General features: G+C 57.8%; 167 protein-coding genes across 167 annotated transcripts in view; 86 read left to right on the top strand and 81 right to left on the bottom strand.

The window, feature by feature from the left end:
* Positions 1-637: 637 nt before the first annotated feature.
* On the top strand, positions 638-1,495 carry BKCO1_9000168 (uncharacterized protein; the record flags this gene model as incomplete). Its single annotated transcript, XM_020279812.1, has 1 exon — positions 638-1,495. One exon carries the CDS (start codon positions 638-640, stop codon positions 1,493-1,495), a length of 858 nt encoding a protein of 285 aa, XP_020133079.1.
* Positions 1,496-1,875: 380 nt separating this feature from the next.
* Positions 1,876-2,573, top strand: BKCO1_9000167 (rna polymerase ii transcriptional coactivator; the record flags this gene model as incomplete). The annotated part of the gene is made up of 3 exons (XM_020279811.1): positions 1,876-2,139; positions 2,200-2,304; positions 2,367-2,573. The coding sequence occupies 3 exons, from the start codon at positions 1,876-1,878 to the stop codon at positions 2,571-2,573; spliced, it is 576 nt and encodes a 191-aa protein (XP_020133076.1).
* A 574-nt stretch (positions 2,574-3,147) lies between these two features.
* On the top strand, positions 3,148-3,912 carry BKCO1_9000166 (uncharacterized protein; the record flags this gene model as incomplete). The annotated part of the gene is made up of 1 exon (XM_020279810.1): positions 3,148-3,912. One exon carries the CDS (start codon positions 3,148-3,150, stop codon positions 3,910-3,912), a length of 765 nt encoding a protein of 254 aa, XP_020133077.1.
* An 828-nt stretch (positions 3,913-4,740) lies between these two features.
* Positions 4,741-7,127, top strand: BKCO1_9000165 (c6 transcription factor; the record flags this gene model as incomplete). The annotated part of the gene is made up of 6 exons (XM_020279809.1): positions 4,741-4,791; positions 4,855-5,500; positions 5,556-5,851; positions 5,900-6,334; positions 6,395-6,630; positions 6,686-7,127. The coding sequence occupies 6 exons, from the start codon at positions 4,741-4,743 to the stop codon at positions 7,125-7,127; spliced, it is 2,106 nt and encodes a 701-aa protein (XP_020133074.1).
* Positions 7,128-9,258: 2,131 nt separating this feature from the next.
* On the top strand, positions 9,259-11,296 carry BKCO1_9000164 (cytochrome p450; the record flags this gene model as incomplete). The annotated part of the gene is made up of 7 exons (XM_020279808.1): positions 9,259-9,492; positions 9,547-9,666; positions 9,729-9,831; positions 9,888-9,956; positions 10,118-10,750; positions 10,810-11,040; positions 11,109-11,296. 7 exons carry the CDS (start codon positions 9,259-9,261, stop codon positions 11,294-11,296), a joined length of 1,578 nt encoding a protein of 525 aa, XP_020133075.1.
* A 243-nt stretch (positions 11,297-11,539) lies between these two features.
* Positions 11,540-14,233, bottom strand: BKCO1_9000163 (uncharacterized protein; the record flags this gene model as incomplete). Its single annotated transcript, XM_020279807.1, has 1 exon — positions 11,540-14,233. The coding sequence occupies one exon, from the start codon at positions 14,231-14,233 to the stop codon at positions 11,540-11,542; it is 2,694 nt and encodes an 897-aa protein (XP_020133072.1).
* Positions 14,234-14,768: 535 nt separating this feature from the next.
* On the top strand, positions 14,769-16,512 carry BKCO1_9000162 (mfs general substrate transporter; the record flags this gene model as incomplete). Its single annotated transcript, XM_020279806.1, has 2 exons — positions 14,769-14,948; positions 15,007-16,512. 2 exons carry the CDS (start codon positions 14,769-14,771, stop codon positions 16,510-16,512), a joined length of 1,686 nt encoding a protein of 561 aa, XP_020133073.1.
* Positions 16,513-20,124: 3,612 nt separating this feature from the next.
* Positions 20,125-21,337, top strand: BKCO1_9000161 (uncharacterized protein; the record flags this gene model as incomplete). The annotated part of the gene is made up of 2 exons (XM_020279805.1): positions 20,125-20,902; positions 20,958-21,337. 2 exons carry the CDS (start codon positions 20,125-20,127, stop codon positions 21,335-21,337), a joined length of 1,158 nt encoding a protein of 385 aa, XP_020133070.1.
* A 1,589-nt stretch (positions 21,338-22,926) lies between these two features.
* BKCO1_9000160 (uncharacterized protein) lies at positions 22,927-23,671 on the top strand (the record flags this gene model as incomplete). Its single annotated transcript, XM_020279804.1, has 2 exons — positions 22,927-23,380; positions 23,481-23,671. 2 exons carry the CDS (start codon positions 22,927-22,929, stop codon positions 23,669-23,671), a joined length of 645 nt encoding a protein of 214 aa, XP_020133071.1.
* A 595-nt stretch (positions 23,672-24,266) lies between these two features.
* BKCO1_9000159 (aquaporin-like protein) lies at positions 24,267-25,564 on the bottom strand (the record flags this gene model as incomplete). The annotated part of the gene is made up of 4 exons (XM_020279802.1): positions 24,267-24,731; positions 24,817-25,092; positions 25,164-25,315; positions 25,378-25,564. The coding sequence occupies 4 exons, from the start codon at positions 25,562-25,564 to the stop codon at positions 24,267-24,269; spliced, it is 1,080 nt and encodes a 359-aa protein (XP_020133154.1).
* A 1,528-nt stretch (positions 25,565-27,092) lies between these two features.
* BKCO1_9000158 (5-oxoprolinase (atp-hydrolyzing)) lies at positions 27,093-31,389 on the bottom strand (the record flags this gene model as incomplete). The annotated part of the gene is made up of 4 exons (XM_020279801.1): positions 27,093-27,827; positions 27,899-28,080; positions 28,141-31,288; positions 31,342-31,389. 4 exons carry the CDS (start codon positions 31,387-31,389, stop codon positions 27,093-27,095), a joined length of 4,113 nt encoding a protein of 1,370 aa, XP_020133153.1.
* Positions 31,390-32,867: 1,478 nt separating this feature from the next.
* On the bottom strand, positions 32,868-33,859 carry BKCO1_9000157 (cfem domain-containing protein; the record flags this gene model as incomplete). Its single annotated transcript, XM_020279800.1, has 2 exons — positions 32,868-33,145; positions 33,400-33,859. 2 exons carry the CDS (start codon positions 33,857-33,859, stop codon positions 32,868-32,870), a joined length of 738 nt encoding a protein of 245 aa, XP_020133187.1.
* A 2,742-nt stretch (positions 33,860-36,601) lies between these two features.
* Positions 36,602-38,262, bottom strand: BKCO1_9000156 (succinate-semialdehyde dehydrogenase; the record flags this gene model as incomplete). The annotated part of the gene is made up of 2 exons (XM_020279799.1): positions 36,602-38,080; positions 38,149-38,262. The coding sequence occupies 2 exons, from the start codon at positions 38,260-38,262 to the stop codon at positions 36,602-36,604; spliced, it is 1,593 nt and encodes a 530-aa protein (XP_020133160.1).
* A 996-nt stretch (positions 38,263-39,258) lies between these two features.
* Positions 39,259-40,100, bottom strand: BKCO1_9000155 (uncharacterized protein; the record flags this gene model as incomplete). Its single annotated transcript, XM_020279798.1, has 2 exons — positions 39,259-40,030; positions 40,081-40,100. 2 exons carry the CDS (start codon positions 40,098-40,100, stop codon positions 39,259-39,261), a joined length of 792 nt encoding a protein of 263 aa, XP_020133159.1.
* A 2,276-nt stretch (positions 40,101-42,376) lies between these two features.
* Positions 42,377-43,323, bottom strand: BKCO1_9000154 (reverse transcriptase; the record flags this gene model as incomplete). Its single annotated transcript, XM_020280100.1, has 3 exons — positions 42,377-42,701; positions 42,766-43,233; positions 43,295-43,323. 3 exons carry the CDS (start codon positions 43,321-43,323, stop codon positions 42,377-42,379), a joined length of 822 nt encoding a protein of 273 aa, XP_020133158.1.
* A 1,502-nt stretch (positions 43,324-44,825) lies between these two features.
* Positions 44,826-46,938, bottom strand: BKCO1_9000153 (salicylate hydroxylase; the record flags this gene model as incomplete). Its single annotated transcript, XM_020279797.1, has 5 exons — positions 44,826-45,178; positions 45,241-45,386; positions 45,445-45,600; positions 45,655-45,811; positions 46,008-46,938. The coding sequence occupies 5 exons, from the start codon at positions 46,936-46,938 to the stop codon at positions 44,826-44,828; spliced, it is 1,743 nt and encodes a 580-aa protein (XP_020133157.1).
* Positions 46,939-47,990: 1,052 nt separating this feature from the next.
* Positions 47,991-50,149, bottom strand: BKCO1_9000152 (nucleolar gtp-binding protein; the record flags this gene model as incomplete). The annotated part of the gene is made up of 3 exons (XM_020279796.1): positions 47,991-48,914; positions 49,257-49,998; positions 50,052-50,149. 3 exons carry the CDS (start codon positions 50,147-50,149, stop codon positions 47,991-47,993), a joined length of 1,764 nt encoding a protein of 587 aa, XP_020133156.1.
* A 316-nt stretch (positions 50,150-50,465) lies between these two features.
* On the top strand, positions 50,466-51,407 carry BKCO1_9000151 (lipid phosphate phosphatase 2; the record flags this gene model as incomplete). The annotated part of the gene is made up of 1 exon (XM_020279795.1): positions 50,466-51,407. One exon carries the CDS (start codon positions 50,466-50,468, stop codon positions 51,405-51,407), a length of 942 nt encoding a protein of 313 aa, XP_020133152.1.
* A 501-nt stretch (positions 51,408-51,908) lies between these two features.
* BKCO1_9000150 (uncharacterized protein) lies at positions 51,909-53,114 on the top strand (the record flags this gene model as incomplete). Its single annotated transcript, XM_020279794.1, has 1 exon — positions 51,909-53,114. One exon carries the CDS (start codon positions 51,909-51,911, stop codon positions 53,112-53,114), a length of 1,206 nt encoding a protein of 401 aa, XP_020133155.1.
* A 915-nt stretch (positions 53,115-54,029) lies between these two features.
* BKCO1_9000149 (gpi anchored cell wall protein) lies at positions 54,030-55,753 on the top strand (the record flags this gene model as incomplete). The annotated part of the gene is made up of 5 exons (XM_020279792.1): positions 54,030-54,115; positions 54,171-54,316; positions 54,470-55,191; positions 55,242-55,657; positions 55,726-55,753. 5 exons carry the CDS (start codon positions 54,030-54,032, stop codon positions 55,751-55,753), a joined length of 1,398 nt encoding a protein of 465 aa, XP_020133068.1.
* Positions 55,754-56,195: 442 nt separating this feature from the next.
* Positions 56,196-56,711, bottom strand: BKCO1_9000148 (oxoglutarate iron-dependent oxygenase; the record flags this gene model as incomplete). The annotated part of the gene is made up of 2 exons (XM_020279791.1): positions 56,196-56,433; positions 56,509-56,711. The coding sequence occupies 2 exons, from the start codon at positions 56,709-56,711 to the stop codon at positions 56,196-56,198; spliced, it is 441 nt and encodes a 146-aa protein (XP_020133069.1).
* A 329-nt stretch (positions 56,712-57,040) lies between these two features.
* BKCO1_9000147 (superoxide dismutase) lies at positions 57,041-58,499 on the top strand (the record flags this gene model as incomplete). Its single annotated transcript, XM_020279790.1, has 4 exons — positions 57,041-57,367; positions 57,642-58,042; positions 58,148-58,229; positions 58,377-58,499. 4 exons carry the CDS (start codon positions 57,041-57,043, stop codon positions 58,497-58,499), a joined length of 933 nt encoding a protein of 310 aa, XP_020133172.1.
* Positions 58,500-59,784: 1,285 nt separating this feature from the next.
* BKCO1_9000146 (glycoside hydrolase family 3 protein) lies at positions 59,785-62,714 on the top strand (the record flags this gene model as incomplete). The annotated part of the gene is made up of 6 exons (XM_020279789.1): positions 59,785-59,851; positions 60,107-60,462; positions 60,646-60,900; positions 60,964-61,560; positions 61,654-62,233; positions 62,341-62,714. The coding sequence occupies 6 exons, from the start codon at positions 59,785-59,787 to the stop codon at positions 62,712-62,714; spliced, it is 2,229 nt and encodes a 742-aa protein (XP_020133173.1).
* Positions 62,715-66,629: 3,915 nt separating this feature from the next.
* On the top strand, positions 66,630-67,370 carry BKCO1_9000145 (uncharacterized protein; the record flags this gene model as incomplete). Its single annotated transcript, XM_020279788.1, has 1 exon — positions 66,630-67,370. The coding sequence occupies one exon, from the start codon at positions 66,630-66,632 to the stop codon at positions 67,368-67,370; it is 741 nt and encodes a 246-aa protein (XP_020133174.1).
* An 871-nt stretch (positions 67,371-68,241) lies between these two features.
* BKCO1_9000144 (uncharacterized protein) lies at positions 68,242-71,073 on the top strand (the record flags this gene model as incomplete). The annotated part of the gene is made up of 1 exon (XM_020279787.1): positions 68,242-71,073. The coding sequence occupies one exon, from the start codon at positions 68,242-68,244 to the stop codon at positions 71,071-71,073; it is 2,832 nt and encodes a 943-aa protein (XP_020133101.1).
* Positions 71,074-72,464: 1,391 nt separating this feature from the next.
* On the bottom strand, positions 72,465-73,742 carry BKCO1_9000143 (plasma membrane low affinity zinc ion protein; the record flags this gene model as incomplete). The annotated part of the gene is made up of 3 exons (XM_020279786.1): positions 72,465-73,322; positions 73,384-73,499; positions 73,556-73,742. The coding sequence occupies 3 exons, from the start codon at positions 73,740-73,742 to the stop codon at positions 72,465-72,467; spliced, it is 1,161 nt and encodes a 386-aa protein (XP_020133057.1).
* Positions 73,743-75,575: 1,833 nt separating this feature from the next.
* Positions 75,576-76,268, bottom strand: BKCO1_9000142 (uncharacterized protein; the record flags this gene model as incomplete). Its single annotated transcript, XM_020279785.1, has 1 exon — positions 75,576-76,268. The coding sequence occupies one exon, from the start codon at positions 76,266-76,268 to the stop codon at positions 75,576-75,578; it is 693 nt and encodes a 230-aa protein (XP_020133100.1).
* Positions 76,269-78,968: 2,700 nt separating this feature from the next.
* On the top strand, positions 78,969-80,116 carry BKCO1_9000141 (family a g protein-coupled receptor-like protein; the record flags this gene model as incomplete). The annotated part of the gene is made up of 5 exons (XM_020279784.1): positions 78,969-79,033; positions 79,091-79,131; positions 79,181-79,299; positions 79,355-79,845; positions 79,897-80,116. The coding sequence occupies 5 exons, from the start codon at positions 78,969-78,971 to the stop codon at positions 80,114-80,116; spliced, it is 936 nt and encodes a 311-aa protein (XP_020133170.1).
* Positions 80,117-82,493: 2,377 nt separating this feature from the next.
* On the top strand, positions 82,494-83,263 carry BKCO1_9000140 (uncharacterized protein; the record flags this gene model as incomplete). The annotated part of the gene is made up of 3 exons (XM_020279783.1): positions 82,494-82,552; positions 82,623-82,902; positions 83,114-83,263. 3 exons carry the CDS (start codon positions 82,494-82,496, stop codon positions 83,261-83,263), a joined length of 489 nt encoding a protein of 162 aa, XP_020133171.1.
* Positions 83,264-84,096: 833 nt separating this feature from the next.
* Positions 84,097-84,741, top strand: BKCO1_9000139 (rpel repeat protein; the record flags this gene model as incomplete). The annotated part of the gene is made up of 3 exons (XM_020279781.1): positions 84,097-84,257; positions 84,309-84,409; positions 84,578-84,741. The coding sequence occupies 3 exons, from the start codon at positions 84,097-84,099 to the stop codon at positions 84,739-84,741; spliced, it is 426 nt and encodes a 141-aa protein (XP_020133141.1).
* A 2,282-nt stretch (positions 84,742-87,023) lies between these two features.
* BKCO1_9000138 (general substrate transporter) lies at positions 87,024-89,023 on the bottom strand (the record flags this gene model as incomplete). Its single annotated transcript, XM_020279780.1, has 6 exons — positions 87,024-87,285; positions 87,411-87,873; positions 87,957-88,289; positions 88,346-88,421; positions 88,470-88,581; positions 88,626-89,023. The coding sequence occupies 6 exons, from the start codon at positions 89,021-89,023 to the stop codon at positions 87,024-87,026; spliced, it is 1,644 nt and encodes a 547-aa protein (XP_020133140.1).
* A 1,368-nt stretch (positions 89,024-90,391) lies between these two features.
* On the top strand, positions 90,392-92,638 carry BKCO1_9000137 (uncharacterized conserved protein ucp; the record flags this gene model as incomplete). The annotated part of the gene is made up of 2 exons (XM_020279779.1): positions 90,392-90,894; positions 91,108-92,638. The coding sequence occupies 2 exons, from the start codon at positions 90,392-90,394 to the stop codon at positions 92,636-92,638; spliced, it is 2,034 nt and encodes a 677-aa protein (XP_020133137.1).
* A 563-nt stretch (positions 92,639-93,201) lies between these two features.
* On the bottom strand, positions 93,202-95,208 carry BKCO1_9000136 (uncharacterized protein; the record flags this gene model as incomplete). Its single annotated transcript, XM_020279778.1, has 1 exon — positions 93,202-95,208. The coding sequence occupies one exon, from the start codon at positions 95,206-95,208 to the stop codon at positions 93,202-93,204; it is 2,007 nt and encodes a 668-aa protein (XP_020133136.1).
* Positions 95,209-95,756: 548 nt separating this feature from the next.
* On the top strand, positions 95,757-97,799 carry BKCO1_9000135 (dna polymerase kappa subunit; the record flags this gene model as incomplete). Its single annotated transcript, XM_020279777.1, has 2 exons — positions 95,757-95,912; positions 95,997-97,799. 2 exons carry the CDS (start codon positions 95,757-95,759, stop codon positions 97,797-97,799), a joined length of 1,959 nt encoding a protein of 652 aa, XP_020133139.1.
* A 1,378-nt stretch (positions 97,800-99,177) lies between these two features.
* On the top strand, positions 99,178-99,597 carry BKCO1_9000134 (dihydroorotate dehydrogenase; the record flags this gene model as incomplete). The annotated part of the gene is made up of 1 exon (XM_020279776.1): positions 99,178-99,597. The coding sequence occupies one exon, from the start codon at positions 99,178-99,180 to the stop codon at positions 99,595-99,597; it is 420 nt and encodes a 139-aa protein (XP_020133138.1).
* Positions 99,598-99,931: 334 nt separating this feature from the next.
* Positions 99,932-101,068, bottom strand: BKCO1_9000133 (lipase 2 protein; the record flags this gene model as incomplete). Its single annotated transcript, XM_020279775.1, has 1 exon — positions 99,932-101,068. The coding sequence occupies one exon, from the start codon at positions 101,066-101,068 to the stop codon at positions 99,932-99,934; it is 1,137 nt and encodes a 378-aa protein (XP_020133133.1).
* A 583-nt stretch (positions 101,069-101,651) lies between these two features.
* Positions 101,652-102,923, bottom strand: BKCO1_9000132 (uncharacterized protein; the record flags this gene model as incomplete). The annotated part of the gene is made up of 1 exon (XM_020279774.1): positions 101,652-102,923. The coding sequence occupies one exon, from the start codon at positions 102,921-102,923 to the stop codon at positions 101,652-101,654; it is 1,272 nt and encodes a 423-aa protein (XP_020133132.1).
* Positions 102,924-103,643: 720 nt separating this feature from the next.
* BKCO1_9000131 (uncharacterized protein) lies at positions 103,644-106,936 on the bottom strand (the record flags this gene model as incomplete). Its single annotated transcript, XM_020279773.1, has 2 exons — positions 103,644-106,385; positions 106,433-106,936. The coding sequence occupies 2 exons, from the start codon at positions 106,934-106,936 to the stop codon at positions 103,644-103,646; spliced, it is 3,246 nt and encodes a 1,081-aa protein (XP_020133135.1).
* Positions 106,937-108,857: 1,921 nt separating this feature from the next.
* Positions 108,858-109,539, top strand: BKCO1_9000130 (uncharacterized protein; the record flags this gene model as incomplete). Its single annotated transcript, XM_020279772.1, has 2 exons — positions 108,858-109,322; positions 109,378-109,539. 2 exons carry the CDS (start codon positions 108,858-108,860, stop codon positions 109,537-109,539), a joined length of 627 nt encoding a protein of 208 aa, XP_020133134.1.
* Positions 109,540-110,462: 923 nt separating this feature from the next.
* BKCO1_9000129 (caleosin domain-containing protein) lies at positions 110,463-111,878 on the top strand (the record flags this gene model as incomplete). The annotated part of the gene is made up of 3 exons (XM_020279770.1): positions 110,463-110,918; positions 111,158-111,560; positions 111,664-111,878. The coding sequence occupies 3 exons, from the start codon at positions 110,463-110,465 to the stop codon at positions 111,876-111,878; spliced, it is 1,074 nt and encodes a 357-aa protein (XP_020133047.1).
* A 929-nt stretch (positions 111,879-112,807) lies between these two features.
* On the bottom strand, positions 112,808-113,755 carry BKCO1_9000128 (uncharacterized protein; the record flags this gene model as incomplete). The annotated part of the gene is made up of 1 exon (XM_020279769.1): positions 112,808-113,755. One exon carries the CDS (start codon positions 113,753-113,755, stop codon positions 112,808-112,810), a length of 948 nt encoding a protein of 315 aa, XP_020133048.1.
* Positions 113,756-115,386: 1,631 nt separating this feature from the next.
* On the top strand, positions 115,387-116,349 carry BKCO1_9000127 (uncharacterized protein; the record flags this gene model as incomplete). The annotated part of the gene is made up of 1 exon (XM_020279768.1): positions 115,387-116,349. One exon carries the CDS (start codon positions 115,387-115,389, stop codon positions 116,347-116,349), a length of 963 nt encoding a protein of 320 aa, XP_020133051.1.
* A 1,320-nt stretch (positions 116,350-117,669) lies between these two features.
* On the bottom strand, positions 117,670-119,253 carry BKCO1_9000126 (vitamin h transporter; the record flags this gene model as incomplete). Its single annotated transcript, XM_020279767.1, has 7 exons — positions 117,670-117,916; positions 118,059-118,275; positions 118,346-118,362; positions 118,436-118,729; positions 118,788-118,956; positions 119,014-119,063; positions 119,114-119,253. The coding sequence occupies 7 exons, from the start codon at positions 119,251-119,253 to the stop codon at positions 117,670-117,672; spliced, it is 1,134 nt and encodes a 377-aa protein (XP_020133052.1).
* A 1,198-nt stretch (positions 119,254-120,451) lies between these two features.
* On the top strand, positions 120,452-121,820 carry BKCO1_9000125 (isopenicillin n synthase; the record flags this gene model as incomplete). Its single annotated transcript, XM_020279766.1, has 5 exons — positions 120,452-120,506; positions 120,566-120,836; positions 120,894-121,023; positions 121,084-121,511; positions 121,577-121,820. 5 exons carry the CDS (start codon positions 120,452-120,454, stop codon positions 121,818-121,820), a joined length of 1,128 nt encoding a protein of 375 aa, XP_020133049.1.
* Positions 121,821-122,139: 319 nt separating this feature from the next.
* On the top strand, positions 122,140-123,122 carry BKCO1_9000124 (oligosaccharyltransferase subunit ribophorin ii; the record flags this gene model as incomplete). Its single annotated transcript, XM_020279765.1, has 3 exons — positions 122,140-122,276; positions 122,337-122,535; positions 122,595-123,122. 3 exons carry the CDS (start codon positions 122,140-122,142, stop codon positions 123,120-123,122), a joined length of 864 nt encoding a protein of 287 aa, XP_020133050.1.
* Positions 123,123-123,644: 522 nt separating this feature from the next.
* Positions 123,645-124,585, bottom strand: BKCO1_9000123 (exo-beta-protein; the record flags this gene model as incomplete). The annotated part of the gene is made up of 2 exons (XM_020279764.1): positions 123,645-124,484; positions 124,583-124,585. The coding sequence occupies 2 exons, from the start codon at positions 124,583-124,585 to the stop codon at positions 123,645-123,647; spliced, it is 843 nt and encodes a 280-aa protein (XP_020133055.1).
* Positions 124,586-126,374: 1,789 nt separating this feature from the next.
* Positions 126,375-128,576, top strand: BKCO1_9000122 (aspartyl-trna synthetase; the record flags this gene model as incomplete). The annotated part of the gene is made up of 4 exons (XM_020279763.1): positions 126,375-126,603; positions 126,659-127,374; positions 127,421-127,603; positions 127,650-128,576. The coding sequence occupies 4 exons, from the start codon at positions 126,375-126,377 to the stop codon at positions 128,574-128,576; spliced, it is 2,055 nt and encodes a 684-aa protein (XP_020133056.1).
* A 276-nt stretch (positions 128,577-128,852) lies between these two features.
* Positions 128,853-129,505, bottom strand: BKCO1_9000121 (nuclear movement protein; the record flags this gene model as incomplete). Its single annotated transcript, XM_020279762.1, has 2 exons — positions 128,853-129,200; positions 129,275-129,505. The coding sequence occupies 2 exons, from the start codon at positions 129,503-129,505 to the stop codon at positions 128,853-128,855; spliced, it is 579 nt and encodes a 192-aa protein (XP_020133053.1).
* Positions 129,506-129,763: 258 nt separating this feature from the next.
* Positions 129,764-131,773, top strand: BKCO1_9000120 (enth domain protein; the record flags this gene model as incomplete). The annotated part of the gene is made up of 4 exons (XM_020279761.1): positions 129,764-129,925; positions 129,999-130,146; positions 130,217-130,519; positions 130,572-131,773. 4 exons carry the CDS (start codon positions 129,764-129,766, stop codon positions 131,771-131,773), a joined length of 1,815 nt encoding a protein of 604 aa, XP_020133054.1.
* Positions 131,774-132,986: 1,213 nt separating this feature from the next.
* On the top strand, positions 132,987-134,918 carry BKCO1_9000119 (uncharacterized protein; the record flags this gene model as incomplete). Its single annotated transcript, XM_020279759.1, has 4 exons — positions 132,987-133,298; positions 133,352-133,800; positions 133,854-134,302; positions 134,359-134,918. 4 exons carry the CDS (start codon positions 132,987-132,989, stop codon positions 134,916-134,918), a joined length of 1,770 nt encoding a protein of 589 aa, XP_020133123.1.
* Positions 134,919-135,044: 126 nt separating this feature from the next.
* BKCO1_9000118 (fkbp-type peptidyl-prolyl) lies at positions 135,045-135,497 on the top strand (the record flags this gene model as incomplete). The annotated part of the gene is made up of 2 exons (XM_020279758.1): positions 135,045-135,207; positions 135,259-135,497. The coding sequence occupies 2 exons, from the start codon at positions 135,045-135,047 to the stop codon at positions 135,495-135,497; spliced, it is 402 nt and encodes a 133-aa protein (XP_020133122.1).
* A 50-nt stretch (positions 135,498-135,547) lies between these two features.
* BKCO1_9000117 (uncharacterized protein) lies at positions 135,548-136,084 on the bottom strand (the record flags this gene model as incomplete). Its single annotated transcript, XM_020279757.1, has 2 exons — positions 135,548-135,794; positions 135,864-136,084. 2 exons carry the CDS (start codon positions 136,082-136,084, stop codon positions 135,548-135,550), a joined length of 468 nt encoding a protein of 155 aa, XP_020133200.1.
* A 108-nt stretch (positions 136,085-136,192) lies between these two features.
* On the top strand, positions 136,193-137,362 carry BKCO1_9000116 (heme steroid binding protein; the record flags this gene model as incomplete). Its single annotated transcript, XM_020279756.1, has 1 exon — positions 136,193-137,362. One exon carries the CDS (start codon positions 136,193-136,195, stop codon positions 137,360-137,362), a length of 1,170 nt encoding a protein of 389 aa, XP_020133080.1.
* Positions 137,363-137,734: 372 nt separating this feature from the next.
* On the top strand, positions 137,735-141,014 carry BKCO1_9000115 (dna damage response protein; the record flags this gene model as incomplete). The annotated part of the gene is made up of 2 exons (XM_020279755.1): positions 137,735-139,079; positions 139,138-141,014. 2 exons carry the CDS (start codon positions 137,735-137,737, stop codon positions 141,012-141,014), a joined length of 3,222 nt encoding a protein of 1,073 aa, XP_020133112.1.
* A 2,473-nt stretch (positions 141,015-143,487) lies between these two features.
* On the bottom strand, positions 143,488-151,366 carry BKCO1_9000114 (1-phosphatidylinositol-3-phosphate 5-kinase; the record flags this gene model as incomplete). The annotated part of the gene is made up of 2 exons (XM_020279754.1): positions 143,488-143,900; positions 144,037-151,366. The coding sequence occupies 2 exons, from the start codon at positions 151,364-151,366 to the stop codon at positions 143,488-143,490; spliced, it is 7,743 nt and encodes a 2,580-aa protein (XP_020133199.1).
* A 634-nt stretch (positions 151,367-152,000) lies between these two features.
* On the top strand, positions 152,001-156,437 carry BKCO1_9000113 (telomerase holoenzyme est3 subunit; the record flags this gene model as incomplete). The annotated part of the gene is made up of 2 exons (XM_020279753.1): positions 152,001-152,222; positions 152,274-156,437. 2 exons carry the CDS (start codon positions 152,001-152,003, stop codon positions 156,435-156,437), a joined length of 4,386 nt encoding a protein of 1,461 aa, XP_020133083.1.
* Positions 156,438-175,825: 19,388 nt separating this feature from the next.
* Positions 175,826-176,834, bottom strand: BKCO1_9000112 (uncharacterized protein; the record flags this gene model as incomplete). Its single annotated transcript, XM_020279752.1, has 2 exons — positions 175,826-176,478; positions 176,600-176,834. The coding sequence occupies 2 exons, from the start codon at positions 176,832-176,834 to the stop codon at positions 175,826-175,828; spliced, it is 888 nt and encodes a 295-aa protein (XP_020133121.1).
* Positions 176,835-177,051: 217 nt separating this feature from the next.
* BKCO1_9000111 (mitochondrial import receptor subunit) lies at positions 177,052-178,711 on the top strand (the record flags this gene model as incomplete). The annotated part of the gene is made up of 3 exons (XM_020279751.1): positions 177,052-177,256; positions 177,317-177,455; positions 177,511-178,711. The coding sequence occupies 3 exons, from the start codon at positions 177,052-177,054 to the stop codon at positions 178,709-178,711; spliced, it is 1,545 nt and encodes a 514-aa protein (XP_020133082.1).
* Positions 178,712-180,379: 1,668 nt separating this feature from the next.
* BKCO1_9000110 (isoleucyl-trna synthetase) lies at positions 180,380-183,635 on the bottom strand (the record flags this gene model as incomplete). Its single annotated transcript, XM_020279750.1, has 2 exons — positions 180,380-183,018; positions 183,071-183,635. The coding sequence occupies 2 exons, from the start codon at positions 183,633-183,635 to the stop codon at positions 180,380-180,382; spliced, it is 3,204 nt and encodes a 1,067-aa protein (XP_020133081.1).
* Positions 183,636-184,876: 1,241 nt separating this feature from the next.
* On the top strand, positions 184,877-187,414 carry BKCO1_9000109 (opt family small oligopeptide transporter; the record flags this gene model as incomplete). Its single annotated transcript, XM_020279748.1, has 3 exons — positions 184,877-185,049; positions 185,100-185,381; positions 185,428-187,414. 3 exons carry the CDS (start codon positions 184,877-184,879, stop codon positions 187,412-187,414), a joined length of 2,442 nt encoding a protein of 813 aa, XP_020133036.1.
* Positions 187,415-188,660: 1,246 nt separating this feature from the next.
* On the top strand, positions 188,661-190,372 carry BKCO1_9000108 (cytochrome p450; the record flags this gene model as incomplete). Its single annotated transcript, XM_020279747.1, has 2 exons — positions 188,661-188,884; positions 188,941-190,372. 2 exons carry the CDS (start codon positions 188,661-188,663, stop codon positions 190,370-190,372), a joined length of 1,656 nt encoding a protein of 551 aa, XP_020133037.1.
* Positions 190,373-191,054: 682 nt separating this feature from the next.
* Positions 191,055-193,199, top strand: BKCO1_9000107 (alkanesulfonate monooxygenase; the record flags this gene model as incomplete). Its single annotated transcript, XM_020279746.1, has 4 exons — positions 191,055-191,160; positions 191,239-191,584; positions 191,706-192,510; positions 192,726-193,199. The coding sequence occupies 4 exons, from the start codon at positions 191,055-191,057 to the stop codon at positions 193,197-193,199; spliced, it is 1,731 nt and encodes a 576-aa protein (XP_020133028.1).
* A 547-nt stretch (positions 193,200-193,746) lies between these two features.
* On the bottom strand, positions 193,747-196,793 carry BKCO1_9000106 (uncharacterized protein; the record flags this gene model as incomplete). The annotated part of the gene is made up of 5 exons (XM_020279745.1): positions 193,747-195,107; positions 195,157-196,056; positions 196,106-196,398; positions 196,450-196,625; positions 196,719-196,793. 5 exons carry the CDS (start codon positions 196,791-196,793, stop codon positions 193,747-193,749), a joined length of 2,805 nt encoding a protein of 934 aa, XP_020133029.1.
* Positions 196,794-197,216: 423 nt separating this feature from the next.
* BKCO1_9000105 (polysaccharide lyase family 4 protein) lies at positions 197,217-198,932 on the bottom strand (the record flags this gene model as incomplete). The annotated part of the gene is made up of 3 exons (XM_020279744.1): positions 197,217-197,249; positions 197,309-198,621; positions 198,674-198,932. The coding sequence occupies 3 exons, from the start codon at positions 198,930-198,932 to the stop codon at positions 197,217-197,219; spliced, it is 1,605 nt and encodes a 534-aa protein (XP_020133030.1).
* Positions 198,933-201,250: 2,318 nt separating this feature from the next.
* Positions 201,251-201,673, bottom strand: BKCO1_9000104 (uncharacterized protein; the record flags this gene model as incomplete). The annotated part of the gene is made up of 2 exons (XM_020279743.1): positions 201,251-201,355; positions 201,413-201,673. The coding sequence occupies 2 exons, from the start codon at positions 201,671-201,673 to the stop codon at positions 201,251-201,253; spliced, it is 366 nt and encodes a 121-aa protein (XP_020133031.1).
* An 882-nt stretch (positions 201,674-202,555) lies between these two features.
* Positions 202,556-204,070, top strand: BKCO1_9000103 (phospho-2-dehydro-3-deoxyheptonate aldolase; the record flags this gene model as incomplete). Its single annotated transcript, XM_020279742.1, has 3 exons — positions 202,556-202,610; positions 202,656-203,727; positions 203,776-204,070. 3 exons carry the CDS (start codon positions 202,556-202,558, stop codon positions 204,068-204,070), a joined length of 1,422 nt encoding a protein of 473 aa, XP_020133032.1.
* A 743-nt stretch (positions 204,071-204,813) lies between these two features.
* BKCO1_9000102 (glutamyl-trna amidotransferase subunit) lies at positions 204,814-206,774 on the top strand (the record flags this gene model as incomplete). The annotated part of the gene is made up of 4 exons (XM_020279741.1): positions 204,814-205,974; positions 206,076-206,423; positions 206,479-206,563; positions 206,629-206,774. The coding sequence occupies 4 exons, from the start codon at positions 204,814-204,816 to the stop codon at positions 206,772-206,774; spliced, it is 1,740 nt and encodes a 579-aa protein (XP_020133033.1).
* A 1,397-nt stretch (positions 206,775-208,171) lies between these two features.
* BKCO1_9000101 (short chain dehydrogenase) lies at positions 208,172-209,648 on the top strand (the record flags this gene model as incomplete). The annotated part of the gene is made up of 3 exons (XM_020279740.1): positions 208,172-208,529; positions 208,767-209,134; positions 209,337-209,648. The coding sequence occupies 3 exons, from the start codon at positions 208,172-208,174 to the stop codon at positions 209,646-209,648; spliced, it is 1,038 nt and encodes a 345-aa protein (XP_020133034.1).
* Positions 209,649-210,477: 829 nt separating this feature from the next.
* On the bottom strand, positions 210,478-211,387 carry BKCO1_9000100 (uncharacterized protein; the record flags this gene model as incomplete). The annotated part of the gene is made up of 2 exons (XM_020279739.1): positions 210,478-211,022; positions 211,123-211,387. The coding sequence occupies 2 exons, from the start codon at positions 211,385-211,387 to the stop codon at positions 210,478-210,480; spliced, it is 810 nt and encodes a 269-aa protein (XP_020133035.1).
* Positions 211,388-212,008: 621 nt separating this feature from the next.
* BKCO1_900099 (uncharacterized protein) lies at positions 212,009-212,425 on the top strand (the record flags this gene model as incomplete). Its single annotated transcript, XM_020279927.1, has 1 exon — positions 212,009-212,425. One exon carries the CDS (start codon positions 212,009-212,011, stop codon positions 212,423-212,425), a length of 417 nt encoding a protein of 138 aa, XP_020133189.1.
* A 524-nt stretch (positions 212,426-212,949) lies between these two features.
* BKCO1_900098 (kinesin-domain-containing protein) lies at positions 212,950-216,550 on the bottom strand (the record flags this gene model as incomplete). The annotated part of the gene is made up of 2 exons (XM_020279926.1): positions 212,950-216,054; positions 216,107-216,550. The coding sequence occupies 2 exons, from the start codon at positions 216,548-216,550 to the stop codon at positions 212,950-212,952; spliced, it is 3,549 nt and encodes a 1,182-aa protein (XP_020133188.1).
* An 885-nt stretch (positions 216,551-217,435) lies between these two features.
* BKCO1_900097 (uncharacterized protein) lies at positions 217,436-219,094 on the top strand (the record flags this gene model as incomplete). Its single annotated transcript, XM_020279925.1, has 2 exons — positions 217,436-217,493; positions 217,548-219,094. 2 exons carry the CDS (start codon positions 217,436-217,438, stop codon positions 219,092-219,094), a joined length of 1,605 nt encoding a protein of 534 aa, XP_020133195.1.
* Positions 219,095-219,699: 605 nt separating this feature from the next.
* On the top strand, positions 219,700-224,087 carry BKCO1_900096 (mg2+ transporter; the record flags this gene model as incomplete). The annotated part of the gene is made up of 7 exons (XM_020279924.1): positions 219,700-221,070; positions 221,120-221,516; positions 221,887-221,984; positions 222,039-222,199; positions 222,249-222,741; positions 222,796-223,209; positions 223,335-224,087. The coding sequence occupies 7 exons, from the start codon at positions 219,700-219,702 to the stop codon at positions 224,085-224,087; spliced, it is 3,687 nt and encodes a 1,228-aa protein (XP_020133194.1).
* Positions 224,088-224,558: 471 nt separating this feature from the next.
* BKCO1_900095 (at hook domain-containing protein) lies at positions 224,559-226,600 on the bottom strand (the record flags this gene model as incomplete). Its single annotated transcript, XM_020279923.1, has 3 exons — positions 224,559-226,446; positions 226,498-226,537; positions 226,588-226,600. 3 exons carry the CDS (start codon positions 226,598-226,600, stop codon positions 224,559-224,561), a joined length of 1,941 nt encoding a protein of 646 aa, XP_020133197.1.
* Positions 226,601-227,027: 427 nt separating this feature from the next.
* Positions 227,028-228,152, top strand: BKCO1_900094 (uncharacterized protein; the record flags this gene model as incomplete). Its single annotated transcript, XM_020279922.1, has 3 exons — positions 227,028-227,184; positions 227,236-227,848; positions 227,960-228,152. The coding sequence occupies 3 exons, from the start codon at positions 227,028-227,030 to the stop codon at positions 228,150-228,152; spliced, it is 963 nt and encodes a 320-aa protein (XP_020133196.1).
* A 1,299-nt stretch (positions 228,153-229,451) lies between these two features.
* On the bottom strand, positions 229,452-232,212 carry BKCO1_900093 (beta-glucosidase g; the record flags this gene model as incomplete). The annotated part of the gene is made up of 4 exons (XM_020279921.1): positions 229,452-231,360; positions 231,414-231,694; positions 231,833-231,948; positions 232,098-232,212. 4 exons carry the CDS (start codon positions 232,210-232,212, stop codon positions 229,452-229,454), a joined length of 2,421 nt encoding a protein of 806 aa, XP_020133191.1.
* A 1,230-nt stretch (positions 232,213-233,442) lies between these two features.
* BKCO1_900092 (uncharacterized protein) lies at positions 233,443-234,692 on the bottom strand (the record flags this gene model as incomplete). Its single annotated transcript, XM_020279920.1, has 4 exons — positions 233,443-233,953; positions 234,011-234,235; positions 234,385-234,453; positions 234,514-234,692. 4 exons carry the CDS (start codon positions 234,690-234,692, stop codon positions 233,443-233,445), a joined length of 984 nt encoding a protein of 327 aa, XP_020133190.1.
* A 1,562-nt stretch (positions 234,693-236,254) lies between these two features.
* BKCO1_900091 (kynurenine 3-monooxygenase) lies at positions 236,255-238,125 on the bottom strand (the record flags this gene model as incomplete). The annotated part of the gene is made up of 3 exons (XM_020279919.1): positions 236,255-237,508; positions 237,560-237,774; positions 238,017-238,125. 3 exons carry the CDS (start codon positions 238,123-238,125, stop codon positions 236,255-236,257), a joined length of 1,578 nt encoding a protein of 525 aa, XP_020133193.1.
* A 446-nt stretch (positions 238,126-238,571) lies between these two features.
* BKCO1_900090 (methionine aminopeptidase) lies at positions 238,572-240,009 on the top strand (the record flags this gene model as incomplete). The annotated part of the gene is made up of 4 exons (XM_020279918.1): positions 238,572-238,712; positions 238,773-239,186; positions 239,276-239,822; positions 239,876-240,009. The coding sequence occupies 4 exons, from the start codon at positions 238,572-238,574 to the stop codon at positions 240,007-240,009; spliced, it is 1,236 nt and encodes a 411-aa protein (XP_020133192.1).
* A 637-nt stretch (positions 240,010-240,646) lies between these two features.
* On the top strand, positions 240,647-241,485 carry BKCO1_900089 (er-derived vesicles protein erv14; the record flags this gene model as incomplete). The annotated part of the gene is made up of 5 exons (XM_020279916.1): positions 240,647-240,747; positions 240,885-241,040; positions 241,185-241,251; positions 241,332-241,393; positions 241,455-241,485. 5 exons carry the CDS (start codon positions 240,647-240,649, stop codon positions 241,483-241,485), a joined length of 417 nt encoding a protein of 138 aa, XP_020133110.1.
* Positions 241,486-242,150: 665 nt separating this feature from the next.
* BKCO1_900088 (mrna splicing factor) lies at positions 242,151-243,521 on the top strand (the record flags this gene model as incomplete). The annotated part of the gene is made up of 1 exon (XM_020279915.1): positions 242,151-243,521. One exon carries the CDS (start codon positions 242,151-242,153, stop codon positions 243,519-243,521), a length of 1,371 nt encoding a protein of 456 aa, XP_020133111.1.
* A 2,236-nt stretch (positions 243,522-245,757) lies between these two features.
* Positions 245,758-247,551, top strand: BKCO1_900087 (uncharacterized protein; the record flags this gene model as incomplete). Its single annotated transcript, XM_020279914.1, has 1 exon — positions 245,758-247,551. One exon carries the CDS (start codon positions 245,758-245,760, stop codon positions 247,549-247,551), a length of 1,794 nt encoding a protein of 597 aa, XP_020133104.1.
* A 380-nt stretch (positions 247,552-247,931) lies between these two features.
* BKCO1_900086 (uncharacterized protein) lies at positions 247,932-249,374 on the bottom strand (the record flags this gene model as incomplete). Its single annotated transcript, XM_020279913.1, has 1 exon — positions 247,932-249,374. The coding sequence occupies one exon, from the start codon at positions 249,372-249,374 to the stop codon at positions 247,932-247,934; it is 1,443 nt and encodes a 480-aa protein (XP_020133105.1).
* A 950-nt stretch (positions 249,375-250,324) lies between these two features.
* On the top strand, positions 250,325-253,978 carry BKCO1_900085 (ef hand domain-containing protein; the record flags this gene model as incomplete). Its single annotated transcript, XM_020279912.1, has 1 exon — positions 250,325-253,978. One exon carries the CDS (start codon positions 250,325-250,327, stop codon positions 253,976-253,978), a length of 3,654 nt encoding a protein of 1,217 aa, XP_020133102.1.
* Positions 253,979-254,892: 914 nt separating this feature from the next.
* BKCO1_900084 (aspartate aminotransferase) lies at positions 254,893-256,446 on the bottom strand (the record flags this gene model as incomplete). Its single annotated transcript, XM_020279911.1, has 3 exons — positions 254,893-255,604; positions 255,695-256,161; positions 256,414-256,446. The coding sequence occupies 3 exons, from the start codon at positions 256,444-256,446 to the stop codon at positions 254,893-254,895; spliced, it is 1,212 nt and encodes a 403-aa protein (XP_020133103.1).
* Positions 256,447-257,256: 810 nt separating this feature from the next.
* On the top strand, positions 257,257-260,638 carry BKCO1_900083 (abc transporter; the record flags this gene model as incomplete). Its single annotated transcript, XM_020279910.1, has 3 exons — positions 257,257-257,818; positions 257,866-260,342; positions 260,402-260,638. 3 exons carry the CDS (start codon positions 257,257-257,259, stop codon positions 260,636-260,638), a joined length of 3,276 nt encoding a protein of 1,091 aa, XP_020133108.1.
* Positions 260,639-262,698: 2,060 nt separating this feature from the next.
* Positions 262,699-265,307, top strand: BKCO1_900082 (mucin-7 precursor; the record flags this gene model as incomplete). The annotated part of the gene is made up of 2 exons (XM_020279909.1): positions 262,699-264,767; positions 264,911-265,307. 2 exons carry the CDS (start codon positions 262,699-262,701, stop codon positions 265,305-265,307), a joined length of 2,466 nt encoding a protein of 821 aa, XP_020133109.1.
* A 1,213-nt stretch (positions 265,308-266,520) lies between these two features.
* Positions 266,521-267,380, bottom strand: BKCO1_900081 (uncharacterized protein; the record flags this gene model as incomplete). The annotated part of the gene is made up of 2 exons (XM_020279908.1): positions 266,521-267,180; positions 267,333-267,380. The coding sequence occupies 2 exons, from the start codon at positions 267,378-267,380 to the stop codon at positions 266,521-266,523; spliced, it is 708 nt and encodes a 235-aa protein (XP_020133106.1).
* A 447-nt stretch (positions 267,381-267,827) lies between these two features.
* BKCO1_900080 (rna polymerase-associated protein ctr9) lies at positions 267,828-268,345 on the bottom strand (the record flags this gene model as incomplete). Its single annotated transcript, XM_020279907.1, has 3 exons — positions 267,828-268,132; positions 268,183-268,264; positions 268,313-268,345. 3 exons carry the CDS (start codon positions 268,343-268,345, stop codon positions 267,828-267,830), a joined length of 420 nt encoding a protein of 139 aa, XP_020133107.1.
* A 450-nt stretch (positions 268,346-268,795) lies between these two features.
* BKCO1_900079 (uncharacterized protein) lies at positions 268,796-269,205 on the top strand (the record flags this gene model as incomplete). Its single annotated transcript, XM_020279905.1, has 2 exons — positions 268,796-268,862; positions 268,928-269,205. The coding sequence occupies 2 exons, from the start codon at positions 268,796-268,798 to the stop codon at positions 269,203-269,205; spliced, it is 345 nt and encodes a 114-aa protein (XP_020133046.1).
* A 390-nt stretch (positions 269,206-269,595) lies between these two features.
* On the bottom strand, positions 269,596-270,331 carry BKCO1_900078 (transcription factor bhlh48-like; the record flags this gene model as incomplete). Its single annotated transcript, XM_020279904.1, has 3 exons — positions 269,596-270,077; positions 270,146-270,227; positions 270,290-270,331. The coding sequence occupies 3 exons, from the start codon at positions 270,329-270,331 to the stop codon at positions 269,596-269,598; spliced, it is 606 nt and encodes a 201-aa protein (XP_020133045.1).
* Positions 270,332-271,211: 880 nt separating this feature from the next.
* BKCO1_900077 (tldc domain containing protein 2) lies at positions 271,212-273,174 on the top strand (the record flags this gene model as incomplete). The annotated part of the gene is made up of 2 exons (XM_020279903.1): positions 271,212-271,254; positions 271,328-273,174. The coding sequence occupies 2 exons, from the start codon at positions 271,212-271,214 to the stop codon at positions 273,172-273,174; spliced, it is 1,890 nt and encodes a 629-aa protein (XP_020133041.1).
* Positions 273,175-273,638: 464 nt separating this feature from the next.
* BKCO1_900076 (uncharacterized protein) lies at positions 273,639-274,266 on the bottom strand (the record flags this gene model as incomplete). The annotated part of the gene is made up of 3 exons (XM_020279902.1): positions 273,639-273,699; positions 273,765-273,832; positions 273,889-274,266. 3 exons carry the CDS (start codon positions 274,264-274,266, stop codon positions 273,639-273,641), a joined length of 507 nt encoding a protein of 168 aa, XP_020133040.1.
* A 3,919-nt stretch (positions 274,267-278,185) lies between these two features.
* BKCO1_900075 (nte family protein) lies at positions 278,186-280,803 on the top strand (the record flags this gene model as incomplete). Its single annotated transcript, XM_020279901.1, has 3 exons — positions 278,186-278,437; positions 278,500-279,341; positions 279,411-280,803. 3 exons carry the CDS (start codon positions 278,186-278,188, stop codon positions 280,801-280,803), a joined length of 2,487 nt encoding a protein of 828 aa, XP_020133039.1.
* Positions 280,804-281,633: 830 nt separating this feature from the next.
* BKCO1_900074 (uncharacterized protein) lies at positions 281,634-282,204 on the bottom strand (the record flags this gene model as incomplete). The annotated part of the gene is made up of 2 exons (XM_020279900.1): positions 281,634-281,731; positions 281,889-282,204. The coding sequence occupies 2 exons, from the start codon at positions 282,202-282,204 to the stop codon at positions 281,634-281,636; spliced, it is 414 nt and encodes a 137-aa protein (XP_020133038.1).
* Positions 282,205-284,225: 2,021 nt separating this feature from the next.
* On the top strand, positions 284,226-285,886 carry BKCO1_900073 (3-beta hydroxysteroid dehydrogenase isomerase; the record flags this gene model as incomplete). Its single annotated transcript, XM_020279899.1, has 2 exons — positions 284,226-284,490; positions 284,547-285,886. The coding sequence occupies 2 exons, from the start codon at positions 284,226-284,228 to the stop codon at positions 285,884-285,886; spliced, it is 1,605 nt and encodes a 534-aa protein (XP_020133044.1).
* Positions 285,887-286,525: 639 nt separating this feature from the next.
* BKCO1_900072 (uncharacterized protein) lies at positions 286,526-289,069 on the bottom strand (the record flags this gene model as incomplete). Its single annotated transcript, XM_020279898.1, has 7 exons — positions 286,526-287,684; positions 287,862-287,966; positions 288,031-288,133; positions 288,218-288,291; positions 288,376-288,647; positions 288,706-288,758; positions 288,865-289,069. 7 exons carry the CDS (start codon positions 289,067-289,069, stop codon positions 286,526-286,528), a joined length of 1,971 nt encoding a protein of 656 aa, XP_020133043.1.
* Positions 289,070-290,730: 1,661 nt separating this feature from the next.
* On the bottom strand, positions 290,731-293,622 carry BKCO1_900071 (sodium hydrogen exchanger family protein; the record flags this gene model as incomplete). The annotated part of the gene is made up of 5 exons (XM_020279897.1): positions 290,731-292,182; positions 292,235-292,797; positions 292,848-292,947; positions 293,003-293,419; positions 293,485-293,622. 5 exons carry the CDS (start codon positions 293,620-293,622, stop codon positions 290,731-290,733), a joined length of 2,670 nt encoding a protein of 889 aa, XP_020133142.1.
* An 801-nt stretch (positions 293,623-294,423) lies between these two features.
* Positions 294,424-297,220, bottom strand: BKCO1_900070 (glycosyl hydrolase; the record flags this gene model as incomplete). Its single annotated transcript, XM_020279896.1, has 6 exons — positions 294,424-295,439; positions 295,490-295,729; positions 295,781-296,215; positions 296,304-296,879; positions 296,973-297,019; positions 297,114-297,220. 6 exons carry the CDS (start codon positions 297,218-297,220, stop codon positions 294,424-294,426), a joined length of 2,421 nt encoding a protein of 806 aa, XP_020133042.1.
* A 2,327-nt stretch (positions 297,221-299,547) lies between these two features.
* Positions 299,548-300,345, bottom strand: BKCO1_900069 (mannose-6-phosphate isomerase; the record flags this gene model as incomplete). The annotated part of the gene is made up of 1 exon (XM_020279894.1): positions 299,548-300,345. One exon carries the CDS (start codon positions 300,343-300,345, stop codon positions 299,548-299,550), a length of 798 nt encoding a protein of 265 aa, XP_020133097.1.
* Positions 300,346-301,324: 979 nt separating this feature from the next.
* BKCO1_900068 (alcohol dehydrogenase protein) lies at positions 301,325-302,587 on the bottom strand (the record flags this gene model as incomplete). The annotated part of the gene is made up of 3 exons (XM_020279893.1): positions 301,325-301,594; positions 301,671-302,459; positions 302,534-302,587. 3 exons carry the CDS (start codon positions 302,585-302,587, stop codon positions 301,325-301,327), a joined length of 1,113 nt encoding a protein of 370 aa, XP_020133098.1.
* A 1,338-nt stretch (positions 302,588-303,925) lies between these two features.
* Positions 303,926-305,725, top strand: BKCO1_900067 (acyl-dehydrogenase; the record flags this gene model as incomplete). Its single annotated transcript, XM_020279892.1, has 4 exons — positions 303,926-304,052; positions 304,112-304,383; positions 304,437-304,866; positions 304,917-305,725. 4 exons carry the CDS (start codon positions 303,926-303,928, stop codon positions 305,723-305,725), a joined length of 1,638 nt encoding a protein of 545 aa, XP_020133124.1.
* Positions 305,726-306,646: 921 nt separating this feature from the next.
* On the top strand, positions 306,647-310,465 carry BKCO1_900066 (brct domain-containing protein; the record flags this gene model as incomplete). The annotated part of the gene is made up of 1 exon (XM_020279891.1): positions 306,647-310,465. One exon carries the CDS (start codon positions 306,647-306,649, stop codon positions 310,463-310,465), a length of 3,819 nt encoding a protein of 1,272 aa, XP_020133125.1.
* A 543-nt stretch (positions 310,466-311,008) lies between these two features.
* BKCO1_900065 (high affinity methionine permease) lies at positions 311,009-313,111 on the bottom strand (the record flags this gene model as incomplete). The annotated part of the gene is made up of 10 exons (XM_020279890.1): positions 311,009-311,113; positions 311,171-311,255; positions 311,303-311,579; positions 311,628-311,861; positions 311,913-312,015; positions 312,073-312,144; positions 312,197-312,315; positions 312,369-312,861; positions 312,924-312,984; positions 313,035-313,111. 10 exons carry the CDS (start codon positions 313,109-313,111, stop codon positions 311,009-311,011), a joined length of 1,626 nt encoding a protein of 541 aa, XP_020133126.1.
* A 1,100-nt stretch (positions 313,112-314,211) lies between these two features.
* BKCO1_900064 (ankyrin repeat protein) lies at positions 314,212-316,186 on the top strand (the record flags this gene model as incomplete). Its single annotated transcript, XM_020279889.1, has 7 exons — positions 314,212-314,566; positions 314,621-314,639; positions 314,695-314,930; positions 314,984-315,276; positions 315,340-315,651; positions 315,700-315,894; positions 315,956-316,186. The coding sequence occupies 7 exons, from the start codon at positions 314,212-314,214 to the stop codon at positions 316,184-316,186; spliced, it is 1,641 nt and encodes a 546-aa protein (XP_020133127.1).
* Positions 316,187-316,999: 813 nt separating this feature from the next.
* BKCO1_900063 (serine threonine protein kinase) lies at positions 317,000-319,171 on the bottom strand (the record flags this gene model as incomplete). Its single annotated transcript, XM_020279888.1, has 5 exons — positions 317,000-317,052; positions 317,104-317,241; positions 317,300-317,445; positions 317,502-318,502; positions 318,557-319,171. 5 exons carry the CDS (start codon positions 319,169-319,171, stop codon positions 317,000-317,002), a joined length of 1,953 nt encoding a protein of 650 aa, XP_020133128.1.
* Positions 319,172-319,620: 449 nt separating this feature from the next.
* BKCO1_900062 (cupin domain protein) lies at positions 319,621-320,847 on the bottom strand (the record flags this gene model as incomplete). The annotated part of the gene is made up of 3 exons (XM_020279887.1): positions 319,621-319,782; positions 320,042-320,356; positions 320,731-320,847. The coding sequence occupies 3 exons, from the start codon at positions 320,845-320,847 to the stop codon at positions 319,621-319,623; spliced, it is 594 nt and encodes a 197-aa protein (XP_020133129.1).
* A 391-nt stretch (positions 320,848-321,238) lies between these two features.
* On the bottom strand, positions 321,239-326,166 carry BKCO1_900061 (abc transporter; the record flags this gene model as incomplete). The annotated part of the gene is made up of 3 exons (XM_020279886.1): positions 321,239-324,856; positions 324,914-325,574; positions 325,634-326,166. The coding sequence occupies 3 exons, from the start codon at positions 326,164-326,166 to the stop codon at positions 321,239-321,241; spliced, it is 4,812 nt and encodes a 1,603-aa protein (XP_020133130.1).
* Positions 326,167-326,655: 489 nt separating this feature from the next.
* Positions 326,656-327,459, bottom strand: BKCO1_900060 (uncharacterized protein; the record flags this gene model as incomplete). Its single annotated transcript, XM_020279885.1, has 4 exons — positions 326,656-326,783; positions 326,847-327,131; positions 327,303-327,327; positions 327,397-327,459. The coding sequence occupies 4 exons, from the start codon at positions 327,457-327,459 to the stop codon at positions 326,656-326,658; spliced, it is 501 nt and encodes a 166-aa protein (XP_020133131.1).
* Positions 327,460-328,854: 1,395 nt separating this feature from the next.
* On the bottom strand, positions 328,855-330,915 carry BKCO1_900059 (uncharacterized protein; the record flags this gene model as incomplete). Its single annotated transcript, XM_020279883.1, has 5 exons — positions 328,855-330,181; positions 330,317-330,371; positions 330,471-330,564; positions 330,689-330,732; positions 330,810-330,915. 5 exons carry the CDS (start codon positions 330,913-330,915, stop codon positions 328,855-328,857), a joined length of 1,626 nt encoding a protein of 541 aa, XP_020133059.1.
* A 613-nt stretch (positions 330,916-331,528) lies between these two features.
* Positions 331,529-332,430, bottom strand: BKCO1_900058 (translation initiation factor eif4e; the record flags this gene model as incomplete). The annotated part of the gene is made up of 3 exons (XM_020279882.1): positions 331,529-332,017; positions 332,077-332,148; positions 332,209-332,430. 3 exons carry the CDS (start codon positions 332,428-332,430, stop codon positions 331,529-331,531), a joined length of 783 nt encoding a protein of 260 aa, XP_020133058.1.
* A 1,215-nt stretch (positions 332,431-333,645) lies between these two features.
* BKCO1_900057 (farnesyl-diphosphate farnesyltransferase) lies at positions 333,646-335,287 on the bottom strand (the record flags this gene model as incomplete). Its single annotated transcript, XM_020279881.1, has 4 exons — positions 333,646-333,783; positions 333,862-334,044; positions 334,102-335,161; positions 335,220-335,287. 4 exons carry the CDS (start codon positions 335,285-335,287, stop codon positions 333,646-333,648), a joined length of 1,449 nt encoding a protein of 482 aa, XP_020133061.1.
* Positions 335,288-335,876: 589 nt separating this feature from the next.
* Positions 335,877-338,693, bottom strand: BKCO1_900056 (ankyrin repeat protein; the record flags this gene model as incomplete). The annotated part of the gene is made up of 1 exon (XM_020279880.1): positions 335,877-338,693. The coding sequence occupies one exon, from the start codon at positions 338,691-338,693 to the stop codon at positions 335,877-335,879; it is 2,817 nt and encodes a 938-aa protein (XP_020133060.1).
* A 1,491-nt stretch (positions 338,694-340,184) lies between these two features.
* Positions 340,185-342,830, top strand: BKCO1_900055 (galactose-proton symport; the record flags this gene model as incomplete). Its single annotated transcript, XM_020279879.1, has 10 exons — positions 340,185-340,220; positions 340,307-340,371; positions 340,640-340,909; positions 340,971-341,108; positions 341,161-341,427; positions 341,534-341,801; positions 341,886-341,990; positions 342,057-342,154; positions 342,210-342,655; positions 342,706-342,830. The coding sequence occupies 10 exons, from the start codon at positions 340,185-340,187 to the stop codon at positions 342,828-342,830; spliced, it is 1,818 nt and encodes a 605-aa protein (XP_020133063.1).
* Positions 342,831-343,770: 940 nt separating this feature from the next.
* On the top strand, positions 343,771-345,371 carry BKCO1_900054 (sphingolipid long chain base-responsive protein pil1; the record flags this gene model as incomplete). Its single annotated transcript, XM_020279878.1, has 5 exons — positions 343,771-343,888; positions 344,246-344,379; positions 344,459-344,642; positions 344,703-345,015; positions 345,071-345,371. 5 exons carry the CDS (start codon positions 343,771-343,773, stop codon positions 345,369-345,371), a joined length of 1,050 nt encoding a protein of 349 aa, XP_020133062.1.
* Positions 345,372-346,607: 1,236 nt separating this feature from the next.
* Positions 346,608-352,096, top strand: BKCO1_900053 (abc transporter; the record flags this gene model as incomplete). Its single annotated transcript, XM_020279877.1, has 6 exons — positions 346,608-347,015; positions 347,383-348,398; positions 348,459-348,546; positions 348,605-350,152; positions 350,212-350,639; positions 350,689-352,096. 6 exons carry the CDS (start codon positions 346,608-346,610, stop codon positions 352,094-352,096), a joined length of 4,896 nt encoding a protein of 1,631 aa, XP_020133065.1.
* Positions 352,097-352,821: 725 nt separating this feature from the next.
* On the bottom strand, positions 352,822-353,466 carry BKCO1_900052 (mitochondrial 37s ribosomal protein mrps8; the record flags this gene model as incomplete). The annotated part of the gene is made up of 1 exon (XM_020279876.1): positions 352,822-353,466. One exon carries the CDS (start codon positions 353,464-353,466, stop codon positions 352,822-352,824), a length of 645 nt encoding a protein of 214 aa, XP_020133064.1.
* Positions 353,467-353,997: 531 nt separating this feature from the next.
* On the top strand, positions 353,998-355,660 carry BKCO1_900051 (rna recognition motif-containing protein; the record flags this gene model as incomplete). Its single annotated transcript, XM_020279875.1, has 3 exons — positions 353,998-354,035; positions 354,084-354,250; positions 354,300-355,660. The coding sequence occupies 3 exons, from the start codon at positions 353,998-354,000 to the stop codon at positions 355,658-355,660; spliced, it is 1,566 nt and encodes a 521-aa protein (XP_020133067.1).
* A 2,440-nt stretch (positions 355,661-358,100) lies between these two features.
* On the top strand, positions 358,101-359,775 carry BKCO1_900050 (uncharacterized protein; the record flags this gene model as incomplete). Its single annotated transcript, XM_020279874.1, has 2 exons — positions 358,101-358,490; positions 358,711-359,775. 2 exons carry the CDS (start codon positions 358,101-358,103, stop codon positions 359,773-359,775), a joined length of 1,455 nt encoding a protein of 484 aa, XP_020133066.1.
* A 464-nt stretch (positions 359,776-360,239) lies between these two features.
* BKCO1_900049 (nicotinate phosphoribosyltransferase) lies at positions 360,240-363,283 on the top strand (the record flags this gene model as incomplete). The annotated part of the gene is made up of 4 exons (XM_020279872.1): positions 360,240-361,227; positions 361,677-362,497; positions 362,548-362,986; positions 363,042-363,283. 4 exons carry the CDS (start codon positions 360,240-360,242, stop codon positions 363,281-363,283), a joined length of 2,490 nt encoding a protein of 829 aa, XP_020133143.1.
* Positions 363,284-363,779: 496 nt separating this feature from the next.
* BKCO1_900048 (snare domain-containing protein) lies at positions 363,780-365,032 on the top strand (the record flags this gene model as incomplete). The annotated part of the gene is made up of 5 exons (XM_020279871.1): positions 363,780-363,785; positions 363,881-363,971; positions 364,030-364,514; positions 364,589-364,871; positions 364,968-365,032. 5 exons carry the CDS (start codon positions 363,780-363,782, stop codon positions 365,030-365,032), a joined length of 930 nt encoding a protein of 309 aa, XP_020133144.1.
* A 2,185-nt stretch (positions 365,033-367,217) lies between these two features.
* Positions 367,218-367,436, bottom strand: BKCO1_900047 (uncharacterized protein; the record flags this gene model as incomplete). The annotated part of the gene is made up of 1 exon (XM_020279870.1): positions 367,218-367,436. One exon carries the CDS (start codon positions 367,434-367,436, stop codon positions 367,218-367,220), a length of 219 nt encoding a protein of 72 aa, XP_020133150.1.
* Positions 367,437-371,889: 4,453 nt separating this feature from the next.
* On the top strand, positions 371,890-372,972 carry BKCO1_900046 (gpr fun34 family protein; the record flags this gene model as incomplete). The annotated part of the gene is made up of 4 exons (XM_020279869.1): positions 371,890-371,916; positions 371,976-372,491; positions 372,565-372,800; positions 372,870-372,972. The coding sequence occupies 4 exons, from the start codon at positions 371,890-371,892 to the stop codon at positions 372,970-372,972; spliced, it is 882 nt and encodes a 293-aa protein (XP_020133151.1).
* Positions 372,973-375,360: 2,388 nt separating this feature from the next.
* BKCO1_900045 (uncharacterized protein) lies at positions 375,361-375,769 on the bottom strand (the record flags this gene model as incomplete). The annotated part of the gene is made up of 3 exons (XM_020279868.1): positions 375,361-375,568; positions 375,659-375,669; positions 375,746-375,769. The coding sequence occupies 3 exons, from the start codon at positions 375,767-375,769 to the stop codon at positions 375,361-375,363; spliced, it is 243 nt and encodes an 80-aa protein (XP_020133149.1).
* A 757-nt stretch (positions 375,770-376,526) lies between these two features.
* BKCO1_900044 (amp-binding enzyme) lies at positions 376,527-378,494 on the top strand (the record flags this gene model as incomplete). Its single annotated transcript, XM_020279867.1, has 5 exons — positions 376,527-376,749; positions 376,811-377,109; positions 377,163-378,085; positions 378,138-378,364; positions 378,421-378,494. 5 exons carry the CDS (start codon positions 376,527-376,529, stop codon positions 378,492-378,494), a joined length of 1,746 nt encoding a protein of 581 aa, XP_020133120.1.
* Positions 378,495-380,158: 1,664 nt separating this feature from the next.
* BKCO1_900043 (uncharacterized protein) lies at positions 380,159-381,210 on the top strand (the record flags this gene model as incomplete). Its single annotated transcript, XM_020279866.1, has 3 exons — positions 380,159-380,252; positions 380,470-380,707; positions 380,766-381,210. The coding sequence occupies 3 exons, from the start codon at positions 380,159-380,161 to the stop codon at positions 381,208-381,210; spliced, it is 777 nt and encodes a 258-aa protein (XP_020133147.1).
* A 142-nt stretch (positions 381,211-381,352) lies between these two features.
* On the bottom strand, positions 381,353-382,691 carry BKCO1_900042 (neutral protease 2; the record flags this gene model as incomplete). Its single annotated transcript, XM_020279865.1, has 4 exons — positions 381,353-381,384; positions 381,440-381,846; positions 381,900-382,326; positions 382,376-382,691. 4 exons carry the CDS (start codon positions 382,689-382,691, stop codon positions 381,353-381,355), a joined length of 1,182 nt encoding a protein of 393 aa, XP_020133148.1.
* Positions 382,692-384,146: 1,455 nt separating this feature from the next.
* On the bottom strand, positions 384,147-384,599 carry BKCO1_900041 (uncharacterized protein; the record flags this gene model as incomplete). The annotated part of the gene is made up of 1 exon (XM_020279864.1): positions 384,147-384,599. The coding sequence occupies one exon, from the start codon at positions 384,597-384,599 to the stop codon at positions 384,147-384,149; it is 453 nt and encodes a 150-aa protein (XP_020133145.1).
* A 256-nt stretch (positions 384,600-384,855) lies between these two features.
* Positions 384,856-386,387, bottom strand: BKCO1_900040 (uncharacterized protein; the record flags this gene model as incomplete). Its single annotated transcript, XM_020279863.1, has 2 exons — positions 384,856-385,979; positions 386,198-386,387. 2 exons carry the CDS (start codon positions 386,385-386,387, stop codon positions 384,856-384,858), a joined length of 1,314 nt encoding a protein of 437 aa, XP_020133146.1.
* Positions 386,388-386,992: 605 nt separating this feature from the next.
* BKCO1_900039 (het domain protein) lies at positions 386,993-389,522 on the bottom strand (the record flags this gene model as incomplete). Its single annotated transcript, XM_020279861.1, has 2 exons — positions 386,993-388,122; positions 388,181-389,522. 2 exons carry the CDS (start codon positions 389,520-389,522, stop codon positions 386,993-386,995), a joined length of 2,472 nt encoding a protein of 823 aa, XP_020133202.1.
* Positions 389,523-390,839: 1,317 nt separating this feature from the next.
* On the bottom strand, positions 390,840-392,580 carry BKCO1_900038 (calcineurin-like phosphoesterase; the record flags this gene model as incomplete). The annotated part of the gene is made up of 3 exons (XM_020279860.1): positions 390,840-391,619; positions 391,674-392,516; positions 392,566-392,580. The coding sequence occupies 3 exons, from the start codon at positions 392,578-392,580 to the stop codon at positions 390,840-390,842; spliced, it is 1,638 nt and encodes a 545-aa protein (XP_020133201.1).
* Positions 392,581-392,957: 377 nt separating this feature from the next.
* BKCO1_900037 (trna (adenine-n-)-methyltransferase) lies at positions 392,958-394,391 on the top strand (the record flags this gene model as incomplete). The annotated part of the gene is made up of 3 exons (XM_020279859.1): positions 392,958-393,060; positions 393,115-393,344; positions 393,402-394,391. The coding sequence occupies 3 exons, from the start codon at positions 392,958-392,960 to the stop codon at positions 394,389-394,391; spliced, it is 1,323 nt and encodes a 440-aa protein (XP_020133210.1).
* A 279-nt stretch (positions 394,392-394,670) lies between these two features.
* On the top strand, positions 394,671-395,925 carry BKCO1_900036 (4-nitrophenylphosphatase; the record flags this gene model as incomplete). Its single annotated transcript, XM_020279858.1, has 4 exons — positions 394,671-394,736; positions 394,793-394,934; positions 395,088-395,179; positions 395,257-395,925. 4 exons carry the CDS (start codon positions 394,671-394,673, stop codon positions 395,923-395,925), a joined length of 969 nt encoding a protein of 322 aa, XP_020133209.1.
* Positions 395,926-396,221: 296 nt separating this feature from the next.
* On the top strand, positions 396,222-397,943 carry BKCO1_900035 (dna primase large subunit; the record flags this gene model as incomplete). The annotated part of the gene is made up of 3 exons (XM_020279857.1): positions 396,222-396,411; positions 396,525-397,066; positions 397,155-397,943. The coding sequence occupies 3 exons, from the start codon at positions 396,222-396,224 to the stop codon at positions 397,941-397,943; spliced, it is 1,521 nt and encodes a 506-aa protein (XP_020133208.1).
* A 2,006-nt stretch (positions 397,944-399,949) lies between these two features.
* Positions 399,950-401,764, bottom strand: BKCO1_900034 (g-protein coupled receptor; the record flags this gene model as incomplete). The annotated part of the gene is made up of 5 exons (XM_020279856.1): positions 399,950-400,946; positions 401,006-401,070; positions 401,118-401,256; positions 401,315-401,380; positions 401,511-401,764. The coding sequence occupies 5 exons, from the start codon at positions 401,762-401,764 to the stop codon at positions 399,950-399,952; spliced, it is 1,521 nt and encodes a 506-aa protein (XP_020133207.1).
* Positions 401,765-406,574: 4,810 nt separating this feature from the next.
* BKCO1_900033 (uncharacterized protein) lies at positions 406,575-408,047 on the bottom strand (the record flags this gene model as incomplete). The annotated part of the gene is made up of 1 exon (XM_020279855.1): positions 406,575-408,047. One exon carries the CDS (start codon positions 408,045-408,047, stop codon positions 406,575-406,577), a length of 1,473 nt encoding a protein of 490 aa, XP_020133206.1.
* Positions 408,048-412,214: 4,167 nt separating this feature from the next.
* Positions 412,215-415,651, top strand: BKCO1_900032 (high affinity camp phosphodiesterase; the record flags this gene model as incomplete). Its single annotated transcript, XM_020279854.1, has 5 exons — positions 412,215-412,419; positions 412,476-413,121; positions 413,174-413,340; positions 413,391-413,983; positions 414,086-415,651. The coding sequence occupies 5 exons, from the start codon at positions 412,215-412,217 to the stop codon at positions 415,649-415,651; spliced, it is 3,177 nt and encodes a 1,058-aa protein (XP_020133205.1).
* A 4,213-nt stretch (positions 415,652-419,864) lies between these two features.
* Positions 419,865-420,734, bottom strand: BKCO1_900031 (sap domain-containing protein; the record flags this gene model as incomplete). Its single annotated transcript, XM_020279853.1, has 1 exon — positions 419,865-420,734. One exon carries the CDS (start codon positions 420,732-420,734, stop codon positions 419,865-419,867), a length of 870 nt encoding a protein of 289 aa, XP_020133204.1.
* Positions 420,735-425,233: 4,499 nt separating this feature from the next.
* BKCO1_900030 (uncharacterized protein) lies at positions 425,234-430,000 on the top strand (the record flags this gene model as incomplete). Its single annotated transcript, XM_020279852.1, has 2 exons — positions 425,234-429,137; positions 429,192-430,000. 2 exons carry the CDS (start codon positions 425,234-425,236, stop codon positions 429,998-430,000), a joined length of 4,713 nt encoding a protein of 1,570 aa, XP_020133203.1.
* A 5,240-nt stretch (positions 430,001-435,240) lies between these two features.
* Positions 435,241-437,385, top strand: BKCO1_900029 (cytochrome p450; the record flags this gene model as incomplete). Its single annotated transcript, XM_020279850.1, has 4 exons — positions 435,241-435,364; positions 435,420-435,677; positions 435,730-436,513; positions 436,572-437,385. The coding sequence occupies 4 exons, from the start codon at positions 435,241-435,243 to the stop codon at positions 437,383-437,385; spliced, it is 1,980 nt and encodes a 659-aa protein (XP_020133114.1).
* A 2,472-nt stretch (positions 437,386-439,857) lies between these two features.
* On the bottom strand, positions 439,858-441,880 carry BKCO1_900028 (mfs lactose permease; the record flags this gene model as incomplete). Its single annotated transcript, XM_020279849.1, has 5 exons — positions 439,858-440,136; positions 440,268-440,738; positions 440,788-440,970; positions 441,031-441,648; positions 441,704-441,880. The coding sequence occupies 5 exons, from the start codon at positions 441,878-441,880 to the stop codon at positions 439,858-439,860; spliced, it is 1,728 nt and encodes a 575-aa protein (XP_020133184.1).
* A 5,805-nt stretch (positions 441,881-447,685) lies between these two features.
* Positions 447,686-448,730, bottom strand: BKCO1_900027 (cyclin-dependent protein kinase; the record flags this gene model as incomplete). The annotated part of the gene is made up of 2 exons (XM_020279848.1): positions 447,686-448,612; positions 448,665-448,730. 2 exons carry the CDS (start codon positions 448,728-448,730, stop codon positions 447,686-447,688), a joined length of 993 nt encoding a protein of 330 aa, XP_020133117.1.
* Positions 448,731-450,283: 1,553 nt separating this feature from the next.
* On the bottom strand, positions 450,284-452,315 carry BKCO1_900026 (cell cycle regulatory protein; the record flags this gene model as incomplete). The annotated part of the gene is made up of 4 exons (XM_020279847.1): positions 450,284-451,126; positions 451,180-451,739; positions 451,795-451,922; positions 452,026-452,315. 4 exons carry the CDS (start codon positions 452,313-452,315, stop codon positions 450,284-450,286), a joined length of 1,821 nt encoding a protein of 606 aa, XP_020133118.1.
* Positions 452,316-453,155: 840 nt separating this feature from the next.
* BKCO1_900025 (aspartyl aminopeptidase) lies at positions 453,156-454,884 on the top strand (the record flags this gene model as incomplete). The annotated part of the gene is made up of 3 exons (XM_020279846.1): positions 453,156-453,312; positions 453,373-453,434; positions 453,493-454,884. The coding sequence occupies 3 exons, from the start codon at positions 453,156-453,158 to the stop codon at positions 454,882-454,884; spliced, it is 1,611 nt and encodes a 536-aa protein (XP_020133119.1).
* A 1,129-nt stretch (positions 454,885-456,013) lies between these two features.
* On the bottom strand, positions 456,014-456,381 carry BKCO1_900024 (dolichol phosphate-mannose biosynthesis regulatory protein; the record flags this gene model as incomplete). Its single annotated transcript, XM_020279845.1, has 2 exons — positions 456,014-456,196; positions 456,325-456,381. The coding sequence occupies 2 exons, from the start codon at positions 456,379-456,381 to the stop codon at positions 456,014-456,016; spliced, it is 240 nt and encodes a 79-aa protein (XP_020133084.1).
* Positions 456,382-457,421: 1,040 nt separating this feature from the next.
* On the bottom strand, positions 457,422-459,226 carry BKCO1_900023 (high affinity methionine permease; the record flags this gene model as incomplete). Its single annotated transcript, XM_020279844.1, has 5 exons — positions 457,422-457,813; positions 457,874-458,675; positions 458,727-458,819; positions 458,876-459,014; positions 459,075-459,226. 5 exons carry the CDS (start codon positions 459,224-459,226, stop codon positions 457,422-457,424), a joined length of 1,578 nt encoding a protein of 525 aa, XP_020133115.1.
* A 2,115-nt stretch (positions 459,227-461,341) lies between these two features.
* Positions 461,342-462,847, top strand: BKCO1_900022 (extracellular gdsl-like lipase acylhydrolase; the record flags this gene model as incomplete). The annotated part of the gene is made up of 1 exon (XM_020279843.1): positions 461,342-462,847. One exon carries the CDS (start codon positions 461,342-461,344, stop codon positions 462,845-462,847), a length of 1,506 nt encoding a protein of 501 aa, XP_020133185.1.
* A 320-nt stretch (positions 462,848-463,167) lies between these two features.
* On the bottom strand, positions 463,168-464,289 carry BKCO1_900021 (s-formylglutathione hydrolase; the record flags this gene model as incomplete). The annotated part of the gene is made up of 4 exons (XM_020279842.1): positions 463,168-463,356; positions 463,426-463,617; positions 463,695-463,915; positions 464,019-464,289. The coding sequence occupies 4 exons, from the start codon at positions 464,287-464,289 to the stop codon at positions 463,168-463,170; spliced, it is 873 nt and encodes a 290-aa protein (XP_020133116.1).
* Positions 464,290-464,699: 410 nt separating this feature from the next.
* BKCO1_900020 (dna-directed rna polymerases i) lies at positions 464,700-465,477 on the bottom strand (the record flags this gene model as incomplete). Its single annotated transcript, XM_020279841.1, has 4 exons — positions 464,700-464,733; positions 464,793-464,912; positions 464,976-465,263; positions 465,434-465,477. 4 exons carry the CDS (start codon positions 465,475-465,477, stop codon positions 464,700-464,702), a joined length of 486 nt encoding a protein of 161 aa, XP_020133186.1.
* Positions 465,478-465,782: 305 nt separating this feature from the next.
* On the top strand, positions 465,783-467,504 carry BKCO1_900019 (c2h2 transcription factor; the record flags this gene model as incomplete). The annotated part of the gene is made up of 2 exons (XM_020279836.1): positions 465,783-465,864; positions 465,919-467,504. 2 exons carry the CDS (start codon positions 465,783-465,785, stop codon positions 467,502-467,504), a joined length of 1,668 nt encoding a protein of 555 aa, XP_020133096.1.
* Positions 467,505-468,388: 884 nt separating this feature from the next.
* Positions 468,389-470,736, top strand: BKCO1_900018 (pre-mrna-splicing factor cwc22; the record flags this gene model as incomplete). The annotated part of the gene is made up of 3 exons (XM_020279825.1): positions 468,389-470,322; positions 470,388-470,427; positions 470,500-470,736. The coding sequence occupies 3 exons, from the start codon at positions 468,389-468,391 to the stop codon at positions 470,734-470,736; spliced, it is 2,211 nt and encodes a 736-aa protein (XP_020133093.1).
* Positions 470,737-471,594: 858 nt separating this feature from the next.
* On the top strand, positions 471,595-473,396 carry BKCO1_900017 (serum paraoxonase lactonase 3; the record flags this gene model as incomplete). Its single annotated transcript, XM_020279814.1, has 3 exons — positions 471,595-471,621; positions 471,777-472,004; positions 472,209-473,396. 3 exons carry the CDS (start codon positions 471,595-471,597, stop codon positions 473,394-473,396), a joined length of 1,443 nt encoding a protein of 480 aa, XP_020133019.1.
* Positions 473,397-474,536: 1,140 nt separating this feature from the next.
* BKCO1_900016 (wd and tetratricopeptide repeat protein) lies at positions 474,537-478,107 on the bottom strand (the record flags this gene model as incomplete). Its single annotated transcript, XM_020279803.1, has 4 exons — positions 474,537-474,656; positions 474,739-475,157; positions 475,208-477,876; positions 477,947-478,107. 4 exons carry the CDS (start codon positions 478,105-478,107, stop codon positions 474,537-474,539), a joined length of 3,369 nt encoding a protein of 1,122 aa, XP_020133198.1.
* Positions 478,108-482,695: 4,588 nt separating this feature from the next.
* On the bottom strand, positions 482,696-483,094 carry BKCO1_900015 (uncharacterized protein; the record flags this gene model as incomplete). Its single annotated transcript, XM_020279793.1, has 1 exon — positions 482,696-483,094. One exon carries the CDS (start codon positions 483,092-483,094, stop codon positions 482,696-482,698), a length of 399 nt encoding a protein of 132 aa, XP_020133027.1.
* Positions 483,095-483,184: 90 nt separating this feature from the next.
* BKCO1_900014 (uncharacterized protein) lies at positions 483,185-484,396 on the bottom strand (the record flags this gene model as incomplete). The annotated part of the gene is made up of 1 exon (XM_020279782.1): positions 483,185-484,396. One exon carries the CDS (start codon positions 484,394-484,396, stop codon positions 483,185-483,187), a length of 1,212 nt encoding a protein of 403 aa, XP_020133026.1.
* Positions 484,397-484,634: 238 nt separating this feature from the next.
* BKCO1_900013 (uncharacterized protein) lies at positions 484,635-497,137 on the top strand (the record flags this gene model as incomplete). Its single annotated transcript, XM_020279771.1, has 3 exons — positions 484,635-484,886; positions 484,947-496,841; positions 496,910-497,137. 3 exons carry the CDS (start codon positions 484,635-484,637, stop codon positions 497,135-497,137), a joined length of 12,375 nt encoding a protein of 4,124 aa, XP_020133024.1.
* Positions 497,138-497,937: 800 nt separating this feature from the next.
* Positions 497,938-500,109, bottom strand: BKCO1_900012 (uncharacterized protein; the record flags this gene model as incomplete). Its single annotated transcript, XM_020279760.1, has 2 exons — positions 497,938-499,801; positions 499,853-500,109. 2 exons carry the CDS (start codon positions 500,107-500,109, stop codon positions 497,938-497,940), a joined length of 2,121 nt encoding a protein of 706 aa, XP_020133023.1.
* A 666-nt stretch (positions 500,110-500,775) lies between these two features.
* Positions 500,776-502,314, top strand: BKCO1_900011 (alpha beta-hydrolase; the record flags this gene model as incomplete). Its single annotated transcript, XM_020279749.1, has 4 exons — positions 500,776-500,885; positions 500,948-501,021; positions 501,074-501,274; positions 501,353-502,314. The coding sequence occupies 4 exons, from the start codon at positions 500,776-500,778 to the stop codon at positions 502,312-502,314; spliced, it is 1,347 nt and encodes a 448-aa protein (XP_020133085.1).
* A 603-nt stretch (positions 502,315-502,917) lies between these two features.
* BKCO1_900010 (elongation factor mitochondrial) lies at positions 502,918-505,519 on the bottom strand (the record flags this gene model as incomplete). Its single annotated transcript, XM_020279738.1, has 4 exons — positions 502,918-503,823; positions 503,873-505,048; positions 505,135-505,246; positions 505,311-505,519. 4 exons carry the CDS (start codon positions 505,517-505,519, stop codon positions 502,918-502,920), a joined length of 2,403 nt encoding a protein of 800 aa, XP_020133025.1.
* Positions 505,520-505,881: 362 nt separating this feature from the next.
* Positions 505,882-507,620, bottom strand: BKCO1_90009 (glycylpeptide n-tetradecanoyltransferase; the record flags this gene model as incomplete). Its single annotated transcript, XM_020279917.1, has 2 exons — positions 505,882-506,079; positions 506,130-507,620. The coding sequence occupies 2 exons, from the start codon at positions 507,618-507,620 to the stop codon at positions 505,882-505,884; spliced, it is 1,689 nt and encodes a 562-aa protein (XP_020133169.1).
* Positions 507,621-508,165: 545 nt separating this feature from the next.
* BKCO1_90008 (uncharacterized protein) lies at positions 508,166-509,600 on the bottom strand (the record flags this gene model as incomplete). Its single annotated transcript, XM_020279906.1, has 2 exons — positions 508,166-509,398; positions 509,457-509,600. 2 exons carry the CDS (start codon positions 509,598-509,600, stop codon positions 508,166-508,168), a joined length of 1,377 nt encoding a protein of 458 aa, XP_020133168.1.
* Positions 509,601-510,695: 1,095 nt separating this feature from the next.
* On the bottom strand, positions 510,696-512,120 carry BKCO1_90007 (salicylate hydroxylase; the record flags this gene model as incomplete). The annotated part of the gene is made up of 4 exons (XM_020279895.1): positions 510,696-511,181; positions 511,232-511,510; positions 511,564-511,813; positions 511,873-512,120. 4 exons carry the CDS (start codon positions 512,118-512,120, stop codon positions 510,696-510,698), a joined length of 1,263 nt encoding a protein of 420 aa, XP_020133183.1.
* A 2,649-nt stretch (positions 512,121-514,769) lies between these two features.
* Positions 514,770-516,228, top strand: BKCO1_90006 (nadh oxidase; the record flags this gene model as incomplete). Its single annotated transcript, XM_020279884.1, has 3 exons — positions 514,770-515,173; positions 515,227-515,978; positions 516,038-516,228. 3 exons carry the CDS (start codon positions 514,770-514,772, stop codon positions 516,226-516,228), a joined length of 1,347 nt encoding a protein of 448 aa, XP_020133182.1.
* Positions 516,229-517,122: 894 nt separating this feature from the next.
* Positions 517,123-519,187, top strand: BKCO1_90005 (mgs207 protein; the record flags this gene model as incomplete). Its single annotated transcript, XM_020279873.1, has 5 exons — positions 517,123-517,395; positions 517,509-517,654; positions 517,735-517,862; positions 517,943-518,707; positions 518,976-519,187. The coding sequence occupies 5 exons, from the start codon at positions 517,123-517,125 to the stop codon at positions 519,185-519,187; spliced, it is 1,524 nt and encodes a 507-aa protein (XP_020133181.1).
* A 1,500-nt stretch (positions 519,188-520,687) lies between these two features.
* Positions 520,688-522,444, top strand: BKCO1_90004 (yor378w-like protein; the record flags this gene model as incomplete). The annotated part of the gene is made up of 2 exons (XM_020279862.1): positions 520,688-522,075; positions 522,129-522,444. The coding sequence occupies 2 exons, from the start codon at positions 520,688-520,690 to the stop codon at positions 522,442-522,444; spliced, it is 1,704 nt and encodes a 567-aa protein (XP_020133180.1).
* A 2,871-nt stretch (positions 522,445-525,315) lies between these two features.
* On the top strand, positions 525,316-526,566 carry BKCO1_90003 (cell wall glyco protein; the record flags this gene model as incomplete). Its single annotated transcript, XM_020279851.1, has 1 exon — positions 525,316-526,566. The coding sequence occupies one exon, from the start codon at positions 525,316-525,318 to the stop codon at positions 526,564-526,566; it is 1,251 nt and encodes a 416-aa protein (XP_020133179.1).
* Positions 526,567-528,032: 1,466 nt separating this feature from the next.
* BKCO1_90002 (high-affinity nicotinic acid transporter) overlaps positions 528,033-529,687 on the top strand; it is a gene marked incomplete at both ends in the record, with an annotated part of 1,727 nt that continues 72 nt past the window's right edge. The window contains 4 exons of the mRNA XM_020279840.1: positions 528,033-528,230; positions 528,279-528,395; positions 528,445-528,791; positions 528,859-529,687. The exon at positions 528,859-529,687 is cut by the window's right edge and continues 72 nt beyond it. Coding sequence (XP_020133099.1) covers positions 528,033-528,230; positions 528,279-528,395; positions 528,445-528,791; positions 528,859-529,687 — 1,491 coding nt within the window. The remainder of the gene's footprint in view (positions 528,231-528,278; positions 528,396-528,444; positions 528,792-528,858) is intronic.

Genomic DNA, 529,687 nt, shown 5'->3' with positions numbered 1-529,687 from the left:
AAAAAAAAAAAAAGATACTTTACCCGGCAGGTCGTGGAAATCCCCATCACGCTTCCGCTGCCGTTATCAAAACCTGAAATGGAAAAATCCCCTTTCCGAGCCCCCTAGCGTCCAATACGCGTGAAGAGGCCGCTCATTATTGTTAGTAGTCCCCTGATCGGAGACGAGGTAAGGGATGATCGGCCAAGTTGGAGATGGTTCAGCTCTGTCCCGATGTAGCCAAAATATCTGGAGCAAAAACGAGGGCCGCATGAGGAAGGCATGCTACCCTGTTGCGGCTTCGCTTGATGCTCCCCCTCTTCGACCTACTCTTTCCGGTTACCTGCCCTCCTCGCTCTGGCCCAGTTCGGACATGCCAGCTTCCGGAAAAAGCTACGTCGACGACATCCCTTCGTGTGTAAATCGGCCGGAACTGTCTTTCTTTGCGGAGGTGACGAGTAGCTCGCAGAGCATCTTCCCAATCGACTGCCAGTCCCGTTGTACGTGTGGAGTAGCGTCACCACGCTGTCGCAGAAGACTATAAAGCACCCCTTCGGCCCCAGTTCAGCCATCGAGAATCAACTCATCAAGCATCTCAATCACAGCAAAGACCTTACTACTGTCACCACAACAGTCAACACATCACCCATACCCAACGATGTACTTCCCAACCCCAGGCCGCCTGCTCCTTCTCAGCAGCCTCTCCCACACCTTAGTCCACTGCCAAACGGACGCCTCCGCCGCCGAGGCACAAGCAGCAGCAGCAGCAGCAGCACCACACCCCCACATGACGGGCACTACGCCGGCAAACCTCCGCGAGTTCGACCCGATCGCGCACCCCTTCCGGATCGGCATCCCCTCCAACGCGAAGCCGCACGCAAGTCGCACACACACACGGTCGCGGTCGCACCCACAGTCACAGCCACAGTCACAGCCACAGTCGCAGTCGGAGTCGGACCCCGTGCAGACGTCGTACGAGACGAGCACCGACGTCGACCCCTCGACCTGGAGCCACATCTCGGACGTGACGTACGGCGGGCTGACGGGACCGCCGTCGCCGCCGCCGCCGCCGAGCGCGGCCGCCGCGCTGTTGGAGGGAAACGTCGGTGATGGCGCGGTTGCGACGAGCCCCGCGGCGGTGGAGCCGGAGCCGGTGCAGACCACGACGATGGCGTCGTACGAGACGAGCACGGATGTGGATCCGGCGACGTGGTCGCATGTGGCGGATGCGACGTATGGGGGCTTGGGGGCGCCGCCGGCGGCGAAGGATAAGAGGCAGGCGAGCAGCAGCGGTAGCGGTAGTGGTGGTGGTAGTAGTACTGCTACTCGCTCGTTCTCGTCGTCTGGGCGTGGGGAGACGACGATTAATATTACGCTGGGGAAGGGCAAGACGTCGACGACGACGGCGACGAAGTCGGCGACGGGGACGGCGGCGAGCGCGTCGGCGAGTGTGAAGAGTGGCGCGGAGAGGCGGTTGAGGGTGCCATGGATCTTTGCAGTGTTGGGTCTGTTTTGAGGTGGGTGAGGTTTGGTTGCGGCGGTTGGGTCAGTTGGAGTGAACGGAGGTACGCTTGCTCGTTGCGGAGGATAATACAGGGCGAAGTGGGACGTTCGTTGTTGGCTTACCAAACCTTCTTGTAGCTGTCGAGATCATTGATTTCTTCTCCTTCCACAACTTCCCTGCTGTTATTTTCATGCCGGACGCGTGAGATGGGTTGACTTCTCTGGGTGAGCGAAGCGTGCGAAGCGACTCGAATAATGACTCGGGTGGGCTTTCTCGGGTGGGGCGTGCGGCAGGAGCTTGGGCGCGCCTCACGTCATTGCGACCGACGCGCTTTTGCTCAAAACGCGTCGTCCGTCACGTCACACAGCTTTCCCACCCATCCAACCGAATCCATGTTCAAACCCATCATTCGCCGCCTGAATCCAATCGCACAGCTTGCCACTCTCTCACCCATCAGTGCTATCAGACATCACCGTCGCCGTTACAGTACGATGCCCAAGGGAGCAGCAGCGGCTCGCGGCCGCAAGCGCGCCGCCGCCGATGAGTACGAGAACGACGGCTTTGTTGTCGACGACGGATCCACATCCAAGAAGCCCAAGACGGGCCAATCGGCCAAGGGAAAGCAGGTTGACAACGAGGGCGCCGATTACTGGGAGGTGAGAGTGGAACGCGACCGTAGGATATCTTGAGCCTGTGCTGACCCGCCGCTCACTCAGCTATCTTCGAAACGCCGCGTCACCATCTCCGAATTCCACGGAAAGCCCATGGTCAGCATCCGCGAATACTACGAGAAAGACGGCGTGCAGGCGCCGGGCAAGAAGGTATGGCCGCCGCATCGTCCCACACTCGCATCCATGGGCCGTGGTTGACGCGACCCTTGCAGGGAATCGCTCTTAGCCTCGACCAGTACAACGTGCTCATGGAAGTCCTCCCCGAGATCGAAGCCTCACTGGCAAAGAAGGGTCAAACAGTGGTGAGGCCGAATTTCGAGGGCTCGGGCAGTGGTGCAGCCAACGAGGATGCCGGCGACGCAGGCGGCGACACGGTCAAGCGCAACCACGAGGCTACGAGTGACGAGGACGACGAATAACGGGCCACCCCCTCCGACATGGACACATAACACCAGGGTCCACTGTTTCAGACCACACCTTTCGACGTGGTTCAAATAAGGTTGACATGGCTTGACGTGGTACGATGTCAGGGCTTCATACAGGCGCAAGGTGGCTCCAGGCTTTCGTGGCTTCTTTTCTCCTCTTTCCCTTCATATCCAAGCAGCTGCGTTCTTGTCGCTATCTACAGCCGTGCGAATTTGCATTCAGTTTGCTGCTCGCTGCCGTTGACCCCGTGCCGATCGACGCCATGGCACTTGTGACTGCCCCAGTGCTGAACGTGGTACGTTGAGGCTGGACCCTTTTCCCAACTGCCAGAGGCACAAGTAGAACAGAGCCAATTGAAAACAGTTCCTGCCCGCCGGAGAGGTTGTGTTCTCTCTCACAGCCGTACTTCTGCTCCCTGTCTGTCGCACTTTAAGAAGGCGCCTTCCAACAGCGACTGCCGCCTTCACCACACCACCGCGCCGCACCGCCACCGTCGCACTGTCTCAGCAGCCGAAGGCAGTCACTCCGTCCAAGACAAACCACCCGCCCTTCGACACACACGCGAAAATGTCGAACCCCTTCCCGTCCGACTGGAGCCTCAGCTCTCCGAAAGAGCAAACGGCGCCGCCCGCTCGACCGCCGCTCATCCCGCTCCGCAACCTCTCCCTCAAGAACGCCTTCGGCTACTGCGGCCAGATAATATCGCGCCTCTCGGCAGACTGGTCGCTGCCCGCGCTCGACCGCAGCTCGTCGACACGCGAGTCCTCGACGCCGTCGTCGCCCATCACGCCGGCCGACGAATACAGCGACTACAACAACAACAACGACAAGGCATCGGCCTCGTCGTCCTCGTCCTACAAGTTCCCGTTCCCGTGTTCGCCACGAGCGAAACAACAGCGATGGCGCACCGAGATGCGCGACCTCTGCAACTCGCAGCTCGGGCTGCAACTGGCCATCGTCCTGCCCGAGTGCACGTCTGCAACAGCACCATCGTCATCAGCATCGCGCCCCTCACAATGCTGTTGTCAGCGAATGGAGCTGCGGCATAGTGAGGGGCCCGGCGGCGACGCGATTCCGGTTTTGGATCTGGATGCAGTGCATGAGGAAGAAGATCAGTCGTCGTCGATTGGTGGTGGTGGTGGCGAAGGGGGAGGAGCTGAATCGACACAAGCAGGGCCGGAGGAGGAAGCTTCAGGCGACGACACGGTGCGGCTCAACGCTGGTGCTGCTGCAGTGAGCAGCAATAGCCGCAGCAGCATCCGCACAAACGGCAGTGAGCTGGCGAAATATGCAGGCCGATTAGTCGCGCCACGTGATTTGCTGTTTGAGTAGAGAGCTGGCTGGCTGGCTCGCGGGACGGGCATGGGCATGGCAAGGGCATGGAATGGCTGGGACGCGTGCCACGTCGAATGGACGCACGCGCTCGTGTCGGGCGTGATGAATGAATGAGAGAGACTATTTAGCAACGAGATACCCCCACGAAGGCGGGGATGGGAGAGGTCGTATTTGAAACTCGTCCCCTGATTAGAGACAGTAATTCAGCCTTGAGCTTCTTCGTCGTTCGCGAGTGATGGTGGCGTCGTGGTGGCGCAAAACGTGCTTTGGGAGGTGCAGCCACGGCGGTGGTCAGGGTAGGTAGCACTTGTGAAATCGTACAGCGCGAGATGTAGTTACTCCAGCTGACAGCGTCGGCAGAAAGGGTTGCCCTCTTCGCTGGAGGGAGCGCAGAATGGATATGTTTACCGGATTGGGAAAGAGGATGGGCTGCCTTGTGTTGGCCGCGAGCCGCGAGTCAGGGCATCGTCTGTCTCGCACTCCGTCTCTCGCGCACGACCATGTCCTCTTCCTCCGACTGGCATGCGACCCGCTCGGCAGCACACCTCAGCTCTCGATGGGATCGACAAGGGTGGTAAGGCTGAGGGATGGAACAGCCGGCGGGGGTCAGACGCGCGATTTGGCCTCGACTTTCTCGCGCACAGCCTGCTCTCGCCAGAAAGCACCTCGCGCTTCTCCAGCTGCTGCGCGCGGGCCAGGCTGCCACAACAATTCAAGCCGCTCGCCGACATGGCCGCAGACGGCGCTCACCACACCCCGCTCCGCCCCCCGCAGCTCCTCCTCCGGTGAACAGGCTCACCCGACGCTCCTCTCCGCCAAGCTGCCATGTCAGAGTCCTCGATTGGCGCCCAGCGCAACTCGTTCCTGTCGCGAGCTGTACGATAGCTGCCAACGACCCCCTCGGCCTGCGCCACATGCTAATGCGACTTGCTGCCCCAGTGCGAAAACTGCCGCCTGAGAAAAGTCTGGCCTCTCGCTGCCCGCGCCGCATTCCGCATTCCGCATTCCGCATTCCGCATTCCGTATTCCCGGGCTGACGTTCCCCAGATCAGATGCGACAAGGCGATTCCGTGCGCCAGCTGCAGGACGCTGGGAATCGCTTGCCAGGCTGCCGCCCGCAGCTCCGAGCACCGCCCGCGCGTTGTCATTTCCAGCCAGTACGAGAGGCAGATCGAGCTGATCCAGCAGCGCCTCACCTCCATCGAGAAGAGCGTCAAGGACATCTCGCTGTCGCGCGCCGCCACCCCCGCCCGCTCATCGCCCGCCAACGACCGCGGCCCCTCGACCTCGACCCACGGCTCGCCCTCCACCCCCATCACCGCCTATGAGGGTGATTCCTCCTTTGGCTCGCAGACCCTGCAGGCTGGCGAGGCCGCCGATCGCACCATTGCTCGTGTGCTTGGCGCCGCCTCCACCGCCGAGGTGCGCAGTGCCCTCTCGTCGTTGCGACACAGCCTCGAGACCCACGACTCGTCCACCCGTGTGCATGACGCCTATCTTTCTCCATCCGCCCCGCGCGCCGGCTCTCCCGAGCTGACCCTACCGCCCGTCGAGCTTGTCGTGGCCATTGTGCGGAGGATCAAGGGTGCGTCTGCCCGCCCTGCTCAACGCCACCCGGCTATACTAACTCCAACCGTCAGTCCATCCGCCCTTCTCGCTCGTCGGATATTGCTGGCGAGACCTTCAGCAGCTCGAGAAGCTCTGTCAAAAGGTTTACTTTCCCTCGGACTCTGTTACCCCGGGATCCCTGACCCTCATGCATGGCCTTCTCTTCTTCACCCTACGAGATTACATCACCGAAAATGACACCGCCCTTTCCAACTGGGACCTGCCCGTCTTTGCCGAGCTCTGTGAGCACAACTTTTATCAGTGTCTGGAGAGATACGAGAGCCTCGTCGTCCCCACTCTTGAGAACATCCAGTCTTTGCTCCTTGCGGTAGGCTGACTCCTCCACTGTCCTTGGCCATGAGTTGACTGTTGGCAGGCTACAAGAGCGCAGGAGCAGTCCAAACTACAGCTGGTCTGGACGTACGTGAGTGCTGGCCACGCCATGTGCCAGACTCTGGGCTATCACCGAGAATCGCACCTCAGGAACGACAATCCCGACGTTGCTGAAGTCAAGCGTCACGCTTTCTGGAACCTTTACATGGTGGACAAGAACCTTTCGCTTGGTCTAGGACGGAAGGGCAACTTCCAAGACGACGACATCGATGTTGAGTTGTTCAAAATCTCGCCGAATCCCAGATTTCGCGCGTGGGATGAGATCGCGCATGCGTCGATCCGGTTCGCGAAAGTCCAAGGCCAGGTTTACGATCGGCTGTACTCGATGGGTGCCTCCAAAGCTTCTTCGGAGCAGAGATTGTTGGCCGTAGAGGAACTGACACAAAGGATGGTGGAACTGCGGAACGAATTGGTGGCGGTACGGACACTGGGCCCCTCCAATACTTGGATCTACTGTTGACAGAGTGAATGATACCAGGTCGATGCCAGTGGGGCCGAGTACGGAGAGCACCTGGATAGCATGGTCCACGCTGCCGACTTCATTGCGTACACGGTCCTCACCACCATATACCGGGCGCAGACCTCGACCGGGACGGGAACTGAGATCAGCTCGAAATGCTTCGAGACGGCCCGTCTTGGGCTGCAAGCCCATCTGAAATGCTTCGAGTCATTCCAGAGCAGCAGCATGCTTGAGCAGATAGACTACGTTACCTGGTCAGCCCCGTCGACCCGAACCTGCCTCTTGTTTCGATGTGCTGACGGGACGCAGGATCCTACTCTACCCCACGTTTACCCCTTTCGTCGTGGTCTTCACACACGCGATTGCCACCATGTCGACGGAAGACCTCCGGCTGCTGCAAGAGACGACCGGGACTCTGGACCAGGCCAAGCACGTCTCCGAGGGCGCACAGCGGCTGTACGACGTGTGCAAAGCGTTCACGGACGCAGCCGAGATCCTGATCAACTCGGGCCAGAAAGTCACGGGCATGCAGCAGCACGACGACGGCTCCCTCGTCTTCCCCGCAGTGACCGACCCTCATCCTCCCATGTCAGCCCAAGACTTGATGTGGCCGACGTGGCCTACCCCGATGCACGGCCTAGACCCTGGCAGTATAGACATGTCCATGTTTCTGGGCAACTGGCTGGGCGCGAACCGGCCCGTCATGGACATGCTGAACCTCGACCCGACGGACCAAGAGTTGGGCTTGTAGTATCTCGGATTGGCGTCTTGGTCGAGAGCGTTGATTGCGGGGCGTAGACGGAATTGAGAGTTCGCAGTCGGAGCAGTGGCGCAGGATGGGCAGGGCGCTTGAGTTTTTGTGACTCGATCAAAGAGCTCGTGTCGAAAACAGCGGACCCCGCTTCATCGAGTGATAGGATGAGTACATCAAATAATACCCACACAGAATCTGCGTTTGCAACTTATCTAGTATTTCTTGACGATGCCCTGGCTGCATCTTGATCGAGACTGGCTCGGCTTTGGCAGAAGATATTCAGCTTCTCCGAGAATCCGGACTGGGGGCTCAATAGCATCTCCGTTGCTGCCGCCTGCGGGTCCGGCGTGGCCGTGTCTCTGATTCAACTCGTCTTTGAGGACGCATGAGAAGTTTGCGGAGGAGATTGAGGTGGTGAAGACGTTGACGCGGGCGAGTGCCGATCACGCCCCGTCGAGGGAACACCAAGCGACGCGGGACTACGACAACTACAAGCAGAGCGGGATCGTGCGCATCGTCATAGCGATGCTGAAGGAGCCGTGGGAGATGTGGCCACGGTTTGCTCTCGTCGTCGTGGCTTGTCTGATCGGAGGTGAGTGGATGCGCAGGACGGGGGGGTCTAGTCATGGTCCATGACTGACAAGTTATATCGCGACATGTGCGCGGCGCAGAGTCTGGATCGGGAGGTGTGAGGGAGGGGTTGGACAAGAACGGCTGGTTGTGTATGTGGATATGTATGTAATATGTAATTGTGTTAGACAATCACGTATATTCGATAACGTTGAGGCTAATCATGATGATCGTCATGATCAACCCAACGGGGCCCTCAACACCAACGTGCTATCTTGATCAACACCCGTGTTGAGCCTTAGGAGCGCTGACCCTTCTTTCGTTCATCTATATGAACCCCAGATAGCAGTAGCGTATAATGAGACATCCAGATTCACCAGCTTCTGCCTGTGACCGTTTGCGATCACCTGCCGACAAATTTTTATGGTTATTATAAGATCTCCTTCTCGCTGTTTCTCCATGATGGTGTAGCCTAATAAGATAGGCAAATAATAAAAGTATGGCGACTGCAGATATCAAGTCTGGATGCATAGACCCCTCGCATTAGACAGCGCTAGCTCGATAGGGCCGATATCCTGTTCTTATGTAGACATTCGCGGGACGGATGTGTTTTGACTCGACTGCTATCTACTGGCCTTTCCTTCCATCGGCCCACTCGTTCTCATAGTCACGACCTAGTCGGCTATTGTTATTGCGGTGGTTTGCATATGTTCCGGCTGTAAAGACAATCATTTTTTAAATGATGTCTTAGGTTTCAATCGCACTTCTCCTGTTAGACATTGAAAGGCCCGTGTTTCACGGCAGTCCTGGAGTCCGATGCAAGGAATCCGAGCGGGCCGTGTCTTCGTATACGAATCCGAATATGCACTACCTACGAGGAGCAATGGCCGAAAAGAGATGACGTGAATGCAGATCATCGAATCGAAATGGCATAGCTACGGCTCCAACTCTCTTGGCTACACGGAAAAGCAGGCGATTCAGGGGGCACTTTTCTACCGCGGTAAGCCACCGTACACAGCCCTACGCCACAGTGAGTAAAGCCTGGCTACTCTGCCATCGACACAGTATCTTAATCCTTGACCGGGCTGGGACAATACGTCCATGCCCTGCCTCCCCTTTCCCGTCCCGGCACGAAGCCATGACCCGACGACGAGCGATCGGCAAAAGCGGATCAACGGTGGGGGCACGCCGTCGCATACGGGCCGTATCATTCAGCCAATCATCGACTAAAGACTACGAGGGCCGTTGATGCCCACCCGCGCGGACATGGCTCCAGCTAATAGGCAGGCCTGCTTTTGAAACGAGGATCGGCAGCTTTGTGCAAGCACCAAGCGGGAGAGCACCGATCCGGGCCCCGTGCGGAGTGTCTTGCGTGTTTCCCTCGTCTTGGGACCCAGGGACTGAGAGGGTGATGCCTGTGCAAAAGGCTGGCTATATATATATATCGCGGGACAGAGTCGGTGTTTTTCCCAGACCGGATCTACGCTCCCCTTTTGCGGAGACGCTCCCTACTACTTTCTGCTCTACCATTTCTACACGCACAACAACAACAACAAAGATGGCGTTCGACGTCGTTTCCGCCAGCGCTGACAGCGGTGCCCTCCAACTGGGGTCTTTGCTCTTTGCCGGTTTTGTCATCATCGTCTCCGTTTTCAGCTACTATGCAAAGGAAGAGCGGCCATACCCCGGATTCAAGCTCATCGGGAAGGAACCGGGCGAGTGGACGAATGCGAAGGCCAAAGCACGTTATTTCCAGAGTGCTGTCCAGATCTTGAGGCGGGGCATGGACGAGGTGAGTACACTCACGAGCTTTATCGTGTCTTTCTGACGTGATTTTCCAAACCAGTGCCAGGGGAAAGTGTTCCAGGTCATCGGCAACAACGGACCTATCATCATCATTCCCCCGTCCTTTGCGGACGAGATTCGGAACAACGAGAACCTCTCATTGACCGGCTTCGGCGAAAGGGTAGGCCAAGAAAAGACTCCCGAGGCTGTACAGAGCGCTCATGCTGAACGATCCGGCCGCAGAACTTCTTCCCCTCCTACCCCGGTCTTGAGGTCTTCGGCCACGGAATCGGCGAGGATCACATCTTCCAAGACGTCGTCCGCAAAAACCTCACCCAAGCGCTTGGTCCGTAATACACACCCCAACCACTAGCAGACCCGAAACTGACAAAACCACCCCAGGCGGCATGACGGCCAGCCTCTCCGAGGAAGCCACCAAAGTGATCAGTCAACTCATCCCGCCCGCAAAAGGTAAGTAAAACAAAAGGCCGCATCATCTCCCACCACCACCACCCCCTCCAATCCAACCAATCCAACCAATCCAACCCGCCACATCAACAAAACCTCCAAAAAAAAAAATTCAACGCAAGCCCCCTTCCGGCTTCCACGACACTAACCCCCCCAATTCCCAGACTGGACACCCACGCGCTTCGCCCACGCCTCGCCCATGCTCGCCGCGCGCCTCTCGGCCAAGGTGTTCCTGGGCGAGCCGCTGTGCCGCGACGAGGAATGGCTGGCCATCTCGCTGCGGTACGCGGCCGACGCGTTCGCGGCGGCGCGGCGGCTGCGCGCCTTCGCGCCGTGGATGCGGCCGCTGGTGCACCCGTTCCTGCGCGAGCTGCGCGTGGCGCGCGAGCACGTGGCGCGGGCGCGGCGCATCATCGAGCCCGAGGTGGCGGCGAGGCGGGAGGAGAGGAGGAGGATTGTTGCTGACCAGGCGGCGTCGGGGGGAAAGGAGGCGGGGTTGGCATTGCCGAAGAGCACGGATGCGATCGGGTGGTTTGAGGACGTCGCGGCGGGGAGGCCGTTCGATGTCGTCTACGCGCAGCTGCTGCTGTCGGTCGTGGCCATCCACACGACGTCGCTGACCATCACGACGCTGCTGTACGACCTGGCGGCGAACCCGGAGTACGTCGGGCTGCTGCGGGAGGAGATTGTGGGGGTGTTGAGGGAGGATGGCGGGTGGAAGAAGACGAGTCTGTACAAGATGAAGCTGTTGGACAGCTGCATGAAGGAGAGCCAGCGGGTGCATGTTCTGACGGCGAGTGAGTGTTGATGACCGACCTTCCATGTGCTTTTTTGACCGGTTGCTGACGGCGGACAGACGCGATGACGCGGCGCGTGGAGAAGGCTGTTACGCTCTCGGACGGCACCAGGCTGCCCAAGGGCTCGCACATCGCCATGCCGACGTACCAGATGTACGATCCCGCGCACTGGGGCCCCGACGCGGGCAAGTTCGACGGACACCGCTTCCTGAATATGCGCAACCAGCCGGGGCAGGAGAACCGCTGGCAGTATGTGACTACGAGCGCGGAGCATCTCGGCTTCGGTCACGGTGAGTCGGATCCCAAACGCGAAAGTCAATTCTCTTCTCTACATCTCGACTGACTGTCCCGTGTGAAGGTCAACATGCTTGCCCTGGCCGTTTTTTCGTCAGCAACGAGATCAAGATTGCCATTGCGCACTTGCTGCTGAAGTACGATTGGAAGTTCGAGGGTGAGCAGCCGAAGAGCTTGACCGAGTCCGAGTATGTTCCCGATCCAAGCGCGGAGATTTTGTACAAGTCGAGAGAGCCGGAGATCGAGCTTTGAATGTTTCATATATTGTTGGGTCAAAAAGGAACAGGTTTGTGCTTCTGGGTAGAATCAGTGCTCAAAGAAGCCCTCAATCATCCCTCTCGGGCCCCTGATCACTTCGTGTCCATTATAGGCCGTGATATCGTCTATCCATCCTCCTTAAACTTGTTCACTCACTTGATAGGCTGCGAAGACCAAGAGTGAGTGCGTGTGGCTCTAGTGCTGCAGTGCAGAGAGCAGAAGAGATTTTTTACCCACTCACTCACTTGCAGAAGGCGAGCCACCAGCCCTCTTCCACTCCACACTCAAATACTCCCTCCACGTCCTCAATCCAACCTTCTCATACCAGCCCTCCAGCGTGACCCAATCAACAAAACACCTCTCCACGCCCCTCTCCCGCATCTCCTCCAACGCGGCCGCGACGAGCGCGAGCCCCACCCCGCCCTCCCTCCTCGCCGCATCCACGCCCACGCACGCAATCAACCCCGTGCGCTCCGCTCCCAACAGCTCGGGGAAAGCGAGATCGGGTAGGAAGACCGGCGTGCCGGGCTTCAGCATCATGGTCCAGGCGATCTGCTCCCCAACACCGCCGCCAGAAGAATCTGATCCCTTCCTGTTGATCTTCCGCCTGCCATCGTGCGCGACCATGACCTGCCCGTGCAAGCCAGCCTTGGCCAACTGCTCGTACCCCTCAACCCACCCGGCGTAGCCCCCAAAATTCATTCGCTGCTTCTCCAAACACTCGGCTTCCCCCTCACGCGTCCACGGGCGGAAGACGATGCCCTTGGCGCTGGCGCGCGCGACGCGGGCCGTGGCGTCGGGGTCCGGGACGTGGGCGACGAGGTCGATGCAGAGGTCGCGGGCGCGCGTGCCGCGGGCCGAGGGCGAGTCGCGGGCGGGGGCGAAGCCGCGGTGGAAGAAGAAGGTCTGGTTCGAGGGCGCGATGTCGCGGGGGAGGCCGGGGAAGAAGCGGGGGAAGGTGGAGCCGATGGACACGGCCGTGCACTCGTGCGGCGCGGAGCAGAGGTGCTGGCGGGCGTGCGCGAGGAGGGCGGTGCCGATGCCGAGTTTTTGCTGGAAGGGGTGGACGACGAGGGCGGTGATGAGACCCTTGGGTGGGGTGGAGGGGGGAGCAGATTTCGGAGGTGGTTGGATGTGGGTTGCGATGAAGCCGACAACGGCGTCGTAGCGGCGGACGACAAAGTGGGCGCTGCGTGGTCGCGTGAGAAGGTCTGCTAGGCGCGGCTTGGAGACTTGGTAGCTTGGGAGAACTTCGTGCCATAGGGCGCAGACCTGGTCCATGTCGCGCTTTGGAGAGAAGGGCTCGGGCGTGTATTCGTGCTGGGCATTTCGCTCGACGGGGAGGTGGCCTTGACCAGTGGTGATGCCGAACAGGACATGGGCGGCGGCGGTAAAAGCGGCTGAGGTCGGCTCGTAGATTGTCAAATAGTTTTTGATCGTCTCGGTGGAGAGGAAGTCGTATGGATCACATGTAGCGACCACAATCAGCTTGTCGACAGCTTCAGCTAGCTTGAGAGCCATGTCATTTTGATAAGGTGCAAGGCGGGCATTCCTGGTGGCCAGGATCACAGCGTCTGCAGCCCTCGCAGCCTTCAGGACCTCTTCCGCATTCGAGCCATCCTCGTAGAAGCGAAGACTTTCAATTGTCGAGTTGTGGGTTTTCAGAACGTCGATGAACTCCGGGGGCGTGTGCGGGCCACGGGGTGCGACTTGGCCATACTCAACAACGCCACTGGTGATGGGCTTTTCTCCGGGCGAGACGAAGACGAGGCGGTTATGGTTGGTCAGAGGAAGTATTCCGGGTTGCATGCGCACTACGGTTGTGCTTGAGGCGTATACCTTTGATGCAAGCTCGGTATTCTGTCTGTTAATGGTGGGGAGCTGTTCAAGAGCTGCCCGACTCGGGCCGTCTTGGACGAGGGTGTATTTGTCGTCACTAAAAGAGCTGACTCTGCCATGGGACTCCTCGAGCTGTCGGGAAAAGTCGGGATCCCGCTTGGCGGCATCGAAGACAGCGTGCAGAGCGCCGGTCTGCAGGTCAAGGGTGTGGCAGATCATGACGGAATCGCAACCAGCCTTGAGAGCGGTGACGGCGCCTTGAACGGTGCCGCCGCATTCGGTGCGGATGGCCTTCATTTCAAGGCAGTCAGACACGATGACGCCGGCAAAGTTGAGGTCTTTCCGCAGAGTGCTCAGAACAGCAGGATCGAGTGTTGCGGGTAGTTTCGAGTCTCCAATGACCATGTGGGCCGTCATGACGGCGGGGACCTTCTCGATGACGGCACGGCGAAAGGGAACCAGCTCGCACTTCTCCAGGTCGTTCCAGCTTTTTTGGAGGAGGGGAAGGCCGTAGTGGGAATCGACAGCGGTGTCGCCGTGGCCGGGGAAATGCTTGACGCATGGAATGACGCCCTCGTCGCGGAGGCCGTTCAGGTTGGCGGCAGCCAAGCGGGCAACGCAGTAGGGGTCGTCGCTGAAAGAGCGGACGCCAATGACGGGGTTCTCGGGGTTGTTGTTGACGTCGCAGACGGGGGCGTAGTTCATGTTGATGCCAAAGGCGCGCAGGGCTCTGGCGGTGGCGCAGCCGACATTGTAGGCGTCGTCGATGGAGCGGGCAGCGGCCAGGGTCATGGGACCGGGCAGCTGGGGGGTGATGGGAGGAGCGATGCGGGTGACGAGGCCATTTTCCTGGTCGATGGCAATGGTGAGCGGACGGTCGTGGCCGGCGTCTTTTGCGATCTGCTGCAGCTCGCAAGTGAGAGCGCTGAGCTGTTCGGCGTCGCGGACGTTGCGCTGGAACAGCACTATCTGGCCGACGTAGTAGGGAGCGCGGATCAGGCGCTTGACGTTCTCATCCGCCGTCTGGCTGTGGAAGCCGACTATGAACAGGCGGCCGATGAGGCGGCGCAGGCGGTCGTCGTCAGAGATCATGGTGCAAGCTGGTGGCAGGGTCCGACGCGATGCCGCAATAGGCAGTGCCGGTGCAAGCTAAAGCTAAACGGCGGGGTCTTTGCAGAGCAGAGGATGCGATTGCGATCAATCAATTGTGCGAGGTTGGGAGGCGGGCGGGCGGCATGTGGTTTGGCCAGGTGCGCGAGCTTGTCTGGACAGGAAGGTGATGAGCATCGGACGAGTCAATGGCTGGCGACGGAACACGGTGCGATGCGAGTGGGGAGGAGATGGCGCGGCGAGCGGCGGGTTTGGCGGGTTTGGCGGCGGGCGGTGTCGGCAGTGTCGGCAGTGGGGTGTAGCCTAGGTAGGTAGCCTGTTAGGCGGGGGTCCCGCGCCGATAAGCCTGCGATCGACGGCCGCCAGCACCGCTCCAGCATCACCCGCCGGCCCCCATCATCAGCGTCGTACCTTGCATGCCCCTCAAGAGCGCTGCATGTCCCACCATGTCGCCTCGTCTTCCTCGTCCGAGCCCCGCCGCCCGTCGCTGGAGCCCCTGCTCCACTCTGATTCCACCATGACCGCCCCGCCCGACAAGAAGCTGCGCGACAACCTCGAGCAATACGAGCAGCTGTTTGGCGCCGACGAAGACGCCTTCGACCAGCCCACCACCACCCGCAAGGAGCTCTGGTCCTACTACCTCTACTACAACGGCGACAACGGCGTTGGGCCCGGCTCCTATAGCCAGACACTGCGAGTCTCGCCCGCTGTCCACCACGCGTCCCAACCACTGACCTTGGCCAAACAGATTCCAGTCCGCTCTGACCTCTGCCGGCCACGACCCTCAGATCTCGCCGCCCGTCGCCGGCAACTGCGGCGATGGCGCATGCGTCGTTCCTTGGGGCAAGGGCACTCGCAGCGTTGCTTCAGTCGTGCTCATCGCCAACGGCCTCTGTTTCGCCATCATGACGCTGCTGTTCGTGTGGCTCGGCAGCGCTGCCGACTACGGCTCCTTTGGCCGCTGGCTGCTGCTCGTCCTGACCGTCATTTGCTGGGTCTTCCAGTACGGCTTCATGAGCGTCAAGGGTGCCCAGCAATGGCACACGGCCATGGGCCTGTACATTGTGAGCTACATCGCCTACGGTGCCACTCTGGTCTTCTACGCCGCTCTGTTCCCGCGCCTGGCCAGATACATGCCCCACGTGCGCAAGGCCCGTGAAGAGGACCTGAAGGAAGGCAAGATCAGCCAGGAGGAATACGACGAGCTCGAGAGCCTGGAGCGGAACCACCTGTCCAACATCTCCACCGCCCACTCCAACATCGGCTACCTCCTCACCCTCGCCATCAACCTGAGCGTGCTGCTCCCCATGCAGGGCAACGACTACGCCAACAACTGGGCCCTCTTCCTGACCAACACCTACTGGATCGTGCTCGGCATCTGGTGGTTCATCTTCCAGCAGCGCCGCCCGGGCCCGAAGCTCCCCGCCGGCTCCACCTACGCCACCATCGGCTGGAAGCAAGTCGTGCTCGCCCTCAAAGAAGTCCGCCACCTCCCGCAAACCTTCACCTACCTGCTCGGCTTCTTCCTGCTCGCCGACGGCCTCAACACGACGGGCACGCTCGTCGGCATCATCCAAGCCGACCAGGTGCACTTCTCCTTCCTGCAAATCACCTACCTCGGCCTCACGCAAGCCGTGTGCTCGACCTTCTCCACCCTCGCCTTCTGGCACGCCCAGCGCCGCTTCCGCATCAGCACGAAGCGCATGTTCATGCTCACCAACCTCTTCTCCGTGCTGATCCCCTTCTACGGCATGCTCGGCCTGTGGACCTCGCGCGTCGGCTACCACCGCGTGCGCGACTTCTACCTGTACAACGTCGTCTTCGGCCTCTTCCAGGCGCCCTACTACGCCTACGCCCAGACCATGATGAGCGAGGTCACGCCCCGCGGCTACGAGGGCATGTTCTTCGGCCTGTACGGCATCACCAACCGCGCCAGCTCCGTCATCGGCCCCAACGTCGTGCAGGCCATCGTCAACGCCACGGGCGACAACTGGATGGGGTTCCCCTTCTTGGTCGCCCTGTGCGCCGCGGCGAGCGTGGTGATTTGGTTCGTGGATCTCGAGAGGGGGAGGGAGAGTTGCAGGCGCTATGTCGAGGAGAGGAAGCTGTTGCGTGTGGCGAGGGAGAGCGGGAGGACGGTCGAGGATATCGTTGAGGGTGCGGCGAACGCGGCCGCGGCCGATGCGGGTGAAGATGGGGGAGTGGCTACGGTGGTTGTGGAGACGGTAGATGGTGGCGGTGGTGAGAGGAAGAAGCTGTGAAGTGAATATATGATTGGATGATTCAAGGAGCAAACAAGCATCAACGGAGATGAGCCCCCGTGCCGTTGCGCGTTGACGATGATGGTTAGTGAGGTTTTATTATCGTTACTAGTGCTTGAGAGTTAGATATATGTGAAGAAGTCGACACTTTGTGCTGCGGTCTCTCTGTGGGGTGCCTGCTCTCCTTTCTCCAGGCGTGGCCTTATACCGGTTCGTGGGGTGAGATGCCCTCCGGGTCGTTGCGGCGTGCGGAGGTTCTGATTGGTTGCATAGTCGCAACGGTGCCATGCCGTATCGTCCAAGGTTTGAACCAGATACTTGCATGCGTAGTAAATTCGTATGTCCAGAAGTGCATGGAGTGATGAAAATGGCCATCTCAACCTGGTCATTCGCTTGCAAGGAGAGTGTTTACTGTCACATTTGAGTCCAAGTTCTTGCTTCAGTTGTCTTCGCTGATCGGAAATCGAAAGATGACGACCGTCGTCCTCTTTCCATACCTGAGCTTGCAGCTCCCAGCGACTTCAACAACGTGGAACCCAGAAACCTCTGTTATTCTTTCAACCAAGACGGTATCCTACGCAATCTCTCTGAGTCACAGCCGACCTCCTGACCCTGAACCGGTACTTCGTCTACTCCAGCATCCGTCCCCGCTTACTCTCACCATCACGGAGTACTCCCGAATATAGAGCTCCTACACTCGCTTGGGGAAGGCGACCGGCGGAGCGGAGAAGGCGCGTTATGGCGGTGAGGTAGGCGCTGTGAGCGTGTCCTGGGCTGTGCAAGTCAGTCTAGCTAGAAAGTAGTGGCGGGCAGGGTGGTTTTGCGCGAGGGTGGGACATGGTCCACGCTGATAAGGCTCGAGAGTTTCGTGAAGGATGATGAAAAGGTTCGTGAACGCTGTGCATCACGGTGGTGTAGCTTTTCGCCGCTGGTGAAGCACTACAGCGACGGCAGGTAGAGGCTTCCTACGCGACTTGCCATGCGAGTCTCCCTTTGCTAGATGCCGACTGTGGGCTTAGCAAGAGGACGCTTCGGCGGTTGGATGCCACTGGACCTGAGGGCGTTTGGGACGGCCAGAATTATGTGGTGGAATGAGGTCTTGTGCTTGCAGCCATTGCAGAAGCAATTTGGATTCTGTAGTGGCTTGACCTACGACTTGATCAATCTCAAAGTCGTCGCCAAGCAGCTAGAGATGCTCAACGTTGACCAGGCACTTTAGATCGGTTGCAGGAAGCATGTTGCTGCTCCCGAAACAGCAGCGGGAGTGATTGGCTGCCAGTATATCTGCTTCCATGCTGGTTTCCAGTGCTCCGCTGAGCGGGTAGTCCTTGTGAAAGGGGGTAGCCATATCTTGGCTCAGTCGGTTGTAGTCAATGGTCTAGAAGTCATCCACGGCGGCGAGGGTCAGGTTGCGCATACCTTGGGCGATGATCGGATGCTGCGAGTAGATGCACAAATTGGCGAGGCATACAAGATGGAAAGAGAGGAGCTGGCATAACACTGCGCTGCGCTAACCACATTTCTCTCCTGTCGAGCCAGGCACCTCGCGGTAGGCTTCCCGCGCCGCCAGAGATACTCTTGGTTCTATGATCGCTTAGCTTATGCACAAATTATCGCAAAGCCAGTCCTTTATACCAGTTATTTTGGCCGATGCTGTTCAGCTGTGATTGGCGTCTCCATCTAACTCAGGCTCTGTCTGTGGAAGCACAGAGACAGTTCAGCATTCGAGGTCAAGCGGCTTGCCGAGTGCGGTCTATTTGCGCTGCGTTTGCGTTTCGATATATCAAGGTCTTGCGTATGAACGGCTTTGCTATAATGCAAACAACTTCTTCATCGCTACTCTACTAATAGTTACGACAGCAGTGATCAAAGCATGCTCTCTATTCAATGGACTTACGAGGTAGACAAAGGCAAGGAAGCCGGCGCATCGAAGCTGGGCAGGCTGCGTTTGCTGAGGTAGAAGATCGACAGGCTGAATGCGTGGTGCCTGTGCGCGAGGATCGTGTGCATCCATCCGGACAGCAACAATCGCTTTTTCGCGTCCCATGGCGGGCTCATGGGAGCGATCTCCTTCATTCTAGGCGATTCAATTGAGCATTGCCATGATGGAGTCGGACTCATGGTCTATGCTGCTGCTAGTATGGCTAACTATATGGGAAAGTCAGTTCAGGAGTGTTCGTCAAAGTGCGCAGCAAGACCAATACTTACCGTAGGAATCGCTCAGATGTAGCTTTGTAATCTTTTCAAAGCGGAAGTACTGCGGGACAGAAGAAACAGACAACGAACAAAAGTCGCATCTGAAGGCGTCGTTGTTGTCCATGAAGATACTTGCGTGACAGGTACTTCCGTACCATGCATTGAATGCAAAATGGAGCGGGCTGGCCAGAGATGACAGACTGAGGCTCGAGACACGCTGCTTGTTACAGCGTGCGAGGGGAGCTCCTCGTTCCAAGAAGTGTATGACCCAATGTCCCGACATTGTCCTCCGAGTTTTCGTGGTGCTGACAGGATGACCAGGATCTTCTAGTTCCATAATTTGGGGCGTGAAAAGCGATGGAAGCACTCTGTGAGCTCGACACTTGGGTTTAGGTCTTGGTGATTTTGGTAAGCGATGGACTCTTTGTATCTGCGCCCGTATCTAGGGGCCGTAAAACGGCTTGATCCGTGTGATAGCGGGGGCAATCCGATCTCGCAAATGGCTAGTAAGACGTTGATCTCGAGCTTCTTGTATGTACGGGCCAAGGCCAACTCACCCAGCTTCGGCAACATGCTTGTACATCTCTAATATCAACTCGTGCGGAAGGTCGACGAGTGAAGGAGGCTGACTGGGGTCCATGACTAGCGCGGAGGCGGGAATATCTAACGACAGCTGATATGTGTTCGGCCTGAACTGGTAGGAAGTCAGCGGAAGGACCTGAGCAGAGGGAGCCCGACGAGGTCGCAAGGGTGATATGGTGTGGAAAGGAGCGGACCAAATGCGCAGCGCCCACCATGAATGCTTCTGGCCTAGCCTTGAACATGACGAGTGAACAGATTCGGTAGGGAAGGCAAAGGATGTATATCGTACCGCAATGAAGCTCAAAGGGGCTTGCGAGCTTGTAAGCGCTGCCGTTGACTAGCGCTGTGAGTGTTGGGAGTATGATTTAGGATGGCCAGGCTGTGACACTTACACTCGAAGCCGTTTTCAAAGGCACTCTGCTGATGAGTGCACTGCAGTTGAATCATGGAGCAGCAATATATGTGGATGATCGGTTAAGCGGCGAGGCAGAAGGTGAAGCGCGTCAAGAGGGCAGGTAAGAGAGGCAACGGCTGGAAGGCGGTGGCCGCGTTACAAGCATAGGCCTTGGCTAAGGACTGCAAACCTCGTCAAGCGCACGTGTTTGCGCCGCGCATGAAAGGTCGTAGTAATCTTCCGACTCCGCAACATCTCCTTACTGCGACACCTCACCACACTTCCTTACCTAACGTCCACCGCGCGGCACGCGCCCTCGCCCTCGCTCATTCCTCCTCGCTCACAGCCCGATCAAGACACAGCGCAGAACATTCTCTCTGTCGAGAATTGAGAACGTCTTAACTGCCGCACTGCGCGCTCTTAGATGCTCGAGGTTGATCATGGACGGTAATCAATCAACTCCCGACGGCTCTACCGTACCTCAGCTTGCTGGCAGCTTCTCACATGACACCATGGATGTCGATGATGCCGAAGATTGGCTCGCGCTTGTTTCCGAGCCTCCTTGCGATGGGCGCTCGCCGGCTTCCCAAATGCCCAGAGACGTCCTTTACCTGATCACAGATCTACTCGACCTTCCCGCCCTCTGCGCGCTCCGCGCAACCTGCCGCGACATGCAAAGCTCGGTAGACAGGAGCTTCCCGAAGACGTACTGTCCGAACTTACATATCTCCTTTGCGATAAGAGGCTTAAATGCCATAGAAGACTTCTCAACCACCATCTTTGCGCCTATCCTCTCCTCGATCACCTTCCACGCCTCGGAAATCGAAGAACCATACTTTGTCCGCGGAGAGTTCGGCGAGCTGACCTATCTCCACGAGGGGCAGCAGAGGAAATTGATACTAAAGGCCATGTTTGAGCGGAAGCTTACAACTTGCTTGAGGCGTTACCCTCAACTCAAGAAGATAGTGTTGAAGGACTGGGCACCTAACAGAGCTTCCCCACACCATGAGTATGACGCTAATCCTTTCGCATCGTGGGGCCTCTCTTCATTGACCAAGGCCTTATCTTGCGCCGGCATCGGCCTCAAACGTCTCGCGCTTGATGAAGGCGCTTACGGGTGGTATTTTGGCCGCAAACTGCAACTGTCCTGGCCCATGGCCTGGGACGGCTTAGCCAGCCTCAACAGCCTGTCACTTACTTTCCCCGAGTACTTCCACAGTAAGTTTCTCTGAGTCGCATGATTGGATGCTTGATAACAGACCGTTTGTCGCAGACGAATCTCAGTTCCACACATTGCTACACGTCATCGCTTCAGCCCCGGACATCACAGTCCTTCGTCTCGCCGGCAGAGAGGAGCTCGGTTGGAACCGTTTGATTGTCGGCGTAGGCATCAACTACCTGGCGAACAACATACAGCTTCCGAAGCTTCGGGAGCTTTCCATCCGACTCCTTCGCATCGAGGTGCAGCCACTCCAGCAATTGTTGCGCCAACACAGCCTCACCTTGCGGAAGGTGAAGATCGAGAAGTGCTGGGAGCTTGAAGAATGCTCTGAGCTTGATTGCGATCCTGAGATTTTGGACTTTGCGCGCCAGCACCTCACCCTTGATGATGGACAACCCATCATCGTTTGCGATCCGGACGCCCGCTTCTAGGGAGATGTGGGTGGCACAAGGTCTTGGCAGGATATAAGCTACTAGGAACAAGTTATGATTATGCTCGGGATATGTATTCGTGCTTGTCTTCGTGCTTGTCTTGCCCCTTCTAATGCCCTAAAACCATGCTGCCAACCGATGATCAATGCGCGTCGACCTTCTCTTGCTAGGTGCTTTCTAACATACACAAGGATCTTATCTGGCAGCACATAGGCAGCGCATGCTAAGTAGTACTTCGTGGTTATTGATGAGTACGCGGTCAGGTATGTGGTGTTTCTACTTGGACCACGATCATTAATGTGAAGATATCCGCTTGTATCTGGTCCACGATCTAGCAGCAACACATATGTCCTGTCCTTTCCTGTTATCTCATCGTCCACTCCGTTCTCTACGTCACTTAGCTACAGCGCAATCATCCGGTTGTCCTTCACAGAGATCATCTCTAGACTAAATCAAGTTTGGAAATCAATCGTAGTGTCGACCAGTTAGACGTCTCTGGCGACTTGCAGCTTAATTACTGATGCTTGAGCGCGCACTCAGTGATCATTGCTACTTCATCGTGCTCAACGAAGAGATCGCCAGAGGTTGTTGGCATTTGAAGCAAACTGCTACTTTCTAGATGATTCAGTGACGAGAAAAGACCGACCATCAAACCCGGCATTGGAGCTTCTGAGACAGCGCTGCAACCTTCCAGATTGTTCGCTGCTATTTTGGAGAAATTCTGCAAAGGAAAAGATCTGTTTCCGGCAGGTTAAGCACCGTAACTCTCGCAATGCGCCAAGCAAGAGCACTGCCACCGGACCAACACTCTTTACCAAGTGCGTAAATTCGAGACCCTCTCCGCAGGGGCTCCTAACGCCCACAGCGGCCCGCTTGCCATAGCCGCTTCTTGGGTCATCATACCAATGGCTTGGCTCAGCATTCCGAAACGTCGCGTCACCAGCGGCAAATGGTTCGCCCTGTTTTCGTACTATCACGTGACATCGTTGGTAGTTTACGCCCGCTCTCTTTTACGCTACCCGACTATTCGAAAGGTATCAACGGCTCCGACGGCACTTTGTGCACCCAGGCCTAGGTTGTGTGCAGTGGTCAAAGTATGTGCCGCTGAGTGCAGCCGGGAATGCTCCGCTCAGGAGAGAAGAGTGGAGTGCAGGAACCAGGGAAAAGCCTACTGTTACACAGAGTGCCGTGAAGAGACTTTGGCTTATTCCTATCCGAGTAAGGTTGCCGGAGACGTGTGCAGAAACAACGGTAAGGCAGCGGGAAGGCAGCGGGAAGCAAGGGGCGTAGGAACGTTTTCGCCCAGAGGCCAATCATGCTGCCGCGTCCCCTTAGCCCGCCACGCGAGTGGCATGCTGCTTTCGGACGTCGACATTCGCATGTGGTGCAGTCCGGCAACTGCTTCGACATCAGTCTGCAAAAGACTCCAACCGAGTGTCTACTTAATGCTCGCTGTCTGAAGCATGTTGATCCCACAGCACAGCACTCACACTTCATTCTCACCAAGACCACCAGCATCCTCGCAACCCAGCATATCCCACCAATCCTCTCCCAACACCAAAAAAGATAATTTCCCCCAGTCCGACACAATGAGGATCTCAGCCGCAACGCTCACCGTGGCCTTCGCCACGCTCTTCTCCACCGTCTCCTCGGCGCCCACAGCCTTCACCGACGTCTCCCCCAATGACCTACAGCCGTTCGACATCGAAAAGCGGCAAATCAGCGTGTCGGTGGAGGCCAAGGTGACGGTCAGCGCGATGCTGGTCTCCAGCTACGACCAGATGCGCGTGCACACGGGCAACATCAACAACACGCTCGGCACCATCAACGGCGACTCGTCGTGGGTGGTCAAGAACAACGCCATCATGTCGATCCGGTCCGAGCTCAACGCCATCGGCACCATCTTCGCCACCACCACCACCCAGGTCGGCACCCTCGGCGGCAACCTCGGCAGCGACCTGACGGGCATCGCCAACACCGTCATTGCCATCGTCAACGAGCTGCTCTACACGCTGCAGTATGTCGTGTACAAGCTGGGCTCAGGTGCGTCGATTTCCTTGTTTTCCTTTTTCCTCTTCCCCTTTTTCTCTCGTGTGTGTGTGTGTGTCGGTGTGCTAACGGGTACATGACTCCCCTCTAAAAGGCGTCTTGGTGGTCCTCGGCATCATCATCAACAACGTCTTGAGCATCCTAGCTGGCCTGATCCTGGCGGTCAACATCCTAGTTCAAGGGTCGCTGCCTCTGGTGAACGCGTCGTTGAACGCCACCCTTCCGACGCTGGTTCCTGCCCTCTCGTCCATCATCCTGGGTCTCAAATACCTGGTTGGCTACTGAACAAGTGGAAGGCGCCGAGTTGAAGTGATATGGTGAATGTGCAGGAAATGGGAGGATGAGGGAATTAGATTGAGATTGATAGATTGAAACGATGGCTTCTGACTTTTCGCTGCTCTCGAATGTTTGTGCGGGTGGAATGTCCACCTATCTCTCGGCAATTTCTATAGCAAAACCCCCAATTCCAACATTCTTGACTACCACGAAAAAGAGAATTGGAGACAAGAGGTGTGGTCAGTACCATACGTAATCTTACGGTAGTGCCCCCGTCTAGCCCATCGATATGCCAAGCAAACAGGCAAATATGTTTACAAACAGGGCAGTCCTTCTTATTTGTTCATCTGGTCCAGCGGCTACCGCAATGTTTGTTTGGTTGAATGGTCAATCAAATAGATGTTTGCAAGCCTATTTGACTGTCAGCCACCTTCTTTACTACCGACCATATCTCTCTCCATCTCGACGAACAATCCGTATATTCGCATCTCCACACCCAAAAGCCGCACTAGCTACAACGCGACCGAATATCCTACACACAAAAAATAGAAAAACACGAAGAAGATGAAGAAGAAGAAGGAAGAACAAGCTGAAAAAACAAAAATCAAACCACCTCCTTCATCTCCGCCCCCAGCGCACTCCCCGCACTATCCATCCTCTTCCCACTCTCGACAACATGCCACCCCGCGCCGCCCTCCACCTCCGCCCACCCCTTCCGACTCAAATGCCTCTGCAGCCCCTCATCCCCGCCCTCATGCACCGCCCTCCCCGTCCCCAGCTTCGCCAAACTGTCCCGCATGACGCACTCGTAGTAACAGGTCGCGAAGAACGTCGCGGGGACGTTGACCAGGATGGCGATCCAGCAGTAGCTGCGGTAGGAAAACGCGTCGGGGCCGAAGAAGATGGCGGCGACGAGGCGGGTGCCGAGGTCGCGGGCGAGGTTGGTGGAGATGGAGATGCTGGCGAAGCCCCAGACCATGGCGGCGTAGGCGAAGCCGATGACGAAGGGGGCCGAGTGCGGCGCGACGAAGGGGTTGGCGGGGTCGAGGGCGGCCCAGATGACGATGCCCTGGGGGGGTGGGGTGGAGGTTAGGGATGGGTTGGGTTGGGTTGGCGGGGAAGAGGGGATGGGGGATGAGGACGACGATACTTACGATGTAGGCGTCGACGAAGAACTCGATCAGGAAGAGGTAGCCGAGGTTGTGCTGGGTCTCGCCGGGGAAGGTGCACAGGATGCTGGCGGGCCCGCCGTTGTAGACGGACGAGCCGGTCTTGGCCAGCGACTCGGCGTTGAAGGCGGCCATCTGCTCGTGGTACTGGCCCATCAGCACCAGGCCGGCCATGAAGGCGCCGAAGATCTGCGAGAAGATGTACACGGGCACCTTCTTCCACGGGAAGTCCTGCCAGATGGCGAAGCAGATGGTGACGGCCTGGAGATGTCATGGTTTCACTTTCGGTCAGCGATGCCGTTTTTTTTTTCGGCGCCGACGGACGGACATACCGGGTTGAAGTGGCCACCGGACGTCGAGGCGCAAGTGATGATGGCAAAAGCGATGCCGAACGCATACGCAAAGCCGATCTGCAGCAGCGACCCGAAAGCCGGCTCCGTCCCGTTGAGGAAAAACGTCGCGGTCGAGGCAATGCCCGGGTAGACTGCACGCAAAAGACCCATCAGAAAACAACCGCTCCATTTATCCACCCGTGCGTCATTTTACCGTAGAAGAACACGCCCGTCGCCTCGGCACACATCTCTCGCAGCCACCTCGGCCGCTTCTGCTCGAACTCGAGCTTCCTATCCGACACGGGCTTCCGCTCGACGATGCGGCGGGCGTAGTGCTTCTGTACGGCGTCGGTCGCGCCGACCTCCAGCGTCTGGAGCCTGTGCAGACCGGCGTCGCTCATGATGATGTCCGATTGAAGCCGGAGTAGTAGGAAGACGGGAGCCCGAGAAGGCAGGGAAGAGATAAAAAGAAATGGGAGACAAGAGGCAAGCGAAGCAAGCAGCTAGCCTGCAGCGTGATGGAGGGAACAGGGAGATGAAAAAAGAATGCGGAGAAGAACCTTGCGGATGACCAGAAAGAAAAGGATGGCCGAAAACCTGGGGCAAACCCGCTCTTTGTATCCGCAACGGGCTTCATTCGCGCGCGGTCCCGCACGCCCTTCTCCCCAAATCGGACGACAACGACGACGACCACGACGACGACCACGAATAGTGCGGGATTCCCTCAAAAAACTCAAGCGGGCCAGGCCGCCCCGGCAGCCGCAACGCTTGCCCAATGCCGAGGCCATGGCAATCTTTTTGCCCCTTGCGGGGGAAGAATGGCGGGGGGAGGAGGCGCCGCCACACGCCACGCCTGGCTCTCAACACCAGTCGTCCATTGGTCTGCGGCCCCAGTCCGGTAGGAACCGGCGATAACAAAGTCGTCGACACGCCACGCGGAGAAAGCGGCGATATCAACGAGAAACTGGCTTAGTAAAGTGGCGAAGAGAAAGGTCCGGCGGGCTACGGGAACATGTGAAGCGCGTCGAATGGGGGTGAGGGAGGACGGGATTATCGGGTGGGCCTGGGCTGGCTGTGAGAGAAGGAGGGAGGGAGGAGAGGAAGAGAGATAGAGAGCCGCTGCCGTGTTCTCGTCGTCACTGCGTGGCGTCGGGGCGCCCGGGGGGGAACATGCGGGTGGAGCAGGATCCGGGGCTCCGCACTCTCCTGGGAATTGCTTATGCGGCCGGGAGTGAAGGCTTGACGGTGGTTTTGTCAGCGTTGATTCGCGGGGCGATCGACGCGGCTGCGCGGAAACGGCTGGGGAGTGCTTGGTGGTGTACCACTGTACGCCATGGGGGTGGCTTGCAGCTGCCTACCCCGCCTTTTTTTCTTCGAAACAGGAGGCCGCGGTCTGGTGGGAAAGCCATCCGTGGCTAACTGGAAGAGGGACGTGGATGACGGTGTTTGGTGGGCGCTGCAAATGCGGAGACGCGGAGACGAGACAGCGTGACGTGTGTGGAGGATCGGCAGTTCCGCACGGAGAGCAGAACAACTGTATAATTAGCCTATTCTGACCTCACTGTTTTTTCTACAACGACTTCTCGTCCAGTACTTCTCGCTTCCACCTCCAAGAACCGTTCTCGCATCAGCCTTGGTGCGAAGTGCATGACCTTGACCTGCTCAACCTTCCTTTCGTTTCTGGCCATCTGCGAGGTTTCCTTACACAACGCCAGAGATGCATGTCGAGCTTCAAGGTGCCATCCTCCATCCGGTCCATTGTCTCTGTCAAGTCACCCTCCCCGAACTCTTCTCCGCAGCGTTAGAGTACCTAGACCACTTGACAGACCGATGCTCCCCCGCCATCAAAATCCAACAACATGACATTGGGTATGCATCTATCTAAAAGCAAAAATAAAAAGAAAAATGGCAGAAATAACAACCATCCTTCTACTGCGACGACTCCGCTGTCTCCGCCCTCGCCGCCACACTTCCCTTCCTCCACGCCTCCCTATGATCCGTCCGCCTCACAACCCTGCTCTCCTCGCCCGCCCTGCCCCACCCGCCGCCTCCGGGGGTGTTGATGATGATGCGCTCGCCGGGCTGCATGCTCGCCGTATTCTTGGCGCCGAGGTTGACGAAGCGCCACTCGCTCTCCCTTTCGGCCTCCCCGTTGCCATTCCCGTTCCCATTCGTCGCCGTGACCGCATCCGCATTCTCGTCCGACCGGCCCACGTGCCTCACCCACACGTTCAACCCGCACTTCGCGTCCTCGCCGCCCTCGAGGCCGTACGGGTGATAGACGCGGCGCTCCGACAGGATGCTGACCTGGACCGGGATCCTGAACTCGATGTCCCGCACGACACCGTCGCCGCCGCGGTGCTGGCCGTCGCCGCCGCTGCCCGCGCGGATACCGAACTCGCGCAGGATGACGGGGTAGCGGCGCTCGAAGACCTCGGCGTCGGTGATGCGCGTGTTGGTCATGTGCGTGTGCACCCCCGACGAGCCGTTCCACGTCGGGCCCGCGCCGGACCCGCCGGCGATGGTTTCGTAGTAGCCGAAGCCCTTTTGTTCCGCCTGGCCGGCGACGTTGCCGCCGTAGCCGAAGGTGAGGTTGTTGCAGTCGCCTTGCGAGGCGGCGCAGGCGCGGAAGGCTTTGAGCACGACGTCGGTGACGCGTTGGCTCTGTGCGAAGCAGGTGGTGATTAGCCAAAGGCCGAGACGGAGGGCTGAATCGGGTAAGAAAGAGCACTCACTGTGAGCACGTTGCCTCCCACAACGGCGGCCTTGTCTGATGGTGAGAGGAAGGATTTCTTCGGAATCTTGACCTTGATCGGTTTCAGGCATCCTTGGTTGAGGGGGATGTCTTCCTTGATCAGGCATCGAAGGCAGTAGATGATTGCCGAGTATGTCACGGCTTCCGGTGCGTTGATGTTGCCTATGGTGCATCATGGGTCAGTTCCCGAATTCAGAAAATCCATCCATCCGAATCACTTACCATAGACCTCGGGACCGGTCCCCTCAAAATCAAAAACAGCCTCTCCCTTCTCGGCATCAATCGTGACCTTCAGCTGGATCGGGCTACCGTCGTCCATGTAATCTACCGCAGAAAGGTCTTGGCCTTCGAAGCGTTTGCTGACTTCCTTGAGCAAGTGCCTGACGCTCTGCTCGGCGTTGTTCTGAATGCTGTGCATGTAGAACTGAACAACATCTTCTCCGTAGTCTTCAATCAGCGTGCTGATGAGGTTGATACCCTTCTGGTTGGCAGCAACCTGAGCCTTCAAGTCGTTGATGTTGTCAGCCAGACACCTGGTGCCACTGCAGCCGGGATACTGGGCTGGCTCCTTGTGCAAGAGTTCGGTAATACGCTTCTCGTTGAAGTGGCCTTCCGAGACCAGCTTCTCCGTCTTGATTGCGGCGCCTTCTTGGAAGAGTTCCCGCGAATGAGGGGGCATCGATCCGGGGAGTATCCCACCAATGTCGGCGTGGTGAGCGCGAGATGCCACGTAGAAGACAATCTTGTCTCCACTGAATGCAGGCGTGATGACAGTGATGTCAGGAAGATGAGTTCCGCCGAACATGGGGTGGTTGGAGACGAGGACATCACCACGCTTCAGCTTCCCCTTCCAGATGCTCGCCTGTTTTCGCACACAAGTGGACATGGAGCCGAGGTGGACAGGAAGATGCGGTGCGTTCGCCACAAGCCCACCTTCGGCATCGAACAGAGCGCAGGAGTAGTCGAGACGCTCTTTGACGTTTGTGCTCACGCTGGTCTTCTGCAGCGCCCTACCCATCTGCTCGGCGATGGCCATGAAGCGGTGCGCGAAGATACTAAGCATGATGGGATCGACCTGCTTCGTGTTGATCTTGTTCTCCTGACTGCTGGTCTCTCCAATGTTGATGACAACATGAGTGTTGATGAGGAGAGCCGAGGCGTCGGGCGTGACGACGATGGTTTGCGTGCCGTCGGCAATGATGGCAGGCCCTTGCAGACGATCGCCGGTAGCAAGATCTTCCAGCTTGTAAATCGGGGTTTCCTGCCTGCCGCCCTCGAAGTAGACTGAACCGGTGCCATACTGCTTCGCACCCTTGGAAAGGTCATTGGGCTTGATCTCCTGCAGTTGATCGTCGACGGTCTTTTCCAACCCCTCGAAAGTCTTTCCGATTCCTCTTGCACGAACATCATCGACGATGATGTCGCGGTCAGGGAGAGTGAAGCCGAACTCCTGCTCATGCTGCTTGATGAAAGCCTTGCCGAACGACCATTCTTCGCCGCCATAGTCTTTGTCAGCCTCCTCCTTGGTCGGCTTGATAACCATGAGAGCGGACTCGGTGCCACGGTAGCGCATGTTCAAGTACTCCTCGAAGTAGATCTGTTTTTCGGAGAAGCCTTGGTCCTTGAGTGTTGCGGTTGACTTTGTCTTCAGGTCCTGCATCTTCTGCTGCAGGTACTTCTTGGTCTCTTCGTTGTCGTCAGACCAGACCTTTGACTCCGGCTCCTGCCTCTCGTCGACGACATCGGCCAGGGCCATACCGTAGGCAGAGAGGACGGAGGAGTAGCGATGGACGAGGATCTGGGAGATTCCGAGAGCTTGGGCGATGGCGACGGCGTGCTGGCCGCCGGCGCCACCAAAGGTAGCCAGCCGATGCTTCGAAGTGTCGTGACCTCTGGCCTCGGTCAAAGAACGAATGGGTCTTGTCATGGTCTCGTTGGCAATCTTGATGAAACCGTAGGCAACTTCGTCCATGGACATGGCCTTGTCCTTGTTACCGCCAGCAACTTCGTTGTTGATCTTCTCGGCCAATTCTTCAAAGAGCTTCTTGCTGGCCTCGGCATCGAGTGGTTCGTCCTCATTCTTGCCGAAGATTTTGGGGAAAAAGTCAGGCAAGAGTCGGCCGAGGAAGAGGTTGGCGTCGGTGATTGTAAGAGGTCCGCCCTTGCGGTAGCATGCGGGGCCAGGGTGGGCGCTCGCAGACTCGGGGCCGACGACGAACAGGCCGTTTTTGAAAAACAGACGGCTGCCACCTCCTGCTGCAACCGTGTTGATGTCGAGCTGAGGTGACTGGATGGTGACACCGGCTGTCGTCGTCTCGAAGACATGATCGTACTTGCCGGCACCATAACGGCTGACGTCGGTGCTGGTACCGCCCATGTCAAAACCGATGACGGGGATCTTCGTCTTCGCATCATACGAAGTGAGGGCGTATCCTACGACGCCACCGGCGGGACCAGAGAGGATGGCACGAAGGCCGGAGAAGATGTCTACGTCGACGAGACCGCCATCGCTCTGCATGAACTCGCAGCGTGCGCCCTTGTCGCCGGCCTCCTTCTTGACACTTTCCGAGCCGAGGCCGCCGGCGAAGCCGCTGGAGAAGCCGTCAATGTACTTCCTGATGGCAGGAGTGAGGTAGGCGTCGGCGCAGGCAGAGGTGGCACGGGGAACAAGCTTGATCATGGGCATCAGCTCGTGGCTCAGGCTCACGTGTTCAAAGCCGATTTCCTTTGCTATCCTACCGACAAGGGCCTCGTGGTGCGGGTAGGTGTAGCCGTGCATGAGGCAGACAGCGATGCTCCGCAGGCCGGAGTCGTAGACTTCCTGCAGCTGTTTCCGGATGCTCTCTTCTTCAGGCCTCTGCAATATCCTCACGGCCTCTCCGGAAAGGCCGCGCACGAGGTCAGGGGTGGGGCCAGCCTTGTCGAGCGGGTCGGCCTTTGTCTCTGTCCTTTCGGGGTCTTCGGCGTAGTCTTCGAGGGTGACTCGCTCGTCAATCTCGACGACGCGCTTGTAGAGCACCTCTGGTTTCCGGATGTCCAGGTCGAAGATGTTGGGTCGTGACTGGTTGCCGATTTCCAGGCAGTCCTTGAAGCCCTTGGTGACAACCATGGCGATGTCCTCGCCCTTGCGTTCCAGGAGGGCATTTGTGGCTACGGTGGTGCCCATGCGTATGCTCTCGATGTTGGAGGTGTCGAGCGGCTGACCGCGCGGAATGTCGTGGCCGGTGAACTTTTCCAGCAGGCGGCGGATGCCTTCCAGCGGGGCGTCATCGTAGTTCTGGGGATCGACGGAGAGCAGCTTGATGATGACATCGTCCTCCATCTTGCCGGAGCCGGGGTTGCCGACGCAGTCGGTGAAGGTGCCACCGCGCTGCAGGATCAACAGTCAGTAGGGAATGCGGGCAGCGGGCCATGATGACATACATCGATGGCGATGCGGATGCCGCGCTCTGCCTTCACTTGGGAACCCATTATGCTCAAGGAGAAAGAATGCAAAAGTGAATTGAAGGGTGCAGGATGGAGAGCGGTGGTGGTTTATATGGAAGCTGGTGTTCGGTGATCGGGATCTCAAGCCGACGGCAACTCGCCGACGGATTGGGGGCAGATCGGCGCAGTTTCGCCCGCTGAGAAGGCTTTCCGAGGCGATGCTGAGCAGAGACGAAGCTAGCAGGCAACAGCCCCGGGACGTGGATGAGTGTGAGGTGGAATTCGGAATTTGTTGCCTGTGTCCCCGCGGTGGTGATGCGGCTCAGATGGCGATGACCTCACCTTGACTCGTTTTCTGCCACCGCCTACGCGTCGCGCCATCGGCCACGCCTTCCGACCCTCGACGCTCGACGCTCGACTCTCTGCTGACCGTCGCTGACCGTCGCTGACCGTCGTGTCCCGTCTCTCGGCCTCAACCTCCCGTCGCGCCCCACCAATTCGAGCCTAGGTTGCCGCTGACTCTCAGGCAGCGCGGATGCCAGGAGCCATACCGCCACCCCAGCCCTTTCGTTTGCCAACGACATCCAGCTGCTTCCCGCCGTCCTGTTCGCGGCACAACCGAGGTCAAGGCTGGAATCATTCTCAATCATGTCGCAGTCACAAGTGCCGTCTTGTCGCCCATCTTATCGCCACCTACCGCGCCGCCCGGCCGAGGCTCGCTCTTCCCGCCCGTCGCCCTCGGGAGCCATTGCTGAGGGATGCGTCGAAGCATATTCATCACCTGGGGTCACTGTCATCGCCCATGTCCAATTCGCTGCAAATTAATGTTTGTGGATGCTAATATTTGAGACACGGCCTGATGCCTCTCGCCTCGTGGGCATTGCTCTTCTTTTTCCCCAGTCAGAACAGAGTGAGTCAAGTACGCGTATCCACAATTCATATGGCAAGAGGATCATCATCCTGGGTGCAGTTCATGAATCGATCTGTTCATTCTCCTGATTGAGGCTCCTGGTAAACGAGTGAGGAAAAGAAGATAACAGTACTCCCGAAAAAAAAAAGATTTCGTATATACAAAACGCGTCTCTTTTTCTGTGGTCCTGTAGATCCGGGGGGGGCATGAGGACATGTAGGCCAAGCACGACAGCAGAGAGAAGTAGAAGAAGAAGAAGAAGTAGTAGTAAGCGTCATTCCACATGATCCACGAACCCGAGCATTTACCCTTACTCTTTCTCTCTTTTCCCCTCCTCCCGGCCCAAGAGATCCGGAAGGAAGAAGAAAAGAGACCGCACAGCTCTTTGACGCTCGATCGCTCAGTTACCCAGAGTAAAGATCTTCGAAGCGCAGCAGACCCTACATCGGACAAAAACGGGGACCAGTCAGCATAAACCCAACGACCTACGCTCCTCACAACCGTGGTGAAATGACGAATCGAGCCGAAGGAAGAGGGTGCAGGCTGAGCCTAGCCGTGCCGAGCCGCGCAAAGCAGCAAAGAAAGAAAGAAAGGAAACCACAGCGACCGCTACTCACAAATAATCCACCCCACTCAACTCCTTGCAACTCGCGCCATCCTCACCACCAGCATCGCCTTCACCGCCCTCACCGCCCGGCGTCGTCGTCGCCGCCGGCGTCTCCGCCTCACCACCACCAGCCGAAACCGTGGTCGTAACTGTCGTCGTCATCAGAACCGTGACCTGGTTGGCACAAGCCGCGCTGCTGGCACCACCTTGGGGAGCGCTCGAGCCGCCGGTGCCGGGCGGCGAGGCGACGGTGCTGAGCGTCGAGGGTTGCGCGGCGGCGGAGCCTGTTGGGAGGGAGGGGGGGATTGAGTCAGCGAGGGGTCGTTGGAAGGAAAGAGAAGAAGAAGAAGCGGGTGTTGGGGCTGGGGCTGGGATGGAGTGGGGAAGAGAAGAAGGGAGGGGGGGGAAGAGATGGTGGTGGCGAGGAAGGTGGGAAAGGAGGGGGGGTTGGTGATAGGGAGAGGGTGTGAGATGCTCTTCGGGCTTCCATCTACAACCCGAGTTGTAGAAGGTCGGTCGGGGACAAGACGTGACATACTCGTAGCCTCAGGCGCGCTGGCCGACGGCGACGCCTCCGGCGCACTGCTCCCCACCGCCGCAGAGCTACTAGTCGTCGCCTCGGGTGTGCTGCTCGCCGCCGCTTCCGTCGTCGTCGGCGCCGGCGCGGCCGCGGCGGCGGTGGCCACGCACGAGCAGATGGACTGGGCGCCCGACGAGGCCTGCAGCGCCGTCTCGATGTTGTTGTCGCACGCGCTGAGCACGCACTGCGTCAGCGCGGCGTTGGTGGCGAGCGCCGCCGACGACGAGCAGCCGCACGCGTAGTCGGTCTCGACGGTGCACCCGATGGACGACTTGGCCGAGAGCAGGCAGGACTGCGCGCACGCGGGCACGAGGGCCGAGGCTGAAGAGACGCAGCCGGCCTGTGCGGAGACGGTGGTGATGAGGAAGGTGAAGGTGAAGGTGGCGAGGAGGCTGGTGCGAGAGGAGGAGGGCTTCATGATGGGCTCTGCTTGCTGCTGGGATGGGGGAAGATGGGTAGATGGAAGATGGTGCGGTGTGGACGAGATGTGATGGGGCTTTCTCGCCTGGTGTTTTGTATACGTTGGTAATAAGGAGCTCTATTATATCCGTCTTCAGTCAACGCCTCGGCGAAGCACATGTCACCGAGAGACACTGTAGCGCTCTGCATGGCCCCGCAACATACTCAATCCTCCACGGACAAGGATACAAACCTTGAGGCACCCGGACGGAGCTGCGTCCAGCTACACGAGGAGGGGGGAAACAAAGACGTCACAGGCAGTCGAGCGGGGTTGGCCAATTGGCCACCTGCAGCTCAGACGACGGAGCAGAGCAAAAAGTATCGAAACGAACCAACGTCCCGGTGTTGAGTGTAATTTGGCGAGACCGAGGGCTAAGCTATCCGCGGCACTAGCTTGGCTACGGCAGGCGCACGCGTGGTGTATGGGGAAATGCGGGGAAGCTTAAAATCTCGCTGCCAGGCACCAGGCACGGGCCACACGGCGGCGGTTTGACCCTTCGCAGCCTAGGCGATGTGACGTCGGGCATGGGGGACTTGCAGAGAGCCTCGGCGGACCGTGAAAACTCGATTTCACGTGGTCGCGGAAACAGGAACGGGCGGGCCGAGATGGGGGGGAGGAGCGTGCTGTGGCGACTCTCGAGCCAACTGGATGTGGAAAGTCGGTGTTCATCATTGACCAATTGGATCGGTGGGGGCAGGGATGGGGTTCGCATGAAGAAGGAGACAAAGTATTGATGATGTAGCCCGCTCAGGAACAGCTTTGGCGAAAACAGGAAGGTCGACGTCAGAACGGAGGGTAAACCGCACGGATCGATTGAGGATAGCCAAACGTGGCCGACCTCGGTATATGAAAAATAGACAAGGACGGTGTAGGTGGAATCGCATGTGATTCAAAGACAGAGCCAGACGGCAAGTGTAGAGCCTTCACTCACACTCAATAAATACGAATCGACGATGTCTTCTCCCGCTTTACAGACGTAGTCACCACTCCCGGGTATTTGCTCAATGAGTTATGGGCTTGTTTGGGCTTTCACGATAGGATACCCGTCATTTTCACAGGTGAATGGCGAGGCCAAAAGACAAAAGGTACGGATATGATTATTTCCACCTTGCTACCCTCCCTGCAATGGCCGTGCGGGGAAGAGGACAGCAAATTATCATGGACGGCGAGCGGGGTTTTGCAGGTGTGAAAGATCGAGACAGCTCACAAGGATAGTGTAGATCTGATGCGAGTGTTTCCACGAAGATATAAGCGAGAGGAGCTAAAGAGAAAATCATTATAACAAGCATGTGTCGGACTGTTGGCACATTGAGCAGGTGGGCCGAACAAACAAAATGGGGATTTTGGGTTGTCGTCGACCCGTTTGGGAGTGCCATCAGTCCTCTCTGCACAATGATCAGTCTATCTCCGAGGTCGAGTTAGAAGGACTCACATACATACGCATCCAGTAGTTGACTGCGTGAGAAAGCTCGAGGATATCGTGCGGGAGGAGATGTCATCGACGGGGCCGGATAAGCAGCCCGCTCAAACACCTTCCCACTAAGCTCCACAAAAGGTGTACCCGCTGTAGGTAGCGAAGCCATACGTTCCATCTTCCATCTAAACGAGGGCAGGCCTTCCCATTAGTAGCATGTGCTCGCACGGCGCGTCCTTCAATCCCCTCTCGGCGCGGGATCGGACGGTAGTAGACGATACTTTCAACAAGCTGCATGAGCAGGGCAAACTGGACTGGACGAAGAAGCGCACCATCTTCGGCTATCCAGTGTTTGTCGTTTGGAAGAAGGTCCTTAAGGACGGCAAGTGGATCGAGAAGCCCCAGGCAGTCGTCGACATACGTGGTCTTAAACAGCTCGGCGACTGTGCGGCTTAGGCCCGCCCTCGAGCGATACTCCCTTTCGTTCTTGCCCAGGCGTGCGGCGACGTGTTCCCCGAGCGTGGGCCGCTGGTGGGCAAGGAGGTCCGTGACGCTGTTGCAGTAAATGACCGAGGCGCATTTGCGGCAGCCTCTGATCTCGTCCGCGAGGAGGTATAGGCTCCACACAAAGAGGCCCTCCCTGACCATCGACTTCCGGTGGTCGGCGACGGCGGCCCTTGCCGCTGGCATCCACGCTACGTGCTCGTCGCAGGTCGGCTGGAGGCATACCTCGCCTCGGATGTGGCAGTCGTAGCAGGACGCACTCCTCTGCTCGTATGGCTCGTCAAGGATTCCTACCCCTTGCCGGCCCAAGGGGACATGGAGCTTTAGTGAGCGGACCTCTCTGCCCGAAGCCTGCCCAGCACCCGCCCCGAGTCCTCATCGAAAGACTTTCCGGTGAATGGCAATTTGGTCTTCTCCAGAAACTCCGCCGTGATCTGTTCCTTCTGTGTGGAGAGGCGTACGAGGTCGAATACGCGATCGATTGTGACGATGCCCTGTTGTTTGGCAACATCGACGTCGCAGCAATGGTTGGCAGCCCTAGACGCATCAACGCAAGGTCAACTAATAAGAGTCAAATTACACTTGGTGGTTGGTGGTTGGCAGCTGACATTCAAACAATACATACATAACAAGCTGTCCATGATATCGTATCTTATTTTCTTTTCTTTCTCATTTTCTTTTCCTTTCATTCCTTTTCCTCAAAGCCCCCATTTATGCATCCATTCATATCCAAATCCCTCCATGTCTCTCGCCAGCCATTACCGCCAAAGACACCTCATCGACTACGACGAACCCTGCAGCGGCTGATCCATCCCGCCCAAGGTAATAGACTTCGTCACGAGATACTCCTCGACGCCCAAAAAGCTGCCCTCGCGGCCGAATCCGCTCTCCTTCACGCCACCGAAGGGGCTGGCCACATCCGAGATCAAGCCGGTGTTGACGCCCACCATGCCGACCTCGAGGGCCTCGGCGACGCGGTAGCAGCGCTGGACGTCGCGGCTGAAGAAGTATCCGGCAAGGCCGACCTCGGCGGCGTTGGCCAGCCCGACGACGTCGGCCTCGGAATCGAAGGGGAACAGCGCGCCGACGGGGCCGAACGTCTCCTCGTGGGCGATGCGCATGTCGTTGGTCACGTCGCGCAGGACCGTGGGCTGGAAGAAGTTGTCGCCCAGGTCGGGCAGCTTCTGGCCGCCGACCAGCACCGTGGCGCCGTGCTTGACCGCGTCCTGCACGTGCTCCTCGACCTTGCCCACCGCGCGGCTGTGGATGAGCGGGCCGTGGGTGACGCCCTCGCCGTAGCCGCCGCCCACCTTGAACGCCTTGACCTTCTCGGCGAAGGCGTTGGCGAACTTGTCGTAGATGCCGCGCTGCACGTAGATGCGGTTGGCGCACACGCACGTCTGGCCCGAGCTGCGGAATTTGCTGGCGATGGCGCCGTTGACGGCGACGTCCAGGTCGGCGTCGTCGAAGACGATGAAGGGCGCGTTGCCGCCGAGTTCGAAGGAGAGCTTCTTAAGGGTGCTGCTGGATTGCTTCATGAGGAGCTTGCCAACGTTGGTGCTGCCGGTAAAGGAAACCTTCTTGACGGTGGGCGAGGTGGTAATCAGCTCGCCGACCTGGGGGGTGTTTTCGAGAGCGGTGACGAAGTTGACGACGCCCTTGGGGATGCCGGCGCGGTGGGCGAGCTCGGCGAGAGCGGCAGCGGTCAGAGGGGTCTCACCAGGAGACTTGGCGACGACGGTGCAGCCAGCCGCCAGTGCAGGGCCGATCTTGCGGGTGATCATGGCGGCGGGGAAGTTCCAGGGCGTGATCAGGCCGCACACACCGACGGGCTCCTTGCGGGTGAAGACGCGGTTTGCGCCGACAGTGGCGGGAATGGTGGTGCCATAGATGCGCGGGGCCTCTTCAGAAAACCACTCGAAGAAGTTGGCGGCATAGGTAACCTCGCCCTTCGCATCGGCCAGCGGCTTTCCGTTCTCCCATGTTATGAGCTTTGCGAGGTCGTCGGCGTTTTCGATCATCAGGTCGTACCACTTGCGTAGGTAGCGAGCGCGTTCGCGGCCGGTAAGCTTGCTGAAGGCAGGCAGGGCTGCTGCTGCTGCGTCGATGGCCTTTTGTGTGTCTGCTGCGTCCATCTCGGGCTGGGTCGCAATGACGGCACCTGTCGACGGGTCGGTGACGTCGAAGGTCTTGCCGGATGCCGCGCCGACCCATTCACCATTGATGTAGGACTTTGTCTTGAGGAGCGACTTGTCGCTGAGCTGCACGCGCCAGAGGGTCAGCCAATGGGTGGCTGGAGATGGAGCAGCTCGCGGGCTCTGCGACTCACCGGAGGGATGTTGTGACCCATTGCGTATGTTCTTGAGCGGAGGACGGGGAAGGAGACGGGGACGAAGCGCGAGCGGATGGCGGACTTTGCTGCGAAGGAGAGAAGGGGCCTCATGATGATTATGTAGTGCGGGGGGCGTGCGCGAGGGCTGCAATGGTCGAGAGTGGGTGAAGGGCTTCTGGCGAAAAGTAGCTCGGGAGGCGGAGCTCAGCGGGCGGCCGGCCTTCTGATTCGACGGCGGACGAGCTGCGATGACTTGATGATGACGCGCGTGACTTCCAGGAGCTCTGCTGACGCGCGGATCAGTAAACGGAGGCACAGAGTCGGACGTTGGTCAGCGGCAGCGGCAGGACGTGGTTTTGAAGCTGCGCGAGCTGCGCAAGTTGCGACGGACGTGTATCTCGTCGCGGGGCGCGTCAATGGCGGAGATGGGCCGACGTCAGCGTCAACAGCGGCCACTGCACGGGCCCCGACTTCGGAGAAGGCCTATTTGGACGGCCTACCTCCACTCCAGCACCACCTCTTGCGGCTAAGCACAACAACGCTGCTGTTCCGTCCCCAAGCTACCCTGCGCCACAACACCAACACGCGCGCTCCGCTGCTATCGTAAACATGCATTGAGACGGCAATGAGTCTACCAGATTATATGGCATTGTCGGAACGCAGCACCTCAAATTCGTGAAACGACAATTATATAGTATGTCGCGACTTGACCAAGACCCGGAGCACCCGTCTCCAGAGATGACAGTCTTTCGCTTTTGCTCTGCCGGCCCTCTGATCAAAGATAGCCGAACCCACCCATCTCTCTCCCGACCAGATATCCTGCCCTCCATCCAGCCATCCACCGGGATTTATGGGCATCCCTGGCCCTTCCTGGGGAGACCAGGAGTGAATTAGACATTAAGATTAGAAATTAAGGAAAGGGAAATAAGAAAACAAAGGAGAAGCGTGATACTGACCAAAAGAGCAAAGAATCTGCTTGGCAACCCCATGACGGACTGCAACAAGAGAAAGGTCGAAAGCCAAGATGGAGTCCTCGGAGGTGAGGGCACAAGGACAGGACAGTAGGCCAAAGCAAGGGTCGATCGGAGCAGCCAAGTCATGTCCTTCTTAGCGTGTCGGTGACGGAAGCTCCTCAATGGGATTTCCGCCATGAGGGTTCCTCCACCTTCTGACCCGGCGCCATGATTTGCACCCTGACTGGGCCCCAGCAACCATGTCGGCAGCAACGTTTGGAGCGACGTCGGAATGACCCTTCGTCATCTCAAACACGCAGCCCACGCCATACTTGTTCAGCGTCTCGCGACTCTGGAGGATCGAGATATTGCAGTACTCGTAAACACGAGTTTGACCAGCAGAAAGCCGGTACCGGCCGACACTCTTGAGCACAAGTTCACAGTCGGAGAGCACGACAATGGTCTTCCATGTCGACTTCCTCTGCGCCCTGCGCTGGACAATCATCTCGACTGCCTTCTCGAGAGCCTCCGAAGCGGCTCGAAGCTCCATCTCACCCGAGCGGACCTTCTTCTCGTCTTCCCAGGGCACAATGGCCCACGGTGGCCTTTCGGCCCACGTCATGGAACCGGACGTGAAGTGAATGAGTCGGTCTCCCGGTGCCGACTGGATCGCGGCCCAACCACCGCGTTTGCCTCGCTCTGCGACGGAACCGTCGGTGGAGAGAACCAGCAAATCTTCATCAGCGATGCTGTGATAGTGCCTCGAGGCCCTGACCCTGTCGCTGACGCTTGGCCTCAAGATGACTTGATAATCAAGTGGTGCATCTTTGGTGAAGTCTCCTGTCCAGTTCTTGACTTCGAGGTCTTCCTTCGAGTTCATGACCGCCATGGTGCTGTCGACACACCACACGCCATCGACTGTGTAACTAATCGCGGGTTATCTAGTTCTCAAGTCTGAGGCCCGGGACAAACATACACCACCTGAGAGGAAGGCATGCTGTCAGATTGACTGCAGGGTGGTTAGTGTGTGTGAAGAGACGGTCTGTAAGACGGGCTACTGACTGTACGTGTGTGTGTGGCGAAGCGTGTTGGAGGGAGAAGAAGAGGAGAGGAGGGCGCGGCGCGGCGGGAAAACAACAACACCACCCGACCGGTTGCCCGCCGCAACGCGGCCGGAGAAACGAGATGGCCGGCTCTCTTCGGGCAGGTGCGCGCGGTCGCGCCTGCCTACTCGGCCTGACCGCTTTTGTTGGATACTGCCGCGCCGCCGCCCGGTCGCTCGCGCCCTCTGGCACGGATTGGTGTCGAAGCCCCAATGCAGCAGCCAGATACACCTGCTGAGAGCTCCGTAACGATGTACTACAGGCTGCGTCTACACCACTGTGTGGCGGATAGTAGACCAAGCCGCAAGTATGATAGATATATCTACTCCACGGGCGCGCGTCCGCCACAGTTGAGCTTGACCGAAGCCGCGTTGGGCAAGAAGAACGCCCAACCAACATGTAAATTATCCCCGAGTAGCTCCAAACCGATGCGGCTCTCAAGTGCTCAAGCTCTGTCGCGAGCGAGACCGGCGCGCCTGCGAAGCCGGGTGATGTACAAGCTGGAGGACGATCTGGGTGGGCGTAGCCGGCACCAACACTTCAGAATTTAGAGGGGGTATATAATCCGAAACCGCCACTTTTTCTCCCATCCAGCCGATAAAGGTTACGTGGCTAACTGGTTTACCAGCCCACGACTCCTAGGCAACGCTCGGGGATTAGAGCGTCATGGATACCTAAAAAAAGGTGGTGGTCCCCCGTGTCACCTTTCTGTAGCGGTCCGGTTTACCGGTGCCGCACGGCCAGCTTAGGGAGTCCTTCGGGGCCTTGCCCATGTAGCTTGCGCCAATACGTCCAAGTGGCGTAGTTGGCCCGGCCGTGCGGTGTTGCGCCAGTCCCAGGGTTCAATCCCGGGGTGGTGCATCAGCTTCAGTTTTGCTTTTTTGACCATCGCCATCTTGGATGGACTTTTCTGCTGTTCTTCTTTTTGCCTCACCGGTTGAATATCTGCAGCCAGACAACTATCCGGACTGTCCATCATCCTGAGTCTACTTCACTCCAATCCGTCAAGTTTGATGGCCCATCTCAGCGCGCGCCAGAGGAAGGTGAAGCGTTCATGGCCCCATACATTCACCACCCGCGCTTACCGTCAGAAGTACAATAGCTTGAGAAAATTCACGCGATATCTTCGGGCTACATTCGTCTCATAGACCCTGAGTCTATCAACCATGAGTGAGGCGAGAATAGACCTGTACCTCTAAAAATGTCCATCAGTGACGGTAGCGGCGCTGTGGTACTGTACACTACGGTTGACAAACTATCTTCAATCAAAACGCTGCCTCATACCCCAAGCCGCTTCTCTCCCCGGGCGGTGCGGGTTGGGATGGCGCCACATCGCTGCAAAGACTTTGCAACCCTTCTGTTCAATCGTACGCAGCTTCATTATACCTCACTTCCATCCATCGCCTGACTCACTCGCGCTCTGATTCAAGCACCTCAGCGGCGAAGTGATCGCAATAATGCAAATAGAGAGAAATGTATTATTCATTGACTACGATGGCATGTAGCGATTTGACCAAAGGCACAAGCACCCGTCGATGCCCATATCAGAGGTCCTCCGCCCTTTGATCCACGGCCTGGCCAATGACTGCAATGTGTCCATTCAGTCCTCCTGACAACCGCCGTCAAAACCCCGAGAGTGTGTTGAAACCAACCAGCCACCACCGGGTATTTGGCAGATAGGCCAGGCTACCCCGGCCTCCCCGAAACCGACTGAACTATTAAGCATTAGTGATTAGAATATAAAGAGGAGACAGGAAAGCAAGCAGCAAAGTCAAGAAAAAAACTGGGGAAGGGCAGCAAAAAAACCAGAGAGAGCAGATGAGCAAAAAAGAAAATGGAGACTTCCCAGTAGTAAGAGTGTGCGTACGACTTCCGGGCCATGAGCCAACAAAGGATTGCCAGGGAAGAGCACCAGAGCCCACGTAGTCCGTTGGTCGGGAGCATGGTGCGAGGAGACTACACACAAGGGAACGGATATCGGAGAGGAGGTGTCAAACCCGGCTGCGCGTCGGTGGACCGAAAGCTGCGCAAGCGCCACCGGATCAACGATGCAAGCCCGTTAGTGAAGGAGCTATTGGAACTGCAGGGCACCACCCATCGGCCACTCAAAGGGAAGCTGGGAAATGTACTGTGAACGAGAAAGCAAGATCAGAGCCCAAGAGCAGCCGGCTACTTCCAAGGTTTGCCCGCCGCTGCCGCTTTGGCGATACGATCCGCCTCTTCGTTGCCAGGGATGTTGGAGTGACCAGGCACCCACTGGCACTTGACGTACACGCCGCAGTCCCTGAGCTTCCGGGCGCACTCCAAGATTTGCCGCAGTACCCATGCTGACGGGTGGTCTTGCCACGCGGAATCACCCGCCCTGAACAGCCGGAGCGTGTTCAAGCCCCCGAAGCAGTCACTCCAGAGAAGTAGGTGACTGGTAGTCAGGTCACCGAGCTCCCGGATTTCCACCTCAGATACAGCGTACTCGAAGCCCCTCAGCATGGCAACCCTATGGAACATGTGATCAGAGCATCTCTTTGGTCCAAGGGCAGTCGGGCAGAAGGGTGACTTACAGCTCCAGCTCCTCCACCTCCAGCTGCCGGTGTCTGAGAGGGCCGTCCTCCAGGCGGTCCTCGATGGTGAACTCCTCGCCGGTCACACCATCGAGGCGAAACTTGTCAGGTGCCTGCCCTGGATTCTGCTCACTCTCGCCGGCACTGGCAGTAGCGCTCTGGTCCGCGTCACTCGGCAAGACTCGAACCACCGCTATTCCCCCGATGACACGTATTCCCTGCCCGCCGGGGAGAGACGCGTCAGTGAAGAGGACGATGGTCTTGTCGTCCGGTGGCTCTTCGTGGGCCTGCATCGCGATCCGCGTGGCGTCGACCCGGTTGCGCTTGACGACGTTGAAGCCAAGATCGTACATGTCTCCGCGCTGGGAGTCAGTTGGACCAAAGCCCTCCCCATCGGCCAAATTCGCCCTCGTGCCCTCGCGCTCCCTCTGCGACTGCCGCGGGACATACGGCGCTTGGCGGTGGTTCCTAGCATTGGTCTGTGTAACGTTAACTCGATCTTGGTGTGAAGAGGAGAGGACTTGCATACCGAGTGGAAGATCCGTGTTGTTTCGGCATGGTTGCGGAAATCGTGCGGAGGGTGAAGGGTCGAGGGTGCGGGAGGCTTATATAGAACCCTCCCCATCGGCGGACGCGGCGCCGACCTGCTGTCGGCACGACAACCACCACAACAACAACACGTGAGCGCAAAGCAGGCTCCGACGCGACGCGGCGCTGCGCGTCACAGTGCGGCGCGGTTGGAGCGCTGTGCAGCACGTAGCGGGAATCCATCCTGCAAGCCGAAGCCGCCCAGGCTCGGTGCATCAAACTCTCATCACTGCACCGTATCTCATCCGCATCTGGTAACTGGGTAGGTCAGGTTATGCCTGCTTTATCTTCTTCCACCCGTGGAGCTGCGCCAAAGTAGCAGTTCATGTGGAAGTGGTTCGCCAGTGGTCTACATAATGCTATGGCGACGGCTGTACGACTCGTCTCATGAAGTGCTTTGGATTGATAGATATTTTGCCATGAGTGATGCATCGATGGCTGAATTGATTTTCATAGCTTCATAGTCTGAGAAGAAGGCCAAGGGAGATTCGACCGAGTTTTGTTTACACGAAATTGGGACGGTCTATCCACAGGAGGTATATCACAATCTCCTCAGGCTAGCTCGGACACTTCCCTCACCAAGACCCCCGAAAGATGGTGGACCATGGCAGGTACGTTTTGTAAGTCATCTGCCCGTCGAAGCCCCAGTCATTCTCAATGTGCTCGACCTCGGCTTTCGGCCTTCTTGGACGCACAAACGCTTCCTTGATGGTTTCCTGGCTATGGGAGAAAACTACAAGCAGAATTGGAATCTGCGCGTATGTAGCAGCAACGCAACCATAAGCTCGCGCTTGCTCCTGGAGGCTAAGCCGTCAAGCCAACCATCATGCTGGGAAATTGACCGCCTGCAGGTGCGTATACTGGCACACATGCTCAAACTCCCGAACCACGGCAAGCCCAGTATATTCCTTCAGGAAGTCGCCATGACGACGTCAGGCACAGTTGCGATTCCGGTGGGTGACGTGACGGTCAGGCGGGTGGTTCTGTAGCGGCCCCAGGCGGTCGTGCTGTCGTCATAGTTGCGATGGAAGCCATCTTTCTTTAGATAGTGGCGTTATCCGTATCTGGAGAGGGTGTGATACTTACGCGGCCGAAGGTTCTAGCATTGAGTGACTTATTTTCCCTGAGTGTGCTGGCGGAGGGTAAGAATACCTTGCAAATGCTGGTCTGCGCCAGCGGCTCGCCTGCTTTCGTTGCTTCCAAACTTGGCAGTCACAGGGTTGCCGGGCAGGCACGCCGTTGCTGCCAGACTTGCAGCCCAGCATTCGCACACCATCATCATCCAGGTGGAACAAGCCATCGGAAGCACACTGCGCAGTGTTTCTTGAGCTGGTACAGCTTGCATGCATCTACTCGAGTACTTTGCTGACTCTTCCAGTACCCACCTCCTCCGTCCGGACCCATGAGATTCCCGACCGACACATACCGAGACGAAGACGCGATCCCTGCCGCCCGACATTCAAGCTCCTGCCTCACAGCTTCGATCTCTTTCTCGTCTCCTGTTCCCACGCCCTCCCAGCCTCGTCCTCCGCATCGTGGCTGTACAGCCAGATTTGCGTCGTCGGGTCGCTCAACCCGTTTGGACTCTGGATGTAATGTTTTCCATCCGCTTCCGCCCGCATCGCTTCGTCGCGCGCCCGCTGCTCCGGTCCGTCTGGGAAGTGGAAGATGCGTCCGTTGACGAAGCTTGCCTGCTGCACCTGCGCCGTCCGCACTATGCGCAGCTCCTCGAAGACGCGTAACGCTGTCGGAAGCTCTGATTTCGACGAAATGGAGGATATGAGCGTAGCCAAACTCGCTGCATCTTCGACGGCCTGCGCGGCTCCTGGAACAAAAGACGGCTGAGTACTGGGTGAAAGTGCTCCTTTGATACGAAATCTCTCCTACCTTGACTCATGAAGGGCAACATGGCGTGCGCCGCGTCTCCGATGATAACCACTTTGTTCGACTCGGAAACCCATCGCTCCAGCGCTTGTCCTGCCATCATCGGCCACTTGAGCGTCGATGTGATCAGACTAATGAGCTTTGTAACGCTGCGGGCTGTCAGTGGTCTTCCCGCCCCAGACCCAAGTCCTGCACCCCGCCACTCACCTGCGTTCCCAACCAACGAACTGCTCCTTCATATCCGTCAACGCAGTCTCTTGCTTCCACGTGCTCGGGTCTGACGGCTCTGGATGGATAAGAACCACATTGACCGCTGCTCCACCGGTGATGGTGTACGTGACGACATGCCGCGAAGGTCCAAGCCTGGAATTCCATCAGCTCAGGATCCGTCATCATCAGAAGTAGACTGCCACCGACCAGCCGTTCTGAATGTAATTGTCCAGCATCCACGCCGTATCCGGATCGCTCCTGATCTTCTCCGCCGGAATGGTCGCCCTGTACGCCGCCAAACCCGTCAATACAGGCGGCTGATCCCTGTCCCCAAGCACCGCCTTCCGTCCTTCCGAAAAGATGCCTGCACGTCGTATGTCAGTCAGCATATACGGGCCCATGGAGGGAAAGAAAAGAAACGCTGTGTAACGTGGGGCCGGGCCACCACCTCCGCTGGGCACTCTTCTCCCCCTCAACCCGAAACACAAGCTCCGACGGACAGCGGCTAAACCAGGCGCGGAAGCAGTGCCAAAAAAAAAAAAAAACCAAATCCCACTCACCATCAGCAGCAACCACCAAGTCCGCCACCTCCTCCCCTTCCTCAGCTCGACCCGCTTCCCCGCCACCGACCCACCGCACAGCGCCCCTCCCCTCATCCACGCCAACAACCCTCCTCCCAAACATAACCTCGACCCCAAGCTCCCTCGCCCGCTCATACAACGCCGCCTGATAATCCGCCCGATGCACAACCCAATACGGGGCATCGCTTCTCTTCCCCATCCCCTTGCCCTCTCCCTCCCCCTCCCCCACTCCCACCCCCGCCCCGCCTCCCTCACCACGCAACCCAGACGCCGAACACTCAGCACCATCACCATCACCACCATCAGCAGCAGTTGAACCACCCCCACCAAACCACTCCCCCACCTCGGGCATCAGCACCGCCCTCCCGACGACGGCCCCGTCTCGCCACCGCCGGAACACGCTCGCCTCGGGCTCGACCACGTGTTTTTCTAGATGCGGGCGTACGCCCCACCGCAGCAGGAGCCGCGTCGCGTTGGGCGGGATCTGCACGCCCGCGCCGATTTCCGAGAGGTGCGGGGACTGCTCGATGATTTTGATTTTTGGTGTCGTTGGCGTCGGCGTCTTCGTGGGCGTCGTCGTTTTGTTGTTGTTGTTGTTGTTGTTGTTTTTTTGCTTGAGGTGCAGGGTTAGGGCGATGGCGGTGGAGAGGCCGCAGATGCCGGCGCCGATGATGAGGATGGTGTTGAGGGCGGGGGCGTTGGGGGCGGGGGCGGGGGCGGGGCACTCTTCTGTCGTTGTTGATGTTGGCGGAGAAGGAGCAGCAGGAGGAGGGGTGGAGGTGGCGGTGTTGTTGGTCTCGGTAGGCTTTTGTTGGAGCGCGGAGAGGAAGTGGAGGGAGCGGGTGGGGTAGTTTGCGTTCTGCGCGGTGGTTTTTGTTTTTTGCTCGTCAGCGTGGCTTTCCTTGGTCATGGAGGGGAGAGAGGGAAAGGGGTTGCATCGATGGGAGGCGGCTGATTGCTACTCCTCCGCACAGTGAAGTGCAGTGGCTGCTCAGAGGATAGATTGATAGGTAGGTATGTGACTTTTGCGCTGCGCTTACCAGCGGTCCGTCGTGTAGAATGTGGCTCGCGCTGTCGACCAACCCGGCCGTCTTGTCTCTATTGCGGAACGAGCTCCTCGGCGCTGCCATTTCCAGTCGATTTTGCTAAACAGAGAGAAGGGAGAAAAAAAAAGAGCTCTACTACTCTCTGACTGAAAAGGTCCAATTGCGAGAAAAAGAGAGGGAGGTCCTGCTTTCACATCTCCGCAAACTAGCTCCCCTACCTATTTGCCGGCTCTCCCGCTAGTCTTCTCCATGTCTCGGCCCCCATCATCTCCGGCGGCGGCGGTCCCTGATCGCTGGTTGCCACACCCGCGAATGCCGTGCGTATTAGCGCAAAAATCCTGTCCGGACGCAGTCAGACTCTCCCGTGCGGGCGGGACCTAAGGCGACAAGGGCGTTTTGGTACTACCTACCACCTACCACCGCCGATCGATCCCACGTAAGATTGGCGTGCGTGGAAGAGTTGAACATGACCCCGCGGTTTTTTTTTGTCCGATGGTTGTTTTGCCTACCTACGGATTACACGTGGACGTGTAGCATTTTTCTTTCTTGTTCTTTCACTTCCAGGAGAGGCTGGAAAGTGGTGATGGTGAATAAATGGTGTCGAGGAAATATCAGGGCTGTGCGAGAAACAGGCAAAAGAGCTTGTGCCAAACATGCAGCTGGTACGTAGTATGACTGGTAGCCGTTAGTGATGAGCTGCGATGCGATGGCAAGGTTACTACTGAGCAACGCTTGCGCATGAAGGCTACGAAAATGTGCCAAGGTTGCTTGGTGCAACTACACACTTCAACACTCGATAACATGGCTTTGCAGAACACATACACTGAATGGAACCAGACAACAGTCAAGGAGCGTGGCAGAGCGTAAGAGCGACGGGGTATCATGATTGCAACTGAGAAAGGTCTGACCCTTCTGTCTACGTTCTTTTCTTCTTCTTTGCACTAGCCAACGCTTCGGAGATCCGCGCAAGATCTGCTTCAACCGCCTCGTCATCGTCTTCGTCTTTCTCCTCGGCGACCAAAGTCTCGGCATCACCCTCCTCGGAGTCTTCCTCGGATCCCTCGCCTTCCCCGGACTCGAAACCCTCGAACGAATCATCGTCGTCATCGGCTTCATCTTCGGGCTTTTGAACCTCGCAGCCGGCGGCAGGCTTGGGTTCCTCTTCGCGCTTCCTCTTGCGCGGCATCTCACCGAGACGGCCTTGCCGACCTTCGCGATTTGTGTCGTCATCCTCCTCCTTGTCGGGTAGAGGAGTGTACCACGGAATCTTGCCACGCATGAACTCGGTGAGTACCATCTTGGCAACGCTGTCCAGATCGGGCTCGCCTCCCTTCAACAGTCTTCCTCCCTTTCGGGCAAGCTGTTCCAACAGGTCTGTGTGGTCCTTGTAGTCTTTGAGCTCGTATGTTCGCAGAACGTGTTGCTTTTTGCATTTGCTCAATGCAGCGGCAACGTACTGCTCCGGATGCTCCGTCTTCTCAAGACGCACAACGCCACGAAGCAGAAGGTCGGCATCAGTGTCGTTGGCGTTCGGAGGGACGATGCCGGGGCAATCGATGAGGTAGATCCTCTTCATAAGCGTGACGTATTGCCAGACCTTGGTCTCGCCAGGAATGGGCGCGGTCGTGCAAACCTTCTTCTTCCTCAACGTGTTGATGATGGAAGATTTGCCAATGTTGGGGTAGCCGATGAGACCGCAGGAGATCTGCTTACGATCGGAGTGAAGAGACGAGAACTGACGGAGAAGGGAGATCAAGGAGCCTTTTCCAAAGCTGTTATTGATCGAAGCGTGAAAAGCGAGGGTGGGGTAATCCTTGGAAAGATAGCGGACCCAAGCAGCCTGTTGATCGTCAGTGTATGAGCTCCGAAAAGCAACTTTGACGATTGTGTTCGGGGCATATATGAAACGTTACTAAGAGGACCGCCATGAAAACCACTTAACGCGGAGACGGCCCTCAACTCAAACGAATCATTCTCAGACCCTTGCGGACAAACGCCAAGACGGAGATTGTCCAACTTCAAAGCCATGACGGCCAGAAGCGGCGGGCGAGCTTGATCTCCCAAAGCTGTAACGGACTTCTTCCATAGAGAGTAGCAACGAATGCAGGAAAAAGCCCTGACTTAGCAATGGGGCTGATGGGGGAGCGGTGCAGAAAAGAAAATGGCAAAGTGTCGGACTTACCGCAACTTTAGTCGGCACCAGGTCACACTTGTTCAAGACGAAGATCAGGTGCTTGTGGGGTGCCTCCTCCCTGATGTACTTCTCGACGGAGCGACACCTCGTGCCAAGGGGGTCTCTTGCGTCCAGGACGTGTATTACCACGTCGGACGAGTCAATGACCTTGTACAGCTCGTTCCAGATACGCTTGCTCTGACCCTTGGAGAAGACAGCCTCACGTGCTGCAGAGGAAGCGCCCGTGTCCTCCTCCTCGTCGGCGCCAGCTCCAGCGTTTCCGCTAAGCAGGTGAGCTTGCTCGAGACGGTCCAGATAGTCATCGTGGGACTTGACAGTCTCTCCAGCAAGATCCTCAATGCTCGATACTCCAATCTTGACTCGCTTCCTCTGTGCCTTGGGGCCGAAGGTATCGCTGAACGGGGCCGTTTCAATGGCCATCTTGGCTTGATGCTGCTTGACGCCGTTGACCTTGTCCTGGCCGTCTCTGATCAGGGACATCGGCAGCTTGTTCGACTTCAGCAGCACCGAATAAGGGTCTGTGGCACGCTCGGCCATGGCAGTGCGGAACGCAGAGAGAGATTCTTGGCTGATGACGCGGGAGTTGGTGAACCACTTGCGGTTCGGCTCAATGCGGGCAGTAGGCACGTCCCTGGATTGGTAGATGGCGGCCTTGGTGATATCACCGCGTGCGTTCCTCTGTGCCTTGCCATCCGTGTACATGTTCAGATGCTTCACCCTCTTCGCCGAGCTGAATGCAGGTCAGCACCAGGTCCACAGTCCGTCACGAGTGCTTCCGCTTACCGATAGAAGTTCTCGCCCTTGGTCCTGACATTGCTCATGCCATCGCCAGTCTTCCCCTGCCGCTCCCTCCTGGTCGCCTCTTTTTTTCCGGTGCCCATGGTGGCAAGATGCGCGACGACGCTCTCGGGGCGGTGACTCGAGATGGGAGGAAAAGAGTTGGCGCGGCTGGTCCACCACGCGGCGCTTGCTGCAGCAAATCTGAAGGGCGCAGAGAGGAAAGAAAAGGGAAGAGAAAAGCGCGCAGTGGGGGATTGAGTGTGCTGCGACGCTCGGGCGCGCTCGATCTTTTTTTCGGGGCTTGCGTGCCAAGATTTCACCGCCAAGACATGGCAGCGCCGAAGCTCCGCCGGCGAAGCGTTTGAGAAAGTCTGGCGGCAACGACACGCTTGACCACGCCCGCAGCCGCCATCAGCCATGCCTCCCCCACATGCCCGGACGGCCTTGTCGTCCTCGATACGCTGCAATGCCTGCGTCAATTCCTCCGTAACGCGCCGCGCATTCGCCTCTTCGCCTGCCCCGCGCCAGGTTGGACCCGAATCTCCCAGATACATAGACGTCCCGAAGCCGCTGCAGCAGAAGGCGCCCTACAAGCCCGTCGTCAAAGGATCCCTGCCCGTCCCCCGCAATATCTTCATCAATCGGAGCAGGCTGGAGAAGGACTCCAAGGAGTTCCTGGACAATGCCACACGAGAGCCATCCACGGCAGCCTCGCTCGGCGGACTCCATGCCGATCGCCTTGCTTGGAAGCAACGTCTCTCAGCATTGAGGAGGAAGAACCTCCGCGAAGGTGTGACTTCTTTGCACAAGCGCAAGCAAAGAAGCGACGAATTCTTGGCCAAGCGGGGCACGCAGCGCCAGAACCAGCAATTGAGCCTCATCAACCAGCGGCCGCGCGATGACGAGGTCTTCACCAACCCCAGCGTGTCCAAGGTCGTTCGCGACTTCCTCAGCGGCGTGTATAACACCGTTTCCGACAAAAATGTGCTGCAGAAGAAGGCGGTCATCGCACGCAGGGAAGCAGGGAAGACGGAGCACAGGAAGGAGGCCCTGCACAAGCTATACACGCACGCAAAAGAGTACATTCTCACCGAAGACCAGCTGTCCAAGGCTATTGAAGACACGTTCGGCACCGAGGACAACCTTCCGGGCTTCGCTACCGGCAATTCTAAGCAGGGTCGTAGCATCTGGGCTCGAGGCTCGTTGTTGAACACGGCCCAGATGTTGGCGGCAAACCAGGGCAGGAGCAATAGAGCGGTGACCAACAAATCAAGCCCCGAAGTGACGCAGAAACGCATCCACCAGATTGCAGAGGAGCTCACCGGCGGCAAGATCCCGCGCCAGGAGGATGCCATTTGAAGGCCTAGTACGCCAGAGGCTGTTCGCGGGAGGAGGGAAATGGTGGTGTACTATACGTTGCAATGCATGGCTGACGGCATTTTCGACCATTGATCGATGTTTGAATTCAAAGTGACTCACAAAGACGCTACCTGGAGTGCTCAAACGGATGATGTGGAGCGGTTTGCTGATTGCGTGAGTACAGAGGGGAGACTCTTAGTGAGGACCCTTGCAGGACCCGTGGAGTTACGTAAGCGTCGCGCTGCCTTCTCGTCTCGGTAGTTTTCAATCACTGCCCTGCCTCGAGGTAACTCGCAGCCAAGCTGCACTATCGGGTTTACACCGAACACTTCTTTCTTGCACTCCACCACAGCAAACTGCATTCTTTCACTCCACCAAACCGTCGCTGTTGTTTTAACTGCGTGACACCCGAGTGCCAACTCTTACGCGCTTTAGCGGTTCAGTTCACGAATCCAGTTCTTCAACCTTGCCTCAGCTTCGCCGATTCAATCACGCGACAGGATGGCTTCTTTGTCAGAAGTGTATGATCCACCTGTCCACCGGACCAATCTGGTCGATCTCAGTGATTATGAACGTCGGCAAGCCTACGGTCGGCTGGAGAAGGAAATCTTCCTGGCGCGATTCGGATCTCCAAGTCCGCCTCCGATTGTTACATCCACCACGGTCCTCCCGACTATCCCGACCATACCTATATGTTGCGGGATGAGACCTGATCTCACCATCATCAAACTTATAGCCTTGGCGATCATTAATCATGCGGACCGCTCACCTACAGGTCAAGAGCTACTGCTCTGGATTGAGTCACGCTTCAAGTATTTCGTCAGGCATCCGGTGGCTCTCGCTCACATCAGGATCAGGCTCCAGGATGTCTTCTTGGAGTACGACCCACCCGTGGTTCCGCTGAGCGGCAATGCCTATCAACACTTTGCTATGCCTTGGGACGCGGACAACATTCTCAGCCTCCGCTACGCCATCGTCGTCGGTCACTTGAACGTCATCTTTCCGCCTCCTCGAGCATTCTCTATGAACTTTCGTTTCATGAAACTTCCCTCGGAATTACGCCTTCAGGTGTATGAATATACTCTCGGGATGCCTTGCAGGCAGTTGACAACGGCGCAATTGCAGAGGAGCGACCTGGGCAAGAAGGAGCAAAACCGCCTTCTCAGTATGGTGCGCTACGATGAAAACAGTGACTGGAAGGGCACTACCTTGTTCAGGTGTCCGCGAGTTGGTACTGTCCTTGCTCTGCTGTTGGTTTCCAGAATGGTCCGCAAAGAGGCTCTGCCAATATTCTACCGTATCAATACGTTCACCTGCAAGGCGATCTTTGGGCTTACGATGGTTCGGACCAGCATGGGTGCCGCCCACCACAGCTACGTTCGCAATCTCGTTATCGAATATCCGTACTGGCCATGCGGACGACGTGTCCGGGAAACGTTGGCTGACTGTGCAGAATTGGAGAACCTCAGTCTTTGGCTTAGCCGTCCCATCGACGAACCTGATTCCATGGGCATTCTTGTTGATTACCATGAGCTTGGCATTCTTCGAGGAGTCAAGAAGTTCGCGGTTCACGGTGAGGCCCCGCAATCAGAAATTGATACGATCAGGGCGTATTTGGAGTCGCTGGTGACGCAGCCGCGCGAGAAGTCAGAAAAAGTTGCAGTTGAAGAGCCACCGGCGAAGAGGCGAAAGATTGGACCGGCGTGAGAATGGAGATAGTGTAGTTCTCATGACAGTAGACAGGCCCGAGAGCCAACACTGGAAAGGGAGAGAAGTAGTGGGGGACAGGAGGAATAGGCAAGGGAAAAGTCAAAAGAGTGATAAAAAATAGACTGAAGTCCATTTCCTATGCTTCTGTTCGGATAGTCGCTTGAACTACGATGTTGTGTGCTTTCACAATCCTCTCCACGTGACTGCTGTCATAGTGCACGCCCACGCCCGCAACAACTAATACCCCTCGAACTGCTATTGCCGAAATGTATGCCGGGCAGCCAGTTACTGCAGTCTCTCATATCACTATCGCCTTCTTTGGTGGGAAAACCTAACGCACGCCAGTTCAGCCGTCTTCATTGCCACTGCCACCCTCTACGCCCACCGGGACGGACCTTCCACGCACCGATCGATACGCTGGCGAAGTTGAAAGTCGCCGCCATCACCACCGGGCAGGCTTGCTTTCCTCCCGAGGTAGGCGTCGCTGCAAACGCTGCATTCAAGCAGCCGCCTTTGCTGTCGCAGCGTCCCGTTTGGCGCCTTCGTGGGTATGACTTCCGCGATTCCGCTCGTGCTCGGGCTTCCTGGGCGAATGCGCCAGGCACGGCTGCCAGAAGCGGCTGGCGGCGGCGGGTCGAGCGATCTCAGCGGTTTCGCTGAGGGGAGCGCGGCGGCGTGGTGGTGCCTTCCCTGCGAGGCAACTGCCTCCAGCGTCGCTGGCGAGGGCTGCGTCCTTATTCTCTTCGCTCGCCCCTCGACTCTCTCTCTCTTCTTCTTCAACATCCATCCAGTACCCACAGTTCCGCAGCGTTACCCATTGCTCCATTGCTCCATTGCTTGCCCATCCAGCAGACTTGTTTGCTTTTACCCCTCAAGCATCCCATCCACGCCACCACTCATCCACCAGCAAACATGAAGTCTGCCATCATCGCCATTGGCCTCGCGCTGGGCGTCTCCGCAGCTCCTGCGTCATCAATTGAGTCAGTCAACCGGGGTTGGTCAGTGTTCCCGTCCCTCAAGTCACAGATCCTCTACTGACTTTGCTTGTGCCAGCTGCTTCGGCATTGATGCCTACGGCGTCCAAGGCACCGTCTCCGAAGGCTACTGGGGCAAGATCCAACAGATCTCCGACGGTCAGCTCCGCATCGGACAATCGAACATCGAGAAGGAATCCAACTTCTGCCTCAACGACAAGTATGGTACGTCGCCTCTTTCTTTCCTGTCCCATTCCGCTCTGCCTCACACACACTTGAACTGTCTCTCCTGTCCTGTCTCATTCTCCCAAGCCATATTGCCTTGCACGCTTGAGCCGTCTGTTCTTGAGTGATGCTGACAGATTTTGATGACAATAGGCTTGTATGATCAGAAGCACTTTGGCTGCATCCTTGCTGGCTGGGAGGAGCAGTTCCAGTGTGACAGCGGCAAAATGTCCTGGTCCAACTGGCACATCGGCTATGAAGGCATCGTCACTATCCAAGGCAGCGCCAGCTGGTGGGCTTGCCCGACCGGAGACCATAACGGATACAACATCTACAAGAAGCCTCTTCCCGGACAAAGATATTGCTCTCAGGTCGCTCTTGTTGCAGACGAGTGCCATGCTGTTGAGGATTCTGTCTCGGCCCCCACTCACCCAGATGGCCCGGAGGACGCTCCCACCGACGAAGAAGGCCCAAAGGACGATGACACCGACAAAGAAGTCCTAAAGGACGATGACACCGACAAAGAAGGCCCAAAGGACGATGGCACCGACGAAAAGGGCCCAAAGGACGATGACACCGACGAAGAAGGCCCAGAGGACGATGATACCGACGAAAAGGGCCCAAAGGACGATGACACCGACGAAGATGGCCCAGAGGACGATGACACCCACGAAGATGGCCCAGAGGACGATCACACTCACCCAGTTGGCCCAGAGGACGCTCCCGCCGACGAAGATGGCCTAGAGGACGCTCACACTCCTGGCACAACTCTCTCTGACACCACTTTCCAATCTTCACGTCAGGACTGCACCGAGTCTGGATCATGCAGCGGCAGCCGGTCGAGTTGTCCTGATGAGCTGAGCGGAGATTGGCAGGTAAGCAGACGTTCGCCAAGTGTGCCTCGCAGATAACTGACTTGAAACAGTTCCCACACTTGATCATTCCCGTCGATGCTGACAAGCCTGACTTTGCTCCTGGCACGTCCCTCTTTGGCACCGTCTCGAATTCCACCAAGTCCTACTTCAACTTCGACATCCCCTCCGAGTACGAAGGCAAGACCTGTACCGTCAAGTTTCTATTCCCACAACAGGAGCAACTCGAAACATCCAGCTTCGAACTCAAGGGATCTGGCAAAGTCATGGTCGGCTGGACCAAGGAAGTCAGCAACTCGACCTCGTTCAAGATCGCACCCAAGTGCCCGAAGCAGGTCACTGGGACCTTCAGCCCCGGGCACAGCTACCAGCTTGGCGAAGCTGAATGCGAGCCTGGTGTTATGGGATTCGTCATTCAGGGAGCCTCCGACACTTACTTTAGATGGTTCCAGGACTTCAACCCTTGCCCGTGAGTGTTCGCTCTCCAGCCCTTGATGTTTGAAAGTGGAGTTTCACATAGCTGACAAGTTCAAGCAGCATTGGTCTCTACCTCACTGCTGAGTAGAGGGGGAAGATGATGGTGCTGTTTGATGGTACTGTTTGATGGTACTGTTTGACGGTGCTGTTTGATGGTGTTGTTCGAGGGCGTTGTTTGAGGGCATTGTCCCACGATGCCAATTTCTAGTGTTGTTTTTTGTTGTTTTGATTTTCTACTATCCCTAGCCTAGCCTCGTCTGTCCCTACCTCGAGTCTCTTATCAATCTTGCCTTTTAAAAAATGCTCTCTTGATGATGTGATGTTGCTTTGAAGATGAGTGCTTGGACCCAAGACTCCGACGTAGATGTGAGTCCTTGGGTATGATGCAATGGAGACCTCTGAGGTAGAAGCTAGTGACGTCAAAGTGATGGATTATAGTATGGTATTCCTTTCCCTCAAGCAGCATCCCAAGCCAGCCAATAATACCGAAACTCCATAACGCCCTGCCATGCACGCGGTTGCTCAAGACATCAGTTCCAGCCAATGATGCCCTCAGCCAGAGTGGTGCCGGTGTCCTTCAAATCTGTGACGATAGACACCTTCCTGCCAATGACGCCCCTGTCACCAACGGACAGGTCAAGCACATGGGCCAGGTCCAGCTGGGCAAGGCTCTGGTGTTCGTCCACGGCGGGCCTGAGTTGGATGGCGTAGAGAGCGTTGCTGGCGGCCTCGCTTAGCGACGGTCGCGCGAGCAGGTCCCCGTTGTGGCTGTGGGGGGAGAAGATCACGTCAGCACGATCGAGTACCATGAATGGAGAATAATGGCGAAGCAAGCAAACTCACTGGATCAGCATGAAATAGCCCATGAAGTTGTCGAAGCAGCCACCATCGTCGGCCTGGAAGACGGCGCGTGTGCGGCCACGGAGCTCGCCGGGATTCTGGAAGAAGAGGTTGCAGCTGGCGGTGGATGGTTGCGACTCGTGCGGCGGAGGGCGTAAGACGGCAATGGTGCCGCCTGCGGAAAGGCGTGTCGAGTTGCCGCACATGGTGGTGTCGAATGATGCGGGGGTTCGTCGCGGAGCTTCCGATTGGTCGATGATGCGGTGCACGCCCAACAGCCAAGTGTCAACACCACGAAACGCTGACTTCCTCGCTGCCTTGATTGCTTTGTTGTCTCTTGGAAGTGCAGAGCGCCCGCCCTTCTTTGCCTGCCCTTATAAACCCGGCCTTTGATTGTGAGGCGCGACTTGGTGTTTCACCGGACCTTCAGCTGCGCGCGAATGAGCACGTTTCGAGCGGATATTGAGCAAGTTTGAGTCTCTTGGAATTTGCGCACCTCACACTGTCCAGGCGCCCCTTTCGCAACGTCTTTCCGATGGCGACGATGGCTTCAGTCGGCTCTCCTCGCGCCGCTGCCAGCGTGCGCTCGCGCGGCGCTTTAAGTGCAGGTGCGCCTCAGGGCGGGACATCATGGTGCTGTTACCCTGCTGTCCCGCCCGCCCAGCGCAAGCGCAACCCGGCCACTGCCCGACGCCAGCCTGTCTTCTCTGCAACCCTCCTCTCTCTGACCCTCATCGTCTGCTTCTTCACCACCACTGCGTCTGCCTTCCAGCTGCCTTTCTTCAATAACCCGACGCTCGGCACCAACTCCACCATGTCTGTCCAAAAATACAGCCTCCCGCCGCTTCCTTACGGCTACGATGTAAGCTGTCTCGTCATTTCTGATCCATGCGCCCCCTCAAACGGAGCGTTCCTATCGTCCTACTCCATCTCCCATCTCAGTCCTCCCACCGCGCACTCACCCCTCCACCACCCGTGATTTTTCCAAACATGGCCGCCATAGGCCTTTCTGAACCCTCCACCGTCCCCACCCAGCGCTGAAACATCCCTCTCCCGCTCGCTCTCTTTTCCGCACTCCCCCTCCCGATCCGTTGTCATCTCACCCGCCAACCAATTCTCTTCTCTCCCCCAAACAGGCCCTCGAACCCGCCATCTCGCGCCAGATCATGGAGCTGCACCACAGCAAGCACCACCAGACGTACATCACGAACCTGAACGCGGCGCTCGCGACGTACGCGACGGCCACGGCGGCCGGCGACATCCCGACGCAGCTCGGCCTGCAGCAGGCGCTCAAGTTCAACGGCGGCGGCCACATCAACCACTCGCTGTTCTGGGAGAACCTCGCGCCCGCCAACTCGAGCGACGTCAAGCTCGCGACGGCGGCGCCGAAGCTGGCGGAGCGGATCGCGGAGACGTGGGGCGCCGAGGAGAAGTTCAAGGAGGCGTTTGCGAAGGCGCTGTTGGGGATCCAGGGGAGTGGGTGGGGCTGGTTGGTCAAGATGGAGGGTGAGGGCGGTAGGCTGGCGATTGTGACGACGTGAGTATTGCGCCCGCTCTCTCTCTCTCTCTCTCTCTTTTTCTTTTTTTCTTTCTTCGCTCTTTCGGCGGTGAGCGTCTTGGCTAACGTGTGCGGTCTTTCCAGCAAGGACCAGGATCCCGTCGTTGGCCCTGGTGAGGTCCCCATCTTCGGCGTGGACATGTGGGAGCATGCGTACTACCTGCAGGTAAGGATTCCTTTATGTTTGTCTCTGTCTCTCCGTGTTGCCATGCATTTGTATTTGCCCCTGGTTCCCTTTTCGTTTGTCCGTTCATTGGCCACAGAGATCGTTGTTCCTAGCTTGCAAACGCTGACGTTACGTTTACTCTTGCAGTACCTCAATGGCAAGGCTGCGTACGTCCAGAACATCTGGAGCGTCCTCAACTGGAAGACGGCAGAGGAGCGCTTCCTCGGCACCCGCGCCGATGCGTTCAAGACTCTCAAGGCATCCATTTAAGCGGTAGAATACCTGCAACCAGCCTCTCTACCAAGACCCTGGACGATGGCACGAAAGAATACTGTTAGCGATGGAAAGCATCACTTACAATGCCTCGTCAGGCCAAGACAACACTACAACAGAGTTCGTGCAAGGATACGGACACAAGCGATTACTTGACTATAGATTATGTAAATGTCACTCGTTTTCGGCCAAGAATTCTCTCCGCGACTCCGGTGACCTACGTTTTTCTTTCACGGCGGTGAAGAGGAGCATTGACCCACTGAGTGTCCCACGCGATCGATTGTGGACTGAGGAGCCCAAAAAGAAGACGGAGTTGACGGAGGAGGCTTACTGGTGGGTTGACCCCATATATCGCCGACCCAGTCCATCCACATTCAGACGTCGGAGTCCTCTGGCTAACAAGCGTCGAGTACCGCGCAGGTAGGCCGAAATGCTTTCCGTAGGCCAACTGATGATCACCTTGATGCCGAGATCATGGTTCAAACGCTCAGCGTGCATTAACGGATGCGCATGCTTTTTCTTTGACGTGGGCTCAACTGACCATGACGTTACTAATTAATATCCCTACTCTTGTTTGCAGATGCCGAGAATCGCCGCTCAAAAAAAAAAGTTTAAGCCGCACGTACGATCAATCAAAACATGTGAAACAGCGACCCCGTGCCGGCACTGGCGCTCCGTCCACGATTCTGGAAAGGCTGTCCGTGTTTAGGCTCTGGTGATGTCGTGATTAACTTGTTCTAGCGGCCAAGCCGGGAGATTGCTTTTCTGACACAACCCCGGCTTGCTCTTCCCGGCCGACCCGACGGCCTGTCCACCGTCGACCAAGCCTCACGCTTCTCGCTCCGGCCACTGCCCCTCCTTTTACCCCATCGTGGCCCCCGCCGTCCCGCGCCTCAAGCGATTCATCCACCAATTAATACGACGCATAGGACCTCCTGAGCTCATCCCCTTTGGCTCGGCGTTTCCTCCACACGCCATCTGGACCCTTGTGTCTTACTCGCCGATCCCCGCTCCCGAGTCGCAGAAGTGATGGCCGTTGTTCATGCCATGATCGCCGCATGCAAGCCGGCAATGACTTGATCGCCATGCTTTTCCCTGCGAGTCAAAGCAATAGAGCCCTTGCGCCATGCTGCATCCTCGGCATGCATGGAGCCGCACTGAAAATGGAAACAAAGTTGTGGCTGCATTTATGAACGCTCTGCCCGGCTGCTCTTAATGTCAGCACCAGGCTCTCTTTTCTCTCCGTCGGTCTGTCCATTCCCTCAATCTGTTTTTTGCAAACATGAAGGGCTCCTCCATTGCTGTGGCGCTCACCGCCGCAGCCACCGCTGGCATCGCCAATGCGCAAAGTAAGATCCCCTCACACACCAACCTTCTCCTCCCCTCTTTGCGGCCATGCCATGCTCCCAAAGACACAGACAATCAATAGAAACAAGCAAGAGAAGCAAGAAAGACAAGAGGAAGAGAAAACGAACCCTCCCCCCTTCCTTCCTTCCTTCCTCCCTCCCAAACAATCCACCCACCCAAAGAAGAGAAGAGAAGAGTCGAGTCGAGTCCACCCTCAATCAAACAAAAAAAACTAACCCCACCCCCCTCGTCTCCAGCAACCCACACCCCCTCTCTCGACTGGCCCGCCGCGCGCGCCAAAGCCCTCGCCGCCCTCGCCCAGCTCGACCAGGCCGAGAAAGCCAACATCGTCACGGGCGTGGGGTGGGGCAACGGCCCGTGCGTGGGCAACACGTACGCGGTGCCCAAGATCGGGTACCCGTCGCTGTGCCTGCAGGACGGGCCCCTCGGGGTGCGGTACGCGGCCAACGTGTCGGCGCTGCCGGCGGGCGCGCAGGCGGCGGCCACGTGGGACCGCGAGTTGATTTATGGCAGAGGCAAGGCGCTGGGCGTGGAGGCGAAGGCGCTGGGCGTGCATGTGCAGTTGGGGCCGGTGGCGGGGCCGTTGGGGAAGGTTAGTGCGGGTTTTTTTTTGTTTTGGTTTTTGCGGCTCTGGTTTCTGGAGGGTTTTTTTGGATTCTGGGTTGTGGACGGGCTGCTGCTTGCTTGGTGGTCGAGGAGAGAGAAGAGGATTGTTGTTGTCGTTGTTGTTGTTTTTGTTCAGAGAAAAGGGTTCATCGCTGACGACGAACAACAGTACCCGGAGGGCGGTAGGAACTGGGAAGGCTTCTCGCCCGACCCGTACCTCACGGGCATCTCCATGTACGAGACCATCGTCGGAATGCAGGACGGCGGGGTGCAGGCGTGCGCGAAGCACTACATCGGCAACGAGCAGGAGCTGAACCGGACCACCGTCTCCGAGAACATCGACGACCGCGCCATGCACGAGCTGTACCTCTGGCCCTTTGCCGACGCGGTCAGAGCCGGGCCGGCATCCTTTATGTGTTCTTACGTGAGCAGTCTCCAATCCCCCGTTGAAGGGTTTCTTTACTTACATGTTGTCATGTCATGACAGAACAAGCTCAACGGCACGTGGGCGTGCGAGAACGACAAGGCACTCAACAACCTCCTCAAGGAAGAGCAAGGGTTCCAGGGCTACGTCATGACCGACTGGGGCGCGCACCACACGACGGTCGAGAGCGCCAACGCCGGGCTGGACATGTCGATGCCGGGCACCGACTACAACAAAACCCCCGAGAGCCTGTACTGGGGCGCCAACCTGACGGCCGCCGTCGACGCCGGCGACATCGCCCAGGAGCGCCTCGACGACATGGTGGTGCGCATCCTCGCCGCCTGGTACGCCCTCGGCCAGGACGACCCGGACTACCCGCCCGTGACCTTCAACTCGTGGGCCGCCGAGGGGCAGCGCGGCGGGTTCCCGGCGCCGCAGACGCAGCACAATGAGATTGCCCGCGCCGTCGCGAGGGACGGCATCGTGTTGCTGAAGAACGAGAACGGCGCGCTGCCGTTGGATGCCGCCGCGGCCGGCAGCCTGGCCATCATCGGCGACGACGCCCGCCTCAACCCCGACGGCGCCAACGCCTGCGTCGACCGCGCCTGCAACAACGGCACCTTGGCCGTGGGATGGGGCTCCGGCACGAGCGAGTTCCCGGTAAGTAGTAGTACTAGAGCACTCAATCAACCCCAACCCAAGCCTTTCCCCAGATCCTCCTCGCACACACACACCAACTAACCACGCAACCAGTACCTCATCTCCCCCATCGACGCCATCCGCGCGCGCCTCTCATCCAGCGGCAACGCCACCACCATCATCGCCTCCACGACCGACGACCAAGCCTCGGCCGCCTCGGCCGCCGCCGCCGCCTCCACCGCCCTCGTCTTCATCACCTCGGACGCCGGCGAGGGCTACCTCACCGTCGAAGGCGTCGACGGCGACCGCAACGACCTGGACCCGTGGCACTCCGGCAACGAGCTCGTCGGCGCCGTCGCGGCCGCCGCGCCCGCCGGCGCGCCCATCATCGTCGTCGTGCACTCGGTGGGCGCCGTGATCCTCGAGGAGGTGCTGGCGCACGAGAACGTGGTCGCGGTCGTGTGGGCGGGGCTGGGCGGGCAGGAGCAGGGCAACGCGCTGGCGGACGTGCTGTTTGGGGATGTGGCGCCGAGCGGGAAGCTGGTGTATACGATTGCGAAGGCGAGGGAGGACTATGGGGTCGCGATCGCGGGGCCGGATGTCGACGATGAGTTTGTCGAGGGGTTGTATGTCGATTACAGGCATTTTGACCGCGCGGGCATCGAGCCCAGGTTTGAGTTTGGGTTTGGGTTGTGTGAGTCTTTTTGTCCCTCGCCCCCGTTTCTCGTTTTCTTTTTTTTTTGTTGTTTTCTTTCTTCCCTTGCTGTCAATATATGCTGACTGTCGTGCCACCCCTACCAGCATACACCAACTTCACCTACTCCGACCTCGTCGTCACCCCGGCGGCGAGCAACGCGACGGAGGACCTGTACGCCCCCATCGCCACGGTCACGGCGTCGATCACGAACTCGGGCGGCGTCGCGGGCGCCGAGGTCGTCCAGCTGTACCTCTCGCTGCCCGAAGGGATCGAGGCGCCGCCGCGCCAGCTGCGCGGGTTCGAGAAGATCCCGCTGGCGGCCGGCGAGAGCGGCGCGGTCGAGTTCGTGCTGCGGAGGAAGGACGCCAGCTATTGGAGCGTCGAGCAGCAGCAGTGGGTGCTGCCGGCCGGCGAGTTCGGCGTCGCTGTGGCGGCGAGCTCGAGGGATTTGAGGCTGGAGGGGACGTTGGTGGTGTAGTGTGTGTGTCGTAGAGGGTGTTGTAGACGTAGTGATTTATTCATCCTGGTGGTTGGAGCAGCGCTTCACTGGCGCCGCAACTGCTTCGAGACGTCGACAATCCTCTTTTCGTACTCCCTCTCTCTGTGTGTGTGTGTGTGTGTGTGTGTGTGTGTGTGTGTGTCGTCATGAGCTTGAGACTCTGCTGATGAGACGTCGTCGCCGATGTCATGGCGTCGACTCGCCGAAGCCGCTTTGTGAGGGCCCGCCGCAGTGTCCTACAAGGCTTCCTGCAGCTGGCCGCGGCAGCGTCCACGGCCGCAACAGGCGGGAGCTTGTAATTGTACATACTTATCCGCCAATGAGGGAATCCGGACGCGTTTCCCCCTGCCAGTCTATCCGCGGCCTCGTTGCCCCCCCAACGCCGGAATGAGCAGGCACCCAGCGGTACTCCAGCTCTAGTATCTATTTCCGACCGTGCGCCCAAGGTCCGGGCCGGTCCTCCCCCCGTCCCTCGATGATGACCTACGCTGCCTCGGAAAAGCGCCAGGATGGTGCCGACGCGTGTGAGTGCAGCGCTTCGTAGGAGTCGGCTTGGGTGACTGAGAGCCAGGGAAGAGCGGGAGAGGTGAAGGAGGTGGAGATGGCGGCGGCGGCGGCGGCGGATGCGGAGGGGGGAGAGGGGAAGAAGAAGCGGGAGAAGTCAGAGAGTTGGGGGTTCCAATATGATAGAAATCGGTGTTTTTGAGGAGGAATGTGTGGTGTAATTGTTGCTGGATGTGGAGGGAGCCGTCTGAATAGGAATCGGGGGGTGGGCAGGGTCGAAGGACGTACGGGTGAACAGTGATTAATCCATCGACACGTGCACGCTTCGGATGGACGGGGAAGGCGCCAACTAAGAGCATCTGCCATTTGGTGCGAAAACAACTGCTCACGCTTTGTATGGTGCTTCACCTGAGCCAGTTCCTAAGGTGATGACGGCCACATACTGACTCTCAACGCCTCAACGGCATAGCGGATAGCGAAATATAAGAGCATTTAGTATTATATCGTTGGATAAGCTAGTCATCTCGGAGGACTTATAGAGAAGATCTAGCGCGCCGATGGGAAGATCTAAAGCGCGGAGTAGGAACATATCTCGGCTACACGACGCCAGAGGCACTTCCACCGCTTCTTCGCAATCCCTTTACACTTCTCGACTGCGTACGCTTAGAGAAAGCAGGCAATCAACCCATGCATAACGAGAGAGCTTCGGCAGCGGCCGGTGCCGGAGTAAAGCCATCTGCTGGCGTGACTTCCTTTCTGGGTAGTGCCTGCGGCGGAGGTAAAAAAGAAAGGACCAAATGGCAAAAACTCCGATTCATACCGAAATCGAACCTCCAACCTGATGCGGTTATCGGCAGCGGCATGAACCAATGGGAGAAACCCTTGCCGCATGGACTAAGTGTTTTTTTGTCGTTGGACGAGAGAAAGAGCTGGCTGTTCAGTATATAGACCCACATAAAACTCCCAACTCAGACGAGGAGGCCGTGGCAGTTCTCATGAATACGGGCGCGGCAAGAGCCGAGTCGCACAGTCGACTCCAAAACATTCGCCTTCCCAAAGGATGGTTTACCCATCCGGAGCCCAGCGAGGACGAAGCGCTGGCGGCTGATATCGAGGCCGGCACTACATACCACACCACTTACCACGACCGGCCCGAGCCAAGGCCAGCACCCCCGAAGAAGAGGGCCGTCCCCCCCTCATTCGAATCGCCATTTATGAAAAGGCGACTAATTAACATCGAATCCTCATCATCATTCATGCTTTTCTCCATTTGAGGCTCGTCCATCGTGTTCCCACTCTGGACCGCACCAATTGGTAGCTGAAAGGCATAACTACCACACGATCACAGCCGCCAGGATCTGCATCCACCAGGCTGATCGTTGTCCTCCGACCGCACCAGGAGTTCTCTCCACCAGCGGAACGAGCCCCCAACCTCTCGCGTCTCTCCAAGACGACTCCTCATCGCTTCCGCTCGAAACAACAAAAACGCTTCCGCTTCCCGTTCACATTCAAAAACCTCGAGGACGAAGTCGGCCAAGCCTCATCGTCCTCCATACCACACTTCGCTGCACTTTCGACGACCTTCCACGGTCTTCCGATCACAAAGGGAAAGAGGCACCTCTCAGGGATCCAGAAGGTCAGGCCTGACGGATCGAAGTTACCGCACCAATTCAGCCCCGCCGCTGTCTCACATTTACACCAGCCAGATTTTTGCTCTCTATGCGCAATCACTGTCTACCAGAGTGAGCGTTCAGTGTTCATCTTCTATCTGCTGCCGGCGACGGACGACGACGACGCCCGCTAGCCACCTCACCTCCCCCGCAGACACTTCCGAGTCACGAGCCGTCCACAACAACATGCACGTCAGGCGCCCAATGACTGATTTAAAAGCATATAGAGGTGTGCAGCTCCCCCTAAGGGCGCGTTTTTCCGGGTGTTTCAGTGCATTTGCGCTCCGCCGACCGCTTCGAGCCTCCAACCGACGTCCGCGCTTCCTCAACAACCACTGCGACCGGACAAGGTATCCGAGCGCCGACTCCTCGCTCTCTTGCTCTAAGGTTTCCCAAATATCTTTTTATCGGACTAAGATACCTACAGACTAGCGATCAAGACCATACAATGCGGCATCAGCCCATCCATCCACTCTTAACCACAGTCCACGCAGCACCACTCCCGATCATTGAAAATACCCGGAGCAAAGCCTACCCATACTCTTGGTTATATATCACGTCCCAGGATCAGTTCAACATGCAGTTGAGATACTCGTCCAGCCCAAACGGGAAGTGTACGCAGCATGCGCAAGCTGGGGCGGTACTTGACGTTTGATCTCGAGTTCGGACAAGACGCGTCACCTCTCCAAGTTAAACCTCATCGGTCATCGATATCCAGTCAACCAAACTACCATTGAGAGCTTCCTTGTGGCGGCTTCCTCGAAACCTATGTGGCCCCTCAAGGTCCATGACTTCCAAATATCTCATCCCAGACCACGTCCGGAGCGATAGCTCGCGCATCTACGCAGAGCAGCCGATCCCCACATCTTCACGTACCCAATCGACACCATCTCATCCCGATGTCGAGCTCCACCGAAACTCACGCGCCCAAACACGCGGCTCTCTTCGCGGAGATAGGCAGACAGGCAGCGCAGCGCGTGTACCCATCACCCACCCTCCAACCCCGCTGATTATCCCACAAAGCCGGAGCCGGCGTCGGCGTCGGCACCCGTTCCCAACCCTTTCTCGCCCACGACATCCACATCAGTCGCTTGGAAGTGGTTGGAGCTGACTGGGAGCGACCGGCGTGGCTGTGTTTAGGTGAGTCGGCGAGATCGTTGTGGCGTGTGTGGTGGGGATTTCAAGGTACCTGACTGTGGTGTGGTGGATGGAACGAGCTTGTGTGAAGGTTGTGGAGAGAAGCAGGGCGGAGGTGCGCAAAGGCATCGCTTTTACGCAGCCAGCTAGCAGGCGCGGTCGTCGCATCTCGCGGCGCAGACGCGCTTCCCATGAAAGAGATGATTGCCTCGCGCCGTCTACTAAAGGGCCTCGACGTGGTGAAAACCAGGCGGCGTCCAAACAGGCAAGATTTAGCAAACACGAGGTAAGCACGGAGTCAAGTCAAGTGGATAGCCGAGTCCAGTGGTGATTCGAAAGTTCTAGTACAGTGGCTGGTACATGCGTGATCCTTCCGGCGGCGGCGGGTGGTGGAGGTGGTTCTCGGGTCATTCACTGTCTTGACATTCACTCCCACGCCCGCTCTAATCTTTCCACGTCCCGCTCATGCGTGCTCTGCATCATTTGGTTCTACAAGCCGCTTGTGCACACCTAAAATCCCTCCGTTTTACGTCCTGCTCGCGCGCTATTGCATATCCTGTTAAATCTCGAACGCAACGCAGCAATGTCTCGTCCGAATGCCTCCTTGGGCTGCCTTGACGCTTTCATTGAGGGCCAGTGGGGCATAAGTGCCACCACTGTCCTTGTCGATATGGGCTGCGCCGCTCTGATGCAGCAAGATCATCCGCCGAAGTTGGTACTCGATGCCCTGGTCAGCATCTCGCTCAACACTCCCAACGCGTACTCCAGTGCCTTGGAGACACTCAAGGCCGTCGCTGCCCCATATTATTTTTGGAAAGACTGGGGCCACGTTGAGACTACTCTTGCCGCTACCCTCCACGTCCTCCAAAAGGATCAGGACGTCAAGTTCTTGGTGGACAGGATAGCTGCGCTCGAGCAGGAGACTGCCCGCAAGAACAGGCAAATTGAGTTTCAAAACGAGAGGATCGCCGAGCTGGAGACCCAGCTGAGAGAGGCCCAGGCAGCTGCCAATCTCGAGCAAATCATGGTCGCGGATATGATTGCGGACATGTCCCGCCAGCTGGCCCGGGTCAGGGGCCAAGGCTTCAGGGTGGCATCGGCGATCATCGACGACCACTTTCCGCCGAGGATTCTGGACCAGCTTCGCCATATGGACTGGCAGGACGGCAGAACCGGCAGCTTCATCACCCGGGTGGAGCTGGACCACCTCCTCCACCTCCTACCACCAGCTATCCATGTGGAGTTGAAGGAGCTCCTGCAAGCGCACATGGACGCCACCAGGATCTTTCAGTCATACAGCGATGGCGATGGCGATGACGATTGACGACCACGACGACCATAATGACGATGACAAAGACGAGAACGACGACGATGACAAGGCTACGTCTGGACGGGGCAGGATCTAGGCGTCGCCGTTAGCGATGAATTTGTATACCAGATATTTGCGGCTATGGAGAAGTAGGAACTCTCTGCTAATGACGGAGATGATTGGTCAATCCACATGCTTTCGCGTCATTATTTAGTTACCTTTCAATTGTGCCAGACTGCCAGTGACGCTGCACCAAGCTTGTGTCAATAGTGGCTTCCTATGACTTGAATCTTATGCCCAGATCCGGATGTTTGCTTCAAATGCGCGTGAAGGAGCGTGGCATCCTTTGCGAGATTTAGAAAATCAAAGAGCTTTCTAGATGTTTGGCATGTTGGTTGCGGGAGCAGCTACTAAGAAGATTCCAGAAGTCAGGATACGCCAAGGGTGGCAAAGATTGGAAGCGCTTTGTATGTAAATAATGGGTGTCAATAGACTTTTGCTGGTCCAAGCAGGCTGTGTACACTGAGACAAGGCCATCGATGTGGTCACTATGGAGAAGGGCTGCGATGATTTCGCTACACATGGACAAAGCGCTCCTGACAGGAGGACGGAAACGCCGTCAAGTGACCGAATCGAAGCTGTTGAGGCGGCAAATGCAGGGACTGCATCAGATGGGCTTCCAATCATTTGGCCCCATCCTCCGTGACCGGCCAACACGGTACTGCTTCTCGCCAAACTCCGTCCATCCACATCATCACTTCACCACAAGTCTCTTCCCACCTCATCCTCACACCCTTTTGATATTCCCCAAGGAAAAAACCATCAAGGCCTCCCTCTTCTTCTCCACCACCACCACCACCGCCGCCACCAACCCGCCCCAATGCCAATGGCTCCAAAGCTCCTGTCCAGCAAGATACTCCACCTCCACCACCACCACCCGCCGTACAGCAGCCCGCGGTCCGAAGCGACGGCGCGGGCGCGGCTGGAAGCCTGGCGCAGCGGCTTCGACGACACGCTCACCACCTTCCGCGGGCGCGTCGTGCCGGTGCAGGCCGGCGACCTGCGCTACGACAAGCCGCGCGAGTACTGGGTGCTGCCGGCCGGCGGCTGGGAGGTGGTCAAGATCAGGGCCAAGCTGATCAAGGCGGCGGCGCGACGACCTTCTTCCAAGTCGCGGTATAAGTACTGGCTACGGGGGCGCGAGAGGGAGAATAAACGACAACAGCGACAGCGTCAGCGGCCCCAGCTCCTCGTCAAGCGCAAGCGGCGGTACGAGCCCGACGCGGTCTGGTTCGGGCGGATGGCGAAGCGGCAGGCGGCCGACATGCTGAAGCCGGTGGCGGCGCGGCGCGGCGGCGGCGGTCATGAATATGCGCGCGAACGGCTCCTCCACACCGTCATCAACAACAAGGTCCAGGTGGAGGGAACGGCACACTGCGTCGAGCTCGGACAGACCTTCTTCCCGTGGGCGCGCCTGCCCGCGGCGATCCAAGCCCGGATCATTGCGCTGGCGGCGTGGGGGAATCCAGACGGCGTAGTAGTGCGATTGGAACGTCGTCCACTCGACGACGATGACGATGACGGGAACAACTTCCGCTTCCAAGCCCGGCCGCTGACCACCTCCCCCCATCGCCCTCCCACATCCACACCGACACCCAGCACGCCCCTCCCTCCCGGCCTCCTGACCGTCAGCCGCGCCTTCTCCGCGCGCGTCCTGCACGCCTTCTACGCCACCACGACGCTCCACTTTTGCGCCGCCGCCGACCTGCTCCGCTTCGTCCGCGAGACGTCGACGGCATCAGCGTCAGACCTGCCGCATCTGGCGCACCTCGTGCTCGAGACGACGGATCGGGACGCGTTTGAGGTTTTGACGCCGCGGGGGGCGTTTCCTGGTGGGGGTGAGGGACGGTCGTGTGAGGAGGAGGCGGCGGCGGGAGAGCGGTCTCGCAATCGGGGGCGTGGCGAGGGACGGTCGGGGCTGCGGAGACGTGGTGGCCGGTTGCGCCGGGTTGGGGAGAAGGAGGAGGAGGAGGAGGAGGAGGAGGAGGGGTCGCGGGTTCGGAGCGACGGCGAAAGTGGCAGTGGCAGCAGCAGCTTGGAGGGGGACGATGACGACGACCAACACCCGGCGAGTATCGACGTCAGTCCCTTCTCCTCCTCCATCTTCTACTTCGCCGAAAGCGAATCATCACGGCGGAAGGACCGACGACGACGAAAAGGAAGACTCCCCCGCCACAGACAACGGCAACAACGGCAACAACAACAAAAGAATCCACCAAAGTCCAAACATGGCCGTTCCACAGCCACGAAGGAGCAGAAGAAGAGCGACATCCACAGCCATCACGGCACCAGCTGCTGTGGTCACGCTCATAACCACGACCTCATGCAACACCACAGCCGCCATCACTCATCCTCGTCCTCACCCTCGTCCCACTCTGACTCCATCGACGCCACGACCGAAGAGACGCAGCGGCACCGACCAGCCCGGCTGCGTTGTTGGCCGAAACCCTGCACGGCGCTGGCGCTCCGCCGCCTCTGGGCCAAGGGGAAGGAGAAAGTGACGACGTCAACGTCACTACGGCGCGGGGGAACGAAGACGAAGAGGAAGACGAAGAGGAAGCAGAAGCAGCAGCAAGAGAGCGGCCACGGCTGCTGCTGCTCCCACGACCACGGACATGGCCGCCACCACCACGGCGACATGAAGGAAGTAGTGGAAGAAGACGAAGAAGAAGAAAAAGAAGAAGGAGAAGGACGACAAGCTCACCACTCCACACAGCGGCTCCCACAGTGGCAGCGCTCGCTACAGAACGGCTCCGCGACGCAGCCAAAAGACGTGCTAACAGGGCTGAAGACCTTCGTCCTGAAGATCGAAGGCGGCGGCGGCGGCGGCGGCGGCGGCGGTGATGGCGAAGCCCAACGGACGAGGCGCCACTTCAAGTGGATGCGCGTGATCGAGGACGACGATATCGAGAAGCGGTCGCGGCCGCCCAACCCCACCTCCACCCCCAACCCCAGCAGCAGCAGCCGCGAGCCCGAGGTCGTCGTCGTCCCCGGGGGACGAGGAGGAGCACGGCCACCGGACGACCACCGCCGCGGACGGCCGGGACGGGGACGGGTGATTTGCGACTTGCGAGGCGATCACTACGGGAGCGAGGTCGGGCTGCGGGCGGTGTGGGGCGCGGAGTGGCTCGTCCGGGGGTTGCGGGAGACGGTGGTGCCGAGGACGTGCGAGGTCAGACTCAGGATCGAGGGGTTTTCGGTGTCTAGTGGCGGCGGCGGTGGCGGCGGTGGCGGCGATAGCGACGACGAGGAACAGAAGGCAGCAGAGGTGGCGGTGGTGGTGGATCCTGCTGCGGGTCCGTCTCGCGGGCGAGAGATTGGAAAGGCCGGCGGAGGTGGTGGTGCTGATACTGCGGCTGCAGTACTGCAATCTTCGTCGCCGCCGCTGCCGAAGCAGCAGTGCAAGAGTCGAGAGAAGTGGTTGTTCCCGAGCGAGGATTCTTCGGGCGATGAAGATTGGTGCTCGGCTCTCACTTCTCAGCACCACCACCATAAAGTTCGGCCAGCAGAAAGATCTTTGAATGCCAGGGGGAAGAATATTAAGGGGCGGATCAAAACTCATCGGGGGAAGCAGAGCGAAAGCGCTCAGGTTGCCCCTTGGACGGACCTCATGCTACCGAATGACTACAAGAAGAAGTTCCGGTTGAAATTGTTGTAGGGCGGGCCGGAATGCATGGCAAGTGCGGGTTGATGAGAGAACAGATTGGAACATGTAGTATTTTCCTGGCATATAGGACATTTTACGTCGGCGGATAGGGCTGGGCGAAGAAATATGCGGAGGTACTCACCGCATGGTGTGAACCAATGACGTAGCATTAGCAGATGGGACGAGACCACATACTGTAGATCAAGTATCCTGCTCATCAAGACCTGATGGTGAGTCCTGTCCTGAATAGCGGAAATTCTTTGAGAGCGTGCTCGGCGCTGCGAGCGGCGGCGAAGGAGGAGGACATGGGGTTGCGGGCTAGGTGCCCTCTCCCGTCTGCCGATGCTGACGAGACGATGGAGGGGCAGTTTCGTCGGAAGTGACTTGAGAGCTGCATGTGGGGAAGCCCTTCCCGACACCCCACCACCAAATCTATCGTCTGCGTCATCTGGTTCGCTGCTGCGGTTTCATCACTTCATGTTTTCTTTGCTACATTGATGCTGACACACAACGTGAATATCCCCCGTCGTGCGCCTTCAACTACTTTCCTCAGCAGAGGTTGCCCGAAAAACAATGCGTCACGGACCTATCCCGCGCTCTCAACCTTCCACCTTGAAATCATATATATATGCAACGATGCCTTTGCCTTCAGATTTCCCGAACTCTTCCTCTTCCTGACTGACGTACAGTCTCAGCACTTTGGCTCAGCTTTGTGATGCCAAAAGGCATACCCTGGCTATGCTGTTAGCACTTCCCGCATAACGGCAATGTTTGCCTTTGGGACACGGCTCATAGCTGTAGGAGAATGGGTCGGGCAAACTATACGTAAGAAGTTTAGAGCCGAAACGAGCAGTGGCGCAACGCCGCCGCACGACAACGTCTTCACGTACCTGAGACTAGCTGCACCGGACCGAAAGCTAAAAAAAAAAAGAAGCGCGTTGAAAATTCTTGCTGGGCGACATGTCAGAATTGGGATCGAAGCAGGCAGTACAGTTTATACTGATCTGTTCACGAATCATCATCCCCTCAGCCCAGAGAAAGGTTTCATGAAGACAAGCAACAAATCAAGACTTTTAATTTTGTAAGACAGCCAACCCATTCCCTTTCTATGTCGCAAGTGGTGGTATCCTTCCGTAACTCATTAATGGAGAGGGCAAAGAGGTAAGTAGGGGCAAAATAATAAAAGGAGCAAGAAAGAAATGAAGTCTAACGCATACCGAGGCCCCTGCCATATATGCGCCCGCGCCCTGATTATCCCATTTCCAGTCCAAGGCCGATCTGTACTCTCCCATCAGAAAGCGCCAGGCGCCAACCCCCTTTGTTTTCCCCCTTTCCGTAAAACCAAAGCACGAATCCGTCAGAACTTTGTATCGTACACGCTTCTTCCGAACCTCTCCGCGGGCTCATGCCCACTTGCCAAGCAGCGCCATCAAGGCGGCACCCAAGCACATCAGCCCAAAGGCCGAAAGGACTGTCTTGATGGGTGCCTTGGACATGGTGGGGGAGAACATGAACTCGTGGGCCATGAGCTCGACGAGGCCGGTGTAGATGAGGATGCCGGCAGAGACCGAGTCGAAGACGCCGTTGGCGATGAGCGAGGTCGCGCTTTCCGGAGAGAAGCTGGAGCGGACGCCGAGACCGATGGCGATGGCGATGGGGGTCGAGATGCCGAAGGCGATGGCAAGCAGGTAGGGGGTCCAGCGCTTGCTCTTGGGCCAGGGCACCGCCGACAGACGGGAACCCAGACCGAGTCCCTCGAAGGTCTGGTGGAAGACCAGGACGATGTAGAGGGTGGTGAACTCCTCGCCCGAAACAGCGAGGGTCAGGCCGATGAAAATCGAGTGGAAAATGACGCCAAACTCGAGGATGAAAATGGCGGTGAGCTGGGCGGCGTACGACTCGGGGATCACGCCACTCTTCTCCCAGTCCTCGTTGAGATCCTCGTTGGCGCCGTGGTTGCGGCTGTGTCCAAGATGGTCCTGGCCGGGAGTAGACGATGTAGGCTCGATGGTGTCGGCGCTCTTGGCAATGTCAACATGGTTGTTGGTGGCGCCCGTGGCATCGCTTGAGGCCTCAAGGTCGTGACCATGGTCGTGACCATGGTCGTGGCCGCCACCGAAGTGGGCATAGCGCATGGCAATGAGCTCGACGAAGAAGAGCACCATGACGGTCATGAGGACGATGCCTTCAGCCCAGTCGTACTCGGTGATGGGGCCAGTCAAGCACTCGTTGGTGAGGGCTTCAATGGCGGGCGCAAGCAACTGATGAGCGTGTTAGTGGCCAACCGCCAATACCGTACACAGGAGTCCAGAAGCTGCTCACGTGAATGAAGGCTGTCGCGATGATAACACCGGAGCCAAAGAACTTGGCGACGAAGAAGGGCCATTCGGGCATACCGGCACCCGCATGGCGGCGGGCGAAGACGGGGAACCATGCACCTGGTCGATAGTGAGCATCCGGAGAATATTTTGGGACAACGGCGGCAATCACTCACCAGCGAGAGATCCGACCAGAATGACGAAGATGGAGGAGATCCTGAGGCCCATTCTCCCGTCATACTCGTTGGTCGTGTCACAGTAGCCGGCAGTACCAATAAGGTCGGCGGGCACGGACGAGGAGCCGCCGGACTCGGCGGACTCCTGGCGCAGGACCAGGTGTGCAACGTTGAGTGCGTTTTCCATGACGGAAACGGTTGCGGCGACGGGTAGATGCGTGAGTGAAACGAAAAGCAGCCGGCAGCGGGATTTTTGAAGGGGAAGCTTCACTGAGACCGGGCAGAAGTCTGATGGTCCAAAGCCTGACGCAAATTCCGGACAGCAAAAGACTTAAGACTAGGTTGTTGGTCGGAGGCGCGGCGGGGGCTTGACTTTAGTAGGAGGAGTGGACGGCTGAGGGCCGCGGCGAAAGGTAGTGTATCGCGTTGAGCACCTTGATGGTTTTCTCGCGCTAGCCGAACCACTGGCCCACACAATCGCCGCGAGAGAGCAAGAACGCCCCGCTGGCTATTTAAGTCGGCTCCCAAACGAGCGCCTGACGCAGCCTGAGCGCGGCACCCTCTCACAGCGACGGCCTCTGTCATCCGCAACACGGCAGAGCGCGCTGCGTGTCGTGGTTGACGTGCGAGAGGGGTGCCATCATCGGTGAGGCCGCCCGCCAGTCGTGTTTTCGCTGACACAGCAGCCTCAGCCCCGGCAGCCAGCACGGGCCTGAGGCCGGCGATCCCCGAGCTCTTGACCGTCAGCAGAGTTTGCCGCTCCGCCCGTGGCTCGTCTGCGCCCGCCGCCATGGTGTTGTGAACCCCTGCCGCTGTGTGTCCCGGGACACCAAGGTGCGGACAAGTCACGCCCTCGCCGCGATCCAATGCGTCCAGACGCCGTTACTCTGATGGACGCGAGCCCGTGGCTGAAATCGCGCACTCGCGCCCCGTCGTGTCTGGCGCGCATGCGGTCATGCGGTGGAGCTGCGAATTTTTGCGCGATCGACTTTCGAAACCTGCACCGGACGACCGATTGGCACCGCCCGGCGACTGGGATGCGACAGCGGCTGGCGGTACGTATCCAGAAGACCGGCGGTCGCGTGAACTCATCGCCCAGCGGTGCCCGACGCGCTTTCTGCGCTCAGCGTGCGCCTGTGACCGAGTAGGCGGCCCCCACCGCGACATGGGGAGCGTCGAGGGCGGTGCGCGTTACAGCGCTTCGTGGCAGCAATTGCGTCGATTGGGAGATGGGAGTCCTGGCGAACCTTCGGGTGAAGCGACGTCTGGTGTTCTTCAGTCATGTCGCCAGCCATGCCAAGACCTACCCACGCTGCTACCCGCATGCCACCTTACTGAAGCAGTAAATGACCTGCATGTTCGAAGCACCGTATGCGGATTTCTGGGTCCAAGAGGGAAGCTGAATCGGGCCTTTCGGCTGCTGCGGGTCGGTCCTTCGTCACAGCCTTCGTCTCTCGCTTGCTCGAGGGCGTTGAGCGCCTTTATACACCCGCCCCGCCCTTGGCCTGTGAAAGCCTGGTTTGTGTCCGAACACAGTAACCCCACATGGAGCTTAACACCTCTGAGCTATACCGCCAGCTCGGCTCTTACACGTGCACGACGCCCCGTGGCAACGTGTCCAACAGTCGGTGCTTCGCAAGACCAACTTCGAGATGAAATGGGCTGCGTGTTCCCCAGCCCTTGCAGAGGTAGGGCATTACCCACTGTTAACGCAAACCATTGTGTTTAATTGTTCTCCTTACGCATGTGATTGAACCCTCCGACCCCCCCGCTCCTGAGGCTGCGCGAGGTTACAGCGCGTTCCATGCCGTACGACCGGACCATGCATGTCCACCGATGTGGAAGGTCAGAAAAGAGAATGGTTCCATCTTGGACCCGGACCTCTGTAACGAATGTGAAAGGAGAAAAGCCCAATCACATATGGAACATCTCGCCGCCAGGGTGTCCTGACTCTGAAACAAATTACCCTCCGCCAACGCCCATGAACCCAAACCACCGTCGCCGATGCAGCCGAACTGTTCTACTTACGCTTCAAGAACGCCGATAACCTTGAAGAGCTCTTTGAAGCCGACTTGCGCTTGTAGACGATCCTTACGCCCTCATGAAGCTCATCCAGTTTGCGCCGTTCTGGTGTGCTCGGGTCCATGCCGAAAGGGCTCGATGGTTCGTCCTCGTCAGCCTGACTGGAGTTGGCATACTGCCTGTGTGCCGAGCCGCGTCCAACGAAGTCCTCCGTGGGGATTTGGACCTTCAACTCTCTCCGCTTCTCGTGTCCCGGCTTCTGGCCCGCGGTACTGATCATGGAATTGGCGGGCTCGGTAGCCATGGCGTGGTCAGCTGACGAGTGTCTCAGGCGGGCATCTGGGACTATCGTGCAGTAAGTACTCTTCCGCTCAATCTTCGAGAACCTCAAGAACCTACTGGCCTGCTCTTTGGCCCTCGAGACCAGAGAATCGAGCTTACGCTTCTTGCGCAGAGGCTTGGCCGGTGTTGAAGACGCGGAATGAGAGATGCGAGCTGGTGTAGCTCTGTACATGCGAACCTCTTGAGCAACGCCGACTTCGGCATCCGTACAGTACTCCTCGCCGCAATGCTCGCATGGCTCAAGGCTTGCTGTCGGTGAGACTGCGAGATCTCGGGTGTCGTTGTCGCCGTTGACTTGACCGTACTCGGAAAGGTTCTGATAGCTCTCATCAGAAGTGAGGATCTGCATGGTGGTGAGGGTCGCTCGAATCGGGCAGCTGGATCAGCTTGACGTGCGGTCTGTCAGGCCTGGGGTAGTATTGCCAGAGGTGTTTTTTCTTGTTTGCTGACGCAGAAACGCTTTGGGTGGAGAGCACCAGCAGCGACCGATCTGCCTGGTTTCAGAGCTTGGTGAGGTTGAGGTTTGCTCCGTGGCGATGGCGTGGAAGGTGTTAGTATCGGCGAGCTGCTGGAGTGGAGTGGAGTGCAAGCAGCCCGAAGCAGAGCCGCCGCACAGGAGTGCGGAGGTGAGCAAGACTTGAGCAGACTGATTGTGAGTAGATGACGCTTAGGTTGGGGCAGCAGGCAAAAGTTTGACGAGAAGTTGAAGTGCTGAGCGGATGACCGTGATTGAAAGTAGGTGGACGTGTAGGCGCAGAGGCGACCCGACGCGCGGCTTCACCGCAGTACCTCCAACCTTCACCACCAGATATCCCTAGCCCTAGTGTCTGTAGATTTCGAGATTCGATTGCGATTTTGCAGCGTGCTGACCATTCTCACCATCCCCACAGCCCTTTTGTATGCCCGGACATATAACTCAACGTCACAAATCTGGGCAATGAATAGGCAACCTAATTGCCGAACATGCTTAGCATCCTGTCGTATAGTCGAAGAGGCCTCAATTGTATCGCTTGTGGTAGGATGAATTAAGCCTGTGATTTGTCCGGTTTAGAGAGACCTCAGTAACCTCAGTCCACGTGACAGTCAAGGAATCAGACATTTTGTTGTGCACGCAAGGCCAGTGGAGACTAATAAATTGCTTCAAGTTGACATGGGGATGCATTTTGGATGCTCACCTTATATTGCAGCCGAGGTAGATCCTTGGGTTTGGATAAGGCTGGCAGGTACCGGAGGTCCCAGAGCGAAATTCCTGTGGAACTTGTCCGGATAATTGGGTTGGCTTTTATTGAAGTGAGAGCGGGCAATGACGAACGGTATGAAAGAGAGAGACAGAAGACAGCAAAACGAGCGACGCGCAAATCCATTCAAGGACAGCGCAGAGCCAAGAACAAGCTCGGCCTTCTAGGCAGTCGTGCGGACAAGGTGGACAGAAGAGGAAATTGCAGGGCAGAGGGCCAGTGCGGCGCCTTGCCGTGTGCGGAAAGTTAAGAAAGATGAGCACCGACTCAAAGCCGTGAGCTGGCCTCGAGAAGAAAGAACACGTCAAGCGGGGGAAAAAAGCGTAGAGACATGAAGCAAGGAAAATCAAGAGGCGCTTGAGGCTGAGCTGACTTGAGCGACGTTGTCGGTCGTGCATGTCAGGTGCGAACGGCACCAAACGCTATCCACATGGGCAACCGAATCCTACATCTACCGCGGTGAGTTGGATCGAGTTCGCTGGCTTGGGCGACTTCGCAGTCGGGTACCCTACCCTACCCAAAACGGGCTTCTTGCGGATTTGATTGGGCTGGTTGGAACCGTTGCGGACCCAAACGGCGTCCGTATCGTGATGCATTAGGTGGGCATGAGAGATGGGATCTCCCACTTCCTTCGGCGTGGACTTCTTGATGGCGTTGGAACGTAGTCATAGTGCTTGCCGTCCGGTAGGTTCTTGGCGAAACTCACCTTCGCTGATGTGATGAAACTGGGCGGATCACGGTGTTATTCCTTCATATTCCCGATCCTGTGACATCTGCTCGACGGAGTCTAGCACTGGCAAGCACCTTCGAAGATGACGGCATAATTGAAAGGGTGGCAAGGCTCCAATGTGCATGGGCCCAACCCCTGCCATGTGCTGGTAGGCCGTTTCGGCGAGTGTTCCATCTTCTCTTGTGCATGGTCGTGGATTCGTCGACGCTTTCAGATAAATTCGATGCGCCAGGTGTGGGCCAGGCTTATCCACGAGATATGACTCGCAAGGCCGAGGCAAACTGTCTGGGATGGTGGCAGGACGGAGCGGTCGCAGGACAGGGCGGATGATAAGGAACGTCCAGGAAGGGCAAAGCGCAAGTGGGCGGGCTGGCTACATATCTGCGACAGAGTCGAGCATTTCAGCTTTCCCGCACGTCTTGTTTTCCACCCTCGCCGAACGCCAAAGAACCGCCTGCGACCGTTGCGACCGTTAGCGGAAGGGCGGAGCGCCTGACACTGACGCCACGACAATGTAATCGGAGACCGGAGCTGCAGGCGCAGCGGAGACATCGACCCAACCCAGGCAATTAGCGGGGCCGTGGTACGGCGGTGCCAGGCCTTGAGATCAACAAACCCAGCTTCCTAGCCACTGCCGCCGCCGCCATGGGCCGGATGACATCTGCATTCCATCAACACATCGCGAGAGGGCCGTCACCTGAGCAACTACGCTGTTTCAAGGCCTTGCCGCGGCTCTAGACCGGGAAACCGCTGCAGCTGGGCGCTTCGACAGGCCAGTCGGGGAAGGCGCGGGCTTGAGGAGATGGGAATGCTGATTGCGGGTGGCAGCATCGATGGGCGGGAGCGAACCGGAGGCCCTGGCTGATCGTCCGATGGGAAGCACAGACCACCGCCTGCCGTCCACAGCTAGCGTCATGACGTACTGTGTACAGAGCTCAACGCGGGGTGACTGGTTCAGGCAAGCTTCGCAGGTACTTTTGGACCTCGCTGCCTTCTCCGCTTTCTCCTCTTCACCTCTCTTCCGCGCCCTTGATTCTCTCTCCAGCTCCAAACTGCCACCGGAGACAAAGAATCGCCCACCATGATCCACCCCGAGCAGGTTGCCGACATGCTGAAGAAGACGAGCAGTCTGCTCGTCCCCACGAGGTAAGGGAGCTCCCGCTGCTGCCTGCGCGAGCGGCAATCGTTCTGACTCGATTCCAGCACGGGCTCGCCCTCGGTCGACCCCGTCCCAACCGTCGTCCGTACGTGTGCCCACGCAGAATCCGCCTGCACTCACTGACCACAGTCCAGCCGACCACCCCATCCACCAGAATGCTGGCGAGGCCGGCGCCAGGACGCTCTGGGTCGTCTTTGTGCTGATGCTGCTTGCCACCATCACCTTTTCTGGCCTGTCCTGGACCGTCCCAACAGTGAGTGCAACACAAACGCCAGAGACACGTCACGCCTTTGGCTAACCATTTGCAGTCTCGCCGCCTGTACCATGTTGTCACCACCCTGATCACCATCATTGCCTCTCTTTCGTACTTCGCAATGGCCACTGGTCATGGTGTGTCTGAGCACCACACCAGGGTGCGTGAGTCGCACAAGCACGTTCCCGACACCTACCACGACGTTTACCGTCAGGTCTTCTGGGCCCGTTACGTCGATTGGGCCCTGACCACGCCTCTGCTCCTGCTCGACCTTTGCCTTCTGGCCGGAGTCGATGGCGCCCACACTCTGATGGCTATCGTGGCCGACGAGATCATGATTCTCACTGGTCTTTTCGCCGCTTTCGGCAACGAGGGTACTCCCCAGAAATGGGGCTGGTATACCATTGCTTGCATTGCCTACCTTGTCGTCATCTGGCATCTTGCTATCCACGGTCGTGCCAAGGCATTCTCTCGGGGCGACAAGGTCAGCAAGCTCTTCGGATCCCTTGCTCTGTTTACCCTGATCCTCTGGACTGCCTACCCCATGTAAGTCATTCCCCGGTGCGTGCACGACTCTTCAATGCTAACGTGGAACAGCGTCTGGGGTGTTGCGGACGGCTCCCGCAGGGCCTCTGTCAACGATGAGATCATTGCCTACGCTGTCTTGGACCTTCTTGCCAAGCCAGTCTTCGGTCTTTGGCTCTTGCTTAGCCATGCCAGGCTGTCCGATACCCACCTGGAGCTTGGCGGCTACTGGACTCACGGCCTTACCAGCGAAGGCGCCATCCGCATCGGCGATGACGACGAGGGTGCTTAAGGGTACAATCTCAGGCGTCCAGCGCACGATAGCCCCGTTGCTCCCAGGGACATCCAAGACATGACCTTCCCTGCAAAAAATTGAAGGATGTGCGCGCAGGACAGCCAACCAAAAGTGCGGCAGCCCCATTGCAAGAAAATTGGCATTCATAATTGTGATTTCCTAGTATCGACTCCGGTCAACACACCCTTCGCAGATAGCCTATGAGTGTACTTAATTAATCGTCATGGAGTGTCGAGTAGCCCCACGATCGTGAGCCAAAGTCTTGATGTGCATCAAATGAACCAAGCCTGTTGTCCGAAGGTCCGAGGCCCGCTCAGCTCCGAGGATAGGCTCTTGTTTGGTCCGCATGCAATCATTCTTTTGCTTGGCTGCTGCCTGAACCCTGGATCGCGGGGATCTAAAGTGCGGGGAGAGCAGGGATCTAGCTTATGTACGCCATTGGTCCTTCTTGGTACGCTAGTTGATCCGTTGAAACAAGCCTTCAGCATTCTCGCTAGCTGCCACGACAACAGGTTTCCACAACTGAGACACGCATCAACTCCCGCCAAAACCATTGAAATGGGAAAGATTCAATGCCAAGCGTTCACTGGAAACATTGCTCGTCACACATGGCTTTGGAACCTAAACTCCTCACTGCTCCGGCAAGTACCCAAAAGACGCACGGAAAAGAGGGGGAGGCAGGCATTGCATGGTGGTAGAAGCATACAGCGCGTTCTATTGGCTCCAAATTTTCAACCATCCCGGCAGGCAATCATGCGTGGAGGGGGGCCTCTTCAAGTTTGCAGTTTAGCGGTCGGTCGGTCGGTGATGCACGTAATCACGACGATGCATGCATGCTGCACGCACGTCGCCGCCTGATTTCCCCATCATCGACATACATACGTACGGATCACATGCTTGAGCGTTGGGACATTCAACAATTTTTTTTTCGCTTCCCCTCCTCTTTTTCTTTCCTGGTGAAAATGAGAGAACGAGGGTTTTGGTCGCGCGGGGAGTGACGAGAGAAATCGACGTACGGCGATCCTTTGCGTGGGCAGTTGGGGCAAGTATGTGGACGTTGGACGTGGGTTTGAACAGCCGTTTCTTCATAGATAGCTGGAGCGGTTGTGTGGATATTAAACCATACAAACGCATCCAGATATGTCCATCGGCCGGTTTCTCATGTCGCCCGCTGCAGTCGTGCACGGAAAGCGAGCTGCTTTTTTTTTTATTGAGCCGAAAACGATGGGAGAAACGAGTCTCTCGGAAGCCAGTCAGGCAGCCGGGTGCGGCCGGAGAACTCGTCGAAGATGGCGGCGGAGGAGGAGGAGATCTGAAGCACGGTGTCACCTGGTTGGTCTGCCGCCCTTTGTTCATCATTGTCTACGGGCCGGTGGTCGCTTTTCCATCGGGCTCCTTCCTTCTGGTCATTGTCTCTGGTGGCTTCCGCTTGTGCTTGTGGACTCGGGGAGAGGCTTGCTGCGAAACTGCTGAGCGCGAGGGAATATCGAGGGGAGCTGATGGCTCTGTGCGCCCGTGTGGCGGCTGACCTGTCAGCTCATCTGTCGGTTGCATCCACAAGCGTCTCACTTCACTCCAGAAGCACCCGGCGAGGCTGATGCGGGGGAGGGCGAACAAGTGCTGTATATATGCGAGACGGTGGAACAGTGGCGGGACTTGCATGCGCGGGGCAGGAAGCGAGCGGGAGGGGAGATTATGGCCAACTGCCGGACAGAAGTTAAGGTTGGGAAAGTCGATGCTTTAACGCACGTGTGGCTCGATGGGGTAGCATGGTGGCTTTTCCACCAATTGGTTCGTTTCAGGTTGTTTGATTGGCAAAGGCCCGGGCTGGCTTCTCGTTCGCCATGTCCGGTCGTGGCGTGTGCGCTGGGCCGCATGTGGCAGCAGCTGAGAGCTACGTCGTAGGCCGGGGCGTTGCTTGCCCACGCTTGACTCTGGAGCTTGATTCAGCCCTACTGTCTACCTTCCGGCTCCTGTACAACCGTGACGTGTGGGCCGCGCCATTCCAGGCCTGGCGAAAGCGTCGGCAGACGGCGAGTCGAAGCTTTTGGTGATCTGTGCCCTTGGCGAGAAAGGCGGGAGAAGGGTCTGAGTGGATGGTTACCGCCCTTTCGTGGTGTGCGTGCACGACGTTCCCGTCATAGTACCGGCGAAGTAAGAAGCAGCCTCCCTGAAATGACACGTTCAGGTCACCGCCATATAACTACGTAGCGTTGTTCGCATCCAGTTCTCAGGTTTCACTCTGAGCTGCGAGCATATAAAGAAGCTTCCGCCGATACGCCTATTTTTAAAAGGCAGTACGAAGCCTTTTGAGCCCGACCGCCACGCATTCCGCTCTTGTTGTCGCTCGCTCTGTAATACCAACAGTGGAAAAATGCCGGGAATCCAAAACCTCCTCGTTCTCCTGGTGGCTGCGTTGACTGTGAGCAATGTGTACGTCCCTTCCGGCTTTCGCTCGTCATGCCGCTCCCTACTCTCCTGACCACGGACTGACACCGCGTAGAGCCGCCTCGCCGCTGAAGAGAGAGCTTCCACCATGGCCGAGCACGCCTACTCCGGCGACTGTTACGCCGGCACCTACCTCCATTCCTGGCAACGCCGTGATCCGCCCCGCTACAACGCCCTCCCCGAGTACCGGCTGCACGACCAAGCTCTTTGAAGCGCAGAAAATGGGGGCGGTCGAGAAAGGGACATGCACGTATTACGACTCCTACACCACAGTTACCGAGTACGTCGACTGCGGAGGCTGCACCCTACAGATGCAACAAATGGGCCACGGACCGGTAAGGGGGGAAATCTTCATTTAGCACTCGCCTTCTGCCCTGTTTTTTTTTCCCCTGTCGTCTCAATTTCCGTGGTGTGGAACTTGTGGAGAGGGCGATTGTTCTCGACCGCCTGAGATCCGCGCTCTTGATACTTTGCCTTCTGTGCTCTGGCCCCTCGGATCGGAGAATCAGGTCACCTGTGCTGACGAGACAACGTTCTGGCTACCAGGTCGCGAAGTGCAGTGCCGCCACGACGCTGCCACTGGGAACGACGACGGCGACGAGCTGCAGCCCCAGCAGCAGCAACTACGATGACGCCGCCACTACTCCCTCGACAGCCAGGCCAACGGTACTGCCGGATCGCGAGCCGCCGCGGTAGGCGAAGCTGGCCGCGAACAGTGACGATGCGCATGGAATCTCAGGATTGCGGGCCGACAAAGCGAGACGGGAGAGGCGCGGGGAGGGCGTCAGGCTGGAAAGGGAGGCTCCGCGCAGCGCTCAAAGGGCGGAGATGGAAGATATGGATCGACAGGGTACGCACTCGGATCAGGGCGCGTGCTGGGGGGCGGCGGCGGCTTCCGGGCGGACAGTTGCATTGTGTGTACATAGTTTTTGAAATTGCAGGAATGTCTTTGCACGCACCGAATGCAGCGGGCGAGGAGGCGGGCTCACGCGCCGGGGCGGGACAAGTCACAGGCCACGCCTTTGTTCCCTGGTGACTCTGATGAGCCGGAGACGTCATCTGGTGGCGACGACTTGCGAGAACGTGACGTGCGGGCGACGCGCGGGCGGCGTGGCAGAGCGAGTGAGCGATTGCTGCGGCGAAAAGTGGGTTGGGGTGGTGAGAGCGTGAGAGCTTCGGTGGGCTTGGTGCCTGGATCGTCAGGCGCGCGGCGGCGGCGACGTTTGCGGGGCTGGGGCTCGTTTGGGCGCGCGCGGGGCAGCCGGAACCACGAGCTCAAGCTGGCCTGGCGAGTGACGGGCAAGACAGCGCACGCCCATCGCCTGGGAAACACAGTACAAGACACGACAACTGACCGCCCTGGGCCCCTGCGCAGCTGGCGTGTCGTGTGTTGTTGCGTCCAAGCCACTTCACGGACCCAACCGCCCCAGCACACAAATTGCAACCAGCTGCTCTCACCTGAGCTCCCGCCTCTCTCCACCTCCGCATTCCTCTCGTCCCCCTCACCCACCACACCAACCTCTGCAACAATGGCCGCCGAAGAAGCCCAGCCTCCTGCCGTCGACGAGACCCCCATCTCGCCCGTCCGCGCCAACGACCGCCGCAACTCGCTGGAGAAGCACCTGCAGCACCGCCCGGACCCCCAGGACCTGAAGAACAGGCACATCCTGCTCGACACGGCCGCTGCCCCGTGAGTCCTGACAGCCGCCCTGCCCTGCGCAAACTCTGACTCTCGCCACAGTGCCCTGCAGCAGAAGCAGCTGGAGCTCGAGCGCCAGAAGGTCAGCGACAACCTGAAGAAGGGCCTCGCGCACCGTCCCGAGCGTGACGAGCTTGTCGAGCGTAAGCATTCCCCTCGCTCCGTCCCTTTCAATCCCACACGCTGGCCGCGTCAAAACGTCGGGCCCGGACCTGGCGGGTTGTTTCAAGGCGACATCCAACCACGGCTCCCCACTCAAAAAATCTCGTTTCTGGTACCCGGATGGCTGGACTGACGGTGCGTTTCTTCAGGTCACATCCTCCCCGACTCCAACGCCGCGCCCGCGCTGCAGGCCCACCAGATCGAGCTCGAACGCAACATGAAGGCCGACAACCTGGAGAGCGCGCTCAAGACCAGGCCTGCTCCCGACGAGCTCGTCAACAAGGGCATCCTGGCTGAGAACCCCGCGGCGTGAGCTACCTTCCCGGGGAGCTATATATACGGGGGTTAGCATCATTGGACATGCATGATTGAATGGTCGTTTTCTCTGCTCAATAACAAGCGCTTTTGTTTGTTTTTTTTTTGTTTTACTGCCTACTGGGGGTGATCAAGCTCTGCTTGAATGGCTTTTTTTTTTATCCTCGTCTGGCTCCTTGCCTCGATTCTCTCGATGACCGCGCTCACGATAGCAGTCGATATATCACCCAAAGGAAGTAACGATCGCTTTGTCTTTCTCCAACGATACAATCAACAGGCGCAGGGCGGGAGTCGACTGTATTAGCTTCGATTTTAGCTATTCCAGATAGCAAATCTCATTCCATGACGCATAACGAACACATCCGTGTGCTGCGCATACTGGGACGAGGTCGGTGAGACCATTCAGCGCCGTCTGTCGAGGCAAGGAGAAAGAGACTCGACGTGTTGCGATGTAGGAATGGTCGCGACTACAGTGCTGACAAGCAACGACCTAGATGAAACATTCAACCCCTCATCATCACCTGCAGCAAAGTAACAAACAAGAGGGACCTTTTTTTTTTCTCGAAATAATTCAGAAGATGCCATGATTAGGATAACGTCACCAATACTTTACACACACACTGACTCCCGTCCTCATCAACCCCCGCACTCGCAACTCGCATCATTCGCGCACGGTAATAAACAAACAAACAAAAGTTCCGCGCCCGCGCGCCCGCGCGCCCATCCCCGGCGTGACGGCTGTTTCAGCAGCAGCTGCAGCTACAGCGCCTCCTCCCCTCCAGCAGCCAGCCGGGCAGGCAGGCGGGCAGGCGGGCGGGCAGGAGGGCGGGTGGGGTTCGCGGTGGTGGTGGTGGAGTCGGAGCCGGAGTCGGAGTCGTGGAGTTCATTCATGGCGGCGCAGCAGGGCGCTGGTGCTGGTGCTGGTGCTGGCGCAGAGGTTGGGGTTAGGGCTGGGGTCGGAGTTAGGGTTAGAGTTGGGGTTAGGGCTGGGGTCGGAGTTAGGGTTAGAGTTGGGGTTAGAGATAGAGTTGGGGTTAGAGTTAGAGTTGGGATTGGGATTGTGGTTAGGGAGTAGGCGGGAGTTAGGGTTAGAGTTAGGGAGTGGGAGGGGGAAGAGGAGTGGCGGGGAGGCGAGGTGGCCTACGATAAGGACTTGGAGGAGGTTAGAGACGTTAGAGCGGTCGGGCGACGTGTTAAGGTTAGAGATAGAGTTGGGATTGGGGTTAGGGTTAGAGCTAGGGAGTAGGAGGGAATTAGGGTTAGAGTTAGAAAGTGGGAGAAGGAAGAGGAGTGGCGGAGAGGCGAGGTGGCGCACGATGAGGACTTTGAGGAGGTTGGAGACATTAGAGCGGTCGGGCGTGTTGGGTTTGCGGAGGTCGAAGCGGAGGGCGGAGAAGAGCAGGGTTGGGGAGGTGGACGTAGAGGATGGGGAGGATGATGGGGGGGCCCGTCCTCCATTGCCAAAGAGGGCCTAGTAAGTAGGTACTGTGTACCTCTGCAAGCCATCGACCTCTCTCCAAAAATGCAGCAACGTCTCGGCGCATGACGACGGGCTGTGCTTGTTTGGTCACTTCTCGCACAAGTTGCGCCGTCTCCGAGAAATTGTCGGTGGCGGTGGAGGCCGAGGCCGGAGGGGACGTATATCATGTTGCCTGAAATGGGTCTCTCAGGATTCATACCCTTGCTCGCGGCATCTGTATAAGGGAGAAAATTGACGACCCGCTTTAAGCCCGCGGTCATGGCTCCGATAGGTAAAGCCGTCCCCGCATAAAACGTTCACTACGTAGGACTCAGGTTAGCCGGCTCGTAAAAGCAACGAAGGGGCAGCATCTCTATCTTATTTTCTTCTTCCTTTTCATGATCGAATGCTGGTTTCTTCGGGCGCACAGAGCGATGCCTTACAGCAATGGATCCGAAATATGGCAGCCGCCTTGGAAGAAGGGGAGTGAACATCCTCGAAAAATCGAAATTCGATTGAAGCATGCATTCACGCAACAAGACTTCGTCGCCAATGGATAATGGCTGGAACGCCAGACATGTCATCATCAATCGGGATTATATTTTCCCCCAACACATTAACGACGACGTGCACACGCGACTAGCGAGAGCAACTACCATCAGAATCATCATCAACTTTCCAAAAAAAAAAAAAAAAAATCACGTGAAGACAACCAAACACTTCCAGCAACGAGAACGAGACACAACAAAGGCACCTCGGTCTCCCGTCTCCAGCCAATGTTCTGTCTCATCCCGTATTGCCCGCCCACCCGCCGCCGCCTTCTAATCCTTGCGCGCCGCCTCGGGCGAAGCCGGCACGATTTTGACCTGCTCGATCCCCGTCTTCTCCTCGGCGGCGGTAGGGGCGGCGGGGGAGCTGCGACCGTTGTCGTGATCGTGTTCGTGGGCCTCGACGTCCTTGACGAGCTCGGTGACGCCGAAGAGGTCGTCCATGCTCTCGAGCGACAGGCCCTTGGTCTCGGGCACGAAGAACCAGACGAAGAGGAACATGCTGAAGCAGAAGGTGCCGTATGTGAAGAAAGCGCTGTAAGAGAAAGAGGGGTCAGCTATGTGGTTTTCCCAGCTTATGGAACCGGGGAAGAAATATGAAAGAGAAAGAGAGCGAGAGGGAAAGAGAAAGAAGGGGAAAAAGGAAAAGAGAGGACTGACCCAAACCCACCCTTCCCCATTGTAGCCAACATATTCGGCGTAGCCCTCGCCACAACAAAGTTGAACAACCACTGCGTTGCGGCACCGAGGGCGACGTTGGTCGAGCGCAGCCGCGCCGTGGGGATCTCGGAAATGTAGATCCAGCACACGGGGCCCCAGCCGAACTGGAAGAAACCCGCGAACAGGAAGATGCACACGAGCGCGACGTAGCCGGCCGGGGGCACCGGCGCGCCGTCCTTGGGCGGCGCCACCCGCACGTAGATGCCGATGTAGTACATGCACGTGCCCTGCGCGATAGACGTCCACAGCAGCGACCGCCGCCGGCCCAGCGAGTCGGCGACGAAGAGCAGGAAGCACGCGCACGTCACCATCTTGACGACGCCGTAGATGCCGGTTGCGAAGAGGCCGGTCTCGGCGGAGGGGATGCCGAGACCGCGGAAGATCATGGGGGCATAGTAGTTGACTGCATGGTGGGAAAAGGGGTCTTTTGTCAGCAAACTTGCTCTCGTTTTAGAGACTGAGGGGGCGGGTAAGGGAGCAACATACTGGCGTTGGTGCCCGTCATCTGCTGGCAGACCATCAGGCCGATGGTGAGCAGAGCACGTTTGCGGTTGCCAGGAATAAGCCACATCTCCCTCTGCAGGTCCTTGAGGGAGGCTCCGCCGATGAGGCGGCGCTCGTGCTCAAGCTGCTCGGCGATTTCGCTGATCTCTGCTTGTACGTAGGGGTGGGAGGCGGGCAGCTGGCGGATGCGGGTAAGGACGGAGGTGGCCTCCTCCCAACGGTCCTGCTTGGCCAGGAAACGGGGCGATTCGTTGCAGAGCCACATGCTCACGAGAAGACAGATGGCCGGGATGGCTTGGACAATCAGCGGTACAACTGTGAGAGCGAGTCAGCGATTGGCACATCAATGGCTGTTGCTGGCCGGAGCATACCGAAGGTGGTGTTGCCGTGCAAGTGCTTGATGGCACCGTAGTTGGTCCAGAAAGACAACATGGTACCAGTGGCAATCTAGAGAGGTCAGTTCCTACCCGAGCCATTGGGACTCTCGGTACCTACGAAGAGCTGATAGATTCCAGTAAGACCGCCACGGATTGCGCGAGGCGAATTCTCAGAGATGTACAGCGGGACAACCATGGACGCAGCACCGACACCGAGACCGGCAACAAATCTGATTCGTCAGCTGCGTCCTCTCGAGACCGGGTAAGAACGAACCTTCCGATGTACATGACAGCCAGGTGACCACTGCCAGCAGCCTGCATGACGCAGCCCACAATGGCGACGGCGGCAGCCAGCAACAGCGAAGCGCGACGGCCGTACTTGTCGGCAAGCCAGGAAGTGACGAAGCAGGCGGCGAAGCAACCGGCCTGGAGGGTGGAGACGATGTTGGCCGACAGGTTGGCGATGCCAGTTTTGTCGAGGTGGGCGAGCCCGTACTCGGCCTGGAAGGCGGGCAGCTCAAGCACGCCGCCGATGATGCCAATGTCCATGCCGAACAGCATGCCGCCGAAGCAGGCGGAACAGGCCAGCATGTAGACGCGCCAGCCGTAAATCTCGGTCGGATCCGACTTCATGGCATCATTGTGCACCACGCGCTGGAGGAAGTTCACCATGGCTGCGGTGTTGGGGATCTGACGACACTGATGAAAGGAGATGGGTCCAGCCGGTCAGGGGAGAATGGAATGGGGAAGCCGGGGAGGAAAGCGGGTGAGGTGAGATGGGAAACAGGGCCAAATATCAGTCGAAACGGAGCCCAAGACGGCGGCGAAGCTGGCGCCGGAGGAGTGTAGGACAATGGAACATGCACGGTCGAGGACTGGCTCTCCCGCAAGCCAAGGCGAGCGACTCAGTGCTGCGACGAGGCCCAGAGCGTGTAATTTGTGGGAAAACCAAGCGGGATGGCTTGCCAAGCAGCCTTCGAGCTGCTCCCAAGAGTGATGGGATTCTCCGCCGGAGGGAGCCAAGTATCAGCTGAGACGAAGGCAGCTTGGAGCGAGGCACAAGGTTGAGCTTGAATCAATCGCATGCGAAGAGGCCGAGGGGGGTGCCGATTCTCAGGTAGATGTATTCATGCCGGCACACGGGTGGGAAGCGGGCGGCACTGGTGCATGCTGCTTATCCGGCGAGCTCGGCAACAGCGCGACGGTTTGCGCGGCGTGACATGGGTGCAGACTGCAGGGGCGAGTGGCTGGAGCGGCGTGAGGAGCGGAAAAGGCACGATGGTGCTAAGTGGGTGGCAGATCTGGAGAAAGTGGAGCTGGTGGACCCCGTCTGCTCCCCCGCCGCCACCCCCAGACTCGGCACTTTCGCGACTCGATTCGCGCTTTCGCCCTTCACTGCGCCGGTAAGCGAGGCTGCACGCCGGATCCATCGTCGCCCCCTCACGCCCCCCTCATCCAGTGCTGGCGTGCAGGGAATTTAGCCGATACGCGGATAAACAGTGGCCGGACGTCGAGCTGGTTAAAGGGGGCGCCGCCGTGTCGACGTCTTGGTGTTGTGTGTGTACACTGCACGATCCTGGTGGCGCTCTTCCCTTTTTCCGCATCCAAGGTTGGCCAAGAAGCTTGATCCGCCTAGGTTTCGATTGGCGGTGCTGTTCCATCTCTGCGTGGCCGTTGCTCCCGCTGACTCGCCTCGCTTTCAAGAACATTGACTTCGGCTGAGACGCCCCAGGCTGAGTGGCAATCTAATAAACGCAAGGCAAAGCCAGCGGCCCGGACCTTCGGCACTAGGTAGGCACCAGGTACGCCCGCCGCCCCAATTGCCGGCAGCTGTCGCCAATCCAGAGGGCAAATTATCGCCAACCCGGTGTCCACCACGCGTACAGTGCAGCGGCCGACCCCGAAATACCACCCGAGCCCCGTTCCACTACTGCGTTTCAAGTCTGAGACGGTGGTCCCCCCCGCGACAGATCCCAATTTCCCGATTGGGGCACATGGTCCAAACGGCCAACTCAAACGAACAACACCACCGCTTGCATTATGTCAGCCACCAACAACCACGGCCTGGCCGCCGCCAACCGGCCGTTTCCGCTGCACCCGTTCAACAAGAACCCGATGCGCACCCGCGAAGACGTAGCCGCCGCGTGCGCCTCCCTGCTTGACCCGCTCGAAGCCGGCACCTCGCCCGGCGGCGCCCTCGTCCGCGTCGGCGGCACCGGCACGCGCTTCGACGAGACGGCGGCGCAGAGCGAGGGCTACGCCCGCCCGCTGTGGGGGCTCGCGCCTCTGCTCGCCGGCGGCGGCGAGTACGCCGGCACCGAGCGCTGGGTGCGCGGCCTCGTCAACGGCACCGACCCCGAGCACGCCGAGTTCTGGGGGTACATGGAGGACCTGGACCAGCGCATGGTCGAGGCCTGCCCCATCGGCTTCACCCTGGCCATCGCCGGCGAGCACTTCTGGGACCCGTTGACCGAGAGGCAGAGGAAGAACGTCGAGGCCTACCTGGGGAGCATGAACGACAAGGAGATGCCCAACACGAACTGGTATGCCCCCGTCTCTTCTTCATCCTCGATGCCCTCGCATCCCAATGCCATCTCTCCTTCTCGAGCTCCCTTTTTTGCCCTGCTGCGTCCGTCAACAGTCAGTTCCTACCAACTGCCCGTCAACCCAACCCACTCCTCAACCCTGTATCCCCCCCGCCGACCTACCTTCCAAGCTCCCCCCCTCTAACCAAACCGCCACGCACCAACGGACAGGCTCTGGTTCCGCGTCTTCGCCAACCTCGGCCTCGCCAAAGTCGGCGCCGGCTACTCGTCCGCCCGGCTCGAGTCGGACATCCAGCACCTCAACACCTTCTACCGGGGCCAGGGCTGGTCCAACGACGGGCCGGCGGGCTACACGCAGATGGACTACTACTCGGGCTCGTTCGCGATCCAGTACCTGCAGCTGCTGTACGCGCAAATCACCGACTCCAACCAAAACGTCCACGACCCCGCGCGCGCCGCCGAGTTCCGCGCGCGCGCCCGGCTGTACGCGCTCGACTTCGCCTACTACTTCGACGGCGCGGGGCGGGCGGTGACGTTCGGGCGGTCGCTGACGTACCGCTTCGCCATGGCCGCCTTCTGGGGTGCCGTCGCCTTCTCGTCGACGACGCTCCCCGCGCCGCTGACGTGGGGCGTCGTCAAGGGCCTGCTGCTGCGCAACCTGCGGTGGTGGACGGGGCGCGCCGACATCTTCCAGCCCAACGGGATGCTCAACGTCGGCTACGCGTACCCCAACACGTACCTCGCCGAGAACTACAACTCGCCGGGGTCGCCGTACTGGTGCATGCTCGCGTTCGCGCCGCTGGCGCTGCCGCGCGACCACCCGTTCTGGGCGAGCGCCGAGGAGCCGCACCCCCTGAGCAGCTCGCTGCCGCCGCTGCGCAAGCTCGAGCTGCCGCTGCAGATCGCGAGCAACCGCGGGGGCCACGCGCTCGTGCTGAGCAGCGGCCAGGAGTGCCACTACGCGCTCAAGAACCCGCAGGCCAAGTACGGGCGCTTCGCGTACAGCGCCGCCTTCGCCTACTCCGTCGCCACCGGCGCCTACACGCTCGAGCAGTGGGTGCCCGAGAGCGCGCTCGCCCTGTCCGACGACGGCGGCGACCTGTGGCGCATGCGGCGCGAGGTCGAGGGCGCGCATTTCGAGGGCGGGGACGGAGATGATGAGGATTCGCCGCCGTGTTTGGTGTCGGCCATGCGGCCGTGGAGGGACGTCGAGGTGGGGACGTGGCTGCTGCCGCCGGCTGAGGCCACACCGTACTGGCATGTCCGCGTGCATCGCGTGTCGTCGCCGTCGGGCGGTGGCGGCGGCGGTGGGGTTGGACGCGACCTGTTGGCGGCCGAGGGCGCGTGGGCCGTCTACGGCGTCCGTTTGCGCGACGGCAGGCCTTTGGGACTGTATGACAGTGCTGCGCACGAGGGCCACGTATGCGACCCTGATGATGGCAGCGTGCTCGTCGTGTCGCCCAAGTCCGGTGCCGTGGGGATGGTCGACTTGCTGCCGAGGGAGAAGAGTGGCGGGCGGACCGGCGCCGTGCTGGATGCCGATGCGAATTCGAACCTGGTGGAGCCGCGGACGGTGCTTCCCATCTTGCGCAGCGAGCTGAAGGCCGGGGAGACGAGGTGGTACGCCACTGCCGTGTTTGCTGTCCCGGAGAGCGTGCCCGGGTGGAAGGAGCTGTACCGGCAGCATTGGCAGAAGAGGCCTTCGCTTCCCGGGTGGTTGTCTGAGAGGATCAATGCGTAAACGTGGGCGAAGTGATGTCGGGCCTTTTCTTTTGTGCCACGGAAGTCAAGGGTAGGCGCAAATCAAATGATCAAACAATGCTCATCTAGATTGTTAGCCTCATTCCCAGCGTATATAGACTAATAGACAATGTTGTGAGGAAAAAGAAAGAAACAGGAAAAGCTCCAATCTGAGCGAAGAGCGGACGGCTTCGATTGGAGTGTTAAATGCTGGGGTATCTCGAGATCAAGTACAAGTATCGCAGACACCCACCCAAGCAGGATGCACGGACTCTGTAGTGAAAATAGAAAAGAATAGGAGTGAGAAACGACGCATACGAGGGTAGAGAGACGCCAAGCCCGCTGCTAATTCCCCCTCTTGAGTAAAAACCAAAAACCAACCTGTCTGTCCATCTCAAAGAACGCCCGCTTCCAACGTATGTACTGAAAAGGGAGATCTCCCAACCAATCTGGGACTCCTGAGGCAAAACAAAAAGGACTGACGAGTACACATCGATACGAGAAAAGTGAAGAGGATCATAGGCCGTGAAGAAGAAATGGAAATGGGCAGCCGACAGCCGTGGCCTAATCACTGTCGCCGACGCCATTGAAGTAATCCGCCGGGGCTTTTGGGGCTCGCATGTCTATGCCGCTGTCACGATCGGTCCGCGGGATGTCCAACGACGCTCTGACTGCGGCAGATGCATCCGGGCGTGTCCAAGGGCTCAGGAGTGATCCTCCATGGGGCGCTTCGTCTTCCTCTGAATCGGATTGGCCCTGGTCTTCAGGGCTGAGGATGCGCCCGCCCAGCTTGACGTCGCTCACGCGAATTTTGTATTCCAGCGCTTTTTTCCCTTGCTTGATCAGATCCTCCGTGACCGTAAGGCAGCGTTTCAAGCTCTGGTTCATCTTTTGGCTGTCAATTAGGATATCCTTGTGCTTGGCCAGGTCCAATTGCAGGCGTTTCTGGTCTTGGAATCGGTATTTGGCATCCTTCTCGGCCAGTGCGCTCGCGCTCATGTTGCTTTCACTAAGTGAGGATTCACTCGACGAGAGCTCTCCCTGGTCGTCATCATCCTCGTCATCCTCATTCTCTCCTAGACCTAGGACTTCTTCATCGGCGAACTCGGCTGTTTCTCCCTCGGTGAGAGAGCCCAGATTCGAAGATGCATTGTTGCCACCGGGTGCCATTTGGCCAGTCCTGCTCATCCGTCGGAACCTCTTAAGCTCAGCCTTCTGTTTGCGGACTTCCCGTTCAAGCTGTCGGTTAATGGCGAGGAGCGAAGAGTTGCTGATCTCTAAATCCATGACTTTGCGTTCTCGTCTCGCGTTGGCAGCCAATTCGTTCATCTTCTGCAGCGCGCTCTTCGGCTGCTGGTCAGCGTCATCCGACCCGTCGGGGCTCTGCCTCGCTGGACTCTGGGGTAGTGAGAGCGGTGATTGCAATCCATTGGGCTCCTTTCCGTTTCTTCCGTCATTATTCAAGTTCGTCGATGCAGACATTACTGTAGAGGGAGATGTTATATCCACCTGGAGGGGGCTCGGCGAGTGGTCTACCCCAGAAATCCTCCGATTCGAGCATACTGAATCGATCGAGGACATGCTCGAGCTCTTGTGGTGGCCGATTTGAACGCCGCTGACCTCGGTGCTCGACCTCCTGCGATGCCCCGGTGTTGCATCCTTGGCGTCAGTGTTGGAGAACACCGACACGGCGGATGCGGGGCGCGAGTGCCCATTTGGCCGAATAATCTGCGAGGCCCCTTTCCTGTATGACAGGTGCAGGGCATCCTTATTCGGAGACACTGGACGTGGGCCCTCCTTGCCGGACGTGTGCGGATGGAAATGCGGGTCCGGGGTCGCGGAGAGGATGGGCGGTGAGTGCAATGGCGAGTTGGTACCGCGGTCGTTGTGGATTGTGTTTGCGTGGAAGAACTTGCTTTCGATGTTTGGCGGGCGGCTTCTCTCGGAAGCCGATATAGGAGGAGACTTGACCCCTGCTGAAGCGCTCCGCTCTCCTTCCCTCGGCGCGCTTGCGTAGAAGAAGTTTGTGGGGTTCTTGAGGACAGGGTTCGATGTGGGTTCATGACGTCTTGCTTCGCTGGCGTGGAAAAACATGGCTGAAGAGTCTTTGGAGCCAAATCCCACTTCGCTGCTGGGGCGTGAATTCCTGCCGCCTGGCGCAGCCAGTACGGGCCCAACGCGCGGCCCATCGTTGCCACCCACGATGCTCCTGGGGCGCGAGGGGCCGCTGCCTCCAGGGGCGCTCCTCGGGATTGTATCGGCCAGCGTCAAACGGGGCGCGGTGGGAGTGTCGGGGGTGCCGGTGGGGGTGGACTGGGTGCTGCTGGCTCTCGACTTGCGCGATGAGGAGCGCGGCGTCACATTGCTCAGATGGGGCGACGGCGGGTCGTCTCTGGTGCTGGCGCGCGAAGCGGTGCTGGAGACGCCGAGGGCGGCGCGAGCGGAGGGCGCAGGCTGGGTGGATGCGAGCTTGGGGGTGAGCGGCGCCTTGTTCGTGCGACTGGACGCAAGGGTGGGCCTGAGACTCTTGCCATTGTTACTGGCGGAGCTGGTTCTGTCGGATGCGGGCATCCTCGGACGGGCGGCGGTCGAGTAGCAGTCTATCGGCAGCCGGGAGCAGCTTTGTGCACATTGCACATGGTAGGGACGCGGACGAGGGCGCAGGCGAGGCGTGGGCGAGGAAGCGGCTGTGGGCGTTGGCGGCGGTCAACGGCGTGGACGAGCAGCCGGTTTGTTTTGGTTGCTGGGCAGCAGTGTTGCAGGCCCGAGGCGAGCGAGCGATGCAGCTAGTGACGAATTTGCGACAATGCCCCGCCTTACCCGTTGCGGCAGCAGATTTGCGCTTAGACAAGAGGCGGGTGAGGTGACAGCGGGCTATAAGGCTGCGGGCAGGCTGGTGGTGAAGGGAGTTCGAGAACGGGCATTAATTGCTATTACTCCTTAGGGTGGTGTGAGCGCGCGGGTCATTTGCGCGCGGTACGCGGTATGGCCTACTCTAGGGCCTCAAGCCGGCCGGCAGCCTTACGCCGCCGGGCGAAACCCTGCAGCCTCCCGTCATCACCGCCCACGCGCCGCCAAACACGAGCAACCATGCCGCCAACACCCCGCGTCTTCCCGACATGAGCCATGAGCCCACCAACGCGTCGCCGCACCACGCGACGCCCAGCGGCCCCCCGCCCCCGGCACCCACCACCGCCGCCGACGCCCGCGGCGCGGACGGCTCGCTGAAGTACCACCTGCTCGGCCCGTCGCTGCAGAAGAGCGGTCAGGATGGCGTTGACCAGACAAAGGCAGGCCTCCTTTTCTCACTCACGATGAAACGTGCCGGTGGGGCTGCACGCTGATGCTGCCTCAAACAGGTCGCGGACATCATCTACAACGCCTCCAAGGGCTCCAAGTTCTTCAACAACGAGTCTGTAAAGGACCGAGTCCTAACCGAGAAGATCGACCGCATCCTCGCCCGCAAGCGGCAGCTCCAACGGACAGACCTCTCGCATGATCTCCGTCGTGCCGACTCCTTCGCTGCCGAGCTCGAGCTAGGCCGTGATCTTTCCCAGGCCATAGTGCATCTGGACTGCGACGCCTTCTACGCCGCCGTCGAAGAGCTGGATCGCCCGGAGCTCAAGCATGTTCCGTTTGCTGTGGGGAAGGGGGTGTTGACGACATGCAACTACCACGCCCGCAAGTTTGGCTGCCGGAGCGGCATGGCCGGCTTCGTCGCCATGAAGCTGTGCCCGCAGCTGATCTGCCTGCCGCTAAACTTCGACAAGTATACGGCAAAGGCGCGCGAGGTTCGTGCGGTTCTAGAGCAGTACGATCCGTGCTTCGAAAGCGCTAGCATCGACGAAGCCTACTTAAATATCACCGCATACTGTGAACAGCACGACATGGATCCCGAGGACGCTGTGCAACAACTCCGCGCCGAGGTGCATGAGAAGACCAAAATCACCGTGAGCGCCGGCATCGCTGCAAATGCCAAGCTGGCCAAAATCTGCTCCAACAAGAACAAGCCCAACGGTCAGTTCCGTCTTGCCAATGACCGAGCTACCATCATGGCCTTCATGAGAGACCTGGCCACCAGAAAAGTCAACGGCATCGGGCGCGTCTTTGAGCGAGAGCTGGACGCAATCGGCGTCAAGACGTGCGGTGACATATACGAGCACCGTGCGTACTTGCCCAAGCTGTTTGGTGAGAAAGCCTTCCAATTCCTGATGCAATGCTACCTGGGTCTGGGGCGCACCAAGATCCAACCCGCCGAGAGCTACGAGCGCAAGAGTGTAGGCACCGAGAGCACATTTCGCGACATGTCAGACAAGGACGAACTGCGTGCTAAGCTTTGGCACACGGCCGAGGAGCTTGAAAAGGACCTCGAGCGAACACAGTTCAAGGGTAGAACGCTTGTGTTGAAGGTGAAGCTGCACACGTATGAAGTCTTATCACGGCAGACTTCGCCGCCTTTCGCGGTATATCGTAAGGACGACCTGTACAAGTACGCATTGCCAATGTTGGCGAAGCTTGAAAAAGAGATACCAGGCATGAAGCTACGGCTGATGGGGTTGAGAGCTACGCACATTGTCAGCATGAAGAAAGGATCAGTTGACTTCTTCGGTCTGAACAAACGCATAACGTCAGCAGACTCCAGTACGAGCGAGCAGCAGTCGGCTCAGTCGGCGAAGGCCAAAACGGGAAGTGAAGATGAGTGGGAAGTGTGGCCTGAGGAAGAATTCGAAGAGGCAGCACGACAGGAGCGCGAAGCAGATTTCGTGGAGACGCTGCGGCTCAGCCAGCAAGAAGACCGGGGCGTTCAAGAAGGCACCGAGGGAGACACACAGCCTCAGGCTGCGGAAATCCACTGGGACTGTCCAATCTGCCTCCGGCCACAACCAGCAAACGATCGCGCCTTCAACGATCACGTCGACTTCTGCCTGTCTCGAGACGCCATCAAGGAGACAGTCAAGGAAGCCAATGAGTCTGGCACGCCCCCACCACAGGCACAATCGGACACAGAGTCAGCCAAGCCCAAAGATGCGTTCGGGTTGATGGGGATGAAGGCCGGATCGGCTACCAATGGTGGACAGAAGAAAAGAGGAAGACCTCGAAGCGATGGCCTTGGCTCCGGGCATGGGCAGAAAGATTCAAGGAAGCGACCCTTCTTTGGGTGAGACGGTCATTATTCCAGTTGAACAGCGCGCATAACGATAGCATTGAATAGCATGAGACACAATATTGCAGCGAAAATTTGCCTTTGTTCTTTTTTTCCTACGACCGTATGCTTTGTTTTGTTTTTCTGCTCCTTCCATCAGCTCGTTAACTGACATCACCCCACACTCAGCTGCCCCATCCCCCGCTTTCAAGAAATCTCCACTTCACTCCAGACCCACAACAATGCAAGACAAAAAAGCTTGACGACTCATGTCCACCATTTTCTCCGCGGCCCCCTGCCCCACAGAGTCGGTCAGGATCACGAGGCTGCTTTTCGCCCCAACAACAAGTCACGCCACGAGCCGAAGATCACGGAAACAAGACGCTGCTTTCGGGCCATGCATCTGGGTCCGGAGCGGGCCGGGATGCTGACTACTATAGCCGGACCGTTTCGTTTCCAGCTTTCCGAGAGGAAGACACCAAGTCGGACGTCTGCGCGGGCTCGGGCTCAGACGCGGTGCGGCGCCGGCTTCGATTGGCCGATTTCCAGACGCAGGAACCCGCGGGTTCTGCCTAGCTTGATGATTTTTTTCTTGGAGCGCTGCCCTATACATGTATCCGCGTGACGCGAGCGCGGAAGGATTATGACGACAGCAAGGTTTTTCTTCGCGCTTGGGGGGGCTCGCGTAAGTAGCGGTGTTCCGTGGCGGTTGCGCCGCGTGACGCTGTCACGGGGACCGCCCGGGCAAGATGGCGCGCTTTTGTTTGGAGTGTGTGGCTGGGGAGTGTTGTTGCTTGGTGCGGATTGTTTTTTTTTTTGCTTTTATTTTCAGTGGCGCCCTGTCGATGCGCGGAGATGGATCGCTGCGGCGGCGTGTTGTTGTTGTATGATTCGAAAATACACTGCTGGTTGGATGCAGTTTTATCTCAACGACACCGGCTCACCTACTAATGAAGCTAACAAAGACATACTAGAAGGGCGTAGTTGCTGGAATCTGCAGAATGCCGTTATATTATGGCTCTATGCAGTGTAATATGGCGTGGTTAAGTATTTTTGAGAATTAGCTACGTAGCACCAAGATGTTATGCTATCAACATACAACGCACGACATTTACAAAATCATACATGATCAGCACAAATGCATCCTCTTCAAGGAAAAAGAGCACCTACAATCACAGCATTTTCTTCAAACCTCGACCTGACTTGTAAAAGCAAGCAAGCATTCGGCGACCGATCCAACCAATCAGAGCCCCGCACAATCGGCAACCACCCACACGGCAAAGGGCCCAACGCGCGACGTACGTAATCCGTACGTGCCCCTCCACCAAACCAAACCAAACCGCAAACCAAAACACTCAAAACCATCCACACCAAAGAAAAACAAAAAAAAACAGAAAATGCCTTCCACCAACGACCACCAAGACCACCCCCCAACGGCCTTCAAGATCCTCACCGCCGCGCAATGGGCCGCGTGGCAGCGCGCCGGCGCCTTCTCCGGCGCCGGCATCGACCTCGCCGACGGCTACATCCACCTCTCCACCGCCGCCACCGCGGGCGAGACGTACGCGCGGTACTTTGCCGATCAGCACGACCCGGACTCCTTGGTCGTCGTCGAGGTCGATTTGCGGCGCCTCGGGCAGCAGGGAACGGGAGCGGGGACGGGGGCCGAGGTGAAGTGGGAGGTGAGCAGGGGCGGGGCGCTGTTTCCGCACGTGTATGGGGAGATTCCGGTGGGGGCGGTGGGGAGGCGGTGGGAGGGGGGGGAGGTGGGGAGGGGGTTGTTTGAGGGGTTGGAGGCGGAGGCCGGGAGGGGGTAGGGTGGTTGAGATGGAGGGGATGGAGGGGATGGAGGGGAGAGGTTGTTGTCTCTCTTCTCGAGATTGCAGATAGTGCCTAGCAAAATAGGATTTGACGGATGCACACGTGTCTCGAGCTTTTTAACATCTGCCTGCCGTCGAAAGCAATTGATCATATATCCCGACGCCCCCTCTTCTCAGTATCTATAAACGGAAACAAGCTCATCTCTCTCGCGTGCTCTTCCAGATCCTGAGCTTGAACAACGATCCAAATACAACGAAATCCAATACAAAGGGTATATACTAAACGGCTCCTCCACACAAGCATTTTTCCATCCGGGCCCACCTCAATCAATCAAGCCCTCACGCTCCCCACGCCCGCCGACACCTCCCCCTCCTCCCACGCATCCCTCACAAACTCGACCGCCGTCTCAAACGTGACCTCCCTCGCCCTCTTCTGGCCCTCGTCCAACCAGCCCACGGGCATCTGCGTCCACCCGTGCCTCATGCCCTCGAACCGCTCGACGCGCAAGTCGCCGCCGCGCCCGTCTTCGGCCACCTTCCTGACCCACGCCTCGCTCTGCTCGGCCAACGAGTCCAGCTCGGGCAGGACGAGGTACATGCGCGCGCGGGGGTGCAGGCCGCCGTCGCGCAGGTCGGCGAGGCCGGGCGAGGCGCGCGGGTGCGCCGCCAGCTCGCGCGGCACGTACGTCGGGTGCAGGACGTCGAAGCTGTCGCCCCAGAAGGACTTGGAGAGCGGCAGCTTGGGCGGGCGCGTGCGCTCCGACGGCAGCTGGCGCGCGTCGAAGGACGGGTAGTACAGCAGCAGCGGGACGGGGCGCGCGTGCGCGGCCGGGATGCGGCTCGGCCACGGCGTCGGGACCTGCGGCTCGCGCAGCGACAGGGCGAGGTTGAGCGCGAGGTTGCCGCCGCTGCTGAAGCCCGAGAGGCAGAGCCGCGAGGCGTCGAGTGTGACGGACGTCGGTTTCGGGGGCGCGGCGGCGGAGCCGGAGCCGGAGCCGGCGGGCGGCTTGACGTTGGCGGCGATGCCGTCGCGCAGGGGCTTGTGGGCGGGCGAGGACGGGTCGAGCAGCGCGCTCAGCACGTCCTCGCCGTCCTCGATGGCGGCGGGGAACTTGTCGATGGGGCCCATGCGGTAGTCGACCGAGATGGCGACGCAGCGCAGGTCGCGGGCCATCTTGGCGCAGAAGGGCGACTGCTCCAGGCACGACCCCATGACGAAGCCGCCGCCGTGGAAGTCGAGGATGACGGGGTAGCCCGCGGGCGACGGGGGCGGCGACGGAGGGACGAAGACGTAGACGGGGATGGTGTAGGCGCTGCTGCGAGAGGGCAGCTTGAGCACGAACGGGTGCGGGCCTTCGGGCGAGGTGAAACGGAGGGTGAGGTCGGGGACGGCGCGGGGCAGGCGCAAGACAGCGGTGCGCCATTGCACGTCGAGCGGCTGCGAGAAGAAGCGTTGTAGGCCGGACATGATGGAGTGCGGTGGTTCGGTCGAGAGCTTCGACTGCGAGGTGGGTGTTCAGGTCACGGAGATACGAGAAGCTGGAGGAGACAGCAATAGGGGATCTGCGGCCCGGGATGTCCTGCCACGACACGCAACCGCCATGGCAGCCGGCGGGCGAGAACCGGTCAACGAACTGCTGATGAAGCCGGTGTGATTGCGAAGGGCGGATGACCTCATCATGCAAGACGGCTTGGCGCTGGCACTGCCGATCTTTGCCCTTCCCGGTCCAAACCTTCCCGCAACTTCACCTCTCCACCTCCCATCTCGATGCAATTTTAGAGTATATTCATCTGGTCAGTAGGGTGCCCAATGGCTATTCGGCTTCACACTGTTGCTACGAGGGAATAACGCACAGGCTCGGGAGTGTTGCAAAACACCCAACATGCATCATCCCTGCAAAAGTAAACACCACATCACATACAGTTTCACTCACAGTGACAATAACAAAGATCAAGAGATTTGACATGACGTCTTATAATTGTGAATTCTATGCTTCAACAGCGGCATCTACTGCCATCTACCGCCACTCACCAAGGACCCTCTCCCGCGATCAACGGCGGCCACCAGGCACATACGAAGAGCCAGACCTCCGGTGGTTTCCGCGGTAGCCCCGCCCAACAGATCCACCATATGCGAGTCCCCCAGGCGCAGAGCCACCAGTGCTGCTCCTCCAAAGACGCGGAGGGAGGGCACCTCCACCACCCGCATGCCCTGCATGCGAAAAGCTGCGAGAATGGCCACCACGGCCACTAGTGCTGGATGCCCGCCTCGCCCTCGCCCTGCTGCTGCCGCTGCTGCCACCGCTGCCCCTGCGATCGCCGCCGGCGCCACTGATGACGGTGGCGACGACGGGATGCGCGACGGGGTCGACGACGTCCGGGCGGGCGGCGACGGCGGTGCGGTCGGCGAGCTCGTTGCCCTCGACGCCCGCGTGCGCGGGCACCCAGTGCAGCTCGACCCTCTTGCCGTAGACGTCGACGAGGAGGTCGGCGAACTCGAGGACGAGCTTGAGGTCGCTGGCGTTCCAGTTGGGTGGTTGCGTGCCGGTGGTGGCGCGCGTGGCGGTGGACGTGGCGGATGTGGTGGATGTGGTGGATGTGGTGGATGTGGTGAGGGCTGTTTTCGTCGTCGTCGTCGTCGTGAGGCGCCGCAGGATGCCGACGGAGTCGCAGAAGATGAGGATGGTGTGGATGGCGCTGTTGTTGGCGAAGTGGTCGTGGGCGAATTCGAAGCTGCGCGCGAGACCCGCGAGCTCCGCGTCGGTGCTTTGCGTGATGTGCGCCGGCAGGGTGAAGCCGAGGCGGGTCCAGATGAGGTCGTCTGGGGTGGGGCGCAGGACGACGGCGCAGGAGCACCAGCGTGCGGTTGTGGTGATGGTGGCGGGCTTGCTGTCGTCGATGGCTTCGCTGATCTCGCCGTCCTCCATGTCCATGGCTGAGGAAAGCTCGGTGGGGAGCGAGACGCTGGTGGTGGTGCGTGGGGCGGTGATGAGGCGCGGCTTTGATGCCGAGCCGTCGGTGAAGAGGGCCTGGACACCGTCGGGTGCACGTCTGTTGGAATATTTGTGGGCGGTTCTGAGTGCATCTGCCGGGGTTTTGATGAACACACGGGCTTTGCACGGCCCGATGGGGTAAGACTCACCGCTGTAGGTCATGTCGACATCTTCATCGAGACTGAGTTCGAATTTCATCCAGTCGTCCTCATCCGAATCGGTGTTGGGCGTCGTCATTGGCGCAAAAGTGGGCGTTGCTGGTGCACTGTTCGAGCCGACCCTGTCTGTCACCCCCTTCTCCGGGTTATAGAGCGTGTTGATAGACTGCATGATGCGTCTGATATGTGGTTAGCTGTCAAGACGTAGCTGTGAGTGCTCTGGGTGTGGGCGCGAGATCGAAGAAACTCCAGAAAAAGTCTGACCAGCAGGCGAGAACTAGAGGATGCGTCGACACAGCGAAGAAGGTGGTAGACAACAGGCGAATTGTCGAAGCGATGAGAGGTTGTTGTGTGGGATCTTTTGGTGGTATGCCATGCCTCTCATATATTCTCAGAATCTAGAATTGTACAAGAGCATCTGAATGCGGGTTCAGACTTGTACCAGAACACGTGAACTTGTTCAGGAAAAATCGGTTGTTTTCCAACCTCCTGCGACACGACAGACGCCATTTCAGACACAGCAGCCGAAACACTCACAGTGGCGAATATATACTAGACGATGTAGGCAAAAGATAACTTTTATATATCTCTCAAGAGCGTGAGATACCAGCTTATTCGCAGGCCATTTAAGTAAACCGGCCGAGTCGCACCATGGAAATGCCTCCAGCATGCGATTAATAGCAACAAAGAAACCCGACAGCATGTCGACGGCCGTAAACCGCACAAACACAACAACGTAACTGTGCCAACGGACGAACAATGCAAGCTCTCCCCTTCCAACACACAAACGGGTATTACGCAAAAAAAATCTCCCTCACCAAAGACGACACCACCGCAAAGCCCAGCTCTCAAAGGAGGACAACAACAGCGACAACAACAACAGCAAACCCACTCACCGCGCATACCCCGGCAACATCTCCCCCTCCCTCTCCCCCTCCGCCTCGACCAAATCGTCATCGACGAAATACTCCATCAACCGCCTAGGCATGTCCTTTTGCTCCCTAGTCGCGCCGGCACCCAACCCACCACCACCACCACCGGCCCTCGACCCAGGCGGACTGGTCCTAAACGGGCTCCGCGGCGGGACATCCGGCCTCGCCTCTTCCCTCCGCTGCTCAGAGCGGCCCCTGCTATCGCCATAGCCATAGCCATAGCCATACCCGTACCCATACTCCTTCTCGACCGCACCGCGCCTAGCACTACCACTCTGCACCAGCGGCGGCGGCGGCGAGCGCAGCGGCGGCGGGAGCAGCGCTTCGTCGTGTTCGCGATCCGCCGCCGCATCATCGCCAGTACCGCCGCCGCCGCCGCTGAGCACGAGATCGTTGTTCCTCTGCTGCTGATTCTGCTGCTGCTGCTGACCCCCGAGCACCCGCTCGTGCAGGCCGCCGCCGCCGCCGCCGTGGCGCAGCTCGTACTCGTCGAACTCGCGGCGCTGGGCGAGGAGCTTCTGCTCGAACTGGTGCATGCGCAGCTTGCGGTCGCGGTCGTTGAGCAGGCGGCCGTCGAGCTCGGAGATGATGCGGCCGTGGTGGCCGTGGTGGCCGTTGGCGTTGCCGTGGCCGTGGCCGCCAGAACGTGGGGAAGCTGGTGGTTGTGATGGGGGGAAGAGAGTGGTGTTGTTGTTGTTGCCGCCGCGGCCATGGCCACCACCGCCGCCGCCGCCGCCGCCGCTTCTCCCAGTCCCATCGTCGTTCGCCACGTCCGCGTTCAATTCGACGGCAGGGGTCTCGCGACCGCCCCCGCCGCCGCCCCCACCGCCACCGTCCCACCTGAGCGGCGCGGTCCAGCAGTGGCTCTGACGCTGCGACGCCTCGCGCACCTCGACGGTCGACGGCACGCGGCGGGTGCCCGTGAGGCTGCGGGCGGGGGGCCAGGGGGGGCAGTTGTCGAGGGAAGGGGAGGTGAAGTAGGGGACGGGGACCTCGACGCGGGCGTTGTTGTTGTCGTACTTGAGGCCCTCGGTGTCGACGGAGAGGGTGGACAGGACCTGGAGGATGCCGTAGAGGAGCAGCCAGCGGCCGAGGCGGGCGTCGGCGGCGGGCACGTCGCGGAGCTCGGCGGCGACGGCCTTTTCGTACTCGAGGAACGAGTCGCGGAGGTCGTTGGCCGCGAGCGTCATGCCCAGCTTGTTGATGTTTGTGGCGTCGCCGAAGGCCAGGGATATCTTCATTTGCTCGGACGGATCCCGGGCGGTTGCCGTTTTGTCCTTTTTTCCGAGACTGAAGATGTTTTTCTTCTTGGCTGGTGCGGCTGTGAGCGATGATACACGACGGGGGAGGAGGGGGTATGGGTGCGGGATATGGAGGTAGCCATGCTGGTTGTCGAAGCTGATGAGCATGTCCGTGATCGGCATTCCGGGAAGGTCTGGTGAGAAGATGTCCGTTAGAGCCGTCTTGCTGGCCATTTCCCACTTGCGCGTATGCCGGGCCTCGTTGTCCGTCCAGATGATATCACGGTTGACGAGCACGTCGTAGATGGCACCAAAATCACCCTGGAGCTTTTGGATGAGTTCCCTGGTGACCCAGTGTCCGTTTTGGTTGATCTTTGGCGGCCATTGCTCGTGCATGTGGGTGAAATACTGCTTGAGCCAGCCACGGAAGGCCTCTGATGCTCGGAAGGCTGCACTGTTGGCGACGACGTTGGGTAGATGCCACAGATCCGGAAACGAAAATGTACCAAGTTTTTCCTCCGCATTCAATATCTTAATCTGCATACCATTGTAGGCCTTCTCGAGATTGTGTCGGGTCACTGGCGAAAGTCTCTTAAACTCTGGGCGTTCGAATGTGCTTTGGGTCAACATTCCCACAGCGTGAACATACGACTCGAGGTATCCTTGCTCCCATCCAACATCAAGCTTTTCGCTCCATGCAAGCAAGCTAAGTGCATTGGTCAGGTTGCCTCTTACATCATCGAGGCGTCTGCCTACGAGGTAGTCGACGATTATTGCGGCAACGTTCGGACGTCTGTTAGGCTCGTTCAACTCGTACATGATGTCCATGACCATTTGAAGCTCTGAAAGCATCTCAAATAGATCTGTCCCGGCGATCGGCTTGTTGTACAACAGGGCGAGAAAATTCCTGGTTGCGAGGTGGTGCCGGCGTTGCGCATGAGGGGTCTTGATGTAGGACGGGGCAGGGAACCAGATCTCGTGCGTGATTTCGACCTCCTGGTTACTCAGATCTGCTGAAGATGCAACGTCACTTTGCGTCCGTGAACGAGGCGGCGTTGGAAAGGCTGAAAGGTGAGGGTTTCGAAACAGGGGGTTGCCTCCATAGGCACTCTCGAAAGAACGCAGGGACTGAGAGGCCAATTGTCGGGTGGGTGACACCATGCCACGATCCGAAGTGTCTCGTGCGGGTATAGGTGATATTGTGTCTTCATCAAGATAGCCCAGATTGGAAGAAGTCAGAGGGTAGGCCGGTGGGGAGGTGGCGGAGCCTGCGACACTTGGCGGAGGAGAGTATTCTTCCTGGTCAACTTCGCCATAAGTGACGAGATTACTCAGGAAAGATGACCGTGCTTCTTGAAGCTTGTCAACATGGACGCGCAGCATGGGACGGGCTTCGCTGTGCCCGCTGTCTTCACCAAAATAGACAAGACAGTCTCCAGAGGGCATGTACATGTCGGAATCCTGAACCGATTAGCTGCAACTCTCCCAAAAGAACACAGCCTACTCACGTGTTCAAATCCTCTCCATCGCTGGGTTGGCTGGCCGTTTCCGTGCCAAATCCTCATGTTTGCCCAAACCTTCTCCCGTGATGACAGTTGAGGCGATGCACCGGTTGGAGAAGCCAGGTCGGAGTCATAACTGGTGTTGGAATGATGCGTCTCCGATTGCGCGGTCTTGGGCGGCACTCCACCACCGCGGCCTCTAGGGGCGGCGGTTTCCTTGCCTTTGACTGCATATCGCTTGGGATCCTTCGGATCGATGCCGAAAAGGCCGGGGGTGGCAGCTCTGATCTTGTCGCTTCCTCTGGATCTGTCGGAGCTATGGGTGCTGACGCTCGCAGCGGTCAAAGAGCCTCGACGGTTTGATGAAGTGCCTCGATGGGGAAGATTCCAGCCGGATTCCGAGGGAGGCCTGGCCAGCTCATCGGCAAAGTCTTTCGCCTCCTTTTTCTTTTCGGTCTTTTCAATATTCTTCTTGATAGCCTTCCGGCTCGTTGCGCCGCGACCCGACATGGTCGCGGTTATTCCCAACCGTGCAATTCCAATCCAACCGTCGGGTCCAAAGACTCAAAGCAGCGACGTAAGTATGAATGGTTTCAAAGCAGGCCAACAAAGCTTGCAACTGAAGGATGTTCGACGGCGCGACGGTCGGCTGGCGGCGCCGCAGGCTTATCAGCTCGGGATAGGATAGGATTGTCGGTGGGGCCAAGACGAGGGAGCATTGGCAGTGTTCTGGCAGCTGTTGGGGGCCGATCACATATGATTGCAGAGGCCAAGAAGGAGTGCTGAAAGCCCAAATCGAGCGCAGCGCACGGAACCGGGGCTCGGAAGCTGATCACACTCAACGCGTCTCCGACCGGACGGGTGCGAATGGATTTATTGGTTATGCAGTAATCGCTAGGGACCAAAGACGAGGGCCACGGACGGACAAAGGAAAAGGAGAGCAGCCCCTCTTATTACTGAGAGACAGTTGGGCTGAGGTTAAAAAGTGGCCGTCGAGTCACAGCGATCAGACGAGACGGGCGGGAAGGGTGCTCGCGGTGCTGGCCCTGGCTAGCAGCACAAGGCTGAAACAAGTCCGGGGACCAAGGGCCCGTCGGGCGATCAGGCAGGCGGCGCGGCGAAGAGGAAAGAGTGACGGCGATCCAAAGACGACGAAGAACAGCACGCGCAGAGGCCGGGCGGAGCAGTGGAGCAGCAGGTAACTATATGAGGCCGGCGGAATCCCTTACATGGCGCTCGAAATCGCAGGTCGACGTTCCACGACAGCAGCCCCATGCAGCGGGCCAATATCCGCGCGCAAATGATAGCTAGCCAGGCGCGGACGCGGGCTGGCCGTGGCCATGCGGCGCAGGACAGGCACGGACGCAGCCAGGCGCGAGCCGAGGCCACGGCGAAGCAGCTTTGGGTTGGTGGTCGACGAGGTGTAGGCGGCGGGCGCTGAGTGGGCGCGATAAGAAGGCTCCCCAAGTGGCATGGTGTGGTGCTCTCGCCGGCGCCCGGCTCCAGCTGCCTGCCACGAAAGGGGCCGTCTCCGCTCGCTCCCGCGTGGTGCGTGTCCGGCGCAAGCCGCGAAGAGACGGCGCGCAGGGTCGTTTATTAGCAGCAACGTTGTGGCGTTCATATATCACCGCCGTGCCTCGCAAAACAAATCTCCCTCGTCACCACCGCATCCTCCGTTTCGTCGCGCCCTCGTCCGTCGCCTGGTTGCCTCGGGCGACGCGTGCCGCCGTGTTTCAGCACGCCACGATGCAGGCCTTCACCGGCCAGGCGAGCTCTGTGTGATGCGACGGCGGCCCTGCGTCAGCTGCTCGCCATCAAGCCAGAGTGCGCGTCGCAGCCGTCCGCGCCGAGACCGCGCGGGAGCGCTGCGCCAGAGACGGCGCCGCTGGGATCGGGCCATGGGCTGCGGCAGGCGTGCAGGCGTGCAGCCGGCAAAAGTGTCGCGACAAGTGTGGTGGTTGGGTTCGGATGATGGCGGAGGTGACAGCTTCAGGCCTGAGCGCGTCCCCGCAGCAGCTCTCCCGCGGCAGCCACCACTCAGCGCTCGCGCAGCCTCTTGCTTCCGGCCCGCGATTAGCTGTTCGCCAGCCTCCTCCCAGCCCTCTCTGCCCTCTCCGCCCCGTTTGCTCGGCCGCCAAAACCTTGGTCGTTGGCACTGCTGGCGGCCTCTTATTAGTGCTACGTCACCGTCCTGCCCAAATACAAAGCATTCTTCCCTCCAACTGCCGCCAATTCGCTCGTGCGCCAACTGCAGCTCCGTCGCTCTCCACTCACTGCCGGGTCCATCCCTCTCTGCAGCAAACTCTCGCAGCCTGATCGCCCTCGGATGCATTGAGCATATAAACCCGACAAGCCTCTGCTTTTCCTGCGACCCAGCTCAGCTCCCACTACTCCCCGCTGTTGGTCGTCCACCAGCGCCGCCGCCGCCGCCATGTTCTCCAGCCTCCTCTTCATCTCGACCCGCATCTTCCAGATCGTCACCCTCATTCCCACTCTGGGAATGCTAGCCTGGTTTGTCCACGGCTACACCTCCCAGAATGCTCTCACCCCGGATTTCATCCTGATCCTGTTCATCGCGTCGGTGCTGGGCGCCGCCTGGTGCATCGCGACGCTTGTCGCTTACGCCCGCGCCCGTCACTCTGCCCTCTTCGTCGCCCTCGTCGACCTGGGCTTCGTCGGCCTCTTCATTGCTGCCGTCTACGAGTTGCGCTTTATTGGCAACGCCAATTGCAACAACTTCGTCAACGAGCCCTCCTACATCACCCTCGGCGTCGTCGGCGGTCTCGGCCTTCAGCTCAACACCGAGTGGTCCTTCCACCCGAACAAGGAGTGCTCGATGCTCAAGGCTTGCTTCGCCTTCGGCATCATGAACTGCATCCTGTTCTTCGTCTCCTTCGTAAGCTCTCCCAAGACGCATGACTGATTCCCACACCACTGACTCTGACGTCTAGCTCCTTGCTCTTCTGGTCCACCGTCACCACCGCGGCGAAGACGTCGTTGTGAAGCGCACCACGCACGTCTCCCGGCACAGCCACCGTCCCAGAAGCCGGGACTACGGCTACTCGAGCAGCCCACGCCGCTCTCACCACAGCTCCCGCAGATACTACGTCTGAGCCGGCCTCTCCTTTCCGGACACAACTTTCGGGTTTTTCGGCGCGGGCGGTATTTTGCGATGCGAGAGAAGGCGTCTCCTACGACGACGTGGACGAGGCAGATCTCCAAAGACTGCCGGTTTCCAGGACCATGTACAGGCGTCCATTTGGCGGGTGGAAGTCGAAACGTGTCGACGCCCCATCTGCTCTTTTCTTTTCACGAAACACGATAATGATTGGCGATGACGACCTTTAAATATATACCCAGTAATGTAGATGGCCGAGACCTGTCCTTACTCTTCTGGGACAGCTATGACGAGCTACGAGTCTTTCACATGCATGCTGTAGTTTACCAGCCTGCGTTATCCTAGTACAACCTAGCGCCAGACCCCGCACTGCGCGGTGCGCCATGGTAGGATTCAAAATTGATTCTAATTTAACGACCGAGTGTCCAGACTTTGCTCCTCGCCGCGCGTCTAGCGCTGCTGTGATTCTGCCTTCACTCATCAGCAGGAACCCTGTCAGCTCAAACCACCAGCTGCCATCAAATTCCGGCGCGATGGTCACCCACTGTCAAAAACGCGCCAAAGCGGCATGTCCACGGGAGATCAGGGACCGATGATATATCACTCGCAGCCCGTTGGTGCGCTGATCCGGTCGGAGCGGCGCGATCCATGTCGTTCATCCGTGATCGTCATTGTCACATGCCAGACATGGCTGCAAAGCTCAGGCCATCAGCTCCTTCGGTGCTCACGATGACGACAAAAGCTATGTTGCCGTGGCTTCTGACGACTCACATGGCATGTATTATCAACAGAAAGCGCACCTTCCCCGCGCCCAACAAGTTCCCGTGCTCCTTCTGCATTGAATAACTTGATCCCGAGCCCCCTCTGCCCTTCTCGTCCAGAACACTGCACTCCCAGACCATCCTCTTCCCGCCAACCATGCCCAAGAAATCAAACTCTCAGAAGCAACACCAACAACAAAAGGAACAACAGTCTCAAGACAAGATGGCCTCACCCCCGTCCCCCAAGCCCACCAACGTCGACCCGGCCGCGCCGTCGTCGTACGCCAACGTGGCCCACCTGGAGAACCCGCCGGCCAGCAACACGGCCGCACACGACGTGCCGCCGTCGCCGCCGCAGAGCACCATTGAAGACGAGAAAGTGCAGCAAGGATACGAGCTGGTCGGCCGGGCCATCGATGCCTACCCGCCGGGCAAGTCGTACGCGACGGGCATCGACGAGGCCCCCGTGACACTCGAGCGCACGCCCTACATCCCGGGCGACAACGAGCCGCTGCTGGACCCGGGCACGGCGCGGGCCACCATCGCCGCCAGCAGGGAGGCCCCGAACGGGACCGTCGATGCCGGGTGGACGAGGAAGCATCAAGATAAGACTGTTAGTGGGCCATTTTGTCTTGCCCTCCTGCATGAATTCACTGAAACCCCGCTCTCCTTCACTTTCTCTATCGTCCTTGACTTTCCCCATGTCCTTTCCTTCCTCCTCGTCTTTCTCTTTCTCCTTCATTTCCTTCCATTTCTCCTTTTTGCTCCCGTCCTCGTTTTCCTCTCCCTCCTCCACATCCTCCGCCGCTGGCCACCCAAGACCACTGCTAAAAGCTCCCTCCCCCTCCCCAGGTCCTGCAACAGCACCTCCAATACTTCGACCCGGACCAGGACAACATCATCTGGCCGCGCGACACCTACACGGGATGCCGCAAGTGGGGCTGGTCGATCCCGCTCTCGCTCATCGTCGCCCTCATCATCCACGGCGCGCTCTCGTACCCCACGGTCCCGCACCTGCTCCTGCCGGACCCGCTCTTCCGCATCTACGTGGAGCGCGCGCACAAGCAGAAGCACGGCAGCAGCAGCGACACGTACGACAACGAGGGCCGGTTCCGCCCGCAGCAGTTTGAGGACATGTTTGCCAAGTACGACGACGGCAACAAGGGCGGGCTGGATGCGTGGGATCTGGTGAGGTTTTGGAGGGGCCAGGTGTTGGTGTTTGATTTCTTTGGGGCGACGGCGTCCGCGTTGGAATGTGAGTTCTTTTATTCGTCCTTGTCGTTTTTCCCCCAGTCTCTCTCTCTCTCTCTCTTTTGCGCGCTACGTGGAGTGATGCTGATTCGTTTGTTGCGTAACAGGGTTCGCGACGTACCTCCTGCTGTGGCCCGAGGACGGCGTCCTGCGCAAGGAAGACGTCAGGCGTGTATACGACGGCAGCATCTTCCAGCACAAGGCTGACGAGTATGCGAGGAAGAAGCAGAAGCAGAGGGGCGGTGGCGGCGCCGTTGCCAATGCGAAGAACAGGAGGCTGCAGGCTGGCGCTTGGTGGTCGCAGTCGGCTAAGACTGCTTGAGTGAGCAATTCAAGATATCTTAGCCGTGACAGCAAGGAAAATAATGCCGGCTGTTTGTCAAATTGATCCAGGGAAAGGAGTAAAGGGTGTGGAGAAAAAAAAAGGGAGGAATTGTGGTGTGTAATGTCTGATATTGTCATAGTGGTAAACAAAATAGGCGTGCGCGAGAAAATATATTGGTTCATTCTTTGTAACTTTTAATAAGATATTCTCCCGAGTGTATAAGTTTCCATACTTGTTTTGCCTAGCTTCCACTGGAGTTGGAAGTGTAAGATTACGCGCTAAGTGGCAATGTTATTGGTGGATGAGACTGCAATGCTGTCTCTCTATCGTATGATCCTGCTCATTTATCCCGGGCTGGCAGACAAAATGACTGGGCCCACCTTTATGGTCAACTTAAAGTTCCAATTCAAGCCTACTAATTTGGAGGTAGCCGGCTTATTGTGCATCGCACGATCACGTAATACCTTCTTGTCCAATCATTATCATCCCCTCTTGTCTCTTCAAGGTAAAACCTACGGCTTATCCGACCTGCTGAGCGACTCCGAAGCTCAGTGGAAGGAGCCTACCGTTACAGACGGAACGTAATTAAACACTTCTACTCCCATCGTCGCACAACACACTTGAGCTTCAACGATCATCCGTATCACATTCACGCACTCAAGGAACAGTCAAGGTTAGATACCACATGTACATCCAGACCAGATTGGCGCTCCAGCTCGTCACACGCGGCTGTCTACATCTTCCGCGCAAAATGGCCCCCCACCCCTCTTTTACCTCCCTCCCTCCCCCTCCTGAACAGAGTTCTGCGCCGTGTTAAATCATCTGCTTTGGTGGAACAGACCACTCAAGCTCGAGGTTTACTGTCGAGGTTATTATAGCGTTCGTGAAGTGGTACCAAATACGGTTCCGGGGCGCGGACGTGTTACTTACTCGGGGGAATGAAGTCCAGCCTGACCATGGCCATCTGCATCCGCATCACTCTCCGCCCGACCATGGCCATTTCCGTCCTCATCGTACTTCTCCAGCCGTCCGTAGGTAACATCAAGCTCTGCGGATAGCCTCGCCTTCTGACGCTTCTTCCGCGCGCTCGTACGCCGGTTCTTCAAGTACTTCGAAGCCGGGCCGAGGCGCTGCGGCGGCTCGTCGACCCGGACTGCAGGCCCGACGACGGGGTACTCCCTCGGCAACAGCACGTCCGGGCGCGCCATGTGCGCCGCCTTATCCGCCATCTCCTCCCCGGGCACCCCGCAGTGCGAAGGCACCCAGTAGAGGCGGACCTCGACGCCGGGCCGCTCTGCCAGCCGGACGAGCCCCTTCATGACGTCCAGCAGCAGCGGGAGGTCCCACCGGTACGGCAGCCTGCGCGTCGCGGGCAGGCCCGCCAAGACGTCGAGGACGTTGAGGTGGTCGGTGAAGCAGTAGACCTTGCTGAACGTCAAGTCGGCCAGCGCGCGGTCGGCGGCCAGCGCCGCGGCGCGGCCCAGCGCGTCCACCTCGCCGTTGGTGCTGGTCCACAGCCCCGCGCCCGGGTAGCCCTCGAGCTGCCACGCCTCGGCGCCCGGGTCCGCCTTGTACGCCACGCCGGAGCTGACCCACCGCCGGTTTTGCGTCTTGATCTTGCAGCGCTTGCCGCCTGCTAGGCGCGCGCGCGCGACGCCTGCTGCTGAGAGCCGCGCCGATGCCGAGCCGTCGCAGAACACGGCGAGGATGTCGTCCGCCGGGCGGGGGATCGAGTATTTCGTGGCGAAGGCTTTCGCCTCCGCGACGTTCTTGTTGAGGTGGATGAGCGCTGCGCACTTGGTTGCTAGAGGCTCGAAGTCCTCCCATTTGAGATCCCCATTGCCGGAGCGCGTGGTCTGTTGCGCCGCTGGCATCGGAGGCGGTGGCGCTCCTGGACATTAACAACATCTGTAGACGGGTGGATGAGGCGGAGCTTACAGGAAAGTGGGAAGTTGGATATGGTGCGCTTCCGAGCTATTTGTTAATGATGGTAACGAAGACGACGACGATAACGACGGTGACGGTTGTGGTTGTGGTGCGGAAGCTGATTGTCGCTGGAGAGCGAGGTGCTGGGGTTGCGGCGGGCTTTGCGAGAAGATGAGCGTCGTGGATTGAATGTAAACATGGCGCATTGCGCCTTCCACATGGGCATGTTGGTTGCTGCTTCCTATTCGAGGGTCCCGTGCCTCACGGGCGTTTAGTGTGTTGCTGAGTTCCCACCTCTTAGATTACTTTCCACTCACATATTATATCTCGTTGAGGACAAAGGATTCTTTGAGATATTCCGCGCGAATGATTATACACAGCCCGGATTCGACCTTCAGGTCACCTTTTGGCCAATCGGATCACTTTGAACTCATTTTAAACTGTATGATTTTCAACAGGTCTGTCGAAGAAGGACACTTGCCGAGATGTGGGCAGCTACCATTTTTCAATGAGTATCAGTGAGATTCAATGATATCTCAATTGTGTAAGGGTCAGAATTAATACCTGTTGAGTGCGGGGCATCTTCGTCTTTGCAAGTGTTTAACCAAAACGACACGATTTCTAGCTGAACGGCCAACACAAGAACCTACAAGGTTGGCCTGACGTAAAAAGAAATCACAGGTAACATACTCCTTTCATCTTCTCTAGTCGAGCTATGCGCCCCAGTCCACCTAATCTTGCCCTTCGCGGATGGATGACGCGGCAGCTTGCGGAGAAAGGAGGCTGCGAACACTTCGCAATGACCCAAGGAGAACCCTGTCTCCAAAAGATTTTCGAGCACCAACCAACAGGGAATTGAGTATTCTAATGCTTGGTGTTTACTGGATCTATGTATACAGTCTGTGAGAGATTTATGGCGGAAGTGATGCACGAAAACCGGGAGTGATCGCAACATGAACATGGCGACAGCGGTGGTTTCATCCCACTCAAAGCAGCCTAACTATGGATATAAGTTCATGAAGCATCGAATCACTTCCAACCAGATCGTCAGCCGTAACTCAAGTAAAGATCTTGGTGCCTGGATAAATCGTGGAAATGTGGGCTCCAGATCACCCGTATCGGCGAAGCCGATGCACCTTGGTGGCATGTGTAGTGTTTGGGAAGGCGCGGATGATGGAAACAGAGGAAGGCGCGTATGACGCGTAGGAGCGAGGAGCGCAAAATCACTCAGTGGGTGCCAGATCGAGTAGGCGCGTTCCGGGTTGAAAATCTGGCAGCCCCATTAACCTTCACACTGAGCTCGATTTGCTAGATATTTGTGCCAGATCTAAAACGAGCAGGCGCCATGGAATCTTAGCAAAAAGAGCAGGCACCAGAAGTGTAGCATCACGAGCGCTGGCTAGCAGCCTCGCCAAATGGTTTACAATATAAACCTATCTGCGTACTTCTTTTCTTCGACCAGCACATCCAACACATCCTCCGCAATCCCAGCTCCAACAGCAGCAGCAACACCACCACCACAACCACAACCATCACCACCACCACCTCCACTTCCACCACCACCACCACCACCACCACCATGTCTGCCCCTTCATCCGCCCTGTCCGCCGCCGCCGCCACCGCCCCGACGCCGCAAGAAACCCTTCTGAGCGCTCCCGATGGAGCACTCCACTGCAAGATCTTCGCCAACTGGCAAGACGAGGACGAGGCCATCAAGAATGGCAAGTTCGCCAGCCTGCACGACGAGGAGGGGGTCCTCGCCATCTTCTGCGACGGGTCGGCGTCGGCGCCGTACAACGAGCAGGGCGACTGCTGGACCGGCTGTTCGGCGGTCTACCGGAAGCCCGGCACGGCCGAGTGGGTGAAGAACGGCAAGCCGCTGCCGCACTTCAAGCGCAGCGGACCGGCCGAGGTGGCCGGCCTGGACTTGGCCCTCGAGGTCGGCCTCGACAAAGTCGCGGAGCATCCGGCCGTCCGCGCCATCTCGGTCGTCAAGGTCTTCACCGACTACATGCCGGTTCTCGACGTCCTCCAGGGGTTGGCTGTGGCTGGTCAGGACGGGTCGCCGGCGACCGTCCTCCACAGGCTCCCCAAGGAGACGATGCAAAGCATCGTTGATCGTGACATGGTACTGGCTCGCCAGTATGGTGTCACCGTCGAGCTGTACTGGGTGAAGTCACACAAGGGCGTGCCGGGCAACAAGATCGCCGACAGGGTCGCCAAGGACTACAGGCCGGACAGGCTCGAGCCGGACAACTACCCGGTGCCGAGCAGGGGTCCGGCCAGGTCCAAGGCGGCCAGGCAGCAGAAGGCGCAGAGGAAAGACTCCGAGATGCGGGCGGCCCAGGCGATAATGGCCGAAGAACATGGGGAGGAGGCCGACAGGGCCGACAAGGACAAGTTTTTCGCTGGGATGGTGCCCGAATCCGAGAGGCTGAGGATGGAGGCGGAGAAGGAGAAGCCGGAGGAGAAGCCCAAGGACGATATAGACTTGGAGATGGATGCGTTGATGAGAGATTTGGCAAGGCCTCCGCCTTGGTAAGTCATGATCCCCGCCCCCCTAAAGACACGGCTAAATTACGCAGAACCCTCAGCGTCCTCCGTCTTCTCTCTCCTATACAACCAAACAACGGTAAGAAACCCCAGCCACAACAACGTATAAAACGCAATGCAGCTTGGCCACCCCGCTTTCCATTCCGGTGCCCCCCAATCCCCTGCTGTCGGGAAGAGCAGTAGAGGGACCCATATGTTGAAGCTATATCCAAACGACATCATAGCGCCCTGTCACAAGCCCACAAGAATTAGCTAACTGGCACCAACAGCTCTCCAGACTCGTCCGAGGCTTACCACAGTGAGCGCTCGCTCCTCCGCATCATCTTTCAGCACCGTGTTCACCGTCGAGTACAGGATCGGGCTCGAACAGCCGGCCAGGCCGAAGGCGTACCACGCCACGAACCTGCACCACATTGTCAGCACGCCCGCGCCATCAGCATCTTCTTTCCTCTCTCTCTCTCTCTCTCTCTCTCTCTCTCTCTCTCTCTCTCTCTCTCTCTCATGAATGAATCCGTCCGCCATCCACACCACACCGGGGGGATGAGCGCTCCGAGAAGATCTCCCAAGGTTCTGGATGCCATGAAGTGGCTGTGGAGGGGACGAGCCCGCGACTGGGCGGGGGCAGGCTGTGGAAGAGGGGCTGTCGGGTTGAACTTCCCGCGGAGGGATTTGTTCGGTCGGAGTTACGAGGGCGTGTCCTTGGCCTGTCTTGAAATCCGAGTCACTGAGCAAGCGGTCTTCCTCGACATCCTTCATAAGCCTCTCGAACAATTGATGGGTAACTGGCCGTGAGCCGGCCGAGTCCACTCGGTAAAAGTAGGCTATGATCGTCGCGTGCTTCCATTCTGCAGAAGACGTCAAGGTCTTCTGCTGCTCACTACGGGAGTCGTGGGCGCTGGTCGGAGGTGCCGCAGGGGCCTGTCCGGAGGGGGAACCGTCATCTGGCCTCGTCTTCCTTTTCTTTGATGGCCGGTCCGAAGGGATCATGTCATCTTATACGGCTGGGGGTTTGGATGCGTGGGAGAGCGTATGCTCGGGGGGGAGGAGGGCTTGGTGCCCAGACCGATAGCTAGCGAATTCCAGTTGCTGGTCCGCCGACAGGACGATATCGTGATCACATCCCATTTCTTCTCGTCCTCGCAACAACCAGCGCAGAGACGCAAGGCCCGTAGGCCACCACCACACACATTACACGCAGTACACCGCCTGCCCTCGCTCTGCTCTGCACCCCACCACCCACCAACCAAGAGAGAGAGAAAGAAAGGAGAAGAGAATATAAGGAATGGGGGAAGACGGGGAATAACATCACTCACTTCAACGCGACGGGGATCTTCCAAACCGTCATGCAGGCGCTCGAGAAGACGCACGCGGCCATGGCGACGGAGTAAATCGCCCAGCTGGGGTAGATGGCGGCGAGGGTGGTTCCCAGCCAGCTGGAGACGATGGTGATGGCGTTGAGCGCCGTCGGCAGCTTGTTGATCTGCGGGACCGAGTAGCGCTCCGCCTTGAGCCAGAGGTTCATGTACGAGGACGGGTACGAGGAGATGATCATGCAGCTGCGGACGACGAGGTTAGCTGAGGGGGTTGGGGGACTTCGAATGGATCTGGTTTGGCTTTTTCTTTCTCTCGCGGGGAGAGGCGGGTCATTTGGGGAGGGAGGGATGGATGGAGAGAGAGAGAGAGAGAGAGAGCACACACATATAGCAGAACACGAAGACGTAGATGTGCCATCGGCGCAGGCTGCGTTTGAAGACGTCCAGGTTGAGCTTCCCCGGCGGCCGGACCTTCTCATCCGCCATGCGTTCCTTGGCGAGAGAGATGTCGTCATGGGTGAGAAAGATGGGCTTGGGCGATTCGGGAATACCGGGGAAGATGAAGAAGCCGGCGAGGGCGACGGGGATGGTGAAGATGCCGTCTATGGTCGAAAGATCAGAACACATCAACAGCAAAGGATCACGTCTCCCGGGCATGGGAAGAATGTATACCTATGATGAAAAGCCATCTGTGACCATGTCAGCCGCGTCGATAGAGGAAGAAGAGACAGTGAGGAGAGGCAGAGGGGGAGCAATGCTTACCGCCATCCCGACAGACCGGCAACGCCAGACAGATTCGTGTACGCTGCTGCCTGCAAGTAACCGCTGACCATGGTGCCGAGCGAGTTGCAGATGAACCACGTCCCCGCGCGCTTGAACAGCTCCTGCTTGCGGTACCAGCTGCCGAGGATGAAGTGCGTGCCGGCGAAGACGGGGGCTTCGAAAAGGCCGACGAAGAAGCGCAGCGCATACAGCTGTGTGGCGCTCGTGACACGACTCTGGGCGAAAGTGAGGATGCCCCAGGCTATTTCCAAGGTGGGGAGCATGTACCGAGCGCTGTAATTGCTTAGTTTGCTTTCAACGTGAAGAGGGCGATGGGCTCGGGGCTGCATACAGCTTGGGGCGGGAGATGAGTAGCAGCAAGGGGATTTGAGCAATGACGTAGGCTGTAAAATACGACACATTGAAGTAGTTCAGCTCATTGCCATAGAGCTCGAGGTCCTCCTTCATTCCTGAAGTATACGCATTGCTGAGATTCGATTGATCGAGGTACTTGGTGAAGACTTGAGGAACTGTCAGAAAGGTGTCGCGTAGACGCACAGCTCGGAAGAGCAACTTACAGCACAGGCATGAGAAAATTAAGATGGAGAGGTCGAGTTTGAACAAGAGTCTTATCGGTAAGCAGTTTGCGAGAAAGTTAAGAGGTTGCCCAGCACTTACTTTCGCTCTTTGGCAGGGTAGTGGGACGGATACCAGTTGAACACCTCCTTGACAACGCCCCAAAGCGTTCTCGGTTGACCTTTCTCGATCTCCATCTCCGTCTGTGTCTCGTAGACACCGCTATCTTTTGGACCGGTCATCTTGCCGCTGGAGGCTTTATACTGTCAGGCAAAAACGGACGTCGCCAGAATGCCAGAGTATGAGCATCAGCGGAGGGCAGCACTGTTCCAGAATCAGGTATCGGGAGCAAAGATTGAGAGAAGATAAACATACAAAAGAATTCGTGCAACTAACGCGGCCGGATGGCGTCAGCGCTATTGCCGCTCAAGCGTTTGGCTTGCGTGCTTAATCGACCCATGTTGATAACCTTTCAGCTTTAGCCGCGCTTACATGATGGTCATAGCTTCGGAGAGGAAGCTTGTTTGGACTAGGCTTCGTTTGCTGCATCCACCTCCTATCATGGTCATGATGACAAAGCTATCAAATAGTGTTTTTTAGATCACCAGGGGAGAGCTGGCTGAGTGCTTGGGTAGCTCTTCTATTCTCTCTCGTAGTATCTACTTGGTGTCTTGATCTTTCCGGTTTCTAACTTGCTTGATTAACCGTGTCTCGGGTGCTGAACATGGATGACAAAGTCGAGGAAACCGTCGCTTGACCTGTTCACACCAGGAAAATGCACGGCGATAGGGCTTCTCCATGACCTCTGCGTACTTGCGAACGACTGTGTGAGTACTGTCAGCCAAGTCCTGAAATGAACCAAAGCCATAACCAAGATATGATTCTACAGCGCTTTCCATTCCCAAGTACATAATCGCAACGTAGAGTTCTAGATGAAGCATCGGAAATAGCGAAAGTTGGTAACGGCGACAGCGCCGATGTTGTGAGAGCTTCCCCGCATTGCGTGCTGCACCACACCAAATAACGCATCTCCGAAATCACGTCGTCCAATCAGCATTTTTCTCGTCCCCCTCGTACCTTAGAATCCTGCTAATCTTCGAAAGCTTCATGCAAAGCAGTCCGCGAGGGATTGGCGCTTTGTCGCCCCTCACTGTCCCCCCATTTTCGGGCTCCACTCTTGCTGGCGTCGGCAACTAGACCGTGAGCGCATTGGATAGAGATATCTATGGTGTGATTGCCGGCATCGGTGACATCATGCTGGGTGGATTTGAAAGCCGACGTTGGAGGGGTAGATGTCTGGTGGTCGGCGACCAGGCGGATAGCATGTTGGAACGGAGTACTTATAATGTCGTGCATTAGCACTGTCCAGGCGGGGAGCTAGACCGACACCGACACTCGATCCTAAGCTATCCACGGGTTCTGCGAAACAGTTCAGCAATAATGCCGGGAAAGACCATTTCGCCATACAAGCAGGTCCCAGTGACCAAGGCTGATCGTTAGTGAGCCCATCCCAATTTCAGCCTGTCCAGCGACTGACGTGGGAACTGTACATAGTCGATTGGGCCGAGCTCGTCACGCTTGACCTGAGTCAATTCGATAAGCCGGGAGGCAAGGAGAAGCTCGCGGAGCAGCTCACCTACGCAGCGCAGCATGTCGGTTTCTTCTACGTCAAGAACTTCGGCATCAGCCAAGAGGAGGTCGACAGGCAATTCGCACTGGGTCGCGAGTTCTACGACCTGCCGCTGGAGGAGAAGCTGAAGTACCACAACATCAAGGATCTTGAGAGCGGAGAGTACAACGGATACAGGCCTGCTGGTCTCCGAAAGTAAGCGTTTGTTCCTGCCAGACCACCCGAGAACTGCAAAGGCTAATCGCAGATCAGTCTCACGGAAGACGGTAGCGTCAAAGACAACATCCAGGTGTACAATATCCCCAAGTTCGATGGCTTCCACAACCGCCAGCACCCGCCGGTTCTGGCAGACCACATCAACGAAATCGAGCAGTTCAGCCGGGTAAGCTGCTTCCTCTTCGCGCCAGCACCGTCTCAAAGCTAACCAGCTTGATTCACGCAGAAATGCCACGAGCTCGTCGTGAAGAAGCTCCTGCGTCTCTTCGCCATCATCCTCGAGCTGCCGGACGAGGAGCAGCTGGTGCGCGAGCACGTGTACGACGACCGGGGCGAGGACCACCTTCGGTACATGCACTACAAGGCGCGCACGCCCGAGGAGAATCGACGGATAGGCAGCCTCTTCACGCCGGGGCACACGGACCTGGGAAGCGTGACGCTGCTGTTCCGGCAGCCGGTGGCGGCGCTGCAGATTCTCAACAACCAGGGCCAGTGGAAATGGGTCAAGCCGCAGGACGAGACCATCACCATCAACATCTGCGACGCGCTCAGTGCCATCACCGGCGGCTATCTGAAGAGCAGCATCCACCGTGTGCACTCGCCGCCGGATGACCAGGCGCACGTCGATAGGCTGGGCGTGCTGTACTTTGCGAGGTAAGTCGCTTTGGTGAGATGTGGATTGGGAGAGACGAAGTAGTGCTGACGCCATCTCTGTGCAGGCCGAACAACCATGTCGTCCTGGACCCGCTCAAGAACAGCGGGCTGCTGAAGCGGTTGGGGCTGGAGGAGAATGAGTTCACCAAGCTTGGACAGCACCTGACGATGGAGGAATGGGTGAAGGTCAGGCAGTCGCAGCAGCAGCGGAGGACACAGGCGCCGAAGATAAGCGAGGATGGAAAGTATGAGTACACAAAGAAGGACTTGGAGATCCTCCCGGGCTTGCATGCGAAGATCCACAACTAGAGATTTCGCCAGGATGGACGGTGTCTGAGGAAGGCCAATCGGACCAAGTGGCCGGTAAAATTGGAATCACGAATACATGACGCGAGCAAGCTCTCCATAGCCTGTGCCGATGACTTGTGAATGCGGACTTGGATGCGGATGTGTCTTGTGGAAGTGTGATGTTGTCGCGTCGGCGGAGAAGCTGCGGGCGGATGCGTGGGTTGACCATTGTGGCCCGTGCACGGGCAGCTTACGAGTACGTTGCATTAAGCCAAAGCTCCAGCGAAGCAACACCACGACGCTCCTCGCCGCCCAGCATCGCCCACGCAGAAGTCCGACCATGCGTTTCTCGTTCCTGCCATCGCTGCTGCTCATTGGAGCTAGCGCTGTCTCCGCTGCCTCGTCCTGGGGCTTTGAGGAGGCCACGCTGACTGTCACCTCAAAGGGCTCAGGCGTCGGCAGCGGCCTGAAGGAGAAGTACAACTCGCCTGATGCCAGCCATTGACCCGTGCCAGCTGCTAATCCAGCCTTCTGCAGGTTTGGCCCTCAGTCTCCCATCGAGAAGCCCGTTGCGCTGGGCCCGTCGGACACGCTCAAGCTCCTCCTCACCACCCTCGACGGCAAGAAGGCCCAGCGCCCGCACCAGGCTTTCCTGACCCTCACCGACCCCGCCACCGGTCTGCAGGATTCGTTTGCTCTGAGCGTCAAGGACAATGGCAAGGGCAAGATTGAGCTGGTACGCCCCGCGCTTCCATCTGCAATGCATTCATCCGACCATTAACACCTTCCCACCAGACGCAAAAAGACCTTGCGGTCCAATTCCTCACCACCGAATCCCCGGTCAAGGCCTCGCTCATCATCGCCTCCTTCGGCTCTTCCGTCCCCTACAAGTCCGCCGTCTTTGACCTTGACGTTTCGCGCGACCCAAACACGCCTCTGGCGCTTCCCGAGCCGCCCGTGCGCTATGGCAAGAAGGACGAGATCCACCACATTTTCAAGGATGACCCCAAGAACCCTCCCAAGGTCATCACCCTCGTCTTCACTGCCGCCGTCGTCGCCGCGCTTCCCGTCCTCTTCGGCGCCTGGGCCATGCTGGGCGCCAACATCGCCCACGCCCCCAAGGCCTTCGGCGCCGCCCCCGTCTCGCACGGCCTCTTCTTTGGCTCCATCATCGCGCTCGAGGGCATCTTCTTCCTCTACTACACCGCTTGGAACCTGTTCCAGACGCTCCCGGCCGCCGTTGCCGTCGGGCTTGTGGCCTACGTCAGCGGCAGCCGTGCGCTGTCTGAGGTCCAGGAGCGGAGACTTGCTGGCCAGAGATAAGCCGCACGTGCTCTTGTCGTATGCTTGGGAGTTGGCATTGCTGTATTTTGAAGCGATGACGTTACAAGTATTGATGGTTGAAAAAAGTAGCGAGCAAAAATTTCGGAACGGGATTTTATATTTTAGAATCATATGGATTGAAAAAGCATCCCTCTCAACAAATTCGCAGAGTTGGAGACATTGGCAACGCCTTCCTTTCATGTACAACTGACGTCAAAATGTCCAGGGGGTAATTCTCTTTGAAGATGTGGTCGTTTTAAATGACTTCATTCCACATAGCTCTAGCCGGTAGAGTGATAAAGTACCGCACGAGGAAGCCCAAAGAGGTTACACAACGCCACAACACCAGGTTACAGCGCTTTCCACCAGAACGCGCGCCATACCGCCAACCGAAACCAAAGCAAAAACCGTCGTCTTTCTCACACACACACTCTCTCTCCTTCTCTCGTCTCCCCACCCACCACCACCACCTCACACAATCACCACACACCCCACACACACCCAAAAAAAAAAAAAAAAAACTCAACAACTCCCCCTCGTCACCCCATCCCACCCCACCAACCTATTCGCCACATCCACAACATAACTCGCCGTCCCCCACCCCCCCGTCGCCGACAGGTCCCCCGCATCCGGCACGCTCCCCGTGTTGTACGCCCGCAGCGCCCGCCACGGGTCGCCATACACCCCCATCCAATACGCCAAGCCCGGTCCGCCATCCGGCCAGCTCCCCGCCACGCCCTGCACGCCGTCGCGCAGCATCTGCTCGATGGACGCCGCGGGCCGCGCCGCGTCGAAGGAGGCGCTCCCGGGAGCGGCTTGCATGATGCCGCAGTTGGAGGTGCCGGTGCAGGGCACGTCGAGGCGCCCGTTGGATTCTTGCAGGACGGTGGCGAGGACGAGGCGCGGGTCGAGGGAGGTGAGGGCGGAGATGGCGGTGATTTTGGCGTGGAGGGTCTGCGTGAGGGTTGAGGCGGTCGTGCCGCTGCTGCTGCTGCTGCTGCCGGCGAGGGCGGCGGCGTTGGCGTTGGCGGCGGCGATGCCCGGCGCCGCGGCGGTCCAGAGCGTCGCGAAGCTGGCCCAGGAGGTGAGCGGCGGGAAGGTCGCGGTCGTGAAGCAAGTGTAGGTCGAGGTTGTGCCGGTGTTGCCGCTGGTGGTGGTGTCGCTGGTGATGGCGGTTACGGCGCTGTTGCTGGAGCTGCTGCCGCCGGCGCCGCTGCCTTGGGAGGCGTCGTACCAGGCGAGTGCGGAGGGGTTGGTGATGATGGAGTTTTCGAAAACGGCGGAGCGGGGGGTGAGGGGGGCGGTGGGGAGGGCGGAGACGGCGGCGGCGGCGGCGGCCAGGAGGAGTGTGGGGAGGTGGATCTGGGAAGGATGGTGTGAGTATTGTGGGAGGAGCTTTTTTTTTTTTCACTCTTTCTATCAAGCCGGGTTGATTTGATGTTGTGGAGGGGGAGAGTTACCATGATAAATACACTGGATTGTCTTTTTATGACCTGCAAGAGACAGATAGTGGGTGTATAAGGACAGTAGAAGAAGGCTCGTCCAAGTGCAAGCCTGAGTAGAAATGACAGAAGGTACAGAGGCTTAAGATACAATACCGATGAAAGAGGATATTTTCTGAGAGATCCCAGCCCTCATTTATGCATCCGAAACCCAGAGGGTCGGATACGGCATTTCAAAGGCCGTTTGCAGTGTTGAGAGGACTAAATTTACGTGCAACGTTCGTGTTCGCCTATAGGTACTTCACACTCAAACACCAGGACTTACGCCTCAGATGGGGAGTCCGGATAGCCGCAGGGGTTTCTTCATCCAACACCGCAGAACAGGGCCGGTGACACATGCCCAATGACGAGCGTCGTTAAGCGGCGCGACTTTGCGGCGCGTTTCGCAAGGTCTGAAAACGCAGTGGCAGGTCCTGGATCTGGGAAGGCCTAATGTCACGTTCCCTTGGGGAGAAGACACGACTGTCGCCTGTAGCATGCGTTTCTCACGCCGTGTGCATTATTCGGCTACCGGCAAGCCGTATGTGCCCGGCGAGCGGGGTGGTCGTGATACCAAGATGGCGTCCCCTTGGAATGCGGCGTCGGGTTGGTGTTGGGGTCCGGGATCAGATCAGAATATTGTCCGGGCCAACGTGTGCCTTGCGCCTCAAAGCGAAGCCGCCCCCAAGATAGACGGTTGATCTCCACCCACCCCACATCATCCGGCGCGAGATTCACGGCGCGGTGCCTGGTGCCTTATTGAAGGTAGGGACACGGCATGTAGTGAGAGGTTAAGGGCACACCCGACCATGCGACCAGCCGCGGTTTGGTGGAACGTTGATAGAGCTGTGTTTCTTCAACGCCCGCCCCAGATCGGCATGGACCAGGAAGAAAGGGCGAGGTCTCACGCTGCGGACCGCAGCAAGAAGGATTTGATCCACACGTGCTCTCTAGTGCTCGCATATGTTGCACGGGTAAGCAACGTCCGACGCGCCACTTACACGAGTGGCAGAACTTTCGAAAGGCAGGCAGGATGATGAAGTATTCCTTGAAACATGTGACACCGTTATTGCGGTCCAGACTCTATGAGAGGAAGAGGTGGGCCTGTTGACGATGCCGACTTGTAAGTTCATCTTCGCTGGCGCAATGGAGAGCCGTTATATGGTGGACGACAAGGCTCTCATAGGATTTGGCCAGCGATTGGGTGAAGCGCTTCATGACCGCCAAGTTTCATCCAGAGATAAATGATTCTTCATTATTGCGGGTATGTACATGATCGTACTCGTCAAGTAAAATTAACCTCGAACCGGTGCAACCGCAGCGATCCAAGGGATATCCTTCCAGAACTTGGTTCAGAGATGCCTTTTAGCGTCCGTTTTGTAACAAGGTGGGTGTGCCGAACGCCGATATCATGCTGCCTCCAGTCCCACAATCGAACCGCTTAAGCCCGGTGAGGGGAGAGCTCGAAAGCGAGAGAGGGGCCAGCTCATCGGGTACACGCTGGGCTTTCATCATCTGCGCGGTCCAGGTCAGCATTCTGCGCGCATTGCAGGTGGGGAGGAAAGCAGGAGGGCTCACTTGTTGTAAACTGGAAGGATGCGATCGCGAGATGAGCGCGAGGCCGCGATTATTTTTGTAGGTCCTCGGCTGACTCATCGTTGGCGCTAGCACCGACCGGGATGGCGCACCAGAAAAGCATCCGACGCTCTCACAGCCGCAACTCCATCGCTCCACCGCCTTGAGCATTGCCTGCACTCGGAGGACGTGCGTCATGCTGTTCTCTTCGTGCAAGAGACCTGCTGCCCGCAGCATTGCGGCGTTGAGGTCCCCAACCCAAATCCCCAAATTTACCGCGTCTCGAGGGTTCGTGAGTGTGTCACGACCATGCTCTACAACCTCTTCGCGGCGAGCGGGCCAGAGTGTTTCGCCAATTCGCCATTTCTCTTCAAGCGCAACACTTCGTAATGATCTTCCTTTTCTGGAAAGCTATAAGCAGTCCTGTAGGTGGACGTAATTTCTATTCTCTGGTATTGTCCAGTCTGATTGTTCCTTTAGTTCATTTCTCCCCGGCCACGCATGAGATCAAGGAGCTTGCGAATGCTTCAATTGGAGAGACGGTTACTCTGCACGGCTATCTCGGGCCCCGCGCCGACCTTTCGAAAAAGCTCTCCTTCGTCCCGTTGTTAAGCAAAGACCTCAGCCACAGTGTTCAGATAATCAGCACCCCCCGTTCGTCCGAGGAGTTGCACGCTCGCTTGAAGGCCCTGGGAGCACAAGACCCTGTCGCCATCACAGGCGTTTTGAAGGAACGTAAGCCTACTAAGAGTGACGCAGGAGAAATTCAAAAGATCACCAACGTAGAGGTTGAACTAAAGGAGCTGTGTGTGCTCAACGAGTTCCCAAAGGAAATCACCTTCCAAGAGGACACCAACATCCCACCTGAGCAGCGCCATCTGCAAATCCGCCAGGACAAGGGCATCCGTGACGCACTGGCATTCAGGGCCAAGGCTGCCAACACCTGCAGAGATGAGCTAGCTAACAAGCATGATTTCTTGGAGATCGAGACGCCTATGCTTTTCAAGTCTACGCCCGAGGGGGCAAGAGAGTTTTTGGTGCCTACTCGGACCAAGGGCCTGGCATACGCACTTCCTCAGAGCCCGCAGCAGTACAAGCAAATCCTGATGGCCAGTGGTATCCCAAAGTACTTCCAAATCGCTCGTTGCTTCCGAGACGAAGACCTCAGGGCAGACAGACAGCCTGAATTCACTCAGGTCAGTGGGTCGTGCATCATTCTATATATCTGCTGACAGTAACTAGCTTGACCTGGAAATGTCCTTTGCGGCTGGCGAGGACGTTCAGAAGTGTATTGAGAACCTCGTTCGGAGACTGTGGGGTGAGCTTCTGAATGTCAAGCTGCCATCCAACTTCCCGCACATGTCTTACAATGATGCCATGGCGAAGTATGGCTCCGACAAGCCCGACATCCGCCTGGGCATGGAGGTGCGTAATTCTCTGCTTTCTCTTCTTCACATTCTGACCGTTCCAGATCTCGCAAATCGACTATCTCCTTCCAGTAGATCTGGTCACCAAAATCGGGCCTCTAGCTGATCCTGCAGTCGATGTGATGAGGTTGCGCGTCTCAAATGAGCCCTCGGAGACACGAAAATTCGTGAATGAATTCATGGAATCCCCGGAGGCCGCCCCCTTCATGAACAACCCTGAAGGCCAGCCCGGAATTTTCATCTTCGATACACGGAAGCCATTGCAAGGACTGCAGCCGTTCGGCTTCGAAGCAGCAGAGCGTCTCGAGGATATGTATCAACTTGAAGACGGCGACCTCATCGTTATCCAGGCCCGCAAGAACGTGCCTTTCTCAGGAGGCTCAACGCCAATCGGAAACTTGCGTTTGGCATTGCACAAAGCGGCCGTCGCCAAGGGTCTCGTTCCTGCACCACAAGGCTTTGAGTTCCTCTGGATCACGGACTTTCCGCTTTTCTCACCAAGCAGTGACACAGAGCCAGGCCAGGGTGGGGCTGCTGGATTTGCGGCTACCCATCATCCTTTCACCGCGCCGAAGACTGCGGAGGATGTTGGTCTGCTTTCCACGGATCCTGCCAGTGTTCGCGCAGAGCACTACGACATTGTTGTCAATGGCGTAGAACTTGGCGGCGGCAGCAGACGTATTCACGATGCTCGGGTTCAAGAGTTCATCATGCGTGACGTGCTGAAGATGAGCGAAGAGCGACTGCAGGACTTCAGGCACCTGCTCGACGTTCTTCGAGCCGGATGTCCACCACACGCTGGGATTGCCCTTGGCTTCGACAGACTGATCGCCGTGATGCTCGGAAAGGAGTCGGTTAGGGACGTCATCGCATTCCCCAAGAGCGGTAAGGGAGAGGATCTGCTCGTGAAAGCACCGAATGCTGTGACGAAAGAGCAGTTGGAAACATACCACTTGACATTTAAGAACTGAACGATGCGAGGGTTTCTCGTTCTTACCCTCAATATCCTGTAAAATATTTTGCTGCAAACTACTGTACTTTTTTTTGTTTCTCCTGTAGTAGGATCGCCGCCGAAGACTCTAGATGGCCAACGGAAGATTCATCCAGGCTTCCCCGTGGTAACCTCAAAACACACCCAACTCCCAAATACTTCCCGTGGATTTTCTTTTTATACCTCGCTATGCCGTAACTGACTATCGTGACATCATCCCCGCCTGCGCGGACCGCACACAGAGGGCGCTTGTCGGCTAGCTGATCTTCGCATTGGAGAAGTCCATCTCCGGGTGCTGGGCCTTGAACTTGGCCAAGATGTCCTCCTTCTTCTGCTCGTCGCTGGTCGGCTTGCCCATCTCCTTCTGACGCTGGTCCCACATCATCTTCTCGACCATGGCGCGCGTCTCGCCCTCGAGGTCGCTGAGCTTGCTGCTCTCGGGGGTAATCTTAGCAGTGTCGATCTTGGGCGCCGTCGTCACAACGTGCTCCCACCACTCCATTTTGTTAACCTTGTCCAGATGAACGGCGATCTCCTTGCCGCCCGGGACCGTCTCCAGCGTCCAGGTGCTCTCGTCGGCGTGGATCGGCTTGGACAGCTCGCCCTAAATTTCGCGAAGGCCGACGTCAGCGGGGAGGCAGCGCGCCGAAGGGGCGGGGGCAAGCGAGGGCTCCTTACGTCGATGATGGGGTCTTGGCCCTTGATGGCGACCTTGAGCTTGGTCTTGGAGATCACCACGTCGAGGTCGCGGGCGCGGAGGGTGGCGGGGATGGTGGTGGTGATGTCGACATCCTGGATGGTCTGGGTCCACTGGTAGGGCAGCGTGGCCTGCTCGGCGGCCTCTTTTGCGCGGGCCTCGCGGTCCTGCTTCTCGCGCTCAGAAGGCGTGGGCGAGCTGGGGCGCGACATTGCTGGGGGCGTTCGCGTGGTGGGCGGGTTGGGTCGTGCAGCATGCAGGAGAGCTTGAGCGCAATATGGAACCCTTGCGCCCAAAGGCGGCGCCCGCGCCCGCTTGATGACGCCGCGCCGCCGCCGACCTCCCGTCTGCCCAATGTTTACCACTGCTTGCACCTGAACCCTCCATCCCGGCCTCCCCGCCCGACCGCCGCCTACAGGCCTCCGTAACCCACCGCCCCATCCGACGCTGCGGCATGCGACGCGCGGGAAATGTCGAGCTCCTTTGAGAAGTCCGTGAAGGGAGCCACCAAGATCAAGGCAAGCCGCCCGCTCCTGCTCCTTGCGCGCGCGCGCGCGCCCATGTCCCGCGAGCAGCCCAACGAGCAGCCGCTGACCGCACCACCACCCACAGCTCGCTCCCCCCAAGAGCAAGTATGTCGAGCACATTCTGGTCGCCACTCACGCCGGCGAGGCCGGCGTCGCCGAGGTCTTTCGCGCCATCCAGAACCGCCTGCGCGACTCCACCTGGACCATCGTCTTCAAGGCGCTCATTATCATACACCTGATGATCCGCGAGGGCGAGCCGGATGTCACCCTCAAGTACCTTGCGCAGGCGCCTTCCCGCCGCCTGGCCATCAACAACTTCACCGAGGGTATGCGCCCGCAGTCCACCGCATCCGGCCGCCTAGTGTGGCGCAGACACAGTGCTAATCGGCCGAGCAGTGCAGACCCAGGGCCACAACATCCGCGCCTACACCGAGTATATTGTAACGCGCGCGAAGAGCTTCGGCGCCACCAGGGTGGACTATGTGCGCAGCGGCGAGGGCCGTCTCAAGCGCCTGTCGGTTGATAAGGGTCTGTTGCGCGAGACGGAGCAGGTCCAGGACCAGATCCACGCCCTGCTACAGTGCGACTTCCTGTCGGCCGAGCCCGAGAACGAAATCACTCTGACGGCTTTCCGGCTGCTGACAATGGACATTCTTGCCCTTTTTCACGTCATGAACGAGGGCACCATCAACGTGCTCGGTCCGTATTCCCCTCGGCCCCCTGGAACGAGGCCCGGCTGACCTGCTCGCAGAGCACTACTTTGAGATGTCGCATACCGACGCGGAACGCGCATTGAGGATATACAGGATGTTCTGCAGGCAGACGGATGCTGTAGTGCAGTACCTGTCCATTGCAAGGCTGCACGAGCATTCCACCCGCCTCGAGATCCCCAAGGTCAAACACGCCCCCACCAGCCTGGGAAACTCCCTCGAAGAGTACCTCAACGATAAGGATTTCGAAATCAACCGCCGACAGTACCTCGCGCAGCAGGAGGCGAAGAGGAGTGGGAAGGCCAATGGCTCCAGCAAGCTGCCCGAAAAGAAGGACGCTGCAAGGGCAGACACTGGCTTTCCCGAGGCGAACTTGGCGCAGCCTGAAAGCAAGGGCCCGGCGCCAGATTTGATTGACTTCTTCGAGTCCATCGAGCAGAACCAGCAGCCCATGGCCCAGCAGGCCCAGGGCTTCCAACCGCCTCAGATTCAATTCCCGCAACAGACCGGAATGATGCCGCAGCAGACAGGGTTTGATCCAAACTTCCAAAGCAACCCATTTGCACAACAGCAACAGCCTCAGCAATTGCAACCCAATTTCACCGGCGCCGGATTTGGCGGCTACGGGCCTCAACCACCGCAGCAGTTTGGACAGCAGCCACAGATACCACCAGTACCGCCAATACCGCAGAACGGCCCTGCCCCCTTCTTACAGCCATCATTTACTGGACCTGCATCACAGGGATTGCAACCACAAACGACCAACCCTTTCCGAGCCTCGATGCTCATGCAATCGCAGCCAACTGGAGGAAACCCGTTCAGCGCCGCCAACAACCCGAACAGAGCATCCACGAACCCATTTGCCAAAAACTCTCCACAGAACACCGGTGGTTTTGCCCCTTCATTGCCTACGATACAGTCCTCGCAATCCGTCGATTTCTCGCAGCCGCCGCAGACCAGCCACAGCCCCGCACCGCTGCAACCAGCGCCAACTGGCACAAATCCATTCGCACGCCCGCAGACGGCGCATGCCGGTGCGTCGCAACCAATGCTCATGCCCACTGCCACGGGGAGCACCAATCCTTTCCGCCAGAGTGCATTTGTGAACCAGCAGACGGGACAGGGTTGGCAGAACAATCAAGGCACAATGGGAGGATTGGAGCAATTGGAAACAGTGTCCATCTTCCCTCGGCCGGGTCAGCCCAACGGGCAGCAGCCGCAGCAGACTGGGTGGTCATCGTGAAGGAACAGAAGAGAAAAAAAAAAGCTTGCGCGGGTCACTTTCCAACTCTTTTTCTTTCCTTGTTGGGCTGGGACGGGTTACGGAGCGGAGGGGGCGTTCTGGGAAGGGTGTTCCATTGCATCATCAATACTCGACCTACTATATCACAGGAGAGAAGCACGAAGTATTGCTCTATTTGGTTTCACAGTCTGATGACCTTGCAGCGAGGTCGGGGGGCTGGCAAGGACAAGAGAAAGACTCTTTTTCCTAGGAAAGACATCGTTATCTGATGCAATCCATATCCGTAAATGTTCCCTATCCTATTCTCTTTGCTTCGGTTTGAGCCATAATGAAGCTTATCACCTGCAACCCTTAATCTCCTTCTTAGTGTCGATATACTCTTTTTCATTGGTTTGTTCACTTTAGCTGGAATCGTTCTTTGCCGTTCTCGTTTGTCTCGTTTCTTTTTGCTTTTTTTCTTTTTTCATTATTCCAAATATGTCTTTCAAGCGAGCGGGGTAGTCTGTGAAGGGCATCATAGCATTGGTAGACCAGCTTTTCGCCAACCGCAGCAAGAAGAGCGAACGGAGCAGGGGAAAGGGGAGGGGGATGGGGATGGGGAATAGTCGTGCGATATTATGTATGTACTCTCCGAACATACCATGGTACGCTCAGGAGATAGAACGGCGGAAATACGAACGGCGAGTGCTGCTTGCTTGCTGCTTGGTGTCCTCCTTGTGTGTCGCACTGGGGCTGAGCCGGATGGTGCGGGTGTCGCGCCATTTAGATTGCACGTACAGCAAGTGCTGCGTACGCGTCCTTTTTTTCGCAGGGCTGCATGCCTGCGGGTACGCGCCTTGCTACTGCTGCTGCGTCATGTGGAACACAGAAGAGTCTACGTACATACCATCAGCGGCAGGCAATGCTTTCGCGCCGGAGGAGAGCGATGATGGGAGTGCGCACGTTGGGGGACATATTATTAGTGACGGGCGGGCAGTGACGGGCGGGCAGCACCTAGTGACGGGCGGCGGCAGGGACAGTACCTAGTAGTGACCATTGTTCGGGTGGGTCATCCCAACGGCCCGCTCCGTGGCGCAGATCGGACCTCATGAACGCTCCCTTCGCTCAACATCTTCTCCCCATGGCCAGGCGACGTATTTAAATCCGTCTCCTGGTAACCAATCAGCCCCGCACGCCCTATTCCCAGGCACGTCGCTCCGTTGTTGTACGTACCATGCATTTCGCGGCTCTGGCAGTCTTTGGGGCTCTGCTCGCCACCACAGATGCCGCCCCACCCGGCAACAGCAGCCTTCAGCCTGTGCCTGCTCCGCTCGAAGCCGGCCTGTGCAATGTCCCAGAGATGACGCCCGACATCTTCCAGGCGAAATCGAAAGAAATCGACACGTGGCTGCGAGCAAGGATGCAGGCTTTCCGCGCCACACCCGACAATGACATGGCCCCGTCATTTTTCTCCTACGTCTTGCGAACCAACTTTCCGAATCTTGCACTGAGCGCTACGGCGTGCAGCGTTGATCAAGGGTGCTCTGTACGTCTGCCTCTCTCCGCAACGCCGTGGACGCTGGTTAACCGGCAACGCAGTCTATCACATGCACCGAATTCCGGGGCCGCCTTCAGGGAGAGACTCCGGAGCAGTACGAGCACGAACGCACCATGGCTGTCTATGCAACCAACGCGTTTTCCAACTTCTACAACTTCCAGCGCACAATGGTCCGCGCTTTCGAGAATGGAGCTCAGTATATCAACAACATGCTTGCGGACCTTGTGCACACCTTCAGCTGGACCGACAACCAGGACATGTACGTGAAGCAAGAGAAGGCGAGAAAAGATGAAGCGGTAAAGAGGAGATCGGTTGCCTTATCTATCGGATTGTTGATCATCCTCGTCGCAGCGGCGGCGGCTGGTCCTTACGCTGTCCCTATTTATGGCGAGGTGACGGGCGCTTTAGTAGGGGCTGCTATCGGGGCCCTCTCTTCAGCCTACGCCGGGGGGACTTCGATCGCAGGGAACTTCAAGCCGGGCGATGTGGAGTAAGTCCAATCAACCAACATGGTATCTCTGCCGAACTAAGCCATGAAAACAGCGCTACTCTCTTCGCCCGTAGGGAACTTGAATTCTCAAGAGTGTGGACCACCGCGGCGGAGGAGGCGAAGAAATTCCTTAAAGACACAACATTTTCTACGGTCAAAGGACGGAAAGATAATGCCGACGGTAGAAACATCATCGACGCCCTCATGTATTTCCACGCCCCGTTCCGCGATGACACCGACGCACAAATCGAGAAAGAGGTTTCAACACAGCTGGTTGGCCACGCCATTGACCTCTTGTGGAGTGAACCCACCACGAATGCCTGGATCGTTCGGTCCAAAGCCCCCACCGGCGCGAGTTGCGTGACGGACTCGAGGATCAACGAGGCCGCCAAGGTTTGCTTGCCCGAGGAGCCGGACATAACTTACTTCGTGACCGGCACGGATAACTTTGAAGACAAGGAAACATACTTGCACGTACTGCCGGGGTTTCAGACGTTGAGAAGTAGCTAAACTCCTCCCGGTCGTGTTGTTCAAGAGGTTGACTGATGTGCTTTGCAGCTCACCCTGAGAAGTGGCGGAACATCACCGTCGAGGATGTTGTCAGATCGTCCGTCCGATACTACAAAGAGACGCGTAATAGGGACATCCTTGAAGGCCGGACGGGCCACACGAACCAGACCGATGTCGAGACCATGTTGGAGCGAGTCAGCAAGATGGGCGTCTCGTCAATCCACTTGCCGGTGTGCAACAGTCTTGGCGGCCAGGCACTCGGCGCGCTGAACCAGAAGCGCGGCATGGTTTATCCGTGCGTGTGCGAGGATATCAACGGCGCCCCCGAAACCCCGTCGCCTAAAAGCGAGACCCTGGGCTTGTTGAAGCAGTCGGGCCTGATCACACGGCCACACGTCTACAGGCATTGCAGAAAGGCGATGCAATGCGCAAAGGTGAGCGGCAACCCGTACGGGCTGAAGTGCACGAGCGACGAAAAAATCAAGGGGAAGCCCATCATCTCGGGATGGTGCAAGAATGTGTTCAGCAGCTTCGGCCCGCCTGCCTCGGGCAAGAAGCTCCCGGGAAGCAGCCGCGCATGGCTGGATGAGGAGGGGGGGCCGAGATAGGACGGAGTAGATATAGAAGTCTGTAGTGCTTAATGGATCATGTCTTGGCGCAAACCCTAAGTACTTACCCAAGTCCCGCGCGTCGGCCGCAACGTAGCAACAACACCCGCTGACCCCACCGCCGCCATGCGTTTCTGCACTGCCCTCGTTGCCATCCTGCCGCTGGCCCTCGCCCTCGACAAGCCCCTCGACATCCAGGTCACCCACAGCGTCGAGTGCGAGCGCAAGACCGTCGCCGGCGACAAGGTCGACGTGCACTACCGCGGCACGCTCGAGGCCGACGGCACCGGTGCGCCCCGCCAGCCCCGCCCATCCTGTCCTGCTGCGCTGACTTTGCCAGAGTTCGACGCCTCCTACAACCGCGGCCAGCCGCTCTCCTTCACCGTCGGAAAGGGCATGGTCATCAAGGGCTGGGACCAAGGCCTGCTCGACATGTGCATTGGCGAGAAGCGCACCCTCACCATCCAGCCCGAGTGGGCCTACGGCTCTCGCGGCGTGGGCCCCATCCCGGCCAACAGCGTGCTGATCTTCGAGACGGAGCTCGTCAAGATCAATGGCGCCGCCAAGGACGAGCTGTGAGGGCGACTGCCGTACTGCATACATAGAAAATGTCATGTTTGTTCTTTAGCCTAGTCGCCGTGCGATGCAGCCTCTTCCAGCGCCACCACGGCATTGTCAAGCTCCCTGATCCTCTGCCCTATCCGCCGCTTGACCTCCTCCCCAACCTCCCTGTTATCTCCACCGACCACGGCCTCGTAAGCCGCCTTCAGCTCGTCGAGCGCCTCCCTCGCCGCCGCACGGTCGTCGGCGGCGTAGACGGTGTTGCCCTCGGTCTCTTCAGCTGCGATCTCAAATTCGTCCTTGGCGGTTGCGTAGCTATGTGGCGTCAGTTGCGGGACACTCGAGGGAGAGGGCGCCGTCATATTGGCCGCATCCCCGACGTACAGCTCCTGGATCTCGTCGATCTTCTCGTCTGCAATACGCTTACTGCTGAAGTAACGGGCGTGCTCGCTGACAATGCTTGCTGGACGGCACGACACCCGCGTCGACGGTGCGGCGCTCAGTGCCGTGGAAATTCCAGCTCTGGTGTTGTGCGGGCCGAGAGCCATGGCAAAGGCTTGCCGTGCCTGGCGTGCGCAAGTGCGCGAGGCGGTGCGGAAGGACATGATGGGGGCCCGTTGACTGAACAGAAGACAGAGAGTGGCTGCGGGATCAGAGCTCGATGACGGCGCGCCAGCACGAGTCAGGCGGCGGCGAGGTCCCTGCATGAAATCATGGCCGCCATCCCACAGTCAGCCTCCGATCAACCCCAGGTCATCCACACCCCCCCAACTCAATCCCGCGACATGCTCCTTGGTATCTCCGCACTCCTCATTTCCGCCACCTTTCTGCTGTACAACCATCCGCCGCGGGCATGGCTGCAGCTGTTCAGGCAATGGGGTCAAAGGGGGCTCGCCGCCCCTCCCAAGTCCGACGACATTGCGAGCGAACCCGCCCCGGGCTCCTCACACAAGTCTCCGCCGCCGCCCGTCGCAGATGAGCGCAAACCTGCCGTGAGCATACAAGTTCCGCGCTTGGACGAGGTGCCCTCCGAAGATAGCGAGTCAGCGCAAACGACCCCCAAAGCCACCGTCTTCCCGGCCGTGCCGATATTCACAGTCGCCTCCTCCGACCATGACAACCACGACGACGACGACGACGAAGGCGACGACGGAGACAGCTTGCCTCCGCCATCCTTCCCTGCCGTGAACTCTGCGCAGCGCACCTCCGGCCCCTCGCCCGCACCTTCCGCTCTCAAGTCGCCGTCGGCCCAGCCATCCTCACTCGCACCACCGCGCCTCGCGCCCGCGCCACGGCTACAACAGCAGCGTTCAGGCGGGCTGATGCCGCCACCGCGCATGCCTGCGAGCTCTCTGCGCACCGGCCCATCCGGCCCGCTACCGAACAGAGGACCGCCCAGAAGCGGCGGCGGCGGCGGCGGCGGCGGCGTTTTTTCTAGCAACTTGGGACTGCCTATGGCGGCACCGGTCAAGACGCCAAACCCGCGCGCCAAGGTGTCGCTGACGCCGGGCCATTCGCCGCTGGACTGGGCGGCGCTGGTCAAGTCGAGCGCAAATCTGTCCGGCGTCGGATCGCTGCGGCGCGTCGCGCCGTCGGAGCTGAAGCGGTACAATGGCCGTAAGAACAAGCAAACGGGTGAGACGATGCCGGCGTGGAGCGCATACCAGGGGAAGGTGTACAACATCACGCCGTACCTGCCGTACCATCCCGGTGGCGAGGGTGAGCTGCGCAGGGCGGCGGGCAAGGATGGGGGAAAGCTGTTCAATGAAGTGCATCCGTGGGTGAATTGGGATAATATGCTAAGTGAATGTGTGGTGGGTATTTTGGTGCCTGAGCACAGCGCGGAAGACCCCGCTGCGAGCAGTTTGGATGACATGGATTGAGGAAACGCGGGGGGATCGTAGAAGCGATGGTTTTGCGAGTGGAAGGGATCCCGCTTTGATACCCCAGTTGCTCAGAGTAGACGGCGGATTCGCATTAGAGCATTAGGAAAGCTTGAAACCCGGGGAGCACAGAGTGACTGCCTGATCGGGAAGCATTATCAAGCTCAGATGGCGGGTCTCGTGACACCGCATCCTTATCGCGCGCGTCTTTCTGCCTGAAGCTCTGACAACTCCCACACCCGCGTCGGCCGCTCCCACGCGTCGACATACCTCACATCCGCTCACAGCAGCCATCGAGTGACGCGCCCAACCCAGGCAGTGACAACCCCCATTGTTTCCCGCTCCGACCGCAAAAAAATAAAAAATAAAAATATGTGGCTCCTCACCCACGACGGCGACCACACGCAAAAGAAGCGCTGCTGGCTGCGACCCGGCACCTCGCACCTGCTCGGCCGCACGCGCAGCAACGACGTCGACTTCCATTTCCACATCGACCACAAATCCGTCTCGCGCCAGCACCTCATCATCACCGTGCGTGACGTCGCCGACGCCAGGGCCGCTCCCGACGCCCTTTCCGCCCCGTCGGCATCGTCGTCGTCGTCACCGTCACCATGGTCGACACGTTTCGCGCGCTCCGAAGTCGTCCTGACGGATGCCAGCAGATTCGGGACGTGGCTCGACGGCGAACAGTTCAAGGGCTGCGAGCGCGTGGTGGGCAGCGCCGCCGGGAAGGGCTACCGGCGCCGCGGCCACGAGAGCCACGAGATCAGGCTGGGCAAATGGAGCGCCGCATGGCGGCTGGAATGGCAGCCGGTCGTGCTGACGGCGAGCCTCGGCGGTGGCGGCGGCGGCGCCACAAGCAGCAGGAAGGCGAAGACGAAGAGGAACAACAACGACGACGACGACGGCGCTGTCGCTGATCAGGCCTCGTGCGCCGAGCTGCTGCGCGAGCGGCTCGCGCCGTTCGACGTCGCCGTCGTGCCCGAGTACGTGGCCGGGGTGACGACGCACGTGGTGGCGCTGAAGCGCAACACGCCGCGCGTGCTGCAGGCGCTGGTCGAGGGCGCGCACGTCGTGTCCGAGGCCTTCGTCCGGGCGCTGGAGGAGCGCGCGCAGAAGCGGGAGCCGGTCGTGGTCGCGGTCGGCGTCGAAGAGGTGCCGAGGGCGCCGTTGGAGGAGGACTTCGACGGCAATTGGCCGCGCGAGCTGGACTTCGTGCCGCCGTCGGCGAACGAGCCGGTGGCGCGGCCGGCGGATATGCTTGCTCCGGACCCGCAGAGGGAGACGGTGTTTGCGGGGTACACTTTCGTCTTCAGTGACGGAAATCAGTTCGCACAGCTCGGGCCGGTCGTGGAGCAGGGGACCGGGAAGGCGTTGCTGCGGGAGCTGGAGACGGGCTCTGACGACACCGACGGATTCATCCGATACGTGAAGAGTGTTGCTGGAGAGAAGGGTGCTGGCGAGTTTGAAGACGGCAGCGAGGGCAAGGGGGTGGTGGTGGTGCGACTCACGGAGCCTCGTGGGAACGACGAAAAGTGGTGGAAGCGATTCTACCATTCTGTCGATCTGGGATTGAATCAGCGGAGCATCAACCAAAATGAGTTTTTGGATGCAATCATCACAAACGATGCATCGCCGCTGAGGCGACCGCTGGAGCAGGAAACGGATGACGAGGCTGTTCCTAGCAGCATTCCCGGACCGCCGCCGTCCACTTCAGGTGTGCCGTTTTTCTTTTTGCTTTCTACCTCGGCTGAGAATTGCTAACACGACTGCAGTGGGTCCGTCTCAGATGTCTATTGTTGCCTCACATGAAGGACAAACGCAGGCGGGTCAATCGCAGATGGAGGCTCCGCTGTCTTCAGAACCACCTGTGCCGAAGACTACCCGGAAAGGGTTCCGTCGCGCACTCACAGAATCTAGATTCAAAGGTTTTGATGATTTCGACCCAGACATGGTACCGAAAATACAACCTGTGTCGGATGAGGATGATGAAATGGAGCCGGGTCACGTCGACCAATCACAATGGTCAACGGCGCAATCGCAATACACTGGTAGGTCACAAGATCGAGCAAGACACACTAGGGGAACGAAGAGGCAGCATGAGCCAGTGGAATCGGTGCACATCTCTGATGACGATGACGCGAATTCTATCGAAAAGCTATTCCCTGCCGCGTATGCCATGAAAAAGAGAAAATTGGAACAGCAGCTCCAAGACGCAGCCATGAAAGATATCCCAGAGGAGACGGAAGAGACACCGAAGAAGCCGCCCCTCGTCTTGCCTTCGGAGCTGCGTAAGTCGAAACCGGAGAAGGTGGTCAATTCCAAGCAGCTGGCGCTGTTAGCACGAGAACGTCGTGAAAAGGAGGAAGACGGGCGGAAGAAGGACGAAGAGACTTTACGGGAAGCACTGGAGGGTATGGACGTTGATCAGATGAAGGACTTGGCTAAAGTTGAGGTCATGGAGATTCTTCCTCGAAAGAACCTCGTCGATGTCGAGGAAGGAAACAACGACGGTGAGCGTTGGAAGCCGGAGTGGAACGGCCGCAAAAATTTCAAGAAGTTCCGAAAGAGCAAACCGGGCGACAAGGACAGCGGCTCGCAAGCTCCGCTCCGTTCGCGGAGAGTCATCGTCCCCCTCGAAGAAGTGACGCTCGGCGCGGCCGAGGATCCCTACCTGTTCGACAATACCAGCACTTTCGACAGCATCCGAACTAGGCCGCGGCCCGGCAAGACCGGCACTTTCGACAGCATCCGCTCTCGGGCAGGCACTAGAAGCATCGGCGACACGTCCGGCCATCCAGGCGACACTGACGACGACGAAGACACCTCCTTCAGACGAAGCAACCTCCGCAGCGGCACCAACTCCCAACAGCAGCAGCGTGGCCGCAACAACGGGCCCGCCAGCGCAATCGCCATCGGTTCCGAGGACGAGGAAGAGCTGCAGGACCTCGACCCCGAGGAAATCGCTGGCCGGCCCCGCAGCGAAAACATCGCATCCGCCCTGTCGCCGTCGACACGGTCGTCCAACAGACCCGGCACCGCCACGTCGTCGTCGTCATCCAGCAGGACCAGCAGAGCGGCGGCGCACGCCAACAACAACAACAGCAACGACCCCCTCCCCCCCTCTCCTGATTACTACGCCACCGCGAGCACCGCCCGCGGCGGCGGCGGCGGCGGCGGCGGCGGCGGCAGCAAACGGGCCGCCGACCCTCACCCGCCCCACCATCATCCTCCTCCTCCGTACTCGCAGCGCGACCCGTCCCCGTCCCCGGCGCTGAGCAGCCAGACCATGGCGGACGGCAGCACGGAACACGCCAGGCCGGACAGCAAGGGGAGCGCGACGAGTGGGGTCAGTGGCAGCACGACGGCGACGGCGACGGCGACGAGGGGGGGCAAAAGAGGCGCCATGGGTCCGCCGGCGCCTTTGGAGCCGCCGGCGAAGAAGCAGAAGAAGGCTGGGGGAACGGCGACGACGACGACGACGACGACGACGACGACGACGACGAAGCAAGGTGGGGGGAGGAAGAAGGTGGTGCCATCGGCGCCGTTGGCGAAGGGATTGGGAGTGGGGGATGAGGATGATGATTGGGAGGGGAGCGATGATGGTGAGGATAGTGGAGGGGAGTTGAAGTTTAAGAGGCGGAGGTGGTGAGAGGGGAGGGGAGGGGGGGTTGTGGCCGTGAGGGGGTAAAATAGGGTATGATCGGAAAGGGAGGGGGGCAGCTAATGTGTATGCTTTCCTTTTTGCTTCTATGAAAAAAAAAAGTTTCCAGGTAGCTTATCACTGGTATGTGTGGTTTACAAACGTACAAACGGAGTTCTGTGTCCGTGTTCCTAATTGGTTACACGAGAAGCATACCCGGCGACCCTGGTCTGAAAGCCTGCGACGCGGCAAAACATACATCTATATCGGGGCTGCATCTCGTTTCATGATGGGAGAGACTCTTATAGAGTTGAATAACTATAGCAATATGGTATATATCATAGCAGGCAGGCGTAGGATGTATGCGCTGTTGCTGTTGCTCATTAGATTATATACGAGCAAGCAGACCTGGCGGGAAGGAGGAAAAAGAAAAAAAGCATGCCAGTCAATATGCCGACCGAGAGAGTAAATGAAAACGATAGCAGAAGCGAGTGGATAGAATTCTGGCCTGGTTGCTAGTGTTGGGCTGTAAACTAGAGAGGAAAATACGCGCCGTTGCTGTTTGCTACATCCTGTAATCTTAGCATAGGTGAATTGACAAAGGGTGTCAGTACGTGGGAATTTACAGGAACATCAGGGCGCTGATTTTAACGGCTTGGGGACCGATGGATGAACTAGTAATTGCTCTTTTTCTATTTCTTTATATCATTCTTATTTAGTAGTAAGGTAGAAGATACGAATGCAAGTAAAGACCCGGAAAGGAGCTCAATTCGCCGCTTTACCCATTCTTTGACATAAGCCCGGACGGTAGTAGAAAGGCTTTGCGGTCCGTCAATTGCTCATCCGCTGATGAGAGGAAGAAAATCGAAAACGACCAGGAATAAAAAAAAAAGGCATTCCCGGAGATCAAGCGCGTCTCTGTTGAGCTCCCTGGTCAACAGATAAAACGCTGTCGTGAACCTTATCTCTCCGCATGATCGTTGCTCCTGTCTTCGCGAAGAAAGGGGCGACCGTTGGGGGTGAGGGCGGGAGCGGTTGCAGGCGGTGAAAGAGCACCAGAAAGCGGTCCTGCCGAAGTAACAGGCGTTCTGGCGGCGTTGAAGTTACGCCAAGCGGCTGAAGTCCAAGTGATTGCCATGTGGAGGGCATTGAAATCTCCCATTGCTCCATTGGTGGGTCAAAATGCTTGATTGGCTTTCTCAAGGTACCACAGATCAGTATAGAGTGGTTATTTTTTATAAAAGCGAAAAAGATTTACCCCGCACTGGCTAAGGTTATTTCAGCCTCAGAGCCAGGTACTGCGAAGTGATTGGGTGTAAAATGCGCATCAAGGGCGTTAAGCCTGTAAGCAACCATTGGGTGGACAGTCAGGTCCGCCCCAGAGGGCGCGCTAAAGGTGTTGAGCCTGCTGCGGGCAGGGCTCGCGATTGATCTGATTGACAAGTGCAAGCGGGTTCCGGGGGTCCGATTGCAATCCAGGAGGGGTCTTCAGGCTGATCAATCAACCGGCCAAGATTGCGCTTGGATTGATTGATAGATTTACAATCCGCTTGCGCTTGCTGCGAGCCCTGGTTGCGGCAGCCGGCGTGGAGACATGAGTAATTGTTTTGCGACGTGTATCTGGTGATGTCTCGCAAGCGAAATTGTCTGGATAGACTTGGTTTCCTGGCTTTTCGCGGAGGTTCAGGAAACGGGGTTGCAAGTAGAAAAGTCGAAAAGGCTTCATACAACGGGCGGTGATTAGGTGCCGTGTTAGTTTGAGCGCGAGGCTATGAGCTGGCATACGCCGCATGACAAGGGTGACACCCTTCGAGGTTGAGTATCACACCAAATCCGCCCACTGAGTGTTGCTGGAGAGTTAAACGCACAGTCAGCTTCATGCAACGGCACGATCAGTGCTTGGGTAACCTTCAAAAGCATCACCCAAAATGCTCTGACGGTATGATGACTTCGTAGTATATGCATGTCAGTATTTCAATTAATTTTCTACCGAAATCATGATCAGATCCAAGATGACCCGGCTCTACAATTGCAAGCTATTCATTTATGTTCTTGGATGTCATACTTGTAACTAGAAAAAACAACCAAGGCGCCGCGTTCCTCATTAGCATCAGCATGACAGATATAAATGTAAGAGATCATGTATCTTGAGTCATCATCGTCAGTCTCCCAAAGACAGCGCTTGCAAAAAAGAAAAAAGAACAAAAGAAAAACCAGAGAGAAAGAAAGACGGTTCAGGGGAAGTTTTGCTGAAAGAAGCAAAAGGAAGGGAAAGATACATCATGCGCCAAACGCTATGCAGCATAACAATCGTGACCGCCGTGTCTTTGCATACGAGAGAGAGAGAGAGAGAGAGAGAGATAAGGAAAGAATCTTCCGGTTTGCACACAGAAGAAGAAGCAAGCGCACAAAACCCCTTCCCCCGATTCAGTTCCCATGTCCTTATAAAGCATCAATGTCTCACACCGGCCCCCCGCCACACTCACCCCCTCTCAATCATCATTCCCCCCAGCCCCATCTCCGCCTCTGCCTCCATGGGTACGACAGGCTCTCTCAACGCGCCGCCACCCGCCATCGGCACCCCCTCCTGACCACCCGACAGCAACGGCGCCAAGCCACCATCCCCAGTCGTATACGTCGCCGTCTTCTCCGCCGGAGGCCTTTCGCGCCCCAGGATCTGACCGCCGCCGGACGGACCGCCGCCGCCACTGCCGCCAGAGGGCACTGCGGTGTTGAAGGCGTGCCAGAAGTCGGGGGCCTGTAGGATGTAGCTGGACATGGCAACACGGAAGCGCTGGCGGTAGTCTTTGGGCGACGTGACGGTCGGCTTGTTCTTGCCGCGGTCTTTGATCCATGTCTCGAGCTTCTTGTCCCATGTGTACGTGCGGATGCAGTCTGTGGCGAAAAAAAAAAAGGTCACGATCAGTTCAGCGTTCTTTTCTAAGGTGATGGGCCCAGGCAGGGGGAATGAAGTAGGAAAGATGCAAACTTGCAAGTGAGCAGAAAAAAAAAAGAAAAAGTCGGGACTTACCAATGATACCAACGACAATCTCCCGGTTCGAGTCGTTGAAACCGGCCATGAGCGAATAGTCCATGACGTTCTGCTTGCTGAGGAAGAGCGTGTCGTTGTACACGCTGAGCGTGAGCGTCTTTTTGGTGTGCTCGCGGACGAAGATGGGCTTCTCGAAGATGATGTCGACCAAGTTCTCGTCCAGCAACACTTCATCCTGCTCGCCGGTGCTCTGGATCTTGCGGTTGCGCATCGAGCCCTTGAGGTCGAAGCGACGCAGGTCGTTGCCGCGGTCGTAGAACAGGTTTTCCATGACGAGCATGAAGCAGTCAAAGTCCCGACCGCTGGCAGGGTTCTTGATGGTGACCTGGAACAGGCCGAACATCTTGGCAATGACCGAGGGCAGGTTGTTGAAGAGGTTCTGGTGGATGAATGAAAAGTAGTCTGGCGCGAACTTGAGGAATGCGCTGACCTCGATGGGCGAAAGAGACTTGAGCACGAAGCGGTCGTCCAGGGTCTTGAGGAAGAGGGACTTGGTCTTGCCACCCTTGGAGTCCCACTTCAGGCATCGAGACATGGACTCGACAAAGCGATCCGCTACGCCGCACTTGCGGCGCATGGCATCAAATGACTGGGCAAAGAAGATCTTGCAAGTGGCCCGAACACTGCGGTTCTGGAAGACGTACTTGATGTTCGTGTTGGACTTGTGCCGCAGGTTGTGCTCGATGTTTGCCTCTTCCGAGTGCGCGCTGTGTTCACTTCCATAGTCGCCGCACTCGCCATTCTCTGTTCGAAACTCTTGCAACTTGCCCAGGTAGTCTCCGTTCGACAAGGCCAAAGCAATGATTGAGCTGGGTTCATCCTCGCGGACAATTATGTCAGAGTCCTCCCAGACATGCTCGATGGGCGCAAACGGGTAGTCCAACGGCGTCCAACCACTGGCCGAACGCTCTGACCAGAAGTTGTTAAGCATCTTCATCATGAATGACTTTTCGTGCCTGGGAAGATCAATGCTCAGATCTGTCGACGAATCCATGGGTGGCAGTATCCCAGAACCGTCCGAGATGTCTGGAATGCCAATATCCTCGAGGATGTTCTCGACGTCACTTGCATCCCCTTCGGCATCCGAGTGTTGGTGCAGACTGGCAGTGTCCGCAACGCTTTCCGCACCGTCGGCCCGCTTTGAGTGTTCACTTGGTTCTTCGTGGTGCGTCTCTACGGGCGACTGTGACTCGAGGGTTGGCGTAGTTGTCGAAGTGTAGCTGCTTTCATTCAATGTGCTAGTGTCTGCACTGAGTCGAGGGGGAGGCGTCGAAGACGTCAGGTCTTCATCCGACTCCTTCTCCTGCACCGCATCAGCGGCATCACGGTAAATCTCGACGATGGGCTTGGAAGAGGCAAGAGGATAGGCGCGTGCTTGTCGGCTTTTGGCGGCCCGCTGATGTCTTTCCCGCAGACGTTGCCTTTCAAATTCTTTACTGAGCTGCTCAAAGTGCTTGGCAAGTGTAGAGACCTTGGGGTTGTTGCTTGGCTTGCTGGGGACCGAGCGAGGGATCATTGAATGACTGCTGCTGCCCTTGTTTGACCGCAGGGAGCCCAGGCCGAGCCGTTTGGACATACGCTCCTCGAGCGCTCGAGCTGATTCAGTGAGACTTGGCTTCGATGAATCAGATTTGCCAGTGCTTGTTGTCGCCACTGTTGCGCTCGAAGCATTGTTGGCGCCCTGCTGCATGCGTGATATGCCGGTAGATGATTGAGCCCGGCTGATCAGCGTCGACCCAGGCTCGCGCTTCGACATGTCGACCAGGCGCGGAATGCGCGACTCTGGAACTGTTTCCGAAGACAAGGAGGCGTGGTAGTCTCCACCGCCGCGCATCTGTTCGACGAGGTCCGAAACAGCACGAGAGAGCGGGGCTGGGTGAGCCATGGTGGGCCCAGTAGCAGTAGAAGTCTTCGAGAGATCCGTTGCAGGAACCTGCAGCTCTTGGCTTGCTTGTGTGGACTGGGTCTTTGGCGAAGAAGGCGTATCGGCGGGGACAGCCAGATCGAGGTGTCGGACATCTTCACGTTCAACAACGTTCGTTTGATCCATTGTCGGAGCAGGCGGCACAGACGGTGCGTGGTCCTGCACGGCGACATCTGGCTCCGGCGCAGGTTGCGGGGGTCCTTGGCTGTCCTCCACGGCCTTCTCCGCATCTTTCTCATTATGGTCTTGCTCCACAACTGACGCAAGCACATCTCGAGTCTGTTCTGGAGACATGCCCGTTGGGGTCGGAGTCGTAATCTTCTCCCCGTCCTTTTCGCCTCCCTGGTCTCCATCCAGCACAGCGGGTGCTTCTTCAATACCCTCCTCTATGGAGTTTACCGACGTCTGCGATTCGTCGCGGTCCAAGAAGATCTTCTTCAGCTGTAGCACGGCAAGTCGCTGGATATCTTTCTCCGACGGGAAGAAGGCTTTCTCAAACTTCGCAAAAGTCTCATCCCAAGCCAAAGCCTTCTCGTGAATTGCCCGGATAGCCCGATTGAGGGGGATGATTTCGTAATACCGCGAACACATGTACTTGTCTTGAAGTTTGCGCCGTAGGAAGTCTTGCTCATCGTTGGCGCGCTTCATGAGATTGGCAATCTCAGCCTTGCATGCCTCATGCTTCTCCAGGACAACACTATCGACTCTGATACTCTTTATGCGCGCCTTTACCGAAGCCATGAATTTGTCCAGGCGGTCCTCGATCCTGGAGAACTGTTCGTTCTTGAGCTTGAGATCCCGATCAACCTTCCAAGCGATTGTAGGCCTTGGGACGATGACCTCATAGAGCTCTATAGGGTCGAACTGGATTCTCAAAGCGATGTTGTTGAATCCGAAGTAGCGGACATGGTTGCGGTGGATATCATGGGGACAAATATCAGCTCGAGGGTGTAAGTCGGTGCTCCAGAAGGTCAGCTCCAGATACTTGGCAAAGGAGTATTTCCAAGTGCTCTCGGACATGGGGATTGTCTGGGTTTCCTGGCCACAGACGCGGCAGCTGCTCCACATGAGCATGGTGTTGTGAAGACCCCTGATTTTGGAAGGGTACTTTTCGACAACCACACTCATCTGGCCCTCGCCGTGTATGTAATGCCGGTGATGGTCGACCATCTTCTTGCCACAACCATTTGCAGTGCATATCTGGTTTGCAGTGTAGCAGAGATCCTCCACATACTGGCCGAGCGTGCAATCTGCGGCGAAGCCGTGATCGAGGTCATGCTCCTTGTAGAATTCCAGTGAGATGATCTCGGGGCCGATGCAAGGCGTCGACGTCACTGAGTTGACAACGCTGTAGAGAACGGCAATTTTCTGATGGGTGAAGGGATCGAACAGGTCGCTGTTCGCTGACAGGTACGCCTCCCACTGCCTTTTCTGGGTCAAGTAGTTGTGCATGGCCTTGTCGTATTCCGCATCGTGCACGGCATGTAGGAAGTCGCGGACCTGCCTTGAGGCTTTCTGAACAACGGTGTGAACCATCTCCGGCTGCACAAGCTCGAATCGTTCATGCGAATCCTGTTCCTCGTCCTCTTCGTCCTGAATCTGACTGTATTGGTCTCGCAAGCGCCTGAGGTAAGCGAGGCGTCGCTCCTGTTCCCTTGCCTGGGTGAGAAGGTACGGTTGCATGAATCTGATAAAGGGTGAAGCAGACAGAATCTTGGTTCTGTGCTTCTCAACCATGTCGCCATAGAATGAGGGCATAGGCACGTCCTCAGGAATCATCAGCTCTTGGCTCGCAGTGATAGCTTTGGCCTGCTCTTGACTGTGCTCCAAGGGCTGGTTCTGGTCCAGGAGCTGTTGTTGGCTGTCAGACATTGTTTGTGATAGCTCGGAGGTCTGGATCGATGTCGCATCGTCAGCTTGGGCAACTGTCGGCTGCCCCGTTTCGTCCTGGACCTGGATGGTTGGGTTCCTTTCTGGGCCACCATTCACGTCCGACAAAGCCGCAGGTCTCGCGATCTCGCCACCTTCGGCAGTCAGCTCGCCTGATTGCTTTCCGGTCCTGGATTCAGCGCCGTCTATAGAGGACGGTATCAACACGAACTCGTCGCGCATGAGGCAAGTCTCCAACTTGAGGTTATACACGACGTAGCAGAGAAACTCGGTGATCTGTTTAAGCTTCCTCAACGTGGTGGTGTCGGCACCACGGAGAACAATGGTGCAGCCGAGCTCCTTCTTGCATCCCGACAGGTAAATGTATGTCTTCTTGACGCGACCGTGTACGTACGTTTTGACGTCGAAGCTTTGACATTGGCCGAGGGTTGACGGATCGGTCGCAAGCTTGTCGATGGACGAGATCATCCTGATCTGGAGGCAACGAGAGACGGCGTTGAGAACGGATGGCTTGACGTTGTGGACGACGGTGATGTTGGCCTCCTCGAGGAATTGCAAGGCCAAGCCGGAGACATTGCGCTGGACAAGGAGGACCTGAGGATTGAGCGCAGCAATGCGGCCAACCAGGTTGCGCAGGAACTCTCGCTCCTGTGCGATGACAGGATCGAGGCTCATGAAGTGTTGCTGGTGGCGCGCATATTCAATGGGGAAGGTGACAATGAGCACACGTGGCTGGGGAATGCTCCGGGGCATGCTCTTCAGCGCCACGTTCTTGGTGAAGACAACACCCGAGATGTAGGACGTGTCGCCCGGCCTCCCGCCCGGGATCTTCTTCAGCTTGATGTAGTGGCGGATATCGATGTCGTCGCTGCGCTGCACGTCGGGGTTGACGTCGTCGGTGCATCGCAGCAGGATTGGCGTCAGGGCCTTCTCCCAGCTCGAAACCGCGGCGACGCTCGAGTCCTGGAGCATTTGGCGAAGAAGCTTCCGGACATGTTGCAAGCTCGCTCGGTTGAGTTCGACAGCGGGCGCGTGGTCGCCGCGCATGGAAGCGCTGCGAACCATCTTGGATCCGCCGCCGCTGACCTGGGCAAGGGTTGACATGGACCCGGACTGGCCGCCCACGATGCTGGCGAGGTTGATGCCGAAGGGCTTGAGCAGGCTGTTGCTCTTGGTCCGCCGCGGTGACGGGCGGTGGGTGAGGCTGCTGACGCTGAGATTGCGGCGGCGGTTGTGGCGGGGAATGTGCCGGCTTGAAATGCTGGCTGCGTCAAAGTCGCGCATCGGCGCTGCCAATTGGCCTGCGATGCTTCTGTCCCCGGCGCGTGACTTCCCTTTCTTGATCACCGACAGCAGTCCGCCGAGTCCGTTTCTATCGCCCTCGTTCGGCTCCTGTGTGTCATTGCTCAACGCCGCGAAGATGCTGGGCGTCTCGTCCTCGCTGGAGTCCTCGTCGGACATGAACGCAGCGAGGTCCGGGTCGATGATGCTGTCATTATGAAAGGCGGGCAGCATCGACCGCTTCTCAAGCTCTTCTGTCTGGTGTCGGTGGAACGGCGCGCGCTCATCCTTGAGACTGCGCATGTGCTGGTGTCGCGAGTGATGCCTTCTGTGTCCCGATGACGACAGCGGCCTCATGCTGAGCGAGCGGAGCGATCTCGACGAGCTCGGCCGCGGCAGCGCTGGATGGCCTGCGTTGAACTCGATTACCGCAGACCGCAGCCTCTTCTCGCCTGGTTTTCGCGACGTAGGTATGCTCATCATCGGTGTCCCGATCTTGGTATGGTCCCTTGCCTTGACGCTTCCCTTGGCAACGTCCCCTTTGGACGCATCCGTGCCAATCGAGCTCCTCCGGTTGAGCGGCTTCGACAGGGCCTCGCTCTCGAAGAGAGAGCTCTGATCGGCGTCTTCAGAGTAATCTGAGGAATCGTCTTCGTTCCCGTTGATTATGGCCTCACACGGCTTGCACACCCTGATGTTCCCGGACTGTCCAAACACCTTTCCAGAAACCAAAGACGTGCACTTTGCGTCGAAGATTTGGCCACACGTCCGGCAGTGGTGTTTCCTGCGAAAGGTGGAGAAAACTTCACCGCAATAGAAACAGTCTTTTGCGTTCTCGTCCCTCATCCAGAACTCCTTGCCGAGCACCCGGCGCTTCATCTGAGCAAGGGTGCTGTTGCTGCTCCGCATATCAGGCTGCCTTGTCTGGGAAACAGAGCGGTGATAATCGTCGGGTTGCTGGAAGGTTGCATGGCGAGGCTGCGCCGGGGCGACTGTCGTGAGCGAACTCATGTCGTCCGACGACGGCGCACGAGATGGGCGATAGCCTGGCAAATGTGACGGACCAATTGATACCATGGGCGGTCTGGAAGCACCGCTCTTTGTCGAGGTGGGCGTGTCTGGGTTGATGTTCTTCAGAATGCCCTCGCTGTGTGCTTCGCTGATGCTCGGTTGCCCCGGGAGTGCTTCATTTGCATCCCTCGGAAAGCTAGTCTGTGCCGTCGAGCTGTTCTTCCTTGTAAGGGGGGCGCTATGTACGACCGGCCCTGGCCCGCCCAGTGAGAAATCAGAGCGGCCGGCAAAGAAACTCCCAGTATCGTTCAAGGGAAGCTCGTCCACGAGGACCATATCCTCTTCCCCAAACACACTGGAGTCGTCATCCTCCGACATGCGACTGGCAAGCGAGGGTCGCGGCCTTTCGGGGGTTTGGTCTGGTTGGCTCCGGGGTATGCTCCGATGAGGGAAATTCCTTTCCATCTGCGATGACGTTGTGGAATGACTTGCACGTCTGACGACATGCTGCTCAGATATTGACCCGGACCTAGAGCTGCTATGAGCCCTCCCCATGGCATGTTCAACAGGCGCGAGAGACAGAAGCGGCTTCGACTTGGCCTGAAGAGGCAGAGGAGATTGGGGGGTGCTGATGGAAGCACGCGATGTGCTGGACGTTTCAGAGGATACAGGGAGAGCAGATGCAGCAGCTTCCTTGAAGGTGTTCACCAGGGGGGAGTGGATGTGCGATGGCGGCGGCGACGATAGGAGCACGGGCGAGGACATGGTTGTTCCTGCTATGCTCCTGGGCGCCTTGTGCTTCCCATTCACCCTCGAGCTGGCCACGGATCCATCGCTATCGTAGCCGACGGTGGGGCTGGTTGGACTCGCAGCAATGTCTTTGCCTCTTCCGACCGAAGTCCTGAACCTATTATACAGCCCGCTCAACCCTCCCTGCACCAGGTCCCCGGTTATGCCCTTGCTTTCATTGAGAGACGGCGGCGGCGGCGAGGCAAACTGATCGAAGGTGGTGAGGGTCTCGGAGCGCGAGGCAGAGGTGTGGATCTGGTCCAGCGCTTCCCGCAAAACTTCCTTGTCCACTGGAGCGCGAGACGAGAGCGAGGCAATGGACCCTCGGCGCGATGTGCGGCCAAGAGGACCGAGCGAGAGGCGGAGGGTCGAGGTGGACGGACTGGGTGCATCCTGAAAGTGGGATGAGGGCATGGTGCTGGGGGCGGGTGGCTACAGCATCAGGACTCAAAGAGACACAGATATGGAGAGCCGACAGAGTGGCGGCGCGTGATGCTCATGGAAAATCGGGGAGCGACTAACTCGGCGGGGGGCGGGCAGAGGTGGCGATGGGCTCGTGGGCCTTGGCGGGCTGCACCGCTGGCACAGGCATGGGCAGCAGGTGTCGACGGAGAGTGAGGCCTGAGTTCTGGATTTGGGTGCACGTTCTCCCACCACCACCACAACAAGCGCGGGCTGGGGACGATCCGCAAGGCGAGCTTGGCAGATGACGCCGGGTGCAGCTGTCATCCCAGGCCATGTGCAGCCCGGCCCGGCCTTTTCGCCGGGGGGCACTGGACCCTGACTCGGCCCTCCATGACTCGAGCCCACCGCGCGAGCCCACCGCGTGAGCCCACCGCGTCACGCCTGCGCGCGTCGCCCGCCTGCCCCCACGCGTCTCCCGCGACTTATATCGATACGCCTTGTCTCTTTGCTCCACCCCGCCTGTGCGACTTCCGCGACGAGACGCACCATCCGCATCAACCAAATTCCGCTGCGCCGGCCGCCAATCGCTCGACCGACAATGCTGCAGTAGTCACCGCAGTCCCTTCGCACCACTGCAGAGAGAATGTCGGGAAATCAGCCTTATGGCATTCTGCAGCCATGGCTCGCTGCAACGGTGGAAGATGAGGTCGAAGGCGCCATGGGGTACTGGGAGATGAGCCCAAGCCAGAGGGCGAAATGTACCGCCTCGCAGGCGCTCGAGGTCATGTACGAGGACGACGGAAGCAACCTGCGAATGGAGGTCTACAGAAATGTCAAAGACAAAGCATTTGTCCAGCTTGTAGAGGTCAGTCGTGTCCTCACTGTGGAGGGACTACATTGGCTCACTCCTTGCTAGTTTACTCAAGTCGAAGACGACGAGCCCATCGACGCCGTCGTGTCGGACAGCGAGAGCTCCATCAAAATAAGGTTTTCCAAAAAGCTGCGGGAACAGCTCGAAGAGAAGATGAGGCGTCGCATCACGCAGTGCACCAAAGGCGGCATGGTCAGGCTCAAGCAGTTCGAGATCATTGTGCCACGTTTCAACGCAAGTGATGGGGATCCGATGCATCTTCTTCTCAAAGATGCTGAGTTATACGGTGGACATGGCGCGGCCGTGTATGGCCACCCGAGGCCAATCGAGACCTCCCCGAAGATTAGGAGACTGCTCAGGCGTTTCCACAGGACACATTCAGAGAATGGCAGCGATGATTCAGCATCGGAGCATACGCCAGAGGGCTCCGATGACGAGGTGCTCTCTCAAGGGGATCCATCAGAAGCCAGCCAAAGCCAATTCGGGACCCAGGCGCCTTTTTCTCAGCCGCCTGTTCTTCACAAAAGAGATGGCACCACGATTCCATCTCCTACCATGATCAAGAAAGAGCCGATCGAGCAAACGAGCGCATGGAAACAAGTCCAACCCAAGTCGGCAAATACCCGGCAGGTGCTTGCACTCCTAGGCCAGCAGCGCGGACATCATGTACCAGCAGATGCCTCGATGCCCCCTCCCGCTCGCCCAGGGGCAATGCGTCAACACTCACACTCACCTTTATCACACTCAAAAGTTCAGAGCCCCAAGCAAAACGTAATCCGAGATGTAGCTGAAGAAGAGCATGAAGAGGTAGCCGATCAGGTCATGGACGTGGCAGATATTTCCGATCTCATTGCCTTAGATGAGAATCCCATTGTTACAAGCGATCCCAGAGAATCGGAAAATCCGGTCGAAGAGCATGGCCCGGGTAAGAGCAACGCCTCCGAAGAAACTGGGTTCTCCGCCGAACTACAACTACTTAAAGGCGCTGGCAACCCAAATAACACCCCTACTTCGTATCAGATCCCGGCCGTCAGTAGTTCCACGGTGACTACGACTAATTCCAGTCTTCCAAACGTGTTGCCAACAACTGAGAAGGACCCGGTGGCGCAAGCCTCCCAGAAATGCAAAGAGCGGCTCTTTCATCATCCCCGTTGGAACTGTGTGCTCCCTGCTACTCGTTCAGCCTGTAACATACCTCCGGATCAAGAGAATATCTTGGAAAGGCCCGACTCCATCCTTCCCTCACCTGTCGGGCACCATTTTCCCGTGGGCAACATACCACGTCATATACTGATTAAATTGTCAACAAAGGCAGAGGAGCGTAGTGGCATATTGCAAGTGCCAGAAGACGACGCCGAAGATTCGGAAGATCATTCAATTGAGCCTGAAAATGTGCCGACTTCGGATATCTCTTGGCCCGAATCCCCCGTTCGGACGGTGAAACGCTTGGCAGACCTCCCGCCAGATAGCAGTGTGCCGGAAGAGCAGGACACAGGCGAGAGTGCTATGTTTTCTCAGAGAAGAGGAGCAAATAATTCACATCATCCTGATATTCCTTCATCGCCGCCGCATACATCCTCGCAATCTAAGTTTCAAGATGATCCAATGGATGACGAGTCTGACTTGGAAACCTCTGTGCCACAAGCATTCTCATATGCCCAACAAGAGCGATTTCCGAAAAGTCAAGCGGGTCGGCTGGACGAACTTGACAGTCGCAAAGACCCCCCTTCCGACCGAATGTCACGGCATGTTTCCTCATCTGGACAACTTTACACACATTTGCACCTTCCAGAAACCTCTCAACCTTTGCAGATGACGAACTCGTCCGTTTCGGGCGTGACCCTGCCCGTAACACAGCCGCCCCGGTCACCGCTGCGTGAGGAACACAGTATTTCATCCTCAGCACCGGTCATGCCATGCTCGTATGAAGTTGCAAGGGCACCACACAACACTCAACACGGGTCTACATTTGACGGCAGTGCTGAAAGCAAGATGGTATCTCTTCCGGACCAAGAAGATGCGCTGGTGGAACGTCAGATCCAAAATGAGCAGGCTAGTCGGCCTTCGCAGCGGCGAAATCTAGCTTCACCTCCATTCCAAGACCGAAATACTTCTGCCAGCCCTACAGTGCGATGTGAAAGAGCATCGCAATGCGAGACATCCCCTGCAAGAAGCTCACCATATCCACCCGCCTGCAAGGACCCACCCATAAAACGGGAAGCACAGTCCCCGTCACCTCCAAATGAATCCCGCAAGCGAGTCAAGAAGTCTCACACAAACTTCCACTTCAGCCAAGATCCGCCCATATCACAAGATCCTTCTGCTCACTTACGCAGTGCGAGGCGTCAATTTTTCACCAACAGGGAGATGGACAGTCCTGTCGATGAGTCTCGGCAACGCCGAGGTTCTGGATCCTCTGCCTCAAGCCAAGTAGAATCTGAACTTGGCAACTCGCCAGCGCGCTCTTTCAGTGCACGGAGTACCAGATATTCTGTTCAAGTGAAAAAGGAGCATGCTGAGGAAGAACCGAATAATGATAGTGGGTCTCGGCAACCCTCTACCTCGGGCATACGGCGGCCGGCATCAAGTGGCACGAACTCGGACACCCCTAGAGTCGAAACCCTTGTAGGGGTTAAAGCTGAGGCCATTGAGGATGATGGGCCGTCATTGTCACTCATGGAAACAGATGCCACTTCTAGACGTACTTCTCATGAAGCCATGGACATCGACATCCCCACAGGAGAACATTATCAAGCTTCTGCAGTCGACCTCACCACCACTGAAGCTCAATGTGCGAATACGGCTGAAGACACTACCCACGTTGAAGAAACGGTGTTACTCGGCCATTCCAAATCACCGCAGAATGAGGCTCACATCGTTCCACCAACAGATGCTGGCATTGCCGACAGCATGGGGACTCCCGGCGATCCAACAGCCCCTTCTCTCGTTGAGAAAATGATGCCACCCACCACAAGGCCACAGCAAACTGCGGCTAACGATACTTCGGTGAACCCTCGCGGTGGTGCCGACGCGGGACTAACAGAACTCGGGCAAACCGAGCCACCCGGCAAGGATCCCGGTGTCACAAAGCCGACTGATATTTTCGACCAATTCAGCCAGGCTTATCCCGAGTACACTGGAAACCGTAAACATTTTGAGAACCTCTGTGGGCAACTGGAATGGTTGCGAAGTATTGAACGGGGCCTTCACCCGTTTCTATGGGATGACTATATCATCAGATCAAGGATTGACTTCAAGAATTACACCGAGGGGTGTGCTGACGAAGGCATTGATCCTCTCCCATGGTACAAGTATTACGTGGAGGCAATTTATACGCCCCGGTTCAAGAGAGGGATCATGAACCCAGCCATGCTAGAGAGGTTCTTTGCTGAGCAGGGCAGACCTTTGAAGCCCGTCATTCACTCAAATGTATCTCGGATGGAGCCCGCAGCGGAGAGAGGCCCGCCTTCCACGATTACCCCGCTCGTTGATAACACCCCACGAAGCAGAGACAACCATCGCCCCAGAGGGCCCAGGCGACGGGGGCGAAAAACCGCCTCCAACCTACAATATGGATCGACTGGCTCACCGCTTCAGCAAATCGCGAATCGACCGGCTGCTCATCCGACCACTTTCCCGGCCACGGGTCCTTCACCCGCTCCCAATGATAAGGCCCTGCCGTCGGTCACTTCCATCGCGCATCCACTTCCTCGTAGGCCGCCTCAGCCTGTACCCGCTCCCGCTTCCGGGCCGTCACCCAAGCCACCCGCCGCTACGGCCCAGCGGCCGCCCAGAGGCCCAGGCCAAAACAGGCCTCCTGCTCCCGCTCCACTAAGTTCGGCAACATCCGCAAGAGCAGCGATCACATCCTCAGCCCGTGCCGTGTCCAACAAATCGTTAATTCCGTTGAGCTCGCGTGCTGGGCCGGAACTGACGGCGAAAGGGATCGTCAAGCACGCCACCACCAGGAACAACGACAATGACAACAGCAAGCGCAACGGTAACAGCATGCCAGCACCATCTACCAGCACCAATGAGAAGCGCCCGAACGGCATGCCCGGTCCCCCGCCCCCGGCTAGTTCGGCACAGCGCGAGAGCAGCAATGCCAAGGGCGACAAGCCGAAGCCAAAAACTATGTTCACAATGTACAAGGAGCAGCGGAAGAACAGATCCAGGCCTGGGGGGAGTCGGGCTGGGAGTACGGCTTAGAGGGCTGCTGGCCGGTGAAGAGAATGACTGTGTGAGTGCTGCGGTGAGGCCTCTCACTATCGATGACCGTTGAGGGAATTGCAAAGGTGGGGAGGACGGTTGGGGGGGGGAAAGCGAAAAGATCGGCATCCCATCGCAACCTCGAACCTTGTCCTTCCTTCAAACCTACATCGCTTTTTGAAATGCCTAGACTTAGCCTCTCTTAGGGCATGGCATTGTGAAGACGCATTCTCAGTTTTCGATTAGCAAATCAGATGTCTCAAGGTGGCGCCGCGTCTAGTCTATCATCGGCGGGCGGCGTGATGGCACGATGGAATTCATCCCTCGTATGGGAATTGGCGGGATGGGAATGATGGGTAAGCGGCACGGCATCAATATGGCGTTTTGCGAAGAGGGAAGGATTTGACGGGTGGGGGGATTGCCAGGCGCTACTGCTATTGTTTCCCTAGCCTGGCGTTTGTGGTGTTTATTTTGCTTTTTCCCTTCCCGCTTTCTTCCCGTCCTTGACCGCTTTTATGCCGTGTCTGTCGCTCGGATGGGCTTACCGCAACCAATTCACATCCGCATTGCTAGACCGGTGCCATGGCGCGCGACCCGCGAGCCCCGAGGGGACGGGTCGGGGGCGACTTTTAGCTTCGCGCAAACTAGCAAAGGTTGCCCTTTTGGGCCAAGACGTCGATCCGTTGTGGAGATTTTACATATTGTGTGGGGAGGAGGGTGGGCAGGAACCTGGGAATGGGATTCGCTCGTTCCCGCCAGCTGATCTCGGCTCCGATCATCCACTTTCCTGTTCTGTTGTTGCCCTTGTACGTACGTAGGTACGCGCGTATGTATGCGTTGTGGCTGGTTGTCACAATCGCCATACATCGGAAAGAAACCGACTATTGCTTTGTTTTTTTTTTGCGCGATAAAAAGCCATCATGATAATGATAAATTCTTTCTATCGATATTGGTTCCTTTCTTTTCTTTTTGCTCTTTCTTTTTTCCCTTTTGGGAAACAGCTTCTCGCGGGAGGGCTAACAGACGGTAGCGGTTGCGAGTAGTGGTTGCTTTTCAAATCCCCATTGCTGGTTCCTGCTAACAGGGAGCGAGCAAGAAGGATGCCGGGAACTTTTCCATCCTCCGCCAAAACTATGCCGCGGGCCTGGACTCAACGGAGGCCTTTTGGTGGTGAAAGAAGTGCGGAACTTTAAATCTCAGCCGCGGGGCCAGGCGGTGGCACGCGGTGGTGGTGGTGGTGGTGGTCGTAGCGGTGGGGGCCAGCATGTGAAGGAAGCGGGGGAGCCGCGTGCGGTCCCAGACTTTCACTTGCCGCGACCTCTTATCGTACGGCCGAAGGGAAACTTAATCGAACCTTATCTGCCTAGCCGATTTTTCATCTTTCCTTCTGATCTTTGCAGGTAAGCCGATGTGGCTGGAGCGGTGGGAGCTGGAAAAGGCGGGGTAGTGGCGGTAGCGGTTCGCCTTTTTCGTAAGCAACACACGTGTTGGAGCCCAACGACTGACTGACCGCTCGATCGGTTGCGCCGGTGAACATTATGGTTTCGTGGGAGTTTGAGCTGTTGACTTTTGCGCTACCTATGTCGTCTGACATGTGCCAAAGATAACCTTTCGGTTGGACCTTACATTCATTGTTGCCCGCAAGGCAGTTTCCTTCTAATGACAATTACATGACCGTTCAGTTGACTGTTCTCACCATCCCAAGAATATTTGTCAATTGACCAATTATGCATCGATAGATTGCAGACGAGCAACTGGAGGCTAGTGCCAGATCGCAAACACAAGGGCAGCCAATTGTATCAAACTAGCGAGGCTACGCGACGCTATCGACGAAAGAAGCATAGGAGGCGGCAGACAATTTATGCCAAACCGATCCGATGATGTAAATGCCGGTGAGTTTCCCCATGTCCCCGTTTACCCTAAACACGTCAACCCAAACACCAGGAACTCCTGACCGTGCTGAGCCAACCGCACGAGCCCATGGGCATGGGAAACCGGTGGACTGGGATGATGGAGTTGCATTCTTGCCATGTCCATCTAGTGCTGCGGACATGGCGTTATACGTAAGTGGCTGGAGTATAGCAGCGGTCCTGAGGAGCATATCCAATTACCACATTCGTCACTGCTAAGTGAATCTTCGATCATAAAGCGGTCAGCGCAAGAGCCAGGACCCAGCCTCCCCGCGATTCCAGCCTCTCGTTCCTCCCGCAGCTCCCGTCAGGAGCAGTTGCGCGGCGGGCGGACGGGAGTGACGCTCATATGAAGTCGGCGGCGTCGGAGCACGGTGCGGAATGTCAAAAGCACGGGCATGCGGCTGAATCCTTACGAAACTGGAATGTACCAAGATCCCAGATCTTGATCGTGTTTCGCCACAACTCAGGGGTATTCGCTGAAGCGCGGCCGTGAGGAAGGCGTCATGGCGAGGAAATAGGCGCGAGAAAGGAGGACGGCGTGGTCGAGAGAAGTCGTGGGCAGTCGCGGGCAGTCGCGGCCTGTCACGTCTCAGCGCGGTGGGTCCGGGGGGCCTTCGTGAGACATGGCGGCATGGCAGAGTGCCGACGTCAGCATCGCTGGAGTCTCTTCAGCCACAGAAAAGAGGCGCAGACAGGGAGCCCATGATACGCCAGTGGCCCAAAGGGGCAAACCAACAACAAAGCCGGATGAGGAAAATCCAAAACAAAGGGTTGTGCACAACGGTTTAGAGGAGCAAAAGAAATTATGCAGCCATCAATATGATCGACGGCAAGCCTCACGCGCCCCAGGGCCCTCCGCAAGCGGCACGCGCGCCAATGCCCGCCGCATCTCTCTGTCTCTTCAAACTCACCGCACCGTCCGCGATACGAACCCCATTATTGATCTGTCGGCAGAAAAAGAAAATAAAGAGCTGGTCATGAAGTCATCGGCGCTCAGCCCATTACACACGCGCCAAGAGGCGCACACCTGCTTAGCCGCCGCATGCGAGACATCCACGTTCTCGTTTCCGTAATGTCGGGGCCGAGAGAGAGTGGAAGCCTGCGAGAGCACCTGTGGCACCTGTGGCACCTGTGGCACGTCGGGTCGTCAGCTGCATGCGGGAGCCGTCCCGGGTTTTTTTCCCTCGATTCTTCGGAGCGAGATGGCCCTGCGTCTGACAAAGTCTGCTTTGCTTCCTGTGCTCTCAACGTACCGCAGCAGCACGGGCTACCACGGCGGCAGGTGGTGTTCGCAGGGTCGCATTGAGGCTGCCCACTTCCGGAGAGCAGTCGGCGGCTTGAGCTGGCATCGTCCGTGTTAGCCGCCGTTACAGTGACTGGTGTCGGCTTGGCGCTGGTGGTTGGGATCTTCACATGCTGACGGGCCAAGCGGTGACGAAAAAGCAACGGGTTGGTGGTGCGAGCATTGAGATGAGATCAGGAAGATGCGCGGGTGGGACCAGCTGGGAAAAGTTTGCGGTGCCCTCATCACGGGCGGAGAGTCTGTGACAGCCCTGTCCGGCATTTCTTCCGCCCTCGCAGCAGCCGCAGCGGGCGCATTGTGACACGGTGGGATGCGGTCGGCGGTGAGTCTGCGGTGAGGGAAGCGCCGTTGTGCCGTGCTGCATCTCCATCTTTTCCCGGCACCCATGGCGTCCAAGGCAGGGTCGCGCAGTCACGAGGCCTCGCGGCGCGGCGATCTCTGACGCGGTGGGACGCGACGCCCTGCCTGCGCGCTAGAAGCGGCCCACGAAGGCGCGTGGAAGACGCCGACAATAATCTGCGCAAGGCTGGCAAGGCTGGCAAGGCTGGCAAGGCTGGCAAGGCTGGCAAGGCCGGCAGCTCGAGCTGGTTGGTGTTGCGGGGGTCCATCGTCATCGCTGGGTGGCTGCTCGGCCCACGGACGCAGGCACAGGACAGGGCAGAGCGGCAGCAACGGCAGCAGAGCGAGTGAGAGCCCACTGACGACTATGCGCGGTGGGGACTTCTCGGCGAGGCCGGAGATGGAGTGCCCGATCTCCGCTGGCATCAGGGCGGCGCTTACAGCTCACCCTCGCCAACACCGCCTCTCTCGATCCACGCCCGCCATCTGACCACTGCAGCACCCCCAGCCTCACACCCGGGCTCGCCCGTGCCAATTGGAGCGCGTGCGGTCCAACACCATGCGGCCATGTCCGCCGACACTCGGCCCGCGAAGCTCGCGATGTATGAAATCATCGCAGCCAAGCCCGCTCCCCACAGCTGAATCATGCGAGCGGCTATCCGGCACCCTGACACAACACCACCACCACGCGCTCGCTTCACAGGCAATCATGATCGACCGAAGCGGTCACTCACCGCCTGCATTGGGGATCCATCGTGAAGAGAAAAAAAAAACCACCGAGGACTCTGCAGCCCGTCGTCGGATACCAATCAGCGCGGTGGAGCACGTGGGCGGGTTGACTCACATGCCCGCACGCCGCACGCGTCGACGTAATTCCAAAATCCCCAACGGAATTCCAAAATGCCCCGGTATATTGACGGCGATCCCAATCCTTTCTCCGCGCCCTCTTTCGATAGCGGATGCGAAACACGATGCCAGCATCGTGCCATCCTCTCGCTTACCCGCACTCGACACGGCCAATTGTCTCAGCACACCGGCCAAGTGCGATAAGATCGCGTCCTCGCTGCCCGCCATATCGCCCGTGTACGCCATGTCCACCCGGGCTGCGCGTTCGTCTCTTGACCCTCGCCCGCGCACATACGACACGCGCATCGTCAACCATGCCGTCAACCCACACCACACCGACACGGCCCCCGCCCCTGACCCTGGCGGCTCGAGCGCCCGTTCGGCGCCGTGGCTACGTGGTTGCGTGCTCGGCGTGCGCAATGTGTGTCGTGGGCGAGTGGGGAAGGAGAAGGGGAGGGCCCGAGCGTCCTTCCACAGCCCTTCTAGAAAATTTCCGAGTTTCACCTTGCGGCTCTTTGCCATCCTGTCCCTTCTGAACCACCCCTGGCCAGCTTGCACCCCAAACACGCTATTGCTACGCCCGCACGCGCCACGTGCGCCCGCATCTGCCCGCCTCTGCCCGCCTCTCGGAGCTCATGTCGAAAAAAGGAGAGGGGAGGGAGCCTCACGAGCCTCTCCGCCACCCGTCCCATTCATCTCCCATTCCTCCCCGCGTCCACTGCTCTCTGTCTCTGACGTCTGTGTTGTCTGGCAACGCCATCATCGTCGCTTACTGTGTCCTCCACCCGCTCTCTCCCCTTGCGCTTAGCCCCCTGTCCCAAAAAAGCAAACAAAACCGCGCTTGCAACACGACAGCAGAGCCTCAAACCGTTGCCAAAAATGGAATCATGTGGCGAAGCAACGACCCTCGTCTTGCTACCTCGTACATGCCCACGGAAACTCCCACCAAAACCCGCCCCCTGGCCCCTTTCTCACGTTTGCCCCCAGCTAAAGCCACGCTTCCTGCGTATTGTGTGTACCTGCAGCCAGCTGCACAAAGGGATCAGGGGAGGTGAGGGGCCACATCACGCTCCCCCATACCACTGCACGACGAACCTGCCGCCCCCCTGCCATGGCCTTTCCCCCATCATCCAACCCCCCCGTTCTATCCCCTCCCTTTCTGCTCCTTCCCCTCCCCCTCCTCGTCGTAAGCCACACCCGTGTCCCTGATGAATCGCCCGCAAAAACGAAAATATGGCGCCATCGCCTGCCCACCTTTCCACCATACCCCCTGCTCGTGATTGAGGTTTCAGAATTAGCAAAAGGCTGCCCACACCCCAGGTTATTGCCTCCCCTCCATCTGCCGCTACATCCTGGTCCTGAGACACGCAGGAAGGAAAAGAGGCGAGGCCAGGCGAAGCGCGTGGCCTGTTGCCGTTAATGTCGTCGTCCGTCGCTTGTATGTACATATGGTCGTCGTAGTCGTCGTCGTAGACTTCACGTTTCTTTTTTTTTTCTCTCTTGGCGCCATGGTATCTATAGGCAGAGACAGGGTAGGAGGTAGGGATGTGTGCGGGGAAAGGGTCGCTGTTATCGCCAGCTAGGATATATGATGCCAAGATGTATGAGAGAAAGAGAGGGGGAGGGGGGGTGGTGTGGGCGGCCACGCGGAAGGATATGGCGTAAGGCCTTGTAAGATTTGCTGGGTATGTACATCATTCATCGTCGTTTGGCGGTGGTGCCCTCCTCGCCCTCGATCTCAGTGCGCAGATACGGGTATACGACGATTTGTGACTTTTTTTTCTTTCTATATCGCTTGCTCGCACAGCTCGTGGGCTGCATGATTGGCTCTTGGTGCTTCTACTAGCTCTGCAAGCTTGATTTTTGGTGCGTGTGCGCGCGAGCGGGCTTGTGTGAGTGGGGACTGCTTGATTCGGGTGGGTGTAACGATGCGAGAGAGCCTGCTCGAAGATAATGCGAGTCGTCGTCGTCGTCTCCGCCGTACACACATGCATATCCGCACACATGTTTGGCAGTTGCCGTGGGCCCGGCCGAGGCAAGCTCACGATAATGAAGGGGGGGTTTGCAAACTCGGAGTGCTTCGGATAGATAGGATAGAAGAGGATGTTTTCGGAAAGCGCGTCCATCCAATCAAGCGTGGGCTCTGTCAGGGACTGAATCTTCGTCTGTCTTGGCCATTGCTTGTAAGTGAGCACGAGAGGGTCAGAAAATTACTACCACCACGTATCCCGGCCCACCAGAAAAGCACAGGCAACGCATGCAGGGGCCGGAGCAATCAGGGTCTTGCTTAGATCCGGGATTACTTCTCGGCGGGTGTAGAGCTGGGAGTGGATTCGCATCTGTCTCCTCCCGCGCTTCTCCGTCTGCACGGTGTGTGTTTGTGTGTGAAGAAACGGGCTATGTGGATGAGATGTGGGCACCACGATGCTTGGCACCGTACGTTTTTTTTCTTTTTTTCCTTGCTTCTTCTGCCTGCGGTCCCGCGCGAGCGTTAAGGTTGGTTGCCCGTCAATGCTCGTGGATCTGAGTGACATCAAAAGTGTACGCGTGACTTTCGCAGGCGGTGCCTCGCGTGTTGGAAGGATTGGCGCGGATGGGGGCGGGTATTCTGGCAGAAACGAAAGAAGAGGCTTACGCGACTTTGCGGGGGCCGCGCCTTTGGCCGCTTCGGGCGAATGCGGTTAGAGAGGCGCGACAGTAGGCCATCACGGTGAACGGGCGGTGTGGGCAGCGCCGACGAGCAAGTAAGCAGTAGGCACACACACAGACTCGCCTCGTCCACGGACGGGCAAACGGCGGCCACGACGGCTAGCTAACGGGCCGCCCTTCGGTTCTGCCTAGAGTCAAAAGCTCTATCCGTAGTGCGGTGTAGAGAGAGAAAGAGAGGGTGCGGCAGGCTGACTGATGAACAGCCGCGATTGCCCGCGCGCGCGACGAAATAATTGGGGTCCACGAGCAAAACGAGGCTGTGTCGCGCAACACTGACCTCGGCGTCAGATGTGGAGAACAATAGAGCAGGACGCAGCAGCGAGGCGCGCATGGACTGCCCGCGGCTGGATCGCCCCGAGGCCGACCAAGATGGGGCGAAAGGGTCTCGCGCGCTGCTGGAAGTTGCCATTGTCATTGCTCGCTGGCGCCGCCGTCCACATGTTGCTGCCTCTGCGCGGCGCCCAATGGTGCAGCGCACTCGCCGGAGGGGGCTCCGCAGTGTTGATTGTGCTCGCCGGCGACGGCGACGGACCCCCAAAGGAGAAGGAATGGGCGCACATGGTCGCTGCGCTCGCGCGCATGAAATTGCATGAGGGGCTCTGCCGCTGCAGACCGCGTTGAGTGCCGCCGCCTCCACGCCGGGCCCTCGCCTACGAGTTCCTTGCGATGGCGCCGGATCGCGCATATCGCGCATGCGCGTAGTTAAGCGGAGAAATATCGTGCCGCGCGTGCAGCGCGAAAGGAGCGGGGGCCGGAAAAGCAATGATTAATATGCGCGCGATAAGGCTGACGGCCAAGGCAGGAGTCCTTGCTGATGTTGCACGCCGAACCCCGCAGGGGTGGCATGCAGCTGAGTGTTGCCTTGGGCCTGGGGGGGGGGACAAAAATAGCACGTGCCTGCGGCAGGCCTGCGGTAGGTAGGCAGGCCTGCGGTATACACAGCACCCTCATGCGGCGGCCTTGATTGGCGTGATAACGAGCACCGTCGTCATGCGAGGCCGAGGAGTCATACGCACTCCTGTTCCTTCGGCCTCACCGCGCAATCAACAAGACACGGCCAGGGCGGGAAGTGAGGCGATTATGCGAAGCAACGCATGCAGAGACGATCACCAGGTCAATGAGGCAATATTGTGGAGTATGCAATCATGTATATTTGCCAGGAAGGCTGCACATTTGAGCCGATAATAGCAACTAGGAGTGGGCGCGAAGCGGCGAACAAGCCCGGGTATGTTCCTCCTTGACAAAAACCTCAACAAACGAGACAAGGAAAAACCAGCCAATGTAACCCGAGACACATCTCGCGTCTATCCATCATGATATCCCCCCCCATGCAATGTTTGTGTAAAAACGATATTCCTTCCCAGCGCCACTGATGCAGATGATGGTTGTAACAAGCGATTGTTAAGACAGAAAAGGAGACGGAAGAAAACCCAGAAACAACCGAAGGCGCTGATCGATTACAAGATTAAGCCCGACGTCGACAAGCCGAGCCCGCGGCCTGTGTCTGAGTGCGGTGTAGAGCGAGAGTAACGGCGGTAGGTAGAGAAGCGAAGAGGTGAAGAACGGTCGCGGATAAGATCCGATCGCCAAGCCGCGCGCGCAACGTGGACTGCGGTGAGTCACGGCGCGGTGCGGGAGGCAGCCTCGTGACGGCTGCGAGGCGCGGGCGGGGCCCAATGAGCGCTGGCGTGCCGCCGTGGGCGAACACTTCCAGGCTTCGGGCGTGAAGATCGCCGCCGCAGCGTGGAGCGGGGGTGCCGCGGCGCTGGAGCCCCGCAGTTGCTTGCCGTCGTCAACGGCGCCGGCCTGCCTGTGGCCAGCTGAGGGCCAAATGGCGGTGATGGTGGGGTTGATTGGAGCGAAGCCAGGCTCGTGACCGTTGCTGAAACGCTAGGCTTGAGCGGCAGAGAGGAAGATTGACCGTTGGCATGATGTAATGATGAGACGTGCAAGAGGAAAATCCGATAATGCGTGACGAGGATCGTAATGCGCAGGAAAGCCGAGCGGGGAGTGGACTCGTTGCGGCGGATTTATTTGCTCGGGACCGGGGGCAGCGGCCTGGTCGGGGGCGGGCCGGGGCAGGGCGGCAGGTGAGCGGTAGCCGGCATTGTGAGTGTGGTGGTGGTTGTTGGTGGTGGTGTTGAGGCTTGTCCGGAGTGGTGGACAAGTCGGAGCAGTCGAGCTTTGGCGGAGTGGGTGTGCGGGAGTGCGGGCGTTTAGGGGCAGGCAGTCGGCGGAGGAGCGGCAGACGGTGGTGTTCTTGTAGTCTTGCTGGCTGGAGGCGCGGTGTTGCGTATTAAAGTGACTGTGGAGGAGTCGATGGTGATGAAACGAGTATCAGGTCTGCCGGCGGGTGCAGACGTATTTATGGCTAGCTGCTCCAAAATGGTCGCAGGCAGGGCATGCCATTTCGGACGATGGTGTAATAAGCTGTCGTGGTCAATGCGGCGGTGTGGACCAGGCGCATGCTGGATGAGGCGGCCAAGGGCTAAGCCGGGGGGTACCCTTGCTCGAGGGGAGAGTCAAAGGGCTGAGCAGCAGGCGGTCAGCCATGGCCGTGCAGCGCGCTAGAACATCGCGCAGGCCGGAATTAATTGCAGGAAAATCAAACACCGCTCTGCATGTTTCAGCCCGCGCGTGCCCGTCAAAGCCCCACGGCCGCACACCAGCGCTGCGCGGCGATCCAGAGGCACCGCAGCTGGCACGACCCGGGACGGTGACATCAACACCACGCGATGCCAATCCATGGCTGTATTGCCCAGGCACCGGCCGCGAGTAGCGCGGCAAGCCGCGGCGACGGGCCTCGCGATGCCCGAAATAGCCTGCCACGGGCACCTCCATCCAGGAACGCGCTGACCTCAGCTCCGCCGTGCCACGGTGCGGCAACGAGCGAGCTGGCGGAGATCAGCCCAGCGCCATCGGTCCGACTGGTGGCTGCAAGTGACGGCGGGCATCGAAGCTGAGGAGGCCCGAGACAGCCCTGCTGCCCGTCGCTCGAACAGACGCTTCTGCCGCTCTTCTCCCGAGTCTTCTACCACTAACGCGATCTCCGTGCACTGTTCACCGCCGGAAATTAGGCAAATTTGCCCCAGCGCTCCTTGTGCAGGCGTTGTGCAGCGCCGCGGCGCGTTGCCTCGTCTACGCGCGTTTTGTGCGCGGGCGGAGGGTCTGGATAGCGCGCGTTTTGGGTGTGTGGCTGGGGCCCGTCGCTCAATCGTCATGCATTCGCAGCTGTGCTGCCCGCGGCCAGCAGGATCTTCGATCTCCCGTACCAGGCGCCGTCGCAGCAGGCGCGGCCGCAGCCTGCGACGCCTATCATAACCACCGCTCCCAGCTGCCCAGCTCCCAAGCCGTGCCGCTCGCGGTACGCACACGTGGTGGCCGCCAGGCTCGTCACGCCACTCAACGCCGCTATCCCGCTTTGCGTCGCCGGCGGACCGCGCACATGAAACGCCAGCCTGCGCGGCCCTGATGCGCACCACTCGAGCCGGCTCCCAAGCCTCCAGCGTCCTGCGTCACCGGCTCGGGCGTCACTCACTTCAGCCTGGCGATAAGCTCCCTGGCAGCGATCGCAATCCCTGCAGCACCGCACTCCAGGCAGCACTCGGCCTGCTGCGCCAGACGCTCTTCACTTCCAAATCGCGCCCGCGGCCGTCCCCAATGCGGCCCTTGGCGCGCGCGCGCGCATGAGCGCCCTTCTCGTGTATGTCTGATGCCGCGCCAGCCCGCCTGCAGCTAGCAGCACGGCAACTGTGCAAGACAGAGAGCGTTTGCGCCGCGCCCGGATCTTCAGGGGAACGAAGCAGCCTGCCAGGCCTGCACCAACTCTAGCCGCATGCGGCCAGCGCTCGCGAGCATGGCAGGTTCGTGCGGTACGCGGCTCATCAACAGGCTGGCGGCGACAAACGGTGTCGAGCTGTCACCCCACGTCAGAATGACGGCACAGAGCGAGCCCGCGAGCCCGCGAGCCTTCGCGCAGCGCCCTGGCGCGGGAGGCTGGTGGTCTCTGCTGTCTCGCAATTGATGATGGGCGGGCGCAGGGAACCGTGTGTCATGCAAGCGCACATCTTCCCCAGCAGTGATCGCGTCTGATGTTCATTGCGGGATTTGCGCTGCAGATTGAACACGGCGAGCACGCGCCGCGCACTGCAGCATCTCTTGTGGAGGAGCTCAGCTCCTGTATGCAAGTCATACATGCCTGCTGCCCGCACAAGGGAACCGCCTTACCGGGTTCGGCTGGCGCGGGTCAGGACGAGCATGGATCGGCAGAAGCAAGTCTCAATGCTGCTTGTCAGGCTCGCCAGTACTGCTTGACTCCAAACCCAAATCATCCGGATCGTTCGCGATCTGCCAGCCCCCAATCGGCGGCGGCGATGGGCGTGTTTGGGGATTCCGTAGGGCTCAGCTGCAACATGGGTGCCTCTCCCGCACCGTGTCCAGAGCGCGTCACGGCATCGTCTGGGGACCTGGGACCTAGGTCGAGCAGAAGCTGGCCGAAAGCACAGGAAGAAGCAAGCTACCTACGTCGCTCCGCTGGCGCGTCCCGACTTTGCAATTAACCTTTCCCAACCACCCGTCCAGCCGCCGCCCTCCGGCGCCCTCATTTGCTTCTGCCCGCCGCCGCATCGCGCACGCCGGCCGGGCCTCACACCTTTTCGGACGATCACCTTCCCGTTGCGCACTGTCCATAAAACCGTTGGACCTACTTTGGGACACGCTCGCTCTTCTCGTCCACGCGGCCCCCGCGAACCATGGTTCTAGACCGGCAGCCACCTCCCGCCTGCTCTGGAGCCACCCGCCAGGTACGCGTTCGGGGAGTCCGCGGGGCACGCCCGGGGCGTTGCCAGTCCAGCCTTCTACCATGAACACGGCTGTTTCCTCTGTGCCGGTGTGGAGGCAGGACAACAAAATGACTCCAGATTGCCGGGGGAGCGCCGACCCGCAGCGTGGCTGGCTGGTCGGTTGGGTCTAGGCGGCCTCTGCTGCGGCTGTGCCTGGCTAGCAGCAGACGTCGGCGCCGGTACCTGGCTAACAGCGGGGACGCGCAGAGCATCCGGGAGAGCCAAACCCCCTTTTGACATGGACATTGCTTTTCGTCATTGGCGCACTCCTATAACGGAAGAGCATCTAGACCTATCTCTAATACTGAGCCAGGCCCAGCTGGACGGCACCGCTCGAGAACCCAGATCGCAGCCACACCGTGTTCAAATTTCCCCCTTTCTTTGGTAGCCGGATTGTTTGAATCTACCGTTGTCGCAGAGCTGGGGGCGTCCCGCCCCGCCTAGTCGCGGCACGCAGTGCAGGTAGCGCTGTTGCAGGCATTGCCCCTCCGTTCCGGAACCCGGAAAGTGTAAACGTCAGACGACACCTGACCTTTCGAGATGCTGGAAGAACAAGGAAGCTGGCTGATGAGCTGGCGTCAGGCACAGCCGCAGTCGTCCTCCGCAGGATCCGGCGGCCAGCCGACCTGGGCGGAGTGCCGGAAAGCAGCGGGTGCTGCTGACCACCACCAGGAACAGCAGGGCCCGACTCCAGGCACGACCAGGGAACAGTCAACACCGCGACTGCTCACCCTGGTGATACGGCAGCACCCTTGGCTGCCGAGATTCAGTGCCCGCGGCAGCCTTTTGCTTTTGCTTCTCTTCCCTTCTGCCTTGCGCTCATCCGAAGGCCGTCCGGTTGGTGATGCGGGGATTCCCCCCAGCCCCGCGAGGCGCGCCTCGGACGTCGGATGAGCGGTGACGGCTTTCTTGTTTGGCTGCCTGTCAGCTGCACCACTACCGAGGATACCCACTACTGCGCACGCAACCACTCATGCTTCTTGCTTCTTTCTTACTTTTTTTTTTTTCACTTGCGCTCGACCGGTCAACGGTGGTTGATGCTGCAAGCAGGACGGGATGCAAGCAGGTTTGCGCGACAAGCGCTGCTGCACAGCGACGCGCCGATTGGGAGCGCCCGCGTGACGCAGGCTTTGGCTACGCTGCATAGGGCTACACGCGTGTTGTTGCCTGTGCGGTGTTGTAAGCGTGGGGTGTGGGGGTTGGCTGTTCTAGATGCTGCACACAGTCAGCAGTTGCTGCATTATGCCACGCATCTGGCTTAAGCCTTGCTTCAATCCCCTCGGCTTACTTGCTCATACCCAGCTGATAACATGCTTTCCTAAACCATTTCTCTGCCGTCTGCTTTCGACTGTCGAGGTCTTTTTCTGAGCGTTCCTGTTCCCTGAGACGAGGGTGCTCCCGGCCTTGCATCCCGCAAGTTCCGGCCATCAGGCTTGGAGGAGTCTATTATGCTTTGGTCCGACCAATAGCCTTGGGATGGGGATGTGTGAAGCTCCAAGGCTCGTTTGACGTTCTGCTACCGGAGGCTGATCTGCCCAATAGGCGACGTCGGTTTCAGCTTCTTTTGCAACTGACTCTGGAAAGCTGCGATGAGATCATGATTGGCATACGAGTGTCCGGTCCAGCAAATACAAGCGCTCGGACAGCCAGCACGGATACGAGACGTGCGGCTATCAGAGTTTATACCAACGTCCAGTCGTCATCCATCCGGCAAGTCGGTGAAAGGCTATCAGCAGACACGACCACTCAAGGCCGGGCATCCTTTCAGGCGGCCCAGTCACCCCCGGCTTGCATCTCTTGGAGCCTATGGCGGCGCTGACCGGATCGTGGAGACATAAGGCAACGACCAATGAGGATGCGCTGCGTGCAGCAAAGAAGCACATCAAGGTCACTTCTCCGTATAACGCTTTCCCAAAACCATGTCTCGGTGCTAGAGTTGCATTGCGCCGTGAGGCATTATGCGATGGAGAAGCTACCGCCCACGATCTGCGAGGTTTCCATCAACCGCGCTCATTTGTCACCATGGCCGACTCATTTCGTCAATGGAGCCATTCACCGCAATTTTATTCAGCGGTCGAAAGGTATGACAGCGCTTATCCTCCACCTGGCGGCAAGACATACAATGGCGAGAGGTAGTCACGCGACAAGAGCCACTGCCAGGTGCCAACACCCGCTGCAACATGTTGCCATTTTCTGGGCAAGCGAGAAAGCACGACTCTGGCGTGACAGAATGGGCTGAGAGGTAGAGGTGCAGCATGCACGACGTCTTCCTTTGGTCCATCTGGTGATGCTCGGCAGATTAATAACGCAGGCCTCACGATGTGGGAAGGGTCCTCGGTACCAAACGCGCGGACCAATCTACTTACCACAGCTTCCACCGCCTCGTCGTTCAATGCGGTCAACGTGGTCAACGTGGTATCGTCCATGCGTCCTCCTCTTGCCGGCGCTCCTCGTCCCCAGGGGCACTAGAGGATGGTGCATATGCACTACCACATTACCGTCGTCAGATTATTGCAGCAGGCCGGCTGTCATGCGGCATCATCGGCAACGCAGGCATACCCAAAATGCGCTGCGACATGGCACTGCTCCCTCGACCAAGCGAATACGACGACAACCTTCCCCAAGCGGCAGCCCTCTGAGCCGGCGCGCAAATCTCACCCGTAGCCCGACATCCGCCGCCACCGCCGCTTGCGATTGACGCCGATCCATACGTCAAGTCAGCATGGCCAAGCGAGATCGCAGGGACGCCTATCACGACGGGCACGTGGCGGCAGGTACCTCCGTCTCGCATCAGGAAATTGCTCGGCGAGAGCGAGAGAGCACGCCGGGCCCAACCCAGTCAGTCGTGCTGTGTCTCGCTGCTCCACCACCGCGCTCTCCAATCATGCGCAGCTCAGCCCTGTTTCGAGGGGTTAAGCGAATAGTGTGATCTGCGGTTATCTGTGACGACGGCTGGCTGATCTGCAAGACGTGGGCTCTGGACAGCGCTACCACCGTCCGCTGTCGGCCCGACATTTAGCTGGATCGCCACCTGGCTTCTGCGCTCGTAGCTAGCACTCTCAGATAGATCACTCCACCCCTCTGACTTACGTTATCAATACAATGATCTTTATTACCCTTCCTACGCCCCCTCTGCATTGAGCCCAACGCGGGGAGAAGATTCAGGACGTCGGTTAACCAGAGCCAGTCCCAGCAAGAGCTTACGAATCGGAAACGCGACACCATAAGATAGCGACCAGGCACTACATTGAGAGGGAAAAAAAAACAATACGTAGGTAGTTGAAGCCATCGTCTGGACGTGTATGTGGAATTTTTAATTCGACATTCTCGTCCGGACGATGGCTTTAACTACCCATGACATGAGCAAAAAACAGATCCACGCTTTAGGCCCCCTTGCTATCCCTTTCTTCGCCCATATATAAACCACCTGTAGTAGCAGAGATTTAATAAATCATCCAGCTATCAGCTTCACTTCCTCCACCCGGCTGTAATCACCCATCCGACAATTGCAATCTCCCAATCACTTCATGAACCTGATTGGCCTAGGCACGGCTGTAGTGGACGTGTTCGACCCAGAGCGCGTAGCAGAGACCAGGGAAGCCTCCAAAAAGGCAGAGAAGGAGGGCGTAACAGAGACCAGGGAGGCCTCCAAAAAGGCAGAGAAGGAGGGCGTAACAGAGACCAGGGAGGCCTCCAAAAGGCAGAGAAGGAACGCGTAACAGAGACCAGGGACACCTCTAAAAAGGCAGAGTATAAGGCAGAGAAGGAACTCAGGTCCGCAGCCAGCAACCAGGTAGGTGCCCAGGAGAGGACACAGAAAGGTGATGATAATAAGGCGGGTGTCGTCTCGCATGGTTGGTGATGATAACGAGGCGGGTGTCGTCTCGCATTGTTGGTGATGTTTCTCGAATAACGATAGCTGGTAGATGAAGGTTGAAGGATGTGGTTGTATGAGGATGATAGCTCTCCGTTAGAACGAAGCGACACGTCGCTTTCTCTATGCTGCTGCCTGAGTTTTTACTTCCCTCAACGGCAGGCGCGCTTCGCCACCGGTTACGACTTCTAACAGCTCGACACCCTCGACCGCTGGCTCACTCGCTCTGCTTCTAGTGTTGTTCGTGAGTCCGTACGTCGCTCTTACCACTTGACTGTAGCCGTTGTCCGTGGTCTGGATTCTGTGGCTCTTCACGGATGCCTGGTCGCTATCTTATGGTGTCGCGTTTCCGATTCGTAAGCTCTTGCTGGGACTGGCTCTGGTTAACCGACGTCCTGAATCTTCTCCCCGCGTTAGAACGAGCTAAGGCATAGTTACGCCATGTTCTGCTATTCTTCGCGCTAGCTATCGGCTGCGAGAGGGGGCTGTAGCTAGCTCTCAGATAGATCACTCCACGCCTCTGACTTACGTTATCAATACGATGATCTTCATCACCCTCCATACACCCCCTCTTCACCGCTAAGCTACTTCCTCCTATCCCTCTGCTACATACCGCTGCCCAATCTCTTTTTCCCTTTTTTTTTTCTGCCTGCCTTTCTTTCCTTGCTCCGTAACGCGCGAGATGCCCGCGCCGCTCCCAATTCGCCACCTCCTTGCACCGGCGTCTCGCAGCTCGTAATTCCACCCAACGCGCTCCCCGTCGCATCAACGCCTCTACCATCATCGCCGCTGCCGCAGGGATTTCCTCCCCCTTCTCGAGCAGAGTCGCTTTGCACAGCCAAGGCGAAACGCGCCGGCTCCCACGTCAAGCGTCAATCCTTAACCGGCCCGTTGGGAAGGGCAGTGAAGGTTTTTTTTTTTTTTGCCACTGCTGGCAACGCTCATCAACGGCGCACTCAGTCTCGCTTCGTTTCAGGCTGTTGTTTCAGGAATCTGTCGACCCGGCCAATGACGAAGCCTGCGTATTGGGTCCAATGAGATGCTCCACCTGCCCGCAGAGAGCCTTTCCCAGATGTGTCCAGTGATGCCGGGGATTGTAATAACCGAGGACCGATGGGCAGACGGCAGAGAGATGCTACTACTCCGCAAGCGAACAATACGCCGGCCACGCATGACGGCGGAATAATCAGCAAACGAGGACCCCGCAATAGCAGCAGGGAAGGCAGTGGGGTAAAACGGGAAAGGAAAAAAAAAAGCAAAAGGGCAAACGCGCCAGAAACCGCGGCGAAACGGCGCTGCAACAGGAGAATTACGCGGCTGCACGTCGAGGATAGATTGCCGGGCTCCGGTGGTGAGACTGTCCCTATTCAGCCGCATTATGCCATCCCGATTATTTGCATGCTGCGCTCTGGATCACGCCGTGTCGGGTACCTGCATATGTGGCGAACGGACGACAGAGTTCCAGACCGAAAGCCCGCAGCATGCTTACCCTACGAAGGATGCACGACCGCGCCTCATCACAACACACCACCGCCGCTCCCAACCCAACCACCACCGTCGTGCATAAAGGAGCACACAGACCCTGTCGGGCCGGCGCCAACGGACGGACGGAACGGTGGCTTGAACCCCCTCTCTGCACTACGGGCATAACTCCGTGTGCAAATGTCCCCTTATACACCGCCAATCCCGCAGGGTGCCCGGCTGCGCAAGAGAAGCAAAGGGAAGAAAGAAGACGGTGGAAGAGCACGTCACAAGACCCTTGAACCCAGCTGCCCATCAGTTTGGACCTCTCCGGCGCCAAAGCCACCGCCGCCGCTGCCCACCATCGACTTCCGCTGCCCTTTCGGCGCCGCGCTGCGTGCTGGCGTGCTGGCGCAGCGTGCGCGCCCGCGACACGCAAATCCCCAAGCTGCCCTCCCCCCCCTGCGAGTAATGGGTCCAGTCCAACAACGGTGTGACCGTGTGTGTGTGTGTGCCAACCACAAAGAGGAAAAAAATAAAAAAACTTAAAAACTTTTTCGTCCCTCATGATCACAATGTGCTGCAAGCGACCCGGGCGCGGCAGCCAGCCTGGGTACGTGCGGTGTGTCCCCCCGGCTAGAAGGGCGGGAGAAGAGGAAGAAGAAGGGAAAAAGGGAGAGTCAGAGAGATCATCCTAGTCAGCCTTGTTCGTTGGCGCGGTGGCAGTGACCGACAAAGCCCAGCTAACGCTCGGATCCCACCGCCGCCGACGGCCGCTGTCATCTCAGTAGTAGGTAGGACCCTGGCCCAGGTGGTAGCCCGCATGGCCCGAGCTGGGTGAAATTTGGTGGTGGCAGAGCCGAAAAAGAAGCGTCTGACACCGGTCGTCGTCGTCGTTTGTTGCTCCTTCTCCGGGATTCGGTGCTCCTTCTGGAACCTTTCCACGAAGGGCAGAAGAGAGAGGGTCCCCGTTTTGCCACACCGTCATTTCGCGACACGGAGGTGGCAAAAAATGTACGTCAACGAGAGAAAGCAGGAGGAGCCTAGGCGGCCGGGTCCGGATACGACGGAGCCCGGCACGCAGCAACGGCCGGCTTCCAACAACGGACGAGAAACGGTTTCTCTCGGTCTGGTCTACGGTCGTAAAAAGAAAGAAGGTGGCAGGACCGGCATCCGTGCGTCACCAAGGCGGTAGCGGGAGGCTGGAGAAAAAGAAAAAGTTGATGCTCTTTTTACCCGACGCGCTCGGCACGCGGCGACAGCAGCAGCACAGAATGTGAGACAATGCGGAGGAGAGAGGAAGCCACGTGTGCGCTGGACGTCCTTAGCGTCTTTCTAGAAGCGTCGTCACCCACATTCCCCACCCGGCCGGCTGTGGGCTCAACACCGAGACGTGAGTCGTAGCTGCCCCTCTTTTTCCTTCGAGAAGGACGAGAAAGACGCTAGAAATTAATAAAAGGAGCGGTGATGATGGAGAAGCCAGCCTAAGAGTCAAGCGGGCATGAGAACAACGCGGCGGAAGAGTGCACAGACAGGCACGAGGTTGAGAGAGCTGGGGAGATCCTTGATCGACTATGCGCGTAATGGGCATGGTGTGCTCGACGAATCGTAGCTGCACCCGTCCTGTGATCTCCCACTCATCAAAACTTGAGCCGCATCGTCCTCGTGTCTGAGCGTTTAGCCGCCTGGCGCCTGTGGTGGGGTTGCCTGGCTTGAGCTCTCACCATGGCTCCGAGTCGGTTGCAAGTAGCGCGGTGCTAACGCGTCGTGACTTTGGCGCCGTTGAGTCCTGCTGGACCCTGGCCCGCCCGAGGCCGCCCACATGGCTTGTCGCGCTACCCGCCTCGGCGACGCGTTTTCGAGATAATTTCACGACCGGTCGCTGGTGGAGGCGAAGGAGCGGTCAATTGACACCGGTACTGCCTGACCGCTAACGCTTCTCCACTGCTGCATCGTGCAGCTCTTCATTCCCGACTTCTCTCCACTGCCCGCTTCACCCGCGCCAACTCAGCGCCAGCTCTGCTCCACGACAGACCCTTTATGCTGATCGTGCCTCCTGGCTGTTGATCACTTGTTTGAGCGGCGCCGTCGTGACATCATTCTCACTCTTCACCTTCGTCGTCGACGCCCAAGTTGCCAGCCGCTTGAGTGGATACCCAGTTCTCCATCATCTGCTGCTGGCTGCTCGCCGTGCCTTGGGCTGTCGCGCTGGCTGATGAGCCACCGCTGCGCGCGACGTGGCCCTTGCGTTTGACCACGAGACACAATATGCGCCCGTATATGCTGAAGCCGTCATATGATGTGTCGAGAGAGAGCCTTTTCTTGTCATCTGTGGCTTCCGCATCGCCCTCCACCACCTGATCTTTTGCTTGCCCACGTTTTCTGACACGCTTCACCGGCGCTTCATCAGAAGCGCTTTCAGACTCGCCAGAAGAATCGTCGGCATAGAGGTCCTCACCACTGTCCTCGCGACGGCGGCGTTTACTGGCCCGGGAGGCGTCGGTGCGTGCCTCAGGTATGTTAGAGAGTGCGACTGGCGCATCTTCATCATCTTCTTCACGAAGGACTACAGGAGCGCCGCCGTCACCACCATCGACGTCAACAGGTTGGTCGCTGGTGGCCCCGGTGGTCAGCCAGCCGGTCAGCCTGCCTGAGTTGCTCTTCATGCGTGGCTTGTCTTGGAAAGTCTTCTGCTTGGTGAGCAGCGAGTGGGGCGTGGAGTTGTCTGTCAGGAAAATGGAGACCTCAAAGTCATCTGCGCCGGCCTGGTGTCAGCGCCTGTTGCACTCCCAACACCGAGACGTGCGTCTATGGATAATATGCCTCTCATCTTGACTTCTATGGCACCGGTGCAGACTTGACATGAAGCCTCATACCTCCAGCGACAACATCTCTCACGCCCTTCTTTCCTTTGCCCTTGCGCTCGGAACGCTCCTTCTCCTCCCACAGTTTTGGTAGCACGAGCGGCCTGACGCTTTCGATGATGCGGGGCAGCGCGGGGTCGTTGCGGCGCAGTAGCCAGCTCTCAGCATGCGCTGGGTTATCGAGATAGATACGGACCTCGAGAGCGGAGTGCTTGGTGATGCGGAGGTAGCGGCGGAGTGGGGCCATGGTGGAGGCGCAGAAGCCGAGCGCAGCCGCTTGGGGGTATGGGCAGCGGCGGCGGAGAGGACGGAATGCGACCAGACGTTCGAGGAACCGTGACAGGACGCGACTGGGCTGGCGGTGTCGGAGGCGGTAGGTTGGAGAAGATGTTAAGGTTTCTTGGCGGAGGTTGCGGAGCGATGACGATGCTCCGAGTGATCGACGGCCTGAGCTTCGCAAAGAAATGGCTACGCGACACGCCGACATGAGCAATCCACCACCCCATCCCCCACAGACCATGGTTCTGGAGCTCCACGTCTGGGGCCCGGCTTTCGGCCTTCCGTCAATTGATGCCGAGTGCATCGCCGCCCTTGCCTATGCCAAGCTGACCCTGCGCGAGGGCAGCTGGGTGGTCGTCGCATCGCACGATGTCTCCAAGAGCCCGAACAGTGCGTGCGTCTCAGGAGTCGCTCGTGACCAGAACTGAACGGCTGACGCTCGCGTGATAGCCGACTTCCCGGCTCTGCGCAATGGTCCGACCTGGGTCGCCGGCTTCAAACCCATCGTGCACTATCTGCAAAGGCACAGTGCCTCCGAACACGACCCTGACGGCCACCTGACCGAACGCGAGCGCGCAGACACAATTGCGTGCGCTCCCTGTCGCCCTCTCACGCCTGCCTGCACTGACGGTTCCCCTGTGCAGTTACACGTCCTTTCTCCGCGCCAATGCGCTGCCGCTGCTCGATCTCAACCTCTATACTTCCGCCGCAAACTATTACCAAGCTACCACCCCTGCCTACACCGCGTTGCTCCCATGGCACTTGAACTACACCATACCGCCTGCGCGCCGCGAAGCAGCTCGCGCGCGAACACAAAGCCTGGGCTTGAGCGCGTTGGACATTGATACTGTCGACGACAGCCCGACCGAAGATAGCTTCTCTGCCAACAAGAAGAATGCGGGAATCAACGACGACCGGGGTCCGGCGCCATACAGGAAGAGCCTCCTGCCCTTCGGACGGGGGAGCGGTCTCAAGGCACTGCTCAGCCAGCCCGAGTACGCCGCGCGCTTCAAGCTTGACGCGCTGGCCAACGACTGCCTGGCGCCGCTCGACGCGCTTCTGGGCGACAACGAGGAGGAGAAACCGCTGCTGCTGCACCCCACATACCCCACGACACTCGACTGCCTGACATTCGGCTACCTGTCGCTCATGCTGTACCCGGACCTGCCCTCGGGCTGGCTCGCCGACACGCTGCGCTCGCGCTTCCCGCGCCTCGCAGCCTACACGGCCCGCATGCGCGCGCTGACGGTCGGCTCCGTCGACGCGAAGCCGTCGGACCTGATGGCGCTCAACGACCTGCGCGGCAGCAACCCGGAGCTCATCGCCAAGGGCCGCCGGGAGCTGCGCCTGGTGCTGCCGTGGGCGCTGGCGCCGCAGCCCTCGCTCGCCGGCACCGCCGCCGACGTCGCGTGGTCCGTCGCGACGAAGCTGCCGCTCATCAAGCGCGCGCTACTGCCCGACCCCGTCGTCCCGCCCGCGGGCAAGCCCCGCTACGTGCCCGACGAGTCGTTGCTGAACTCGTTGGCGGCGCTGGCGGGCGCCGCGGCGGCGGCCCTGCTCGGCGCGGCGTATTACGTGCAGCAGAACCCGAATCCCGGCGACGTTATCTTCAGGAACGAGGATGCGGCGTCGCCGTGGGGCGGCGGGTTTGGGGATTTTGGCACTTCGGGCTCGGCACTGGCGGCGCTGGGCCATCAGTTGGACCTGGAGGCACAGTGGAAGAGAGAGATGGAGCTGGAGAGGGAAAAGTCGAGCGGGAGTTCGAATGTGGAGGTTGATGTTGGTGTAAGCGCACAGGAGGGTAAAGGCGGTATTGGAGTGAAGGGTGAGACGCATGTGCTTTGAGTCTTTGAGGTGGCGCCGCGTCTATTCAATGTCGTAAACAACGACGACAAAAACGAGGTATATACAAGGGGTAGTACTATTAGCGACGCAGTCAAGGTGCTCATAAGCTTAAAAACCGTGCACGTTAACATAAGCTTCGTGGTCACGAACATGCCGATGTTCACGCGTTGGTCGAGCATCGGCTACACCAATACGAAGTCAATTTCCTTCGTCACCAGCTACGCCGTAAAAATTTCTACGGACCGTTGCGCACTCGGCCGCACCTGGCGCTCTGCCACCATTCTTACGCTGGTCACTGCCAGCCCAGTACGGCGAGGATTCGGGTTCGGTCATTTAACGATGATATTGACGCCTCGGTCTGGTATTTTTATACCTGAAAATCTTGCCAACGGCGCGAAATCTAGAGTCTGAACTTGCCCTCGTTCTTTTATCTTTACCGTAAAGCTTAGTGTCATGTGTTGAGTCGTTTGAATGACAAGAGGAATACGACTGGTTTCTTGCCTTGGTCCATGCACCGCTTATCACAGACACGATATCTTCACTGGCATGTGGTGATAGAAATGGTGGAGCAAAGATAATGAACGTGGCGTTGGAAGATAATGTATCCTTATAACAGATGAGACCGTTGACAGACAACACTATCCCATGTTCACAAAGCTGGCTCTACAAGTAGTTTGGGCTTATATTAGTAGAAACGCAAGGCGACCGTGTGGGGCTCTAGTTTAAATAAGATAAGAAATTAAGTAGGTTATTGAATTGATGAATGGGGTTCACGATTTCGTAGCAAGGTACGGAGGCTCACGTCATTCTTATTGAATCCGGCTGTTACTATTATATGCAGTGTCGACGGTTCGAGCGACGTATTTTATACCAGTGCTTCTAGACCTTTTTTTTTTCTTGTATAAAAAAAGTAGAATGGAGGGCGGTGTGCCGTATATCGTACTCAATAGAGAGAAAAGAGGAAAGATACCGACTCTAAGAGTGATATAATCCATATCCCGTAGAAGAGATGGAAGAAGGCTATTACTCGGCATGGGGAATGTACAAGATAAGACATACTTGCTCAGTAGTAGAGAGTACGCCGATTGCGCTTCACTAAACTCTGGGCGGTAGGATGGAGCTAAAGGAGTCCACCTCCGTAAGCCACTCTTTATACAAATATAGTGGTGCCCTTCTAAAAAGGAGGTATCTATCTTTCTTGCTTCTCGAAAGCCTATTGTAACTTTTTCTTTTCTTCTTGTGTTGGACAAACCCCCCGTGCGCCGGTTCTAGCGTCTGATGGCATAGCACTGTAAGACTTGCCCTATATTCATAGATCGTCCTATCCGCCAACGGGACTTTTACCAAGGCCGAATTAATCAATCATCAAGTACGTCGCCAGACCGAGCGAGCCGGACTTCGTCGCCGGCTTCTTATAAGAGAGTAAATGGAGTTCAACGCTCCAGGGCGGCAGAAGAATACGAAAAAAAAAATAAAAAGCTCCAACGCTATTGGGAGAACCCCTCGTACCTTCGGAGCTATATATTTTCATAATCTGAAATCCATACAAGACCGTCTACAAATACAAAGGCGGAGATCATCACTTTATAACTTTTCCTCTCTCTCTCTCTCTCTATACCATTCCGTTTACGCCCCTCCCCCCTCCATTCTCCTCAACCATCCTGCACCTCACGCACCAACCACATCCTCACACCTCCCGCACAACACGTCCGGGCTCGGCGCGACGTAGCGCCAGCACCTGGGACACTTGCACCGCCTCGCCGGCCGCACCTCCGCGACCGCCTGCTTGTCCGCGACACCGGGCAACTCAAAGGGCGCCTTGAAGACCCAGTCGGCAGGCGGCTGCCGTCCTTGACTCTCCAACCCTTCCTCGCGAGCGGCAGGAGTAGCAGCATCAGTAGCAGCAGCAGCAGCAGCAGCAGCAGCAGCAGCATCGTCGCCGCCGCTGCCGCTACCGCCAACGATCTCCACCCCACTGACCACCAACACAGCCGCCAGATCCTCCTCCATGCCCCCACGCAAGACGTCTGCAACCGCACCCGGCAAGACGACGTCAGACGGCAGCCTCAGAACGACGTCGCACTCCAGCCCGCCGCCCATCAGCTTCTCCTTCCTCGCCTCCTCCTGCGCCGCCTTGGCCGCGTCGCCCACCGCCCTCAGCACCTCCATCTTCGCCTCCAAACCCGCCGCCTTGACCCCATCGTCCCACGTCTCCGCCACGTACGGCGTCCACGTCCTCCTCCCCGGCTTCTTCCCCTCCGCCGCGACGACGACCCCCTCCGGCGCATGACTCCAAATCTCCTCGACGAGCAACGGACACACGGGCGCCAGCATGTCGAGCAGCTCGGCGAAGACGCGCCGCAGCACGCGCTGGGCGCCGGCGCGGTCGGCGGGCGTGCCGGCGTACAGGCGGTCCTTGAGCGTCTCGAAGTAAAAGGCCGACAGGTCGGCCGTCGTGTAGCGCGAGAGGGCGGCGGTGCCCCTGTAAAACTCGTGCGCGGCGAACGCGGCGTGCACGGCGTGCGAGGCGCGCGAGAGCTGGTGCAGGGCGATGGCGTCGACGAGGGCCCAGCGGTTGGGGACGGTTGTCTTGGAGGAGGAGGAGGACGACGAAGACGCGACGGCCGGGTCGAAGTCGGAGAGGACGCCGAGCAGCCATTTGAAGGTGACGCGGTACTTGTGGAGGGATTGGTTGACGGCGGCGAGGACGGGTTGGCCGATGATGACATCTTTGGTGTAGTCGCTGCTGGCGACCCATAGGCGGAGGGCGTCGGCGCCCATGGCGTCGAAGGTTTCTTTGGGCTTGGCGGCGCCTGGGCTTGCGGCGGAGGGGTTGGCGTTACCTTTTTGCTTTTTTCGGGGCTTGAGGGGCGGGAGGAGGGAGCCGTCCATGATTTGAGAGGGCGAAATGGTGTTGCCGAGGGACTTGCTCATCTTCCTGCCGTCTTGGTCGAGCGTGAAGCCGTGTGTGATGAGCGTTTTGAACGGTGCGAGGTACTTTGGGTGTGACGACTTGTCTCCGGCGTCCGCCCTCGCACTCTGGTGGGATATGTGAGTGAGTAGGGAAGACTGGAACCAGCCGCGATGTTGGTCAGTTCCCTCGAGGAAGACATCGGCCACAGGCTGTCCGGGGCGAGGATCCAGCAACGTCCACGCAGTGCCACTATCAAACCACACGTCCATAGTGTCCTTACCGCGGACGAAAGAGCCCGTAAGGCCTTCTGGAATCCAGGCAGGTTCATCCTCAGCGTCGGTCCACCAAGCATCAATGCCGCGTTGCTCAATGACGTTCATGATGTGCTCAATCGAACTTCCAGTCATGTGCGCCTTAAGACTGCCACTTTCTGTCTTTTCGTACAGCGCAGGGATGGGCACACCCCAAGCTCGTTGACGTGAGACACACCACTGGCTGCGGCCACGGACGAAACTCTCCAGACGGGCTCTTGCGGATTTCGGATGGAACTCTACGTGCTCAAGCGCTTCGAGGGCACTTTCCTTGATCTCTTCGACATCGGCAAACCATTGCTCAGTCGCACGAATGATGACGGGCTGCTTGGTCCGCCAGTCGATGGGGTACTTATGGGTGATGTTTTCCACGGCAACCAAAGGATCTCTCGGCATCGTTGTAAGCAGGTCCAGGATAACCTTGGAGCCGTCTCCCTGGACGGGGAGGCCGGCAACGTGGTAGGCTTGACCGGGCAGAGCCTCTTTGGTGAAGCAGCCTTGGTCGTCCACGGGCGCAAACGCATCAATACCGATAGACCTGCAGACATCGTAGTCATCCATACCGTGACCAGGAGCCAAATGAACGAGACCGGAACCAGATGCGGCAGACACAAAATCGGCATGTATGATGGGCTGAGCGTTCAGCTGATCCGGCTCCAATGGATTCGCATACTCTGTCTGACCCGCGAGCTCAGAACCTGGTATTGCGTCCACAAGCAACTTGAAATCGGTCTTCAAGGTTTCCTGAAGGGCATCGAAGCGGTCCTTGGCAATTAGGAATTGACTAGGGCGATGACCAGTAAGCGTGGGCCGAGGCATTTCCACCACACAGTATTCCAGACTAGAGTGCACCGCAATCGCCCTGTTAGCGGGCAGAGTCCAAGGAGTTGTAGTCCAGATCAGAGCACCAAGTTTTGCGATATAGACGCGGCCGGCCAAGCTCGCTGGGAGCTTGGTGATGGGGAAGTTGACGTATGCGGTAGTTGAGCGGTGGTTATCGTCGTACTCGAGCTCAGCCTCAGCAAGAGCAGTTCCAGACGAGGGCGACCAATAGACGGGTTTGAACTGACGATAGATGAGACCTGAGCGGGCGTCAGCTTCTGAGCGCACGATGCAGGCGCGGTGGCTAGGCACCTTTCTCGACCATTTCCTTGAAGATGTGCAGCTGGCGCATCTCGAAGCCTTTCTCCATTGTCTTGTACGCGTTGTGCCAGTCGCCCATGATGGCCCAGTTCTTGAAGCCTTCCTTCTGCTCCTCGACGGTGCGCTCGGCCAGGCGACGGGCGGCGGCGCGCACCTCGACGGGGCTCAGCCGGTGGCGGTCCGGATTGGCCAGAGCCTGCAGAGCCTTGAGCTCAATGGGCAGGCCATGGCAGTCCCAGCCGGGAATGTACTGCACGCGCTTGCCCTGCTGGACGTGGAAGCGGCAGATGAGGTCCTTCAAGACCTTGTTCAGGGCGTGTCCAATGTGCAAGCTGCCATTGGCGTAGGGCGGGCCATCGTGGAAGACGAGGGAACCGGTAGCGGGGCGGTCGGGGGACTGCTGCCATGCGTAGAGGTCGTCGGTGCACTGGCGGAGCAGGTCGGGCGACTGGGACGGGCGCGGCGGGAAGGCCGACTTGGGGAGCTTAAGCGTGGCGGACCATGATTTGGCGGCGGTGGCTGCAGCGCTCCGGAGAACTTGGCTTGGAGCTACCATGCTGCCATGCTTGTCGTGAGCTGCGGCTGGTGCAGGCAAGAAAAGTTGCCATGACAGACGCGGGCGCCATCTCCGCAATCGTCTCCGCCGGCGATGGTTCGGCCATATCTAGGGCGGCCAAGACCGGTCCCCCCCGATGCTGACCCGACGCCCTTCGGAAGGCGCGGCCCCAACACCAACTGCGACCGACTGCGACGCAGCTTCCAATGCAAAGAGCAAGGGCGACGGTCGGCAGCGGCACTCATCACGGCGGACCCAATGGCGTGGAACGCGAGCGGTGCGACGGGTAAACGGCTTGGAAGGGTGGGGGTGAAACATGCACCGATCCCAGTCCAAAGAGGCAGCTCCAATCGCTCCAATCGCTCCAATCCTTCTTCGACTCGCACAGGGCCCAATCATGTACACAGTACACGGCCAAGCGTGGTTCAGAGCCGTGTTTCTCAGCTACACTTGGCTGGCTGGCCGAAGGGAGGTGCTACAGCAGACGAAAGCTCACCTGAACGAGCGGGGTAGCGCAACACCACGAGCTACCGCTATCTCAGCCGCCGATACCTTTCTCCCCACATATCGCCCAGCCCATGCCACCCATGCACGCCACGGCCCTTGGCTGCTTCGATGTCTTGCCGTGGTGCTTATCGGCCGCTGCCCCACTCCCTTTCGACCCGTCGTTTGGCCACATCCGCAGACAAGCACATGCCACCGGTGCTTGGCTGGAGCCCAGAGCTTCCCCAGCTCTTGTTGACGTGCCATCAAATACCGAGAAACAGCCTCAGAGCTTTGGGTGGCCTGGGCCTTTTCTCTGTGGGTTTCGTGCGCATCTTCGGGCGCTTGCAGCATGCGGGCCTCCCGACAGCGTTCCCGGGAAGAGAAAGGAGCCTGCTCAATCTGCTGCCGCGTCACAGCCTGCGCGGCACCTGCAACGTCCAGGTTCGTGGTCTCTATCTATTCAAACAGCCGATGTCACGTTACCTCGATCATCTCCCATCTAGCACAATCCTCCTTCCCCTTCGAGACACTTGACTGCCTGGTTGGTGGAGGCGTGGTACCCAGATCCCACTATCGTGGAACGGTAAGCGATCGCCCGTAGGGCCCCGGTTGAGGTGACATTCCATGCAATGTGCCGCATGCCCGCCACCGTTATCTTTTCGACCGCTGGGTTATATACCTGCACATCTGCCTTTCCATGTCGTGCGAGTCCTACGCCGTTCGACACTTGACTGCGAAGCTTCGCAAGCGGCACCATGCCCAGCTTTCGAAAGCCCTGGCCTGTTACCCGACGAGACACGGATGGCATAACTCTCAACACTCTCGAAGCCAAAGGGCCGACGGCGACTGCTACAGCTGCCGACAATGACGAGCATTCCAAAGCTGCCGAGGCTCAGAAGGATCTCGAGACCTTCAGCGCCCTGCATCGGTACCGAATACTATCCATCCACCAAAGGGCTGAAGACTGAGTGTTTCTAGATGGGATCCCAACCTGGAGGCTAACAAACGTGATGCTATCGAGGCTGCTGTCAAAAAGGGCGACGAGGAGGCCGAGATCCACCTCGACCAGGACCTTGGAGAAGGCTCGCCTTACCCCGAGGTTGCTTCGGCCGTACCCAATACCGATGACAACACTCTCCCTTGCAACACCATCAGAGCATGGGTCATTGGCCTTGTTTTCACCACTATCGGAAGTGGCTTAAACATGTTGTTCAACCTGCGCAACCCCAGCATAACCATCACTTCGATTGTTGCTCAGCTGTACGTGCACAAGCCCCTCTTCACTCCGCAATGCTGACGCATCCAGCCTCTCGTACCCGGTGGGCAAGCTCTGGGAGAAGACGATGCCTTCGCATCAGTTCAACGTGTTTGGCCTGAAGTTCAGCCTGAATCCTGGTCCGTTCAACGTCAAGGAGCACACTCTCATCACCGTCATGGCGAACGTTACATTTGGAAATGGAGTCGCTTATAGCACCGACACCATTGAAGCTTTGCGTGGCTTCTACGGCTACGACCTTGGCTGGGGCTTCAACCTGCTTTTCACTCTCGTCACCCAGATGCTTGGCTTTGGACTCGCAGGCTCCTTCCGCCGCTTTCTGGTTTATCCCGCCGCCATGATCTTCCCGCAGACACTGCCCAACTGTGCACTGTTCTTCACGCTACACAAGAGAGGCTCCGAGAAGCCAGATCCTGCCGAAACAAACGGCTGGGCTATAACGAGGTACAAATGGTTCTTGTACGTCGTCATCGGCGGCTTCGTGTGGTACTGGTTCCCGGGCTTCATCTGGCAAGGACTGAGCGTGTTTGCCTTTGTCACGTGGATCAAGCCCCAAAGCCCCGTCATCAACCAGCTCTTCGGTGGATACAGCGGCTTGTCGCTTATCCCAATCACATTCGATTGGACGTACATCACGTCCTACATACAGTCACCCCTGATCCCTCCCTGGCACGCCATCGCCAACACTCTCCTCGGCCTTGTGATATTCCAGATCATCACGCCGCTCGGGATCCACTACACCAAATCCTGGTATTCGGAATACCTTCCGATGAGTGACTCGGACAGCTACGACAACACGGGGAGCCAGTACAACGTCAGCCAAATCCTGACACCGAGCTACAACTTCGACGAAGCCAAGTACAAGGCGTACTCGCCCATCTTCCTCTCGACAACGTTCGCCATGTGCTACGGCCTCAGCTTTGCCACCATCGTAGCCACGATTGTGCACACGGCGCTCTACCACTGGCGCGAGATCTGGTACCGGGCCCGGGCAGCGCGCGACCAGGAGGACGACATCCACATGAAGCTGATGAAAAAGTACCCCGAGGCGCCAGACTGGTGGTTCTGGGCGCTCGGCATCGGCATGCTGGCCCTCGGCTTCGGCACCGTCCTGGGCTACTCGACGGGCCTCACCTGGTGGGCGTACATCATCGCCGTCCTCATCTCCGCCGTGTGGTTCGTCCCGATCGGCATGGTGTGGGCCATCACGAACGTGCAGATCGGGCTCAACGTCTTCGCCGAGTTCGTCGTCGGCTACATGCTGCCCGGGCGGCCGCTGGCCATGATGTGCTTCAAGACCATCGGCTACATCACCATGTACCAGGGCCTGCTGTACACGCAGGACCTCAAGCTCGCGCACTACATGAAGCTCCCGCCCAAGACGGTCTTCTGGGCGCAAGGCGTCGCCACCGTGTGGGGCTCCCTCGTGCAGATCGCCGTCCTCGACTGGGCCTTCGGCGCCATCAGGGGCATCTGCACGTCGGCCCAGAGCGCGCGCTTCACCTGCCCCAACGGCCGCGTCTTCTTCAACGCCAGCATCATCTGGGGCGCCATCGGCCCCGCCCGCATGTTCTCCGCCGGCGCGACGTACGCCGGCCTGCAGTGGTTCTGGCTCATCGGCGCCGCCGTCCCCGTCGCCTTTTACCTGCTCGCCCGCCGGTTCCCCAACTCGCCCGCCCGCTACCTCAACGCGCCCGTCATGTTTGGGAATCTCAACTACATGCCGCCCGCCACGCCGCTCATCTACTGGTCCTGGGGCATCGTCGGGCTCGTGTTCAACCGCTTGATCAGGCGCCGCGCCCGCGGGTGGTGGATGACGTACAATTACATCACGTCGGCGGCGCTGGACTCGGGGCTGGCGCTGAGCACGATTGTCATTTTCTTTGCGCTGTTGCTGCCGCAGGTGAGCCCGCCGCAGTGGTGGGGCAATACGGTCATTGACACGATGGATTATGAGGGGACGGCGGTGCAGAAGACGGTCTTGCCGGGGGAGACGTTTGGGCCGAAGGTCTGGTAGATGGATGAGCGGGCGGACGGACGGACGGATGGATGGAGGCGGTAGGGAGTGGAGGCTATATACATGATGGCGAAGGGGGATGTGTGAGGTAGGGGGGTTGGATGGATAACGATGTTACGATTTACGAATGAATATATCTGAGCAATCAAGCAGGGTCAGTTGTTAGTTACGAGTGATAACAATTGTGTTTTTCATCTTGATGCAGTGTTTTTTTTTCCTTTTCTCTCTTGCTGTCTTTGGGTTCGCAACGAGATGGACGTTGAGATAAACAAGTCTCAGTTTGTTTCAATCTCACGACCAAGCATGTGTCGCACTTGAGAAGATTACCAACAGGTGTGTCTTTCGCCCATAGATTAGAGGGTCATAGGAAGACCTCTTTTGCTGTAACAATGCCTTGCCAAGAGACTGCAATAGGTAGCTCTACAGTGCCGGACAAGGTGTGATCTTTCTCTTGCCTATCTGGGTTAGTCCTCGGCTCAAGCTACAGCGATTGCAATCCCTCAGCGTCCGGCTCGGTCGTGCTGTTGGCGACTGCTGTTTTGCAGATGGCCGTGGACCGAAACTGGCAATGATGCGTTTGAAAGATCGGCAAGGCGCAAACGCGGTCGGACATGATCGGACACGGCGACCGGATACGAAGGAGAGTCGCTAGCGCAGTGTCCGTCTCTGTCTCCGGTCGGTCCGCCAGGCGGCCTTGGGGCCTCGGCCATCGAGGTAGCGTTGGCCGCGCGATTTGGGCCCGAGGAGAGCATTGCCTGATGAAACGCCCGCGGACATGGTTGCTCCCGGAGATGGCTGTGGTCTGTCGAGGTCTGGCATCGAGGGCCACCGCAATATGATCTCATGTCCGGGATTTGCCGCGGTCGATCCGGGGCACATGCAGGCACGCAGACACGCAGGTTGGGGCAAACGCGGCTGCAACGGGGAAAAAGCGCGCGGCGATTGGCGGCGGAGTCGGCTGCTACGCCCTTCTAAGCCGGCTGCTACGCCCTCGACGCTTATCAGGGCAGGCGCGGCGCAAAGAAGGGACCACCCAAGGCCCTCCCGCCGCCGGCCCACGAGTCCGTGCGCTGCCCGACTCCGTCTTGAAACGCTGCCGTGCCTTCGCTTTCGCTTTCCTTTCTCTCTGCCGACATCACCTCGGATCCACCGCATCTCCAGTAATGCCTGCTCCGTCTTGATCAACCATTGTCGCCGCTCTGTTTCCTTCTTGCCTTGCTTCCTTTCACCTGCCCCTCCTCCCCTAATGGACACACCGCCCATGGCCGGCGCTGCCGGGGATTCCACTGCGGCCGCTGCCACAGCCGGGCTCCCGTACACCAAGCTGCTGGCCGCCGTTTTCGTCGCCGCCCTTGCCTACCGGCTCCTCGGCAGTCCCAGGAAGGACCGGGTCATGCCCGTCTGGGTCCCCATCGAAATCTTTGTCGCGAGCACGTGTCTGGTGGCTGATGGAGTGGCGCTGAAGCTGCTGTAAGCTGACCATCCCCCAGCCTGCTGCATGGCGCCTGCTCATTCCGTGCGTGCAGATCTCTTGTCCGCCGCTACGGCGGTTCTCTGTTTGGAATCACCTCGCAGCACCAGGTCATCCACAACCTGAAGGGCGTCGAGCGCCTGTTTGCTGCCCCGTTCCATACCCTGGACCATGAACCTGTTGGATACACCATCACGGTCCGTGTCTTCGGCGGCGAAGACTGCAAGGAGATGCGTGATGCCATGGACCGGTGTCAGAAGGACCTTTTTGCCGCCGTCGAGAAGGGCTTCGTGAACGAATCTGCGTCCTTGGCATCAATCCAAAAAGCAGACGTCGGCTCCAGAACCTACAGCTTCATCACTTTTTCCTCCAATGCTGATCATCTCAACCCGTGGGAGCGGGCTGCAGACCACAAGTTGATCCAACCCGAATCCTCGACCGAGCCAGGAGTTGTGGAAGTTGGCCTCGAGAACCTGATCCGCAACTACGGCACCGCCATCGCCATCCCGCTGCTTTACGGCTCCGATTTCCTGCAGCGCAACCCCCGACTCATCGAGGACTTTTGGAAATTCGACAACGTAGTATTCCCGCTCCGCATGGTCGGCATCCCGGAATGGGCCCCCATCAAGTCGCTAAAAGAAGGCCTCGCCGCGCGGACCCGGGTTCTCGAAGCCTTGCTGTCGCTGTACGAGCGCATCGACAAGCACATCAGGGGCGATGAGTCCCTCGACTGTGACATGTCGGATGTGAGCCAAGTCGCCCTCGATCGATGCAAGTCGTACATGGCAAACGACGTCTCGTTCCGGCACCGAGCCGACATCGACATGGGCCTGCTCTGGGGCCAGAATGCCAACACGCAGCCGCTAATTTACTGGTTCGTCGTCTACGTCTACGCGACGCCGGGCCTGCTCGAGGCCATTCGCGAGGAAATGGCCCCCTACGTTCAGCTCACCACCGACGGCTCTACGCACCACGCACGCATCAGCAAGATCGACTACTCCGGGCTGTCGCGCGACTGCCCCCTGCTGAAGAGTGCCTACCTCGAGACGTTCCGTCACGCCAACGAGCCGTCCTGCTTGCGCTACGTTGGCCGCGACCTCAGCATTGCCGATGGTGAGCAGACGCACCACCTGGCTCAGGGCACATGGATCACGGTGCCTCTCGCCATCAACCAGCGCAGCGCCGCCGTCTACGCCGACCCGACCAAGTTCGCGCCCGACCGCTTCATCGAAACGGACGAGGCCACAGGCAAGCGTGTCGCGCGCTATGGTAAGCTCAAGCCCTGGGGCATGGGCACTGGCATATGCAAGGGCAGAACATTCGCCGAGAAGGAGATCCTGGGCGTCGTGGCGTCGGTGGTGAGTCTGTGGGACTTCGAGCCGGCCGACGGTTCGGCGTGGAGAGTGCCAGATATGAAGCCCGGGACGGGCGTGATGAGGCCGGTGAACGACATTAGGATCAGGGCGAAGAGGAGGGTGGTTTCTTGAAGACGAGCAGGAGAGAAGAGGTGGAGAAGAAAACAAGGCTCACGTCGCACTGGATGGGCCCGTCTCGCGCCTCTTGGTCGTACATGACGGCATTCGGATGATTTGCGCCGCAGCGCACCGATATGTTTCTGTAAAAATACCACACATATAGACCACTCATTGGCACCTCTTTTGCACGCGCGCGCATGCGAGTTATACCCCGCATAGTCGTGTAACCAGCAACATCAACCCCCACCGGATTGCCTATTCGAGTATAGATCGGCCGTGTCGGAGAAGACGGGCTCGACGCAGCCAACATTCTGGACGCCATCCCACTTTCTAACATACTGCAGGACATGCGATAACGCCTTGTGGGTCGAGATTCGCTGACCACGACTCATCTACGCCCGCCAAAGATGGTGCAAGAATCACGTGCGGTGTCGTCATCTACACCATGTACTGTTGCTTGCCTCTTAAGCCCCGCATAACCCCGAGCACTGTTTTCCGATCTGACGGCTGAGTGGAAAATCGTGCCCTTCAGTTCTCCATTTGTTCCCCTCTTCGCTCCTCGCCTCCGCGTCCGGGCCGCGCAACGACTTTTGGACGCTTTCCAACTTGCGCCGACGTCGTTACTCCAACGTTGGAGTTCCACACGAGGAGAAAGCCCAGATTGAAGCTCGCTGGCTGTGCAAACAGCAACGCCATGGTTTCGGCACCTGAGACGAACGGCTATGCGCCACACGCCAATGGCGACGCCAATGGCACAGCGCCGCCGAAGAAGATGATTCTGAACGCCTTTGTTGAGATGTGTAAGTCTGCGTCTTAGTCTCCCCCGCATACACCTTCCGACCCGAATCTCTTCCACGACATAAAGCTTACAAACCCAGGTAGCGGTCACCAATCGCCAGGGCTATGGCGGCATCCCGACGACAAATCGATGAACTTCAACGACATCGAACATTGGGTGGAGCTGGCCAAGACGCTGGAAGCGGGCGGCTTCCACACCATGTTCATCGCCGACGTGCTGGGAGGCTACGACGTGTACAAGAAGAGCCTGGACGAGGCAGTGCGGTCGGGCGCGCAGTGGCCGGTCAACGAGCCGGTGCAGGTGGTGCCTGCCATGGCCGCCGCCACAAAGCACATTGGATTTGGCGTCACCGTGAGCACCACGTACGAGCAGCCTTACCATCTCGCGAGACGCCTGAGCACGCTGGATCATTTGACCAAAGGACGGTGAGTTGCCGAGATTTTTGTTTGCTCCCTTCACGCAACTGCCATTTGCCAGACCACTCCCCACGGACGGACTCGGGGGAAGAAGCGGGAATCAACATGCTGACACGAGCGGAACGACCAGCTGCGGATGGAACGTCGTGACCGGCTACCTCGACTCGGCCGCGCGCAACCTCGGGCGGGAGGCGCAGCCCGAGCACGACGAGCGCTACGCCATGGCCGAAGAGTACATGGAGGTCATGTACAAGCTCTTCCAGTCGTCGTGGCGCGAGGACGCGGTGACGCTCGACCGCGCGCGCGGCATCTACACGCACCCGGACCGCGTGCGGCCCATCCACCACGCGGGCAAGCACTTCACGGTGCCGGGCCCGCACATCTGCCAGCCGTCGCCGCAGCGCGTGCCCGTCATCATGCAGGCCGGCACCAGCCGCGCCGGCACCGCCTTCTCCAGCAAGCACGCCGAGGCCGTCTTCGTCTCGGGCCACAACCCCGCCAGCTGCGCGCGCGGCGTCGCCAGCATCCGCGAGCAGGCCGCCGCCAACGGCCGCGACCCGCGCGCCATCAAGGTCATCGCCAAGATGTGCGTCGTCCTGGGGCGCACCCAGGCCGAGGCCGAGCGCAAGTACGCCGAGTACGCGGCCTACGGCGACGTCGGCGGCGCGCTCGCCCTCTTCGGCGGCTGGACCGGCTACGACATGGACGAGTACGACGACGACGAGGAGCTGCGCCTCGTGCAGACCAACGCCATCCGCAGCTACATGGAGGGCCTGGGCAAGCACCAGCCCAAGGTCGGCAAGTGGACCAAGCGCGTGCTCGCCGAGCACCTGGTCGTCGGCGGCCTGGGCGGGACCGTCGTCGGCACGCCGGAGCTGGTGGCGGACGAGCTGGAGAGGTGGATGCGCGAGGCGGACGTGGACGGGTTCAATATCGTGAGTAGTTCCCTTTTTTTTTTTCATCTCTCTCTCCTTCTCGCCCTCTCTTGACTTCCTTCCCTGACTCCCCCTCTTAACTCCCTCCCCTTCTCCTCTCCCCCTCCTTCTCCTTCTCCTCCTCCCCTTCTGCTCTTTCACACACACACACACACACACACACACACACACACACACACACACCACTCAACCAAAGCTAACCAAAACCCAAAAAGGCCTACGCCATCCTCCCCCAATCCTTCACCGACGTCATCGACCTCCTCATCCCCGAGCTCCGCCGCCGCGGCACCTTCCAGGACCGCTACCCTTTCCCCCCCGGCGCCACCCTGCGCGAGTCCCTGTCCGGCGTCGCCGGCCGCCGCCTCCCCGCCGACGACCACCCCGCGTCGCGCTATCTGTGGAGGGCGCCTCCGCCGCCGCCTGCGACGACGACGACGACGACTTCGTCTGCGTTTTCTTCGCTCAGGGGCCGGTCGAACGGGGATGGGGGGAAGGATCATCGTGGTCATGGGGAGAGGGAGCGGGAGAGGCTGCCGGGGGCGTTTGCGGGACTGGAGGTGGGAGTGGGAGTGGGAGTGGGAGTGGGGGGACTTGCTGGTGGTGGTGCTGGGAAGAAGGTGCATGTCGGTGATGATGGCGTCGTGCCGGCCAGCAGTCGGTATGTGCCGGCTTGGTTGCGGGATGACTGACGGGACGGTGGAGCGGGGTTCTAGATTTGTTGGTCGAAAAATTTGTTTCTACCACCCCCTTTTTTTTTTCTTTTCTTATTTGCTTGACAGAGTGTGTGTGCGAGAGAGAGAGAGAGAGAGAGAGAGAGACGATGATGATGTCATATCATAATATGCGTGGAATGATGGTTGTATTGCTGTATATAGTGCTCATCTACCCCTAATTTACTTGGATAAACCGAGTCCTATGCCTAGATACGAAATATGTGTAGTCTTAAAATTTATATCTCTGTCGAGGTATTATTGAGCTTGAACCGCTCGCGTGGGAGGAGTGGCCGAGAAAAAGTCACACATGTACGTCTGAATTTCGGTATGCTGTTGATGTAATTGGGCTTGTATTTTTCTTTGCAACCAGCCCGCTGCGTGCGTACATATATATGGAATACAGGTGCACATACTGCACTCTCACACCCCTCCCTCCCTCCCTCCCTCCCTTTTCCCTCCCTCCCTCCTTCCTCCTCCCCACCATCCAAAAGAAAAAAGGAGCCCGCACCAACAGTAAAACAACCTAATACACCACCCTCCCATGCCAAAGCGGCATCTCCCTCAACCTCTCCTTCTCCCACTGCACCACGTTCTTCTCGTCCAGCCACGCGCCGTCGTCCCGGACGTCCAGCCCGTCGACCTCGCGCCTCGCCTCGCCAATCTCCCGCTCGCTGATGCGCATCTCGTCGCGCACGATCCACAGCGTCGGCGGCTCGCGCGTGACGACGGGGTTGACGAAGGCCAGCTTCGCGATGGCTTCCGGGTAGGGGGGCACGGGCTCGCGCAGGGACGGGTGCAGCGTCGCCGCCAGCGCGGCGGGCGACTGCGAGTGCGGCGCGAACCAGCGCTGGAACTTGTCCTTGACGCGCTTGTACCTCTCGTGGCCGTAGATGTCGTTGATGCGCGAGGGGTGGTGCATGGAGCCCGCGCGGTGGTTGGTCCGCCCCGAGCGCGCGGCGTGGTCGGGCGCGAGGAGGGGTTGCGTCTCCGGGTGCTGGCTGGCGGCTTGGTCGTTGCGGGCGTTGTCGTTGTTGTCCTTCTTCTTGTCCTTCTTGTCGTTTTTGCCGTTTCCGGAGCCCGAGGGAGAAGGGGAGGCCGAGGCGGATTCGACGCGGGCCTCGTAGTCGGCCTCCGTCTCCGCGAGAAGGTTGCGAGGCAGGAGCTCGGTGAGCGGCGTGAGCGTCTCACGGATGAGATACTGGTAGAGGATGGTGGCAAAGAACAGGATGACTATGAGAATGAGCGGCCCGTTTGCACTCAGGTCGCCACTGATGCGGGTCGAGAACAAGCCGATGAGGCAGAGCTCGGCGATGTAAATGCCGACGGTCAGCTGCTGAAGCGCCTGCGCGTAAAAGGCGCCCTTCGTGTCGATATCGGTGGAGAAGACGTAGAAGAAGTTGTACCGCATAGCCAGGTAAATGAAGACGAAGCCGACAGTTGCGAATCCAAGAACTAGCGGTGCGACGCACGAATAGCTGATGGCGATGACTGCCAGGTTCGTCCACTTGGCGCACTCTGAGCCGTACCCAGGGTTGTCCAGCGACACGTACTTGACGAACGACTCCCTAGGGGTGGCGTACGGCCAAATGCGAGGCAGAACCTCGTCCCAGAACAGGCCAAGAGGGTTGAAGACATGCTCAGCGCTGATAGCAATACCGTACAAGACGAAGTAAGAGATGTAGAAGTTAGAAGCCTTGGGGAGGTTCTCGGCAAGCAAAGCAGGTGCTAAACGAGGTTCGCGTGCAATCTGGCCGATTACAGCTGTTGCTCCAGACGAGAACGTGGTGACGAGGAAGACCTGGATCAACGAAAACACGAAGAAATATGTCTGTGTGCGCAGCTCCACGTGAGACAGAGTGACAGCACCCGACTGCCTGGCAATGTCTGCGAAAAAGTCAGTGAGTTTGCGATTTAGACGAGGGTGAATACCTACATCTGTAGAAGCGGGGGACCAAGCTTTGGATGAACGACAGCAGCAAAGAAGGCAGAAGACCAGTCAAGAGACCCAGTTGCTTGCCGTTGAGGTTCTTGAGCCAGGCCAGCCACGTGTATTTCTCCGAAAGATAGTTCAGGTTCGAGATGGTACCAATAAAGGCCACCGGGATACCCCAAAAGATGGTCAAGAGGATAACAAATGCAAAAGCGAGTAGCTTTCGGCCGAGCGCTTCCCAATCAGACATACGCAAGTTCTTCCACAGAACTTCGTTGGGGTGGACTCCGACCTGGCGGGGAACAATGCGCTCCGGATGATTGAAGGAGACCAAAGAGAAGGCGGCCTGAGCAGCAGACTGCGTTTCGAATTCGATGAAGACGGCACCGAGAAGCTTGGCGTCGCCGTCGAGGCGCAGCTTCTGGGCGGCCCTGACCGACGGGATCATTTTGCGCAAGTCCTCTTGACATTCGGCGATGGTGTCGAATTTGTTTCCCCAGATGAAATCGAACTTGTCGTGTCTGTGCTTCGGACGGCGGGTGATGGCCAGCCAGTGGTCTGTGTCATGATCGTCCGGGTTCGCTTTGGGGTCCTTGACCATCTTCAACCTCTTCGCGTTGGCGGCCCGGATCAGCTTGATCTCGGCGGCCTCCAATTTCAGGGCGGTTTTGTCCATCTTCTCGACCATCTCCTCCAGCTCTTTGAAATCTTCGACGAGCCAGACTGTCTTGACTTCATCAAAGAGGTTCTTGATCCTTTGCTTGTCACAGTAATGCTTGGGCACGGAAGTGAAGAGCACAGTCCGGGATGAGATCTTGCTCGAGTTCCACGGCGAGAGCAGGTAGGCTTGGCGCAAGTGGATGAGGAAAATGGTCTCTCGGGTGATCATGAACAGAACGAAGCCTGAATTGCTCAGTACCTGGCAGAAGGTGACGGATTCAACGAAGCTTACCAAAGAAGACCCAGGCCACAATGGCGTGAGCCCAGTAGCGCTTTGGGTCGGCAACATTGCTGAAGGACAGGATGTCGAGTTGCTTTTGCCCGCCTCCTCCGGTTGCGTTGATGGGGATCAGAATGGATCCAACGAGCAAGAAGCCGAAGAAGCACGTGACGACGATAATCTTGAAGAAGCGCACGTACAGGTAAGCGTCCAGGGACTGCCAGTTGAGGAGGTCCGTGTCCTCGAAAGTGGTGAAGTACTTGAGCCAAGCCAACGGCTTGTCGGGGTCGGACGGAGTCTTCTCTCTGGGGAGTGGTGAGATCATGTCCAGCTTGCATGGGCTTTGGCAGACTTACTGCTCTGTCAGAGTGTCGATGAAAGTTCTCGGAGCGTACAAGCGGCGGAGCTTGCTCCGGAGCAGGACGAAAATAGTAAGCAAGACGAAGGCCAGAAGGACCGAAGGGATCAAGGTGTAGATCAGGCTGTCGATGGACGAAGACTTGTTACGATGGCTGCCGCCAGCCTCGGGAACCTTGGCGGGTCAGCAACGAGGATTTCAAGAGCAATACAAGCGGTTTAGCGAGGGGCCCTCGTATTGATTCTGAAGGCTTCAATTCCCACTTACTTTGGAGTGGTTTTTCAGAGTTCCAAAGAGGCCGTCGGCGACCAGCGGGGCCTGGAAGGCAGCGTGATCCATCATGGTATAAAATGTCAACAGCTCTCGCCGTAAGCCAAGCAGGCCGAACGAGCTGAACGAGGGATCAGACCAGACCCTGCGGCAACAGTCTCACTGGTGTTGGCGCGATTGAAGAGGGCAGCAGCACTGGCCCGGGGAAAAGAGTTTTCAGTGATGGGCGAGGCGCATGGTCGAAAGAGCGGTGATGATGGTGTTTGCTCGCTGGACTGCAGCCGCGTCGCCTCAGCTGCGCACGAGCCACGCGCCCGGATGATGTAATCCACTCGCTGCACGCACGACCGGGGCTCTCAGCCACCCAAAAGTCGTGGCCGCGCACCGCCCTTCGTATCACGAGTAATGTCAAAGTCAAAGTCAAAATCCGTCATTGAAAGACATAAACTATGTACAGCCAGAAGCTTAAACGTCCCTTTCCGCTCTCCCCTCGGCTTAGTTGAGGTAGAGATCAATGGCATCGAGGATCTGTGTACGCCGTTAGCACCACTGCCGGGTGTCGATGCAATGCGGGTGGGAGGGCTTACAAAGTTGGGCTGGAGGTACGTGTCCGCCGAGCTTCCCGAGATGCACTCGATGGTGATGGTGTTGGACCCGGACACGAGGTTGCCGGCCGGGATGTTGAACGTGTAGATCTCGCCGAGACCCCTCCAGGTGCCACGCGTGACGCCGCGCGAGTCGATCTTGGTCGGCGCGCTCGGCGCCGTCGGGCTGTAGCTGTTGATCTTGACCGACGGGCGGCCGCTGGCGAAGGCGAGCGTCGTGCCGATCCGGAGCGTGGCCGCGCCCGTCTGCGACGAGCTGAGCGTGAACTTGATCGTCAACGGCGAGTTGACCCCCTTCCAGATGGCCATGGGCACGTCCGTCAGCGCGCTGGAGCCGACCGTGTACGTCAGCGGGCCCCAGCTGGCCATGCGGCTGTCCGACGGGTGCATGCGCTCGATCTTGTCCGCGTTGAGGAATCCTTCGGGCTGGCCGTCCCAGTCACCGATGGTCCAGAGCGTCGTGGGGAAGGAGAAGGTGGACGCGATGTTCTTGGTGGCCGTCGAGCCCGCGCTCACCGTGACCGAGTCGGTGGCGACCTTGAGCTCGTCCTGGTACAGCACCTGGGTGTAGGTGCCGGGCTTCATGGCGGGCGACGTGAAGGCACCGTTGGACGCGGCAGTGGCCCAGTACTGGGCAGCATCGTTGTACCAGTGGACAACCTTCGCAAACTTGCTGTCAATACCCGAAGCAGTGCCCGTGACGTAGCCACGGCCAGAGGTAGCGACGTAGCCCTGCAGGCTGAGGTTCTCGAAGAACGACGCATCAAAAGTGCTGGGAACACCAGAGCGACTGAACTGCAGCTGGTAGGGGCCGTGGAAGCCCATGCGGTAGCTCTCGGTCTGGGCGTGGTTCGAGTTCATGTAGAAGTAGAGGTTCGTCGAGTCGCCCGCGTTGTTGGTATTGATATCCCTGAAGAAGGGACCGCCGCTGGATCCCTCGTAGGAAAGAGGCTGGAGGATCATGCAAGCGTGGATCGCATCGTCGTCGCGGTACACGCACTGCACCTTGTCGTCGATGAAGCGCTGGCTGGAGTAGAACTTGCTACGGGTCTGGCCATCCACCACGAAAACATCCGATCCCTCGACCGTGCTGCTGCTGCCGGCAGTGGTCGAAGCAACGCCAAAAGGATATTCGAGAGGAAGCTTCGATTGGTCGAGACGGGCGATGAAGCGGGCTTCACCAATCGAAGGCTCTGCGCTGAAGTAAGTGCCCATGTACAGCGCACTCTCTCCCGACTTCACGATGATGTAGTGAGTCAAGGTGCTGGTGGCGCAAGTGATCTTGGCGATGTTGCCTGTGGGCCGTCAGTGGTGCAAGAGACAAGGATTGGGAACGGATCTACATACTGTCGACGATCTCCGAGCTCACGGTCGCGGATCCGAGGCCAGACGAGATGTGAGAGCCCTTGCCCGAGTATTGGAATTCCTCCCCGCGGTACTTGATCGAGGTGATGTCGCAGCTGGAGCTGGAAATGGTGACAATGAACGGATTGGCCGAGCCTGCATCGACGACATAGCTGGAAGACGATTTGGTAACGCCAAAGGCGGCCAGCGCAGAGGATGTGAAAAGGGAGAGAAAGGCCAAGAATAAAGTAAAGAGTGCCATTGTGGCGGTGCCCTCCAATGAGGGATAAGGATTGCGATGGGTGAAGGAGCCGTGACGAACAGCTAGAGCATGGCAGGCCCAGCCCCTGCTTTTGTAGTCCTCGGTGTGTGTGGAGAGAGTGTGGCGTCTACCCAGACGGCACGGGGAGGTTCAGGCATCTTGGCCCGTGGGAGGAAGTGGCTCATCTCGGTACGGAGAAAAAGGATGTTGGAGTGCACCTGTAAACACGCTCCACAAATCAGGTGCGGGCGGAAGCCGACGGTAGCGGGCGTGGGTTGATGTTTCACAACACCACCGCTCGCTAGTTTATTGGGCGGGGCCATTCTCGCAAGACACTGCAGGGAACAAGGCCAGAATAGTACGATCTCCGGCTCACGTGTGTAAACAACTAGGCTTTACATCCGGGCGGAACGAGCTATTCCGGCACGGCGGGACAAACTTCTGCAGGCACAGGCAAAACCTGGGGTGCAGGCGATGATGGTTATGGATGCCAGGCTCAAAGAGGGAGCTCGCTCGGGAGAAAGCAGGCCGAGGTGTGCTGGAAGCATCCTGCTCCCACATGGTGTGCAAGCATCCGGTGGGCTGGATGCCAGCGCGCTGGTGCTTCGAAAGATCGGGCCAGCATCGCACAATAAAGGAGTCGACCAATCCACACAGGCCGGATCCCTGTCCCATATGCCAGATGTTTTAAGGTTGGGGTGTGAGCAAGCTTGGCGACGCACGATCCCAGCGGAGCATGGGTTCTATTGCGGGAGGGTGGGCCGGGATCCCTAGGGACCGGAGATAGAGTATGCTTAGCCTCTAGGCAAAAGCAGTGTCCGTTTCTGGCGGCTGGACTCAGGGCGCCCGTAATTCCACCGCGGAGCAGCGGTGCGACTTTGCGACATTCGTGGGATTATTCGACAGTGAGATCCGGCCCGCATCGCGCTGGATCTTTAGCCTTACGGGCCCACCTGCTGATATGAGGAGGAGTTTCGGCATTGACTGGCCCCAAATCCGAGAAGGCGTCAAGGGCGAGCTGGTCGGAATGCGTACCGTTCCTGCGGTGGGGTTTGTTCATAGCCTGCTCGGACCCAGCGGGGCCTCCCTGCGACGAGCCACAGGCTTGGCAGGTTTTATCCGGTAACCCGCACCGTAGCCGACGCTGGGCGCGACTGGAACGGGACGCTGAGCTCACGGACGCAGCATCGACACGGCATTGACGAATAATGCCGAAGACACCCCATCCGTTCGCCTGCCGCGTGGGAAACCTTGGTCTCGGGAGTCGAGGGAACGGAAACGATTATAAAAAGTAGATGACCTGATTGGTATGACGGCTCTGCCCATTGCCAACATCGACTTACCTCTGGCAAGTGTTTGGTGGGCGGATGGGCTGTGAAACACCAACGACTTTGCTGAAACAAGGTGGGGTCAGGCACCGAAAGACGGCCGAATCCAGCGCTTGCGTTTGGCGCATCGCATGCTGCGGCTGACAGGAGAAGCAAGTCCTGAAAGGGGAAGGTGGTAGTCTACCGGAAAGACAATCTGTCATACGTGACTGACTATGGGTCTGATTCGGCACAAGTCGTCAAAAGGATAAAAACACATCGTGTAGAAAATGGCAGGTACCACAGCCGGAAAGCCGAAGCCATCAGACAAGTCGTGCCCCACTTCTTTGTTTTCAGCCATGGTTTCCAGAGGGTTAGCCTTCTCTACACAGTAGGTACAGTGCTCGGTAGTCTTTCTGATCAGCATGCGAATACCCAAAGTACTTGTTTGTCAGTACAACAGCCTCGGCTGAAACCGCTCGGCCTGCGAAACTTACAATCCCAAGAAAGCATGTACTGGTCAGGCAATGTAACAGCGTGGCATGTCTGCGGCATCTGAGAAGTCAGTCACAGACTTCTGACACATGCAGTGAACATGCCACAGTGGATTTCAGATAACATGGGCCCACTCACGTTGGCAGTAGGAGCAAAAATGTGACCTTCCCAAGCCCTCATATGTGGCAGTCGACATAAATTTGCATCCGTACACGGGCTCAACTGCCCACGTAAGTCATAGGTCAGACCACCTTCTCGCAACACAGTGGGGATGAACAGGTGTGCCTCGGCGACATAGCGGCGTTGTGTCTCCGTCATTCCACTCCACTGTCATCTTTGCTCAAATTTGGAAGGATTGAATTGTTTCTAGATCATCTAGCGGAGAGCGGTCAGAAGTCGTGCTCCAGTATCCATGGGCGCATCGGTATATCTGCAGCAATATCGTTCCGTGTCATTCAATTCACTATTGCATCGTGATGCGTCGTTGCGACAGTGGGCCCAGTGTGGTGCCGGGGTTCAGGCGGAAACGCCGATGAAGACAGTCATTGCCTTCACCGCGTCACCGTCGTGAGCCTTCAGAAGCTCGATGGCTTTGGGCTTGGCCAACTCCAGCTGCTCGACCTGCAACGAAGCGCATTAGCAGCTGCGCACGCTGCCGGGCAGCGGCGGGGGATGTACCAGCAGAGTGACGTCTGCGGGATCGACCTTGACGGTCTTCTTGGCTTCCTGCGGCTTGTTCTGGTCCTTCACATCCAAGTTCTTCATGGCCTTACCCAGAGCCTCGGTGTCAACGTTCTTCTTCGGAGCGCCGTCGTCGTCGCGCTGGGCGGCGTCCAAGGTCGACATGGCCGCCTGCGCCTTGCGGTCCTCGGCCGAAGCGGGAGCGGGCGGCTGGCCGGCACCCTCGTGCACGCCTGCGGGCTGGGGTTCCTCGGCCATGGTACGAAGCGGAGTTGGGTGGTCAAGCGGGAGATGGATGTCAGAGATGCGGGAGCTCGCAGCGGGCGGGCGCAGCGGGAAAACGTCACGGCTCCAAGCAAGCTAGGTAGCGAGCGAATCGCGGCTTGCATCGGCACGCCAGTTTATGGCTGGTCGCGGCCGCGCTCTTCTGTCATGCCACGGTTACAGTCATCCAACCAATTCTTCCTCGCCGTCGTTCTTTCTCCCTTCCTTCCGCACTCCGACTCTTGTTGAGGACAGCCATACTGCGGCTCCGGGTTGTTTGCGTCGACGCTTTCACGAGACGCCTGTCTGCGCTGCGTTTCTCTCGTCTCGCGGGGCGTGCGTGTCAGCCAGCTGGGTCAAGCATTCCAGACACCCACCACCGAGGTACCACACTTTCCTTCAGCCTCCTCTGTTTCTCCAGCTGCTATAAATCTTCCCACATGCGCCTGCCGCTTTTCCCTCACCTGCACGACGTTCGCTATCCCGTGTTCCTCTGCGAAATTTCCATTTCCCTGCCATCGGCTGCCTGTTCTGATCATGCCTGTGTTTTGCCTGCACTCGTTTGCAGTACCTCTTGCATTCATCTTCCTTCTGGTCCTTGTGTGGCGCGAGGTTCGCAAAGCCCGCGCCCACTACGAGTCTCTGCACCCTTCCGAGAAGACAGTAGCCCTCGCGATTTGTCGGGCCGCGCGCCAAACAGAGGAAGAGATAGGCTTCGACGCACACGTACATCTGAAGGCCTTTCTACATCTGCTTTCACTCGCTAATTATCCCGGCGCAGAACGAGAAAGCCGAAGTTTCCGCGTGGAGCAACGCGTCTCCCGTCTACAAGCACGTCCGAAAAGACTCGAGGCTTGACTAGCTTCGTGACCGAACATGACCAATTCGACCACCTCACCCAACGGCGCTGCGGCCGACTGGAACCCGTCATGTACGCCTACCCGAACTCGTTGAAGGATCGTTCTGACTCTCGCAGCCTGGCGCTCAAAGCCCATTGTGCAGGCCATCAACTATCCCGACCCCACTGGCCTTGATCCAGCACTTGACAAGCTTCGCAACGTGCCCCCAATCGTGACTCCCACTGAAATCACGAAGCTCCGTTCCCACCTCAGGCGGGTTGCTCTTGGCGAGGCCTTCTTGCTTCAGGGTGGAGATTGTGCCGAGCTCTTCTCCTACTGCCAGGATGGCGCTATTGATTCCAAGATCAAACTCCTACTCCAAATGTCATTGGTTCTGATTTGGGGCTCCAACAAGCCGGTTGTCCGCATCGCACGCATGGCCGGCCAGTATGCCAAGCCGCGCTCAAGCGCCATGGAGAAGGTCGACGGCGTCGAGATGCCGAGTTTCCGTGGTGACATTCTAAACGGCTTTCCCCAGGACCAGCGGACTCCGGATCCCGACAGGCTTGTCCAGGCCTACTTCCACTCTGCTGCCACGTCCAACTACGTCCGGGCACAGCTGTCCAGCGGCATTGCTGACCTGCACAATCCATTCGATTGGAGCCTGGGGCACGTTGGAGACGACAAGTTGCAGGAGCAGTATTCGAAAATCGTCGGCAGCATAACCGAGTCGCTGCGCTTCATGCGCACCATTGGCGCCGATACTGCTGGCCAACTGGAGACTGTCGAGCTCTACACCAGCCATGAAGGCCTCGTGCTCGAGTACGAAGAAGCTCTCACGCGCCGCCTTCCTCGGCCAAGGAACGCTGGAGCCCGGACCCAGGTTCCTCCCGGCGACGACGGCAAGGCCTGGTACAACACGTCTGCGCATTTCCTTTGGGTCGGCGATCGCACCCGCCAACTGACCCACGGCCACGTCGAGTACTTCCGTGGTATCGAGAACCCTATCGGCATCAAGGTCGGGCCGTCGATGAAGAACGAAGAACTCATCGAGCTTCTCGACATCGTCAATCCGGACAAGGAGATTGGCAAGGTTACTCTCATCACGCGCTATGGAGAGGACAAGGTGGAGAAGATGCTCGGAGGACATATCGAAGCCGTGCGGAACAGCGGCCATGTCGTGGTCTGGCAGTGCGATCCTATGCATGGGTAAGTGTGGATACGTTCAGGGATGATGGCTGCTAACACGCAACAAAGCAACACGCGTTCCACCGAGTCGGGCATCAAGACGCGCCACTTCTCTTCCATTTTCTCCGAAGTTGCTTCTGCCCTCAAGATCCACCAGCAGCTTGGATCATTCCTCGGAGGAGTGCACCTCGAGCTTACTGGCGACGCGGTCACCGAGTGCCTTGGCGGCAGCGAGGGTCTTGGAGAAGCGGAACTGAGCTTGAATTACACGACTTACTGCGACCCGCGTCTTAATGAAAAGCAAGCGCTTGAGCTGGCTTTCCTGGTTGCCGGTCACTTTCGGGGGAAAGAGGGTAGTAAGTGAAGTGTTGACATGCGGTAAGATATCGGCGGTGTTAATTGGACAAAAAAAATTGGGTTCCGGATTTCAAAAGCATTTGCGTGGTAGGGAAAGGATACTAAAAGTATGGTGATACCCGACCTGGAACTCCCCAATCGCTAAGGGCGTGCAGGTTGTGTGACGAATTCTATAGGCCGACAATCAAGAACACCCATGGCGATGACAAGACCAATGTTGCAGGATATGTATGTGCTTGATGAAGAAAACCTGATCGGCCGATAGCGGAATTCCCGCTGCTCTTCGGCTCACATCCTTGCGTTCCCTGTACCTGCGCCAGGCCTCTTGATGCGTCGCTAGCTACAGAAATGCAAGACTTGGGCGATCCAGCTAGCAGAAATCTCGCACACGATTCCGATTAGAAGACTGACCGTGCAAAGAACCCACAACGCCGTCGGCTGTACATGCCTAAACGAGGAAGGAGCTTGGGCCCAGCATGTTATCTCTCGCGTCCGACACTCACTATCAGCGCCCCAGACCCCACTATGCCGCCTTGCTGCATACACTGCACGAGACGGCGTTATCAATCAACTGCTCTCTCGTGCCACAGTTGCCGTCATGCCGAGCATTCAAATACCTTCACCGCGCTGCTGCTTGCTTCGCTCTTTCACACCACCACACCGCTGCTGTCCCTCGCATTGACCAGCGACACTTGACAACCCCTGTGCGGCACACACTTACTGCATACACATACCTTCACCGAACCAACCATGGCTTCGCCATCCCCCGTCCCCAACGGCAAGCCCTGGCAAGAAGTCGCCGCAGCCGTCCAGGCCCACCGCGCCGCGACCCTCGCCGCCGTCGAGCCCCCCCTCCCCAAGCTCGACGACCCTCTGCCCCGCAACACCACCTCCCTCCCCGCCAAATACCTCACCCCCGACGAAGTCTCCATCACCGAAACCAGCCCCGAATCCCTCCTCTGCTCCCTCGCCAACGGCACCCTCACCTCCACCGCCGTCACGCGCGCCTTCCTCCGCCGCGCCGCCCTCGCCCAACACGCAACCAACTGCCTCACCGAACTCCTCCCCACGCGCGCCCTCGCCCGCGCCGCCGAGCTCGACGCCCACCTCGCCGCCCACGGCACCCCCATCGGGCCCCTCCACGGCCTCCCCATCTCCGCAAAAGAACACGTCGCCATGACGGGGCCCGGCGAAGCGGGCGCCCCCGCGCTCAAAACCAACGCCGGCTTCTGCGCCTGGGCCGACCACGAACCGCCGCAACAGGCCCTCATCCTCGACCTCCTCCACGCGGCGGGCGCGGTGCTGTACGCGCGCACGGCGCAGCCGCAGACGCTGATGCACCTCGAGACGTCGAGCAACGTGCTGGGCGGCGCGACGACGAACCCGTTCAACGCCGCGCTGACGGCGGGCGGCTCCAGCGGCGGCGAGGGCGCCCTCGTCGGCTTCCGCGGCAGCTGCCTCGGCATCGGCACCGACATCGGCGGCAGCGTGCGCAGCCCCGCCGCCAACTGCGGCGTCTGGGGCCTGCGGCCGACGGCGTATCGTCTGCCGAATGCGGGAGGCGTCGCGACGATGAAGGGGCAGGAGCAGGTGGTGCCGGTTGTGGGGCCGTTGAGCACGAGTTTGGAGGGCGTTCGGGTGTTCGTCAAGACGCTGGTGGATGCGAGGCCGTGGCTTAGGCAGGTCGATTTGGTGCCGATGAGGTGGAGGGATGACGAGGATTGGCTGGCCAAGGGACCGGGCGGGAAGAGGGGGTTGAAGGTGGGGGTGATGTGGGATGATGGGGTGGTGAGGCCGCATCCGCCGGTGCTGAGGGCGATGAGGGAGCTGGTGGATAGGTTGAAGGTGGCGGATGGGGTGGAGGTGGTGGAGTGGACGCCGTACAAGCATGACCTTGCTTGGGAGATCATTGTGAGTTTATTTTCAGCTTTCTTTGGGGGATCTATCGTCAGCTTCATCTTCGATTCCGCTCTTTTGAAGGTTTGATATCCGATTCTGACAAGGGTTCTTAGGCAAGCCTCTATTTCAGCGATGGTGGCCGGGAGGAGGCAGCAGCAATCGACGCTTCCGGTGAACCCTGGCGGCCACTCTCCAAGTTCATCCTAAAGGAGAATCCGCACGTACCCAAGGAGCCTTACCCGATCACTGAGGTCTGGCGTCTCACAAGACTGCGGGAGCAGTATCGCGGAGATTACTCGGCGCACTGGAATGCAACGGCCACGAAGGACGACGGCTCGGACATGGTGGACGTCATTATCTGCCCCGTCGGCCCCGGCGCCGCACCTCCTCTTGACAACGCCAAGTACTGGGGCTACACGAGCCAATGGAACCTGCTGGACTACCCATCGCTCAGCTTCCCGGTGAGTCGGAACAGATTGACCATGTGCGAGGACAACGCATGCTAACCTGCAGCAGGTCACGGAAGTCGACCCCGCGATCGATGTCAAGGACGAAACTTACAAGCCGCGTAACGACCAGGATGACTTCAACCACAAGCTTTGTATGCTGCCCAAGCTCTTGCCTATTTCTCCACTCCTATACAGTCTGCTGATTTCTGTGACACAGATGAGCCCGAGCTCTACCGTGATGCGCCAGTCAGTTTGCAACTGGTGGGCAGGCGCTTCGAGGATGAAAAGGTATTGCAAGCCATGGAGTACATCGTGGAAAAGACGGGTGTACCTTTCGCCGGGTTCGGTGTAAAGAAGGCGTAGAGATGAAAGAGCCGAAGGAGTAGACGACAGATTTCCCACTTGGGGTCGAAATGTATTGGAGCGGATTTAGACCTGGCCGCATGATATTCTCGAAGCCGCAATCCTTTCGCGGGGCTCTAGACCAGCAATCCGCTTCGGAAAACGGAAGGCTTACGCGCCGTTCACATTCCTATGGGTTAAGTTGTCATGCCGCAGCTGCAATTAATAGCGGAGTCGGCGCAGACGCCTTCAGAACCAGCCCTCAACAGTTATTGCCGGCGGAAGGCACTGCTTGTGCTACCATGGCCTAATACCGGCCCGTTTCAGCCAAACATGCAACGTCGCGTATAACTAGTCAGAGACACATTACAACCAAGCGGCGCACGGCATATGCGGACATCTAGTCTATGGGGCACTCACCATCCCCGTCCGTTCCCCATGGCCGATGCTCGAGGCGCAAGGGTTACAGCGCGGTCTGTTTCAACGTCACCACTCGCCCGCTGTCATCCAAGAGATGACAGAAGCTCTAATGCGGTGGCGGCAGAGCGCGGGGGCGGCGTCCGTGTCACGGCTGCGTCAGTATCGCGGTTTGCCTAATCAGGTAATCCCGCACCATGATCCGCCGGGAGCAGTTACGTGGGGCGCTCGGCGCTGGCCTTTGCTCGTTGCCCCCCCTTCTTTTCTCTCTTCTCGGTGGGAGGGGCTCGTGCAGGAAGTGGATTTCTTGCCATGGCAGTTGGTGAGGAAGAGTATGATTTGCCCGTGCCACGGCAGCAATTGTCCACACGACCCAACTTTCCGTCCTGTGCCCAACCGGAACCCAGATTCGGGCATCCCGGACGGGCGGTAGCTCGAGCTTCTCCTCCTTTCCCCCCTCTTCCTCTGTGAGCTGCGGTGGCTTGGACGACGAGCAAGGGGGGAAATCGACAGCGCGTAACGGCGCGGCTCTCAACGAACTGACGGGACGGAATCAGACCGCGTGACGAGGCGCTTTCCTTCCCTTATGTGCTGGCGGTCTAGGCAGAAGGTCAGAAGCCGCGAGTAAGTAGTTCGTTGGCTTTGCTTGTGGGGCGGAAGCTATATAAAGCAAAGGCTCGTTCCCTTGGGGAAGGGTTGAGAACATGCAGTCTGCATCTTAACTCGGCCATTAAACTTTTGACAGGCCTTCCCTCCCCCTTGCGTTGATCTTGCTTGCACGCGAGCGTCCACACCAGATCTACACAACCGGGGAATCCAGACAACGATACTCTTCCCGCACCCAACTCCATAGAGGTGCGACTACTGCTTTCATTATACAAAATACCGTTTGATTGTCCACACAAGGGGGGGGATTCCATCCGCCGTGCGCATAGAGCCACCTAAAATTTCCAAACAGAGTAGTCCGCCAATCCCAGTTCGCAATCAACAAAGCCTGCATCATGCCGCCGCCGCCGATCAGCCTCCTTCCCCGCGCCCTTCTCCGCACTTTCGCGGCGCGGACGTCGCCGTCCGCATCGCCGGCAAGAACAGCAACCGCAACCGTCCAGTCATGCCGCAGCTTTTCCGCTTCCGCTCGCACTGCTCGCAGTGGCGCTTCCAAGGATGACACGAGTAGTACTACAGCGGCGCCGCCGCCGCCGCCCGCCGCGGACAAAGCGAGCACGGCGACGGCGTACCTGGGGACGCAGAAGCGGCTGCCCGAGTTCAGTTTGAGGGACAGGGTGGTGTTGGTGTCGGGCGGGGCGCGGGGGCTGGGGTTGACGCAGGCGGAGGCGTTGTTGGAGGCGGGTGCGACTGGTGAGTGCTCTTTTTTTTTTTTTCTTTCTCTTTCCTTTTCCGTTCTCCCCCTTTTGTTTGCTCCGCTCTGTTTATTTCGTGAAGAAGAAAAGGGGAGGTTTCCGTGATGCTTCGTGGGAAGGTCTGCAGCCTTTACGTATAGTGGGAGAAGAGGCGGAAGACTTAGAACGAGAAAAAGGGACGATCAAAGGGAAAGATGTTAAATGCCCCCAAGTGACTGACAACTCCACAACCCAGTCTACGCCCTCGACCGCCTCCCCACCCCTTCGCCCGCCTTCGCCCCCATCCAAGACCGCGCCCGCACCCAGCTCGGCACCAGCCTGCACTACCGCCAGATCGACGTGCGCGACGCCACCGCCCTGACCGACATCGTCGCCCGGATCGGCGACGAGCACGGCCGGCTGGACGGCCTCGTCGCCGCGGCGGGCATCCAGCAGGAGACGCCCGCGCTCGAGTACACGGCCGAGGACTGCAACCGCATGCTCGAGGTCAACGTGACGGGCGCCTTCATGACCGCCCAGGCCGCCGCCAAGCAGATGATCAGGTTCGGCAACGGCGGGAGCATCGTCATGATCGCCAGCATGAGCGGGACGGTTGCGAATAGGGTGAGTAAAGCAGTGCGGTGATTCGATGGTGGTTTCTCGTTCTTTTTTTTTTCCTCTTTTCCCTTTCTCGGCAACATTTCCATCACACAATATCGACCCCCTTCCCTCCCTTCAAACAAACAGGAAAAAAAAAAAAGAAAAACAAACAAACAAACAAACAAAAAACCCCTACAGAACATTCCTGACCCCAGATCCCCCACAGGGCCTCATCTGCCCGGCCTACAACGCCAGCAAGGCCGGCGTCATCCAGCTCGCGCGCAACCTGGCCTCGGAGTGGGGCGCGCACGGCATCCGCGTCAACACGATATCGCCCGGCTACATCGTCACCGCCATGGTCGAGGAGCTCTTCCGGCAGTTCCCCGAGCGCCGCGCCGACTGGCCCACGCAGAACATGCTCGGCCGCCTCAGCGCGCCGGAAGAGTACCGCGGCGCCGCCGTCTTCCTCGTCAGCGACGCCAGCAGCTTCATGACGGGGGCGGACCTGAGGATGGACGGCGGGCATGCGGCGTGGTAGGTGGGGAGAGGGAGAGAGAGGGAGAGATGGAGAGAGAGGGAGAGATGGAGAGAGAGAGACGTCCTGAAGATTCATTCAAGTAATCATCATCATCGTTTGAGCGAGGCGCTTGGTATAGTATGGTATATGATCGAAACACAGAGAATCTCCTGGCAGCAACAAGACCATGTCCTACCTACATTACAACGTATACAAATATTCCTAGCTCTTGATTTCGTTAAGAGTAGAGATGCGATGTCGCGTACTATGGGTGCTTCATTGACGATGCACCAAAAACCAAGAAGAGTCGAGATTGGTTGTTCCGCAGCTCATTCGCCGAATTACAGCCAATTCTTCCGGGCGAGCCTCAGAATAAGTCTGAAGCGGAAGCTGCGTCCTCCAACGCTTCCATGCCCGACGGCCAGCTGTGACCTCCAGATGGCATCGAACGAATGCCTGAGCTTAGCTTCCAAAAGCTTCAGGCCGGGGGGGGACCACATCTCTCGACCAACAAGGAAGGACTCTGCGAGCACAGCCGAATCCGCGAGTCGTCGCGCTGCTCCCCATCCACAGCATCCATCTAGTGTGGAGCAAACTTTCCGCCACCCACTACCCACTCTCCGACATCGGGGCCCTACGCCCTCCCCTCCCTCTCCTCCCCTCCCCACAACCCACACCTCCCCCACACCTCCCCCACACCCAAGCAGGCCGAGAACCGCAAAGTCCCACCCCCCCCACCAAAAAGAACACCACTGCTGCGGGCCGGACAGTCCAGTCCAGTCCAAGCAGCAGCCCCTCACACTCACACCCACACCCACACCCACCTGATCCCCCATCCCCCCTCAATCAATCACACCGCCTCCACCACCCCCCTCGGCCCCAACCCCTCCAACACCCCCTCCCTCAACCCCAACTGCCGCTCAATCTCCGCCGGGGCCCTCCCCCTCTGATCCCTCAAAATCAACACCTTCCGCAGCTCCACCACATCCAAAAACCTGCGCCCGGGGGCCCCGCGCCTGCCCAACTCCGCAAACTCGCGCTCCGCCTCCAGCGCGATCCGCTCGCGCGCCGACAGGATCGTCAGCGCCGGGTTGAGGGTGCGCGGGGGCAGGGGGCCGCCGGTGGGGGGGCCGAAGGGGGTGGGGCCGGTGGAGAAGTCGGGGAGGTTGTTGCTTGTGGTGTCTTTGCTGAGCTTGTTGTTTGATGTCGTCGCGTCGTGGCGCCGGGAAGAGGTCGGGGGGAGGGAGGAGGAGACGGTGGTGCTGGGTTCGGGGGGTTGGCGGTGGGGCTCGTAGGGCGAGGTGGACGAGTTGGAGGTGTAGGGGTTGGAGGCGACGGGGCCGAGGGAGCGGAGCTGGGCGGCGAAGGCGGGGTCGGCGGCGTCGTGGTTGATGGCTGTGTGGTGGTGGTGTAAGTTGGTAGTTTTTCTTTTTGCTTGGGTGCTTGGAGAATTGGGTGGGTGGGTGGTGGATTTTTCGCGCGCGTATATGCGTACCTTCGTCTCTTGTCTCGCTGATTTGGGGCTGCGGGCGCACGGTAGGTCCTGGTTGCGAAGCGCGGCCGGCTGGTGTGGGCTTGGGGGCGTTGGTTGCGGCTTTGGAGGCGGCTTTGGGGTAGACTCGAGCGGCGCTATTAGCGGCGCGCGACGCCTTGGATGCGGAAGAGCCCATTGCGACGGCGTAGAGGTTACGGTATGTACTGAGAGGGTGGAACGGGGGAGAGAGAGAAAGGTGGATGACGGCGGCGACTGGAAAGTCCATGATGCTGTAGGGTCCAAGCTTCCTGCATAATCCGGTTGCACTTGGCTCCCATTGGCCCATTGCTCAACCCCTCCGCCGCCCATCCGAAATGGTTACCTTTTGCCATCCTGTGCATTAATATTCCATGGACACTGAAAACTAGGTGGGATTTAGCTTGGCAAAATTACAGATTTCACGGATACAGCTCGACATTTGCCTTGGCAACATACTGGGGCAGAACTAGTATCGTCGTGGAACGGTACTGAAGAATAAGTATAGGAGATTATGCTAAAGCAGCTACCTGAATAGGTCCTTTTATCAAAGTGAAAGTGTTAGGCCATGGCGGTGATTGAAAAACAATCATGCCCAGCCCGCTCCGAACTGTATGTCACACGCCAGCTGATTTGTCTTCCTCAGTAAATGCTGCACATGAAGTATCATGCGTTGGGCGCTCAGAGTACATCACGCGCATTCATGTCCTGCTGCCGCTCTGCGCTTGAGAAGCTGCTTTACGCTTCCGGTGCTGATATATTTACCAGCACTTTCCACCACGAAAACAGTCACATACACTGAGCAGTATGTGCACGTCAAACGTAAGCCGTACCTCGATCTCACAACAATACTCAAACAGCATCACCAGCCATGCCACCACCAACTTCCACTTCCACTCAAGCCACCACCGCCTCTTCTCAAACCACTCACAGAAACTGGGTCCGAGCAGCTGAGACCACTCTCCAACGCTTGCAAGCCGATATCGACGACGTCCACCGGCAGACCCTGGCCATGAATACGGCCAATAGTACCACTTCTGACAGCGATGACGATGACGCCTCCTCTCACAAAGGCTCAACCCGGGCTCAGACTTGCAGCTTGGGTGAATTGTCCATCGTAGACCGTATTCCGGAATTCAACTTTCGCATCATGCGATTGCTGCTGCAGGTCTGGCATGTGGAGCTGAACGGCCTCTGTGAAGAGCATATGGGAAGCCTGGGATTGAGGATTATGATGACGGTGCATGATTGGGAGACGTTGAAAGATTCTATCAGGGAGGATGTTTGAGGGGCCGGCGTCGTAGGGCAGGTGCTCTCTCGAGTAGGCAACGGACAGGGAAAGCACTGGCATCCTAGGTTCGTCTCGATCCACTTCTACTGTAGCAGGAGTACATATTTCGAAATATGATAGAGGCCACTTGAAATCCTTTGCATGGCCTTAGACTAGCAATATTTCTTTCCAAATAAAAACAGATCCATGCATGTTGCACCATTCGCAAAATACGGTGTCAACAGAGAAACTGTAATCAATGTGAACCCCCTACCTAGCAACACCCATATTGACAACGCCAATGAAAAGCGCCTAAAAGCCAACAAAACTATCAACTCTCCGTGGGAATCGCGCACCTGCCCCCCAACTCCACACAAATGCAAAGAAACCCCATCCAAGAAGCGGACATATCCAGCCAAACAGTCCACGACAGTCAACAAAAGAAATGATCTAGTTGAAGGAGCGAAACGGCGACCCATAATATCCGCAAGCAAAAAACGCCGTGACCCCGCCCCAACCCAGCAGTCCCATCAACACTCCATCTACACGGCACCGCCTTGACTCCTCAATCTCCTTCTACCTTCCGCAACGCCAACGCTTTTGCTGAAATCCTGCCCCTGCGGCAAATTCTCCCTGTCATCCACGCCTTGCGCGCCAGCGACGGTCATGCGGTTCTGCTTCTTCTTCATCGGCAGCTTACTCTCCGTCTTTTCCGAGTACTGTCGCTTTAGTGGCGGCGCCGCCGCCGAAAGCGTTGGAGAGCCGATCTTGAGCGAAACCGTGGGCGGGGCCGAGGCCGACTCTGTCGACGAGGCGTTGATGGTGTTGGGGTCAAGCTCGCGGAGCCCGCCGCTGGCGCTGGTGTCGCTGGCAGCGCTGGCGGGCCGAGTCGAGGTCCCGGCGTGCTCCTCGTCTGTGGACGGCGCGGCGTCGGCGAAGACCATGCGCTTCGGCGGGCTCTTCTGGGGAGAAGCCGTGGTGGAGCGACTGGGAGGGGCTTTGCCTCGGAGCTTGGCGAGGAAGGAGTCTTGAGCCTCGGTGCGGGGCAACGTGGTCGGGTACGTGTATTTCGAGATCTGTGGAGTCTCGCCCGTAGGCACGTACTCTTGCAAAGCCTGCTGCTCGATCTCCTCGCGAAGCATCCTGAGAGGACCACGGATTTCTCCGTCTTCGGCCAGCAAAGGCAGAGTAGCTTGTAGAGTAGCCGTCTTAGCCTCCATGTCCGAGCTGACATCCTGAATGCGAGAGAAAGACGTGTTGAAGTGCTCGCCAATGTTGATGTAGGATGCTTGGACATTAGACGTCAGAGCCGAGAGCGATTCAGTGTGCCTGGTGTGATGAGCCTCATTCTGTTCCCGAACGCGGGCTACAATGTCATCAAGTGAGTGAAGCTGCGAGTCCATGTTCTCCATTTGGCTGTTGACGATCTTGACTGTCGACTTGTGGACCGAGGCCGTGGTTTGGCGAAGAGAATCCGTGTGCTCATTTGCACTCGCGAAGTCAGCCTTGATCTTGGTTTTGACGTTCTCACGGGACTTGACGACGCCGCCGATCAAGTCGGACGCCTTGCTAGTCCATCCGTCCATGCTCTTGTTATACGTCTCGGTAGCCGTCTCGAAATTGGTGTTGGCCGTGTCAAGATCCTTGCCGACGTGGGCAATACGATTAGCTAGACGCTGCTCCTGAGCAGCGGCAGTCGAGTTTATCAGGGCAGCCATCTGCGCAAGAAGCTCCTCACGCTCAGCAGCAGCCTTCTGCTTCTCTTCTTCAACCACCGAGGTCACGCTCGTCCGAGCAGCTTTGTTTGCCGCAAGGACTTCCCAGTTGGCTTCGGACATCTGCTTTCGCAGAGTGTCGACCTCGGTATGTTGCTCGTTCAGCTGTTTGATGAGGTCATCAAAGGTGCCCTTGAAGTCGCGGCCAAGAGCCGCATAAGATGAGTGGAGCTGTGTATGGAAAGCCTCAAGCTCCGTCACAATGCCCGCCGAAATTCTCTCCGCAGCTGCAGAAAGGTCGTTCAAGCCAGCACCAACCTTCTGCTTGACTTCCTCACGCAGAGTCTTGATCTCTTCCAATACCCCATTCAAGTCCTCCTTCGACTGTGCCGTCTGCTCATTGACTTCCTTCTCCGACTGCTCGAAAGCTGCCATCTTTTCTGACAGGAAAGCCTGAGAGACTCCGAGCTTCTCGAGCTCGTCTTGCACAAAGCCCTGCATCCGAGAAGCAAGGCCGGCCATGAGGTCTTCTTGGTGTGACTGGAAGCCGGAAATGCGCTCGTCAACCATATTCGTGGTGCTGGCAACTTGAGCTTTGGAGGAGCCCCATTGCTGACGATTGGTCTCGTGAAGATTAGATCTACGTCGAAGCTTTGAGTGTAGCCCGCCAATGTCAGAAGTGGTCTGTCCCAGGGTTGAAATGAGGTCTTCGCCAATGTTGGCGAGCTCCTCTTCGGTCTTTGCGTGAGCTTTCCTCAAAGCAGCCTCCTCGGAAAGACTCTTCCTCGTGTGTTCCAATACCACTTCGGTCTTCTCCAAGATGCTCTTTGTGCCGTCCAAAATAGACTTGGTAGCTTCGTGGTCCTTCTTGAGTGAGGAGAGGTTCGTGGTAAGATTGAATAGTTCCTGGACTTTGTTGCGAAGATTGGTTTCCATTGTCTCGATCTTGTCCTTTTGCTCATCTACCAGTATCCTTCTTGACTCGCTCTCGGTGGTAAGTTCCTCGTACGTTTCGGTAGCAAGGTAGACACCGTTCCGTTGTCTGGTAGCAATGAGCTCCATCTTCAACTTCTCGATCTCAGAAGTGAATTCTTTGAACAGGGTCTTCTTTGAAACCATCTGGTTGATCTGAGGCTTGTTGCGGATGTTCTTCGCACGGAAGGCATAGTCCAGAGTAGAAATGGTCTCCTCGAGGTTGCTCTTCGCTGGAGAAAGCGTAGCAATGATGCAAGTCTTCGTACGACCACCCAGGGAGTCTTGCAGCAGCCGAGTCAACTTGGACTCGCGGTAAGGGATGTGGGAACTCTTTTCGACCAAGGCATTGATGACACGGCCCAAAGTAAGCAAGCTTTTGTTGATCAAGCCAGCCTCTGCCGCACGCTTGTTCTCGGCTCCACTTCGCTGGATGTTTTCACTGCCAGCCAAGTCGACCAAGTTCAATTTTCCTGCGCTGACAAAGTCCTCTCCGGTCTCGGTCGTGCGCTTCAAGTAGACTGTGATGGTGAAGACTGTATGACTTCGAGAACTCAAGTCGTTGCACTTTGTTGCGGCGACCTGCCGCTTGTGGCTACCCTCGCGGAGCAGTTTGATCCCCTTGGATGCATTGTTGATGTGCGATTCCTCCATTCCTTGGACCAAGGTTGCCGAGTGGCCCTTCTTGCTGTTATCCTCGTACAGCTTCAGCTTGACGCTATCATCCACGGCCAGAAGATCGCGAAGTTCTTCGTTGTAAAGCTCGATGAAAGAGCACTTGACGGAGTTTTCGCTTTCATCGCCCTCGAGCTTTCCGAACAAAGCGTGTAGAACACGAGGAACGATACCGGCAGCGTCGGGTAGCGGCAGGGTCTCGGTGATATCTCCTGACATGGTGTAGGTCTTTCCGGTACCGGTCTGACCGTAGGCGAATATGGTGCAGTTGAAGCCGTTCAACACCTGCGATTGTCAATAGGCGGCGCACGGTAGCGGTCGTAGCGGCAGCACTCACATCGTCCAAAACGGGTGCAACAACCTCGTCAAAAACCATGCCCTGGTCTGCAGCTGGCGAGAAGACCTTGTCAAAGCTGTAGGTCTTGTTGCTCACGGCATTGGGGCCCATGGAGAGCTCGACAGTCGAGCCCTTGACTCCATCGGTCGAGACGACGACGCCGCTGTTCTCACGGATTTCTCTGTCATTGCGCCCTCGGCAACGCACAACGACATTGATGTTGGTGTCTGCTCTCGCGTCGGTGCCGCGCTCCTTGCGCTTGCGCGATTCGGGGGACCGGTTGCGGGTAGCGTTTGTTGCGACGGATGCGACAGACTCGGCGGGCGATGCACGCCCGGATGGTGTGCCGGCTTGGGCGCGCAGGGCTTGAAGGTTGCGTGAAGCGGGAGGGCGCATGGAGGTCATCCTGCCGCTGGGAAGGCCAGGTCTGGAGGGACCTGCCATTGTAAAGTGTGGAGGGGGTTGGTGCGGATAGGCTGTGTTGTCAGTATCGCGGCTGCAGTGTTGGAGTAGTGCGGAGCTGCTCTGGGCGGGAAGCGACGAGTTTGTTTTGGTGCACCCCAGCAGCGACTGCCGCTTTAGGCGAAATGTAAACAGTCGCCCCACCGAGCGCCGACAACGCAACTTGGTCGCGTCTGCGCAAAAAACGTTGGCCTGCCCTTCTCGAGCCTCTCTCAGCGAGCATCTGCCTTGTATGTACCGCTAACCAAGCGCCGCAAACCACGCACGAGCATGGAACGTGGGTCTGAGCAAACATGGCGACCAGCGGCGGAACTCCGGCATGACTCGGTCACCGGCTCTAATCGATAAGCGGCCATGTCAGTGTCGCCGACCGCAACCGAGCGGGCGACATCATCGATCCAAGCTCCAGCACCGCTCTCCTGTCTCTCATAGACATCACGGTGCTTCTCCTTGGTTTCGCGGTAGTATCGACGCTTGCACCGAGAGAAGACGATCCCCTACCACTGTGCAAGCCTGCTCCCGGACATCCTTGAAGCCGATCAGTCGTTGTTGCCCGCGGCCCTTGTCTTCTCCGCCGCAGGTCGGGAGCTCGCCAATCGTGCCTGCGTCGCCGTCCAGCCAATATCGCGCCTCGACCCCGCCGTGCCGCAGCTATCTCCAGCTTGCATCAGACAGATCTCGCGTTCGCAGCTGCGCACCTGGTTGGTTCCACCGTCGACAGGGTATTAGTGCGCGTGGACGTCGCACGTGGTCGACGTGTTGATAGGCGCGGGGCGTTCAGGGTCCCGCCCGCGCTGCATTTCCCGCCTCTCACCTCCACGCCTCTTCCCCAACATCCCGACCGCCGTACCCACGGTGAAGCTCAACATGTCGAGCCCTCCGCCGTCCACGGGAATAACCCCAGGTCGTTCTCTGGGGTTCATGAGTGAGTCTGATCAGCTCTACACGCTTGAGCCTCGCGGGTATTGACTGCTCCTAGCCCTCGGCGCCTCCCTCCACGACATCCTCACTCGAATCAAGGCCCAGCCCTCGGCCTATCCCAAGATCCAGATCCTGTTTGACCCCAAGTATCCGTTGCGCATACCCATCGTCATTACCCTGCCAGAGAACGGCATCCGCCTGCGTTTCGACGGTCCTGATCAGCGCCTACGCCTGATCGAGGTTATCGACTTCACAAAGACGAAACTTAGTTACAAGAACACCGAAGTCGTGAAGGCTGGGGAGGGCGTTGTCGGAGCTCTGGGCGCGCAAGCTGGCCCCACGGGTCCTCGTTTCCGCCATGTGTACGACAGGTTACTTGGCCCGACGTATGCCGGGGAGTACATTCCTCCTGCTGCTGACGATAACAAGGGCGTGGGAACATATGTCTTGTCATACCCTGGGATTGCTTTCAACTTTCCCTTGCAAGCTTCCTCATGGTCTGCCGACAAGGATTTCGTATCCTTACTGTCGTCTCATGCTGCATCGGCCGCCACATCCATGGCTATCTTCCACGGCGAGTCATGGTCTAAAGCGCGAGGCACTCTATTCACTCACACCCCTCCCAATCCTCGGTCGTCAGAGCTGGCAGCCAAGGCGAATGTTGGCGACGAGGTCGAAGTCGCCAAGATCTATGGGGAAGGCCGCGTAGAGCTCGTCAGGCGATCCAGTCCTCCGTTCTGGATCAACCTCAGCGAGACGACTCCGCAGGACCTTATCACTGAGCTGGGGCCGCCAGATGCAATTTACCGCAAGAATGACAACCGGCTCTCGATTCACGGCAACAAGCAGGACACTCTAGATGCTCTCAGCAACAGTGTTGGCTCGATGACATTCGGAGATGCGGAATCTTCAGATACGGATGATCACGAGTCATTCACGGGATCTGAACCGGAGGAATCCGAGGGATCAGAAGAAGGCGGAAAAGCTTATCTGGACACAGATGATTCGACATCGGTGGAGCATTTCTACAACTATTTCCACCATGGATTCGACGTGCTCATTTCGCGACCGACGACAATCTCCACTGCTTCGCCAACCTCACAGCATGAGCCACGCGAAGTTCCCAAAGACTTTCCGCATTCCAGAGGTAGTTTGGTTGCAACTAAAGTCATCTTCCACGGAAACGTGCCCGGGTCATACCCTTTCAACCGTCATCGACGGAGCCGGTGGACTCTGGAGCACGTGCCGACAGAATTATACAGAGAGTCACTCACGTCTGAAATGTCGTTCACGGATGTCAAAGGCCGACTTTGCGAAGCTTTCAAGTCGGCGTGCGCGACGGAAGAGGAGGAACGCTCGATGCAGCGCGGAATGGTACTGAACCGAGGGTGGGGCGACAGCCCAGGCAGCAGTTGCGAGCTCCTTGGTGGATTCGAGGAAGCGACCAGCTCACCGATGCAAAAGAAGAAGGGCGTGCCGTCTGGGGGCGCATCTGCAGCGCCAGCCGTTGACTCAACATTCGGCATTAGTGAGATCTTTGGCTTCCCGGGCTTGATTTTCGAAGTGCTGAAGAACGACACTGTCAGCACTTTGACAGTCATCTGATCACCCTCTCGGATCTCGCGGGATCAGTAATTCAGTCATGGCGTTTTGGATGCTAGGTCGGGCGGCGGATACCCTGATTATTATGGCTAAACATTTCAGCATGGTAGGCAGCTGCATTAACCACAGCATACATTGCATGAAGTTTTGCATTGTAAGGAAGACTAAGTAATGCTACAGAAATCTACAATAATCTAAGTGTGCAGAAAAGTGTTACATAACGCTCCCCAGTGGAAAATGCAACTTTCCGTTAGGCCACAGACCACATTTTTCTATTCTGCTAGTGGAACGAAACAGTCGAATCAAGACACCTGTTTGACCGTGGTGGTAGCAACATTATTGTTACTGCGGTGACGATCAGCTTTTCAGCTCTTGCGTAGGCTGATGGTCGTGCTTCTCGTAAAGGCGCTAAAGCAAGCCACGCTCGGTCTATGTGGCTGGGCTAGGAAATGACGGGCTGGCACGATTATTAGTGTCCGCAGCTGCACGTCTCACCGATTATTTTCCTGGGGGCTATTTCTACATCACGCGTCGAGGGCCCAGTCAGCCTCAGCCTGCCCGAATCTCACACCCTTCTGCGAAGCGTTCCCAGGATAGACAGTGTTGACATGTCCCGCCGCCAGCCACCGTCGCCGCCTCGCTACAACACCAACTACCGCAGCAGCGCCTCGCGCGCCCCATACAGCCGCGACCATGGCGGCCGCCACGTCACGCGCACCCGGCCGGAACAGCGATTCGCAAGCACCGTCGACGCAACACCAGCCGAACCACCGCTCGCCTACTCCCCAGAACAGACGCGCTACGAGCAATACATCAACTCCAACAACATAACCCGCGGCGCCCCCCGCCGCCGCAACAGCGACTTCGACGTCGACATCGTCGGCCGCCTCCCCACCCCTCGCCGCCATGAACCCGAACCACCCTACTACCCGGAGCGCCATGCAGTGCCCATGGACTACGTCGCCCGCTACGACAACGACAACGACAACGACCCCTACCACCACGCCAGACCGCCGCGCCACGTGCCCCGCACTACCGGTACCACCACCACCACCACCACACGCCCTCGCCCCCGCCCACGCCGCGAAAGGTTAATCATCACCGCCCCCGCAACAACACAGCCTCCACCACCACCACTGCCGAAACCGCGCCCCCGCCCGGCCTCCGACTCCAGCTCCTCCTCCCACCGTGTGAGCCGTTATTCCCACCATCACCGCCACCAGCCCGCCGCCGCCACCGGCCGCGTCGCCGTGGAGGAGGAAGTGTTCGCCACTATCCCGGATGATGATGGCGACGACGATGACGACGATGACGATGACGATGACGACGCTTCCTCTGACGGCCGCCGCCGGCGGGGGCGGGGGCGGCAGTGGCGTGTCGAGCCTGTTGCGTATTCGGGCGCGGCGCCGGCGGCGGTGGCGGGGGAGGAGGTGGAAGTGGAAGAGCGGCTGGAAGAGGTGGAAGAGCTGCAGGGAGAGGGGGAAGGGGAGGACGAGGACGAGGACGAGGACGAGGACGAGATGGCTTTCCGGCCGATGCCGTCGGCGAGGCCTGGGTCGGGTAGGGGAGGAGGCTGGTTGGGGTACGAGGCGCTGCAGGGGATGCGGTATGGTGACTTTGCGTTGAGTGAGCGGAGTAAGGACGTTTTTGGGGTGCTTGCGGTGGGGGGGTTGGGGGAAGGGGGAGATGGGGAAGAGGAGGATGGGGTGGGGAGTGATGAGGGGGAGGGAGAGGGTGGAGAGGGTGCGAAGGGGGTGGGAGTGACGAATGCGAATGGGAGATTGGTGTCGCATGAGGTGAGGTATAGAGTGTTGTTCTCGCGGTGGGCAGAGAATGGGAGTGGTGGGGAGGATCCGGTGGCGGAGTTGGTGGTTGGATCGACGGACAAGGGGGTGGGGGCAGCACGGGGGATGGCCAAGTGCGGATTGTTTGAGTGGGTGCATGTCAAGCAAGATGTGATGAATTTCGAAACTTTCGCGGTGAGTGGAAACAAAGTAGTGATGCGGCAAAACAGCTAACAGTGCAAAGCGGCGTGTAGGGTCGGCAAGCAGGCTTGACCAGGGAGAGAAGAAATATGCCTCCAAAGTGCTGAGAGGCATCTCCAGACAGTTCGAGAAGCCATTGCTAACGCAGGACGGCATGCAAGGGAGGTGGATGATACCCAATTTCAACCAGGAGTTTGGCGATGCTGCCGACGCCCCCAGCGTTGTTTTCATCTGCTTCCCGTTCTTCACGCTTGAGAAGTACGGACCACCCAGCCTCCCGGAGAACTCCAAAGCGCACCCTAAGAGGACGTTGCTGCAAACGCTGTTCTCGTCAGCAACCCGGGCGCAAGACTTTCAGCAAGCCGTGGCCCAGCTCCCGAACACGCCCAATGACCACCTTTTCCACGTGCGTCAGCTTTGGGCTTTCATCGTCGATGATAGTGAGTTATGCATCTCTTTGTTTTTCCGGAGCTCGTTCGGAGGCCCAATGTCTACCTGGTCAGGCCAGAGTTCCCAATCCATTTCGCATACTTCGACTCTACCAGGCCTATGCACTAGTTCTTTGAAAGAAGAGCCGTTGTCCTCGAAGGCTTGGATGGTTGCGGGGAGTTACGACGCTTTATATTCAGGATTTCTTTTCAAACATCTTAGCACGTTGCCAGAAATGACAACTACCATGCTATCAATAACACAAGCCCCCCGTATCTTTACTTATCTTCTTTCCTTTTGCAGAATTCATAGTTACCTGCTCGAGCGAAAGTCCAGCTTCAATTACCAACGATTCGGTCATCATTACCTCACAACCTTCAGTGGCTGATGCAGGGAAAACGGCGCCGAAGTATATCGAGGTGTCTGATGAGTGTATGAACATATGGCTTCTTCCGCTAGAAAAGTGCAAGACGTGGTTTGTAAGTCACACCATGCCGTAGTTGATTGTGCCTGTGTCTAATTAGGTGTTGCAGATGTTACAATCCAACTTCTTCGACACCATGGATGACTACGAAATTGAAGCGGGCTTCACATACACTGTTGTCCTCGAGGATGTAGTGGTGACCGAAAGCGATTGGCCGAAGGTTTACGAAAAGGCACAGCGGAGGACGGTCCGCATTTCCATTCGTAGAGGGTACGTCCAGGCTGCATGCTTGTATGGACTCGACTCACAAACTGTCCAGTGCCGGCGAATTCTCGCTGAGGATGCCCACGATTGCCGCTGGAGTTGAATTTGACGATGACACCGATACTCTAATCTCCGAACCAATGACCGAGCCAGCGGACTTTCCCGACTCTGAACTCACGAAAGCCCAATTCCATGTCTTTACCTGGCTGGCTAGCCCCAAAAACGGCGAAGATGGCTCTATAGGTGCGGTTCGCTTGGCTAAAGCGCTGGAAGAGGTTCAGAAACTCCTTCTCAAAGAGAGCCATCCCGTTGATCGAAAGGGATACAGATCAACTTTCATTGAGGGGAAACGGAACAAGCCTTCGTATCAATCTGTCAGAGACGCCTTGGAAGCGCTTTCCACTCCTACAAAAGAAGCGCAGTATTGGAAGAGAACGGTGACTGGTTTCGTCAAGGACTTTGTGGACATTTTCCACTTTTACCTCCCACTGGATTGTCAAGCTCCGGCGGCAGCCTGCTTCTGGGCTGCGCTTCGCCGCATGCTCGATGTAAGAACCATATCGGTCCCTGACAGGGATATTATAGCAACTAACGGCGAGCAGAAGCCTATCCCACAAGATGAGATTTCTCAATCTGAAGAACTCGGCAGAATCGCGAGCTACGCCAAACGCTTGAGAGATTTGTCGAAAAGCATATCTGGTCTCGAAGTTCCCCTTCCATCGAAAACTAATCCTCCAGACAAATTCGTCGTGGCCTGGATCCACACATGTCTTGCAGTCTGTCACTGGGACCCCTCCGACATGTCGGCATTGAGCCATCATCTTGAGTGCGCAGAACGTGAGATGACCAATGGCTTGCCAAACTTCCTGCGCAGCTTTCAAGATCTTCCGCTGGAGAAAAAAGCCGCGGCCATGCCTTTAGGACTATTGAGCCTGATTACACAAGAGCTGCTCATGGATTGCACTGGCACTCGGCCTGATGTGTTCACCTCATACAGAGACTACTACTACCAGCTGGTACGTTTTGGCCCCTCCCCAGTTCCCATGTGCTCACTCTCAGCCCGTTCCCCGCTTCTCCCTCGCACATCTTCTCTCCACTCCATAAAGCGCAACCCCAATCCTGACACCAACCAACCCAACAGAAACACCGCATCGACGACGACCCGCTCAACCGCGCCCACCAAAAAAGCATCAACGCCTTCAAACAAGAAATCGAAGCCATCACCGCCATCCTCAACCAACAACTCACCGTCCTCAACGACTTCCGCGCCGCCCTCACCCAACGCCTCGACCACGCAACCACCACCACCCCAACCACCGCCATCGCCATCCCCCCCACCATCCTCGACGCCGCCGCCTCCACCACCGACGCCAAGCTCCGCGGCTTCGCCGGCATGCGGCGCTCGGCCGAGGCCCTGCGCCTCGCCAGCCTCGACCAGATCGACTCCAACAAGGACCGCCAGGAGGCCGCCGTCTACGCCTTCACCGTCGTCACCGTCGTCTTCCTGCCGCTGTCCTTCGTCTCCGGCTTCCTCGGCATGAACACCGCCGACGTCCGCGACATGCCGTACCGCCAGTGGGTCTTTTGGGCCGCCGGGTTGCCGCTGACGCTGGTCATCGGCGTGTTGGGCTTGTGGGGCGCGGGCGAGTTGGGGAATGCGTGGGGGTGGGTTGTGAGGGGTGGGAGGGGGCGGAGTGGTGGTCATCGTGGTGGTGGCGGTGGTGGTGGGAGGGAGGTTGCGAGACCGGTGGCTTATGAGGAGAGGGTGAGCGTGGCGGGGTGGAGAGATGATGATGATGATGATGATCGTTATGGAGATGAGGAGGCGGTTGCTCCTAGGAGGGCGGTACGGGGCGGGCTGATCAAGAGAAGGACGATGACTTCGAGGAGGTAGGAGGGTGGGGGAGGACTATGAGGGGTTGTCGGAAAGAAGGAAGAATGACTGAGGTTTTCAGTACGCAATTGATGTAGCGTTTGGACTGGTTGAGTATGCTCTCGAGTAATCAATTTCAAGCCTTTTCCGAACAGAATCGCTGCCACCTTCCAAGTGTATTTTTGCTTCTCCAAGTGTCTACTACCTCAAAACGCTTCTGGGCGTTTGGCAAGAAATATTCGATACAATTTGGCATGATGTTGGAATTTATCCTGAACCGAATCATTCAATCGGAAGCCGATTTGAAGTAAATATGTGCCCAGAATCCTACAAAACGTCGACACCACTGTACCGTGGGCGGGAACTCCACATCAGTTTTATACTGCTAACGCCATCTCAATCCAACAAATGAGGGTATACAGCTAAAAGCGCCTTCCATCATGAAACCCAAACACTCAATCCCATGTGTGACGACGATAAAGCAAAAGCAAATCATGACCGCCCCTCAATCACCGTCGCCGCCTTCTCTAAGAAGCCATTGAAGTCCTTCACCCTATCCAGCAAGCCACCTCGAGGACCAGCTCCACTAACACCACTACTAAGAGCGTCTTCAATCTCCCACAATGTGTCAACCTCCGGTCCCTCGTCCTGCCGGCCCTCACGCACAGCCTTCTCTCTACCCCGCTGCACGGCGGTCTCGATCCCGTACAGCGCATCGCTCAGCTCCTCGTCGTGCCGCCTCTTCGCTTCGGCCTGCATGTGCGCCTGACGCACCGCGTCCATCCGCAGCGCGGTCTGCTCGCGCTCCCTGCGGACGCCCAAAAACTCCGAGCGCAACGCAACCTTCTCCTTCATCGCAGCCTTGAGCCGAGAGCGGAGAGCCTCGCCGGCATCGACCGCCTCGGTGAGCTCGAAGAGGCGGTCGGTCAGCTCCGTGGAGAAAGCTTCGACAATGCTGGAGCGGCGCTTGAGTTCGGCACGACGGGCCTTATCGGATGTGCCTGCTTCGGCGGCTTGTCGAATGAGGGAGTCATTCATACGGGCGGTGAGCTCGGAGGTGACCTGCGCGAGGATATCAACGGCATTGACTGTAGGCAGACGCGTATTGGCCACAGCGGAGGGGGTGGGAAGTTCAAGCTCGTCGATCACGGAGGCGTCGTCGGTAGGTTTACGAGGCGCCGATATGCGGTAGACAGTAACGGGAACGCGGGGACCTCTTTCAGCAGCGGTGGTTCTCCGACGAGCCCGTTTCTGTGCCGGGGCAGCTGAACCTGGTTGCGGCTTGCGTGTTCTCGAGGCCGCTGGTGTAGATTTGGATCCTGGCGGTCTGCCACGAGGCCTTGGTTGAGGCGGGATGTTGCTCGTTGCAATTTCAGGTGTTGAGTCTTGGGACACAGTTTCGTCTCCAGAAGAAGCAGCTGTCTGCTCAGACTCTGTATCTTCTTCCTCGATACGCTCAAGTTGCTGACGAGAAGCGACTGGAGATAGCTCATCTGCAGAGAGATCGTCCTCGTACGCCTCGTCCATGGTTAAATCTTCGTGAACTCTCTCCGTTTGTGAACTTCTGCGGGTAGATCTCTTTCCAGCAGTACTGGATGGCTCAGCAACAGTGCTGTCGGGATCTTCAATAGACTTCCGTGGTCGGCCAGCACGTTTAACAACAGGAACAGGGCTGGGCTCGTCCTGGCTCACGAACAATCTAGGACTCGATGTCGCCCCAACGTTGCCAACGTTTTTCAAAGAGCTCAGAGGTCTACGTCCCGATGACAGCGTGTGGTCCACGTCGTTATCCTCCAACTCGTCCTCTGCATCCGCTGTAATAGCTAAGGGAGTCGCATGAACTATTCCGCTTGTTCTCCTTGCCGATCCTGCTTGCGCTTTCCTTGCGGATGTTTGATACTCGTCGTCGTTTTGCTCCAGCTCATCTTCCTGGCTTTCTGGGACTTGCTGGACAACACTTGGCCTCTTTCTCTTTCCTATGATAGATGGAGTAACAAATGTCTGCTCATTTGATTGGCTCGGCGTTCTCGAACGTCGCTGTGTCCTTCCACTGGCTCGAGCTGAGGAACTGCCCGGTGCGGCAGCCGGTGGTTGTTCCTTGGGTGTCTTACGGGCGGATATCTTCGGCGGCAGCGGAGCTGGAGATTTTCGCGATGAACGCTGTGCAGATAGCGCATTCGACGTACGGCGCGATGAATTGGAGGCGGGAGTTTTGCGAGTTGAGCGTCGCGCAGGTAGAGGATCTGCCTTGGACGCAGGGGTGCGACGTGACGAGGGCTGAGGAGGCGACGGTTTCGGGGTTCGGCGCGAAGAAGGTTGTGCTGGAAGAGGTGCGGCGCCGAAAGTGAAACCAAAGTTGCCCACGGACAGGCCGCTTGTGCTGCTGGCTGTGAGCGGGGGCGCACCGGCGGCGGGAGAGGATGCGGCTTACCCAGCGCCGCGCTGGCGCATGCGACGTCGTTCTTCACGGTCTGCAATCGCTCAGTCAGACACGAAACCCTTGGCGAGTCGGATGGCTTACCGTTTGGCGGCATGGCGACGAGAACAGCTGATGTTGTGGAGATCAAGGCGCGCTCTGGGAGACGCGTCGAGGGTGACGCGCCGTTTGGACATGTCGGGGAAAGACGCTCCGATGCCAAGGCCGCTTTCTGTTCCGCTCCACCCCCATTGTTCTCTCCGCTCCGCGCTAAGCCCTCGCCAGAAAGGGATCCAAAGGAGCAAACGAGGCAGCTCAGAATGAGCAGGGATGCACTTGTGTAAATTATGACATAAGTAGGCTGGGCAGATCTCGCACGTGGTGTGCGGTAGATCGACCCGGCGACGTCATGGTGTCGCGGGGATGATCAGCCCTCCGCCGCTTTCTGCTCCGGCTTTCTCAACACAAGTCGGCCCGCATCTTTTCTCCACCACGACTGTTCCACACCACTTCTGCCGTTTCTACTACCAGACACCTCGATCACCATGGCCGACTACACCAAGTACATCCTCAAAGTCACCGCTGGCCCGGACTATGATCCAAAGAACCACTCCGAAGTGCGTGTAAACACCGCCGACTCTGTCCAAATCTCCACCGAGCACCTCGACGCCAAGGTCTGGGTCCGCGTGAAGGACTACCGCGGTAAGCCCCTTGAATTTAACCTTGTACTCGCGTACGCTGACCTAGCCCAAGGCCTGCCCCATGGCTCCCCTGCGACATCGCCCTACTTCGAACACGCGAACCACACAGGCGATCGCTACGGCATAGCATACTCTTTCCGCCTCAAGAAGGATATCACTGGAGACAAACTGGTCTTCGGCAATGACTTCGATCACCCCATCCGCGATCGCCTACCATGGGGCTTCAGTACTGCCTTCAACTGGGTCAAAGGATGGGTTGACGCAACCATGGAAGGCGACGCATACGCCGATGAGCCGTACCTCTACTCTCCCATCCTGAGCTCCATGAACATACTTCAAGTTGGTGGCAAGGGCCAAAGCATCGACGACGTTGCAGAAGGCGCGGGCGAGAAAACCGGCGAGGGCGACCAAGCCGCCACAATATTCGTTGAAGGCGCCCAGTCAGACGGCCAGGAAGTGCGCGAAAAATCTGGCATGCCCGCCAACAACACGCAGAGGAAGAGACACTACCAGCAACTACAGCCCAGGCAAGACTTTGTCTTCGAAAAAGACCGCGCCTACGCTTGTGATTTTTTCAACGGCTATCTAGACTTCAACGAGTTTTCGCTGAAGCTCCCCATCCTCACCATCCCTGTGATCAAGTACTGGGACGGTCAGCCCCTTCGGTATGCCCAAGCACTGTTTTCTAGTATTTGTTTCTGCGTCCAAAACACATCCGCTTGTTCGGTCTTTTGCTCCAACAGTTTATCTGACTGACATAGAACGCACACTCTTAGATATGTCCTGAGAAACCTTGAGACTAAAGAAGTCTACTTCGTCATCCTATTCTCCCTGGTTCCTGTCGAACAAGTTGACGCCGAGACCGCCGGTGAGACCGCGGGCTCGAAGCAGGAAGAACCGGACAAGGTTCCAAATGACAAGGGCAGCGAGCAGAACCAAACCAAGTCTTCGAACGATGATCTCGACTAAATATCGGCTGCTCGATGCCCATACAGTGGGTATGAGAGACTTTTGGCCCTTTCTCAGTTTGTCTTATCAGAGATATTGCACCCTGTTCCTGGGGGTAGTTGGGGTACTTCGTCTGGATATTCTTCTACACTTCTACGCCTCCTATCAGAAACCCGGCTATGTACTCCAGCTACCCATGCAGATAGGGTGGCATGCTTCACGGGACAAGGACGAAGTCTTCTGTACCCACTGTGACCTCGATCTAAGACAGGATCCGGCATACTCAGGAGCGGTCTTACAAGCAAAGCGAAAAGAAGACCCATCGAAGAAAGCTACGAGTACCTTACGACCCTGTGCATCAACTGCGGATGGTCGAAAGCATGCGGGGCGCCCGCGTACTCTGGACAGAAAATACCTAACGAAGATCGCAATCACCCCCGCTCCCCACTTCAGCAAACCACATACCTCTTGTTTGGACAGACATTTCTGCGGGCGTTTGTATGACAAGAGCTTGCCCCGAACCGATGCGAAAACAGCGAAGACACTAGATAGAACAGAAGAGACTGGACTTGATTTCGGTAGCACAGATAGAGTGCGACACAGACAGCGACGACGTGGAAGAATGGGGAGATACCTGCCATAAAAACGATCAATGAGATTTACAGTATGCAAGCAACCCACATTGGAAAACGACTCCTTTCCTAGATCGCTTGGTGGCCGATAGACAGACGTAGAATAAAATCGAAATGCATAGCGAGCAACTGTTCTGCTTTCACACAATATCTTCGTCCAGGAGCTAATCAGTGACTAACATCACGAGGGAAGAAGGGAACGAGGAGTGGCATGTCACTGGCACAGTGCGTGACTAAAGAAATTGACCTACGGCAATCCCTTTTGTAGGTAGTTGGAGCAAGTATGCCGACGTATACGTAGGCTAAACGACCATCCTCCATGAGTTGAAGCAGATATTCAAATGTAGATACGAGGATTGAAACTATACGATATGCGTCCAGATATGAATTCCCCTAACCATGTAGGTGGATCAATTTCTTTCGTCGGCCACTGTGCTGGTAAGTACCGTACGTACGGCTCGAGACAGGTTTCGTAAGAATGAGAAATTACACAATTAGCTATGCTACCTGGCCGGCATACAAAGAGGAGATATACAAATACACCCATCATCCCACATCGTTCATGAAGAATCATCATCATCATCAACCTTCCTTTCCATCCTCCCCCTTCCCCCCTCCCCCCTTTTTTTTAAAAATCCATTTCCTTTTCTCTACTATCCTCTCAACCAACCAACTTCCCTTCCCCCCTTCACAACGGCAACGTCGCACTCAACGTCCTACTCAAAACATCGAACCCGACCTGCACCTCGATCGCGCCCGCGGGCACGCGCCACTGCTGCGCCCCGACGTCCCAGTAGCTGACGTCGCGGCGGCGCAGCTCGAAGGCGACGGCGCGGCTCTCGCCGGGCTCGAGCCACACGCGGTCGAAGCCGCGCAGCTGCCACTGGGGGGTGCCCGCGGGCGCGCCCGCGCCGAGCAGGTTGGCGTAGAGCTGGGGCACGGCGGCGCCGGCGACGGCGCCCGTGTTGGCGACGGTGACGGTGGCGACGGAGACGGTGGCCCAGAGGTCGGCGTTGCCGCCGGGGATGGTGGCGGCGGTGGCGGAGGGGGTGGTGCCGGCGATGGGGGAGGAGGAGGAGGAGGAGTTGGAGGAGGAGACGGCGAGGTCGGAGACGGAAAAGGTGGTGTAGGAGAGGCCGTGGCCGAAGGGGTAGAGGATGTTGGCGGTGGTGTTGGAGGCGATGTAGTACTTGTAGTCGATCATGTTGCCCTCGGTGAAGTCGGCCTGCCACGCGTCCGGGTCGGTGGTCTCGACGAGCGCCGTGGAGTTGACGAGCGTCTTGGGGAAGACGGCGTCGGAGACGGGGATCGTGTAGGGCAGGTGGCCCGACGGGTTGACGGCGCCGTAGAGCACGTCGACGAGCGAGTTGCCCGCCTCTTGGCCGGGGAAGTGCGCCTCGACGATGGCCGTGACGTTGGGGTTGGACGCGAAGGGGAAGAGCGTGGGTCCCGTACCGTAGTGGACCACGATTGTGTTGTTACAGCTGGCGGCGACAGTGTTGACGACGCCCGTGCCGTTATAGGCTGGGTAGAGGCTCTCCCGGTCGTAGCCCTCGGTTGCCCAGGACTTGATGAAGACGATGCAGACGTCGGGGGTGGGGAAGATGGTGCTGATACCGTAGTTGGTGATGGCCTCGTTCTCGAGAACGTACTGCAGGAAAGAGCCGTCTTCCTTGGCCTTGGCCTTGATGGCCTCGAGAGGGGTGACCAGGTAAGGGAAGCGGCCAGTTCCGCTACCGCCGCCAGAAGCGAGGACGCCGTACTCCGCATCATTTGGCTTGAAGGGGCTGCCGCCGACGAGGGAGTAAAGGCCCTCAGCGTACTCGCCAGCCGCGTTACCGAACACAGCAATGTTCTTGGGAGCGTTCAGGGGAAGAGCGCCGTTGGTGTTCTTGAGCAAGACTGTGCCATTGGCAGCAGACTCGCGGATGAATTGTGCGGTCTCGTCGCTGCGGAGGTCGACTACCTCGTCTTCCGTGCCGACCTGGAAGTCGTAGAGCCAAGTGGATGCAGCTTTGCCGTTGAGGGTGGCCGAATAAGCATCGACTTTGGGGAAATCCTGGTCCTGACCAAGGTGAAAGTAAGGAGTGAGGACTCTGAGAATCATGTCGTCTATTCTGCTTTCCGGGATGGTGCCGTTGTTGACAGCAAGAGTCGCGTTCTCGCCCCAATACGATGGAGTCGGGGTAGTGAAGGCGATACCACCAGGCATGTTCATGTCCAGGCCGGACTCAATGGTGGCAACGCCAGAGTGAACCGCGCCCCAGTCAGACATGACAAAGCCCTGGAAGTTGAGCTCTGTCTTCAGAAGTCCGTTCAGGGCCTTGGAGTTCTGGCAGCCGTAGGAGCCGTTTAGGCGGTTATAGCTGCACATGATGGAAGCGGTTCCAGCATGTACTGCATCGGCGAAGGGCCAAAGGTAGCTCTCGTGCATGGTCTTGTCATCAATGTTGGACGAGAGAGACTCGATCGTTGTGCCATCAGCAGCTGTGCTCGGGTTGCGCTGGGTGTCTTGCTCATTGCCGATAAAATGCTTCGTAGTGGCCTGCACACCGGCATCTTGGATACCAACAACGCTCTCTGCAACGCCGATTCCACTAATAAACAGGTCAGTTTGTCTGCTGAGCCAGAAACAGTGAAGACGAATTACCTCAAATATGCGTCAGGCGAGAATCCCTCCCAGTTGCGGCCGCCATAGGGATCTCTACCCAAAGGGCCTACAACCGGCGTCAGGGCAATTTGGGAGCCCTTGGCCTTGAATTCTTTGCCCATGTAGTTGCTACGCTTGTAGAAGGTTTCCCGATCCCATGTTGATGCTACATTCACACCAGCAGGGTAAACGTTGGCGTAAACTGCCTGCCTGATGGCCAAAGGACCATCCTGGAGACACAAGCCGGTAAAGTTGAGCCGTGCAACCGGCGCGATCATACCCTATAACCAGTCAGTAATAGTTATTGGGGACTGGGATTGCACCATCATCCCCGAGTCAAGCCGTTTGCGGGCGGGCTCCAACGGCATTATCGGCACATTTGCAGATTCGTGTGGTGCGGAATCGGATAAGAGACTTACAGCACATGGGCCAGTAGTACCAGTGACCAAGGAGACCTTCTCTTCCAGAGTCAGCTCGGCAAGGAAGTCCTTCGCCTTGTCGAATGCGTCTTCCCAGCCTACACCAGTCGCATTTGCTGTGAAGGGTCAGTAGGTGTTACTGTCTTGCATACTTCACTTGGCAACAACAAATGGTAATACCAAAATGGATATTGATAACTGGAAGAAAGAAACTGTCGTGCTAGAAGACGGAACGGAAGTAGCTGGAAGACAGAAGAAGACTCACGTGAAGGCAAGACGGCCTGGCTGGTGGTATACAAAGAGTGATCCCAGGCAGATGCCGGAGACACCAGAGAAGCGGCAACGCCGAGCAGAGCCAGAAAGTTAATCGCGGAGGCCATGGCGAAGGTTGGTGATCAGCTTGACGAGCCTCAACTGTGCGGACGAGGCCAGCCGTTATATACGAAATCCAGCCCATGCTACCTCCGCGAGAACGGCTCCGAGTCGTACCTCCTCACGACATCGGAAGGCGACCATAGCGCCGGCAGATCAACGGCAACACACAGAAGCCACATTCCTGGATGCAGCAACGCCCGCCGAGCTGGATCGCGTGCACATGCCGGTGCCGGCGAGAGCATGGTGTGCAGGAAACCCTCTATGGGCATGTCCGCCAGCCAAGGACGGGTAGAGTGCTTGGCGAGCGCCATGTGACGAGGGACGGTGAAGAAATTTGCGGGAGAAGCACGGGCCGAGGTGGTGAAGGCGTGTGAATGCGGCCCGGGAGCACCGCGGCGCAGCGTGGGCATACCCTGTTCGGGCTAGGCCCCCGCATTTAGTCTCTTGGAATCTGGAGAACAGGGGGAGATGATGGAGAAACGACCAGGGTGATTTGCCGACATAAACCCCACACGGCGGCTCCAGAACGGTGAAAGCCGAGCGCTCACGTTGTTGACTGGCGAATCGTCAGTCCACGACCACCCTAGCGTCTCCCCACGCCGACTCGCCACGGTTCAGGCCGCCGAGGAGTCGCGGCTCAGCGACAGTTCACTTGCCCGGTGCGTGCAGAGAAGTGAGGATTCTTGGGATTGCTTGTCAGTGTTTAGGCTGCTCTGCCGCTCGGTAGGCAATCTCACCCTCCACAAGCCGACGCTTGTTCCCGGACGCCTACGGCTCGGACGCACCCCAGAATCGTCGCCTATGGCAGCCCAACTACCCGGAACCTGTTCGCGGGGTGCCGAAGTGTCGCCAGATGGTGTGCATGCTGTCGTCAGTGCGCTCTCCAGATGTCACCCTCCAGCCCGCACATGGACGCGGGTCGCCTGAGCCGTGCGGTCATTGGTAGAAACTTCGGATTTATTGACGCCGCTCTCTATTCGGGATATGCCTTTGCCGAAAAACTGCTCCGACCTCTACTGCCGCACACAAGTTGCCCACCATGTAATCCTTCGGCGCTCGGGGTAAGTTGAACCACCATGCCCGTTGGGGCTAAGGAAACCCGCTGAGGTCTCTTGCTCCGACATAATGGCGCATCAGCTGGTACTGATGGTGAGCCTTTCACGGAACAGCCCAGGCCAGGCCAGAAGCCGAAGTTCTTTCGCCCCACACTTCTCCAGGTCGCCCCCGACCTTTCCTTAGAACACGGCCAGCGCGCTGCAGTAGCTCACGGAGCTGTCCCTGGGGCTGACGCAGTCACTGCTTCTTTCGTACCGGACGAACCGGAACTTTCCCTTTTCCCCGTCGAGAGACAGTGTTTCGATCGCCGCCATGACCACCCCAATGGGGTGTCTCCCGCAGACGGTGTTTCCCGTCTCCTCGAGAACGTCGAGGAACTGCTGGTGCTGCTTCGTCTCCACAGCATCCATGCAGTACCCGTCTACGGTCGCAATGCTTTCATAGATGGCCGGGCTTGAGAGTATTTTCTCAGAAGGACTCAGCATGCGGGCTTCTCCTGGCGCCTTCTCGTAGTACGTGTACTGGAATCGGGCTCCCCAGTGACAGAAGTCAGAAGAGATGATGAACACCGACGTCGGATCTGCAAGGTACGGCGCTAGGATCTGGCCGAACTGGCGCTCTGCTGCGGCTGAAGTGGCGCCGACGAGGATGGGCACAAGGGGCGGAAACTCGGAGGGGCCGGGGAATTGCCTACGCGTCGTGGCAGCTGAGCAACAAGCCTCTGGCAAGACTCTGCTAGAAACTTACCGAGAAAGCATCTTGTAGATGTAAGGAAGATGCATCTCGAGACTATGCTCGTTCTCATCTCGATCCTGCCGCATGGTATCGAACTTCCCCTTCTTACGCAGCTCGGCAACGGTTTCCTTGTCGATCTGCAGGTCGCCCAATGGCGTCTCATAGGCGTCACATTGGGTGAGGGCGCAGCCGCTGAGGTAGTAGTGGTGGGATGGGCCGAGGAGAAAGACTCGCTTCCTGTGTCGCGTGAGCCACTCGTACTATACAAGACCTTGTGGTCCAGCACTCGTGTTCGCAGTGCGCGTGTGCTATGGGTGATGTGACCTTTGAATCCAGGCCAGGGGCCGCGATTACATATTTGCGAGCACTGGCTTGGGTGAACTTACGCTTGAGAGAGATCCAGAGCCTTGTAGGCCCATGCGGCTGCAGGCCCAGAATAAGCGTATCCAGCATGCCTACAGATCCCACATGAGCCACGCCGTTATTCACCTTGAAACTGCCATTTCTCAACCTACGGCGCAATTATCGCCCTCGCGCCGGAGGAAGGAATGTCGATCGAGTCATTCTGCGAACCAGGACGGATGCCGGGGGTACAGGCGGGCACAGCGTCCAGCCACTGATCAAGCTGGGCCGAGAGTTCACCCTTGTTCGCGGAGTACCAGGAGCCGGCGTGGCTAGCGTCGCGGATAGACATTCTGCGGTCAGGTTGCTGATCGGGCGAGAGCCTTCGCGGACGACGAAAGCAAGCTAGCTTCCTGACGAGGTTGAGAATGTTGGGCTGTCAGAGCAGATCAACGTAAAGCACGGGGAAAGGTTTGATGAAGTCACGGCGGTGGTGGAGAGGGCGGAAGTTTCATGCAAATGCGAGAAGAATTTATTCGAAAACCCAGGCACAAGAACCGTGGTTGGTAGGAAGGTTGACAGATGTTGGACCCGATGCGGGACGGGAGCCGGCGGGAGTGGTGGGACCTGGTGGCATCAGCCTGGAGCCCCGCGCATCGGCAGTCGGCGTTTGGCTGCGCGTTTCATCACGTCACTGACGCGCTTTTCGCGTTCGCGCACGCGCCTTGAGTGCTCCTCTCTGCCTATGCCTCAGCCTCACTTCCCGTACCCTTCCCGCCCACCTCGCCTCAGCCTCGCCGCTATCTCCACGCAAACATACTTCCGCCATCGTTCCAATTGCACATATATCGAATCCAGCATCCTCGACATGTCCGTCAAGCGCAAGCGCTCCGACTCCACCTCCTCGCCGGCCTCGACTTCCAGCCTCTTCTCGCGATCTTCCGTGAGCCCATCTCCTCCATCCCAGCATCCCAGCAACACCATGCAGCTGGACGTCCCCACCCAGGCCTATCCATCACCTGCTCATTCATGGGTGTGGCAGCCACGGAGCGAGGCCAGCAATGACAGCGGACGGACCATGAAGCGATTCCGAGACAATAGGCCCGACGAGCGCCTCATCCACGGTACAGTGCCGCAGCACCCTCCACATAGCACTCGGTTTGCAGCGCTAACAGTTTCTCGATAGAATCCACATTAAGGAGGCTGTACAGCGCACAGCGCGAGCAACCGCACGCCTCCCCTATCTCATCCCAGGACCCTGCAACTGCTACTGCTGCTACCGCGCCCCTATCCCACCAGCCCGCCGTGCAGAAATCCACTCTCCATAAGTTCTGGAATATCTCTCAAGCGCCGTCGCAGCCGCCCGCGACCTCGTTACTAGCTGCGTCATCGTTGCCAGCTGCGTCTAATGGTGCTCAGGGCGCGCGGTGTGAGGACTGCGATGCCAACCTCGTGCCTGAAGACTGCATGGACATGGACGTGGACGGCCGCGGGCCGCAGCAGCAGTTTGCATGTAACAACTGCAAGCGAGCGGTCTGTGGGACGTGCTCCATATTTCGCGATGTGAGAAGTTGCCTTAATTGTGCTATGACATGAGCATGCTTGCCGTTGTGGAGTTTGAGTTGTATATTTTTCATGTATAAAATTCGGATTGTTAGTAACCAGCTGTTACGAACGGCGTTCTGAGAGCATTCTGGGACCTTTGCAGAGGTCCTAGCATTAAAGCGTGTAAGGATTGGACAGCAAATACTTCGGATATTATTGCGTCTTTGAATATTTTCATGACTATCGATTCTAGTTCAAGATGGCGATGCATAGCTGAGGGAAGGACGCATGTGATGAATGGCACTGCCTCGACCTCTAGATATATCGTACAGTCTCCGCGTCACAATGACTTCGTACCTTTGACATGATTTAAACGAACTTCCTAGCGCTCTCCTTTATCGTTCTTCCCAGCCAAATGGCGGCGTTCTTCGAGCCGTCATCGACCCTGTTCATCTTCCACGCCAGCCACGCGACCCAGCCCACCGTGCCAACCAGCATGCCCGACATCCCCGCCAGCAGCACCTTGCCCTGCTTCTCCACCACTTTCTCCACCACCGAGTACCGCTCGTTTCCGAAGCTGACCCGTGAGTACTGCGTCGCGATGCCCGAGCCGGGGAACCACACGCTCAACCACTCCTCAACCGCCTTTCGCAGGCGGTAAACCGGCGACTTGACGTCCGACCGCATCTCTTGGTAATTCCTGAGCGCGAGGTCGTTGATGGAGTGCGCGTCCGGGCGGCGGAAGCGCGAGTACTCCTCCAGCGCCCTGGCGCGCTGCTTCGCGCGCTCTGCCGCGTCGCCGCTGACCAGCACGTACTGGCTGTCCTCGACCTTGGACGTCGCGGGCGCGGGCGGCACGAAGCGGTCGAGCCAGTCGTACAGCGTCCGCACGTCTTCGAGACCCGCGTTCATCCCCTGGCCGTAGAACGGGACCATCGCGTGCGCCGCGTCGCCGACGATGACGGCTGAGCTGCCGACGTGGTATGGCGCGCATTTGATGCTGATGAGCGGCAGGTGCGGGTTCTCGAGGTACTGGCGTTGCAGGTCTTCCGCTGAGATGAGCTCCGGGACGACGCCGGGGAAGTGTGCTTGGAAGAAGGGCACCAGCCGGTTCCGAGGGTCGGCGTTGATTTCGGCGATGCGGTCGGCCGGGAGGAAGAGGGTCGATGTGAAAGACTTGTCGAGCGAGGGGATGGCAATGAACATGAACGAACCGCCAGGCCAGATGTGTAGGTGGTTGGGGGATATTTTGAAGCCGCCATGTTTGGAGGTGTTGGACGAGTCCGGTTTGATGTGAAATTCACACCAGAGGGTGTCAATGTATTCTTGGGTATAGTCCATGCGTGTAAACTTCATCATGTGGTAGCGAACAGCAGAATGGGCGCCATCAGCGCCAATCATGAAGTCAAACTTGATCTCGATTTCCCTGTAACCTGACGCTGTTGTTGGACCCTGGAAAGGATTTGATTGGTCTTTCTTGGTCATATCTTCGAACCAGGCGGTGTTGTTCTTGAAGTCTGCACCAACGAGCTTGTGGTTGAAGAGCAGTTTCACGTTGGGCATGTCCTCAAGCTCATCCAGGAGGCGCTTGTTCAGGTTGTGGCGGTCTACTGCCAATATGGCCTGCAAAATGATTCAGCTATAGCTAAGGGACTGGCTCGATTGTAAACTCACTCGGCCATGTATATCATACGCTTGCGATTCCTCGTAGTTCTCTCCGTTCTTGCTGCCATGGATCATGCGTCCATGCATGGGAATGGTTTCACTCAAGACAGAGTCAATCAACCCAGAGCGGTTGAGCAGCCGCATGGAATTGATGCCACGCTCGGAAAGAGCAAGGTTGATGGATTTTGTGAAGTTGAGCGGTGTTGTGGACGGATCCCGTAAATCTGCACATTTTCGTAGTAAGAATCACTGGATGATGAGTGAAGGTAGAGAGAAAGGGCCCATGTCTCGGTGGACTGTACAGGTGCAGCGAACATGACTCGAGCGGCTGAAAATTCATGACGCGCCACCTTCTCGACAAAGCGGCTGCGCGAGGAAGAGCAAGCTGAACGGATTGCAAAGCACAGGTATGATGGAGGGCACACGGAACAATAAACCAATAGCATCAGTAGGAAAGAAAGCGTACCTCCTCTCAGCTCATAGACCTCCACTTCGTCTCCTCTCTGGGCCGCATAAAGAGCGGCGAGGGCGCCGACAGGGCCCGCTCCGACGACCACTGTTCGCTGGACGACCATGATGCCGTAGTGCAGTGCGTCAGAAAAGAGGTCGGCGGCAAGAGAAAATATGCGTCACCTGAGAAATGAGGTGATGAGGTAAGGGAAAGTTGGATGACTACTATTCCGGACGACCGCGGCTAAATGATCCCAAGGGTCTAGTTATTAATGGTTGCCCCTGCCTGCCCAGCTGTCACAAACAAAGGTGGCAACCTTTTTGCTGTTGTGCTCGCCCCACGCGTGCTAGCGGGATCGGCGTCAGCGAACGCGCCAATGCCGATCGCGTCCAGAAATTCAACGCCGTTTTTGTGCTACTCCGCCTCAACTCCGCTGAAAGTCGCGCGCTCTGCCACTCTTTGTGCAGCACATGCGACCACATAAATAGCCTGCTGCCCACACAGATACCACCAGCTTCCTCAGGCGGCTCGTCCTTCAACATCTCCACTCGACCGAGTCCTTTCACAACCATGGCCACCGAACTTGCAACCCCGCGCAAGTGCCTGGGAACCGACTGCAAGGAAGACGCCAGCGCGCTGCAATGTCCCACTTGCCAGAAGATCGGGAAGGAGTCTTACTTCTGCTCGCAAGATTGCTTCAAGAAGAACTGGGTATACAGCAAACAACTTCTAACGCGACATCGAACTGCCCCGCTGACCGCGACGCGACAGAGTGAGCACAAGGCACTACACAAAGCCGCCGGCGCAACCTCAAGTAACCCTCTCCGTAACATCTTTCCGCCGAAGGTTATCTCACAGCCCGACCCAGAAACCGGCCACTACAACCCCTTCCCTTCCTTCTCCTTCACCGGCGATCTTCGGCCCGTCTACCCTCTGTCGCCCCGCAGAGAGGTGCCCAAGACTATTCCTTACCCCGACTACGCGAAGGATGGTATTCCCAGGAGCGAGCAGATTTTTGTCAACAGACACAAGATCAAGGTTCTCGACGCGAAGGAGATCGAGGGTATGAGGAAGGTGTGCCGCCTGGCCAGAGAAGTGCTGGATGAGGCCGCCAGGGCAGCAGTGCCTGGCGTTACAACGGATTATATCGACGAGGTCGTGCACAAGGCCTGCGTCGCGCGCAACGTAGGTTCTAAAAGCGGGAGCATGCTGGCGCCTGCCAGTGGGGTCGCAGTGTGAACTGGTGGAAAGAAGTAATCGCTGACCGTCCACAGTCTTACCCATCCCCTCTTAACTACTGCCACTTCCCGAAGTCCGTTTGCACTTCTCTCAACGAGATCATTTGCCACGGAATTCCCGATCAGCGTGTCTTGCAGGATGGCGATATCCTCAATATCGACGTCACGCTCTACCACGAAGGCTTCCACGGCGATATCAACGAAACATACTACATTGGCGAAAAGGCGCTCGCCGACGCGGACTCTATTCGCGTCGTCGAAACAGCACGCGACACGCTAGAAGAGTCCATCAAGATTGTGAAGCCGGGCATGCTGTTCCGTGACCCCGGAAACGTCATCGAGAAGCTGGCCAAGCAGAGAAATTGCAGTGTAATCAAGACGTACTGTGGCCATGGCATCAACCAGCTGTTCCACTGCCCGCCCAACGTCCCTCACTATGCCAAGAACAAGGCCGTCGGCACGGCCAAGCCTGGAATGTGCTTCACTATTGAGCCCATGATCGCACTGGGAACCCACAGGGACAAGACCTGGCCGGACGACTGGACCAGCGCTACGCAGGACGGCAAGAGGACAGCACAGTTTGGTAGGATGCATTGCAGCATTATCTTCATTCACGACATGCTAATAGATTTACAGAGCATACTCTGCTTGTCACTGAAGATGGCGTGGAGGTCCTGACGGCAAGACTACCGGATTCGCCGGGCGGTCCTGTTCCGATACCGGGGATCACGGATGGAGCTACGAAGGAGGAGGCTACTAACGGAGCTTGAGCAGCGGCATAAACTGGGTTGGATGGGGTGCGGTGTTGCATACAGAGCGGCATGGGGGAGCGATGTACTTAGCGGGGTGGTGTTGTGCGCTTAGATACCTTTTGAAGTATTAGACGCGCTTAGCCGCGTCGGCATGCCGAAGGATAGTTGTGTTGCATAATGTGCATCGGGAGCTGTGGAGTGGATAGACTCGGGACGGCGCAGTAGTTTGGCTCGTGACAGGTGCCAATGCGTCTGTGCGGAGCTTGATGCGTGCCTTGGAAGGCAGCGGATGCCAGCAGCACCAGACTGGCTTCGTTTCGTCATCGCCAAACTGCTGTTCGGCCTCCTCGAGACAGCAAGTCCATTACGACTGCATTATTCTTCCGCATCGCATTATTTTCTTGCACGGTGCTGTATCAAGTCCCCAGCTTCTGGAGCTCGAACCGATAGCCCACCGCCTACGACTCGCGCACTTAGGCAGATAACGTCTTCGCGTCCTCCCCCGCCAACCGACAACCAGCAAGCAAATCTCGACGACGCAACTCTGCCCGGCCACCTCGTCGAACCACCAAAGCCCGACGCTGTCGCACAAGCACCGTCCATCTCCTCATCGCACACCTCCACCTAGAATTTTCGTGGTCCAAGGCTTTTCAAGATGTCTGGCGAGGCGTGGCTCTACCTCCTCGCTGTCCTCATAAATGCGGTCAACCTCTTCCTCCAGGTCTTCTTCACTATCATGTACTCTGATCTCGAATGGTACGCATCATTTCCCTACGCTCTTCGCGCAGCTCGCTCTGCTGGGGCGCCTTCCCCAAGCGCATTACGCGCGCTCCTAAGCAGGAAATCGGCGCCTCGCGGATGACAATGAGCACTGCTGACACGACCGGCCACAGCGATTACATCAACCCTATCGATCTCTGCAACCGCCTGAACACCTACATTATCCCCGAAGCCGCTGTCCATGGATTCCTGACGTTCCTCTTCCTCATAAACGGTTACTGGATTGCTCTGATCCTCAACCTGCCCCTCCTGGCATGGAACGCGAAGAAGTGAGTGCCACTCGACACCTCAATGGCTTCGGGAGAAAGACATTGCCCACAATGTTGGAATTGCGATTGCGCGGGCGGATACGTGGCCAAGCGATTGGACTGCCCACTCAGGTTGGAGAACAGATGGCTGACTACGACTGGCAGGATCCTTGAGAACCAGCACCTCTTAGATGCGACCGAAATTTTCAGGAAGCTGAACGTACACAAGAAGGTATGGGATTGCTCTCCTGGCGTCTTGCGCGCCAACCGATGCGCTCAAAATGGACACGCGTGCATTAACACACTGGACAGGAATCCTTCATCAAGCTCGGTTTCCACCTGGTCATGTTCTTCTTCTACCTCTACAGCATGATGTAAGTGCTCTGCAGCTCCGGACACTCTGGAAAATCTCTGATTCTAACATTCACCTAACAGCGTGGCCCTCATCCGCGATGAGACGCACTGAATCCGGTCCAAGGCTGAAAAGCGCATACAGCGTGGCTCCTCATGGGCGAAGGGCAAGCCTTCGCCAGGCGCGAGTACGCCTCGAATCCGCTTGCCTTTGCGGCAACGTGCCCTATGAATCAAGAAAGCATGAGTAGTAACGTCTGGGATGAGTGGATGGATGCATGAATGATATGAGATGGGCAAGGTGGGACGCGCCTTTAGGCATGTGCTCCCCTTGGCTCCTGATGCCCGCCTGGCGGGTTTGTCGAGCGTAAGGCTGTATTCATAGCCCCAGCAGAGACGACGAGTGACAGGATAGCTCTGCGATTAATGTCGAGCAGCGGAAACGACTTTTAAATGTTACCTCAATTCAGAATTCCACGTTCGTTTCTGCCGCCTTCTTCCGTGAGGCCCATGCCGCTGGCCGGCGAGAGCGCGCAATCTGTGACCAGACAAACAATGATGATGTTCGACACAAGAATCTAGGCACGTCCCATTGCGCAAGCACCTCGAGCTTTCCCTCTACTGTTTTGCAGACCGTGCTAGCTTAGGCTTGAGCTGGAGTGCTGAGTCAGCGTAAGACCCTGACTCGCTCAACGTCACCGCCTACGAGCTGCGACTGAAAGTCCATCCTACCGCTGCACTTGCGACTATCCTCGACTTTATCCCAGCAGGCCCCACACCATGGCGAATAACACGAAGGGTCGCGTGCCCACCGGCTTTGCCGACGAGATCATCATCAGCGAAGCATCCTTCCGTTCCGCGCACCGAGCGCGCGAGGCAGCGACCGAGCCAGCGAGCAAAAAGCGCAAGAGAGAAGAAAAGGGCAACTCCAGCATTGTGTACGGCAAGGGCGCATACAAGGGACCATGGGCAAGATACCAGATCGAGCGCCCAGACGCCGCATCAGACGAGGACGGCTCGGATGTGGAGATCGTGTACGAGGAGGATGAGATCGAAGAGCAGCCGGCGGCGCCGCCAACGAAAGACGGGACAGCGTACGAGCTCGAGGATGCAGCGGAGGAGAAGACCGTCTTCCACGGATCGCAAGAGTTCGACTACCAAGGGCGGACGTACATGCATGTGCCGCAGGACCTGGGCATCAACCTGCGCGGCGAGATCAGCGACCTCAAAAACTACATCCCCAAGAAGTGCATCCACACCTGGAAACACCATACCAAGGCCATCAACGCGCTGCGTTTCTTCCCCGACTCCGGTCACCTGCTGCTCTCGGCATCTGCGGATAACACGGTCAAGATTTGGGATGTCTATCACAACCGCGAGCTGTTGCGGAGCTACATGGGACACAACAAGTCGGTCAACGACATTTGCTTCAACAACGATGGCACGCAGTTCCTGTCCGCCTCGTACGACCGTCAGATGAAGCTGTGGGATACGGAGACGGGCAAATGCGTGTCCAAGTTCTCGACGGGCAAGACGCCGCACGTCATCCGCTTCAACCCCGATCCCGCGCTCAACCACGAGTTCGTGGCGGGCATGGCGGACAAGAAGATTGTGCAGTTCGACACGCGGACGCAGCAGATGGTGCAGGAGTACGACCACCACCTGGGGCCGGTCAACACCATCACCTTCTGCGACGAGAACCGGCGGTTCATCACGACGTCGGACGACAAGTCGCTGCGGGCGTGGGAGTACGGGATCCCGGTGCCGATCAAGTTCATCGCGGAGCCGTACATGTACCCGATGGTGCGCAGCGCGCCGCACCCGTCGGGCAAGTACGTGGCGCTCCAGTCGTCGGACAACCAGATCGTCGTGTACGCGTGCACCGACCGCTTCCGGCAGAACCGCAAGAAGTCGTTCCGCGGGCACAACAACGCGGGCTACGCCATCGACGTGGCCATCTCGCCCGACGGCCAGTTCGTGTCGTCGGGCGACAGCGGCGGCTTCGTCACCTTCTGGGACTGGAAGACGTGCAAGATGTACCACAAGATCCAGGCGAGCGAGGCGCCCATCATCAGCACCCTGTGGCATCCGAGAGAGACGAGCAAGGTCGTCACGGGCGATCTGAACGGCGCCATCATGTTCTGGGATTGATTAATCTTTCTTTTTTTTTCTTTCTTGTTTTCTTCGTACTCCCAGCGCAAGCGTTGGCAAAAATCGAGCGTGTTATTGCGCCGTCGAGGGTAGTTGCAAGAGGTGTGAAGGTAGAAATGGGAGAGGGGAAAAGCGATAGTGATACCAAAGGGAAAAATGACATCTTCACAACGAGTTGAGACAACACGGCGACGAAAGGTGGTGATACCCATCCCCGAGTCAGGACAAGGCATCCATTCCCTACTTGCTCCCTGTATGTACATACATGCATACCAAGGATCGTACGTATGAGACAAGCAGACAGACAGACAGACAGACAGCGAGCAGCAATGTCGAACAACAGAAACGGGGGATCAACGTTCCCACCCTCCAGAGAGAAACAACTTCGAACGCAGCGGAGCTGGACGGAACTGCCCAAAGGAGAGACGCCGACCGAGGGAGAGGGGGATGATGCACACACACGCAGCGGCAACGGGGAATATGTATGTAATTTTAAGTCGCACCAAAACATAACATATCGCCGGGGCAAGGCGGGCAAGGCAAACAGGCGCACGCGCGCGTAGATGTGCAGCGTGTGAGACGAGGCGCCCAGCCCGCCGGGCGGAGTTGCCTTTCTAAGTGCGTGTGGGTTTTTGTGGGGATCGTATGTAGGTAGACGGCGGGCGGGACGACGATGATGCTCCTGACGATGATGATGATGATGATGAATGATGAATGATGGGCGGTGCGGGCGCGGACCTGAAATGTGACGTTGTTTGGGTATAGTGTTCGTAACGTGGTGGTAGTAAGTAGTCCGTAGAGGGGGAAACCATTGTCATTGGTGGTGCTCGGAATACTTTCCCCCGCGCTTTTTTTTGGGGGGGCCGGCGGGGGTGGATTTGATTGTCCATTTCACATGTGATCGGGATCTTCGCCTTCTCTTCTTGGCTCTGTTGCTTGTTGTTCCTGTTTTCTTACAACCCTTGTTACGGTCACAGGGATGAGGTGACTTTTTCCCCCTGGCGCGCGCCGAACTATGATGGATGATGATGATGGGGAAAAAGCAAAGAGCGGGAGATGCGAGGGGGGACGAGCCGGATGGACAGACTGGGGAAAGGGAAGGCCCGCCGGTCTGCCGGATGAGGTAAACCGACTGTGCTGCGCTGCTTCGTCGGCTATGCAGGGGCGCCCGGGATGGTGGTGTCAGTTTCTGTGTAGCGGCTGGATAGGGCTACATACGACTCACGTCGCTGCTGCCTGCTCTCACTTCCCCTGGCTGCCAGTATTGTTTTTTTTTTTTTGGCGATTCTGTGAAGAGTGGTGGAGAACTGCAATCAGACACGGGCAGATGTGGAGTAGGCTACGGCGGTGCAGGTATGTGAGCCACTGTGAACGGAGATTCGATGATGAGCGGACATGCTTTCAGCTTGCTTGTCTACTCGATTGGTGGTGCGAAATGGAGGGGGAAAGGCGTCCAACTGACTTTCGTGGGATCAGATACGCATGCATATCGTTCACAAGCGCGCATTGGGTCATGCCAAGCTCGTTGGGAAGAAGAGTGCAAAGCATCGTGTATGTCATGGATGTAGAGCTGAAAGGGTACTGGGCCTCGATCTCGGGGATAGCGTAAGTGAGAGCTTCTCCCATCACTCGAAGAGTTCAACTCTCGAGCTCAAATTGAAGGCGAGAACATATGGTTGATTCAATTTCGTTTTCCTTAAGCCAATAGTCGTGTCAGAATAGTTAGCCTCATTTCCACGACCAGGCCTTTGGTATTTGAGGGTATATCGAGGCTACTATGTCTGACTTTGCTTTCGACAGGTCTTGTTGTTGGAAGAAGGAGCAGCCGTCTTGATATGGAGGTCATGGATTTTTTTGATTTTTTTTTTGGTGTACATCCACGTCCGGACGTATGCTTCCAGTCAACAAGTGGATTCGGTTTTCGAATTGAGATCAGGGTCCCGCAGGACTAGTTGACTACACGTGAACTAGACTTCTAAATCAGGGACAGGATCCTACACGCCCAGCGGGTGCTGGTGCGGCGCGCTCTCACTTTTGCCTACAAATTTTTCCCGCCATGTGAAACCGCACAATAGGAACAGACACAATAGCGACCCTCCCAGCCACCAACTGTCACCTGCTTAAGAGAAACCACTTCTGCCTCCCATCCCTCCAACCGTTCCGACACTGCTTTCATCTCTTCTTCACTGATCCATCCATCTCATTCCAGTCCTCCTCACTCCACACAGCGTTTACCATGTCTGTCAGACAGAAATTCTCCCGTCGTGCTGACACGCCCCAACTCAAGGCTACCGACCCCAAAGTCCTCACTCAAGCCCTTGAGGGCGCCCAACAGCGTTATGACGCCTTCATCAAGACTGGCGAATCCACTCACTATTCCTGGAACTGGCCGACCGGCTGTATCGTATGGTCGCACGGTCACAACGGCTTCACTTTGCCGAGCGGCTTCAAGCTCAGCATGCGCGACAAAATTGTCTCGGGCGTCCAGGATTTCCTGAAGTCATACCAGACGAAGGACCATGACCACTATGCCTTCTGCGAATATCTCAGCATGTGGGACATCTCAAGCCTCTGTTCGGGAGAGAAGTTCTTCCGCTTTCCTGAATTCGGATCCGTATTCTGCGTCCAGCTGGCCTCCGAGTTCAGGCCGCATGTTGTGAAAATCGGTCTGCTCCAAGGCGAACTGGCTGTCTACCTTCGGCGCGATATCTGCATCCCATTCTCTCAGTTCGTCGAGACTCTTCGTCAAGCCGGGCCTCGCTTCGCCGCAAGCTACGACACGCAGCTTAGGTTTTGGGAGGCTCGAGTCTCCGTGGGGAAGGAGAAGTTCAATTACTCTGGACTTCCGTATGAGCTGAGGTGGCAGATTCTCGAGAAACTTGGAGAGGACAAGGATCTCTGGCCGTTCCTGTGGAGCAAAGACCGAAGGTGTCGATACACTAACCAAGAGGACGTGCGCAGGTATGGCTCTATGGCCCTTGCTCCCGAGCAGTTTTTGTACGCGATGCCTGGTGTTGGCGTCTTCGAAGCAAGGTCTTCGGACCAGGACATGTTGTTCAAAATGTCCATCCGCCGCAACACTCTCTGCTTCGATAGGCCCGGCCATCTAATCCGCTTCCTGGACCAAGTCGTCGAGAAACAGATGCGCGAAATCCGCAACATCCACTTGAACTTCAGCCATGATGATTTCCTGAGCCTCTTTGGAGCCAACATCCAGCCTGGTAACCGTCACGGAAAGCTCACCAAGGTGCTGAAGACTCTGGGGCAGCTGAGCCTGGAGAACCTCTGGATTGAGCCCAAGGTGTCCACAAACATGGTCATTGAGAACTACTTCACCACGCCTCAGGTCTTTGGCTGCCACAGCAAGGCCGTGCAGTACATTTGCGGGTTGGTCACTCGCAACCTCCAGAACGCCAAGAAGCTTCGGCTTTGCGGCTTCCACGTCCGTCCCAGCTGGCAAAAGCATCTGGACGACATGTTCTTCGACGCAAAGCGCGCCGAGTTCGTGTCCGACCGCTTCTACGCCTCGAAGGCTCCCGAGCCGCCGCATGCCGAGGACGAAGACGACGGTGGCGTCCCGGTTTCAGAGAAGCGTCGCCAGCCCAATGAGGTGATCGCCCGTGCCGGACCGCCCGTGCCTTACGACGCCGCCATCGACCTTCCTCCGATCGACGTGGACAAGCTGGGCCCCCTGTGGCCCTGCGAGTGCCATGACCGCTGCCGCCCAGACCACTTCAACAACCGCGACCCGCCGAAGAAGGAGAAGGTCACTAGAAAGAACAAACCACGGGAGGCGGGAGGACCGGAAGCGGAGTCGGGTATCTTGGGCGAGATGATCCAGGTCAATGATGCGCTGCCAATGGGTCTGGTTCAGGACGTGATCAACGCCAGGAAAGTTCAAGACGCGGTCAACGCTTGGACTAATGGTGAAGACTATCATGACCAAGAGGACGGTGGGGATGACTCGAACGATGAGGACGACGCGCTGAGCTTGACTCCAGATGATGGCGCGGACTGGGTGATTGAGTAGATGCGGCCGCCGAGTTCCTTCGCGGTCGATTCAGCGGACATTTCTGCATTGATTTGGGATTCCTGGATACAAATTGGATGGGGTGAACAGCGAAGGCGGTGTCCTTCTCAGGAACGGTACGAAGCAGGATGTAGAACACGAGACTATTCAATTCAATTCACCAGACTTTCTCGACATGTTCTTGTGTGTGGGGTATGTAAAAAACGTGCAGCGACATCAACAACGGCAGGCACAATGGACGGCTCAAGCAGCAAGGCGTCAGTCGTAGTGGCAGTACCTAGGGCCGAGGCTGGTCCGTACGGTTGCCGATAAGAGGGTCCAACTGGGAGTGGGGAGACATATGTAATTACCATTCGGGCACGGCATTGTAATCCTTTCCTTCACTGCTCCTCATTTCCCACACCAACCACCATGACTCTATGCGCGAAGGGGTTTATATCCGGGTTCATCAGTTCCCCGATGGTGGAGAAGCAGACGGCCGCGGGATCGCCACTGGAGCTCAAGTTATGGTTCCAATACTCATTCCCGACGTAGGAATTGCCATCCCAAGCCCAAGTGACAACCAGCAGCTTCCCCTCATCCCCGCCGACCAGCTTCCTGCACGGATCCTCCTGCGTGAACCGCACCGCGATCCCCTTCGCGCCCGCCGCCTCCGCGACCGCCTCCTCCGTCTCGCGCGGCACGCCGTCGATCCAGCCAAACTCGACGACCGACACGCGCTCGAGCTCCAGCGCCGCCAGGCTCTCTGCAAACGCCTCGACGTACCACCCGTTCTGCGCTGCGTGCTTGCGCCACACGCCGAGCCCCAGCCCGACGACGTGCACGACCGCGTCCCGGCCCGCGGCCCGCGCCCGCGCGTCCGCCTCCAGCAGCAGCACGTCGAACGACACGCGCAGCCGCGCCTTGTACATGTGCTCGTCGAAGTCGCCGAACCGGTAGCGCGCCGCCGCGTCCGGGCGCGCGTCGACGTCGTCGACGCCGGGAAGCAGCCACTGCTGGATCATGCGGCGCACCTCCGGGTCCATGCGGCCGCCGACGGAGCGCTGGCCGGCCGGCGGCGGGCGGCAGATGATGGCCGAGTCGTGCTGGGCGGCGCGGTCGAAGCGGGGGCCCACGACGCCGACCATGACGCCGCGGGGCTCGTGGGCGACGCCGGCGTCGGCCGGGACGCCGTGGTTGAAGCGGTTGCCGCTGTTGATGAAGAAGGTGGGGCCGGAGGCGGCGAGCAGCGAGGACAGCATGATCTCGTCGTAGGAGAGGTAGGCGTCGAGGGTGAGGTGGCGGTTGAGGAGCTGGGCGGGCGTGCCGACGCGGTCCCACTCGGCGTGCTTCGCGCCGATCCAGCGGTTGTCGCGCAGGCGGGTGAGGTCGCTGCTCTGCAGGAAGCAGAGCGGCCGCTTCTCGATCATGCGCGTGGCCAGCCGCGGCCAGGTCATGGTGCTGTAGAGGGCCTGCTCGTGGTCGGAGCCGTTGGCGCGCTTGTGCTGCAGGAAGGCGTCCAGGAGGAGCGGCATGCGCGGGTGCAGGACGACGCGGGTGTGAAGGGCGTCCTGCTCGATTTGCGCGGGGGGGAAGTTCTCAATGCGGTTGGTCGAGAGTGGGAAGTCGCCTTTGAACTTGGACGGCGTGAGAAAGTCCAGGGGTGCTGGTAGCTCACCGGCTGGAGGAGGGCGCGGTGGGAGCTTCAGCGTCTTCGGATCTGGTGTGAGCACATGGGTGGATTGATGGCTGTAGGCTGCCGCCTGCAATGGATTGAGAGACGCCAATGATGGACCGCTGGGGAAGCTGGTCTGGGGCCCTGTTCCTCTGGAAGAGCGCGGCATGGTTGGGTTCAGAGAGCGCTGTAGTAAGGGAAGTCTTGGAAAGCGCCGGTTGGTATACCGATTCAATCGGTAAAGGATTGGCGTCTGTAAGCGCATCAATGATGCCTCCTATCTTTGTGAGAGGGAGGCAGGTATTTTGTATGGACCGGAAGGGAAGACACTGTCTCGGAGCAGAACCAACTGCTAATAAACAGGGTTTTTTGATGGATTTGACTCACACATCACTGGCGTAGTTGCCTTGAGGGCTGCCTGAGCTCAGCCTTGCTACCTAGTGGGCTGCGCACCGCGCTAAACCAGGTTGAGAAATGCTAAGAGGAGCTGTGGGATTTGAACGTTGACATGGGAAAGAATGACTTACAGAAACAACGTGGAGGTCTTCAGATTCATGATTTTAGTTTTGTACAGGGCGGGAGACATTGCCGTCCGCTGACGTTGGCTACCGGCAGACCACATTAATTCGGAATGATTCCGGTGTTCGCACCTAGCAGACACCATATTCCGTAATCGCGGTAGCTAATTAGTCCTTGGTCTCTCAAGCAAGAGGGCCGGCATCAGGCACGTCTGCAAACATGATTGGCGACACGGGAGAGATGCAGTCGCATGGACTTGCCTTAAGGGCTGACGGCCGTTTTAACCAGGCGGCATGGACCGTCTTGTCGGCAACCGTAGTCCGGGGCCGGATGGGGCCGTGCGGGCAGAGGGTTGAGAGAGGAAAGTCAGCTGTGCGCCTGCCTGCAACCTGATGGCCGCCGAGCTGCATGACACACCATCGCCCTTCCCCTCGTCCCAGTCCAGCTTCGTCGAACCCGGCTCCGGCCTGCGCGTGTCTGTAATTATGCTGCTTGCCAGCTGACTCCCCACACCTCGAGCGACGCGCTCACGACGCCATCCAACTTCCGCCGCAGCTGCTCCGACCGCCGTAGCTGCGGCTTTCCCCACGCCCAGCCCGCATGGCTTCAACCACCTCCGCCTTGTCGCGATACCGCCCCGTCGTGCTGGCCCTCGCCGGAGCTGCCGCCGCCTTCTCCGCCTACCTCGTCTGGTCCACCCTCACCGCCGAGCCCGCCCAGGGCCTCCAACGCAGCAACGCCGTCCATCGTCGCCGCAATCCGCGACGCCGCACCCGCTCCCACCACGACGATGCCGACGCCGATGCCCGCACCGACGCTACCGATTCCGCACCCCCCTACGGCGTCTTCGTCGTTGAGGACGCCGACAACCATGGGCATCGCCACCGCTTCCCGCTCTTCCCGGGAAGGCTGCCTGACGTTGATTGGTTCCGACGCGTCTGCCACCATGAGCAGTGGATGGCCGAGGAGCTGGCTGAAGAGGCCCAGCGCCAGTTCCTGGACAATTATCTGGAGCGCGAATTCGATGCCTCCAACCACCTCTCGAGGCGCCACGAATCCGATCGTATCTACCGTCGCCTCCTCACCTGGGGTCTCCCACGCGCTCAGATCACGGCTGCCTTCGGAAGACTCTACCGCAGGATCGCTGATACCGCCCAGACCGACGGCACACAGGACCTAGCCATTGCTGCCAATGACGATGAGACCGAGGCCGCCTCATGGCACGAGGCTGAGTCGCAAGGTGGCGCCATGGCAGTCAACGACCAGAACGGCGACGGCCACGCTCTCCGGAGGACACTGTACTACATTGCCGAAGATCAGGCGCGACAGAAGGGCATTGTCCATCGCGGAATCACTTGCGATGGCTGCAGCACCACGCCCATTCGGGGCATCCGTTGGCGCTGCACCAACTGTATAGACTACGACCTGTGCTCCGATTGCGAAGCTACCAACATCCATCCCAAGACACACATGTTCCAGAAGGTCAAGGTCCCTGCCAGGTACCTGGGATACACTCGCAATCCCATGCCAGTGTATTTCCCAGGCAATCCAGGCTATATGCCGTCCATTGTGCCCAACGCCGTGAGGAAAAGCCTGGAGGAACAGACGCAGTACGAGCCCGAAGAGATCGATGGCCTTTGGGAGCAATTCACCTGTCTTGCCAACGTCCAATGGGACGAGGATCCGGAAAAACTGGGCGCAGCCATCGATAGGCGCGCTTTTGACAAATCTTTCGTGCCCAGGTATACTGCAAACATCCCCGCTCCCAATCTTGTCTACGACCGTGTTTTTGCCTTCTTCGACAGCAACGGGGACGGCTTGATTGGTTTCAAGGAATTCGTCCTCGGCATGAACTTCATCCGCATGAGTCCACACAGCCGCGCGAAACTACACAAGATCTTTGAATGCTACGACATCGACGGCGACGGCTATGTGACCAGAAAGGATTTCCTGCGCATCTTCCGCGCGTATTACAACATCCTCCGTGAGAAAACCAGGGACATGCTGATGGTTGCTGAAGAGCATCTCAGTGTAGCTGGCGCTATGGACACAATCGAGTCGAGCCAGCCTTTGAGCTCTGCTTTCCTTGGCGGACCAAACTTCAACAGGCAGAGACCCAATGCAGCGCTACAAAAAACGTTTGATCGCTTCGGAGATCCCCAATCCGAGGATGACGAGGTTGTACGGGAGGATAGTCGCGACATCGAAGACCGTTCACAGCTCATCGCAGACTCTGGAGAACTTCGCCTGGGCACCGCTCGTAGACCCGCGGCTGCACTCATCGGACACGCTCGCCATGAAGCTGTCGCGGATCGATGGAGACGGAGAGAGTTCTATGTCGATGAAGAGGAAGGTCTCACTGCGCCAGACAGGTCGGAATACGACCACGCGGATGACTCCGACGACTTGTCCGCAGCTATTGGCGGCCAAGCCGATGCACCCACTGACGTCTATGTCCGACCCTCACATTCCCGTTCATCCTCGCGTGTCCGCTTTGCCGACGATCTTGAGTCTGATGCTCGTTCTGATATCTCTGCATCCTCGCGGCCCGTAGGAGAGCGGTGGGGCGGTTACCAAATTCCAGAGGCCGAAGAGGACCTTGGAAAGGATATTCTCTATCAGGTCACCCAACAGGGCTGCAACGAAATGCTCGATCCCATCTTCAAGCGGAAAGAGGACATTGCTATGGAAGTGCAAGCAACCAAGTCCGAGCGCCAGATGTGGCGCCAGAAGATCAGTGCCTTCATCAAGGACATGGAGGAGAAAACCGGCGCAGACTTCAAGAACGACCCGCTCGTCAGATCTCCCGAGGCCGAAGAGCTCATGAGAGTCTCCCTTCAATTTGTTGCATTGGTTACCGGCCGGAGCTGGAAGACGTACCAAACCCTGAAGAACAAGGGTTTCATTCCCAATGAAGACATTGACGCTCTCGACGGTTTCGTGGAGGAGGTCTTTCAACCTTTCGAACGGGATCTACGACAAGCAGAAAATAACGGCATTTCTAACGAAGCATACAAGAGTTTCATTTCCTCCGCTAGGTCCCTGATCGCAAAGGCTGCAAGGCGTATTTCGGAGACGAAGAATGAATCGGGAACAGCGACAGATACCCAGAAACGAGAGGCGAGGCTCGAAGTGGACTTGGTCGACATGCAATTGGACGAGCTATTTGAGAGGTCGAATCTATTGGAGGGCGATCGCGAGAGGGCAAGGCGGTCGGAAGAGCCAGGTAGGGAAGTTGGAGGGGATGCAAACAACACCAACGGGGGCGACGGTAACGAGGACCCTGAAGTAAGGTGGCTTGAGCTTGTGATGCGCCCCTCTGACGCCAGGACATCGGGGCAGAGAAGAGAGCAGCCTAGCGCACGCAGTCAAAGAGCAGCATCGCCGCCTAGGGATATAACTATGCCACAATTCCGCCCAAACAGCATCCCGAGCAACCCTGCGCAAACTGGTTTCCTGCCCATGCCGAACCTCAATCTTCCTACCAATACCACTGCGCCACCGGAGAGGCCGGAGACGCCTGAAATCATTCCTCCAGCTCCTCCAGTAGACCAAGCAGAGCCCCTCAACGACCCTACCATGCCCCAATTCCGGCCCAACAGCGAGCGCGACATTCACCCGCCCAGAGCCTCATCACTGAATCCACCGCCGGCGCCCGTTTCTCAAGGAAACGCAGTCCCAACTAGCCGCCAGGCCTCGCCCGCTCCAGCGCCCAGCCATGCGAACGAACCAACCCTCTTCATCCCAATCTCATCCGAGGCATCCACTTCGGAAAGTGGCTCAGAGGACACGCCCAGCTCCGGAGAATCCACATCGGCCGAGGAAGACGAAGACGAGGACGAGGACGATGACGATGACGACGACGACGACGACGAGGACGATGATGACGAGGACATGGCCGCCGAGATCCGCATGCGGCCCAGCGACATCCGCGACCTGCCCGAGGAGTTTCTGTCGCTCGTCAGCACGGCGATCCGCGAGCAGCGCGTGCGCGACGCCATCAACCACTCATCGGCAGCGGCACGCGTGCCCAACGTGCACTTGCTCAACGCGTACGCGCGTCAAGACGACCACAGCGAGGCGCCCGACGAGCGCCGGATGGCCCGGTTGGCCATGTTGGACGGTGCGGAGAGCGAGATCAAGAAGGTGGGAAGGGGCCGGATCGGGTTCGAGGAGTTTGCGGAGATGATGCAGGGGCCGGCCGGTGGTGCGTTGGCCTTTGTTGAGGGGTGGCTGGAGTTGGGGAGTTTGTGAGCAGGAGAGAGAGAGAGAGAGAGAGAATTTGAAGAAGGGAGGAAAAAGAATGGAAGTGAAAGGAGGGACAAAAGCGATTTTTTTCTCTAATGATGTATGGAAAGAAAACGGTTGATAGCATGGTCGGAAAGGGAAATGCGGACGGTTCCGGGACGGGACGACCCGCATGCATGGCAGATGGAGTTTTCTTTTTTTCTTTTTTATATCGATACTAAAAGAATAGTCAGTGCTACATACATATAGTGCAGCAGCTATCTACTTGTAGAAATGATACCCGACGGATCGGTCGTTTATATATCATTACCAACTTCGAGCTTGTTACGGGTTCTTTTTCTCTCTCTTTTGATTCGAAGACCCTGAACGGCGTTCAACTGCATGCGAGATGTAAGTTAAAAAAAAAAAAGGAATCCGTTTACTCGACGTCAGAGTGCCTAGTAGTATCTAAAATTGTGACGATGTGTCGCTCACACAACAAGGCTGCGCCATCGTCAGTGCAGAACCAAGTGAACCATTCTCGTGCAGGAAAATTGATGAGGTTTTGCACACAACAGGGCACATGGAGAGCGGAGATCCCAAGAGGGAGAAGATAGAAAGCGTCGCTCGACACTTCTTTCTTGAAGATGCTCGGGGTTAAAAGAGTTCGAGCCAAATTAGTTGTGGAAAGCTAGTATTGATTTGAGTCCCTAGAGACCATTAGGTTATCGCATCAACTACCAGCATTCTTGGTCTAAGCATATGGCACCAGTCCGAGTTCCTATGTTGATGATTCAGAATGAAGAGACCGGGTGTATGTACATACATCCAACCCTTTTTTTTTGCTACTGAAATATATACGGTGCTTGATTCTTTCTCAACAACCTCGATCCCTCTACGCATCCACTTTGCCCTTTTTTTTTTCTTTCTTTTTCTTTCCACTACGCCACCAACGGCACATCATCATAATTCTTCTTCATCCACACCCTCACCTTCTCCAACCCCTCCTTCAACACCTCCGTCTCGCAGCAAAACCCAACCCTCACATACCCCGCAAACCTCTCCCCAAAGCTCTCCGGGCCCGGCACAAACAGCACGCCCGTCTCCGCCAACAGCGTCCGGCAAAACTGCCCCGCATCCACCGCCGCGCCGTCGCGATGGAAGCGCAGAAACGCCGTCGTGCCCGCCTTGGGCCGCACCCACTCGACGACGTCGTCGTGCTTGACGACGAAGCGGTCGAGCAGCTCGAGGTTCGCCTTTGCGAGCGAGATGTTGCGCGCGAGCAGCGCGTGCACGGTGGCGGCGCCCAGCGCGCGCGCCGCCACCCGCTGGTCCAGGCTGCTGACGCTGATGGTCGTGTAGTGCCGCGCGGCGGCGAGGCGGGCGACGACGCCCGCGTCCCGCGCCGCGACCCACCCGACGCGGATCCCGGCGAGGCTGTAGGCCTTGGAGAGGGAGCCGGTGGCGATGGTGAGCGGGTAGCCGAGGGAGAGGATCGAGGGCGGGAAGGACTCGTCGACGGGGGAGACGCTGTGGAAGATGGGGCGGTAGACTTCGTCGCTGAGGATGGGGAGGGATTTGGTCTCGGCGTAGTCGATGAGGTTTTGGAGGAGGGACTTGGGGAGGATGGCGCCGGTGGGGTTGTTGGGGTTGCTTTTGGAGGGGGGGTGCGGGGTGTTAGTTTGGTTTCGTGGTTGTTTATATGTTTATATATCGGCTGAGAGAGAGAGGTGAACAACGTACTTGACTACGATGAGTTTGGTGTTTGGCCGCACCAAAGCCTTCAATTCTTCCAGATCCGGTATCCAGTCGTTTTCGGCTTTGGCTTCCCAGAGGTCCACTTCGGCGCCCAAGCTTTTCGGGACCTCGTATAGTTGCTGATACGTTGGATGGTGGACAATGACGTGGTCTCCTGGCCCAATCAGGGCGTAGAAGACCAGGGTGTTGGCCATGATAGCACCCGGAGTTATCAAAATATTATCCTCGGGCAAGGGAGTTGTCGCCCTTGATGAGTAGAGTCTTGAGAGGTTCTTCCGAAGAGCCTCGCTGCCGCGGATTTCGCCATAGGTGAGCTTTTCCGACGTTGTCAGAATACCGGCGGACTTCTCAGCAGGATCCTCAGCAAGCGATTGCAATTGCTCGATGGAGATGGATGCACAACACGTCTCGGCGAGATTGTACTTGGCGGAGTTCTCATGGGCGTCCATCCACTACGCGAATCAGTGCCAGGAATCAAGAGCATCGCAATTGATTCGTAACGGTTTGGAAGAGCAACTACTGTGCCTTCCCCTATACCGCTTCCTCCAGCGCAGCTTGGCTTGTACTTGGCAGCTGGAGACACCGACTGACATGGCTCCACTTGGTCGTACGAACGTGGGCCCAACCGCAACGCGTACACGCATCCAACAACAGAAGAACCGGAACAGCCGGGAGAAAGACGATGAAAAATCTGCAAAACCTACCTCCTCAACTCCAAAGGGCTCCAGGTGCACCATGATGACGGCGGTTGATCGACAGAGCTCGGGAGAACGGGGCAGCGGGCGCTCTGGTTGGAGCAGGCGGGCGATCCAGCGATCACGGGAGGCGAATGTGATTCGCGTTGAGGGAGCAGGGAGAGCTGAGGGAGGAGCTTATAGCGTGTCGTGCGTGTCGTGCAGACGCAGGGCCGCGGGTCAGGGCGAGCGGAGGCAGCTGGGGGCTGACCAGGCGCCGCAGCCGTTGTCGCCGCCGCCCCGGCGCAATGCTGCTGTCCGGCGCGCTGACCGACGATCGCACGTCGCGTGAACCGGCGATCGCGAGGCTCAACAGGGCTCAACAGGGCCTCTCTGACCACCTGATGCCACCATTCCGGCTCTTGGCTGACCCCAGACACATGCAAGCGACACGCGGGCGGCGCCGCGGTTGGTGCGGATGTGCGCGAAGGAAGTCGACACAGGCATCGCGTCAGGCTGGGACGGACGGCGGGTTGGGGGCAGTGCACTCTGGCCGGCGCGCGCTCAGCCGAGGCGCCTGGGCGGCGTTGGCCGTAATGAACCTGCCCTCCCCGCAGAGTCTCCACACCAGCAAGCAGGCACTCACTCGACAGCTTCACCGCCATCAGCCATCTCCCAGTCCCAGCGCCGAGTCATTCTCCGCGCAGCCCGGCATAAACGCCGCGCCAAACCTTTTCGCCGCGCCCAAGTCGCGTCCTCCACTCTTGCCGCCGCCCATATCCCCAGCACCGCGCCACCGCCAGGCAGCTGTATCGCGTCTTGAGAGCTTCGCCGCACCGCGCAGCTTGGGCCACGCCCGCCTCAACATCCACCATGCGCTCGCCCGGATGGGCCACTCACTTGCTGGCCGCCGCCGCCGCCCTTTCCAGCATTGCCGCTGCCCAGCGCACCTTTGGGAACTACACCAGCAACGACATGCTGCAGGACCCCTTCTCCGTCTATGAAGACCGCCCCGACGGCTGCCCGCCGTGCTTCAACTGCAACCTCGAGCAGTTCCCGTGCCATCAATTCGCCGGCTGCAGCAAGGCCAACGGCCGCTGCGTGTGTCCGCCCGGCTTCGGCGGCGACGACTGCTCTGATCCCGTCTGCGGCTCGCTCGCTGATGGCAGAGACAGGGCGCCCCGTCAGGGCGCACAGTGCGACTGCAGAGAGGGCTGGGAAGGCATCAATTGCAACGTCTGCTCCACCAACCAGGCATGCAACGCCCTGATGCCCGAGGGTGTCGATGGTGTCTGCTACCGCGAGGGTCTTGTCGTCAAGGAGAACTACCAGATGTGCGACATCACGAACCGCAAGATCCTGGACCAGCTCAAGGACCAGAAGCCGCAGGCTACCTTCGCCTGCAACGCAGAGACCGAGGAGTGTAACTTCCAATGTATGTTCTCCCGCCTCTGCTTTCGGATCGCCACTGACAGCCTACAGTCTGGGTCGACCAGAAGGAGTCCTTCTACTGCTCCCTCGATACCTGCGGCTTCACCGTCAACCAAGAGTCGAACCGGAACACTACCAAATACCGCTGTGAGAATGTCAAGTGCTCGTGCATTCCGGGGAGGATGCTCTGCGGAGAGGAAGGCTCTATCGACATCGGCGAGTTCTTGGACGAGTCCATCAAGGGCCCGGCAACCTTCAAGACCGTCTCGACCGATGGTGGCAGCAGCGAGGATGGCAGTCTGTTCTCCGAGCCGGCCATGAACGATTTGATCGCGAGCGTCTTCGGCGACGAGAGCATTACCCTGCGCTGCCACTCCGGCGAGTGCCTGCACGAGACCGAGATCCCTGGTTATGAGCGCCCGGTCAAGGCGATCAACACTCCCTTGATCGCTGGCGTGATTGCAGGATGCGCTCTGTTCCTTGTGGCCGTCATCCTCCTTGTGTGGATTCTCTCCAGGAGAAGCGCTGCCCAAGGCTGGGGCCCGATTCATCTGACCGACGATGAAGACGACGAGGCCATGAAGCTCATTGCGGACCACAAGCCTGCTGCGCTCCACTTCGAAAACGTGTCGTACCAACTCAATGGGAAGCAGATCCTCGCGAACATCCAGGGTGCCGTCCGTCCCGGAGAACTCATGGCCATTATGGGTGCTTCTGGTGCCGGAAAGACTACTTTCTTGGATATTCTGGCCCGGAAGAACAAGCGCGGCACTATTTACGGCGACATCTACGTCAATGGTGAAAAAATCCCGAACGATGATTTCAGGAGCGTCATTGGATTCGTTGATCAGGAGGATGCTCTCCTGCCCACTCTAACGGTTCATGAGACGATTATGGACTCTGCCCTCCTCCGCCTGCCAAAGGAAATGAGCCGTGCTGCCAAGGAACAGAGGGTAGAGGATGTCGAAAGGCAGCTTGGAATCTACTCGATCCGCCACCAGATGATCGGATCGGAGGAAGGAAGCGGCCGTGGCATCTCGGGTGGTGAAAAGCGCCGTGTTGGAATCGCCTGCGAGCTGGTTACCAGCCCCAGTATTCTATTCCTTGATGAGCCTACCAGCGGCCTGGACGCCTACAATGCCTTTAACGTGGTCGAATGCCTGGTCCACCTAGTCAAGACATACAACAGGACTGTGGTCTTCACAATCCACCAGCCGAGATCCAATATCGTCGCCCTTTTCGATCAGCTCATCTTGCTTGCCAAAGGAAGGACTGTGTATTCCGGACCTTTCGCGAACTGCCAAGCCTATTTTGATAACGTCGGGTATACCTGTCCCCCTGGCTTCAACATCGCCGATTTCCTCGTCGATCTCACGATGCATGCTTCTACACCTCGGGTTCCCATCGATGAGAACAGCTCTCTATTTGCACCCCGCGATGATTTCCCGACTAGGGCTAGCAGCGCAATTGGCGTGAAATCAATCCCGAGCGTTTCCAACATGAGCATCGATCAAGAGCAAGGTAGCGAGTCAACGAGCACCCGGCCCAAGAACAAGAGGAGGGCTTCGATCAGACAGCAGCAAGAACGCCAGCTCTTCACCCGCAAGAAGAGCGGCTATGAGCAGCCTCCGACGCCCAAGACCGACGACGAGTCGATTGCTGAGACCGAGAGAGACAATATTCGGCTGCACCGACAGCAGGGGGCTCCCCCGCCGCAGATCTTGGAAGACCCTGACCAAATTCCCCCGGCTGCTGAGGGAAGCACAGGCACCGATCTCGACACCCTTGTTTCCACCTACACGCGCTCGGACGTTGCCGAAGCCCTTCACGAGGACATCTACACGGTCATCATGGGATCCCACAGTGCGAATGGACACAATGACTCCAGCTCCTCCAATGGCAGTTACAAGGTCAAGGGCTACCGCAAGGTTGGCGTGTTTAGCCAGTTCGTGATCTTGTCCAAGCGAACCTGGCGTAATCTTTACCGCAACCCGTTGCTCATGTTGACCCACTACGCCATCGCGATCGTTCTTGCTGTCCTGATCGGCTACCTCTTCTACGGTCTGACGGACGACATCAAGGGTTTCCAGAACCGTTTGGGTCTGTTCTTTTTCTTGCTCGCCCTCTTCGGCTTCAGCACGCTTACGTCGCTTACCGTCTTCGCTCCCGAACGCCTGATCTTCATGCGCGAACGAGCCAAAGGTTACTATAAGCCTATTGCTTATTTCGCTGCCAAGGTGCTGTTCGACATCATCCCACTGCGTTTGTTGCCGCCAATCATCATGGGCGCAATCGTGTACCCCATGACTGGACTCATTCCAGCCGCAGCCGAGTTCTGGAAGTTCATGCTGTTCTTGACCTTGTTCAATCTGGCTGCGGCGAACATCTGCCTCTTCATCGGTGTCATCGTAAGGAACCAGGGTGTGGCGAATCTCGTTGCTACGCTGGTAATGCTCTTCTCGCTGCTGTTTGGAGGGTTCCTTCTCAACCACGAGACCATTCCCAAGTCTGCTTTGTGGCTGCAGTCCGTAAGTCTATCATCTCGATACGTTTTGCGCCAGTTGCAAGTTGCTAACCAATGCTGCAGTTGTCTATCTTCCACTATGGCTTCGAGGGTCTGATTGTCAACGAGGTCAAGTACCTCTCCCTTGTGGACCACAAGTACGGCCTCGACATCGAAGTGCCGGGCTCTGCTATCCTCAGCAGCTTCGGTTTCAACGTGCTCGCGCTGTGGCAGGATGCCGTCGGACTCGCTGTTTTCTGCGGCGTCTTCATTGTTCTCGCGTACGCTAGCATGCACTTGCTGCTTGTGGAGACTAGATGAGCAGGGCATGTTTCGGCCTTTGCTCGAAAGAGTGTGTATATCATAGATGGCTGGGCCTGCCAATGCAACTCTGCGCCCTCTGGCGCATTGTTGGACTAGAGGTGGCCACCGCATGGGCAGTCAGGGATGCGCTGTCCAGTTGTACAGAAGATAGAGTATTATTGATTGGTCTCGACGACTTGTCCGGGGGAATTAAGATGAGGCTTGCGATCAGCGGCACCACGTGGTCGGCATGGGTAACTGTATCAATACGGGCGTTGACTTTTGTTTCTTGGGCTTGCTCACAGGAGCGTCTCATCATGTCAATGGATTGTATCATTCATTTTGTGTTGCAATTTGCGCCGATTCAGGCTTTCCTTCCGACAGCTTTCGTGAGTGGACGAGCCATGGTGGGTCAGAAGTGATCCTGATTGGCACATGTAGCACTTGCTTTTTTCTCGTTCGGTGCGACAGGCTGGGACTCCATTAGGAAGGTTTGAAACATTTTATTTCAACGTCAACTGGACACGTCATCTAGGCGAGATCAACGGGGCCACACGAGTTCTTCGCTCGAACCTAGCCAGCTCAATAGCGAAAGACACACGACTAGCAAGCTCTGGCCTTGTTCTTCCTAGCGCGCCATTGGGTTGGGGAGACGGAAGGGCTGAAATGAGACAGTCCTACATTGAGCCTAGACAAACGACGAGCGAACGCACAGCCCCTCCACCCGCCTTCGCCATTGGCGACATTCCTTTCATTGCAGTGGCGCGTTCGCAATAACGCTGAACAGCCGTGGTCCCCACGACGGCGGTCGCGGCGGCTGCTGCCGCAATGCAAATCATTCGTAACCTTAACTCTCATTTCCCCTCCAGCGCACCGGGTCTCTGGTGAGGAACTCCGCTTTGGGGAAAGTCACCCCGGGCGATGCGTGCGTTTGAAGGAAGGCAGAAGGGCGGCCAGCGTTCCCATTCGACGCTGGAAAGCGTACAAAGGACGTTCGCGCTGGAAGAATTGGGTGCGGTTCGGGAAATGGGGCGTTGTGCCTGCGCTGGCGCATGGCGATCTCAGCATTTCCGTTTCTCTTCCCTGGTTGGGGCGGGCATGTGATGATTGACGAGGGGGACCAGCCGGTTTACCAGAATGCTCCTGCAATAATCAATATAGGGGCGGAGCCCGGAGCCCGGAGAGGGGGAGGGGCCTGCGCCTCGGCCGCATTGGCACATTTGGCGATGGTGAAGCGGAGGTGCCGTGTAGGGCTGGGCCGTTTAATGACCCTGACCTTGCGGCCTCCCCACCTCGGGCGTGCGAGTGGCCAACCTCGCTCCCTCCGAATCGGGCGAAGACGTCGGGTGGCATCTCGATGCGGGTTGTCCAGTGCAACACGATGCACGAGTCTTGGAGCGGCCGCTTCGTGCCTGGCTTCGCGCTACGGCAGCTTCGCGCCACGGCAGCTCCGCGCGGCGTGTGCGAGCCTCTACACGCTCGCAGGCCTCGCGCTGCGCTCGCGGCCAATGCGCGTGCTGGCAGCTGGGCAGCAGCGGGCGGCGCAGGTGATTGCGAGCAGCCGGCTTGCTGGAGGCTCGCAGGTCTCATGAGGTGAGGTGGGCGCTGGGGGCGTAGGGACGTCATTGGGCCCGCATCTAGGGCCGTTCGGCACAGTGTAATTTGAGCGTCAGTCAATTGATCTGGGCGAAGGGAGGCGGCGTCGTCATAGGGGGCCGGCCATCGAGGGCTGAGCTAGCTGGTGCGAACGAACCCTGGAATTAGTTTCAACAACGGCAGGCCGCCAGCTTCCTGTCAACAACACAGTCGACTCCATCGAGAGAGGGTTATGCGCCCGTAGTCGCACACGCATCTGTCGCGCATTGTGAGTGCACATCCTACCCACCGCCCCCCTGTCTGAAACCTGCGTTTCACATGGGCGCCCGGCCACCGTTTGGTGCCCACGCCCTGCCCTACAACCTGGCCCACCGCCCGCCCGCGCGTCGTCCCGCGACCGCATTACTATGTCCCCGTCGTCCTAGCCACGATTCTTCCCCAGAGACACCACCCACTGATTCCCCCCTCCCGCAACCGCAGCCATGTCATCGAATCTGCCTGGCGGCGGCGGCGTGAGATCACTTCGTGCTATGTTCGAGAGCTCACATCCCGAACGTTCTGCCTCCCCTGAAGCTGCCCGTGGCCGTTCGCCCACCCCCGGCTCGCCCTCCGTCCGCAGCAGCGAGTCCAATTCGCGCCCGACCTCCAAGGTGCGCGCCAGCTTCATCTCCGTCGGCCCCTTTGACTCGCCCCCGACCAGCATGCCCGGCGAAAACGGCGTCGAGAGCCCGGCCGTCGAGAGCCCGGCTGTCGAGAGCCTGCCTGGCAGCGCGAGCCCCTTCTCGAGCCCGCCCGCCGGCGCCATCAACGCCCTCAGGGCCGCCGCGCCCTCCGAGTCCACCGGCAGCACCGCCACCCAGCGCCGCGGCAGCATGAGCCTCGATCCAGCCCGCGACTCGGACGCGCTCGAGGAGCTCAGGCACACCGTGTCGTCCGAAGCCGACCATCGCCGCGCCAGCGTCGACATCCAGGAGACGGTGCCCGAGAACGCCGTCTTCACCGGCCCCACCAACACGCCCTTCATGGAGATCAAGGAGGACAATGCGATGGGCACCTTCGTCGACAATGACAACAACAAGTGGCAGGATGCCAAGAAGGCTAGCGAGCCTGGCCCGAGGGCGGAAGCCACGAACGAGAACGCGCGCCATTTCCTCGAGGAAGCCGCCGCCGGCTTGAAGCGCGTCGAAATCGCCGCGGAGGAGAAGAAGTCCGAGTCGGCTCACAAGTCGTCCTCCGCCTCTGACGCCACCGCCACCGGTGCCACTCCCACTCCCACTCCCGCCGCCGCTGCCCCGCCGCCTGCCGAAGAACCAAAGAAGGAGGAAATTGCCCTTCCCGCGGAAGAACCTACAATGGGCCAGCCGGACAAGAAGACCGACGTGGAGGACGAGAGCGCTGAGATGAAGCCCTCGGACCCCAAGGAGGAAAGCGCTGTTTCTGGAGGCGAGGCTCTGCCGCCGCCAACCGAGACTTTGAAGCCCCTCGGCGTTGAGAAGACCACGGAGGAGGCGCCTGCGCCTGCGCCCGCCGCCGAAGAGAAGGCCGAGGAGAAGGTTGAGCCCCAGCCTGAGGAGAAGGCCGATGCCGCGCCTGAGCCTGCTCCCGAGGCTGAGAAGACGCTTGCGCCGGCTGAAGAGAGCAAGCCGTCTGGCGCCAAGTCTCCCGTTCCTCCCGGAACTCCTACCTCGCCGGTCGCCTCTCCCAAGTCCACGACGTCGAAAACCTCGTCTGCCAAGGAGCCTGCGAAGAGGACCAGCAGGACGTCGCTCAAATCGGCGACTTCCAGCTCTGCCGCGAAGCCGCGCGCTACGTCCAGGCCCGCTGCTGAGAAGAAGGGCACTCACGCCACGCCCCCTTTTACGAAGCCCAGACCAAAGTCGCCCACGCGCCCCGCCAAGCTCCCCTCGCACCTGACGGCGCCCACGGCTGCTTCGGCTGCGAAGCGCGAGGCCGAGAAGGCCGAGGAGAAGAAGGCTGCCGCTAAGCCCAAGACCACGACCCCGCGCGCACCGGCCGTCGCGTCCAAGACCACGACTGCTGCCGCGCACAAGACGGCAGCCGAGAAGAAGGCGGGCTCCCGCCCCGCGCAGACGACGGCCAAGCGCCCCGAGTCCCGCACGTCCAGGCCCAGCGTTGGTGCGCGCGCGCCTGACGACAGCTTCCTCGCCCGCATGATGCGCCCGACGGCGGCGTCTGCCAGCAAGACGCACGAGAAGAAGGACGACGTCAAGTCGCCTCCGAGGCGCCAGACGTCGGTGAAGACGAAGCAAGCGAACGGCAGCGGCGTTGGCGCGAAGGCGAAGACAAAGGTTGTGGAGGGCATTGACAAGGCGAAGGAGAAGGTTTTGGACAAGGATACTTCGGAGAAGAAGGAAGAGAGCTCGGGACCGAGCCTGGAGCCTGCGCTTCCCATCACCGAGAAGCCAGTGGAGGAGGAAAAGGTGGCCGAGGAGGAGGGCAAGAACACACCGCCTCAGGATGCGGAGACTCCAGAGCAGAGCGGGGAGACGATGACGCAAACGCCTGCGGGCATTGAGGGCGGTGTTATTCGGTAAGATAGATACACTATTCTTCCACAATCACTAATTGCATATTAAATCTTCTTCCACCCGCCGCACGTTCCGTTTTCTTTTTCCTTGTTACTTTTGTGGTTGCATGCAATTAAGCGTCAAGATGTTCTTCGCCAGGTCGTAGCCCAACAACACTTGCCACTCTAGTTGAAGAAGCCCCACCGCAAATCCGGTCGCCGCCTCAACAACTCTTCCCCGACGCAGCAACGACGTCGACGCCAACAAGCGGCTCCCGCGCCCTCCGCAGCTTCAGCAACGCCAGCAGCATGACGGCCTACTCTTCCGCGAGCACTGCCTTCACCACCTCGACCGCCGCGACGTCCGTTTACGGCGGCGCTCGCTGCAGCACTCCAACCTCTTCCTACACCAGCGGCACTTCTACCCCGTCGTCTGTTTCTGTCTGTGGCGGCGACATCCCTCCGCTTCCTTCTTCCGTCAAGCCCAACGTCGCTGCCGCCGCCGCTGCTCCGCGCAGGGGTCGCATCTCGAACTTGGTTGCGTTCTTTGAGAAGAACCAGTGAACACTCTTTTTTTTTTGGTTGTTGTTTGTATGTATAACAGGGCCTTCTTTTGGCTGTTTCCCATCCCACATCCGGTGCTTTTCGGCCAAGTGAAAAGGGGAGCCTTTGGCGCAGTGGTTTATCGTCTGTCTGGTACAGATGGTATATCCCATCGCCTTTGCTTCGGAGCTGGTTTTCGAAGCAGAGCGAGAGCCCTTTTACTTTGCCTTTGAAGGCGGGATTTCCTTTTGGTATGTACAGGTTGGTACAGCGAGGGCGACACTTTTTTCTTTCTCCCTCCCCCTCACGATACTCACCCTTTCCTCTGGTAGGAAGGGGGGATGATGGTGTGTCTTGCGTTATTTGCGAAATTTCTCTTTGAGCGTTTTACTCGTCCCTTGTCTCCATGGCGCGCGCTTGCGTCATGTGATCAGGAGAGGGCATGGTACGGTACGGTACATACGGATGGATGGATGTCGGATGCGGGAAGAAGGAGAAGAAGGTTTCTTCCTGTCTCTGTGAGATTTGGAGGCGCCGTCTTCGTCATTGCTTGAACGAACACATATGCCGTCGACGTTGGACGATTGGAAGGGACAGGAAACATGCAAAGCGCCCGGCCTTTTTCTTGTTTTTTGTTGTTTTCGTCTCTGCTTTGTGGTTCTGGTTTGTTTTGCTGTTGTTTGGTTTTTGTGCTTTTGTCGCGCGTTTTGTCTTGCTGTTTGTCTTTGTCGCGTCCTTTCTTTTTTCACTTCGTGATTTGTCGTTTTGGTATGGCTTTTGAGTTCTCACTGTTGGAGTGGCTCGTGTATGTGTATTGTATATCTAGGTTTATTGGTTTTAATCGTTGATTGTTTTACCGACCCTGCTCCCTGCCCTGCTCCGGACGGAGAGTGACTCGATCATGTTTCATTAGAGCTGCAGTACGATTTCACACGAAGGCCTCACGTTCAAGAGTGGAGATATGCTAAAGCATAGTATATCCCGAGGTGCCTGCATGTAGTTGCATTGGGATCCTCCCGCGTTCGCTATATCAAAGCAAGCTACGACCAGCCGCCGTGCGTAGCACGTCGAGAATTCTCTTCCTCAGTGTCGTCCTCTTTTTTTTTTTTGAAATTTCCTTTTGGTCCTTCTGTCCCTCGCTTGCTCTTTTCATTTTTGTTTCCATTTCTCACCCTGTGTCCCGATCCGGTCGTCATTAGCAGCAAAATTGCCCCGCTCCGCCCCGCCCCGCCCTTCACACAACGGCATCCTCATCCTCCGGCAGGAAGAAGAACGATCCCTCATCGACCAGACCCTCTGCGGGCACGGCCGGGACAACAGAGGCGACGATGTCGACGTCCTCCTCATCATCCTCCTTCTTGCCCTTCTGCTTCTTGTTCGCCTTCGCCGCCGCCGCCGTCGTCGTGTTCTTCTTGTTCTTCTTCTTCGCGGAAGGAGCATCAGCGTCAGCAGCAGGCGTCGCCGCCAGCTCCTCGTCGTCGTCGTCGTCGCCACTACCGCCGTCGGCTGCTCTGACCCGCTTCCTGCTCGGCGTTCCGCCAGCACCGTCGACCTCGTCGGCCTCGTCGCCGTCGTCGTCATCCGCTTTCTTGTTGCGGTCCTTCCTGCCGCCGCCGCCGCCGCCGCCGCCGCCGCCACTGCGACCACGGCTGGGGGTAGCAGCACCACCACCGCCAGCAGCGCGCTTCCCGGCCTTGGACGGAGTCGTAGCAACGGACTCGCTGCCACCGGCAGCACCGGCACTGGGGGTGGGGATGTTGTTGTTCTTGCGCAGCTTCTGGATGCGCTGGCGGATGGCGTTGCCGGTGACGCCGTCGCCCATGATGGCGGCGATTTGGTTGCAGGCGTCGCGGGTGGGGTGGTAGAGGTGGAGGATGGCGTGGAGGAGTTGGGTCTGTTTGTTTGTTTTTTTTTCTTAGTTTTTGTTTTTTTTTGGAGTGACGGTGTGGTGTTTGTGGTTTGGTGTGTAAGCGGGTATGGAATGGGATGGAAGGGGAGCGGAGGCGAGGTGAGGCGAGGTGAGGTGAGGGCGGCAGTTGCACGTACGTTTTGGTCGACGGCGGCGGCGTCGGTGGTGGTGTTAGTGGACGACATGGTGTTGGGCTGGCTGTCGTCGCTGCTGGTTGGAGCTTTGTGGGTTTCTTTTTGGGGTGGAGGAGTGTAGTCGGGATGGGCAAAGGCCAAGGGCTCGGTCGGCTTCGAGGATGGTGGAAAGTGTGGGTGGAAGGATGGGGGTTGGAGGTTGGTAAGGAAAAGGTGAGCGAGCGGAAGTTGGCTGATGGACGGGGCTCAGCTCGGGAAGACTTCACTAACTAATGGTCACTTCGCACACGGTGTGATGGAAAACGGCAAAATACGATAAGAGCTCGAGGTGACAGTGGTATTGGATAGTCAGGCATGCAATGGACTGGCAATTCGGAATCTATTCTCTCTGGTGCGATCCTCGATCGCAATGAAGCCGAATCGCAGCCTGCTCTGCTATAGTAGAATTCCGGACCAAGAGCATTTTGCACCGTGTCTTAGCGAGCTGGTCCGTCCGATCTAGAAGTCGGTGCCATCTTCCTCGTCGAAGAAAGACTTCTCCTTCTTCATCTCCTCCTTGACCTTTTTGGTGGGCGAATCGGGGATCTCGTCGTCATCCTCTTCAGCAACCGCCTTAGCACCGCGCTTGCGAGAAGAAGAATGCGGCGTCTTGTCCATGGCCTCGGCGTCCTTCTGTTTGCGACCACGGGACTTCGGAGTCTTCACCGTGCTGTCACCGTCACTGCCGATGGCGCAGTTCGCACCGCCGTACTTCTTCTTCAAGACCTTGGTGAAACGCTGGCTGATGGCGCTAGCCGTGACGCCTAGGACGGCGGTTAGACTTTTCAAAGTGAAGACGAGGCTGTGAGCTTACCGCCGCCGAGCTTGTCGGCAATAGTCTTCCAACCCTCGGAACCGAGCTTGGCATCGGTGGCTTCTATGTAAGCCATCATGAGCTGCGCGAGAGTTAGAATAAACCTAGTCATATGGTGAAGGTTACTGACTCTGGCCTCATTCTCGGGAGACCACTCGACCATGGTGGGCTATTGTGAAGTGGTTGTGGTGTAGGCGAAGGTTTTGTCTGCGTGGGCTGCGCGCGAGTGATGTAGAGGATTGGTAGAGAAAGAAAGTCAGCGAAAGGCGAAGGTGTGGGGGTTTATATAAGCTCCTCGCGCACGTGAGACGCGTTCGTACGCGCTTGAGACTGCGTCGCATCCCACAAGAAAAGTGTGAGCGTGTCCCGGGCTCGCATGGGCCTTGGTTTCTCGCAGAGCATATAAGCGCCTCTTCTCTCTTCCAACCCCAACCACCCACCGCGACACTTCACCACGCAACATAGTCCACAACATCAACTGGTGCATACTGCGTCCCACGTCACGATGCCTATCAGTTGGACACCGGATGTGGACCAACGCGCAAGTCCATCCGCACTTCTCTCGAACCTCGCCACTGCCTGCTAACCGCGCTCGCAGCTTTTCCAAACCACCATGGAGATTTGCGGAATCACCATCAGCAGCCAACAGTATGACGAGATCTCCTCGCGCATGGGTGAAGGTGCGACTCATCCCCACCCGACACTTCCACTTCACTTGTCTTTGCTCACTCACATCACCCCACAGGCTTCACCGTGGATGCCTTAAAGCATCGTTTCCGTAGGCTGAAGTCGCAGAGCGGCAAGGCCGGCGGCGCCACGCCGCGCAAAGCCGGCACCACTCCGAAGGCCAACAAGACGGGCTCCACGCCCAAGGCCAGCCGCGGAAGGCAGCAGAAGAGGGACGTCGACGATGACAACGACGACGAGGAGCAGCCCGAGTCCCCGACGAAGAAGATCAAGCACGAAGAGAAGCTCGATGATGATGCGGGCGAGTCCTACTTCGATCAGCCCGAGCAAGTGTGATTCTGCACTGGAGATCATGAGGAACAAGTAGAATGGTTTCCGTAGCTTGGGACTTTGGAGAGCAAGGGAACAGCAAATCCCGTTGACTATCGAATAACCAATGACAGTAGCTACTTGACATCTGCGCTCACCTGTGTTGAATGCGGTATCAGACTACAGGTGAAAAATGTGACTCTGTTTCAATTTCTTCACGTCACTGAAGCACAAAATGTAGCCAAAGATTGGGATTTGGGCTCTACTAGTAAAGACAAGCTCTACACTGCCATGTCCAGATCTTTGTTGCGGCAAGTCAGTGCCAATCATACGGCCACACACCGCGAAATCAAGATAGCGGACGCAAGGCAAGCGTCACCATGTGATGATCCAAGCATGAGTTCCGTGGCCATGACCTTAGACCTCCTCCACCTGGGTTTCCTCAGCCTCGTCCAGGCCGCCATCACCATCGAAGAAGCTTTTCGCCTGAGGTTCGCCCAGGCCGTTGCCCTCTACGTCCTCGGTCTGCTCGACCTTGACCTTTTCAGCCGTGACCGCGCGCTCCTTGTCGACGAGCTCGTCTTCTTCCTCACCCTCGTCCGTGTCGGGCTCCTTGTAGGAGCGCTTGGCTCCAGCAGTGGCACGCGTGCTCTTGCTTCGCTTGGCACGGACGTTGGCAGTGGGAGACGCGAAGCCGCTGTCGTCACTGTCATCAGACAGCTCGCGCTTCGTCTTCTTGCTCGTGTTGGTGCTCCGGCTACGGGGGGTGCCGCCGCTCTTCGGGCCACGCGGAGTGAGCGGTGCGAGCTTGACGGGAGCGCTGGCATTGCTGGATATGATGTCTGAAGCGCGCTTGCGGGCGGCACCGATGCGGTGCGAGATGGCCTGGGACTTGGGATCTTGGAGACAGACACGGGATGTGAGTGATGGAGATTCACACCAGTGAGCCGAGCGGGGTGCTGCGTACCGAGGCCCATGGCGGCGTTGAGCTTCATCATCTGCTCACGAGATACCTTGACGTCGAAGAGATTGAGGAAGAGGCCGAAAAGCTAAAGTGTGTGTGAGTCAGCCACATGTTGTGCGTCTTGCAGCGAGGCGAAGGTTCACGTACCTTGGCGTCGGCCTCAGCGTCCCATTTCATTCCGGGAGCCATCGTGGCGGGTTGGTGTTGTCGGTCGTGGTGCTCGCGATGTTTTCGTTTTGTGTTTGGTGGAGGAATGGAGACGGAGGTGAGGCGGAAGAAATATAGCAGCAGCTGTTGTGAGGGCGAGCGCCTAAGCCTGATTCGGCGATGCGTACAGTCCCCGAAGAGCGCCAGGTTCGAAGAGAGTCATGCATGCAAAGTGATTTCGCTCGATGTTTCAACGGCAAGAACGGACAGCAGAAGCGCCCATCTGGGCACACGAGCTCAGCGTATCTGCGAATGAAACAGCGCGGACAAGAATTGATCTGGCCACAATATGTTGAACAGAGCCGTGAATTGAACGGGACACTGCTGACCCCTTCAACTGACGGCCTTGACGTCGCTTATATACGACTGTCTGGTGCAAAGATAAGAGTGACGAAGAAATCGACCCACCTAAATCCGGATGTATTTGCACAGTTTCTATACCCGCATCTGCCCCATGACATCTGCTTCAGCTACTTGTGAAGGAAGGTCGTTTGAGAGTACATCTACATTGGCCCACTTGCTTCAACTGCCCACGCGAAGAATCTCCGTAAATCGATTTCTTTCGTCACCCACCGTGACGTGGCAACGCTGTGCATAGATAAGGGGTACAAGGGTATATGACACGGGGTTGCAAAAAGCAAAAACATGGTACTGAGTTTCGGCAGATGGGAGGAGATGAAGTGGAGTTGGGCCAGCGGGGAGGGCGGGGCGGAAAGTCTTGGCCGATGACGTTGGCGGGGCGGCAGCCTGGAGCCGCTTCCCCGGACGCGCAGCGGCATTCATGTGTCAGCTCCGCGCTCTCGAACCACCGCCTTCTTCCTGCCCATATCCATGCGAGACCCTTCCTCACACCACCGGAACCATGGGCCAAGGGTACTCTGCCGACGTGCCCCCACCAACTTACGGTACGCTCGCATTGGACCCTGGTCTTCGGCTTCCCCCAAGCTCCCTGCGCTCCCTGTGCTGACCCTCTCCCAGAGCAGTTGTCGCTCGAGCTCGTCCGCCGTTTCGCTGACAAGTGCTACACCCCGCTTGAGATCTATTGCTTCAAGGTCGTCTTCAAAGCCCTCGCCGACTCGTCTTCGGGCATCCGCCATTGGAGCGAACCCACACTATGCCGCTTCCTCGCCCTTCCCGACTCTCTCGCTGTAGGCTCCGTGGTCTTTCACATGGCCAGCTACCTAGGCGCCTTCCCCTTCCCAAGCCAAGCACCTGCCATCTTGACGAGCGACAATCTACTCAAGGTCGTCACATTGCTGACACGGAGACACACTCCGGTGCTGGGAAGAAAGGGCGATGCCGTGTGGATACGGGAGATCTATCGCAGCCTCGCTGTCTACGACAGGGGGCTGCAACAAGCTACCAAGGATGCCGAAGCTGCCGGTGGTGAAGGTGCTCGAGACGGGGAGACCCAGGCCGTTGCCTCCTACGCCGGTTTCGCAGTAGACGCCCCCGTTGACGACGATGATGATGAAGATGATGGGGATGCGCTTGCCCTGGCCGCACTTGACACCATGGATGCGATTGACGTCTTCAAGCAGGGCGAACAATCCACACTGAGTCATTCCATCATACCCACTGACAACTTCCTCCGTTTGATCCAGCTGCTCTTGTTCATCGCTCCGCTAGAGGCTCAGGATGACCTTGCTGTGTACGGCCTTCAGCTCACAGACAAGCGATTGAAAGGACTGAGAGAAACAGCAAATAACATACTGTCATCTTTTGGAATAGAAAAGAGCCCGGGAGTAAATTACAAGACATTCCATACCGTCGTCTCATCTTCTCTTCCCTACATGTTCGACGGCCTCAATCCTCTCTTCGAGCACTTTCTCTTCACAAAAGACTTTGACCTGTCCAAGCGGAAAAACTCGGCCACTTCAGCGTCAGCAGAAACCGCCCCTGAATCGCCGAAGGAGGCTCCTAAGAAACAAATCCCTGCGCCTGAACCAATTCTCTTGTCGGAAGGTGAAATCTTGGACTTCAACTTGGTGAATCAGCTGTCTTTTCTCATCAAAGGAAACAATCTATTCAGGCGCCTGCGCCCACTGTACGCCGGAGGTACCCATGGCTTCAGCATGGGCAGTTTCGAGAAGAGCGTCTTCAATTGGCGTGCGCCCTCCATCCTCCTAGTCTCTGGCAGCCTCCTGTCCGACAAGCCCGAGACTCCCAGCGAACGCGCCTTCGCCGACTCTCTCCCACCAAAGCGCCTCCCCAGCAGCCTCGACCTCCCCTCCCGCAACACCACCAACCAAACCCTCACGTTCGGCGCATACATCCCGGTGCCGTGGAAGGGCACGCCCAAGACGGCCTTCGGCGACGCGTCGACGAAGCTGTTCCAGCTCTCGCCCACGCACGACCTCTTCGCCGCGTCGACCATGAGCACCGACTACGTCTACCTCAACAAGCCGCCGCACCACCCCTCGGGCATCGGCCTCGGCTCGCCCATCCCGCAGGCCGACACGTCGCGCGCCCACAGCCGCTCGCACGGCACCATCCCGCTCGGCGCCGTGTCGCTGCACCTCGACTCGGGCCTCGAGTTTGGCGTTTTCACCCACCTCGCCGAGGGCGGCGGGTCTTTTCATCCTTCGCGGAATCCGCATCGCCGGAACAGGAGCTGGCAGGACCGCTTCGCCATCGAGGCCATCGAAGTGTGGGGCTGCGGCGGGGATGACGAGGCCGAGGCGCAGCGGAAGGCGTGGGCGTGGGAAGAGCGCGAGGCGGAGGCGAGGAGGCGGATCAATCTGGGCACGGGAGATATCGACGCTGATAGAGAGCTGCTGAGGCTGGCGGGCATTCTGCACGAAAGGAGTGGTGGGAGCATGTAACTGGAGCCTTTTTCGATTTTTTTCCCTCCCTTTTTTTTTTTGCTTGTAAGGGTTCAATTGGTGTTTTGGCGTGGGGTCTGGGATACGGGGAAACCCGCGGCCATGGGCTTTGGATACACAAAAAGAATCCAACGTGCTACGAGTAATAATCTCCGCTCGCGGCTTTTTTTTTTTGTTTTTTCCTTGAAGTTGAGATTTCCCATCGCTTTGTGGCTACTTCTCCCGTTACTGCTGGATGCGTGCCCCGGTCTTGAATTGTGGTACACAAGATTTGACCCTTTCCCGCCATGTTCTCTGGAAAAAGAAAACGCCCAGTATGCCCTTTTATGTCACAACATAAACCCACGCCTTACCCGGATATTTCGCCGTCTTCGCTTCGTACCCGTACCCTCACTCTTTTCTCGTCATACATCCGCCCTCTCGGCTTCCATGTGTGCCGTCTGTCCATCTCTGAGCAACGCCTTCTAACCTTGCCTGTTCCCCGTTTCCAACATTAGCCCAATGCGCTCGTGAGCAATTCCCCCCCTGCGGTTGCTGTGCAGCCAATTTTGCTTGGTTTGGGTGGGTGGGTGACGGGACGTAAGACGTACCTCTGCTTGTGCTTCGGGTTCTTGCTGCAGATGATGTAGACGTATCGCTTGCCCTTGCGCCTGACACTCTGCAAATCGTTTCACAAATTCGCTCGTCAGCCATCCAGCCCAATTCAATTGCAACCGAGATCCGTATTCTCCGTGTAGAATCCAAACCACTCATTTCCTTCTTCTTCTCCTCCTTCTCCATGTTCATCTCTCTCCCATCCTCCCCCAATTCCCGATGACGATCACGCAACACACGTACCTTGCACCCATCACACAGCTTCTTCACGCTGCTCCGCACCTTCATCCCGCGCACCTGCTGGAGGACCGTGGTGGCGCTCGTCGTCGTCGTCGTCGGTGTCATCTTCGTCTTCGGGGCGCAAGTGGGGCGCCGCCACAACAGCTGCGAGAAGGAGGCGCGGGGGGTCGCGGCGGCGGCGGCGGCGGCGAAGGCGGTGGTGGTGCGCCGCAGCAACAGCGGCGTGCGGCCCGCCAGGAAGAGGGTGCGGGCGATCATTGTGCGTCGTTTTCCCGGGAGGAGGCAAAAGGGCGCGGTCGGTCGGTCGGTCGGTCGGGTGGGTGTGAGGGTTGGCGGGGCGGCGGGCGGGAAACGGGTTGTGTGAGGTTCGGGGATATGATGGGGCTTGGCTGGGATGATATGATGGAGGTTTCGTTCGTTCGTTCGTCGTTGGAGCGGATGTTACGGATTGGGTTTGGCGGGCGGATTAGTAAGGCAGGTAAGGCGGGTAATTGGATGGCTCGGCGGGTAGGTAGGTGGTGGGTGGTGGCGACGGCGCGGGCCGGCTGATGGATGCGGATGCGACTACAGTTTTACCTTTTTAGGAGCGGGAGGTGGGAGGCGGGCCGTAGTGCGCGATCGTCTCGATTGACGAGGCTCTTTCATGGGGAGTTGGAAATAGGATAGGTGTCGGGGCAGAATTTGGCGTTGAAATAGATGGAGCTGTGAGTGACATACCGTATTAGCGCTAAGCATCTTTTTCCGTGATGCTCATTTTATACGCCTTATCCTAAATCTCGAAATATCTTTACGATCAATGCTTAGCATGCAAACTCATGTAAAATTTCTATGTCAGCCCGTCAATGTTCTCTCATCACAACATCCATGACGACACCAGGACCCATTGAGACCAACACATGAAAGAAAAGAGAAAAACCCCAGCCCACAACCAGAAGTTCAAATGATTTCTTTCAAAATTTTGTCGTCAATGGAACGAAAACACCGAGGTGAACAGATACCATTCAATGTTTCAATATGAGCTAAGAATTCTATAGCGAGCCATTCAATTGTGCTTTGCTGAAGTCAGGATGTCACGGATGCCTGAACATTGATTTCATGATGCTCTAGATAAGCAAGCAACTGGCATGCGAACAAAGTAAAAGCATAAAGTGCTGAAAGCACGAAGCTAATTGCAGACTTACAGCAAACCCACAATGAGTTCCAAAAGCTCGAGGCCTCCTGTCCTCAACGAATGATACTCCGCTACGAATGCGAAAGAGACATCCGGACCTAGATGGGAACTTTGAAGCTGTACAATATATCTAGATAGAGGGTTCTACTGCCTAACAAGTCAGCTGCAACATCGCAAGGAGATAGACGTAGGTAGGCTCTTTTATTTTCAAAGTCTTTGAAACCCGCGGTGACACTAACGCCGACGGCGACTCAAAACCCGAAGGGAATTGTCTGAGACCGACCGGCTCAGCATTACATTTATTGAGTAAGCCGCATAAGCAACATCAGGAACGAAGAAGGAAGAGAGTAATGGCTAACCAACTTGGCCCCCAAGCCACACGATCGGCGTCGGCTTCTCCGCGCCGCTCCCCCCTACGGCCTTCACGACGTCCGTCTTACTTGTGGCGGTGCCCTAGATGTGGCGCTTTATCGGGATGTCTGTGCGCGAGTACTGTATGTACGGCGGAGAGCCTTGTCTACATCGACGTAGGTCGCACATATGCGATAGTGAACTGGTTACGAGAAAAGTGGTATCACACACTCTTTTGTTTACTGAACATTGGCGTGATGCTGTTGCAGCCACTTCGCACACTGAGCTGTACTTCTCCCGTTAGAGACCTTACGAGATGGGTCACTCGTGTCAGCCAACGAACGGTGTGTATACATGGGAAGTGGGCAAGTCATGGATCCTTGCGCGAAAAGTGGACATCACGAAGACCGCCATGCTGTCCTGCATACGGTCTCGACCGGGCGCTGGAGACCGGTCTGCTTATCATGCGATATGGAAGGTTCCAGCCTGATCAATTGTTTTACCATTCAGTGAGTAGATCATCGTTGACTTTTGCTTCTATTGGGGCGAATTCGACGGACCCTTGTCAATAACAGAGCCTTGACAGCTAGGGAACATTCGCCAGCACCTACTTTGTACGGCTTATCGGCCTATGCCTTGACTCTGAGCGTACCTGAGATAAGTGCTTTCAGTTTGATGATTCGACGCAAATTTTTCTTGCTACGTCGTCTATGGCGGCACCCACCAATGGGATGACCAGGAGTGTGGGAAGGCTGGGCGTCGTATGTCGTCAGGTACGTCCAGGATGCTGCTACGTAGTACGGCATGAAGATCCGGCAATGCAAGCGCGGCAGAGCAGTATGACGATTCTGCGGCCAGAACCAGTCGGATCACAGAGGCAGCCATGCGAGGAGGGTTGAACATGGTCGGCCCTACCAGATGGTCAGGAACGCGCGGAAGTCCCTTGGAGTCAGAAGCTTAGTTGCAGAAAAGCCCACAAAATCGGTTGCGAAGCAGCCAGTGGAGGCGTGCCAGCGATGTGGTTTATCAAGACTGATAAGGACGGAGCAATGACGGTGGGTCCCGCGGCGTGTCCCTGGCGTTCGGGGATTGGTGCGATAGGGCTGAAACGCACGTTTTGGCATGCAATTGCGTCAGAGGAAACCACCGCCACCGAAAGCAAGGAAAAGGAGAACAGCTAGGCCCGGGGAGAAGGACCGTCTGAGTCAACGGGAGCGTCGGGGCGGACATGGTGCCAAAAGCACGGCAGGTCGGCTCATAGGCCGTCGACCGTCGTCTGAGGTCGTGGTGTCAACATGTGAAATCGACGCTGGTGGGGTGGTGGAGCGTGCCCGAGTGGAGGGGATTCGCAGCATCCAGAAAGCATTGGAAGGGCGAGGCCGGTTCGAGAATGCGGCTGGGGGTGGGTGTGGGTGGCCAGAGCGGTGAGCGGTGACAGTTGTCCGTCGCATCGTCGGGTTGTTGCTGCTGTTGCCCGCTGCCATACTCGGTATCCACCTCAGGCATCCCGGCGGAGAAGCAGACCCTGCAGTCGCAGCGGAGCCAGGCGCGCGTGGGGTGTTTCGAGAGTCTCACATGCAAAAGCAGGCAGAGGACGAGGTGGAGTTAAAAGTCCGCAGATGACTCGCGGGCACGACCGGCGCAACGCCAGCGGCTCCTTTCACCACACCATGTCGGCAAGTCGACGGCGCAGGCGCGCGGCGGGAGCGCGCGGGTGATGGGCAGCGCAGCAGCTGTGGCCAAATTTAGCGTCATCTGAGCGCAACGGAGCTGATGGGGAAAGCCCTTGCCTCGAGTTGTCCTGGTGACTGCGGCTTGTGCGACGCAAGCAGGCGGCATGGCGAGGGTGCGAAGGATGTACTAGGTCGTAGGGGCGGTTGTAGGGGTGATTGGCGGCTAGGCCCAGCACTGTTCCCGCGATAAGCCCAACGCCAACACCTGGGGGGCCCCGCCGTGGGGAGAGATGCGGGCTGGATCTCTCTCACATGCCGCAGGACGGGGATCGCGCAGCCACCCTTGCGCGTTCCTCTCACCCGTGCGGCGGAGAAGGGCCCTCGTACCCGCCAGCGCGTTACCGGTTCCTGATCGCAGCCCGCGCCGGCGGGAGAGCCCTAATGCACAGCGTGGGGCGCTGGCAGTGGCAGGCTGGCAGCAGGGCAGCAGGGTAGCAGAGCAGGCCACGCACGGCGCGGAGCCGAAGCGTTGGCCGCGCGTGGGCCGCTGGCCTGCTGCCGGCCTGCCGCCGGCCTGGTCGATGACGAGGTGTCGATGCGAGGGTGCTACCTATCCCTGGCAGCGTCTCAGCTGGTCAGCGCACGGCGTATGACAGATCTCTTCGCGTAGTGCATCGCTGATTTAGGCGGCGCGCTGCGCTACAAGCCTGCCACCGCGACGTCTCACGCGCCTCCCTCAGCACCGCAGAGCGTGCTTGAAAGCGACGCGTGACCCGCTAGCTCTCCCGCCCTCGGCCTTTCACCCGCCGCCCGTCGTCACCGCACCTCCTTGCGATTCTATTCGACACAAATACACGAACACCTCCCCGCAACCCGCAACCCGCCCTCCGCACTCCGCATTCTGTTCCCCACAGCTCCGCGAGTCGACAGAGCCGCCCACGAGAGCCAGTTGCGCCCTCACGCCTATGGCTCCGGTGTGCTCATGTCCTTCCTCCACGACGCCCTCTTCTCCCGCCGGTACCACCATGCCTCCAAGGACGAGCAGACGGACACGCGCGGGCTGAGGCGTGCTAGCGGCAATGCCGGCCTGCTCTCGCCGCTGGCCAAGCTGGTTCGGGACCCGGCGGGGACAATCGAGGATTTTGTCGGCGCTCTCGGCGGCCAGGAATGCCAAAATCTCCCGGAGCTGGAGGACGGGAGCCGGAAGCAGATTCTGTACCTGCGCCTGCAGAACGTACGTCCCACCCCCCGTGGCGACAGCCTGCGGCTGCACGCTAACAATCAGCTTGGTGACAGGCCGAAAACTACACCGATTGGCACGCCGCAGCCTCGGAAATAGACGATTTGGAAGGAAATAACGATTGGAAGCACGAGCACGAGTCGTCCGAATACAACTACGAGCTGGTAGAGGCCCGGCTCAAGCAGCTCGACGACGCACGAATCAGCTGTGACGTCCAGCGCATGCTCTTCCTCATTCGGACCTCCCTGACTCGCGGCCTCGGAGGCATGGGTGACTTGCGCTTGTACAAGCACTCCCACGTCGGAACCAAGGCTCTGATCGAGCGCTACATAGAGTCCGCCAAGCAGACTCTCACTGCGTTGCTGGATATCTCGTCCAAACAGGGAGACAGCGGCCTCGACCCACGCTACGTATTGGAGCAGCTCCTGGCCACCCGGCAATCATTTGGGCGCAGCGCCCTGCTTCTCTCCGGAGGAGGTACATTTGGCATGAACCACATTGGCGTAATCAAATCACTCTGGGAAACCGATCTGCTTCCCAGAATCATTTCCGGAGCTTCTGCCGGTAGCATTGTCTGCGCAGTGCTCTGCACACGCACGGACACCGAGATGCCACAGGTGCTAGACGAGTTCTGTTATGGCGATCTGGACGTCTTCGAAAAACCGGGCGACCGCGGCCTCTTGACAAAAGCTGCCCGGTTCCTGAAGTATGGTGCTGTCTTTGACATTTCGCACCTGATTCAAGTCATGCGGAATATGCTCGGCGACATGACCTTTCAGGAAGCCTACAACCGGACTCGGAGGATCCTCAACATCACAGTTTCAAGCGCGAGTGCCTTTGATTTGCCCAGGCTGCTCAATTACATCACGGCGCCGAATGTCATTATCTGGTCTGCAGTGTGAGTTATTTCCCCATTTCCCTGTCCGACGTCGTCTTTGGTTGCACGAGCATCATCTGACTGGTTTAGCGCTGCTTCGTGTTCCGTACCATTGGTCTTCTCCGCAGCCCAGCTCATGGCCAAGGATCCTACCACCGGCCAGCAAATCCCTTGGGATCCTTCGCCCCAGCGGTGGATCGACGGGTCTGTCGACAACGACCTCCCGATTACGCGTCTCGCCGAAATGTTCAATGTCAACCACTTTATCGTATCCCAAGTCAACCCTCACGTCGTGCCATTCTTGGAAAAGGAGGAGGGTGTTCCGTTTCCGGAAGCCCAAACCAACGCCTCGGCTTTCGCAGCCGGCCCCGGATGGCTGCACAGTATGGCTAATCTGGCAAAGGGAGAGGCCCAACACAGATTGCACGTTATTGCTGAACTCGGCTTCTTCCCCAACTACTGCACCAAGGCCAGGTCCATCCTCAGTCAACGTTACTCCGGAGACATCACAATCTTTCCGGCCATCTCCTACTCGCAGTTCCCGAGGATCCTGAGTAACCCCACACCGGAGTTCATGAAACAGGCAATGATTTGCGGCGAGAGAGCCACTTGGCCCAAAATGAGTAGGATAATAAACCACTGCGCCATCGAGCTTGCTCTCGATGACGCCGTGCGTCAGCTGAGAGCACGCGTGGTATTCAGCCCTAGCGAAGTCGATCTGCGCAAGAATTTGACAACCCGACCGTCCTCCGTCCATTCCGAATCAGGTCGCGGCAGAGGCAGGACTTTGCGATGTCGCCAGGATTTGACACGCAGCATCAACGATTTGGACCAAGCAGCCCGCCATGGGCGTCCAACCAGCCTACACCTGGACGTGCCTGTAAAGTACCGTACCCGGTCAAGGCCGGAATTGCGGACCGCTGCGGCTCCTCGCGCAAGCGATTCGGCGCTGCTTCAGGTCCCGACGCAGGATATCCTCTCGTCTGCCACTGAAGAAGACCTTATTTCGACGGATAGCGAAGACGACAATGCCTCTCTCTCCTCGCTCGACTCTCCTCCAGACGACGATCAAGACGAATGGCCACCATATCTTTTCCCATCGATCTCGCAACCGGCAACACCAAACCACAGCTCTCGGTCGTTACGCAGTACCTCGGCCACACAACTCGCCATGACCAAAACGCCCAGCGCCGTCACGCAGCCCAGTTCGCCAGAACGGATTTACAAGCGTTTGTTCCATGCGCCGCAGAAGACGACGCAGTCGACGAAGACGCCTGAGAGTCCCCAGTCGGGGTCCAACAAGCCCAATGAGGGCAGACGGCGAGAGAGCCACTCGGGGCTGCACACCGACATCAGCGGCACAAGGGGAATGCTCCTGCGCCGCAAGAAAAGCTTTGGCTCCTTGCTTCCGAGCCGTCTACAAAGAAAGAGCAAGAAGACCACCGAAACGCTTGATTACCCAACCGAAAGCGACCTTTCATAACTTTGCCCTTCACGTACATGTATCGTTCACATCATACCCTTGAAGTCATGACATCTTTCTATTCATCGGCAGAGCTTTGAATCTGCACGAATTGCATTGTTCAGGAGTTAAGTGGCGCATCTGCGCAGGAAGAGAAGGGAGACGAGGGGCAACTGGATAGCAGATTCGCAAACGCTTGCTTCTATGCGCATTCGGCAACCGTTATTGTTCTCGTTCTTGCGGATAAGTCTGGCATCCATTGGCTTTGTATTATTCAGCATTGTCGACGTCGTCTAACCTGACACCCGGAAGTGGGAGGAAGAGAGATAGAAAGGGGAGATTTTTCTTATCAGAGAAGTAATCACATTTTCGGACTGGGGATAGATACAACACGCTCCCACGAGCCACCATCGACATCTATCTTTCCTTTGTATTCAGAAACGAGAACAAATACCCGATAACATAACATTGATATAAATTCTTCATCACTGATTTGACTGTGCCACTGTCGCTTGTCACTTTTACAATGCCAAAACCCACATTGAGGTCCATTTCGAATATATAGTACAAGATTGTCCCTTTATGTGAACACGCTGTTAACCCTTCAAATCACGCCACATTTGATGAGACGGCATGTCTTACTCATTATCGTCGTGTGCTCAATATTCATTTTATTTTTCCGTTCCATTCCATTGTGTTTTTACCCTCCTTCCGCCGCTCCTCTCCGATTCAGTGACAGGCACCCGCAATTAGAACCAGAGAACCAACTACTGTCTTCCGCTGACACCAAGCCAGCCATGCCAGCCATGCCAGCCATGCAATAATCACCAGCTCTTTCCCTCTTTTCCTCCCTACCTCTTCTTCTCTTCTGTATCTACTTCCTTCACCGCATTCGAAAGGTCCGAATTCACCACCCGTGGCATCTCTTTGCGCTCCTTCCCGAGAACCACTATGAAAAGGAGAAAAAAAAAAAAGTGTCAGTCAGCATCCGCGATGTATTGTATTCGCTTGTTTCTGTTTTTATTTCCTCTCCTCTTTCGCTCTCACATAACCCCCTCAAAAAAAAAAGGAAACAGAAAATCAAGAACCAAAAAAAAAAAACTCACATCGATCATACAACGCCCAGCTCGTCACGATGGCGATGGGCATGGCCACGATGGCCATGGTCCACCTCCGCGCCGCCGGCTTGTACCTCGCCTGCAGCGGCTCGACGGGTTTCCAGTCGCGCGGGGGCGGACGACGGGAGGAGGAGGAGGAGGAGGGTTCTTGTTGTTGTTGCTGCTGCTGTCCTTGCTTTGGCGGCGGTGTGGAACCTTGTGGGAAGTGGGGGCGGTATGGTAGCAGTACTGGGGTTGGCTTTGGTTTCGTTGTTGTTGTCGGTTGGCCCTGGGCGGGGTTGTGGTGGTGCTGAGGGGGCGCCATTGGGAGGGCTTTGGATGGATGGATGGATGGATGGTGGTGGTGCCGGCGGCGGCGGCGGCGGCGGCGGGGACGAGGAGGACGGAGGTTGTGGTTGTGGTTGTACGAGAGCGGTGGTAGGTACTGGTGTTTTTCGTCTCGGGAGAGTTGCTTAGTTACGGGTGGGCGCTGCTCTTCCCGTGCTGCGTCCTGCTGTGGCTCTCCGCTTGCTACTACTTTTGTGGCTTGCGACTGTGTGTCGTCGTCCGCCTGTGTATCACGCAGCAGCAGCAGCAGCAACGATACTGCTTCTTCCGAGGTGATCGAGGCTCCTCGTCGTCTTCCCTCGGCGCACGCCGCTTGCTTGTCGTCCTACGGTGGCAGCAACAATTCCCCGCGCCACAAGCTCGCTCGGTACCTTGGATTCGGCGGAAACAGTCGACCTTGCCCTCGCGTCGTCGCTTGAGATTGCCTCTGCTGCCCTTCGCGGAATTGTCGGGGGGCAGGTTCGGCGGTGGCGGTGGCTGCTTTGCGTCGTTGCGGAGTTCGAGTGGATGATGGAGCTTGCGGAGTTTGGCTCGGAGGTGTGATCGACGCCGCGGCAGCAACAGCAGCGGGTGGGTCCGCCGCCGGCTGCTTGGCCGTCGCACTTCTACCACCGGCCTTTTTAGCCTTAATGATTTCTACCTTGTCTTTTCCACGGCAGCGGCGTCAGACTTGACTATAGTTGCATCTTTAGCTGCTCTTGATTTCTTTGCTTTGGTAGGCGCTGACTTGGTGGTGGGAGCTTCGGCTCCGGCAACGACTTGTTGCTGCTTGCGGGGGGGGCGGCCGCGAGGCTGCTTTTGGAGCAGCATCGGTCATTATCCTTTTTCTACAATTTTTTTCGAGTTTCATGAAACGTCCTCGAGGATAAGTTCGATCTTCATCACGCTCACGGTAAACGAAGACGCGTGTATGATACGGTCGACGCGTTCTTCTGGGGCGAGATTAGCGACAAGGATGCATGCTTACAATGCGTGGCGTATGGTCAGTGTTCATTGTCACATGGCGCATGAGTACATGGCCCATGGGCAAGGATTCACCGTGTTGCTGGTTAGCGTGTGACTTGTAAGGCGTGCGAATGCAAGGCCGTCCAACCCTAATTAAGGCAGCTACTTGGTGGACTCGGTTTCCTGGTGTGAAGTGGCTAGGAAGGGTTCAATAGCTTCGCGAGTAACAGTTGTTGTGCCGGAATGCATGAACCCCTACAAAAAGTAGCGGAGGCAGAGCCGGCCACCGTCCAGTACTAATTTACCTATCCTTGAGGTTTCCTCTCCTCATCGATGAGCTCTGCCATGTCCAGATGCAAGCCGACACTGTCCACTTCTTGGAGGTTGGCGATTCATTGGGCGTCGTAGTGAAATGGGAGCCAAAGTAGCCAACTCGGCTCGTATGATGATCTCCTGGAGATTGATAGCCCACATTTGGACAGTCAGGGCGGCTGAAATAAGTTAGTTGGTCGGGGCAAGCTCCTGGGTCATCTGCATCTCCGTGTCAGCCAGGACTCGGGCGACTGTTTCAGGGCGAGGTTAAAAGCAAGCAGTAATTAGTGACTATGCATAGGGCTGAGGGTTGGGGCGGTCAAGCGGCGCTCCGGCATCGCACCGCAAGCGAATCTGCAGCATGAGTAGGCGAGGCTTGGGCGTACAGCTGAGCAGCGGAGTGGCTGGCAGTGGTTGCGCGGCCCGCGGGCGTGCGAGGGAAAGGGCCGGGGCGCAGGCGTTCGCTTGCGACGCGAGCAGCCCATCCTTGCGCCCATCACCTCTTGCATGCTCCACTGCCATCCCTCTGGCCAACCGCTGTGCCACTCTGTGCTCAAGCTTCTCCGACACTCAATGCCGCCCTGATGCCGTGTCGCCCATCTGCCTGGCCGTCGCCATGGCCCTGAACGCTGCCGTGCCCCGTCACTCTACATAAGACACAACCGTTTACCCGCCCTATATGTTAATGCTGCCCCGCCCCGTCAGGTCTTGCGTCTCGACTCGCTCGAGCGCCCAGGCATCATGTATCCTGCCGACCTTGTCGTCCGCTTCTTCTCGCCCTCGACCTACGCCATCTGCATCTCAGCCGTGCTGCTTTTCCTGTACTTGCGCCATGTAGACCGCGCCCTTTCCGGCACCCCCGACGAGGCCGATCGTGCTGGCTCTCGGCCCTGGACAGTGGAAGAGCTGAAGGAAACGTACCAGAGAATGAAGCAGTCGCCCGTTGACATACGCCAACACCTCCCTCCCAAGCAGTCCCGCCGCTACATCGTGACTGGAGGAGCGGGTAAGTCTTCGTCCACAGTCCGCATCCATCACAGCCTGAACTAACGCCAGAAGCAGGCCTGGTCGGCGGTTCAATCGTGCAACACCTTCTAGCTCGTGGTGAAGACCCCGATGCCATCCGGATCGTTGACGTCCGACGTCCAACCCCAGACGTCGCGGGAGATGTGCGTCGATCTGCAGAGCTTAGCAAAGTGAGCTTCGCCTCTGCAGACATCACGAACATCGACTCTACCAATCACGCCTTCTCCCTTCCCTGGCCGTCTTCGGTCGCCGACCGCCCGCTCACCGTCTTCCATACCGCCGCCACCATTCGCTTTGCCGAACGCGCAAGGGACCTGCTTCCTCTGTCAGAAGCCGTCAACGTCGTCGGCACCGAGAACGTCCTCGCCGCCGCCAAAGCCGCCAACTCCTCCGTCTTGATCGCCACCTCCTCAGGCTCCATCGCCATCCGGCGCGTCAACTTCTGGCTAGTCCCCTGGCAACGATGGCCGCGAGGCTTCTTCCAATCCCTCAGCGACGCCGACTACGACCTGACCCGTCCGCACGAGACCTACTTCGGCAACTACCCAGCCTCCAAAGCCACTGCCGAGCGCCTCGTGCGCGGTGCCGACGACGCCGCCGCCGGCTTCCGCACAGGCGTCATCAGGCCCGCGTCGGGCGTGTACGGCAGCACGACGGACAACACCATCGGCAACTACCTGCGGCGCGGCGGCAACGCCGACTGGATCCGCCACATCGTCAACCCCTTCGTCTACACGGAAAACGTCTCGCTGGCCCACCTGCTCCTCGAGCGCCACCTCATCTCGCCCGCCCGCCGCCGCACCCCCACCCCCACCCCCGCTCCATCCACCATCACCGGCCAGCCCATCCAGCAGCAGCAGCAGCAGCAACCCGCCGCCGCCGCCGCCGTCGTCGACCTCGGCGGCCGCGCCTTCACCGTCACCGACCCCAACCCGCCCATCCGCTACGCCGACATGGCCACCCTCCTGCACGCCCTCTCCGCCACCCCCGTCCGCTTCGTCGCCGTGCCCCCCGCGCCGATGCTCGTCGTCGCCCACGCCGTCGAGTTCTACTCGCTCCTGCGCCATCGCTACCGTCTCGCCGCAATCTTGCCGCCGCTCGCGGGCGACCTGGCGCTGCTGCAGCCGGCCCTCTTCGCCATCTGCTGCGTGCACCTGGCGTACGACGACGGCGAGGCGCGGAAGAGCCCTGAGGACGGCGGGCTGGGGTATCGCGCGCCGTGGACGTCGATGGAGGCGATGTGTGCGCAGGTGCTTGCTTGGAATGAGGACCAGGGGGAGAAGGGCGGCGGCGGCGGCGGCGGTGTCGTTGGGGAGGTGAGGGATGTGATTCGTGTGGTTGAGAGGCTGTCGGTTGCGCCTGGTGGGTCGTCGTGATGATGGTGGGTGGTTGTTGTTGTTGTTGTTGTTGTTGTTGTTGTTGTGGTGGTGGTGGTATACCCTGTTCTGTTACGGCTGAGTTTATGAAAGTACGTGCGTTGAGCATGACGAGTAGATACCATTTGAGCTCGTGCAAGTTTGAACAAGTGCGAGCTGCTGCTCACGAGAAACTATCCGTCATTTCTTGGTTTATTTGAAGTTAAGAGTCCTCGCGGTTCTCAGTTGACCAAGCATTACCGTTTGATCCGTACTACGTAGGCCATGACACTTGAAAAAAGGTGTTTTCCACCTTGGATGTCGGTTAAAGCAGGATCACTTGTTGTGCCAGAGTGAACATCTACTGTCTACCAGACAGCGTGTACAATCAGAAGTTCGATTCCAGCTCCTTTTTCTTTTTCTTTCTCTCCCCCTTTGGCCTTTTTCGTCAAGTCACCATAGACGCGAAACCCACTGTGCGTGCCTTTATACACATTGACTTACTAGTACAATTACCTACTATGAGCTCTGTCTGGCGTTTATACAGGTGTCGTACGTACGTATCCGCTCTTAACCCAAAAAAAAAAAAAAATTCTTTCTACCCAACAACACCACCCTAAGGAAAACATTACAACATCTGCCTTCTTGCTTAATTCAACCCTAATCCTTCGCGCCGGGTTCCATATTGCCACCACCAGCACCCTCCACCCGCGGCGGCCCCGGCGGCGCGGGCGTACTATCCAGGCCGAACCTGGATTCGGACGAAGTGTCGTTCTCGAGGGCCCTCTCGATGAAGCTGCACACGCCCTCGGACGCGATGACGGTGCTGCTCCGCGGCTCGCTCGCGGGGCCGCTGCCGGTGCCGGCGTCCGTGCTGCAGCCGCCGCCGCCGCCGACGATCGCACACTCCTTGTACCGGCTCAGGTCGTTGGCGCTCCCCGTCTCTTCCTGGATCGCGGCGGCGGCGGCGGCAGCGGCGGCGGCAGCAGCGGCTTTTTTCTTCCCCACCATGGCGTCGTCGTCGTCGTCGTCAGAACCACCACCGCCAATACCACGACGGTCATCGTCATCGTCGTAGTCGTCATCACCACCATCCCTCGCATTCCTCCCACCACCACCACCACCACCACTGCGCGCGCTCCCACGCCGCCGACGACCCTCCTCATCCACCCCCTGATCAATCCCTCCTCCTCCTCCCTCCCTACTACTGAACCGCCGCCCTCCCGCCCCTCCCGTCGCCGCCCCGCTCCCCCGCCGACTAAAATCATCACTGCTGCTGTTGTATCCTCCGCCGCCGCCATTATGCAGCCCCATCTCGACGTCCGCGACCGACGCGCCCCACCGGCCCCACAGGCCCCACACGCGGCGCCGCGTCGACATGCGGCCGATGGTCCAGGTCGAGGCCTTGCGGGTGACGGCGTTGGCGGTGGCATTACCGCCGTGGCCGTGGGGGGTGAGGAGGCCGTTTCCGCCGTTCGCGGCTGGGGTTCCGAGTGCGGCGCCGTGCTGGGGATGGAGGTGAGGATAAGGGTGGTGTTGGTTTTGCGCTTGTTGTTCTTGTGCTTGTTGTTGGAGCTGGAGTTGGTGTTGGAGCTGGAGTTGTTGTTGTTGTTGCTGCTGCTGTTGGTGGTGGTGCATGGCCGGGAAGCGGATCGTGGTGGAGAGGCCGGGGGACTCGAAGGCCGTGTCGAGGTTGTTGTCGTCGCCGTCGTCGTTGTTGTTGGTGTTGTTGGGGAAGAGGGTCGGGAAGTGCCGCGACAGGAAGGGCTTGAGGATGGGGACGCAGGCGCAGATGATGCAGAAGGTGAGTTCGGCTTGGCTGTTTTGGTTTTTTGAGTTTGAGTTTGAGTTTGAGTTTGGGGTTTATCAGGAGGAGGGATATAAGAGGGGCGGATAAGGAGTAAGGTAGGAAACTTCATAAAAATAAAAGGAGAGAGAGAGAGAGAGAGAGAGGCTGCGGACTGAATGGAAGGGGTGGGGGTTTCTAATAACGTACGTCCAAATTGCAACGGGGGTCCAGTCCCACGTCACGTCCCCGTAGCGCGGCTGGCGGACGAGTTTGTGTATTGGGTAGAGGCGGAGGATGCTGACGATGCAGGATCTGGTTTCATGCAATGTGGCAAGTCAGTCAAATGCCAGAGAAAAGATAAGCTCAATTGACTTACGCAGATCCCAAGGCAAAGACGGTAAAGACTTGCATCTTCCGTTTTGGGCCGAGGTTCAATGTCCATATCAACGGTACCGGTAGACTTAGTATGAGGAGATCATCTGGACGGGTTAGAAATCGGCTATGCTTGGGGTTCGGTGCATTTTTGGAGGATTCCGTGGAAATTGCTGGAAGAGAGAACTTACTAACACAGTGGAAGATAGGGATTGCTATTAAGGTTTTGGGAGTAATGCATTTTCGGTATTGTATGTGTAGGTCCCTGGATTTGTCAGAATGAGAGTTTCCAAAGCTTCGGCAGAGAATGGGGTAGCAAGCGAGTGGGGCAAGGAGTTGGATCACATACCACTGCGCAGCAGGGGTCCAGCAAGCAAAAAAACTCAACAGAATGGCGGTTAGGGTATGGGCAATCGTATAAGCCATTACGAACCACCAGCGCTTGTAAAATCGGTACACGTCAAACACACGCCGATATAGCAACAGCAAAGAGACCTTGACGAAAAACATTGACGCCGTGTAAAAGACTGCGGCCAGAACGCGGCCAAGGAGAAAGTGGGGTGAGAAATCTGCGAGGCTGATGTTCCAAACATGGCGGCCGAGGCCGTATTTGAGCAGAACCTGCAGATGATCAGCAACGGCCATCTCAGGCGAAGACGAAGACGGGAGGATTGAATACCTGAAGAACGGCTACAAGAAGGGCCCAAAACACGACAGCCACAAGCAATGCATCTGCTGAGGTGTCAGCGGGGATGTGGTCTGGGGCTGAGGCAGAAGGGAGCGGAAAGACGAGGAAAGACGGAATTGGAAACAGAACAGGGAAGAAAGGCGGGCTCACAGTCATCGACTCCCAGCCCTCTGACGATGTGCATGCGGGTATAGAACCTCAGGCCCACGGTCAAGACGACGAGCACGACGCAGACGACATTGGAGGCGGTGACCTGGTAGCCGAGCGAGGGCGAGTCGATGAGATTGCTGATTTGGCCGTCGGGGGCAGTGCCTGCTGGCGTGGTGCTCCAGTCTTGGTCGGCAACCTGCGACATGGCCAGCTCGTCGACGGGCTGCTGGCGCCGCCCGGGCTGGAGGTGGTGGCGGCGTCCGGTCCCGGTTTTCGAAAGGATGGGATCTGTTCTGATTGCTCTTGCTGCCACGTAGTGGACCTGAATGCAGCCAAGTGCGCGGCTGGGTGGAAACTCTGCAAAGCATTCGCAAAGACAAGTGCAACGCTCCTATTGGTGCATTCGTACCCCTGTCGGGAGCTGGGGATTCGAGCGGGAGGGTGGTGTCGACTGGGGCGCAGGAGACAGCGGGCAGGAAAAGCGAGCGGGAGCAGTTGGAGAGAAGCAAGACAGAATGGGGCCTTTTCCCACGAGGAGGCAGCGCGGGCGCGTGTGCTGGGATACGAAGTGGCGGCGTTGTCGAAAAATAGGCGGTGAGAATCGATCGCCGTTGGCTAGCGGTTGGCGACTGCCAGGCGTCACCGTCCAATGGACCGCAGGATGGGCCGGATGATCGCTAGTCGGTGCACGAACGGTAAGATGAAGAGTAGATCCTGTGCGGGTCCGGCCAGGCAGCCAGACAGACTCCTGAGCGCGCTCGCCATGATGGCGGACGCGGCGTTGATGGTTCGGCCGGCCGGCGCCGCAGAGAAAGGAGAGCTGCCGACCAGCAAGGCCAGCGGCGCGCGAAAGGGGAAGACAGGGCACGCCGAGCGGGAGATCGTCCGAGCTACCAAATGGCTTCCACGGCGGTTGTAGAAGGACGGGAGCCGTCGCGGAACTCTATTTGGCCTGCCTCGCTAGTTGCCGGCATGATTAATTGTGGAGTCGCTGTGCACTTGCCCACACGATGGTATATCAAAAAGGCCTGAGATGAGACCAGCTGCAAGCTCGCCGTTAGCTTGATCGCCCGCCCGCGAAAGACGCGTCATGGTGGAGCGGACTGGCAGCCGCCCTACCGTTGATGTATCCGGCGGCCCGTAGATCGTGGTCGGCGTTGTCGTCGTCGAGCTGCAATCGGAATAGTGCCGCCGATGCCATTGGCGCAGCAGCTGCACAGCACGTCTTCTCTGACACCAGCCAGGACCTGCCCTGCATGCCGTGCATGGCTTGATCAAACTTCGTGCCTTCTGTCATGGGACGGCGGGGTAGGCACGAGACATGCAAGCCAAGTCCTTGCCGCACAATGCCGGTGTGGCGACCCTGTCATTGGCCACGATTATTTGCACCATCATCTGGTCACGCCCACCTCTGCGCCAGCGACACTCCATGGACCGCCTTTTCACCCGTCTTGACTCGCGTGTCGCCAATCGTCTAGCGCGACACTTTTTCGACTTCACCTGTCTTCGGACATTCACCGTCTTCGGACATTCACCGTCTTTGTGTGCGCAGCCCCGAGTGATTAGATTCGTAATGTCGCCTGACAGCTGTATAACATATCGACCAACTCCGATAGAAACAAGACCAACCCTGACAGTCAAGTTTTGTAGCAGCTATGCACGAGAGAAGAAAAGCGGAGGTATCGGTAAAATCTGAAAACATCATCCGTCGTGAATCATGACACCCTCATATCCAATGGCATCCCGTCCTTCAACTGCCCTGGGTGTCGTCTCCGCGTCGCCCAAAAAAGGCCGGCCGTCGTCGCAACGTGGCTCAGCTTGCATTAGAACGTGGGTGAGCGTACTTCTCCCTTTCAATCCACCACCTTACTCTGCGGCCAGAGTGCGACCCTGCACGACCAGGATGCTCGCCTTGGCCTTCGACCTGACAATCGTCTCCGCCACCACACCCAGGCATTTCTGCGCCTCAGCGTCGACGTCTTCCCCGACGTCCTTCACCCTCTCCTGAGTGAATGCCGAGAACTGCGTAATGCTGCGTCCCAGAACGATGAGATCACCGGCGTTGCGTGGATTCTGACCAACTTCGGACCGTGCGCGCTCCATGGCGGCCGAGATTGGATTCGCCGTCGTCACTGAATCGAAGAGAACCGAGTTTTGCATCTCGCTCGGAAGCGAGCTGCGCAACGCCTGGAAGAAGGCAGCATCCTTATCCGCGCCCGGCGCCACGGCCGTCGTAGGCTGCTTGCCAGTTGCCGGCGAGATCGTGTCCGCCGGGGCGGCGTCAGGGGGTTCGAAGTAATCGCCAGGTGTTTCGAAGTGGACGAGTGTCGCAGTGACATCAGGGTGCTCCGCAAGTTGAAGAACGAGACGAATCGCGGCCCGATCATCAGCCCCGCCGAAAAAGGGGATGAATATGTGATGGGTCCTGTCCGCGCTCGGCGCCAACGCCACGTTCTTCTCCTGGTTGCTGCGAAGGCTGACATGACTGACCGAACGTTGAAGCTTTTTCCGGTCCTTTCTGCCCGAGCCGCCGAAATTGTCGTTGATGAACACGGCTGCCACGCTGCCTGTGTTGCTGAGCACCGAGCTGACGAAGCCGTTGTACGCGCTTGTGTGAAGTTTACGGCGAACTGCGTCATCAGAAATAACATCAAGCTCAGACATGTTCCCTGTCTCGCTCCAGGGGATGATGACGAGATCTGAGGACATGTCCGAAGCCCGCGAAATCAGCGTATCCGAGAAAGAGCTTCCGTGTACCACGTCGACTTCTCCAGAGATTGCGAGGTTGTTGAGGTAGCCAAATGTCCTGAACGTGTTCACCACAGGGTCGTGCAGCCCAAACTCGTCCACCTCAGATACCTTCATGACTGAAGAATCACGGTCTGTGAGCTCCAGCAAACGGATGCCATGGGCCTTGACAGGTCTCTTCGCCACACCCGTACCTCCGCGCTCTTGCGACTCCGATGGCTTGGACGGATGTGCCTTTTTCTCGCCATTGCTGGACCTGACACCGAACAACGACACAAGTGGAAGCAAGGCGGACATGTTGTCTAGACGAAGGTAGACAAGTAGGCTCTGAGCCTTTACGCTCTCCAGCTTCTCGAACGAGACTTCGTCAGTGCTGTCTTCCTCATGCCTGATGGCAGCGCCCGTATCCCAGTCAATCTCGCCTCGCTTCCAAGCCTCAAGCTTACGTTGATAATGAGGCGGATATAACCAGGAGGTGAGCGGGGTCGTGGCAAAAGTGGTGACCAATGCCATGACCACGAAGATGGTGAAAGTACGCTGGCTGAGAATTTTGGCTTGCAGTCCGATGTTCTAGAGGCGGTCAGTCAGAGGAAGCCTTCCGCAGATGGCACGCTCAGCTTACCAAGACGATGAGTTCGACCAAGCCCTTGCAACTCATAAGGGCTCCAATGGTAAAGCTCTCTCTCCAAACGAGACCGCAAAGGCGCGCAGCTCCAGCTGCGCCGATGAACTTGGCACAAAAAGCGACGCAGATGACAGCGATGACGTACGCCCATGTCATTCCTGTATCAAGCAGCCCCAGGTTGGTGTTGAGACCAGATAGAGCAAAGTAGAGGGGGAGGAAAACGGCGCCCACGATATCCTCGATTTTTTCAGTCACCTTGATGGCAAAGCCTCCTTCGTGGGGACAGATCAGGCCGATGAGGAAGGCACCGAAAATGGGATGGATGCCAATGACGCCGGTGAAGAAGGCGGAACCGAGTGTCAGGAGCATCGTCAGGGCAATTATGCCCTGACTGGGGCCATCTTGGAGCGCGCCGGACCTGCGCAAAAGCCACCAGAGAGCAGGCTTGACCGCAAACCAGACAAAGAGCGTGTAGCCAACGGCAACAAGTAGAACCCAGAGTGCCGTCAGTCCAGTGCCGGCATTGACGAGAGCAACGCAAAGAGCGAGGAGAATCCACCCTGAGCATCTCTGGTTAGTCAGATCAAACATACGGGACGACGCAACCTACCAACGACGTCGTTTCCAACTCCGGCGGAGAGTACGATAACACCGACGGGGGTGGTGAGCAGCTTTAGTTCGGTCAAGATTCTGCACAGGACGGGGAAAGCCTAGACGCTCGTGTCAGCTGCGCCACATGCACCCCACGTGTTGCGCCTAGCTTACGGTAATTGCCATGGCGACACCAATGAAGAGGAGATAGACGCCAAAATTGACGGGCACGGTGCCCCCTTCGCCTCTGAACTCGTGGTACAGTCCGTAGGAAATAGCAGCACCGAGGCCGAAGGGGAGGGCCATTCCAGCCAAGCCCACGCTCAATGCAATTTTCCAGTTGCTGAGGAGGAAGCGGAGATCAACCTCGAGGCCGACCAGGAACAAAAACAACACAAGACCCAGGTTGGCAACCAGGGTAAGGTTCGGCATTGAGGCGGTAGGGAAAATCGTCGTGGTGAAATGCGGAATCTGGCCCATGACCGAGGGGCCTAGCAGGATGCCGCCGATGACTTCGGCGATGACGCGCGGTTGGCGCAGCTTCTGCAGCGGAAAGTGGAGGGCACGGCAGAAAATGATAATGATGCCGGCCTGCACAGAGCGTCAGCCTCGCGGGGCGCAGGGGAGAGAAAAGGGAAGCGCGGGGCAGTCAGTACCTGGATGATGAACATGATAATCGGATCCTTGGAATTGTAGTGGGTCGGGTTGTTGCCCTCGAGGATGCCGGCCTGCTCGGGAGCTCGATTGGAGCTCGAGGCCGAGGGCGTGGCCGAGCTGGTGGTGACGGACGACATGGTGTCGCGGTGCTCAGGTTCCACCGGGATCCCGGGGAGGAGGCGGAAGGTGTGGAGAGGTGGGCCAAAGGTTGGATGGAGCTGGGTGTGGAGTCGTACGGCGCGGGGTGTATATGTACGCAGTAGCTGGCAAGGCGCACCATGGCGATGTGACGGCTGACGCGGTGACGGACGGCAAGCCAAGCACAGGAGCTGGGCCGCCGCTTGGGGTCTGGGCGAGTCGTGGCCGGGGCGCCATGTTGACGTGCGATTCGGATTGGCTGACTCGCGACAAAGGGCCAAGCCACCCGGGTCGTGCTTGGCCCATGATGGCCCATCTGACACGGGCGAAGCGACGAGGTGAAAGGATGCGGAAGAAAGGGCTTGGGACGGTGCTGGTTGCGTGGTGTGCAGACACAACAAGTGGCGAGAGGGGAAGGCGGAGCCGGGCAGCTCCCTTTCCCTTGCACGAGCTGCCGCGGCCGGCTGTGGCCTGGAGACTGCGACTCACCCACACCGCCGGCCCAGCCCAGGCGACAGATACAATTGCATTGTCAGATCAAATCTCCGTGCGCCATTGTTGTTATCGCTCAGAGTTCGGGCACCTCTCTAGCGCCCTCGGCTGGCGCGCTCGGCCTGCGCTTGCAGGAGCAGCCTCCGCAACAACCGCGCTTGTTGTTGCAGCCAACACCACCTTGACGCCCACCATCGCCCACAACGCCCGCATCGCCGCCTCCGCCACAAGCCCGCCACAAGCCCGCCGCCACCTGCCCTCCTCCCCTCACCGCCCACGCCTCCGCCGCCGTCCCTGCTGATTGCGCATCAGGCCAAGCTGATCCGAGACAGCTGAGACGCCGGGCTGGGAGGCGCGTGCCCGCTGTCCCACCCCCGCGCCGTCGCGCCAAGCTCGAACGCCATCTCTCCGCCCTCCGCGAACACATCCTCCCATGTGACCCACGCCCTGTCCCACGCCTCGCCGTTGACCGTCAGCCGCTGCACGTAGAACGCGCTCTCGGCCCGCTGCGTCGCCGCATCCAGGTTGGCCGTGATGTTGAGGAACTTGCCGCCGCCCAGCGAGATGGTCAGCTGCTCGAACCACGGACTCCCCACCAGGAACGTTGTCTGGCCCGTCACGGGGTAGAGCCCGATCATGTTCCAGAGGATCCAGCTCTGCATCGCCCCCGCGTCGCTGTTGCCCGGGATGCCGCCCCGCCCCGCGTTGTAGCTGTCGTACCCGGTCGTGCGGATCTGCCGGACCGTCGCATCCTGTCGGCCCGCGTAGTTGTAGAGATAGGGCGTCGTGAAGCTCGGCTCGTTGCCCGGATTGTACAGGCCCTGCGAGAAGAATGTGTCCAGCCGCTCGACAAACGTGCTCGGGCCCCCTGCTCGGCTGATCAGGTCTTCCATGTCATGGATCGGGTTGAAGCTGTACGTGAAAGGATTATCTTCGTAGTAAGGATCCGCCCAGTAACATCCGCCACACGAAAGAGGGTCTTGCGGCACGAAACTACCATTGGCGTTCCGTGGAACGACAAAGCCGCTGAATCCCTCCGCTGTAGCATTGGGGTTCCAGTGATTTCGCCAATTGCGCGATCTGCCGAGATACTTGGTGGCGTCGTCATCCCGGCCCATGCCATAAGCCACTTGATACAGACCAAAATCATTGGCCGAATACTCCACCGCTCTGGAAACAGCTCGTGAGTATGTGGGCGTGATCCACCCGTAATGGAGCCAGTCTGGTAGCGCGCCCCTCCCCTCCTTGGTCGACGACACGTCTGGAGCTGTCGATGGATCGTAGCTATCCGCTGGCACCGTCTCCGCATCGGTGAGCATTGCCCCTATACCCATGTTAATATTGCGTTGTGGAGAAAGCTTGGACTTGGCGTACTGTAGCCTTCCTGCCAGTTGATGGCCCCTTTCACCCCCTTCACGTACGCATCAGCAAGGACGTTATCAGCGTTGGTTCCACCCTGAACCCGACCGTTCCAGTTCGACGATCTCGCATCAGGCATAAATCCTTCATTCCTCCAGATGTCGATGAACGAGCGGATCTGTTCTTCATACGCCTCGGGCTGAAGGACATGCATCAATGGCGTGGTGCAGCGGAACAGGTCCCAAAGCGTAAACCCTGTGAACATTGTCAGCCCCGGCATGTATGGCGTTGACTATTCTGGCTCACAATCGTCGTAATACGGCTCATCGGACTCCCACAAAGGATTCTCTCCTGTGCGGTTGGACGGAATCAGGTGCATCCCATACAAGCTGGAGTACAACTGCGTTAGGTACTCCGAATTCGTCTCTGTTGTCGTCACCTTCGAAAGCACCTGCGTGTTCCACGTATCCTGAGAAGCAGCGACCAGACTCTCCAAGGTGGCATGGGACGGCAGCTCATCGTCCAGGAACTGACACGCTTTCTCTGACGAGATGAACGAAATGCCGACTCTCGACTCGACATCCGTCTCATCAAAGGTGAATACGCCACCCAAACGCTCAGAGCCAGACACCGACGCCTGCTCGCCATACTGCTCAAGCGTGGTTCCGTTTCCCAAGAAAGTCTTGCTACTCGTCGCCGGAGTGTTGAACCTGCCGCAGAAATAAATCGTCCAATCTGGTGCTGAAGAGAAGACTCTGTTTAGCCAGCCAGACAGTCTCTCAAACCACCCCCAACCCACAAAAGAACCAAAAAAAAAAAAAAGACTCACCAAGGTTCCACCCATTATTATACGTCCCACTCCCCTCGTAATGCCCGTCGTCAAACACCTCAAACGCCCCGCCCGCATATCCCTGCCCCCACCCCAACCCCCTAAACGACGGCAACACATGCGACACATCCACCACCACCACCGCCGCCTCCGTAGACCCGTCCCCCCTCCCCCCTCCCGGAAACCCATACCGATACAACCCCGCATGCCGCGTCCCCGCCAGCTCCACCACGACGCCGTTCGCCAGCGCCGCGCGATAGTACCCCACCGCCGCCTCATCCGGCGCCGCCCTCTCCACGCCCAGGTCCGCGAGCGGATTGAACCATTCTCCCCCTCCCCCTCCCCCTCCCCCTCCCCCTCCTCCTTCTCCTCCTCCTCCTCCTCCTACTGACCCATCGTCGGTGGTCATGATGACGACGGGCAGCTGCGAGACGACGCCGTATTTGGGCGCGCCGCCGGTGCCGCTCTCGTGCAGCATGCTGAAGCCGGTGACGTTGCCGGCGGGCAGGTAGCCCGAGTAGGCGTCGGTGGTGCCAGAGGAGACGTCGATGCCGAGTTTGGTGACGGAGAAGGGGGCTGTGGGGGGGTCGTAAAAGTATGTTTATATTAGTAGACAGCCGCCGAGAGAGAGAGGAGAGAGAGGGAGGGAGGGACTGGCGGATGACTTACCGGGAACGACGCCGGGGAAGACGTTGCCGCCATTTTCGGTGCCGTGGCTGGTGGTTGGTCATTTGGGGGGTTTTTTTTTCTCGAGACCGTTTGCAAACGAGAAGAGCGAGTCGTCGTCGTGTTTGGGGGTGGGCGACTTACAATGGATCGACGTATTGCGTGTAGTCCGTGGTGTACTGCGCCAACGCTGCGCTGCCTAACTCGTGGAATACCAGCACCAGCGCTAACGACGATACAAGATTGGCCATGGCGATGTTGAATGGGTATCACAAAGACAAGGATGAGGAAGAGACAGGAATTGAAACAAATCGTTCGTGAAAGAAGCGATGGGCTTGGGACTGCTGCCAGAAGCGGAACCACAAAGCAAGGTCCGGAGAGGAAATTACGTGTTTGTTGAGCGACAAAAGAGCAATCAGCAGAGGTTTGGGAAGAAGCTTCTTCACTTGTTCCACGAAACGGGTGGTCCGTGGTTCTTTTCTCTTATACACCGGCGTCGTCGCCCACCTACAGTCTCTTGCTCATCACAAGTGGGGCGCACGCGAGCAAGCAGGCAGCTTTCATAACGGAGGAGAGTTCGAGCACGGTGTTGGAAGAGATGCCACGATAGGGCAGTCGATCGTTCGGTGGCTGGTCAGCCGGTGTGGTGTGGGAGGGTCGTCGGGCGAAAGCGCGTGAGCGTATCAGGAGCATGAGGGAGGAAGCGTGCTTCTACATACGGCCTCTCTCTGGGTGGAACGGCAAGCGGGAAGGACGACATGGGTAGCACGCGGGGCTCCGTCGATAGTGTGCCGCATCGGTCCTGTGGCACAGGATATGGCATGGGGCGCTAGTGAAAATAGCCCGGTAGCTGCATATGGCGGACGAAGTTCCTGCATGGCGACTGGGGCCATGTGGGCTTTGTTTCGATAATGAGCGTTCAAAGCCGGTCAAACAGCGAGGAGGAGCTTGTATTTGCTTTCTCGATAATCACGCAAGTCATGGCGGATTGGGAGGAGGGCGGTGGCTGAGCGGGCGCGGTGTTTGGGTTTATCGCGGGAATAGCATGCACGGCGATGGAGCATTCATGGTCGTGGGGACGATCCCTTCCCTGCAAGACTACACGGCTCTGGCACACCCCGCAACCGACGCGTCTGATTGGAGTGTTCCTGAGCTGCCCCCGGCTCGGTGAGCCGCTTGTATTCCCTATCTACTGCACGTGTGCGACCTTGCTTCGCTGAACTGTCGGATGGCATGTCATCACATAACAGACAGACCCTTGGTTCTCCTTCTCGCATGTCTCATCCCTGCCTTGGAATATTGCGTGGCTACCACCTGCCGTTGCGCTGGGATTCTGCACCTTGCTGATCACCATGTCACGACCGGCGAGCCGCATCGCCTCAACGCCTCGTACCGTGGCCTTTGCCGTTTTCAGAACCGTGCGCTGCAACCTGCCGTCTCCGGCTAGCTAGATGGTACCTGCCCGTAAGGAGCAGCGCCGCCGGATCAATAAGTACAATGCACGCATCTCCGTGTCCTCGACAATCACTCCGCCTGCCCTCGAGGAGTTCTGCAGCATCATGACCGGCTCGAGCCTCATCGTCTGTCTCAGACACACGTGAGTGGAATCGGACACAGCACATGGCCAGGCAAACAGCAGCAGCATGGCAAGCCGCATGCATGCAGCGCGTGGTCAGCCTTCCTCTACCGAGACAATAGGCGCTGCCTCGTGCGACCTCGAGTGTTTCTGCCCACTAAGTGTACCTGTTACTTCCTACTATGGTCCACTATCGATTTTGGAGTCGCTTGCTGTCGACCGCTTGAGTTTGCGACCGCATGTTTGTCTTCCCTGCGATACATTGGCTGCTAATATCGAAAGCCTCTGGCCTGCACAACAGCGCTTGTGGACGACGTGACTTTATCCAGAGGCGGGAATAGCCGGCCACTCTTCAACACGGTTAGCAACCTCTTATCCGCAGAGGCCGGATCAAGATCCCGCTTCAGAATCTGACATCCTTGTCTAGCACGTGTGCCAATATTGAAGGCCCTAGGTATCAATCTCCGGTTCAATTTGACGGGTAAGCTTGCTGTTGGATGAGCCACGCCCGACTGTAAGCGTCTATCGCACTGTGCAGAAGATTTCCGATCACCACTCCTAGCGACATGACATCTACGAGTCATCCGTTTGGAGTTGATGTTCAGTTGTTTCGCATAATCCGGGGTGATGGTCTGCCCAAGTCCGCTTCCTCGATTCCCGGCGCCTGCTGACTGTAAGCTCACATGATAGCGAGGACGTAGGAATAGCTTCATAGCCTAAATGTAACACTTCCCAACAAGCGCTTAGGTGAAACTTGAATGATTCCCGCATGTCGCCTTCCTGTTGCACCGCAGGGCTTGAAGCGTTCATAGGAAGAGAATTCCAATACTCACACAACCCTAAAGCCACTGCGACCTACAAACTGTCCTGCGCAGAAAAGGTCGTACGTAACCCGCCCAAAAACGAAAGTCGCTCAACAACCCCCCCGCCGGTCAACAACACCAGGAAGCCCCAACCCCTTCCTCCCTTCCTCCCTTCCTCCCTTCCCCTCTCCCTTCCACCCTACAACCGCCTCCTCCCCACATCCTCCCTCCCCCCATCACAACCTCCACCCCCACCCCCACCCCCCTCGCTCCCAGCACCGCTATCCTTTCTATGACTCGCGCCGCCGCCACCGCCATCCCCATCGCTCTTCCGCCTCAACTCCTGCCCCCACCCCCCATCCAAATTCACCACCACCGGCTCGCGCCCTCCCCGCGCAATGACCCAAACGACGACATCGTCGCCGCCGTCGTTGATTTCCTGGTGCTGGGCAAACGCCGGGACGAGGGCGAAGTCTCCCGGGGCGAGGGCGTGCCGGGTGCGGCCGTTGTCGGAGAGGATGGCGCCGCCGTGGCCGGAGACGGCGTAGATGAGTGTGTCTGTGGGTGAGTGGGTGGATGGTGTGAGTGGGTGGCGTTGGTGTTGGTTTGTGCTGGGAGGGATGGGGAGGGGAGGGGAGAGGAGGGGAGGGGACGGAGGAGCAAAAGGGAAGAGAAAGAAAAAGAAAAAGGAGGGGGCGCACAACACAGCTTCGGCGCCGTGGTGGTGGACGGCGGAGGAGGTGTGGGGTTTGGCGATCATGACTATGTGGTTGGTGATGTTAGCGGATTGGATGGGTGTGGTGTTGGGCGGGAGTGGGGAGTGGGAGTGGGAGTGGGAGGGGTGGTTGTGGGAGAGGAGGAGGGAATACGCACTTGTGCCGCATATCTGGTCGGACATGTCTGAGATGCCGTTCATCCGGATCATGCCTTCTGTCTGCGGCCCGCTGGTCTTGAGGCTTTCGCTCCTGACGACCTTGACTGCGCCGCCGAGCACCATTGTGGCAGTGAGAGGAGTTTCTTTTTTGACGGGAAAGAAGTGGTGGAGGATGTGGTCGTGCGAGGTATTCGCAAAGAAGAAATACAGGTCTCTGATATCAAACGGTAAACAGGCACGAGAGCACGCGAGCAGGCTGAGAGTTTTGCTCTGTCCAACGAACAGACGAGGAAAGCACGCTTTTAAGGAGGGGGAGGACCGTCCTTTCCCTTCACTCAGCCAGCCATGTCAGCAAGACACAAGGCCAACAAAGCAAGCGGAGTCATCAGTGCACCTTCCCATCACCGATTTCCTCTTGCGCGAGCGCCCGCGCCATGCATCCCCGCGCGCACTTCGCTTTCCCCACACGGGAAAGAACGTCATTCCCGTCCGGCCGGTCCCCTGCCAGCATCGGAGCAAAACGGGAGCCACGCGCGGACTCGCTCTAAAACGACAACAAGCAGGCGCGATTGGCCGGCGAGACCCGGCCCCTTGTGGGACGTTTGTCGGATTGGGCAGCTTGATGAGCGGCTTGTAGCTGCGAGCTTGTTTTTCGGTTCATATGCACCCCGCATTTTTTTTCTCTTTTCCTTCGATGCCCCTGCCCCGGTAATAGTGCACATGTCAAAATCGCTGGGAGTTCGTGCTCCCGCGGCTTTGTGGGGATCCTGTTATTCCCGGTTTTCTCCTTCTGACTGGGACGTTCCCATGTCGGTATCGGGCGATGGTCTGCTTCGCATGTCAAGTTGTGGTGTATAAGTGACTCAAGTGATCTGCACAAGGCGCCGGGAGGTGTTGTCCGTGCACCTGACGAAATGTGGAAAGAAGAATTAAGCGCTTGTGGGAGTAAAGCAGAAGGGACCTTCGTCACTTATATGAGTATCCATTTGGGAATGAAGCCCCGCACCTCACTGCCAGCTGATTTCAACGTCGTTCTAGTCCGGGAAACCAGACTCCATACATTCTCCCAACACTGGCAACTCAGACCCGGTGGCATTCTTTTTCAGATGGTCGCTCCAATAGTCTTCTCATGCTCAATCTGCTTCGGGTCGACAATCACGATCCCCTTGCCCGCCATCTTCCCGCTCCGCACCAGCTCCAACAGCTTCGGGATCTCCTCCAAGCCCTGGACGGGATTCGTCCTGACCGAGATGCCGTTTTCCGACACCACCTTCATCATCTCGCGCGCCTCTTCCGGCGAGCAGACGAGCGAGCCATGGATCCTGATATCGCGGAAGACGAGCTCGTGAAACGGGACCGCGACCTCATCGGGCTATGCACCAGCACGAGCGTGAGCCGACTTCACCACCACCACCACATCGGGCAACCAAACAACGAACGCGACTCACCTGCGCAATCTGCACCACCAGCCCATGCACCCTGGTCACCGCGCACGCCAACGCCGCCGCGTCCCTCGCATCCGTCACCGTCACCGTCGCGTCCGCGCCCGCACCCCCCGTCACGGCCCGCACCTCCTCCACCACCCTCTCCTTGCCCGCACGCGCATCGACCACGACATCCGCCCCAGCCTCGCGCGCCAGCGCCAGCCCCTCGTCCCGCGCATCGACCGCGACGACGCACAGGCCGCGCGCCTTGGCAAACTGCACGCCCAGGTGGCCCAGCCCGCCGCCGGCGCCGACGAGACACACGCACTGGCCGGGGACCAGCCCCGTGGCGACCACGACGCCGCGGTAGACGGTGCAGCCGGCGCAGGCGAGGGGCGCGGCCGTGGCGAAGGTGACGCCGTCGGGCAGGCGCACGGCGGTGCGGGCGTCGACGACGGCGTACTCGGCGAAGGCGCCGTGCGTGTGCACGCCGATGGCCCCCGCGCTGCGGGGGCAGTACTGCGGCCGCCCGGCCAGGCAGTCGGCGCACGCGTCGCACGGGCGCAGGTAGATGCCGCACATGACGCGGTCGCCTGGGGAGAAGGTTTGCGCGGCGGCGGAGCCGCAGCGGGCGACGGTGCCGGCGCCTTCGTGCGAGGCGGTGCAGGGGAGGGGGGGCGTGAAGGTGCCGCGGGCGACCATGGAGTCGGTGTGGCAGAGGGAGGAGACGGCGATTTTGACGAGGAGGTCGTGGGGGCCGAGGGTGGATGGGTTGGGGGTGGGGATGCGGTGGATGGTGTAGGGCTGATTGAACTGGTGGAGGGAGGGAGGGTGTTAGTGGGGGGTCTGTATGTGTGTGTAGGGGGAGGGCTTGGGGATGGGGGTACCTCGACGACCTGGCATGCGAGCATGGTGTCGGGGATTGGTTCGGCGGCGGCCATTGTGGACTGGAAAGTGAGTCAATTGGTGGATGGAATTGGATTGGATGGTGCTTTGTGGAGCTGGAGTGGGTTTCAATTAGCTCGGGCTTTTATGTTGGAGCAAAGAGACGGGTCGCAGCATCGAGGTTGCACCAAGTAAGGAGATGTGGTGATATTCCGCAGCAGACGGCTCTTGAAGCGTGCATGCATGCATGAGCTGACGAGGGACTCACCTCGCGACAGTTCGGTGAAAAAGCAAATGATAAAAACAAAATGATATGGAGAAAACCGTGCCAGAGTGTAAAAAAGCCGAGAAAATCAGAGCGGAGTTGCAATTGCTGTAGACTTTAACAGTTCTTCCCGCTCCTCATCCAGCCCACGTCTGTGGATGACGTCATGACGGTTGCATGGCAGCTCCCGTCTTGAGCCACAGACGAGCCGTTGCATGCGGGGCTGAATGCTGTACGATGTCGAATTTGCGGGCTGTTTTCTCAGCCCCCATGATGGTCAGCAACATTCAGTGAAAACGACCTCCATAGGTGGAAGTCCATGGTGTTGGAAATCAAGCCACGCGCAGACAGACCAATGCCCAGCAAATGGTAGGCAGCCAAGTCTTCCGAATCATTCTAACTGATGGATGGCTTGACCTGTTCTTTTTGTGGGAGTGTCTGGCTGGCTGGGCTGATGAGCCCATGAGTGTGCGCTGCAAAATGGTGTTCATCGGACAGCGTGCACCCAGACGGCGAGCAGGCCGGTTAAGTACCTATTGGCCAGGTCGCATGACAGCGGCCCGCCATGTATTGTCTCGGGGAAGGGGCCGCCAGCTGTGGGAGCATTGCATGTTGTTCCCGGAACGTCGGAATGTGCAGCCGTGGCCGGCAGACGAACCGTGGTACGGCTGGCTTCAGCGTCTTGTCGTTGATGCGTGCGCACAGCTGACGGGTGCTGAGATGAGCTCGCAGTGACTTGGGAAGGTGCGCACATAATGCCGTGGAGCTGATTCGGCAGCGGGAGTGCACGTGCACTCTCTGACGCAAGGCACTGCTGGACGATGCTGGACCTCGGCATGTGCGACCCCGGACACGGCGGCCGCTGACCTCGCCGCGACCATCGCCCGCCACTCTGGTTGGCCGCGCCCTGTCCCCGCGGACGTCACGAGCGCCGCCTTCTGCGGCTCCCCCAGACTCAGGCGTATTCCGGGGTACTCGCTAGCATGTGAAAGACGACTTGTTCGACCCAAAGGCCGAGAGCACACCCTATTAATCCGCTCCACCCTTCTTTATCGCTACGTCCGTATACCCCGACCTGACCGCGTCGTCCATCTCGCTCTGCTTCCCTCACTCCATCCAACACCACACCATGTCGGGAACGTTCTCCAAGGCCGATGTGGCCTCGCACAGCAAGGCCGACAACCTGTGGATCATCGTCGACGAGGATGTCTACGACCTGACAAAGTTCCAGGATGAGCACCCGGGCGGCAAGAAGAGTGCGTCGTCCCATCGGCTGACACCTGTCCGACCCCTGTCAACTAACCGTCCCACGCAGTCCTCCAGCGCGTTGCCGGCAAGGACGCCTCGAAGCAGTTCTGGAAGTATCACAATGAAGGCATCTTGAAGAAGTACCAGAAGCAGCTCCAGGTTGGCTCGCTTGACAGCAAGCCCAAGCCCGCTGCTGCTCCTCCAACACCGCCCAAGACGCCGCCCGCGAAGCCCAAGGCCGAGTCCGGCACCGTGTCTGTTGTTCCCCAAGAGGACTTCGAGCCTCTCGACCAGTTCGGTGACCTGATTCCCTTCGCCGATCCATCATGGTATCAGACTGTAGGCATCCATCTCTGACGTCAAAGAGAACTTGTTCTGACCTTGGTGTGCAGTACCACTCGCCCTACTTCAACCAGACCCATGCCGACCTCCGCGCCGAAATCCGGGAATGGGTCGAGAACGAGATTGTCCCCAACGTCACCGAGTGGGACGAGGCCAAGAAGGTGCCAGACGAGATATACAAGGCCATGGGCGAGAAGGGCTATCTTGCCGGTCTACTTGGCCTTCACGAGTGGCCCAAGCACCTTACCGACAAGACGGTGGCAAGTGTGGATCCGGCAAAGTGGGACCTCTTCCACGAGATGCTCTTGACCGATGAATTGTCGCGTGCTGGAAGCGGTGGTTTCGTGTGGAATGTCATTGGCGGATTCGGTATCGGGTGCCCGCCCGTCGTCAAGCACGGCAAAAAGGAGCTCGTCCAGAGAATTCTGCCCGGCATCCTGAGCGGCGACAAGCGTATCTGCTTGGCCATCACCGAGCCTGGTAAGCTCATTTGACCCCTGTTCATACTCCAAGAAGCTGACGCATGACAGACGCCGGTAGTGATGTCGCAAATCTCACCTGCGAGGCCAAGCTTTCCGAGGACGGCAAGCACTACATTGTCAACGGTGAGAAGAAGTGGATCACCAACGGTATCTGGTGTGACTACTTCACCACCGCGGTCCGCACTAGCGACAAGGGTATGAACGGTGTTTCCGTCCTGCTCATCGAGCGCGACATGGGCGGCGTCAGCACCCGCCGCATGGACTGCCAGGGTGTGTGGAGCAGCGGCACCACCTACATCACCTTCGAGGACGTCAAGGTCCCCGTGGAGAACCTGATTGGCAAGGAGAACCAGGGCTTCAAGGTCATCATGACCAACTTCAACCACGAGCGCATTGGCATCATCATCCAGTGCGTGCGCTTCTCGCGCGTCTGCTACGAGGACTGTGTCAAGTACGCGCACAAGCGCCGCACCTTTGGCAAGAAGCTCATCGACCATCCCGTCATCCGCCTGAAGCTTGCCCACATGGCCCGCCAGATCGAGGCGACGTATGCCTGGCTGGAGAACCTCATCTTCCAGTGCCAGCGCATGAGCGACATGGAGGCCATGCTCAAGCTCGGCGGCGCCATCGCCAGTCTCAAGGCCCAGGCCACCACCACGTTCGAGTTCTGCGCCCGCGAGGCTTCGCAGATCTTCGGTGGTCTGTCGTACTCTCGTGGCGGACAGGGCGGTCGCGTTGAGCGCCTCTACAGGGACGTCCGCGCCTACGCCATCCCCGGTGGCTCGGAAGAGATCATGCTGGACCTGAGCATCAGGCAGTCGCTGAGAGTACACAAGGCGCTGGGCATGAAGTTGTGAAGGAAAACATTTGAGGGTTGCGGAGTTCTTCTGTATTTTATGACACATGCACGTGTTGGATAGGCACGATCATGTACGCTTTGTATATTGATGGGATGACGACGACGGTGGATCCAAATTCAATGCTAGACATGCCGGCCTATCTCTGTCTGATTGACGTCTACCTGCACGGTTGGTCTCGTACTTGTGGCGACTTGGTGGAGAAATCCAAATGAGTGATTGTGGACGGACTTGAAGTTGCCTCTTCCTCGGCTGCCTCCAGGTTGTCGGCCCATCCCATGTGGAGCTTCGGAGGACAACAGGATGCGCCACGTAGCGAATTGATACAATTGAGTGGACTGAGCAGATAGGTATATTCCTGACATGATTCATTCGCATCATTCATCGGCAAAGGTCTTGGTCGAATATGAAGTACTGGTATGTTATTAGGACGAATCGTTGGGGCACAAAAGGGAAGGTTTCGTGTAGCAGCAGAGGGAACAGATTAGTGATGATTTGTTACTAGGCAGGATGTAAACAAAGGCAATGTTTAAAGTTGGACCGAGCCTCACGCTGGCGTGGAGAGAGGCGGGCCCGGCCAGACAGCAGATGTGGAGCACAACAAACAAAGACGGGACGGATGCGGATGCAGGCTCGCAGTTGGCGGGGCGGAGGGCGCTCATTGGCCGAAAGGGAAGAAAGAAGAAGCGGTGGTCGCGAAAGCGGTGGTGTTCCAGTCTGTTCCAGGGGAGCGGCGGTTGCTTGGCCAACGCTAGCGTCGTTTGTGTCGCATCACAAATATGACGACACAGACGCAGTTCGCCCCCATCAACAGACGACCAGCAACACCACCGACACCACCGGACATTGTCAATGCCGCTCTCGAAGCCATTTCTACTTCCGCCCTACTGACCAACAACCAACCCACCCCACTCGCCCACCATGGTCGCCACTCGCGCGCAGAGAGCACAGACCAAGGACGAGCCCGCCGTTCCCAAGAAAGGCGCTCTAAGAGAGCCCGCTCGCCGCGGCAAGAAGGCCGAAGCCGAGACGCCTGCGCCTGCCCGGAAGCCCACGCGCGGCCAGCCGACAACGGCAAAAAAGACTGCCGCATCCGCCGTTGCGACGCCAACCGCAAAGTCAGCTGCGCCCTCCACGCGCCGGACACGCGGAAAAGATGCCGTCGCGCCTGAGAATACCGACCCCGCCCATGAACCCGACGCCGACCAAGACTCCGCAACATCCGCTCCTGTGAAGGCTACCAGGAAGACTGCGACCAAGCCTGCGCCGAAGCAGACAACAGCAACAACCCGCAAGCGATCCGCGAAGGACATCGAGCCCGAAACCGCCCGTCCGGCCAAGAGACAAACGCGGTCTCGCCTCACCGAGGAGCCCGAAGAAGCTACACAAACCCACACCATGGAAGACGAATCGAAGAAGGCACCTGTCGCGGCTCGGGCGACACGCGCGACCCGCGGCACCAAGGCATCCGAGTCACGCTCTACAGCCGCAGTCAAGCCTTTGGCCCAGCGCATTACCGTCAATGCTAAGAAGCCGACACGCAAGGCAAAGGCCGACGTGTCTGAGCCTCCTGCTCCCGAGGTCCAGATGGAGGATGTCGAAGAGGCGCCTGCTCCAGACTCGCTAAGGTCGACAAGAAAGTCTTCAAGACGGGCTGCGAGCGAAGAGCCGCAGGAACCCACTTCGGATGCGCCAGTGGAGCCTACCCCTGCAAAGTCGGCCAAGAGATCGACGAGGAAGAAGGTTTTGGACGAGGTTCCTGAAGTCCCGGCAGAGGATGTGGAGGCGGAGAACGAGCAACCCGCTCCTGCAACCCCGAGTAAGTCGACCAAGGAGGAATCGGAGAAGCCTGCGGAGGAAGAGGTAAACAAGGCCGAGGAGCTCAATAACGAGCCCGTCGCTGAGGAACAACACCAAGTCTCCACCCCAGTCCAGACGCCCGCGGCCCCTCAGCACCAACCAGAGACTCCGGCAAAGCCGACACCCGCTCCACCAAAGTCAATCCTTAAAACAGCTCGCTCAGCGGCAAAAGAGAACGTCCCTCCCAGGACTCCTGGTCCTGCTCACTATGCGACTGCTCTGCCATTCGCCGAGGAGGCTACTCCATTTTTCAGACCCGAACACGCTCCGAGCACCGTCAGCTTGCAAGCCAGGACCCCGGGTTTGAACAAGTCTTTGCTTCATGAGACGCCCCGCAGGGCACCCATCGCTACTCCGTTCAAGCTTCATCCCACCATGTCAGCGGTGAAGCCAATGCTTGAAACAAACTCTGGCAGCATCCTCAACAGCCCTGCGAAGAAGGGCCCACTTGGTGCATCCACGCATGGAATGACGCCCATGAGGCCGACAGCTGCGAAGCCAGAGTCCAAGAGCTCGCTTCTTCAGACACCTGCGAAGAAGGGCTTAATGCTTCCCCCCTCTACTGCTCCAGTCAACAGGCAAGGTTTCCAGCCGACTCAAGCAAAGTCGTCTCTTCTTCAGACTTGCCCCCGCAAGATAGCCCTACCAGGCCTCCTTCCCAAGTCTTCTATGACCTCTCCATCGAAGGCGGATGAAGGCAAGATGGGATCTTCTCTTCTGTCTGCCACGCCACGCAAGGGCTACATCGAGCCGCCGACTCAACCTGCCTTTGGAACCAGCGTTCAGGATTTCGCGACTCAGGCGCAGAATTCCGTGCTAGCAGCTGAGCCTCGCCGCTGGAACACGCCCGCGAGGACTCCTGCTCAGCGTTTCGCTACCCCCGGCAAGACTCCTGCCAAATCTCTTGTAGATGCCGATGCGGGCAGCCCCACACCTGTCAAGAAGACCCCTGCTGGTCTGAAGGACGTCAACTCCGCCATCAAGTTGCTCCACGCGGCGTCGCCTGCCATGCCACCGGCTACGCCGACGGAGCAGTTTGTTCAGGGTGTCATCGACAAGATCGACCAGAGCATGTCGGAGTCGGAAAGCGTCCAACAAGAGTCCTCAAGAGCTCAGAGCCAGGAGATTGAAGTCGCCAGGTCCACTGAGGAGCCGGAATCCCAGCATGATCAGGATGACATCGCTGCGGACTTGGAGCTCCAACACCCTGTTGCCGAGGAGATGGAGCCATGCGTTTCTCCTACCGATTTGATCATGTCTGGCAGCGAGACCCCAGTGGGATCTCCGCGCGCTGAGCCCGCAGAAGACTGTGTTGCCATGGAGGAGGAGCACATTGATGTCCCCATGCAGGACGCTGCGCCCGCGGATGATGCCGAGCTCAATGAGGCCACTGAGTTTGTTCAGGATGCTGCTCCTCATATGGAGCAGCCTATCTCTGAGGAGCCGAATGCTGTCGAGCATCACCACGAAGACTATGTCGAGGTTACCCCTGCTCGCTCTGAGATTCAGTTCATCGAAGATGTACACGACGTCGAGGAGGCGGCGCCTGAGCACGAACCCGAGGTCCAGCCTGCCGAGTTTGCTTCGGAAATCATCCATGCCGAGGAGGAGCAGGCTGAGGAGCAGGCCGTGGAACCCACCATTTTTGAGCATACCACGATGGTCCAAGAAGAAATTGTAGTAGAGACTCGGGAGACTCCCGCTCCCGAAGTTCTTGCAAGGCCTTCAACCCCTACAATGGAGGAGCAATATACTGCTGCTATTGCCAAGGACAAGGCTAAGACCGAGCGTCGCGCTCGCCACAAGCGCCTTTCTATGGCCATCGAGCTGGAGAGTTCCATCAAGAAGCCGAGGCAGAGCTTGGCTTTCATCCCTTCCCTCACTCCGGCCAAGTCTTCCCTACGCTCGCCCTTCAAGAAGCCCTTCGGATCTCCCAAGAAGTCCGTTGCTTGGGCGACTGAGCCTATCCAGGCCAAGATCATTGAGGAGTCTCAGCAGCCGCAGACTCCCAAAAAGGTCGACGCCGATCTTGAAGCCAACATCCCCCATCCCGACAACGGGCTGTTGACCGGCACCGCTTTCTTCGTCGATGTCCGCACTGCTGAGGGCGAAGATGCTGGCGACCTTTTCATCCCTCTCCTCGAGGAGATGGGCGCTAAGATCGTCAATGAATGGAACGGCATCGACGAAAGCATCAGCCACGTTCTATTCAAGGATGGTGCTGTAGAGACTCTTGAGAAGATCGCCGCTGCCAACAGCGCCGTGCAGGCCGTCAACATCGGCTGGGTCCTCGATTGCGAACGCTTCAACAAGCGCGTCGCCGAGGAAGACTACCAGATCGAAGTTTCCCGCCTTCTGGGCAACAACAGCCCCCTCCGCACCCTCTTCGCCCTGAGCGCCGCCAACACCCCGGCCCGCGCCACCCCCGCCAAATCCGCCTTCGGCACGCCCTTCGCCCTCATGAGCCTCACCCCCAAGGGCAAGCCCACCCTCAGCCCCTTCGCCGACATCACCACCACCACCCCGAAGCCCGCCTCCACCGCCACCCCCATCGAGATGGACAAGGAAAACACGCCTCCCACGCAGCTCCTCCTGTTCAAGACCCCGACCAAGGCCTCCCCGTCCGTCACCGTCACCGCCGTCGGCGCGGGCGAGTTCTCGCCCTCGACGCCGTACTTCCTGCACGCGGAGAACATCACGCAGAAGACGTGCCCGCCGAAGCAGAGCAACAGGGGTCTGTTTGACCGTGCCGCCGCCGCCTCCACGACGGCGGATGGCGACGGCAAGGCGCCGTTGGCCGTCACGCCGTTCAGGCAGAAGATGTTGCTTGCCAGGCGCAGTTTGAGCCCGGCGGCTTTTGGGAGGGCGCGGGGGATTTAGGGTTTAGAGTGATGGGTGTGTGGGCCACCAGGACATGGCTGAGGGGGAGGCGTTTCTCTCTCTCTGCGGAGTGGCACGTTGTGTTGCGCGATGATACCCCCCCGATTATTATTGGTGTGCGTGAGGACTGGCTGGTTTTTTTTTTCTTTTTTGATTCATGGTGTTCATATTATGGGTTGGGTGGTCGGCTGGGGTACATAAAGGGACTTGGATATGTGTGCATTGGGGAGGTGTTTAGTCTTTTGCGAATATTTACTTTTGAACAGCGTGAATACTATTGCTGATCGCTACCTACTACTGGAGTTGCTCGGATTAGATGTCACCTGGTCCTTGATGGAATATTTACCTTTGGACAGCGAGAATACTATTGCTGATTGCTACCTACAACTGGATTTGCTCGGATTAAATGTCACCTGGTGCTTGATGGAAAATGAAGTCCTCTATCATTCAAAAAGCATCATTCGCAATGCTTTCTTACAGTGTTGAGCTTCCACTCCAAATGCCAACTTATGCTAACGTAATTTGTCTAGGTGTCTCTTCATGTCAAGATCTATCGTCTATACTGGGCATTCGTAGCTCTCTTGCAGTATCCTTCTCATAATTGGCCCGAAGCCTGGTCATGATTTCGTTCTTGCCCTGAAACCTCCACTCCAGACGTACAATGTCAGTATTCGGACTGCTTCTGGGAATGTGGCATTTACTTACACTCATTTCCTCCCACCACACTCTGCGGGCACTGTGAGGGACGAAATCGCCTTCCATGGGGCCTTTCGTCTGCTTAAATCCCAGGCTGCGACAAAAGCAAATAATGACCAGGCAATCGAACCGGCTGCGTACATTGAAATGACGGTAATAGGAAGGTAAAAGATCTTGATTCTGCGCGGGCAGCCGTCCAACAGGCTCGTTGTCGGGACGAGCGGCATGACCACGACGAATGCGTTGACCAGAATGAAAATCGCGCCTGTTGTTAATCTCTTCCAGGTTCTGTCAAGTATGTTATAATCCCATGGCCATTTCTCCTCGTACGGGCCTTTCGAATTTGCTGGATCGTGGCGATGTGTTTCGTTGTCTTCCATGCGCTTTTTGAGGAAGATGAGGCCGATGCCGAGGATGACTATCAAACATGAGTATATTTTGATTGCTTTTGTCGGATCATGCTCACTTTGAAGAATTGCGTGGCCGTATGTGAATAGGTTGATCACGAACATTATGCCTTCGTGAATTCCGTCACCATAGTCAGGAACTGAAGCTATGGTTATGCATGTCGCTAATGCATGAAGGAGAAGGCCGCCGGTTGGTGTTCCAAGCATGTCCCCTCGGTTGCGACCATATGTAGAGCTACGCGCAAACATGATAGGAAATGGAATAATGCGCTGAATAGCAATGTCTCTTTTGACTATGTCGGACTCAATCAGTACCGTTTTACCACATCTGTCGAGCTGCTCACCTCTTGCATTGGTGAAAATGACGCCTATAAGGTTTCCGCAAGATGAGAGTGCAATGCAGACGTATATACTTGTTTTCGCAAGGCTTTCGCGTTGATGAAACGCCTTCGTTTTGTCGTTGTCAGTCAACAATGGGTCCGAAAACCAAGGTTGGCAACTTACCCGGACAGCAAAGGCGACAGCTGCAGTCGTCGACGAACTCTCCACAATCTCTCCAAAGCTGAGTAACCAGAACTGCACAGTCAGCAAGACTGAAAAATGCAATGATATGAAAATTGAGGCCTACTAGAAGGAAGTTGAACAAAATGTACAGTGACGATACAACTGTTACGGCTAACAGAGCGCCTCTTTTGAGAACTCTCCTTTGTTGCGAAGGTGTGCCCTCTATCTCCGAAGCCACATAGTCTAGTATTGAATCAGAGCTCGAGATCATCATTGGTCATCCAGAGAAGACTTACTTGAATTTTCCCATCCCTGGTAGCTGTAGAGAACCAAGAGTGCGGCGAGAGCCACATTGGCGCCTGATACTTGCCCCTCCTTGGAATCTTGCGACGCTGGCTCTTTATAGCACCAGTTAGATCTCTCTGATGATGAGGGATCGGGATACATGGAGGAGAAATCGCTACTTCCACGAAGATTACGATGAGCTCCTTCTTGGCAGACTGCGACAAGCCCTGCCAGTACAAAAACTAATAGCAACCCGGCTTTGTACGTTGCCAGTATGTTGTTGGCAGCTATGCCAATGCTGAGTAATCGGTAGTGCAGTAGGCTTATTGCAATGGTAATGACACATGCAACGAATTTCATGAGCCATTCACTTTCCTTGTTGGCCAGAAGGATGCAAAATCTGGCAAACATAAGAGCATTGTTTGCGGATGTAGAGAATGAGACGAAAAACCATGCAAATGATGTTTCGACCAGGAGTGGCGGGCTCGGAAAGAGTTTGGATATCTGCAGATAAAGGTCAGCCGAGCCACTGTTTGGACGGAGCTGCTGCAGTATGGTGACTTTACGTAGACAAATTCACCGCCGTTGAAGGGCCAAGCAAGGCCATACTCAATGTATATCAGGATGCTGTGCTACCGTCAGAGCCATGCACTGGCCAAAGAGGAACTGAAACGCACCTGCAAGTCGAATATATGCTTCCAAAAATCCACAAAGCAAGCGCGATAAGTTTACTGCCCGTTAATGCTGTGACCATTGCGGGTGCGATAAAGACTCCTGTCCCAATCATTCTGTTGATGATGAGACATGCGATAGAAAATGTGCCCAGCCGCCTTTGCCGGTCCTCTGCATCAATCATTGGCTTGGCCATGCCAACAGCGATAGCAGAAGAGTTTCATATGGCAGGTGATGAAGGCCTTTTAGCGAGTTAACATCGGAATACCCATTGCACGCACATGCGATGGTCGGCGAGTCTGCTGCGGAAACGTATGATGTATTCAGTGGCCCATTCGCCACGATTGGTGACACCTGTGCGGGGCGTGCCGCAGTCAGCAAGCCACAATTCCTACGCCTGCACATCAGACTGGCTGCGACTGACTAGAGGGGTGTAGGGCACCCGATCGCGTGGCTCACCTCATGCGCGCCAAGGCAGACTTTTCCGGGCTAAAACTTGTTTTTCACGACAAAAGGCTGACACTTGCAGCAAGCAACACCCCAAGCGCACAGCCCAACTCTGTCCACGGGTCTGCGGCTCTTGCTGTTGCCTACAGATTAAGGAGGCTTAGACTGCTCAGAAAACGCCCAGCCTCCATTTTCTGCCTCGCAGTCAGCCTAAGGCGTATCAGCATACCCATCTATATCAATGGCCTTTGAGCAAGTCATTGAGAGTCGGTATACCGGCAGCGTCGAAATAATCAAAGAATGCCTTACCAGCTGGTTTGGAGAAGGAGCATACAAGATTCTCGTCTGTCATGTGCTTTCTGGAGTCTATTGCTTGCTGACGGCCGTGAAGGCAACCCCGGACGATGATGGTGGGAAGTGGAAGGTTGAGGTTCCCTCAGAGTTGACCTACGTAAGTCAAGGCAGAAACACCTCAGCCTTGGACTGGCCCCTCAAACATTGCAGACTCAGCAGACGCAAATACAGAGAAAGTTCAAAGAAGGAACAAAAAAGTCGTCGGTCGCAGGTAGCTGAGCGTTCAGCTGGGTAGGAACAAGTCGGAAATCATGGTTGCATAGGTGTTTCAATAGAACATTTTACTACCGAACGGAAAAAGGACGTGTCCAATGGCGATTGCGCCTTGCTGATTGTGTGTGCATCCTCTGCTGGGTCTAGAGGCGTCGTGGACCCTGCCATATGACGCAAATACGGCCCCGAGCATCCATCCTGGCCGGGACGATGACGCAGTCCCTTTATTTAAGTGCGTCCAAAGGTTCCATCGCATTCCTCCTCGATCAGAGCCTGTTCATCATGGCTCTCAAGGGCCGAGCCCCGTTTTTTGGTTGGCGCGAATACCCGCACAACCTCAATCTTCCCGCCACGGAGATTGATGCTTCGAAATGTTGCGAGAGAATATCTGAATCCGCGAAGCGGCTTTTTGTCCCTGAAGGTGAAAGCTGCGTTGATGTCCTGGCCGTCCGAAACGATCCAGAAGGTGTGTCTACCGCTTGGCTATTCCCACCATTATCTGATGTGCAACCAGGAGACGGAAGTGAGCATTTTAATGCCGTGCTCCGCTCGGCTGATATACTCATCCCCTACCTAGAATGCTCGTCCCGGTTTTTGTGAGGACATTGGCCTTCGCTGCTCCTTGTTCGTAAGCGCTGATTGGCTCGGTAGCTTTATTCGTCAGCCGTACTCGTGGACCCAACTGCTTATTTCCGAGGTGCTCTTCCGGAAACTGATGACCATCTTCCGAGTGCATCCTGCGTTTCTGGAGGTCGTGCTTACATTCGGGGAGAAGATCGCGCCCGTCGAGGAAAGCCAGTGCAGCTTCTTCGCCAGCATTTCGAGCAACGGCGCGTCAGACTCCACATCAAACCGTCCTCCACCTAGCGGTTCTACCTGTTCCTTCGGTTTGTTGCCCACTTCGCATTTTAGTCTTACCTGAATTGATCTTGTTCTGTAGAAATCGCGTATAACATCAAATACGTCGCAAGGCATGGGAGGAAGTACCCGAAGGATCCGTATTCCGTTCGCGAATCTGGCGTGTATCAAAAGCACACTGCTGCATCTCAGCAGTGCACGTGGATTTTGCTACAGCCATCGAATGAGCTGGAGGAGCGTCTGCAACGGCACATGTTCGACCCCCTCGCGTCAAATCCCAATGGGCACCTACTTATCCACGCTTTGATCCTTCTCGTCGCATCTGAGGACTGGAGGGAATACGTCAATTACCTTGAGGATGAGTTTTCCAAGCTAGTAAGTGAAGTGTCCAAGCCTGCCTAAAGTAAGACGGAGATGAAAATATCTGACGTTATGAAGCTCGATCGTGGATTTTTCAGCAGTGTCCGTGGGTCGAACACCTCCGGAAGTATAAATGCAGACTTCTCTGATATCAGAGCGCTGCACATCCTTGCTGATAAGCTAAGAAAATTGCTACACATCCTTTCTTTGAACCGTGGTCTTGGCGCAAGAATCAAGGATACTTTTCAGTCTCTCCTTAGCCCTGTGTCTACGAGTGGCGAGGTCTCCTCCTTGTTGTACGCGAAACTTGATCTCTACGACTTCCAGATTAGCACGCAACACTCCAGGATAGATACGCTTATATCTCGCTCCGAAGGTGTTCGATCCCTTGTAAGTAGAAACATGGCATGTCCCTGACCGTCTATTAATGCCCTTCAGATCCAACATATTCTTGACATGAGGAGCTCTGAAAACAACGGCAACATCAATCGAGCTATGCGTGATCTGACAGAGCAAGGTGTTGAAGAAAACAGGCTCATGCGACGGCTCTCAAACCAGGCAACTCGCGATACCAGGTCCATGATGGTCATTGCAATCATCACAGCCATATTTTTACCGGCTACCTTTGCAGCTGTGAGTTAGAACCCCTTATTCCGTCTGCGGTAGTGCATCCATCTGGCTTACGCCATGTTAGACTTTTTTCGGCTCTAATTTCTTCGGTTTTGTGAACCGAGAGTCCGGGAGCTCCTTGGAAGCCGCTTCGAATCTTTGGATCTACTTCGTCGTTGCGGTAGCTCTCAGCGGGCTGGCAGTTTCTTTTGTTCTGATTTATTATCGCGTTAATTGTACATGGATACCACGAGACGGCACCAAAGACGAAGATGCTGAGAAGGATTCTGAAGCAACTGTGGTGGGACAGGTCTGATAAAGTACATGATGTTTTTTGACTGGTCTCGAGTTGAGCGCGATACCATTTCTCCGGCCGCAAGAATTACCGGTGCCCACTGAAAAGCGAATTTTTACCACAGACAAGTGGAGAATTATGGACATGAACTGAAGCGCTGCTATCGGCCCCTAACGAGCCTGCTTTGAAGCCACTCGGACCATTGATCTTGAAATTGTTTAACAGTGCTTACAAAACTCGACCGATCTATAAGTATTAGTGGCCTTTAAGAAAACTTGCCGAACCTGCGGAGCGAACATGCACTTACTTTGCTCGTCGTTAAAGAGTAGTTTGACGGTGGTAAACTCCTTCTTGTAGGAGTTGCGAGATGATGTAGGAATTCCATTTGGAATTTCCACGAGCAGCGTCGAAAGCTTTGGCTTTGGCTCAATCCGTGTGCGTGGCGCCTTCCGGGAAATGACACACCACCCAGTCTTGACCTCCACCGTTACCGACTCAGCTGTGAGCAAACGCGTCAGTAATGAAGTGTAATGTGGAGGACTGGTTAGTAGCTTTTTTACTTGCCCCGAATAAGCAGAATCTTCCTCGTGGCATGTGATGAGATCAGAGCAATATGGATGTCTGGTTCCTTAGCTGTTCTTTGGCCGGCCTCATTTCGTTCAAACCGTTCACTGCTCCAAAACTGAGCCTCCACACCTGTCCAATTCTCGCATTCTTTGGACTTTTGCCAGAGCTTTCCTTTGCTCAGCCTCGCCTCGGTGAGATCGAATTGAGTTTGCAAACTTCAAGTGGATCAGATGATGATCAGAGCTACGTGAATGCAGATTTCCCAACTCACTTGGGGTAAATGAATTGTCTTAGGAGCAATTCTTGGAATCTCAAAACATCTTTGGCTCTAGTCAGTAAGCCTGTCCAGTTTACAAATGACGGAGTCATACCGATTCGCTCCCGAAATTCGAAGTTGTATGCATCCCGAGATGGGAGTAGCTTGAGACCAACATTCCACTTTTCGGATGGTTCCGTCAGGATAGACGGGGCATACAGGGGTTGTAGGCCATACTCTTCATGGGTAGTCACTTGATAAGTCAGCTTAGCGCTCCACGCATGGTGGTCAAGAAAAGCTCCTTCTTATACCTGAGAACTCTCTTCCGAGAACCACTCCGCTGCCGTTACTGAAATCTGTACTCCATATTCCCAACCTGACCAAGTTTTGCAGCGGAGAATTTGGGATGAAAAGCGAGCATTTCTGCCTGCGTGCTCCCCCGCTATAAAAGCAGTCACTGATGATACACTGGTTAGCACATGTCCAAAAAGCTGAGCTTGGAAGATAGGTTACATTCTTGTACAAGGTTCACCGCTAAAAGCGGCACCAAGATCGCTTTCAGACATTTCCCAGATATCCGGTAGAGCCGAAGAATATCCTCGGTTTAGCAACATCTGAGACGCACTTTGATGTAGGTTATTCAGCTGTTCTACGACCTCGTCGGTACTCGGTCGTTCCTTTGGCTCTATCCGTAACATTTGTCGTATGAGGTTGAAGAAGTCTCTTTGGAAGAAGTTTTTCTGCCAAAGCTGATCGGGTTCGACGCGGTTCTCGTCCCTGCTTTTTTGAAAGCGTTCCTGCAGCGATTCAATCCGGCTCAAGACGTGGCCTTTCAACGTGGGACCATCAGGTTCGCTCTTGTAGAAATGCTCCGTTCCAGCATGGGTTCCCATTGAGTTCGGATCCTCCCATCTGCGCTCTTTTCGAAAGAGGGAGAGCTCGCCTTTATCATGGATATCAAACGTGGCTATCTCCAATATGATGGCTCCAAGCGACCAAATGTCCCAGGCTGGAGAGTATGGCTCATTCGGCGGCGGCGCATAGTAGCCCGGCGCCCGATGGTGATTATCCGAGTCCAGGTTTGAAGACCCAGATCCCATGGGCGGAGGTTTGAATCTCGAGAGGCCAAAATCCGAGATCTTCATGATGTATCCTTGAGTATCCCGTGCTTTGAGGATCAGAATGTTTGCCGGCTTGAGGTCCAAATGATAGGCTATCTTTTCTTGGGCTCCGTTGTTCTTGTGCCTGCCATGAAGGTAGGAGAGGCCCTCGGCAATTCCCTTGACTTGTTCCCAAAGCTTCGAGTGTTCGAAAGCCGATTCCTTGCTCTTCAGAAACTCTTCAAGAGTATCTTCAGCGCGCTCGAAGACGATGGAAAATACCGAACCGTGGTGAAAAGCGCATATAGCCGTCATCAGATGAGGATGGTTGATCTTCCTGATTTGTAGGATCTTGAGCCACTCTTCTGGCCCAGAAATAGAGTTCTTAAATACTTTGCGAACAAGTCTGGTAGCCTGTGAGACTCAGTTAATATAGAAAGCCTGGGGTGTTCAAACGGAGAGTATTACCTTGCTTCTTTTTATTGTTTCTCCAACATAGTCGTCTGACTGTATTTTGAAACCGAAAACCTCACCAAAGTTGCCTTCCCCAAGGTGCTCGGTGTCTTCTTCAATTGGAACGAATTCTTTGTTGCTGAATATCGCTATGGGGCTGTTTCCAATCTTGCGGACGTGGAACTGGTACTGATGGAACAGGATCCTCTTGCGGACGCTCGCGATGTGATCCGGACTTAATTTCAACTTTGACAGAAACGCAAGCGAGCTTTCGCTGAAATAAGCATCCCCAAGGCGAGCATCATTTGCGATAAACTCGTTGATCAGTGTGGGTACCGAAAGGGACAGCAACAGGGCGTAGACTGATGCATACTCTTGGTTGATTTTTCCCATGTGATCGTCTGCCAGCAGAGCTCTGTTGTCGACAGGACCGCCATGCGAGGCGCAGGTTGAGCATGTGCAAAGGTAGATCTCTCTCAATGGTGCCGTGACCCAGAGATCATGGATCGATTTTATTGGGACATACCCGGGACCTCGTGGTCCACCAGGAGAATACTTTTCGTTGATCTGTGGCTCTATCATCAGATTCCAGAGCGAGTTATGAGCTTGTACACACTTTGGTTCCGTCATTGAAACGTTGTGGGCTGCAAGTAGCTGTGCAGCATCTGAGATGCGACTCAGCGTTCAGCTTATCTATCCGGCAGGCTGGACTGCTTTGTGAAACAGCCTCGAGACCCAAGCGTTGCGTACTATCACTTTAATTGTCAGGCATCCTATGAAAGCCGCATTTTTCATGCATGAATTCACGAGAAGATGACGCAGCTTTCTCAACCCAGAAAGTCCATCCTGGGAGACTCCGGGCAATTCATCCACTGACATTCAACCAAGTACAACATAGGTTGCATGCGCCCACAAGGCGGAACTGATGCGCGCATGGTGGCTGGTCAGCATGACCCAAAACAGGCGATATGCATCAACGTGCATTCATTGGCAAGCAAGGATCCCTAGTCTGCCTTTAGCCGTTTTCGTTTGTGTCACTCCATGACGATTGCAGCACCTTCTATACGACCCTCAGGCTTCTATCTCGCGAGAACACCGTTCCAAACTCTTTTCAAAGGACCGTCCGCCCCAAACACCGGATCGCATGCCGGCACTGGCACTCCCTTGATCTCGTCGAACAGTGGATCGTCGGCGCCGCGCAGCGCCGTCTTGCCCCACTCGTTTCTCCACTTCGGCGAACCCTGCACACGGCCAATTGCGGGAACAGTGTCAGTGACGGCACAAACCATGGACTTCGGTTTCACCATTGAGGGGAGGTTACCCTCTCGGACGAGGGGACCTCATGAGGAGGAGGAGGAGGAGGAGGAGCGGGAAAAAGGAGAAAAGGAAAGTAGGAAAAGACAAGTTCAGGACCGCCGCACAATGCCATGCCACGCCATGCCATGCTCCTCCCCTCTCCCCCGATAGGTATCACAAAACACGCACGTACGTACGACGTACCTCTGGATAAACACCAATATACTTGTACCCCGCATCCCTCCGGACCGACGCGTGCGCGACGCCAGCGGGGACGACCACGACGTCGCCCGCAGCGACGGTGACGCGCACGCCCTGATCGATCGACCGGCCGTTGCTTGATCGGCGGTTGTTGTTGTTGTCGTTGCCATCGTCGCCATCGTCGTCGTCATCCGTACCGTCGAGTACGGCGTCCGCGCCGCCCAGGCCGAAGACGAGCTCGGAGCGCCCGTGGATGACGCCGTAGCATTCGTGCGTGTTGGGGTGGAAATGCTTGGTCGTGATGGCGCCCCAGGTTCCCTGTGTTTTTTGTTTTTGTTTCTTAACTCATTTTCGTTACCGGCTCAGGGGAGGCCTTCTTTGTAGGTTCGTGTGTGCCTAGATTAAGGGGGATAGGGTATTCGAAGTTTTCTTTTTATAAAGTTTTCTTTTTCTTTTTGGTAGTTCGCAGAGGGAGGAGAAGAAGCAGGGTGCGGATGGTAGGTAAGTAGGTAGGTAGGTATATAGGTAGGAAATATGGTACGACGAGAAAGGAAAAAAAAAGGGAGGGGATGCATAATGCGTTTGCAGAAAGTGGAGCGGGGGAGTCTTATTTTCTGTAAAAAAAAAAAAAAACTTGCCTTTTTCTCCCATTGGTTCCGCTGGAGGAAATCCGACGTCGACTCCTCGTCCACGGGCGTGGGCAGGACGCCGCGGTAGACCAAGACGGGGAAGACGCTGTTCGGGCAGTGCGGGGTGGGGCGGACGGGATACTGCTCTGGCTCGGTGGTGGTGGTGGTGCCGGACGACATGTCGAACAAGGGCGTGAAGTCTCGCTTTGGTTTGGAACTGCAGTCAAGGATGACGCTGGTGGTTTTGCGTGCATCGACGTTAGGTGTAGTCTCTAATTATCATGGACGTCGGGGACGCGGGGTCGGGTCGACTACGCAACCCGTATCTCCCCCACACCAATCGCGTTGCCGAGTCTTCCTAAAACGGAAATATTATCCGCTTCTGCCCTATACTACACGGCTGCGCCCCCTGCTTGTTCTACATGACTTCACAACAGTCGGCCTCGAGAAATGGTCGATTCAAGACTCTGCGACCCAAACGCGCAGTGGACGAACAGCTCAAAAAGAACAACCTCGTTCCATAAAACCATTACCGCCACCAACCCTACCTGACTCACCCCACTCCCACTCGTCACCAAAACCCACTGCTACGCCTCCGATGACTACTCCTCGCCGCCGCACCAGAACGTCTCCTACCCTCCCTTCTCTCCCACCTCTTCCGCTCCAACCTCTCCACCTCCTCCGGCGACGGGCCCACTCCCCTTTCCTCTTCACCCTCCCCCTCCCCCTCCAACCCACCCCCCCTCAGCATCCGCGCAAACGCCCCGCCCCTCCTCCCGCTCAACTCGGCAAACGTGCCCTCCTCAACCACCCTCCCCCCATCGAGCATGACGACGCGGTCCGCAATCTCCATCATCTCCCTCGCATGCGTGATGACCACGACCGTCATCCGCTTCTTCCCCATCCCTGTCGTCCCAGCACCAGCACCAGCACGACCACCAGCGACCAACCCCCCCACCGTCTCCCGCACCACCCGCGCGCTCTCCACGTCCAGCGCCGACGTCGCCTCGTCCAGCACCAGCACGTCGGGCCGCCGCGCGAGCGCGCGCGCCAGCGCCACCCGCTGCGCCTGCCCGCCGCTGAGCCCGAGCCCGCCGTCGCCGACGCGCGTGTCGTAGCCCTGGGGCAGGGAGGCGACGAAGTCGTGGATGCCGGCCTGGCGGGCGGCGGTGTGGAGGATGGTTTCGGTTGTGGTTTCGGTGGTGTCGTCGTTGGGGTCTGCGGAGGAGGGGGACGAGGGGGAGGGGTGGTTGTCGTCGTTGGTGTCGTCGCCGGGGGAGTAGTGGGAGGAGGATGAGTGGGATTGGGACGGTTGCTGTTGCTGTTGCTGTTGGTGGTGACTACCAAGGCCGTAGAGAATGTTCTCCCTCACCGACGCCGGGAACAGCGTCGGCTGCTGCCCGACGACGGCGACGAGCGACCGCAGCGTCGGCGTGTGGAGACGGCGGATGTCGCGGCCGGACAGCGTGAGGGACGCCTCCTTTCTTCCTTCCTCCTCCTCTTTGTCGTCGTCTTGATTGAGTGGTGGATGCGGCGGGTACAGCTTCAGCAGCAGGGCCGCGAGCGTCGACTTGCCCGACCCCGACGGCCCCACGACGGCGACGCAGGTGCCCGCGCGGACGACGCAGCTGACGTCGCGCAGGACGCGGTGCTGCGGGCGCGAGGGGTACGCAAAGTCGAGGTGATGCAGCGCGATGTCGCCGACGGCGGGGACGCGCGTGGTGCCGCGGCTCTCGTGCGACGACGAAGGGGACAGGTTGGCCAGGCGCAGCAGGCGCGTCGCCGTGTCGCGGGCCGAGCCCATCTGCGGGATCATGCCGACGATGGCGTTGACGTTGGTCATGCTCATGGTCAGCTCGGTGAAGGTCTGCAGCACGGCCGTCGTGTCGAACTCGCCGTCGGCCACCAGCACCGCGCCGTAGTAGAAGAGCAGCGCCGTCGCGAAGAAGACGACGCTGTCGGTCAGGCCGAAGAAGAGGCCGCAGCAGGCGGCACGCTTGGCGCCGCGGGCGAAGACGGCCTTGGTGGCGTGGCGGTACTGGGTGCGCAGGACGGGCTCGAGCGTGAGGGCGCGCACCGTCTTGACGTTCACGAGGGCCTCGCTGAGCACGTCGGTGGCGGCGGCGTCGGCCTGGTTGAGCAGGTGCTCCTGGCGGCCGCTGACGCGGTTGAAGGCGACGGTGATGGCGTAGAACAGCGGCGCCACGCCCAGCCCGACCAGCGACAGCTTCCACGCCGACGCCAGCGACCACACCACGGCCGTGCCCATCATCAGCACCGCCATCAGCACCGCCCCCGCGAACCGCCCCACCAGGTTGCGCATCTCCTCGGCGCAGTAGTCGAGCGCCTCGACCAGGCTCTCGACCCCGTTCCCTGGCTCGTCGAAGAAGGACCGCGGCTGCGCCAGCACCGACTGGAACGCCCTCGCCCGCGCCGAGTGCACCCACATCTGCCCCGCGTACTCGAGCGAGAGGTGCGAGAGGTAGTTGGCCGTCGCGTCCACCACGGCAATGCCCAGGATCGCGAGCGAGTACACGAGCGCCCGCCGGGACCGGTCCGGCCCGCGCAGGTAGAAGGTCGTGAGCAGCTTGTTGAAGATGTACGCGAAGACGGGCGTCGAGATGGCGTGCACCACGCACATGGCCACGCCGACGACGAGCACGAGCCGCTGCGCCCAGGTGATGCGTGGCCAAACGTCTGAGAAAATCTGCTTGAACGTGAGTAAGCTGCCGTCGTGTTCCTTTCGTTTTTGTTCGCCGCCGCCGATAAGGGGCAGTCGAGACACCAGCCGGTGGAGGAGTGACCTGGGCGCTACTGCTGCCTTCTCCCGGCCCACTGGTGCCGAGGAGAGACCTGGCGTGCCGGCAATCGCAGCGGTCAGTGTCTCTCTGCGCCGACGTTTCTCCTGAAGGAGGATGGCCTCCGAACCGGAGACCCTTCTGCTCTTACGCTCCGTGTCATCGGCATCGGTGACGCCGAGGCCTATCTCGTAGTCTCGCTTGGTCATGGACATGGGGCGCGTGTCTGCGAAGGTGTAGTCAAAATCGTAAAAGCTGCATCTCCTCTTGCTGTCGAGAAGCTCAAAGTTGTTGGATTGCTCTGTAGGCGAGCTTTCATCGCTGCGTATCTGAGGCGAGAAGGCCGCAGTTGGTGGAAGGACGCGCCAGAAGTTACCGCCCACGGCTGCCGGGAGGAGTGTCGAGTTGCGGTTGCCGGGCTCGACACGTTGCTCCATGAACATGCTGGGCACGAAGCGAGGCGCCCCATAGACGTCGGCATCGAGATAGCTTTGCAGCGGGTCTTCGTCGGCCGAAGATTCGTCCGAGTAAATCGAGCTGGTTCGCCGTAGTAAGCTGTAGGGTCTGGGGCCTGCTTGGGCAGCAGTGCTACTTGTTCCGGCGGCGAAGCCACTCGAATTGGCACCCATCCCCGTCTTCTCCTCTCCGTTCTCATCAACTTCTTCTTCCTCTTCTTCTTCCTTGATGGACAGGAACCTTTGAAACGGCGAGCTCTTGACTCTTTCCAGAGACTTCCTGTACCCATCCTGCACAACCTTGCCCTTGTCCAGAATGTAGACGTAGTCCTCCTGTTGAATCTGCGAGATATCATGCGTGATTATGATGGTCGTTCGGCCCCTCCGCCAGACCCTGATCGCCTCCAGGATGAGCGTGCGATTGACGTAGTCGAGAGCGCTGGTCGACTCGTCCAAGATCAGCACCGGCGTGTCCCTCAGCCGAGCTCGCGCCAGCGCCATCCGCTGCCGCTGCCCGCCGCTCAACGCCGCCCCGTTGGCCCCCACCAGCGTGTCCCACCCGTCCGGCATGCCGTTGACCGTCTCCTTCAGCAGCGCGAACTCGGCCGCCGCCTTCACCTCGTCCAGCGTCACGCGGTCGAAGTCCGGCCGCCCGTAGCTGATGTTGCGGAAGATGGTGTCGTCGAAGAGCACGCTGTTCTGCTCCACCAGCGTGATGTTACGCCGCAGCCAGTCGATGTCGAGCGCCTCGAGCGCGTGCCCGTCGAGCGTGATGCTGCCGGATTTGGAGGGGTAGAAGCGGCAGAGGACCTGCCCGATGGTCGACTTTCCGGAGCCAGACTTGCCGATGACGAAGGTGGTTTCGCCCGCGGCGAAGAAGAGGGACACGTTGTCGAGAGCAAGCTCATCCGGGCGGACGGGGTAAGAGAAACAGATCTAAGTTGCAACCGTTAAGCGATGCGTTCGCATAGAGCGGGTAGAGAGGAAACTCACGTTCTTCAACTCGAAATCTCCGGCACAATGGTCAGGCTTCAGCCCCTCTCCCGGCCTTGATTCTTCCTGACCCTTCGATCCGTGAACCATGACCGCTCTCAGCTTCGCGCCGGCCGCCCTCCCCTTTTCCATGACGAGGAACTGCGGCAAGATGGACATGAAAGCCTGACAAGCCATGAGCGCCGCCCAGAACGTAGTCAACACCTGCCCCGGTGTTTGGCCCTTGTCAAGCAGCGTGCTGCCGTACCAGAAGCCCTGGATGAACATGGAAAAGCTGACGAAAGACATGAGGCTCATCTGCAGCGCGTTGAGGTTGGCCTGGCGCACATAGTAGGAAGCCGCCTCACGCGCGACGTTGGTATACTTCCAAACCTCATAGTCCTGCCCGTTGAATACTTTGACAGTCTCGATGGATCTAATGGCGCCGATGGCGTATTTGAGCGCTTCCTGCAGCTTGTCGACCTGCTTGTCGATGTTCGGTTGGAGACGAGTGGAGAGAAATGCGACGGCAACAACGGCGACGGGAACGACGCAAAGGATGACCAGAGTGATGCGCCAGGAGTAGTAGAGCGCCATTCCGAGGCACAGGAGTGTTGTGGCCAAGTTCTCGCAGATGCCGCCCAGCGGCTGCGACAAGGAGAGTTGCAGCTCACGGATTTGCCTATTACCAAGTATTAGCGTAGAGACTCTCTTCAACGGATCATTAGATACTATACTTACGTTTGTAGCCGCGGAACCATCGCCGCCACCCCGTTCTTCCTTTGGTCGAACCAGGTCATGTTTCTCTTGAGAAGCGCCGCAAACACTCGTTCGCGGGCACTTCTGGCCTGCGTCTCCCCAAAGAGTATCCATATAGTGAAGAAGAAGCTGTTGAGGAGCCAATTACCCGCAGCTAGGCCCAGCAGATAGGTGCAGTTTTTTGTGACTTCGCTCTTCAGCTTTTCTCCTGTTATTGCCCCAGCTCCATGCTTGGCGAATGCGTCGAAAACTCTTCCGAGGAGAAACGCGTTTGCGGGCACCGCTAGACCGCAGACGACGGACAGGGACAGTGCGAGGGCGAGTAGCGGAACGTGTTTCCTGGTCAGAAAATTGAAGAGGTCTTTCCATTGGGTCTGCCTCAGCGCTTCGTCTTCTCCCAGGATATCCACATTCACATCCTGCTCTGCAAGACTGTCGCTGTCGCCATGTTCCTCATGCTTATACTTTGTCGTTCCGGGTGGAGACGGTCGATTGACATCAGACGGTGCGGTCATCGTGTCCGGACGAGGGTATTGCGTAGTATCGTTAGGTCCTTGCGATGCACGCTGTGTGCCCTATCGCGATGTTGACGTTGAAAGACGGATCTAAAGCATGTAATGAGTAGCAGACAAGTAGCGGAATAATATTTCGCAAACAGCAAAGTTCATGTGGTGAGCGAAGCCAAGGGACAATGCTAACGCCAAGTTGTTCAGTGCAACAACAACAAAGACAAGAGGGACAATGGTAAGGAATTGCCGAATTTTCTAGGCACCGAGCCTCCGGTGTCTATCTGCAGTCACGTTTCGTGGGCTATCCTGCGAGGATCCCATGGATCCAAGCATGCCACCAGTAATGGTATCGTACACCCCGCTTCCAATGCGTGACTCTCCGTCATGCCTAGACTAACATACCTGAGTCTGGCCAGGGTCACTGTATCGGAGAAGTCAGGTAGCGACTATCCAGAATGCCGAAAGGGAAGATATGAGCGCTACACGCCGCACACCTTACTCCTTCTTCGCCGCCGCCTCGGCCTCCTCCTTGGCCTTCTCCGGGTTCGCCTTCTCGTAGATCCAATCGTTCAAGCCAGCGCGGTTCCTCGCAATCTCGACGGCATAGAACTGCATCCTCACCGCTGCAACGCACACACAGACACAACATCAGCACAAATATCACCACCACAACCACAGCCACTCACCGAAAATCGTCTCCTTCTCCGAATACTCGGTCGCATGGCTGGCGCGCAGCATGGTGCCGAAGTTGTAATCGTCGATGCGCTTCTCGTACGCCATGATGAAGTTGCGCCACTTCTCCTTGCCCGCCTTGCTCTTCATCTCATCCTCGTCGATGGTCGCGGCCGGGTCGAAGTCCGGGAACTCGGTCTTGAAGTGCTCGTGGATCTCGTCGTCGATCTTGGTCAGCCGCAGCTTGCTGCCGCGCATCCGCTCCAGGATCGCCCAGTACGTCGTCATGTGCTGCACCACTGTCGTTGCGAAGACGCGCCTTCTTGCTTAGCATTTTGCGTGTGCTGCGACTTCTCGTCGTCGCGAAATGCGGACGTGGTGTGGAGCTTGGGAGGGGGGGTGGTAGGCGACGCCGACGACGGATGGGGTCGAGATGCTGGGTGAAATGGAGAGAGGAGGGGACGGCGTACCCTTGACGGCGAACTGCTTCTCGATCTAGATTTTGTGTCTGGGTCAGTCCCACCGGCTCGCCTTTGCTCGAGTCGTTGCGCGTCGCGAACATACATCCTCAAAGTTGTCGGCCTGCTCAGCATTGAGCTGCGCGCCGGGCGGTCCGATGGCAGACATGGTCGGTTACCTCGTTCTCACAATATGTACGCTGGAAGAAAGAACAAGGGTCGGGGGTGGCGCGTTGCACGGGAGCGAAACAAAAAGATGATGCGAGAGCTTGAAACTTGGGCGGGCGGGCAAATATTCTTGGGCGCCCACACCCACCCCGCCTTCGTCATACAGGCAGTATTTCTTAGATCATCTCCGTAATCTTATCAGTTCTTGTTTGTCTCGTTTGCATCTCATGACCCTGACTCCTCCCCGACCGGCACCCAACCGGGCCCCATCCGGCCCCCATCCGTTGCAGCCGGGCGGAAAACGAAAGGGAGCCCGCAGATCTCCACTTCTTATCGAAAGGTAATTTGAGCACCATGCAAAGCTCGCATTATTGATGATCTATCTGCCCCAGTAATATTACTGCCCGTCACTACTGCCCGTCACTGCCCACCCCATCACGGCCCATCTCTGCCGGCAGCCGGCGGCCATCTATGTACCGCAACGCTTCCCCAAGGCGGAAGGAACGACGGCTGCGACATCGTGTCCGTGTTCAGCTGGCTGCCCATCATCGCCCTGCAGATCTGGGGCAGTGGGTGGCGCAAGCGGGGGGCATTCAAAGAAGAGATAAGGCCGGTTACAGATCATGTTCTCCCCTTGACTTCCTCTTGCGAGTTGTCTCTTCACCATTTCGCTAAATGTTTTAGCATAAGTGATATGTTGGCCGCTGCCGGACAGCACACATCTTGTCTCAATTTCAATAGAACATTTCTTCAATGATCACCTGCCGTTCATGTGTTGAGCCCCCACCACCAATTTAATCCACCATCACTAGACTCGACGATGGCGACATCTACTAATTAACCATGGTCTAACTAGAGACAAAAATATAATTACATTGTAACTTAATAGCTAAGAATGTATAGAGGTGGCGAAGAACTCAACCTCCGCTCAAGAGAGACAGTATAAAAAAAAAAAGAGAGAGAGAGAGAGAGAGGGTCGGTCAGTCAGTCAGCCAGCCAGTTTGAGTCTATTACATCATAGCAGCACACGAGAAGAAAAACATAAAACGAACTAGGTAACGTCAACAACGATGACGACGACTATAAGATTTAGGGACGACGATGACGACGACAGTTTTTTCCATGGATGAATCAATCAATCAAGATATGAACAAAGCAACGACCACAACAACAACACAGCACTTCGAAAGCAAAAGTCAGACAGAGAGAAGAAATGATAGACGAACAACAAATTAATACACGAACCGTTCCATCTCCCACATCTTATATAGGCAAAGGGCGAATGCTAAGGTATAATCTCTCTCTCTCTCCAAAAAAAAAGAAACCACGAAACAGGGTGAAAAAAAAAGGGACGAGCTAAAGGGATGTGTGTGTGTGTAAAGAAAAGGGCTACCATCTACACACTAGCCCCTGCCGCAGCGGCACCACTCGGCTGCTGCTCACCCCCCTTCTCCCCACCCTTTGGCTTATCCTCCCTCTCCTTCTCCTTCTTCTCCTTCTTCTTCTTCTCCCCCTTGCCATGTTCCTTCTTCGCCGCCGCCTCCGCCATGAGCTGCTCGAACGCCATGAAGTCGCCTTCCTCGTCGGGGTCGCGTTCCGCCTTCGCGAACAACTCCCCGATGATGACAATCGCCTGCGCGCGCTCGACCCTCTTCTCCAGCTTCACTGCCTTGTCTTGGAGGACCTTGTCGCAGACGTCGCGCAGCACGCTCTGAATCTCAAACTTGGACCCGCGCCACGCGGCCGCGAGGATCTTGCCGGTGACCAGCTTCTCGAACTCGGCCTTCTTCTCGTCCGTCCACTCGTCGCCGCCGGCCTCCTCGGCCTTGGCCATGGCCTCCATGCTCATCTGCGCGTCGATGGCCGTCGAGATGGTCCCCCACGTGTCCTTGGCCAGCTGGCCCTTGTCCTTCAGCCGGCCGAAGAAGCCGCCGATCCCCAAGAACTTCTGGCTCTTGAGGAAGTTGGTCCCCTTGCTCGTATACACCTGGCCGATGGCATGCAGGATCTCCAGCCCGAAGCTCTCCATCTTCAGGTTCTCCACCTCGAGCTTCATCTGCTCCTTGAAGCTCTGCGTCACCCCCGACCCCTTGTCCGACTCGGTCCAGATGTTCAGCCGCTTGACCAGCTTCTCCGCCAGCGTCGCCACGCGCTCGTCCCGCACCTTCTTGCGCTCCATCTCGTACGCCGCCAGCTCCTCGCGCTGCTCCTTCGTCAGCCCCCCCTTCTTCTTCTCCTTGGCCCGCAGCTCCTTCTCCTTCTCCGACACCCCCGCCGCGTCCATGCGCGCCTCCTCCTCGCTCTTGTCCATGATCGCCAGCCGCGTCGGCACGCCCCCCTTCGGAGGTCCCCGCGGCGTGCTCGTACCCGACGCGGGCGCGCTCGACGCGGTGGCGTCGGCGGCGCCGGCGGGAGCGGTACCGGCGCCGGCGGCAGCGTCCGTGGCGTCCGCTTCCTCTTCGGCAGACGCATGCTTCTCGGGCGCGGCGGCAGAGGCAGAGGCAGAGGCAGAGGCGCCGGTGGTGGTGGAGGAAGTGCCGGCGGTAGCCGCGCCAGCGCCGGGAGAAGTCTCACCAGCCGTCGTGTCCGCCGCGGTGCCCGTCTCGGCCGCTTCTTGCTCGGCCGCTGCGGCGGCGGCCGCCGCCGCTTCTTCCTCTTCCATCTCCTTCATCGTGATGTCCATCGTGTGCGTGAGGTCTTTCATGAGCGAAATCTCGCCGATCCTGTGTTTTGTTTCCACTTCCCGTCAGCCCGTCTGCAATCCCCCCCTCAAGCCATCGAAGCGCATGGAGCGCGCATGCCGAGTCGGTGTGAAAAGGAAGGGTGATGCCTGTGTATGTGCATGTGCGTGTGCGTACCAGTCTACGAAAGCCTCGCCGCCAAAGATCATACCGAAGAACTCGGCCGGGTCCTCTGTTTCGTGCGAAAAAGAATCGCATGTTAGCAAATCCCGCGATATTTTTTTTTGGTAGGCCCTTATGTAGGGACTTTTGGGTAGACGTGGTTGCGTACCGAAACCGCTGTGCGGCACCGCTCCTTCTTTGCCGTGCATGTCATATTGTTTCCTGAGCTCTTTGTCGCTGAGGACTTGGTACGCCTCGCCGATCTGTATTGCAACGCGTATTGGTTGTGTTGATCAGACATTTGCCGGGGAGGGTTGCGTGCGGAAGGGCGAAAAAAAAAAAAGGCGCGGGGCAGCAGCCGCCGCCGCCGCAGCGAGGAAGTCTTACAGCCTGGAATTTCTCGTGCGCACTCTCATCGCCGGGGTTCTTGTCTGCAGGGAAGAGAGAAGCAGGTCAGCGCCGAAGTTCGCAGGAGATGCGGCGTGTCGCAATGTGGAACGTGGCCTACCCGGGTGCAGCTTGATCGCAAGCTTGCGATATGCTTTCTTGATCTCGATCTCGGACGCGGTGGGCGGCACCTGCAGGGCGTCGTAGTAGCTCGTGTCGACAACCATTTTGGCTGCGTCGGAAGACGGGGTATCGAGGGCGCGGCAGGTAGGAATGGGGGGGTGTTGGCGCAGGAAAAGCAGGTAGCGGTGGTGCCTTGGGCTATGTTGTGCTGGAAGTACGGAAGGGCGGCAAGCCAACAGCGGCGGGACCCTGGCCCATGACGACGATTTTCTCACTGCAAAGCCACACTGGGGCAACGATCACCCGAACACCCCTCCGGCAAGCCACAACCGCGACGTCACAGCCCGTAGGCAACCCACGCATCAAACGAAAAATGTTGTGGTACAAGAAGCTTTTTAGTATATCGACAGAAACCCGTTCCTGAAGATGCCGTCGTCAGCCTGATGCAACGCCGTGCTAAACCGTGCCGTGATAATCGTCCACCCCCAAAACTGAGCTATCGGGGAGGGCCACCTGTTTCACCTCCCGTGTATGATGCTCGTAGACTAAACGCCGTTGCAATGAAACCACCTGCCCGGCCACGAGCAAGCCCAAACTTTTCCCGTCTTGCCGAGAAACCCTCAAGGAAACTAGAGAGAAACAATCCCACCGCATCCGTGAATTCACATGAGTCGGACGTCATTAATGTGCTGATTCCAATCGCCTTTGCTCTGTCGCTTAGACGACAAACTTGGCCTTCGCCCTGGTGCTGCCAGAGTGCGCGCTGTCAGTGTGACCCGAGAACTCGACCTGGTCGTTTTCCTTGAGCGTCAGCGCCTCCTTGAAGCGCGAGCCGACCTTCAACAGGACCTCCTTGCCCTGCTCGAAAGTCCTGCCCTTGCCGCCCGCGTTGTTGCCATCGCCGCCGCCAGGGAACGGCTTGCCGACAGTGCGCGTCCACAGGCCGATACGGTAGAAGCCCTTGCGCACGTTGACAACGACACCCATGACTTCGCCGTCGCCCTCATCCTCCAGGGTCTCGCCGATGGCGGCCAGCATGACGTGGAGCCAGAGCGAGTCGATGTCGATGAGCTTCTTGTCGCGGAAAGAGAACGACCACTTGCCGCCATGCTTGTTCTGCGGGTCCTCCCACTCGGGACGGACGCCCTGCTTGAACAGGTGGTAGTCGGACTTGAGCGCAAGCTGAGAGGTGGGGGTGATGTTGTTCTGCAGTTGACACGTCAGCCATGAGCCAGCGCCGCGAGTCACGCAGCCGGTGTACGTACGTAGATGCCCCAAAACTCCTCGACCGAGTCGAAGGAAATCACCTCCTTCAGCAACTCGTTCCAGTTGTCGCCCTGCGGAGCAATGGGTCAGCATGAAGTCGCAGCAGCCTCGCGATTGCGGCGTAAACGTACCCTGCCGCTCGGCGGCTTGGTGAACCAAAGAGTCCAGGCGTTCATCAACGGGTGCTTGACGTTGAAGTTGTTGGGATCGTGGAAGACGGTGACAGGCTCGCTGTCATTGTAGGGGACCTTGCCCTCTTCGCCTTCCTGAGTGCCGTTCATGTTGCCGCCCTCAGGTGAGATCGGGATGGTGTCGAGGGGGACAGGTTCCTGGGGGTTTGCGGTAGCAGCCATGGTGGATGTTGGGTCGGCGCAAATGTGGGCGGCGACGGGCTTTAGGCGTGCCTAAAAGCGTTTGGCGAGGTTTAGGCGGGTGTAACCGCGGAACGCTTCAAACGTGCTTCAAGGATGAGACGCGCGCAGCGAGCGGACCGGCCGGCTGAAAGTTGGTCTGGATGATACCGCCTGGTGAAACGCCAAGCAGTGGGGATGCGCGATTGCCGAATGGCGCTTGTTGCGGATGTCGAAGGTTGTGTAGCAGCGGAAGCTCTTTGAAGGATGGCTTTAAGGTCGAGCTCGCAGCGAAAAGTCGGGCAGTCGCGAAGTTGCGGCAAGTGCGGCTTAGCGCAGGTCCGCCTCAACTTCGGCCCAATCCCCGCCCTGCTCATCTGCCGCTTCCCGTTTGAGCATTTCCCTCACGCCGTGCTTCGCAGCTGACGCATGTCTGATAATGTGAGCGTCTTGAGATGAGACCGTCCAGAAACACGCCGCTTGCTCATTCGCCTGTCTCCATCAAAGCTCCAACACATGACCGGTGCTGGCAATGACTGTCCTCTGTGCCGCAGGCCGGCATTCGCAAGCGATGATGCAATTGCATTATGATCTCCGGATAATTTGGAAGATGAAACAGCGTCCTGCTATTGCGCAGCCAAGGCGTTTGGCCTTTCAGCAATCACCCCTCAGCCCATTGAGAGTCACCAGAAAGAAACACATGACGTCATATGACCAGGAGAAAGGAGCTCGATTACTGAGTGTATGTGTACCGCACCAGCTGGCGTGGGCCTCATAGTACTTGGAGGCACACACCAAAAGTTCCCGATTACCGGGTAATGTAACTCGATATCAGCACATCTTCGGCACAACCGACGCCACTGAAAGGGCATGATTGTAATTTGACATCCGTGCTATGGGTACCCAGGATTCGGAAACGGAAATGCAAAGTAAAGAGTACATGTCCAAGGCTGTGAGACACCAAAAGACGGCAAACAGAAGCCAATCGCCGCAATCTTGGCGAGATGGCCTCTTGTCCGCAAATGCGAATTACTATATTAGTAACAGATGAACGAGTCGCCTCGGGCCAACTGCATCGCTCACGCTGTCGAGAGCTTAAGTGAATGAGAAGGTAATACATGCTCTGGTCGTTATACATCAATGGTTACCCCTTGTTTCTGAGAGGACCATATACCAGTGAGATCAAATGCGACTGAACAAATGTGCAGGCGGCGACCTCTAGAGCTCGCCGTGATCGAATTTCTCGATGGCTTGCTGTGCTTGCGACGAGCCAGGCGGGGGGGCTCTGAACAGGCCCTGCTTGAGCTGAGCGTAGGCAATGTCGAACCTTGCACCAGCGAACCACGCGACAAGGAGCTGCAGGATGAGTGTTAGCGAGCGACGAAGTTGGTGGTGTTGATGGGTTGTGCGCAACGCAAAAATTTAAACGCTTACCATGCAAAATGTGACTACCGTTAGCGTGCCCATTACGGCAATGCCCATGTAGATCATGTCCCACTTGGCTTCCTCCTCTTCCTTCTTCTTCTTCGCTTCTTCCTCCGGGCTCAATGCCGCCGGCTTCATCTCCTTGTTCTGCGCCGTTTGCGACGGGAAGATTGATTCGATGAATTGCTCAATCTGTTCAGATATTAGCAACGCGTGCATCTAACGCGAAACAATTTCCCTCCAACTTACCCTGCCGCAAGCGATGCTGATCTCGAGGAAGTTGGGATCTCTAGGATCGTTCTTCTTGAGAATCTTACGAGAAAACTCCTTGAAAACCTCACAGACAATCTGCAGGTTCTGCGTCGACCGGACCATAAGCTCGCAGGCCTGGCCCTTGGTGATCTTGACGTTTTTCTCGAAAATGGCCGGGTTGCGGAAGCACAGCTCGAGCGTCGCAATGGCCATGGTCTGGGGGATGGCGCAGAAGTTGAACACACTCTGGTCCCTCAGACCGGCAAGATAGAACAGGCAGTCAGGCGCGCGTCGCAGGGCAGTCAAGATCATCTCTGAGTTGCAGTTGAGGGCCTTGTCGCGATTCTCGGGCTTGAAGAGGTCTTCGAAGACCTCGACGTGCTTGGACCAGATTTCCTTTGGCCAAAACTTCCGCCTGTCATCCAAATCCTCTTTGATGTCCCTGATGATGTTGATCTGCTGCAAGAACTGACCCATGGACTCCTGCAGCTCCGGGCGCTTGACAAGAGCGGTGTTGGCCAGGTCCGCTTCGACGAAGAGGCGCGTGAGACCCTCTCCAACGAGGCCAGCGACGTAGTGGCAGTACAGCTCGTAGTCCTTGACAGTCTTCACACCGTACTCGTTGTGCTCGGCATTGTTGGCGTAGTCAGCCATGCCGTTACCCATCTTCTTGGTGATGTCCTTGATGATGGCCTGGTACGGCTTCTTGATCTTCTTGAACTCCTCGATGATGACCTCGAATTGGACAAGCAGCTGCCTGTCCTTCTCGTTGGGGCCATTTCCATCGAAATTCCAGCCATCTTTCTCCAGAATCTGGTCGAAGTCGCGCAGCAGAGGCTCCTTTGTCTTGATGTCGATGGTCATGTCATCCTCGATGGTGTCGAGGCCGCGAAGGATGAGGTAGAAGAGGCAGACGGGGACGAGAAGCTCGGGGTGCAGCTCTTGGATGACGGCGGCGAAGCTACGGCTGGTCTGCTGGAGGAAGACGAAACACTGGCGCAGCGACGCGCATTCCTTGGACTCGTCGCGCTCGTGAACGGGGTTGTGCCAGACCTTCCTAGAGCCTGGATCAGTTTGCACGGCAGTTGCGAGTGCGCCAGGGAGCCATCTCGTACCATTGGATTATGGACCGCAGCTCCTGCACGTGGAACAGGTAGTACACGACATCCGACGCCTTCGGCATGATGACAAGACGCGTGCGCTGGGAGGACTGAGAAGGGATTGGGAGGAGGGGGGGCGTGGCGGGATCAGCGCGGAGCGAGAGTCTGCAGATATATGGTGGTCGCGCGCGGGATGGAGGTCGGGTGGTTGAATAATGCAGCTGGCGGGTGATTATCCCACCATCGGCATGGTGCTGGATATTTAGGGGAGAAGCGCCCACAAGCGATCTGAGCCTCCTCCGCTTTTTGCGTGCAGGGCGCACCCGTACCCAAGCGGCGTCCGACTTCTGACCGCCGGCCGCGGCGACACCTCGCTCCGGCGCCCGGAATCTCCGCGACGCCGCACCAATCTGCCACGGAATCTCCGTCATCTCTCGTTGCATACACAACCCATGGTCTTATTCGCTACAGCCAGGATATCTATATGTCGTACGTTGTTACAGGCCCGCATTTACGCCGTCGAGCAAGGCCGCGCTCGCCCCCATCTGCAATCAAACGCTCAAGATCAGGCCATTTCCACCTCAACCGTCATCAAAGCGAAAGCATGCGATAGAGCCGTCGCGGAAGAAGTCGTGGAACGAAGATTACAGTAAAAGAAAAGAAAGACCCAAGTCATCTGAGTTTGTCCAAGAACGTGAATTTCGACGACACGGACGGCTGCCGTCCTCTCACCGATCCTTCCGTGGTACTCGAACGATCCGAGCCCCTGCGACTCATCGACGAGCTCAGAGGGTTCGACCGCTTCTTGTGTTTCTTGATGAGCATCTGGATCTCAGGCGAGCTTCTCTGAGCCAGCTTTACTGAGCTCTGGCCGTAATTATCCGTCGCGCTAATGTCCGCTCCTCGCTCTATGAGCGTGGCAACATTTCCTTCCTGTCGTTTTTCAATTGCCACGTGCAGGGGCGTGCGGCCGGCAACATCTCGCGCTTCTCGGTTCGCTTGACGGTCGAGCAACACGCCGAGCAAGCGCTCTCCTCCGTTCTTGGACGCTGCGATGTGGAGTGTGGTCTCGCGCTCCTTGTTTGGCGTATCGAGGCTGCCTCCTTTTCCGAGGATCGAGTCAATGATCTCGACACTACCGCTCTTACGCACCGCACGGTGAAGCGCAGTGTCGCCTTTCTTGTCCGTGGCATGGACGTCTGCACCTGCCGAAAGCAACAGCCGGACTGTAGTAAGGTGTCTCTCTTCAGCGGCATACATCAAAGGCGTTCCGCCAGTCGACGTCTTTGCTTCGATGTGCGCATGCTTTTCCAGCAGCAAGTGCGATATCTCGGACGATCCAGCAAAGCTTGAGAGGAGAAGGGGGGTCCAGCTGGCATCTACGTGTGTTGGGTGAGTATCTGCCTTGCAGTCCTTGCTGGCAGGAAGCCGCTTACCTGAAGAGCCCAGCGACATCCACTTCCTCGGTCCCATACACTCAAGACCGGCATCGTATGCTAACAACAATTTCACGAGGACGGCAAACTTGAGATCGACAGCACGGTGGAGAGCCGTACATTCGTAAGATGTCGCATCTACCCTCGCACCTTTTCCGAGGAGATGCGCGGCGATAGGTTCATGTCCAGCCGTGACTGCATGGATCAAGGGTGTAATGCTCCTGGCGCAACGTGTTTCTGGACTCGCACCCTTTTGAAGGATGTCTTGCACTATTCCGTCTTCCTTGGCCTGGATGGCGTGTATCAGAGGTGTCTTTCCATCCGCGAAAAGCGAGTCTTTTCCAATTCCCAGGTCCAACTCCATCAACAAGTTCGCGATCTCTCGCCGGCCTCCTTGAATGGCCCACTTCAAACTTTCTTTCGCAAGTGCTCGTTGCTTTTCGACGTCTTGAATTCGATGGAGCACCTCTGTAACGCCAGCTTCGCTGTCCTTTTCGATGGAGAGTTTGATTGCGCTCTTTGGGTCGAAGGCTGGGGACGCTGGGTCATGTCCGACCTCAGTCAGCCATGACCTCCCACTGCTACCACTTGGCATCACTTCGAGGCTCAATTTGCGTTCAGTCAAGCTCGGCTGGCGGGGTTTGTCTCCAAGATACTGTTCACGTAGCGCTTCTGCTAGTATGTGTTCTCCTTGTTGCTGATAAATATGGGCCAAAAGCGCCACGGCATCGAATATGAAAGGATCTCCTTTCGGTAGAGACTTCTCAGCCCCAGTGAAAGCTCTTTTCGCATATCTCGCAGCTTTTTCTAACCGCTCCTGCTCTTGATATATCTTTGCATAAGAGAAGTACCACCTCCAGATGTCCGGCGTCCTTCTCTTGTGCTCTTCCAGCAGCCGAGTGTAGATTTTCCTTGCCTCCTCCAGCTGCTTCTGTTTGTAGTATATCTGGGCCAGTCTCTCGAAGACCTCAGCGTTGTCATACTCCATGCCGTGGTTGCGACGACCCTCTTCCAGGTACCTCATCATCATGTTCTGGGCAGTCTCGGCTCGATGGTAGTTCCCTTTGTCGAACTCCTCGATGGCCTGGTTGTGGAATCTTTCGATGAGTCTCTTCAAGACACCTTCTGAGAAATGGTCGTCAAGGTTGGGATCTGGATCGTCCTCGTCATCAGAATGCTCGTCGGACCCGATCCCGGAGTCCTTCGGTTCTCCGCGCACTGGAGCATCAGATTCGGAAGCGCTGGACATCCTCGGCGGTGTCACCTCATTCTTGAAACTGGGACCTGCACCGGGGCTTTGCGGCGGCGGCGATTCGACTCCGTCCATCCACCTGTGTATCGGTGGGTCGGTAAGTTGGAGTCCGCTGCGGATCGAATCGGAATCAACGCTTGTTGCAGCTTCGCTGACGGCGGCGGCAGACATGATGACCTGCTCTACATCTTCGTTTATTTCGTGTTCCCCTGGCATGTCGGCCTCGATGTCGGCTGTTTCGGGGTCATCGACTTTCTCCGTCTCCGCGGGCCGTGACAACAATGTTGATTTCACGTCCTGGATCTTACGGGACAACTCCTGGAGTTCGTGCTCGATCGAGGCATGACTCTGCAACTGGTTTGCCAATGTCAGAGTAGACAGAGACACTTGCAGAGCCTGCGTGTACGATTTGATATGGCTCCGCAGTATGGAAATGATATGCGACTTCATGTCCAGCTTCAACTGAGTCATTGGTCTCCTCCCAAGCGTCGTCTGCTTCACCGCAGCATTTTCTAGTATCGACTGCAGCTTGACCAAAGTCTGTCTACAGCGTCCGAGAAGCTTGTCGATGCGCGTCCAGTGGTTTTCTTCGAGATCCGTCATCTGCCGCAGTTGCCAAATCTTCTTTGTTTCAGCGACCAGCTGCAAGGCTATTTGGAAATTGTGGATCTCGACCCCGAAGCCGGAGACGGTGATGTCGACATGGCTAGCTGCGTCGCAAAAGGCTGCTAGCTTGGAGATGATGATGCCCGCCAGCTGGGCAACGTTGGCGGCGCTGGCGCATATGGATAGAGGGTCCATGGCGGTGGAGACATAGGACCGAAAAGAGCTGCAGCAAGGGAAGCCTTCGTGCTGGGTGCACCAAGGCGATGGGGGAATAGAATGAACGGTGGGGGACAGGCGGAGCGGCAAGCGGGAAGGGTAAGAAGAACAGCCCTAACGCCTAGTTTTACGGGTTGCAGCATAGATGCAAGTGGCAGTGCCTGCAGCAGGTTGGAGTCAGCAGTCCGGACCAACTCTTAATGCGGCACTTACCAGCACCTGAGTTAGGTGAGCGAAAGGATTCGGATCCGGATCGTCGTGGCCGTCAGGCAGAAGGTTTGCCTAGCCCGAGGTCATTGGAGGCGCTGAAGGACCCCTGCAAGCAGCGAATGGGGATGCGAGCGCTGCTCCATCCGTGTCCCGGTGCACGACAAGCGGCCAGAGGACGGGACTGCGCCTCCGCCATGAACCTTGATTTAGGCACGTGTCTCGAAAATGAGGCTATAAGCGAGCGGCGTTATGACTGGCACAAGCAGTGATGTGCTGCGGTCAGCCGCTTTTGGGGCCGTGGACGGCGCCTTTCCGCTGAGGAGGAGCTGCTGTGGTTTGTACTATGATGGCACCAAGCATCAAGCAGACACGTGTGTGCTTTTTTTTTTTTTTTTTGAGGCATTATGCGAAGAGTCTTTGTACATACGATGACTCAGGAGCGGAGCCTCGAAGCTGTTCTCCAGATTGGGGACACATGCCCGGTGTGCTGAGTACTGTGTGGGGAAACAGCCTTGGGCTGGGGAATACTACTAATAATGCCGTGATGCTTCTTGAAAGTGTGGGGGCGGCGCCTGCCCCGGATCGCCGCCGCTGTTCCCCGACGTTGTCGATCCCTGTCCTCGTTCCCGGTCGCCGCCGCTGCGTTGGCGACGGCACGTGAGACCTCAGCAGTGGCAGCCTGTTGCTAGCGCGAATCCTTCCATGTACGACAGACCTGGGGTCCTGCGCTGAGGCCGCCGACGATGAGTGGCGTGCGCACAGCTGGCATGGTCAAGAAGGGATTTCAGCTGCCTCTCCATCAGGCTGACGGGTATGTTGCCAATGTGCGAGCTCGGTGAAGGTCACAGCGAATCCGGTAGCGAACTGTCTGGAAGGCAGGACCCCAGCCTGGTTGACTGTTTGCTAAACACCTGCAGGACATTTATGGATCACCGCCGGGCACTTCTCGTGGTGCAACATGCAGGCCGCCCCCAAGCTGGGCCTGGGCGCCAGCCGCAAGGCAGAATCCGCCAAAGCGACAAAGATCAGCCATCGCACAAGCCCCCGTCCCTTCACAAGTGCCGCATCTTCTCCTGCTCCCCCGTCATCCAACCTGGGGTTATACTCAGAGCGAAACGCTGCTATCCTACCATCCTCTCGACCGCTTGAGGGCATAATCGACAAGCCTGTCATTTAGCACACAATTGCATCCTCCATCAGCGAAGCCAACGGAGAGGCAGTTTTGGACCCTGCGTCCTCACTTCCGCATAGCGCTACGGAATGTCCACCCCACTGGAGCTGAGGGAGCGAATCACGGTCAGCAGCTCACCCCCCACAACAGCCTTATCTTGCAGTGAACAGCGCTTTCTCCCCTTGCGCCGGAAGCTAATGCTGTGGTATAGCACTCCAACCGGACCTCCAATGATGTTGAAAGCACGCTTCACGGCGAGGACCACAATCAAGTATAGTATGTATTGGTGCCTTACCCTATGCTCTTTCCGAAACTTGATCGGCACGCCCTACCGGTGACCGCCGAGAGGCTTGTTGTCAGATGTGCGGGGCTGGCTCGTGTAGCGCTGCAATATCCGGAGTAAACTACGAACATATTTTGGATTTAAACCGCCATGGACTGCATTTGCAAACGCGTGGGATGGGCATCTTCAGCTTCTCGGCTGTGTTGTAACACTACGGGAAACAGCCTCAACCTGAGAGCTCCTTGCTGACCACGAGTTCAGTATCGAAAATCCGCTTGACAACCTCACGCTCGAGGAGCTTGAGGAACAAGTCGCCGCCTTCAGGCTCAAGTATGGCTTAGTCAGCTCCGTCGAAGAAGAACTGTTGCAGAAGGGCGCACGCGTTGCTCAAAGCGGACGGACTTTCGAGGCTATCGAGGAGCTTACGTCGGAAGAGCTTCAAGCCTTGCGGGATGAACACACGCGGTTGTTCAGGCAACCACCGGCCTTTTGGATCACAATCTGCTGCACATGCATTGCTGCAGCACTGCAGTACGTTGGAGACCCGCAGCCCCGACGATAAAGCGCCCATGCTAACACAGACACTACGCAGAGGCTGGGATCAGACCGGATCAAACGGTGCCAATCTTGAATGGCCGGCGGCATTCCATCTCAACCCTGACACAAGGACTGGCGATATCTGGATTTTAGGGGTGGTGAACGCCGCTCCCTACTTCGCGGCTTCCATGCTGTAAGCGCGCTGCATTTCCTTTTCCCACCGCGTATGCTTACGTCTCCACAAGGGGCTGTTGGATTTCTGATCCGCTCAACAATTACACTGGCCGACGGGGCACGATTTTTTTCAGTGCTGTATTCTGCTTTGCCTCTGTCATCGGCTCGGCGTTCACTCAGAACTGGGTGCAGCTGTTCTTCTGCCGTTGTCTACTCGGCATCGGAATGGGTAGCAAGGCCGCCACAGTCCCCGTCTATGCCGCTGAGAACTCACCTGCGTTTTTCCGTGGAAGCTTCGTCATGAGCTGGCAGCTTTGGGTAGCTTTCGGTATCTTCCTGTACGCATCCACCCCTTCTCCACTCCGTCCTGTTCCTCTCTTCATCGTGGATGGATCGAAATGACGCTCTATGAGTGATTGCTCACTCCAAGTCGTGCTTTTGCAGCGGCTTCTCTGCCAACCTTGCCGTCTACCAAGTCCCGCACATCGGCTGGCGCCTGCAGCTCGGCAGCGCCTTCATCCCCGCCATTCCGCTCCTCATCCTCATTTGGTGGGCGCCCGAATCGCCCCGATGGTACATCAAAAAGAACTGTTATCCGCAGGCTTATGATGCGTTGCTCCGTTTGCGCAATGTTCCGCTTCAGGCCGCGCGCGATCTATACTATATGCACGTTCAGATCGAGTTGGAGAACAGGATGCTGACGGAAGAGCAGGCGGCGCGAGACGGTAGGAGATGCAGAGAGGAAGAAGCCACGGTCAGCCGGACACCGGTGGCGCAAGACCTGTACAAGGCGAAGATGTACGTACGGAGGTTCGTGCAGCTGTTCACGATCGCGCGGGTGAGGAGAGCTACGTTGGCGAGTACGACAGTCATGCTGGCACAGCAAATGTGCGGGATCAATGTGAGTTTTTGCCTTGTTGCTCGGCGCCAACGTCGGCTCTGGGTGGTTCGGGCTAACGCTTCCAAGATTGTTATTTTCTATAGTGCGACGCTGTTCGTGGACGCCAAAGCGGATACGCGGACCGCATTGCTGGTCTCTTGGGGCTTCGGTCTGGCTAACTTTATGTAAGTCGTCGTCTCCCGCTGCCTTCCATCGAATGCTATACTGACTCTCGTTCAGCTTTGCCCTTCCAGCAGTGCATCAGATCGATACTCTTGGCCGCCGTACATTGCTGCTCATCACGTTCCCAGGCATGGCTCTCACGCTTCTGGCAGCTGGCTTCTGCTTCTACATCCCCGAGACCAGCGCCGCCCGGCTCGGCCTGATTACTTTCTTTATTTTTCTGTTCGCAGTGTTCTACAGCCCTGGAGAAGGGCCAGTGCCGTTTACGTATTCGTCGGAAGCCTTTCCTCTATCCCACCGCGAAGTCGGCATGAGTTGGGCAGTTGCGACGAACCTCTTCTGGGCCGCAATCCTGAACACCGTCTTCCCCAGGCTCACCGATGCGCTGGGTAACACCGGCGCGCTCGGTCTATTCGCAGGCCTGAATGTACTTGCCTTCGTCATGATTTTCCTGTGGGTTCCGGAAACGAAGCAGCGGACGCTGGAGGAGCTCGACTCGATATGTAAGCACACCTGCGCGGAATGCGGCGACCAGAAAGCTGACAAGTTGCAGTCAAGGCTTCGACCCGAAAGCACATGCGCTACCAAGTCACGGTAACGCTGCCTTGGCTCTGGAAGCGCTATGTGCTAATGCAGAAGGGGGCCGAGAGGGAGTCGTTTTATGTTTCCAGGCGGTGATAAGGGTCCACAGCTTTTGATGGCGCGGCACTGGTGGGTGTCAGTGGCTGCACTAGCGCGCGGATGGCACTAGTATCGTGGCCGTGCAAGGGACGATGCTTCATCAGTGCGCGTCTCGCGGGAAACAGAGCGTGGCTTTTTTGTTTGTTGTAATGTTACCTACTTCATTGCACCAGATACCAGGCGCTAGGAGGCTTCATCTACAGAATGTAGTTCTCAACTTCTGTCGATGTCTTTCCTTCCCTTGTCAGTATCCATGAGTGTTGCTCAGCCCGGCACGCTACGGTGTTGCTCTGCTAAGCAAGCGTCAATAAATCTCTCGCGGCCTACGGACCTACAGCCCCACCCCGTCACCAGAGCCCGGGATTGCCAGACAAACAGACGGGCTAGGCCGCGGACTGCCTAGTTTGTAGATAGTGTCGAGTGAAGCTTGAATGACGATCTGCGCACACTCGCCGGGCGCTCCCGTGCGTATGCTGCGATTCGTCCCGGGAGCGAGACTTGCACGATTGCGGAACGGCGCGGAGGGCGTGTGCCCCGGATGGTGCGGCTGGGTGTTGCCGGGTGTTGCTGTAGTCACGGTGGGTGCCACGATGCTTGGCGTCGATGACGTATGCTCCAGCAGTCCCTATGTCATCGCTGGCAGCTTGTGCGCCGATTCTCTCGCGGCCATCGTCCCCCTTAACTTGGCCCAGCCCTGCGAAACACATTTCCATATAATCCTGCCGCATCCTCGCGTCGATCCCGTCGACTCAAGTCAATCAATTTCCCTCCCCCTCTTTCCCTACCCCGTCCGTGCGGCGTCCACACAAAGCGATCCTCCCAGACCCAGCCGCCTGCAGTCCTCCCAACTCGCCGCCCATCACACCACAAGACAACCCGACCGTAGCACGCACCCACGCCCGCGCTCGCCCATACCCGCCGCCGAACCCCGCCTGCCATGCACCGCACGTACTCGATGCGCCAGTCGCGCGCCCCCACGGCGTCGCAGCTGCAGAACCCGCCGCCGCCGCCCTCGTCGACCAAGGCCGGTCGCTTCTTCGGCAAGAGCAACATTGGTAGGTAGTCGACCTCCTTATTTCCCTTCCCCCCCGTCCCCACAAGGGCCGCCCGCTTTCGCCTTGTCCCACCCGGATCGTCGTCGTCGCCGCGCGCGCGCGCGCAGGGCTTTTTGGATCGCCTCCCTCCTCCACCTTTTGCCCCGCATCTCGCCGCCGACTGAGTGGCGCCAATTCGGTTCCGTCTACGTGCGCGCGCGCGCGCAGCTGCGACGCTCTCTGGGTGCGACCAATGCGAAGAAATACCCGCGCACCCCGTCATTACTCTTACTGCTTTTTTTGTTGTGCTTTGCTGCTAGACGCTTGTTCTCTGCGAATCCCTAGGGCGCAAAGTTGATTATGTGTTGCGACATCCAGGCCACTCGTTCCGCAGGCAGACGGCCGGCACCTGGGGCCCCGACCTGGCGAAGAAGCTGTCGCAGCTGGTGAAGATGGAGAAGAACGTCATGCGCAGCATGGAGCTTGTCGGAAGGGAGCGCATGGAGGTGGCGGTACGTCTCCACTTCTCCCAACATCCCCCCTCGGAAGCGGCGGAGAGAGGCGGGAGTGGCTGACGAGTTTGTGCATCAGCAACAACTGTCCATCTGGGGCGAGGCCTGCGACGACGATGTCTCGGACGTTACGGATAAACTGGGCGTGCTTATCTACGAGATTGGCGAACTAGAGGACCAGTTTGTCGACCGCTACGATCAATACCGCGTTACGATGAAGAGCATTCGCAACATCGAGGCGTCGGTTCAGCCGAGTCGCGACAGTAAGCCGATCTTAAAACAAGGCATATTCGGTGTGGGGAGGCTAATTGGGCGGTCAACAGGGAAGCAGAAGATCACGGATCAGATTGCGCAGCTCAAATACAAGGAGCCCAACTCACCCAAGATCGTCGTCCTGGAGCAGGAGCTCGTTCGTGCCGAGGCTGAGTCTCTGGTCGCCGAGGCTCAGCTGTCCAACATCACGCGCGAGAAGTTGAAGTCGGCCTTCACGTATCAGTTTGATGCTCTGCGTGAACATTGCGAGAAGCTCGCTATCATTGCGGGCTACGGCAAGCATCTGTTGGAGCTGGTTGACGACACTCCCGTCACTCCCGGCGAGACCAGGCCCGCGTATGATGGTTACGAAGCTAGCAAGGCGTACGTTCCGTTGCCCCCGGATTGAAATTATACAAGGAGCTAACAAATGTCACAGTATCATCCAGGACTGCGAAGACGCGCTGACCAACTGGGTCGAGCAAAACGCATCGGTCAAGTCGAGCCTGTCGACCCGCGCACGAACATTATCTCAGCGCCGCCACCAGCGCCGTCAGAATGGCGAGGGCGTCGATCTCTCCCACCAGGACCACCCTATGGAGGGGCGTGAATCCGGTCTTTGGATACCCGCATCGGAGCACGCGGCACGCGAGTACGACGACGAAGACGATGAGGAAGAGGACGCGCCCAGCACGATCGCGGCAAGCGAACCACGTGGCCGCGAGGCTGCCGCTGCCTAAGGTTGCGAAGAGCGGTTTTCCTTTTCTGTTTCCTTCTCGCCACGTGCTGCTATTCTCGACTCGAAGATTTGGAAAGGTCGAAGTCTAGTGGGACGGTAGACGTTATACCCAAGGCATGGAGACTGGTGGTTTTTTTTTTTTTGTAATACGATGGGCCAAGCAATCATGGACATCGGACGATTAAGGTGGTAATGTGCTTGTGGCTTTTAGTCGGTTTTCTTCTTTTTCTTTTGACATGATGGAAATGAATCAACTGTTGCACTTCTTAACATACTTGTGTCTTGTGAGTTAAGGTATGAGACGAGGACATTGCGTTTGTTCAATGCATGGAGGTGAAATTCGATTCATCATCTGGTGTGATGGCTTTTTTTAAGTCTAAATAAGACATTCAGGAAAGGCATGAAGCTGGACCTGACGAAGCCAACAAAGGCAGGTGAAAGCAGATTTGCAGGGGCTTTATCCTTTTCCTCATCCTATGCGGTAGATAATGGCGAGGGGGTTGCGTGGCTGACGTGCATATCCCGCCCGTCCTGCAGCGCGTCGACCCTGTACCCCGTCAGCCCACGCACGCACGCCCCTGCCCCACAGATCTGTGGCAGCGTCGCGATGCGTCCGGGGCCAGAGCGCTCTCTCAAACATGACTCGGGAAACGAGGAACGTAACGTAAGTGTTTGACGACGTCGCCTTCTGCATGCGTCTCTCGTTCGATGAAGCTTCGAGAAGAGCGTGTCTCGGCAGCGGGTGCGTGTCATGATCATCTGATAATGATAAGACGGGATCTCCGAGTGCAGCCCTCCCCGTGAGAGCACAGGGTGAGACCAGACTTGCTGCCTCCAGGCAATTGTCGAGACCGCAGGCGCGGACACCGGGCGTGGCTACGCAGGTTCGAGTCACCGGCGGCTGGGCCCCACACACCGCATCCCGAACACGGGAAGAGGGCGAAGCGAGCACAGTCCTTGCCCGGCGGTATTGATAAGCAGGCAGGCAGGGCGATCTCCACATGCCGCTTCCCGCTCTGAACGCTTGATGCTACAACTTGTCTTTGTCGTATTCCCTCCTTCTTGGACCTTTTCGCCTTTGCAACCCCGACCCCGCGCTCTGCTTGCGCCTGCAACCTGGTCTTCGCCCCCAACCCCCGCAGCAGAGGAGACCATGTTCGCGACGTAGAGATTATTATTAACCACCTACGAAGAACAAGCTCTGACCTCAGATCAATATCGACGTCAACCCATCACCATGACGCTGCCAGCCGCAGCAACCGATCATTTTTCCACACAGCCTGCAACGCCCGCCTTCGCACCGAATTCGACTGACGTCGACCCGTCCAGAATGCGGCTTATTCTCGCCGCCCTGGCGCTTGGCCTGATCTCTCTCCATGCTTTCGCCAGCCTGTTCCGCACCCTACGCCGCAACAAGCGCGCCAAGGGTGCCTTTGCCGGTAGTCACGTCACGACTGAACAACCCTATGCTGACCGCGACGGAGTCGCTACCGACGAGACCACGCAAGCCTACAGCACCCGCTGGCAGACGGCGCAGACGGCCCTTTGCGCTGTCGTTGGTGCTTGCGTCTCTCTGGCTCGCGCCGTATTGGTGACGCTAGATGCCGAGGATGTCGTAATTGCGTGGTTGACATGCGCGATTTGGGTGCGTAAATCACATCTCTTTTTTTCTTCACATCTACTGGCTCGCGCGTGGGAACCATTTCTTCACCCATGCTTCCATTGACCAGGATTGCGTGTCTAATAATAAAGGAAGCACGTGGGAGAATACGCGCGGGAATGTATACCATGTCCTTTAGTAGATCGGAGACGCGAGGGCTAGGTTGCGATTGGTGGCCGGACGTTATGTTATCCCGAACAGCCCCCTTCAATTGGAATGTTCAATGCAGGGCCGCGGTCAGATTCAACCTAGCTGGATACCGTTGCGTGCCTAGTTGAAGGCAGTCTGGCCTTCTCTGAACTTTGTCATTTCGAATGCACTACGGGCATGGCGGTGCTGACGATCATCATAGCTTCCTCTCATTGTCCAGAGCATCGATATCTCGATAGAAAAGGAGCCGGTCCGCAAGTACAACATCGCTCTGTCCAACTCCCTGACCTACCTGATTGGCTTCGCCGTGTTCTGCTACGTCGACGACCTCCGCGACACCTCGAGCTCCCCCAAGCTCGGCCTGGCCATCGCCCGCGTCTGCCTCTCGCTCGCAGGCTTCCTCGTCTGCACCCTCTACCCACGCAGGCCGGCCGTGACCTACAACGGCCGGATCGTCGACGCCCAGCGCACCGCCTCCGCCTTCAGCCGCTACACGTATGCCTGGCTCTCCCCGCTCCTCTCCTTCGCCGCCAAGAAGGGCTTCCTGCACCAGGATGACCTGCCCAACCTCGACGCCACCTCGCGGTCGCGCGACCTACACGACGACTTCATCGCGCGCATCGAGTCGTCCGCCTCGTCTTCCGCCGCCGCCGCCACCCCGCTCTGGCGCAAGGTCGTGCGCGCGCACGCGCCCGCCCTGGGCATGCAGTACGCGCTCACGACGCTCGACTCGGTGCTCATCGTGGCGCCGCAGGCGGCCATGTTCCAGCTGCTGAAGCTGCTGGAAGAGCGCGCCAACGGGCGCGGCGGCGCCGACGTGACGGTCGCGGCCAGCCTGTGGGTGCTCGGCCTGGGCGCCGGCATCTTGGTGCAGAACTTCTTCGAGAACTGGCGGTGGTGGGTGAGCTACGGGTACCTGAACGTGCCGATCCGCGTGCAGCTGAGCGCGCTGGTCTTCTCCAAGAGCATGCGGCGGAAGGACGTCAAGGGCGTGCAGAAGAAGAAGGGGGAGGACAGTTATGAGAGCGGCGTGGTGGAGGAGGAGGAGGATGTTGTCGAAGACGGCGAGGAGAAGATGAAGCAGACGCAGCAGGGGACGATCAACTTGGTCGGCGTGGATACGAAGCGCGTGGCGGATTTCGTCACGTATCAGAATGGGTTCTGGGGCGCGTTGATCAAGATCATCGTGTCGTTTGTGTTCATCTACAAACTTGTCGGGTAAGTGGAGGAAGGATGTCGGTCGGGATGGTTCGGGTGGAGCTGACTGGGTGTGTGCAGGTGGCAAGCGCTCGTTGCGGGTATCATTGCGCAGCTCGCGACGGTGCCTCTGAACATGTACTTCGCCAAGAAGTACGCGGCTGCTCAGGTAAGTGGTATTCACGAGGACGGTATATCTGGTTGCTTCGCTGACACTCAGAGTCCAGAATGACCTCATGGGTGCTCGTGATCGCAAGCTCGCAGTCCTCAACGAAGCCCTGATGGGCATCCGGCAGATCAAGTTCTCGGCGCTCGAGAAACAGTGGCAGAAGAAGATTGCAGACTACCGCGAAGCGGAGCTCAAGACCATATGGCGCGTCTTTATTGCTGACACGTTCCTGATCTTCTGCTGGATCTTCGGTCCTTATATGCTTTCCGCCGTCACTCTGGCCGTCCACGCCCTTGTCCACGACCATCTGTACCCCTCCATCGCGTTCACGACCATCGGTATCCTGACGCAGATCGAAGGGACGCTTGCGTTCATTCCGGAACTGATGGCGGCTGGAATCGACGCTTGGGTCAGTATCAAGCGTATTGATGAGTATCTGAATGCACCAGAGAAGCCGCAGAATACATGGCCCGGCGACCACATCTCCTTCAAGAAGGCAAGCGTTGCGTGGCCGTCGGACTCCGAGAAAAACGAGGAATCTTTCGTTCTGCGTGACCTGAACTTCACCTTCCCGAACCGCCAACTCAGCGTTATCTCTGGCCGAACTGGCTCCGGAAAGACTCTCCTTCTGAAGGCTATCTTGGGTGAGGTGGATGTCATCTCTGGCACCATTGAAGTGCCCCGTGCCCCATCTGCACACGAGCGGTTCGACCACAAGGCCAACAGGAAGAACTGGATCATCGACTCTGCCATTGCGTTCGTCAGCCAGCAGCCCTGGATTGAAAACTGCAGCTTCCGAGACAATGTGCTCTTCGGCCTACCCTTCGACGCTGTCCGCTACCGCAAAGTCCTCTCCGCCTGCGCCCTGGACAAGGATTTAGCCATGCTTACAGACGGCGACTCCACGGAAATCGGCGCACAGGGCATCAATCTGAGCGGCGGCCAGCGCTGGCGTATCACGCTTGCCCGCGCGTTGTATTCGCGCGCCGGAATCCTGGTCCTGGACGACATCTTCAGTGCCGTCGACGCCCACGTCGGCCGCCACATCTTCGAGGTCGCCCTGACGGGAGAACTGGCAGCGGGCCGCACCAGAATCGTTGTCACGCACCACGTCTCCCTGTGCTTGCCGAAGACCAAGTTTGAGGTCTTCCTCTACGAGGGGAGGGTCGATCGGGCCGGCACTGTGGACTCGCTTCGCCGTACGGGCGAGTTGCAGGATATCCTTGAGGAGGAGCGGAACGAGGAGGCTATCGCGGATGGCGATGCGCATCTCGATATCCCCAACGGCAACGGTCATGCGGCACGTCGGCGTAGCTCGGCTTTCCACAGGAGGCCGAGCGCTGCGTCTATGGGTGAGAGTGGAGGCGATGCGCTGGTCCGGTATCTCTCGCGGACCAGCGAGCGGTCGGACTTCATTGATGATGGTGGGCATGTTGAGTACGACTACAAGGAGCCGACTAAAAAGTTCGTCGAGGAGGAGACCAAGATGAAGGGGAAGGTGCTTTGGTCGGTTTACTTGCAGTATGTCAGAGCTGGTGGTGGCTACTGGTTCTGGGCTGGCATTGTGCTGTCGTTCTGCGCTATCCAGGCGCTGATCCTCGGGCGGGTGAGTTTGGAGTTCGTGAATTCGCTGTGAGATTCAATTGCTAACGGTATGACCCTCAGTCATGGTGGCTCACCATCTGGACCAGTCAGTACAAGACTCAGTCAGAGCCCGCGAAGACGTTTGTCGCTTCTGTCCTCCAGCACCCGATGCTCCATAATGTCCGTACGCCGTACCACGCACAGTCACTCACTAGGGACACCAAATTCTACGTCGGCATCTACGTGCTTATCTCCTGCTCCATATCCTTCTTCGGTACAGCGCGCTACTTCTGGGTCTATTGCGGTTCGATCCGCGCTAGCCGCAAGCTCTTTGACGACCTGACGTACGCTGTACTGCGCGCACCGCTGAGATGGCTCGACACCGTCCCGACGGGTCGTGTGCTGAACAGGTTCACGGCGGACTTCAGCACCCTGGATCTCGAGCAGGCAAACGCGTTCTCGTTCATGTTGTTCAACCTGCTCATGGTAATAGGTGTTGTGATTGCTGGGTAAGTGAGATCCCTACCGCTTCCAGACCAAAATACTAATAGAGCCTAGCATGATGGTCACCCCGTTCATGATCTTGTTCGCTGTTATTCTGTTGGCCCTTTGCGTCCGATATGCGCTATACTACCTCATGGGCGCCCGTGAGACCAAGCGCTTGGAGAGTCTGGCCAAGAGCCCCGTATTCGAGCTCTTCGGTGCAGCTCTATCTGGGCTCGGCACTATCCGCGCTTTCGGCAAGACGGAAGACTACATTGACGCCATGTTCGCCAAGCTTGACATGCACGGGCAGACGATGATGTACATGTGGGCGTTCAACCGCTGGCTGACGTTCCGGCTGGGCGTGGTCGGGGCCGCCTTCGCCATCGCCATGGCGGCACTTATCGTCTCGCTCAACATCGACGCGGCGCTGGCCGGCTTCGCCATTGGCTTCACGCTCGAGTACTCGATCGCGGTGGTGTGGATGCTGCGGCAGTACGCCATCGTCGAGCTGTCGATGAACGCGGTCGAGCGCATCCTCGAGTACTCGGAAATCCCCATCGAGGACCAGGAGGGCCTGGACGCGCCGGCGCACTGGCCGGCCGAAGGCCGCGTCGAGGTCGACGACCTCGTCGTCTCGTACGCATCCGACCTGGAGCCCGTCCTGAAAGGCGTGTCGTTCGCCGTCGCACCCAACGAGCGCGTCGGCGTCGTGGGCCGCACGGGAGCCGGCAAGAGCAGCTTGACCCTCGCGCTGTTCCGCTTCCTCGAGGCGCGCAGGGGCAGCATCCACATCGACGGCGTGGACATCAGCACCATCAAGCTCGAGGACCTGCGCTCCCGCCTCGCCATCATCCCGCAGGACCCCGTCCTCTTCTCCGGCACCGTCCGCTCCAACATCGACCCCTTTGGCGAGCACGACGACGCCGAGCTGCGCGAGGCGCTGGAGCGCGTCCATCTGGTCTCGCCGGCCGACCATTCCCAGACATCGGACAACGACGACGACGACGACGCCACCACTGCAACCGACCCCGCCGTCGACGGACCCGCCAACAACAACACCAACACCACCAACAACAAAAACCCCTTCTCCTCCCTCTCGACCACCATCTCCGAAGGCGGGTCCAACCTCAGCCAGGGCCAGCGCCAGCTCCTCTGCCTCGCCCGCGCCATCGTCTCGCGCCCCAAGGTCATGATCCTCGACGAGGCCACGTCGGCCGTCGACAAGGCGACGGACGCGCTCATCCAGCGCAGCGTGCGCGCCGAGTTCAGCGACAGCACCCTCGTCGTCATCGCCCACCGCCTCAGCACCATCGCCGACTTCGACCGCATCCTCGTGCTCGGCGACGGGCGCGCCGTCGAGTTCGGGACGCCGAGGGAGCTTTTGGCGTTGGATGACGGAGTGTTTGCGGGGATGGTGGAGGATAGTGGGGAGAGGGAGGTGTTGAGGGATATTATTTTGGGGGAGGGGGGGAGGGAGTGAGTGTGAGTGTGAGTGTTGGGGGGGGATGGGTCGTGGGTGGTTGTAAGAGAACAAAAAGTTATTCAATTTGGATGTGTGTGTGAGGGAGGGAAGGAGGGAGGGGAGATTTTAGGTTGTAAAGTACCCGGGTTTCTGATCTTGTCCACCTAGTTTTCCGATATTCTTCTGCTAGATGAGAAAAGACGTTCGGAGATTTGATCGATAAGTGCGAGGTTCCTCTTCAATGATTTCAAGCTGTCTGAGGGTGTGCCGATGTAGCCATGGTGGACTTTATGAGGGTATAGCTCAAACTCATCGAATATAAGGGTCCTATCACACCTATGCTATGCCTTGCTTTTCTTTCTTCGCTATGTGGCAGGGCCATTGCGCGTCGGTCCAAGAAGTACACCTTGCTGGCTCGCATCGACGCTTTCGAACTAGTAGTACATGGGCAAAGTTGAGGTACGCAACGTGACGCAAAATTGAACTTGAGGCCCCAATTGAGTGTGGATATGGAGGTTAACCCATGATGCTCTTTGTCCATTCGACTATGCGTGGAATTACAACCAAACCCAGCCCAGATGCGCGCCGTCACGCATGCAGCCGTCACGCCATAATTTACACTTTCCCTCCCCCTCCCCCTCCCCCCGGTACTCAATCTCATGCCGCGCGATTTCCGCAACAGCCCTTTCCGACCTGGCCAATCCTCTTTCCCTTTTTGCTGTTTTTTTTTTCTTTGTGTGTTTTCACCGCACCCTGCACAGCACCATGCCTCCCAGCTTCTTCTCCGCGCACTCCCTGGCCTCGAGCACACCCCTGTCGGTGGTGACGAAGAGGCACTCTCCGGGCCTGGTCAGGCCCTTGACCTGGTTGGCCTCGAAGCCCCGGACGATGACGCCCAGGTCGCTCGAGTTCAGCCATATCCGCTTCGTGGGCTTGCTGACGAGCGTCATGCGGTTGAGGACGGGCTCGTTGTTCCAGTACTTCAGCCCCAGCCACAGCCGCTGCAGCGCCTTGTTCTTGGGGATCGCCGGGGCCGCCTCCCCCTCGTCCGGATTCGAGCGGGATGTCGGTGGTGGTGATGATGTTTTTGTCGTCGTCGTCGTCGTCTTCGTCGCGTCGGACCGGGAGCTTGGCGGGTCCGGGTAGGCGCGCCACGGCTCCGCGGCCAGCGCCTCGTCGGACGGGCCGTGCGAAGGGGCTTCGCGCAGCGCAAACGTCGGCGGCGGCGTGGGCCCGCCCGGCTGCACCGTCGAGATGAAGCCCTGCTTCTGCAGGCCCAGCGCCAGCGTCAGGTGCAGCTTCGTGAGCGGGATCGACGTCAGGCCCAGCCGGCCCCGCGACGCGTTCTGCAGGTGCGAGCAGATGTTGGCGAGGTGGACGAGCGACATGGCGGCGGCGGCTGCGGCGGTGGCAGGGCTCCTGCGGCGCGGGACGCGACGGGGGAGAGAGAGTGCGGCGAAGGTGTGGTTCGGGTTTTCGGTTTCGCGCGGCGGGCGGATTGAGAGGGCCCCGCAGCGGGCAGCGGTGAATGGTGCGCGGTGGTGGCTAGGAGGGACAGCACAGAGGGCGGGCGGTGTCGGTGAGCGGGCGGGCGGCTCGAATTGGCGGGTTGAGCACGGGTTTGGTGAGGTCTCGATGGCGGTGATGGGCCAAAATTTCGGAGGAGCTCGCGGCTGCGGCGCGGCGCGGGCAGCTGATTGGCCGAGTAGCCGCCTCGTCGTGGCTGCGGGCCCGCGACACCCTTCAGCTCCAAGAATAGTGTCGCACAACCGCTCCCCACGAGCTGACTGACACTTCCCTCGCGCCGTTGTCTCGGCCTCCGCTTCCTTCGTCTGTATATCTTCATCCGCCGCGTGCTTGTTTTTTCTTCTCTTGTTTCAGCGCCGGCCGCTTCGTCTCGCCCCGATACCCCGCCCACCATGCCGCAGCAGCACGGCGAGACGTCTCTGTGCACCCTGTGAGCCGCCCCTAAGCTCTTACCTGAGCTCCGGCTGACGCTCGATAGCTTCGCAGACGTGCACTACTACTTCAGCCACCCGAACGCGAAGCCCGTCCACCACCGCTTCGACAAGAGCTCCTACGTCTACCTCTACTACAACCCGACCGACCGCCGCGGCCGCGTCGAGATCGCCAATTATGCCGGCACCCCCGACCAGGACGCCTTCATGGGCTGTGAGTGCTCCCATGTCCACCCGGCCTAGCGCCTGGCTAATTCGCTCAGATCTCGACACCATCCTGGTCAACCGCACGCATAAGCAGCCCAATCTCTTCACCATCACCGTCGATCCCTCCAATGCGGGGAGCACGCCCAGCTCACCTCAGCAAGACTATTCGCAATGGCACCTCCCCGCCCCCGACCAGCGGAACGAAGGCAAATACATGTTCCGTCTGCACACCGTCGACCTATATATGTGGACCGAGAGCGACGCGAACACACTCGTCGCCGCACTGCAACAGATCCTGCAGCCCCACCAGTTGAGGATACTGGACGCCCCCTCGCACAAGAGCCGCCACTCCGAACACTCCGAGACCATGAGCCCCGTCGTCAAGAAGCTCGAGCAGATGGCCGTCACCAATCCCCACCAGTACCGCAGCAACAGCGTGAGCACCACCCAGTCTTTCCCCGGGCCTCCCACAATGCCGGCGTCGTCGTTAGGGGAACCTCCACAGGAGCCTGCATCATACGCTCCCATGGCATACAATCCGGCCGCTCCCGCCGCGCCCGAGCCCATCGCTCACCGCGAGAAGACCCCGCCGCCCCCGGACGCGGACACGGGTCTGGCTGCCGCCGCGGCACACGAAGACGGTGCAGTCCACTACGGCATGCAACAACAACAGCACCAACACCACGCCTCATACCAGCAGCACCAACCCTACATGCCCGGCCCGCCGTCAGCAACCCACGGCTCCTTCCCGCCGCCTCCCGCCCTGGGCCCGACGCCCACACAGCTCCAGCGCGCCTCCACCACAGGCTCGTTCCCGCCTCCGCCTCCCCAGGACGGCACGCCGCCGTACCCGCAGTCCTTCGCGCCTCCCCCGACGAACCCGTCGCCGTACGGCCAGACGCCCACCCCGACCCACCCCGGCATGCAGCGCCAAGCCACCATGCCCGCCGGCTACCCCGGCTACAACAACAACAACGCCCCACCGCCGCATTCGCAGCCGCAGCCGCAGCCGCAATACGCCAGCTACCCGCAGTCCCCCGGCTACGCCCCCGTCCAGTCCCCAGGCATCTCGTCGCCGCTCCAGTCCCCCGGCGTCTACGGCGCCGCCGCGCCCTCGCCCGGAATGCCCCCGCCCGGCGGCTACGCGCAGTACTCGTACGGCCAGCCGACGGCGCATCATCATCATCAGCAGCAGCCGCAGCAGCAGAGCCAGGCGGACGCGTATGCCGTGCATGGCCAGCTGTATAGGCCGACGGAGCAGGAGGCCAACGTGAGGGGCCACGAGAGGCCGGCGGCACAGCAGCAGGTGGCGGCGGCGGGGCCGGGGGCGGCGGGGCCGGGCAAGTTTGAGCAGAGGGTGGATCGGGTGGAGAAGGGGGTGAGTAAGTTTTTGAAGAGGTTGGATAAGAAGTTGTGATGAGCTTTGGATGTGTGCGTCTCTCTCTCCGTGTGTGTGTGTGTGTTTTGTATGTGTGTTGGGTGAGGTGTCGGGGACGAGTAAAAAATGATTCCCTGTATTTTTTGCCGGGCTTAGTATTTTTCTCCTCTTGTTTTTTTTTCTTGGTTGGCTTTTGAGTTCGCTCTTTGGGCTTGATCTTGTCTGTCCTTGTTTTCAGCTGCCGAATAATACCCCCTCGATCGTCTGTCTTTTTTTTTTGGTGCGTTTTGTTTAGTTGAACATCTTTATGGAATCAGCAAGCTTGGAGTTAGCAGCGGGTTAGTTCCAGTTTTGTCGCTGGATCCATGCAGATTTTTACCCCTCTAAATGCTCCGATACATCCGTCCTTTGTCATCCTGGATTTTGGCGTAATGATGGTGTGATTTGATTCTCTAAAGAGTTTCGCCGTAGTTCTATCGCCAAAAAGCCTCTGCCTGTCATGGATCCCCCGAATGTTTCGCCTCCGTGACATCCCGGAAACACTTGACACGGATGGATTGGAGCAGGTTGTTAGAAGACAGCTGGCTCTGGAACAGGACGTGCAGGTCAAGATACATCCGCTCACCTGCAGCCCGCTGCGTTTCCAGGAGAAGGTAGCTATAATGACCTTAAGTCGACTCCCTTCACTACTATCGGCAGGAAACAAGTCACCATCGCTATCGACGACAATTTTGGCGGCTCTCTAGTCTTTGATAACCATTTCCTCGGGTTTGCTCCATTGCACTCTGCGGTGGATGGCAAGTATAATGTTGAGTGTGTTTCCCACAGCATTGTTGCAATTACCGGATTGAACGAGCTTGCCTTTGGGTCTTTCAAGGAAAAGGGCGGGTCATCATGTGGCTGGGTGAAAAATGAGCTTGTACTGCACAAGAACTTCGACAATCTATCATCAACTTCCTCCCTTAGGCTAGCCGTCCTCGCCCAGTGGTAATATTTGTGGATGTTCTTGACGAGATGGGCGAAGAAAACGCGGTGAACATAACCAGAGACTCTGAGAAAATCGCAAGTCTACAATAACCTTTGCAAAATATCCTGATATGCTTTACTTGCCGATACTATCCTGTGCTCTGGACAGATACTAAGCTTTCCGTGCTTGTGGAGAACAGCAACGGTAGAGCCATCGCCAAGCACGTCGAGAGCTACTGGACACTCGAGGGAGTCCAAGAACCGAGCAAGAGCTTGCTACAAGACACGATTGTCGGCAAAGCTCGTGGTATATTCCAGTGGGTTGCCATCGTCTTGGAGCAGATGTCAAGATTGTGGAAGAAGGTCAAAAGCATTCGACAGATCATAAGCGTGACATGTTAAGTTCCAGAATGACCAGAGGACCTTTATAGGTCCCTTCTACATGATGATGACCATGATGATAAGGACCAAATTATCCAGCTGCTTCAGTGAGTACTGTTATCCGCTCGGCCTCTACGGTGAGGGAGCTTCGGGAAGCACTGGCTCTCGACGCATACATGGATTTCAAGTTGATTACGAATGTTAGGGCCAACCCCGCCTACGTTGAGCACGAGAAGGCATGCTGCTTGTCATCAGGAACCTCTCGAGAGATTGATGCAAATGATCCCGCTGCAAAAGGGGAATAGTATTGAGACGGTTGGACTTGGACGTGTTGAGTTCATCCATCAGTCTGTTGTGGACGATCTCAATAACGGAGGGCTGGATAAGCCGGAACAGTTCAGCAGGTGCACCGCCGCTAGCCGCGGTCACTTCCAGATTTCCCAGTCCTGTCTCAAATACCTTCGGATGGGCGAAATCGGATCATACCACTCTTTGCAACACTCGCACCTAAACGGATCAACCGCGTTGGACAATGTCGCCTCGGGGGTTTCAACTTCAATTGGGTCCTTCGATGGACGGTACCAGGCTGCTTTCGATTACGCCAGCCGGAGTCGAAGCGGCAGGCTCACGGAGAGTAATTTCTGTCTGGCTGGCAACTGTCTCTATTTCGATTGTCTAAGCGCTGACTGCGACGAAGGTGTGCTACGATGGCAGTGTATTCTTGGCGGGAAGGTGAATACTGGTCCCCGACCAACCTGCTATAGTGTATCGAGGTAGCCAGGCTTTTCCAGTACAGCTTCTTGTATGACCGAGAAGTCTTCCCAGTCATGCTTCGCAAGGTGCACGTTTTACCCTTGGAAAACCGAAAACTTTGGTTCGATGGTATAACAACTGCTCCATGTTGTGTCCCGATTCTTTGGAACGAACTGTGGAGTAGTTCGGCGTCGAGGTATTGATGACATCCCACAAGACCGAAGATCATTATGTCTTGGTCTTCGCTGAGAGGCGCAGCCCCCACTCCAGCTGTGTGCCCTACAGGGTTCATGCAGCCGCCACACGATTTCTGTGAAACGCACGAGGCAGATCTGCAGCCACGTGCTACATAGGTCTTGTCACAGCCTCCTTCCGGTGAATGGAATACGCAGCTGCGCCTTCAGCGGGTGCAACCCTGACTCTCGACCTCATCCTTCGGCCTTCGCCACGTAGTTTGAACTTTACGACCCATGCCCCACCAACCGACTTTCATCCCAGAACGGACATGGTTTCTGTGCGGGCACCTTACCGCTGTATCGTGCCGCTCTTACAGCTTATTTTCCTGATCGCTACGCTACCGACGTGTGTCGACGGTCTCCCCACGCCGACGAACGTGCAGCCGAGTGCTCAAAGCGCAACAACCACCAGCTCTCCAACGCCTCGGTCGGGTGACGGGACGGCGAACCCGCTTGGGGCGCTCGCTAGGCAATGGCAAAACCCAAGTGATCTGTCGAGCGTGCTGATGATCATCGGCGGAGACATCGTTCAGGTACGTGCACTAACGCAGTTGACGACGACCCTCAGTCGTATGCGAAAGAGCGCACATTTTCATAGGAAGCTGAAGCCTTCATATCAGCGTCACCGCATGGCATATGAATGCCACAAACGCATCTAGGAATGCCATTCAGCTTTCCATGTACCGCTGCCGGCCGATGAGATTGTCGTTTACAGAACTGCAACACATCACATATGCTTACCACTTTGCACAGAAAGCCGTCGCCCAGCTCCGCGGCCGACACATCGCGCCAGTCGCTTTCAGCTTCGGCTTCGTCTCCTACTCCTTCACCTCGCTCCTCTCAGCCATCGGCGACGGCCGGCTGATGCCCATGTCCGACTGCCCATCGCTGCTCACGAACCTCAGCTCGGGCTACTCGCGCACCAACAACTCGTGGGTCCTCGGGCGCATCCTGCGCGACATCGAGAAGCGGCACGCGGGCAGCAAGGCGTCGCTGCACATCTCCATCTACCGCACGACGCAGGCGGGCGGGCGGCCGGCGCGGGACCGGCTGTGGTGGACGGGGGCGGCGGTGCTCGCGGGGCAGCTGGGCGTGGCGTGCGTGCCGTGGGCGCTCGACGGCGACTGGCTGATCGCGGCGCTGACGGTGGCGGGCACGGCGCTGGCGCTGGCGGGCAGCGCGCTGCCGCAGTGGGCCGAGGAGAAGTGGGCCTGCCGCACCGCGCCCCGCGGCCGCTACTGCCTCACCCGCGGCAACGGCCACCAGCACGCCGTCGTCGTGCTCAGCGGCCACGCCGACAGCCTGAACCTCGAGGACCTGGCCACCGCAAGGGGCCATCCCGTCCACCACACCCGCCTGCTGCTGGGCGTCTTGGCCGTCTGCTGGATTGCCTTTTTGCTGTGCGTCGCCGGCCTCGAGGAGAATACGTGGTACCTCCTTGGCGTGGGCTTTCTGGGCATGGTGCAGAACGTAACGGCTGCGGGCAAGGCGAGGGATCCGAGCGCAATGGGGGTTCCGATGGAGAGCGTCGATGAGATCTGCGACGGGAGGGTCATGGAAGTGCTGCAAAAGACTGAGAAGAAATACCCCAAGGTTGGCCTCTCGCTCTTGCCCATTTTCTTTCCTGGGGAGCTTCGTCCGGACGAGAGAGAGTTCTTCGACGAGATGAAGGCAACGGCCAAGGAACGACTCAAGGCGGCGGAGAAGGAGACAAGGCCACCGCCACCCCCGGCACCGACGCCGCTGTCGAGTGGAAGCTCCTCAGGCACGCTCACGCCGTCATTTTCGAGGAACTTGCCGGAGAAAGAGCGACCGTGATCAGACTTGGCCATGAACTCGCCCTCGGGTTGTGCATACCGTTTGGGGGAAGCGCCGGCAAGAAGGCCAGCCGTTCGCGAGGCAGGCGTGGCCTTCTTACCTGCGCCGCCAAACCCACTTCCATACGAACACGGCCTACCTCACCGACAAAGCATCTTAATTTTCATTTTTTTCCTCCCAGCAACGGGTCACCTCCCCAGAAACAATTCCGCACTTCGCTTACAGCCCTGATCTATTGCTTCAGCGCGCTATCGTCGTTATCGGCCGCCGTCAATTCCAATCGCGGAAACACTCGAAAGTACTTCACATTCAGAGACCATCCATTTTCTTGAAGGAAAAAAAGAAAGAAGAGCTTGGCGTGCTTGGGCTCACCGAGACCTATTATTGACTCCTGGAGTCGGTGGAAAAGTCAGGAAGCCTGCAGGATGGACAACACCCAGGACCAGGACCAGAGTCCATCGCGAATGCCGTTGCCAGGACAAGAGGGTTTCGATAGTCTGGACACTTCCGGCCATGATAACAGCACCGATAAAGCCACTACAATCAGTGAAGATGGGCACGTCAGCGACAGCTCAAGTGAGCGGTCGACAATTTTGCTGGAAAACCCATCGAAAGAAGATCCAGGTCAAACGGTCGCCGAGCTGATGGGGCAGATCCGACGACTAGAGGTTGAGGATTACGCCAACTGCAATCGTGCACGAACCATGTTTGACATTCAAAGGAAATTCCTGCAAATTGTCCTGATGCACGTGGATTTCTTCGAGCCAACCATGTGTCGGCAAATGGTCCCGTCACTCGTGAAATCGCTTGAACACCTTTTCGAGACTCTCACAATGATTCGCGACGGCAAACCAACCAATCAGTCTCAAAAGACCTGGGACAAAACGACAGTGACGAACCTAAATTGGGCTATGTTCTGCGTACGTGCATGCCTTGGATTCGAACAGGATATGCACATATGCCGGAGATGCGCCTTTCTCGACCGTTACATCCGAGAATGTCGGGAGGAACTTGCTCCATCACGGCACGACATCGAACAGTGGGCCTTTCCAATTAATGCATTGCCAGAAGGCCATCCGCATGCCACGTTCAAAGCTAGAGTTGGTGATGTCCATGCAGACGCGTTTTTGCTCAGCTATCTTCATCACGTTGCGCCACTCCACGAAGCAGCTTTCAAGCGGATCTATGGTGTCACGTCCGCAGCTGCGGAGATAGCGGATGAAGTAAGTGGCATGAGCCATGTTCTTAACTTAGCGGCGACCAGGCGCCTCAACATGGAAATTACGCACCTAGACGCCTATCTACGTGCGGTTGCCAATAGACTTTCCGAAGCGATACGTCTGTACCAGGAGCTGGACTATGATGAAGTTACAAAGACGTCGAAGGAGCTTTCGGAGCTTTCGGAGCACATCGAAGCACTCCTTTGTTTTTCAATTGAGCCTTCAGAGGGAGGTATGGGCCCCAGGCTGTTCTTACATTCATCTGTCCGAGTAGGAGCGAAGAGTCGATAGTCGAGTCAAATCCAAGTCTTGATGCTCGGTGGTGACAGTACACAGCGTGACAGTAAGCGGCGCACGGACGTTTCAGCCAGCGTGCGAGGAACAAGAGCCAGGGTCAGCGCCATGAGACGGAACGGAGCGAGGCCGCCATCGGAAGCGTTTGATAAGCGTACCATGCTCGGCGATTTCCCATGCGGATTGGCGCGCAAGACTGCATAAGAAGTGACGAAGTCGCCCTGCAGCGTGTTATCTCCGATCGTGACATCTGCCCCGCGACGCGCAGTCTAAAACCCAACGCGCGGCCCCACCAGCACCACCACCACTCTTCAGAACCGCCGCGCCCGCCTCGCCGCCACCGCGCCCGCGCATCCAACACCAGCGCTGACCCCGCGCCGTTCTCAGGAATGGCCACCCACGACAATGACCGTGCCTTGCCCGAAGGCGTCAACTCTCTGCTCGATACCGACCTGTACAAGTTGACCATGCAGTGCTGTGTGCTCAAATACTTTCCCAACGTAAATGTCACCTACAGCTTCACGAACCGCACTCCCCACATGCGCTTCACTCGTGCCGCCCATCGCTGGCTCCAGTCCCAAATCGACAAGCTCGCGAACATCACCTTTTCGCAGCCCGAGCTCGACTTTCTCAAGAACAGCTGCACCTACCTAAACGACCAGTACCTTCGCTTTCTTAGCACCTTCCGGCTACACCCAGATGTCCAGATCAAGCTTTCGTTCAAGGCGGACAATGACACTGGCGCCGACGAGGACGTAGGCGACCTGGATCTCAGGACGGAGGGGCTGTGGGTCGAGACGATATTATACGAGATTCCTTTGCTCGCTCTCATCAGCGAGGCATACTTCAAGTTCTGCGATACGGATTGGACCCACGACGGTCAATTGGACAAGGCATACCGGAAGGGAGTCGAATTGCTGGAGAATGGGTGCATCTTCTCCGAGTTCGGCAGCAGACGAAGGCGTGACTACCACACCCACGACCTCGTTATGCAGGGTCTCATGAAGGCGGCAAAGGAGGCAGACGGTAACGGCTGGGCGGGAAAGGTGACAGGCACGAGTAATGTCCATTTTGCCATGAAGTACGGTGTTGCTCCCGTCGGGACTGTCGCCCACGAATGGTTCATGGGTGTCGCAGCGGTGACAAACAACTACGAGGACGCCAACGAGATTGCCCTCAGCTACTGGGTCAGCACGTTTGGCGAGGGTGTAAGCAGACCAAGCCGGAGGGCGATGTTCAGGAGTGCTGACTGGTCCAGGTGCTGGGCATCGCTTTGACCGACACATTCGGCACACCTGACTTCTTGAAAGCATTCAAGAAGCCGATCCCCAGGTATACGAGTGCCGAACCGGGCTCGGCCGCGACAGCGGCGTCGGTGGCCGCGAGCTCCACACTGCCCGACACGGCAGCGCTCGGGAACACCGAGCCGCCTATCCGGGCCCCGATTCGCAAAGGCGATAGCACGAATACGGGGGCGCCGACATTTGCCCAGACGTTTACCGGGGTGCGGCAGGACTCTGGAGACCCCAGGGGCTTCATCAAGATGATGCGCGACTTCTACGACAAAGAGGGCATCAAGGACAAGAAGGTCATCGTCTTCTCCGACTCGCTCAACATCGGGCTGTGCCTCGAGTACAAACGGGCGGCCGAGGCCGAGGGATTCCAGCCAACGTTCGGGGTAGGGACGTTTCTGACCAGTGAGTGTGGCGCGGGCGGTGGCCAAGGCTGTATCGGTTGCTGACGATCCCACAGATGATTTCGTGCGCGCGTCCACGGGCCAGAAGTCGGTGCCCCTCAACATTGTCATTAAGATAGCATCGGCAGAGGGCAGGGCTGCGGTCAAGATCAGCGACAATATCGGCAAAAACACAGGCGACAAGGCCATGGTTGCGGACGTGAAGCGGCGGCTGGGCTATGTCGAGAAGGAGTGGGTGGGCGGAGACGAGCGCACGCGGTGGGGAACGGAGGGCGCTGCGTCTCCAAAGGCTGCCTGAGGCGCAGGGCACTCATGCGGCTCCAGCAGCCAGCACTGGATAGAGAATGGCAGCGGATGTGGTGGCAGCGCCGTCTGCGGAGCTCATGATGCACCGTGGTTCTTTCGTGTTAGGACTCGTGCGACAAAAATAGTGAGCAAATGAGCTACGGATGTCGCGCCCGGCCGCACGCGGGCGGCTTGGCCCTTTCCGCATTCGCCCCAGGGGCTGCGCCAGCGACTCTGCCCTGCCCTACCATCTTTCCTGTCACGCATCTCCTCAGCTGCGCCTACTCAGCCTTCCCTCGCGCATCCAGAGCCGCGGATCCGTCGCTGTCGTTCTTTACTTCTTACCGGCGCTTCCACAGCTCAGTCCGATCGTTCGCCCGGCGCGCTCCACCCACACGTCAACCGCAAACCACCCACGCTCCACGCGCCCACCCGCTCGATACCGCCGCAGTCTAGCCACCCGGCCCCCAGGAGTCGCATCCACACGCTTATAGTTTCACCATCTCACCATGAGTGTAAGCCTTAGCTCCGCCGCCTCGCCGCCCGCCTCTCCACCGCATCCAACTCACGCACCCTCGGCCTTTTGCTCTGCTAACCCATGGCATCGCAGTACGGCGGTTACAGCCAGGGCGGCTACGGCGCCCAGAATCCCTACGGCGGCAACGATGGAGGCTACGGCGACAAGAATGGCTACAGCAACCGTAAGATCAAGCCGCCCCCACCGCGCGCCGCGCGCCTGAGCCGTCGCTAAGAGCGTAGCTTTCACAGAACCCGACTATGAGATGCAGGCCATGAACAACGGCGGCTTCGCCCAGCAGCCCATCGACCCCAACGCCATCCTCAATGACTGCCAGGCCATTGACCGCGCGCTCGACCAGATCGACGCGCAGCTCGAGCAGCTGACGCGCCTGCACAAGTCGGCCGTCAACGAGCCGCTGGTCTACAAGAACCAGATCGACACGCTCAACAATGAGATCATGACGGGCTACCGCGGCCTCGTCGACCGCATGAGGCGGATCAAGGGCCTGCCCGAGTCGGGCGAGCCGCGCAACAAGCCGCAGGTCGGCCGCGTGGACCGCCGTCTCAAGAGCACCATCAACAAGTTCCAGGAGGTGGAGAGCAAGTTCAGGAAGGAGCTGCAGGAGAGCCAGGCCCGTCAGTACAGGATCGTGCGCCCTGACGCTACCGACGACGAGGTCAAACAGGCGGTTGAGGATCCGAATGCGCAAATCTTCCAGCAAGCGGTATGTGGCACCAAGACATGTCTCGGACGTGACCAAGTCTCCGCAATCAGATACTGATGTTTCGCGTCAAACAGATGATGCAGAGCGACCGCCGAGGACAGTCGCAATCCGCGCTGCGTGCGGTCGAAGGCCGTCACAAGGAGATCCAGAAGATCGAGCAGCAGATGGTGGAGCTGGCACAGCTGTTCCAGGACCTGAACGAAATCGTCGTGCAGCAGGAGCCGCTTGTGGAGAACATTGAGCAGAAGGGCGAAGAGGTTCGCGACAACGTAGTCAAGGCCAATGAAGAGATCGCCGTCGCCATCGACAGCGCGCGCGCCCGTAACCGGAAGAAGTGGTACTGCCTGGGTCTCGTTGGTAAGTGCTTTTTCCCCACATACCTGTGCTTTACCCTACACCGCTGTTCTGCATGGTAGATCCTACGGGGACATAGTTGCTGATCATGCCACGCAGTCCTCATCCTCGTCATCATCGCTATCGTCGTTGCCGTCGTTGTCGTCATGAACCAGCAGAAATAAGTTATGATACCCCGAACCTAAGGAAGAGATGCAAAAATGCGCCTCAGCGGAAACGGTTTTCCTTGATTCTTTTCATGCGTCATTGGGCTCATCAGAAACGGTGAACTTGTGATTCATGCAATGGAAACGAAGGAGAGGTTTCGAACATTGGCCAGCATTCCTGAACACGCAAAAGAAAAAAATTAAAACAAGCAAAAGACACCCGATAGAGGGCTCCAAGTCAGGAAAGATGCATCCACGTAGATGTGATCAGTGTACATTTTTGGCCGCTTCCTATTCTAACCATGCGGCCATCTCTCCTGATCATCACTCAACAACCAACCCAATCGTGCAGGCTTGGAAAAGGTGTAGTAGGAACTAAGGGATCAGATTGACGAAGGGGGCCTTGCGCTATACGGAAGTTTTGTGATATCAATGGGGCGAGGTTTTCATTTCCATTTTCCTTTGAGTGCTTTTCATCTTCCCTTTTTTTTTTTTCCTTTTTCTCATTTCCTCATCAGCATCATCGACCATCGGCGCGACGGCCACGTTGCCATCCCCCCGCTCGCGATGGCTATGAATTTTTATCTTTGGCCTCCTTTTAGTGTGCAACGAGAAATGGGAGAGATTCTTTTTTTTATTTTTTACTCATCTTCAACATGGGCGTTGGATCTCTGCATTTCCCCCCCACCAATTGCTTTTTTACCTATATTCCCTTTGCTCGTTTGTAGTGATGTGTGTTTTTCTTTTTGTTTTCCTCTTTCTGCCCTTTTGCTGTTTGCTTTTGCTGCTGAATAGATGTGCGCGTGTCGTCCGCTCGGTCGTGCTTTTTATGTACTCTGTTTTTTTGCCGTGCCGGATTCTTTATCCACCCCTCCTCTCTTTTAATACTGGCGCAAGGACTTTCAGCTCAGCTCAGCTCGGCTTGGCTCAGCTCAGCGGTCTTACTGTCTTTGTGTCTTGTGTGTCTTTGTGTGGGATTTATTCGTCGCGTAGACAGTTGCATGCAGCAAAAAGAACACGGAAAGGATCGTCTTTTATCTATATTAATCTGTTCGACTGGATTCAGGCTGCCTCGCTTGCTTCTTTGGGTTCGTTCGGTTTGCGTGAGGGCGGTGTGTGAGGAACTGTGTGTTGACGAGCGCAGCTGCTTCTTCTTACTAGTGCGGTAATAATGGACGTGGTTTCGTCTTTGATCTGTAAGCATAAGCGTGAGCGTGGCACCTTTTCCTTGACGGCGGGATGTGAGCGAGAGTAGCGAGAGAGAGCCGGCATGCACAAGAACATCGAGGAGCATTTTGTTAGGTTGGTAAGAGGGAGTGTCGCCACTCGACCTCGATTCATCAATGCTACCTAGCGAGTAGGGAGAGAGCGAAGGAAAAAGCTAGAGCGAAGGGAACAGAAAACGCCGCCAGATCCATCTCTTGAGGACCATCCGATGTGCCATGCTCATATAAAAGAAAAACACCCATTCCAGCCCATTCGTCCAACGCTATGCAAGAAAGAAATGTATGAAGTCTGGGGAAGAGGAAAAGGGAAGATGATGATGGATGCCAGAAATAGCGACGGCAACCGCAAAACCTGCCCGTGATCCCGTCCCTCCCAATGCTAAGCTCAGAATAAACGCCGTGCCCAATGCTATGATGACCATATAATGTGGGGGGTTTGGAGGATTGTTGCTGTGGTAGTAGTGCGTTGCGGCACTGCCATTGCTAAAAATAGCTCATGTGGGGGCCGGGAATGGGGACTTGTGGTGGTGCAAGCGTCAGCCACCACCACAACCCATCACCACAAACCAACATCCGCCAAGCCCCTCAGATTTTGTGATCGTTCTTTTGTGTGGGGCCGTGGGGCCCATCTTGTGTGTCTGTGTCTATGCTGAAGATGAAAGCAAGGAAAGATGCTCAAGCCGGCGGAAAAAAGTGGGTACATGTTGCGAGTTGGTTCGTCCAAGAAGGCGAAGCTTGCTGCGGCGGAGATCGTCGAGGATCCGGAGATCTGCATTCTGATTGGCGAGATGGCGAGCGCAGTGAGATTGGGGTAAGATCCGGAGAAGCAGGCAGATCACAGGCGATTAGATCGCTGGGATTGATAGAGATCGCCTTCTTGTGGAACCCTCGCTTGTTCCTTCTTTCTCGCACCCTCGCTACAGTCGCGGCGAACGTAAAAGGACTGTAGCGGACGGAAGAAGGAGAAGGTGGGGCGTTTAGTGGTTGTAGCCTGTGTTGTCGCGCGACACAGGGTCATAAGTCTGGCCGCCCTGGGTGATCTTGGGCGGCTGCGACCCAGGCTTCGTGCCGTAGCCACGAGTAGGCTTCATGGACGACGCCGTTGCTGCGGACGAAGCGTAGTAGTGGGAGGATGAACCAGAAGGCGAATAGTAGGCAGGCTGAGCCTTCTTGGAGCCGTAGGAGTAGGAGTCCATGTTGGCGGATGTGGATTTGCTTTTGTTGGTGGCTGGATTTAAAGTGATGGAGAGCGATGAGGTGAGTGCGGGTAGGGCGGGCTGATGTATGCTTGAGAGCGGCGAGAGCGTTGGATAGTGGCTTGGTGGGAGTGAAGTCGTTGGTGGCTTGTTGTTGGGTAGGGATAGTGGCAGTTGGTGAGAGAAGGATGGGTTTATAAGTTGAGGGTGAAGACATCAATCTGACTGCCATGTTCAAGCAGGCTTCTAACAAAAGCGCCACTGCGCATTCCAACATGGCGCCGCATTGGGGGTGTGACTGTGCGAGGCAGTGTTGGGTGCTCGAGGGCGGCCCCCAAGTCCAGGCGTCGAGGACCAACACCGGCGGCGGCAAGGCAGAATTCACTGAGGCGTGGGAAAAGAACCGGGGAAACCAGCAGCTGCGAATGGTCTGGACGGCGAGACAGAGTCATAGCGCGCGGTTGAGACCGCTGTGAGATTGCGCGCAAGGCATCATGAGGGCGGTTTTGCGCAGGTGCGCGCAGGAAAGGGAAAAGCGCAGGCTACAACGGCACGGTCTGACGCAATGAGATAACCGACATGACTGGACATCGGGTGCAAGAACGCGTGCAAGCCACAGTCTGCAGGCAGCATTCTCGAAAAGGACGCCGAAGGATTTAGGTCAAGGCCGCAAAGGCAAAAACCCACAGCCAAAGCGGTTGACCGTGAGCGGCGGGAGAGAGGCAGTGCAAGATGACTGACCGTTGCTGCCTTGGCCGGCGGCTGGTTCCGGGGCTGCTCCGCGACGAGCAGCGCGCTGTGCCGGCCGCCGCAGTGCGCGCGCGCCGCCCAGGTGCATCAGAATAGCAGTCGCAGTGGAGCCGGAGGGCATGGGAATAGATGCGGGAGAAGGTGGGCGGAAGGCTGTGGGGGGCGGAGATCCAGTGAGGTTTGCGCGGCTGGCGGCGTGCGGCTCGGGGCAGGGGCCAGGCAGAGGCTTCCATACCATGACTGCCAAATAAAGCCTCGCCTGTGCCTCAGGTGTGCGTCCAACACCGCTGTGCTCTTGTCTCTCCTATTTTAACTGCCGCCTCGCGCTTCTGCCGCCGACGGGCCCCACTGCCTGCGGTCGCCGCATGCTATTTTGACAGCCCGCCTGCTCTTTTCTTGGACGCATCGCCAGCATCGCCAGCATCGCCAGCATTCCTGCACCTGCCGTCTGGACGCGACCCGGAAACCACGGCCTGCCGGCGCAGAGCCAACACGTGCGCCCGTCTGCACCGTTTGAAACCATGCGCGCCCGCAGGCAGCCCGCCCGCCCAGCCAACCAGGCACCCGTGTCCCAGCTCGCCCGTCGGAGCAAGTCCCTCGAAATCGGCGTCGCTCCCCAAGATCGGCTTTCGCTCGGATTAGCGGCAGGGTGGTCCCGTGAGGTCCCCCTTCTGGCGCCAAGGTTTGCCCACAACCCAACCACAGATCCTCCGCAGAGTCCACAGCCTCGTGTCAAGGGTCCCGTCCAAGATCTGTGTTTCTCTTCTCCGCATTTCGAGTCTCGTAGATCGTCCGTTCCCCCTGCCGTCGCTGCTTAAGCTTAATCGCACCACACTAGTGTGTCCGCCGTACTCATCAGCGTGCCCACATGCCAGATACGTCATGACTGCCCATCACCACAGCTCTGGACCATCTCACCGACTGCTTCGTGATCGGTCGTCTTTGCTAATTTCTACGTCACCGGACTGTCTCGGCAATAAACCCCGCCCAAGGAATCGACCATGTTGCATGAATCGCCAACGACGCCAGGCAGCGGCCGCTAAGAAGCTTCGCGTCAAAGATCTGTGAGACGGCCAGCGACGGCGCGAAGAAGTATACGCACCGCGAGTACCGCATCGAGTAAGCCGGCCCCGATGCAGCCATGAGCCTCAAAGCTGCGGGGCCGACTGCCGGCAACCCCAGATGTCTTCCCCGGTTTTTTTGCTGGTTCCGAGGTCTGCAGCCGGAGGCTCAAAATGTGGAGGACCGAGGTCGTCGCCCGCTGCTTCTGGAAGCTCCAATTTGCCGTCTCGGTGTACGGGCAAATGGAACAATACATCATCGATGAGTGCGAGATGATTCCACGCTCTGCCATCAGATCTACGATTTGTTGGCTCACTCATCAGCCTTCGGCGACCAGCACTGCAATCGGAAGCGATTATGCGAAAAGAAAAGCTCACGCGTGGCATACGACCATGGCTTCACTTGGCACTGTGCAAGACATTACTAGCAGCTCATTGGCACAGGCTTGATTGCGCGACACCAAGAGTGGCGCGTGTTTCAACGAAACACACAGGAGCTCAACAGCGGAAAGCAATCTCGACGAATCCTTCAAGGATGCCGTGCCACCCGCACCCCCACCGGGTTGCCCACACGTTGCACGCCGATGCATGGTCAGCGACTTCAGCCGCAGATCCAAAGCGGCTGCAGGGCCTCCGACGGAGAAAATTGGGATGATCAAGGTGTGTAAGAAGGGCGAATCCCTCGTTCATCTTCCACGCAATGCGTCCACACGTCCCCTCCGGCGCAGGGAGAACCCTTGTGGGCGCGATGCTTGAATGCAGGCTCTGCCTCCAAAGCTCCGAAATGGGGCGGTCGTGCGCTGTGGATCCCTGAGCGGGGCGGCTAGGATTATGCTACGTATTTCCATCTGAGGTGTGGTGTGGGCCACGAGGCGGATGCGTAGGATTCAATGCTTGGAGGGGAAGTTGCTGCAGGGCAGCTCAAAACAGCCTAAAGTCGCCCGGTGGGACAGCTATTCTGGCCCTCTCCCCTCTAATCCCGGCGGCCGTGGAGCACGCGGCCCCAGGCTTGAGATGGGCGCGAAATTGCGATGCAGCGCTGCCGACTCCCCGACGGGCATAGTAGAGCTGTGGCGAGAGCTGTCGATTGCCGCGGGTGGCGTCAAAGTAACTTTTTTTTTGATTAAGCCTCAACGGCACTCCTCAACGTTCGCTTGCTGCTTGCGCGGCGAGCACCTGAGGATGGCCTGCTTGAGGGGCAGCACGACACGAACGACCGAACTGGGCGGAGGGTCCAGCACTGCAGCGAAGCACAGGGCGCTGATGAGCCGGCCCGAACTCCTGCTCTGCTGCGGGTCGAAGGTCGCTGCCACAACTGCGGTAGTGCGTCGGGCCTTGGCTGTAGCTGGCGTGCACGCGCAGCTCCCGTTAACCCGACTGGGAGCCGTTGTGCAGGTGTCGCGACGGTTTCATCAAGGATGTGCGGATAATCGACCGATGGGGGGCACGGGCAGAGGTAGCTGGCCTCGGAGGCTCAATCGCTCGCCCCGCCAGAGAGGGCTGGCACCTGCCAGCATCCGGCGCGCCCGCTAGGTTGGTGGCTGCCCGCTGGCTGCCAGCCCTTTGACGTCGACCGCTACAGCTGCCGAGGGTCGCAGCCGCGTGCCTTTCCACCGATGCCGCGCTGCGGAGACGGTGCCCCTCGTTGCCATCTCACCAACAGACATGCACAGCTGTGCAGACGCACGTGAGGCCCAGGCTGGAGCCGCGCCGCTCCGTCTGGGCGCCGGGAATTGGCTGCTCGTCGATGGCTCCCCATGTCGACACCTTGCCGGGCAGAAACGCTAGGTGCTCGTGGTGCCTGGGGTGTTTCTGGCGGTGCCGGGGCCCTGGCGGATGGCAAGCCATCCTCGCAACCGTGCCCTCGGCCGGCGTCCCTGCGTGGGATGGAATGGGCCGCGGGCTTGACAAATGGGAATTCTCGCATGCGGCGTTGTGGGCTGCATCCGCCAGGAGAGCTGGCCCATGTCCCTGCGGGCTGAGATGAGACGACACCGCATCGCACCGCATTGCTGCGGCGCAGCGGGCGACGCAGCGGGCGACGGGCGGGCAGACAGCAACGGATTGGCAGGACGACCGGCAGCCGGCTCGCGGGCGTCGAGGTGGAGTGACGGGCGGCTTGGAGGCGTGCTGGGCGGTGCTTGGACGGCTTGGACGAGCTGGGCGGCGCCATGACAATTACAATGCCACGGCCGGGCAGAGCTGCAGCGTGCGTCGGCAGGCCGCCTTCCCCAGACGATGACGGCGCAGAGGGGCGATCCCGTGCGCCCGGCTCGCTGCTCACGCCCGCTGTGACTGGCCGGGGCCGCCAAGGCCAGGGTGTGGTGTGGGTACGTGGAGAATCCGCGAGTGCTTCTGGCGTAATGAATCTGCTGCCGAGACGAGCCCACCACCTCGACCCGCCCTCGACCGCGCTAGAGTCTCCGCAGAATCGCTGTTGCCATGTATATATACCGCTCCGTGCCCCCGTCTGCTCGACCGCCGTCCCTGGTGTCACCCCCGACTCGCGCAGGCCGGCCCAATTGGATATAAACGCGACAGCCCTCCCCAAGCCCCTTGCACCCCATTAATCCCTCGACGCTTCTTCGCCCGGCGCATAAGAGCATTCCCTCACCTCAGCCGCAGGCCGCACCACAGCAACCATGGCCACCACCGCCACCGCCCACCCCGTAAGCCGCCTTGCCTTGCGCCTCAAAGAAAGAAACACCAGATCCTAACCACCCCGCAGGACTCCAAGGAGCTCAACGGCACCAATGGTACCTCCGCCACCGACCACGCCGCTGCCACGCCCAAGCAGCGTACGCCGTACGACTATGGCGGCAATCCGTTGGCTCACGTTGTCACTAATGATCCTTCTATGCGTCTTCCAGCCTTCGGCGGTGAATTCCAGCCGGGCTCGTACCGCGCTCCCAAGAAGGACTTCGCCAACCCTGCTCCACTCGGTCTCTCTGCTTTCGCCCTCACCACTTTCGTCCTGTCTTTGATCAACATGAAGACGTGCGGCATCGGCGAACCCAACATTGTCGTCGCTCTCGCCTACGGTTACGGTGGTCTCGTTCAGCTGCTCGCCGGTATGTGGGAAATGGCTGTGGGCAACACTTTTGGTGCCACCGCCCTGTCCTCGTACGGTGGCTTCTGGCTATCCTTCGCCATCGTCCTGACCCCTGGCGGCTTTGAAATTGCCTCTACACTCGAGGCCGCCGGCGCCGCGCAGTTCACCAACTCTTTTGGTCTTTACCTGATGGTGAGCTTCGATCCACATCTCTTACGAGGGATCGATAGGGGGGGACATATATGCTAACCCATTCCTCCTCCAGGGCTGGTTCATCTTCACCTTCATCCTGCTGATGTGCACCTTGCGCTCGACCGTGGCCTTCTTCTTCCTCTTCTTCACGCTTGACCTGGCCTTCCTCATGCTCGGCATCGGCTACCTGAGGGCCACCGACGGCGTTCCCCACGCTGGCCTCATCACAGCCGGAGGTGCTTTTGGTATCCTGGCCGCCTTTGCCGCCTGGTACAATGCTCTTGCTGGTATCGCCGACTCGACCAACAGGTTAGTTTGGAGCAATTTTTACACCTCCCGTCTTAGCCATGACTAGTTTACTAACACCTGCAATCTCAGCTTCTTCGTCATCCCTGTCGCACACTTCCCTTGGTCCGACAAGGGCCGTGAGAGGCGCAAGAAGGTCGACAACAGCGCTGCGCGCGCCGACCATTCTGTTTAAAGGTCTCCGAGAGGCATTTGCTTGACCCGTTGTCGGGAGTGGTCGAGTCGAGTCGCGGTCTCGACAATTTTCTTTCTGTTTACAAACGACATACTACTAATGAGTTAAACTCTCTTGGCCAGAGCCATGAGGGTCGCGCTGGGATATGACTGGGACATAAGGGATCAATCATGGGAAATAGGAGGGCCTCTTGCGTATGGGTGAGAGAGCGAAGCGCTGGATATCCGCGATGACAAGGAGGGTTTCGCATTCTTTTACTGTTTATGACGTCCGAAGATACCACAGTTCTAATACGGCTTTGACATACACTGTCTCTTTCTCTTTCCATCTCGCTTTGCGCGCTATTTTCTTTTTTTTCACCCCGTCTCTTTCAACTCGTGTCCTTTTACCGCCGCCGATCTCAACACTCAACCGAGACCTCCGCAACTCCGATGATCGATTTCGACGACATGACTAGAAGCTTTTTTTTCTCTCTTTCCAAGCCGAAGCCCAACCCTCCAGCCAAGGCGCCTAGGCAACGAATGCGCCCGAACGCCCCCAGTGACGGAAGGCGCGGTGCTTGGCCAGAGCGGCTGGCTGCGGCGCCTCTACCCAAATGTGGCCGGGGCTGACTCGCGACGGCGCCGGCAATAATATAACAATCACGACCTGCACCTGTAGCTCGGCTTTTGCTAGCTCCACTTGCAGCCTAGCGCTTGCCAAAGGTGGCACAGCGGTGGAAGCCAGAACGACGTTCCCCCGATTCCAGAAGCAGGCCGCAGCCACGTTCCCTCTTATTACTCCTTTGAGGTCATCGAACGGCGCGTGCGCGGAGTCCAACCAGCGATGCGCAAGTGCGCACGAAAAGAAAGAAAAAAAAATATTAAGGAAGGATTCAAGAAGAAGAGATAACGCGATTATCGGACAATCGTCTTTTTACGTCATGCGTCCGTCAATATACATCCAACGCCCTCCTTTCCTTTTCGCGCTTGCGCTCGCGCTCGCGCAAAAAGCACTCCACATCACGCGCCCGTGGTCGAGGCTCCCTCGATGACAGGGTAAACCAAGGTTGCGGTTCGTGTTGGTTTGTTCGCCACCTAGTCATTGACAAGTCATTCCACCATAATAATAATGCGCACTCGGGTTAATTGGCCGCTAGCTGATTGCCAGGTAGTTGTGTTGGGTTTCCTCGTCTATTGTTGCGTTGCGTTGCGTAGGAACGTCTCTCTCTCCCCCCCTGCTCTTCTTATTCCTTCGCGCGGGCAGTAGGAGCATACTTGTTTATGCTGTGTTCGCGGGATAACCTAGCAAACAAATAAAAGAACATCCAACCAACCAAGAGTGTACAGGGCAAAGAGGTTAACGGGGGGGATGCCAAACATACGAAACAACAGCTACATAGACCTGGTTATTATGTGTGCTCTGCATGCTGTTGTGCGCTAATGGTGTGACCGAAGCAACGACGAGGGCAGTGGTCTTTTGTCAGTTCTGATTCAGATCCCCAATAATCGATGATATCGCCCTTTTTTCCCTTCTCTGTTTGGCTGCATGCGGTCGTGGCGCATGGAAGTGGCACTCCCTCTGCACGACGTTGCTCAGATCCAGATCTTGCCTCTCCCTTGCAGGCGGAGATCTACTATAGCTTTTGACAGGGATAGGGGGGAGCGCGTCTACCCGGGGCCCAGCGGCGGGCAGCCACAGCCGTTCCTTTCTGCCTACCTGGACGCTACGATCGGCATGCAGCAGTAGCTGTCTGACCTTGAGATTTTCTTTTTCTTCCCACCTCTCATGCTGCCGGACCTGCTTGAAGACGTTAGAGGCACATGAACGAAGACGCACGTGTCTCTTGATGTTGAGACAATAGAAGATAGCTGTGGCATGCGACGAGACCGCGAGAACATGCTAGAAAATGCTCTACCCGTCTCGGTAGCGTAACATTCCTGCACAAGGGCGACGCCTGCTCTGCTGGGGCGGAGCGGAGCCGTCTCATGGCCCAGCGTCCCAACTACACGAACAGATCTACGCTGTCACGACGACCTTGCTCCCTACTAGTCAAGGTCCCCCCATGCAGCGTAAGTCAGGAACGAAACCCCATGCAAGATGACTCGATAAGGCTCCATTTTTATTCGGTCTTGGCACTCTTCAAGCTCTTGTTGTACAAACCGTAGCATCTCCCTTCTTGGCGCGGCGGGGCCCGTTTCGCAGAGAAGAGGCGGCATTCAAGCTTCCTGCCGGAGAGCGCGCCAAGAAGAGGTATAGGTGTGCTTTGCATATCGATTTCCCACTACTTGGCCCGCCTTTGACTGTCGCTCTCCGCCGTGCAGCACTGGGCAACACCGGCCTGCAGGTCATATCGGTAGCGTCCCTTGTCTCTCTCTCTCAGACGTTGTTGTTGGCAGTGGTGTGCGGCTACGAGCGACAAGTGACCGGGGCGGACATGGCGCGCTGCTCCTCCTCCGGGGTGCGGGTGCGCAGCTGAAGCGCATGGATGCCACCCTCCCTGGCCATCTCCTCCTTCATGAGGGAGTAGATCATGCGATGCCTGGCCGGCTGCATCTTGCCCTTGAAGGCCTCGGAGACGACGTTGACCCTGGAGCGGCGGCGCGCGGAGACGAGTCTGAGCGCATTGTCCAAACAGTGTGTGTGTGTTCATCACGGCGGCAGGGGAACGACTGGGTGGATGGCACCGGAGCGGCGCAGTACGTACCGGAAGTGCGTCTGTGATGTCGTGTGCGACGGTTAGCTTTCAGGGCAAGACATGATGCCGGATTGGGTGGAGGGAGCAGCAACGGACCTCTCTGGACGTCACGCCTTGCATGGCCTTGTGGTGGGAGTGCAGGTGCGAGTCATTGAAGACCTCGAGCGAGGCGGGCTTGAGCGCTTCGTTGATCTGTGGTGGGCGTCAAGCTGTTAGCGGGGCTGCAGCGGTGTCTGGAGGTTGCCAGAGTCGTGCCTTGGCGCGCAGGGAGTCCTCGATCGGAGTCATTGACTGGGCCATTGCTGATAGTTGACGTCGCGCGGCGCCGCGGAGGAGAGGCGCTCGCTGGAACATCAAAAGAAGCGGGCGGTTGAGCTGGGGGTGCCGGGGATTGCGGAGGGGTGGTGGGGAGACAGGCGGCGTTGCGGGCGGGATGACGGAAGCGCGACGAATCGACGGCTGCGCCGAGACAAAGTCGAGCAGCGCGCCCGTGACGCGCCTCTAGATTTTTTGCACCGGATGCCCTACGGGCTCAACACCACACGCAGGCCATCACCGCAGGAACGCTTGCCTCGCTGTACTTCTGTTGAGACAGGCCTCGGCGTCTACTTCTGCAGCCGCCGCCGCAAACCGGACCCATTGACCCACCGAGTGATCGGGCACTGGACCATGACTGCCGACGGCCAGCTGCACGTAATCAGAACATCCCTCCCTGGCATATAACTGATAGACCTGCCGTCCCCCAGCTTGCAGAATGCTCGCCCGAGCTGCCTGCCGCTTTGCGTTGAGACCACCCGCGCCGCCGTCTTTCCTGCGTCCCTCTTGCACCCGCCCGTCGCTCACCAGCCCGCCTCCGATCCCACGCCAGTTGTTCCGCATGGCCTCGACACTGCCGAGGTTGCCTATCTTCCAGGCCATCGCCGGTCACGACCCCCGGCGCACCGCCATCGTCCACTCGCTGTCCAACCGCACCTTCCGCTACGGCCAGCTGCTGCACGACGTCGCCCAGGCAAAGGACCAGCTGCGCCAGAAGGCCAATGGCAAGGAATTGCACGGCGAGAGAATCGCGTTCCTCGTAGAGAACAGCTACGACTATGTAGGTGCGCGCTGCCCATCCCTGGCGAGCAGTTCGAGTCTGGCAACGCGCTGATTGGCCGCCAGTGACGCTCCTCTCCATCCTGGCCAGCAATGCCATTGCCGTGCCCATGTCGCCCGCTTTCCCCGCACATGAACTGCAGTACATCGTCAACCAGAGCGCTGCTCTGATGCTCCTGGCCTCCGAGAAGTTCCAGGAGAAGGCCCAGAAAGTGTTGGAGGAAGGCTTGGAACATGAGCCCATTTACGCACAGGTCGAGAAGAGGTTTGAGGCTGTATCAAGCGGCGGCAGCGTTGAACTCGACGATGTGCCTGACGAGAAGGGCGGCATGATGCTCTATACGTCTGGCACCACGAACAGGCCGGTGAGAGAAGCTGCATTTCTCCATAAAGAAGGTGAAAGGCTTACTTTGCGCAGAAAGGAGTCCTGATCCCCATTTCCACCCTGACCGCGCAGTCGCAATCGCTCAACAAGGCCTGGGAATACAGTCCGGAAGACCACCTCCTCCACCTCCTCCCGCTCCACCACATCCACGGCACTGTGAACGCCATCCTCGCCCCGCTCTTCGCCGGCTCAAGCATCGAATTCATGTACCCCTTCAACCCCACCCTCATCTGGGAGCGCCTCGCCGCGCCCTTCCGCCAGCCGACCAACGGCGCGAAGCCGCGCGAAAAGATCACCTTCCTCACCGTCGTGCCAACCATCTACACGCGCCTCATGCACGCCCTCCAGAGCCTTCCGCCCAAGCTGCAGAAGGCGGCGCGCGCGTCGACCCGCCCGGAGAACCTGCGGCTGACCATCTCGGGCTCGGCCGCCCTGCCGACGCCGACCAAGGCCGCGTGGGCGGAGCTCAGTTCCGGCAGCGTGCTGCTGGAGCGCTACGGCATGACCGAGGTCGGCATGGCACTGAGCTGCGGCCTGGACGTCGCCGACCGCGTCGACGGGAGCGTCGGGTGGCCCCTGCCCTTTGTCGAGGCCCGCCTCGCCGATGCTGACACCAACGAGATCATCGAGGACGGGGACGAGCTGGACGAGCGTGGCAGGGAGCGTCTGGGCGAGGTGCAGCTGCGCGGCCCTACCATTTTCAAGGAGTACTGGCGCAACCCCGAGGCCACGGCGAAGGAGTTTGTCGAGGGCGAAGATGGAAAGGGCAGGTGGTTCAAGACGGGAGACATCGCGGTCAGGCGGGAAGTTCCTACTGCGGGAAAGAGCTCGAGGCCGAGCCAGGACTGGTGCAGGGGCAAGATGTACTTCATCCAGGGTAGGAGGAGCGCGGATATTATCAAGACCGGTGGCGAGAAAGTCAGCGCGTTGGAGGTTGAGAGAGAGATGCTCTCCCTGTAAGTTTTCCTTGCAAGGCTGTTTTAGGGTTGACGAGCTGATGGAGTACAGACCTGAGGTCGCTGAGTGCGCCGTCGTTGCGCTGGACTCGGAGCAATGGGGTCAGAGGGTTGCTGCGGTCGTCGTCCTTACCGAACAGGGTCAGACTGCCGGGAAAGGTGGCAAGCCCTGGGGTCCAATGGACATGCGCAGGGCACTGCGGGACGTGCTGGCCAACTACAAGATCCCCACGGAGCTCAAGCTGGTGGACAACATTCCGAGGAATGCCATGGGAAAGAGTAAGGTCCCCAGAGCGAGGTAGAGGTTGCGGCTCCTGTTAACACTATTCCTGCAGTCAACAAAAGGGCGCTCGTTCTGGAGCTCTTCGCCGGCAGGCCAAAGACCCCACCTCCCCCGCCGAGGAACTAATTTCAAGACGCTCGTTGGGTATCATCCACCCGTGTCTCCACTTCCTTCAATTGCGAATAGAATGGTAGAGACTGGACAGGTGGATAGGTTCCCTAAAAGTTTCTGAATGTAATATCACGACACGGATGTAGGACCAGGGCTGATCAGCGGCGGCTGTAGATGATTGAAAGCCTGTGAGGCCGCACACAGGTATTATGAAAAACCTTGCTTTGACAGAGGCCAATATGTTGAATACGCTGCGCATGCGGACGGGCAAGCATAGTGATAACTTCGGGCATCCCGATTAGCTAACCAAACCTTGGCCGGCGGGGTCAAAGAGCCGGGTTGCAAGAAGACAGTTTCCCAATTCGGCATCTCCGAGTTTGCTGTGTATCAGAAGATATCGAGCTCAACCCCAGCATCTATTGTCGATACCTCAACAGGCAGTTTAAGAGAGCGAGGCCCAGACCGACCTCGCAGCAACTCACCAAAAGAGGAAAAAAGGCCAGCATCGGAAGCAAGGAAAACTTCAGATGCAAACAAACGCACGTCGTATTCACCGGCCGGCCGCCTCACCGCTTCACGCGCCACACTCACAAGCCTCATGGCAGCCTTGGGCACGCCTCACAGCAAGGCAAACGGTTCGCGAACCGCAATGGCCCGGCTACACTTGTGACAGACCTGATCTGTCGAAGTGACGGACGATCCCCCGCTTGGACTTGTCGAAAGGGCTGACCCCGGCTCACAACCGCATGCTCGGCTTTGACCTGGTTGGCTCGGGGAACAGAATGGAACGAGGGGCGAGAGTAGACGTGTGGCGCAGTGTGGCGCAAGGCTGTGGCTCGCCCTCTCCGCATGCAACGGCGTGTTGATGACTACTCTGGTTCGTTCACACACAGTCGATGCGGGAACTCGTGGGTGCTACCTACACCGTTTCTTCCTCCCTCCCTTCTGCCTCGTGCCGCCCTCTCTGCAGCCTGCTGGACCTGGAAATCACTAATCTCTTCATTCAGATACCCGCAGCGAACAGTACCATGCGGAAACGAGCCCCCATTGGACGACTGGGGGAGATTTCGGTTCGCGAGGCTTGAAGGTCACGTCGGAGTCACCGTTATCCCAGCGAGATGTCCTAGGGCCGTTCGGCCTCGGCTGCCTTACCTGGTGCGGTGTTTTTCGGAAACTGGCCCTTTTGCTTGCTTTGCATGCTGGCCGGATAGCGCAGAGTTGCATTTTGCACCACCCGGTGCTACTACTGGTTGTCTTGGACTGTGATATGCACGCCATGCTGAGAAGAAGGAGGTGGTCGCCTTGATAACGAACTGGGTGGTTGTGAGGACCTTAAATGCGAGCTGTTCAGCCACAGTTCGAGTTTGGATTTCATCGTTCCAAGCTTCTTCACTCCTTTTCGTTGTGTTTGTTGGACCTGTGCTGTGTGGCTACGCCCGAAAGTCCGATCATGGCTCCTCGCTCGGCAGCTCCACGAGAATCACTGAGCGGAACCAGTCAGCGTCGTCGATATTCAAGCACGGCAGGTATGTACCTGCGTTTATTATTCCTCTGGGAAAAAGCAAGATTAGTCACCCATAGCCTTTCCCCCTCGCTAATGCCTTCCCTGCTGCCAGCGGAGCGCCACCACCACCACCATCCCGGCGAAAATACCCCGCCTTCCACCACCATCAAAGGCCATGCAGATCATCCCACCGACCCAATCAATTCGCAACAACAACATCTATCTGCACAGCCACAACACCAGATCAACGGCAGTAGCCGCAAGAATGGGTACGTCCTGCTTCCTTCTCCCCGCTTCGCCCCACCCCCTTTTTTTTTTTTTTTGCTCTCAACTAAACCGGCATTGGTCGATTCATCGTTCCTGATCCCTCTCTTCTTTCTTTCTTTCCTTCCTTCCTGACTAACTAACACGCTGTCGCCCTTCTCTCGAGAAGACCCAGCAACTTGACTTCATCTTCTGCGACAACCCCAACAGCCACTTCCCCAGTCGCTGTTGCCCTCTCCAACGGCGACGACGCAGCAGCAGCAGCAGCGTCGCCATCAGACCCGTTCACCGCCACTGCCACTTCCACTGCCACTGCCGCTGCCGGTCGATCGTCGTCGACTCCGGGCGGTGGAGGCGGCAAAGGTCTTCTCGACATCGAACTCAGTCACATGGGATCTTGGGTGCAGACGCAGGTAGAAGACGACAATGATTGGCAAGGAGGATCATTCCCCCATATCTCGTCGTTGGAAGGAGATGGAGGAGAGATGTTGGCGTCTGTTCGCTGCTACGACGGACAGGGAGAAGGAAGCGGTACTGAAGGAGAAGCGCAACGGCAAAGACGACGGCGGCGGCGGCGACGGCTACGGCTACGAAGCGGTCGAGAAGAGCCGAGATGGGGTGGTGGGGAATCAGAAGGTCCTTGGAACGTGTACGAGTACTACTCACGGCGCGAGAGATGGTCATGACAATGGCGGTGGTGATGATGTTGTTTTCATTTACAGCGGATCATCCCAGGTGGAAAACTTTCTGAGCTGGTTCTCACTGGCCTCGAAAGAACTGATGAAGCTTGAATCACTGCAAGGTTCTATCCCACCAATAAAGCATTCGAAGTCTCCGCCTTCTCAAGTGTGCGATGCGATTAGTTATGTACATACGTTTGCTGGCACTGTCCGAGCGAAGCCCTCCCCATTCCCTTTTACACCGAGTATAGTGATAGAGCGCAAAGACATGAGCGAGTCCTGAACAACTCGAACGAATGCTTCGTGGAAAGAATATACTTCCAATGCAGAGCATCGGCAGAAATGCTAAAAAGAGAACGCTTCTTTCGGAAGAGCTGTAAACACTCCAAGCTACATCAACAAGAGAGCAGTATGGAGCCGTTGCGTTAGAACGGCCGATCGCACTGCAAAAACACAGCTGTGACGCTGTTACCATTTCGAAGGAGCTGACAAAAGTGATTCGGAAAACTTACACTGCGCAAAGGACGAATAGGTCTGGGCATTATCGATTGCATCAAGCCAGTCCAAGTCCTTACAATACGGCCACGTATTGCGAGGAACATAGTCTCCGGTGCCGCGGAAGGTATGCAGACCGTCAATGTGCGTCAATTCATGGACGAGTGTGGTAGCGAGGTCATGTTGGTGGCACCCGGGAGAGAAGGCTGGGGAGTACTGCAAACTGAGGGGACAGATAACGATGATGCCGGCTTGGGCGTCGGTCACGGCGAGCGAGTTGTAGTTGCACAATTGAAAAATGTCCAAACAGGTGATCCGCGCCTTTCCAGATCCAACTAACTGGCATGCATCGGCGACGGCGAGGAGCTTGCATTGGACGAACAGTCGCACTAGAGGCAAATCCGTGTTGAAATAATCGGCGAATCTTGCGTCATGTCAGCGCATCTGTCTACTGTTCATGGACGAGTGCACCGGTACCTTATATCCCCGTCGTAGGCACCCTGGGCTCCCCGCGTGGCCATGCGGTGGCAGTAGGCCATGCCTTGTAAGATCCTCTCCCATTGTTCGTCGGTGCAACCGCTGCCATTTTGAATGGCGGCGAGATCACGATCCTCGGCGTCGCGGCGGGCAGCCATGTGCCGCGCAGCTTCGGCACCATCTACTCCCATGTAAAGCGTATTGCTCGAGTAAACAAGCTGGCCATCAGTATAGCCGGTGGACGACCTGATGGGGGCGCTTCCCTCGGCCTTGACCGTGTAATTTCCGCCAGAGGAAAGGTCGTACAAGTCGGCGGCGTCGAATTTGGTCACGAAGACATCGCCCTTGGCAATGTGGATCCAGCTGTCGGCCGTGGTTCGACGGCTTGGTGTGACGTAGATGCCCTCGAATGCGAGGGGCGTTCCGTCTAGCACAGAAAATCAGGGGGGAAGCTTGTGTAGGACTTGTGTGCTCACCGGTGGCGGCGTTGATATCGACCTTACGAACGTTCCGGTGGTCGAAGATGTTGTTTAGCTTCAGGATGGCCAAGTCGTACTCGCCCGTGTTTGTGATGGCAGCCTCAATGAGTGTGTTGCCCGTATTGGTAAGTTTCACATCGACTTTGGGGAGATGCTCATCCGCAGTGCTCTTGGTGACGAGGGTGACGTTGGCAGCAAGGTCCTCTGTAGTGTAGGCGAAAACGTTATTTGGCGCAAGCCCGAAGTAGGCGTTGTAGGTCATGTTGTGGGCAGCCACAAACACGGCAGACAGGAGTAGCAGCACGAATTGCATGGTTGTGATTCGACTGAATGAATAGTTCGTTCGAGAAGAAGAGAGAAGAGGAGAGGGCGAAGGGGCGGGCGCATGTAAGGGTAGTAGCAGTAGCCTAGCCAAGAGCTCCTTCTTCTCCGAGTAATCACTGCGCCTCCCAAACACGTGCACGAGAACAGGAAACAGTGTTTCTCAATTACTGCTCTGCTCTAGCAACACCGTCCAAATCCACTTTTGAGCTTTTTGGGTTTTGCCATGTGAGCGTCGGTGCTTTTCAAAGTTCCAGATTCGCTTCCCAACCTTCCAATATCCCAATTGTCCAATGCGGCAAACCTTGACCAAAAAGGACAAGAAAGCTGCTGAGACGCAACGGATGAAATCTCAGACGCCGGGACAGCCGAGATGAGCCGCTACAATGGCGTTAGTCACGGACTGCAATACCACTAGGAAGGATGGAGAACGACGTACCTGACGCAAACCAGACATACGTATCAGCGTTCTTCTTCGCGTCGTTCCAAGTCAAGATGGTGCACTCTGGCATTCCATCTGCGATTTCTTGGGCTCCGTTCCGGCCTCCAGGAGCTGGAATCACGGCGATCTCGTGAAGAATGGCGGTAGCAAAGCTATCCACGAAGCACTCTCTCTCGTGATGGCGCAGTCGGTAGATCCTGGGGCAAACGTGAATGACCAAGGGAGCTTGGGCGTGCCTGTACAAGTTGAAGTGGCCGAAGTTGCAAACGCCGTACAAGTCGTTGCATTGAATCCTCGAAATGCTGTTCGAGTTTTGCGCTCCACGACCACTACGCAACAAGGCTTTAGCCATGTCGACGAATCTGCTTGCGACATAGCATCTAGCTCCCTTCTCGTAGGCATGAAAGAACGAAGCGAATCTGTCCCCGTTAGCTGCAATTCCGCCCAAGGAAAGCGAATCGTGCACGGCTCACCTATCGTTGTAGACTTCGACCTCGTACGGTCCAAGAGCATCCCAAGCGCCATCTATGGCCATCCTCGCGGCCCAATTGATGGCCCCTCTGAATCTGTACCCTTGCCTCCCGCAGCGGGGGCTTCCCAACACGATGGTATCATCCTTGGGGTCCACGAATTTGCTAGTTGCACCCATGCCCTGGGCGGCCTTCACGCCGTCGACGTTTTTCATCTGCAGCTCGTTGCTGACGACGAGCAACGAGATCAAATACTTGTCCTGATACTTTGCAAACATGGTTGTGTCGATCTTGAATGCGTAGTCACCACCCGTTGAAAGGTCGAACTGCGTCCACGTCCACACATCAGTACTACATGCTCGTCCGACAAGAAACCAAGGGCTCACTAACCAGGTCTGCAGCGTTGAACTTCACCTTCTTGGTACCCTTGGGCTCGAGATGAAGCCAGTCGTCGGCCGTGTAGTAACCGCCTGTGTAGGGGTCGATTTCCGTCCAGGGAACCGTTTGATTTTCTGTGGCTAGCTTTAGCTGGTGGCTAGCTTCCAAAGGGTGAAGGGTTACACTTGCTGTATGGGCCATCCTCGTGCTTCACCTGCATCTTTCCGATGAAGTTGCGCGGGTCCAGAAGTAGTCCAGGTTGCAGTACATCGAGAGCGGAGTGACCGGTGTTGGTAAGGGTGGCGGTAGCCATGAAGTCTTCATAGTCAAGCCTGGCAAGCTCAATCTCCAGGGCGGCATCCAGGTTGGGTGCTCCCATACCCAAGACGAGCGGAAGAGATTGGAGGTTCGGACCGGCTCCACTCATGTCCACATCGCCACACTTCACTCCGATCGCCTCTTCGAGAGCCGCCAAATCAGCTGGGAAACTCTCCATGTTCGGGGGTCCGAAGTCACGGGCGCCCTGTCCACCGTTGGTGCCTTCAGAGGTCAGGACAAAGCAAGCCAAGACCGTGATGGTCACAATCAGGAGCCTGAGTGAAAGCTTCATTGTCGGTGACTCGGTGAGCAGAAGCAAACGAGTGGGAAAGAAAAAGAAGGAAGGGTGTGGAGGGTTTGTGGATGTGAGGCGAGGACGGTTTAAATAGCTTGCACGAAGACGCCATCACGCGAACTTAGACCCTGGGCCTAAGCGGTTTAGGAAATCATTCTGTGATTGAAGCAAGGCAGGGCGCAGGCTGCCGCGCTTCTCCCTCGAACCTTTTGTCCACGTGCCACATGAAGTCGTGCACGCGTTGGCCAACCTTTCACCCACGCTCTACCTCGGCTTCCACCTCACTCCACCTCGCCCTCTCCTCCCTCGTCAGATGCCCACCCGGGAAGAACGTATCCAGCATGCTCTTCCCCACCCGCGGATACCTCCGCTCAACCTCCAACAACGTATCAAACACCTTCGCCTCCCCCACCACCTCCCTAAACTCCAACGGCACGCCCGCCGCCTCAGGCCCGCGCCTCGCCCCCGCCACATAAACATTCTGCACCATCCCAATCCCACCCACCACCACCAAAAACCACGAATGCGCCCTCAACCCCGCCGCCGACACCAACAACCCCACCCACAACGCGCACAGCACCCCAACCGCCCCCACCGTCCCAGTGCGACTCGCCTCACCCAAACCACCGCCATGCATCTGCCCCGCCCCCGCCCCCGCCGCCGCCGCCGCGGCGAGGTCCTCGAGATCCAGCCCGCGGCCCTCGCCCAGCACCACGAGCGCGTGCTGCGCGCCGTTGCCGCGCGTCAGCACGACCGCCTTGTCGCTGCGGCGGCGGCAGCACCCCCACCGCTCGCGCCGCCACTGCGGCAGCGCCGCCGTCGCCGCCGCCAGCGCCGCGCCCGCGCCCGTCACCGCCAGCACCGCCCAGTCGCCCCAGACGGCCGCCGGGATGGACGCCACGCACAGCTGGACGAGCAGCGTCGCGAGGCCGATTAGGTGCGCGAGGTCGTGGGTGACCGGCGCGGGGTGGGCCGGGCGGTCGGCGGCGGCGGCGAGGACGGTGACGCAGAGGGAGGTGCGGGTCGGGCGGGGGGTGGTCGTGGTGGTGGCGGCGGTGGAGTCGAGCATCTTTGTGGAGGAGAGGTGCGAGTTCGGGGGCTGCTTGTCCTCGTCCTGCTGCTGCTGCAGCTGCTTGCGCGCAGCGGAGGCTTTGTCTGCTTCCCAGCGCTGGTCCAGCATGGATTGCAGGTGGTTCTTGGTTTGGGCGGGCATCCAATACTCGAAGTCGCGTACCAGGCGGCCGATCAGCCAAGAGGAGTTGTCGCGGGCGTATCCGCTCCGGCCGTTGATGACACGGCATGAGATGTCGGGCGCTGGCATCAGCTTGTTCTCGCCGACGGCGGAGAGGAGGGCAGTCACAGAGAAGGCGACCCAACCTATTTGAGTTAGCTGAGATGCTCGGTACTGGGAAGGAGCACGCGAGTGGGAATGGTTGGTTTGGAGAATCATAATCCAGTGTGCGACATGCAAGGTGAGGGTGTTGTGACAGCAGTCAGTGTGATCTCTCGGGAGCTTTTTTTATTTTTTATATTTTTTAAGAGAGAGCGGTCGAGGTGGAGTGGGGAAACGGAGGATGAAATTAAGGTTGGTTTACCAAAGGAGAAAGCGACAGGCGCGACAAGGGATTCGGTGCCGGCCACTTGTGCAAGGGCGCGGCTAATGACCTCACCGCCGAGGAGGAGAAGCACAGAAAAAACATCTCCCGGGCTCTGCCATTGCATGGAAAATGCGGCAGCTGGGAGATCCGTGTCAAAGACTTTGGTGAAGAGGTGAAAGGGAGCCATGGCGGAAGAAGGGTGAGTGAGTGAGTGAGAGGTGGATATCGAGGTGAGCACAGACACGGGTCGCTAGGTGCTTTTAGCTGCCCGTTTCGAGACAATTATGCCTTGCGCCAAGCGTCTAGTCCTTTGCTGCGCCGCACGTGGAGATCTTCACTCACTGCCTCAGCTTACTCGCCGCTCGTTACGCTGCGGCTGTAAGGCAGAAGTCGCTCGCCGTAGCGGTGAGCACTGATCCCTACTACACCATCTCGCCCGCCAGGCTGACTGCGATCCTTCGTGAGGGGTATTCCAATCGTTAGGAATATACCGAAAATCATGTTGCACATTCGCCGTAAGAAATGTCCAAGTTAGCCGCCGTAGCCGCAAGTGGCGTGATGATGCGAAGCCGTCAACCATGCTTCTACCTGGTTCACAGTATGCCTTGCCATAGAGTGGAGACCAATCTTGACGTCACCTCACCTTCACCGATCCTTCTCAAATACTGCTATACCTACTAGTCGAATTTTGACCTCAAAACAATCCATTGTGGGTGCCTGGACTACTCACTTGGACACATGCACCCCACCGGCTGTGGCACTGCCCCGAAGATGAACTGCTGGCTCCTTGATCTAACCAATGCACCATGTCTGCTTTGGCCGCAGCAATTCCCGCATCAACGGCTGCGAGGGGTTGACGACACCACCAGCAGGGGGCGGGCTGTTCTCCGGAAGCCGTGTTGCCTCAGCCAAGAGCTCGTATCGGCCGTAGGCAACATCGCCCTCTCTCCTCGTCAGTGAAAGGACGACGCAAGAAAGCCTTGTTGCCCCATTTTGGAACAGAGCGGCCTCGACCCCCTCGTAAGCCTTTTCGAACACGATGCCTACGTGATGCAGAGCACTCGGGTCCCACGCCTGTCTTTCTTTGGCAATAACATGCAAGTATCGGACCTTCTCATGGCCGTCATCGTCAACGTCCGTCCGGCTTACTGCGATCCAGAAGCCCTCTGAATCCCGTTCAGCCACGTAGCCGCCAAGGTCAGTAGTGAATCCGGGAAGAACGGTCAGCAACCCTTCTCTCAAGATCTTCACCGGCGTCTCCAAAGTCCGCCCATACACCTGGTCATCTTGGCTCATGCAGCGCTGCAGCGCCCAGCGCCAGCCTTCCTCCCCGTAGCGCTCTCCAGGCAGAAAGATGATCTCCTGTGAAAAATGCGAAAGCATCCCATAGAAGGCCCGCATGCGCTCGGGTGCGTTCTTCTTGATATCCAGGATGGCTTTTGGATCAAGGTTGACTATATTGGCGAATACCACCGGCCGGTCCTCATCCTTGGTTGTGTCTCTGGCCGCCACGTTGCTCCAGCTCATCGACACCAAGTCGTGAGGCTTGGCTATGATCTCATTTTCCTTGCCCATGGGCACCGCCTTGTCAAGAACCTTGTCGAACGTCGAGTAGGAAGACGTCACGGTGCGGAACCATTGGAACCACAGAGAGTAAGCATCATGTGCAACCGGTGCCTGCAAGGCGTGGAACTTCCCGTGATGGTGCTTCAGCCATAGCTTGTCCGCCATGTCTGGGACGTTGACGATCTTGTCCTTGAAGACGACATAGAGGCGCCTGCGCGCTGCGAGTCCCTCTTGTAAAGTCCACAGCCTCCGCATCCAGCCCGAACATGCCAGAATCCGCAACATGATCTCTTCTTTCGGAACATCGCTCACAGCAGTATCCTCGAGCTCGGCGTCGACGATCATGACCCGGTGCGCTTGACACACACACGCATTAGTTCGCAACAGACAACCCATCCTTGGACGCCCACTCACCTCTCTCATACACCTTCTTCATCCCCCTGATCGCCATCTTCTTGGTCTCTTCGTCCAGCGGAACACACAACGTGTCCATCCAGAACCACGTATCCTGTTCCGGAGTATGCGCCAGGCTCATAGCAGCATGCAGCAAATGCCTCCCGCTGACATGCAGCGCGCTGACGGGATTATCCCACGCCCCAGGCACATTCGCGCGCTCCCAAAGCAGCCGCGCCGCCATGGCCTTGAGCCGCACCAAGTGACACTCTGGCAACGCATTCGCCTCCTCATTCCCCATCCCATCCTTCCAGACATGCGACACCGCCACGTAGTTCCTCCCCGGCCGATGCGCGCCCACCTCCAACACCAACGGCCCCCCTTGGCCTTCACCCTCACCCCCCCGCCGCACCCGCACAATCGGAATCCCCCCCTTCCTCAGCACCGCCTTCACCTCCTCCACCGGCACCCCCACAAACCCACACCGACACCCCCCCTCATAATGCCCCGTCACATACGTCCCCGGCACAACCTGATCCACCACACACCTCGCCGCCGTACACCTAGCATGCCCACCCGCCGCACCCGCCTCTACCCCCGCCCTCGTCGTGCGGCCCCGCCGCCGCTCCCCCAACTGCAACGCATACGCCTGCGGCAAGACGGACCTGAAGTTCGAAAAGCACGCAACCTCGCTCGGACACCAACCGAGCTGCTCGCGCATGCGCGCGTCGGCCCACGCGTCGCGGCTCGCCGCCTGCGGGAGCAGCACGGCGCGGAAATGCCTTAGGCCGAGCGTCTCGCGCACGAGCAGGAACAGCGTCGCGTGCAGGACGCGGATGGCGAAGGCCATGGCCGGGCGGAGGAGTGACGTAGCAGGACTGCGTCCGTGTAGTAGTAGCATCTCGCCGAGCTGGTTCTCGATGGCTTCCCAGTCGGACTGCGTGCAGGATGGGCCGAGGAGGGCGGGGGCGGGGGCGGGGGGGCTGGCGCCGTCGCTGTTCGTCTTCGTCTTCGTCTTCTTCCCCCCCGGGCCGAAGGCGGAGCCGGCGAGCGCGGCGTCGACGTAGCGCCAGAGGTTCGCGGTGGTGAGGTACTGGCGGCCGTCAGCCGCGTCGTAGCGCAGGAAGTCGTCGTGGCGGACGACGCCGCTACCGAAGACGGCGTGGAGGACGCCAAAGTACAGCCAGCACTCGAGACGGGGCCCATGGCTCTCGGGGATGAAGAGGTGGTCCGATCCCGGGCGCCGCCAGCCGTTTCTCGAGGGGTAGCCGAGCCAGGGCCCGCCGTCGTAGACGGGGCCGTCGTATGGGATCTGGAGCGGCGAGGGGGGCGGGCGCGACGTGCCGAAGAGGTGGTCGGCCATCTTTTTCTTCTTTCTTTCTTGGGAGGCTAATCTGAACGTCCCGGTACCTAGTGGTGGGGAGAGTTCAACGTTTGCTGGTTGATGGTGATGCGCGCGGCGTTGGCCCCCAATGCTCTGGTTTACGCTATTTATATGTGCCAATCACATTTGCTGCATCCTCGTTGGCAACGTAAGGACTCGGATTGATGCCTGGCCATCCTCTCGCGTACATGCTTGGAGCGGGTTGCGGCGGTGTGCGTTGTTTGGGTGGTCTCTATCCATGAATGTAGTGGCCGCCTGGCCTGTCAGCACAACACTTCAACAAAAATCATTGAAGCGCCAGGGGCAGTTGTATGCCATCCCTGTGCTTAGCGAGTCTTCGGCCCGGGCCCACTCTGACTTGTTTGACCTATTCAATTGATTGCCCTGCTCATTTTCAAAACAAGATGCTCATCGAAAATATCCTCCGCCCGCATACCGAGCGTCTGGCAAAAGAAAATTCTAGGGAAAAGAAGAGAAAATTACACTTACTACTCTCTGTTGTCTCCGTTCCCCTTGCCGCGTGGTAGGCCGCGTAAGCTCTATCTCACAACGCCAAGTTAATACCTGAGACAAATGCGCCTTCCCTTTTCGTTCAGCTCTGGCACGCAAAGCGAGGATATGGTAGTAGATCAGAAGCGGCTTCGAGTACCAGACGTTCGTTCATCAACCACTCATGCGTGCACCCACAGAGAAACGAAATACTCCAATGAACAATGTGATATACGGATCGCACAACCAAAATACGCCTTCCGACCAGTCCCTTGCGTCCCCAGCCCTTGTATCTCATCAAATCGCGCACAGCATCGGCAAGGAGACCACGAGCATTCAAGGCGAGAAACGCAACGCCACAAAACTCCACGCTGTTGAACACCAGTTGTTGGAAAACAAGAAGGAATAATAGCCTTCTTCCACCAAGTTCCATTTCCATTTTCCATTTTCCATACTCCTTTGTTTCTCCTCCGTTGTAATCAAAACTCCCTCGTTCATCCTGTCCAGAAGTCCATCAGACAAGGCTCCCGTATGAACCAAAGGAAATAATAATGGGAAGAGTGATGAGCCAATACACTTGGTCAGCCGACTGCTCTTTACACACACTCCGCCCATCCGAATGATAAGGATATAAAGGATATCTTCCCAGCCTTGGTCCTTCACTGTCCCAAGAGAGGAGAATAGAAGAAAAGGGAGGAATGGAAAACGCGGCCATCTCAAGAATACGCGTTATTCCGGTTAGGGTATTGTGCTGTATCCAAAATCAATAGAAGTGGAGAAGGAGACATTTCGGTTCCTCTTTCGCTTTCATGCGCTCTTGAAGACCTGGCCACCCTCGACGATGATTTGCTCGTCCAGTTTCGCCTTGGTGTCGCCGTACTCTACTCTCTTCCACGTCGTGATGCGTGCCTTGTTCATGTCCACGTCAAACACGCGTACTCTCCGGTGGTAGCCATCATAGCCGCCGTAGCCGCCGAAGCCACTTCCACCGGCATAGCACATCCATAGTTTGGGGTCTTCATCGACCTTGCCAAGCGCGCAATAGTCGTTGACGTGGTCATGGCCACATGACACGGCCAGCACGTGATTCTCAACAAGGGCGTCGAAGAAATGGCTGTTGAAGCCCGGAGCAGTGACACCCTCTTTCCAGGTGCCTACGATGCTGTTCTCTTTGAGGGCATATTCGGGTAGCGGGATGTGGATGAATGCCATGTCCAAATGAATATGAGTGTACTGTTTATGCGCGTCCTTGAGGGAATGGGCCGTGTCTTTGAACCAGGTTATTTGGTTCGGCTTGAGCCAATCGTAGCCACGGAATTTGGCTTCGTCGGGCGAGTAGGCGTGCGTGTCGAGAAAGTACAGCGTCATTGCCGAGTGCTGCGAGTTTCCTGGTGCCATGATTTCGACATAGTAATTGCCCACACCTTCGATTGTATTCGGCCCAGGCTCAGACAACGAGTAAGGGAGAGTCGTGAGGAGAGACATTTGCGCGGCACGGGAAAGGGAGCCTTCGTCGTCGTGATTTCCAAAGATGGCAGCGTATGGGATCTTGCGCTTGATAAAAAGCTCTGCGAACTTGAAGATTGCCTACACTGCGGGTCATTATTGCTGGTCGTCCGTAAAAGGGCAAAAGAAACTTACGGATTGTGCATCCGGCGCGGTATCTCCGTTGACTTGATCACCAGATAGAACAACCATATCGGGCTTCTCCTCATCCAGAATCTTGCCAACGAAATCCAAAGTCCGGCTGTCGGCGTCACATTGGCCCCCGTTATGGTCCTTTGGCTCCGGATCCCTGCAGGCGCCCAAGCCGGTGCTCAGGTGGAGATCCGAGACCTGCAGGATCTTGAACTTGCCATCCTTCTTGATCCTGGGCACTGGTTTGTCGGTCTTGTGGGGCACCCCACGACGGACGCTGATGCGCGCCTCTTGCGCCTCCCCAGACGTGTCCAGCAGCATGGGAGTGTCGCGGACCTCCCAGCCCGGGCGGGGTTCGACGGCGTCAGCGCCGAACAGGATGTCGATGGCGGTGATGACCTTGTCGGAGTCGCTGTCGTGGCGCTTGCTCGAGCGCAGCAGCCAGACGCCGGCAGGACGCGACTCCCACTTGGCCGTTTCCTGGCCTTTCTCGCCCATTGAAGGGTCGAGGCGGCCGACCCGCACGTCAAGCACGACGCGGTCATCTTGGTTCAGCTCCTCCTCGCGCTTGCGCTTGACGTGTACGTAGGCCTTGTTGAACCAGCCGCTGCCGAGGTATAGGTCCTTCTCGATACGATGCCATTTGTCGGGATCAAGCTTGCAGCTTGACAGCGGGTTGAGCGAGGAGCAGGTCTGGACATGGATGTCGGTGATGATCAGGCCGGGGTGGTGGACCGGCAGGTGGTTGTGGATGCTCTGCGGCAGCACACGGAAATGGTTGTCGAAGAAGACGAGGATCAGCACGATGGTGGTGAAGAGCAAGCCGAGCTGGATGCCGGTGCGGACCTGGAGCAATTTAGCTTGGGATCTGATTAGCTTAGGGCGGGCGAGGTACGATTCGGCGGGTCATCTTGGCTACGGATCTCGTGAGCTCCCTGAGGCGGCGAGGCTGGGTCGGGGGAAACGTGCGGCAGTGGGCGAGGGGGCGAGTGGTGTTTCAGCAGACGGCTCGGTGGTCGATGTGCTCCGAGCAAGCCATCGTCTCGCGCGCAGCAGCTCAAGGAATGGTGTGCCGGGGGGAGGGGCCAGAAGCGCAGCGTGGAGAGTCAGAGCTCGCGGGCTGCTCGTCTGAATCGTGGCCGTTTAGCACTCGCGCCAGCCTAGCCCGCCCAAAGTCGATGCCGCTTGTCCGGCGCAGAACCGCGCCGCTGCCGACGCGACTTCACGCTACCCCAGATTCTCGCGCAGATCGCACGCAGACTCTGGAAAACACCGCCCGCTGCCCTCATGCACCTGCTCGCCCGCCCTTCGCCGGCGCTGCGCGCCCCCGCGCGTTGCCGCCAATGCCTCCGCTCGCTGAGCACGCAGGCCCACGCCAAGGTCTTTGCTGGTAGGCTTCTCCAGCCCTGCGTTTTTGTCGCTCCGCGCTGATCCGCGCCACTAGAGGGCGACGTAGTTCTGCTGCGGGACAGAAACCGCCCCCGCAACCCGGGCATCCTAACCAAGCCACTCAAGGCCGGCGTTGTCATCGTCAACCAGCACGGCAGCCTCCCCCATAGCGACATCATCGGCAAGCGCATCCGTGACAATCTCCAGACCACGAAGACCCAGTACCGCATCCAGGAGCCAACGCTCGACGAGTACGTGCGCATGACTCCACGGATCGTCACTCCTGTTCGTTCACACCCGCCAACTGGGCTCTCAAGACATGCTAATGCGGCTGTCTTCTAGATCTACCCTGAAGATGCTTCGTTCATTGTAAATCTGTTTGACATCCATGTGAGTCCTACTGAGCCGGGTGCTGCCTTTTCACCACCGCTGGAGATCTTGGAGGCCGGAACCGGCCATGGCGGTCTCACGTTACACCTCGCGCGTGCAATCCACGCCGCCAATCCCCCGTTGCCTGAGTCTCTTAGGGCGGAATATACACCTGTTGTAGACCCGGAGCATCCCGCTGAGGAAGTGACGTATGAGTCGACGATTGTCGACCACATGGCGGAGCACACTCTTGAGTCTTGGAAGAGGCAAAGGAGGGCTGTGATCCATACCGTAGACCACAAGGCGAAGACCTCAAAGCACGCGAAGAAGATTGTCAGCGGGTTCCGCCGCGGCATGTATGCCAATGCCATTGATTTCCATGTTGGGGATGTCTCGGCTTGGATCAAGGCACGCTTCACAGCGCAGACTAAAGGAGATGCTACCAAAGGGCCTGAGCCGTTCTTGTCCTACGTTTTCCTGGATCTCCCCTCAGCAGAGGATCATCTGGAGATTGTATCCCAGGCCCTCCACATGGACGGCGCTCTAGCAGTCTTCAACCCAAGTGTTACGCAAATTGCCGACTCGGTGAAGAGAGTCAGGGAGTTGGGGCTGCCACTCGCACTTGACAAGGTTGTTGAACTGAGGGGAAGTGATACCGTTCGAGAGTGGGATCTTAGAGCGGTGCAACCTAAGGCGGCGATGAAAGCGGCAAACGGCACGAGTTTGAATGGCGAGAATGAGGAAGTGGATACTGATGAGGCGGCTGCCGAGAGTGACCAGAAAGAAAAAAATCTAGCTGAACAAGCGGTAGAGGAGGCAAAGGATCTAGAAAGGATCGAGACTGAGCAGAATGAAGAGCTTCAGACAGGCGACGCTAGCTGGAAGTACGTCTGCCGGCCCAAAACTGGTTTGACAATGGGTGTTGGCGGATTTGTAGGTCTGTGGCGTCGTTTTAAGACTTAGATTTGCCTGCTCGGGTAGGATTCATTGAGCTAGGGGGGGGGAAAATGTACATAAGGCGTCTGTAACAACATCAGGCTGCTTGAGCCTTGTATATCAAAATTTACGCTTATCTTTTGGTATTCTGTAGCAGCTGTACCGTCATCTGGAAAAGTCCGATATCTCCGGCGCTGTTCCGGCCAAACGTCAGATCAGATCAAGTCAGCCCCGCCATTCCAGTCACCGTCTCGGCCTCAGCCTCAACCTTCCACTTTCCGCTCCCCATCCTCGTGCGATTTCAAAATGGCGGAGCCCAAGCACCTGACCGGCGACAAGGCCGCCATCGAGGAGTTCCTCAACAAGTTCGACGTGAGTCCGACGTCGCAGTCGGCCCTGCGTTGTGTTTCCAAGACTGACATCCCTAGACTTTTTTGTTTGACTGCGATGGTATGCTTCCGCCTCATTCCGCGCCCATCCTATCTCTCGCGCATGTTCGCAGGCACCCGCCGACCGTCTTCTTCCACGATTCAAGCCTGCGCAAAGAGCAAAAGTACGGATATGCTGATGGTATATGAAGGATAGGCGTACTATGGTCTGGGGATCACCTTTTCGACCATGTCCCGGAAACACTGGAGATGCTAAGGAGTAAGGGTGAGTGCTTCGCTTCTGCATCTGCGATGGGCGCTTGATGAGGCATGTGGTCGCTCATTCACGTCCCAGGCAAGGAGCTCATCTTCGTCACCAACAACAGCACCAAGAGCCGCGCAGACTATAAGCAGAAGTTCGACAAGCTCGGCATTCCCGCTAAAGTGGTATGGATTCCTGCCTTCTCGACCTCTAAACGCGCACCTACATCCGCAGTCGTACTTACACTTCCGCTTTCTTGCAGGAGGAAGTTTTTGGCTCAGCTTACAGCGCTGCGGTCTACATCTCGCGCATCCTCGAGTTACCAGCGGGCAAGAAAAAGGTCTTCGTTCTGGGCGAGTCTGGCATCGAGCAGGAGCTGAAGGCTGAGAATGTGCCTTACATTGGCGGCACCGACCCGAGCCTGCGCCGCGATGTCCAGCAGTCCGACTTTGAGGCGATCGCGAACGGCTCCGCGCTTGATCCGGAGGTTGGCGTGGTGCTGGCCGGTCTTGACTTCCACGTCAACTACCTGAAGTACTCGCTTGCGTTTGCGTATTTGAGGAGGGGCGCCAAGTTCCTGGCCACCAACATCGACTCGACGCTGCCCAACGCGAAGACGCTGTTCCCCGGCGCTGGTTCAGTCAGCTCGCCGCTGATCACCGCGACCGGCACGCATCCGTTGTCGCTGGGGAAGCCCAGCCAGGCAATGTTAGACGCCGTGGTGGGCAAATTCCACTTTGACCGCAGCAGGACGTGCATGGTGGGCGATCGCCTGAATACCGACATTCAGTTCGGCATTGAGGGTAAGCTGGGCGGCACGCTCGCCGTGCTGACTGGCGTTAGCAAGAAGGAGGACTTCTTGGGCGAAGGCGATGGAACAGGTGTGAAGCCAGCGTACTATGCGGACACTCTGGGCGACCTGCTGGTGTAAATCCGAGGATGCTAGAAAGTAGACTCTAGAAGGTAGAGGTAGATAGCACTAGACATGCATGAGCTACACCTGGATGCCTGGGGCATCGATTTCGGTATTACTGGCCCCTGCTAGCGTGATGCGACATCCTTGTCAAGACGCGAACGCGCCTCGCGTCTCCCAGCGCGCGCCGCCCGCAACATTCTAGCATCTCGCCCGCCAACTTCACCACACTCGGCTCTCCACCACCACAGACATACATATTCCCCCGCTCCTCTCGATTCATAAACTGGCGCCAGCGTTGGCAATCCAGCGACATGCAACGTACATCCTTTACCCGCATCGATCCCAAGCGGCGCGCAGATGTCGACCACAAGAAACGCCAATTCGCAAAGGCGACATGGAGGGAGCAGGACTACAAGCACCGGCTTAATTTCTATACCGTACCACCTACCGCAGAAATCACGCTCGAAGAGTTTGAGGAGTGGGCAATTGCGAGACTAAAGGGTGAGCAACGCTGCCATTCCTCATCGACTCACGCGCCTTATGGGCACCATGATACAAGCGTCTCTGCTTGCATTCCCGGTTGAAAAGAGGTTACTCACATCCTTGCCATGCAGTCCTCTCCGAGCTCGAAGCTTGTAGCTTTCGCAACCGCTCCCCCGAAGAAACGGCCTCGTACATGACGCCCATTCTCGAGAAGTACCTGCCGCTCCACAGCAACAGCAGCCGCAGCACCCAGCTAGATGCCGAGCGTAAGAAAGACCATTACTCACACTTTATCCTGCGCCTCGCCTTCTCCGCGACCGAGGACCTACGCCGCCGCTTCGCGCGCCTGGAGACGCTGCTATTCCGCCTCCGCTGGCGGGAGGAGAACGCGAACGAAAGACGTGAATTTGTCGACAGTTTGGATATGGGTGGACAGTGGGACAAGGTGACCGAGGAAGAGAAGAAGGAGTTGGGTCAGGACTTGCTCAACGCGACGGCAGGAGGTAAAAGAGCTGAGGAGGAGGGCTGGTTCAAAGTAGATTGGGAGAAGGTGCCGGAGCTGGTGGAACAGAGGAAGGTGCTTATCAGGAGAGGGGTGGCTTATGTACCTGTGAGGGAGCAATCAAGCTTGATTGTTGCTGAGTACACGAGGAGATTGGACGAGGCATTGCTGGTAAGTACTTCTCGCGCCACACCCAATAGGGCGCTCGCAATTACTGAACGTATGATCCGGTTGAGATGAGTGCTAACATGTTTTGTAGTTGGCGTCTCGCGCCCTACCCCGCCTCGATGAGGATGACCGACTCTCCCCCATTCTCTCTCACCTCTCAAATAACTTCACCGCGCCGGATACCACCTACTCATCTGACACCGCCATCGACGGCCTCTCCGCCCCCACCGCCGCCTCCGTCGACGCGCTATCCAAGCATTTCCCCCTCTGCATGCAGCATCTGCACCGCACCCTCCGCCAGAATTCGCACCTCAAGCACTTCGGTCGGCTGCAATACACGCTCTTCCTGAAGGGCATCGGCCTCTCGCTGGAAGAGTGTCTGATTTTCTGGCGCCGCAGCTTCAAGCTCATCACAGACGAGAAGTTCAACAAGGAGTACCGCTACAACGTACGCCACGCCTACGGCGACGTCGGCGGCGACGCCAACCGCCGCGGCCGCGGCTACACGCCGTACTCGTGCCAGAAGCTCACCACGGAGCCGCTGCCCGGCCCCGGCCAGACGCACGGCTGCCCGTACAGGTCGTTCGCGCCCGAGAACTTGGTCTCGATGCTCCAGCAGACGGGCGTCCATGACGGGCAGGTGCTGAAGGAGGTCAGGGACGATGTGCAGAGGCAGCGGTATCACATTGCGTGCAACCGCGTGTTTGAGTGGAAGCACAAGGGCGAGATCAAGAAGGTCAAGGACGAGGGGACGTGGGGCGCCAGTCAGATGGATACCATCTTGCACCCGAACGAGTATTTCAAGAGGAGTTTCTTGCTGGGACACTTGGGAGAGGAGGGAGGCAGTGCATTAAGGGAGAACATCAGGTCGCAGGGTTGATGGAGGCTCGTATGCGTAAAACCTACGTCGGAATGCTCTTGGGAATAGTGTTGGATTCAGCTTGGATTTTATCGCGTTTTCAGGGAGTTCGGTAAAGTGACGGGGTCGGATTACGATCGTCCATCGACAATGGTACACTTCTTTATTTCTTATTCAAACTTTTGGGTATTTACGAGATTCCACTGCTTTTGGGTGATCTTTAGATACTCTGATAATATTTGGCCCTTCCCCAGCTCACATATGATGCTGATATCTATGGATGGCTCAACGCAGTCACTTGCGTCTTTGGAAATCCGTCGGTAACGCATTTTATAAGAGTGGCCGTAGGCTCATCCGTACTAAGCTCGCATTGAACAGTGTTGTATGTACTGATAGTGCAGGTGAAACTATAGGTGAAATAACACCACACTTCTGCAAAGGGTATTCATCACCATCTATTTCCCTCCACCATTATGCAAGAGCCTAGGAAATGTCTAAGTCAGAACGCCATAAGACTGTCCACGGAGACACCACAGAATAGTTTCTTTCACCCACGTGCTTGAATGCAAGAACAACAAGATTATTTAATGCCAGCGAATTTCCCACGGTACATCTGCGAGTCACCACTGCACTCCGTGCTCGCAGATACAGCAGCAACACCAGCATACTCGCCCCTCCACTCCCCTGACCTGCTACCTCTTTTTTCGTGCAGCCGGTTAGGTACTCTATCTTCATCGCCCTCAATCCAGGCCGCGCAGCATCAAAGTTTTCGCACGCACACCCTCATTCCTAGCGTGTCATGCAGCACACCACCACTTTCTGCAAATGATGATGCATCATCCAATCACAAACATCAACAGCCCACTGCAAGGACTCCAGTATGATCGAAGGGAAAGTTTTCCAGGTATTTGTTGACGACACGCCAGAACCACACACCCCATGAGTTCCTTTGCGTCTCAGATCAACCAAGCAGCGGGGGTGTCCTTGCATGATGACTGATCGAAGACGGTGCTCAAAGCAGTGGATGGAGACGCGGCCTGCGGGAGGGAGGGCAGCATAATACATATACGCGCGGACGCGTACCTTGTGGAACATGTCCTGCTGCTGGCAAAAGCCGCACAGCACCGGGCGGCAGGGGTCAGCGGGCAGCAGGGAAAGGGCTTGCATATGAAGTGACGAGCCAAGACGGATCTGACGTGCATGCGGCCCGTAGTGCCGGCGGTCCACGCGGCTGCAAGGATAGTGACGCAAAAGGACTGAAGCCAACACATGGCGTGGGGGGGAGGGAAGTGGTCATGTGTGCATACACACTCGGCTCCGTAAGTGGCTGCTGCGGTCTTATGGGAGATTTCATCAAGTGACTACCCGCTGTCATCCGTGCGAATGCTTTGAGCAGAAACCCATGATGCAACCAGAATATTTCTCATTGAATTGATTATGTACTATGAACCGAAGTCTGGTTCACAGAGAGAGGTCTTGTTAAGATTTCAGCTGACCTTGCCCAACCTGCACCTCAGTGTGTCTCCATAAGCACACTGCGTTGGAAATCCGATTCTATCCCCTGTCATGTTTCCGTAATAGAGAGAGCTATCTCGTTGGAATTCTTTTTTTTTTCTCCTTTTCAATGTCTGTAAGCTCCTCAGGCGTCAGAATTGTATCTGCACCTAAGCTCAGCCACCGCATTCTTGTTTATTGAAATCTCCTCAATCCAGAAAGCTGGAAGTAAAATCTTCTCCATCAATTGGCCTTCCCTCACAAGAATGAATCAAGTCATTCCTCATTGGAGAGCGAACGTTTTATGTTTTGCTTTAGTAGACGTTCATCATGGGGCCATCGAATGGAGAATCAAAGTCGAAATGAAGAAAAGTTGAATTCGTACAACCGGGGTATCCTATAGAGAGCGCAGTGTCAGTTTCTGCAGGCGCTAGATCATAAAGATATGAAACTGTACTTACTTCAGAAACGCGCACGCATTACGAAGGCTAAAAATGACTGAGTGACCCCTCAACCACCAGAAGATGAGAAGACTAGCGTCCGCTCACATCGTCCTCGCTCGTGGGCGGACGAGTACTACAAGGAGTGATGGCGTCGTCCTTCTCATCTACACCGGATCGCTCAGAGTGGTGTCCCGTATAACCGTACCTTCTCTCCGGATACAGCTCACTCGCGATGGACCTACGCTTCGGCTTCGGTCCCGGCGCTCCAGTCATTTCCAAATCAGGGTCCGAACGCTTCTTCCTCAAGGTCAGTCCGCGCGAGAGTAGGGCGCGCACATCGGCCCACGCGTTCTTGCACTGAGACCACGATGTGCACACATAGATGACGAAGTTCCAGAAACCTTGCATCGGCAAGACGAAGGCCGCAGTGACATTGAGCGGGAAGTTGACCTCATCCGGATAGGCCAGCGCGTAGACACGGTTGACGGTTGACGGGATCCAGACAACGAAGAGAGCGAGGAACATCAAGAACGCCACTTTTGCGTAGCCCCAGGCGGCATCGTTGGCATGGCGACCACCCGAGCCCTTGCGGTTGCCATTGCCCGAACTAGTGGGGCGTGGGCCTTCGAAGTCGAGAAGGAGCTCAGCGGGCACAGGAGCGCCTGCAGAAACGGAAGTCGAAAAGACGTTCTTGGGATCGGCATTGCCACCGGATACAGCATTCGAGTAGGGCCAGACGGCGCTGTCGGGTTCGTAGCGATGGAAAGGGGGGTTGTCGCCAGGCTCGGAGTTGTTGCGATGAGTGCTCTGTCCAGCTGTGGTGCCACTCAGCTTCCTTGTGCTTGAGTAAGAGCTCCGCGCATCAGCTTCGACATCGCCAGTCCTGAGGTTGTCCTCGGATCGAATGGCCTCGGAGGTGACGACAACCTCGGTGACAGCAGTCACAGCGTTGGTAATGTTGAAAGGGTTCTTGATCTGCGGGAACGGTTGCTCGTTGCTGCGTGAGAAGGCACGGAGAGCCTTGCGCTGCTTGAAAATGACGCGTCCAGTGTAGCAGTAGATGGAGATGGTCACCGCGATTACGACCCTGAGGCGGGTGTTTGTTAGTAAAGGCCCTGTTTAAATGTTGCAGAGGAGCGAATTTACCAGACCGGTCCGTAGAAGAATGCGATGCGCATCCATTCCCAGTCTTTGCTCACCCAGCACCAGAGCTTTGCTCAGTTAGCCTCATCCATCTACATTCACCTGGGCAACTTACGAGTGCATCTCCATAGATCTCCGTCCTAAGCCGAGAATGGTCCAAGGCGAGATAGATGATGCCCGGGATAGCACAAACACCGTAGCACAGAACGACATAGCGGGATTCAAGGTTGCGCAAATCGACGGCATTGTAATTCCTGTGTGCTTGGTTAGTCAATTGCCGATCGGGAATGCAGTAGAAGTTGGCCGGCTTACTTGAAGAACGTGAGGAAAACGTTCAGCGCCATGCAAAGGGTCCAGAGAGAATCAGCGGGCATGAACCTTATCAGGAGTTAGCATGTTTCCGTGCAGGAGGGTCTTGCTGCGTCTAAAGTTGAAACTGATGCAGGAGAGGTCGACACGCCCAGGTGGAAATGGCGCTAGCCAGTGAGGCTGAAGATGATGAACTCACATCTGAATGAAGAAGCCTTGGAAGCGGCACAAAGACCAAGACCCGCCATGGCTGGGGATGGCAGCAACTGAGATGACAGTGGCGGTGTTGGTCAGAATGTTACCGATGGATGCGTAGACGATGAGCCTATTGATCGGCTTGCGGAAGGCCGGGAAGAAGGCGAATGTGAGCAAGATGAAGAGGCAGCCGGCCAAAGAGATGGCTGAGGTAGTGCGCGCCACGCTCTCGAGGACAACCTCCTGGGCCGGGGTCATCCTGGCGGCGGTGCGAGCGAACGTCTTGTGTGCGCGCAAGTGGTGAGCGGAGGATGGAGGTGTGCAGACGGGGCGGAGAGGAAGGAAAGAAGGACAAGGCCCCGACGGTGGATCTGCCGCCGCAGGGCTCCTCGCTTAATTGGTCCTGGGCCGAAGCGGCAGTCGCGATGCTGATTGTGGGAGCAGACTAGATGTGCAGCTAGGAAGGCGCGGCCGTGCGATTTCCTTGTCAGTCGGCTGGCCCCAACGCTTAACCCGCCCTCGACGTCCGACGACTGGAAATGATCTTCGGCGGCAAGCGTGCTTCTTTCTCCATACGAGGCCGGCAAATTGGAATGCCCTTATCCGCGAAGGGCTGATATTCGATCCAGTTACGCGCTCTTGCCGATCCGGAACCCGCGCCCACAACACTCGGTATTGCACTCTTCCACGTGGACAGACGCCGGATGTCGAGATACGGGATGGTGCGGTGCCGGCGGGAAAGACTGGTAATTGGGCGGTAATGAGCGTCGGTACACGTGCAAATCCAATCAGCAGCGCAGGGAAGTTGCAGGTACGGGCGGGAGAGTGCAGTGTTTGATGCCTGGCAGTATTCCGCCTCGTTTGCTTCGACAAGCGCAACAGAACAGAACGGTGCGGGGCCAGGGAGCGGATAGTCAAAAGGATGGTGTTGCGGTGACGGGCACCACGGCCTAGGGCGCAGAGTGGAAGTGAGGGTGCCGGTGGCACGTCGCACAGAAAAGGATGATGTGATGGACGGGCCTGTTGGTCTCACAGAGGGTTTCGCTGGCAGCACACACCGACAGGTCGGGCAGCACGCGGGCTTGCCTGTGGAGCAGGCGGAAAGGATAGTAGAGTGGAGCGGTGCTGCGACATGGCACTGGAGGGCGGACTATCGATTATTTCACACCCCAGGCCCACGAGCCACCATCGTCTCCGCAGCGCCCGGGGTGCTGGGAAGCTGCAGCCAGCCAGTCGGATGGCGCACCTACCGCCGCCAGGGCTCGAAACGCGTGCCGGCAGAACCGCAGGGCCTTGTTGAGCAGGGCAGCGTTGATGCGGCGTCAGCGCTGAATCAGTGCGGCCAGCCCGACAAGCGACGAGCAGGCGATCGACGGCTGGAAGCGGCCCCAGCAAGGGGCCACGGGAGCACGAGCGGTAGGGTCCTGCTATCAAGCATCCCTTGGCGAGTCGTGATGGCGACAAGCTGGCGAGGCTCCGCGATCAGGTGGTAGAGAAACCCTGGCGCCGGCGGGCTGGGAGGGCACACAGGGGCCTGTGTGCAGCCAGCCCGAAGCCGAGCCCCAGAGCTCACCTCAGTCCCCAGCAGCCAGCCAGTCACTGCGGAGAGCGTAAGCTCGGTGCAGTGCTCGCCTCAGCCATCGGCCGACGGAGCACGGCCGTGAGAGCTGGGAGATGGCAGAGCCGACGACCACGCCTTTCCTCCAAGCCACGGTCAGCGGTACTGCCGTCAGCCCAGTCCAAGGCCTCATAACGTTGGCTGTGCGCGATCGTCAGGGCGCCGGTCGTTGATTTGGGCACTCGTGTGTCGTCACACACGGCGCGTGAGGGCCGATTCCCTTTGTGTAGCGATTCAGCCGGGTAGCTTGCCACACGGGGCCCTCGTGGACACGGCGGAGGTGTTTCCTCGGGCCATGGACGGTGCTCTTTCTATTCCTTGTGCAATAGTACTGGCTGGATGCAGCAGTCGAGCATGGACCCCGGTGTTGCACTGACTCTGGCCAGGCACCGAGCGACTAGCCAGCCGGCCAGCGCCATGAGTAGGTATTTATTCCCCGTGTGAAGATAAAGCGCAGCTAGTGCTCACCAAATCCGGGCCGTTTGCTGTCTCGTCGCTGATTGACGCCGCTGGGGGCTTATCAAACAACGGCCCGGGCTGAGCGGCCATTGGCCACCTGCACGAGAGAGTGGAACACGCCGGCCCAGAGCGATGCAGGCATGCCGCCCGCTGCGGCCTGCGCGGCGGCCAGCTGTGGCGGCCATCGATCAGCCTTATTGCGCGCAGCCGGAGCGCAGCAGAGCCGGGTAAGCGACGGACGCCGAGGCGTACAAGAGGAAGAACAGTGGTGAGTGCAAGTGAGCAGCGGCCCACTGACTCGGGATCGCTTTCCCCGGCTGTGGAGCCCCTATCACCCCCCGACTCCCCCGCACCAGCACCGGGCCCACTGCCCGCGTACCCCGCAAATTGCCTTCCGCGACTTGCCTCACTCGTTCCTTCTTCCGGCCACCTTCTACCACCCCTTTTGAACTGGCTTCACATGCTTTCTTTCAGAATCCGGCCGCCCCAGCCCAAGCGCTTGTCTCTCTCGGAAACGATCCTCATCCCTACCTGGCCTGATCGTTGGCCGCCCCCAACTACTTGACTACTGCATCACCATCGCTTTCGACCCACAAAACGGACGCACCCTTCCCTTCTATCTCCGGCTATACTGTGGACTATTGCCGGTATTCCTTCTCAGAACCGTCTACAGCTACCGTCTACAAAGCCGGCTGAAACACCTGGCTAATCGCTTGCGCCATTAGGAGCCGTCGAGCCAGTTTATCCAAAGACCTGGAGAGTCAGGCGGCACCTTGACCGACGGCTTCGTTACCAATTGCGTTGCCTTGCCCAAACGCCATCTGCTCCACACGAGCCCTTGGCACGCGCCACCCTCGACGTCAACACGGTACAACGACATCCTCATGCAACTCCTCACGCCGCTTCATCCACTGCAATGGGGTCTTCCATGTCTCCCACGTGGTTGGTCGCGCCCCACCCGCTGCCGATGACACTGCCGCCATTCCCGTGCGGCATTTGCTCCGTCCACCACACTTCGAAATCAACCTTCCCCCAGATGCTTCAATGCCGTGTGGTACATATCAACATGCAGGCCTTCAAATGCACTGTGTTAGGCAACGCGCACGCTTATACCCCACTTCTGCGCACTGTTTCCAGTCCATAACTTACCCTCAGCACTCTATCTAAAACCACCCACCCTCTTCTCGCAGACTTCAAACTCTCACAGCCACGGGGCTAGACACGCCGCCGCGCGGACTGATCAGGTTTTTACTGAAGTGGTCCACAAACCCCGCTGCTCGCCCATTTTTCATCGCTTTCTCATTGGATCTGCGCAAACCAGACCCATGCCTACGGCTGAATTTTAAGCTCGGCAAATTTAGATGGCGTGACATTTGTCAGACAGCGCTCCAGAGTGGATCAATCTGGATCGCCGAAGTCGTCGCGTGGGCTACCCAGGGTGTTGGAAATGAAAGAATGACGGAAGCCCCGGTTGGTTCCGGATGGGATCACAATCCTTGCACCCTGGCCCGTGGCCCCCCTCGACGTGCGTCGACGCCATCCCGTTTTTGATTCATTCTCGGATTAGCGTTGGTGATTGGACAGCTGGCTGATTATGATGAGGTATGAGCCATGTACTTTCCCACCAGTTTCAATACGTGCACCGCGCCTTTCGGTCTCGTGCGGAGCTCAGCTACGTTGAAGACCTTTGCAGTAAGTCATTCACTGTGGGCCATTGGACATATGGTGATCTTAGCTCTGCCAACTCTTCTACTGTTCTTTACGACTCCGGGAATGAAGAAGCTAGGAATATTTAACCATCCTTTCAATATTTCTGACAGGATGGAGCTCGGTTACGAGCCTCGAAAAATGGTGCTCGTCTACTACAACAAAATTCGGCAATCAACTCGCTTCGAAAGATACGAGATAGAGGGCGCTTTTGGCGTTCTGGGGGCTGAAACGAGTCAGAGAGAGGGTATATATACACGAGTGGCGTTGCTTGGGTAATATACCCCCGGTTATTGCTCTGAGCGGTTCTTCATTCTGTTATTGTGAACAAAGTAGTCGACGTGAGGGTCTTTCTAAGCAGGCGTTGTATACAAAGGTAATTCGCTTGTACACAGAGACGAATATAAATGTAATATATGGCATCTTGCATTAGACAGCGAATTTATCCACCATGCTGGCCAAATCTATGCACATTCCTTCTTTCTTTCTCCTTTCGGGGGGTACCGTCAAAAGCATTAACGCTGTTGAGCTGCTTCACAACACAAATAGCTAATGCTCATTGTTTCACGATGCTATCAAAGCTCTGCGATGCACACTTATCTGACTATGCTTTCACAGTATCAATATAATGGTGGCTCGGAGTAGCCTTGCGCGGCATTGGAAAAAAGAAAAGAGGGAATCAAAGTGGACACGTGACGAGAGGATCAATGAATCGTCACATTCCTTCCAGTGCAGCGCCTCAATGGTTCTAGATTGCAAAAGTAGTGTAGAAATTGTCGTTTGAATGCCCAAGGGGCTCACATGCGTGGATATATGAAAGAGGTGGCGACAGAGCAGCTGACAGCTTGCAGTATCCTACAATTTCCTAGCAGCACATGATCATGGGTGCATCGTTATACTCAATCGAATAGCTAGCGCACATGTCTACATCATTTTAGTGAATTATAGGGCACCTCTATCTCATCTAAGCCTCTTGTGAAGTGAGTACAGAGGTAGTCTCAGCAACCTTTCCATCAAAATCAAATCCAGAGGATACTTTTACGCTAGCAGATGAAGACTTCAACAGTGCAGAAGCCAGAATTCGCCATAGTAATCTCCATATTCCGCCCTTTTGAAGTTCCTGTTCCTACAGGTACAACTCCACAATACCACAAACAGAAGTCCCATGGCGTTTTTCGGTCCACGATCTAATCGAGTAGTAATCTCCATCAAGGCCTAAGCCTCCATGTCTTTCGACTATTGCAACAAAGGGTGCAATCGCAGAGACGAGATGTACCTCAACGCTTAGGGCTTCGGGAGGATCGCACGCGGAATGATCAGCGGCAACGGTCGTAGACTCTCCGCCTCGAGCTCAGATTCGAACTCAAATCCAAGATCAGAGTCCGTCTCGTCATCGACACCGGACTCCACGCCGCTGCTAGACTCAGCATCGGACGCGTAGCCAGCCTCGTACCGGACGGCCGCCTGGATCCGCTCCTGCTCCTGCGCCTCGGCCTCAGCCTGCGCATACAGCTCTGCAACCTCATCCTCCTCCTCCATCTGCTCCTGCTGTTGTTCTTGTAGCGGCTCCAGGTCGTCATAAGCCGGCAGCTCGCCCTCCCTCGGCATCTCCTCGCCAGGTCCAACAACCAGCTGCACCTCATGGCGGTGCTTGACGCCGCAATCGTTGCACTCGCGCGTGAACTCAATCTTCCGGACCAGCCTCTCCCCCCTGCCGATATCCAGCAAATCGTCCGCAGCCATGTACTCGCGATGCGTATGCCCCCAGCACGCACCCGCCGGGTTCTCCGCGATCTGCAACGCATGCAGCCTCTGCCCACCGACGCGCAGCGCACCCAGCGGCGTCGTCGTCGTCGTCGTCCTCTTCTTCTTCCCCATCAACCCGCCAACACCCCGACCAGCCGACCACCTACACTTCCACACCGCCCACCCCCTCACCACATAATCATCCAGCGCGTCGACGCGCACAAACACCTCCGCCCCCGCCGCCTGGAGGTCCCGCCCCGCCCTCGCGACGGGATCGCGCGGCAAGACGAGCGGACCCGGCGGCGGCCACAGCGCACCCAGCAGCGCCTGGTCGCGCAGCAGGCGGGCGGCGAGCGCGGCGAAGGCGCCGGCGCGCGCGAGCTTGGTGCGCACGCGGCTGAAGCGGCCGAGGCGCGAAAAGTCCTTGACCGCCGCCTCGAGCTGCTCGATCGACGCGAGCGGCGCGCGCCGCGCGACGAGGTGCGTCCGCAGCTGGGCGCTGTCGCCGAGGGCGCGGCGCGTGGAGGGGTTGGTGGCGGCGGTGGCGAGGGTCGCGGCTGTCGGCGTGTTGGTGGTGGGGTCGTGGGAGCGCAGGCACCGGCCGATGGCGGCCCAGCGGGTGGGGTTGGCGGGCATGGTGCGGCCGGGTGAGGGGGAGGATGTGGTGGTGGTGGGGAGGTTGTTGAGGAGGGTGTGCGATGATGCCCCGGTGATGGGGGTGGCGGCGGGGTTGTGAGCGCGGACGGGGCCGTGGTCGAAGGGGCGGGGGGAGTATTCGTTGCGGAGGTAGGAAAGGGTGAAGTTCTCGATGTCGCGGATGGTAAGCTCGGCGATGTCGTCGTTCGTCGGGGTGCTGTTGTTGTGGATCGGGTTGCCGCCGCTGGTCGGGAAACCACGGTGGGTTGGAGGAGTGGGGTTGAACGAAAAGGCTCTGTGGAAGATGGGATCGGCTAGAATTCTCGTTCGGCTACGTGGCGTAGCCCTATCAGGTAGCTGTTGTGGAGGAGGCATGGAGTCGAGAAAGAGCGATGTCTCTAAGTTGTTGGTGGTTTCCGTCGAACGGGTAACCAGAGTTGAAGAGTAGGTGCAGGGTTTGTAGATGTTGGAGTGGTGGAGGAGAAAGTAGGTGGGCGACCAATAGTTGTGGTTATAAGTGACATTGTCGTAGTGGTTGCCCACCAGGGTGTTAACGAAGTGACTGTAGAAGCCCTAAAGAAATTGTGAAGCTCCACCTGTGTGAAGTGCAGACCTGGGTGATGAGCTAAATATTGCAAGCATTTGGAACAGTGGATATAGAAAAAAAATGAGATTAATGACAGCCTTTAGCAGAGCCAAAGGCGGTAACAGTCGGTTTGTTCAGATACTAGCACAAAAGACTGTAGGGACGGAGAAGGAGGAAATATGAAATTCTGAACAAAAGACTAAATTCTTGTGGGGGAACAGGGAATGTATGCCTTCAAAATCACAGGTTCTTGTAGTACCTCACTATCACGAAGTCGTACATTTAGATCCAACAGCAAGGTTTTGGTCAATCAGGCAAGTTTGTTGACCTCGAAGGCTCCATTTGGTCATCGTGGAGAGTGGTTTGTCGCCTCTGTTCGCCACCCCACCAACAACCCGGAGAAGCATACCGATGGGCTTGCTAGGGGAAGTTTCTGCTTCCCTGCTATACAGTCGTCGTGTAGTTTGACTCGTTTCGGAGTTAGCGGTCGAGGACTCGGACCAAAGGAAGGCCGTCTAGTGTTAGCGCACGGTTCTGCTCTGCTCGCGCCATGATCCTTCAAAGTTGTACAGGCAACGGTCACCACAGATCAAAAGATAGCTCGTCCAATGCTGGTGAAGCCGGGTCCAAGAGAAAGGCGGTCAAGGTCTAAGAAAGTAGGTGAAGCACCTGACCCGAACTTCATCCACCCGAGTATTGGCACGGTGCTCATGACGCTGAGCTTTGAAGCCGCGACAGTCAGGGCTCTTGTGGTCCATCGCAGCTCCAGCGAAAAGCCTCCGCTAAACGTCCAGGTATGAGATGGCTTGCAGGAGGAGTAGTGAGACTGCGACCAAAAGGACAGTAAAGGCCAAAATCAGTCTCAGCAAAGAAGACCAATGTATGAATACAGTCAAAGATGTTCGAACAGCTATGAGGTGCGTCTCTCGTCAATCGTCGATGCTTCAACGTCGACAGGGAAGAAAAAAAGCAGTTCTCTCACGGTCAGGTGACCTACGGATTATCAGTGGTAAGACGAAGCTAAGTGCCTAGTGAAACAGTGACACAGCTGCAACTCCGAAAGACGGCCGAACATGTGTTATGCTTTCATGCTTCAGCAAAGATGAACCGGCGAAGCCAGAAGAGATACCCAGGATTGATGCCTTGAAGGTAAAGCACCAGTAAAAGTGGACGTCGGTGAGAACGCGATCACAACCCGGACGCCATTGAGGCCGATGAGCGCACAGGAACCCAGCCGATGACTTGTCAGAGCAGCTTTCCCTTATAACTGGGTATATCAGCCTCACATGCCGAATCTGTAGGCTTCCTAAATCGCTCATGTATTGGTTCCAAGGGAAGGAGAGAGGTAGTGTCCCGAGGATGGACAACACTTGGGATCACGGCCACAGGCTCCGCGGCGCCAGCGAACGGGCTCACGTCAGGCCCAATCCTGTGGGGGGAAATCACATTACTTACAAAGTACCCGTGATGATCCGGCCATGCGACAGCGTAGGCAACTCTTCCGTGAGGTGTGGATATCCTGCGACGGGCAGACACTGTGGCCAAACCAATGAATGGGGACCGGCACCCTAGCGCAGCGCCCAAGATGCTTGGGGACGTGTCACTTGGAGCACTGTGAATGCGACGGCGACGAGAAGTATCTAAAAGAAGCCGGCTGCAGCAGTCCGTTTCCACAGCAGACTCCACAAAGCGGGGCCGCAGACCTCCCTGAGCACATCAGTCAATGCAAGCGTGGCAAGCTTCGTGGAATGACTCAAGGACAGGGAAGTGTGGTGGTCCCAAGCCGTCGGGGCCGGACGCAGGATATGACGCTTCCACTTGGAGGGAACCCAGGGGGGGTTGCAAGGACACCGGAAGACCCTTGATGGAGGCACGGTGCGGGCGAACTACTCTATTTCGACAACGGCACGGCGGCTCCATGGAACCAGTGGCGCGGGTGAGATTTGGCCGCGAGAACTGCGGCAGTGGCGGCATGGGCCACCGAGTGAGACACTGAGGCTCCCAAGAGAGCAAGATTCACAGCGGGGGAAGGGATAGGCCCGAAATTGCAGCGCGGGGACGGGCGGCGCGGCCGCACGCGGTGGTGGTGATTCGAGGGACGGCCGGCGTCATGCGGGGCGGTGAGCTACGAGCTACCTATAGGACGGCTATGGCTGGCTATAGCTGGCGACAGGCCTTCCAGAGACGGCGGCGCGGGGAGGCCGCAGGCGAGCAGGCGGGCAGGCGAGCAGGCGAGGGCGAACGCCTGCTCGCCCGACGGCAGGTGCCATCCGGAACCACAGGCGAGGCAGCGGCAGAGAGGGGGGGGGCGGCATCACCAGCTCCACATGATCGGCCAGGCTTGGCGCGGGCGTGGGTGAGGGCGAGTGAGCGGGCGGCGCGGTGGTGATGGTTTGAATTGCCTCCGCGGCTACAGGCAGCGCGGCAGCGGGAGGATCGTCTAGCGAGTCGACTCGACGGATCAGCTGAAAATCGGGCGTGGCGCGCTCGCCGTTCTCGAAGCCTGCCTGCTTGGGTTCGGGCAAATGACGCGCCCAATGACGTGCGAGGGCTGCCAGCATGGCGGGCGCGACTCATGAGTGGGAGAAACACGGCGGCGGCATGGATGGCAAGCAGATCTGCGGCATGGGCGCGCCAGCGCGTGAGCGCGGCCTTGGGGCTGCAGCGTTGCGTAAGCCGCGTGAGCAGGCTGCGCGCTGACGGGCGCGGCGGCTCGCTGCTCGCTGCTCTGCGCGCTGCGCTGCTCGCCGCTCGCTGCGCGCTGCCCGCCGAGCGCTGGAGGAGGCTGGAGGAAATGGCGGCGGAGGACGATCAAGCGGACGATCACGGCGGAGACCGGGCTGAGTTGGCAGGCCGCTGGAGTGGCATCACTTGATCCACCAGCACCGCAACTCGGCAACGGGCGTGTCTCTGGCGCTCTGGCGCTGGCTGCGCGCGCCCGGGGCCCTACGCAACGGCGGCCACTCATAGGGCGGCGCCGTCTTCTCGAAGCGTGGAAGCCTGCGCAGCCCGCGCAGCCCGCGCAGCCCTGCCCTTGCGGCAGCTCGAGTCCTGACCTTCCTCTTGCGATCTCCACTGCTCGCCCGCTCCAGGCCCCCTCCGGCGCGCGCGGCCCACGGCCGGTGACAGCGCTTGGCCCTCTCGCACCGTGCCCCCCGCTGTCTTGCCGCTGCGACACGCTCGCCGCACCCAGCATTCCGCCCTTTGTCCGCCATTCTCCCCCCTGCGCCTCCGAGACAGGCGCCCGCCGGCCGCGGTGCCTCTTATCCCTGCCGCCGCCCAGCAGCGCCCGCCGGCTGCAGCGTCCGAGCGAGCTGCTGTCGTGCGCCCGAAGTGCAGCCCGCATTGGCCGTTGGCGGGCCAGTTCGCCGCGAGTACAACGAACAGCCCTCGTTTCAGGCGCACCTTCCCTCTCTCCATCCGCCGACTGGCATTTTGCCTGCAGCCGCATTGCAATCCCTGGTTCGCAGCGGCCGCCTCGGCCCACTGACTCGCCGCTCGATCTCGCAGCGCAGCTCTTGACTTTTCCTGCGAGCCCACTCCGAGTCTCCACTACGGCACCGGCCAGCGCCAGACCAGCGAAGCTGCACCGACGGCGCCACGACAGGCCCAAGCCATCACCTAGCCCAGCGACACGTCCCTCAACGGCCGCCCGCGAGCTTCGCCTTCTGAGCGTGCGCGCAGACAACCCCCAGCCCGCTGCCTGACAGACGTGTCCATTGCGCTCGAACCACAACGCATACGGAGCTCGAGACGGATCCGAACGCACTCCGCGACGCGCCAGCCCCAGCGCACCTCTCCCCGTGCCTGCCCTCCCAGTCCCACTGCGACAACACAACCAACCCACCACCCATTGACCTGGCGTTTTGCTGTCGCCAACGGAGCCCTCCCGATCGTGCGGGGGGCCATAATCGCACCGGAAGGACCATCGCGCGCGCGGAGGGAGACACGCGACGATGGATCATGGAGCGTGCAGCGTCATCTACCTGGACCGGCGGGCGCACCCCGAGCGTCTGCGGAGAGACAATGTGCTGGCAAGCCTGAACGCCCGGGATGCCCGCGGCGTCGTTTCGTCACCCGGCTACTTCAACTTCGGCCGGTCCATCAGCACCCAGGAAGTCCTGTCCAACGTCGAGACGTTGCTGTCCATCTTCCACGAGAGTACGTGCACCGAGTCCCTAGCTGTGCCGCAGCCCTCAATGCTAACCGCCCTGCAGTCGACATCCACCGCTCCGGCTCAGCCGCGCTCGACCGCATCTGGCACCTCTACAACTCCTCGAGCCTCGACAACGCGCCCATCATAGTGCTGATCGACCTGCCCTATGACGAGGAACGTCGCATGAAGCGCCTGTCGCGCGAGCCGCGGACCCCTTCGCCCACAGCCTCGCGCACTCCTGGTGGGGACGTCCCAGAACCCGAAGACCTATATGGCATGCACCTGCTCAGACACATCTCCGCCGAGATCCAAGATCGGAGATTACCCAAGGTCGTCATCCCAGTCATCCTGCTGAGCGGCCTAGACCGTGAGATGGCATCCGACACCGCGTCGCCTGGCGCCAGCGGGTCACGGGTTTTGACCGACACCGTGCGCTTGACCCGCTATCTGGATGCCGGTGCCGTGGACGTGTTGGCGAGCCCATTGTCAAAAGACCACATCCACGGACTGGCCGTACACGCTTATCGGATAAACAAGGAAGTCATGCGGGAAAAGTCGAGTTTCCTCGCCCAGTCCAAGGGCCGCAAGGTCTCCTGGGTCGGCGTGAACGAAGCGAAGCCATTCTCGTATTTACGAGAGGCCATGGTCTCGAATTTAATGGGCAACATCTGCTGCCCCGATACGGCACGAGACACCATAGATCCCAAGTAAGAAAGGGCAAATCCACGAACGCCATCTCATCTGCTAACCAGCCCTCAGCGACATCGAGGTCAGTCCCGAGCGCCGGGAGAAGATTGCCCGTGCCGTGGGCACTTGGGCCTTCTCCGCGCACGACTGGAATGATGATGAGCTATTATTTGGATCGCTGGTAATGATTAAGCACGCATTAAGCATGCCGGAAGTGGAGCGCTGGCGCATTCGCGAAGGTATATTATATGTTTCGGAAGTTATGCGGAGGTTGCTAATATTAAGTCAGATGAACTGTTGATCTTCCTCCAAGCGAGCCGAAACGCGTACAATGAGTTTGTCCTCTACCATAACTTTCGGCACGTTGTGGACGTGCTCCAAGCTCTGTTCTATTTTCTCCTGCGGATCGGCGCACTGCCCGCATATTCCTCGGACCCCTCCCATGCTCCTGTCGAGCAACCTCCGATCGCCTCCCTTCTCAAGCCCTTTGACGCCCTGACCTTACTCATCTCCGCAATAGGACATGATGTTGGTCACCCGGGTGTCAATAACGCCTTCCTCGTGGCGCTCAACGCACCTTTGGCGCAGCTCTACAATGACCGCTCTGTGCTGGAGTCTTTCCACTGCGCTGCGTACTCGCAGATTCTCCGCAGATACTGGCCCGCCGCTTTTGAAGATGTTGCCATGCGCAAACTCATGATCAACTCGATCCTCGCCACTGACATGGGCCTCCATTTCAAGTATATGGCTGATTTGGGCAACCTGCAGGAGAAGCTGGCTCACAATAATGGTGGCATTGATGGATGGAGCCCTAAAGTCCTGGAAGAGTACAGGGATTTGATATGTGGCCTGCTTATCAAATGTGCAGACATTAGCAATGTGGTATGTCTGCTCGCGAGTGTCATTGCCTTTGGGAGCAGCGTGTGCAACGATTCCAAGTGCTGCCCATGCTGGTTGCTGATTACTAACCGCGGTTGTCCTTAGGCGCGGAACTTCAACACTGCAGTCCAGTGGGCGGCCATTCTCACGGACGAATTCAGCAATCAAGGGCAAATGGAGGAGGAGCTGGCATTGCCGACATGTCTCTTCGGCGGGCCACCCGTTCGTGATGACATCATCAAGCTGGGCGAATCTCAGATTGGCTTCATGAACATCTTTGCCCGGCCGCTCTTCGAGTCTGTCGCAGATGTGCTCCCCAACATGCGCTTCAGCGTGGTCGAGATTATCGAAAATAAGGTTGTGTGGCAGAAAAAGATTGAGGAAGCTAAAGAACGTCTCACGCCGCAAACGGACGGCGGGGCTGACGGGACTGGCACGTCGATTCTCGATCAAGCACGGAGTCCTCTGTCGACAAGTCGCGTGGACGTCTCGGATCCCAGGCCAACAGCACCCGAACGCACCGAGTCCACCTCCAGTTCGCTGAAAGCCCCGAAACAGACCTTCCCGCCGCCGCTTAATCTGTCCGACCCGCCAAGACGCGCATCCCCAGCTTTCAAAGCAGCGTCCGAGCCTCGTCGCTCGTCAGTCGCAGCACTACCAATTCCTCGCCATTTGATCGAAGGCCAAGGGAACAGAAACCCGCACTCGCGTCGCGGCAGCGCCGATGCAAGCCTTACAACCATCCTGGTAACACAGAACCCGACCAAACCCTCCGAAAAAGTGAAAAAGAAGGGCCTGCGCTTACGCTCGCAGTCGCCCGGCAAACGCCGCAACAGCCGTCAAGGACTCGGATTCTTTCGCCACAAAACCCAGCCTCCGCCGAGATCAGATTCCCCTGTACGTCCTTCTTCTTCGTCCACACCGCCCGTACCTGCTTTACCTCCACTGTCAAACGACCGGACGGCGCATGACCGGGCACGCACCAGTTCACTTCAAACTGATTTTGTGATCCAGCCCTGCGTTCCCGGAAGCCCTGGTTTCCCGCCAGCAAATGGCACAGTTCACTCCAACAAAAACCTGCAACCTCCTCAATCTGGGGCTCATAGCCCCATCAGTCCAGTCTCTGTGGACTCGGACTATGAGATCCCGCCTCACATGACCGCTCCTCCGCTGCCGTCGCCGAAGCCGACCTCGGCTGATGGCCAGCAAGGCACAGGCGAGGCGCCTCCCTTGCCACGTTGGAAGGCGGCAGGGTCGGCTTTCAAGTCTCGGCATTCCCGGAAAGGTTCTCTCACTCCCTCTTTGACTGGTTTCGAGGTCCAGCCACCGGAAACCAGTAGCAGTGCGGACAAGAGCGCTCATACCATGAGTGAGTCGCCAACGCTTCACACGCTGGAAGGCATCGGAGAAGGGACAAGCGGTAGACCCAAAAGCAGGGGTGGCGTCTTTGGCAGATTTTGGCGGAGGAAGATCAGAGGCGACAAGACATCTTCTGGAGATCTTCAGCAGGACAAGGAGATGGCCGTGCAAACGCAGGGTTTCCAGTATCCTCCGCCTCCAAAAACACCTGTCAACACAGGAGCCGCTGGCCCTCGCCGTGGAAGTATGCCTCTCCTACCTGGGTCGTTCCCGGATACCCCTCCTTACCGCCGTCAAGAGCGGGACAGGTAGTATTGTTGGAAACCTGGCGACAAATGTCTGAAGAGGAAGCAGAAAGGAGACATAAAAAAAAATTGGCATTTGTTTGCATGGGAACTTCTCTCATATCTTCTTCCGAAATGGACGGATGGGCCGTCATCCCCCGCTTCCTTCAAAGTCGCTCTCACACCCCCATCGTCATCCCATCCTCTTATCGCACATCAGACGGGCGGGCACCCACTCCGTCCATTACATTGTTTCCGCGAGGTTCGACAGGAGCTGGAGCACCTACCTAATACAGAACTATGAGAGGACGACCTTGAGGTATGGAAGCGATACGAACCACGAACAGACACGAAGACGTACTTCACAATCCATTAATCAGCAATGGGTATGGATCGGCGCTGAGGATTTTCATTTTCCAATACTGGAAGACAACACAACACGCCGACGCAGACACCTCCACTGCGGCTTTTTTCAGTTTCAATCTCTCGTTTGTCCCGACTGGGACCGGCGCATACGTGGCGTTTCTGGGGGCGAACTTTGTCTCGGTCGAAAACGGCGACTGTTGCTTTTTGCTTGGCGGTGCGGGCCGTGCCGATGGCGCAAAAACCGAACCCCTTATTCCTTCCCCTACTCTTTCCACCGACTGCTTCTGACAACAACGACGCCTGACACCGCCTTCGGCCTCGCCTCCGGCGAATCGCTCGATGCGAAGAGTCATCTCGTCCTTATCTCGCTCCGCTGCCTAGACGCGGAAAGGATCGACTCCAACATTGCCCGATCGGCTAGTCTTCAAGTCAATCGTCATTGCACCCATTGCACCCGAGCTTCTTCTTTCGCCCGTTAGAGCTCGAAGCGGTACAACGCGTCTCACTTTCTGTAGTGACGCTCCTTTGATCGACTCTCCTTATTTCCGGTGAGGTTCCAACAATTCGGTTGCCATCGGGCGCCCAATCTGACCTGCAGCGTCGTTTCCGTTGCCACTTTCTTCTTCATGAACACCGCGCTGTCTTTGCACAAAAAGCGCCTAGGGAAAATTGGGTGGATATATGGATATGAGCATGTTGTAGACTTTCTTGCGGCTTTCTATGCGTTTGTTTAATTCTCGGGGGTTTCCGTCGTAGCGGGAGCAGAGGATCATGGGTGCCACCTCTGACCCTGCTCGTTTCTTTGCTCTCGTCGTCGAGGCCTGCTACGCCCGGGCGACATGCCGAAAGGGAAGTCCCGTGGCCTGGCAGAGTCCTTGTTCTTTTTCCTTTTTCCATCATCGCGCTCAATTGTTCCTCTGTCGTGGGCTTGGGCCGGAGCGGGATTCATAGATACCATTGCGCGTAGGGTATATCTTCTTCCGTCTTCTCTTTCCCTCTCCCCTCTGGCTGGTTGCTAAAAACATTGTTCTCCACCTTGTCTCCTTTTTCCGCCGTCTGATCTCTACCTTTCTCATGAGACGCAGATATGGTTGCTTGATTAGTATATTGCTGTTTTACTGTTTGAGCTCTCGCTCCCGCGCCTCGCTTTACAAGCGCCGGGATGCGAGAGGAAAGCGAGTTGACGGAGTGATTGATGGAATGCAAAAAGAGATGGAGGGGTGAAAATATGTTACCTACTGACTGTCGCATGCTCGTTCTTGTTGTGTTTTCCCCCGCTTCATAGGGCTTACTGTTCTGTGACTTTTCTTGCGTTGTTATTTTTCATGTACGAGACCTCCATCCCTCCCCTTTCCTCCATCTCCACACGGCGCGCGAGCTGAAAGGTATCTCGTTTTTTTGTGATGGGTGAACGAAAAAAACATGCGTAGACCGCGTCGTTGTGCTTGTGTCGTTGCTACTTGTTGTTTTCATTGCGTCTGTTTTTTGTCTCCTTTGTTGCTTTTTATCTTCCCCTCTCACTGTTCCCTTCTCTTGTGTAAGGAGGGCAGCCGAGCGAATGATGCAAGGCGTCTGTCTAGTATGGCTTTTCATCTCGTCTTCTTTTCTGTTGCTGTGTAAGTGGACTAGTGATTCGGGAGCTTCGCGGTTGGTTGCAAAGCAAGCAGCTAGTACAGAAAGTGAGCCATCATGGCTGTGTGATTTCCTTGTTTCTTTTTCTTGACTTTTATCGTTGGTGGGAGAGGAATAAAAAAAATGAGAAGAGGTTTTATGCTTTCCCTCAAGTTCGGCTGCTTGGGATGGTAGTGGATGCTGCTACACGTGATGCATGTTTGTATGTGGGCTGTTACAGTTGTTCGACGATGTGCCTGATACGCGTAGGAGGTGATGTTAATGGTCAGATAGATTAGCTCGGTGCTTCGCGGATGGACTCAAGTGTAATGATGCGGTTTGCTTCGCGCGCGCTCTCTCGGTCTCTCAATAAAATGTTTTCGATATCTTCAATCCGTCATCTGCAGATATGTGAACATGTTTTGTGACTCGACGATGCTCGTTCATGGCTTTGTAGGAGTGCTTGCGCAGCCGCTTTAAGCATTAGTTTCACTGTTTCATTGAAGATTTTATCTCTTGGAGGACATTCAGCCTTGGATGTCCTTGACGGATTCCTCTCACCTCCAGGCTGAATTTCCAAGAGCCGAGTCCGAGCCTGAGCCTGAGCCCATTCCATTTATATTACGGCACTGCTCACATATTCGCTACAACCAAATTTTTGCCCATGGATAATGCATCATTTACCCCTCAAGAACTTATGTGTTTTTGCTGTGCCAGGCGCTAGAGTAGTTGGAATACACTGATCATGTTCCTAATTCTCCGCGGTATGAATCAGGCACACCTATTGGCAAGCTTGTCCAAGCCCTCTGGGGGTGTGGAGTCGTGGATAGACCTTAGTTGGGTTTATGGCTACATTGGCACGTTCGTGGCAGTACGGACTGGGGAGGTGATAGTCTTTGTGGAATGGCTCCAAAACGGTTGTACACGTAGAATCGATAAACTAGACTAATGAACGGAAAAAGACGAAGGGATAAGAGGTGGGTCCGAAATTGGGCTCTTCGCCTTACGCATTCATTATCATGGCTTTCCTGGAGAGAACACCCCGCCATCCAGAACAGTATCAAAGGTGGAGTGTTTCGAGAAATGGCTCCCAATTGAAGAGCCATTTGCAAAGTGAGCGCAAGCAAGTACGAGCTTTCAGACCTCCCAATATACCCAAACGCGGTCACCCGTTGATGTCCCTTTAAGCTTCCCGGCACTGGACAGAAGAGTAGATGATGTTCAATGTTGCGAAGCTTTAGAATTTTTTACATTTTTTTCCCTATGTTGACCCTACGCGGAAGTTTGTCAGCTCATCAAGGAAAAAGAAGCACCTGATGCGATTTCAACCCCTGGTTATAGAGGGTTAAACATGGTATAATGGTCGAAACCGACTGCTGATGTTTAGCCTCAGACTAGAACAGTCTGTTTGAGCTGGCTAGTATGCGGCCGCCCACACAGAACGACGACATGGTCATTATTCGCATGGTTGCCCAGAACCTTATGGGACAACAACCTTGAAGCTCTGATTACGTCTGATGCATCACCCAGTGTTGGACGAAAATTGATTCATTACGAATCAGGCGAACAAGGTGAAAGCGTACAAGTTCGTAACGGATGCTGATTTAGCACTTAGACTCTTCCGCTTTCTTGAAGCGGCAGATGTACGCTTTTCGCCGAGCTGATGGCTATATAGCAATTGATCTGATGCTCGTTGACTGGAATGAGTCTAGCTCATAAAATCTTTGCAAAGTAGTACCCTGTTCCGGCGTCTCGATGTTATGTCGATGAGCGGAAGTGCATTCATTTCCGTGCCCTCTGGACGATGGACAAATGAGATTGTGAGTCATTATCATGTCTCAACGTGCGTACATTCCAAGCCCTAGGTAGCACCAGTCTGGAGCATAGGTGGAGATTCTCGGAAGATCGAGAGTGCTGCGGTAAATTTCAATTGGAGGCGACGTATTGATGAAACAAACTTTTATTCTCGGCGTCGGTTTTTTTTTTGTAGTAGTCCAAAAGGCGAGGGTTAAAGCAATTTCATTTCAATGTCTCGCTCGTTCTCGACGGCCGGGCCCGCGCCCGCGAGAGATGAAATACATGAGGAAGCCGGGATGGGTCCGATTTGTGTTGTGATCGGTGCGTCTGAAAAGCACGCCAGGAACGCCGCGATTGCGTCTCGTCAAGAGTCCATCCAAAGCCCGCCGTCGAAGTGAAAGTAGTAGAGGATCTCGAACCATTGAGCCTGCCAGACGACATCGGACTGGTGGGAGCCGAATAGCTGTTCAAGAGGCGGAGGGAGCACCGGCAAAGCGAGCCTTGCGGGCTTCCGCCCTGGCCTTGTCCTCTGAGCTCATCCATGTGCCGGAGCCACCACCAGCATTGCTCTTTGCCCCCTCGTTACCCCTGCGTTCACCACCACCGCCACCTCCTCTGCGGCCCTGGAAGCGGCCACCACGGCCGCCGCGCCTTTTGTTGTTTCCACGGGTACCCTCATCTCCAGCATCTCTTCCGCGCTTGGGGCGGCGCTCAGGCAGAGCCTCATTCAGTCCTCTAGGGCCACTCGCGGCGGCCTCGGTACCGAATTTCTGAGCTCTTTCCAACAGCTTGGCTGCCTCGTCGTCCTCGGGCAGACCGAACTTCTTTGCGCGTGCCTTGCGCTTCTCCAGTTCCTCGTCCAGAGTCGTCTCCTTGATGCCAGAAGTGAAATCCTTCTTCTCAACAACGGGCTCAGTGGGCGCCTCATCGGCCGTCGCATCTGTGGCTGCGGCGGCCTCCTCGGGAGCTTTGACGGACAGATCTTCGGTCTTGGACGGGTCGACGTCGGGGACCTGATTCGGGACGGCCTGAGGGTTTGCGACAGCACCCTGGCCGCCAGCCTTGATGGCAGTGGCGGAAGCTTCGGTGCTTGCGGCGGCGGCGGCGGGCTTCGTATCTGTGGTGTCATCGTCCCAGTCAATCTCGTCCTCGGGAGGCGCAGTCGCGGTCGCAGTCGCGGTGGCGGTAGGCTCGTCAGCACCAGCATTTTCACCGCTGGCTTTGTCCGCTTCCTGGAGACGCGCGACCATGTCGGCCTTCTTGCCAGTGTGAGGGAGCGAACGCTGTTTTAGGAGAGCCTCAAGCTCGGCGTTCTTCATCTTCGCGTAATCGGCCATAATGTCGGGCAATTTGGATGATGAGGGCGTTGATGGAATTGAGTTGTGGCTTCGCTGGCGGAGGCTGGCGCGACGCGTCGATCAGCTGGAGTGCGCAAACGGCGAGGGCGGCGGTAGCGAGACAAAGCAAGGAAAGATGCGAGCGAAGGCGAAGCAGCGGGGGGTGAGGGAGTGACTGACAATAGCAGCGGCGCTGGGCAGGACAATAGCAGCGCAAGTGAGATGAGGGCGCAGCGGGAGCAGAGACGTGCTTGTTGTCGCGAAGTCGCCGGCCGCCGCGTCGCTGGCGCCAGCCGCAGCCAGCCCAGCGGTGGCCTGAGGCTTCTTGGTGCTGCCTGAGGCTGCGAATCAAAGGGGCAGCAACGGTTTAGTCGTGGCCGCTTGCCGCCGCCCTGTTCTCGCACCGCAGCGCTGCGCCACGCAGCCTGCAGACGGCCCGCGCGCTGATGACTCCTCGCTGTTCCACCCCATAGCCGTACGGGTGAATCGACCGGCCAACGCCGCGTCAATGACTGGTCGATTGCGGGCAAACAGCCGTACGGCCCCCTGGTCGATTATCTTCGTGTAAACGACCGGCCAAATAGGCGCTTCAACCAAGCATTTGACCGCACGGCAGGAGGGGGTCTCTAAGGTGAAAGGAACCAGTAAGCATCCCTACGCCTTTTGAAGGTTAATTCGCCTTGGTGATAAAGTAAATAGCGGTAGTGGTTGGCAGCATTGGATTTTGGAAAGGGCTTACTAAGCACATAACACCCCAGCATTCCTTGATATGATGCGTAAATAATCGGGCGATTAGAACATCGCCGACAGTCTGCAATCCTGGACGTTGCCGCCCACCGCCGCCAGCACTGCCGCCGCGTCGTGGCCATACCACGACGCACTGCTACACATCGGCGTCACCGCTTCCTGCCCGACACCCAACATCACGAGGACGGTGAGCCGGCACCCTGGCTCTGAATTCGTGAGGCGTCCTGTCCGACAACCCCGCCGTCGGCTATCGCCCATGGCGCGTCTCAACGGGAATGAGGCCAGAGCAGCTGCAGCCCTGAGCTTTCCTGCCAACGCTTCGTGAACACGGCCGCGCGGAGCAGACTGCTGCTTTCGTGTGTGATGGTGTGCTGGCCTCGATCTCTCAGACGACACGGCAAACTCTGCATAGCGTCAGCAATGCCGACGAATTCCCATTGTTTCTTTGCGTCAGTCTCCGTCGTACCTTCTGCCGCTTGGCCCTGTTACGTCAACTGCTGGTATTATTCCCGTCTTTCTCAGCATGACCAATCGCGGATCTTTATACGAGCGTCACAGGCTCTCGCCTCGGAAGCCGTCGACTGGACGATCCCGTACTGCCAACCTTCCCGAGGAAATGATTGTGGTTGCTGTGCCGCAGGTCGAGATACTATTGGAATTCGGATGTTGGATTGGGTGATCAGCGCTGCCGTGCTATCCTGCGATAGGGCAACAGTTCAGGTGAGTCGAAGCCTTAGTATGCATGAAATGTCATGTACCTGTCAACGATTGTGGCTCCCTCTCCTATGCTCCTGGAAAAGGGTTAGCACAGCACACCCTATCTGCTTCCTTGCATGCGGATTGCTGTGACTACTCGGGCACTCACGATAGGGATTATTCCTACCGGCCTCACTCTGTCCGAACACGCTAACCGCTGCGCACCGACTTCGTGTGGCTCCATGAATCCCTAGATGTGATTGGGCGCTCTGAAATTTCTTCTAATATTGCCGTCTCTGTCAACGCCATTTCCTGACGTGTTCCTAATACTGATCAGCCTGATAAACATTCCTCCGCATGCAATCCGAAGGCGGCGCTTAATGACGCTCTATTCATGCGCCATCTGGCAGGCTCGGAAATCTAGACTTCGTCACCCCACTATCCCCACCAAGGTCAAACGAACAGCCACGAACACCTCACAAACCTCTAACGTTCTCCACTTGTTTCACACCCTCAATCTTGGGGCTAGTGATGGTGGGGAGCCTCGGAGCCTCCCCACCGGTTGCGCGATATTCAACACCGCCTCCAGGCGCGGTTGTATCGGTTGCTAAGCGCCATTGTCGATCTCTCATCTTGGAGGTTGCCCATCACGCAGTCGGCTACCAGATACAGCGGATTGCAGATCTCGTCACACCTTATGTCGGTTCTGGGCTTGCTTCGCTGACTTCCCCGCCTGCATCGAGATGACGGGAGGGTTCTCCCGCCGTGTGACAACGATTATCCTTGGTGCGGAGGCACGCTCCGGCGGACTGCGAGTCGAGCAAGAATCGGTTTCGGTAAAAATCACCCCTTCCCGCTCTCCCTAGGGCTGGGGAGAGGCGCTAGAGTGGAGAGCTCGACGAGTCAAGAGGCTCGCTGGGCAGTAATCATGTGGTGGAGAAGACGGGAGACGGGAGTCGTCCGTTGGCCGTTGGGCAGGATGGTCCCTGCTGGGCCAGGAGCAAGATGGAGTCGCAACACGCACCAGGCTCTTTTACGCGCAGCGAGTGAGAGTTGAAAAGTACTTCTCAACGCCCTGATTGGCCGGCCAGCCTCGCCGTCCAACCCACATCCGGGAAAGCGTCATCACGTGCACGTTTTCGCATGCGGGCAGGGCCTGTCTCGTCACCCGCTTGCCGACCAGTCACACGGCGCAACAGGGTTTTCGCAAAAAGTGGCTTCCGCAAGACCAGCGCCAGGGAGCGCGCCGAGATTGAAGCTTGCGAGCGGGATCTCCGCCTCGTTTCCAGAGTTTCAACACGGCCGGATCTCAAGCAAGCGCAAGTTTGCAAAGAGTCGGCGTGCAGCGCCCAGCTGCGACGGATCTGCACGATGCGCTGGCAGTGGCGTGGGCTGCACTGCCACACTGGCCGGACCATTTTGAGCCGCGCCAGGGCGGGCGGGCTGCCGTGGCTGGAGAGCGCGCGCCCTGTCTGGGGGAATCTGCGCCGCCCGCGCATCTCGGACTGGCCGATTTGACCTGCATGCAAGCCCGAGGACCGGAGGCTGGATCGGCGCGCCCATTGCAAGGAACAGGGCACGCTCAGAGCAGCTGCTGGTGCCCCCGCGGCTGCGCTACTGCTGGGATGACTGTGCGCCGGTGGATCAGGTGTGGCGCTTCACACGGCAGCAGGAAGCAGTCCTGGCGAATGCTTCACGGCCGGCCGACGATGCTGGCGCGTTGGTGGACGGCTGCTCGCGGCGACGCGCATGCCGCGGGCAAGCCGGCCCCGGCTGGGCTGGCTTACTCCAGCGGCGCTGCGCGTGGTGGCTTGCCGGGCAGCGATCGGCAGCGCGCAACAGCGGAGGGCGGAGGGTGTTGCGGTGCGGGCAGCATTGTTGTGGCCTGGATTTCAGGCTAGCCGCTGTCTTCGCCGCGGCGACGAATTGCGGCCTCGCCCGGCGCCTCTCGCCTGCTCCGCTGCTGCCAATCGACGCTGCCGTCGCCGCTCACTGGCCGCCGGCCTTCCTTCGCCCGTCCCATGAGCCTCCAAGCGCCCAACCACGCGCGGCGCCGTCAGGCGCGGGCGGCACAGCCCAGCTGCCGCGGGAGAAGGCCGCTGGCCGGCACCGCAGCGGGCAGCGGGCAGCGAGCGGCGAGCAGCACGCAGCGCGCAAGGTATATACTCGCAGGCCAGCGTCGCGGTCGCACGACGCAACACATCGCCTCTCCTCCCGCGAGCCTCTGCTCGGCGGGCCTGATCTGCTCTGCAACGTCTGCCCAACGCCTGCAACGCCCGCAATCGCACCGCCCCGCCCGCGCCGCGATAGGCTGGCCGTCACTTAGCCTCCGGCTCCTGGGCTGCCCTGATCCACGCCGCCAGCGGCACTGCCCTTCGACAGGCGCTCGGGCACAACGCTCGCGCCATCTTCTCCACGTCAGACCTCAAAGTACATCATCTCGCGCGCCAGACCCTGTTCCCGGCGTGAATCGCGCGACGCGCGCCGTGGCCAAACATAGCCCGCGCGAGTCAACACCGTGGCAAGGGCTTTGGCTGAGCCACAGGGTTCGCAGGCCCCTCCACTATTCGCTCGGCAGAGCCGGTGGCGTCACATACAAGAGACTTTCATAGTCCGCGCGAGCGCGGGGATCGCCCGCCTGCTCCTCCTGGTGCCCTGCTCCTCCTGGTGCCCTGCTCCTCCCGGTGCTCCTCCTGGTGCTCCTCCTGGCCTCTGCTCTCGTCGTCGGCCGCCGTTTAATACCCCAGTGCTACCGGCTGCTATGTGCCTTCTCTCGCTCCTGTAAGCTGTTCCCCTTGCGGTAACACACCTCGCCTAGCCTCCCTTGCTCCGTCCTCGTGCAGCGTGCTCGCGCTGACTGCATACTTCCACCCTGGACCTGGTACCCGCCGTGCGCTGTCCCACGTCTTATACGAAAGCTGACCCCAAGCCCACAGATAGCACGACAGGTACGCTCATGCTTCCATGCGCCCGCCAGCGCAAACGAGTGTCCGGAAGACAGCCCTTGGCAATCCTGCTCCCGACGCCAGTCCCGTCGCACCAAGCAGGCTTCCGAGATGGCTTCCTACCAGATTAAATCCAGGCAGGGCCTGTCGTCGAGACAGGATGCCCCATCATCCATTCCCCAGCGCCCCACCTCGACGCGCTTGCCCACGAGGTCGGCCATCCCGAGCTCGGCCGCAAGCCATGCGTCTTCTGCTCTGTCCAAGCTCACCAGGAAAAAGCCCGAGGGGCAATACGGCAGTAGGGTATATGGGAACGCAGCAGGTGCCACCAGCAGCAGCCAGAGGGTTGCTACGCCGTCGAAGAGCCCGGGCTCCGGTGCGATGCGCCGCGAGAATGCTACTGGATCAGGACGGACGCAACCCAACCATTCGCCTCACCCCACCACCACAGCCCGCCCTCCACGTTTTGATGCAGCCTCCACTCGCACTCCCTCCCTCATGTCGGGCTCGACCGCGACCGCCTCCACCCATGACAGCCCCGGGTCTGCCTTCCTGAGGAGAAAAGCTTCCTCCATTGGCAGACCTGCAGTGCACGCTGCCCGCTCCGAATCCTCCGCCGCGCGCGAAAAAGTTCCGCTGCCCCCCAAAGCCCAGGCCCAGGACCCCTACGCCGACACCGTCTTGGGCATTGCGATGCCTCCCCTGGTGCCAGCCATGGACCCAATTGACGAGGAAAGGCGCTCGATGCTTGCTCCTCTCGGCGGCCAGGACATGCCGCCGCAGCTGAAAACCGATGACTTGCCACCCCCTACTCCTGCTTATGCGCTCTCGGCGAGTCCGTCTACGCGATACTCCGAGTCACCGGGCCGATTCAGCCACACGTCCTCGCCTACATCCATGTCTTCTCATTCTCCCGGCGTGGTTTTCCCGTCGAAGCTTGGGCCACGCCAAAGGCAAGGAAGCCCCACAAGAAGCAGGCCGCCTGTGACGAGGCGCAAGACAGACGACAGCGGACCCACAAATGATCTCCATGGACTTGCTTCGCTCCACGAATCCACGGCCTCGTCGTCTTCGTCCTCAACGGTCCTGGCGCCGCCGAGCGACAGGAGACAGCTGATGGCAGAACACGCCGAGAGGTCAATGGCTCTGAGGTCTCCTCTGAATCGAGAGCTGTCTCCCGGCGCTAATAGGGCCATGTCCCCGCCGGAACGCCCTCCTCAAATTACCGTTCAGACCAGGATTTCTGTCCAATCCATAAGGGAAGCCCCCATCTATCCCCCGCCTGAGCTGGCCCATCTTGCAGAGTCGAAGCCGCCGCCAAAGTCGGCTCCACAGAAGCCGTTGAGGCCTAGCCGCGAAGGAACCCCGGACCTTTCTGGTCTGCAACAGGGTCCATCGCCAGTCGTGCAAAGCAACCTTACCAAATTGCCCACTCGCCACAGGCGGCAGGCTTCTTCTGGATCCACCATCTCCCCCCTGAGCGCCGATGCTTCTCGAAACCCTTCATTCAGCGTCTCTCCGAACCCGAGCGTTGGATCAACCTTTTCGCCCGTGTCGGCTCACATCTCGACGACCAGAGGAACCACGCCCGACCAGCAGACCGATAGCGGAAAGAACAGCTCCTCCGTCCCTCCCAGTCCCAGCAAGGGCACATCTAGGTTTGGATTTTTCTCAAAGCGGACCAAATCCGAGGGGGCACCTGCTCCGCCCCGCAAAGAGAAGAAGTTGGTCCGTAAGGGACCGATGGCAGGGACAGGGCATGAAGGGTATGGAAAGTATGGCATAGGTCGTGGCCGAAGCACGAGTGCTACAAGCGTTGCCTCCAGCTACGGTCGGTCCAATAGCCAAGACAGCGTTGCCAGCAACAGTGCAGCGCGACCATCGGCAAGCAGGAAGAGTAGTATGAAGAGTGAACCAGAGATGGACGGCTTTCTCAGGGATCGTCTCAATCCGAAGATTTTGCGTGGAGAAGGCAGTGCTACGTCCAGCGTAGGCGCCAATTCGGAAGCGGACCTTAGTGCCACCAGCTTGGGTTCAACCAAGGAACGCCCTGGCGCAGGCTCTCGCAACGACTCTACCGTATCCGTGTCACATTCAGGCCGCCCAAGTGCCGATAACAACAAGCCGACGCTGTTACCCTCCGCATTGGCTGATCCCGGCCGTGGAACGTCGCCTTTCAGAGTCGGAGGTTTGCCAGGCACAATTCGCCGTCCCAGCAGCAGCGATTCAAACTTGTCGGTCAACTTGTTCCCTTCTACGTCTCAGTACGGCACCGGGCCCGCTCAGTCTTATGGCCAGACTTCGGCTTCGGGGGATCTGGCGCGTCCAAAGCCGGAGAACAAATTAAAGAAGAAGAAAGAACCGGAGAGCAAGCCAGCAAAACGGTGGAACTTCTTTCAGCGAGCTCACTCAACACCTAAGCATGAGCCCAAGCCCCAAACGCCACCAGTGCAGCAAATGCCTCCAGCTATCTCTGGTCCAATTCCGTCGAGGGCGGTTGCGCACTATGCATTGGATGATGCACAAGACGAAGTCGACCTGGACTACCTTGAGAGGCTCATGGAAGAGGCGGAGAGACTCGGCTACGAGTCTTCTGGCTCTCGACCACCGTCTCTCTACCGTGGAAGTAGCGTCTCATCCAGAAAGCATGGGAACTCGATTCTTCTTCCCTCTCCTCCGGTGTTCAGTCGGCCTTTTGCCGAAATTCCAAGGCCAGCGTCGCCCAAGGTATTCCTGCGAAATGCTGAGCATCCTGAAGTCAAAGAACCTCGCTCGGTACCAGTTGTCACTCCGATCGATGCCCAGAGGGCGCAACCAACTCCTCCAGTGGCGCCTCCCAAAGAGGCTAAGCCTGAGCAGAAGGTCGAACGTGAGCCGATTCTTCCGTCACGTCCTAGCCGACTGCCGCAGGTCGGACGTATTCCGCAAGTTATCTCAACAAGGGACCGCAACCGAAACTTGTCTATCAATTCCTTCTCTCGCCCGTTTGTTCCGGCCCTGCCATCTCCCGCAACGGCGACCTTCCCGGAGCAGGTGTCGCAAGATGTGTCGCTCGAATCCGCACGATCGAAAAAACAAGATCGTCCCGCTGCTGAAACTGTATTGCCACCGTTCGCCCGGGATGCCATGCCACAGCCCCTGTTTGCCGGGCCAGTCGCAACCCCGAACGAGAACATGCATGCTGCTCCAGAATTCTTTGCGTTCCCGCCTCGCAAATACTCCGAACTTTCTTATACGAGCAGCTCTGGCAACTCCAGCTTCCCGCCTTCGACCGCCGTCATTCCCGCCCCGAATTCCCCGCCCATGGAAGACGAGGTGTGGAACGAATATGACGATCTGATTGACGAAGTTCTCTCATCCCCAGAATCCCGTGGCACCAAACGGAGAGATGGTCCCGTTAGGCGTCGATCTCTGGCTAGTACTGCTCTGCAGGAGCAAAGGCCCCTGCAGCTCGGAGATGCCGGTGATCGGACCACTGTCTTCGAGGAGGACATCTCACCCCGGACTTCCGTACAGTTCCGGAACTCTACTGCAGCGTCTGTGCACTTGCGCCGTTCGCGTCTCCTAGCTGCGTTTCAGTCACTAGCGACACCTTCTTCAGCAGGGACCACTTCCGATTTTCCTTCTGATGAAGCGGGTCGGGATATCAGCCTGGCTGATCCGCATACGGGCAGGTTCAGCCTTCCCTCAATGCGCCTGAGTATGAGTTCTGTTCAGCAAGAACCTGTGCAGCCAGTAGTAGAAGGGCCGGCGGAACAAGAGGCTGAAATCCAACAAGCCAACGTGCATCAAGCCGAAACGGAGCCTGCAAAGCGCGTTCACTTCCGCGATTCTCGGCTGATCGAAGTGGCGGAAAACACCAAGGAAGGAGCGGTGTCGATGGCAGAACTCAGGCATGGAGCTTTGATGGTCAGCAAATGGCTGTCGTTTGGAAGAGTGCTGTTCAGTCCGGCCCATTTCGAGCTTAAGAACAGCGTTGAAGACCGTATCCTGGTTCTCGACGGCCTTGGACAAGGTACGCATCTTTCAACACTAATCCTTGACGACAAGATTGCTAACGATCGATCAGACTGGTCTTACTACTGCGCTCTTACCTATCCTACAGCTCAAGTGTACTACATCAGCCCCACTCCTGCCAACTCTTCGGCGCAATCTGGCCCTGTTTCTCCTGCGCCCAACCATCGCCAAATCCATCATCCCGATCTCCTTGCTCCTTTCCCGTTCCCGAAGGGCTTCTTCGCTGCCGTCGTCTTCCGCTTCCCGACTGCTGCTCCTGAGCATGTGTATCGCTCCGCGATCTCGGAGTGTAAGCGTGTGCTTCGGCCGGGCGGCCACCTCGAGGTCAGCGTCGTGGATTTGGATCTCGTCAACATGGGCAACAGAGCAAGAAGAGCCGTCAGGGACTTGAAGATGCGCATGCAGAGCACCGACCCCGAAGTCTGTTTGATGAACGCCAGCGATGCGTTCCAGCGCTTGATCGGACGCCGCGGGTTCGAAAACCTGAGCCGTTGCATCGTTGGAGTGCCAACAGCCGGCAAGATGCCCAAGAGCGTCGACCTGACAAACCAAACCGGCAGCAGCAACCCTTCCACAAACGGAATGCCAACCCAAGCCCAGTTCGGTGAATGCACTGCTACATCGGGCAAGGAGCGCTTTGCGGATGACGACATGGCGAAGATGGTTGCGCGTGTCGGCCGCTGGTGGTACTCCAGGTGCTACGAGAGTATGGTATTGCAGCCTGACGATGACCCGAGCCAGAAAATCTGGTCGGACGAGACGCTGCGGCACGAGTGCGAGAAAAGGCATACGAGCTTCCGGCTGCTCATCTGCTACGCACAGAAGCCGACTGTGACGAGGAGGCGGACCGTCAGCGTCTAATTTGTCATGTGCTGCAACACACCGTCTCACCGAGTATCTCACAGTCGGTCTGCGAGGTTTCACGTCGCACTTTCGCCTCACCCTTCGCACCTCTCACCTATTTTGATTTCCCATCGCATGTTCTGTTTTTGTTTGCTGCGTTTTAGCGATTTCATATTGTCGTCACGGCTGGCTTCTGTTTGATCGACTCTGTTTTACGATTTGTCTCATGTTTACACGGCAGGCACCTGCGATCACGGGCGGCTTTAACTGTTGTTGGTTGTTCAAAGATTGGCACATTCGTCTACTGGGCGCAAGCCCACCTATACCCTTTCACCACATCCGCACACGTTTTCGCATCACAATACCCAGGACCTCTACATACCCTCGTCACGACAGACACGATGTTTCATGTACAGATTGGATCACGCACACACACGCACCCTATACAACCCTCTCCCTCACCGGAAAAAAAAAAGACCCCTTGACGAAGAAACGGTCGATGCCAGAATTACACCCTCCACTATACGTTGAGATTGGACAGAAAATGACTGGGACTGATGAGGGGGAGGATACTTTAATAAGACCTTTTTTAATACGCAGCTGCTGTTTTGGTCTTCTCGTTTTTCTCATTTCCTTCCTGGCCTTTTGTTTTCCTATTTGCGTAGCTACATAGCTCTGTCGCGTTTTTCTTTGGACCATGCTGGATGTGGGACTGGACGGACGGTAGGAAAGCAGGTTACTGTTGTTGTTTGTTATAGTCATCTCGCTTATTGGATCATGCTGAGGAGGAGGGGCGTTCTTGATTGAAAGGGTTCGGGCGTCGAGAAGAGGGACAATACCCATTGTTGTTTGTTGGATGATTAAAGAGCCGACGCACAGAAAGACGAATGTCGCGTGGGAGGGAGGGAACGGTTGTGCTGGGCACGCGCCCTTGACACGGCTGATGTGGTCAGACGATGGAGCCTATCTATGTAGCGATATTTGAAAATGAAAAGAAAAAAGTTTTATAATGATTGCATGGCGCTGGAGTGTTTCCTCGTGTGCTGTTTATGCTTTGACATTGAAGGTCTCCAAGCTGCTTCTCTTTCGATCTCGGGTGCGTGCTGACATTCCAACATATCACTGATCTGCACTTGTCTGGAACGTCGAGCCAACTGCATGATAGGAACAGATGTGGCGCCTCTGTCATGACATTCCTGCAAATGCCTGACTACCATTGCCTCGGCCCATCTGTCTGCTATTTTGCCTGGCGTACTTCCTTCCGTTCAAAATAATTGCTGAATCCTCTTCTTGTGCTCCAGTTCTGCCGTTGCTCTTGTTTTTCTCCTCCGGTTTTGGCGGCATCCATGGAACAGTAAGCTTACGAGATCGATATGGGTAGCACCGCTAAAACCTGGACGGGAAAACAGTCTATGTGGCGTTGTTCCGCGGGCCCCCGAAATCCTTGACGTGGAAAGAGAATCCCCACAGCAGTACTCAGGGTGTCGGAGTACGGAGAAATAATCACGGGAATCGCTTTCCCCAGAGGAGCGTTCGACACGGGCCCCACGAGCTCAGGTCCAGACATCAAAGCGGCACAGTGGGCGACGAAAGAAATTTGAGCCGCCAAATTGGGTAGCGGAATCCTACATCTAGATTCATTTGTGCAGTTCTGATACTCGCATCCACATCCGGATATGCCTCAGCTACCTATGAGGAAAGGTCGTGGAAAATCTACATCAACTGCCTACGTCGACGGTTGCCGTGGGTCGATATCATTCGTAACCCACTGGGACGGCTTCGCTAACCAGCCTAGTCATCGATTCCGCAACACTCCGAAAGCTGATGTGAGAGCCCACATCTGATATCCCTCAGATCGCTGATCACCGGCCGTCCGGTCAAAGACCCGCTTAGTATCCCAGCCGGCCGGGGATCCCCCCAAGTCCCGAACTGATCGACCGGCTTTCGAGTAATAAGCGCCCGCCACAGAAAATGTGCCGTTACCAAGAGCACATCAGCACGAGTGTGTCGATGCCAACGCCGGAGGCACCAGCACCTCGGGGCTCGGATTTTCGGAACTCTGACCGTTCCGCGCGAGCGGGAGGAGCAACAATTAGTACTAAGGCTCGACGTCAAGCCACTTTCGCAAGCCACGCGAGAATCCCAAGAGAATCGGAGGAAAAAAGCAAAAAAAAAAATTAAAAGACGGGAATGACGCATGCCGTATGCAACATGCAAGCCTATGCATCATCGGGGGAGTTCGAGAAGGTGGTACACAGCTCGCGTGCAGCGCAAACGGTTTTCTCGGAAGTCCCCAGGCCGAAAAAGAAACACAAAAAAAAAGAAAATTGAGAACGGGAACGGGACATAACTTTAAAGCACAAGCTTATCAACACCGTTGTGTTTTCGCTGTCGCAGGCCCTTTTTTTTTTATCTCATTTTATTTTTTGCGATGTGTAGTCATCACCTTCAGTGCGTGACCGGCCAGTCAGCGCATCCCCTGACAATCGCATGGACAGATGCCGAACCAGGGAATCCCGTCAGCGACTTGCTAAAGATAAACTCCGAGTGGCGATGCTGACGGGGGGACAGTAAGAGTCAACGGTGACTTTCCCGCCTCCGGCCGGCTCCAGAACCGGCTGGGGGGATGCGGTTTCGGTTTCGCATACGCAAGCTGTATGCATTATTAGCCCACGACTTGACAGCAGAATTCTGTTTCGGCGAGAGCTATCGCCCGTCCGCTCCCGATCGACCCGGCGACAGGAGTCCGAACTCTGGTGGAATGGCTCATTGGAATTCTTTACGAGTTGAGTGTCCGTTGATGGAAACTCCCGTCTGTATGCAAGGCGGACACGGCGTACGAAAACGTAGGCGCGGATTCGGAGGGAAAACCGTGGGGCAGGGTGCGGCCAAGGGAGCGGAAGGCGCTGCTAATGGCTGGGAAACCGGCCACGACGATGGAATAATGCTAAGTTTATTGATCTAGCGTTGGCTAAGCTTTTGCGGAGACCGCCAAAATTGCTTGCATGTTTTGGGTTCCGTTGTCCATCAAGCCACCCTCTAGAAGGCGGCATGAGCCGGATTCTGCCACGTAATTGCGGAGAAGAGTACCACCGAGGATAGAACAGTGGCAAATGTGCGGCAATGAATGGCTATTAAGCTGCGTCGTTCACGTGCGCTGAGTGCAGCATTGAACTCTCACTCCACATGACGAGATTGCGACAATCAGCAAAAGCTTGGCTCTCGGCATCGGCCTGTTGGGCACAAGGGAGCCCACGGTTGAGTTTAAAAAGCGGTTCCAGCAGATTCCCATGTGTAACTGATGCAAGGGAGACATAGTGAACCCTGTTTCATATTCAAAACCTTTTCAGAGGATAATGATGAAGCTGCCAATGAGCCTGCACTGGAAAAGTGCTGAGCGGCGTGCTACATCAAGCGGTTAGAGGGAGGTTTATATCTGACCGGCTTCTCCATTATTGCGCCCCCGGATATAGACACGCGTGGGGTGCTGAGTTGAACTGAGGGGATCCGTAGGATGCGGCGGGCTTGGCCTTGATACGAGCATGGAATTGCCACAACCCAACCAAAGCTTTAGATGAAATGCGCATGGCCAGCTCGCGTAAGATCTCAGATCTGGGATCTTCTGGCAAGGCTGGGCAGCCCCGTTAGCCGAACAGAGTACCAAAGTCACGGATGATGAAGCCGTGGCGTAGACCGGCGTGCAAGCCGGTATCACGCATGGCTGGCATAGTGCAGGAAACTAGGCAGGAGGGCGGACGGTGGTTTCCAATTGAGGAGCTAGCTCATGAAGGTGCAAGATGGTCGAGTGGCGGACGGGCAGATGCAGGCTCCCGTTCGGTAACGAAGATTGCCTTGGTTAGATTCCGCGCCTTAAGCCCGCTGAGCGAGACAACAACGCAGGCCAAGCATTGGATGCACGAAGGTTATGACCGAGGTCGCGAGCTCGGCCGAAGTTGGTTGCTGGGCGCAGCGGGCGCAGCAGGCGCAGCGGGTGCAGGAGATGGCGGCGATACAGCACTGTTCTCGTCCCGGACAATGGACGAGGCTCGGCAGGCACGAGTGCTGGTCGGTTGCGACGATGAGGTGCTAGCAGACGTTAGATGGGCTCGATGGCACAAGGCGAGGGAGCCATGTGGAGGCACAGAATCAGGGGAAAGGGCGGCTGAAGATGCTCAAGCTGCCAAGTGCGGTGGCAGGAGATGACGCAGAGGTGGGGTGGCCATGGTCCGACGCAGCAAAATGCAAGGACGTGCTCCAAGCAGGCAAGCATACTCGGGAGGCGTCGGCCGAAGATTGGTCGAGAAGGCAGGGTGGACGGGACCAGAGCGCGATGGATGGGGTGAAGTTGCCAGAAGGCGCGCGATCCGGAGTTGGGCTGTCGGCTCTCCGCAGTGGGCTAGCCGCAGCCGGACTGGCGCCGCTCGCTAGGCGGCAGGCTGTCGACCGCAGGGCCAACGCCGTCTCCCCGCCATCGTTTCTCCTCGGCTAGGCGCCGACTGCCAGTATTGTCTACCGCGCCGCCCTGCCCGCTTTGCCGCCGCCAGCACCACCACCACCACCAGCACTGCCAACACCAGCACTGCTAGCACCACCGGCCTTGCGGCCACCGCCGCGTTGCTGGCGCCCTCTGGGCAGCGTTTCCGACCCCGCCAAACGTCTAGCATGTCGGCAGTTGCGAGTGCAGGCGGCCGTGACATGCAACGGCTTCAAGCGCTAACTACTGCAGCATCTGCGTCGTCCCACCACCAGCTCGTCGCCGCGCCCGCACTCCTGCTGCGCCTGCAGATCCTCTCACTCAGCGCACCTGTTGTCCGCCTCTCACCTGCTTCAAAACGAGCCCGGACTTCGGGTCGCGGGGCGGACTGCCTGCTCTAAGCTGTAGTGATGTGCTGGGCCTTGCTCGTCCTGTAGGCCTTGCTCCAGCTCGCCATGCCCGAACAGGTGACATTTTGACGAGACACACACCCCCCCGTCCATGCCATGGCCCCGGTGTGGTCAGAAGAGCGCGGCGGCATCGCACCAAGCTCTTGGGCCTCCCCCGATGTCCGAGCCATGTAAGCGGTTCCCGTATTTATACCATCCGCTGTTTCGCTCCACGTGCGCCACATTTGGTCCCCTCCGTCTTGCCGTCTGTCCATATAATCTATTACGCTTCCATCTCCCTTGGATCGCCTAGTTACAGCATCTCCCCCTGCCCTGCCTGGATTTAACTTTGTGCCATTCTCTGGGCAATAGGCCTATCTCTCCCTTCTTTCACCATGGCTTTGGTCATGCTGGTCGCTGCCCTTGGCCTTGTCGCCGTGGCTGCATTAATCAAAACTGTCTTTTTCCCGCCCAAGCCCAAGCTCCCCCAGGGCCTCAAGTCTCTTCCCGGCCCCAAAGGTCGGTTCGGCCCGTCCAGGCGAACTCAAGCTTGGAGCGTTGACAAGATCTGCAGGCTATCCCGTCCTTGGTTCCGTGCCCGACGTCCCCGAGCAGAACAGTTACATCAAGTTCTACGAGTGGTCCAAGCAGTATGGCCCGCTTTACCAGGTTAACCTTGCTGGGAGCAATCATGTCTGGATTTCGTCCGACCAGATAGCACGCGATCTTCTGTCCAAGAAGGCCGCCATCTACTCCGACCGCCCTCATATTCCTGCCCTTCTTCACGACAACCGCACCAGTGCCGAATACCTGCCTTTGATGAGCAAGAACCGTGAGCCAAAGAAACCCCCCTTCGTCAATACACCGAAACTGACGCCTCACAGCCCACTGGTCCCGCCAGCGCAAAGTCGCGACACACATAATGCGCGAAGCGAAGCAGAACACTTTCTACCACTACCCCGAACTCGAGTCGATCCGTCTGCTGAAGGAGCTCGTCGAGGAGCCACACAACTACAATCATGCCCTCGAGTCCTTCATTTCCCGCGTTACGTGCAGGCTGGCATGGGGCCACGCCGAGGCCAGCGACGAGCTCAAACAGCGCGCACGCGAGCTGCTGATCTCCGTCTCGCCCACCGGCCATCTCGCAAACAAGCTTCCCTTCCTCATGAACCTGCCCGACTGGATTTCCCCAGTCAAGGCATGGGAGCGCAAGAGACAGCGGACGGAGCGCAGGTGGTTCGAGATCATGCAGAACCAGGTGAAGCAAGACATGGACGAGAAGAGAGCTGCGCCCAGCTGGATGAAGATCCTCCTTGGAACTTGGAACAAGTGGGAGTTCTCGTACGACCTCGAGGGTGCTTTCTGCGTGGGCATGCACGGCATCGCCGGAGCCCTCACCATCGCCGCCCCCATGCAGACCTTCTGCCTTGCCATGTGCCACTATCCTCAGTACCTGCCAATCCTGCACGAGGAGCTGGATCGCGTCTGTGGCGAGCGTCTCCCCCGGGCCGAGGACCGTCCCAACCTACCCGTTCTCCGTGCTTTCATCCGCGAGGTTATGCGCTGGCGTCCTCCGGTCCCGACCGGCATCCCGCACTACCTGATTCAAGATGACGAGTACAACGGCTACCACATTCCTGCTGGCAGCGTTATGCACCCTCTCGAGTGGTAAGCTCCCGATGATATGGTCCCCGTTTCTCAAACAGCTTGCTAAGAATCTCAACAGGGGAATCGCCCGCGACCCTGAACTCTTTCCGGACCCGGACACCTTCAACCCGATGCGCTGGCTGGACCCCCAGTCGCCCGCCTATAAGGAGCCGCTGACTGAACACCCGAGCATCATCAACATCAGCCAGTTCGGCTATGGGCGGCGGCTATGCCAAGGGCAACAAGTCGCCGACGAGGATTTGTTGATTGGCCTCGGCGCGCTGGCCTGGCTGTTCGACATCAAGAAGAAAGCCCCAACTCCCGAAAACGCACCGTCCTCACCCGTCGGCAGCGCGTATCTCAACGAGGGGGCCAGCATCTCGAACGAGGAGCTAAGCACCGACGATGAGCAAGAGCGCAAGGATAGCGTCATTGGCACGCCCTTGTTCGAGGAGAAGCCCGTCATCGCGACCGCGACCGAATACGCCGCCGCAGCCGCCACACTCAAGAACCGCCGAAACCTCACCAGGCCAACGGAGATCAAGGCACCTGGCGCATGGCCGATCGAAAACGCTGACATGGAGGCGCACGAGACATGGGAGCAGGAGCAGAAAACTGCTGTTGCTGCTGCGGCGGCGGTGAAGGCTGGTAAGGAGGCGGCCAAGAAGATTGACCCCACGCTCGACTATACCCATCTGCTCATTGCAAAGCCGAAGCCATTCGAATTCGATCTAAAGGTGCGCAAGGGCATGGACAGGCGTAAAGAGCTGGTTGATCAACTGTTCAGGCAGAAGCAGGAGGAGGGTGAGTTCCCGGCCGGCAAGGAGTACTGGAAGAGCGAGGCCAAGGAGTACGGGTGGGTGGGTGTGGCGAACAGCAACGGCCTGAGATAGCGACGGCACTTGGGGATCCCCTTTTCTTCCATTCCTTCTTACTACCCACTGCATTTCTTCTTTCTATAACGATGGGCTGTTCAGTCTGATGTAGGATTATCACGGACAGACTGTTGATAACGCGAGCGCGGACACTTTAGACTAGTGCACTTACGATGGGCATACCACGCCCAAATCATAATCATCCTTTGAACTTCACTGCAGTCTCGCCCGCTGCCTAGTATGCTCCCGCCTGCCTCCGCTCTTCCACGGTTCTCAGCGAGCACAGCAGGATGTTGTGCAGACTAGTCAGCCTAGCCTGAGGACCTAACCACAAGAAGCAAAGCGCTTAACCATACACAGTAAGTTCAACGCGCCTCTCGCAAATGCTATACCAAACGCGGACGCACGATACACGAGAGGGTCCAAGAAACCGGCCGCCATCCCACGTCAGCCTTTTGCATTTGTCATCCAGCTTTCCGCCCGCAGTAGCGCATCCAAGCTTGCAAAGTGTGTCTAAAAAAGGTGCTTCTAAGGCCCGATGATCAGTGCGAAACCTAATACTTAGGTGCCTGTCAATCCCGCAGATCAGCAAGTTTCATCCCCGGGAATCGACCAATCGCGTGGGCGAAAAAGGCTCGGACAAACATCATGTCTTGCAGAAAACAAGCGCCTTCTTCTTGCCCCCGAGCCCGGGACCACATGCCTTCTGTGTGTTTGGCTACCTAGGAGATGCAAGGTTTTGCGCTTCGAGCAGACCAGGGAAACCAAACCAACCTTCCCCGCCGCCTCCTCCGCCCCCGTCTCCCCGGCAACATTGATCCCACCCGGCGAAACCCTTCGAGTGCTTCGTCTCATCTCCAGTCGCCTGACCAACACGGTTTGGAGGAGGAGGAGGAGGAGGAGGTCAGATTCAGTACCGGTCAATACCATAGCTGGACCGAGACGAGCTAGGAGCAAGAAAGTCCTCAGCCCATCCACCCCTCCCTGCACGACCCAGCGTAACCGAATGACGTCCCGGCAGCCCGCCCGATCTGGAGAAAGCTATAGGTAGGAGCGAGTGAGCAGCAGCAGCAGCAGCAGCAGCAAGAAAGGACGGCATTGCATCGTCGCACGTCACCCAGTCGTCTCCCGGGTCAGCAAATCAACCCTTCCGGTCCATGGATGCGACAAACGTCGGGGTTTACCATGGGGCCGTTGGCGCCGCGCATAGGTATGTACACACGCGCCGCACTAGTCTCAGCAGCCTACAGACAGACGTATTACTAACCAAACGCACGAAAAGAAACGGGTGGGGTGGGGTGCACCACGCGTTTTTAGTTTTTTTTCGCATGCAGGGCGGGCGGGCGGACGCGCACACGCGCACACACGCACGCACACGCACACACCCTTACATGTGCACAATAATACCGACTACCAAAGAACGCGAATCAGCAGGGACTGGGCCGAGCGCCACGTCGTTCCTTTGACGGCCCGTTGCATAGGTGGTACGTGACGCAATCATGCTGTTCCGTCTGACGACACATGGATCAGATCCTTCAGTCCGTGATTAGAGAGAGTGTGTGTGAGATGGAGAAAGAGAGAAGAAAAAGAAAGAGGACGACCGATCAGCCTGCTAGTCTTAGGCTGAATGTAGCACGGGGTCTGGACGACTGCTCTGCACTCCTGCCTTTTGCTTGAATGTCGACGACTGATGGTAACGCTCTCCACCCTCCTCCATTGCGGCGGTCATTCAAATGATCACGAGCTAAAAATGCGCAACTGCACCGCTAATGCAGAGTAGTGTCTGGCGCAAGGCCAAGGGTGCGTGATTCGGAGATAGGAAGGGCTAGCTTTAGCCAGGTGCGGAAGATTGATGCGCCGTGTACGACAATCCGCCGTGTACTTCACTGCAGAGCCAAAGCTGAATCGAAGTGACGATCCCTCATACATGTCTCTAATTTATCTTCAACTATGTGGCTAAGGATATTACCCTTCCTCCTCCCCCTTCCCAGTTCCTTTACATAATATCCATATCCTCGGGGTATATGAGGATTGTTCCGTCATAAGTAAATAATTCATCGTCGTCATGATCATCTCCCAGTAGATGCCAGCAACCGTGAGCTCGTCGTCCATCGTGTACGTTTTGTGCAAAAGCCCTCAGCCCGAGTCTTTCCCAAAGACGCCAAATACCTCAGTTCCCAGCCTCCTTGTTTCCTTTCCATTCCCAGTCCGAACCGAAACAGGAAAAAAAAGTCGTGTAGAAATATGCTGTAGAGAGTTATTTAGGGGTATTCCGTGCCAGCCAAAAAGAACGCCTGCGAACCATCAAAACGCCATGTTCCGCCCCACATCTCGTCCAGCGATTGTTAGAAGTCGTAAAAGTAAAACAAAGAATAGCAAGGAACGTCAAAGACGCCCCAAACATCCGAAGGAAGAAAAGACAAAAAGAAGATGCAACTTTACCGTGGTCCCTGTCCTCCTCTTACACCAAGCATTCACAAGCATATGATTCTACTCCCAACTCCACCTGACCTCTTTATTCTCTTTCATGGCTTGATCATCATCCACGACCTCGACGCCCCTGCCCTCCCTGACTACGACAACCGTCGTCCCCAGACTGGTTTTGACGGGCCGAGCGGACCGGAAAATCTCGCTGAGCTCCTCGAGGGTGCGGCGCTTGGTCTCGACGTAGGTGAAGTAGATAATGACGAGCTGCAGGCTGTCCCAAGCGATGAAAAGAAAGTAGTACTTCCACGCGAGATGTGTGAAAGCAATCCCAGTGACGAATGTCTACAAATCCACATTCATTGATCAGCACATTGCGTTCAAAGAAAAGAAGAAGAATCCTCTCCGTGAAGACGAGAAGACAGATAAGAGATGAAGGTCGACACGTGGCTGTGTCGAGGTAAGAGGGAACTTACGTTGTAGAAGTTCGCAACGTTGACGAAGAAGTTATACATGGCCATACCCTTCGCCCGGCTCTCGTAGCGGAGGCACTCGACCGGATACAACGCCTGTAGTGGCGTAAAGCCCGCCGAGTACACGAAGCCGAAGACGAAGATTACGGCGATGACGCCTCTCGAGCGTGTTAGCGAGATGGCGATGGGAGTACCGCTTGGATCGGTGACAGGAAGGCCGGTGTTAGGGTCGGTGAGAATATTGGTGGCGTTGAGGGCGGTGACAGCGACGAAAATGAGGGTGATGATGAAGGTTGAGGTCAGGAGCTGCTTGCGTCGGCCCCACTTGTCTGTGAAGGCGGCACCGATTAAGGCGCCTGTGAGAGAAACGAGGGTTTGGAAGCCATTTAGAAGCAGACGTGTCTGGTTGTTGTCTATGCCGGCACCCTGAAGGACTGTGGGATAGTAATAAGATATGGGACCATTGCCAACCCACTAGACATGGATTAGTAAAAGAAACATTTGGGCAGAAGGGAATACGAACTTGACTGAAGAAGGCAAAGGTGATGATGATGAAAGTGCGATGGCGGACTTCACGGCTGTTGAAAAGTTCGCGATAGTCCCACCAGCGCTTGTCGGCACCGGTGATTGAAATGTCCTCGCACATCTCCTTGTATTCAAGCTGCACGATAGCAGAGTCTCTTTTGCCCTCACCATGGTACTTTGCCTGCGTCAGAGTCAGCCTCTACGCTCACGGGAAACAAGGGCTAAACCATGCACTACATACCATCACATTCAGAGCCTCCTCGTGTCTGTCATTGGCAATCAACCATCGAGGAGTCTCTGGTAGCCAAGGTGCTCCAAAGACGACTATTCCCGAGAAGACCAACTGCAGCCATGTGGGGATCCGCCAAGCTCGGGTGCCGTCCAGCGCACTGGTTGCATACGGTACGAAAGTGCCAGGAATAGCACCCACGTACCAAAAAGTGTTGAATAAGCCGGTCAGCACGCCTCTGTAGGCGGGGTGTGCCATCTCACTGGCGTAAGCAGGGCCAGATGTAGCGCAGATGGAAACTCCGAAGCCGAGGGTGAAGCGGCCGCCCATGAAGGCAGGCAAGGTGGTTGCTGTCGCTTGGACACATGTCCCCAGTACTATGACTGCTGCTCCCATGAACATCCCCCACTTGCGGCCGCGCCAATCAGCGGCGGGCCCGGCGGCAAAGCTTCCTACAAGGTTGCCAATTTGATAGATGGCGTAGGCCAAACTAGTAGTGGGTGTGCCGTTCACGGGATCGAAGCCGAAGTAGTCGCGATACTGCGGGTATGAGTTGATCGAGGACATGAGAGTGCCATCGTACCCGTTGATGACGCTGTTAACCGTTGCGATGAGGAGGCAGAGGTAAAGCTGCGCGGATGGTGAGAAGGTCGTCTAGGAAGACGTCTGACGGCTGGGATCATACGAGGAACATGCGCTTCGTCCATGGGAAGACTTTGGCCTTGGCTTCGGCCGAGGCGAAGGCGACATTGGCGACGGCGACGGTCTGCAGCTCGTCTTCTCTCTCGTGCCAGCAGTAGGCTTCTCGTGACACGGCATTTTCCCAGCCGTAGTCCTGCGCCGAAACCCTGGATTGGGCCATGGCGGCGGGTCAGGAGCGGTTACAATGTTGGTAGCAGAAGTGTTTGGGGACTGGAGCAATAAGTGGACATGGAGTCGAAAAAGAAACAACGGCTATCAAGATCAGACAGCACGACGATGGCTGGCAGCGCGCGCGGGCGTCTGGCGGCAGTCCGGGGCAAATATAGGGCTTGACAGCCGGGTCGAGACACAGGATATATTGGAGCGTCAGCTGCATGAATGCATCCCGGTAGGGTGCTGGGCGGCAGCTAGAGGCGCCATCCCGCAGACCCTGCCCGCGATCCCACGGGCGTGTGTGACCTGATGGCGGAGCGAAGCTGGCGGCGCATCTTGCCCAAGGACGACAGGAGCGGCTGCCATTGGACCATTGGACCGGGGTCGCGGGCATCCGGAGATGGACGCGAAGGCTCGTGTAGGGAATCCCCTTCGATCAGCCGGCCCAGCTTCCCGGTTTCGCAGACGTTTCTGCTCTGCTGCCGTCAGTCAATGCGCCGGCTGCTTGCGCAATGCAGCCCCGTGGGCTGGGAGCCTGGACGGCGGCTCGCTCGCGCAGAGGCAGAGGCAGAGGCAGAGCCATAGCCATGCCGCCGCGCCAGCAGCCAGCCAGCGAGGGGCGGCGGGCGAGTGGGCGAGTGGGCGAGTGGGCGAGTGAGCGAGTGAGCGAGTGAGCGGACGGGCGGTGGGCACAGTCAGGCGAGCGGTGGTTGGCTCGGGGTTGCACGCAAGACGAGGGATTCGATTGAGCCGGCGCGGTGGGAGCGGCGAGGGCGGCGAGGGCGGAGGTGGAGAGAGGCAGGCGCAGCCAATTCACCAATTCACCCGGCCCCCGCCCGACACCACACGCCCAATCCGGCGGTGCTGCCGTGCTGCCGTCATGCCGGGCCCGGCACTTGTTCCAGTCCGCTCGGAGTCCAGCCGCCGTCTTGAACCTCGCCGGCTCTGAGAGCTGGAAACACGGCCCGTCAGCATCGAGCTACCGTCTCACGAGACGTCCTCCCTCGCCCGCTGCAACAGCTCGACTCGGACGCCGGCCTGCGTGCCTCTCTCAGTGCGCCCGCCGCCGCCCCTCTGGCATGGCCGGCAGTCAGCAACCAGCGGATCAGATTCCATCCCGACCCTGCCGTGCAACACTGTCACAATAAAGTTGCAACGACGCATCTCGAAGGAGAAGCGCCGCCCAAATTTAGCGCTCTACGCCCAACCGCGCCGTGAGTCAGTGGCCGGCAGACCTCAGCAGCCCCAGACTCAGTCGCACAGCAGCGTGTCCCAATGCGTAGCCCGCGCTGCAATCACACCGACACTCGCGCCCCCTCGAGTCCGACGGCCCGCAGCTGCGTGCTCCACGATCTCTGGCGTTGATCCCCGCCGCCGCGCTGCTGATTGCGTCTGTCAGCCCAAGAAATCTCCCGGCGCCTGCACCTGCACCCCATCTGCTGCTGTCGCGTGGGGGGTGTGCCTGGCAACCGTGGCAAAATGGCAGAAGCGTGCTCGAGTCCGTGCCTTATGCAGTTTGGTGCATCGGGTTTCAGCCACTCATTGAAAAGCCAACAGCTTGAGCGCCGGCAGCGAGCGAAACAGGCAACCCGTCTCCGGCCAGGCCCTCGAGTTTGCATGAGACACTCGCTGGAATGGTAGCTTCGGTGCCAGTCTTGCGCTGCCCAAAGCTGCAGAGAAAGCTGCCCTCAAAGCTGACATCGCCGTCACACCAGTCCCGTTGCGGGTGCGACATGCGTTGGCCTAAGATGTGGCCAGGTAGCTCCATGCAAGCCATCAAGATGTTTCAAACCGGCTATGCCGGCTGAGGCGTTCTAGAGAACACCACCGGCCACCACCAACATCCAGGTTTCTTTATTACGAACCGGGGCATGTGTTCCCGCCTCTGTACCTGCCGGCCGTTCGTACGCCCATTGGCTCTCTGCCAGCCTTGAGGATCTGCAAGTAAACATTAAACCGCCCCGCGCCTATTTGAATTTCTACCCGGCTTCCCATATTAAATGCACGACTCGCGCCTAATGGTTTTCTCGTCAGGCCCGATTTAGACGCACCCCAAGTTACAGCTTTGTTCCGCATTGCTTTGAACTGTGGGGTTCGCCACTGTCATGACTGGGCCGTTGCACTCTGTACAGGGTACAGTACGTGCCCAAATCGAATATCGGAACCTATTTTTCTTGGCTGTTCTATCCACTCTCGGTACTGCGCAGCCGCGTGCCTGTCGTGAACGTCTGGCTATCTTAACCGTGGGCTTCCACTTCCACACCCATGGAAACCGATTCTCCACGTCCTTCCTTGTCCTTCCTTGGAAACGTTTCGCAACCCAATCGCTGCGCACGATAAACCGTGAAGTTCGCTACGCATACGTGCACTGTGTGACAGCAGTTATGTTGCACTTACTAGCAGCCTCGTCTGTTCGCCTTGATTGTCAGTCCTGTCTACGAACCGTATCTTGACTCCCATATTCCACATCCGAAAACTACTCCCTAACACCACCTACGATAACAAAAGGGGTTCTATCCGGAGGTTGTACGGTCAGCATAGCCACCACCGATGCTCGTATTCTCACCATCCGGCAACACCGGCCAGTAGTCCACCCACCTTTACGATTTCTGTTTGGCGCCAGACGGTCAGGCAAGGGCATATTCGATTCTCTTTAGCCGCAGCAGTTCCGCCGCTTGCTACTGATACCACTCCACCGGTGGATGCAGGTTTTTCTGCACATTCTGAGCTCACTTCTTCCGCTTTCTGCACGGTCTTCTAGCTGCCGCTTCTGCCATGTGCCGCGCGACCCATCCTTCGCTTGATCACTGGCCACACGCACCCGATGACCGCCCACCCGGGCCATTCACTCGCCCATATGCCAAACTCTTGTTTTCGTTCAGCCGTCCGTGCTTCCACAAAACGCCCGACAACCCCTCTAGGATCGTCACCAAATGCATCCAGCGATAAGGGCTCCCTTCTCAACCTTGTTCTCTCCTGGCGGTGTATATTGAGCGAACCAGCGTTGTAAACAAGTCCGGGTGTTGCACGTTCCCCATATCCATCCTGCTAAGAAAAGAAGATAGCTTTGCTATAATTGGATACATTGGTTCCAGCAGTTGTGTTCGGATGGTGCGATGGTCCATTGGTGCTTGGTAATAAGTTGATGTGCTCTCAACCTTCCACGCCCTTCTCTTTCTTACAGCAAGTCCAGGTAGACGAAGAGTGAAAACGACACGTGGTTGTCGACATTGTTTCTTCTTCGGCCACTCTGGAGATTTCTTTTTTCTTTTTTTTCTCTTTTTCGCATTGTTTATCGCAGAAGGTGGGGGCATTCGTTGGATACGGAGTTTTGGCAACTCGCTTGCGGGTGTGAGTGGGCGCACCTGTTCGAGCTTTAATAGTATTTATGGAAAGTTCGTAATGGGTGAGCTTAGCTCTCCGACAGTCTGGAACCAGGCAGATGGATACGAAGGAGAAGAAAGCCGGTGCATGCAGAGTGCATCACTCGACGTGCAGTAGCAGCAGCGTGCTCGTGCCAGCACGCGATGCGTATCCATTTCTCCCTCGGGGAAAAAACCCCCCCAATGCGTCTTGTAGCGCATGCAGATACGGGGAAACCAGGGGCCACCCACAGTAATATTGTACGAGCAGCACGTGTGTTGTTCCGCAATCAAGCTACGATGACTGTTGCACCCCGACCCACTTGCTCGTCGCATTGTTCCGGGCCTGCATAGGATCCGACAAAGATTTCTGCAAGTTGAAAAGTACATCAGATCGCCCCTCTTGGTTTACATGTCCCATGCATATCGCATCCCACCTATGTGGGTATCTGATGTATATATCTTCAACTACCTATGCACAGAATATGATATCACTCGCCTTGATAGGCTGGGAATGCTGAATTCTTTGAACTTCTATATTTCGAGTTTATCTCTGGAGGCGCATGTTTGCGGTTCAGCCGCACTCGGAACCCATCTCAACTTCTCTCGAAACCTTGAAACTATTATCAAGGGTGAAAGCATTTCGATGTACCCAGCCCTATGTCTAACTAGGAGCTCTACAATTCGTGTTACCACCATGAGCAGCTCGAAACCCCAGAACGGTTCACCAGGGACCGCGTGCAGAAGACGTTACGAGACGCACTCTACATCTAAGGCCATAGAGTGAGAGACCGTCCTTGGGAGTCCTCTTGCGCAACGTTCGATCATGGCTTGAACTCCGGTGTACTGACACTGTACGACGACCCTGTGCGGCTCAGATGGGCCACACGCGCATGTGAAAAGCTCGTGAAGCTGGTTCAATCCCCCGAAGACTATATGGAGCACCTGGACCACGGACTCCCCTAGCTCCTGGGATTCAACGCCATTAACCTTCAAGGACAGGAGGACGACATTGTAGAGAAGACTTGTCATCTCCTCTCCAGGCTACCGTTCGACACACCAACTTACTGGGAACCAAGGGATGCAGCAACTTGTACCAAACTCAATAAACGGATTCTCCCGACGCAGGTGGTCAATTCGAATATATGGCGGCACTTCTCCGCATCTAAAACTTATATTCACACCTAGACATTAGATTCGACTGTACATGAGTATCTCTGTGAGCCACCACGTAAGCCCCGGGGGAATGTTATGTAGCGGCACAGGACGAAGGAGCCCTCCCTGACAAACCACGTAGGAGAATATAGCCTCAAGACAATGATGAAAATAAAGATGATCACGATCATGATACACTGCATCATCTTGAAGTTTTTACACCCCCGCTCTCAAGACCTAAAAGTCTTGTACTCACCGAGTGAGTTTCAAGAGATCAAGGTGAACCCATTCAGACGAGCGAGCGACATACACCATGTTTCATGGCTTGGTTGATAGAAGCACGCAAATAACGAGGCCATTGGTAACCGGAGGGCTAACATAAGCTCGTAGCCAATGTAGCAGTTTCTAAAGCTGCATAAAACTGATCTCATAACCAGACCAACCCTGCGCCTTCGCTTCCATGTGACGATTCATCAAGTGAGGGCTCTCAAGGAAAAATGCCTAAGGAAATAAGAAGCGGATAGAGAGCACAACGCAGAACTGAGCTTCTATACCCACTCCGAAGACTCAACCGCTGCCCATGCCAGAGCGATATAACGGATAACGCACCATTTTGCTTCTACCGGAGAACGAAACCAGTACGTCTTCTTCGAGCAATCTCATAGCGCTCGCCGAAACCGAGCAAAAGTACACACCCCCGTCTCTACAGACATGCGCCATGCGATAACAGGGATACGAAAGTCTTGAGTCCGGAACCATGACTCTGGCTTCAGCAGTCCGAGAACGGGTAATCTAGGTCAGAACGGTCCATTTCCTCAAAGGGGTTTTGTGAAGGTGCAGATGCCGGCCGCGCCTGACGGCCAAGAAGCGAATCTGAACTATCTGCTTCCGCGATCGCGTCGAAGTGCATTCGGGGTGGTCTCGGAGTTACCATGTGGGCAGTTTCCATCGTGTCAGGGAGAGTAGGGCCCGAACTTGAATGTGAAGGAACCGTCAACGCAGGGTCAATGGGAGGATGACTAGTGAAATCAAAATGGCCCGCTTGCAAGAGATCGTGCTCGTAGTAGTTGTTTGACCGGTTTCCCAAAGGCATCGAGGCGCTATGCGACATCTGTCCGAATTCTAGAGGCGCCCGTGGCGCATATGGCTCGTTGAGATTGGGGAGACTCATTGGGCCTATCCGCCTCATCAATTAGCAGACGCGGACACGACAGGGGCGGGCACTGGGTTGAAAAGATGATTATCCAAATGACTGGTTGTGGTGCTCATTATCTCAAGAGGTGAAAAACTCAAGTCTAGTAAGCACCTTGCGCCATCGAATAACCACCACCCATCTGTGCCTGCTGAGCCTGCTGCTGTGCTGCAATCTGCTGGGCATTCAGCTGCTGCTGCTGACGTGCCTGGGCAATGTCGTTGAACCATGGATGCTGCAGAGCCTGTGCTGCGCTGATGCGCATCTCCGGGCGTAATTGCAGCATGCTGCTCAGAAGGCTGAGGCCAAGCGAATCAATCTGGGGGAGGATGAGACGCAGATCCTGAGTCGCATAGACGTGGAAGTTGGGCTTGTACTCTGGAAATTGGCTAATGCCAGGCCACGAGCGCTCCGAAGGGGTGCCCATCAGACGGAAGATGCGCTGCAGCTGATCCTCGTTGGTGGTGCCGGGGAAGAGCGGGCGGCCAGTGTACATCTCTGCCATGATGCAGCCTGCGGACCAGATATCGATGCTGGTGTTGTAGGTGCGGCTGCCGAGTAGAACATCGGGCGCACGGTACCACAGGGTGACGACCTCATTAGAGAAGGTGTTGACGGGGATTCCGAAGGCGCGGGCAAGACCGAAATCGGCGAGCTTCAACTGGCCCTTGTTGTTGATGAGCAAGTTCTGAGGCTTGAGATCACGGTGCAGGACGCGGTTATCGTGGCAGAAGGCGATGCCGCGCAGGAGCTGGTACATGAACGACTTGATCGTCACGGGATCCAGCTGGCCTCTGTCACCGCGCGAATCCATGTACTTCTTCAGGTCCTTGTCCATGTACTCAAAGACGAGCATGAGCTTGTTCTCGGTGTGGATCACGTCGTGCAGCGACACGATGTTCTCATGCTTGAGCTCCTTCATGAGCGAGATCTCGCGGATGGCGGTCGACGGAGTGCCTTCTTCGGAGTCGAGATGGATCTCTTTCAGTGCGACAAACTCGCCCGTCTGGCGGTTGCGACCTTTGAAAACCTAGGCGGCGATTAGCAGCGGCACCGCAGCGCATGAATGTGGGGCGTCTTACTGTCGCATAGGTACCTTCGCCCAGCTTCTCCAGCTGCTGGAACGAACTCGGGTGTCTCTTGTCCATGGTTGGCAAGCCTTGTCCGTCACCGAGGTTGCGGACGCTGATGGTGGAGTCGGTGCGGTTGCCGACAGCGAGGGTTCCGACGTTGGTGGGCGGGAGGCGGGGAGGCGGCGGGCGGCGGGTGTACTTGGAGTTGAAAAGGATTGCGCTGGCGGTGGTAAGCTGTTCGGCGACAGCCAACGGCGAGGGAGGCGCGGTTGATGAGCGGGACGCAGCAGAGCGGGATGTGGGGTGCGCCGTGGTGGGCGGTCGTTGGGAGCTCTTATGAAAGAGCTTTGGCCGCTGGGAAGGCGAAGGAAACGGGCGCAGATCGTTGCTGCACTCAGGGATCGTGAAGGGTACGATGAGTGGGCGCGTGGTGGGGAGAACTGCGCGGCTGCCCAGTGCCTGCCGGCCAATCGTTTGTGAGCCCAGCGCCCGTGGCTGCCTCGTTCCATCGGCGCTTCTCACGGTCGTGCACGCAGTCGCCACAGCTTGACTCACTCGAATGTATTTCGTCCATGCCCAGTCTTTCCATCCTATCTGATACTCCTGAGTTCGTCTCAAGTGCCTCTTGTCACCTTAGTCGGCGCGATCCACCAGCACGCCCTCTCGTAGGATGCGGGCGCCTGAAGCATATCTGGACACAGATGTGAGTTTTAAATCCGTACAAATACTTTCAGGCACAGGACTCTACTGCCTACGTGGGTGGTCTATCTACATTTGTTCATCTCTAGACGAATAGAAACAAGTACAGGTGACATGTCGGTGCATCGCGCCGACTGAGGAGATACATGACACGTTCAAACTTCGTTCCCCTCATCAAAGAATCCTATTTGCCCCCGTAAACTCCTTAAGCTCCTGGCTATCATCTCCTACTGCAAAATCAATTCCTTTAATAAACTCGTCCTATCTTTGCGCACAAAGTAGAACACTAGAGCTACGCTCCAACCTTCGGTCAGGCGATGGAGCTGCCCATCCACCACGACCGCCGACAGTCACGCGGAATACGTGCTGAGGTATCCTCAGATCGAGGGTGAAAACCATGTAGCAACGTTACGGTACGGAGTCGCTTTCGTGATGGGGCCAGATGCTGTATTCTGGTGAAGCATCGTGAACGAGCGGGGGAAGCCAGCTATCAATCCCACCAGGCAGGGAATTGCGCATCGCATTGATGCACTCGGTCCTCCGGCCAGAAACGGAGTTCCCAATTACCTATGTGTAGGCCACTCGACCTAGGAGATGTTGCAAGGTAACGGCATGCAACTGCCGCTACTGATCAGTCTCACCGTGGTGTCGTCCAAGGGTCATCGTGACTTTGGTGAGACGAAAGCAAAGGTTACGCTGAAACCTGACTGTTTTCGTGGCCACGAGGTTTATGCTGACTTGCGTGGCTTTTGAGCTTGCGGGCACCTCAAACTGCGCCGCTGATGGTACTGCAGTTTTCCTCGTCGTTGTCGAGGACGGAAAAACACGGCACCATCTTCGAGACGCCTGTTTTGCCAATGGAGAACCAAGAAAGCGTCTCTGCAATGCCATAACTCAAGGGAGGCTGAACCTGATTCATCATCGCTTTTTCATCTGATGACACCCCAATCCTCAACAATGCCAAGACCTCCGGCTCGTTCCTTCTTTTTGAAGGCATTCCAGAACCTGAGCGTTTCGTCACCTGCTCCGGTGACAATCACTTGGCCGTCAGGGCTCATGGCAAGGTACAAAACACGGTAGGTATGGCCAGTGAGGCTGACAACTTGCTGCATGGACGGATATTTCCAGACGATGATCTGGTTTTGGCTATAACCGTGTGTCGAAACAATCTCGTTGCTGTTGCGGGACCACGCAAGGTTGCAGACCTGGGACCCTGTGTCCAGGCTACTTATCAAGTTCGCTGGGGTAGTCGTATTGGTGGGAGAGGCGGGATTCGAATGTTGGTAGGCCTGGGCAGCCATAGCAGCCGATGACGGCCCGTGGGGTGATATTTGCGTGTTCCAGAACTTGATCGTGCGGTCTGCGGTACCTCCGCCGGAAGCAAGCAGACCACGCTGGTGCGGGCTCCAGGATATGGCCTTGACAGCAGCCACGTGTTCGCTCCATTTGAAGGTGGGTTCTGCGTTGAGCTTCTCCCACACCATGAGCTTGTTGTCGTTTCCACCGGATGCAAGCTGGCCATCTTCCGAGTTCCACTTGAGACCGCAAACTTCCTGCTTGTGACCGACAAGCTTCCGCAGCCATTGATCTGGCTGTCGCACATCTCTGTGATAAATCAAACGATCACGCGAACCTGAAGTGAGAATATGCTCGTTCCACGCAAGAGCGCCAACCCGGGCCGTGTGGCCGGTCATGGTTCGGAGACGACGCTGCGTTTGGGCATCCCAGATCTGGACAAACCCCTTGTTTGTGCCAATGGCGACATGCGAGCCCTGATTCAGTTAGCACCTATGCTCAGCAACAGAACGATGAATAGAAGCCATACTCTTTGAATCCAGTTGACACTAGTCACCGTGTCGTCCGGGAGCTCACAGAGCTTGGTTACCCGGCCAGAACTCGAGTTCCACATATAAACGCACTGACCAAGGCCCACACCAAGAATGTTTTGGCTGCCCCAGTCCACAAGATTAAGGTAGAAATCATCGGCAAGATCGGGCGCGTCAAGCACTTTGTATGGCACCTTACTAACGGCCCTAGGCGTCTTCCTGGGGCTGAGAAGCATGACTTGACTGCTTCGTTTTACTGGCGAAAGGCTATAAAGCTCAGACCGAGCGTTTAGGTTCGGTCCATGACGGTGCGGGGTCTTGTGCGGGGTGGGATGACCTGAAGCGCTTGCATGCCGTGGAGACATGTAGGAGAAAAGGTTCTTGTGTGGGGTAGACGGTGTGAGACTAGTAGTAGGCAGCGACGATCGTCCCGGTGGTGTTTTTGACCGTGATGGGTCATGATAGGTGGTGCCTTCATTCAGTGAGATGCTCTGAGGAATTGTATCATCGAACATCTCCGAACGGAGGAGACTTGAGTATGTGCGGTTGGCTTCTTCAGCTGTAGGGAAGTTAGGCAAAGACCAATACTCCTGCTAGTTGAAATGTCCACGTACTTTTCTGAAAGTGAAGTTCATTGTGGGGCGTTCTTTTTGCCGACTTTGAGGGAGTTGCGGGAGAGCCATCCTCGTGCAACAAGCTAAAACTTGCAGGAAAGTCTTGCCCAGACCGGTTTGGAATAAATCTATGAAATTCCGGGTCAGCAAAAAGCCCCAGATGCCGTCCTCAAAAGCGTGCCGCGCGATAGCCTGGAAGAAGGCCCCCGCAGCCTCACTTCACCTACTGACCTGTCGCCATAGACCCTCTGTCTTTTTCTGCTAGGGCTCAGTCCAGGCGTGGGGTCACGCTGTCTGCCCACCTGTTGAAAGGATTCCAGCGCCTTGTTCAATGCAGCGGCGTCTATAGCTTCCGCGCTCTTTCCATTTCCAATTGCGCCGGGAGCGGTGATGTTGCGCTTATTGCGCGCAGTTGGGGGCGTCTTGGACTCCGGAGGCGATATTAAAGTCGGCGTGTGGACGTCATCGTTTGCGGCGCCAGCGCCTTCGGTGAGGCCAAGGTTGGCCGCTGCGTGCCTCATGGTCGACCGCCAGATCGAGTCGGGAAAGCCTGGGCGCCTGGGCACGGAGATACAAGCGACGAATCAAGCCGCAGGGGCGCAAGGATGCCGCGGGGTTGGGGAGAAGGCGGCCGTGGTGGGCGTCTGGAGGAGTGAATGCGACAACCAGCCACCCCTTGTAGTGGATTGGTGGGAGACTGGGTCGGCGGCGGACGGGAGCGGCGGCGGCGGCGTCGGGGACGGGCGCGGGGGGCCAGGGTCGATGTTCAGCGATTGCAATTGCTGTGCATTGCACGGCGGGGCCGGGTTCGGGGCGGGGCGCGGTGGGTGATGATGAGTCGCGGCAGCGGAGGAGCGTCGTGGAGTTGTTGCTCGTTGTGATGCGGGCCCGGCTGGGTTGCCCTGACGGAAGCTGATCTTCGCCCGCGCCGTGGAGCCGCGCACTACTGGACAGCCTGAGGCGCGCTACCTCACCACAGCAACAACAACGCAGCAACCGCAACAAAGGCACGAATCAAGTTCTGGGCGAGCAGAGGGCGGCGAGGACGTAAGGACGGTGAACAGCACGATGCAGGGCGCTGGGAAGGGAGCTGCGGGCGGAGGCGCTCTGGTCGCTCCGAAGCCCGGCTCTGTTGTTGTCGACACGTCCAAGACGCGCTTTGCGCCTTTGTTGTGCTCTCGGTCGCGTGGGTGAAACGCGCCTTCATTGGCCACCGGCCCACAGCCCACACTGCTTCGCACCAGCTCCCGCCCGCCGCTGCGCACCGCGCCGCTCTTGACCGCATTCGTCATCGAACGTCACGTTGCCCTGCATCTCGTGCCCGCCCGCCGCTTATCGAACTTCACCTGCTCCGCGCTTGTATGCCTTCCGCAGCCTTGTTGCTCAGAGTTTCCCCGCAGCGCTCCTCCACCGCGATCGTCGCCTTTGTCCGCACTCACGCACGCTCCGTTGTAACCATGGCTCCCACCCTGCAGCACGCCGAGGACTTCCTGTCCTTCGTGAATGCCTCCCCGACCCGTGAGGGATCCCTGCTGCATCGCTAGGAACGAACACCCCGGCGCTAATGTGCAACTCCAGCCTTCCATGCCGTTAAATCTGCAAGAGAGCGGTTGGAAAAGGCTGGCTTCACTCAAATCAAGGTCTGACACACGCCATTCCTTATGCACGCCGGCACGCGGTTTTGACTCGCATCTGCAGGAACGGGACTCGTGGGCCTCAACGCTCAAGCCTGGCGGCAAGTACTACCTCACCCGCAACGCCTCGTCCCTCGTCGCCTTTGCAATCGGCAAACAATGGAAGACCGGCAACCCTATTGGCATGATCGGTGCTCACACCGACTCCCCGTGCCTTCGCATCAAACCTGTGTCCAAGAAGCAGAGCGACGGCTTTTTGCAGGTGGGTGTTGAGACATATGGCGGTGGCCTTTGGCATACCTGGTTCGACCGCGATCTCAGTATCGCTGGCCGTGTCATGGTCAGGACCAGCGATGGCAGCTTCGAGCAGAAGCTCATCAAGGTGGATCGCCCTATCCTCCGCGTACCCACGCTTGCCATCCACCTCGACCGCCAGCAGGACTTTGTTTTCAACAAAGAGACCCAGCTGTTCCCCATAGCTGGCCTCGTTGCCGCGGAGCTCAACCGTCAGGGCAAGGGTGAGGGCGAAAGTACGGATAAGGTCGATGAGACCGGCCACTATGAGCCTCTGAAGACGGTCTCGGAGAGACATCATCCATACATCGTGGAGATCATTGCTGAACACGCTGGCGTCCAGCCTGTTGATATCCAGGACTTTGAGGTTGTTCTATACGATACTCAGAAGTCAGTCATCGGCGGCTTGAACGACGAACTCATCTTCTCTGCCCGCCTTGACAACCTGATGATGTCCTTCTGCAGCGTCGAGGGTCTCATCCACTCACTCTCGTCGCCCTCTGCCCTCGACAACGACCCCGCCATCCGTCTCATCGCCCTCTTCGACCACGAGGAGATCGGTAGCCAGACCGCCCAGGGTGCCGACTCCAACCTCCTGCCTGCAGTGATTCGTCGACTCTCTGTGCTCGCCCCGTCTGAATCCAACAGCGAGAAGTCGTATGACAAGCTCGACGTCGATGCTGCCACCGCGTTCGAGCAGACTCTTGCTACGTCCTTCCTCATCTCTGCCGACATGGCCCATTCCGTCCACCCCAACTACCCTGGCAAGTACGAGTCCAGCCATCGTCCGGAGATGAACAAGGGCACCGTCATCAAGATCAACGCCAACGCTCGTTATGCCACGAACTCGCCGGGCATCGTTCTCTTGCAGGAGTCGGCGCGCCGGGCGAAGAAGGCGTCTACCAACGTCAACACGGCGTCGGCCGAGGGTGTTCCTCTGCAACTGTTCGTCGTTAGAAACGATAGTAGCTGTGGCAGCACCATTGGTCCTATGTTGGCCGCAAAGATGGGCGCCAGGACCCTGGATTTGGGCAACCCGCAACTGAGCATGCACAGTATTCGTGAGACCGGTGGCGCTCACGACGTTGAACATGCGATCAACCTCTTTGAGAGTTTCTTCGTTCACTTTGGCGAGCTGGAGAAGAAAATCTTTGTCGATTAGATGTCGAATTTGACATATATGTGTTATGAGTATCGTATGAGCATATGAGAAAAGAAAGCAATAAATCTGGATTCGCAATCCTTGAGATGTGATAAGCTAGGTCTGTCGGTAAACGGAAGGCAAAGATTGATTAGTATCTCCCTGGACATCAGGGTGTTGCTACAACCTGCGATGAGGTCATCGACGACGTAAATTCATCTTCTACCACATGTTATTATTACCCTTTTCACGTGCATAACCATTTGCCCCTGTGGGGCTCAGCTCTTCCACGATTCAACTTCCCCGCGAACTCGCATTTGGATTCCCGCGTTGTCTCCTTGCCATTTCAGGAACCAAGTCACATAGGTACGCGTTCACTTCGCTCAACTTACGCGTTTTTCCCAACAACGAAAAGTGATGCCGCGATCGCGCGCAGGGGACGCGGATCAGTGTCGAATGGAAAAGTATATGCTGCAAGGAAACGGCGAAGCTTTGCAAAGCACGGGATCCCCCCGAATGCGGCAATCCCGATGGCACCGCCTTGCAGCCAGCGACCTGGCGAAGCTTTTCATCATTTCAGTCTGTGTACCACTGCAGCGATGGGCGGTGGGCGGTGGGCGGCAAAAAGGGACCACCACCCCGAAAGTGCCACATGGACCGAAGCTCTCGGGCAACCTCTATGCAAGGGGCGGCGTCGGTTGACCGCGTACTCATAATAACACTCGCCAATGATGATGCTCCCGTGACATGAATCGCAACACTCAGAGTCCGAATGTATTATATCCTTGGCAGTGTAAACGCTCCCATCACATGCGCCAGGAAATGTTTGCTTAATTCCATTGCTGATTCTCTTGCTGATTGACCGGTCATAACCCGCTGTAAGATCCACGCCAGCCTACGCCGTAAAAGCAAGTCACGTCCTCCCCCCTCACTTCCTTCCACCAATGCTTTCACCGCCCGAATCCGTTTGATTCTCCTCCCCCAAGGTCAATTTCCAGGAGACGCCAACGCATTAATTCCCTAGCGCCGGTTCCGCAAATCACTCGGGGGAGAGACGGGGGCAGGTTCGTTTGTAGCGTGCTGCGGGCCCAGGGGGGGGGGGAAATGGTCGGCCCCGGCACGCCATTGGTCTCAAGGCATGCTTCATTATTTATGTCGCCTTCTTCGCCTGCGCCGCCTTCAGGGCCTTCTTCCTGTTGCTGCGGATCATAACGCTGGCCAGGAAGCTGCCGACGACGGTGCTGCCGAGCAGGACGAGGATGACGGGGATGCGGATGGCCCAGACGCGCGGCGGGAAGAGGGACTGCAGAGGGTGGTCCTCGTCGACGAAGGGCTGTTACAGACGGCAAATGTCAATTCACGGATCGCGCTTCTTTGTTTTCTTTCGTTTGCGAGGGTTGCGGGCGAATGGTGGAGTGGGCGGTCCGTTTTGGGAGAGGGATGGCGAGGGGTGCGCTATACCATCAACAGGGTCCAGACGGTGTAGTAAGTGAAGACGGTGGTTGCTACGATGAGCATGGCGAATCCGACGAGGCGATCGAGCTGCGGGCGCATCACATCAGCATTCGCGCATTAACCTTGAAGCTCGGGGACAGGGCTTCCACAGACAGAACTTGCCATTGTGAAGCGGAGTCGGGAGGTTGCGATTACGGGGGCGGACTAAAAGGAGCGGAAGAGAGCGAAAAGAAGAGCGAGCAAAGAGCGTGTGGTAATTGGCGACCAGGGTGTGTGGTGAGTTCGTGAGCGGAAACGGCAACGTTTCTGGGGAGAGGACACGGAGGGCTGATGAGCGAGCGCAGACTACCTACGCCCTGCGCCGCCGCGGAGCACAGGCTTGCTTGGTTGAGCCGGGAGCTTGGACCACACTCGCGGCACTTCTGTTTCGCCGGGGCTCCGGAGACTAGCTCCTGCCTTCCATAAATGGAAAATTCTCGCGCAAACCTTCTCTGGTTTCTCAACGTTTTCCTCTGGCTTCAGGGTGTGTAATTCTGCGATATCGCGCGCCCGCTACACTAGATTATTGCCATCCCGCTATAGATCCATGTGCACACAGCTTGCTCTATGCTTCAGCAAGATGGACGCTCAAGTTACACACGGTATTTCCTATTCAGTCAAGCCGACCATAGTACCGGGACCTACAGAACCTACGCAGACTCTCACAATTTCGCGGTGGTCACGTGGTCCCAAGAACGAATTATTTTCCCAAGCGTGTTCTACAGGCTGTCCTACCCGCCTTGTGCTAGTGGTGGAGAGCTTTACTTTCACGCTTACACGCACTCGAGCCCCTCTATTATCACGTCTCGGCGACCAGATTAGGACACGTCAATAACCAATCGCTTACACGAGGAGACCGCCGCAACGAGACTGCAAGTTCAGCAGTTGAATTATTACTTGTCATTATTATTGTTGTGCTCGTCTTAATAAACGAGCCCGAGATGTTGAATTATTATCGCTTTCCCGCGGGTATCATCGTATCGCCGCAACCAAACACCGGACGAAAAAGCCCACCATGTCAAAACCCACTTTTTTTAAGCACAAACCAGCCCATCCTCTTCTATTCATTCCCCGTCCCGGACCTTGACGAAGACGCTCCGCGACCAGCCGTCGTCGTCGACGAAGACCTCCTTGTGTAGCTTGTAGCCGCCCAGCTTGGGCAGCAGCTGGGCCCAGACGAGCCAGTACACGCCGCCGGCGAGGACGATGGCGGTGCCGACAACACAGTGCAGCCAGTACGGCAGGTCGTTGTACACGTTCTGGTCGGCCGTCTCCGGCGGGATGTACGGCGCAACAACGAGGTAGATGTTGGAGAGCAGGAAGAAGATGGTGACGGGAAGAGTGGCTTTGATCGGCGGGTTCCAGTGGTACTTCGCGCGGTTGAGATAGAGGTGCACGAGGCCACCAGAGACGAAGACGTTGACGATGGCCAGCGGGTAGGAGATGACGTTAAGGACTGCAGGGTTGTTAGAAGGCTGCACACACAGTAAGAGAAGGAATGTGACATGCGACTTACTGAAGTTGTAGGCATCTCCGGGGGGAGGGGCAAGCATGATGATGACCGAGACAAGCCAGTGCTCGAACAGGCCAGCCAGCGGCGCGTTGAAAGGCTTGTTGCTCGCGAAAAAGCCCGAGAAAGGGAGGATGCCCTCGCGACCGAGCTCCTGGACGATACGACCCTGGGAGAAGATGACGGACATGACATTGCCGAAGGCGGACAGCGCGACAAAAACGGAGAGCGCGCGCTCAGCCCTAGGACCGAAGACGTTGCGGAAGAAAGAGGCGGCAAGGATGCGGCCGCTGGTGGCAATCTCCTCGCGGGGAACGGCGGCGAAGTAGGCGATGTTGACAAGCATGTACATGATGCCAACGGTGATGATGGCGATGGGCGCGGCGCGCTTGAGGGTGCGGACGGGGTTCTTCATCTCGGACATGGCGTAGTTGGCATTGCTGTAGCCGATGTACGACCAGATAACGTTGTAGAGTGCCGTCACGACACCGTACGAGGAGCCGGTCGTGCCCTCAAAAGCGTTCGAGAAGTTATCGGGCTTGTCGATCTTGAGGTGGCCACCGAGAGCCGCGAAGCCGGAAACGATGATGATCAGGATGATGATGAGCTTGATAACGCCCAGCAGGTTCTGCAGGCGCAGGCCCCACTTCAGGGCCAGGCCGTGGATCAAGAAGGCGGTGGTGATGCAGGCAAGACCGATACCACGCTGGTTCCAGCGGTTGACCTCGACGTTGGCAGCGTTCAGGATGTATTCGCCGAAGGCGACGGAATTGGAGCCCGCCCAACCAAGAAGGATGACATAACCGGTCTGCACGGAGAAGTCAGTGGTTTGTATTCACTTGATATTCAGACGACTTACGTAGAAACCAGTGACAAGGAACTTCGGCTTCGTGTACACATATTCGAGGTAGTTCTTCTCACCACCGTTGCGAGGAAGGCCAGTTCCGAACTCCTACATTGCGAATCAGTTGCGGCCCAGATATTAGACTTCCAACTGGCTGTACTTACAAGGTACACGGCCATACCCGCAGCAGCAATAAGCATACCAGCGACCCAAATGAACAGCGCAAGACCCACACTTCCACTCAGAGCCACGATGCTGGAAGGAGTGGAGAAGATACCAGTGCCGATCATGCGGTTAAAGATGCTGCACAGACGATCAGACCAACTGCCGGGTACCACCAGGATGGTGGGATTGGTTGCTTACAGGAAAATAGCGCTGGTAAGACCAATGGTCCTTCTGGAATCACTGGTCTGATAGATCTCTCCGCCATGCTCGCTGCCCTTGTCAGACTCAGGGTAAGTAGGAGCGGACTCCTCGACGGGAGAGTCGTCTCCTTTGCCCTTGAAGGTAAACATGGCGACAGAAAGGGCAGTGGCAGTGGTCAATGTTCCCTCGGTAGTACTAGACCAAAATAAGGGCCGAGGCAGGCTACTTTCCAGTAGTGTGCCGGCAAGTAGGGTGGGTGTGGGACAATGGCAGTTGGAACAATAGGGCTCGGGCTGTTTGAGCACTGAGCCGGAGCTCTAGATACATACTGGTCGGCAGCGTGCAGAATTTTCCGCAGGCAAGATTGTGCAATTCGCCTTTAGAAGGCGTCATCCGCCAAGTGGGCTATTTTGGCCGGTTTCTGCAAAATCTGAGGTAACGAAAATCCCGCGCGTGGACCGGCCGCGGCGCAAAACAGCCACAGCATGTCGCCTTCGCCCGCCCGCTCCTGCGCGCAGCTACCTGAGATTGCTACCTACCTGTTCCGCTCTACTTCAGATGCCAGCGGAGCAGCCAAGGGCGGAACACAGATCCCTTGGCGGCGACCAGTTGCGCCCCGTCGTGTTCAACATCGCGGCCAAGGAGCTTGGTCCGCGTTCGGTCGGACCATGCATTCGTACGACGCGTGGAGACCGCCGGTCGGCGGCATTGTCGGGCATGTCCGTGGCCTCGAAGAGTCGTGGAAGCCGCAGCTTCACCATTACAGGCTGTTGTAAGCTCCTGTGCTCGTTGGCGATGTGTTGGGGAAGGACTGGAGTCTTGGCTCAAAAGTCTCAGGCCGCTGCTAGCCGCAGCAAGCAATTCCTTGCGTTCTATTAGTGGCCGGGGACTGCACCGTGGCTGCCCATTGAGACGGCCACGACTTCCAGAAATGCCGCATCCCATTGTCATCATCCCGGGCCACATCACAACATCCACGACGCCACACGGCCTGCCTGCCGCTGCGCCGCTTGCAATGCTTCAGCCCTATGGCAAGTCCGCTCATGGCCCTTCTAGAAGCCCGCATCATCCCACATGTAGACAGTCGCGCGGCTCGACGTCGCAGTCATCCCGCGCCAGCACGCCCAACCCCAACGCCCAGAGTTGCAGCTGACGCTTGCGAATATACGGCACATATGTCGTCTTCTCTCATGCTCACACGACAGCCTTTAGCATCGCACATGGTCCTTTCGACTTCAGTGGCCTCGAATCTCGCATTCGCTTGCTTCCGTCTGCGCATAACTGCAGACTGAGGCTGGACCCTTGTGTACTTTTCGCTCTGGCCCTTTTGCGCCATCCATCTTCTTGCCGCTGCCACAAGCGAATTTGGTTTTTCATCTTCATTTCGCTGTCATCAGACCACGCTGATCATATGGCTCCAATGCTAATAAGAGCAAAAGTCGACGAGACCTAGATAGATCCAGTATCGCGATATGCTGGACTTCAACGACAGGAGACCGTACAAGCCTTCCGGCCAACGATAGCATGGCGCATTTAGCGAGCGACGTACGGTTCCCCAGCTTCCACGGGGTTTCCCCTAACTCTTCGCACTCTTCGTTTCCGCCCTGTACGGGTCTATACGATATCCTAACCTCCAAACATCCTGATTGAAATGGGTTTCATCATCCATGACTTAGATGAAAGTCTTCCCTCCCAGGCGTCCTTGAAAATTTGGACGGATTGTTTCCACTCTCAACAGCGACTGTAGCGATTTTCGATGCTATTTCTCAGCATCCAGACACGAGATCGCAAGCCGGCTCGATTCTCCGTCCCAGCGTCACTCCCGCCATCGCTACTTTCGACTGTAAAAAAGCTTGAAGCCCCGACGTATTAAACGCTCACAGATATCCCCGGGTCCTGATCATCCGGGCACATGTCCCGATGGCGGGGAGTACTTCACCAATCCGCAACGATGACGCGCAACCTCTTCCCCAAAATGCGGGGAAGCTCGCCTTCCGTTTCCCATCTCCCATCTCATTATTTCCTGATCCTAACTACTGACTCGAAACAGCCGCAATTTGATTCACATTTAGCCTGATTGCGCGACTCACGAAAACGCCCCGCTTGACCGTGCCCGCGTAGATCTACCCCAGGAAATCAAACTGATCAAAGGCTAGATACATACATATACGAGACGGATACCCGATCGGTGCCACTGCTCGCAATGACAACAGCGCCCAACTTCCCCTGGCTACCTTGAAGTGCGCGCCTCCCGTCCTCCCAACATGCTGCTGCTCCACGAGGCCAGCCTCTCCCGCTCGACGCTTCTCCTACGCTGCACCATCGCAATAACAATCCTCTTCACGCAACTCGTCGCCAGCGCCAGCACCCCGTACGAAGCGACCTTCAACCGGCGGCAAGATGCTGCAGGCGCCACCACCAACCACACGTCCGGCCGCTGGCTCTCCGCGTGGACGTCGATGCCGCAACTGACCGAGCCCGCCAACCTGCCGCCCGTCCCCTTCAACAACAGCGATGACGGCGTCATCTTCCGCAACGCCACCATCCGCCAGACGATCCGCGTGACGGCCGGCACCTCGCGCGTGCGGCTGCGCCTCTCCAACGCCTTCGGCCTGGCGCCCCTGCCCATCACCGCCGTCGCCATCGGCAAGCCCGCGTCGCCGTACGGCAACGGCACCGGGCTCGCCGGCTCGCCGGCCGTCGACGTCTCGACGCTGCGGACGCTGACCTTCTCCGGGTCGCCCAACTTCACGGTGCCGAACGGGGCGCTGGTCGTGTCCGACGCCGTCGACGTGGACGTGGGCGGCGGCGGCCTCGCGCCCGGCGACGAGCTGAGCGTCAGCGTCTACCTGGCCGAGGGCCAGGCGGGCGGCGCCATCACCTCGCACCCGGGGTCGCGGACGAGGTCGTGGCTGGCGACGGGCGACTGGACGGGGGCCGCCGACCTTCGGGGCGGCGACGATGCGGCCAGCGTCGCGCACTGGTACTTCATCAGCACGCTGGACGCGTGGGTGCCGTCGTTTTCGTCTTCGTCTTCATCTCTCTTGGGCGGCGGCGGCGGCACCCTCGCCATCGTCGGCGACAGCATCACCGACGGCCGCGGCAGCACCACCGACGGCAACGACCGCTGGCCCGACGCGCTGCTCGACCGTCTCCAGCAGCAGCAGCAGCAGGGATCGAATTCCTCCTCCTCCCCCCCCTTACTCGCCCGCATAGCCATCGCCAACCAAGCCGCGGGCGGCAACCGCGTCCTCGCTGACGGCTTGGGCCCCAACGCGCTGGGCCGCTTCGACCGCGACGTGCTGGCGCAGCCGGGCGTGGCGTACGCGCTGCTCTTCGAGGGCGTCAACGACATCGGCAGCGCCGCCGACGAGGCCGGCGCGCAGCGCGCCGTCGGCGACGCCCTCATCGCCGCGTACAAGCAGTTCGCGCTGCGCGCCCGCGCCGCGGGGCTGCCGCTGTTCGGCGCCACCATCACCCCGTTCAACGCGCCCGGCTTCGACGCCGCCGCCCAGCCGTACTCGGGCCGCGAGAGGGAGCGCACGCGGCAGCGGGTCAACGAGTTTGTGCGGAATAGTGGGGGCGTCTTTGACGTGGTTGTCGACTTCGATGCTGCGGTCAGGGATGCGGATGATGAGACGATGTTGCGGGCGGAGTATGATTCGGGCGATTATTTGCATCTGAATCCGGCGGGGTATCGGGCCATGGCTGACGCGTTTCCTGTAGATGCGTTGGTGCAGTTTGCGGGAGGCGTGGATGGATATGCGTAAAGGGGCTGTTGTGGGTGTTAGGAATTGATTTGTTGATATTACCAAGACCACAGTCGGTCAGAGCAATGCTATACTATTTGATGGCAGGGGAGGGAGTTTTGTAGAGAGAGATTAGCAACGTAATGTGGCCTGTGACGGTAAAGGCAGAAGGACAGTTAGCGAGTTCAAAGAGTAGTGGAATAGGCGCGATCGAGCTGTTTGAAACATTTGAATTCGTACGAAGATCTACATGTCGACATTCACAATTTTTGTTTGCTCACTTCGCTTCTGTGATCGTGAGCTACTGTCCGTTACCTGACGACTGTGGTCTGGCAGACGTACTACGCGAAAAGGTGCTTCGCAGCCCACTCCACGTGCTCATCCGCGAAGGTGGCCATGAAGAAGTAACTGTGGTCGTAGTCTGGCTGCATGCGTAGGTTGATGCCCTTGTCGTTGCCTGCTTCCTTGGCCGCAGCAATGAAGTTCTCCGGCAACAGCTGCTTCTGCTTGTAGAAGTTGTCGCCGGTACCCTGGACAAGACAGATGGTGGTTAGACAAATGTGCGATAGAGTGGAACAAAGGGAGCGGGCTAAACTTACCACATCGATGAGCATTTCTAGCGGGCCCTTCCACTGCTTCACCAGCTCGGAGGCATCGTGCTCCTTCCACTTGGCCTGGTTCTCCTCACCGAAGTAGCCCTTGAAGGCTTTCTGTCCCCACGGGCAGTTGATGGGGTTGGAAATGGGCGCGAAGGCGGAGACAGACTTGTACTTGCCCGGGTTCTTCAGGAACTGCCAGCATGAATTGTGAGCCACAGACTGTTGGAATCGCGACGGCTGTGCTGCATTTAACATCGGAATCAACATACCAGCGTCAAAGCGCCGTGGCCACCCATGCTGTGGCCGGTAATGCTAACCCTGCTGCTGTCCAGAACCTCAAAGTCCGCGAACAGCGTCTCGGGCAGCTCCTTCGTGATGTAGGTGTACATGTTGTAGCCCTTGTCGTAGGGCGCATTGGTCGCATCGACGTAGAAACCGGCACCGCTGCCAAAATCGTAAGAATCGTCTTCGCCCTGGATGCCCAGGCCACCTGCAGGGTTCGCGGAAGCACCGGTTAGCTGTTGCCCAATTGTTGGGAGATGCGAGATCGCCCGATGGCCCATTCCGAGAGGGAAATGCGGGGTTGTCCTTACGAGGGCTGGTGTCGGGGTACACGACGGCGATGCCCTTCTCGCTGGCCTTGTGCTGGAAGAAGCCCTTCTCGGAGCAGTTGTCGCCGGTGCACGTCAAGCCGGACAAGTAGAAGAGAACGGGGACCTTCTGCGTCATCTTTTGCGCGGAGAAGGCCTGCGGCGGCAGGTAGAGGTTCAGCGCCATCTTGCAGTTGGTCGCCTTCGCCTCGTGCGTGAGCTTCAGGAGCTTGCCGCCGAACGAGGCGATGGTTGCAGTCGTCGTGAAAGCCATTGTGCCGTGAGCCTAGAACTCGGTAATGTTCAGGTGAAAGGAAGAGGGTATCAGTGAAGAATTGGGGAGAAACAAGCGCGGGCGTGGTGTTTTGAAGGTCCAGTCGGAGCTCTGATTAGTGGGGTCAACATTCAAGCTCAAAGGAGGGGTCGCGCTGCCGATTCGTGACGTCTGTTGGCGCCCAGCCCACTTCTCCGCATTGCCGCGAACAGCAACATATTCCGGCGTCGTGGAGAAAAATTCCATTTGCAGTCAACTCATGGGATTTTGTCTAGCTATTACTCAGCATTGGCCCGCATCTGCTTGCGATGCTCTTTTCGTCCTGTAAACTCCCGTCGCCATTCCAAGAAACCATTCAATGCCACCCAGAAAACTCCGCGTCAAATGCCTGTCCTGCTTGCCGTCGGCAACTAGAGGAGTTCCTCGCACGTCCAATCCTCGTAGCTATCCATGAAACATTAGCCCTTGTGGGTGGCCTGCCACCTGACCTTCGCGAAACTCACAATCCATCAGGAAGGTATCTCCGCACAACGAGAGGGATCTTCTTTTCCCGAAGCTCTTTGAGCGCGATCTGCAGAGGGTCCGTCTCGCCCTCCAGATCGACAAGGACAGGCGCGTTCATGCTATAGCCGTGTCAGTCCATCCCCGCCCACCACGACTTTGCTATGTCCCATCCTGTAGCGTACCTGATCTGCAAAGCCCGTGTACCCAGCACTCTGGCCCTTTCGTACTTTGTCATGTAAGGAGTCGTGGTACGCTGGTCGTCCGGAACCTTCTTTTTGCTCTGTTCCTGGACCGAGTTGATTTTTGCTGCAGCGGCGGCGCTGACATCTCCGGTGACAACGACGTTCTCGCCGTCGCGCCTGTGCTGATCTGGGTCCTCCTGGCCACCAGCGACGTCCTCCTCGTCATCGTAATAATACGCGCCAGGCTCTTCGGGCTCGTCGAAGTCCTCATAGACCTCGTCCTGGACGCTGTTTGCCAAAGTCGTCAGTAAGACTGATAACAAGGATGATGATTCGAGCAAAGAACATGTCAAAGTAACAACAGCCGCATAGAATGGGTACATCCGCTGTCTAAACCACACAAATGTTCCAGGTGTGCGACAGCGGGGGAATAGGACGGGTGCATGAGAAGCGCTTACTTGTCGAGGCCACCATCATCGTCGCCTCCGCCGTAGTCGGACATCTTGCGCGGAAAGTGGTAGGAGAGTGTTCAAGGAAGGTAGCGACGGAGCGCGCAGGCGATCGCGGTGGTAGGTGGAGTGTGGGGAATCGGAGCGCACACCCGTCGGACAGGTGAAAGAGAAGGCGCGACGCCAACGGGAACCGCGTCAAGAATTCACTAGCGTTGCCAAGATTCGAAATTCTGCCGCGCCTTACCGCCCAATTTTTCCAGACACAACCCGCCGACAGCTCTCCTCCGCAACACCTTCCTTCACCTTCCTTCCTCTTGTCTGCCTCGTGGATGTTAAAATTGCTGTCGCAGTCATCATGGCTGCTGCTGTGACATTGCGCAAGAGGCCAGCTTCCCCCTGGGGTTCTGAGCTGCCTCAGTCCAAGAAAGCCCGTCAAGGTCAGCAAGTTCGCCGGTGCGCTTGTCTCGGAAGACGTCACTAACATGCTCCAGAAGACCCTACTCTGCAGGAATCCGATGCAGCCTCAAATAATTCGCAAGCCGCTTCCGACAAGTCTTCGACCGCAGACGACGATGCTGTAACCGCTGACACTCCACCCTCTCCGGCGCCGTCTCAACCCAAGAAGAAGCCCTCCCGGCCCAACGTATATCACTGCACCTTCGAGGGTTGTGGAAGGTCATTCAATCGCCCGTGTCGCCTCGAGGAGCATATCCGATCGCACAACAATGAACGCCCTTTCGCTTGCACATTGGATGGGTGCACCAAGACATTCATTCGTCAGACGCACCTCAATCGGCATGTCAGGGATGAACACGAGAACATCCGAGAGTATACTTGCGATTGGCCCGATTGTGGAAGGACATTTGCGAACACGACTCGGTTGAAGAGGCACATTGAAGCTCATGAAAGCAAATTTCACTGCACCGACTATCCTCCCTGTCGCGAGGTTTTTCGCAAGCATTCCACTTTGCAAAAGCACATTCGTTCGGCACACCTGGGCCAGAAGAAGTACCAGTGTCCTCACCTTGACCCGGATACTGGAAATCCTTGCGACCAAGCCTATGACTCCCCTTCAAGTCTAAAGGCTCACGAAGGACGAGTCCACGGTGGCATCAAGCATTACTGCACTCAGTGTGCAACTGATCCTGACAACCCGTTCGAGACCTCACTGGGCTTTTCGACTTACGCAGCCCTGCAGGTTCACATCAAGGAAGCACACCCTCCCACTTGCGAACACTGTAACCTCCGCGTGTCCACCCACAAGCAACTCCAAGCCCATGTCGAACTCATGCACAGCGGCCTCTCCTTGGAAGATCGCAAGAAGAAGTTCCCCTGTCCCTACCCCGATTGTGAGTCCAGCTTTACGAAGCAGGGAAACCTCAATATGCACATCAGGCATGCTCATGAAAATGCCGATAAGTGGATTTGTGGTGAGACGGACATGAAGTGCAGCAAGAAAAATCACATCAAGGCGTGGAACGGCGAAGGAGGCTGTGGACGCGGATTCTCTTCTAAGGGTAACCTAGAGGAGCACATCCAAACGCAACATCTCGGCATGGAGGCCACACGTAAATCGAAGAAGCAGGAGAAGCTCCTGAAAGAAGGAATTGACCCCAACGCACCGGCATCGAAGAAATCCCGCTCCCGCGAAGCAAAAGTCCCGATGGCCACCCGGCTCACTGGCATCGACTACAACGACGCCACAGGTCGTGATATCACCTGTTTATTCGATGATTGCGAAAACCGCTTTTACCGCGACTATGATCTTCAAGTCCATCTGGAAGCGGCACACGGTATGGATGGCGCGGAAGCGATTGAAGCGATCAAAGAGCGTGGTGCCAACGAAGGCGGCAATTTCTGGATCGGTGGTTTAGATGAAATGATGGGAGAACCAACGGGAGAGCACTATGAATGGGATGAAGAAGACTGGAAGGCGCAGCAAGAGCTGGATCGCAGGGCTGGTATTTTCAATGCCGGTCCGCCAGTGGACATTCACAATGCTGCTTTGGGCAGGGAGCCTCAGCATGGAGAGGTGTACAATGCTGTCTGGAACTACCTCCATGACCCGAAGGAATAGACGTGGGACTTCGGCCCAAGTTTGTGGAGGATGCTTGTGACGGTTGCTGGCAGTGTCACACCATGGAAGAGTCGTGGCTAGAGGCTACTACACGCCTTTCATCAGGCGAAGGAATTGGGATCAAAAGCAACGACAAAAAAGCTGGATCGAAGAGGAATTCGGGAGTAATATTGCAAAGGACTGAGAAAAGGTAATATGGTTTGGCTGTATCGATACCCTCCACAGAGACGCCGTTCTCGTTGGAATCTTTCAAGTGGCCATGTGCTCTGAAAGAAAAGGCATTTGTTTGGCGGCTGGCGCACATTCAGGGGTGAGGATCTTTCAAGGTTCATTTTTTTCCTCCAATTGCTGTGAGCGTAATAATTAGCGAGCTTCCTCCTGGCTAGAATTCTAGTAAAGAAATGGTTCATACTATTCGCGGTTCAAGAGACATTTTAATGATCTTGGCCGTACTTCAGTTGTCTAAATAATTCTACCTTTTCACAAGAGGACCTAAGCCTTCGTTTTCGAGAACTTGACGTGCCAAATCAAACTCCCTCGTTTGTTCACTTGCTGCCGGTCCTGTAGATATATATGGATCCTGGCTAGCAGGAGTGAGGTGACGAATGGGAGCACGGGCCACATGTATGGCTGCCAGGAGCTTGGGCGGCGGATGGTTTTGCCGTAGTCCCTGCGACTTTTGCCTGCGCGCCTTCCACCACCAGCAATCACCACTTCGCCAACCCTCGCCGCTGCTTCCAACTTGTTTTTCAACAGGCTCGGCCACCGCTCGCCGCGCGAGCTGTCATCCGCCCAGCTTCGCATTCGTGGTCGTGGCCCGACACCAGTGTCCCCCGCGAAACGCCCGCTGAATCCCACCCCATCACGACGTCAACTCAGCAGCCATGGAGATCGAGTCTGCCGTCCGCATCCCGTCGCCCGAGCCCGAGCGCCCGAGAAAGCGCTCACCTCCGTCGCGTTCCCCGTCTCCAAGGCGCTATCGGTCCCCTCCGCGAGGGAGGTCGCGTACCATCTCCCCCGACCACCGCGATGACGACCGGGCACGCGACCGTGACCGCGACGACCGCCAGCGCGATCTGGAGCTCCGCGCCAGACAGCCGTCGCCACCGAAGCCGGTGACGGAGGAGCAGAAGCAGGCCGCCGCGAAGGCCGAGTACGAGAAGTTGCTCAATATGCGCTCCGGAGGCACCTACATTCCGCCCGCCAGGCTGCGCGCGCTCCAGGCCCAGATCACGGACAAGTCCAGCAAGGAATACCAGCGTATGGCATGGGAGGCGCTCAAGAAGTCGGTCAACGGTTTGATCAACAAGGTCAACGTGTCCAACATCAAGTTCATCGTGCCTGAGTTGTTCAACGAGAACCTGGTCCGTGGACGCGGCCTATTTTGCCGGAGTATCATGAAAGCACAAGCCGCTTCTCTCCCGTTTACCCCGATCTACGCTGCCATGGTGGCCATCGTCAACACCAAGCTTCCGCAGGTCGGCGAGCTGCTTGTTACCAGGTTGGTTGTACAGTTCCGGAAGGCCTTCAAGCGAAACGACAAGGCTGTTTGTTTGTCGTCCACGACCTTCCTTGCCCATCTTGTCAACCAGCAGGTTGTGCATGAGATGCTGGCCGCTCAGATCCTCCTTCTACTGCTCCACAAGCCTACGGACGACAGTGTCGAGATTGCGGTGGGGTTGACGAGGGAGGTTGGCCAACATCTGGAGGAAATGTCGCAGCCCATTGCTCTGGCTGTGTTCGACCAGTTTCGGAATATCCTCCATGAGGCTGACATCGACAAGCGGACGCAATACATGGTTGAAGTTCTGTTCCAGGTCAGGAAGGACAAGTACAAGGATAATCCATCGGTTCGGGACGAGTTGGATCTGGTTGAAGAGGAGGACCAAATCACGCACAAGATCGGCCTTGATGATGAGGGGTTGGAAGTGCAAGATGGCCTCAACATTTTCAAGTACGATGCTGAGTGGCAGGAGCACGAGGATGCTTACAAGCAGCTGAAGGCTGAGATCCTGGGCGAGGCTGAGGGAAGTGATGACGACGAGGAGTATGAATCGGATGAAAGTTCGGATGAAGAAGAGGAGAAGAAGGATCGCGAGCTTGAAATCAAGGACCAGTCGAACACTGATCTCGTCAATCTCCGCCGAACAATCTACCTCACAATCAAGTCGAGTGGTGGATTCGAGGAGTGTTGTCACAAGTTGATGAAGATCAACCTCCCGGCAGGCTACGAGTCCGAGCTTCCCTCGATGATTGTCGAGTGCGCCTCCCAAGAGCGCACATACGACAAGTTCTACGGTCTCATCGGTGAACGTTTCGCCAAGCTGAACAGACTTTGGAGGGATCTGTTTGAAGAGGCATTCGTAAAGCACTACGACACGATCCATCGGTACGAAACGAACCGTTTGCGTATCGTCGCGCAGTTTTTTGGTCACCTTCTTGCCAGCGATGGGATTGGCTGGCACGTATTGTCATCCATTCGCCTGAACGAAAACCAGACCACTTCATCCAGCCGTATCTTCATCAAGATACTCTTTGAAGATTTGGCTCAGTCGATGAGCATGAAGAAGCTTGCCGAACGTATGAGAGAGGACATGCTGCAACCCTACTTCGACGGCATTTTCCCCAAGGACGAGAGCAGAAACACCAGATTTGCTATCAACTTCTTCACGGCTATCGGGATGGGTGTGCTCACGGAGGACATGCGCGAGTATCTCAAGAACATGCCGAAGCCAGCCCCTCCTCCAGCTCTACCAGAGCCGGAGAGCGACGGCGAGAGCGCTTCGTCGTACTCGAGCTACTCGAGTTACAGCTCACGGTCGAGGTCTTATTCACGGTCGCGATCGCCATCCAGGTCGCGGAAGCGCAGGGCCAGCCACTCAGAGTCACGGTCAAGAAGCCCACGTGGAAGGAGTCGGTCAAGGTCTGAGTCGTACACTCCTCCGCCTCGCCGCAGGCGCGACAGGAGTTATTCAGAGTCTGTCTCGCGCAGCAGGTCACCCACTCCAACTCGTCGCCGTACGGACCGCTCGTACAGCGACTCAGTCTCACGATCCCCACCACCTCGACGCAGACGAGCTACGTCATCGATGTCTCGTTCTCCGTCACCGAAGCGGAATGGACGCGCAAGAGAGTCGGTCTCGCGTTCGCCCACGCCCCCGCGAGCAGCACGCAAGGCTCGCAGCCCTTCTGCATCTCGTTCGCGCAGTGCACCCCGCCGCCGCAACCGTAGCCCGAGCTACTCGTCGCGCTCGCGCAGCCCTGCGCCGAAGAGCAAGCGTCGCCGGTACAGCAGCTCCCCCTCACGGAGCCTGAGCCGGTCACCACCGCCGAAACGCAGGTCTCCAGTCAGCCGCGAGGACAGGAGTTCCCGCGCGGATAGAGATGACCGTCGCGCTCGCAGGCGGAACACTAGTTCGGTGGAGGCTTCGCCGCCTCCCAGGTCGAAGGCTAGTGGCGCAAGGCGCAGGAGTCCGTCAGTCAGTGTGTCGAGGAGCAGAAGCAGAAGCCGGAGCGAAACGCCAGCGAAAAAGGAAGACGGGGGAAAGAGCCGTGCTCGGGCCAGTGATTATCTGTAAATATATGGGATGTTGGGGAGTTTCGCGGGTAAAAAACGCTGGGCTGAAGAAGCAAATTGATTGAGTCGGGAAATTGCCGGGCGCTGATAGGGCGGTGAGGAGCTCAGGCGGGTTTCAGGGTGTCATAGCTTGGAGCGCATGGAAAGCCCCGTGGAAGCAAGCGCCGGCTTCGAGAAGCTAGCAATGTAGAAATTAATTCGTGATAGCTTTACTCGTCCATTGTCCGTCCTCCTACGTACGAATGCTGCGATGGGTGGTTTACCTCGGACAACACGAAGGCCGAGAGCTGAGGGCACGATTAAGGCTTTTGGACCCCTGCTCGTGCCGCTTTCCCCACGTCGGCCACGGAGGATGCCCGCATGTGCAGATCCCCACCATCACAGCTCCCTGCTCCCTCTAACGTACTTAAACCCACTGATTCGTTGCCCCGTCATGTTCTGCCTCGTGTCCTCTCTTCTCTCCTCCCTTCTTCATACTCCCCGTCCCCAAGGTAGCTGAACAAAATATCAGCAATGTTGGGCAAGATTCTTCCAGCCGTGGTACGTTGCCTCAGGAGCTTCCCTTTCTTACCTACCCGACAATCCCGCAATCTATCCCGCCCCGTCTTCGTCGCGGTCATGCCACCGCAATTGAAGCTCGACGGCACGCCCTCCATCTTACAGACAACGAACACTGACATTGGATCACGCAATAGGCCCTCGGCGGCGTCGCCCTCCTTTGGCCGGAGCTGTCATGGCGCGTCGGTACCCTCCAGCTCGTCACCGCGGACGTCGCGTCCCTGAAGCACACGACCACCTTTAAGGAGCAGCAGATAAAGCACCAGGATATCCTCAAGAACTGCGAGGATGTCGTCGTGCTGGAGGACCAGGGTGTCGCCATCCTGAGCTGTGACCCGCAGCGCGATGCGTGGAATACCGTCATGGTGAGATACACACCCCGGATCGCTTTTCGAACAGAAAACTAGGGAATTGGAGGAAGAACGAAGCCTTGAGATAGGCGGACGTTCAATCCGCTCCGCTCCGCCGGCATTGGTCCTGAATTTTCAGGCTCGAGACGAGAGGGCTCGGCGGATGGCACCACCAAATAAATCTCAGCAGGCTCATACATAGCTAATCACCTCTTCCAGGGCACCTTCCTCGACCCTACGCAACCGGGCGCCATCTTCCAATGGTTCTACAGCAACCCCGACTCGTACCCGCAGCCGCTCGCGCTCGAGAACTTCGGCTCGCGCGGCTCAGTCGACTTCCACCCGCTGGGCATCGAGTACCACGAAGAATCGGCAACGCTCTTCGTCACAAACCACGCCTCATCCGGCCCCACGATCGAAATCTTCGACTACGTGCCCTGGGGCGGATTCGGGCGGGCATCAGCCACGCACCGGGCGAGCGTGTCGCACCCTGCGCTCTGGACGCCCAACAGCATCCACGCCCTCAACGCGACCAGCTTCCTCGTCACCAACGACCACCGCGTCCGCGCGCGCGACCACTTCATCCTGAACAAGCTGGAGACGTACGGCGCGCTGCCAGGCGGCAGCGTCGTGCAAGTCACGCTGCCCTCGACGCTCCCCCCGCGCGACGACGGCGACGACGGCCCGCTCGCCCTCGACCCGGCCGCCATCGCCGTCACCCAAGTCGCGGCCAACATCCCCTTCGCCAACGGCGTCGCCGTCCTCGACGCCGGCCGCACCCTCGCCGTCGCCTCGACCAACGGCCGCGCCGTCCGCCTGTACAACATCACGTCCTCCACCACCGCCGACGATGGCACCGACGGCACCATCTCCCTCGCGTTCAAGGACAAGATCTTCGCCCCGGCCATGCTCGACAACCTCTCGGTCGACTCGCGCGGCCGCCTCCTCGCCGCCGGGCACCCCCGCCCCGGCGCCCTCACCGCCACCGTCGCCTTCCGCGCCGACTGCCTCTCTCTGCGCGCCAAGGCGCACGCCATCGCGTTGGCCGCCGAGCAGGAGGTCGAGAGGAAGCTCGGCGAGGACAACGTCGTGCAGCAGGACCCGATGCTGATGTCGGACCAGGAAGACGTGGCCGCGGCGGTCGAGAAGAAGACGGTCGAGGTGGTCATGACGGAGGAGGAGAAGGGCCGGCTGGAGCGGTGCGTGGGAGGGTTCGACGCGACGTCGCCGAGTTGGGTGGGCGAGCTGCTGGTCGACGAGCGGACGGGCGAGGCGACGGGCGAGTGGAAGGAGTTGTATGTGGGGTCGGAGTTTGGGTCGAGCTGTACGGCGGCGAGGGATTTGAAGGAGGGGGTTGTGTTGGTTGTGGGGTTGTATGAGAAGGGCGTGCTTGTTGCTAAGGAGTAGGTAGTAGATCAGGGCGGCAGGAGCGGGGAAAGGGAGTCATGTTGTGATGTGTCCTTTGTTTTGTGAAACTGTACCTAGGGTTGTTTTCAACGGGCACAGATAGATGGTGTTGGGAATAGCGTGACAACTGGCGGCGGCGCTTGGTTTGTCCTCGATTGTCGGAGTAAAAAAGCGAAAGATCACACGTTGTTGAAGTTGAGAGACCAGTTAACAAGCCGACATTTCTAGACCGTCTCGAGTGAATTGAGCCAAGGGACTCAAGTCACAAAGTTTTGCAGAACACGACTAACAAACACTGGAACGGCTTCACACTTGGTTTCATCTCATCTCATTGCTAACGAACGAACCTCGACCAAGTCCCCCAATTGACGAGATGGAAAAGAAGAACGGAAAAGATCCGGCAAGCAAGCAACAATCAACAAAGATGTGATTACGGAAAGGAAGATCAATTACCATCGTAAATATGCGCCATCTAACCAACACAGCGAGCAGCCAGCCTCCTCCGATTGTACAGAACATGTATAGCTCCAAATTCCCTCCCTGCTCTTTTAAGAACCATGACGGCACCTCCAACAAACAATACCCTCCCGTTGCAGACCCCCGGAGTGCAAACCAAAAAGAAAGAAAAAAGAGAGATAGAAAGGAAACAAAACACTCAATCATTCCACAAGAACCACCCATAGAATCGATCACCCGCATATTCCTCGTCGGTAACCCGCACCTCCCGGCTCGCCACCCTCCTCACTGGCATATCAGTGAAGCGCACGCAAGAGTTTCCTGCCCAGCCGGCTAAAAGCGCAAACGACGCGTCCAGCGTCCTCCATACGGCATGAACATGATGAGCTTGCTATGGCGATTGCTAGGTGCAACGTCGGTGTATATGTCATCGCGCAAGGCGATCTTGAAGGGTCGTTAAGCGGTCGGGTCCTGAAGGAGTGAATAGGAAAAGAAAGAGGGAGGAGATGTGTGAATCAACGTAAAAGTCGCGAATTTCGCACAAAGAAAGGCAGAAAAAGAATGGGCTGGGTGGTGGAAGACATGGAGGAAAATAAATGACGGTTATAGCATTCTTTCCGAGTTCTCGAATATGTTCGTTTCTTCCCGCATTTTGTCCCCTTGTCAAGTTCCGCCCGCCCTCTATCACATTACCGTGCAATTCTCCTCACTGACTATTATTTGATGTGGACCTCCATCTGGATCATCGTCGTCGCCATCCGGATTCATGTAGAAACGTTGGGCCAGCTCGGCGAGCATTCCGCGCTGTGTAGACGTAGCTCAGTGTCTCTCCTTCAATTGTCCAAAAGGATGGGGTAAGAGTGTTCTAGGCGTGCCTCAAACTGACGCCGAGGGCACCAGCAATAAGGATGAAGGGATAGTAGATGCGGTCCGGCAGATGACGGATACTCACAGTAATGAAATTCTCACGGCTTCCGCCAACGCGGTTGACGTCATTTTCAGACGTGATGCGATACTCGTCATGCATGCGGCGGCGACTAGGAAGCCCGTTACTCGTGGCATCCTTGTCTTCATCTTCATCGCCTTCAGGGACCCTGGTCGTATCAACGTCCTCGGCGGACGGCTGAGAATGAGACGGACGGGCACGGCGTAAGCGACCGAAAGAGATGGACGAGAACTGCGAAGCGTCACCGGGAGTGACGCCGATGCCGAGACGAGCGTTCCTGCGAGCACGCGCATCGGGACTGAAGACCTTGACGGTATGATCGATGCCAGATACCGCTATCATAGGCTCGTATGGATGACCTAGAACAGTCAGAAGGATTGAAAGGGATAGGGAAAAGAGACTTTAGTACCTTGGACCACGTTGACAACCTCTCCGTCGCCCTCGAGGATGTTGACGATCTGCATGGTCTTCTTATCCCAGATAAAGACGTGACCGGAATCACTACCGCTGACGACATACTCATCCTCCAAGCCAAAGAAGTTGACATCCTTGACAGTCTTAACATTACAGTGACCGCGGTATTGACGAGTATGCGGTAAACAAGGTTTATCAACCTCAACTTTCTCTTTCAACCTTGAACGTTCGAATGCAGAACGGAATAGAATGCTGGTGGGCCCATCATCGTCGTCGTCATCTTCATCACTCTCATCTTCCGACCGGTCATCGTCATCGCCTGCATCATCGTCGTCTTCGTTCTCATCATCTTGTTGGCCCTCATTATGTCCAGCGATGATCTCGCTGAGTTCGTCCAGAAGTAAGGGCTCCTCTTCGCTTCCCGCGTTCTCTCCATCATCCGCAGCATCTCCGTTTTCGGACGCAGATGTTCTAGTGCGGCGAACAAGTCGAGCACTTTCCACGACCTCCTCGTCTTCGTCGGGATCAATGTTCTGCCAAGCTCTGCGAATCCTGGCCTCATCTTGTCTTACGCTCGCATCACCCCTGCCTAGTCCTCCGAAAGCGGTGTCTACAAGGGCGAAGTCGACGCTCTGACCAGCGTTCATCAGAACACCCCTCCCGACCTTAAATCCCCAGAACCTCAGGGCCGCTTTTCGGTCTTGCGCTCCGATGGCCTCAGGGGCAGAGCTACCGCCTCCACCGCCGGGGGAAGCCGGGACGACTGCGCTCGATAAGTCTGCAAAAGGTATCTTGAGCGCCTGCGCAAAGGATATGACAGCAGCTTTTTCGGTGGAAAAAACGACGCGATTTTCGTCCGTCTCAAAACGCGAGGTATCGATGTTGATGATTGGCGTGTCGCTGGCAATCTCCAGTAGATACGGAATCAAGACCTCGTCAATAGCATCAATGCCGGAGTCTCTCGGGACGGGGTAACGAGGATGGGTACGGGTCACATCTGAAGGCCTCGTGAACCCTTCGAGCAACGCTCCAACGCCGCTATCCAGCCAAAGCAGAATGGCCTTGAGGAAGTCGTATCCAAACTGTTCATGGCGGGGTATATCGTGAGCTTCACGGGGAGCCGGCACGATCTTCTCAAAGGGCGATAGGGCAGCATTGTTGTTACCGCCAGCAGTGCGTAACCTTCCACCAAGGACTCTCGACAATGTTCCTGCCGCTTGGACAAAGCGCCGGGCTGCCCCGCGCCTCTCACGAAGATTGTTCTGGAATCTCACATCGACATCCAAAGGATTGACCGGATAACGCCAGTCGCGCGAGATCTCATCCATTTGTGGTAAGACGGCAGCAGCATAACCAAGGACTGATGTCAAGGGCACGGCGTAGCCGGTAGGGTCAGAATCTGAAGTCGAACCGCGGGTTCCTAGCGTGAAGAGGTTCTTGCGCATTGCAACAACATTCTTAGCGATGCGGAAGCTTTGCTTCTGAGTCTCGGGAAGGACGGCCTCACGAGCTTCTGAGATGGGGCTTCGTGCGCGCGGGGGGTCGATTGGGATCTCCTCGCGCTGGCCGTTCTCGTAGTGCACCATGAGTGACATTTCCTCATCCTCTTCCGCCGAACCATCGCCAGTGCGTGGCCTCGATCCAGCCCGTTCTGTACTTTCCTGAGACACCCCCGTCCTAGCTCTCTTCCTCTTCCGGTCCTTTGACTCCTTTGCCCGGCTACTGGCCCTGGTAGACTTGGGTGTGGGCTGCTCTTCTTTCTCAGTAGCATCAGGGCTGTGGACAAGGTCAAAGCTGTAGATCCATTCTCCTGACCAACTCACAATCATCTCGTTCGGATTGTGGTCGCTGATCTTGCAAGCTGTGATGTGGCCATTGTCTGTACGCTTCATGCGCTTCTGGCCGTGGGGTGCAAACTTCCGAACGCATTGAGTAGCCTGTCTCATCAGCTCGTTGTCGTGTTCAGAGAGCTTCCCCGGTGAGAGCGGAGCGCCCTTCTCGCGAAGCTTATCACGGCCGGTCATGCGCCGATCGTGCAGAAAGCAGTGCAAGTGAGCGCCTCCTAGTGCAATGTAATGAGGCTGACTGGGCGAGCATGAGATGGTGTTCAGGTCAAGGTGGTAGCGCTTGTAAGAGATAAGAGGAGGCGGAACGTTATCATCATTGGAGGCACGCCTGGCCATGGAGCTGGAAGGCGGGTACTGGGAAGCGGGCTGGCGAATGTCCCACTGGCGCACTTCGCCGTCTTCTGAGCATGTTAAAAAGAGCCAAGGTGAGGACTCGGTGACGATTCTCTTGACTCTGTCGCTGTGCGAACGGAAGACCTTGCAGTTGGCCGAGTTATCGCTGAGGTAGCGTACGCCGTCATATACAGTATTCAGTCCCCTGGCACGACCAGATGTGTTCGGCGGCGCCGAAGGAACGCCAGAGCTTCCAGCATACTCGATATCGAAGATACGGACTTCGGCGTCGCCAGAGGCGGTCACGATTGTACGATCATTGGTGTAAGGCATGAACTTGACGGAGAAGATGTTGGCGCAGTGTCCTGTAGAAATGGTGGTGGTGAAGTCGAATTGCTTGTCGGAGGAGTGGGGCAGGTAGGAATGGATGTTGACGTGCTGATCATCTGAGCCTGATGCCAGAAGCTGGCCGGACTTGGACCAGCTGTGAGGAATCGAATGTCAGCAACGCATGAACAGGGCGGGGTTGGCTGGCTTCAGTCAGATGGACTCACCAAAGAGCGTTGACGCAGCCGGAGTGACCTGAGAGCTCGTCTACAATGTCTAGATCGTTGATCCATTGCCTGTCGCCGTAGATGTCGAGCACGCGTTCGTACTTGGTGTTGCGCAGGCCGAGCTCGCGGTTGAGCAGCTTGCTGTAGAGAGGGCGCTTCATCCCGGGGCACCGCGCTGCGGCTCGGAACGCGGAACGAGGTAGACGAGGCTAAGATGCGACTGGCGGCAAGGGCTCAGTGGCGGAAGCGCCGGCGGGTCGAAGGTGTGTGGAGCTCGTTCGGAGTGGCGTTGGAGCTCAATCCGAGAGGAAAGTAGTGTCGCGGTCCTGAAGACGCATCGCTGGGCGCACCGGCGAGCTGGGTCTTTTGCAGACAGTGGAAGACGGAGCAGGCGGCGCAACAAGCACAAGACGTGCGCAGGCGCAGGCGAGAGGAAGAGGGAACGAACAACTGACACGGACACTGACGCAACTGTTGGAGCGGGTCCGGTGGCTTATCGATAAGCAGGCCACCTACAAATGGCAGCTGCAGCCTGCCCCAGGTGCTGCAGCCGATGAGCCCTCACTTCTGCATACAGGCAGGTGCCCTCTCCCTCACCGCTGCTCTTCCTCAACCCCATTCTGGCTCCAACCACTTGTTGCATTATCATGCTTTCCGCCACCATCCTGTCCACTTGCGTGTCAGCACGTGGAATTAAAGCGCGTCAGACTAATGCGCTAGCGCCGATGTTATGAAGGACCTTATAATAGTTGATAGATCGAATAGAGATTGTATTTATGCTATCTACCAGTCTTTTATAGACCTAGATGCTGATTGCTGGCTTATTTGCCTGCAATCCATTGGAAGTTTGCCTGCGTTCAGATTGATATTTTACAGTAATGGGGACAGTTGCACCTTGTACACCAGCATGACGGACGAGGCTCGCCATATCCCGCTGTCACTGGTGGCTTCCGTTTTGTGGCCTAATAGAACTCCTCCTCTCGCTAGAATTTGGGGTAATTATTTCTCAGGTTATCCATTATAAGCTTACATCCCCGCTCTCTCTAATGTAGTTTCTAGACTGCCTTTTCCGCTCAGCAATAACTCACCTTGGTCATCTTTCCCCCATCTCCGTTACTTTTGGTTACGCCCTGAACACTTTTCATCTCCACAGCATATCTGCAAGGTATCGCCGTATTTCTAGTGCATCCCCAGTCAGGGACTGCTGCCAAGTACTCGAGATTGTCCAGCAATTTGGCTTACGCGTTCAGCGTCTCTCCGGAGCCGCCATTTATGATTGTTAAAGGCACCTTCCAGGCTAGGAAGGAAGCTGCCAAACTTGAAAAAGGCATGTGAGTCAGCGCATGACGCGCGGAAGGACAAAGTTGTGGAGATCTCATGCGGACAAGTTTGTAGAAATGCTGTTCAAGGTTACGTTTCCAACTGTGACTTGTTGATCATACGAATTTGAACTTAGATTAGCTTGAATTGAAGGCCGCCAAATATCGCCTCCGTAAAGTTTGATCTCCACAACCGTTTCTGTGGGATGTCGTTCAAACAATTTCGCTTCCCCGGCAAGTTACCTGCGCGAGAACAGCGAAGACACCGCGATCATACCACACGTGATCCCTCAACCATAGCATAATACTGCTTCAAGATCCATAAGGCCCTGGCGATGCCATCCTTGGGATGGTAGTGGTGACTATGGCGGCGGTGGCGGTGGTGGTGACCATGAGGGAAGCACTTGATTGCCCAAGAGACAACAACAACAACTACTACAACTACAACAGCAAGTGAGAAAAAAAAAAGAAAGCATAGTCACTGGGCGCGCGCTCCGCCCGGGATCGATCGAACCGAGGACTGATGGAGTTGAGTTGTAGAGGCAGGACCACTCGCAACCGGACACGCAATCACAGCAGCGAAGCCCGGATACTCTATGTATGCCTGTCAGATGATACTGAAAATGTGTCCGTCTCGAACAAGTAGGTATGAGATTGAGTGATGCACAAGAGGCATGTGAAGGAAGTTGGCACCTCGCGCGTAGAGCGATGGCAACGGAAAAGAATGCAGACGGGACGCGCGTAGATGCCGGCAGGGAGGCGAGCGTTGCCATTCGACGGATGGTGGTTTCCAGCTCTGTAGCAGCGGTTGAAGATGCGGGCGGCGGTGGCAATCCCGCCAGGTCGAAGGCTTCTTGATGTTGCCCCGGATACAGTGGGAGGTTTGAGCTTGCGATAGCACCAGCAGCTGCGGCAACGGGCAATGGACGCGGAATCGATGATGTGGAAGCCCCTGTTTTGTAGTCATCGGCAAAGAGTGTAGCATGGTGTGTCGCACGAGATGATCCCCTTCCATGGCACGCAAAGGTCACCTCATCGTCTCTCTATACCCCGGTAGATGCGTAAGCAGGCACACATATAAGCAGGCAAACACAGCGGCACGCTGACTTCGATTGTCTGTGTAGTCCGGGTACGGTGGCTCTGATGATTCGGATTCGAGAAGCATCCAGTCCCGCGGCAGTCTAGTGTGGCACAGAGCGGCCAGGGTTGGGACAAAAAGCTGAAGGTAGTACAAGGCTATGCCCCAAAGGTGTACGATAAGGGTGGTGGACGGCCGACATGCCAGCGCCACTCGTGGGCCGGAACTCAAATTGAGCGTAAACATGGCGGCAAAGGCGAGGCCAGCGGTCCGGAAGAATGTCCGTGAAGAGCGAAGGGGTGGCCAGCAGACGGCAAGTGGGCGGACTTGGACGGATATGGAAGAAGGAGCGGGTGCTCCCGCGTGGCTGCCTGGGAAGCTTTCGCTAAGCCCGCCAAGACACGTGGGCTTGTTTTTTCGCCCACACCCGCACCACCCGCTGCATCTCCGTTGCCGTCCTACCCAGCATCATCATGTCCGGCTGCACCTCAGCGCTCTGTCGACATCCAGCATCTCCCCCGCCGTTGGTCCGCTGCACCGCCTGTCGACGTCCCCGGTGCAATGTGGTCCTATGCCTCATTTTTGCATGGCCAATATTTCTGCCTTCATTCCACGCCATGGCAATCCCAACCGCAAAAGGCACTAATCTGGTTGCCTTGTCCCATGCCGCCGTGGGGGAGCTCCGCCTCCGACGTCGCCTGCTTTTGCACGTTAGACCGTAATCACCGCTCGTCTGGCGGCACCATGCCAGTCGAAGCTGCTTTGTTTTGATGATCGCATTTTTGCGCCCGCCGCGACGCTGCAAAGCCACTTGTCGACATGTAAAATGCCCGACTACTCCCGGGCGACAGCACACTCCTAACTGCCAGATCTTGGGTTGCTCGTCCAGCACACGCCCGTCCTTTCGTTTCCGAGCTGCTTTGGCTTTCCACATTCGCTCAAGGCACCCGCCTCACGCTCTTTCCGCCTTGCTAACCGAAGACCCGTAGGTAGCGTGTGACCCGATTGGTACTAACAGCAGCTAGACATGATCATACGGGGCCTCGTCGGGGGCCTGCTGCTGCCGTTTGCGGCTGGCGCAGCCCTTCGCCCCCGCCAGGACGGTGATACTCGTCCCTACAGAATTCTCGAGATCGACGTCCAGGTCAGGGTGCTGTTGCAACCCATACTTGTCGACACTTTCGTTCGACGCCCCACAGAATTCGCCGTCTTCCCCGGTCTTACCTTGACCGTTACCGATGTACCGACACGCCTCGACTCGGTCGTTACCGGGTCCACGACTACCAGCCTCACCTCGTCCCGCACCATAACCACGAACAGACCAGGCCCGGCGACACAGACGCTATTCTCGCTCGGTTCCTCAACGCTTCCGACCACGACCATCATTCTTCCAAGCCAAACCTTCCCGCCTTCTGTCTCGATCCTGCCCACCGACTTTCCCAGCTCCATTTTTTCAGCGAGTGGCTCCGCCGGTTCCACATTCAGCTTTTCTCCCGATGAGTCGACTTTAATACCTGTCTCCGTATTGCCGTCTTCTACCTCGACTGCTGAATCCCTGCCCCCTTTTGCATCTCCGGTGACAGAAGGTGGCGTAGCGACAGAATCATCAAGTGGTCTTCCGTTGGAAGAGTCCCCTTTCTCTACAAGCTCATCCACCGATTTTCTGGACGCTTTGAGCAGCTTCGTCTTTTGGACTGTCAGTTCGGAGGTGGTATCATCCCCGTCGGCTTCAGTATCTCCCAGCAACGCGTTTAGTGCAGGTACCACTGGCGCTTCGGCCCTGGAATTTTCCAATGCTCCGACCTCATCCACTCTAGGCGGTCTCGAGTCTGGTGGGCAACTGAGCTCCGTCAACTCATTGTCTGTGGAAACCTTGTCTGCTTCAAGTTCCTCTACCGGCCCCATCATCGATCAAGGTGCTACCCGTGTAATTTCGGGATCCAGCACACTTAGTTCCAATGAGCCGATTACACTTGCAAGCTCGTCATCAGCCTTGACACCACTTGGAGCTTCAACTTCTCCAAGCAGTAGCCGACCAGGCACAACTAACTCAAGTGGGGGCTCCAGACTAAGCAGCACCTCAGGATTTCCATCACCGTCTGTCTCTTCCTTGTCTCTCTTCGGCTCATTTGCATCCGGCTCGACAAGCTCTTCTAGCGGTGCTGTCGCGTCTGAGCTTTCTTCCTTGAATTCCCAGGGATCCTTGGCGGGCCTATCTACCAGCAACTCGCAGGCCGTCGCTCTTTTGACTCCGACCACAGCCACCAGTAGTTTATCCTCAAGCAGCGCTGGAACTGCTCTTCCATCAGCCAATTCTGGAGCTGCCAGCTCTGGGCCATCTAGCATAGGCTCTCAATCGGCTTCCGTCAGCAGCAATGCCTTCAACAGTGTGCCGTCCAGTTTGTTGTTGTCCTCGACTAGCAGCTCCACCTCAGGCATCAGCGTCTCATCGAACGTTTTTCTGGGGTCGTCTTCCAGCAGCGTTTCTGCCAGCGGTGAGGCTTCCAGCAACATGAACGTCGTTAGCGCACCCGTGTCGAATCTGGTTCCAGGAACCGCCTCATCTAGCCGCTCCTCGTCCGGTCGTGCAACGGGACTCTCCAGCGGAAACCTGCGGTCAGAAACTTCTAGTAGCATGTTTTGGGGTGCTGTCCCGTCCGAGAGCAGTTCTCGGTCCAAAGTCTCTAGTAGCATGTTCTGGGGTGCCGTCCCGTCTATGAGCAGTACCAGGGCTTCTTCGTCATCTAGCATGTTCTGGGGCGCTGTGCCCGCCTCTGAAATTCCTCAGGCTTCTTCGTCGTCAAGCATGTTTTGGGGTGCTGTGCCCGCTTCTGACATTCCTCAGAAATCGTCTTCGTCCAGCATGTTCTGGAGCATTGTTGCCAGCTCTGAGATTTCTTCGGAATCTTCATCCGTGACGGTCCCTACAGTTGCATTTTCTAGCACTACGGAGGCAGTTTCGTCGTCGAAGTTCCTTTCTGACCTCTCCTCTGCACTTTCCGACACTATTTCGAGTTCGATCGAGTCATCTACAACCGAAGTTTCTTCGGGACTGCTCGAGACTACTTCAAGCTCGATCGAGTCATCTACAACCGAAGTTTCTTCGGGACTGCTCGAGACTACTTCAAGCTCGATCGAGTCATCAACAACCGAAGTTTCTTCAGGAATTCTCGAGACCGCTACAAGCTCGATCGAGTCATCTACAACCGAAGTTTCTTCAGAACTTCTCGAGGCCGCTTCAAGCTCGATCGAGTCATCCGCGACTGATTCTTCTTCCGTACTTTTCGACACCACTTCAAGCTCGATCGAATCGTCTGCATCTGATCTCTCCACGCTTTTCGATACCACTGCAAGCTCGATCGAGTCATCTGAATCTTTAAGTTTCGGCACTGATCTGGCAGGCTCTACGTTCTTGCTTTCGTCTTCGGAAACCGCTTCGAGTTCCTCGAGCTCCTCGACAAGTGGCGTGAGCACAACATCGAGCTCTCCCTCTGCCCCAGCGATCATTCCGTCCATGTTGATGACCAACATCGCACCTCGGCCGCCATCTAGCTCCACGTCATCATCGTCAGAGAGCCTGAGTCTGTCTTCTATTTCTTCATTGGTTACAGAGCTGTCGTCGTCTGAATCCTCGCCGTCCGAAAGTGCTTCCCTGGACTCTCTTTCGTCAGTCTCCGAGTCATCGAGTTCGCAGCTGTCAGATTTGCTTGCATCGATTTCGATCTCGCTGTCGCTGGGTCCTGTCCCGGTGGATTCGGTATCATCGACCTCATTCACGCCCGTGTCACAGGATTCTATTTCACTGTCGTCTGATTTGCTTCCATCAGACCTGCAACAATCAATCTCACTTCCAGAAGCTTCGATATCGTCAGCTTCACTGGCAACAGACTTGCCGCTGTTGACGGAGTCAGTACTATTGTCGTTTTCGTTGGATTCATTGTCGTCGGCCTCGTCGTTATCCTCGGATTCGCTGGCATCCCTCTCGCTTTCGATCACTGAGCCATCGCTTACTCTACCAACGGATACCGGATCCATCCCGCTGGAGTCAACCATTCCGGAGTCGACAAGTGCTCGGCCACCTCTGATTGGTTTACCTAACTCAAACCTCGTAGGACTCTCTAGGTTATCGCGCTCGCGCTCGCGCTCGCGCACGAGCACGGGATCTGTTTCTGGTTCACCGTCTCTGTCGACCGGACTGTCTGCTGGGTTGTCAGCCCAATTGTCGGTTGGACTGTCGGCTGGACCGTCTTCGCAACCATTCATAGAGCTTCCGAGCCTGACAATCCCTCACATGACAAGCAGTCCTATCCAATCGCTCTCGTCGCAGCTTGTGCCTGGTCTGTCGCTGCCTACCAATCTTGCAACGAATCTCCCTGTGGAATCCCTCTTATCTGAGCTTCTGGGGATAACCACGGCCTTTCCTTCTCTTCCGTCCAATGTCCCGATCGGGTCTTTAATCTCTGAGCTTCTTGGTGTCATTACCGCGTCACCAGGCTTGCCTACTAATATTCCGGTCGACTCTTTGATCTCCCAGCTTCTTGGAGTAACAACGGCATTGCCGGGTTTGCCTACTAATATTCCGGTCGACTCTCTAATTTCACAGCTCCTTGGAGTAACAACGGCATTGCCGAGTTTGCCCACTAATATACCAGTCGACTCTTTGATCTCACAGCTCCTTGGTGTCACTACAGCATTGCCGGGTTTACCCACTAATATTCCGGTCGACTCTTTGATTTCACAACTCCTTGGTGTCACTACTGCATTACCAGGTTTGCCGACGGACGTTCCAATTGATTCTCTCATCTCCGAGCTTCTTGGGATCACTTCCGCGTTACCAGGGTTACCAACGAACATTCCGATCAGCTCTTTAGTTTCCGAGCTTCTTGCTGTCACTACTGAACTGCCAGGTTTGCCAACGGATATTCCGATTAATTCTTTGGTTTCTGAACTCCTTGAGATCACAACGGCGCTGCCGCCTCTGCCTACTGACCTGCCGGTTGAATCCCTAATCTCACAAATCCTGGGAGTTACTACGGCTTTGCCACCACTTGCGACTGACATTCCAGTTGAAGCTCTGGTGTCCCAAATTCTCGGAATCACTACCGCACTACCACTTCCCACGGATATCCCGGTGGAATCCCTAGTGTCTGAACTGCTTGGAATAACTACAGCGATACCGTCTTTGCCAGTAGATGTCCCGGTTGAGTCGTTGCTCTCTCAAATCCTTGGAATCACGACAGTCTTACCTGGGATTTCTTTGCCGCTGCCTCTGCCCACCAACGTCCCTCTAGAGTCACTTCTACCTGGCCTCTTGCCAAACGGAAGCCTTCCAATCACCCTTCCCAACGGGCTGCCAACGGATATCCCAGTAGACTCGTTGATTTCCGAGCTTTTGGGGATTACTAGTCTCCTACCGTCGCTGCCCCTTCCGTTGCCAACCCCTACGATCCCTCTGGTACTGCCGAGCCTTACGCTTCCTCTGACGCTGCCGAACGGTTTGCCAACGAACATTCCCTTGGAATCTGTGCTGTCCGATTTGCTTGCCATTCAAACTCTCTTGCCAGACCTCACTGTTCCTCTCTCATTTCCAGGTGGCTTCCCCACGGGTCTTCCGCTCGGTGAGATTATCTCAGACGTGCTTGGCCTTACCACGATTTTGCCTGACTTGTCCATTCCCCTACCGAGCATTGGCGTTTCACTCACCTTACCAAATGGGTTACCAACAAATGTCCCTCTCCAGTCCCTTATCACTGGCATATTGGGAGTCACGGCTCTGATACCACCCGTTTCTCTTGGCTTACCAACGGCAGTGCCTGTTGATTCTCTGGTGTCAGACGTGCTTGATATTACAACACTATTGCCTGGAATTTCGCTCCCTTTAGCGCTGCCGACTAACCTGGCTGTCCCTGTCGAGTCTTTGGTTTCGCAACTTCTGGGAATCACCACGGCTCTTCCAAACCTTTCGCTAGCGCTGCCGGCCGACCTTCCCGTTGAGTCACTTGTCTCAGATCTTGTAGGGATCGTGACTGCGCTCCCGAGTCTTGCGGTCGCATTGCCAACAAATCTTCCGCTGGAGGAAGTCATATCGGACATTTTGGGGCTTACAACCGCTCTTCCAAGTCTTCCGCTGCCGCTGCCAACGAACCTGGCTATCGAACCACTCATATCTGACCTTCTGGCATTCACGACTGCTCTTCCAAATCTCCCGCTGACATTGCCAACGAATGTCCCTCTTGACTCGTTTTTGTCCTCGCTGTTGGGACTCGGAAACGCTCCTCCGGATCTTCCATTGACGTTGCCGACAAACATACCTCTCGACTCACTCCTCTCGGATGTCTTGGGGATTACGTCCGTCATCCCTGGCCTCACTCTTCCAACGATTCTGCCTACAAACGTGCCACTCGAATCACTGCTCTCGGACCTTCTGGGTCTCCCTACTGCACTTCCTGGTCTCTCGTTGCCGCCGCTTCCACTGCAGACAAATGTTCCTGTCGAGTCGCTCCTGTCAGACTTGCTGGGTATTGCGACTGCTCTTCCCAATCTCTCTCTTCCCATCCCATTGCCGACGGGTCTGCCCGTTGACTCGCTCCTTTCAGAGTTATTGGGTGTTGCGACTGCGCTTCCGCTGCCAACAAACCTGCCCGTCGACTCGCTCCTGTCCGAGCTTCTGAATGTTGCGACCGGTCTTTCGCTTCCCATCCCGCTGCCGACGAACCTGCCTGTCGGGCCACTCGTGTCCGAACTTCTGGGCATCGTGACCAATCTTCCCGGAATCTCTCTTCCATTGCCTACCAACCTGTTGCCACTTCCAACCGGGGTCCTTGATCTCGCCCCGGTCAATTCGCTTGTGTCAGAGCTGTTGGCGCTTCCTACTGGCGTTCCAGGCCTCGAGTCGATTGATTCTCTTGTGTCGGATCTATTGGCACTTCCCACTGGTATTGCGCGTATCGAGCCGATCAATTCGCTCGTGTCAGAGCTGTTGAACCTTCCCACCGGGGTCGCGGATCTCGCGCCAGTGAATTCGCTTGTGTCGGACCTATTGGCACTGCCTACCCGGATTCCGGGTGTCGCACCAGTTGAAGCGCTTGTGTCGGACCTGTTGACACTTCCTACTGGGCTTGGGCTGCCGGACCTCGCGCCGCCGGTTGAAGCGCTCGTATCTGACCTTTTAGCACTTCCTACTGGGCTGCCAGGCCTTGAGCCGGTTGGGACGCTTGTGTCGGATTTGCTGGCACTCCCGTCAGATCTGTTGGCACTTCCTACTGGGACTTTGGGACTTGCGCCAGTTGAAACAGTACTCTCTGAGCTTTTGGGCATCGTCACGGCTCTGCCAAGCCTTTCTCTTCCCACGAACATTCCGATTGGGTCGTTCGTGTCGCAGCTGTTGACTGCTCTCCCAGCGCTTCCATCGGTTCCGGCCGTCAACTCTCTTGTATCAGAGCTGCTCGGCGTCACCACAGCCTTGCCTGCGCTCCCCCTTCCGCTTCCAAGTCTGCCTTTGGGTGGTTCCGCTGGCCTCCCGCTATCGCTGCCAACCAACCTCGCAGTTGATTCGGTGATATCTGACTTGATTGGGGCCCTGCCGACAAATATACCTCTTCAGTCAGTCGTATCCGACTTGCTAGGAGTACTACCTACCAATGTGCCTCTCGAGTCAGCCTTATCCGATTTACTCCATGGCACCCTGCCCATAGGACTCCCAACTGCTGTTCCGGTTGAGTCAGTTCTTTCGGACTTGCTTGCAGTCACAAGCCTTTTGGGAGGTCTCGGAACGGGACTCGCGCTCCCCACTAACCTCCTGTCTCTCCCGCCTCTTCCTTTGACCAACCTCCTGCAGCTATCGACGGCCTTGCCTGGCATTAGCCTCAACCTTCCACTGTCTGTATCGCTCGGCGTGCCTCTGCCGTCTCTGGCCCCAGTGAACCTCCCTTCGCTCCTCGCAGACTTGCCCAGTCTCGCCACAAACGCGCCCGAGTTGTCGAGCGCCCTGGGCGGCGTGCAGACCGCCCTGAACGACCTGCTTCAGACTGCTCCGGCTGTTGTTAATAGCGTCCTAGGAGATGTGAACAGCATCGTGCAGGGCTTGTTGCCGACGGATCCCGTTGCGGCGCTTTCGGCGATTGAAACGTTGCTTCCGGGCCTGGGGCTTCCTACGGCTGGATTGCCATCTATTGGACTGCCATCTATTGGACTGCCACCTATTGGACTGCCGTCTATTGGACTGCCATCTGTTGGACTGCCTTCTCTGGGATTGCCCTCTGTTGGTCTTCCCGGGCTAAGTCAAGGCCTGCCCCCAGTTGCTCTTCCCTCCATTGGTTTGGACGTCTTGAGCGAACTCTCTCTGCTTCACGGTGTCCTGCCAACGTCTGATCCGGCACTGTCTTCCCTCATCGACGGCATCGAATCACTCCCTACCAATCTTCTCAACAATCCCAACGCACTGCCCTCTCTCCTATCTCAAGTTGGCGGCGTAGCCGCAAATCTACCAAGCATAGCGCTGCCGCTCGTGTCGAACCTGCTCTCAGACTTGCTCAGTCCAACGACCGGAATTCTGGGTCTGCCAATCCCCGCCACTGAACTTCCAATCACTCTACCACCCGGTCTTCTTCCTACCGGCGGGCTACCACCTTTACCCCTACCTTCAAATCCGGTCAGCGATATCGTCTCCGTCCTCAACTCAGTCCTCCCCAGCCTCGGCATCCCCCTCCCCACCAACCCGGCAGACGTTCCCGGCGCGCTGTCTTCGGTCCTCGCGAACCCCGGCCCGGCTCTGCAGAGCGCGCTCTCGAACCTGCAACTCATTCCCTCGGCGCTTCAAACCCTTCTTGCGCCCGGCGGTGGTCTCGGGCTGCCGTCGCTTCCTATCGGTCCTATCGTCACTGCTCCAGTCGGCAGCGCTCTTCCGCTGCCCCCGGTCGTCTCCAATCCAGCTCAACTCGTATCCTCTCTCGTCGCCCAGGTTCCGGCGCTATCTGCGATCCTTCCCACAGGTGTTCCGATAGAGTCTATCCTGGCTAATCCGCCGCCCGCACTGAACTCGGTGTTGTCGCAGATTGGACTCCCTCCAGTCGGCAGCGCTCTTCCACTGCCCACGGCGGTCTCAAATCCAGCTGGACTTGTATCCTCCCTCGTCGCCCAGGTCCCGGCGCTATCTGCCATCTTGCCGTCAGGCGTTCCGATCGCGTCCGTCCTGGCTAATCCGCCGCCCGCGCTGAGTTCGGTGTTGTCGCAGATCGGATTGCCTCCAGTCGGCAGCTCTCTTCCATCATTACCCCCTGTGGTCTCCAACCTGGCTGGAATCGTGTCATCCCTCGTCACCCAGGTCCCGGCGCTGTCTGCGATCTTGCCGACAGGTGTCCCGATAGAGTCTGTCCTGGCGAATCCGCCGCCCGCGCTGAATTCCGTGTTGTCGCAGATTGGACTGCCTTCGATCGCGCTCCCGAGTGGTGGCCTTCTCCCGAGTGGTGGTCTTCTACCGAGCGGTGGCCTTCTACCGAGCGGTGGCCTTCTCCCGAGCGGTGGCCTTCTCCCGAGCGGTGGCCTTCTCCCAAGTAACGGCCAGCTCCTCCCGTCAATCGCGCTTCCACTGCCTTCGATCGCACTCCCAAGCGGTGGTGGCCTTCTCCCGAGTGGCGGTCTTCTCCCAAGTAACGGCCAGCTCCTTCCGTCAGTCGCGCTTCCACTTCCTTCGATCGCACTCCCAAGTAACGGCCAGCTCCTCCCGCCAATCGCACTCTCAAGCGTTGGCGGTGGCATTCTCCCGTCCATCGGTCTACCTCTCTCCAGCGCAGCCCCCCTTGCACCCCTCAACCTCCCAAGCCTGCTCGGTCTTCCCGTACAACCACAACCCAGCGCCGGGCTCCCGTCGTCCATTGGCGGTGGCCTGCTCCCTTCCATCGCCATTCCAAGCGCGGGCCTGCCGTCGATTGCACTCCCAAGTGGCATTCCATCTATCGGTGTACCTCAGCTGAGCGTCGGTCTGCCGTCACTCGGCCTCAACCTGCCCAGTGGCGGTGGACTGCTACCGTCGCTTGGTGTCCCGAGCGGAGGGCTCGGTCTGCCTACCGCCGGGCTGCCGTTACCGTCCGTCGGACTCCCTAGTGGAGGCGTCGGTTTGCCGTCAGTCCAGCTTCCGAGCGGGCTTAACAACTTGCCGAGTCAGCTCGGTCTGCCCTCGGTATCGCTTCTGGGTGGGGCAAATCTGCCTAGTGTTGGGTTGCCGTCGGCACTCTCCCTGGGTCCTGGATTACTTCCGAGTGCACTGTCTTCGCTCGGTGCTGCGCTTCCTTCCCTCGGTGCTGCACTCCCCTCACTGGGTGCTGCACTTCCTTCGCTTGGTGCCGCACTTCCTTCGCTTGGTGCTGCACTTCCTTCACTGGGTGCTGCAATTCCTTCACTCGGTGCCGCACTTCCTTCGCTTGGTGCTGTACTCCCCTCACTGGGTGCTGCACTTCCTTCGCTTGGTGCTGCACTTCCTTCACTCGGTGCTGCACTTCCTTCGCTCGGTGCCGCACTGCCTTCCCTCGGTGCCGCAGTCCCCTCACTGGGTGCTGCACTGCCGTCTCTTGCTCTAGGTCTCCCGGGGCTCGGTGCACCAAGCAACAACGGACAATCGCTAGGCTCCTCGACATCACAGCCCCCGCGTGTCATTCCCAGCAACCTCGCCACGGCACTTGCCAATCTTCCCAGCCAACTGTCGTCATTGGGCCTGTCACCCAACCAGGTATCCTCGGCCTTGGCTTCATTGGGCCTGCCTTTGGTCCCTGGTGCCTCTGAGCCCGCCGTGGCTCTGCCATCTCTGGGCCTGCCTTCCGTGGGCCTGCCTTCCGTGGGCCTGCCTTCCGTGGGCCTGCCTTCTTTGGGTTTGCCTTCTGTGGGTTTGCCTTCTGTGGGTTTGCCTTCTGTGGGTTTGCCTTCTGTGGGTTTGCCTTCCGTGGGTTTGCCTTCGGTTCAACTGCCATCCATCGCCTTGCCTTCTGTTTTGCCGTCCCTTGGACTTCCTTCTGTTCAATTGCCATCTGCCGGGCTGCCTTCTGCGCTGCCGTCCCTTGGGCTCCCATCTATCCAACTACCGTCTGCCGGGCTGCCTTCAGCGTTACCGTCTCTGGGTCTGCCCTCGGGGCTACCGTCGTTGGGCCTGCCTTCGTTGGCCCTTCCATCTGTCGCTCTGCCTCCAATAGGGTTGCCTGGTCTTGGTCCACAACCTTCCGCAGCCGTACCATCTGCAGGTGCACCCTCTGCAGGTGTGCCCTCTGCAGGCATACCATCTGGTGCCGTGCCATCAAGCGTCGCGCGCCCGAGTGTACCGTCTGTCGGACTTCCTTCGCTGGGTCTACCGTCTTTGGGTTTGCCCTCCGCCGCCGCCCCATCTCTTGGCCTGCCATCACTCAACCTGCCATCACTCCTTGGTGCCCCCCCTCCTGGCTTGTCTTCCGCTGCTGTCCGCTCGGGAGAGGTCCCTCCAGCTGCTCTTCCCTCTTCGGGCCTGCCATCACTCGGCCTGTCTCTCAGCCTACCGGTCTCACTCGGCTTGCCCTCTGTCGGATTACCCTCTGTTGGATTACCCTCTGTTGCATTGCCTTCAGTTAATCTGCCCTCCGTTGGTCTGCCCTCCGTTGGTCTGCCCTCCGTCGCCCTACCGTCCGTCGCCCTACCTTCCATCGGCCTCCCCTCTGTCGGCCTGCCCGGTCTCCCCGGTCTCCCCGGTCTCGGCCAACCCAACAGCCCCAGCAGCCCACCCCTGGCGCCCACGAGCCGCATCGTCACCTCCGCTTCATCATCCATCGCCCCATCATCGCCATCACCATCATCCATGGCCGCGTCCTCGAACACCGCCGCAGCCCTCCCTCCCCTTGCCGTCAGTAGGCTCGCCCCGATGCTGTCGGCCATTTCGTCTTCCAACGCCCCGCTCGCGTCGGCCCTCGGCCAGCTGCAGTCCTCGAACGGAGTACCGGCCGTGGCGAGCCAGTTGGTGTCGAATTTGCCGCTGGCGTCCGAGGTAGCGTCGGTATTGGCGAGTTTGTTGCCGTTGTCGAATGGTGGCGGTCTTCTTCCGAGCATCGCCCTTCCGCTGGGTGGAGCTCCTCCGAGTGCTTCTGGGCTGCCGGGTGGAGCTGCTCCCCCGAGCGGAACTGCTTTGCCCAGTGCTGGAGTACCGAGTGGAGCTGCTCCTCCGAGTGTTGGGCTCCCGAGTGCTGGTGGCGCTCTGCCCAGCATCGGTCTCCCCCTCAGCCTTCCCAGTATCGGTTTGCCAAGCGCTCAAATCCTTCCGAGTGTTGCACTCCCGCTCTCGCTCCCAAGCGTTGGCCTCTCGCTCGGGGCCGCGCCCAGTATCGCTTTACCCGGCCTCGGCCTGCCCAGCATTGGCCTTCCCGGCATAGGCCTACCAGGCGCTGCCCCTTCACCGTCGCCCGCCGTGGCTTCCGTACCGCCAGGCGTGGCATCATCCCAAAGCGCAAGGCCCCCGAGTGCTGCGGCCAGCATCCCCAGCGCGGCGGTCCCGAGTGCCGGCTCGCCCGGTGCACCTGCCGCTGTTCCCAGCGTCGGCCTTCCCAGTGCTGCTGTACCTTCCATCGGCCTGCCCAGCGCTGCCGTTCCCAGCGCCGCCTTGCCCAGTGCTGCTGTGCCGAGCGTCGGCCTGCCGAATGCCCTGTCCAACCTCGGCCTACCTAGCATCGCTCTGCCTAGCGTGGCCCTCCCGAGCGTCGCTCTCCCGAGTCTCGGCCTACCCGGCATCGGCCTGCCAGGCGGTGCTGCGCCGAGCGCTGCTCTTCCCAGTGCTGCTTTCCCGAGTGCTGCCTTGCCCAGCGCTGTTCTACCTAGTGCCGGTGCTCCTGGTGCTCCTGGTGCTCCTGGTGCTTCTGGTGCTCCTGGTGCTCCTGGCGCTCCTAGTGCGAGTGTTCCCAGTGCTGGGTTGCCTGGTATTCAACTTCCGAGTGTCGCTCTCCCAAGCGTTGCTCTCCCAAGCGTTGCTCTCCCAAGCGTTGCTCTTCCGAGTGTTGCTCTCCCAAGCGTTGCTCTTCCGAGTGTTGCTCTCCCGAGTCTCGGACTGCCCGGAATCGGCTTACCAGGTATTGGTGGTGCTCCAAGCGTTTCTCCCTCCTCCAGCCCCGGCTTGACTAGTGCTCGCCCTCCTAGCGCTGGTGTGCCCAGTGCTGCTGTACCAAGTGCCGCTGTCCCCAGTGCCGCTGTCCCCAGTGCCGCTGTCCCCAGTGCTGCTGTATCCAGTGCTGGATTACCTGGTATTCAACTGCCGAGTCTGGGACTGCCGAGTCTTGGACTGCCGAGTCTTGGACTACCAAGTCTTGGACTACCGGGAATCGGCCTACCAGGTATCGGTGGTGCCCCAAGCATTGCTTCTTCCAGTGCCGGATTGTCTAGTACTCGACCTTCCAGCGCTGCTTTATCCAGCGCTGGCGTCTCTAGTGCCGGTGTGCCGGGGGTTTCAAGCGCAAATCTCGTTCCTATTGGTGTCTCCAACCTCGGGCTTGCTCCGAGCAGTAGCCTGCCCCGGACCAGTTCACCAGTTGCAGGTGTGTCCAGCAGCGCTCTTCCAAGTGCTGCCCTTTCCAGCGCTAGCATTCCGAGTGGCGTTTCCAGCGTCGGTCTCCCAAGCGCCGGTCTCCCAAGCGTTGGTCTCCCCAGCGTTGGTCTCCTTAGTGCGGCTTCCTCGAGTATCAATCCTGGTCTCTCAAGCGTCGCTCTTCCGAGTGCTGCTCCTCCCAGTGCTGCTCTACCTGCACTCAGCGTCGGTCTTCCAAGCATTGGTCTCCCTAACATCGGCCTCCCTAGTATCGGCCTGCCAGGGATTGGTTTGCCAGGCGCAGGCTCGCATAGCTCAAGTGTTCCTCCTGCTCCGCTTTCTGCAGGATTGCCGAGCTCTAGTCTTCCTGCTGCTCCGCCTTCGGCTGGCGTGCCGAGTGTCCCGCTGTCATCGAGCGCTGGCCTCCCGTCAGCTGCTCCCCCGAGCATTGGTGTGTCGAGTCCCGGCATCCCATCAGCTGCCCTCCCCAGCAGTCCCGCTTCCAGTATCAATCTGTCACTAAGCGCTCATGTCTCGGTATCACCGTCGGCTGCGCTACCGAGTGTTGCTGTTCCCAGCGTCGCAGCTCCAGGCCTATCCATCGGATTGCCCGGCCTCCCAGGCTTGATTCCACCTGCAAACACCGCTCTGGCACCCATTGCCGCTTCAGTTGCTCATTCAGCTGCTCCTTTAGCTTCTTCTTCGGCTGCTCCTTCAGCTACTCCACCTGCTGAAATTTCGAATAACCCGCTGCTGTCCCATGCTTCCAGTAGTCTCACTAGCTCACTTGGTGAAAGTGTCCCCAGCCTGGAAACCCCTCGATCAACCTACATTCCCAGTTCAACCGAGGAGCCTGAGAACCCATTCTCCCTGAATTTCCTACCAACTGTATTCCCTGATGAGCCCACGGCCATCGCCACGGTTATGCCCGATATAGAAGCTTACCTTGCACAACTTTCTCCGGAAGAACTCGCGCAGCTCTTCACTGATCTGCCAACTGTGGCACCGGAGTTGATTGCGCCGGTGACCTCGGCAGTCTCGAACTTGGTGAATATAGCTTCACAGGGCTTACCTGTGGCGCTCCCTTCTGCAGGCACCAATGCTCTGAATCCGATTGTCAGCGCGCTTGGCTCGGTCCTCAGTCCTTCGGGCGGGGGCCTCATTCCTGCAGCTGTCTCGGCACTTGTACCTGGGCAATCGCGTGCGGTTCCTTCACAACTGGCCAGTGGCGCGGTAAGCCTGCGGCTAAGCTCTACCCCGGTGTCAGGCTCTGGCTTGAACAGCGTTCCCGCCGCTGCTCTCCCCTCGGCTGTCGCTGCATTAGGTTCCAACCTGGGCAACGCTCTGACAAGCAATCTCTTCGGCGGTCTCCTGGGCCCTGCCCCCGCGGCTCCAACGCCCAGCTCCGTCGCAGCACCTGCCCTCCCATCTGCCGGGCCAGCCCAAGTGTCCGTTCCGAACGCCGGTCCTCCTGCTGCTCCGCCAAGTGCGTTCGTTCCAAATGAGAGCCTCCGAGTATCGGAATCTCTTCCCATATCCCTCGGGCTTCCTGCTTCCCGCCTCGTTACTCCCGAGGCACCACCGTCCGCGTCTTTGCCAGCCGGTGTGAGTGTTTCGCTTCCGGGACCTCCCCGTGTGCCTGTGCCAGTCTCGAACCTCGCCGGTCCGGCACCAAGTGTTGCTCTCCCATTACCGAGTGCTTCGGTCTCAGTGGCCGTCAGTCTGCCCTTGGCAGCAGCTCCCAGCGTTCCGGTCGAGGGTGGCGTCTCCTCCGTTCCTGCCGGCGGCAATCCGCTCGCCAGCCTGCTAGGTGGTCTCCTGGGCGCCAGCCAGCCCGCAGCCGTCCCAAGTGCCGCCGCCGCCCCCAACGGCCCCGGCGGTCTCGGTCTTGGACTTGGCCTCTCCCTCGCCCCCGGTCAACCCGCGCCCACTGAGGCCGCGAACGCCCCTGGTGGACTCGGCCTGGGACTTGGTCTCTCTCTTTCACCCCCTGCACTGGCCTCGCCTAGTCCAGGCCTCAGCCTCGGTCCGGGCGGACTTCAAGCCTCCATACCCGGTTTGGGCGCCTCTTTGGGCCTTTCAGGCCTGCTCCCAACTCCTCCAGCTGCAGCTCCTCCGGTTTCTCAGGCTCCGGGTGGAAGTGCTCTCCGCGGTCCGGCTGTTCCAAGCGTTCCCGCAGGTGCGGCGCCTGCTCTACCCTCCAGCCCAGCTGCGGTTCTGCCTGCATCGAGCAGTCCTGTCGCGGCCGGTCTTCTCCCAAACCTACTGCCCGGGCTCCTAGGCGCTCCCGCCGCCGCTTCGAGCGCTCCCGCCCCTCCTGTGCTAGCGAGTAGCAATGCCCCCGCTGGCTTGCCTGCTTCAAACGCCGTGCCCGCTCCCGCGTTGAGCAGCCCCGCCGCGAACAACAACAACAATGGTCCCCTAGGACAGCTTCTCCCCGGGCTCCTAGGCGCTCCCGCCGCTCCTTCGAGCGCAGCCGCCCCGGCCCTACCCAGCGGTAACGCGGCCCTATCCGCATCCCTAGCCGCTTCACTCGGTGCCACCGCCGCCGCTGCCGCCCCTCCTCAAAGCATCCCACCAGCCGCCCCGCCCGCAGCGTCCCTAAGCCGCACCGGCGTCAGCTCCCCAGCCCCAGCGTTCTCAGTCCTGCCGCCCTCAGCGAACCCCGTGCCCAGCAGCAGCGCCGTCCCGCCAGCCGCTCCAGCCCTGCCCTCAAGCGGTGCTCCCGCGCTCCCCACAGCCGCCGCCGCCGCCCCCAGCAGCCCGGCCGCCGCCGCGCAGGCCAGCCTTCTCGCCGGCCTCATCCCCGGCCTCTTCGGCGCTCCCGCTCCTGCCGTCCCCTCATCATCACCACCAGCAGCATCAGCCCCACCACCATTAGTGGCGCCAGCAGCGCCGCCGCCTCCCGCAAACAGCAACAACCCTTTCCTCTCCGCCTCCGCGCAGCTTCAGGCATCGCTAGGGGGCGCGCCGCCAGTACCAGCATCTTCGCCAGCAGCGTTGGGCCCGCAGTTGCCATCATCACCCGCTGCTGCTCCCACCAGGCCGGCATCGTCCGTCGGCCCTGTCGCTTCTTCGCCTCCTCTTCCTGCCGTCGCCGCTTCGTTATCGGCGTCTTTGGGCCTGGGAGGGGGGGTGCCGTCGACGTTGCTGACGACGACGCGGCCCGCGACGACGATCAGGCCCACCACTACCGCGGCACCCAATATATTTCAAATTCTAGGCATCCCCCGAAGGAGGAGATTGAGGATGAGATGAGGTTGAGAAGATGAGGACGATGGGGCGGGGAGGGTTTTGACTCGGTGTGACACGTCATGAACGCTACCTACAGAAATGTGTATCTGTAATCTCTTTTCTTTTTTTTTTGTTCTTGGTGGAAAACCCGCATACTTACACTCACTCGTACGCGTACAACACATGCGCGCACTTATTGTCTTTCCTTTTTTTCTTTGTCCTCCCCACCTTTCACTCTACCGCTATCTTTTTTTTTTTTGTTTGAAAAACCGGCTTGGGCAAACGGGGACCCATGAACATGATGTGTTATCATAACGAAGCGTTTAGGAGGAGAATGACAGTAGGTGAAACCACAACACGAAAAAAACTGTCAAACGAAAACCCAGCGTTTGCTCTTGCATGGGGAGGAAGCTGTAATGCGAAAGGTGGGGTTGATGGACCAGGGAAAAAAACAAGCCTTGGTCTGATTCGTTCTTGGTTGGGATATGGGACTTTCATCATTTTCTCTCTCCTTCTTGTACATACACAGCCGTAGAGAGGCAGAGCATTGGATTTTCGACTCAGCCTGTTGCCCTTTTATTCTTTTTTTTTTTTTTGGTTAATTCGTATACGCGCGCTGCCATTTTTATCGTGAGAAACAAACGGGGACGCTGGAACGAGAAAAAAGGCCTATCAGCTTGCACAACCAAGGCTCAATCTCTCGTCCAAGCATTCACCACCGTCCGCCCACGGTGGGGGTATCATAATCGCCACAAAGAATAACCACTACTACCTTCTCAAGAAGCGACAACGGCAAAAGACCCATCCATGCATCCCCACTTCTTCACCCCACCTCACCTCACCTCATCCTCTTCCTCTTCCTATCCCTCTCTCCCATCGGCGTCCCCACCCTCTCCACGCTCTCCTTCACCGCCGCTGCTGCTGCCGCCGCCGCCGCCATCCCATCCTTCCCCTTGCCATTATTGTGACCACCACCCCCCTCTCCCACCCCCACAACCATACCCGTCCCCGTCCCCTCCTGCACGAACCCCTCCCTCGGCAACCTCGCCGCCAACTCCACATCCTCCGCCGGCTCCGCCCGATCCATAACCTCATCCATGTACCGCCTCACCTCCTCCTGCGGGCGAACCCACCGGAAAAGGCACTGCAGCACGCCGTTGCCGTTTCCATGGCCGTCGTTCAACGACGCCGAAAACGACGACGGTGACGACAACGGCAACGACGACGACGACGACGACGTGGCGGCAGCAGCGCGGAAGCGCACCGTGATGGGCTGGTAGTATTCCTTGCCGAGCTCGTAGTACGTCTGCGCCTTGGGCAGCTGCGCCAGCGTGGCGGCGTCGACCTTGTGCACCTTGAGGAAGGAGGCGAGGACCTGGTTGCCCGGGAGCGCCTCGAGGATGGCTTCGCGGGGGAAGAGGAGGCGGTCGCCGTTTGTGTTGAAGTCGATGCAGAGGGCGCGGTAGGTGGGTTGGGGCGGAGGGGGAGGAGGAGGGGGTGGTTGTTGCGGCTGGACCGGTTGGACGGGCTGGACGGGCTGGGGAGGTGGTGGAGGGTGGGGGTGAGGATGAGGCGCGGGCGTGTAGTGGCCGTAGGGTCCTGGTGGGGCGGGGGGTGTGTAGTAGGTCATGGGTGGTTGTTGGGGCATCTTCCCCGGTGTCGGAGTCGAGGGGCTGGGACGGGGCGGTACGGATTGAACGGCGCTGATTGCGGCCGGGGTGGATGCTGGTGGTGCCGAGGAAGCAGAAGGGGGCCGTGGAGTCGGCTGTGGGGAGGGAGCTGCGGGTGGCTGTGGTGCTAGACTAGCTTGTACAGGCTGCGGAGCCGGACTGGCGCGAACGCTCGGAGAAGCTTGGCTGCCATGTGCTGGTGCAGAACTGGGACTCGCTGGGGCGGGTGAAGGGGTGGGACCAGCATGAGCTGGAGGAGTGGGCCGTGGTGCTGGTGGCTTCTGCGCTTGCTGTGCCTTCTTCTGTGCCTCGAGCCTCTCGGTGAGCTCGTTGATGTGCGACTGAAAATATTCCAGCTGCTCCTTTGTGGCATCTCCTCTTGCTACAATCTTCATGATATCCCTCAACTTGAAATTTGTATTGGCACGCTCGGCAAGCATGTGGATGACTGGATCGGGTGCTGGCTTCGATGCTGCAGGGTTCGATTCGGGCGGCGGGGGAGGTCGACTCGGCGGAGGTGGGTTTGGTGCGGCGGGCGGAGGTGGTTTGCGCATGGGTGGAGGATGCGGCGGGTGTTGTGGATACTGTGGGTGCTGAGGGTGCTGTGGGGGATATGGGTGGTAGTGTTGGTAGGGTGGTGTAGCACCATAACCGGCGCCATAGTAGTGGCCTTGTGGATGATTGTACGAGGGTGGAGGTGGAGCTGGCTTCGGCTTCGGTGGAGGCGGAACCGTGTTCTCCCTCATGGTCCATATTGTGATGTCCCATTGGTGCGGGTCGATATAGAGCTTGCAGTTGCCCTCACGCTTCATCTGCTTCGCCTTGAGCGTCTCGGACGGTTCCTTCTCCTTGGCGCCGTCTCCACCGCCCTCCTTGGTCTTGTCTTTATCCTTGTCCTTGTCCTTGGCTTCCTCCTTGTTCTTGCCCTTGTTTGGCAGTTTCTTCTTCCCCGCCTTGCTGTAGTAGAGCTCGAAGATGCCGGGAGTCATCCATTTCTGTCGCGACCTCTCGAGTGCTGCTTTCAAGACACCACTGCAAACAACGTTTAGCTCAACCTTCACATGGTGGCTTCAGAGACCATACCTCTCTATCACGGACTGCCAGTCCGACTCTGGTAAGCCGGCGGGCTGTGGCTCTCTGACGGTGGGGATGGGTTGGCCAGTTGTAAGCTTGGTGGGCAATGGCGGAGGCGGCGGGGGGGCGGGCGGAGCGTCTGCCTGTTTTTCCTTGACGGGCGTGTCCTTCCTCTTGCCCTTCGCAGTCTCCTTTGCGGGCGCGGGAGATTCTTGTGCAGGTGTCGGCTCAGGCTTCTGGTTGCGCGCGGACTTGCGCCGTTGCATCTTTGCGGCGAGTGGAGAGGCCAACGGGAATCAATACTTCTTGCCGCGGCGGCGCAGGATGCGCAATGGTCGGGAAGGTAGGGTAGGGTTGTGGGAAGGCGCGCGTCATGGCGGCGAAGAAAGTCGCGACGGCTCACGCGAAGTTCGGATGGGTGACGCGCCGCTGGATTCCGGCCAAGACCATTTCCAGTCGGCCGCGCACAAACATCTCACCGCATGCAAAGAGCCACGAGACCAGCAAGCCGAGGACGCGCAGCCCTTCATTACCCAAGCCATGAGTCGTCCGGAGGGTGTGTGGCTATGGCCGCCTTATCACATGCGGCGCCACCGTGTTGCCGGCCAAGACTAAACGAGACCGCCACCACGACCGAACAACCAACAAGCTCCGGCCATCGCCCACCACTCGTCCGCATCATCCACCAAGGTTGATAGAAGCCAGGTATGCAAATGCTGGCGTCAGCCGCGATATTATTGTCTGCCTTGTCATTCCGCTTCCGAGTCTTTGCCTTTATTCCCGCTCAAACACTCCAGTCCTAGCTTTCACGTTATCTTGTCTGATCCAGGCACCAACCGTTGTTTTTGCTTCCATCTCTTCCGTCTCACATTTCAGTCCGTCCATCTGCTTCAATTGAAGCGTCCGTTCTAACAAGTGTGTCAGAAACAAAGATGCTACCGTTCAACCCCCTGATCAAAAAGGCCTACTTTGGCCTTGCAGGGGCTGGCGCCTTGTATGCCGCCCTCATGCTCTGCTTGACCAATGTTACCATTCAGCGGAAGTGCGTCAATCTACCTTGCCCAAAACTTGCGGCCCATGCTTATTCGTACCCTTCTCTTCCAGCGCACTCTACGCCAACAAGATAGTCGGCGCCTGGTGGGCCGACGTGGACAAGCCGCAAGCGTACGGCTTTGCAAGTCGGAATCCCTAAACATATCATATCGTGTTGGATTGCTGACACCCCACTAGAGAACCAAGTCACCGCTTTCAACCTTACAACTCTGGACAATGAGCTCCTCTACGCATGGCACGTGCTCCCTCTCAACGTGTACGAGAAGCACGAATCCGAGCTTTTGGAGCAGCCCTCAGGCTCTCCTGATGGCGACTTCACGCAAACCAAAGCCTTTGAGCTCCTGGCAAACGACCCTGATGCTCGCCTTGTCATCAACTGTGCGTATCCTTTCGTCCCATCGCTGTCCTTCCTTCTCTTCGCATCCAACCCGTCTAGAACTGACACGAACCTCACAGTCCATGGCAACGCCGGCCACGTAGCCCAAGGCTGGCGCACCGACACCTACCGCGCCCTCACCTCCCAGCCCAACACGCACCTCGTCACCGTCGACTACCGCGGCTTCGGCCGCTCGACCGGCACGCCCACCGAAGCCGGTCTGATCGCCGACGGCGTCGCACTGGCGACCTACGCCCTCGAAACCCTCCGCATCCCCTCCTCCCGCATCGTCATCGTCGGGCAATCCCTCGGCACCGCCGTCGCCAGCGCCGTCGGCCTGCACTTCGCCGACCCATCCGCCTCCCTCTCCCTCCTCCCCAACGGCACCGCCAGCACCGCCAGCCCTCCCCACGCGGCCCTCTCCCACCACTACCAGCAGCACAACCCGCGCGTCGACTTCGCCGCCATCCTCCTCATCGCCCCCTTCACCTCCCTCCCCACCCTCCTCGAAACCTACCGCATCTTCGGCCTCGTCCCCGTCCTCTCCCCCGTCCGCGGCTACCCGCGCTTCTCCAACTACCTGCGCGCCGCCATCGTCGACACCTGGCCCACCGCCTCGCGCATCGGCGCCCTCGTCGGCACCGTAGCCGCTTCCGACACCACCACCAAGCGCACCCTCCGCCTGCACGTCATCCACGCCAAGGACGACTTCGACATCCCCTGGACCCACGGCCAGGCGCTGTACGAGGCCGCGAGCGCCGCCGTCGTCAACCAGACCTCGAGCACCGCCGGCGGCGAAGAAGCCAAGATCGAGGACGTCGTCGTGCAAGCTGATGGCGAGCGGACGGCACGGTTGCGGCGCACGGCGATGAAGACCAAGACTGCTGGTGGTGGTGGTGGTGGTGGTGGTGATTATGCTAGAGTCGACGTGCGCATGGACCTGGTGCCTTTTGGTGGGCACAACCGCGTCGTCACTTTCGCGCCGGTGGCCTTGGCCGTGCGGAGGGCGTTTGATGCTGCTGCCGCTGCTGGTGCTGCTTGAGTTCTGGATGGGAGGGGGAGAGAGAAAGATATATGCCACGGCGCAAAACGTTAGCGGCGGATGTTGGAATTAGAGAGACGATGACTACGACGACGATGACGACGACTAACGGGAGAGGAAGAGAGAGAGAGAGAGAGAGAGAGGGAGAGGTCTTGTATAAAATCTTTTTTGTTTTCATTCTTGAGAGAGGAGTTCGGTGTATCTCTATTGCCGCAATGCAACAACAACGACGACAACAACAACGCATGCCCTGAGGATTCCCACTTTTGTTCTTCTGACGAAAAGCAAAACCCCTAGAACAAACGCAAGATCATGTAAAGAGTACAAGAATAGAACCGTGAAAGATTTGAAGAAGGGAAAGAAAACAAGGTGCACAGCCTGCTCCTGTCTATATGCAGAATCGCGCAAATATCATCCTACCTAATCCCACGCTTCGCTTTTTCTTTTTCAATCCATCCATCCATCCAATCCGGGCCATCCGTATCCCATCGTCCCGCCATTGATATCGTACAACAACAGCCGTAGGCTTTTTGGTGCGTGCGCATCTTCATCTCCATCTTCTTTCCACCTCTCCCCAAGACCTACAATACTCGCATCTCCCATCTATTTCTTCTTCTCCGCCTGCGCCTTCTCATAATTGGCAATCAGCTCGCGCTGCAGCTGGGGCGGCGCGGCGCTGTAGTGGCTGAACTCCATGCTGAACTCGCCCTTGCCCTGGGTGGCGGCGCGCAGCTGGGTGGAGAAGCCGAACATGCTCTGCAGCGAGCAGTCGGCGTAGATGGTGAAGTCGTCGGGGCCGATCTCCGTGTCGTTGATGGTGCTGTTGCGCTTGTTGAGCAGGCCGACGATGTTGCCCTGGAACTCGTTGGGCGCGGTGATGGTCGTCTTCATCACCGGCTCCAGCACCTGCGGCCGCGCCTCGCGGAACGCCTTGCGGAACGCCTGCTGCGTCGCCATGCGGAACGCGTGCTCCGACGAGTCCGTCATGTGCGTCGCGCCGTCGACCAGGTGCATGCTGGTGCCCAGGATCTTGTGGCCGAGGAGCGGGCCCTTGGCGCACGAGTCCATGAAGCCCTTTTCGCACGCGAACAGGTATTTCTCTGAGATGGTGCCGCCCACGACGTGCTGCTCGAACGTGTTGTCGCCGAAGGATCCCGTGGGCTCCATGTGGCCGATGACGCGGGCGTAGTCTCCGGCACCGCCGGTCTGCTTCTTGAGGGTGTGGTCGAAGTTGACCTTCTCGGTGAGGGTTTCCCTGTACGCGACCTGCGGCTGGCCGGTGATGACTTCGACCTTGTATTCACGGCGCATGCGCTCGACGTAAATATCCAAATGCAGCTCGCCCATGCCGGAAATGATGGTCTGCTGCGATTCCGAATCGACGTGGACACGGAATGTAGGATCCTCACGCTGGAAGCGGCTCATGGCCTTGGAGAAGTTGCCGCCGTCCTTGGTGTGCTTGGGCTGGATTGACAGAGAGATGACGGCTTCGGGAACGAACATAGAGGACTTGAAAGACTTAGTCGAAAGCCAACAAAGGTTAATGATGACGACTTACCATGGTGTACTCCAACTTTCCATCCGTGAAGGTATCGCCGGAAGCGCAATCCACACCGAACACAGCACAGATTTCACCAGCACCAATCTCCTGAACTTCCTCCATGTCGTTCGAGTGCATGCGTACAATCTTGGGAATCTTGACCCTCTTGTCCGTCCTGGCGTTGTAGACATTCATACCTTTCTTGAGGGATCCCTGGTACACACGAATATAGGTCAACTGGCCATAGTTGCTCTCCTCGAGCTTGAACGCAAGACCAGTGAACGGGAGAGAGTTGTACGACACGAGCTTGACGGGAGCCTCTTTGCGTTTCTTATCCAGAGCCATGTTCTCAACCTGAGCGGGATTGGGCAGATAGTCGACGACAGCATCCAGCATGGGCTGAACCGATTTGTCCGCAAGAGCAGAACCCATAAGGACCGGAGTGAACTTAAGATTGATAGTAGCGCGGCGGATAGCGGCCTTCAGCTGCTCCTTGGAAGGTTCTTCTCCCTCAAGGAAGATGTCGGCAATTTCCTCGTCCACGTCCGCAAGGCTTTCGATGAGCATGCCACGGCGCTGCTTGCACACATCCACCAGATCCGCGGGGATCTCATCTGTCTCCCTGATAATCTCTCCCCTCGGTCCATCGTTGTAAATAGCCTTCATGCGGATCAAGTCGACGACGCCCTGGAAGTTGTCCTCGGAGCCGATAGGAACCTGGATGGCAGCGGCCGCAATCTTCAACTTCTGGTTGATCTGCTCAACAGCCTTGAACGGATTGGCTCCCATGCGGTCCATCTTGTTGATGAAAGAAATGCGGGGGACATTGTAGCGCTTCATCTGCCTGTCGACCGTCATCGTCTGCGACTGCACACCGGAGACGGCGCACAGAATCATGACGGCGCCATCCAGCACTCTCAGCGCACGCTCGACCTCAATGGTGAAGTCGATATGTCCAGGCGTATCGATCAGGTTGAAGTGGTACTTTTCCTCCTCGCCCTTGTCGTTCTTCTTCACCCAGTCGCAGAAGGTAGCGGCAGACTGGATGGTGATACCCTTCTCACGCTCGAGGTCCATGGAGTCCATCTTCGCACCGACGGCATCCTTGCCACGCACTTCGTGGATCTCCTTGATACGGCCGGTGTAGAAAAGAACGCGCTCGGTCGCCGTGGTCTTGCCACTGTCAATGTGCGCCTGGTGTCGTCGTCGTCAGCCATACGTTCGCCATCTACCTGCGTTCACAGGCGCAAAGCATCCGCAATGGCCGGGGGGTATCGTACAGCGATGCCAATGTTCCGAACTCTCTGCAATCGGTCCCACTCGGCCGGATCGAGGTTCTCGACGATAGCGTCTTGCGTGAGCTGCGATGGGTCTTGCTGGGCGGCGTCGAGCCTGGGAGGCGTGTCAGTCCATGGAAAACGCGCCACTGCCTAATGCTCAGGTAGAGGGTACTGACACAGCAGCAGCGGCACCTGACTGCCATCTTCTCGCAGACCAGAGCTTTGCACCGGGAGTCTGGACAATGGCTGCGGAAGCTGGGCGCAGCGCGGCGGTGGACGCGCACCTGGCCCGGATGAGGGTCGATTGGCGACAGCTCAATCTGGCACCATTGGTTGCGGAGCGCAGCGCGGCGGCTTGCGCTCTGATGAGCCCGGTTGCCCTCATCTTGACCGACGATGAAGAAACGCGAAAATGCACAAGGAAACGAAGGACGCGGCCGAAGGTTGTCTTGCCTGCGGAGATGGCGGCCAAACCACCGAGAGCGCCCAAGCTCAGACCATCGCCCGGGGAACTTTTTTTGCCCTAACCTCGCCAAGACTTGACTCAGGCACAACCCTATCGAGACCATCACGTGTCATGTGTATTTGAGCGGCTGTCATTGGCTGGTGAATGACTACTATTTGTTGCTTGTGATCCAATGCTATGCCGCCCATTCGTGCACGAATGGTCCGGCTTTTATCTCGAGATCATTACATGCTGTTTTTATGTCCCTCTTGGCCATACCGGAAAACATTTTGATCTCTGTCTCAGAGCATGACAACACCGACTCCACCCATGTGCTTTTCAGAAGGCAGGTTCTTGTCGTTGACGCCACCAGGAATGAGCGCCGTGCGGTAGTTGTAAAGGTAGTAGTGCAGCTGCCCGTCTCCTGCACCGAACTTCTGCTCCTCCAGGAAGAGAGGGTTGTCGAGAAGCGTGAGAGCATTCAGAACATCAAACTTGGCCTATGATGCGTGTTAGTCAATTTCAAAGTGAAATGAGATGGAAACCTCACCTTCTTTGCAAGGGTCAAGGCATCCTTGATCAATGCGTTCAGCCTGGCCTTCAGCTCCTTCTGGTCTCCCGTGAACGCCACCTCGGTGGCATAGTAGTACAGGTACGCAGCTCTGACGACACGGTTGCCCCTGCCCTGGTCCTTGATGACCGTAGATTCAAGGCAGTAGAATGAGACGAAATCGGTAATCTTGCCGCTCGAAGGGTCTTCGACCACGTAAGCCCACACGACCTGCTTATCCGCGTCCTTCTCCCTGTTGATAAACCAGTGCTCTACTTCTTCCTTGGAGAACTCTTGAGCCAGGTGCGTGCGCGCGAGATACTTCGTCAAGAGATCCTTGACCTGATCGCAGTCCTTCTCCTCCATGGGTCTGAGGCCATTGGTTGATGTCTTGTCTGGAAGCTTGTACTTCAATACTTGCCTCTGCCTGGTTGAGCCATGCGGCAGCGGCGAGAACCCGACATCGTACAGCTTTTCCCAGTCAATGCTGCGATGATAGTAGCGGCAGGAAGCAACAGGAGTCGGAAGGATAACACCGGCCGTGTAAATTGCCTGGAAGATATCGTTCAGGTAGCAGCGGCGGGTAATCTCCTTGATGAGCGTCGGAGCAAGACGCTTGGAACGAAGCTTCTTGTGGACGCAGAGGAAGTTGATCTCCACCGAGTTGATCAGGTTCTTACGCACGCGGAGTTTGACCGGGATGCCGGAAATAAAGGCAACGAGCTTGCGGGACTGCGTCGCGCGGACACCAACGTGCCAGACGTCACGCCATCCGGGTGCCTTCAGCGCCCAGTTCAGGAAAGAGGCCGAGTAGTTGAAGCGGAACATGGCTTCATCATCCTCGACGTAGTGGTGGGTAAGCAGGTCGTAGACCTCGGCCAATTCCTTCTCGTCCTCCAAGTTCATTGTAACCCACTCAAACCCCTCAACCAGCGGCGCCGGATCCTTGGAGACCCTCTCCTTGTCAATGACCTTGATCGGCCCATCTTCGACCTTGAGTTTGGGGTCGTCGAAGGAAGGAACGGGTTGCGTCTGCCAAAACTTGTAGCTGGCCATGTCCTTCGCATTCTTGCTGCCGAAGGTGACACCAGTCAAGAGATCCGAGATGCTCAGGTTCTTGAGCAGTTCCTGCACCTGCTGCTCGTCCATTTTGTCGAACTCGGACTTGAGGGCAGGGTTCGCGGCCAGCAGCGCCTCGAGCTGTTCCTTGTTCAACTGCTGCTTCGGCGGTGCCGAGGCCCCAGAGCTGGAGCCGGCCTCAGCATTGCTCGTGCCGATCAGGGCCTCCTTGAGCTTCTTCTTCTTGCTCTTCTTCTTCTTTTTCTTGGCTGCGGCGGGACCGGCGCCTTCGCTGGCAGCGGGCGCTTCCTCGTCACCGGAGGATTCGTCTTGCTGATCGGCAGCTTCGGGCTTCGAGGTCTCCTCGACGGCTTCTTTGGCGGCCTCGGCGGTGGCCTCGAGATCTGCGGGTTTCGATTCGGAGGAGGACATGTTCGCGCGCGCGTAGATGTAGAAGGGGGTGTGAGGCTGAGTCGCGTTTCGAACGCGGGGTGGTGGGGCGCGAGCTTGGTGGGCAGCTTGAGGACGGGTAAATTTCTTGGCATGTCTACCACGCAGCCCTGGCCCTGCAGAAACGATTGGGAACACGTAGTATCATGTCGGGTTTATTTTTCTACACAGATCATCGCTTTTACACAGGCAACGGCTTCCAGGTAGCTTTAATATGTCAAGCAGTCGTTTTGCCAGCTTGTTGTGTCTGATCTTGCTATTCCAATTCCTGTATGTACAGTACAATCATCCAATCCACCAATGACGCTATGTAGTATCCAAAAGTCAACAAAAGAGAACGTTCCCAACCTGGTATCATCTTACAACGCTAGAATCGAATCGCTCCCGAACGAGGATCGTAGAACTCATAACCGTAGCCTGTTGTGTGCCGAATTTTGCGCCAATTAGTAGCCGGGGACCTTGCCCGCGCTCATGTATGCATCTCGTGCCTATGTCGAGCCCCGGCTTTGCTCTGATGCATCTCATGCCTATGTCGAGCCCCCGACTTTGCTCTGATGATTATCGTTGTCGATCTCATCTATCCTTTGAGGCGGGTGCTCCTCGACCGGCGTGACGCTTGTTGTGATGTGTATACTCGGGAGTCTTTGAATATTGGGGAGTTGTGGGGTGGTTCGAGTCTCTACAGGGCTGGTGTACGGCGGTGCTTCCTCCCATCCTAGTTCGTCGTAATTGGGAGGCTCCGGCTGCGGTATCCTTGCATCTCCAAGATCACTGCCGTTGGTAGTAGCCAAAGTCAACCGCGATCCCGAGGCCGAACGATCGTGCCCAAGGGGGACCGTCTCAAAGCTGACGGTACTGGCATTCCGCGCTGCGTTGCCAAAATCGTCGGAGCCCGCAGACAAAACCGAAGTGGCCGAGTAATCGCGGTGGTGCATCACGCGGTTGCTCGCAGCGCCGCCGGGCAAACTACCACCAATAGATGCTGCGGAATCCAGTAGAGGGCGGTGATCTGACTCAGCCGAATTCGCTCTGACCCTGGTCCCGTCATGGCGGGCAACGCCTAGCTCTGCGTACTGAACGGATGATACCCGCCGGTCGCGATTTGCCTGTGCATGTTGGTGTTCTGCGATGAGTGCTGCAGACAGGCCGCCTCCCATTTCCTGGCGCTGACGGCTTTCTCGACGCAGTTGTGCGAGTGTCTCCAGATCACCCCTCTGCCTGGCTTCCCTCCGCCGACGTCTCCGGTCTTCACGCTCCGCTTGCTCCTGTCGTCTTGCAACACGGATCTGGTAGAGCGATTCCATCTCCTGGTCCCTGACTTCCTCCTCTTCCTCCATAGTCTCGGGGAACTCGACAACGACGTCGATTCCGGCGCGGTCGCCCTCGCGGCCCAAGATCCTCTCGTTTTCTCGCACAGCAGGCGAATAAGCAGGCAGGGTCATGACGCTCCTGATCGAGGTATTTCTGTTGACGGCGGCGGCGGCTGCACTCGTCTCGTTCGCAGGTGCGGCGGATGTGTCCAGTCCCTCCATCTCACGAGCGAGCGACGAGTTCGCACGGTGGCGGCGCGTGGGGCCGTCGTTTTCCTGGAGCTGGGCGGAATAGTTGCCCTTGGCGCGGGGGTTCCATTGCTGCCATTTGCGCTTGAGGAAGTTGCCGGGAAGGAGCTTTGGCGGACGGGGCGACTTTGCTCGCAGTTTGCGAAGTTTGGCGTAGATGCCGACGACGATGATGATGAACAGTACGACCATGATTGCGACCTAGCGTGGGGTGTCAGAAGGCGCGCGTGGACAGGGCGCGGAGCTGCAAGGGACTCACGACGGTGAAGACGCGCCAGTCTGGACCCTTGTTACCGTCATTGTTGTCATTGTCGCCCTTGTTGTCCGTGTCCGTGTCCTGGTTGCTTGGTTCCTGGCGCGGGAACAGGGCGGACGGCGGGTGTGGAGCAGTAGGAATCCACATTGCCGGAGGTCGAAGTCCAATGCGACGGGCCGCACGGCGATGGGGAGCTCGAGGCTGGAGGCGGAATGGGCGGGAAGTATAGCTTCCGGCCGCAGCGATCAGTCTCGCATCAACGTCAGCTCGCGGCGGCTGTGCAGGCTCGGGGCTTGTGGGCGGGAAGGGCAGACGCAGGCAGCGCAGCAGCTTGGGGGGGTCTCAAGGCACACGGCGAGCAGAAACACAGAACAAAAACGAGCGACAGGAAACAAGAAAGGCAGAAGGCCCGCGGCTGCGAGTTATTCCTGGACGGAGTGGGACGGGGCTGAGGCAGGTTTGCTGATCGCCGCACCGCAACCACTGGGCTGCCAGCTCCGCGACACCCAGGCGCTTATTCGCCCGCGGCTTGCGCCAGCCGTGCCTCAAGCCTCCACCGCCTTCTCCATGAACAGCCGGCGAACGCGCATTGCCTGGCCCTCGCGCGTCGCTCGCCCCCATGACGAGCCCCCATCCTCACCCCCAGCCGCCGACACCAGCCGCCGACACCAGCCGCACTGCTCGCCCTCGCCCGGCTCCCGGCGCCGTGGCCCCGGTCACTTGAAACCGGCTGGTCGCTTGAGAGCTCGACACTCCACACCGCGCCCTTAATACGAGCGCGAGTCGGCGTCCTTGTACGAGCGACTTCCTTTTTTCAGCGGCTTGGCGTCGATGCCGCGGCCTTACTTCTGCACCTCTGCTGTCTTGCCGTTGCGCGCAGGAGACAAACCGCTGCGCCGGCCAATGGCTTCACATGCCGCCTATCGCCCGATACGAGCCTGTCCGGACGAGCCGCGCACTACGGGCAGCCGTCGATGGGTCTCGGCTGCTCCATTCACCAGACGGAGCCCGCGCGCTCCCGGCATCTGCCCACGTCTCCAATTACAGCAATCGCCTGCCTGCGCTCTGAGAGAGGCCCGGCTGGGCCCGCTTTGGCGTGCTTTATCTGCGTCGTGAGGTCCAGCACCTCTCCCCCTTCACAAAGGACACTCTCATTTCTGCTCGGCTAGCTCGCCACGAGTGGCGCTGCGGTCTTGCTCCTAACCTTTGCTTGCCCTCTGTGGCTTTGGCCCGCCATCTCGGCTAGACCTGCGTCTCAGGAAGCGACGCATCGACGAGAGCCTCGTCCCAAACAGCCCCAATGTCGTTGGCATATATCCATGACATGTCCGCTCCGCCATCCACGATGATCTTGTTCGCAACCCGCTCGTCAAACGAGGGACTGCCAATTTCCTGCAGCTTTTGCACCCGCCTGGACGCCTCGGATGCCAGATGGGCGTACATCCGCGCGTAATAGGGAAGCCGTATTGCATCAAACAAAGGCAACGCTTTCGCCGTGTCGTTTTGGAAGTACGCGAGAGCCTGCGCCAGAACCCAGCCATCCTCCATCGCGAATCCCGCTCCGGAACCAAACGCCCCAGAAAGGGCGTGAGAGGAGTCGCCAACGAGCACTATCTTGTTGTCCCATGCCGTCAACATATCGAGCTGGGGGCCGGCAAACGCGGCGAACTCGCGCCATCCGCCCTCAGGTACTCGCTTGAGTGCCTCCTTGATGTCTGGAAGATATTCCTGGATAATCATGAGGTCAGTGGATCTTGACAGTATGAGCGCTGACATACCGTGAAGTGCGACTCAACATGCTTGTTGCCAACCGGTACACCCCAACTGACTTTGCTCGCACTGTGGGTTGCTGGATCATGGAACGCTCTCGCCGCAATCTCCCAAAGGCCCTCTCCAACTGGTGAGAAGTACACGTGAGTTGTGGGCGAATGCCACCAGCCAGTGATTCCGAACCGTGGATCCAGATCCTTGACATTGTCCCAAGGGAGCAACGTCCGCCATATCGTCGTCCCCGTGAATTTGATTTCATAATCGGACCATGCCGTATCTCTCACCACCTATCTATCCGTCAGTATCGAACAAGAGTCTCACATTTGGGGGGGCAACGCACGGAGCGGATTCCATCAGAGCCAACAACCAAGTCAGCCGTTGCGGAGCTGCCGTCCTTGAAGTATAACTCAATGCCTTCCGAGCCTTTATCCACCATTCGATTCAGCTTCTTGGAAAGCTGGATGGTTCCCGGCTCGACATGAGCCAAAAGCGCCGACTGCAATTTCGTCCGCTGCGTCCGGATTGGCGGTCGCTTCGTATCTCCAGCCTCCTTTTCACGGCGATGGAGTTCTTGGCCAGACCGGCCGTTACTGCAAGAGAACTCAGCACCGAAGGGATGTAGTTTAGATCTTACTCATCGCAAGCTTACAGATTCAGCACCGTCCATGTCTGATGACCACTGGTCAGGGTATCAGCTACACCGAGGAGCTCCAGGACATTCCAAGAATTCTGCCCAATGCTTATCCCAGCCCCAACCTCGCGCAGCACGTTCGCTTGCTCGTATATCGTCACGTCGACATTCGGAATCTTGGAGAGCGCTATGGCGGTGGCCAGCCCGCCGGGCCCACCTCCAACAATCGCTACCCTCAAATGCCGGGCTGAATCGTCAACAGTCATTTCGCAAAATCGGTCAAAACTCCGAGGCAGCTACAATGTTGTGGTAACAAGTCGTACATTTTGTACTCAAAATACGCGCCAGAGTTCCGCGCCGCAGTGACAAAGCAAGCAATCGTCAGTCGTCACGTGAATTGCGTGCGAGGAACATGCACGGTTGAGCTGTCCAGTAGTATCCCGTACCGGGTTGGTTATCGCAAGAGTGGAGGGTGCGAGTGGTGTGAGATGAAATCACGAATGTCGCGCTTGCAAGTGTGAGTGTTCCGCTATTTGTCGAGGCTTCTACGCGCAGTTGCGAATCAATCCGCTAGGTGGGCGGAAGCTGGTGATAACAGTGTACCCTAGCACAAATCTTGCACCGAGGCGAGGAAACTGCACTGGTGATTTCAAGAACGTTTCGCTTACACGTCATATACGTCTCATGCTTGCGCTTCGATTGCCGACCGATTTCTCGAAGGTATTCCGCGAAGCATTTCAAAGGGCACAACAGCATTCTCGATCACATAAGAAATTCAAATGGTTGCTCAATGCTTCTCTTCGACGTCAAAACAAAACGAGGCTGGCTGATTTCGGAGTTGAGCGCAGTACTTCACATGGCTTTGGCTTAGGCTTCGTACCAGCCTGAGCCAGACCAAGTCTTGAGCAATATGCCGACGCCCCGTTCCGATGGAGGTAAGGCGGCTTACGACGCTATTTGCCTATCTACAAATTTACTTTTGCCATGGCACATCAGAATGGGTGACGTCGATGGTAGATGGGTATCGATGCGCTAGCCTTTGGCACCGCACGTATTGGCTAGATCAAAGATCAGCAAGGTTCGCGTGTGGATTCAAGAAACGAAAGATCTGATCGGATACGGAGTCAAAGAGAAACCCAGTTCGAAAAAACCTACGCCACCGACATTTTATGACTGACCCATCTCCTGAAACCCCTCTAGGCTTTCTTTATACAGTTCGCTTCTCATGGTTGCGAGCCCATCTGGTAGGTTCAGCCTTACCCCCCATGATTCAAGTAAGACTGACCGTTGGTACAGGGGTTCGTCTCTTAATTTTTAACGTTAAATTCCTACCACGTGCCAGGTTCTAGGCTAAGCCAAGTGGCTTGCGGGCGTTGGAAATCAGTTCACAACACCATTACTCCTCTGCCCTGAGATACCTCGGCTTGAAGAGGTACCGCATCGTCTGCCGGTTTGTCGGTTATTGCGATGTCCTTCAGGAGTTGCCGATCTTGGCATCCGAACAAGAGGTGGCTGACTCAACGTGGTCAAATATCAGAGAGAGCGGAGGGAAGTGAAGGCCGACGAGGACCAAAATGTGGACGGAAGGAAGTCCATGAAGATTTGAAATGGCATGCGCCACGTATCACTGCCCGAAAACCTCCGTATGTGCCGCAACCTCAGGCGGATTGAGTCCCGACTTCTCAGACAGCACGGACCCATAGTTGTCAAACGCGTATCTCCCGCACGCTTGAAGACGCCATTTGAGCATGGCTCCCGCCTCAGACTTACCGCATGCGGGCTCACCCGCGAATCTTTGACCCCAAATGACGACGGCTGGCCACCCCACGGATGGTCTCCAAAGCCCGAAACGGCCCTACAGACGCCTTTCCCGTAATTCGATGCCATGGTGAAATGGCTAACGGAGAAAGCTCTCTCTTCCAGCGGCAGAGAACGGACTGTGTCTTTCCGAAGCCGTGGCTTCCAGGCGTGAAACGCAGTGCCCGGCATTTCGGTCCTTTGCGGATCCGCCTCCTGGACGATAGGCATCGCGGTGAATGCTTTGGACCGTTCTGCGCTCAGCAAAGTGGACTGGCGGGTGGCAAGAGGCGGATGGAGCTCTCCCGTGAAGCGCGATTACTGATCTCTAAACAGCTGTCGGACGTTGGACGTGCCCCCGGAAAGACCTCCGTGTCCGGGATTCCGTTTGTAGGACCAATGGATTTGGGTTGCGAGGAGAGATCAGACAGTCTTCTGCTGACGAATTCCGGCTTCAAAGGTACCTACGTGAAACCATCCATGTGCCATGCACGACCACCGCCGCTCACGTGAAGTCGTACGACGCAAAGCTGCGGCCCGTCAAGGATGCGGCAACGACGTGCGGTGAAGGCGCAGCCTGTGCCTCGATCCCGGGGTGCATCCGAGCATGGGAACCCTCCTCGCGCCGCGTAGGATTCCCGAAAGGCACTATTGGAAGCATGACGATCCGGATCTCGCTGAGAAAGGCTCTTCAGGGCCAGGCCGGCGCCCCTGGCGAGAAGGAACGAAGTGTCAAGATCTCCTTTTCCACGCGGTTTCGGCCGTTATGTGGGTCCACGCGCCACGTGCGGGCCGACGCACGCGAAAGCCCCGGTCCACGCTCGGCGCGAGGGTGATTGGTCGAATGCTGGAGACCTCCACTAATGGGGAGCCTGCGACGGCTGAAGAACGTCTTCTAACTGCAAGCGGGCCTTGACCCGTGGAGCGGCCTCGTCAATCTTTCGATGGAGAGACGGTCGTCGGGATTGATAATTCTTAGTCTGGTCCCTTAAACTAATCATCACCCCACCGAGGGGCTGCCCGCCGGGAGCAGATTTATATAGATACCCTCCCGCCGCCGAGTTTGGATCTCCAGCTTTGTACTCCAACTAAAGCACCAACACACCAACTCCTCCACCATGTCTTCCCCCCGCTTCGAGTCCGAGAACGTCGACCCCGCCCCTCTGGGCAAGCCTCTCAAGTTCGAGTTCTCTGGCCGCGTCGCCAAGAACCGCTTCCTGAAGGCTCCTCTGACCGAGCGTATGTCCTCGTGGGACTTCAAGAACCCCCAGAACCGTGGCATCCCCTCCAAGGAGCTCGTCAACCTCTACCGGAGATGGGGCGAGGGCGAGATTGGTGTCGTTGTCACCGGCAACACCTTCTTCGAGCCCGAGCACCTTGAGGCCATGGGCAACCCCATCATCCCCAAGGATGCTCCCTTCGAGGGCGAGCGCTTCGAGCGCTTCAAGGAGATGGCCACCGAGTGCAACAAGAACGGCGCCATCTTCCTTACCCAGGTCAGCCACGCCGGCAGACAGGTTTGGTGAGTAGAGCATTTCAAGAACCGCCAGCGGAGCAGTTGCTAAACCCAGCCAGGGACGCCATCCAGCCCAACCCCATCTCTGCTTCCGACGTGAGGCTCGAGAGGGAGGTCATGGGCATGAACTTCGCCAAGCCCCGTCCCGCCACCCAGGAGGACATCAACGGCATCATCGAGGGCTTCGCCCACACTGCCGAGTACATGGAGAAGGCCGGCGGTGACGGCATCCAGGTGCACGCCGCCCACGGCTACCTGCTCGCCCAGTTCCTGTCGCCCGACACCAACAAGCGTACCGACAAGTACGGCGGCTCCATCGAGAACCGCGCCCGCATCGTCACCGAGATCGCGGCCGCCGTTCGCGCCCGCACCGGGCCCAACTTCGTCATGGGCATCAAGATCAACTCGACCGAGTTCCAGGACAACAACACACGCGAAGAGGAGATCAAGACGCTGAGCAAGGTGCTCGAGGCCGCCACCTTCGACTTCGTCGAGATCTCGGGCGGCTCGTACGAGGACCTCGGCTTCCTGCACAACAAGCGCGACTCGACCAAGCGCCGCGAGGCCTGGTTCCTCGAGTTCGCCAAGATCATGGCGCCCAACCTCTCCAAGACCAAGTCGTACCTCGTCGGCGGCCTCCGCACCGTCGGCGCCATGGTCGACTGCCTCAACACGGTCGACGCCGTCGCCCTCGGCCGCCCGCTCTGCCAGGAGCCCTGGCTCTGCCGCGACATCCTCGCCGGCCGCGTCAAGGGCGCCATCATCCAGAAGGGTGACCCCACCGACTACCTCTTCAACACCATCGCCGCCGGTAAGTCATTGACATGGCAAACTTGCGATAGAGACCACACACTGATTCTTGTCACGCAGGCTCCCACATGCTCCAGATCGGCAAGGACCACAAGCCCACCGACCTCAGCCAGGAGGAGAACTTCCAGAACTTCCTCCAGGACCTCGGCGCTTGGGGCCAGAAGATGGCCACCAACACCGAGCTCCTCCACTACGGCTGGCCCGACGTCAGCACCGGCAACATCCTGCCCTACGCTCCCAACGTCATTTAAGCGTGTGGTGAGGAAGAGAAAACAAAAATACCCAGATCCTACATTTTTTTGTCGCGCAACGAGCATGGAAATGATCAGATTATAAGAATAGAAAAAAAGCCTAAAATAGATGATAGAAGTAATAAAAGTGACTTCCATGACTTGAATGTACCTACCCCAGTGCTCCGAAGTGTAAGGATAATGCTCTACCTAAACGATGTTATGCAAGAGATCATCTCAGGAGTTGTAGGAGATCTATCTATCCGCTGCGCGTATACTTTAAAACCATGGTGGTCGAAGACTGACAACGATCTGACTTGGTTCAAGGATCGGCCTCAAGCCTGGAATACAAAGGGTATAGCTTTCTTCGCGGCTGCTCCGAGAAATTGATCCGCCACTCTCAAGGTTTTGTGTACGTACAGAGCTACCGGCTGAGAAGCGATCCTCTGATCAACCACGGCTGCCTCGGGATCCCACGGATGTAATGCCGGACAAGGCTAGTCGTTTTGCGCAATATAGGACTTTCGGAATCCGGCTCTGAGCATCGAGAGACGAATGAACGAGCTCGATCGGAAGGATGTCATCAACGCCCCTCCCGCTGATCGCGTATGCAGGAGGCTGCAGGGATCGGGAGCAAATGACGACTTGCGGATTTGAAAATGCGGGGAAAGCTTCACCAGCTCTCACCAAGACTTTCCTCTTTTTCTCCCCACGGTCTGCAAGCATCACCTCATCCTTGTTGGCCAAACGTAATCCCAAGAAGCGGAGAGACGAGGTCTTGTCGATTTCCTCGTGCCGCGTTCAACCGTTCAACCCCCACCCGCTCTCAACCACTTTCGCGCCATTGCATCTCAGGTTAGCATTTGCCTTCCTTGCCTCAGCCCAACGGCGTGTTTCAGAACAAGAGTTCCGACAATGACGACGCGGTCAATCGAGAAGCAGCAACTGCGATCTGGCGTGATCGGTTTCTCCGGCGTCGCGCTCGCCACGGCCGCCATGTTCTCGTGGAGCTACAGGGCGCTGCCGGACCTGTTCGCACAGCGGATCCGGGTCGAGAAAGAGCCCGTATACACGGTCGAGGAGACGGCCGAGAAACGCGCGCGGACGGTGAAGCATCTGCTGCAGGCGAACCACAGCATCTACAGCGTCATCTATCATAACCTCGAGTTCCACAACCATACCCCGCACGTAAGTCACATGGGTTTTGGCCGAGGAGAGGACCGTTTTGATTTTGTGCCGTCTTGTTTCGATTGATTCTCCAGAACAGCCTGGATGAAGCTGCGTCTTAACCTCGCGTGTAGATTCTGGGGTCAGCCTACATCCTCGGCGCGACCGACGAACACCTGAACGAAGTGTACGACGTCGAAACCGAGACGCTGGAGAAATGGACCGACTCGCCCGGTGAAATCACCGAGTCCAACTGGCGAGAGCATTTCGGACAGAGGGAGTAAGCACCGAGAAGACGAGCCCGTCGGAGCGAAGACGCGGAAAAAAGAATCGCAGCTCACTCACATCGTCTCCACCCAGGTACCAGCGGGCATACATGGACTTTTTCGAAGACCAGATCCCCAAGCACGGCCACGACTGGAGAGCCATGACGGAGAAGTATCTCTTCGAAGGGCCCAATCCCCTCATCAACAACATCATCTGCGGCCGTCAGTCGCCCACAACCCAAAAAAAGAAGAAAAAAAAGAAAAAACTCCCCGAGATCACTGACACCTCTCCCTCCTCCCAGTCGGCCACGCCCTCATCCACCTCGGCTACGCCTACGAGCTCTCCTCCCGCACCCTCGCGCCCGAAGCCCTCGTCCTCGCCACCTGCTTCCACAACGCGCAGCACAAATACCTCGACGACCCATCCTACACGCGGCCGCCGCCGGCCAGCAACCCTCCCAGCAGCTCCCCGCTCGAGCTCCTCGCCCGCCTGCGGCGCGACCCGCGCTTCGACGACGCTGACGACGCGCTCTTTATAGGCGGCCCCGACGACAACGACGACGACAACGAAAACAACAGTAGCAAAGGCGGCGCCGGCGACGACGCCAACATCGAAGCGCTCCTCGCCTCGCCCGCGCACGAGGCCGCCGTGCTCGAGTACTGGAACGCGCTCGCGGTCCCCGCCGCCGACCCGACCGCCATCTTCGCGGGCGTGCAGCGCGCCGCGGTCGAGCTGCTGGTGGCGACGAAGCCGGAGTCATCGTCGTCATCGGCATCCGGAAGTCGACGAGACGACAACAGCAAATACGACTTCTTCCTCGTGCACACCCTCACGACCAGCCACGCGCTGCGGCACCTGCTGCCGGGATTGCCGGCGCGCTGGCACGTCCCGCTCGTGCGGCAGTGGTGGCTGCTCGTCGTGAGCGTGTACGTGGCGCAGGGCCGGCCGGCGGTCGAGCGCGGCCGCGTCGAGCGCGTCGACGTGGCGGGGAAGGGTTGGGACGGGTTCGTGGTGGGCGAGGCGGCGCTGCGGGGGAGGTGGCGGAACGATGCGCATTTTGTCAAGGGTGAGTGAGTGCGTGAGTGAGTGTCTAGTGGCTGTGCTGTGCCTGTGCCTGTGCCTGTGCCTGTGCCTGTGCTGTGCTGTGCTGCGTTCTGGAGGTTGGAGGACCTGGAGGAGGTGGAGGAGGAGGACGGAGGAGCATGGAAGACGTGTTGTTCCCCTCCCCCCGCGCTTGCTTGCTTCACCTGCCTACACTCGGAAGTGGCGAAGCGGCAGCAGCAGCTTCGAACTGATGGAGACGTACGTCGCTGACGATGAACAAATATATCTAGCTCTCCGCGCCATGAAGAACGCGGCCGACACGTGGGGCGACCCGGATCAATTCTTCCTCAAGGCGGCGGTGCGGTTCGCGACCGACTTCGACGGGTGGGGAGGCTTCGGGCGAGCAGAGGTTGAGCGGACGGATGAGAGGAAGCAGACCCGAATGGGAACCATATCGCCCGACGACCTCGAGCTGGCGGCGCTGGCGCAGGCGGGGGAATAGCGAGACTGAGGGTGCAGCTGTGGAGAGCAAGTGCCGTCACGTGGCTTTCTTCTTCTTCTCTTTTTTTTTTTGGCGTCCTCCTACTCTCTTCTTCTATCTTCTAGTTCTCGTTCTGTCGTCGCTTTCCTTTCCGCGGGGACCAATTCAAAAGATGCACCACCGCACGCTCATTTACGATGGCGGTCAGGGGGCGTGTGGAGAAGTTGAACAGGCGCGTCATCTGGCGTTGAAACAACCTTCATCATTCCCATACGTATGCCCTTGTCTCATCTTATGCTTAACTTGTCTCTGCCGATTTCGTCGTCGGATGTAGCGCCAATCACACTTGGTGTTTGTCCGAAGACGGCAGGCATCTCGGCCTTTCGGCGTCGGAAGTACCAAGAAGAGATTGGTGATGGAATGCAAATGGTTTCGGACTTAGCCAGATGTCTGAGTAATGGGGACGGGATCCAGCTGTACACGTTGCTCGGCGAGCGGATTTCTGCGCGAGAGACAGTGGAAGCTACGTACAGCGGAAGGATACCGCGAGCGCCGTTAGTCAGGGAGTGCAGCTAGCAGTGACTTGGTTTAGCTCGTCGTAACGCTGACCTTTCTAGAAAGCGTTCCACAGTAGTAGCGCCCGAAAGAAAAAAAAAAAGAGGGCTCCGAAAAGCAATCCGATGGGATAGATCCGACGGCATTAAATCCGATGGCCCCCTTCGACGCACTCCGCGCCGCGCGCTGTACAGCAGACACAACTACATTCCCAATGCGGTGCCTGATGGCGAACGGTGAAGCAGGCCGCTATCCAGGCGCCGGCAATGATTGGTCCAAGGCGTGCCGCTGGAGCTGTTTCCGCGGATCGTCGGCGTTTGAAGAGGCTGCGGCGAATGCAGGGTCCCGAAACGTTTCGCCTGCCTATACATTGTCCCGCGTCTCGGAACTATCTTATCAAGGAAGATGATGAGTTAAGCTCGCCCGCCTTCTCATGACGTACAAGCCCGATTGTGCAAGAGAAAGAGAGGTCCGATTTCTCGCAACACGGCCATGCAATTCCGCTCTGCCCCTCAAGCTTCTCTCCGCCACATGAAGCCCTGCTCCGCCTTCCCGTCTCTGCTTGATTGAAAAACTGAAGCATAACCGCCCGCCCCCGGCCACCGACGAAACAGATACGCGAGACTGTGAAACTACCTACCGCAGACCAGCACACATAATTACCCGCCCGCACCAGCTTCCGCACGCCGACACAGTGCTCCACCCAGTGCAGTCAGACGCCCGCCCCTAATCATACCGCGTCCACACGAACATCGGATGCGAAACCCCTCCCCCGGATCCAAGGCCCGACAAGAAACGGAATAAAACCGAGCACTCACTCCATCCCGGCCCGTGTTCCCCTCCACCTCCTCCTCATCACTATAGAGGCGTACCTGCCTCTCTCTCTCTCTCTCTCTCTTTTTTTCTCTCGTAGGAAGAGCTTAGGAGAAAGATAGAAGAGGAAGAAGAAGAAATATAAAAAAAAAGATGGCCTTCTCCGAAGACATCGAGAAGGACGCATCGCCGTCTGCGGGCCAGACGTCGTTTCCCACCTCGCCCACCTCACCCACCTCGGCCGGCGGCCTGTTCAGCGAAGAAAAGAACTCGACCGACTTCTCCCGGCCACCCTCCGCCAGCAGCAGCAACAGCGACACGGACAACGCATTCCCCACCACCAACAATGCAGCAACGCATCGAATCTCGCACGCGCCCAGCGCGACCCCGAGCACCAAGCCGGCCGACATGCCGCTGCCCAAGGAGATCCTCTTCATCACCGTCGTCGCGTCGGCGCAGCTGATGACGCAGGCGGGCATGTCGCAGTCCATGGCGCCGCTGCACATCATGGCGCAAGACTTTGGCTCGCCGTCGGCGGGCCAGCTGTCGTGGTTCACGGCGGCGTACAGCCTGACGGTGGGCACCTTCATCCTGATCGCGGGGCGGCTGGGCGACATGTTCGGGCACAAGCCGCTGTTCGTCTTCGGCTGGTTCTGGTACGGGCTGTGGTCGCTCGTCGCCGGCCTGACCGTCTACTCGGGCAGCCAGGTGCTGCTCGACGTGTGCCGCGCGCTGCAGGGCGCGGGGCCGGCCATCCTGCTCCCCTCGTCGCTCGCCATCCTCGGCAGCACCTACCCGCCCGGCCGCCGCAAGGAGATGGTCTTCTCCGTCTACGCCGCCACCGCGCCCAACGGCTTCATCGTCGGCGCCCTCTTCTCCAGCCTCTTCGCCCAGTACGCGTGGTGGCCGTGGACCTACTGGGTCGCCGCCATCGTGTGCGCCGTCTACGGCGTGCTGGCCTGGTTCGTCGTGCCCGCCGACGAGCCGCACGAGGCCCATGTCGACGCGGCCGGCGCCGTCGTCAGGCAGACGTTCGACTACCTCGGCGCCGTCACCGGCGTCGTCGGCCTGGTGCTGTTCAACGTCGCGTGGAACCAGGCGCCCGTCGTCGGCTGGGACGCGCCCTACGTCGTGGTGCTGCTCGTGCTCGGCGTGCTCTTCTTCCTTGCCTTCATCTTCGTCGAGAAGAAGGTCCAGCAGCCGCTGGTGCCCATCAACAGCCTCGACGCCCACGCCGGCTTCGTGCTGGCCTGCATGGCCTTTGGCTGGAGCAGCTTCGGCATCTGGATCTACTACTTCTGGCAGTTCACCATCGTGCTGCAGCACGACACGCCCCTGAGCGTCGTCGCCCAGAACCTGCCGTGCGGCATCTCGGGCGCCTGTGCCGCCATCACCGTCGGCTTCCTGTTGAGCCGCGTCAAGACCGCGTGGCTCATGCTTGGCTCCATGGTCGCCTTTTGCTGTGGCAACATCATCTTGGCCACGTTGCCCGTCGGTCGCCTCTTCTGGAAGCAGGTCTTCTGGAGCGTTATAATCACACCGTAAGCTCCCGTTTTTCGACGAAGGTGGTAGCTGGAGACTGACAAGACTGTAGATGGGGCATGGATATGAGTTTCCCCGCGGCAACCATCATTCTGAGCAACCACGTCCCCAAGCGCCACCAGGGTATTGCCGCGTCGCTGGTTACGACCGTCGTCAATTACTCCATCTCGTGGGGCTTGGGAATCGCGGGTACCGTGGAAGTTCATGTCAACAACGGAGGTGAAAACATACTCGCGGGTTACCGCGGTGCTTGGTATTCGGGAATCGGGCTTGCCGGCTTGGGCATCATTATTGCCATGCTGTTTGTTTTTAGCAGCTACCGCTCCGAGGCGAGGAAAAACGCAGATCAGGCAAGCGAAAAATCATGATGGGTCCGCATATAGATGGGCATTTATGGAGCTAGAACGTAGACTGGATATATTGACGAGATTTACGAGTAGATCAATTTGGCGAGCGTTTATCCTTTCCGTTAGTGTTTAAGGCTGGTGACACGTTGAGAAAACCGGATCATCCGCGACATGAGGTCGAACGAGAAGCTGTGCTAATTCTGTCAGCGTTGGTCCGTTCCGTTGCCACAGTCTAGAACCGAACTACGAATGAAGTGTTGACATGGCCGTGGGTTTCCAGAGAAGTTCCCAGTAAGCATGCTCAGGCAAGAGCTCCAGCTCCGTTGTTCTGCTGGAAACCCACACTATTCGGCCTCGGTTAATTGACAGCAATTAATCCGATGATCCCAGTACACATTTCGAACGCCGATGCGAAGTCACCAAGAATCTAGCGGCGACCATCCCCCAAGAGAGGCATCGGTCGCCTCACTCCAGCGACCTCTGTGTTGTATTCGTGGCATGGGCAGCGCAAGGTTGTCGCTCACGCCGAGTGTGCTTTATGCGGATCTTTTCAGCGGTATTGGGCAGGATGAGTTGGCGCATGGCGAGGAGAGAGACAACCGCTGGTCTTGGACCCATACGCGAAAGGCCGCACCGCATCGGAAGTCCTGTCTAAAGTCCTGTCGACTGCGAAGATGGTACCGACGTCTCGAGTTCCTATACTACTCGTCGTTGTCAGTCACCTCAGAAAGGCCCTCATTTGGATGGTTGGGTTGGGGCTTTCTCATCACGTCGCATCCGCATCATGTTCGGTGTCGACGGGGTCTCTCTCCATCCCTCCAAGACCGATGCAGTGTCAAGCCACCGGTGAAAGGAGTCATGGAAGCATGGCATCTACAGTACTTCCACAGCCAACTCATGGTCAGCTCATTCGGAAGAGGCGTCCGGATCAGGGGCTGCCAGCGTGATGTCGTGGCTGGGCAGATAACGGTTAGTCGCTCATGTCGGCCAATCCATCGTGGTATTCGACCGCGCGTCCTCCACACGTTGACGTCCAAGCTTAAGAGAAGCGTTAGCAGCGGCCTCGCCGACGTAAGAGTCAGTTCGATCCTCCGTAGGGCTGATGAGGCGGCCTTTCTCAACAGGCTCAACGCCAGTCCAAGCGCGAGGTCGTCAGGGGGCACGGAGACTGGGCGTGCCATTTGAAGTAGATTAACGCGGGAACATTCCCGGGTGCCGGATGCCAAGAGAGCCTGCCTTTTTCCCGCGTCTGGTTGGAGGGTTTTTTTTCTCGAAGCATGCGGCTAGTGGCTGTGCATGACAGTTGCGGTAAGTCTCCGCGGCATTCGTATAGAGCGGGTCCTCCCCGGAAACTGGGCAGCGCCACTGGAATGCTTGGTTATGCAGCCGAGACGCCACTGCCGTGACCGTGGTTTGCCGGGGGACGTCGGTCCATGAAGTGGCATCCGAATTGAGCTGTGCGGGTGGAGCTGCGGAGGCGGGCGTTCTCTGGAAGCGTCCAAGGTCAGACGTGGCATTGCCATCTCTTGCTCGGAGCTTGAGCCGCGACATCGCCGGTGAGGCAGGTCACAGGGTTGATCAGGGGCCTGAACTGGCCTGTGAGCGTAGGGACGCGTAGGGCTGAGGAACGCGGCACACCGCCAGCGATCTCGTTGAGAGCGCCAGTGCGCAGCGCGGTGCTGGGCTGAGGGCCGGACGAGAGACGCCGGTTGGGCGGCCAAATTCAGATCGTCGTCGTCTGGGGTGGCAGCTCGGCTGGCAGCCGCATTCGTAGGGCGGCGTAAGAAGTAAAATGGCAGTGAGCTAATGCGGACAGCGGTGATGCGGGCGGTTTGAAGGCGCCCGGCCAACGCAGAAGGTGCGCCGTTCGGCTGCGCGCCACGCGATTGGCAGTCGCGCACGCACGCCGGCCGCTCTGGCTCGCTTCTCGTCTCGCCCAACTCCCTCCTCGCATCCGCATGCCTCAACATCCTCCACTTGCCTCTGTGCTGCGAGCTACGAACTACGAGCCCCGTGCCGGCCGCATTCCGGCCACACCAGCGCCCGTCCCTCGGGCGGCGGGCGGAGAGCTGTGATCGGCGCCGCCATCAGGCCAGCACCCACCGCCGGCACCCCAAATACGAGCACCGTTCGGCCTGCCCCACAACACCACCACCGTCCCCTCAGCCTCTGTTCCTATTTTCAGTTACGCCCTATAGCACCCGCGAAGCTTGGACGCTTCCAGCAATGATCTCATTATGGACTGCGCAACAGCCGCTACCACCATGCAGCTTGCTAGCGCAGTCTTGCGCCGCGCGGCTCGCTCGACGTCCAGCAATCCTGGACACTGCGCTGCCTCTTAGTAGGGCTGAGTCCTTGGACCTGCTCGCGCAGTGAGCCATTGCCTGGCTGCCGTTGTTCACTCGGTTTCGGGTCTGGCGGGCAATCATGCCAGACAAGTGGAGAGGAGGAATGCGTAAGCATGAACACACATCTTGAGCATAGTGTTCCTCCCGCTCCCCGTTTCACCTTGACCGTGCTAATGGTGTTCCCCAGTGGCCGGCTTGGCAGTCAAGCTGCGCCCAGGATTCACGCTCCGCCTCGCCGAGAGCGAGGGCGTGATATGACGATCAGTATTCCCCTGTGTCTGCAAACACGAACCACACGAGCCACCATGGTGCACCACTATGCTCGCCCGGCGACCCTCGTCGAAAGTGCGGGAATACCGCCACCGACCTCATTCCGCTCTGCGTAGGGCAGAGAATACGAACCTCATCCTGTGTATATATTCCGCTGTCCGTCGTCGTCTTTCCAGTCATCACCAACCAACACTCGCTCTTCACTCCTCCGACTCGACCCTTCATTGACAACCACCTTCGCTACTCTACCAATCCTTCAATCCTTTTAATCACCATGCACTTCACCAAGGCCACCATCGTCGCCGTTGCGGCCCTCATGGCACAGGGCTTCGCCATGCCCCTCGACGCCCGCAGCGAGAGCTGCACCGACGTTATGACCCAGTGCAAGGCTCAGCCCGACCCCAACATGGCCTCCTGCGCCAGCGAGGCCGCCGGCTGCTGCGACAAGAAGGACAACGCTTGCCGCACCGCCCCGAACGCCAACATGGCCAGCTGCTCAGCTGAGAAATCGAGCTGTTACGCTGCTGCCAACCTTCCCGACCCGTATGGCTCCCAGAAGCGCGCCTCGCCTAAGGATGCCTGCGACGATGCCGACAACAAGTGCCGCACTGCCCCTGGCGCGAACATGGCAAGCTGCTCGGGTGAAAAATCGAGCTGTTATGCTGCTGCCGGCCTTCCCGACCCGTATGGCTCCCAGAAGCGCGGCACCCCCAAGGATGCCTGTGACGACGCCGACAACAAGTGCCGCACCGCTCCCGGTGCGAACCAGGCTTCTTGCTCGGGTGAAAAATCGAGCTGTTACGCTGCTGCCGGCCTCCCCGACCCGTATGGCTCCCAGAAGCGCGGCACCCCCAAGGATGCCTGTGACGACGCCGACAACAAGTGCCGCACCGCTCCCGGTGCGAACCAGGCTTCTTGCTCGGGTGAAAAATCGAGCTGTTACGCTGCTGCCGGCCTCCCCGACCCCTACGGCTCCCAGAAGCGCGGCTCGGCCAAGGACGCCTGTGACGACGCCGACAACAAGTGCCGCACCGCCCCTGGTGCTAGCATGGCTGATTGCTCGGCTGAAAAATCGAGCTGTTACACTGCTGCCGGTCTCCCCAACCCCTACGGCAAGCGTGCGTCCGCCAAGGATGCTTGCGACGAGAAGGACAACAAGTGCCGCACCGCTCCTGGTGCCAGCATGGCCGACTGCAGCGCGAGCAAGGCGAAGTGTTATACCGACGCTGGTCTCCCCAACCCGTATGGCAAGCGCGCCTCCCCCAAGGATGCCTGCGATGATGCCGACAACAAGTGCCGCACTGCCCCTGGTGCTTCTATGGCCGATTGCAGTGCGAGCAAGGCGAAGTGTTACACCGACGCTGGTCTCCCCAACCCCTACGGCAAGCGCGCCTCGGCCAAGGATACCTGTGACGAGAAGGACAACAAGTGCCGCACTGCCCCTGGTGCTTCTATGGCCGATTGCAGTGCGAGCAAGGCGAAGTGTTACACCGACGCCGGTCTCCCCAACCCCTACGGCAACTAAGCGGTTGCTCGTATGGAATAACGAAAACGAACATGGTGATGTGAAGAGGTTGAGGTGGGAAAAGGATTAGAGTCGATGGTTGGATTTTGATCATGTCTTATAAACAGCTTATGTCATTCGTTCATGTAAATAATTGATGAAGCATCCGGAAGGAACAACAAAAAAACATCTGCTCTCTATGCATTGTGATTCTTGAATGAGGATGACTGGACGGGTGGAAAGATACGAGGGTAGGTGGGCATCTGAAGCATTTGGCCGGACATAAAAGACACGATATCAGGTGGGTATCTGAAGCATTTGGCCGGACGCAATGATGTCTTTCCAAAAAAAAAAATTAGATGAGATCTATCTTGCGAGCGCGATATACAAAAAGTGTAGCTCACGAACTGAATCCACTACAATAAAAGAGAAGGATGAGTTGAAGGCTGTGTACAAACGTTTCCTTTTGCTTTTCTCCCCGTCTGCACTATGCTAGAGCGCGATGTTTGGAAGATGCCTGGCTTGAATGTTTGAGCTTACCTTTGTGGTTGAGACGGTCACTGTAGCGCCACTTGCTTATTCGCAGAATGAGCTACCCAACACCTCGTACAAAGGCCACGCTTCGCAAAACCACACCACTCCAATGCCTTCTACAACGCGTATAGACACCGAACCATCTCCAGATTCCAGAAAGGACCTCTGCAAAAAACAAAGCGCTGGAAACGTACACCGAAATGGAGAGTCCAACAGCGCCGTCCGCGACCGCATCATGCAAGGCGAGATTCATCGTGAGGGCTACATGTGGGGAGATTAAGAGATCAAAGGTAGTTCTAAAGATGTATATGTTAGTGGAGTCAAACATAGCCACAGCACGTTCAAAGAAGCTTACCTGTCGTAAAGCACAGACACTGGACCACGACTGAGCCACACAAGCTTATATCGTTTAAGCTTAATACTCTCCCGCTGTGGACGCTCTGTAGATCTTATGGGCGTCAATTGTCGACGTGGAAGCAGTCGCCAGAACCCCCTCCGATCACGCCATAGCCAGATGGGGAAAAGCCGAAGAATCGTCATCCCCACGCCTCAACGCTACACGACAGATCTAATCCGCCACCCCACTCGTCAAGCCACCGTTCCATTGAGCGGGGTAGATGCCGATTGTCAGCGCTGCACATCGGAAAATCCCCTACAAACGCAATGAGATTGCGTGCGCGAGGCGTGAGATGGCAAGATGCATGACAGGCCCGCTTCTTCGGCGCTGACCCGCCACCATCTGTTGCTTTCCCACAGTACATTCGGCGATAAGGCGCAAGCAAGCCGAGCGAGCATTTATGACGTGATTGCATGCGAGCTCTTATTTTGTGTCACATCCGCACGTACTGTGCCGGCCGTTGTAGGCCGACTGTTCTCGCCGGGCATTCTGGCCCAACCACACCGGCACAGCCGTTGTCCCGAACCGATACACAGCGCTTCAGCTGCCATCCATCATGTCAGACGACAAACAAGCTGCCGCCAAGGACAGCCCAGCGCCTTCGCAAAGCGGTGCTGCAGAAACTCACGATGGGACGGAGGAAGGGAGGAAAGCTTTTCTCGCGTCCTTCTCCGCCGCAGAAGACAAAGCCATCATGCGAAAAGTAGACGGGAGATTTTTGGTCCTCATTGGTCTGATATACGTCATTAAAAACGTATGTCAGTTTCGTGGAGAGTCGAAGGTGTTCACTGACGATTTTCAGATCGATTATATGAACGCTGCAAATGTGAAGGTGCTGCAGGTCGGACAGCCTTCAAACATCTTGAATGAACTGAGCATGACGGCCGATCAGTATAACTGGGTTCAGTCAATCTACTTTGTAAGTCATGCAGAGGCCGGTAGTTGCAGAAGACTGACCGCCATGACAGATCAGCTATATTGTCTTCGAAGTACCAAGCAACCTGGTCATGAAGAAAGTCCTTCCTCGCAACTGGCAGACACGCATCATTCTCTCCTGGGGCATAATTCTAGCATGCCATGCCGCCGTCAAGAACAAAGAAGGGCTCTACGCTGCGCGGTTTTGCTTGGGCATGGCCGAGGCAGGCATGTTTCCGGGTCTCGCCGTGCAGCTCGCATCTTGGTACAGAACAGACGAATACGCCAAGCCCGTCATGTGGATGTTCGCGTTCCAGAACACCTCCGGCATCATCGGTTCGCTACTGGCGTACGGAATAAGCTACATGAACGGGCTCGGCGGTCTATCCGCCTGGCGATGGTACGCCAACCATCCGCTCACCCTTTACAAAACCACCACCCCTCCGCTGACACCCAACCCCTTCCAGGGTCTACCTCCTCGAAGGCCTCTTCACCATCCTCTTCTCCATCATCGTCTACCTCGTCCTCCCCGACTACCCCCACTCCCCCCGCTCCCGCACCTGGCTCACCCCGCGCGAGCAAACCTACCTCGAAGCCCGCCTCTCCCCCTCCGCCCCCAAAACCTCGGACCCGCCCTTCAGGCCCTCCGAGATCCCCACCGCCCTCCGCGACCCCCGCACCCACGCCTTCACCCTCGCCCAGTTCCTCACCAACCTCGCCGGCTACGCCCTCCAATGGCAGCTCCCCACCATCACCACCTCCCTCGGCTTCGCCGCCCTCCCCCGCAACCAACTCCTCAACATCCCCCCCGCCCTCGGCTCCGTCCTCGCCATCCTCGCCGCCGGCGCGCTCCTCTCCCGCGCCTGGCTCTCGCGCCCCGCTTTCATCGCACTCATCGGCGCCTGCGAGCTCGTCTTCTTCGCGGTGCTCGCCGCGCCCGTCCACGACAAACCGGCTGTAGTGTACGCCGCCTGCGTCCTCGGCACCGTGTTTTACAGCGTGTGGTTTATCCCGTTTTGGGCGTGGCGCAGCGCTTCGCTCGACGGGGGCGCCACCGCCGCGGCTTTCGGCCTCGCGTGGCAGAATTGCGTGGGGCAGGTCGGCGGCGTCGTGGGGCCGCAGCTGTTTAGGGAGAGGTATGCTGGAGATGGGTATAGGGTGCCGTTTGCGGTGTGTGCGGGGGCGGTGGGGGGCGCTTGGGTGGCGGGGTTGTGGGGGTGGTGGTTGACGTGGGAGGTGGAGGGGAGGGTGAGGAGGGAAAGGAGGGCGTGGTGGAAGGAGAGGGGGAGAGGGAGG

Source organism: Diplodia corticola, assembly GCF_001883845.1.
Source record: "Diplodia corticola strain CBS 112549 chromosome Unknown scaffold9, whole genome shotgun sequence".
Lineage (NCBI taxonomy): Eukaryota > Fungi > Ascomycota > Dothideomycetes > Botryosphaeriales > Botryosphaeriaceae > Diplodia > Diplodia corticola.
This window is presented reverse-complemented; position numbering and strand designations above follow the sequence as displayed.